The sequence below is a fragment of the Macaca nemestrina genome, chromosome 5, assembly GCF_043159975.1.
Source record: "Macaca nemestrina isolate mMacNem1 chromosome 5, mMacNem.hap1, whole genome shotgun sequence".
NCBI lineage: Eukaryota > Metazoa > Chordata > Mammalia > Primates > Cercopithecidae > Macaca > Macaca nemestrina.
Window position 1 is genome coordinate 124,513,433 of NC_092129.1, and position 576,716 is coordinate 125,090,148.

A 576,716-nucleotide genomic window follows, 5' to 3' on the forward strand; every position below is an offset into this window, starting at 1 on the left:
CTTCTTTCTACTTCTACAGCAGTAAATGTCACTGGAATAGATTCTTGGATTCATTATACTAGCGTGAAGTCCTGAGAAACTGATGAAATTACCTCCGTTGACCTAGGAGAGCACCCAAAGTAACAGAGTGAATAAATCAGGGACCTCAAGCTAACAATCCCAAAAGAGAAGTGCTAACAATTAACCCTCCATGCTTGCTTTTCTCGTTTTTTGTTCCTTGCCATAGGGCATCTTCATCAAGGATCCCTTAATCCTGAACTCCCAAGGGATTATCTACTCCCCTAAGCAGTTATTTCTCTTTTAAAGTTTAACTGCCCCAAACAAGATTTAATTCCTTTTACCAGGGTGAAACAGCTCTAGCCACAACATTGTTTTCAGAATGATTAGTCTATTTTACTTCTTACTTCTGTTATCTTTTGGCACTAGATTTTTTTCCTTTGCATACTTAATCTCCTTGTAAAATTTGTTTCTTCTCACCTAGAAGCCATCAAACTCCAAGTGGACATGTAACTGGAGCCTCAGAAAATGGCTTTCTTTTTACCAGGGATGTTTAGATAGGCCTCTGAGAAAGATCTGACTGCCATTTTTCCCCAAATGCCCCCTTCAGCATGAAGGAGTTAAGAGTGGTCATTGTCCCTATCCTAATGGCAGTTAAATGTACCTCTTTCGGGGAAGCGGGGTGATGGCAGCAGTGGCCTGTCTTGAGCAGCTGCTGCAAAAAGACCAACTGCAGCAAGGGAGGCATGACCAGGGCTGCATGTTCTGTGGAGCTGGCGGGAGCTGAGAACAGGTGGGATCCCTACCCTCTTCCAAGTTGTTGGGGCTGCAACTCCACTCTCCCAGGCACAGCTGCAGAAGCCCAGCCATGGCTGTGGACTCAGGCATCTCTGCACTTTTGGGGGCCCAGGAAACCCCACTTCCCCCACAGGCTTGGAAGTGCCAGCTTCCACTGCCTGGCTTCTGCCCAATCCCAGCACCTACTCTAATTTTGGAGCGAAGTTGTGGCTGAGCCTGGGTGCTGTCATGACCTGGCCAGGTGTGCACATGCTCAGGGCAGTGCTGACACACAAGCCCCTGATTCCTTGACCCTCTCTGAATATTGAGCACTGATGAGCATGGGAGAGCGGCTGAAGGGGGGCTAAGGATGACTTGGCATGGGCCTGCAGGCACCACTTGACACAGACAGCTTGGGCCCCATGGGCACCATTGGTGGCAGGTTAATGGTGGTAGGAGGAAGACAAGTTCCTGGATGGAAAGGGGTAGGTCTCCAGTGAAGCTCCTCCTTTAGGCCTGGGATGGCCAGAAACCTGGGGGCCAGGCTTCCAGTTCCACAGACCAGAGTGAGAACTTACTGTGCTTTTTCTGGACCTGCCAATGTTTGCCAGTGGACTAATTGGAACATCCTCTTCCCCTCTGAAGCCCATAAAAGCCCCAGACTCAGCCTTACTCAGGCAGACATCAGGATGACCTGCCTTCAAAGAGGAGCTACCCACTGTGAGTATTCTCTCTGCTGAGAGCTGAGCAGACATTTAGACAACCTGCTTGCAGAGCAGAGCTACCCACTGTGGGTGTCCTCTGAGCTGTTCTGTTGCTCAATAAAACACCTCTTTGCCTTGCTCACTCTCTACTTGTCTGTGTACCTCATTCTTCCTAGATGTGGGACAAGAACTTAGGGCTGCTGAATGGCGGGGGTGAAACTGAAAGAGCTGTAACACAAACAAGGCTGAAATACACCCCCCACTTGCCACATTACAGGTGACAAGAAGGAGAGAACAGCTGCATCCCTTTGGGGATCCCAGACCTAGGGAGCACCCTGAACCAGGACTGTGACACTTTCTTTGGGGCTCTGTGGTTCCTGGTGACTCCAAACTTCTGGGCACTACTACCCTGTGCCTACCATGGAAGCCACTTGTGGTACTCCGGCTCCAGCTGCAGCCTCACAGGGAATCAGTGCCCATGACAGCACCTGGGGCTGCCTGCCCTGCTGCAATCAGCATGCCTGGCTGTGAGCAGTGGCTGGACCCCACACTCACACACTCTTGCACCACTCACCACTCTGTGCCTGGCTTCTCCTTTGCAGGTGTGGGATCCAGGTTGGTAACATGAGCTGAGCACAGTCCGCCAACCTGAGTGGGTGAGATAAGCCCAGCAGGCCCAAGCAAAACTCAGGTAAAGTCACCACTAGCCACAGAGGTTTCCAGCTGGTGAAGCATCACCTGAAGTATCCCATAACAATGCAGGAAACTGCCTTTCCTTTATTCCTAAGCAGATAGCTACAGATAAAATGTTAAATATCTTTACAGGTAGCTACTCTATATCCACCTTATCTTATATAAAGTACTGATTTACTGAGCACAGCATGAATACATAATTGAGTATTCACCTACCTGCTTCTTTTCTTTTGCAACATGTGGATTACTATACTCTCCCTCTTTCCCCTCCAGCCCACATTTTTTTCTTTAAATACTGAAGCCCTCAAAATGGTTTTTGAAGAAAGGCACAGACCACAGACTGTTTCTGTGATTTTGTGTTTTTTTCTTCTGGGCATGTCCGTAATCTTGGCAAAATAAACTTCAAAATTGATTGACACCTGTCTCAGATACTTTTAGGTTTGCACTTGTTTAGCAAAATACTTTCATTAAACATGGAAAATGAGGCTTAGACATAGCTATGAAGGCTAAGGAGACAAACCAACATTATGTTGCTCTTAATGTATTATAAAATAAGACTTTGAATTTCCTGACAAGTTGAGAAGTGGAAAGTGGAAGTAGAAAGTCACTAGAAGGAACAGAAAGGAGACCAACAACCCAAGGATAGCCAGAATGCTACATCCTGTGATGGCAAATGAGAATGGCTGAAGGAGCGTTTATAAACAGGAGTGTTTCATTTCCCACAATAAGCTCTTGGTCATGTACAGACCTCTTGTTCCCCACCTCACTATTATGTCATAACTCCTGATACTTCAGTGACAGTTGAACAGGGGCATGTCCACTTAGGGAATGGATAGGTAATGGTTCTTTCCAAGATTAAGAAGACCGAAAGAGGCATAGAAGTAGCTTGCCTTGAATAGAGAAAGGATCCATAGACTGATTCCCCTAGGCAGAGCAGGAACTCAGAGCCAGCAGGCTTCAGAAGCCAGTAGAATAGATTCTTTCTTATGTTAAATTTGAATGTTAAAGGTTCCAGTGCCTCAACTACACCCAGGTTACATACACAATGTGTTTCATATTTCGTGTACATGATATGAATCACTACATTCCCCAATAATATTATCTAAAGATTCACTAGTATCAGATGATACCCAATAAGAAAGGAAGTCTGATTTTGAGTGGGAAAATGTCCCACATAGTAAAATCTCAAGCCATTTCTCTCATATACTATTACAATATCATATTAAAGGGGCACGTTTCTCTAAGGTCACAGAATCTACTTGACAAATCTGGGAGGAAGGGTATGTCATTGTTCATAGCCTCTCAAACTAAATGGAGGGAAGTTTTGGGCTCAATTTAGATTTTTCCACTTAAGGAAGATATTATAAGTAGCCCAAAAAGTTAGTATTTCTTAAGATATGGAATGTAGAAGTGATTTGGTGTCATAATTGAAAATTAGTCTCTGTTAAAATGATGTTTAGTTCTTGTCACATATGACTGGCAATCAACCCAAATGACTGTTAATATTGTTAAGTGATATATTTTCTTGTTCATGTATTTTGAAGAAAAAGTAACTTTTGAAAAGCACAGGTTATTACACTGATATGGTTGAGTAATTTTTCCCCTTATTAGATTAGGAAGAAAATTGCATTTTAGTCTCTCCCATCCATATTAATTTCATGATTTAGAAACTAATTTGGTTAACAAGTGACTCTTTTAAAAGGGAAATGTATGGGAGCCATTAGTCACTCATACTTTAGTATGAATTGTTTATTAGCTGGCCTTTCTCTTAATATATGTAATATATGTACAATCACTTACAACGAATAATTGAAAATGTTAATAGAGCCACAGAAGGATATTTAATTTTAAGTAAGGGCCAGTGACAATAGTGTCCCTGACTGTGACCCGGTGGATGTTTCAGAAAATGAAAAAGATGAAAATGAAATAAGAAAGCCTCAAGTAAACTTCTTCACAGTTTTCCTATAGTAACTCATATATTTATAATGCTCAGATATTAAGGTAAACATATAGATTTAAGATAACCAGAAAATACGTGGAGAAAATACATTCCTTTTTTTCTAAGTGAAAGTAATGGGACAAAAAATTTGAAATCTATTCATGTCCTACATTTTAAGAAATGCATTCTTTCTGTGTATCTCCCTTCTAGGCTCCTGCATCCACCAACAGTAAATCATTAGCAACCTTATGAAATGCCACAGAGAATGGGCTTTTGTGGTAGAAAGATGAACATAAAAGGAGAAGCTGAAAGCAATCAAACATCCACTTAGGAAGCAGTTTTACCTATGGGAATCTTCATTGGGTGCCTTTATTTCATTTTGATTACTAGCTTTAGTGTTTCCTGGAGAACAAAGCCCTGATTTCTAGAAGTATGCTTTCTCTCCTGAGCACATAATTTCTGAGCCTAGGGGTATCTTATAGACAGTAACTGTATTGATTCAGTGGACTTAGACAATTTCACATTTTATGATTTTTTTTCTTGGGTGGATTCCAAAGATTTAGGATCGCTTTTTTTTTTTTTCCCCCAGAAACACATATAGCACAGCGTAAAAATAATTTGCTTTGCTATGACTATCTCATAGGATATCTTTCTTTCAAGATGCTCAGCAAACTTTTTGGCATGAGTCAAATTTATCTGGGGCCTCAATTACAGAGTAGACACAATATATAAGTTGAATTTTATTTTAGGATCCCTAAAGAGTAACTATTGCCTATAGGACTGTGGAAAGAATCATTTGAGTTTATGAGACAAGATATGTAAAAATGCCATAAACTACAAAGTACATGTAATTGCTATTATTCTTATAGTCCATTCTTATCACTTGATAAAATAGCTACCTTATACTATTATACCAGGACATAAGGTATAGGAAACATATTAATACAAAGAAAGTATGTAAGCATTGTGGTATATAAGGTAGAAACTATTTCTGATGGTAAATTAGGCAACCCAATTATCCTCTTATTAATTTTATCAATTGTATTTGAAAACCTGGGCTTGAGTATAAGTTATCATTTCAGTTTTCTAAATTTTAGTTACCTTTTCTTCCATACAAGGGCAGGGATATCAGGAAGAGCAATTAGACTAGATGACCTCTAAGATTCCTTTCAGCCCTAATATCTCATCATTTGAGGAATAGCACATATTCCATAGTAAGCAGTAAGCTTCTAAATTAGAGTGCAGTTAGGTTTCAAGGAAACTTCCCTTATTATTGTAAATATCTAGACATATTTGTTAGATAGGATGGAAAACTATTTTTAGTTTAAGACATGTCTATATAGAAACTAGGTACACAATTTGCACACGGCTATACAGGAATGAATCATAGATGAAATTTCTTTCTTTTTCTCAGGCTGGAGTGCAGTGGTGTGATCATAACTCACTGCAGCCTCAAACTTCTGGGCTCTAATCATCCTTCTGCCTCAGTCTCCCAAGTAGCTATAACTACAGGCACACATCACCATGCCAAGCTAATTTTTTTTATGTTTCTTTGTTTTTGTGGAGATAGAGTCTTGCTATGATTCCCAGACTGGTCTTGAACTCTTGGCCTCAAATGATCCTCCTACCTTGGCCTCCCAAAGTGCTGGGATTATAGGCATGAGCCACTGTGGCCAGTTGATATTTCTTGATTTTGAACATTTTCTTAACATCTTTGTGTATTCTATTGGGTCTGGATTTTTTAGAGAAAACAGAAACCACTCTAGGTATTTAATGCAGAATGACAGGAAGAAGCAGAGATTATGCTGTGCCTCCAAGTGTGACTCCCTGAACACAAGGCACTGGCCCACCAAAGAAGCTACCACCCCTACCACAATCAGAAGATGATTCTGGAGCCCACTATGAGAATCTCATTGCTGGACCTGTGTTCCAAGAAACAGGAAGCTGAAGTCAGGCCACTTCTTTTGCCATTGTTGCTGACACTGCCACCAGAGAGGCCTGTCAGTCCCGTGAGTCTTGTATTTGACCAGACAATGACAAGTCCAGTTGCTCCTTAGCTGGAGGCTGGACAAAAGAATGCTACTATAGAAAAACCCCAGTTCTCTATACCCTTATATGCCACAGATAGTAGTCCCAAAGAGCATGAAATTAATTTTTTTCTTTAATTCATTCTCCAGATCACAGGAGAGAACATCTAATGAATGGAACAGGATTCACAGCTGGATCCCTAGCTGCAAGGGAATCTGGAAAATGTAGTTTCTGCTTTTTAGTCTCTGCAGTGAAACGAGGTAGTGATTTTCAAAATGTGATCCTAGGATCAATAACATCAACATCCCCCAGGAATTTTTGAAAAAAGCAAATTTTTGACCCACCCCACTCCTAATGAATCAGAAACTCTGGGGATGTGTCCACCAGTCTGTTTAACAAGCCCTCCAGGTGATTCTAATGCATACTGAAGTTTGAAAACACTGTAGTAAGGCAGACTACAAACAATTGAAAAAGAATACTGATTACTGTTCAACCAAATTCAAGAAATGTGCTAAAAAATGCATACCATAATACAGAGGTGCTCCAAATAAGAACAAAAACATCTATATTAATTACAAAAAATTGTACATCAAATTGCAGTCCTGTTTATGTTAATTATTATTATATTCTTTATTATTAGAAGTATAAGGATTTAAATTCTTACTCATGAAATTGAATATTTGCCCCATGATTTTCATAGGAACCTGTTACTCAAGAAAAGTGATTTTTATGCTTTGTTTGCTCTCTAGGACAGCAATACCATCCTTAATATACCACTAGGTGGCACATGCTGGTGTGAAGTTCTAAGAGGTTAGTTCTCAAAAACCCTGGCAGAAGAATCAATCAACATTTATCAGCTTTTATGTGCTTTTTTTTCTAAAATTTTAAACGAAAATATAAGAATACTTGCATTTAGTGTTTCTTTTCAAGCCAAATCAGTAAAATTTCTTGAAAAATGTGCAGTTCTGTTCATAGTGAGAAGAAATACATTTGTTTGATGTAAGATTTTTTTCCAAAGAAAATGAACTTATTATGAGTGACTTATATTTATTTGTTAGTTTCCAGAATGTAAAAATTAGCAAAAAGTGAAAATCTCTTCATAATCTTATTACTTAAAGGTAACACAGAGCCAATTCCCAACCCCATCCTTCCAATCCTCTTTTAGAAGAAATCAGATAATAAACGTTTTAAGAATTTTGATGCTTATACAAATACACACCTACACATATGACAATAATTGAGCTAAGAGGTATTTATTCATTCATTTGAAAAAAAGTACTTTTACGTAAGAACTCACATTTTTCAATTACCAATTCTATCATGGATTTCTTTATGAATCAGCAGTTCATTATTTGTGATGATGTATGACATCTGATTGAATGAATGTACCCAATGCAGTTAACTATTCTATCATTATATGTTTCTTTATTTTGTTTTTTTCATATTGCAAACAATATTGTATTGTCTACCCTTGTACACATATCCTGTGTATTGTCCTTTCTATTAGGCTGGATCTTAAAGTATATTTACTGAGCATCACATTTTAAAAATATTAATAGCTATTACTAAATATCTTCCAAAGTAGATATTCCCATTTAAACTTTCAATAATAGTGCATCTTTTGACACTTTTATTAATAGAATAGATTTTAAATGAAATTCATATGTTGTTTCAACTTCCACATCCTTAGCAAGATATAAAGGTGACAACTGTTTAAAAGTTTCCTTGTCATTACTGTCTTCCTCTGGGAATTATCTGTTCCTATCCATGACTCATTATTCTTCTATTGCATTGTTTTTTTCCTCTTTTTTTGTGAGTAGGAGATTTTTATGTATTTGTATTAGCTAATTTTTAAATATATTGCTGATATTTTCTCTCAGTGTATTGCTTTAAAAAGTTTTATTTTCTTTTACTTTTTACCATAGGTTAGTTTTAAATTTTAGAAAGTCAAGTTTGTCAAAATATGTAATGGCTTTTTGGCTTCATGCCTTGCTTAGAAAAATGTTTCCACCTCAGGATTATTTTAAAATGACTTAATGTTTAATTAATTATAATTATAGTTAATTTTATACATTATATCTTAATATTTCATTAATATATTTTCTAGTGTACATTTCCTTGTTTATGGGTAGACAACATCACTTATTGGGTAATCTATCTCTTTCCCATTACTTTCAAAAGCCGCCTTTAGGGTATATTAAATTTTCATATACTGTTGGCCCTGCATCTTACTTTTGTAGTCTCTTCTGTTCACCTTGCGGTTATTCTGTCAGTACCTTATTGTTTTAATGACAGTGTATGTTAAATTTGTCCCCTCGTGATGATTTTTAAGCTGGCATACTAGAGGAGCCATGTCATTTTCCTTATCTTACAATAATCTTTAAGAATTATATGTATATGGAAATTTCTAGTGCATCTGAATTGTCATTTTTTTCAATCACTACTCACTGCATTTGCAGGGTTCAATATAAATATTAATGAACTTTTCATCAGATACAGCATTAAAGCTCTGTATAACCCTGTATTATAAACTTGTTTATAAATTCCTGGGAGTGTTTCTATTATAATGTTTTCAATTTAACATTGTTTATATATAAAGTATTTGTAGCCATGTATCCTTTTAAGGAAAAACCTAAAAAATCTATGCAATTTCAACTATCTAAAAATATGGAGTTGTCCTTATTAAACTCTAAGTTGTTATTTAGTGCTATTCAGTCTTATTAAGAACAGTCAATAATGGTAACTTGTAACAAATGTATATTGAGCACCCAATGGTTATATGCACACTGCAGGAATTCTCTGGAGGAGAAAGTAATTCTCTAAAGAATTCTCTGCCTTCCTAACTATTCAATAAGATCAACACTTACCTCTGAAAAGCTCAGCATAAAACATTATTACCATAGATTTTTCAGAAAAGAAGTCTGGGGATGGAATAGGGGTTCTAGGACTAGAAGCCCTTTCTTGAGATAAAGATTCTCCTGCCTAATGAAATAGGCAGGTCTTCTTAGATCTAACCCACACTGAAATGATAAAGAAATGTTAACATAAATCTGCTCATGAAACAACTAATATTTCAAAAGTTCCAAATCTCTGGACATGCTCAGTCAATGTTATGGGTTAGCAATCGATTAGGTTATAGCTGCCTTTCTAATTAATTTATATTGAAACTCCTAATTTTTTTAACATTCAGATGTTTAGTGCTGCTGACTTTGGAATGATTATTTGCAGTTAATTATTTCTTTCTAATATTTTATGTATATCATCACTTAGATTGACAGTGTCATTATTACTTAAAGCAAGCCATAAACATACTTTTCTTGATTACTTTTGAAAAAGACAGAATATGAGATAAATATTTTATTCAATGGTTAAATATAACGATCTCACTTTAAAGGAAGACTTTTTATAGCTTTTGGATAACAGTATGGCCTAACATAAGATCTCGTATTAACTTTTCACCTAGAAGAAAAATCTAAGTAGTAAAATTGTAATACATCACATAAAAACTTTTTTTGAAATTCTTTAATCAGAATGCTTGATTTGTAAACTCTAATAGATGAACAAGTTAATTCTAACCATGATGTGTTCAATATATATGAACTTTCTTTAGTTTGCATGTCTGAAGATGCTGGTATGAATCACAATACTTTTCAACTTCTATCTTTAATCAAATGTTTTTTTTTCAGTAACATATAATCACACTTTCTTGCCCTTTGTTGACATGTATCTTTCTCTATACTTTCCACCTAGTATAAAACCACATTAAAATGCTGTTTTACAACATCAGATATACTGCAACTCAAATCATATCTCCTAAAACATAACTACATACAGTGAAACCTTGATATAAGACAGCTTAAACCAATGAGTGTTTTTACTGTTCTTTGACAGCACCATAAAGAATTTCTGTGCATATCCATGTATAATGCAAGGGTGGGGAGGCAAAATAGATTAATATTTTGTGAACAATAGAAATGCTTTAAGAATCGATTTTTTTTTTTTTTTTTTTTTTTTGGTGGATAGCCTGAATAATAGTTGATGAGGTCAGGACCCAGGGTAGGTGTTAATAAAGTCTGTTGCATTGATTATATTTAAAAGGCATGTACTGTCTCCCAGCTAGACACTGTGGTGTTGTGCTACGGGAAATTTTGAACAGAGATTAAGGGAGACCTTCCCTTTGTCCTGCCAAAATTAATTATTTTGCAAACTTTTCTAAAAAATGATTCAGAATTCAAAGAGACAAGTTAAAGAAGTGCTTCTCACATATGAATGTTCACAATAATCATTTGGGGATCTGATCTTGCTAAAATGAAATTTTAATGCAGTAGGTTTGGGGGCAGGTTTGAGATTCTGATATCCAATAACATTTAAGAGTAGTAAAAATTTACTGTGTGTTTCATCATTTTAAGAAAAAAAAGTTTATACTCAAAATAATACCAGGTAATAATTATGTATTGTCTTCACTGATGTCTCAGGTCTCCGCTGGTGAGGTTACTACTTTATGTAAAACCAGTGCTAGTGAATACCACCCATTCTCACGCTGCTTTTTTAGGAAGGGTGGCTAAAGAGTTTTAGAGATGATCTGGTCACTTCCAAAGGTCTCCAGGATATATGGGAAATGCAAAAACAAACTAACATAAGGAAATAATAATCTTAGTAGAGGAATTTATAATTTATTATTTTAATTTTAGCTATAAAATATATTTATATAAGCTATTGAGTGCCTTAGTGAAAGGACACAGCATATCATACTGATTTACATTTGAATGCACAGTTTTGTCTAATTATTTCCAAAATGAGGCTTTAAATTTATCTTATTTTAGTCCCTGCTTTGTGATTTGCTTAAAAATTGAAAAGAAAATTGTCATTTTGTCAAATCTAACCAAAGCTAAAATTTCCCAGTCATTTGTTGAGAAAAGAAAAATGGCATTCCTTAATAGCATATTTATTACCCACACTTTTTTCTCTCATCCATCTTAACTTTTCTCTATTAATCACATAAATAAATTTATTTCCAATATATCCCGCTCTGTGTTCTCATATTGTTTAGCACTGGATTCTCTTTTAATCTATCTTAGTCATAGTAATTCTCCTCCTCCGTACAGTATCCACCAGCAATGTTCCCCTCCATCTCACAATTACCCTAATCTTACCTCCCTCCCTTATGTATCTCCTTTTCATCCAATTTTATTATTTCATCAATCATATGAGCTCCAGCTCCTTATATTTTTCATCAAGTAATCACACTTTTTTCTAGAGGCAACACATCATTCAGCTTCCTATGTATTCTTACTTGCATTTTTATTGTGACATTTTTACCTTTTGGATTTTTTTTGTGGGAATTTCCATTTGTTTCTCTATTATCACATTCTAGCATCACGTTAATGTTGTGGCTATTATCTCCTGAAATTTAGTGAATAGACCTCTGGGAAAATATCTTACCCAGGGCATTGTCAGAGACTCATCTCAAATGCCATAAAGGAATGATCAGATTTTCAGCTAGAGGTTTTCTTTTCTAGTAGGTAATATCACAATCTATCCAAACAAGATTGGTAGAAGACTGAACACCAACTTCTCTCATCCAGGCGAAATGAATTCTTCTCCTTGGTAAAATCTTTAATCATTCTTATCACTGTGAACAGATTATAAATTGGCCTTACGATAATAAGAAACATTTCTGCATTTTCAAGCCTTTCATATATGAAACTTCTTTGAGAATCAGCATTTATGCGTAATGTGTATATATATAATTATAATTCATATCTCATATTCTTCCTAAAAGATTTTGAGTCGATTTTTAATAAAAGAGACATGTAAATAAGATTATTAAAATCTGCACTCACAGGTTAATGAAACAAACAAGAAAATATGGAGGAATTAAATCAAATCAATATTCCATTAATTTAGTCATTACATACTGTCTAATACCCGTTGTGTGGCAGGTATTAATTAGGCATCAGATTAAAAAAAACACGATATAATATAGTTTCCGATTTTAAGAAGATCACAATCTAGTAAAAACAGGCAGACTAATGAAAATAAATTAAATGTGAATATGTTGAGTATCTGTGTTAGATATGTGTGATAATAGAAATTCACAGGGCCAGAGGATTTGAGTCATGCTTCCATTTTCCTTGGTTCTCCTATGGCACCATGTTTATTTTCACTATATGTAAAGATAAGGCACAGCAAGATCTTCTAACGATAAAATGAGGGATACTTTTCTCCATCTTATGAAAAATATTCCTAGTTTTTCTTTTGGAACCTCTTTGTTCCAGTGTATCAATACATACATCCCATAAGTGAGTTTAAAAAGCAGAAAAGGAAAGCCAGTTGCAGGCTTCTTATGATCTTAGATACTCGTGAAAATTGCTGTGGGTCAGAGTCAGAAATAACCTATCACTATTATACATCCTGAAGAGGTTAGTTTTGTGTGTGTGTGTGTGTGTGTGTGTGTGTGTGTGTTTGGAATTGCATCAGATTTGAACAAAACTTCTAATAACCCTTATTCTACATGAAATTGACTTGTGGGTAGGCAGATGCATTGCAGCGTGAGGTCTGGATTAAGTTGAAAGACTATAAATAGCCATAATATTGGAAACTAAATGACCAAATTATTTCTACTGGGGAAATACTGTAGGTTAAAAGATGTGACTATGGAGTATCAGGGGATATTGAATCAGATGGATAATGTATAGTCATCTGTGGTCAGCAGCTGTTTTGAATTCTGGGAGTGGTCTATAGTAGTACTAGGGTTTTCTTTCCATCACAGATGACCAAGACATCAGGCAGATGCACAGAATTAACGAATTCAACTACTTATTATTATCACTGGCACCAGCTTTGCAAAAGTGACCTAACTTGTTTTCCATTTTTGCTTTTCTTTTTTCCATCCTGATTCATGCATTCAACTGACATTATTATTATGTTCTCTAAGTCCAGCTCTGGATACCAGCCCAGAGCTTTCCTTCTAAAAGTCCAAGCCCTATGGCCAGTCCTTGATGACTCCCTGTGAGCTGAAGTCAACCTTTCTTTCCAAATTTGACTCCTACTATCACTTGTCACCCACTGGATGTTTAAATGCACCCACTCACCATTTGCTCTTGACACCCAGCATGTTCACATTTTCACACTTATGTCTTTGCTCATGTGAGAGTGAAGGGAAAACTCCCTTTTTGCCCTCAAAATTTTCGCTGGAAAATTAACTCGCAAATGGCAGATTAATGAGAGAAAAGGCATACAAACTTATTAGTATAAATGGGAGGGAAACAAAGAGTGATTAAGCCAACTCTCAATGGGGTACAGAAGCTTAAATACAATTTTGAGGTAACAGAAAGAACAGGGAGCTCAAAGCACAGCCCAAAACAGTTTATGGTGGCCAATCAGGTTATTAAGAGGGCGAAAGACCTGGCTAGCAAAGGTGGTCTTGTTACACAGGTGAAACCTCACAGGTAGCAGCCCTCAGAGAGAATAGATGGTAAATGTTTCTTTCAGACCTTTAAAGCTGTCAGACTCTCAGTTAATCTTTCCTAGACTGGACAAGGAAATGCCTCAGAGAAAGCCTGGCTGCATCAATGCAGATGCTCTACAGATGCTGATGTTCCCCACAAAGGACAGCCTTGCAGGGCTATTTCTGTTTGCAGGGTCTCTAAAGAGCTGTCTCAAAATATGTCACAGAAGTCTATTTCAGGGTAAAATATTTTGATTTCCTTCACTCATATGATCCTCTGTGTACCTCTATATGTATATCCAAATCCTACCACTCTTTCCCACTTCAGCCCAAATTCCTCCCCCTGTGCAGGCTTCCCTGGTACCTCAAGTTGGAAACAAATGTTCTGTCTTCTAATTAACACACACAAAATGCACAACATCTGTATCTCTATAGATATACTTACTTCTTTCTGTGTAACATTATAATTGAGTATAATCCTGTTCCCTTTAAAATCCTTGGGAAAAGAGTCAGTATCTTATTCATCATTTAAATTGTAATAATAATAGTTAACATTTATTGATGACTCACTCTCCACTATTTTAATATGTTGAATACAGCTGGGCAATAAAGATTACTGAATCAAAAGAGCTCACTTAAGAAATACAACTAAAGAATGACTACATTAACTGCTCCATTAATGTGAGTCCTGAATGAGCAAACTTAGTGCTCTAACAACCTTATGAGGCAAATATTATTACCCCATTTTAAGTGAGAGAAGACCAAGACTTAGAGTTTAGAATCTTCCCCAGCATCACCTAGCTTTTGATTTAAAGTGAAAGATGTGTGCCTCTTCCTTTTACTTGAACACTTAGAGGCCATTGTAAGGTTATAAATTTCCTTTAAGCATTTTTCGTTTGCATTCCCAACTTGGCTAAACGTTTGATGTAACAGTCCCAACTTTCAGCCTCTGTCAGCTTTCAACATGCTTTCCTCACGAAGCTTAATCATTCAGGTTGGTGCACAAGTAACTGCAGTTTTTGCATCATTGGAATTTGCTGCTTGATATTGGAATACGTTCTTAATAAATGTTGTTATGTTGTGCATCATTTTAATGTGCATTTCGTGCTTTACTTTTTTGCTACTGACTTATTCCTTATTGCTTATTTTATATTTATTTTAGACTATGGAAATGATGTTAGACAAAAATCAAATTCGAGAGATTTTCTTATTCGAGTTCAAAATGTGTCATAAAGCAGTGGAGACAACTCTCAATATCAGCAATGCATCTGGTGCAGAAACTGCCAATGAACATACAGTGCAGTGGTGGTTCAAGAGATTTGCAAAGGAAATGAGAGCCTTGAAGATGAGAAGCATAGTGGCCAGCCATGGGAATTTGAAAACAACCAATTGAGAGCAATCATCAAAGCTGATCCTCTTATGACCATATGAGAAATTGCTGAAGAACTCAATATCAACCATTCTATAGCTGTTTGGCATTTGAAGCAAATTGGAAAGGTGGAAAAGCTCGATAAGTGGGTGCCCCATGAGCTGACTGAAAATTTTTTAAAAAATTGTCATTTTGAAGTGTCATCTTGTCTTACGTTACGTAACAACAGCGAATCATTTCATGACTGGATTGTGATGTGCAAAGAAAAGTGGATTGTACATGACAACCGGCAATGACCAGCTCAGTAATTGGACTGAGAAGAAGCTCCAAAGCACTTCCCAAGGCCAAACTTGCACCATAAAAGTCCATGGTCACTGTTTGGTGGTCTGCTGCTGGTCTGATCCATTGCAGCTTTCTGAATCCTGGCAAAATAATTTCATCTGAGAAGTATACTCGGCAAATCAATGAGATGCACTGAAAACTGCAATGTCTGCAGCCAGCATTGGTGGATAGAAAGGGCATGATTCTTCTCCCCAACACCCAACTGCATATCACACAACCAACTCTTCAAAGGTTGAATGAATTGCGCTACCAGCTTTTGCCTCATCCATTATATTCTCCTGACTTCTTGCCAACTGGCTACCACTTCTCCAAGCATCTTGACAACTTTTTGCAGTTTGCAGGGAAAACACTTCCACAACCAGTAGGATGCAGAAAATGCTTTCCAAGGCTTCGTTGCCAGTCTGTGTAGCAGCCAGAACACACACAACATTTATCAGTTGAGTTCACCATCTTACATAGGTGTGGTTTCTGGCACTCCAAAACCATTACAATAGTAACATAGAAGGCCACTGATCACAGATCACCATAACAGATAAAATAATAACAGAAAAGTTTGAAATATTTGACAATTACCAAAATGTGACACAGAGACACAAAGGGAGCACATGCTGTTGGAAAATTACCACCTGTAGACTTGCTCAATGCAGGGTTGCTACAAACCTTTAATTGTGAAAAGCACAATATTTGCAAATTTCAATGAAGCTAAGCACAGTAAAATGAGGTATGCCTGCAGATACTCGAAATTAAAGGAAACCAAAAACATTTCACTCCCCGATATACTTGCTTGACACAGTTTGAGATGGCTACTCAGAGGGCCTGCAGACAGGAATAACCCTACAAAGTTGCCTATTGTAGAGGAGATTTGCATCTGTAGAAAAAATCGCATTGATAACATAAACACTCAGGCTTTCTCTGAACCCATCTTCTTGTCTGGATCTAGGAAAGATTAACTCAATCATAGGCTCCCATCTATGCTTTCAGGGGACAACTCCAACATTTCCTGAGATATTTTCATCTGCAGAACAGAACAGCCTTTGCTTGAATACTTTCCTTCCTTCACTCTTCTATAACATATGATGCCACCTCCCTCAGGGTTCAGAGAAACTTGGCCCCACTTCATCGTTCTTTGGGCTCATTGATTTCCCCTGAAAATCATTTACTCCTACAACCCCTATCCCCCATATCTCCAACAAAAAGGATATTTGAGCATCAACTATCTTGCCTTTCTTTTTTTATACTTTCTATGACTCCTGTGAACACATGTGCATGGTAATAAATTTGTTTGTCTTTCTTCCTGTTTCCCAACACATTGAATGTCTGATCCAACCCTTGACCTATTTGCCCTTTAATCAATTTCTTCCTCTGGTCTAGCTCATGGAGCTGATTCCCGTAAACCATGTTTTCCACCCTTTTCCTATCACTGGTTTCCAACTCTGGACAATGAGAGAAACACCTGAAGAAAGAGGGCAGGAAGAAGGGAGAAGCTAGGGTGTTTCCTGCCCTTTCTGTCTGTCTCAAGTAGCATCATCTATACTAGCTACATCTCTTCTTTGGCTCTGCCTTCCCCAGACAGGCCCATTGTGCCCCCAGCTTCCACCAGGTGACTCTGGCCCTGGCCTCTGTTAATACTCCTGTTTCTTTTCATCACCGATTTAGAAATGTTTCCATCTTTCTTCAATTGCTAATCTGTGGATTGCTTCACTAATCCTGGGTAGCTTCTCAGCAATTCTACCATCTGTGTACCAATTCCTGGTACTAAATTTTTTCTGTTTTAAATACTAGTAGTAGTTTGTGTTTTTCTGGTTAGGTCCTGACTGATAAAGTGTCCTATGAAATTACTGGTGATATGAGTAAAGTAGGAAAATTTTTCAACTTAATTTGGGAATATTTAAAAATATTTATATATGCTCTCCTTCATATATGAAAATAAACAATACAAATATAGGACATCTTCTCTTCTTTTCTTTAGAAGAGGTGTATTAAGTTAGTTTAATTTTCACATCGTTTCCTTGTAACCAATAGTTCAGGATCCTGAGGCAGCTGGCCATAGTTAGTGATGTAGTCTATGGGCATAAATGGAATGGAGTTAACTGGATGATATGGGAATCAAAAGTATTATTTCAAGCCTACCAACAATATGTTTGATTCAAATGAACTGATTAACTACAAAGGCTCCAGTAACATATATTGCAGTAGCATACATTTGACAGTAAATGGCTGAGGATCAACTTACAGAGCAATCACATATTTTAAAATCACAGTGTAAAATCTCATTCAATTAGAAGAGCTATCTGTTTAACGTATTATGTCATGTAGCATATCAGCTAACTTTTATTTTGTTCCCTGTTGCTTGATTCAGCAAGACTTTAAACAAACACACAAACCAGAAGAAACTCAACCAGCATTTGATTTGCTATACAAAATATTCATTAGGTGTTGGAAAATATTTACATACATGTGGTTCTTAATCTTGCCACTATATGGCAAAAACACTGAAAGGTAATAACTTTAGTTGAAAAAGGGGTTATTGAAGGTCTTTTTTTTCATATTTAGACTTTAATTTTTAAGCAAAGGTGCAGAGCACTGTAAGTTGTCAGGAATCTCTATTTACATATTATGTAAATATTTTCAATATAACTGGATGATGTAGGGAATTTTAAATTTTCCCCCTAAAGTTTTGATAATTTGAATCTATACAACAAACTGATAAGAGATAGATTTAAGGGAAAAAGGTCATAAATACTTTATTACATGCATGTGTGTTCACAGGCATAGAAAATAGAAGAACTCAAAGAAATGCAATGCGGTCGATGCTTTTATACCATCTTGAGGTTACTGAAAGAACGGGGACTCAGAATATGACAGATTATGGTGATCAGACAGGTTATGGGAAGGAGAGAAGGGGAAGGATCTGGTTAGCAAAGCAGTCTTATGCAGATGAAACCTCACAGGCAGCAGCCCTCAAAAGAATAGATGGTAGCCAGTGGTAACTGTTCTTGTCAGACATTTAAAGGTGTCATACTCTCAGTGAAAAGGTGTCATACTCTCAGTTAATCTTTCCTAGGTCCAGACAACTGGGAGTTGGGAGGATGTTCAGATAGAGCCTGTTGGCGTCTGCTGTTTACTTCACTTTATTTTTTCTGCAGAGGCAAATAAATATCCTTTACAAACGTCAACTTTTCAGCTATTCTTGTATTTCCAGCTCTCCTGAAGTCATATTAAAAATACGTCCAAGATGTATATTTTGGGGTTAAATATTTTGATTTCCTTTTATCCCCCCTTTGAAACTTTACTTTTGGAAAAACTCATATGTTAAAAGCCAAGAGGATAGCTTTGAAGAGATTTGGGTTAGAGGTTTTAGGTAACAGATTAAGTGAAAGGGGAAGAAAACATGAAATTAGTAGAAAGAACAAATTTAAATATATTATCTCATGTCTTCTTGAATCAGTCTCTTAGTACTGAAAATAGGTCTGTTTTGTTAAACAGTTGAATCTTATTTCAGGAGGTGCTGTTATAGGCAGGTTCTCACCAAACTTAGGATTCTATATATGATGCAGGCAAATAGGTCTTTAATATGAGGCATTTATACAGAAACAGAGGAAAAAAAGCAAAGGTTAATATCTGGAGTAGTCTACGAACTACTCTAGAAAAACTTTTCTAGAGTGAAGCATCTTCAGTTGAAGTTGCAATCTGACAGAGTTTTCTGGAATGTAGTTTGAATTAGCGATATTCAATGGGAGCGCAAGTCATAGAGAGGCTGATTTGGAGAGATTTTAAGCTCCCTAATGAAGGTCAATTAAGTTTCACATTTCCTCAGCAAAAATCATACCAACAAAAAAGGAAATGAACAAATGAACCAAATATAAAATAAAAATGGGTTTTAGTGAATTAAAAGATATTTCCACAAACACAATCCAAAAGACAAAAAGCAGAAAGCCCCCCCTTTTTTTCCAAAATAAAGTTATAGCTTGAATATCACCTTTTTAACCGACTTTTGACCATAGAGCTCTTTAAAATATATATCCTTTCAGACTTCATATTATTAGATTTTAACCAGGACAAATAGCCAATATTCCTGGCTCTTCGACTTTTTTGCCTTTCTTTTAAACCAAAGATACCTTCAAAGTGACTCACCAAAACCAATCAAGTCTTAACCAAGGTTATGACTTAACCAAGGACGCATGAGACATCTCCAGAGGTGCAGAGAAGCAGTCCTCGCAAGACCTAGAACCATCCCAAAGACAGTTCAAAGAAAAGTTTTGCTAGCCACAAATGGCGTACAAACCACTTTTCTATCTGGCCATATTCTCTATGGTCTCAGCTTCTTAGCTGATGTTCTGCACACAGAGGCCAACAATCTCATGTGTCTCATTACTAGAACCAGTTGGTAAGACAGAAAATCAAAAGCTGGCCATGGAAGGGAGAGGAATCAATAATGAATGGGTACCCTAAAAAGTCAATAGTTGCACAAATATCGAACCAGTTTTTATAAATGTTTCTTCTCCAGAGTTAAAGGACTTTTATTTCCAAGGGACTGGTTCCCTTTCCAGGAACTGAACACCAGGGCATGGTGGTGAATGCATGGAATTTTAACTCCTTGACTAGAAGACAATATGGCCTTCATCGCAAATCCCACGGGGATCCAAAGCAGGCAGTTGGAGTGTATGAATAATTTTGCTTTCTTTTAAAACTGATTTCTGTTTTCTTTTAAAAACAATCTGTCAAGGGAGTTTCTAAGGCCATTTTTTTTTTAAGTCTTTTCATCGGTACCATTAACATGGCTGTTTAAGACAAGAGCATTCTAAAAAGCTTTCTTTTAAATATAGCCAAATTCATTCATTTACTAAGTGAACCAGTTCACATATATTTTTTTCCTGTTAATCCAAATTGGGGAAAGAAAAAAGACAAGTCTCTTACCACCCTCATTTGACCTGGGGTCATAGGCAGAGATCTTGGAGAACTGACTTGGTAAAAAAAATTCTTACTTTCTTTGTTGGCTTTGTGTCAGTTGTCCCAAGATCCCATCTGTAGGCTCCAGAACAAAGTTTCCTACAGTGGGTAATATTAACTAGTAAATAGGATTTCTTAACCTATTCACTGCACCAAAACTGTAGGGAAGTTTAAATTTTCTCCCTGAAGATTCAATAATTTGAGTCTGCAAAACAACCTGATAATAGATTAAAGGGGGAAAAGAGCATACAAATTATATTACATGTACTTGTGTGCATGGGAATTATATGAAGTATAAAAACTTAAAGAAAGGTAACATAGTTGACGCTTTTATACCATCTTGAAATTATAGAAAGAACAGGGACTTGGAATGTGACAGGTTATGATGGCAAAATGGAGTTATGAAAGGGAGAGAAAAGAAAGACTTGGCTAGCAAAGGTGGTCTTATCATGCAGCGAAAACCTTGAAGGTAGAATCCATCAGGGAGAATAGATGCTAAATGTTTTTGTCAGACTTTTAAAGGCATCAGACTCTCTGTAAATCTTTCCTAGATTCAGACAAGGGGTGGTGTGGTTCAGAGAGAGCCTGTTTGCATCTGTTATACACTTCACTTTATTTCCTCTACAGATGCAAATCTCCACAAAAGTCAGCTTTTCAATTATTCTTGTATTTCTATCTTCACTGAAATGCCATCTTGAAATACATCAAAGAAGTATATTTTCAGGTTTAATATTTTGGTCTCCTACAGTGGGTAATATTAACTAGTAAAAAGGAGAGATATTCATTAAAAATATTAAGTATATGACTATTAAATTAGAAACAGGTGCCTTTCTTAAATCCAAATGTTCACAGAAAGTAGTAGGAAGAATATCAGATCATAGTCAGAAGACCTGGGTTTGAGTCTTAATTCTGCTTTATTAGCTACATGAGTTGGGCAAAACCTTTTGGAATAGTACCAGTGTCACCAAGCCAACAGGATGGTTGTAGAAAGGCAGAAAAACAATGTAAACAAACATTTTTAAGCATAAATAATAATAGTTATTCTTCTATACACAGTGTCTCTAAGCAGATCCAAAGATTTGCCAAGTTTTAATGAGATGGAATGTGGGGTTGTTTTATCGTGATATATTTGTCTTAAAGTAGATGTATTGAAGTTTAAGAATTTATCCATCATATTCTTTTGTTTTCTGAGGATCACTCTTTATGAGAATGAATGGAATCCATGAATATGTCTACTTTCATTACCTTAGTCTATTTAGACCATTTTAAAATATGTTTCAATTATCTCATATTTCCCCATTTTTTTGTTGTTGTTAATTTCTGTGTCTGTCTCATTCAGGCATTTTCCTCAAATGTTTGCTATATTTGGGTGTCTGTGAGTGAGAACCGAGAAGCTGGATGGAGATTGTGTGTGTGGGAAAGACTGTGTACTAGAACCTTCATGAAAGTGATGTTAGCAAAATTTGACAAATTTTATCCTATTGGAAATTATCAAATGTCAGTATCTGTGTTTCCTTCTCTGGGATTTTTCAGTTTCTTCAGAAAGTGCTTCTCCATTCTGCTGTTTTGGGGTCAGTCTGGCTACTGGCTAGGGAAGGTGGTAGGGTCTCAGCATTAGTGTGTAGTTATCTATTGATAATTCATGTTTTTGGGCCTAAGCCTTGCACCTGTCTCAGCTATGCTTAGTATCCAAGGCTGTCACCTATCTTCAATTCATTCATCCAGGAAGAACCTGTCAGGTCTCCTTTGTAGAGGGAAGAAGTGACCACCTGTTTAGTGGGGTCAGGCAGAGAACTGGGAAACCTTTGAGATTACTTCTGCTCCTTCTAGCTCTGTATCTTACTCTCTCCTGTGGTATCTAACATTCCCATCAGCTTTGCCTTTTTTGGGTTCTGAATGGTCACCGGTGTGCCTCTTTCTTCAGGCACTTGATTTTCACCTCCCTTTGCTCTGCCACTGAAGTTCTCTCTTAGTTTTTCATCTTCCAAAATTTTCCTGACATCTCATGTTGATTCCTCTCCTATTCACTCACCCTTGAGGGTTTACATATGTTTTAGGACATTTGCTTTCATCTTTGTGCTGTGGGGGTAAGAAAGATGGATGTTTGCTAATTCCATAGAAAGTCTACTTCTGTATTTATAAAACTCCAATTTTAAATGTTAAAGCACAAAAAGGGAGATAATCTCCTCAAACACATGAATATCTTTTAAAAACCACATTTTAAGCTTCTCTCCTAGCTCAAAAACATTTTAAGATGAACATGTTTATTTCAAAATGTGGCCTGCTAGTGTATCCTGAGGTGTTGAAACAAGGCTATGGGTCAAAACATACTAATGGAGGTTGGTAACCAACGGCTGCAGCCATAGTTTACATTCTTAAAAATACGGATTACTAAAGCATTGATTTTAAAAAGTCAAATTGTTTTTCAGCACAGGTTGTAGCTTCTTCTTCAACGGATAAAATATTGCATGAACTTTAGTCTTCTGATGTCAAAATCAGTGTTAAACTGTGCCAACTTAGTTCAATAACAGCATTTAGTCTTGGGTGATTTTTGTCTAGCTCTCACCGTGAATTGGCCTCCTGAGCCCCTGACTTTGTTTCTTTCGGTGTTATCACTCAGTTTAGGTAGTACAAAGACTTCATTCCAGTGTTGAAGTGTGAAAGTGTGAGATAAAGATCAAATTACCTGTACAAGAAAGAGAAATGGATGACTTATCATGTTTTCACATTCTTAAGGCTTCTAGGTGAAACTTCCTACCCATAAATGTCAGTTAAATAAATGTCTGAAACTGCATGACTTTCTTTTGCTAAAAATGACATTAGAATTGCTATGACTTATTTTGCCTGTGGGGCTGAATTACAGACAAAGCCCCAGAACTTTTTTCTGCTATTACTTTTATACTTTTAGAAGTGAGATTTATTTAATTAAAATTATTGGGAAAGGTTCACAAAGACAGTAGCCATATAAATAGTGAGGATGTTATAAATAATCTCTGTTACAAAGATTTTATTTCCCAAACTAATTATTCAACTTTTTAAATGGCTTTCTCTCCTTGCCATAAAGAAATGGCTTATATAATCTTCTGTGATGAGTTTTAAGGCAATGTTTAAAACAAACAAACAAAAAAAGAGGTAACAGTCATATATTGTTGCTTCCCTGACAACTCATTTCACAGCAAGCGAAGGCCAATACATCTTAGCAGATAAGAAATACACATGTAAAACAAAAACCACATTTAAAAAATTTAAAAACCAAATCCTACATTTAGAGTTTTAAAGACGAGTTCTCTGGGTACATATTTTGTACAATCTGTATCTCTGTCTGCAAATGTTTTCAACTCTGTCAGAGAAGAGACTACTGCTAATTTAATACAAGAAAACACTTGCCGTGATTGGGGCCTGAAATATCTACTTCCACTTTTTGAATACATTGCATGTGTGCTTATTACACGAAGAATGAAAGGCAGCATATCTAGGTGAACCCCACACCTTGACTCATATCACACCAAGATTTTGCTGTGGGATAATCTTGAGACCATGTCCAAAACACACGTTTTATTTTCCTGGATCTCTCACTGATGAATCATAATCATTCCAGCGGTATCCTTAAGACCAAGGAAATGATACAGTGTTCTCGATCTTAAACTGCATTCAGCAGTCTCAGAGTTTGTAAAGTGGAGAATCTGCTTTTCCACAGTGTCTAACTGATAAATTCAGATCTTGGCAGAGTGGGCTGTGCTCTAGCAAGGTTTACCTGCTATTTAAACCTGTCATGAAAAGCTAAAAGTACTGACTCATATGCCTAAGGCCCAAAATAAATTAGGACAGGCCCACAAAAGGGTGAGAGAGCAAAACTAATGAGGACTAGGCAGGGATCCCACAAAAAAGGGTAATATACTCTACTTCCCCTTCATACTCTCTTTTGATTAGTTTTTCATCGGGCTCTCGGGAGCAAATTCTGGAGTGTATGTGCAACCAGAGGATGCTTGTGCTCTGCAGTCCAGCGTTATGGGAGCAATAGCTGGGGTTGTTAAATGTGGATGGGAATAGTACAAACTTGGCAATCTGTATAAAAATCTTTGTAAGTCTACGGAGTTTTGAAGACTCTGTACAGTATTATTTCAGCAGGAGTGCACGATTAGAGCCTAGAAATCTAAGTTAGACTAAATAAACTCTGAAGTTAAGGTCAACATTTTGAATTTGTGGTTTGTTTTTTCCTTGACATCTATCTTAAAGGAAATCCAGTTGATAATTTTGAATGAGTTTTCTATAAGACATAATTTCTTTATCTAATTGGATAATGTAAACAAAGGTGCAAACATTTTGGCTTTCTCAAAATTTCTAACGATTTTAAGTTTGTATCAAATTATATTACTTTTGAATGAAAATAATGCATCTGCAGATGGTGCTGAATTGCATAAAATTAATTACTTCATATACAAGTTTTCAGTAATTAACTCCAGTGAGGCCTGTAAAAATCCATTGTGAGTAGAATTACATGCTGCTTAGCCTCTTCTCTTCCAACCTGAAAACTGTTTTTTTTTTTGTTGTTGTTGTTGTTTTCACTTTTGAGAATAGGTTAAAGTAACGTGGGATAGTAAAGGTCATTTAGGGGAAATGCATTATGCCCTTGGGATGTAAAAGAACCAAGCTCTTAGATTATGGTGAGTTCATGCAGTTGTCACAACTTGTAGGTTTTGATTTAAAGGGTGATTATCTCTCAGAGATGGAATGGGAAAGTCCATATTGGCAGTGCCAGTGCTGTTGCCTTGCATATGTTGTCCAGTCATGCCTGGACCTAGATTGACAGTGGGATTTGTCCAAAGTCTCAGTCTTTGGCCTTGGCGCTTCTATGGGATGTCCATTTCCGTCTTATTTTCTGTGGTCTTTATAAAAGAATGTTTGCAATACAAAAATTTAATTAATGCAATTGAATATTTTGAGTGTAATACTGAATATATTTTGTAAAAAACAATGAAGTGTCTGCACTCGCTAGGAGGCTACTATTATTGGATAATGAAGAAACAGGAGAATTTCAGACTTTTAATTCAGACTAATAATATTTAATAATGAGAATGCTTTCTAGGCATGTAAGTTCTATTTTGATTCATGTGCCTTCAAATCTGTATGAAGTTTGAGAATTGTGGAAACTTCTAAGCCACTCAGCTTTCAGCCACATGGGATAAGGCTGTCTCTGTTATGCAATCTGATGCTGGATTTGGATAATGTTTAAATAAAGGCATTTGGTTTGATTATCACTTATTCATGTGAATAAAATTAAGAACTGTCTTAAGAGATAAAAGAACTTTAAATATAAGCTTGGAAGACCCTTAAAAACTAACTTCTCTTCATAAGATACAATGCACTACCTTTTAAGCATCAACATTCTATTTATTTATGCACGCATACAATGGTGACCCTCCACCTTGGCCATATACAAAATTAACTACGGGGCTTTTAAAATAAATTTGATGCTTGGGCCTCACCCTAGAAAAAGGGCAAGACACACAAAAGTATATGCACACTTAACCACTCATACAGTTGTTACTAATCTGTTAATCTGTCTCTTGGCTGGCTTGCTTACAGAAACCTATGCCAAATGTTTGGAAAAAGTTTCTTACTTCTTTTGCTTTATATATATAACCTTCATTCTAGGCTCCATGAGATATCCCATGGCTGGGGACAGATTAGGATAAATTACAGAAAGAATTCAAATATTACCATTGAGTAATATTCAGTTTCTGACATTCAAAAAATAGAACTTATCACTAAAACAAACAATACATTATATGCAAAACTCTTACACTGAGTAAGGATTCTATAAATTACTTTAACTTCATTTTAAGGGACAGTTGTAGCAGTTGACACCTTAGAGTTTTAGATGAAATAGGTACAGATGAGGAGAAGAAGGAAAAGTCTTCTCTTTATGACCCTGAGATAATTGTGAGCAGAGGAGAGTGATTAGCAGTGCAAAATGAGCTAATGTGTAACACTTTGCTTCTCCAAGCTTTGTTCCTCAATAGAAGATCATTTTTTTCCTCATGTTTCCTCTTTGGGACACTAAGAAGAGGCTACTTTGCAATCCAACGATTTGGACCACAACTACATCAAATAAAGTCAGCATCTCACAAAGGTTGGAAAGATAGAGGCCTAAAAGGGAGCTTTCCTGAGCTTCTCTTTGAGCAGACTCAGAAGTAACTGCAGGCTGACTGACAAACTGGTTAGAGGAGGCAACATGTTGGTGCAGAGTAAACTTATAGGGTGGCATAGAGGAGACCTCTTGGGCTGAGAGTGAATGGGAGTCAAAACTAGATGACAAAAACCAAGGTGAAGTCAAGTTCAACAGGAAGCACCACCAGAAATCTTGCTGGGCCATGAGATGAACCATGATTAATCAGCTGAAGACTTCAGCATAGGAGGCCAACTGGGCACCCAGTCACCTGCCCAATTATAATTGTTCTGCTCAATTATAATGTATGTGTATAAACATTATAGGGATTGTTCCCATGACCAGTGGATGCCAGTAAGCACACCCTCAGAAGTCATGCAAGGTTGCAGACTCCTTCCATTCCATGAGGACATTAATGCCACACTCCTCTCCTCATATATACCCAGATTCCATACTAAGAACAGGCACTGGGAGAAAAAATGGGTGATTATCACAGACTATGCTAAAATTATATCAGGCTAAGCAATTAAGCTTTAAGCCTGTTCAGACTAACTGGATTTGTTTATTGTTTATATATTAATTTATTTCAGCCATCAGATCAGGACTTCGGAGAAAGATCATATTAGTCCCATAGAAATATTTCGCCTGCAATTTGAGTTGTAACATCAGGTTTATATGTTGTATATTCTTAGAAAAATTAGCTGGCAAATATGGGCCATGTAGATATTTCCACTTATACCACATATTTACTTTAGAGTAATTCAAAACCTTTCATTGAAGCTGAATTTGTTTTTTAATTTGAGTTTTAACCAACTAAATATCTAACTGTTTATCTCAAATAAAAGTCTCTTTTTTTTTTTTTTTTTTTTTTTGAGAGGGAGTCTTGCTCTGTTGCCCAGGCTAGTGTGCAGTGCTGCAATCTCGGCTCACTGCAACCTCTGCCTCCTGGGTTCAAGCGATTCTCCTGTCTCAGCCTCCTGGGAATGCAGGCACATACCACGACGCCCAGCTAATTTCTGCATTTTTAGTAGAGATGGGTTTTTTGCCATGTACCAGGCTGGTCTCAAACTCCTGACCTCAAGTGATCCACCCACCTCAGCCTCCCAAAGTGCTAGGATTACAGGCGTGAGCCACTGTGCCCTGCAAAAATCTCAATTTTTATTTGAGATAGGCAGTTAGATATACAGTTTTGAAATTTTTGAAATTTTTGCTAGATGTAGTGAAAAGTAAAACTTAATTGATTCAGGATCCAGTTAGCAATTACATTAGTTTTCTCAGACTACTGTAACAAAATACAACAGGCTGAGTGACTTAAACAATAGAAATTTATTTTCTCACAGTTACAGAGACTGAATGTCCAAAATCAAGGTGCCAGTAGGGTTGATAGCTGGTGAGGGCACTTTCTTTGGGTTGCAAACAGCACTTTCTTTCTGTGTACTCATATGACTTCTTGTGTGTACGTGGGGACAAGAAAGCAATAGGGAGAGAGAATTATTTCTCTCTTCTTCCTCTTAGAAGGCCACCAATCCAATTGGATTAGGGCCCCACCCTTGTCACCTCATTTAACCTTAATTACATTCTAATCATTGTTTCTCCAAATACAGTTACATTGAGGGTTAAGGCTTCAACATACGAATTTGGAGAAGATAGAATTCAGTTCACAGCAGCCTTAAGACTCAAACAGTATTTTAAACATAGTTTTGCCCAATTGTAATTTATGTGGATAAACATGACATTAGGCAACCTAAGATACTGCAGTGCCTTCTGAATTATAAGCAATGAATTAAACTATATTCAGTATACTTCTTGTGTTAAATTGCTTTTTAAACTGGTCATCCATAGATAGAGCATATGCTAACATTTGATAACTGGCATAATAAATTGGCCACCCATTCCATTCTTTATTAATTCTGGGAAAAATAGAACTCATCTCATTATATTTTTCAGTTGTCGAACTGATCTAACTTAAAAATATTTAAATGCACTGCAGTACAAGCATTCGCTTAAGCTAAAACTTTTATAATGTGAAGAGTGTCTAGTGAGTAAGAAGTCACTTTATTTAACCATGCCCAGGGTCACAGTTAATAATTTAATTAAGCATATATAATTGGCATAATATTTTGAAAAACTATAATGATATGGTTTTCATTCCTTGTTCTTATAAATTACATTTCCCAGCCCTTGGCCACTGTTGCTGCCACAGCAACAGTAATAAGTAAAATGCTTTTTGGAGGCAATAGTCTTTACTTCAGGGCTGCCACATACAGCTACACCAGTTGTGTGCTGCGTGAGATTGTCACATCTAATAAGGATTCATTCATATTACAGACATCATAGTTTGAATATTTATTTTAACAAAAATTTTCCAGTAGATGGCAGCGAAATGTTTTACTCTAAGAAAATCAGTATAAAGCAACAATTTTCTGACAGGTGAAAACAACGTATTTTGAAGAAGAACCACCTTTTTCCTAATTTGCAAAAGGACACTGAACCAGTTAGCTTATCGGGGACATATATCATGGGAGATTATAAGGATTAAATGAGTCATAATAGTTCCTGGCTCATAGAAAGCTCTGAATAAATATCAGTTACTAATAAGACCACTACAATCACCACTACTGCCACCATTATCATTAGCTCCACAAAGACAAGCAGAGTCCTCACACAGACAGGCAATACCATCTGAGAGCAGAAAAATGGTATGGGATTTTTTTCTTCTTTTTGCCTAGAAAAGCAGAATCTTCTATAAGATATTATCTAAATATGCCCAGTGGGGACTTCAACTTTAAATAAAATGAATATTCAAAATGGAAGAGACTTGAATTTTCTTCTAATGTGGTGGAAAATGAAAGTAAAAGACTTTTAAGGAAGATTACATGAGTCCTCCGAGAAAACTCTAAGACAGAATTCCAGCACAGGAGATTTATTGAGTGCAACGCCTGTAAAGGATAAAGTTAGAGAGAGTAGGAGGCACAGAAAACCTTCAGACTGTGATGTTGGTTGGTATCTGTGAAAGGAGAGTCAGAAAGAAGGAGAATTGGGAAGTAAAGGTTTCAGATCATAGGTGCTTCTGATAAAGTCTTAGTCAAGACAAAGGGAATTTCCTAGCAAAATTTGCCCACTGAACAAGAATAGTTCAGCTCCAGAATTTGGGCCATGCTCAGTTATTGGCTGGAAACAGCCCAAAGAACTGTGTTCTCTGACTGTGTACAATGGTAGATCCACTGACAGCTGGGGCTGTCAGTCAACTATATTCCCTATAGTAGATTGCTTGGAGGAACATCTGAGTGAGATACCTACATGGTCACCATAGATGTGAATGAATTTTCTGATCCTGCTTCATGGTGTTTAAAGGCATAAATATAATTCCATCCACGCCCTTGAAAATACACGATAGTATGAAGCAAACAAATATTTACAGATTTGAAAAGAGAAATAAACAGCTCTAATAATAGCAGAAGACTTCCATATTTTCAATAATCTATAGAATGATCAGACAAAAGATTGATAAGGAAATAGAGGACTTGAACAACAGTATAGACTAATTGAATCTAACAGACATACAGAACGTTTTACACAACAGAAGAATACACATTTTTTCTCAAGTGTGCATGGAACACTATCTAGGATAGACCATATATTAGGCGATCAAACAATTCTTAATAAATTTCAAAAGATTAAAATTTTACAAAGTATCTTTTGTGATCAAAATAGAATGAGTATAAATCAGTCACAGAAGAAAAACTGGAAAATCTACAAATGTGTGAAAATTAAACACATTTCTTAAAAACCAATGGGTCAAAGAAGGAATGGGAAATTAGAAAATATTTCAAAACAAATGAAAATGAAAACACAATATACCAAAATGTATGGGATGCAGCAAAATAGTACTAAGAAATTTATATGTATAAATACATTAAAAAAGAAGAAATATCTCAAACCAACAGCCTAACTTGACACATTTAGGAACTAAAAAAGAAAACATGATACAGTTTTCTATGTTCCCATCCAAAATCTCATCTTGAATTGTAATTTAAATTGTAATCTTGACCTGTTGGGGGAGGGTCCTCATGCGAGGTGATTAGATCATGGGAGTGGTTCCTCTATGCTGTTCTTGTGATAGTGAGTTGAGTTCTCATGAGATCTGATGGTTTTATAAGTGGCTTTTCCACCGCTTCACTCTGCACTTCTCTTACCTGCCACCATGTGAAGAGGAACATATTTGCTTCCCCGTCTGCCATGATTGTAAGTTTCCTGAGGCCTCCCCTGCCATGCTGAACTGTGAGTCAATTAAACTTCTTTCCTTTATAAATTACTTAGTCTTGGGCAGTTCTTTACAGCAGCGTGAGAGTGGGCTAATACAGTAAATTGGTACTGCAGAGAGTGGGACACTGCTATAAAGATACCTGAAAATGTGGAAGCAACTTTAAATCCGGTTAACAGTCAGAGTTTTGAACAGTCTGGAGGGCTCAGAAGAAGACAGGAAAATGTAGAAAAGTTTGGAACTTCCTAGACTTGGAAGGCTCAGAAGACAGACAGATACGGGAAAGTTTGCAGCTTCCTAGGGACTTGTTGAATGGCTTTGACCAAAATGTTGACAGTGATATGGAGAAGGAAGACCAGGCTGAGGTGGTCTCGGATGGAGATGAAGAACCTGTTGGGAACTGGAGTAAAAGTCACACTTGCTGTTCTTTAGCAAAGAGACTGGCAGCATTTTTTCCCTGCCCTAGGGATCTGTGGAACTTTGAACTTGAGAGAGATGATCTGAAATTGAAACTTACATTTAAAAGGGAAACAGAGCATAAAAGTTTAGAAAATTTGGAGCCTGACAATGCAATAGAAAATAACCCATTTTGTGGGGGGGGGGGGGACCGGAATTCAAGCCAGTTACAGAAATTTGCATAAGTTAAAGCAGAATGTTAATCACCAAGACTGGAGAAAATGTTTCCAGGGCATGTCAGAGATGTTTGCGGCCACCTCTTCCATCACAGGCCCTGAGGCCTAGAAGGAAAAAAATTGTTTTGTGGGCTGGGCCCAGGGGCTCCTGCTCTATGCAGCCTCAGGACATGGTGCCCTGCATCCCAGCTGCTTCAGCTCCAGCCATGGCTAAAAGGGGCCAACACACAGTTCAGGCCGTTGCTTCAGAGGGTGCAAGCCCCAAGCCTTGGAAGCTTCCAGTAGTGTTGGTCCTGCGGGTGCACAGAATAAAAGAATTGCGGTTTGGGAACCTCCACCTAGATTTCAGAGGATGTATGGAAATGCCTGGTGTCTAGGCAGAAGTCTTCTGTAGGGGTGGAACTCTCATGGAAAACCTTTGCTAGGGCAGTGCAGAAGGGAAATGTAAGGTCAGAGGAGCCCACACACAGAGTCCCCACTGGGGCACTGCCTAGTGGAGCTGTGAGAAGAGGGCCACCATCCTCCAGACCCCAGAATGGTAGATCCACCAACAGCTTGAACCATGTGCCTGGAAAAGCCACAGACACTCAATGTCAGCCTGTGAAAACAGACGTGAGTGAGGCTGTACCCTGCAAAGTCACAGGCCTGTAGCTGTCCAAGGCCATGGGAGCCCACCTCTTGTATCAGTGTGACCTGGATGTGAGGCCTCCCCTCACATGGAGTCAAAGAAGATTATTTTGGAACTTTAAGGTTTAACGATGCCTTGGATTTCTGACCTGCATGGGGCTTGTGTAAGGTCAGCCAAGAGAAAGGACAAGTGAGAGAGACCCAAGTTCAGGCAAGCCTTTATTCAACCTGCAAGCTGCCCCCTTAACAGTCAAGGAAAGCAGCCCCAAGGTTACAGAATGAAGGGTTTATATTGGGGCAGGGAGTTTGAGGGAGTCCTTTGGTATGGCTACATCTTGGGGTTGTTTGCTGGTTAATTCTGCCACATATCACCGTGTGACATTTATGGTACCAGATAGTGTGGGTAAAGTTTGTTTATGCTTCCCATGACCTCCCACTGCATGGTCCAGATGCTTTGTAATTGCAGTCTGCTTGTCACAGCAAGGTCTGATAAGTGAAGGCTGTTGGCTCCACTGTGGCACCTAGATAAGGGCTTAGAAATGTAAAAAGGCTTGGAGGAAGGGGAGGGGTGGCACAGAGAGGTTTGGGGTAGGGTGTTGGCAGTACCAAGAAGCTTTTGGGGGCAGTTTATCCATATCAGCCTGTAGCCCCACTGTTTTGGCCAATATCTCCTGTCTGGAATGGGTATATTTACCTAATGCCTGTATCCCCATTGTATATAGGAAGTAACTAAGTTGCTTTTGATTTTAGAGGCGCACAGGCAGAAGGGACTTCTCTTGTCTCAGATGAGACTTTGGACATGGACTTTTGAGATAATGCTAGAATGAGTTAAGATTTGGGGGGAGTTTTGGAAAGGCATAATTGTGTTTTGAAACGTTGAGGACATAAAATTGGGAGGGGCCAGGGGTAGAATAATATGATTTGGCTTTGTCCCCACCCAAAATCTAATCTTGAATTGTAATCTGAATTGTAATCCCCACGTGTTGGGAGAGGGACCTTGTGGGAGGTGACTAGATCATGGGGGTGTTTCCTCCATACTGTTCTCATGATAGTGAGTGAGTTTTCGTGAGATCTGATGGTTTTATAAGGGGCTCCCCCTACTTTGCTCTGCACTTCTCCTTTCTGCTGCAATGTGAAGAAGGATGTGTTTGCTTCCCCGTCTGCCACAATTGTAAGTTTCCTGAGGCCCCCTCAGCTATGCTGAACCGTGAGTCAATTAAGCCAATTTCTTTTATAAATTACCTAGTCTCAGGCAGTTCTTCAAAGCAGCATGAGAACAGACTCATACAGTACTGTACCTAAAGCTAGCAGAAGAAAGAAAATGAAGATGAAAGCAGAGATAAACAAAGAACAGAAAACAATAATGAAACCAAGTGTTGAGTCTTTAAACAATAAACAAAAAAGATAAAACTTTAGCTCTATTGATGAAAATAAAGAAGACCCATCTAAAATTAGAAATGAAAGAGGGTACATTAGTAAAAATTTTAGAAATATAAAAATACATAAGAGATTACTATGAACAATTGTATGTTAACAAGTTGGATAACCTAGATACAATGGACAAATGCCTAGAAACATGCAGCCACCCAGACTGAAGAAATAGAAACATCTGAGTTAGACCCATATCTAGAAAGGAGATAAAATCAGCTGGTAACAAAAAAATCTCACAACAAAGAAAAACCTGGGACTGGAGGGCTTAACTGGTGAATTCTATTAAACACTTAAGGAAGAAATAACACGAATCCCCCTCAAACTCTTCCAAAAAATTAAAGACAAAGGAACACTTCCAAACTCATTTTATTAGGCCCTCATTATTCTGATACCGAAACCAGACAAAAGCACTTCAAGAAAATAAAACTACAGATCAATATCCCTGATGAATATTGGTTCAAAACTTCTCAACAAAATACTAGCAAGCAAGCAAAATTCAACATTTAGTTAAAAGCCTTATACATATAACCAAGTGGGATTTATTCCGGGAATGCAATTTTTATATGTTTCAACATATAAAAAGTGATCAATATCATATGCTATATTAATAGAATGAAGGAAAAAATAAACGTGATCATCTCAATTGATGAAGAAAAAGCACTTGACAAAATTTGACACATTTTCAATATGAAAACTGTCAACAAACCAAGAATAAAAGGAAACTACTTTAACATAATACAGACCATATATTAAAACCTGCAGCTCACATAATATTCAATGGTGAAAGGTGAAAAGCTTTTCCTCTAAGATAAGGAATGAGGCAAGGAAGCATTCCTCTTGCTTCTTCTCTTTTATGTAGTAATGAAAGTTCTAGCCTGAAAAATTTATGAAAGAAAAATAAATAAAAGGCATCTAAATTGGAAAGGAATTAGTGAAATTGTCTCTGTTTGCAGGTAACATGAATAATTGTAGAAAACCCTAAAGATTTTACAAAAAACTGTTATGACTATAAATAAATTTAGCAAAGTTGTAGAATACAAAATCAACACTCAAAAGTCAATTACACTTCTATATACTAACAATGAACTTTTTGAAAAGAAAATTAAGAAAACAATTCCATTTACAATAACATCACAAAAAAATAGAATAAACTAATAAGGGAAAATGTTTGTTCCCTGAAAACTGTAAAATGTTCCTGAAAGAAATTAAAGAATACACAAATAAATAGAAAGATATTCCATTTTCATGGATTGAAAGATTTAATATTGCTAAGATGCCAATACTATCCAAAATGGTCTACAGAATCAATGCAATCCCAAATGGCATTACCTGTAGAAATAGAAAAATTTATCCAAAAACTCTTATGGAATATCAAGGAACCCTGAATAGCAAAAACAATCTTGAAAAAGAGGAAGACAGTTGGAATTCTCACACTTGATTTCAAAACTTACTAAAATGCTACAGTATTCAAAAAAGTGTGGTACTTGCATAACAATAAACATACATACTAGAGGAATAGAATAGAAAACCTGGAAATAAACCTTCATATATATGGTCAAATGATTTTTGGCAAGAGTGTCAAGACTATTTAATGGAGAAAGGACAGTCTTTTCAACAAACGGTGTTGGGAAAACTGGACATCCACATGTTAAATAATGAAGTTGGACCTTTACCTTAACTACTCAAACTGGATCAAAGACCTATACATACGAGTTAACACTACAAAACTCTTAGAAGAAAACATGTAGAAAAATCTTTGTGACATTGAATTTGGAAATGATTTATTAGATACAATATCAAACACTCAGGCATCAAATGAAAAAGTAGACAAGTTAGACTACATCAAAATTTGAAACTTTTGTGAATTGCAATATACTATGAATGGAGTCAAAAGGCAACCCAATGGAATGGGGTTAAAAATTTACAAATCATATATGAGAAGGAGTTAATATCCAAAATACAAAAAGAACTCCTGCAACCCAACAACCAATAACCAAATTTAATTAAAACAAGGCCAAAGACTTGAATAGACATTTCTCTCCAGATATACCAATGACTAAGAAACTCATGAATAGATGCTCAGTATCATTAATTATTAGGGAAATGGAAATCAAAACTGCAATAAGCTACTATTTCACAACCACATGACTGCTATTGTCAAAAACGAAAATGACAAAAAATAATAAATGCTGGTGAAGATGTGAATAAATTGGAACCCTTGTGCACTGCTAGTGGGAATGTAAAATGGTGCTGCTGCAGTGGAAAACTGTATAGTAGTTTCTCAAAAAATTAAAAATTACTATATAATTCAGCAATTCATCACTTCTCAGCCTTTTGGCTAAGATCAAGTGTATAATCCAGCAATTCCACTTCTTTGTACATACTTAATACCCAAAAGAATTGAAAGCAGGGACTTGAACAAAGTTTATTTACCCATGTTCATATTAGCATTATTCACAATAACCAAAAGATGGAGGCAATGCTTCTGTATTTCTGTATCTTTCTGTATCCATCTCTATCTCTTTCTGCCTCTCTGTCTGTATCCATCTGTATCCATTTCTATCTCTTTCTGCCCCTCTGTCTGTATCCATCTGTATCCATCTCTATCTCTTTCTTTCTCTGTCTCCTCCCTCTTTCTCTGTCTCTATTTTTATCTCTTATTCTACCTCTCCTCCTCTCCCAATTCTTCCTTCCTTTCCCTCTTCTTTCTCCTCTCTCTCTCTCTGTTTATTCCCTTGATACTGTATTGATGTTCTTATCTCTGTCCCATCCATCAGTGAATAAACAAAATGTTTTATGTACATATAATATTCAATGTATTATATGAATGTCATATATTATAGTATATTATATGACACATGTTATATAACATATACATGTATATTATATGATATATAGTATATAATATGTCATATATGTATCATATAATATAGTGAATATTACTCAGTCTTAAAAAGGAAATTGATTTGACACCTGCTACAATATGAAGGAAACTTGAAGACGTTGTGCTAAGTGCAAAAAGCCAGTTACAAAAGGACAAAAACTGAATGATTTCACTTTTATAATGGACCTACAATAGTTACATTCATGGAGACAAAAAATAGAATGGTAGTTACTAAGGGTTGAAGGAGAAGAGGGAATGGGAAATTATTGTTCAATGAGTATGTAGTTTCAGTTTCAGATAACAAAAGTTCTTGAGATGGATAGTTGTGATGGTTGCACAACAATGGGAATGTGCTTAATGCCATTGAACTGTACACTCAAACATTATTAAAATGTTAAATGTTATGTTATCTATATATTAGCACAATTAAAGAAGAACTTACCCCAAATATATATTAAGATGCATAGAATAAACCAACTCACTTAAAAATATATATGTTATAGTTGAACAATAGGAATCATAATTAATTTAAGCACTGATTATTTGGGTCAGAAAAGATAGATCGAATTAAAACATATCAAGTTAATCATTAACTTGTCAAAGGAAGGGAAGAGCTAAGTATTCAGTTTCTTTAAAGTCTTATATATATTCCATTCCAAGAATGAGACAAAATTTCAGAAACAAACCAAAACAAAAACCTCTCCAGACTCAATGTATGGAAATGCCACATGGTTAGTTTAGTACTAATATCCTCCAATGCATTTTGATGAAAGAATTGAAACTCCAGGGTTTGAGCCCTTCCCTAGGCTAAAACTATGTGTCTATTTAGGGACACTTCCTCATATGTATCTGGTAAAAATAATATTAAAAGTTTATGACTAGAATTTATTCAAATATTTCAGTAAATTGAAAAAAAAGTGTCACTAATATGTGATTATCTGTTTCATTCTTTGATGAGAAAGTTCCTTTCATGCTAGATTTGAAATCAATATGTGGCCAAAAGGAACACAACATTATTAAGAAACCCCAACAACTGTCATTATTTAACAACCCAAAGTACATTAAATATCAATTCACATTGTATATTTTGAGAAATTCCCTTAGATATGATTATTTTCTAATAATCCATTATATATTCAGAGCATTGGATAAACAATAATTCAGGTACTTCTTTTTTTTTTCTTCAACATTTTATTAGGTAAATTTAAAAAATGCAGAATGTTAAAAAATTGAAAAAATTAATACTCATTTAATTACCCATTTCATGAATTTTTTTTATTATACTTTAAGTTCTAGGGTACATGTGTATAACGTGCAGGGTTGTTACATATGTATACATGTGCTATGTTGGTGTGCTGCACCCATTAATTCATCATTTACATTAACTATTTCTCCTAATGCTATCCCTCCCCCAACCCCCAACTCCACCACAGGCCCTGGTGTGTGATGTTCCCCTTCCTGTGTTCAAGTGTGCTCATTGTTCAATTCCCACCTATGAGTGAGAACATGCGGTGTTTGGTTCTTTTGTCCTTGCGAGAGTTTGATGAGAATGATGGTTTCCAGCTTCATCCATGTCCCTACAAAGGACATGAACTCATCCTTTTTTATGGCTGCATGGTATTCCATGGTGTATATGTGCCACATTTTCTTAATCCAGTCTGTCATTGATGGACATTTGGGGTGGTTTCAAGTCTTTGCTATTGTGAATAGTGCCGCAATAAACATACGTGTGCATGTGTCTTTATAGCAGCATGATTTATAATCCTTTGGGTATATCCCCAGTAATGGGAGGGCTAGGTAAAATGGTATTTCTAGTTCTAGATCCTTGAGGAATCGTCACACTGTCTTCCACAATGGTTGAACTAGTTTACAGTCCCACCAACAGTGTAAAAGTGTTCCTATTTCTCCACATCCTCTCCAGCACCTGTTGTTTCCTGACTTTTTAATGATCACCATTCTAACTGGTGTGAGATGGTATCTCATTGTGGTTTTGATTTGCATTTCTCTGATGGCCAGTGATGATGAGCATTTTTTCATGTGTCTGTTGGCTGCATAAATGTCTTCTTTTGAGAAGTGTCTGTTCATATCCCTTGCCCACTTTTTGATGGGGTTGTTTTTTCTTGTAAATTTGTATGAGTTCTTTGTAGATTCTGAATATTAGCCCTTTGTCAGATGACTAGATTGCAAAAATTTTCTCCCATTCTGTAGGTTGCCTGTTCACTCTGATGGTAGTTTCTTCTGCTGTGCAGAAGCTCTTTAGTTTAATTGAATCCCATTTGTCAATTTTGGCTTTTGTTGCCATGGCTTTTAGTGTTTTAGACATGAAGTCCTTGCCCATGCGTATGTCCTGAATGGATTGCCTAGGTTTTCTTCTAGAGTTTTTATGGTTTTAGGTCTAACATTTAAGTCTTTAATTCATCTTGAATTAATTTTTGTATAAGGTGTAATGAAGGGATCCAGTTTCAGCTTTCTTCATATGGCTAGTCTATTACACATGCCAAACATAGTCTATTACACATCTATGAAGAGGAAATAAGTTTTTAAAATTTTTTCCCTCCAGAAATAATTGTTTGTTTCTGATGAAAAGTTGGAAAACTATACATGTATAGACTTGTATATATATATACATACAAAAATAATATGTTAATATTTCTTGTGAAGGAAAACTATATAAACAATAATGACATTTTAAATAATTTACATAATGACACTGAGACTGCTGAAACTATCTGAATGCATTAGTATCCAAGTAAATTTAGCCTCCCTCTCTCTATACTGCATAAATCTACACGTCATCTCCCAGAAAGTTAAGAACCATGTATTGGAGAGGAATGTAGGATATTAGAATATAATTTTCTCATTCTGATTCAAAGTATGCTGAGTAGGATCATATCCTTGTGAATCAACTGTATTCACATTACTTGAATAAATATTATATGGTGAAAGAGCTTAGTTTATATTCCCATGCTCAAGATCACATAAGAAATCAAGTGAAAGCATTAGTAAGCAGACATTTCTATCAATACTGTAAATTCCATTTTCTATGTATCTGCCCAATGTAGCTGCTTCCGTGACTTGACCACACTGTATCCCTCCACTCTCCACTTCTTTTAATAAGCTCCAGCTGTACTGACCATTTTCCAGTGCTCCTTAATGCTTTAATTATTTCTCCCAATGATTAGCAAAATGAGGAAAGAGCCAAGCTACTTTCATTTGAAAGGGAAAATCATATTGAGAAGGACTGGCAGGAATGTGTATAGTTAGAAATGATGGAAGCCAGTAGGACTCATTCCTATCCCTATGTAAGGCTCCCTTCAGTATGCACACCCTCTAGAATTTACAGAATACTTCATCTGATTTTGGTAGCTATTTATTTATTGATTTGTTTTCATGAAAATATTTTCTTTGCTATGTTCTAAAACAATTCACCATGAGCCAAATTACCCATCATCTCGAAGTTCTGATGTAACCGGGCTTGGGGTGCGGGGTGAGTTTCTTAATACAATGCTATTATATGTGTAGAGGTTCTACTAAACAGTATAATAGAAAAATATGGAAAGTAAGAACCAAATATACTTTCTATATCTGGGATGCTCGGGCTGTGACTCAGTGACCTTTACTATGTTTGCAAGACTAAGTGTGTGTTTGTTTTCTAAGTGTTTTCCATAAACTTATAAACCATATTTCACTGCATAAATATCCAGTAAGTCTTTATCTGGTTTCCAATTGAAACAGTGCAGTAAACCAGAAAGCAAAGCCAATTTTACATTATCCTATAGTTGTGCTTTTATTTCAGCAAACCAATTATTGATTTGATTCTCAAGTTTTTCTTAGGTTATCAGGTAGAAAATTGTGTTCTCCAGAAACCCAGATGCATGCACTCTGAATTTTCTGGTAAGAGCAGAAAAATATGCAAAGTGAGTGGGCTTTGGAAAGGGAATAGACAGTTTGCAGAGAAGAGGTGGTAGTAGAGGAGAGATTAGGTATGAAGGAAGAATGCTAGAGGGAATGAAGGAGACAGAGAGAGAGAGAGAGAGAGAGAGAGAGAGAGAGAGAGAGAGAGAGATCAACTGATTGAGAGAAAGACAGAGACAGAAAGCATACATCCAACATCAGAAACAGAGAAATTTGGCAGCTCTAATGGGTTCAGAAATTTCAGGAAAAGAGAACTAGCAAACAAAGATAAGAGATCATGTGCAATGTTAGGTGCTATGTAAATTTCTTCTTCTGTTTCTTGAAGATGTTTCCAAGTCTTCAGATTCACTAGAATTTCTGCAAAGAAATGCTTTTGGAGTTTCATTTTTTAAGTGTGGCAGTTGAGTATGGAACTGACCCCAGAGGTCACGGAAAGAACAAAGTAATATTTGGGTTACACTTATATACCCTGAATTTAATGGTATGCAGAACACTGGAGTCATTTTTGAAGAGTAGTAAAATACTGTTTCCTTTAGCATTGCTATTTTTACTCACTTGGCTCCATCCAATATTTTAACAGTATTTAAAAGCAACCTTAGAGTTTTATATGCACATTTCCATGCTCCGTACAAGTCAATTTATGCTTGATTGTCACCATTAACCCAAATATGCCAACTTTCTCCTTTTAATAATTGTATGTACTTTCAACAAAGAGCAGGCAAATTTAAAGAACTTCACAGTCCCTTTTCCTTAAATGCCTAATAAGGAATTCTTACATGGATCTACAATTACCTAGCTCAACAAGCAAACCAGATTCGCAAAACACAGTTATTTTTAAGGTTCTTATATGGACCATCTATGAAGACATACAAAGTTTGAAATATGAGTGTGACAGCAATAGCCTAGGAGCCAAGAGACTGGGGCTCCAGACACAGAGCTGCCTCAGTTAGTCATATGACCTTGGCCACCCCATTTAAACACTTTTGGCTTCCGTTTTCTTATCTCTTATATGAGAAATTTTATCTAGACGACCTTTTAAATCTCTTCCAACTCTAAACCTTTATGTGTATGCTGAGGGTTGCTCACTCAGAAAACCAGGGTCAAAGGGTACAATGCCACGTTTTCAGGGAGAAATTGTGTTTATGATTTGCTGTGACTTCGATACTCATAAAGTAGTTAACATCCTACAGTATAGCCTGTTTAATGAATTATTTTCAAAAGCAGTATGAATTATCACTCTTCATACACTAAAAATATTTTCTGAAAAGTTTCAATTTTTGTGTTCCAGTAGGCCTAAAGTGTGATGGAAGGAGAGGAAACTCTTCCATATATTTTTTCAAGTGGTGCTTTTTATTATCATGTAATATTTTGAGGTAATTGTAGATTCACATACAGTTGGAAGAAGTAATACAAAGAAATCCTGCATATCCTTTACCCAGTGTTTCTACCTGATTACATCTTGCAAAATTGTAATGCAATATCACAAGCAGGATAGGATTTTGACATTGATACACTCGAGATATAGAACACTGCCATCACCCCAAGGACCTTATAACAAGCCACCCACAGTTCCCTTCCACCTCACCTCCACCTTAACTCCTGGGAACCACTAATCTGTTCTCCATTTCTACAATTTTTCATTTCAAGCATGTTATAGAAATGGGGATCATACAGTATTTAACCTTTTGAGGTTGAATTTTATTATTCAGCATAATTTTCTGGAGGTTCATGCAAGTTGATGCGTGTATCAATAGTTCATTTCTTTTTATTGCTGAGTGGTATTCCATGGTATAGGTATGTCACAGCTTGATTAATAATTCACCAATGGAAGACATTAGGTTGTTACCAGCTTTTGGCTATTTCGAATAAAACAGCTATAAATCTTTGTCTATAGGTTTTTGTGTTGAACACAGGTTTTCACTTCTCTGGGATAAATCCCCAAGAGTGCAATTCCTGAGTTGTAGTCTAGTTGCTTGTTTCCATTATTAAAATACTACACTAAACTGTTTTCCAGAGTGTCTGTACCATGTTACATTCATATCAGCGATGGGAGTGATCCAGTTGACCCGCAACCTTGGCAGCAATTGGTGTTATCACTAGTGTTTTTACAGGTTTTACTTTTTAGAATAGTTTTAGATTTATATAAAAATTGAGTAGGTAGTCCAGTTCCCATATATTCTTACACACAGTTCCTCTATAATTAACCTTTTACATTACATGATACATTTGTTACAATTAATGAAGCAGTGTTAGTACATTAGCTAAAGCTGGTAGTTTGTTCAGATTTCATAGTTTGAAACCTAATGACTTTTTATTCTAGAATTCCATCTAGGTAACCATATTACATTTAGTTGCCATGCCTCCTTGGGTTTTGTTTTGTTTTTGGCTATGACAGTTGCTCAGAATTTCCTTTATCTTGATGACATGATATTGTAATTTTACTAGTTCAAGTGTAGTGGAGAAACCTTCCTTTACACTCCATTACCCATTCCCATTTATAATTTCCTTAAACATTTCTTCTACATACATTTAGAATAACATCAGTCAGTGTTACAATTTTTGCTTTAACTTTCAAACAATTAAGGGGAGAACATTCTCAAGAAGAGAAGGAAGGTCTAATTAATCTACTCACATTTTACTATGTTCTTTCTTTCTTCTCTAATGTGCCAAGATTTTTTCTTCATTGTTTCCTTTCTATTTAAAGAGCTTCCTTTACCCATTATTTTACAGTAAGTCTGCTGATGACAAATTCTTTTAGTTTTTCTTTATCTGAGCATATTTTGATTTCACCTTTATTCTTTTTTTTTTTTTTTCCACCTTTACTCTTGAAGCATATTCTGGCTGGATATAGGATCTAAAGCTCAAAACCCTTTCTTTTAGCCTTAATAAATAATGCTCTAATTTTTTCTTACCACTGTGGTTTTTGATGAGAAATATCCTATAATTCAAATTGTTTTCCACTATAGGTAAGGTATTCTCCCATTGCTTACAAATATTTTTCTTTGTCTTTAGTTTTGAGAAGTTTGTGATGTATCTTTCTGTACATTTATTTAGGTTTATCCTGTTTGGGATTTGCTTAGCTTCTTGAATCTCTAGGTTTATATCTTTAGCCAAATATGAGAGGTTTTCAGCTATTGTTTATTGAACAGTTTTTTCCACTCTGCCTGCTTTCTTCTTTCCTTCTAGGAGGGAGTCTGATAACATAGGTCCCTGAGGCACTATTCTTTTTTGTTGTTGTTTATGTGTATTTCCTGTTAGTCCAGATGAACTAATTTCTCTGTCTTCAAGTCTACTATTTCTTTCCTCTGTCTCTTCCATTCTGCTTTTGAGTTCATTCCTTGAATTTTTTATTTCCGGTTTGTAGGTTATTATTCTAAATTTCCATTTAGTTCTTTGTTATGTCTTCTATTAGTTTAGACTTTCTATTTGTTTCATTTATTTCAAGCAGGTTCATACTTACTTAGTGAAACATTTTTTTTTTTTTTTTTTTTTTGAGGCGGAGTCTCGCTCTGTCGCCCAGGCTGGAGTGCAGTGGCGCGATCTCGGCTCACTGCAAGCTCCGCCTCCCGGGTTCCCGCCATTCTCCTGCCTCAGCCTCCCGAGTAGCTGGAACTACAGGCGCCGCCACCACGCCCGGCTAATTTTTTTGTATTTTTAGTGGAGACGGGGTTTCATTGTGTTAGCCAGGATGGTCTCGATCTCCTGACCTCGTGATCCGCCCGCCTCGGCCTCCCAAAGTGCTGGGATTACAGGCTTGAGCCACCGCGCCCGGCCAATGAAACATTTTTATGATGGATGCTTTTAAATCTTTGCCAAATCATTCTATCATCTCTCATCTTGTATTAGCATCTTGTGATAGTATTTTTTTTTTTTCTATACTTTGAGATCTTCCTGATTTCTAGTGTGATAAGAAATTTTGATTTTGACAGGACATTTATTTTTATGTTAGAGACTCCGGGTCTTATTTAAACCTTCTGCTTTAGCTGGCTTCCTCTAACATTGTTCTGATGTGGGAACAAGGCATATGCTGCCTTTGTTATTGCAAAGTGGAGCTAAAGGTCCATCTTTTCCACTTGTCATCTAGTGGGGGTGCTTCTTATTATTTCTGAGTGGAGGTGGGAGTCCCAGCTCCCCACTAGGCTTTACTTGGAGATACAGGAATGTCTTGTTATTGCTTCCTAAATGGCCTTCATGACAACAAGATCAAGGGGTAGGGTGAAGGGTGGCCTTGGTATGACTGGGTGATGGTAAAAGTCCCGATTTTCCATTAAGCCTCCTCTGAAACCACCACAACGGAAACAGGGAGGAGTATCTTTTCACTGCTGGGTGAAGGAGGAAGTCCAGGCAACCCACTTGGACTCCAGGTCTCATTACTGCCTGGTAGGAATGAAAGTCCTTGCTCTCCTCTTGGTCTCCCCTTTCTTGATTCTTTGGCTAAAAGAGCAGGCTATTTCACTTTATTTTATTTTATTATTTATTTATTTATATCAGCAGTCATTGGTGTTTGTGGTTTTCTAGCTTTCAGTGCCAAGTCTGAGATACAGGAGGCAAAAAGAAAACCTACAGAACTCACAACCATGTTGTTCCTCGGGTTCTAAGGTCCCTAGCTGTCCTTCTCTCCCCTTCTCAGAGTCCAGCTGGAGTGCAGTGGTGCGATCTGAGTTCACTGTAGCTTCCACCTCCCAGGTTCAAGTGATTCTCATGCCTCAGCTTCCCAAGTAGCTGGCATTACAGGTGCGGGCAACCATGCCTGGGTAATTTTTGTATTTTTAGTAGAGATGGGGTTTCGCCATTTTGGCCCAGGCTGGTCTCAAACTCCTGGCCTCGGACAATCCACCCGCCTTGGCCTCTCAAGGTGCTGGGATTACAGGCATGAGCCACCGTGCCCGGCCCTCCTCTCAGAGACTTCTAATATTGGTTTTCTTTCTAAAGTCTGCGGGTTTTCGTGGAAGGGTAGGGAAAAGTATGGTCTACTCCACTGGCTCAGAAGTGGAATTCTAATCCTTTCTGTATATACTTCATGATTTATTTTAGAATTTCTAAAAGTAAATTAAACTTGATGGCATTTGTTTGCCCATTCCAAGAAAAGCAAAAATATTCCTTCCTTTAGAATAATAAGAATCTTCACAATACCTGTTTCATCTGGGGCTACTCTACTTTTTGGCATTTACACCTCCATAGCTTATCATGAGTTCTGAACTGCCTCTAGCATTGGCATTCCCAAAATACACCATTAACTGCCCCAGAAACTTAATAGTTCCAGAACCTAAACTGAGTCAATGAGGGTTATTTTGCTTGAATAATTGATTAATTGAATAAATAAATATGCATGTAGTCACTACTACCACTTTTCTTCTAAGACTAAACATTTTAAGTTAGTTTATCTCTTTTTGAACAAAGAGTATTTTTTTTTTATTTTCATTATGGAACCCCTTGATAGTGATAACCAACAGTGAAAATTAAGAAATAAAAATATACATCTTTGCTTTTGTTGAGTCTCAAACAGAAACCTCTTTTGTAGGATTTCATATACTTCTTTTTTGATGTTTGCCAGAAAGCTGGGGACTCAAAAAATGTACCTAAATGATCTCAATTAGAACCTCTGTGTGCTTTTTTAACCCCTGTTTATAGATTGGGAGGAAAAAAGGAGACTCGGGGAAGTTAATTAATTTGTCCACATTTGTACAGTGAATAATTTCTGACTCCAAAACCTGAAATGTTTTTATGCATTCTATTTTTCTGAGGCTGGTGATGTTCTACAGAGGGAAGAGAGAGAGAGCACATCTTTCTGTGCAGCTTCTCTGAAGCTCAGTGTGGAAACCTGTCCACACACACTCAGTAGGCACCTACTATGTGAAGAATATAGTACTAGACTCTGAGTATGGATGTGTCAAGGAAGAAGTGGGCTGAAGAGATGATAGAGTTATCTGGAATCCTGGGCTGCCATGTTTGAGAATTTTAAAATTCGGCCAGATGTAGTGGCTCATGACTGTAATCCTAGCACTTTGGGAGGCTGAGGCGGGTAGATCACTTGAGCCCAGGAGTTCAAGATAAGTCTGGGCCACCTGGAGAAACCGTTCACTACAAAAAATACAAAAATTAGCTAGGAGTGGTGGTGTGCACCTGTAATCTCAGTTACTTTGCGGGGCTGAGATGGGAGGATCATCCAGGAGGTTGAGGCTGCATTGAATCCTGATCATGCCACTCCTGGCCAGCTGGGGTGACAGAGCAAGACTCTGTCAGAAGAAGAAGGAGAAGGAGAAGGAGAAGGAGAAGGAGAAGGAGAAGGAGAAGGAGAAGGAGAAGGAGAAGGAGAAGGAGAAGGGAGAAGGAAGAAGAAGAAAAGAAGAAGAAAAGAAGAAGAAGAAGAAGAAGAAGAAGAAGAAGAAGAAGAAGAAGAAGAAGAAGAAGAAGAAGAAGAAGAAGAGATAATTATTTTAAAATTATAACTTCTTAGCCTAGTGCAATATAAAAATGAGTCAACTATTCAAAAAGCAGTAAAAGGGGCCATTAAAGATACTAAAATATAAAGCTTTTTCTTTTCTTTCACCGTTGCTCTCTTGGCTTGTCACAATGTTTTTTATTTGTGACTTAATGTTGTTTTAAGTAGAAAAAAATTTAAAATTCTAAATTGTGAGCACAAAATTTACCATTCATCTTTATATTCATACATAGCTCCTATATAGACTCACAAAAATAATAACCAAGTTACAAAAAAATTTGTGCATACATGTGAATTTTATTCTTACCAGAACAGTGGAAATGCCACACAAAACTAAGTCAACTGTTTTTATTTCACTTTTTGATATGTACACATTCTATCAACACTCTATCTTTAGCCTACTGGTGAGTACAGAAGGGCTAAAAGGAAAGGAGACTATGAATTGCTCTATTTTTGCCTTTTCTTTGTTGTCATTTTTAGCTTAATTGGTTAGCTTTTACTGGGAAGTAACATGAGAGAGAAAAGATATGACTGTGTTCCTTGACCATTTGTGTTTCTTACAACTCCATTGCATTCTGTTTGCATTTGAAACAAGTTCTGGCTAAAATGGAATGCCTGGCCTCAGGTCTGGGGGTGCCCTTGCTTACGCAGCTGTAAATGCTCACCTTGTACTTGCTTTGAATCTCACTGAAGCCCCTTGAATTGTAAGTTCACCAGAATTTTGTGTTTTGTGTGCATGGGACCACAGGAGCTCTGTGTTTAAACAGTCAGCAGCAAATGGTGGGCAGGTATATTGTATGTATATATATCCTCTGCTCACAGGTATGCTCCATTGTCTCATTGGACTTCACTTACAAAACACATATTCACAGGTAAAACTCTTTTGAGAGTTCCAAAGAAATGACAGTAAAGCATTAAACCAAGCACAGTTCTGAGCATAGAGTCCGGGACAACTGCACAGATCACAGCATGAAGCCTACTCTTATGGATCAGAAATAAGTTTTCTGTATTTTTAGTGCCACACATCTAAATTCTCCTAGTCTGTCTGCTTTGGCCACCTAAGTACTGTGCTTTCCTATATGCTTTGAAATCTGGCATGTCAGTTTCCTATCACCTACAGGATTTATAGTTGAGCTCAATTTTACTTAATCAATTTTTGTTTGACTGTTAACTTGATTTCTAACCTTCCATATTGCTCTGTGCTATCTATGCGAGTACACATCTTTTTTCTCATGTTTCAAAGTTTCTACTCTAATTGTGGTGCATGGTTACTTCAGGCTCTCTGTTTACTGAAATAATCACTGTCTAGGTTAGAACTCAGGTTTTCTAGTTGTACCCAAACTCACTTTGTTTCTGTGTGTTTTTTTTTTTTTTTTTTTTTGAGACGGAGTCTCGCTGTGTCACCCAGGCTGGAGTGCAGTGGCGCGATCTCGGCTCACTGCAAGCTCCGCCTCCCGGGTTTACGCCATTCTCCTGCCTCAGCCTCCGGGTAGCTGGGACTACAGGCGCCCGCCACCACGCCCGGCTAGTTTTTTGTATTTTTAGTAGAGACGGGGTTTCACCATGTTAGCCAGGATGGTCTCGAACTCCTGACCTCGTGATCCACCGGCCTTGGTTTGTTTTTTGTTGTTATTTTTGTTTCCTTGTTTTTTGTTTTTTTTATCTGCACTCCAGTAATTCTTATAGCATGGTTCTGATGTGGTCTAGAGCAGTTTTTTTTTTTCAAACTGTGGCAACACATATACATGTAAATGTTTTTCAACGTTCACACACAAAGTTGTGTATTGGTTCACATGTTTAAATGTATTTCTTAATGTGTGCAGTGGGTCATGGTGAAAACGTATGAAATCTGATCTACTGTATGCCCAAATTATTTTCACATCAAAAATAAGTTTAAGTAATTATAGAAATTACAACGTTTTACGAACTGAGTACATGCTATGCCAAAGAAACATTGTGTAAAGGAGTGAACATTGTGCCAGGGGATGAGAGACACTTCCTGCTACAGTATACTTCAATGTGGATTACCAATATGCATTGAAGGGGAAGAGGTAGGCGCCAATAGGGTGAGAAAGACACAGAGGAAGGATAAGGGATGAAATGTGCAGATTAGCTTGAGTATAGGAGTCAAGGCTTTAAGGAAGCAGATAATAGTGGGAATTCTGTTCAGGAAATGTAAGGCCACTTTTTGTTAGAGGATGTTGAGTGCTTGGATTCTGAATTTGATAGAATAATTTGATTTGAAGGACACTGGAGATTACTGAGCAGAAGTGCGATGCTATAAAGATAGGACTTGAGGATGATTATCTTGATAATCTATAGCTTGGATTACAGAAGGGAAAGGTTAAACTTTGAAATCAACTAAAGCTGTGCTACCCATCCCTATGGTAGTGACTGGCCACATGCCACTACTGAACACTTGAAATGTGTCTAATGTGAATGAGGACCTGAATTTTAAATTTCATTTTATTTTAATTAATTTGAATGTAAATTGAAAACTAGAGCAATGTAAAATATTTTCCATTAAAAACAATTACTGTTTTGGTAGAACTGCATTTCACTTTAACCATTGAAAATGTATTATCTGAACTGAGGTATGCAATAGATATAAAATACTCCCTTAGTACAAAAAAGTAATTTATTTTAGAAATAATTTTATGCTATTACGTGTTGAAATGGTATTATTTTGGATATATGGAGTAAATCAAAATATCATTAAAAAGTTAATTTTTGTGGTTTCTTTTTATTTTGTTTTGTACTTTATGTGACTCCTAGAAAATTTAAAATTATATATGTAGATTATATTAAACTTCTACTAAACAACACTAATCTAAATGGCTATTACTCTGAGGTTTGAGAATATTTTCACATTCAGAAAGCACTTACAAAATGGAGATAGTAACCCTACTTTTTAAGTTGTTTTCTTATTTATGTCAACACATATGAATTAACTAAAACTGATTTAAGATAAATAAAAGTAAACGATCCAATTGTTTTACACCATTTAAATTAGTAGGTTTTCCTTTTCTTTTCTTTTTTTTAATAGTATCTCATTATGTTGCCCAGGCTGAACTCAAACTCCTGGGTTCGAGGGATCCTCCTGCCTCAGCCACCCAAGTAACTGGGACTATAGGAACACACTACTTTTTCCAAGTTTTGAAATAGATCTTTTTGACCAAAAGCAAGAAGTCTGGTGAAAACTGAGTTTTGAAGATAAGTGTGTACATTAGCCAAATTCTAGATAAATTAGAATATGCAGGATCTTGTTTATAACAGCATTTTTCTTAAATCTCCGTTTTCCCCTTGATTAAATAATCTGGTAAATAACATATTATAATCATCAAATAAAGAATATATTTTATACCAAACTTAAAATATAGCTAGGTCTACATGAAAGCATCCTTCATAGCATGGTTGTCAAAAACGTGGATGTTGGAACCAGACTCTTTACACTAGTTGTGTAATCCTGGCCAATTTTCTTAATTTCACTATGCTGTGATTTCCTTCCCCATCTGTAACAAAAGAATGATAATAAGAGTCCCCACCTTATAGAGTTGTATAAAGCTTAAATGACTCATCCACACAAAGTTCTTAGAAGGATACCAAGCACATAGTAACCACCTAATTAATATTGACTCTTGTTTATATTGTTCACAAAAATACCACATATTTGAACAAGTGATCAATGTGTGACAGTCCCAGAAATGTTCAGTATGAACACTACAAGCGAAAGAATTCTAAGTACCCTTTAAAAATCCTTATACATTGCCATAAACTATTTCTTAACCTATGTTGAGATAGAATACTATACATTTATGGGTCAAATCTCAGGAGTCAGATAAGGTTGGTCGAGTTTGTGACTAAAGGCACCTAAAAGGCACTAAAAGGCACTAAAAGAACCTCAGTAAGTCTCTGTTTCCTTATCTCTGGAATGAGCATTAAAATGCTACCTTAGTCTTTGTGTCCATTGTTAGGAGATGATAAATGGAAAGAGTCAAGCACAGTGCCTGACATGTGATTTTACTGTCATTACTATTTTATCTAGAAGAACTCTTTGAAGTCCTGTAAGTCTAGCACATTTTATTTTAATGTCATTACAACAATACACTTTTAATTATGGCCATAAGATTTGAAAGACAGACTATTCAATTTTCCTTTTCATTTTCTCTTTTATCATTTAAGGCTGAATTTATTACAAACTGCCTATTACTATGAGTCTTTTAACCTCTCCACTGGCTTATAAAACTGTTAATTGGTTATGGAAAACAGACATCTGCTAAGTCTATTTTTTAGCTCAATACCTTTATTTTATTCTTCTTCCTATTCTGAGCATCTTGTGATGTATGCATCTTTTGCATTTTTTTCTCTAGATATAGTGACTTCTTTCTGAGCCTCTGTTTGTGTTGCCTTGACCATGAAGACCTTCCTTTGAAGACAAATAATTTAACTGAAATCATTATGAATAAAAAACTAGTTTAAGACTTATTGCTGCCTTATATAAGAATACATAGTTTCCTTCTAATCAAACACCAACACTCTGGAAAAGGGGGCTTTTTTTAAGATCATCCCTGGAATGAACAGTTATTTTCTGTGTGTAAATGAGAGGAGATACTTTTAAAGAAACACTTTTTGTCTCATTGATTAAATAGCTAGTTCTAGCTGCCCAGTGATAGCATAGGATTCTAAAGTATATGCTCAGGGAATACGGTGTGTGTGTTCTCTCACTAGCATCCTGAGATGCTGACCAACACAAATGCAGGGAGCTTGAAATAGTACTAGGTAGGTATTCTTGATAGAAGGCATTCTAGAGCTTCTTTGAAAAAAGGTTAAATTATTTGATTTACATAATGACAGATTTTAAAATTATTTATTCATTAATCTTTCTACATATGACCTAAATGGGACCACAAATGAAGTATAAGATTTATTGATCTCTTCTGTGCTCTTCAGTGTTTGCTTGATAGATCTGTATATTGTTTATATAGATTCTGGCCTGAGGAACTGGGATAGCTTTGAAAACAGAAAATATATGTTACACTTTATGTGTTGTGATAGGCATCATAACTGGGAAAGACTTCTTAATTTATATATCTCCTCATTTTAAACTCATAAATTACCATTCTTCAAATTGGCATTAGCTTGAGAATTCTTTGTTGCAAGATTAAGCTAATGGTAGATCTTAATGGATAATATATTTACTGTCATAATAGGGCTTGGGAGGCAATAAAGGTTGCTAGGAGATAAGGGGAAAAGTAAGAACCAGACCCAGGATTCAGAAATTTTTCTAAGGTTAGAAAAAAGTTATAGATCTTACAGGAGTAAGGTCAAGGATAAAAACCTGAGTATGTATGAGTGGAGAAGGAACTGTGAAACAGAAGGTCAGCTGGATGAAAAGCAGGGAAGTTCCTTCATTTCTAAATGGAGCTAGAGACGAGTATTATCTTGCTCTTCATTTTTGAGTATCATAGTATAATTATGTTAACGCTCTTAATAGTGCCTGGTATGCAGGAAATGAACAATGACAGGCATCATCATCATTATCATCATCATCGTCATCATCATCATCATTATTTTTATTTGAATTGAGGAAGCTGTCCTCGATAATATTGGCCAATAATGAAAATGTATATATGGTTTCTTGTGTCCTTTTCTAAACTTAAAAACGTAAATGAGTATTTGTATGCTATTCAATCTTAATGCCATTGCTGCTCATGTCACATGCTCCTTCATCTTTATTTTTATCGCAGAGGGATGTAGTCTCTCCTGTCTATGCATGATGAGTTCAGTGATTTAGAAATTAAGCCCTGTAGCTACATTACCTATTCAGCTGCTGAACTGTGACACACTGTTTCATTAGTCATACCAGGTTGTTTTGGAAATATGTTCCATCAACCTATAAATTATGGAGCTGCTCTTATAAATTCATAGCACAACTATATGTTAAGTTTTAGATTAAGCTCATATTCTCTTTGCCTGAATTAAAATATGAATGAGCTACTTTGCATCCCAGACTTTGGTTCACTGAAAGTCTAAATTGGGAGGATGATCTTAGAAAAAGTATATATGAGAACACAGTATTATTTGAAGTCCATATCCAACCTGTCATTTTGACAGATGTGTGTTCTTGGCTTATTTTAATACTTAGATTGAAAAAATTTTAAGTATTCTAGTTCAGTATTCTTATGGCTTTTGAAATCTATAAAGATTTTTACTCCCATGGGAGAGAGAAGATTATGAGAAACTCAAAAGAATAGGAGGAAATTTTATGCCTGATCATGATTATTAATCCAGAATGTTGTGTATGGCTCTACTAACATATTGCCTTATTTTGCTGAGTCCTTAATCCAATCAGGCAACAAATATATAGTGAATGTTAGGTTATACAGTTACTATGCTTGACAGCAGCCTTCAAATGGGATGTGACACAGATATACAAAAAGACAACAGTGGTATAGCGTCTATTGTATTGTTAAACAAATGATACTGATAGCAAGTGCTGTTAAACTTCAGAGTAATGTCTTTCATTCTAAAAATGTTACAGGGATTTTATTCCCAGGCAGGAGGTAGTGCCTCTTTGTAAAAAACTCCAGCCTTGCCTCCAGCTTTGACCTGTGTACCACACTGGGGTTATTCATCTCTCATTGCCTATAGAGACAAACCAGAGTAAGATTTAAACATAGGAAGAGAATTATATACTGAAGCTAAATATATAGAGTCTTTACAATATCTTATATAGTTTCAGACCTTCACTTCCCCCAAAATTGTTGTTCAGTGATGTCAGGTTCCCTGTTTGTAGTGATAGTGTTAAACATTAGTGTTTGGCCCAAAGTAGAAACTTAACAAATGTTTATGTAATCAATGATTTCTAAAGTTGTTTTAACCCATATTTGAATGTCATTATCTATACATTTTAAATATACAATTACAACATTGAAATTTTGGAGAAACTCCAGAACCACATACCAGATTTATGCCACTAGTCATAACAACTCTGTACACTACTCATATACCTCATACTCTATGAGTGTCCCTTAGAAAGAATTTTTGCATGTACTTTACTTTCCACATTTATTCAATTTTTCTTTCAATACATACATTTATTGAATACCTAAAATTCTAGGCACCAGAGATACAGAAATGAACAAGAAATACAAAGCTTCAGTTCTTGCATTCTATTGGGAAGATGAACAATCAACAGAGACATAATATATCTGTAATTATGAAGGCTAAGAAGGAAAACAAATCAGGGTAAGAGGATGCAAAGGGATTTTAGGGGAGGGCTTGGTCAAATTCATCCTCTCTAAAAAGATGCTATTTGAACAGAGATTTTAATATAGTGAGGGGGTAGCTGACAGCACTCAGGCATAAACAGCAAGGTAGTTACTGAAGCTAGAGAGTGACTGGCATGTTCAAGTAAGAGCAAGGAGGCAGCAGGGCTGGCTCGGATTGAGGGAGGCAGATAGTAATAAAGTATGAAGTTGTAGAGTTAGTAGAGACTTACTGGAGAAAGATTTTTAGACTACCATAAGAAGTTTGGATTTACCCTGTATGAGATAGGAAAGAGAAACAACAAGGTCTGACTTGTGCTATAAAAGGAAAACTCTGACATGTTGAGACTACAATTTAGGAAGTCAAGCTAGAAGAAGTGTGAACATTTAAAAAGCTTTTGCAATAAACCCAGCGGGAAATGATGGTAGCTTCAGCAGGAGTGGTAGCTGTTAAGTGGGAGAAGCAATGAGCTTTCTTGATATATTTCAAGGGTAGTTCTACAAGATTTGTTAATGGATTGGATGTGGGTTTGATCAAGAACAGTCAGGATGTCTTCAAGATTTTTGGAAGCCTAGAATTCTACTTCCTGAGCTAGTGAACACTGGGAGAGTAGCAGGTATGTTTGTGTTTAGGGCCAAAAAAGTTTTCTTTTGGATATATTGATTTTGAGATAGCTATCCGATATGAAAGTGGAGACGTTGAATTGACAATTGAATATATGAGCTTAGAGTCGGAGGAGTAATGAGGCCTGAAACACAATATTGAGAGTCGTTTGCATGTAGATGGTGTTCAAAGAATGCAGCTAGATGAGATCACTTAGAGAGTAAACGCTTACAGAGAAGTGAATGAGCCAGAGGACTGTCGTTAGGGCACCCCAAATATCGAGATAAGGGAGGTGAGGAGGGATTTCTTATGGTGTCAGGAGAAGCAGTGAGTGAGGAAGGAAGAGTCCCAAGCCAGAATGTCATAAGACTCAAGAGAAAAAGATGTTTCAGGAAGAGGAAAATTATGAGATTTATTAAATGCTGCTGAGAGATTTAGTAACATGAGAACTAAGAATTGACAATAAGATCATTGGTAACTCCTTTCCTGAAATGCCGTTTTCCCACCTTTTCATCTAGCTCAGTGGTCCCCAACCTTTTTGGCACCAGGGACCAGTTTTGTAAATGACAATTTTTCCACAGACTGAGGTTGGGGCATGGTTTTGGAGTGATTCAAGCACATTACATTTATTGTGCACTTTATTTCTATTGTTATTGCATTGTAATCTATAATGAAATAATGATAAAACTCACTATAATTCAGAATCAGTGGGAGCCCTGAGCTTGTTTTCCTGCAACTAGATGGTCTCATTTGGGGGTAATGGGAGACAGTGACAGATCATCAGGCATTAGATTCTTATAAGGAGAGCGCAACCTAGTTCCCTTGCATGTGCAGTTCACGGTAGGGTCCACACTCCTATGAGAATCTCATGCCACCGCTGATCTGACAGGAGGCAGAGCTCAGGTGGTGTAGCAAGTGATGGTGAGTGGCTGTAAATATAGATGAAGCTCCACTCACTCACCTGCCACTCACCTCCTGCTGTGTGGCCCAGTTCCTAACAGGCCATGGACCAGTATCAGTTTGTTTCCCAGGGGTTGGGGACTCCTGTTTTAGCTGATTCCTCCAAACCTTTAAGTCCCTGTGGTACAAAAATGTTTATCCAAAAACAGAACAAAAACAAGTAGTGAGAGACAGAGGATGGAGGGCAGGAGAGAACAGGAGACAAAAACACATATAACTGATTGTTATATGTAAAAATGTAAAAAAATTAAAACACTAAAAGAGGGGTGAGCTCTAGACAGAGGTCTAGGCTAAATGACAGCACTGACAGATATTATGCTGTGGAGGTGAGTCATCAGCTAAACATGCCTATTAACCAGTGATATGGGAGAAGACATCAATGATGTTTTGAGAGCTTGCTATGATAGAACATGAACTAACACATAGAAGACTATTAAAACAGAGCTTTGCTCTCTTTGCATCATAGCCTAATCTGATAACCAATTAGGGTCAATGTTCAGACATTGTGTCCTTGCTATCCCAAGAAAACAATGTGTTAATATCATCGTATGAGGAGATTTTTTTTCCCACAAACATTCTGGGAAATAAAAAAAAATATATATGTATCCTGGGAAATAGTCTTCGAAAGTACAATAGATACTCCTATTTGATTAGAAAATAAAACATTTGAAATACAGCGCTGCCTTCTTAAAATAATCTTTAATAAGAAAATAGTACATATGAATAAAAAGGGAAGTGATTGGAGCCTCTCCAATAAAGAGAGATAACACAGAAGATACACCAGATAACTAAGTGTATTAAGTAAAATATAGTTATCAGTGGAATGGCTCCACAGTCTATCTAGATATTTAAAAGAATTATGTAATGGATTAAGCTAAGCCATTTGACAATTGTTTTCTTAAGTCTTGTGGTATTAGGGGAAAACATAATTGAGATTTAAAAATTCTCTTACTGCAATATAAAGCTAAGGGAAGGCAGATGCACAGATAACAATTGGAGTGTGTATACACAGTGCAAGAGAAAACAAGGCTAACAGAAACAAGATATTGAATTTTAAAAATAGTCATCCATTTTTAATCCCAGCTCCTTGGGAGGCTAAGGCAGGAGGATCCCTTGAACACAGGAGTTGTAGGTAAGTCTGAGCAACACAGCAAGATGCCATCTCGAGAAAAAAGTAGTCAACTGTTTTTAATTTTATTAAAATTTCATGAGATGCTATCATACTCATCAAGTGAAGAATGTTGACTGATGTTCCAGGAAGATATTTATTTACTCTTATGCATAACAATACAACAATCCTAGAGTTGTTATAATAGATGTAAGAGTTGATGCTACAAATTTTGGGGTCTAACCCAGGGCTTCTCGAACTTGAATATGCAAACATACCAACCAGGGAACCTTGCTAAATTCAGATTATGTTTCAGCAGGTCTGGAAAGGGATTTAGATTCTGCATTTCTAACCAACTCCCAAGTGAAGTCAATGCTGCTGACTGATGCATGACACTTCGAGTCAGATGATACAGAGGAACTGTGCCTGGACTGACTCACAGACAAGTTGTACTTGGTTCTTACTCACAGTGAAAGGCTTTGGAGCTGACTTCACTTTATCTGCTAGTATCCTTTGAATTTGCATTGTTTCTTATAGACGAAGATGGCCAATAATTTGGCCAATAACTCGGCAGGTTTCCAGTAGATGTGATGGATTCGTGGTTGCCTGTTCCTGCTCATTATGCAGGCTTTTTTATGTCCAAGAGGAAACACTTTGAGTGTTGGGGAACATCCTATGGCTATAAGATAGAATAAAATCAGTGGTCCTGTGTAAACTTTGTGATCATGGCCTCATTAGCACTGTGCTTAAATCTATTCTTTATTCAGTTTTGTCAATCAGTCCAATTTTATTGTCTAATGAGGCCAAAGGTCAACCAGTGGTCTTTATCTTGTTTCATGACTGCAGATAGCATGGCAAAACAGAGCTGTCTACTTCAGAAGCATGGACTATGGTTGTTTGAAGAGGAAGTGTGTTTAATGAATAGAAAAGCAAATACTAATACTGATAAAAGCTACCCACACACACACACACCTCAAAAGGTATTAGCAAAGTACTTTATTGGATTAAACAACGAATCTTTAATATTATGTATTTACTTTAGTGAATTTTTGCTTCTGAAGACAATTTTTTTTCTGAACTCATCATCAAATTCTGGGATGCCATACTTTTTCTTCTATGGAACAGCCACATCATTTAAATTAAAAAGCACATAAGTTGACTCTGACAAAAAGAATGTGATGGTAGTGACATTAAACACATCAATCCCCTTACAAAAACCAGTCAAATCAACTAGGTTAGTGTATTAGTTCATTCTCACACCACTATAAAAAAACTACCTGAGACTGGGTAATTTATGAAGAAAAGAAGTTTAATTGACTCACAGTTCCACAGGCTGTACAGGAAGCATGGCTGGGAAGCCTTAGGATATTTACATTCATGGCAAAAGGTGAAGGGGAAGCAGGCACATCTTCACACAGGCAGAGGAGGAAGAGAGCTATGGGGAAAGAGCTACACACTTTTAAACGACCAGGTCTCATGAAAACTCACTATAACGAGAACAGCAAGGGGGGAAGTTCACCCCCATATCCAATCACCTCCAACCAGGCCCCTCTTCTAATATTGAGGATAACAATTCGACCTGAGATTTGGGTGGGGATACAGAGCCAAACCATATCCGTTAATAAAAGACAAAGCTCATACATGATATGTTCAACAAAGCTTGATGACCAGAATTGCCACATACGTCAGAATACGGGAGGATGTAGCCAGCACTCAACACAGGAGGCTAGGAAAACAAAGAAGAACCAGTGAAACAAAATTCTTCACAGACTCTAAACTCCAGATGAGAGGGCAAAGCTGCAAGAATCACATGCAGTGGAAGCAGCCTAAGCCTTAAAAATCTCAAAGCATTCAATAAAATCTTGGTTTTAGATGGATAGAGAAGAAACTGAGGAAAAGACTATCGAGAACAGAATCTAAATTGAACAAACTGCTGGGGAAGGGACTAGCAGAGAAGGATCTCAGAATACTCCATAACCACAAAATATAATTTTTGAAGGTAAGAGCACCACTGCAGAAGGCCACAAAGCTCTGAATGTTTCAGAGGTAGAGGCAGGACAACTTTCTGAATCAAGCTTAACCTCAAAAACCAAAAAGAAACCATATTTCTGAATAAATCATGGTAACAACATAGGAAGGAGCTCTTGAGCCATGAATTTGTAAAAGCGACTTTGGCTTTTCTCTGCTCTTCATGTAGAAACATTCTCTGAATAGTTAAAAGAAACTCAACTTTATTTAAACACAGAAAAAAATTTATAATCAAACTCTACATAAATAAGTTGTAAGACAATATATAAATAAACCAAATAATATTCCAACAAATAATGAAAACACACCTAATAAACATAGCTATGAAAAAGACAAAACCAATACTTTCAGATTTCTAGATAGTCTAGAAAATTTTTTAAATGGTCAAAGCTTTGCAAGAAAAGCATAAATCAGTAATAGAACAGCTCTGAAGAGAAGTAACTAAACAATAATAGAATCTGTAAAGAGAATGGAAAGGAATTAGTAATGAACTAGATAAATGTAAAAGAAAGACACTTTAGAAATGGACTTTAAAATAGAAGAAATACAAGAAAAAATAGCTGCACACAAGAAAAAATGTAGTACAGGAATTAAGGTACAGAATAGAGGAATGCACATTTAATGAACAACAATAAGAACAATAACAACAACAAAATAAGGTAAAAATGTTTCAAGAGAATGTTATAAATATAGAAGATAGATCAATAAATCAGTAATTTCAATAAATACAAATTGATTAACTCACTTCTTAAAAACAGAATGTTAGTTTGGCTAACAAAGCAATATTCAATTTTACTGCTGTAGCAAGAAACATAAATAAATGATTATTAAATTTTAAAAGCAAAAGGGATGGCTAGAGGTACACATCAAAATGAATAACGGCTGAAAGCTATTTTAAATATGTTGAATATATTTTAAAGTCACAAATAATGACAATAAAACAAAACAATAAAAAAAAGCAAAGATAAAAGACATTATAACTCATGGAAAGTTGCCAGAGCACCCACTTATTATCCTGAAAATCGATCATTAACAGAAAGAAATAGTATTTATCCTACTCCTACAGTGTAACTTGTATTTCAGGATAATTAAATAGCCTTACTAGATACATTTTTCAATGCTTTAGGTGATACATTTTTCAATGCCTAAGCTCTCCAGCTAATTGCCACAAAAGGAGTAATAAAATTATAAAAATAACAATTTTGTGATTACTAAGATGGTTTGGCTCAATATCCCCACCCAAATCTCAACTGTAATCCCCATGTTCAAGGGAGGGACCTGGTGGGAGGTGATTGGAAACTGGGGGCGGTTTCCCCCATGCTGTTCTCATGCCAGTGAGTGAGTTCTCACGAGAGTTGATGGTTTTTAGAGTATTCGGCAGTTCCCCCTTTGCTCTCTCCCTCTCCTGATGCCCTGTGAAGAGGGTGTCTACTTTCCCTTCACCTTCTGCCATGATTGTAAGTTTCCTGAGGACTCCCCAGCCATGTAGAACTGTGAGTCAATTAAACCTGTTCTGTTTATAAATTACACAGTTTCAGGTAGTATCTTCATAGCAGTGTGAAAACAAACTAATACAATTACTAATAAAATAAATGATTCAGACAATGATCATTAATAGATAATAAGGCTACTAGTGAAAGTTGATGGGGAACTTTTCAATGAAGAGATCATGTTGTCGCCATTGATCAACTTCGTTCTCACTAAGAGTGAGGTTCTTATACATCATGTGCTTTTTATATAATGATGCAATAGGAAAAACACAGAATGACCCTTGAAGTATTCTTCTTTTTCTCTTGCACACACACACACACACCGCTGTGTACACAAAGAACTTGAATCTGACCAAATCTTTAGATCTAATTTGCAGTCTATTGAAAACATAGGGAATAGAGGAACAAGTTAAATGATATCAACAGGAAACAGTCAAATCCAGAATGACGATATTTTGTAGAAAAGACTGAACCATTTCTCCAATGCCATTAAGAAAAGGTGAGAGTAGATCACAAGTAATTTTAAAAAGACTTAAGTGTAGGTGAGCATATCTACCAGTTGGCTGAAACAGTCATGGTTTACCCTTGTTACCACAATGTACTTGTTATTTATTCTCCCTTTAAGCTCAGAGGCATTTAGGGTAGGGCTGCAGATTGTATGACCACTTTACTTAAAAGACATATAACCAAATTTATTGAGAAGACTTTATTTGGATCTGATCCTCACAAGCCAAAACAACAAACAAACTAAAATCCATGATGTTTCAGTTTATACTCACACACACATTTTTTTTAACAATTGAGATAATTTGAATATGAATTTGTATTTAGGTCATGTTATGCAATTTCTGTTAGATAATTATGTGTGACAACAGAATTGCAGTAATATAAGAATGTATTTTTGGCCGGGTGCAGTGGCTCACGCCTGTAATCCCAGCACTTTGGGAGACCGAAGTGGGCAGATCACGAGATCAGGAGATCGAGACCATCCTGGCCAACAGGGTGAAACCCCGTCTCTACTAAAGATACAAAAAGTTAGCCTGGCATGGTGGCAGGCTCCTGTAGTCCCAGCTACTTGGGAGGCTGAGGCAGGAGAATGGCGTGAACCCGAAAGGCAGAGCTTGCAGTGAGCTGAGATCAAGCTACTGCATTCCAGCCTGAGCGACAGAGTGAGACTCTGTCTCACAAAAAAAAAAAAAAAAAAAAAAAAAAGTATTTTTTACTCTAAAGCTTATCTCAGTATCTTGGTAGCTGGGATTTGCAATAAACTATTCAAGCAAAAAAAGAGAGAATGCATCCAGTTTGGAAACAAATATGACAAACATTAATAGTTATGGAAACTGAGAGATGGGTACATAATACTCATTTTCTCTCTGATTTTGTGTATGTTTGCAAATTTAAAAAATGGAAAGTTAAAATAATTGATTTTATAAAAGAAGAATTGTAGTAACTGATCAAACGAGATCAGCTTATTATGGACATAAATTGTCAATGCTTATGCATCTAATAATAGAGCTTCAAAATAGAAGAAAGAACAGACAGAATTGCAAAGCATAATTTAAAAAAACAATATTAGTCAGTGATTTCCAAACCAAACCCTCTAAAAATTGATAGAACCTGTCATAATTAGTAGTCATAAATTAGTAAGGATATAGAAGACTTGAACTACACTATTAACCAACTTGACTTAACATTTATAGAATACCCTACCCAACAAAAGCAGAATAAACATGATTTTCAAGTGCACATAGAACACTTGCAAAGATAGACCATATTTTGCACCATTTAACAAGTATCAATACATTTAAATAATTTAAGTCATACATAATAAGTTTTTGAAGCAATTAAATCAGAAATCAATAACAGAAAGTTCTCTAGGAAATTCCCCCAAATATTTAGAAATGACATAATGCATTCTATATAATCCATGTGTCAAAAACATCAAAGAAAATTTAGAAAGTATTTTGAACTATTCAGTTCAAATGAAAATATTGCCTATCAAAATTGGTACCATGTTGCCAAAAAGGTATTTGAGGAACATTTATAACACTAAATATTTGTACTGGAAAGGAAGAAAAGCTTCAAGGCAATGACCTCAGCTTCTACCTAAAAAAATTGGAAAATAAAAAAGAAATATGCAGAAATATATCTGAAATGTGAAGAAGAAGGGAAATGATAAAGATTGGAGTCTGGAAATTAATAAAATAGAAAAGAGAAACAATAAATGGAAGAAAAGAGAGACAATAAATGGAACCAAGAGCTGGTTATTTGATAATACTGAGAAAGAATAAACTTTCAGCCAGACTTATTAAGCAAAAAAAAAGAAGTTACAAATTGCCAATTGCAGGAATGAGAGAAGTTATATTACTACAGATTCTACATATATTAAAGGTATAATAAAGAGGTATTATAGAAAACGTTATGGTAATAAATGCAACAATTCAGATGAAATGGACAAATTCTTTGAAAAGAAAAAAACCCACCAAAGCTCATTTAGGAAGAAATACCTAATATGAATAACTCTATATCTATTTTAAAATGTTCATTTTTACTAAAAACCTTCATTAGAGGTATAATAAAGAGGTATTATGGAAAATTTTATGGTAATAAGTGCAAAAATTCAGATGAAATGGGCAAATTCTTTGAAGAGAAAAAAAACCCACCAAACCTCAGTAAAGAAGAAATACCTAATATGAATAACCCTATATGTAGTTTTAAAAGTTCATTTTTACTAAAAACCTTCCTACAGAGAAAATTCAGACTTCAGGTGCCTTCCCTAGTGGATTCTACCAAACATTTAGGGAAGAAATAATACCAAATCCATATACACTATTTTATATATTTTAAAAGAGGGATATTTCAGACTCATTCTATGGAGCCAGCATTACCTTGGTTCCAAAATCAAACACTTCATAAGACAATTACTGACCAATATCCCTTATAAACATGGAGCAAAAATGCTGAACAATTTTCTCAAATTAAATTCAACAGTACAGGACCAAATGGACTTTATTCCAGGAATAAAAATGTTCGTTCAATCAGTGCAATTCCCCACATTAACAAAGCTGGGAAAAAATAAATGATAAATTCAATATCTATTCCTGTTAAAAATTCTCAGCAAGGTAGGTATACAGAAGGCATATTATTTTCTTATGGCTGGTATAACAAATCACCACAAATTGGGTGGCAGAGAACAAAAGAAACTTATTATTTCACAAGTCTGAAGGTCAAAAATACAAAATCAAGGTGTCAGCATATCCACACTCTCCAGAGGTTCTTAGGAAAATTCTTCTCTGCCTCTTCCACGTTTGGATGGCCCTTGGCATTCCTTGACTTTTTTGGCTTGTGGCCAAATCACTCGAATATCTGCCTCCATCTTCACAGCACCTTCTCCTCTGTGTGTCTGCATCTTCTCCTTTTCTGTCTCACATAGACACTTGTCATTGAATTTAGGGCCCACCCGGGTAATTCATAATGCTGCCATTTCAAGATCTGTAACCTAATTACATCGTAATTACTTTTTTTTTTCAAATAAGTTAACATCCACAGGTTCCAGGGATTTGAATGTGGGCAAATCTTTTGGGGGCCACTATTCAACCCACAGCGAAAGGAAGTTCCACACCCTTACAAAGGGCATCTACAGAAACGCTACAGCTAGTATCATACTTAGGTGAAAGACTGAATGCTTTTCCCCTATGAACTAGAACAAAACAAGGATATCCACTCCCACCACTCCTATTCAACATTGTACTGAAGGTTCTGGCCAGTGTAGTAAGGCAAGAAAAAGAAATAAAAAGCATCCAATTTGGAAAACAAATAAGTAAAGCCATTTTTAGTCAAAGATTAAATGGTCATTTATATAAAAAATGATGGAATCTACCAGAAAACGAGTGTATGAGTTCTGCATGGTTATAGGATCTAAGATCAATATATAAAAAACAATCGTTTTTCTATCTACTAGCAACAAACCATTAGAAAATGAAATTGCACAAAATAATCTCACTGCAATTGCATTCGTGACCAGAATTATTATTAGTTGTTGTTGTAATAGTAGTAATATTTACTTTTAATGGCACTTTTGAAACAGTAGCAAAATAGAAAGAATGTCCGTCAATTGTGTAATAGTATTATATCAATACTGATTTTCTGATTTTCCTAACTGGACTGTAGTTATGTAAAAGACTGGTCTTTGTTTTAGGAAATGCATACTGAAATATTTACGTGTTAAGGGTCATCTCAAGTCATTATGAAAATGCATAAAATGTACATACTTGAGAGAAAGAAAGAGAAACAACATAGTAAATGGATAATAAGGAGACAATTATGGAATCTGGATGAAAGGTGTACAAGATCTCTTCATACTATTCTTACATCTTTTCTGTAAGGCTGACATTACTTCAAAGTAAAATATTATTAAACACAATGTGAGAAAAGGAATTGAAAATGATGCATCTAAGTAACTCTTGAAGAATTTTGCTTCAAATGGAGCCATAGTTGTTTGGACAGATAGGGTCAGGAGGTATGAAACTTTATCATAATGCCTGGCATAGAGGGGTGCTCAAGCTATGAGGGGCATTAGGTCAGGGAGATAAAACTCAAAGAAAGCCTTATCCTGATCACTCTGTGGCCAGAAGATGGGTCAGCAATGTTATTCTTTTTCTTTTTCCATTATCTCTTCTCTCTGATTCATACAGTTGGGTCTGTGTAAGTTAAGTGCCTCCATTATACACTTAACATTTTATTTACCAATTCTCATACTCAAGATCAGAATAATGTAGAGCTATATGACTTAAAATGCCAAACATCACAAAGTGTAATAGGATAACTTTTGTTTTTTACAAAGTCTTCATAGATCTCTAACTGGAATAAGGCAATTACCATTAAGCTTTATCAAAACAGCATCTATAGAAAGAGGGGAGGGACACAAATGCTTTTTCAGAACTGAATGAATCATTTATGAGGATGTTTCCCCACCTACTGTACTGTCCTCCAAGAACAGTAGAAGAAATTAATGTGGAATAATAGTTCCTTTGTAAAGGATCCCGATACTTCATCAGGCTGCAATATGCTACTTTAATGCTCTCAGAGCATTCTGGGGAAATGGCACATGAGGTCTTGCCTCTTGTATTCTTTCCCACTGCTGTGTAAAGAGGTTAATAAGAGAGGCTAGGGAAAGGGTGGTGGGAATCCTTGGTCTATGAAGGCTGCAGTCAATATTTCAAGTTAAGTTATATATTGGAGAGAAAAGTACTCATTATATGGCAGTTTTCTTAGACTTACATCAGAGTATTGCCCTTCAGTTACCAACACACATTTATCCTTGACACCTTATAATATTATTACTAGCTGGCATATATTTCAAGTGTCTCTTCTCTTCTTAATAAGATTCTGAAGAAACTGTGGTTCTTTCAACAACACATAAACAAACCTTTCCTTCCTTCTTTTGTTTTGTTTTGTTTTTTTTCTGCAATGGATGAGTCTCTCTCGTTAGTTATTTTTCCTATTTCAATATTAGAGGATGAATGAAGTCTAGGAATACTTTACTATATTTCAGTGTCCATAGGGCCCAGATTCAAGTTTAGACTCCTGTAAATGACATTTAAAGTATCATTAACATGGTATAATGAAAAGAAGACTCTGTTATCAGGAGCGTGTGTTTAGGTGAGCAAGAGGGTAGCAGGTGAAGAAGGGGTGGGGGAGAGAAATAATCCCAACATGGTCACTCATTGATGCTTGGGGATCAAAGCAAAGATAGAAATCAGTCATAGAGTTAAAATCAGGGTTCACTAAGGTAATAGATGTGAAAATCATTGTAGACATTTAAAATGTTATGTAAATATTTGATATCTTTATTACAAAAAAGGAAAAAACATCTAGCCATAAGCAGCTTTGAGATACTGATATTCGTTTTAAGGTATATTTCTGATTTTTGCAAGCTGTTTATTTCATAAAATTGAACTAAACTACCTATTTGGTTAATGTTTATTGATAAATTCAGATCTACTAAAAGGCAAGCAGAAGTCAGGCATGGTGACTCATGCCTCTAATCCCAGCACTTTGGAAAGTGAAGGTAGGTGCATAGCTTGAACCCAGGAGTTGAAGATCAGCCTGGGCGATATGACGAAACCCCATCTCTACAAAATATACAAAAACTAGCCAGGCGTGGTAGTGTGTGCCTGTGGTCCCATCTGCTCTGGAGGCTGAAGTGAGAAGATCCCTTGAGCCTAGGAGGCGGAAGTTGCAGTAAGCCAAGGTCTCGCCACCGCACTGAAACCTGGGAGACAGAGCGACGGGACTCTCATCTCAAATGTGTTTTGTATGTGTGTGTGTGTGTGTGTGTGTGTGTGTGTGTGTGTCTGTGTGTATACTTTAGGGGAATAATACCTAAAGAATATAAATTTTAAAAACCTATATAGGTAGAAAAGATGATCTAGATAGGGCTGTCTGATTAAAAATAAATTGGGATGGTAATACACAGCCAGTATGAGATTAATTCAATTTTTACTTTCAAAATAAGGTAATACTATTTTCTGTGCTTTTCTGGACAGATCATCTTTGTAAATGATAGTCTTTTGACTATTTTAGTAACAGTTAGCAGCAAAGGAATTTTGAGAATATCAAGTAAGTAAACTAAAAACAAGAAAGTTTGACTTCCAGTAGAAGCAAAGATCAAAAACTATTCATTTTACAAAGCTTGGCCAAATTGAAATGGCTCTAGACAAGAATCTGCAGGATAAAAAGGAGAAAGAAAAATTGTTTAGAATGTAGTAATGGGGTGCAATTAAGGAAAAGAAAATTTAGGCTGAATATCAGAAACAATTTCCTAACAGTCTATTAGACTGTACATTAGTTTCCCAGGGGAAGAAATGGAAGCCTCATTGCCTAAGTCATTTAGCACTAGTCTGATTTCCAGAGGGTGTGGCAACCCAGAAGGAAATGAAAAATGTAGAGTCATGAAAGTCAGTCTAAGTTAATTTTATAGCACCATGAACTGCTGCCATAGGTATTGAAAGGGGTGTAAAACCGCTGTAATAGACATATTCTATCACTTTAAAATGAATGGTTCACCTAGCCACGTACCATCGGCAGCATCAGATTATGCTGTCAGATAAATCCAGGACTGCCCCTGGCTGAGTGCTAGGACAACACAACAACAGATGTGATTAGAATGTGAAAAGAATCTTAACTTGGCTGCAACGTCTGTCACACAGAAAGACACAGGGCTGATTCAGACCATCTAGCTGCCTAAGTATATACTTGCTTCTCCCCTCTTTGCCTCATGTGTCTGCCCCAAAGCTACACTGAAGAGCATGGACTTTGTAAAATAGGCTGTTCCAAGACTAAATTTCTAACCCAAAAGTGCTTTGGGGATCAACTTGTACTGTTTATTTAACCATATTAATGACAGCAATCTTCTTGTTTTAGATTGCACGGAACATTTCTTTTAAATGTTTTTTAGTCTTTTCTAATTCTTCCATCTTTCTTCTCCTTACCACGAAGCTGAGATTCTACAGTATTGAAGCACACTTATTTCTCCACGCCAAAAAGAACTTTCCAGATACTTCGGGATCCAGCTAGCATTAATATAAAACAGAATCTAAGGGCTATTAATGTAAGACATTGTTATGACTCACAAAGAAAGAACAAAATGCTGCCTGTAAAACTGTGACACAATACTTTTTCTCTTAGAATTTTTATCTTACGCATGTTGGAATAGCTTTTTAAAGACTTTTTGTTGTAGATGATTTACCATCATCAAATTTGTGTATATTTTTAAACTGGTGAAATAAATTTCTTAATATATTCCTAAACAATTCCACATTTAGACTGCAACTTTTCTGCATCCCTTTCAAATCCAGGGGTTTCAATACTTATCCGTGTTTTATCACTAAAAATGGTCCTCTATGCCATAAAGAACATTAGTTATGCAGCCAGAATTTCTTTGAAAAGTACTCCAAAAGTAGTCTCTGGGATTTTCTCACAAGCTGTTGACACCTGTTCTGCAAAATTTGCTTCTAGCACTTTCTTGGTTGGCATGTAATAGTCAATAGAAGCAAAATATAACACATCTTTTTCTCCCTGTGGAGTCTTTCTTTCTTAACTCCAACAAATCACTATTTTTGATTTCCAAGAAAATTTTAAAATTTCTTTCATTGCTTTTAGGATAAATATTTTTTCTGGACTATTAAATATATGTCCCACTGCATGATTTCTGTTTCTGTACATACAATAATTTTTCATTTTAGCACAGAATCATGATATAATTTTTGAAGACATTTTTAAAGGCCATTAAGCGTAATGACTGTAGTACAAGAATAATTCATTTAAAATGGCAACATGAACAACTATGATGTGCAGTAAGTGACGTCTATGTCATAACTGCCACCTGGTTGACAATGACAGGAGGATGTGCTGATGTGCAGTAAGTGACGTCTATGTCATAACTGCCACCTGGTTGACAATGACAGGAGGATGTGAAAACTGTATTTTCCAGAAATGTCTTAAATCCCTTCTTCTTTTAACATTTTCCCCAGGCCTTATTCACCCCAGCTGGAAAATTTTATTGGTCCCTGAGTTAAAGCTAAGTTATTGAGAAATAACCACTGGTGTCTTTCTTTTAAAAAAAACAAAAAAAACAAAAACAAAAACAAAAAAAAAACTGCAGGACTCTTTTTTTAAAAACAGTCGCTCATTGCAAACATCCTGTTTGAAGAAAACACACAAGCTAGAGTGCTTGAAACTTTGTTTGCTGTTCTAAGCATTTTCATTGCTTGTTATCAGAAGGGCTGTTGTGTTCCCCTCAATATGCTATCAAATTATTTCCTTGTAAAAGGTATTTGAAGAAGTTTATGCAAAGGCATTCTTCTTTGCTGTACTCAGTCAATAAGGAGTAACTTTCTACTCCTTCAGATCTCATTGATTTCAATAAATATTATCAATTTTAAAATGAATTATTATTCTTGATAGGCTAAACTATGGGGAAAGATGTATCTTAAAATTGATATAATAAAGCATCTGTCATTATATGACCTTTCTTTCCTATTCATTTTTACTCCAGCCAAAGTCAGGTACCATGTGTGTACTGGGATTCTACTGCCAGTGGATGTTATTTGGATATCACTTCCTTCCTATGAATGATCCCTAGTTACTGCAGGATTAGTGCAACATAGTGTGTGTGTGTGTGTGTGTGTGTATACCATATCCATTATTGTTCAAAGTATCTTTAGCAGCTACTAATATTACCAGGGAGTATGTATATACTTAACCTTAGAAATTCATACACCCATTTCCCAGTGAACAAAAGTATATTGAGTGCCAACTATGCACTAAATTTAGTCCTAAGAATGAGAAGTTAACAATGAACAAAACAGGCATGATTTCTGAGCTTTCCACATCTACAGACTTGTTCTATGCAAAGTCTTTATGGAATTATGAGGAGCTGTTAGGTAATTCAGACAGCTCCAGATTCCTAAGATATGCCCCTGAAATTATTAAGAAAGTGGACCAGAAACTATTCCTGAACAAAAGCACTGGAATAACTGTGATCTGCATCATGGCCGCTTTGGAATGTGCATATGTGCATGTGTGTGTGTGTACTCATTTGAAAGGATTAGAATACACCCAGAATTCTGGTTGAAAGGCAGAAGACCCAAAGCCTTCTGAAAGAAAGCACTGCAAATGGCGTGTTTTTATGTGGGGGCTTCTCAAAATATTATGCGAAGCCTCTTCTTGAAGTGTCAAAAATTGAGGTCATTAGAATCATTTTGCTAATCTCTGTACATTTTAAATAAATTAAATGTTAACAATAATATGTTTTATAGTTTCAATAGCTAGAGGACAATATTGAACATCTTCAACACAAACAAATGATAAATAGTTGAGATGATGGATATACTAATTACCCTGCTCCAATCATTTTACATTACATATATCACAATATCATATGTTCCCCACAAATATGTACAATCATTATGTATCAATTTAAAACATTTTAAAAATAAAAATTAAAAAACTAAAGGCAAAGCAAAAGTATATGAGGGGATGTGCATAATTTCTATGCAAAAAGAGATAAAGAAAGAAATTAAATGGAGAGAAAAAAGTACCTATTTAAATTTACCAGGAAAATGCTTTTAAGAGACCAAATAATCCCCTTCAAAGCATTCTAAGTTTCAAAAGGGCAAGAAAATTGTTAATTGAATGTTTAATTAACATTTATTGCAAGCATATTAGTTTTACATGACTCACATTTAGTAATACAGTAGAGTTGTGTTCCTGCTACCATATGTGCACTTTATAGCATATTCAGTCCCCATATATAATCAACACATATGGTTCATTTATGCCCATTCTGTAACACTTGGAATATAATTTCCCTATTTCCAATGATTATAGGGGTTTATAATTCTATCACTGCTTCCACTGAATTCAGCAAGAATTTATTGAGGAAACTAAGTGTAAAGTACTTTGCAAACGACGCTGTGAGAGGGAATAAAGATGAAATAGGTATGCTTTCTATACTTAAAGAATTTGGCATCTGAAGGGGAGAGTGGATACAATTATGCACCTGTATGTGCCTTGTGCTGTGCTGGGCAAACAGATAACAAAAAAGAGTATGGGTGGTCACTACCTTTCAGCAGTTTAACTTTAGTGGGGCATTGGAAATAAATACACAAGTGTTGAAAGGTTCAGAGGCAAAAGATATCAGGCAAATTTGCAGAAATGGAAGTGTGTTCAATATGTGTTAAGAATAGAATGCAAAAGGTGATGGAAATGACTAGAAATTAAACCATAGAAGTAGACAAGAATCTGACAGCTATAGACATCACATGTTATGAAATTTGGAAAAGAATTATGGATAGTCATGGTGAGTTTTAAACTGGGGGATGACATGGGTACCCTTTTGTTGTACAATTATTATTCTGGTAGGGGTAGAGGGGATAGAGAGACAGATTAGAGGAAGGTTATGACATATCTCTTAATCTAATGCATAGAAGAGGTGGGGGGAATGGAGGGGTTAGGATTACGAATTCCTACTAATAGGTCGTCAATTCTATCCTTTTCTTGTACACCCCTCCCTAAATCCCCAACCCGGATAACATTATCATTGTTTCTATATGTAAATCTGCTCTATTATTCTCTCATTATAACAAAATTATCCTTTCCATATTTCATATTTTCCAGTCCAAATCATAGAGGAAGCTGTTCTAACTGATTTAATTGACGTCTTGGTAGCAGCTCTAGAGCCCTACATCAAACTGCTTATTATTGCCTGGATATTTCAAAGGCTTCTCAGGATTTAAAGTAGTTAAATACTAATTCATAATTTTGGGCAATTACTAAATTCTAGCCAATGTGCAAAGCAATTGATATTCACTGTATCATTAAGAGATCATGTTGAATTTGGAAAGGACCTAGGTATAATGATGCGCTTTAGTCCTGTCTTGCTTCCTGCAGCTATGCTGTCCCAATTCCAGTGCTACTATATCATTATCATAAACCATAAACTCCTTTTGCTGAAGTTGTTGTGATGTTTAATTTTATGTGTCAACATAAGGCATTAGTACCCAGTAATTTAATCACACACTAATCTAGGTGTTGCTGTGAAGCTATTTTGTAGATGTGGTTAACATACAGAGCCAGTTGACTTTGAGTAAAGCAGATTAATCTCGATAATTTGTTTGGGCCTTATCCAACCAACTGAAGTCCTTAAGAACAAAAACTGAACTTTCCTGAAAAAGAAAGAATTATGTATCAAGATTTTAAGGTGGATATCCTGCCCATGTTTCCAGCCTGCCAGCCTGCCCTACAAATTTCAAACTCAAGACAGCAAGAACAATTCATACCTGTGTTTTCAGCCTGCTGATCTGCCCTACAGGTTTTGAATTTACCAGCTCAGCCCCCACAATTACATGAGCCAGTTTCTTTAAATAAATCATGTATATTTGAGATATGTGTATATATGTATAAACATACGTGTGTGTGTGTGTATATATATATATAAAATGTGTGTGTGTATAAAAAATGATTGCTCTATATACACTTATTGCTATTTGTTCTGTTTCCCTTAGGAACCCTGACTGATAGAGTTGGCTTAGCTGCCCGACCTAAGGATTCTTTCCCTAAGGAGAAGAGTGGGGAGGAAAAATGGGGAAGATATTGCATCTATTCCAAGCAAAGTGTGGCATGGGACCCAAAGATTGAAAACGTTTGGAATTAATCTCTCCTGACAGTGGTTCCTATTCTTTTCAATTTCTGGATCTACTCATCCCTTTTATTATGTAGCCTATCTCATATCCTTCCATTGGATCTAAATTTCCATGAGAAATACAAATCAATTTTTATGTGCTAATTATACCATATATTTTCATGAGATATGTGTAACAGTTGTCTTCAGTTAAATGTATAGTAAAATTATTTAGATATATTTCGATATTAATGTAGAAAACAATTAGCTTTTTATCTCTTTCACTTTTATATACTATTTACATTCTAAATGACAGATATTAAGTGTTCCAATTTCCATAGGTAACTTTTATTTTAGATGGAGTCTCACTCTGTTGCCCAGGCTGGAGTGCAGTGGTGCCATCTCGGCTCACTGCAACCTCCACCTCCAGGGTTCAAGCAATTCTCCCGCCTCAGCCTCCCGAGTAGCTGGGACTACAGGTGTGTGCCACTAGGCCCAGCTAATTTTTGTGTTTTTAGTAGAGATGGGGTTTCACCATGTTGGCCAGGATGGTCTCTATAGGTGACTATTTTATTAGTGTTTTATTTGCAGGGGAAAATGTTCACAACCATGCCTAAACATAAAACACAGAGGCACTATTTTTTTCCCCTATGACTTCCATCTTAATGCTACTTTCAGAAGCAGAAAAAACTTTTTATATACCTTGAAACACTGTGGGTAATGATCCTGAAAAAATGTTAGCCATTTGCTCTATCTAGTGCCTATCCAGGGAAGAAGTGGTGAAAGTAGGGGAAAAATTGATTATATAGATATTCTATAGATTAGTACTGCTACAATAAAAGCAAACAACAGGAAGATAATTTTTAAATTACTAAATTAGTTCAATGGAAGCCAATCAATTGACTCATACGCTATTCAAAGGCAACATAACTGTCGCTCTTCAGAAATGTTTCAGAATGCTTTATCACTATCAGTAGACTTGCAGATTTAAACAGCATGTTTCTGTGGCAAGAGACACAAAGGAGAACATGCATTTTTGAGTCCTAATCCTGGCTGTTTTCTGTGCTTTGGACACTGATTCCATATCCATTTAAAAAATTATGATGGTAAATGACACTTTCCAGGCTTTTAAAAAGACAGTGATAAGTAGAATACTGAAAAGTAGAATTGAAGAAATAGGAACTCCTAAAATTGGAAGGTGATATAAGGCATAACACTGAACCCCATTTTGCCCCTACTCACAACTTTTTGGAAATAATAATTCTTTTGATAACTTGAATATACATCTGCATGTGTTGGACTAGAGCAGAACTTTGTAGTCACTTCAAAAAAAAAAATAGCCTGTAGTTAAGATCTCCAGCTGAGAAGAGTTGACTGTTAACATTCAAAAGTTATTAAAATTTTTAAAATAAACCGATTACAATCCAAAGAGGTTTAGCTTCTCTTTCCATTTTGTTTCTTGATTGGAATACTATTTTTAAAAGTTCCTTCAGCCAAAATGTCATCAAAGCTGGTTTTGTTGTCATAAGATCTGGTTGTTGCACTGGGTCCCATGCTCGGAAGAGCCCCACACTTGATTTATTGCTCTGCTGAGAACGTCTTCAAATTCTTAAAAATTTTATGTTTGAACTTCTGTTTTGCAAGCGAAGTCTGGCAGGATGATGGAGTATGTGTGTAGGCAGGGGAGATATATATATGGAAAATGTGTGTCTGCCATTCCTTGCTTCTCATTCCCATAGAGTATTCATGATGCCCACATAAGCACAGAAATATTGTGGACTCAGAGTGTGGGGCAGTTCAGAGAGACACAAAGCAAGTCAATGAATGCCTGTTATATCATGACTAAGTAAGCAGGAGCACAGGCAATCCTGAGAGACGACATTTCTATTTGAACCAGAACTTGATTCAAATGCAGAAAGAAGGCAATGACATTCTAAGAATATCAACCACCATGAAACTCTGCCATATTCTTTCTTACTCATTACTTTAATGTATTTGCCAACCAGCTACAATAAAAGTGATACAGAAGAAAATGATATAGAAGAAAAATGAAAGCTACTCATAGTTACTTTTTCTTTCCTTCTGTATTCAACAGTACCTCAAGCCTGAGGTAGACAGTATTGTTAGAATATGTGCATATCAAGAACTGAAATAAAAATAACTGAGTTAGTTTTACGCAGTGTTTTCAACTGCCTGTTAACAGCAAAATATATACGCACGTACAAAGCATGAAATACAAATTGTATAATTTCAGTAATTCTACTTAAATGGTTAATAGTCTTACATTTGCATTTAAAACTGGCATTACACAATATAAATGTGTGTGGCAAAGGTCATGCTAATGAATAAAATTTTTTTTTTTTTACTTAAAGCAACTTCAAAGAGCAAATTTAAATGCGCGCGCGCGCACACACACACACACACACACACACACACACACACACACACACCCCTCATGACAAGTCATGGAAGAGGCCGCAGAAGACAGGAAAAACATTTTCAGTAACCCTTATGTAAATATTTTTCTGCGTTTTGAACAAGTGGTTTCACATTTTCATTTTGCACTGGGTCCCATAAATTATGCAGTCAACCCTGAATGTCATCAGCTTTTTTCATACTTCATCACTCATTTGGCTAATACAGACCTTATAGGCAATTTTTTTTTTTTTTTTTTTTTTGGCTTTCAAAAGAATTACCTTCCTATTGGTCTCAGCTTGAGCTCCCATTCTGATCCCACATGTTCAAATTTTGTGGGTTGCTTTGTTTTATTTTTCTTTCCATCTGAATATAAGATGTCACATTCAAATTTTTTAAATTTCATCTGTTATAATTCCGTTTGGCAAAATTGATTTGGTATTAATTAACTCTACTATAGCAACAATTGGAACAATGGAAGCAGACATTTATCAAAATAAAAGTAAACTCAGAGCTAGTCATCCTCATTTTGGCAAAATATCTTTATTTCCAAAAGATCTCTTACTCCAATTCAGTGTTCTCTGCTGCCAGAGATAGTTCTTTCTTTGTCTTGCATTTATGTTTTTTTCTCTAAAATTCACAAGAATTTTCTTCATAATATTTTGGATTACTCCAACGGCACAAATGATGTCTATTACTTGTCTCACATCTGATCACTAACTAATTATATGCATAAAGTATAATACAGCAGTTTTCCAGCTGTGTACACCAACCTGTGATGCTAATCTTTAAGAACTAATATAGTTTTTCCTACTTTAATCCATTTAATTAAAAATCTCTAAAATTATTTCCAAATAATGTTAATAAGTATGTATATGCATTTACATTGTAATTGGATATTATTGGTTGTATATTTACCTTCTTTACATCTCTTTTCCTGATACATACATTTATTTTTACTTATGCAAAGAGTAAAACATATAGCCACTTATATAAATGTTACTTAACAGTTTATTACCAGTTAAACAGCAAGTGAAAAATTTATTTATGATGAAGTGCCAAAGATAGTACTTTATAAAATAACTTTTGCTCAACAGACACTTGAAGAATTTCAAACTGACCAATTATATAATCTTGGACAAGTTACTCAACTACTAAGGGCCCTACCTTCCTACTTTGTAAAATAAAGGTAATAATAGTGCCTAACTTGAACTTTTGTTAGAAGCATGGTTGTCACATCATAGGCATTTAATAAATATTTTATAATACCTTGTCATTATTATTATTGGTGGTGGTGGTGGTGTGGTTATTATTCTTATCATGTGTAGCTAATTGCTACAAATGTCATTTTCTCTTTTTTCCTGGATAATGGAAGTTGAATTTGGAAATAAAGCAGTGATGTGTTCACTTCAGGAAATGGACCATTATTAGTTTTAGGTAGGAATAATAATCTTGTTTCTCACTCTTTCTTAATTTCCCAATATCCCTTGCAGCAAGGGCAGCCAAAGGATCCAAGTTAGGGAAATAAGATTTATGCAGAAATTTTCTGATGATGTTTCTGAGAAGGCACTTAATTACCTTGTAAAAGGAGACAGATGTGACTGGCATAGTCCCTTACCTCTTCTATTTGCCTTCCTTGAATGTGAATCAGATGCAGCAGTTATCTTTTGACAAGTCATGAGGATAAAAGTCAACACACTCACCATAGCAAGCAATGAAATAGAAAAAGCCTGCGTGTACAATGGCATTATTGAGCAGTGAGGCATAGTTCAGGTACATCCTATGTCTGCTAAGGGATACATAATGGCATCATTTAAAATACTTTGGATTCTTCTAATAACTTATTCTTCATGATTTTTCAGATAAATAATTTTGTTTTCAGTGTATAATTATAATAGCATACTGTAAATGGGAAATAGTAATAGAAATGATTTTAAGGGGGAAAATGAGTTATATCTAGTATGTCTTCCACATGAATTTAGATGATTTCCTTGAAAAATTTGCTGAATAAAAACTCTTAGAAATTTTAAGATAGCCTGGATATTGTCTACTTACTATAGGACCTACGAGAGTCATTTAATTTAAATAATCACACATTATTCTAAAGAATTATTTTTAAACTTATAGGCAAAGGTTCTCAACTGATTGCAACTTTGCATTTGGCAATGCATAAAGAAATTTTTGGTTGTTACACTGGAGGGAATTCTACTTGCATCTAGTATGTCTAGCCAGGAATACTGCCAGACATCCTATAATATACAGGATTGGACAAAGCAGAAGATATTTCCTTCCAACAAAGAATTATTCTGTCCAAATGCCAAAAGTGCCAAAATACTTGCAAAGGATTTGGAATGCATCTCTTGGGAATGTTAAGGGTTGTCTTTATAAAGACTAAATTAATTAAAGTATTTCTTATAGTTAGTCATAGTTAATAGCCAGATTATACCTGTGACAAAGCTAGTGCCAAATTTCAGGTCTCTTAATATTTTTTGTAGTTGAAATGATATCATTTAAAAATAGTTTTGATTATTTGGCTATAGATGAAAGCAAAATATTAAACAATAACTACACACAGTAGAAATCTGAGATAAAACACATAGTGAGACCATCTGATATTCTAAAGGGCTTCCACTCTGCTCACTGTTGAAGAACTTTTGTCATTATTTCTGCAACCTTATCTCTTGAAAATTTTATACCTTTATGACACAATAATAAAAGTTTAGAAGTTAAAAATGTTTTCTTATACTTTGATTGTATCTATTGTCATACACATATTGTTTTAATTAGATGACTAGTAATAGTTTACATTGCAGCCAAAAAATTAGAGGTGCTACCATAATCTAATGCAGGAACAGAATTGGAACTCCAGGCATGGAGGGGATCAAGTTTGCTAGGTAATTTATAGTGCTAAGAGAGATAAACACATACGGGCACACATTTATTTGATTTCATTTTTCAATATCTTCTTTCCATTTCTCTACTTTTGGCTCTTCTGGAATAGCAAAATATTCTATTTTTGTCTTCCTAAAAAAATGTACAATACCATACACAGAATAACTGCTTTTTATTAAGGAGTTGAGCTACATTCACCATTCATTATTTTATGACACTGGAGCCACTCTCTCAGAATTTTGTGTAATAAAGGTTGCAATAAGGATTAAATGAGATTATGCGGGCAAAAAAGTGCTTCATTTTCTACCTGGCACAGAATGAGGTTCTCAATAATGCTAAGTTTCTCTTCTCTCTGCTTTGGCATTCTTGCTCCAGTACAAGTTCTTGCAATAATTCATGGTTCAGCTGGGCACGGTGGCTCATGCCTGTAATCCCAACACTTTTGGAGGCCAAGGTGGGTGGATCTCCTGAGGTCAGGAGTTCGAGACCAGCCTGACCAACATAGTGAAACCTCGTCTCTACTAAAAATACAAAAACTAGCCAGGCGTGGTGGTGTGTGCCTGTAATTCCGGCTATTCCAGAGGCTGAGGCAGGAGAATCACTTGAACCTGGGAGGTGGAGGTTGCACTGAGCCAAGATCTTGCCACTGCACTCCAGCCTGGGTGACAGAGCAAGACTCCCTCTCAAAAAAAAAAGAAAAAAAAGAAAAAGAAAAAGGAAAAAAATACAGGTGACAGAGGGATGGCTGGCAAGATGACTGAATAGGAACAGCTCCAGTCTGCAGTTCCCAGTGAGATCAATGAAGAAGGGGGTGATTTCTGCAATTCCAACTGAGGTATCCAGCTCATCTCATTGGGACTGGTTAAACAGTGGGTGCAGCCCACGGACGGCAAGCCGAAGCTCGTTGGGGCATCACCTCACCCAAGAAGTGCAACGGTGGGGGAACTCCCTCCCCTAGCCAAGGGAAGCTGTGAGGGACTGTGCCATGAGAAATGGTGCATGCCAGCCCAGATAGTTTGCTTTTCTCATGGTCTTCGCAACCCACAGACCATGAGATTCCCTTGGGTGCCTACACCACCAGGACCCTGGGTTTCAAGCACAAAACTGGACAGCTGCTTGGGAAGACACCGAGCCAGCTGCAGCTATTTTTTTTTTTTCATACCCCTGTGGTACCTGGAACACCAGCAAGACAGAACTTTTCACTCCCCTAAAAGCGGGGCTGAAGCCAAGGAGGCAAGTAGTCTAGCTCAGTGGATCCCACCCCCATGGAGCTCAGCAAGCTAAGATCCACTGGCTTGAAATTCTTGTTGCCAGCCCAGTAGTCTGAAGTTGGCCTGGGACGCTCAAGCCTGGGGGTGGGTGGGGCATCCACCATTACTGAGTCTTGAGTAGGCAATTTTCCCCTCACAGTGTAAACAAAGCTACCAGGAAGTTTGAACTGGGCAAATCCCACAGCAGCTTGGCAAAGTTGCTGTAGCCAGACTGCCTCTCTAGATTTCTCCTCTCTGGGCAGAGCATCTCTGAAAGAAAGGCAACAGACCCAGTCAGAAGCTTATAGATCAAATTCTCACCTCCCTGGGACAGAGCACCTGGGAGAAGGGGCGACTGTGGGCAGAGCTTTAGAAGACTTAAACGTTCCTGCCTGCCAGCTCTGAAGAGGGCAGCAGATCTCCCAGTACAATGCTCTAGCTCTGCTAAAGGACAGATATACCTCCCAGCAGGGGTTTAACAGACATCTCATATAGGAGAGCTCCGGCTGGCATCTGGTGGGTGCCCCTCTGGGATGAAGCTTCCAGAGGAGGGAACAGGCAATAATCTTTGATGTTCTGCAGCCTCTGCTGGTGATACTCAGGCAAACAGGGTCGGCCTGACTGTTAGAAGTAAAACTAACAAAGAAAAAGGAATAGCATCAACATCAACAAAAAGGATGTCCACACAAAAACCCCATCTGAAGATCACCAACATCAAAGACCAAAGGTAGATAAATCCACAAAGGTGAGGAAAAACTGGTGCAAAAAGTCTGAAAATTCCAAAAACCAGAAGGCCTCTTTTTCCCCAAAAGATCACAACTCCTCACCAGCAAGGGAACAAAACTGGATGGAAAATGAGTTTGATGAATTGACAGAAGTAGGCTTCAGAAAGCGGATACTAACAAACTCCTCTGAGCTAAAAGAGCATGATCTAACCAAATTCAAGGAAGCTAAGAACCTTGAAAAAAGGTTAGAAGAATTGCTAACTAGAATAATCAGTTTAGAGAAGAACATAAATGACCTGATGGAGCTGAAAAACACAGCAGGAGAACTTTGTGAAGCGTACGCAAGTATCAATAGCTGAACTGATCAAGTGGAAGAAAGGATATCAGAGATTGAAGATCAACTTAATAAAATAAAGCATGAAGACAAGATTAGAGAAAAAAGAATAAAAAGGAATGAACAAAGCCTCCAAGAAATATGAGACTATGTGAAAAGACCAAACCTATGTTTGATTAGTGTACTTGAAAGTGACGGGGAGAATGGAACCAAGTTGGAAAACAGTCTTCAGTATATTATCTAGGAGAACTTCACCTACCTAGCAAGACAGGCCAACATTCAAATTGAGGAAATACAGAGAACACCACAAAGATACTCCTCAATAAGAGCAACCCCAAGACACATAATTGTCAGATTCACCAAGACTGAAATGCAGGAAACAATGTTAAGGGCAGCCAGAGAGAAAGGTCAGGTTACCCACAGAGGGAAGCCCATCAGACTAACAGTGGATCTCTCTGCAGAAACCCTACAAGCCAGAAGAGACTGGGGGCCAATATTCAACATGCTTAAAGAAAAGGATTTTCAACTCAGAATTTCATATCCAGCCAAACTGAGCTTCATAAGCAAAGGAGAAATAAAATCCTTTACAGACAAGCAAATGTTGAGAGGTTTTGTCACCACCAGGCCTGCCTGACAAGAGCTCCTGAAGGAAGCACTAAATATGGAAGGGAAAAACTGTTACCAACCACTGCAGAAAAATACCAAATTGTAAAAACCATCGACACTATGAAGAAACTGTATCAATTAATGGGCAAAGTAACCAGCTAGCATCATAATCACAGGATCAAATTCACATATAACAATATTAAACTTAAGTGTAAATGGACTAAATGTCCCAATTAAAAAAAAACACAAAGTAGGAAATTGGATAAAGAGTCATGACCCATCAGTGTCCTGTATTCAGGAGACCCATCTCACATGCAAAGACACATACAGGCTCAAAACAAAGGGATGGAGAAATATTTACGAAGTCAATGGAAAGCAAAAAAAAAAAAAAAAAAAAAGGCACGGGTTGCAGTCTCTGATAAAACAAACCAACAAAGTTCAAAAGACACAAAGAAGGACATTACAAAATGGTAAAGGGATCAATGCAACAAGAAGAGCTAAATATCCTAAATATATATGTATCCAATACAGAACACCCAGATTCATAAAGCAAGTTATTAGACATCTACATAGAGACTTAGACTCCCACATAATAATAGTGGGAGACTTTAACACCCCGCTGTCAATAGTAGACAGATCAGTGAGACAGAAAATTAACAAGGATATTCAAGACTTGACCTCAGCTATAGACCAAGCAGAACTCTCCACCCCAAATCAGCAGAATATACATTCTTCTCAGCACCACATCACACTTACTCTAACACTGACCACATTATTGGAAGTAAAACAGTCCTCAGCAAATGCAAAAGAATAGAAATCAACAAACAGTCTCTCAGACCACACTGCAATCAAACTAGAACTCAGGATAAGAAACTGACTCAAAACTGCCCAATTACATGAAAATTGAACAACCTGCTCCTGAATGACTACTGGGAAAGTAATGAAATTAAGGCAGAAAGAAATAAGTTCTTTGAAACCAGTGAGAACAAAGACACAACATACCAGAATCTCTTGAACATAGCTAGTGTTCAGAGGGAAATTTATAGCACTAAATGCCTACAGAAGAAAGTGGGAAAGATCTAAAATCGACACCCTAACATCACAATTAAAAGAACTAGAGAAGCAACAACAAACAAATTCAAAAGTTAGCAGGAGACAAGAAATAACTAAGATCAGAGCAGAACTCAAGGAGATAGAGACATGAAAAACCCTTCAAAAAATCAATAAATCCAGGGGCTGTTTTTTTGAAAAGATTAACAAAATAGAATGCTAGCCAGACTAATAAAGGAGAAAAGAGTGAAGAATCAAATAGAAGCAACAAAAAATGATAAAGGGGATATCACCACTGATCCCACAAAAATACAAACTACCACCAGAGAATACTACAAATACCTCTATGCAAATAAACTAGAAAATCTAGAAGAAATTGACAAATTCCTGGACACATACACCCTCCCAATACTAAACCAGGAAGAAGTTGAATACCTGAACAGACCAATAACAAGTTCTTAAATTAAGGCAGGCAATTAATAGCCTACAAACCAAGAAAAGCCCAGGATCAGACATATTCACAGCTAAATTCTACCAGAGGTTCAAAGAGGAGCTAGTACCATTCTTTCTGAAACTATTCCAAACAATAGAAAAAGAGGGAATCCTCCCTAATTCACTCTATGAGGCCAGAATCATCCTGATACCAAAACCTGGCAGAGACACAACAAAGAAAGAAAATTTCAGGCCAATATCCTTGATGAACACTGATGCAAAAATCCTCAATAAAATACTAGCAAACCAAAGCCAGCAGCACATCAAACAGCTTCTCCACCATAATCAAGTTGGCTTTATCGCTGGGATGCAAGGTTGGTTCAACATAGGCAAATCAATAAACTTAATCCACCACATAAACAGAACCAATGACAAAAACCACATGATTATCTCAATAGATGTAGAAAAGGCCTTTGACAAAATTCAACACCCCTTCATGCTAAAAACTCTCTATAAACTAGGTATCAATGGAACACATTTCAAAATAATAAGAGTTATTTATGAGAAACCCACAGCCAATATCATAAGGAATGGGCAAAAGCTGAAGCATTCCCTTTGAAAACCAGCAAAAGACAAGAATGCCCTCTCTCACCACTCCTATTCAACATAGTATTGGAAGTTCTGGCCAGGGCAATCAGGCAAGAGAAAGAAATAAAAGGTATTTAACTAGGAAGAGAAGAAGCCAGTTTGTCTCTGTTTTCAAATAACATGACTGTATATTTAGAAAACCCCATCGTCTCAGCTCAAAATCTTAAGCTGATAAGCAACTTAGTCTCAGGATACAAAATCAATGTGCAAAAATCACAAGCACTCCTATATACTAATAATAGCCAAATCCTGAGTGAGCTCCCATTCACAATTACTACAAAGAGAATAAAATACCTAGGAATACAACTTACAAGGTATGTGAAGGACCTCTTCAAGGAGAACTACAAACCACTGCTCAAGGAAATAAGAGAGGACACAAACAAATGGAAAAATATTCCATGCTCATGGAGAGGGAGAATCAATACTGTGAAAATGGTCATACTTCCCAAAGTAATTTATAGATTCAATGCTATTACCATGAAGCTACCAATGATTTATTCACAGAATTAGAAAAAACTATTTTAAGTTTCATTTGACACCAAAAAAGGGCCCCTATAGCCAAGAAAATTCTAAGCAAAGAGAACAAATCCGGAAGCATCATGTTACCCGACTTCAAACTATACTATAAGCCTGCAGTAATCGAAACAGCATGGTATGTGTATCACAACAGATATATAGACCAATGGAACAGAACAGAGGCTTCCGAAATAACGCCACACATCTATAACTATCTGACCTTTGACAAACCTGACACAAACAAGCAAAGGGGAAAAGATTCCCTATTTAATAAACAATAAGAAAACTGGCTAGTGATATGCAGAAAACTGAAATTGGACCCCTTCCTTACACCTTATACAAAAATTAACTCAAGATCAATTAAAGACTTAAATGTAAGACCTAAAACCATAAAAACCCTGGAAGAAAACATAGGCAATACCATTCAGGATGCAGACGTGGGCAAAGACTTCATGTCTAAAACACCAAAAGCCATGGCAACAAAACCCAAAATTAACAAATAGGATCTAGGTAAACTAAAGAGCTTCTGCACAGCAAAAGAAACTATCATCAGAGTGAACAGGCAACCTACAGAATGGGAGAAAATTTTTGCAATCTATCCATCTGACAAAGGGCTAATATCCAGAATCTACAAGGAACTTAAACAAATTTACAATAAAAACAAACAACCCCATCAAAAAGTGGGCAAAGGATATGAACAGACACTTCTCAAAAGAAGATATTTATGTGGCCAACAAACATATGAAAGAAAGCTCATCATCACTGGTCATTAAAGGAATGCACATCAAAACCACAATGAGATACCATCTCATGCCAGTTAGAATGGCAATCATTAAAAAGTCAGGAAACAACAGCAGATGCTGGAGAATGTGGAGAAATAGAAATGTTTTTACACTGTTGGTGGGACTGTAAATTAGTTCAACTATTGTGAAAGGCAGTATGGCGATTCCTCGAGGATCTAGAACCAGAACCACCATTTGACCCAGCAATCCCATTACTGGATATGTACCGAAAGGATTATAAATCATTCTACTATAAAGACACATACACACATATATTTATTGCAGCACTAATCACAATAGCAAAGGCTTGGAACCAACCCAAATACCAATCAATGATAGAGTGGATAAACAAAATGTGGCACATAAATACCATGGAACACTGTGCAGCCATAAAAAAGGATGAGTTCATGTCCTTTGCTGGGATATGGATGAAGCTGGAAACCATCATTTTCAGCAAGCTAAGACAGGAATAGAAAACCAAATACCACATGTTCTCACTCATAAGTGGAAGCTGAACAATGATAACACATGGACAGAGTGAGGGGAACATCAAATACTGGGACCTGTTGTGGGGTTGGGGGCTAGGGGAGGGACAGCATTAGGGGAAATACCTAATGTAGATGACGGGTTGATGGATGCAGCAAACCACCATGGCACATATATACCTATATAACAAACCTGCACATTCTGTACATGTATCCCAGAACTTAATGTATAATTTAAAAAAAAAAAGAGACTGCCTACAAAGAAAATAGAGAAAGAAAGGATATGTAAAACGCTTTAAAAGGAAAGTCAGTTTTTCCTAAAAAATCAAATACTTGAAAGGTTCATCTATGCCCATAAAGTTCTTTATATCTCTTCTCTGCATTGTCCCCTTGTAATTTACTCACTTGTGCAAATTAAAGAATGGAAAGTAGAATGAGTAGCTCAGAGAGGAGGAGCTGCATGAGAAGATGAACCAGGAAAATCGTTGGAATGGGCCTGCCCTCTCTGAGGCCTTTCCCTTGCTATTTATAATGATAGCAGGCATTGTGACTTCTCAAACACTATTTCTAGTGGTAGTACCATAAAAACTTTTTATCAACAGTAAACATCTGTGGACTCTTGAGTATACCTGGCCTTGATAGCTAAACACTGTTTAGTTATCATCTTTGCTTGGCCATGGTCATCTCTTTACACTCCAGTTGTCTCTACAAGCATATGTTTGATCCTTGTGAAACTCATAATGAAAAGTTTGCTTGATCATTAAAAAAATTTTCACAAGTAGTGACTTCTCACTGTTTGGGAAGGCAGTTGTGTCTGAATGTGCGATATTATGCAATCTCCATAATATACTATTAAATGAAAAAATCAATAGATATAATAATCTATTGTGTATGCTCTCATATGCATGCAAATGGGGTATATGTGTATGTATGTGTGTATATATATTTGGATATCTATCTACCTGTCTTCTTGACCACACATAGATTATCTTTTTGAAGGATTCAGAAGAAATTGTTGGTGATTGCCTTTGAGTAGGGCTTAAAGTTCTGGGAATGAGGTTCATTTTTCAGCATGCCATTTGTTCTATCTTAATTTTTGACAGTGTAAATGAATTATTTTCCCATTAATAAAAAGTTGGTTAATAATAAAACATGTATTTCATTACTTTAGTTGAGATATTGAGTATTTTCTACTTCATCAGAAATTTACATTAATCTAATTATTTTTAGGTAGCACCATTAATACAATCGGAATTCATAAAAAATATTACCATTGGTTTTGTCACTTTGTAAACCTGTCGATATTTTACTTAAAAATATTTAGTTATATAATAGATAGAATACTATAGGCTTCATTTTTTTTAACATTTGTTATGCCTTGCTGTATTTTTACCTCTTCCATTCCCCTTTATTTCCCACGTCAACTCCTTCCAACCTTCCAAAATATTCTCCATGCTCAAAGATTCATGTAAAACACCCATATGCATAAAGGTGAAACATTTGGGGTCACTTTAAAAGAGAAGGAATCATGCCATGGACTTTTCTCTGCAACTTGCTTTTCTTGTACTATATTATGAAAATCCCTTCAAGTCAATTAATGTATTGCTGACTCATTGTTTCTAATTTGTGTATAATTTCCATAGCATGAATATAACACAATTTTATCAACCATTCTTAAGTTAGTGGCCATTAAGATCATTATTATATTTAACCACCACAAATCATGTTGTAATAAATATTCTCATCCTAATCTGATAAACTGGTGCCGATATTCCTTAGAATAGATCAATAGGTGTGAAATTTCTCAGTCAGAGGGTAGGCATGCCTTGAATTTAACAGATACCACCAAAATATATTCTAAAACATGAACAGTAATACATATTCATACATAGCAATGACTTTTTCTTGACACACTTACCAGGTATAGCTGTTTTCATTACTTTTATTTTTTAATTAACACAACATTTAAAAAGTAGGATATTATTATTTTAATTCTTAGTTCTTTGTACTATCAATGAATGAATGTTGATTCACCATTCTATTTGCCACATAACTTATCTCATCTGTGACTTGTCCATTCATTTCCTTCATCCATTTCCCAACTTGGTTGTTTTACTTTTGTTATTATTTATAGGAGGATGTTTTTGCCCAGTTTTATCGCAAATCACAACACAAAACAAAAAAGTCAAAAATTTGTCAAATAAAGATGAACTCTCAAAAAGATCTCAGCAAGTCTATAGAGTCTAAGACTCCAATCCTTTCTTTGTTAAAACAGCAGGAATGAAAATGTTAGTGAATTATTATTCTCAAACAGAGGTTAGCTTATTGACATAAAATTTCTAGATATCTGTAAAATTATTCTAAATTTCTCTTAAACTCCTTATATTTTGTTTAATGCAGTAGTGTCCTACTCCATGACACATTTACTTACAAACTTTACCCCTATAGAGGCTATTTATTGGGTACAGCGAGCCTATAAGACCAATGTTGCAAAAGGGCTCCTCTACAGGCCAAGCCACTCCTCTCCTTAATGACCTATAAATCATCAGTTCTTCTAGTGATTTGGAGGATGATACTGGCTTACATCCTTCTTTTGCTTATGAGAGAATATTCTTCTGACTCTAATCTGTTTTTTCATTTTCTTCTTTAGCACACTTCCAGTTCTGTAGTGAACATATATAGACAGATCTAAAGCCAATGGATACCAGAAATGGGCATAAGGAGGCTATGCATGAATTTTCATGAGGAATGGTGAGAGACTCCTCAGCTATAGACCAGTCTCCAGAGTCTAATTTCAATCAACCTTCAGAGTGTGGGCTCTGAAAATATTCAGCAACTTTTTTTCATATACTTTCCTACTTCTAACCTTTGCTTAGTTCATTTCTTCCACCTAGAATATCCTTTCTTCACATTTCCACATGCCTCAATTTTACAAATTTTATCAAGGCCAATGTGGTAGATTATTTACAAAGATAGCCACAATCAATTCTTCCCACAACTGTATGCACATGCTATTTTCCCTCCTTTTGAATATGATCCACTCTTGTGATTTGCTTTAGCCAACAGAATATGGCAGGGGTGACACTTTGCCAGGTCTGGGTCTAGACTTGACTGGGCCCGCGGCTTCTACTTTCACCTTCTTTGAAACCAGCAACCATGTAAAGAAGTCTGATCTTCCTCCGAGAGAGAGAGGGGCTCTGGAGGATGAGAGACCATGAAGGGCAACAGAGAAAGACCCAGCAAACCCAGGTAAGACGCCAGACATGTGGTAAAGACATCTTGGATCCTTCAGTTTTAATCAAACAATCCTAGTAAGCATGACTTGAAGCAGAGACAAGTTACCCCTATTTAGCCTTACTGAAATTGAAATTGCAGAATTGTGGCAAATTAATGGTGATTGTTGTTAGGCCCTTAAGTTTTAGGCATGATATTCTCTTATGGACGTGATCTGAACTTTACCCCTCTGTGAAATCCTATGGCATTTTATTTCTCACTTTTTTGTGGCACATGACTTCCTACACTCTGTAGAATAAAATATCTCTCAGACTAAACTCTGTAAGATTCTTGAGAGAAATTTATTATGTCATATTTATCTTGTATTTCCATGCTAGGGCAATATTTTCTTGTATGGGACTCAACATTTATACATGAGTGATTGTGTGTGTGTTCATACACGCTATTCACACATATGAACTCTACACAATAAAATTAAGTAGGGATGACTCTCTCCTCACCCAAAGCAATCAATGTTTTCTTTAGAAACTAAGGATAATACTGTATCAACTAGATCAGCCCAAAGTTGGTACTGAGGTATTCTTAACAGTATTGGTGTTTTCTGCATAACAGCTTGAAATACTCAGATAAAATTAACCATTAGAATGCATTTGTGTTGGGTTTACCTTCCTGCAGATACGTTTTAAAGTTGAGTCACCATCCTAAGGTCCATTTGCCAGTTTTTTACACATGCCTTATCATTTTCCTGTGGATTTTTCAAGTGTTTTATGGTGAAATAGATATTTTTCACCCCAAAATATGCATTGACAACACTGATTACATTGGCTCATATTGGCTCTCAGGAAAGGTTTAGTATACCCGAAAGCATGTCATTGGCCTTATGGCATAGGTAGAGACTTTACAGTAGTGAGGAAACAAGCGAAATATGGAGCGAACATCAGCAACAAGGACACATCCAGCACAAAGTCCCAACTGTAGTATCTGGGCATCTGTCAGTAATAATGAGTTAAAGAAAAAAGAGGAGGGGCATAACTTGGGTGATGAGATCAGACGAGAAATGCCCAGAGCCACATAGAATATGGCATTAATTGGGTATGTCAGTTACAAGTGAGGGGAGAGTGGTGGAAAGCAGATGCAAAGAGTTCACAGGATCCTTTAGGTGAGGGCAGGTCAACTCTGCCTACATGGGTCCCAGACCTATATTCTTCATAAATGCCAAGGTTTCTAGGTGATGGGATAATTGACAGGCTGCTGTCCTCTTTGGAAATGGAGTAGGAAGTCAAAAATTCAGCAAGCTAGATTTTCAGAAGTACCTCCAAAATAGCAAATTTTGGCATCAAATTCCAGAATCCCTCAGCCTTTCTGGCATAGAAGAGGGGAGCAGTATTCTTGGATATCACATATATAATGATAGCTACCACTTATTGCTGACTACTATATCAACCCAGTAAGATAGATAATATTTTCTAGATAAGGAAACTGAGGTTATGAAAGGGGGAGTTACTAGCCTAGGATTTGAACATAGGTCTACTGGCACAAATCCCAGGCTCACCCCACAAAAACTCTATCCCTGCTACCCCACTTTGTAGAACTACAGTTGCTCCCCAAGATCAGGTTCCAAGGTGTTGAACAGGAAAGCCTACAGATGGAGGGGCCTGTCACTAACAGATTTTTGTTAAGCCTAGGGTAGGAATTGACACCTTCATCAATATGGCATATTTATTCCAGAACAGCCTGAGAGGTATCATGCCCAAAACAATGAACTCTGGATTTAAGAGAAGAGGGGCAAAACTGTAACACAGTGGATTCTAAAATCATCTTCCAAAGAAATAGCATTATTGAAAAACACACGCACACACACACACACACACATATACAAACTGCTTTTTACTTTTAAGACTAGTTCTGTGTAGATAACTAGAAATTATTCTTCATGTTCCAGAGCAGAAAGAAATTGAAAGAACTTGTTCAATTAACACAAAGGTTCCTTGTTTGCATCACATTGTTGATTTTCAAATTCCTGTTTTGGATTTGGTTTGAAATAATGTGGATGAATATCTTTAAAATATACATGTTCTTTCTCCAATTGGCATGATATGGCACCCTGAGCCTTCAAAAAGTACTTCAAAAGTGAAGTACTCATCTTGATTTCTTTAGACATATTCCTGCTTCTTTAGGAACCAGCTTTATAGTAACTTCTTTTAGTATTAAGCACACTCCAAAGCTTGAGTTTTGGAATTGAGAGGTGACAATGTGCTAGCAGCCCTCACTCTCAGCGCCTCCTCGGCCTCAGCGTCCACTCTGGCGGTGCCTGAGGAGCCCTTCAGCCCACCATGGGCACCGGCACCATGGGAGCCCCTCTCTGGGCTGGCTGAGGCCTGAGCGGCCTCCCTCTGCGTGCCGGTAGGTGTGGAGGGAGAGGTGCGCGCGGTAACTGGGGCTGTGCGCGGCGCCCACAGGCCAGTGCGAGTTCCAGCGGGCGCAGGAGGGGACCCCGCACATGGAGCAGCCAGCCGGCGCCCCCGGCCCAAGGCCGTGAGGGGCTTAGCGCCCCGGCCAGCAGCTGCAGAAGTTGCTCAGGGTCCCCCAGCAGTGCCGGCCTGCCCGCGCAGCACTCAAATTCTTGAGGGGCCTTAGCTGCCTCCCCGCATGGCAGGGCTCCGGACCTGCAGCCTGCCATGTCTGAGCTCCCTGTCTCTGTGGTGGGCTCCCGCGGGGCCTGAGCCTCCCGGACTGGCACCACCCCCTGCTCCCTGGCGCCGGGTCCCATGGACAGCCCAAGGGCCGAGGAGTGCAGGTGCTGGCTCTGGACTGGCAGGCAGTTCCGCCTGCAGCCCCAGTTCAGGATCCACTAGGTGAAGCCAGCTGGGCTCCTGAGTCTAGTGGGGACTTGGAGGGCCTTTATGTCTAGCTAAGGGATTGTAAATACACCAATCAGCACTCTGTGTCTAGCTCAGGGTTTGTAAATACACCAATCAGCACTCTGTGTCTAGCTCAGGATTTGTGAATACACCAATTGGTACTCTGTATCTAGCTAACCTAGTGGAGACTTGGAGGACTAGCACTCTGTGACTCTGTGTCTAGCTTAAGGATTGTAAATGTACCAATCAGCATTCTGTGTCTAGCTCAGGGTTTGTAAATACACCAATCAGTACTCTGTGACTAGCTCAAAGTTTGTAAATACACCAGTTGGTACTCTGTATCTAGCTAACTAGCACTCTGTGACTCTGTCTAGCTCAAGGATTGTAAATGAACCAATCAACACTCTATCAAAATGGAGCAATCAGCTCTCTGTAAAATGGAGCAGTCAGCTCTCTGTAAAATAGACCAATCAGCAGGATGTGGGTGGGGTAAGATAAGGGAATAAAAGCAGGCTGCCGGAGCCAGCAGTGGGAAACCGGTGGGGTCGCTTTCCACACTGTGGAAGCTTTATTTTTTTGCTCTTTGCAGTAAATCTTGTTGCTGCTCACTCTGGGTCCAGGCTGCCTTTATGAGCTGTAACACTCACCCTGACGGTCTGCAGCTTCACTCCTGACAGCGAGACCACGAATCCACCAGAAGGAAGAAGCTCCAGATATATCTGAACATCTGAAGGAACAAACTCTGGACACACCATATTTAAGAACTGTAACACTCACCGCTAGGGTACAACGGCTTCATTCTTGAAGACAGTGAGACCAAGAACTCACCAATTCTGGACACAGAATGGGATAATCCTGAGTTCTGATCATGACTATGCCACCACTAGCACTGAGGAAATTCCTTAACTAAGGAGTTTCCAAACCATACCAGTATTATTAGACCCTTTTAGAATATAGGGACATCTGAGACTTGATGTCTGAGAAACTGGGATGAAAATCTGAGACTTGAGGTCGCTATATTTTAAAAGGGTCTAATAATACTGATATGGTTTGAATCTGTGTCCTCACCCAAATGTCACGTAGAAATGTAATCCCTAATGCTGGAGGTGGGGCCTGGTGGGAGGTGATTGGATCATGGGAGCAGATTTCCCCATTGGTGCTGTTTTCATGATAGTGAGTGAGTTCTCCTGAGATCTGATTGTTTAAAAGTGTGTAGCACCTCACCTCTGTCTATCCTTCTCCTCCTCTGGCCATGTGAAGTGCTGGCTCCCCCTTTACCTTCCACCATGATTGTAAGTTTCCTGAGGCCTCCCCAGAAGCCATGCAGATGGCCAGCATCATGCTTGCTGTACAGTCTGTGGAACCACGAGCCAATTAAACCTCTCTTCTTTATAAATTACACAGTCTCCAGTATTTATTTTATTTTATTTTTTGGACAGAATCTTGCTCTGTCTCCCAAGCTGGAGTGCAGCGACGCAATCTCGGCTCCACTGCAAGCTCCGCCTCCCGGGTTCATGCCATTCTCCTGCCTCAGCCTCCCAAGTAACTAGGACTACAGGTGCCCACCACCACACCCAACTAATTTTTTGTATTTTTAGTAGAGATGGGGTTTCACTGTATTAGCCAGGATGGTCTCAATCTCCTGACCTTGTGATCTGCCTGCGTCAGCCTCCCAAAGTGCTGGGATTACAGGCGTGAGGCACCGCGCCCGGCCTCCAGTATTTCTTTATAGCAGTACAAGAATTGACTAATGCAGATACCGATCTCATATATTTGTACTCCTAGCACTCCTACTGCAGTTACTCCTATTACTGCTGCTATTGCTCCAACAAGAACAACCATAGAATGCACTATATATTCAGTGTTTACTATGTTCTAGGCACTAGATTAATTACTTTATATACACTCTGACTAATCCCCATGCCAACTTTTCAGAGAGACAGGATATTTATCCCTTTTTTTGTGGCTGAAAAGACTTTAAAGCCTAAGTATCTTAAGTAATACAATTATTTGCTTCTGAGAAACTGGGATGAAAATCCAGGTTTATAGGGGTTTCAGAATGGGTACACTTGACTAGCAGGCCATGCTCCCTGTGATAACGAAATGAGCTAGTATAAGTGAAGTGTTTGGCACCACCCTAGGAGTGAGTGGGTCCTCCATAGAGGGTTGTTGAAATTATCTTTCCCCCACGAAGTGAAGCCTTTTTCATCTCCAGGAGACATTCATTCTTCTGTGCTCTCAAAGTACATATTTGTATATATGTACACATCTTTGTCTTTCTGTACATATTTTTACTGAGGCATCTTTCTTGTTAAAATTAAGTATATATCTGCATCCCCACCAGCCCATGGGCTACTACAGAACAAGAACCCTTACACAACCCTATTTTGCAACCCCCCATCCTCACTGCCTCCCTTCCATGCCCAGACAGCATTGTAATCTTTTCCTTTTAAGTCCCTACACTGCTATAAACTATGTTATAACACCAATCATATCACAATTACTCACTTTGATACCAGTCCTTGCATAAAGGCAAGAATTTATGTTCCCCTATACTTTAAGTACCATGCACATTGCAGAAACATAATAAATGCTGAACGAGTGAATGAGGTGATAAATGAATATATTTAGATTTCCTTACAGTTTCCCTTTCTCTTACATTTATTTAATAGCAATAAGTTATAAAAGCCTTAATCTTAAATGCATACCCCATGGATTAAATCCTAAGCTGGAATGAGATCAATCAGTATGAAACATTATTAATACGGTTGTAGCAAATTTTATTTTAAATCATCTTACACGAGCTAGCAAACCCCAAAGGATACAACAAAAATGATTTTTATTGGTATTGTGCTTTTAATTTTTACAGTGTTGTGGTGGAAAACAATATCTCGTTTTCCTTTGGTCCATGAGTAAACTAAGGCTTAGAGACAGATGAAGTGATTTGCTGTACATTCCGGGGCTGATAATTGACACAGTTTGTCCTCAAGTCCAATCCTCTGATACGAGGTCTGGCTTTTTATATAAACTAGAACTACCTCTCTTGATGTGTTATATCTAAGAAAAATTCTGAACATGGCCACCAAAATAAACCTGAATTAAGCTGAAAAGCTACATAACTGAAGGGAAAAAAGGAAAAAGGGAATTTTTTTTTCAATTAAGTTATCCAGGCGAAATTTTCAGATATATAATTGTGTGAATGGCAGTTTTGCAAATAAAGCAGCCTTTTTCCATCCATCTGTAAGTATGAGAGATGTATGCTTCATTGGCACCTTATTGGCTAACTCTGGAAAAGACAGACACTTCCTCAGGCACACAGGCATAACTGGGCATAACTTACTGTGTCCATGGCTAAGTCAATAGCCACATACAGCTAGTTATTTTTAAACCTGCAAGGTGGCTACTTAACAGTGAAAAAAATTACTGAAAACTAGTCCCAAGTTGAAAAAACAAAAAAAAAAAACAAAAAACCAAGAAAACCTTTGGATCTACCCAAAACACTGACCTAATTTTGCATTCATATTACTTCTAAAACGGCAATATAGTTAAACTTATACTACAGAAGAATAAGCAATTCCCCAAAGGCATTAATTTTTTATTGAGTGGTAAACCTCATCACCTAAACCATTATAGAGAGAAAGCATTCTGGAATAAGGTACCTGAAAATAAATTATTTCATAGTTCCTAAAGACTAGCTAATGCAGCTGTTCTGACAATGTCATTTGAATATTTGAAAATTCATTATGGAGAACAATAACTCATCTCCCATAAATTGTTTCCAAACAAATTAACCCAAAAGCCATTAATACAACAGCTGCTGCAATTTACCAATTCTTCCAACTTGCTGATTTGTCCATTTGGAATAAAGGAGGGATATAGGGAAGCTGAGAATACTTACTATTTTCATGTAAAGACAAAGCTCAATTTGAAAATCCCTGGTTAAATAAAGAAACCCTTACACCATTATGTAAACAAACACAGAACACACATACTTCCAGAATGCCTGGCCATGTTTACATTTAGAATTCAGAATCGCTGAAACCTTGAAGACATGCATGGAGTCCGTGCTCATCACATCACATCACGTCACGTCACGTCACATCACATCACATCACAAACATCACATCAGGTTTACCATGTTAATTCCTGAAGGTGACTGTAATGTTCTATAATGTTTTATTCCATAATATTTCAGACCATAAATTTGCTGCACAGAAACACGTTTCCACCTCTGCTACAGTTTTTATCTTGGATCTCTCTCTAATGGGCTGCTCCCAGCCTGTATCTCTTATGTAAAACAATCTGTTTAGCACTTTGGGGCTTCCAAGCCCCACTAAGCATGTTTTCGGTTTATTGGTGGTGGTGGTGGATATTGCATTTCTCCCCTTTGAACTAATGCTCTGCTAAGAATTGCAGCTAAACCTACACATGTAAAGATTAAAGGCAGATCTACTGTGGCTTTTGAACATCAAACAGCCAGAGTTGTACATGACTCAAGTAAATTGCAGAGAGCTGGCTCTATTTTGTTCCTTCATGCTACAAAACTCTTCATTATCATTTTTGTTGTGACTGCTCTTATCCACTCGCCTGGTGATGTTAGATACCCATAAGAAGTGATAAACGCCTTCTACCAAGAGAAAATATGTTCTAATCCACAGCACAGGAGTAAGCAGGAAGCAAAGAGGGGAGGGGAAAGATAGAGGGAGGACTGGCAGGAGAGGGAGAGAGGGGAAATTTGAACTGACCGACTAAAGTTTTTAGAAAAAGCCACATGTATTCCTGACAGAAAAAGTACTGTTTGCAGAACAAGTGCTGCTCTGAATCCCAATATCTGATTATAAGCATGATCTGAATTTGATACAATTTATTCATTTTAAAGAAAACCTCCTGTGGAGAATAAGCCTTTGTTGGGGAGAAGAAACTAATGCTAAAATGCACCTGCTTCAGTCGGATATAATTTATCACTTATCTTCAAGAAAAAGAAACCCAAGTAACAAAAAATGTAAAGAAGTCTCATTCTGGCACAATCTTTAGAACCGTGAAGCTGAACCACAGGATCAGTGAGGTTGCTTCCTAATGCAGTCTCTGATGTTACTAAACTTGAACCTACGTCTGTTCTCAGAAACTTTCATGTTCAGTTTTTCAGACAAAATGTAGTGAAGGATATGTTGTTTCCTTTATAATTAATGCTTAATAAATGCTGTTGACTATGTAAAACAATCTGTTTAGCACTTCTGGGCTGCTAAGCCCCTCTAACCTCCATACGACAAAAAAAAATTGCTTCCTGTGAGTCCTACAGGGAGTCTCGAAATGTAAGGAAAAACATATTTTCCTATTGTAGAAATTCCCACAATTTAAACTCTCCCAATTAGCACCTAATTAGTAGGATGCAATTTGAAATCACTGAATTAAACTGCTTTTAAAAATCCATTGTTTTATTAATATTTCAGAGACCTTCTTTTCTTTATGTGTTCTGGATTTTCTCTAATCCTGGTTTAGTCATTCTTGTTCATATCATTCAGGGAGCTCAGAGAATCCTAGCTTTATGCGCTTATCCACCCACTCCTCTTAGTCACTTACTTTGTGTCCATTTCTACCCCAGAAGGTGAGAGAGTAGGTGCTGTTCATCTGGTCTAGCCTCCTCCTGTGCACCCACACTCTGTCTCCTCTTTTACTGCTTCTGCATTTGCTGTACACATCTCATAAATGCACAGGAGCCTCAGAACTGGTTTGCTCCTTTATGCAAACACATAGTTCTGATATGAACTGGTTTGCTCCTTTATGCAAACACATAGTTCTGATATGCTTAGAACAAAATTCCATAGGCCTTCTTGGAATCTTGAGGCTGCAACTGTACACTAACATGATTTCAAAATACAGCTGTTGCCTCACTTTCCCTTAGAAGATTAGTTTCTTGGAGACAAAAAATAACTTGAAGAGACAGATGAAGTTTAAGGCAAACAAAAGTATGTAGTCTTTTATTAGTTTCTCCCTATGTGTATTCACCTAACTAAAGCTGATTCCAACCCCCACCCCAGTCAAAGAACAATGACCTACGTGAACAGGTCTTCCAGTATATCTTTGAGAAGTCTGAGAAATGGTCCTGCCTTATTCTCAGAGGTTCACGTTTTGCATATTCTTTACAGCCTCATCTCAAGTCTCCCCAAAGCAATTAAGATTATAGCAATAGACAAGAACTATGGTACTCTGTCAAATGGTGGTTTCCTAGCTTGACTAAGGAAAGCCAGTCATCCATCCAGGGACCTTTGCCCTCCTCAGCCAATCATAACAAGCATTTGTCCCAGGCCCTGTCTTTGCAGCAGTTGGTACCTATAGCTATATTCAATGTACTGAAGAAAATTACAAGAGCAGTAATGCCCAGAAACATATCAGTGTAAGAAATGCTGACAAAATTGTTTTCTTACTGAAATCCTATTTTTTATAATAATTAAACATAAATTCTAATTAATAAAGGCTTAGAATCAAGAAGTTTCCTTAATGCTGCAGTACCACTACTGCGCAAACTATTATGTGGGCCTGCTGGTGAATCACAAATTTCAGCTATTATGGGAAGAGCACTCTATTAAAGTCAGGGTATTTTCTCCATTCATCTTTCTAAAAAATTGTACAATAGATTAGTCTGTACAAGAATTCATTTTTAAGCCTAACGGAAGCTGTTAAGATATCACTTACAGTACCATTTAAGTGTTCACTGCTGCATCCGTAGCCTTTGAACATATACTGAATTATGGCTCTGTCAAACTACGCACATCCCAGCCAAAGGGTAGTCAGGGGAGGGAGCCAGGGGAAAAGCAGTGAAGTACCCCATCTATATTCATTTGTTTGTCTCTGCTTAAGTTGATTTTAATGTCAGAATTTGCTTACACTTTTTAAACTGTGTAATATATTTCACATAGACAAGTTCAATTTTCAAGTCAAACAGCAGATAATGGCATCAGGGATGCCTGCAACCACAAAGGAAACATACATAAAGAGGGCAAAATGCAAGTTAAACATTTGCATAAGGAGCCAGATGGAAATGAGATTTCAAATGGTCCCCTCACTACCTGGAGCCCTCTCAGTACCGCATGCTTTTAGGACACTTTCTAGTCACTAAAATCATACAGCATTACTATTATCTCTATTATACATGCTCATCAGCTAATAAGAAACCAAAATATTCAGCAACTTTTCAGTGGCTATACTTAGCAAGAAAGTGACAAAGATATGAATGGCCCTATTCAGATGAGAACTAAAATATTTTGCTCACTTTAGGGACACAGAATTCATTAAATACCTGAGATTTTAAGATTTATGTTCAGAAAGCCTAAAAGAAGTTTGGCTTTGAATTAAACCTGTATAAGACAAAAGTATAGTCTGCCTTATTTACTGTTATGTCATTAGCACCTAGTCCAATGTCAGGTCATTGAATGAAAAAAACCAAACGAATGAATGAATTAAACATCAATTGCAAATTAAGATTTCTGACCTATAGAAACTTGAGGAGCATAGCCAGTTAGTGCTTCAAGTAAGAATTTAAGAAACCAGAAGAGGATGTCCTCTAATTTGGATTTTCCCTACCCAGTACATTTTTATTTTTGTATCTGCCTTGAAAGAGGAGCAGAGGGGGAATGTTCCTGAAAGAACAGCATATGTGGGAGAAATTACACTTTCAAATAGATGGAAAGTCATGAGACTGTAACCAGGCTTTGCTGTGTAATCTCTGACAAGGGGTGACTTTTCTGAGTTTCAGGCTCTGGAAGACAGTGCAACCATAATATACTAAGGTGACTCAAAAGAGTAAAGAGCAACTGAGGGAAGGTGAACTTGAAACCACCAAACTCCTTCAGACCACTCTGTGGTTGAAGTTTGGACCCTTTAGTAAGCCAAAAGAATGGTGAGTTCAATTCAAAGATCACCAAATTGCCTTTACTATCAGCTCTCATGGCTGTGGGCAAAGGAGAGAATGGTAGAGAAGCCGGTCCTATGTGGTGATAGGCTAAGGGTAAAAATGGGGAAGAGGTGAAGATAAAAATAGATGAGTTGAAGGAGACAATTGTGGCACTGAGGAGAAGGAAGGAGAGAAGAATTATCTAAAGACACATAGATTGGATTTTTAATATTTGTGGGTCACATAACTCTTTGAGAAGCTTTAAAACAATAAATATTCAGTCCAGAAAAATATACCTACAAAACACATTATTTCTGGAGTTCCAAGCACCTTTTTTAAACACATGCTTGCAGGGAATCAGGACTACACTCCAGATGTCTACAAAGACACCTCTATCTCTGATAACAATGATCTGATAAAACATATATTTTAGGCTGAGGCAGGAGAATCGCTTGAACTCGGGAGGCAGAGGTTGCAGTGAGCTGAGACTGCGCCACTGCACTCCAGCCTGGGTGACAGAAAGAGACTCGGTCTCAGAAAAAATCATCCATAGATATAGATAAAGATATAGATATAGATATAGGTATTTTAACCTGATGACATTCCTGAGATGCATTGAAGTAATGCATATCACAAAGTTTTATTCCTCTTAAAATGACAACACAAAATTATTTTTCTATCTTAAGTTTGCTTGCTAAAGTTTGAGGTTTCCCAAATATACTTTAAGTTATAGAAATAACAGATCAAATATGTCAAAATTCCTAAATTATCATAAAATTGTGATTGAGAGTGAAGAAACTATTATCACATTGCATAAATTTGAATCCCAGTGGACCCGTTTTGTGACTGCAGATAACTTACTACTTTGTGCCTCATTCTCCTTATCCATAAAGTAGAAATAATGTACCTACTTCAAAGACTAAATGAGTTTGGATTGCTAAATGTGTTTATATATCAAAAACATTAAGAGCAATGTCTAATATATCTTGAATTCTCAGTGCATGTCAGACTGGGCACCATCACCATTATTCTCTTGGGAACTCGCCGTGTTTGAAATTGCCTTAGCCCCATCTTCAGAGGAAGATGCTGTCTTAGGACTCCTGGTTCACCTCTCAGACAACATATTCTGATGATTAAACAAGTTGGTACCCACGAATTTACTTTAAAGTTCTCTAGATTGAATTCTGGCCATAAATTCCTGAAATCTCTGATTGAGATTGGGGTCTGACTACCACACCCACTGCCCCAAGTCTTTATGCTATTATAAAGCCTGACTTGGAATAAGCTGTGATTGCAATAATTGTGTCCTTGTCTATGCCATCCTGTGGCATCACCCACGAGTCTAATTAGCGTCAGTATAGCCAACCTATGTATCACTTTAAAAACACAGGGTAAATGAGCTTAGTACATTTTTAAGTGTGTGTAGTAATTACTGCTCTGCTACCTACTTCTTTACATTAGAGTAGTTTTAGTTACTTACTGGGATTTGAGGACAGCCCAGAATTCATTTCACAGTTGGAAGGATAACATAATGTCGAACACTCAGAAGGTGTAAGACACTGAATATTGTCTTCACTCTAATAGCCCCAGTCCCTGGAACTGAAGCACATGACCAAAGCATTAAGTCATTTTCTGAAATCCTGCTGCTACTAGCTGACTCCACAAACATGCACTTAGCCATATTCTCCTGGGGCTTGCCACTCTGTGGTAGTAAATAGACACCAATTGAAGCTACATTAACTCTTTCAGCTGCACTTCCACTCCCGCCACTGAACAGAAGGTATAAAGGCAGTAATTTACTGCTTTTGAATTATTCTCAACACAATTCTTGGAAAATGATGGTAAGTCTTAAGGGATTTCAAAGGTTGTAAAATCAAAGAGAATTAGTAAGAAAAAAGATATACATTTAGAATTTCTCTTAACTATAGGAACAGATACTAATTATATGCAAACTGTGTAGCAAAATATACATGTTTTCTACTACAAAAATAACTCCCTAAAAAAGTTCATGGTGGAAGTGTAAAACAGCTCTATTTGGATAACTAATTTGCTCAATGACATTGTTCTCAAAACCAAAGCTGTCGTGTCCTTTTTTGTTACTTTTAAATATAAGGAATTAACCATGACAGTAGATTCCAAATGACATAGATGACTCATTGACAGTTGTGAAAATTATCAGAATATAGCCAAACACTTAACAAGCATATATAAGCTACATAGCAAATTAGGAAGGCAAGATCAGACAAATATTCTTACGGGAATGAAAAATTGCCCTCACGACTGTCATTACCTCTTCCTGAATGTTACCACTTGAATCCTTAGAAATAATTACATCCCAGGTTCCTAATTCCCAGCTACATAATTTGACCAATTTTGTGGTGTTTGAAAAACCTTCATTTAGCATCTTTGAAATTTCATTTGAATGCTTTTACAATCTCTCCCAGATTATTAATTAAGGCATTCTAAGAGGCCAGTCATCTGGTCTCACAATAACCACCTCCTTCAGACTCAATAGAGGGTTATTTATCAGCAATCTTGGCAATCATTCAACCCTTTTTAGAGAAGTTTTTAATCCCTAGAAACTTCTAAACACAATGAAACCTTTAAAGCTTCAAATAGAGCAGCATTTTATCTCCCTTCAAAGCAGACTGTTTTAAATTGCCAAATTTTGTGGTTTAATTGATCTTTTTCATCTTTCCTCAAGATATCTCTATAAAACAAGAATGAGTATTCTGTTACTATCACACTATGCATCTAATGACAACAGAAGAGAATTTTAGGCTATAGCCCCTTAGACTGAACAGGTTTAAAATGTAACTGGTATCCCAAGGTCAAGTTATTCAAATTGCTCACAAATACAGTGTTTCTTTTCAGTCTTTATTTATCCTAAGATATTATCATACTGTAATGATCTCTATGGTAAGCATATGTTTTTAAGATAACATAATACATGAGTTAAAAATAATATTACTTGCAAGAAAAGAAATTGTTAAAATATTTCCCTTTCTCAGTGCTTGACACATAGTAGTTATTCAATGAGGTTTCTTAAACAAAGTGGATCTTTTTCATATGGTCATATCTAGGTATACATGAAGAACACTTTGTACTTACATTTTGCATTAATTAACATAAGGACTTTATTCCGAGTTGGAGAAACTATGTAGGTTTGAAGGCACAGTCTCCAGAAGACCACTCTCACTTCAGACACCAGCCACAAGCTTGAGGGCTCCCAGGCCACCCTCACTTCAGACCAGCTGGCTATAAGTTTCAGGGTTTCCATGACCACTGTCAGGTTGGATAATTCACTAGAAAATCTCAAATAACTCAAGAAAGCACTCTACTCATGATTAAAGTTTTATTACGGTGAAAAGATATGAATTAGAATCAGCCAAATTGGAAGAGATGCCTGGATACCAGAATCTCAGAGAGGTCCAAATGTGGAGTTTCAGGTCATCTTCTGCGGCATCTTGAATGATGGATATAGTGTGTGACAAGAGTGAATATTGTAAACCAAAGAAGTTCACCTGTGAAGTCTAGAGTTTTTATTGGGGATTGATCACACACTGCCCAAGTGGCTGACTTTTAGTGGCCAGCCTCTCCTAACAGTTCAATTTAATACCTTTAGTCACCAGTTTTTCAGGAGGTGGGAATTCATTGCATATTACAGCAACCCCATTGCAAATCCCACTGTTAGACTTTCCAATGGCAAAAGTCCCTAGAGAAAAAAAAAAAAAGAGAAGAAGAAGAAGAAGAATAGGAGGAGGAGGAGGAGGAGGAAGAGGAAGAGGAAGAGGAGGAGGAGGAAGAAGAAGGAGGAGGAGGAGGAGGAGGAAGAAGAAGAAGAAGAAGAAGGAGGAGGAGGAGGAGGAGGAGGAGGAGGAGGAGGAGGAGGAGGGGGAGGAGGAGAAGAGAGGAAGAAGAAAGAAAGAAGAAGAAGAAGGAGAAGGAGAAGGAGAAGAAGACTTCTGTCAGGGAAGACATTCCAGGGAGGTAGAAGTCACCTCCCAGTAGTCAAGAGTGAAGCCAGATCTCTATTTGGTTAAAGTTAATTGTTTGCTTTATAGACATAATCATTTCCTAATGGAATATTGGATACTAGATAGGAAAAGGACACTAGAATAAGGACTTACAAACAAACCTTCCCCTATATTCAGGAAGAATTATATGCATAAGTATGTCATATCCAACTTTAGCCAACAAGTTCAAGTCAAAAAGCTTCAAGGATGACAAGTAGCAAAAACTATTTAAACTTTTTTTAAAAAAATCAGGTGTATGATGAAAATGAAAAGAGTTAAAGAAAATCGGTCCTGAAAAGATAAAACTATAAGTGAAGTCAAAAATCTTAAAGCAAAATTAATTTTACCCAGTAGTTGTTAATGGATCTATGCAGATCACATACTTTGTGAGGTATTTCTAATTCTCAGAAGAATTAGAAATAAAGTTTCAGGGCCCTGAGTAGGGAAAAACAAGTTGGCTCATGTGAGAATTAAGACTATGACTTGTGGCTCAAGCCTGTAATCCCAGCACTTTGGGAGGCCAAGATGGGCGGATCACGAGGTCAGGAGATCGAGACCATCCTGGCTAACCCAGTGAAACCCCATCTCTACTAAAAAATACAAAAAACTAGCCGGGCGAGGTGGCAGGCACCTGTAATCCCAGCTACTCGGGAGGCTGAGGCAGGAGAATGGAGTAAACCCAGGAGGTGGAGCTTGCAGTGAGCTGAGATCCGGCCACTGCACTCCAGCCTGGGCAACAGAGCAAGACTCCGTCTCAAAAAAATAAATAAATAAAAAAAGACTATGACTTTTGCTAGACATGTCAACCAATTGGTCTTTAGAAAATGAAAAATGTATAGACAGCAAAAGAAAATTCATTTAGAAATTAATATAGTCCTGGAGTGAAAGGATGATTCAACATTTGGACAGCATTAAAAGATACAACGCAATCTCAGCACATAGAAAGCTTTTAAAATGGGATCAATAAAGCAAATATTTTTTTTGTAAGAGCAAAATGACATTCAGGCATAAATTTGAACCATATAACATGCTGGAGATCTTGACAGTATACAATTCTACAAGTTTCTAAATAAAGCAAAAGCAAAAGCAAAATTTTTAGATTAGACATAAAGTAAGTTAATGTTAAATAATCTGTCTAAAATAAAGTAAAACCTTTGTGACAAATTTTATTAGGAAGAATATTAAGAAACATTTAATTTTTAACATTACCTTTTAAATAAAATTTTACAAAAAGAACATTGGGTTACTCCTGGATAAACCAAATAGTAATATTAAGCAAAATAAATGTTGAAGTGATGTTTTAAAATTACAACATTAGTTAAGGAGCCTAATCAACAAATATTTTTTGTTAAAAGTATAAGTAATCAAATAATTTAACCATGCATTTTTCAACATTTTCTTAAGCTTATCCAAGGAAGCTTTCAGAGTTAGATTTCACAGCCTAGGTAAAATCAACCTAAAAATGTCAACAACTAAATTTAACAAATGTTTTTCATGACTTAAAGATGTTTTTAAATGCTAAGTGCTCCCTCTGGTCTTATAGTATTGAGAAACTTCCTATCATTTTATGAGCTTATCTCTATACGGAATGAACTACAAAGAAAGATTCAAAGAAAGATTCAAAGCCTGAAAGAGAATATGTTCTGCTTGAGCTGAACCATCTACTGCTCCCCATCCCATCCTCCCAAGGAGGCTCAAATAGTTTTAAAAGCTCAATAATGATGAATCAATGGAAAGATATACCATGTTCCCAGAAAGAAAGACTCAGTATTATGAAGATGTCAATCTATATAATCTACAAATTAAGTATAATTAATTTAATCTAAAATTTCATTTGAACTTTCTATAAACTTAATGAATTGATTCTGAAGTTCTTGTAGAGGAATCAGGTAATTCTAGAAAAATAAGAATTATGAGGAAAGGAGATGAGCCATATTGATAGCAAAGCAATGGCATCATAAAGTTACAGTAATAGACTCTAGTTTCTACTTTATAGAATTCTATATTGCATGACATCTTTTTGTAATAAACATGAATTGACATTAGAATAAAAACCTCAAAAAATATCCTTTTGGGAAAAAAAATCCTATGTTCTTATAATTGAAATTTTGCCCTACAAATTAATGATTAGGAAAGAATGAATTCTACAAACCTAGTTATAGGATGGCAATCTATTTTTCCTAAAAATAAAAATTCCATATTCTATACTGTATAAAAGCAGCTACTTCTTATGTACAAAATATGTTACATCATTTTATATGTTCAGAAATATAAATATATAAAATTATCATTTCAGACTCGCCTTAAGCCTTCCTTCTCTATAAAATTCTGATATTCTCCTCACATTGTACAGAATTGGCCACTCTCTTCTAATTTATCCCAGTGAATTTCTTATATAATATTACCTATTACTGTTACTGATGGTACAGGAAAATATACGTTTTAATTGACGGTGAGAATGTACACTAGGTCTGTCCTTTTGGAAACATCTATTATAATTTAAAATTTTGATGCAATTATGCCACTTTAGTCTGGACATCTGACACGCCTAGTATATACTTTATATATTCAAGGATGTTGAATGTTGTCCGAGTGGCAAAAAAATTAAAATAAATTAAATTCTCAACTGAATAAAAGTTAAATAAACTTTTATGTAAATTTTATCTTTTTCCACATGTAATATTATATAATTACTAGAATAATAGTTGCCATAATTTTCTCGAGAGGTTTCCATGAGGCTTTGATAAGTTAAAAAAATTGTGAGAAGAGGAGAAACAAATATAATCTTATTTTTACAAAGTAAAGAAATGACAAACATATATTCATGTTTGCTCTGTGTGTGTGTGTGTGTAAAATGAATGTATAAGTTATGGAGAAAATTACTGGACACTACACATCTCGTTAACCTATGTTACTACCTGGGAAAGAAGAAAAGTTATGTGATAAGGATAAAACCAGACAAACAAACATAAAGATTACATAAACTTTAATCTATTAATGCAGTGGACAGCATTAATACATTTTTGTAATTGGACTATCTTTGAGTACCTAAAATAACAATAATTTATTATTGGACAGTGCTAAATCCAATTTACTAATATTTTATTTATTATACATCTTTTTTAAAAGGTTGGTTCATAACACTGAAGTCCAATGGAAATATAATGCAAGCCAAGCCACATACATAATTTAAAGTGTTCCAGTAAACACTTTAAGAAAAATAAAAAACAAGTGAATAATTTTTAATAATATATTCAACCTAATATAGCAAATGTAATACAAATATATATCAAAATAAAAATTATTGAGATATTTCATACTTTGTTCTAAGTCTTCTAAATTTGTATGTATTTTACACTAGAGTATATCTCAGTTTAGATGTTAATATTTGATGTTTTGATAATTTGGGGAAGAAGTTGGCTTAAAAAATGTCAACAAGAGAAGATGCCTGGACAACCTGCGGCATTCTTCTGGATTGGCTCCATTGATGCTTTGTCCCCTAAGTCAAAAAGTACATTGCCAGTAATTACCTTTTAAAGGTCTTTTGATATTAGACAATGCCTCCTGGCTACCTATAGTGCCATGAGTTCAACACCAAAGGCATCGAAGTGTTCTACTTGCCTGCAAACACAATGTCTCTAATTCAGCCTCTAGATCAGGGAGTCGTAGGACCTTTAAGGCTCGTTACCCATGATTCCCTATGAAAAGGACTGTCAACACTATAAAAGAGAACCCCAATAGAGAGAACATCATGAAAATCTGGAAGAATTATGCCATTGAAGATACACCATCATTGTTTGTGAAACAATGATGTGAAAGTGATTTCACGATTGTGAAAGTTATCAGTCCTGAAACAACAGATTTTTACTGGAGAATACCATGTCCAGATGTTGTGCATGACTTCATAGGATTTTTGAAACAACCAATTGAGGAGAACATGAAAGAGACTGTGGATATATAGAAAAAAAAAAGTAGTTAGGTGAACAATTTCTAGGTAAGGATCTTGGAGAAACTCAAGAGCTAATAGACACCATATCAGAGGAATTAACAGAAGACGACCTGATGGAGATGAGTGCTTCTGAGACAGTGTCAGATGTAAGGAAGAAGAGGTAAAAGAAGCATTGCCAGAAAACAGGTTGACATTAGGCAATCTGGCAGAAAGATTCTCATTATTTAAGACTACTTTTGATTTATTTTATAACATGGACTCTTCTAGGATAGGGGCATCAAAACTGAAGCAAATGGTGGAAGGAACATCTACATTGTATGGAAACATTTTTAGAGAAATGAGAAAGCTTAAGTCAGACATAAATTACAATGTATTTCCATCAAGTTACACCAAGTGTTTCTGACTTTCATGCTTTCTATTCCACCTCCACCTCTTCCACCTCTGCCACTCCTGAGACAGCAAGGCCAACCCCTCCTCTTTCTCCTCCTACTCAGCCTACTCCACATGAAGGTAACAAAGATGAAGACCATATCCTTTGCCCACTTTTTGATGGGGTTGTTTGTTTTTTTCTTGTAAATTTGTTTGAGTTCTTTGTAGGTTCCGGATATTAGCCCTTTGTCAGACGAGTAGATTGCAAAAATTTTCTCCCATTCTGTAGGTTGCCTGTTCACTCTGATGGTAGTTTCTTTTGCTGTGCAGAAGCTTTTTAGTTTAATGAGATCCCATTTGTCAATTTTGGCTTTTGCTGCTGTTGCTTTTGGTGTTTTAGACATGAAGTCTTTGCCCATGCCTATGTCCTGAATGGTACTACCTAGGTTTTCCTCTAGGGTTTTTATGGTATTAGGTCTAACATTTAAGTCTCTAATCCATCTTGAATTAATTTTCGTATAAGGAGTAAGGAAAGGATCCAGTTTCAGCTTTCTACTTATGGCTAGCCAATTTTCCCAGCACCATTTATTAAATAGGGAATCCTTTCCCCATTTCTTGTTTCTCTCAGGTTTGTCAAAGATCAGATGGCTGTAGATGTGTGGTATTATTTCTGAGGACTCTGTTCTGTTCCATTGGTCTATATCTCTGTTTTGGTATCACTACCATGCTGTTTTGGTTACTGTAGACTTGTAGTATAGTTTGAAGTCAGGTAGTGTGATGCCTCCAGCTTTGTTCTTTTGACTTAGGATTGTCTTGGAGATGCGGGCTCTTTTTTGGTTCCATATGAACTTTAAAGCAGTTTTTTCCAATTCTGTGAAGAAACTCATTGGTAGCTTGATGGGGATGGCATTGAATCTCTAAATTACCTTGGGCAGTATGGCCATTTTCACGATATTGATTCTTCCTATCCATGAGCATGGTATGTTCTTCCATTTGTTTGTGTCCTCTTTTATTTCACTGAGCAGTGGTTTGTAGTTCTCCTTGAAGAGGTCCTTTACATCCCTTGTAAGTTGGATTCCTAGGTATTTGATTCTCTTTGAAGCAATTGTGAATGGAAGTTCATTCATGATTTGGCTCTCTGTCTGTCTGTTACTGGTGTATAAGAATGCTTGTGATTTTTGCACATTAATTTTGTATCCTGAGACTTTGCTGAAGTTGCTTATCAGCTTAAGGAGATTTTGGGCTGAGACGATGGGGTTTTCTAAATATACAATCATGTCATCTGCAAACAGGGACAATTTGACTTCTTCTTTTCCTAATGGAATACCCTTGATTTCTTTCTCTTGCCTGATTGCCCTAGCCAGAACTTCCAACACTATGTTGAATAGGAGTGGTGAGAGAGGGCATCCCTGTCTCGTGCCAGTTTTCAAAGGGAATTTTTCCAGTTTTTGCCCATTCAGTATGATATTGGCTGTGGGTTTGTCATAAATAGCTCTTATTATTTTGTGAACAGACACAAAACCACAAGGAGATACCATCTCACACAAGTTAGAATGGCAATCATTAAAAAGTCAGGAAACAACAGGTGCTGGAGAGGATGTGGAGAAATAGGAACACTTTTACACTGTTGGTGGGATTGTAAACTAGTTCAACCATTATGGAAAACAGTATGGCGATTCCTCAAGGATCTAGAACTAGATGTACCATATGACCCAGCCATCCCATTACTGGGGATATACCCAAAGGATTATAAATCATGCTGCTATAAAGACACATGCACACGTATGTCCATTGCAGCACTATTCACAATAGCAAAGACTTGGAATCAACCCAAATGTCCATCAGTGACAGACTGGATTAAGAAAATGTGGCACATATACACCATGGAATACTATGCAGCCATCAAAAAGGATGAGTTTGTGTCCTTTGTAGGGATATGGATGCAGCTGGAAACCATCATTCTTAGCAAACTATCACAAGAACAGAAAACCACACACCGCATGTTCTCACTCATAGGTGGGAACTGAAAAATGAGATCACTTGGACTCGGGAAGGGGGACATCACACACCGGGGCCTATTATGGGGAGGGGGGAGTGGGGAGGGATTGCATTGGGAGTTATACCTGATGTAAATGACGAGTTGATGGGTGCAGCACAGCAACATGGCACAAGTATACATATGTAACAAACCTGCACGTTATGCACATGTACCCTAGAACTTAAAGTATAATAATAATAAAAAAAATAAAATAAAATAAAACAAAGATGAAGACCTTTATGATGATCCACTTCCACTTAATGACTAGTAAATACATTTTTTCTTTCTTATGATTTTCTCTGTAACATTTTCTTTTCTCTAGCTTACTTTATTACAGGAAAACAGTATTTACTACATATAACTGAAAGAATGTGTTAATTGACAGTTTATATTACGGGTAAGGCTTCCAATCTACAGTAGGCTGTTAGTAGTTACGTTTTTGGGGAGTCAAAAGTTTTATGTGAATTTTTGACTGCCCAGGAGGTCAGTCTACCTACCCTCTTATTCAAGGGTCAACTGTATTAACAAAAGTCATTTCTTTTTCCTCCTGGACAAACAGCTAGATTATATTTCCAGCTTCTCCTGCAGTTAGATTAGATTTGTGACTAAACTCTGGCTAAAGGAAAGTACTCTTAAAACCTACTGTGCAATCCTCCATGTTCTGTGTCTTCCGTTGCCTGCCTGATAGAGGTAGAAGAATCAGATGAGGACTCCTAGGCTTTGTAAAATAGACAAAATGACTTCTGGATGGAAGTAGTCTAGCTCCATGAATGAGTGAAACAGACCCCCTTCGCCCTGACTTACTTGTATTAGACTGTGAAATAAGACGACATATATTGATATGGTTTGAATATGTGTCCCTGCCCAAATCCCATGTTGAATTGCAATCCCCAGTGTTGGAGGAGGTGCCTACTAGGAGGTGATTGGATCATGGGGGCAGATTGTCCCCTTGCTGCTCTCATGATAGTGAGTGAGTTCTCACAACAGCTGGTTGTTTCGAAGTGTGTAGCACCTCCTCCTTTTCTCTCTTCCTCCTGCTCTGGCCATGTAAGATGTACCTGCTTCCTCTTTGCCTTCTGCCATGATTGTAAGTTTTATGAGCCTTCCCCAGTCACCCTTCCTGTATAGTCTGCAAAATCTTGAGTCAATTACACCTCTTTTCTTTGTAAATTAATCAGTCTTAGGTAGTTCTTTATAGCAATCAGAGAATGGATTAATACCGGAAATTGGTACCAAGAGTAGGATATTGCTACAAAAATACCTGAAAATGTGGAAGCAACTTTGGAACTGAGTAATGGGCAGAGGCTGGAAGAGTATGGAAGGCTCAGAAGAAGACAGGAAGATGAGGGAAAGTCTGAAACTTCCTAGAGGCTGTTGAATTGTTGTGAACAAAATGCTGATAGTGATTTGGACAGTGAAGTCCAGGCTGAGGAGGTCTCTGATGGAAATAAGAAACTTATTGGGAACTGGAGCAAAGAACGAATTAATACATATACCTTTTATCCATTGTTAAGTAACTGGGATTTGGAGGGGGTTTTTTTAATAGCCCTTAGCCTACCTTGACAATCCAAGCTTTGTTGTTCAACTAATCACAGAAAACTGCATCAGTAAACAATGTTCAAAGCTAAACACTGAATAAATATATCAAATATACTGCATAAATAATGTAAACTTCATACTTTTAGAAAGTGTACAGCATAGATAGCAATGTTTTGAGAAGTAATTGTAAATATGAACCATTCAGACTTATTGAAACCATTCAGACTTATTGAAGATTGTTAACAAAAACATAAGGAACATACATGATTCATTCTACTAATTACCTCCAAACAGGAAAAAAACTCATTTCTCATATTTTCTTTAAGTGAAGGTTTAAAAGCAGAAGAAAGAAAGAAGAAAGAAATGAATCAGCATTTTATAAAAATAAGTTTGCAGCCAACATAAATTACAGTAATTCTATACTTGGATCAAATGAAGAGCTATCTGGAAACCTGCCACCACTCCTTCTCACCACCTACCACTGCCAACTACTGTTAATTATGAGAACACTTTTTCTCTTTCTGCTATATTGGACTAAGATTTTTTTCCCCCAATTTCCAGTATTGAGGGTAAATCCCTGCCACTTTCTTCTCATATGTCACCAATTCTTACTTATTTTACTATTAAATATTCTCAATTAATCCATTTCTCTACATGTACACCAACTACAACCTTGTTTATGGTATCATTTCTTACCTGGGCTGCCTCAGTGGCTCCTGATGGATCTGCTGCAGCCTCTAAAGTCCCTTCCAATCCATAATCTTGTATTTTTGTCAGAATGGGCTTTTCAAACTGGATATCAGACCATGTCACCCTGATTTCCCTACGTGTCCTCCCAACTCTTGCCAAGCTTCCTATTATTCTTTAGATAAAATTCTTCACATGGTTCATGTTTGCATGAAAAAAAATTTTTTTTCTGTCTCTATCGCCCAGGCTAGAGTGCAGTGGCGCGATCTCAGCTCACTACAAGCTCTGCCTCCCGGGTTCACGCCATTCTCCTGCCTCAGCCTCCCAAGGAGCTGGGACTACAGGCGCCCGCCACCAAGCCTGGCTAATTTTTGTTGTTGTTGTTATTGTATTTTTAGTAGACACGATGTTTCACGGTGTTAGCCAGGATGGTCTCAATCTCCTGACCTCATGATCTGCCCGCCTCAGCCTCCCAAAGTGCTGGGATTACAGGCATGAGCCACCGCGCCTGGTCCAAAATTTTATTTGTTTCTTTGGTTTGAATTTTTAGCAGCTTTCCCTCCTGCTTAGAATGCACTTTTCCTCCCTTTTTATTTAAGAGCTAACTTCTTTGGCCATAAAACTAATCATCACTTTCTGCAGGAAGTCTTTCCTGACTTCCATGACTAGTTCAAATTCCCTGATAATCAGTCAATGCATTGTGTGGGCCTTTTATCTCACAGCATAGGTAACAGTTGTTATTTCACATGTGCTTGTAGATTGTTTGATCTGTATCTGTAAGCCCATTGGAGTGTAAGCTTTATGAAGAAATAGACTATTTTTTTTCCGGGGGGATGGGGGGTTACATTTTTGCAATAGATGCCTGGCAATTGGTGATTAAGTAAGAAATAGTGGTTGAATAAATCAGTGGGCTCTAATTCCTGATACTGAAATTATCTAGGGATTGACCATGATTCTAGATGTGGTCTGTGATAACAAGAGACTGCAAGTGACACAAAGAAAGAAGGGTATTGGGTCTCATAATCAGGATTCCAAATCATCCCACCATTTCACCACCCAGCATTATCAAAGAGATTCAGTTCTCTTAGCATCTGATCTGATACCCAGTTATATTTCTTATTTAAAAGCCCTTCATGGGCAACCTTTTAAATGTATTCAGTACTTCAGTTCTTCATCTACATAAAGAACAATCACCTGCACAACTCTGCCTTTTGCTACAAGTTTTGAGTAAAACATAGTGCAGAACATAGCAAAATGATCAACCTCATTATGCCTACACTATTAGCTAGACCTAGAATAGTTTAAATTCCAGGTTTGGCTTTATATCCACTACTTTCTTCTCAAAGAACCACAAGATGTACATCATGATCACTGTTTTAACGTAGAACCAAAACCAAATGCTTTACGTAAACTGCACAAAGGCATTCAGATAATAAGAGGTAAATTCTCTTTCCTCTGAAGACTTATAGAACTGCTATTAGACAATCTCTGGAGTCCACAAAAAAAACTGTTGAAGAACCCTGTGCTTGCTTAGCAGATGCAATGGTAGGGGTGAAGTCATTCAACTGTTTTTGATAGTCTGGTTAAGGTAAAGAAGATTACATTATTCACTGGAGAAATAGGTAATGGCAGAAGTAGAAAGCAAGGAGGATTTCTGAGATGAGATACTACACAGACTCTAATTGCCTCCATTTATTTCCCTGCAGTCACCTTCCTGGAGATCACAGAAGTTACCCATGGTAGCTTGGATCCCTTGCAGGTGTAGAGTGGGAAGGTGTGTGTGCTTCTGCTATCTCAGGGGAGAACTCCAAACACATTTTCCTTTTGAAATATCATTTAGCATTATTCAATGATTAATGTCTTATACTATTTAGATAGACCATTAGGAACTTGGACTTTAAAAGATTTTGTTTATTTGTCCTGAAAACACAATCATAATTTAAAATATTTTATTTATCGGAAAATACACTTAATATTTTAAACAACTTAATTAATTTTTTTTCTAGAAACACAGCCCATTAGGAATGTAATCATGTGTAGAAGTCCTGAAATATTTAAAATCAGGGGCAGAATTCTTATTAAAGGGAACAGCCCTTCCATTTGCTTAGAACAAATTTTCTTATTCTAATTAGAAAAACACCCAGAAATTGCTAGCTTATTTTGTGGATTCAAGAAATGGATCTGTATGCTGAACTTACAATTTATTTTCTTATTAATTTAATTTTTAAAAACCATTTGCAAGGTTGTAACTACATTCAGCATAATAAAAGAAATGTAATACTCATGCCAAAGACATGTTGCTATTAAGAATTGATGTTCTAAAATCAATTATATTCGTATATATACATTAGCTTGAGATACTTTAAGTGTCAATAGTTTATTATTGTGTTCAAAATAGAACTAAATTAAACCAATTTTAAAATAAGATTGAATGTATTTCTTGGTGATTATTTTCTCTCCCTGTTACCAGTGATATAGTCACACCTAAGGATTCTATTCATTTAGTCTTGTGAATGAAGTATCTAAAACTTTTCCCAAGAGCTTCAAAATATTTATGTATTACAGTCCATATGCATTTTCTTTTTTAAAAAAGAAAGATGTTGTGGACAATTTAAGTTTTCCTTGAATCTTTATGTATATGCTATACATTTTTACTTCTTTTATGTCACTTAAGTTTTTTCCTAGATTATAATTTCTTGGTGATTGTACACATTGAGAAGAGACAGACAAAAGTCATGTCTACATAATTCTTTGTCTCTTCAGAATTTGGCAAAATGTCTTTCATAGTATCAACTCACGTCTTTATATTTAAAATCCTGAGTTATTCATCACTTCTGAAAAATTCTTACTGTCAGATCCCTATAACCTATTGCCATTTTCTCTTTTTTCCTGGTGTTTTGATCAACAATTTATATTCTTAGATCCTAATAATTCCATTAGTAACAATGATATCACTTTTTGGGGAACTTTTACTTGAAAAATTTTCATAGTAATTCAAATACCCTAACTTCTCCTAATCTTCAAAACCCTCTATTTTCTAAAATTTATTCATTGATCAAAATGCTAAAAGTAGAAAGCTTTGAATGTATCTTAAGGACATAAAGATAAAATTAACCAAACATACACTTAATTTTGTGCCTCTGATTTTTCCTGCAATACACTTAAACCACAGAGGGTGTAAAACCTTTTTACATAGGCCCCCTCAATGATTTTTAAAGTCCTTTTTGTAAACTAAGAGCCAAGACAAACCAATTGCTCTATTTCTGGTCAGCTGAGCAGCGATAACCAGAGGATGGTCATTAATCATCAACAAATTACAAGGCAATCACTACACCAAGTCAAAGGTAAAATCAATTACAGTGACAATTAAAGTACTCAAACTTCAAGCTCAAAGCCCCTGTGGTTAACAGACAGCGTAATATGACTTTACAGGGAATTCAAGCATAGAATTTTCTATAATGGTGAAATACAAAACTAGATTTAATGAAAGGGTATAGAGCAATACTTTATATTGTAAGTTGAGAAAAGAGCCTCCTATGGCAATAAAATTGACAGTGATTTGACCCACTGTTTTTTCAATCAATTATTTATACTGTGAAAAATAACGGTGAGTACATATTGATTATAGTGCTTTTGGTGGAATCACATCTTTGTGAAGAAAATTCCATGTGCCCTGCCTTGATGTTGGCATCTAGCACCAAGATTCAACAAAATAAGTTTGCAAAGAATTATGAGACTAAAAGGACAATCTTATCACTTTATGCTGCCAACTGTATTTTTGAACTCTTTGGTGACCTTCAGATGAAATCACCCAAGTGAGTAAGTCCAGAGAAATGCAGAGCTTTACAGATCTGCACTTTTCCCAGATGAGTTATACTGTTATTCACATTTCTGCTACAGTCAACCCACAGGAATATGTCTTCTAAGATTCTGAAATAAGGAAAAGCTTCCCCCAGTAAGGTCAAGAGAGAAGACAGGCAGTTGCTTCTGCTGTCTCTAGGATCAGGTTAGGAACATTCAGATTCAGTTTATTATAGCTGAAAAATGCTGTCACATTTCTTCCACTTAATCTGGCCTGTGTAAGCATTTTCCAAAAAGAAATAAAGTTAGTATTCAGAGATATGATCACACTAGACACAGATCTGGTAAGAAAATCAACATAGATGTGTTTTAATTCCAGTTATTACTAATTGAATGACTGAGCCTGGATTAACTATTTAACCTATCTTCTTGTAAATTTTTTAAATCTCTGAAATGTAAAAAAAAAGATAATTTCTAAGTATTATGTAGGGAAATTGAATAAATAAATGATTATAGAAATGATCTTAAGATAGAAATTAGATATTAATGGATTAATCAAATGTAGAGTACATGTAAACTTGCTTAAATATATGTGATATAACACTAAATTTCCAAATTATCAACAGCCACTTACATGGCTCCAAAAATCTTTTTCAGTTTATTTGAGTTATTTTTGTTGTTTTAATGTATGTTTGTACCATGGAAAGATATTTTATCAATAAAATTCCCTCTAAAGACAAACCTATTCTTAGATTTGGTTAACTGATATCTTGCCAAGAACCCTGATATTTTCAGTTCATCACTGAATCACCGACTCAACAATCTATCTAGTACATACCCGCAAATCTTCACACTCCCTCAGCTCAAAAGACCTAGTACCTATATAAAACTTGTTTTATCAATCTGTAAATAGATTGGGCATGAAATTACCTCTCAAGAGAGCCCTTCAAATAGACAGTTTTAAAAAAGGGGAGTACATAAGCAAACCTTTCAATCACTTAACAAGTATTGACTGGCTACTACAGGGCAGGCACTATTTTAGGCACAGGAGCTAAATCAGCAAACAAAACACAGAAAGTTCCCTGCTCTCATGAGGCTTACATTCTAGCAGTGAAAGGCAGGCAATAAATAATAAACACAATAAATAAGAAAATTACACTGTGTTAAAAAGTGGTAGGCGCTTTGGAATAAGGAAAACAATGGAGTAAGGTAAAGAGGATTGGGAATGGAAGGGAGGGGAGTAGGAAAAAGGCATGATCCAGTGTATTTGATCAGTCATAAGGGGCAGAGGTAGGAGGACATGGTCAAATTAGAGAGACTCAGATAACACAAGACTTCATAAACTTTGGCTTTTACTCTCTATCCAGTGGGAAGTCATTTCAAAGTTTTGAGCAGAAAAGTGGCATAATCTGACTTATATTTCTAGTGATTACTCTTTCTATTGCATCGAGAATCAATAGAGGGAAAGCAAAGGCAATGCAGGGAGAAGAGATATGAAAATAGGTAAGAGATCATTGCTATAGTCCAGAAGACAGGTGCTGGTGCCTTAAACCAGGGGAGTAGCAGTAGAGGTGGCAAAAGGTATTTGGATTTTGAGGCATTTATTAATAGGAATTCCTAAAAGATTGGATATAAGATCTGAGGAAAAAAATAATAAGGATGTCTCCTGGATTTGGCCTGATCAACTGGACCACCATTAACTCAGATAGATAAGGATGTATGTAGGCCAGTTCTGGAGCATAGATCAGGAACTGAGTTCTAGGAGTTAAATTTAACATCCAAGGGGAGATGTTAAGTTGGACTATGTATACAAGTCAGGAGTTCTGAAGAGAGATGGAAATGTGTGAGTTATCAGCATATAGAGGTATTTAAAACCATAGCCTGAGTAAAATCACGAAGGAAGTGAGGATAGATAGAAAAGAAAAATAATTTTATCTTCCATTATGATTTATAAGTATCTTAACCCTTTCAACAGAGATTTATTTCTTTTCTTAGTCCATTTCATGTTGCTATTGATAGATATTTAAAGCAGGATAGTGTTTTCATTTTTTTTCATAAAATAAAATGAAAGTTCGGTGTTTGAGGCTCTCCATGTGATTATTTCTCATTTTCCTTTGAGCTAAAAATCTTCAGTTACTCTTGTTCTATAATACATCACCTCCTAATTGAAAACTCTAGCTCTCATATACACTTTAAATCAACACCAATGAGCCAATGTATTATTACCACTCTGAGAGTAAGAACACAAAATGTCCATTTCCAAAATTTGGATCCCTATTTTACAGATGCTATTATTACCCAATGGAAGTATTTCTAGCAGTTTAGCTTCTCTGCCTTTAAAGAAAATTTCTGTAACAGGCATTTGAAATATAATAAAATTGAACTTTAAGGAATATCTTTTGTTATTTTCCAGTGATGAATAAAAAATAATGGGGAGATTTAAAGAACTTAATATAAAAAACAGAACCTTTAAACATAAAAATTGAGAGTGAAATGTAGAGTAAATGTTAACACCTCACTTTTTTTCTTCGAAAAGCACGTTCTCTCATATTCATTATTAATGTCAGAGAATTCACAGAATGAAGATCTTTATTCTAAACCTCCAAAGCTTGCTTCAGAAAGTAATTATGTAGGTATTTGTCAGAAACTCAACTAATAGGCTTAGGAATTTAAAGTAATATGTACAGTGTAGTTACAAAGATATCTACCACAACTCCACTCTCCTCCCCTCTCTTATTTCCCACAGTCAGGCATCACTCCAAACTGATTCTGGACACATTTTCCTTTAAGAATCAGAGATGGGCGATCATTAAAAAGTCAGGAAACAACAGGTGCTGGAGAGGATGTGGAGAAATAGGAACACTTTTACACTGTTGGTAGGACTGTAAACTAGTTCAACCATTGTGGAAAACAGTGTGGCAATTCCTCAAGGATCTAGAACTAGAAATACCATTTGACCCAGCCATCCCATTACTGGGTATATACCCAAAGGATAATAAATCATGCTGCTATAAAGACACATGCACACGTATGTTTATTGCGGCACTATTCACAATAGCAAAGACTTGGAACCAACCCAAATGTCCATCAATGATAGACTGGATTAAGAAAATGTGGCACATATACACCATGGAATACTATGCAGCCATAAAAAAAGGAGTAGTTCATGTCCTTTGTAGGGACATGGATGAAGCTGGAAACCATCATTCTCAGCAAACTATCGCAAGGATAAAAAACCAAACACCGCATGTTCTCACTCATATTTGGGAAATGAACAATGAGAATACTTGGACACAGGAAGGGGAGCATCACACACCGAGGCCTGTTGTAGGGTAGGGGGAGTGGTGAGGGATAGCATTAGGAGATATACCTAATGTAAATGATGAGTTAATGGGTGCAGCACACCAACATGGTACATGTATACATATGTAACAAACCTGCATGTTGTGCACATGTACCCTAGAATTTAAAGTATAATAATTAAAAGAAAGCATCAGAGATGGGGATGGGGCATTATAAAATCTAGTAAAAGTAAAGATTCAATGAAACAAGTATGCAAGTACGTGAATCGTAGGCATGTAAGCTGATTCAAGCTTTGTGGAGAAGACATTAGCAGCAAGGTCCTAGAGCTAATTTCCTTTGATGCCTCCATGTGAAACTAAGTGTTCCTTATTTTCCCTCAGCCAGCTCCTACCCTACTATCCTGAGCTGATTTCTACTGTGCCAGAAAATCAAAAGATGCATGGGTAATTGTGTATGTCAGTCAGGGTCCCTGCAGAAAACAGATGGCTCATTCAAACTGGATAATTTGATTTGATAAAGAAACTATGTAGAAAGACATGGACAAGATTTAAGGAGACCCACAATGCCAGTCAAGTAATGGGTTGGTAATCATGGGGAGACACCTTGAAGAAGAGGAAGGTAGAAAGCAGTTACCAACACCCAGAAAAGGCAGCATTATGAGAAGGATTCAACTTGGGTTGTGCCTTTTGTGGAGTAATTAATCCTTCACCCTTACTGTCTTCGCACCCTTTTGTCTCTTGCCAGTGTGTCTCTTTGGCTAAATCAACCCAAAACCAGGAAGAAGGCAGCTCACTGATGCTAAGCAAATGGGTTATCTACTTTGACAAGACTGGTTAGGCAATTTTTGTGGTTCGGTGCAGAATGAAAATGCAGGGCTCCTTTATTTAAAAAAATTGTTAGGAATTTCAAGATGATAATTGCAAAGCAATAAATCAAGTGTAGGATCCTACTGAGTGTGGAACCCTGTGCAACTGTATAGGTCATATGCTCATGAAGCCAGCCTGCTCCCAGGACATATAGAAGAATGAATAGGGATACAGAAGGATATGAAGGACATAAAGGTATACAGCACCAGTGTGTTACCTTGGACAAGTTACTTAGGTATTCTGTATCACAGTTTACAGGTCTGTTAACTGGAGATGACAAGAGTATTTTCTATTGTTGCTCTGAGGATTAATTGAGATGATACATGCGATTTTCTCAAGTCAGTGGCTGGTAAAGAAAAAGTAAATGTCAACTACTACTATTAATGTTAACACTTAATATCAATATGCAGAGAAATATATTCATATGTAATTGCATTTTTATAAATTATGCAATTTTTATCATTTTGAAAAAGTCTAGATTTGCTTACTATTTTTCAGGGAAATTTTTATATTTACACAATTTTGAAGAATCATTGAATGTATGGTGAAAATGAAAATGTTTTCCTGATATTACTGCCACCTTCTTAAAACTGAGGATATTAACCTTTCATATAAGAATCAGAATATTATTTTATGGTACTTCGTGACCAAAATGTGAATAAATTGCCCCTCCCACTCCTCTTATCAAGATTTGTGTGTGTGTATGTGTGTGAGATCTATAAAAACTTCTCTTTTCTAATGACACTTTTTCTTACCCACCCGGTCCCACTGATCTCCTTTGGTTGTTCTTGAGGTCTTATTTTTGTATCATGCATTTTCCATCATGCATGTTCCTGGGTGCCATGGAGGGGAGTGGAAAGAGCAGGACTTTAAAGCCAGACAGGCCATAGTTAGGATTCCAATTTTGCTAATTACCAGTTGTTCAAATATAGACTGAGTTTCATGTTCTTCATCTGTAACACAGGAATTCTTGAGAATCAAATTCTTTAATTATATTGAACACAAAGCCTGGCATACATGAGGTACTCAATAGTTCTTTTCTTCATTCCTCCTTCCCTTATGTTACTCTTAGTTTCTAACTGTATTTTAAACTCCTAGAGGGAGCAGTAATTTGTCTTGCCTAATGTCTTTATTCCATTCAACAGCTTCTCAAACCATGTTTTTTACAAAAGTAACATTTTAAAAATGTAAATAGAATCACTTTCTTCTTTAATAAACATGCTGAATAGAATCAGAAATGATAATATAATATCAAAGTGGTAATCAGGAACTAAGGGCAGAGTTTTATTTCCACCATGAACTAATTGTGTGGCATATGACAAGTCTAGCAATATTCTTGTGAATTACATACAAGTCAATTTATGAACTGACTCTTGCCTAGAAATTAGGAGGTCCTATTTAGCTATTTTCCCCAATAAAAATATAAAGTGATCAGTAAGAAATCATAATAGTTTTTATTTTCTAATACAGTTGTCACACAAACGAATACACTGGTCATTGCAAACATCGGCTTAACAGTTAACTCAAATCACTGAAAAATCATAATTATTCTGAGTCATTAAGAAATAAGTCTTCATAGGTAAATTCTCCAAAGACAAAACAGTTTGATCTTTTCAGCAAGAGTTAAAATACTTTTTATTATATTTTCTAAAAATGCATTTATTACTGTACATTACTTAATCTTTTCTAGATGATTCAGGATGTAATGCTAAACATCAATGAAGGTACTGTGCTGTAAGCACCTGTATATACAGGGAACACTAAGATTAGTAATGTTTTGCCATATATTGAAGGGTCAAACAATTTGCTTTTGTTCTTTGTGGTGTGTGTGTTCCTTTTGGAGGTGTATCTCCTGTCTTGCTGCCATATTAGCTCCTTACTTGACTGTGTGTCTGCTTGTAACAATGACACTTCACTATTCAACTGTGATACTTTTAATCTCCTGGGATTTAAAATATGAGATGATGAATCTTATTGGACTGCTGTGCAATATAAAACTAAAATTAAAGGGAGTACTTATAAGACTTTCCTAGTAGTAAACTACCCAGGCTTTAGTATTATTTATCATCAATTTTAGCTGTTTTAAAATTGCTTCCTTCCTGTTTTCAGGCCAAATGCTGAATATTTGAGTTGTTAATATGTTATATTATAACAAGATTAAATTACATTTAATACTTCAGTCATATATACGAAAGATCCTATTTTAGTTTAAAAATTCAAATAAAGCAAAGGAATGTCTCAAACTAAAATTTCTGAAAAGTTTAAATTTTGCTTGGTCATTAATTTAGTACAGACATACTGCTTCTCACTTCAACTTAGGTCTCTGAAAAATAAATAACATGGTTTTCAAAAGACAATGCACAAAAAAGTTGATGATTACAAAGCAAAAATATATACCCATGTACTGAATTTACACATCACTTTACTTTTACTATATTCTATGCAGTAACTAAGATTACTCCAGTAATTCTAGTTGAAATGGGGACATTTTCTCATTATTGGAAGCTCCATAAAAGAAAAAACAATACGCTCTCATAAAATATCTGATTTTTTAAATGGTGGATTACAAGAATTTTACATTATAAGGATTCCTTATTTTTTCTTTTTCGTGGCAGTCTTACAGTAACCCTAATATATTATACCTGATTCTTTTCACTGTTGTGATTCAAGGTCACTGTATAAAAAAAAATTGCAATGCTGGCATACAAAAAGTTGAAGGTGGTTGCTGTCACCTCGAATAATTTTGCACATTTCTCTTTCTTTTTTTAAAAATGCGGAGTAGCAGTGACTTTATTTTGTACTAGTCTACTAAAGATTAATATTACACTTTGAAATTCTTGAGAAAACCTATTTTCTAAAATGATTTTGCCTTGTTACAGAAAAGAAAAAATAAAAATCTTCACATTACACGGTAAGTGCAGATGGATAGACCTAGGAAAGGAGTACTCGACCTTGGCAGCAGAACCTCAGTTCTTCCAAGGAGAGGTCGAAAAGAGAGATTGTTAGTTCAACTTCATGTCTAAGAAATATGTGTTGCCTTGAGTTAAGCAGGAGGCCTTCCTTGAGAGGCCACTTTTGTTGCTGGGCACTTCAAAATTCTTCTCAAACCTCTCTTAACAATTTAAACAGCCATTTTTATTTTATTTTCCATACCTCACTTATGATTGCATTTTTCCTAACAGAAAATAAACTCAACTGTTTCATGCTCCACCCAAAATCTTTGTGTGGCCTGGTCCTTCTTCAGAGCTCAGCTTACATGCATCATCATTCAGTGTCAACTCTACTGCCATGCTTTACTAGGAATACATATTTTCACCGTAGGTGAAATGCAGCACATTCTGAGCCATTTTTACTTCCAGAGTCACTATGCTGACTCAGGTCCTAATCACTTTGTTTCTGCATGAAACCTTTCCACTCACCCTTCCTGTCTCAAATCTAAATTAGCCCTGACTACCAGGCAAATGGCAACAAAAATTATCTTCCTTAAACATTAGTTTAATGTATCTGTTCAAAACTGTGTACCCAATTCAGAGAAGTTAAACAAACAATTGTATGTTCTAGGCATTATGTTAAGCATATAAACAGATTATAATACAGCTCTTAAGTGTATTAACTAAGAGCCCTTTGCAGGAAGTACTAATGGGAGCATAGTGGTAAGGACCTAACACAACCTGGAGAAAAGGGTAGGTGTCAGTGAGGGATTTCTGGACTTGGCAAACACTTGAGTTTTAACAGGAGTAGAAGTTTGAGCTAAAACCATCAAGACTGGATCATGTCTGCTTTTCTAGCTGCCTTCCCCTAACCTCTTTTAGGTGCACACTATGCTCAGATAATGAAAGCTGTTTGCAGCTCTCTGTACACATCATGCTGTTTCATACCTGCAATTCGTTATGCAGAGGCTCCTCCCTTGACTTTTAACATTCTCCCCTGCCCACTCTCATTTATTCTTTTTCAAGCCTACTTTTCCTTTATTTTAGTCTGTTTTCTGTGCTATAACTGAATACTTGAGACTGGGAAATTTATAAAGAAAAGAGGTTTACTTAACTAATGGTTCTGGAGGCTGGGAAGTTCATGATTGGATGGCCACACCTGGTCAGCTTCTAGTGAGGGCCTTGTGCTGTGCCAAAACATGGTGGAAGGCATCACAGGGCAAAGGGCCACGTAAGAAAGAGCCAAATTGGCTTTTATAACAAATTCACTCTCATGCTAACCCATCAATCCATTAATCCATGAATAGATTAATCCATTCATGAGGGCAGAGTACTCCTGACCCAATCACCTCTTAAAGGCTCTACCTCTTAATACTGTTATGTTAGGTGTCAAGTTTCAACATGAGTTTTAAAGGGACTATTCAAACTGGAGCATCTTTCAAGGTTCCACTGAGATGTAACTTCCAAAATTATATACATATCTCAAGTTAGGGTACAAATGATTGCTCTATGTTCTCCAATAACACCCTGTGATAAGCTCCTTTACAGCATGTATTACAATGCATTGTACCCTTCTTTAAAATAAATTGAAGATGTGATCCATATGATGTTCCATTTCAAACCAGAGCACTGCTTATATTCAATAAATGTTGCTTACAAGCAATAGTCAATCCTACTGAAGCATCAAAAGAATAAAATAGTTAAGAATAAACCTGAATCAACTGAATAATTTGTCCTAGCAGATCAAAGTTAATTGTGGCAAGTCAAATTTCTCAATTGTGATCAAACCCTGTGGGTCAAATTCAAATTTTGTTTTATTTACTAGTTTTATTTTTAAGAAAATTTTAATTTCACCTCTCCCAGTGGAGAAGCATTTATCTCAAGATACACTGCCACCTATTATTGTCAAGCTACTAAGTTACTAAAGCAGTGTAATTTGTTATCTGTGTCTCCTGGACGTTCCTCATGTCACCAACTCTTATGGTATGATGTCAATGCAAAGATGGCTATTCGTCAAATGCATTTACCACAACTGCCAGTCTTTATGGGTCTTGCTTCAAAGGTATCTTTCTTGCAAATTCTAACATTTCCCTAAAAATCCGGCTTTATTTTTTATTCTTAGAGTCTATGAAAGTCACAGAGAAAGCAACTACTGCTATTATGAAATTTCAGCCAATACTATGGTTGATATCTACAGTTTCTCTCACAAAGTATGCAAGTATTACTTTGAACTGCATCTGATACAGCTTGGTATCCCAGGTCATTATTTGCAAATCGATGAGTCCTGTTTTAGCCACAAAATCCAGTATAAGCATGGCCGTGCTCCAGAGAGAGAAACGTGAGTTGTTGGTTTTGTTGATACTATCCATCAGTCAGCTATTGGTTACTTGGAAATTGTTGGTGACCATTATGCCCACAATTTCCAGCCTACGTTGCAAGGTGTTGGTCACCCTGGTTCTTGCATTGACTCTTATTCATAGGCTGCATATACCATTCAGCTTCTCCTCAGTTTCTAACATGCTCAGGTTAACCACAGCTATGCCAACTTCCATTTCATGTCATCTCTTGGCATGCTTACCCGAAAACATCTTATCCATTGGGTCCTATTTGAACAAATGTAAAGCAAAGTGCAAGACTGCGAGAAAAGTTTGTGGTGATATGTTGGACACATATTTGGTTGAACTTATGTGGTATAATTTGGAAATAACGCTTTCAATTCCCTTCTACTTCATAAATCAGAACAATTTCTTGTTAACTAATATGATGTTTCCTTTTATTACATATATCAGAAACATTTCTTATTAACTAACATTTTCACTTTCGTTTTGGTATGTTTTGGTACAAATATCTATGGACAAATTAATTGAATACAGCTGAGAATCAAATTGCTCAAATTATCCATAAATTTAGCCAACGATGCAAAATACTTGTACACTGAAAACTACAAAATATTGCTGAAAGAAATTAAAGATGAAAATAAATAAAAAGACATCTCATATTTATTAGTTAGAAGACTTAATGTTGCTAAGATGTCAATACTGCCCAAAGTGATCTACAGATTCAATGCAAATTCTATCAAAACCTCAACTAACATTTTTTGGCAGAAATAGAAAAATCTGTACTAAAATGTATATGGAATCTCAAAGTATCCAGAATAATCAATACAATCTTGAAAAAGAAGAACAAAGCTAGAGAACTCATAACTTCTGATTTCAAAACTCATTGTGAAGCTACATAAATTAAAATAGAATGATACTGGCATAGAAAATGACATACAGACCAATGGAATAGAATCAAGCGCCCAGAAATAAACTCTCATATAGATGGTCAGATTATTATTATTATTTTTTGGAGAGAGAGTCTCAGTCTGTCTTCCAAGCTGGAGTGCAGTGGCCCAATCTCAGCTCACTGCAACCTCTGTCTCCTAAGTTCAGGCGATTCTCCTGCCTCAGCCTCCCAAGTAGGTGGAATTACAGGTTCCTGCCACCACACCCAGCTTATGTTTCTATTTTCAGTAGAGATGGGGTTTCACCATGTTGGCCAGGCTGGCCTTGAACTCCTGACCTCAAGTGAGTCTGCCTGCCTCGGCCTCCCTAAGTGCTGGGATTACAGGAATGAGCCACCCTACCCAGTCATCACATGATTTTTAACAAAGGTGTCAGGACCATTTAATGGAGAAAGCACCATCTTTTCTTTTCTTTTCTTTTCTTTTTTGAGACGGAGTCTCGCTCTGTCGCCCAGGCTGGAGTGAGTGGCGCGATCTCGGCTCACTGTAAGCTCCACCTCCCAGGTTCTGGCCATTCTCCTGCCTCAGCCTCCCGAGTAGCTGGGACTACAGGCGCCTGCCACCTCGCCCGGCTAATTTTTTGTATTTTTAGTAGAGACGGGGTTTCACTGTGGTCTCGATCTCCTGACCTTGTGATCCGCCCGCCTCGGCCTCCCAAAGTGCTGGGATTACAGGCGTAAGCCACCACGCCCGGCCCCATCTTTTCAATAAATGCTACTGGAAATATTGGATATCCACATATAAAAGAATGCAATCAGACCCTGACCACCTAACACATGCAAAAATGAACTCAAGTTGGATGAAAGACATAAATGTAAGAGCTAAAACTATAAAATTCTTAGAAGAAAACAGAGGAAAACTTTGTGATCCTGGATTTGGCAATGGTTTCTTGAATATGACACCAAAAGCACAGGCAACAAAAGAAAAAAAATTGATAAGCTGGACTACATCAAAATTAAAAGTGTTTGTGCATCAAAGGACACAATTTTTAAAAAGTAGTTAACCCTACTGAACAAACATTTTTGGCTCTGTTCAGACCAATAGTTTTCAAACTTTTTGGTCTTAAGACCCCTTTGCTCTCCTAAAAATTAAGGAGGACTGCAAAGAGCTTTTGTTTATATGGATTGTAACTATTGCAGCTTACTATATTAGAAATTAAAATATTTAATTTAAATATTTTATTGCATAAAATTTGTTCATGGATGTTTGTACTAAAACATACTAAAAACAAAAGTGAAAACATAACGTTAGTTAATAGAAAATTGTTCTGATTAATATTAATTGTTCTAATTAATATTAATATTAATATTTAAGTTAAATATTTTTAAAATAAATATTTAAAATAGTTAAAATTTAAAATATTTATTACTTCACTTAAAATTATAACAAATTCATTACATGTTTAAATAAGCAACATATTTTATGAAATTTAACATCATTTTACAATATATAAGTAATTTTAGTGAAAAAAGTGGCACTGTTTTACATATTTGAAATGCCTGTAATATCTAGCTAAATATAAGACAGTGGCTTTCTCATATCTCCTTCTACATTTGATTTGTTAGAATACATTATTTTGATTGCGGTATGTAAAGAAAATCCAGCCTCACACAGTTACACAGTTGGAAAGGAGACAATAATAAATTGAATGTACATTTTAAAATAACTTAAGAGTGTAATTGGAATGTTTGCAATTCAATGGATAAGTGCTTGAGGGTATGGATACCCCAGTCTTCATGATGTGCTTATTTCACATTACATACCTATATCGAAACATCTCACATACCCCATAAATATATACACTTACTGTGTACCCCAAAAAATTGAAAAAAAAAGAAAAGGAGAATTTAAAACTCTTTTGAGATAAATGTGGATTTTTTTCTTTGATACTACACTCAAATTCAACAAGTAGTACTATTTTAAATGTTATTGCAATTTGGAATCTAAAATATCAGTGAATTTTTTATGCTGTTGTATTAAGTCAATTGCTCTATTTTTATATTTGGAGTATATCTTTTATGCATGAATTGTAATATCATGAATTTTTCATTTAGAAAATATTAGTTCACCAAGTTATCACTGAGATCTTTGATATGTTGACATATTTCATTATTCAATCTTAAAAGACATTCATTAATATAACATTTCTCTCATTAAAAAGTTTAAGTATTTGGGAGGTTGATATGAATTTTAAAAACTCAAATTTTCACTTAAAATCTCATTTTATTTTTGGTAACAATACCGTCAAGCAGTATTTTCTGAATTGGCAGGTGTGCCTTGTTCAAATTTTGAAATATGTCTGCCAAATACCCATGTATGAAAAACCCTAGTTTGTCTAACATCCTTTTATGTAAAATAAAGTGTATTTTATAAAACAGTGGTTGATTCCACTTGCAACTCAATCACACAGTTATTCTCCTTTAGACAACCACCATAATTTGATACTTCAGTATGCAGCAAAAGTGTTTATATCAGCTTCCCATTTTTTCATACGGAATATTAAAAATATGTGTACTCTGAGGTCAAGATTTTAAAATTTAATATTTTTTACTGCTTTGCTAAAAACATTCTTAAGTAAAACAGATTTTGTTATATGAATACTTTTTATTCAGTGTCCTGAAGAATGCAATAATTATGTTTACTGTTTGGTGCCACTGCCTTGATTTGTGCTAAGGTTCCAGTAGTTTTCACCTTTGCATCATCAGTGTAAATGTCAACAGAGTGAAAAGGAAAAATAAACCTTAATTTCTTTTTTTTTTTTTTTTTTTTTTTTTTTTGAGATAGAGTTTTGCTCTTGTTGCCCAGGCTGGAGTGTAATGGTGCAATCTCAGCTCACTGCAACCTCTGCCTCCCAGGTTCAAGTGATTCTCCTGCCTCAGCCTCCCAAGTAGCTGAGATTACAGGAATGCACCACCACACCCAGCTAATTTTGTATTTTTAGTACAGACGGGGTTTCTCCATGTTGGTCAGACTGGTCTCGAACTCCTGACCTCAGGTGATCCTCCTGCCTTGGTCTCCCAAGGTGCTGGGATTACAGGCATGAGCCACCACTCCCGACCAAATCTTAATATTTTTAAAAAAGAACTTTTAACCTTACAAATCCTCTGAAAGGGTCTCAGGAACCTGCAGAGACATGCTGACCACACTTTTAAAAACTGCTGGTTTAAAGAATCCAGGAATTTTGGAACTTCTTAATATCAAACTGACTTCAGAACTCAAAACCACTGACCTTTCCAGTAAAAGATAAACAGAGATTAAATGGTCTATCTCCCTTGTTTTGTATGAGAAGAAATGGAAAGCTGAGGAAAAGGTGCAATGACTTTCCCATCACCAACTGGTATTAGAACCTAGACTGCATGACTTTTCACTAACATCTTTACTCTTGTAGCTCAATAAGCATGACTCTATCATTACAGATAAAATTATTTAAGAAACTATTCCTTTCTCAAGCCACTAGGTGACAGGTTTCCAAAAATCTACCAGATTCGCTTTTATATTTCCACTTACTAATAAGGCCAGATATGACTTGGAAGTATAATCTTTAAATCATTCTCTATCATCTGGACATAAGGATAAATGCCACGAAAATAATTAAATGGATGATAATTGCCAAGGAGAGTGATGAGCAGACATCTCAAAAATGGTCAGGGAAGGCACTTTTGAGAAGATGGCATTTTATTTGAACCTAAATGACAAAACAGAGTCAGACACAGTCAGATCATGACAAGAATGTCTGATGAAGAGGAAAGAAAAAGTCTAAAGGACTTGAGGCAGAGTCAAGTTTAGTTGAAAAACCAGAGTGAGCAATTTCGTTGGACAGAGATAAAAATGAGGGGAGTGGAGCAAGAGAGGGTGAGATTAAAGAGTAGTAATTAGAGCCCACCTCTTGAACCATGGGAGTTTAAATTCTAAGTACAGAAAGCTATTACTGTATTTTAATTAATTTAAGCAAGAAAATGAAACCTATAGGTTCTAACAGGCAAAGAGACATATCTAAATATGATGTATATTATTCCCGAGAGTAAAAACTTTAATCTAGAAAGCATGTGGGCTAAGGATTGGAATGCGTTAGGAAATATGATCACCCTCTTTAATGTCTAGAGTGAGACGTATAATGTCCCCCTATTGATGTTGGTGCCCCAAGCTCTGAAATCTGTGAATATGTTATGTTAAATGGCAAAAGAGACTTTCACAGATGTAATTAAGTTTAAGGACTTTTAAATAAATTATTCTGGCCTATGTGGGGGGCTCCAAAGTAATCACGTAAGTCATTGAAAGCTGAGTTCTTGGCTGGTAGCAGAAGAGACAACACAGAAGAGGAGCCAGATTTAAAGTGTGAGATGACTCCATATGTGATTGCTGATTTGGAGATGGAAGGGCCAACATAATAAAGGATGTAGAAGGCCTTAAAGAACTGTGAGGGAATCTTCCAGCTGACAGTAAAAAAAGAAAGGAAAGAAAGAAAGAGAGAGAGAGAGAGAGAGAGAGAAAGAGAAAGAAAGAAAGAAAGAAAGAAAGAAAGAAAGAAAGAAAGAAAGAAAGAAAGAAAGAAAGAAAGAAAGAAAGAAAGAAAGAAAGGGCTACAGCCCTACCACCAAGAGAAACTGACCTCTGCCAACAGCCTGAATAACCTTGAAAATTGATTCTCCCCATCAATCTTGAAAGATTCAAGCAGAAAACTCAATTAAAGTCATTAATGCTTCTGTCCTACAGAATAGTAAGATAATGAATGTTTGTGGTTTTAAGCTACTATGTTTCTGGCAATTTATATGGGGTAATAGAAAACTAATGAATATAGTTTGATAAGTACAGGGGAGTGTAAAAAAATACCTTGGTGCTTTCATTATAAAAGTAAAGAGAGCAAAATAGGCAATTTTATTTAATTCATCTTCCTGAATCCCAGATCATTAAAAAATGAAAAAGAGATAAAACCTCTATTTCCATAAGACCAAGTTCAAATCACAAACTAAAAGAATATACAATAGTAAAATTTGCACCAAATCTAGAGATAATCATGAAGGTTGCTAAAAATCTTAAAGAAGCTACAGGTTTCTCTAAAAGTTTGTTAGGTATAGTAGAAGGCCCTATTAGTAATTTTTTTTAAAAGAATCTCAGAATGTTAAGATTAAAAACCGGCTAAGAGATCATCAGAGAACAAGTCTATGTGGATTCTGTTTTATTCCACAGGGTGACAATCTAAGCCCATGCCAAGTTTAAAGGATTCATCATTGCACCTGTGCTCAAGTCCTACAATAGCAACATTAACACCATGATAATAAGAAAAATAAAGCAAACAAAATAAAGATGAAAATTTCACATCAAAAGTAGAACTCAAAAGAAAGCTTGAGAAAAATATTTAGAATGTTTGAAATAGAACAAATGGGACACAAGGATTTTAAAACAGATGAAGAAACAATCAAAAGAAATACAAAGTTACCTAGCAGAACTCATGAATGAAATAGATGGTGACAACAAATCCACAGAGAAATGAAAGGCATGCAGATTTAATATAGAATTATATTAAATAATCTATATTGGAATACAGATTCAATGCTACTAAAAATAGAGTAAGTCATAAGACTAGAGAAAATTACACAAAGTTAAATAGTAAAGAACAATGATAGAAAGTAGAGAGAATATGATAAATATGGGCAACAGAAAAAGACACATAATTGATATTTCTAAAGAAGAAATCTCAGAAGAAGGGTTGAAGCAAGATAGCAGAATAGGACTTTCCAACAATCATCCCCTTTCAGAACTATCAACTTGAACAACTATCTATGTACAAGAATACTTTCACAAGAGGAAAAGAAACCAGGTGAAAAATCACAGTACCCAGCTGTAGCACAATAAGAAGAAAATATGTATTAAAGTGTGTAGGAAGGACCCTTTTTCATATCCATATCACTGTACCTCCAACCCCAGATAGCACAGTGAGGAGGAAGATACCATCCATTTGAGGGAAAGAGTGAGCATAAGATTTGAACCCTAAAACTAGGCCTACCATAGTAAAACCCAGCACCAGGCAGGCCCCCAGAACTCCAGACTTCAGACCAGTACCCATGGACTGAAAGTTCTGACTTGCCCTGGTGCCATGTGGAACCCAGCAGCTCCAGGCTTTAGACTTCAGACTCAGTCTTCAATTTGCACACAGTAGCCTCAGACTTACAGACTGCCTCAATGCTATGTCAACCACAGACAGCCCAGTCTTCTGGTATGCCCCAGTACCATACAAGCCCCAGTGGCCCTGGGCTTTGGAACCACATCACAAGGCTTGCCTGTTGACTGTTGAGGGGCTTTCTCAGACAAAGCCAGTCTTCAAATACTGTAATAAGTATCTACTTCTTCAAATATGCAAACTTTGATGCAAAGCCACAAAAATGAAGAACAATCAGAGGAATATAGCATCACCAAAAAGACAAAATTGTCAATGACTCTAAAGAAACAGAGCTGGCTGGGCATGGTGGTTCACGCCTGTAATCCCGGCACTTTGGGAGGCCGAGGCGGGCAGATCACGAGGTCAGGAGATCGAGACCATCCTGGCTAACACGGTGAAACCCCGTCGCTACTAAAATACAAAAAAAAAAAAAAAAAAAAATTAGCCGGGCATGGTGGCGAGCACCTGTCGCCCCAGCTACTCGGGAGGCTGAGGCAGGAGAATGGCGTGAACCCAGGAGGCGGAGCTTGCAGTGAGCAGAGATAGCGCCACGGCACTCCAGCCTGGGCTACAGAGTGAGACTCCGTCTCAAAAAAAAAAAAGAAAAAGAAAAAAAAAAAAGAAACGGAGCTATATAAACTGCCTGACAATTCAAAAAAACAGTTTAAGGAAACTCAATGAACTTCAAAAATATAGAAAAACAATTCAACAAAATGAGGAAACAATAACCCAGAATGAGAAATGTAACAGTAGATTGAAATAATTAAAACAGACAATCAAATGGACATTTTGGAGATGGAACTATACAATAAAAGAAAGAACTGATAGATGAGATGGAAAGCATCAATAGCAGCCTTCATTAAGTAGAAGACTCTGTGAACTCAAAATAAGTTTATTTGAAAATATACACTCCGAGGGAAAAAAGAAAAAAGAATTAAAAGTTTGTAGGATTTACAGAACAGTATTCAAAGAGTAACTTTTTGAGCCATAGGAGTCAAAGGAGAAGAGAAAGATGAAATAATAGAAAGATTTTTAGAGAAATAATAGTAAAAACTTCCTAAAGTTTATTGAAAGATTTCAATATCCAGGTACAGAAAGGTCAAAGGTCTTTAATCAGATTCAGTCCAAACAAGACTACCTCCCCATGTTATAATCAAAGGGTCAAAAATCAAAACAAAGAGAGGATCCTGAAAATGGCAAGAGAAAAGAAGCAAATAACTTACAAGGAAGTTCCAGTGTGGCTAGCAGCAAATTTCTCAACAGAAACCTTACAGGCTAAGGGAGAGTATGATGACATATTTGAAGTGATAGAGAAAACAGCTAGCCAAGAATACCATACCACCTAAAACTGTCCTTGGGAAAATAAGGAGACATAAATACTTCTCCAGACAAAAAAAGGCTGAAGAGTTCATCCCCATCAGATCTGTCTTACAAAAAATGCTAAAGGGAGTTCTTTAAACTGAAAGAAAAATATGCTAATGAATAATGCAAAAATATCTGAAAGTATAAAACTCACTGTTAAAGGTATGTACACAGTCAAATTTAGAATAATACTATACTGGTGGTAAGTAAATCACTTATATCTTTAGTATGAAGGTTAAAAGATAAAACTATTAAAACAATAAGAGCAACAGTAATTTGGTAAGGGGTATGCAGTATAAAAAGTTGTAAATTATGACATCAGAAATTCAAAATCTAAGGGGAGTAGAGCAAAAGTGTTATTTTTAATTACCAAAGTTAAATTATTATAAGCTTAAAATAATTTATTATGATGATTTTATAAGCCTCATGATAACCACAAAGCAAAATCCTAGAGTAGATGCACAAAAAATGGACAAAAAATAAAAAGCAAGGAATCAAAACATATAACTAGAGAAAATCACTTAACCACAAAGGAAGATAAAAAGAGAGAAAGGAAAAAAGGATCTACAAAACAATTAGAAAGCAATTCACAAAATAGCAGTAATAAGTCCTTACCAATCATTCACTTGAATGTAAATAGATCAAAATCTTCAACCAAAAAACAAAATGACTATATGGATTAAAAAAAAGAAAGAAAGAAAAAAAGCAAGACCAACAATATGCTGTCTATGAGAAACTCACTTCACCTTGAAAAATACATGTAAACTGACAGTAAAGGGATATAAAAAGATATACCATGCAAACAGAAATCAAAATTTAACAGTAGTAGCCATACTTATATCAGACAAAATAGACTTTAAGTTAAAAACTGTAAGAAGACACAAGGAAGTCTTTATAAAATGATAAAGGGATCAAATCAGCAAGAGGATATAACAATTGTAAATATATATGCACCCAGCATCAAAGCACTTAATTATATAGAGAAAATATTAATAGATTTGAAAAGAAAGATAGACTGCAACAGCCGGACATGGTGGCTCACACCTGTAATCCCAGCACTTTGGGAGACTGAGGTAGGTGGATCATGAGGTCAGGAGATCGAGATCATTCTGGCTAACATGGTGACACCCCATCTCTACCAAAAATACAAAAAAAATTAGCCAGGCATGGTGGCACGTGCCTGTAGTCCCACCTACTCAGGAAGCTGAGGCAGAGAATTGCTTGAACCCGGGAGGTGGAGGCTGCACTGAGCCGAGGTTGCGCCACTGCATTCCAGCCTGGGCGACAGAATGAAACTCCATCTCAAAAAAAAAAAAAAAAAAAAAAAAAAAAAGATAGACTGAAACACAACCATAATAGGGGACTTTAAAATCCAATTTTTAGCAATGGACAGATCATCTCGATGGATAATCAGTAAGGAAACCTGAAACTTAGACTACACTCCCGACCATATGACCATATGGACCCAACAGACATAAACAGAACACCCCATCCAATAGTTGCAGAATACACATTCTTCTCAACTGCACATCTAACATTTTCAAGGAAAGTTTATATGTTAGGCCACAAAACAAGTCTTAGCAAGTTTAAGAACTATATCAAGTATCTTTTCTGACCACAATGGTATAAAACAAAAAAAATTGTATAAAACAGAAAAATAAAAACTTCATAAAATTCATAAGTGCAAGGAAATTAGGCAACATGCTATTGAAGAAATAGGGAACATTTAAGAAATTAAAAGGAAAATTTTTAATTTTTTTTTCAGAAAAACAAACATAGAAACACAACATACCAAAACTTATGGGATACAGCAAAAGCAATTCTAGTTTATGTCTGTAAAGAGAATAGTGACAGAGAAAGTGATAGAAAAAACTGATAAAGTTTATGTCTATAAACTAGAACTATTGCTATAAACTACAAACTTGCTATATATAAACTATAAACTACTAGTTTATAGCAATAAACCCCTACAGAAAAAGAAAAGCTCTCAAATAAACAACCTAACTTTGCACCTCAAGGGACTAGATAAACAAGAGCAAACTAAGCTCAAAGTTAGTAGAAGGAAGAAAAATAATGAAATAATAAAGAAAATAATAAAGGAAGAAAAGAAAATAATAAAGATTAGAAAAATACAAAAAAAATCAACAGAAGTAAGAGTTGGTTTTTTGAGAAGATAAAAAGAATTGACAAATATTTAGCTAGAATAAGAAAAACAAGAGAAGAGTCGGATAAATACAATCAGAAAGGAAATGTTACAACTGATAGAATGGAAATATAAGTGATCATAAGAAACTATTATGAACATTTAATATGCCAACACATTGGATAACCTAGGAAATGGATAAATTCTTGGGCATATACAACCTATTGAACCAAGAAGATATCAAAACCTGAACAGACCAATTACAAGTAACAAGATTGAAACAGTAATAAAGTCTCCCAAAAGGGAAAGCCCAAGACTGGATGGCTTTATGGCTGAAATCTACCAAACTTTTAAAGAAGAAGCAATTCTTCTCAAACTCTTCCAAAAAATGAAACAGGAAAAATACTTCCAATTTTATTTTACAATGGTAGTATTTCCCTCATACCAAAGACAGAAAGGACATTACAAGAAAAGAAAATTATAGGCCAAGGCTGGGTGCAGTGGTTCTCGCCTGTACTCCCAGCACTTCGGGAGGCAAGCAGATTGGCTGAGCCCAGGAGACCAGCCTGGGCAACATGGCGAAACCTCATCTCTGCAAAAAATACAAAAATTAGCCGGGTCTGGTAGTGGTATGCACCAGTCCCAGCTACTTGGGAGGCTGAGGAGGGAGAGATCGCTTCGACCCAGGAGGTCAAGGCACTACTGAGCCTTGATCATGCCACTGCACTCCAGCCTTTATGACCAAGAAAGACTCTGTCTCTAAAAGATAAAAGAAAATTATATGCCAAATCCCTGAAGAACAAAGATGCGAAAATCCTCAATAAAATTCTAGCAAACCAAATTCAACAGCATATTTAAAAGATCGTTCATCATGATCAAGTGGAATTTATCCCAGGGATACAAGACTGGTTTAATATATGCAAATCAATAAATGTGATTGTATTAGTCCATTTTCATACTGCTGATAAAGACATACCTGTGACTGGGTAACTTATAAAGAAAAAGAGGTTTAATGAACTCACAGTTCTATGTGGCAGGGGAGGCCTCACAATCATGGCAAAAGGCAAAAGTCATGTCTTACATGGTGCCAGGTGAGAGAAAATGAGAGCCAAGTGAAAGGGGAAACTCCTCATAAGATCAGATCTCATGAGACTTATTCACTACCATGAGAACAGTATGAGGAAGACCACTCCCATGATTCAATTATCTCCCACCGGGTCCCTCCCACAACATGTGGGAATTATGGGAGCTACAATTTTAGATGACATTTGGGTTGGGGCACAGCCAAACAATATCAGTGGTACATCACATGACCAGAATAAGAACAAAAACCATAGAATCATTTCAATAGATGCAAAAAAAGCGTCTGACAAAATTCAACATTTTAAATAATAAAAGTTCTTAAGAAATTAGGTATAGAAGGAATTTACCTCAAAACATTGAAGGCTATACGTAACAAACCTACGGTTAACAGCATACTCAACAAGGAAAAGTTGAAAGCTTTTGCTCAAAGATCAGGAATAACACAAAGCTGTCCACTCTCACTGCTTCTATTCAACATAGTACTAGAAGTCTGAGACAGATCAATTAGGCAAGAGAAAAAAAGAAAGAAAAGGCATCCAAATTGGAAACAAAGAAGTTTAATTGTCCCTGTTTACATGACGTGATCTTATATGAGTAAAAAAAAAAAAAAAAAAAAAAAAAAACCTGAAGACTCCACCAAAGGGGGAGGGGGAACCTGTTAGAACTAATAAATGAATTCAGTGAAGCTGCAGGATATAAAATCAACATACAAAAATCAGTAGCATTTCTACACACTAACACTGAATAATCTGAAAAAGAAATTTTGAAAAATCCCATTAAAAATAATGAAAAAAACATAAAATACTTAGGAATAAATTTAACCAAGGAAGTGCAAGATCACAACATGAAAAGTTTAAAACAGGAGTGAAACTAAAGAAAAAACCAATAAATGGAAAGATATCCCATGTTTATGTATTGGAAGAATATTCTTAAAATGTTCATACTACCCAACGCAATCTACAAATTCAGTGCAATCCCTATTAAAATATCAATTTTGTTCTTCATAGGAATATAAAATAATACTAAAGTTTGTATGAAACCACAATAGACCCCTAAATATCCAAAACAATCTTGAGCAAAAAGAGCAAAGCAGAGGCATCACACCACCTTATTTTGAAATACATTTAATCCTTGAACAACACAGGGATAAAGTGCACCAACCGCCCATACAGTCAAAAATCCATGTATAATATTTGACTCCCCCAAAACTTAACTACTGATAACCTACTGTTGACTGGAAGCCTCATCAACAATAAAAACTATCAACTAACACTTATTGTCTATGTTATATGTATAATATACTGTATTCCTACAGTAAAGCAAACTAGAAAAAATGTTAAGAAAATCATGAGAAAATATATTTGCTACTCATTAAGTCGAAGGGGTCATCATAAAGTTCTTCATCTTCATTGTCTTTATGTTGAGTAGGCTGAGGAGGAGGAGGAAGATGAAGAGGGGTTGGTCTTTCTGTCCCATGAGTGGCAAAGGTGGAAGAAAATCTGAGTATAAGTGGACCTGTGCAGTTGAAATCTGTGTTGTACCATGGTCACCTGTGTAATATAAAGCTAAAGTAACTAAAAGAGCATGGTACTGGAATATAAACAAAAACACAGACAAATGAAAAGGAACAGAGAGTCCAGAAATTAATTCACACATTCACAGCCAGCTGATTTTTGACGAAGATGCCAAGAACGTGTGATGGGGAAAGGACAGTCTTTTCATGGAAAGGTGTTGGGAAAACCAGATAGCCACATGCAGAAGAATAAAAATAGGCCTTTACTTCATACCACATCCCAAATCAACTCAAAATGGATTAGAGACTTAAATATAAGAACTGAAACTAGGAGACTACTAGAAGAAAGCAGAGGAAAAATTTCCATGACACAGGTCCAGACCAAGATTTTTAGGATATGATATCAAAAGCATAGCCACAAGAAGCAAAAATGTACAAGTAGAACAGCAAACTAAAAAGTTTCTGCACACAAAAGTAACAATCAACAGACTAAAAAGACAACCTACATAATGGGAGAAAATATTTCCAAGCTATGTGTTTCAGCCTATTTCCGTTGCTATCAAGAAATACCTGAACCTGGCTAACTTATATTTTTTTAAGTTTATTTGGCTCATGGTTCTGCAGACTGTGCAAGAAGCATGGTGTCAACATTTGCTTCTAGTGAGGTACTCAGGCTGCTTTCACTCGTGGTGGAAGGTGAAGGGGGTGCCAGTGTGTGCTGAGATCACATGTGAGAGAAAACAAGCAAGAGAGAGAGGAGGGAAGTGTCAGACTCTTTTGAACAACCAGCTCTCACAGGAACTAATCAAGTGAGAATTCACTCATTGCCATGAAGACAGCACCAAGACATTCATGAGGTACCCACTCCCATGAACAAAATACCTCCCATTAGGCCTCATCTCCAATAATGGGGATCAAATTTTAACATGAGATTTAGAGAGGACAAATATCTAAACCATTTCATTCTATACCTGCCCCTTGAAATCTCATGTCCTCACGTACAAAATACTATCATTCCATCCCAATAGTCCCTCAAAGTTTTAACCTGTTCCAGCATCAACTCGAAAGTCTAACATCAAAAGTCTCATTTGAGACTCAAGGCAAGTTGCTTCAGTTACACACCTGTAAAATCAAAGTCAAGTTATTTACTGCCAAATTACAATGATGGAACAGACATTAGGTAAACACTCCAATTTCAAAAGGGAGAAATGGGCTAAAAGATAGGGATAACAGACAGTCATGCAAGTCTGAAACCCAGCAGGGTAGATATTCAATGTTAAAGCTCCAAGATAGTCTTTGACTCCATGTTCCACACCCTGGGTACAGTGGTGCAAGGGGTTGGCTCCCAAGGCTTCAGGCAGCCCTGCACCCCCACATGGTTTTGCTAGGTGCATATATTGTAGTTGAATGCCTGTGACTTTTTCAGATTGAGCAGGTACACTGCTGGTGGCTCTATAATTCTTGGGTCTCAAAAGTAAGGGCCCTGTTGCCATGGCTCCAATATGCACTGCCCTAGTGAATACTCTCTGTAGTGGCTCCACCCCTGTGGCAGGCCCATACACCCAGGCTTTCCAATACATCCTCTGAAATCTTGGTAGAAGCTGCCAAGCCTCCATTATTCTTGCATTCTGTGCATCTGCAGACTTAACACCACATGGATGCCACAAATGTTTATGGCTTGCACCCTCCAGAGTGATGACCCATGCAGCACCTGGGTCTCTTTGAGCCACAGCTGGAGGTGGAAGTGAAGTGGCCAGAAAATAGGAAGCAGCATCCTGAGGTTGTGCTGGGCAGCAGTGCCCCAGACCTTGAAGGTTTCTGAAATGCTTTCAGGACCATTTCCCATTGTCTTGACTATTAACATCTGGTTCCCTTTTAACTATGTTAATCTCTCTAGTAAATGTTTGTTCCCTAGCACCCTTGACTTTCTCTCCTATAAACACTCTTTCCTTTTCTAGCACATGGCCAGGCTGCAAAATTTCTGAACTTTTATACTCTGTTTCTCTTTTAATTATAAATTTCAACTTTAGGTCATTCTTTTGTTCCCATATCTGATTGTAAGCTGTTAAAAGTAGCCATGTTACTTCTTCCATGCTTTGCTTCTTAGAACTTTCTTCTTTCAGGTGCCCTAAGTCATCACTCTTAATCCTTCCACAAAACCCTAGGTCATGCATATAATGTAGCTAAGTTATTTGCTAAGGCGTAACAAGGGTCCCTTTTCTCCAGTTACCAAGAAGTTTCTCATTTGCACCAGAGACATCATCAGCATGGCCTTTATTGTCTGTATTTCTATCAGCATTTTGATCACAACCACTTGGCCAATCTCTATAAAGTTTCACATTTCCTCATCTTATTGCCTTCTGAGACTTCCAAACTCTCCCAGCCTCTGTCCACTACCCAGTTACGAAGCCATTTTTCCACATTTCAAGTATCTTTATGGCAACACCTCACTCCTTGGTACCAATTTTTCTGTCTTAGTCTATTTGTGTTGCTATAAAGGAACCAATGAGTCTGCCAAATTTATAAAGAAATGAGGTTTATTTGGCTTATAGTTCTACAGGCTTTGCAAGAAGCATGGTGCCAGCATCTGCTTCTGGTCGGGGATTCAGGTTGCTTTCCACTCATGTTGGAAGTTGAAGGGAAGCCAGCATGTGCAGAGATCACATGTGAGAGAGGAGGCAAGAGAGAGAAGGGGAGGTGCTAGATTCTTTTAAGCAATCAGCTCTCACAGGAACCAAATGAGCAAGAACTCACTCATTACCAAAAGGACAGAACCAAGATGTTTGTAAGAGATCTGTCCCACGATTGAAACACCTCCCATTAGGCCCCACCTCTAACATTGGGAATCAAATTTCAACATGAGATTTGGAGAAGACAAACATCCAACCATAGCCCTATACATCTGACAAGAAGTTAATATCCAAAATATTTAAGGAACTAAAACAACTCAACAGCAAATAAACAAATGCTGCAATTAAAAAACTGGCAAAGAAGTTAAATGGATGTTTCTCAAAAAAAAGATATATGAATGGTCAAATGGAATACGGAAAAATGATCAACATTCCTCATCATCAGAGAAACGCAAATTAAAACCACTATTAGATATTGCTTTACACTTGTTAGAATGGTGATTATCAGAAAGAAAAAAGATAACAAGCAATAGTGAGGATGTGGAGTAAAGGGCACCTCTTCACATTACTGGTGGAAATGTATATTAGTATAGCTATTATAGAAAACAATTAAAAATAGAACTACCAAACCTGAAAAAATTAAAAAAAATAGAACTGCCAGATGATCCAGCAATTCTACTACCAGGTGTATTTCCAAAAGAAATAAAATCAGTATGTGAAAGAGATATCTGCAATATATTCACAATAGTTAAGATATGGAATAAACCTGTATGTCAATCAATGGATGAATGTATAAAGAAAAGTGGCACGTATACACAATGGAGTACTATTCAGCCATAATTAGGAAGGAAACCCTGCCATTTGCAATAATGTGAATAAACCTGGAGGACATTATGTTAAGTGAAATAAGCCAATCACAAAAATATAAATACCAAATGATGTCACTCATATGTGCAATCTTAAGCTGTTCCAGCATCAACTCAAAAAAAGTTGATCTCATAGAACTATAGAGTAGAATGGTAGTATTTACATAGTTCTGGATAAAGCAAGAGTGATCCCTATTTTCAACACCCAATTTGTCATTCATTTATAAAGGCAATAGAAACAATTACAAATAAACAAAATTTCTAGAATTATAGTACTCACGAAGTCATTTTTTAAATTTACTCAATGAAAAAATCAATCCAAAATGATCAAATAAAGAATTCAGAAACTGGAGCATTATATTGTAAAAGGATTGAAGATGAACTCTGAATACGTTTGAACACAAGAATACAAGGATCAATATTGGATTTACAGTGGCTGAATATAATAAGAATGCTGTAATCCTAAATTGAAAACCCAATGGATAAATAATAACAAAAATTCAGAAGTAGAAGAATATACGCAAAAGATAAAGAAGTACAAACTTATGATTCTATTATATGTCATAGGAGGGAATCAGCTGGTAATGCTAAAGTTTAACCAAATTATTAAAAAACAAGAAGAGGCTATAAACATTCCAAATACAATAAAGGAAAATGCAAATACAATCATATGTACACAAACACACACATACAAACATGCATGCACACATAATGCAAAGAAAATACTGATTTGACTATATAACTTTCAACAATTTAGTAGCATAGACATTCTAAAAGAGTTAATTAAAAGTTTATAGGTGCCAAAAGGAATTGTGATAGATTTTACTCTAAATTATAACCAAGTTTATATGAAAATAAGGTCACACCCCAGTGGCTCAAAAAAGCTGAAGCCAGAATGGTAAACTGACTCTGGAGCCATAACTGCCCTGGATGTTTATTAATCCAAGAAACCTAGACCTAGGCACTAATGTCCATGTCAAGAAGGAGCCTTGGACCCATGCCTCTTGGAAGGATGGACTCTGAGACTCCTTCACAGAGCCAGGACCCTCAAAATCTGCACTTTCAGTGGAAGACCAGCTACAATTAAAATTTCCCACCAGCAAAGGGGAAGTACAAGTCTGTTTCAGCTTCAGATATTAGGAAAAGAGTATCCAGAGAGAATTCAGAACGACAGGTCTGCCCTCAAATTAGCTCTGGGTTCCCAAGCCAGAACATTAACTTAAAGTTATGCAGGGACTTCAGCACCCTGGGAATCACAATAGATCCCAAAGAAATGCAGGAACGCACCTTCAAGTCAGGCTTTCAGTATTCTTAGAAATGAAAATTGGTCAGGAAGAAGTACAAAAATGAAGTTTCCAAAACATATGAGGAAGCAAGATGATATCAATGAAAGTCAGCAGAAATGAAATCAATAGAATCATAAACATAAATATGCCAGCTATTGAAATTATAAAATAAGCATGCAGAAAGAAATTTTTAAAAGATTTAAAGAAATAGATGAAGAAACAAAATATCATTTTTAATAAATGCTTTTATAATGCTTATTTGTATCAGGTGCTGTTCTACATGCCTCACTCATGTATTTACTCATCTAATCCTCAACAACTCTATAAAGTAGATGCTACTTGTTTTATGAACAAGAAAATGAAAACAGAGAAATTAAGAAACTTGCCTAAATTTACACAGTGCAAGTTGTAGTGCTAGAATTCAAATCCTGCAGAGTCTATCCTCCTAAGTATGTGGTAAGCAAGTATCAAAAATCTTTCAACAATTAACTGACCTATTTTAAAAATAAAAAAATAGAACTACTAGACTAGAAATATAATTAAAAGTAAAATCTTAATGGTCAGTTAAACTGTAGATTAAACAAAGTTGAGGAAAGAATTTGAACCAGAAGCCAAAGCTAAAATCATTAATCAGATTGTAATGGAGAAAGACAAGGTAATGAAACTCAAAGTTTATGACATGAAAAAATATAATAAGATTTAGTCATCTAGTAGTTATCTCAGGACAGACTAAAGAAGTGAATAATCTATTAAAAGAGATAACAGCTGGGATTTGTCCAGGACAGATAATAGAAAAAATTGTCAAATTGTATAAAAACAAATAAAGATACAATGGGAATGGGAAAAGGCTAGTAATTAAGCTAGGGCAAAGATTAGGGGTAATGATGGATTAATCATAGTCTTCCCTTTTATGGATGCTTAAATTTTCTGATAAATTTCTTTAAAATAAAAAATAAACATTTAGACACATTACATCATCTTTGACCAAGTCAAAAGTAGCTTTTAATAGCACGCAGAGGAAAAAAAATGATAACTTAAAATGAGCAATGATTAGATTGAGGAGAAATTTCTCCATAGCAAAACTGAAAGCCAAGACATGTGGTATAATACTTTCAAATTGTTAAGACAAAATAATGTTAGCAAAGAATTATGTAACTGACACATTTTTATTAAATAGTTATATTTTTAAATGACATTTTTAGATAAGACCAAATGTGAAGTCTCGTACCAATAGACTCTCATTGAAATAATTTAAACAATGTGAAACAATGCACTTCAATAAATAAATAAATAATAAATAAATAAATAAATAAATGGAGAGAAAAGAAAGCATGTGGATAAATTTAAGCATTAGCCATTTAAAACAAAAGTAATAATGTTTACATTAGGAGCTAAAAGAGAGGTACAGAATGCTTCTGAAAATAAATGACTGGTTTATAACATCTCTCCCATTGAAAAGAAGATGAAAATCTGGAAGGAAAGTGAAACAAGACAGCTGTTTGGACAGTAACAAAGAGTTGAGTGTCTCCCGTAGGTTAGATCTGACATCCCTCCATTTGACAATGCCTGAGTGACTTGGGTCTGAAAGACCAAGCAAAAGCAGTGACTCAGTTAAGGAGACAAAAACTGGAGGTCCGTGATCCCAAGGCATTCAGAATATGAGGGGCCATTGTCCCAGAGAAAAACAGAGAGAAACAAGCCTAACTTTCCAAATCACTTTTCCTCAGAGGCATTTTTTGACTCCTAACATGCATAGAACAAGCAGATGGGAGGCAAACCAGAAAGTGGTAGTCAAGGAGCTAAGAATCAAGCAGAAGATTTATTGGTCTGATGATACTAGAGAGACAAATTATAGTTCAGGGCTCACCAAGGAGAAGAATACGCAGTTTATCAAGCTTTCTATTGTAACCCCTGATGGGCTACACTTTAGAAACCAAAGTTAGAAGCCTTACAAAGGTTAAAACTGTGTCAGACCAAACCCTCTAATCTCTGTTTGCAGTAAATTGCTTTGCCCTAATGCTAACTGCCAAAATAAATCTTTCCTGGAGTAAAACAAGATCATGAAGAGCTTCTGCAGTTTTTCATTAAAAAATTTTATATATATATATATATAATATATATATATATATATGGCATTCAGTTCAAAATAACCAGGCATGCCAGGAGACATGATCAAATATCTAAAGCAAAAAAATAAAATAAAAATAAAAACAGACCATGTATAATCCATAAATTCAGGTTATCAAACATAGGCTTTGTTGCCAAACATGGTCAATTCATGAAATGTAATTGTTTAAATGTATAATGAGATGAAAATATTTACCAAGAAATTAAAATTCTGAGAAAAAAACTGGAATTTCTAGAACTAAAAAGTAAAATTATCAATATTAAGACCTCAGTAGGTATATTCATATACTTGATGTCTAGACGATGTCTAGAGAGAAGTGCAGAGGAAGGGGTAGAATTTAATTATACTTTCAACTTTAAACCCTTTATTGTTTGATTTTTTTTCTCTTCATGAACTGGTATTACTTCAATAAAAAATAATTAAAATTGAATGAATACAGAAAATTCGCTAGTGTTTATTACAGAAGAAATGTAAAACTACATAGTCATTAGGAAAAAATACACCTTGTCTCATAATACCTATTCTCAGGGATAACATTTAACACATTTAGTTATTTCTTCCAGTTTTTTGCCATGCATGTTCTTATTAACTGTGATCACGCAACTAATATAGGAGTTCCTTGAAATACTTCTCTCATTTCATCTGTAGAGGATAATGCAACTCCATTTTGAATGCTAATCAGGCATATTGACTTCTGATTAACCCCTATTCTGGGAATATCTCTAAGATTTCTATTTTATTATCCTGTGAAAAATGACATTGGTAGTTTAATAGGAATAGTGTTGAATCTATAGATTGATTTGGGCAGTGTGGCCATTTGAACAATGTTGACTCTTTCGATCCATGAGCAAGAAATGTTTTTCCATTTGTTTGTGTCTTCTATTATTTCTTTCAGCACTGTTTTATAGATCTCCTTGTAGAGATTTTTCACCTCCTTGATTAGATGTATTCCTAGTTTTTTTAATTCTTTTTGTGGCTATCATAAATATGATTGCATTCTTTATTTAGATCTTAGATTGAATGTTATTGGTGTATAAAAATGTTATTGATTTTTGTACATTGATTTTGTATCATGAAACCTTACCATGTATCAATTCCAGGAGCCTTTTGGCAGAGCTTTCAGGGTTTTCTAGGTATAGCATCATATTGTAAGCAAATAGGGACAGTTTGACATTTGCTTTTCCTTTTTGGATACCTTTTCTTTCTTTATCTTGCCTGATTGTTCTGGCTAGGACTTCAAATTAGAAAAGATTTTTCTCAAATTCCTGTGGAACCAAAAAAAGAGCCCAGATAGCTAAAGGAATCCTAAGCAAAAAGAATAAAGTCAGAGGCATCACATTATCTTAATTCAAATTATACTATAAGGCAACATAAAGCAAAATAGCATGGTACTAGTACAAAAACAGATACATAGAACAATGGAACAGAATAGAGAACACAGAAATAAAGTTGCAGACCTATAGCTATTTGATCATTTCACAAAGCCAACATAAATAAGCAATGGGGAAAGAATTCCCTATTCAATAAATGGCACTGAGATAGGTGGCTAACCATATGCAGAAGAATGAAACTGGATCTCTAACTTTCACCATATAGAAAAATTAACTCAAGATGGATTAAAGATTTAAATGTAAGACCTCAAACTATAAGAATCCTAGAAAAAAAAAAAAAGCAGAAAATACCATTCTGAACATCGGCCTTGGGAGAAATAATTTATGACTGAATTCTCAAAAGCAATTGCAAAAAAAAAAAAAAACCCACAAATTGACACATGCAACCTAATTAAACTAAAGAGTTTCTGCACAGCAAAAGAAATTATCAACAAAGTAAGCAGATAAACTACAATTTCAGAGAAAGTGTTTGCAAACTATGCATCTGACAAATGCCTAACAGCTAGAAACAATAAGACATTAAAATAAACAGGCAATAAACAACCCCATTAAAAATGGGCAAAAGACTGCCAGGAATGGTGGCTCATGCCTGTAATCCCAAAACTTTGGGAGGCCAAGGTGGGCAGATCATGAGGTCAGGAGATCGAGACCATCCTGGCTAACATGGTGAAACCCCATCTCTACTAAAAATACAAAAAATTAGCCGGTGTGGTGGCGGGTGCCTGTAGTCCCAGCTACTTGGGAAGCTGAGGCAGGAGAATGGCATGAACCCAGGAGTTGGAATTTGCAGTAAGCCGAGATTGTGCCACTGCACTCCAACCTGGGTGATAGAGTCAGACTCTGTCTTTTAAAAAAAAAAAAAAAAAAAAAAAAAGGCAAAAGACATAGACATCTCAAAAGAAGGCATACATGCGGCCAACAAACATATGAAAAAATACTGCAACATCATTAAGTATCAAAAACATGCAAATCAAAACCACAATAAGATACCATCTCATAACAGTCAGGATGGTTATTATAAAAACTTCAAAAAATAACAGATGCTGGTGAGGTTGTGAGGAAGAGAACACTTACACACTGTTGGTGGAGATGGAAATTAGTTCAGCCACTGTGGAAAGCAGTCTGGAGATTTCTCAAAGAACTTAAAACAGAACTACCATTTGATCCAGAAATCCCATTACTGGATATATATCCAAAAGAAAAATAAATCATTCTACCAAAATGCACATGGACTTGTATGTTCATTGCAGCACAATACACAATAGCAAAGATATCAAATCAACCTAGGTGCCCATCAATGTTGTGCTGAATTAAGCAACCACAGTACATATACACCATGGAATACTACATAGTCATAAAAAATGAAGTCATGTCCGTTGCACCCATATAAAAGAGCAACTGGAGGCTATTGTCCTAAGTGAATTAACACAGGAACAGAAAACCAAATACCACGTTTTCACTTATAAGTGGGAGCTAAACATTGGGTATTCATAAACATAAAAATGGGAAAAAATAGACACTGGAAACTACTAGAAGAGAGAAGGAGGGTGGCAGGCAAGTACTGAAAATGAACTATTGAGTACTATGCTCTGTACCTGGGTAATGGGATCATTCATACCCAAGCCTCAGCATCATGCAGTATAGTCATGTAACAAACCTGCACATGTACTCCCTGAATCTGAAATAAAAATTGGAAAAACAGGATTTCTATTTTATCTACTACTATCATAAATCTTGCCCTTGGGTCAAAACAATCTTGGCCATAAATCCTTCCATTATGCAGATTCACAAAGCATTCTTGTCTTTTCCTGAAAAGTTGACTTCAATTCTCCTACACATTTCTTCTCTGCAGTATATAAGCCCTGGGTCTGAGAATAATCGTGTAAGGATCCACCACCTTGTCTTGCCACAGCCCAAGGGGAGGCTTCTGTTTGTAGGTCACCATTAAATGTTTCTTTCTGAGAAACTGGGTTTGTCAGTCTCTTTATTCAGCCTCTCGGCATCCTCAGTCTTTAGGGGCATGTTTGCATAGATCTGCTCGCTGTGAAACGTCTTCAATCTACCCCTTCTTCCAATCCTCTGTATTTCTTTTTCAACATTTTTCTCCTGTTTCATAGAAAACATTCTTCTTTCACCCTATAGAGAATGGCAAACAGTTTTCATCAAGATTGCTTTGGATTCTGGAATAAATCCATTGCTACGATTCACCCTACTTCTGCCTCTTCAAGATAATGTTCCCTTTCCCTAAATTTAAAGTACTTTGTCTAAAGTCTCCTTGTTGATTACTTTCTGTTTACTCCTTATATGGGAAAAAGCTCTCACCATTTGGTATTTTTCAAACTTATAATCTTGGCATAATTTATGTCCATGCAGTACACAGTTCTTGTTCAAATACCTTCTTAAATCTAAAGCTAAATAACAGGATGCTGTTTTCACCTATTAGTCCAACCCCCAATGTCTAGTAGATTTTCTGTCAACATGACTTTGCTACACTGTGATGGGTTCTTTCCGAATCCTAGTGTTTTGCTCTCTGATGTGCTAGAAAGATGTATCTCAAGATCCGTAATACGCCACACCTGTCCCTGTCCATCCCATAGCACTCTGCTTATGAGAACTTCACAAACTAAGATGCAGCGCTCCAGGCTCAGGTCATTTTCTTCAAGAGACATTATGAGACACTGGAAAAGACTTATCAGGATCAGCTGGCCACATTAGAACCCATAATCCTATGGCTGACATTTAACTTGGGAAAGATCTTTAGACCAATGTGAGGTTGTTTCCATTTCCAATTGCTGCTTCTTCTTAGGTTCTTCTCTCTTGCCCTTGTCCACCTGGATCATATTCTATACCAGAGGTTTTAATTCCTATATGAAATGTCCCTTACCTTTTGTATTATCATCAGTGCTTCTGTCACAAATGTTGCCAGAACTGAGTTTGAAAATATTTTATGTCTCTCTTTATCATTTATCACTCATCATCCTGAATTGCAGGCTTTTGAGAAGAATAAAATAAGATATGTGTTTAAAAACATTAATCTGGTAGTGTGTAGGATGGACTAGAATCAGTGAGGTCAGCCAGTGAGATCTGTAGTAAGTTAAGTACTGATGGGAATGGAAAGAGCAAGACATTTTTAAAGCAAAATACAAAATATAATTTTAAAAAAGGCAAGAGATGAGTTCATCGTTTAACCAAGTAAATAAAACATAAAATAGAAAGACTATTAAGGGTAGAATGCCTTCATAAAATTGAGAATGCACTCTAAAAAATAAAATGGAATCAGTGGCAAAACAAATGAACAAACCCAGAACAGCTAAGATGTACTGAAGTTAAAGATAGCAGTCCACATGAGAACAAATGGCATGCTTGTCACCAAAAACTCATCAACAGCACAATTCTGCTAGAGAATATGAAGAAGAAAAGCAGGATTGAATCAGTCTAGAGCAGATGGTGTAGTCACATATAGTGAAACCTATGAAATATGACCAACAGAATTGGTTTCTATATCACATTCAAGATGACCCATTTTTTAACCTTAGCCAAGTCATTTAATCTCTCTGAGTTTCAGTTTTCCCTTTTCTGTAGTGAGGTTAAGAGTACTAAGGAGTAATCGGGGGCAGTGACTCTAGAGGCCAGGGTTGAAAAATCGAATAAGGGCAAATACAGTGCTATAATTGGAAAGAAACAACTGACTCCTGAAAGGATATCCCACTGATTCGTTTAATAAGTTAAACCCTAGTCTTCCAGAGTTGACAAAAATGACAGCATATCCTCCTGGAAAAGCATAGCTGTTTCACAAATCCCTGACTGTTGTTTCCTGGGGCCAGGATGGTGGAGGATTTGGCAAGAGATAACAGTCTCCATGGTAAGAGTCAAAGGCAACCTTTCCCACCTAGGTACACCCTTTTTATTGTTAATCTCAGAGTCTTGTAATTTGATTATATTAAGGAAATCTGCAGTTTTCCTTACAGTTTCCTTACAGTTTTCCTTACAAGAGCTGTCACCATCTTGAAGAAATCAATCATTTGAATATTACAGAATGGTGGTGTAGGTACTACACAAGTAAGAGTGAAGAGCCATTTTCCCTGCCTTCCAGAGGCTTGGACCCAAATAGAGAAGATAATGACTCCCATTCCGAGTCAGAACAACAACAACCAAAAGAACACATAAGTTCTTTGAAAAGAACATTTAAGCAGATATGAAAATGTGTCGGAGAGCTGAAGTAGAAAACTGGTGCCACATTGTATCTATCATTTGTTTCAAAATGTTTCTTTTTGCCACCCCAAGTTACTCTGAGGTTCATCTTCGCAATCATGGCCTCTTAGTTTACTATCAATGATGCTAAATACATGACTATTATGCAATGCACAACTACCACACTACACATTTTGAGAACAGTGTTTTCAGATAGACTCAATGAACCTCCTTTTCAGGGAAATTCATTATATACAAAGGTATAACATCTAAAATTCTCCAAATACAATTACTACATGTTACCTGAGCTCATTGTATTCATATTATCACTCTACTCCTTAAATAAAACTTAGATAGAAAAATAAAAAAACTGAAAGGAAAGCAGCCATATTTTCTTCAGGTTTGTGAAGATAATTTTATAAATATCATTGCTTAAAATGATGATACTATGTCACATTACTCATTTTTTTCTGGGAAAACATGACTTAGTTCTTCAGAAAGGAATGATGCACTGATAAGGCAAGTATAAACTGATAAAACAGGATTATCAGGTGATAAAGTCATGGATATTTTAACTGAAAATAAAATATGCTAGATACTCCTAGTACAACCTACGTACACTGAACCACTTTCAGAAGGCAAGTGACTTAATGCATTATTCCGCAAATATTAAATATTTCTATTAGAAATTAAATAAAAATTAGTTAAAATTTATTAATGCAGCTTGCACAACATCTTCAAATAATTTACATGTAAAGCTGAACTCATAAATTGGAAGAATATAAAAGCAAATATTTATTAACTCTAGAGAAACAAGGGCATTGCTATTTTAGAAGCAATGGAAGAAATAAAAATAACAAAAGGACTGAAAGATGTGCCAATATTAAAACCGGCCAACAAAATCAACACACTTGAATTTAAAAAGTGAACAGAAAATTAGGAAAGTTATTTGCAGAATACAGCATGTCCCAAAATAACTTCATTTAGTTCAACATCATTTTATTATAATATGAAGGAAAAAATCTCAATTCCTGACTAGGGCCACTGTCTCTGTAGCTTGCATGTTCTCACCGTATCAGCATGGGCTTTCTCCAGGTGCTCTGGTTTCCTCCCACATCCCAAAGATGTGTATGTTAGGTGAGTTGGAGAGTCTTAATGGTTTCTGGTCCTAGTGAGTTTGTGTGTTGGGGAGAAGGGTGACAGTTTGCCCTGCAATGGGATGGCATCTGTCCAGGGTTGGCTCCCACCTGTGCCCTCTGCTGCCTAGATTGGCTCTGACCACTTGCAACCCTAAACTGAAATAACTGGGTAAATCATTATCTTATTTTTATTAATCTTTCATATATATATACACATACATATGTAGAGAGAGAACTCACATTTATTTCAGTGTTTAATATTAAAAGTGTTTTGGTCTTTATTTGGAAGTTTGGTGATGTTTTTGTGAACAGAAATATGCTATAGAAGTTTAACTCTAGTTTTTATCATTAGTCTATGGTAAAATTGGTTTTATTCTATTTCATTTCATATAACAAGGAACCTATCTTGGTTCAATTTCCAAGAACCTATCAACAATGTTAATGTAATATTCTGTACACTACAGAAAACATACAAATGCCCAGATTCAAGATGGCTGACTAGGGGCATTTCATACCAACTTCCCCCGCTGAAAAGAACCAAACAGTGAGTGAATAATCGTAGTGTGAATAGATAATCCAAGAGAGAACACTGGAATTTAACAGAAAAGTGACAGGCAACCACACTGCCCCCACCTGATCACCACAATCAAAGGAAGCCCAGCATTTCTCCAAGGAAGAAATCCCAGTCAACCCACAACCCCTCCACCAATACAGTTGAAATGCTACAGCCCTAACATTCCTCAGACTGGGAAGGAACAAAGGGCCTAGTCATTATGCTAGTACCTCCAGCACACTGCAGCCACCATACAGAGGGAAGTGCAGCCCCTCTACCCTGAGAGCTCCCACCCTCACTATACACCAGGCCAAGCCCCCAGCTCATGAACACAGTCGTCACACCCGCAGCTGAGCATACCCACTGGTAGTGGCCCAGAGGTTCCTTAAGGATAGTCTCCCATAGGCATCCAACAGCCCCTCTGCCACTACCACAGTAAGAGTTCTATCCCTGCTGTCCTTGGTCTAGGGAAGAAACAAAGAGCCTGAGGGCTACAGTCAAACTTACAGTATGCCACAGCCACTGTACAGAGAGGAGACCAATCTCCTCCCTCTGAGCCTTTGACCCCCTGCTTCCCAACAACTGGAACCCAAAGTTCATTCAGCAATGTATCTGTCCCACCCTGCTGGCTGAACACCCCCAGTAAGAGCAGCTCCATATTTCTTGGAGACAGAGTGCCCAAGGGCAACTGAAAGCCTCTACGTCACTGTCTCTGCAGTGGAACTGCCTTCGCTACCCTCGAATTAATGAACAAGCAAAGACTTGTGTACACCCTCTTGTGATATTGTTCATAATATTAAGTGGGGGAGAGGATGATATTACTTCCAATATCGCAGGGGCTGTACAGTCCCCTGTGATATTGCTCATAACATTTAGCGAAGGCGAGGATATTATTCTTAATATCACAGGGAGTGTACACCTTTCTGTGGTATTGTTTGTAATATCAAAAGGGGAAAAAGACGATATTACTCCCAATATCGCAAAGGGCATACACCAACCTATGATATTGTTTGTAATATTTAGAAGGAGAAAGGACGATATTACTCCCAATGTCGCAGGAAGTGTACACCCCCCCTCCGGTGATATTGTTTGTAATATCCAGGAAGGGAGAGGATGATATTAATCCCAATACTCTAAACACCCTGTTTGTACACCCACTGTGATAATTTTTGTAATATCCAGGGGGAGAGAGGATGATATTTCTCCTAATATCACAGGGCGTGTAACCACCCGGTTACATTGTTTGTAATATCCCGGGGGTGGGGGGGAGGATGATATTACTCCCAAAAAGGCAGGATGTGTACCCTTTTAAATATTGTTCGTAATATCAAGGCGGGGGAGAGGATGATGTTATTCCTAATATCTCAAATGGTGTACACCACCCCCATGATATTGTTGGTAATATCCAAGGAAAAAAAAGAATATTACCCTCAATATCGTAAATACCCTGTGTGTACACCCTCTGTGACATTGCTTGAAATACCAAGAGGAGGAGAGGATGATATTACTCATTGCATGTGGTGTACACCCTTCCTACTATATTTCTCCAATATCCAGGAAGGAGTGGATGATATTACTCCCAATATTGAAGGGGGTTTACACCCCACATGTGATATTGTTCCTAATATCCAGAGTGAGAGAGGATGATATTACTACTAATATCACAGGGGATTTAACCTTCCCTGTGATACTGTTTGTAATATCCAAAGAGGAGAGAATAATATTACTCTCAATATCACAGGGGGTGTACACCTTCCCAATGATATTGTTGCTAATATCCAGAAAAGGAGAAGATGATATTACTCCCAATATTGCAGGAGATGTACAGCCCTCTGTGATATTGCTACTAATATCCAGGGGTGGGAGAGGATGATACCACTCTCAATATCACAGGGAGTGTACACCTCCCCTGTGATATTGTTCCTAATATCTGGAGTGGGGGGAGGAGAGGATGATATTACTTTCAATGTCGCAGGGAACGTACAACCCTCTTGTGATATTGTTCCTAATATTCAGGGGTGAAGATGATGATATTGTTAATATCGCAGTGGGTGTACACCCCCCCATGATATTGTTCCTAATATTTGGGGGAGAGAAGATTATATTACTTACAATATCGCAGGGCATGTATACTCCCCTGTGATATTGTTCCTAATATCTAGGGGAGAAAAGGATTATATGACTCCCAATATTGCAAAGGACGTACACCACCCCCCATGATATTGTTCTTAATAGGTAGAAAGAAAATGATATTATGCCCAATATCATAGGGGGTGTACACTTTTTCTGTGATATTGTTCCTAATATCCAGGGGGAAACAAAATGATATTACTCCCAATATTGAAGGATTGAAAAGGTTGTACCTCCCCCACTGTGATATAGTTTCTACTATCTGGGAAAAAGAGGATTATATTATTTCCAATATCGCAGGGGGTATACAACTTCTCTGTGATATTGTTCCTAATATCCAGGAGGTGGGGAGGATGATATTACTCCCAATATCAAAGTGAGTGTACACCCCTCCTGTGATATTGTTCGTAATACCAAGGGGAGGACAGGATGATATTCCTCCCAATATTGCAGGGAGTGTACTATTACTACTTGTAATATTGTTCCTAATATCCAGAAGTTTAGAGGATGATATTATTCCTAGTATCGCAGAAGGTGTACAGCTCTTCTGTGATATTGTTCCTAATTTCCAGGGTGAGAGAGAGAATATTACTCCCAATATTGCAGGAAGTGTACACCACTTATGTGACACTGTTCCTAATAGCCATGAAGGGAGAAAATGATATTACTCTTAATATTTCAGGGGATGTACATCCCCGTATCATATTGTTTTTAATATCCAGGGGAAGAGAGTATGATATTATGACCTATAACATAGGGGATGTACAACCCCCTTGTGATATTGTTTCTAATATCCAAAAAGGGAGAGGATGATATTACTCCCAATATTTCAGGAAGTGTACATTCTCCCTGTGGTATTGTTTCTAATATTCAAGGGGAAAGAGGATAATATTACTCCCAATATCTCACGGGTGTACAACCACCCTGAAATATGGTTTCCAATATCTAGGGAAGGAGAGGATAGTATTACTCCCAATATCACCGGGGCTGTAAATCCCTTCTGTGATATTGTTTCTAATATTCAGGGGAAAAGAGGATAATGTTACTCTCAATATTACATGGGGTGTAGATCCCCCTGTGATATTGCTTTTTCTCTTCAGAGGAGGAGAGGATGATATTACTCCCAATATCGAACATGGTGTACACCCTTCCTGTTATATTGTTTCTAATATCCAGGGGTGGAAATCATAATATTTCTCCCAATATCGCAGGGGTTTACACCCCCTCTGTGATATTGTTCCTAATATCTAGGGAGAAAGAGGATGATATTACTCCCAATATCGCAGGTGGTGTACACCCTGCCCTGATATTTTTCCTAATATCCACGGAAAAAGAAGGTGATATTACTTTTGATATCACAGGAGGTGGATACTCCCCCTTTGATATTGCTTCTAATATTCAGGAAACGGAGAGGATGATATTACTCCCAATATCACAGGCGGTGTCTTCCTCTCCCCGTGATATAGTTCCTAATATCCGGGAGGACGCGGAGAGAATCATATTACTCTCAATAACGCAGGTGGTGTACGCCCGCCCTGTGATCTTGTTCCTAATATTCAGGGGGGTAGAGGATGTAATTACTCCCACTATCGCAGGGAGTGTACAACCCCGTCATATTATTCCTAATATCCAGAGGGGGAGATGATTATATTACTTCCAATATCACTGGAGGCTGTATAACCCTTCGTGATATTGCTTCTACTATCCAGAATGAAAGAGAATTATATTACTCCCAATACGGCAGATGGTGTACATCCCTCTGTTATATTGTTCATAATATCCGGGGAGGGGAGAGGATGGCATTACCTCCAATATCGCAGGGTGTGTATACCTCCCATGTGATATTGTTCCTAATATTTAAAAAGAGTAAAGGATGATGTGACTCCAAATATCGCAGGGGGTGTACACCTTCCCTGTGATATTGTTCTTCATATCCAGGGCAAAAGAGGATGACATTACTCCCAATATTGCAGAGGATGTTCATCCCCTCTGTGATATTGTTTTTAATATCCAGGGGAAAGAGGCATTATCTTATTTTCAATAACGCAGAGGGTATAGAACCCCCTTGGGATACTGTTCCTAATATCCAGGGTGGAGATGATGACATTACTCCTAATATCAAAGGGGATGTACACCTTCTCTGTAATGTTGTTCATAATATAAAGTGAGGGAGAGGATTATGACTCCCAATATCGCAGGGGGTGTACACCTTCCCTGTGATATTTTTGCTAATATCCGGGGGCAGGGGGAGAGGATGATATTACTCCCAATATTGCAAGCGGTGTACACTTCCCTTGTTATATTTTTCCTAATATCCAGAAGGTGAGAGGAAGATATTTTTCCCAACATTGCAGGTGGGGATGATATGACTCCCAATATCACAGGGGTTGTACATCCCTTCTGTGATATTGTTCCTAATATCCAAGCGGAGAGATAATGATGTTACACCCAATATCGCAAGGGGGTGTACATTCCTTCTGTGATATTGTTCCTAATATCCAGGGGGAAAATGATATTACTCCCAATATTCAAGGGGTTGTAAACTCCCTCTTGATGTAGTTCCTAATATCCAGGCTGGAAGAGGATGATATTACTCCAAATATCGCAGGAGGCCTACACTCCCCCTATGATATTGTTCCTAATATTTAGGGGCAAGAGGATGATATTACTCCCAACATCCCAGGGGGTTGATACCCTTCCTGTGATACTTTTTCTAATATTCAGGTGGGGAGAGGATGATGTTACTACCAATGTCACAGGGATTGTACCCCTCCCCTGTGATATTGTTCCTAATATCCAGCATAAGAACGAATGATATTACTCCCAATATTGCAGAGGCTGTACACCACTCCTGTGATATTGTTCCTAATATCCAGGGAGGTCAAGGATGATATTACTCTCAATATCAAAAAAGGTGTACACTCCTCCTGCGATATTATTTTTAATATTTAGTGGGGGAGAGGATAATATTACTCCCAATATTGCAGGGGTGTACACCTCTTCTGTGATATTGTTTCTAATATCCAGAGGGGAAGGATGATATTACTCCCAGTATCGCAGGGGGTTTACACCTTCCCTGTGATATTGTTTTTAATATGCTGGGGAAGGAGGATGATATTCATTTCAATATCGAAGGGGCTGTACAGGCCTCCTGTGATATTGTTCCTAATATCCAGGAGGGGAGAGAATGATATTACTCCTAATACCGCAGAGTGTGTACATCCCCCCTGGAAATTTGTTTATAATATCCAGGGTGGGGGAGTGGATGATATTACTCCCAAAATCATAGAAGGAGCACACCCATTCTGTGATATTGTTTCTAATATCCATGGGGGGAGAGGATTACATTACTCCCAATGTCACAGGAAGTGTAAACCACTTCTGTGATATTGTTCCTAATAACCATGAAGGTATAGGAAGTTATTACTTCCAATATCAAAGGGAATGTACACCCACAGCCCCGTGATATTGTTCCTAAAGTCCAGGCAATAAGAGTATGATATTACTCCCAATATCACAGGGTGTGTATACCCCCTCTCTGATAGTGTTCTTAATATCCAAAGGGGGAGAGGAGGGTATTACTGTTAATATCACAGGGGGTGTAAACCCTCCCCGTGATATTGTTTCTAATATCGGGGGGGGGGGAAGGATATTACTCACAGTATCACAACGGGAGTAAACCCCCTCTATGGCATTGTTGCTAATATCCAGTGGTAAGAGGATGATATTACTCCCAATATCGCAAGGGGTGTACACCTTCGTGTGATATTGTTCCTAATATCCGGAGGGGGGGAAGAGATTATATTACTGCCAATATCGCGGGGGCTGTAAACCCCATTCGTGATAATGTTTCTAATATCCAGAGGAGGGAGAGAATTATATTACTTTGAATATCGCAAAAGGTGTACACCTCCCCACCACCATTGTTCTGAATAACCCAAGGAGAAGACGATGATATTTCTCCCAATATCGCAAGGGGTATACAACCCCCCATGATATTGTTCCTACTATCCAGTAATACTATGATATTACTCCCAATATCGCAGCAAGTGTACACCACCCCTGTGATATCCAGGGGGGGAAGTATGATACTACACCCAGTATCACAGAGGGTGTACACGCTTGTTGTGATATTGTTCCTAATATTCAGGGAGAAATAGGATGATATTACTCCCATTATCGAAAGGTGTGTACACCACCTCCCTGTGATTTCCCTTTTTTTTTTTTTTTTTTTTTTTTTTTTTGAGACGGAGTCTCGTCCTGTTGCCCAGGCTGGAGTGTAATGGCACGATCTTGGCTCACTGCAACCTCCGCCTCCCAAGTTTGAGCAATTCTCCTGCCTCAGCTTCAGGACTAGCTAGGATTATAGGCGCCTGCCGCCACACCTGGCTAATTTTTGCAGTGTTAGTCGAGACGGGGTTTCACCATATTGGTCAGGCTGGTCTTGAACTCCTGACCTCAAGCAATCCACCCACCTCAGCCTCCCAAAGTTCTGGGATTACAGGCGTAACCCCCCTCTGTGATACTGTTCCTAATATTCAGGAAAGAGAATATTACTCCCATTATCGCAGGGCGTGAACACCTCCCCTGTGATATTGTTTCTCATAGGTGGGGGGTGGAGGGAGAGGGTGATATTACTTTCAATATTGCAGAAGGTGTACACCTATCCCCCTGTAATGTTTTTCCTAATATCCAGTGAAGGAGAGATTGATATTACTCCCCAAATCACCGAAGGTGTAAACCCCCCATTTGATATTGTTTCTAATATTCAGGTGGGGAGATAATTATATTCCTCCCAATATCGCAAGGCACGTACATCCCCACTGTGATATCGTTCCTAATGTCCAGAAGGGGAGAAAATATTACTCTAATATATCGCAGGGGGTTTACACCCTTCTTTTAGATCGTAAATATTCTGTGTGTACACCCCCCTGCACTATGGTTTGTAATATTTAGGGGGGAATGGGTTATATTTATCCCGATATTGCAGGGGATGTACACCCCCCCCCATCATATGGTTCGTAATATCCAGAGGGGGAGTGGGTGACATTGCTTTCCATATCGCAGGAGGTATACACCCTTCTGTGATATGGTTCATAATATCCAGGGAGGAAGAGGGTAATATTGCACCCCATATCACAGGGGGTGTACACCTTCATGTAATGTGGTTCGTAATATCCAGTAGGGAAGAGAATGATATTGCTCCTTATATCAAGGGGTGTGTACACCTTCCTGTTGTATTGTTTGTAATGTCCAAGAGAGGAGAGGGTGATATTGCTCCCCATATCGTGGGAAGCTTACGCCCATAAGTGTGATACGGTTGGTAATACCAGGGGGAAAGGGTGACATTGCTCTCTCCATATGTACACCCCCCTGTGATACAGTTTGTAATATCCAGGGGGGGAACAGCGTGATATTATTCCTCATATCCCAAAGGGTGTACACCCCCCGTGATGTGGTTCATAATATTCGGGTGGAGAGGGTGATATTGCTTCACATATCGCAAGGGGTGTACACTCCTTTGTAATATGGCTTATAATATCCAGGGGTGGGGGAAGAGTGATATTGCTCCTCATTTCTCAAGCGGTGTGCACCCGCCTGTGATATGGTTTGTAATATCCAGGAGGAAAGTGGGTGATATTGCTCCCCATACCGCGGGAGGTGTACACCCCCGGTGATATGGTTTGTAATATCCAGGGAGAGGGAGGGTGATATTGCTCCCCATATAGCGACGGGTGTACACCCCCCCTTTAATATGTTCCATAATATCCAGGAGTGAGAAGGTAATATTGCTCCCCATATTGCGGGGGGCATACAGCCCTCTGTGATATGGTTCCTAATATCCCGGGGAGAAACAGTGATGTGGTTGTAGTATCCACGGAGAGAGAGGGTTATAGTGCTCCTCGTATCACGTGGGGTGTACACCCTCTTGTAATACGGTTCACAGTATCCAGGGAAGGAGGAGGTAATATTGCTTTCCATATCGCGGGGGGTGTACATCCCACTGTGATATGGTTTGTAGTATCTGGGGGGGGGGAGGGTGATATTGGTGTGATATGGTTTGTAATATCCATAGGTAGGAGGGATATCACAGGGAGTGTAAAGCCCCTTGTTATATTGTTCATAATATTCAGGGGGGAGAGGATTACATTACTCCCAATATCACAGAAATTATACCCCACTCTGTGATATTGTTCATAATATCCAGGGAAGTGAGAAAATTATATTGCTCCAAATATCTAAGGGGTGTATGCCCATCCTGTGATCTTTTTCCTAATGTCCAAAGGAGGAGAGGATGATATTAATCAAAATATCTCAGGGGGTGCACACCCATCCTGTGATATTGTTACTAATACCCAGGGGGGAAGAGGATAATGTTACTGTCAAAATCAGAGAAAGTGTACACCTTCCCTGTGATATTGTTTTTAACATCCGGGGGGTAGAGGATGGTATTACACCAAACATTGCAGGACTGTACATCACCCAGTGTGAAACTGTTCCTAATATCCAAGGGATAAGAGGATAATATTAGTCACAATATCGCAAGCAGTGTAAACTTGCCCTGTGATATTGTTCCTAATATCCAAGGGAAGAGAGGATGGTATTAGTCCCAATATCGCAGGGGATGTACACACCCCTGTGATATTATTTCTATTACCCAGGAGGGGAGAGGATGATATTATTCTTAATATCACAGGGTGTGTACACCCACCCTGTGATATTGTTCATAATATCTGGGGGGAGAAAATAATATTACTCCCAATATCACAGAGAGTGTACACCCCCCTGTGATATTGTTGCTAATATCTAGGGGAGGAAGAGGATGCTACTATTCCCAGTATCACAGGGAATGTACACCCCTCTTTGATATTGTTCCTAATATGCAGGGGAGGAGAGCTGGAGTACACCTCCCCTGTGATATTGTTCCTAATATAAAGGGCGGGACAGGATGATATTACTTTCAATATCGCAGGGGGTGTAACCCATCTGTGACATTGTTCCTAATATCCAGTCGGGGAAAGAGTGATATTACTCCCACTATTGCAGGGGGTGTACACCGCCCCCGTGATATTGTTTCTAACACCCAGGGGGGAGGATAATATTATTCTCAATAACGCAGGGGATGTAAACCCCCCTGTGATAGTGTTTCTAACATCTAGCAGGGGAAAAAATGATATACTCCCAATATCACAGAAGATGTACACTCTCCCTGTGATATTGTTTCTAATATCCAGGGGGTAGAAGATAATATTACTTTTTGTTGTGCTTGTTGTTGTTTAGACGGAGTCTTGCTTTGTGGCCCAGGCTGGAGTGCAGTGGTGCAATCTCAGCTCACTGCAACCTCTGCCTTACAGGTTCAAGCGATTCTCCTGCCTCAGCCTCCCGAGTAGCAGGGACTACAGGGGCCTGCCACCAAGCCCGGCTAATTTTTGTATTTTTAGTAGAGAGGAGGTTTCACCATATCCTGGTCTCGAACTCCTGACCTTGTGATCCACTTGCCTGGGCCTCCCAAAGTGCTGGTATTACAGGTGTGAGCCACTGTGCCTGGCCCCTTATTACTTTCAAATCTCATGGGGTGTAATCCTTCCCTGTGATATTGTTCCTAATACCCAAGGAGAGAGAGAATAATATTATGCCAAATATCACAAGCAATGTACACCCTCCCTCTGATATTGCTTTTAATATACACAGGGGAAGAGGATATTACTTGCAATATCGCACGGGCTGTACACCACCGCCCCCCCCCCCGTGATATTGTTCCAAATATAAAGCGAAGGAGAAGATGGTATTACTTGCAATATCGCACTGGGTTTACATTCGCCCTGTGATATTGTTCCTAACATCCAGGCAGGGAGATGATGATATTATACTTAATATCACAGGAAATGTACCCACCCCTGTGATATTATTCCTAATATCCAGAGGGGAAGAGGTTGATATTATTCCAAATATCGCAGGGGGTGTACACATCCCCTGTGATATGGTTCCTAATATACAGGGGAAAAGAGTTTGATATTACTCCAAATATCACAGGGGGTGTACACCCCCCTTATGTTATTGTTCCTAATATTTAAGGAGGGAAAGAATACTACTACTCCCAAAATCGCATGGTGTGTACACCCCCTTTTGATATTATTCCTAATATTAAAGAAGGGAAAGGATGATATTACTCTCAATATCACAAAGGGTATACACCCCGCCTGTGATATTGATGCTAATATCCAGAGAGAGAGAGGATGGTATTACTCAAAATATCGCAAGAGGTGTACAAGTCTTGTGTTATTGTTTTTCATATTCCCGGGGAAAGAGGGTGATATTATTCCCAATATCACAGGGGGTGTACATCTACCCTGTGATATTGTTTTTAATATCCAGAGGGAAAGAGAATGATACTACTTCAAATATCACATGGGGTAAAAACCCCCCCTACGATATTGTTCCTAATATCCAGAGGGAAAGAATACGAAATTACTCCCAATATCACAAGATGTGTACAACCCACTGTGATACTGCTCCTCATATCTAAAGCGGGAAAGGATGATATTACTCCCAATATCGCAGGGTATGTACACCATCCCTGTTATATTGTTCTTATTTTCCAAGGGGGGAGAAAATGGCATTACTCCCAATATTGCAGGGTGTGTACAACCCCCGATATTGTTCCTAATATAAAGGTAGATAGAGGATGGTATTACTTCCAATATTGCAGGGGGTGTACACCCACCCTGCGATATTGTTTGTAATATCCAGGAGGGAGAGGATGTTATTACTCTCAATATCGCAGAAAGTGTACATTCACCTAGAAATGTTCATAATATCCAGTGGGGGAGAGGATTATATTACTTTGAATATCGCCAAGAGTGCACATCCCTTTTGTGATTTTGTTCCTAATATCCAGGAAGGGAAAGGATGATATTACTCCATATATCACAGGGAGTATACACCTTTTCAGTGACATTGTTCCTAATAACCAGAAAGGGAGAGGGTATTACTCCCAATATTGCAGGAGATGTACAAACTCCCTGTGATATTGTTTCTAATATCCAGGAAAGAAATAATGGTATTATTTTAAATATCAAAGGGAATGTAAACTCCTTCCCTGTGATATTGTTCCTAATATTAAGGGGAAAAAAGATGATATTATTCCCAATATTGCAGGGGGTTTGTACCTCCCCTGTGATATTGTTCTTAATATCCAGTGGGGGGGGACACAATATTATTCCCAATATTGCAGGGTGTATACAGCCCCCCTGTGTTATTGTTCTCAACATCAAAAAGGGGAAAAGATGATATTAATTTCAATATCACAGGGGGGTATACACCTTCTCTGTGATATTGTTTATAACACCTAGGGGGTAAGAAGATAATATTACTGTTTTAAATATTCAGTAGGGGAAAGGATATTCCTCCCAATATCGCAGGCGTTGCCCACCCCGCGTGATATTGTTCTTAATATTTATGTTGGGAGAAAATTATATTAGTCCCAATAGCGCAGGGTGTGCACAACCTTTTGGTGATATTGTTTTCACTATCCAGAGGGGTAGAGGATGATATTACTCCCAATATCGCATGAGGTGTAAATCTCCCTTGTGATACTGTTTCTAACATCCAAGCGAGTGGAAAATGATATTACTCCCAATATCACAGGGGGTGTACACCTTCCCTGTGATACTGTTTATAATACTCAGGGGGTAAGAAGATAATATTACTTTCAATATTGCAGGGGTTGAACACCCCCCCCTCGGTAATATATTTCTTAATATCCAAGAAGAAAGAGGATGATACTACTCTGATTATGGCAGGTGAGAGAATAATATCACTCCCAATATTGTAGCGAGTGTACACCCTTCCTGTTTTGTTGTTCCTAATATCCATAAGGGGAAAGAATGACATTATTCTCTATATCGAAGGATGTGTACTCCCGCCCTGTAATATTGTTCCTAATATCCAGGGGGAAAGAGGATAATATCACTCCCAATACCATAGGGAATGTACACCCCCAGTGATATTGTTGTTAATATCCAGGGTTAGAGAGGATGATATTATTCTCAGTATTGCAAAGGGTGTACATCCTCCCTGTGATATTGTACCTAATAGCCAGGAGGGGAGAGGATTATCTTACTTTTAATATCGCAGAGAGTGTATATCCCCCTTGTAATATAGTTTCTAATATCCGGGGAGGGGAGGTGGGGAGAGGATGATATTACTCCTGGTATCGCAGGTGGTGTACACCTTTTCGTAATATTGATGCTAATACCCAGGGAGAAGAGGATAATATTACTCCCAATATCGCAAAGGGTGTACAACCTTTCTGTGATATTGTTGCTAATACCAACAGGGTGAGAGGATGATATTACTCTCAAATGCAGAGGGTGTACACCCCTTATCCGTGATACTGTTCCTAATATCCAAGAAGGAAAGGATAATCTTACTCCCAATATCGAAGGGGATGTACACACCCCCTGTGCTATTGTTTCTAATATCTAACAAAAAAGAGGACAATATTACTCCCAATATTGCAGGGTGTGTACGTCCTTTGATATTTTTCCTAATATCCAATGGGGAAGAGGATGTTATTATGCCCAATATCACAGAGGGGTATCCTCTCCTCTTTTTAATATTTCAAACAATATTACAACGGCCTGTACCACCCCAGCGATACTGAAAGTAATATCATTTTCTCCTCCCTGTATATTACAAACAACATCACACGGGGGTGTACACTCCCTGGGATACTGGGAGTGATATCATCCTTTTTCCTTTTCGATATTACAAACAATATTACAATGGCGTGTACAGGTCCTTCGATATTTTCCCAGGCTATTAGGAACAATATCACAGTGGGGTGTACACCCCCGAGATATTTCAAGTAGTATTATCTTCTCCCCCCCCTGGATATTACAAACAATATCACAGAGGGGTGTACAGCCCCTGCAATATTGGGAATGATATCACCCTCTCTCCACCTAAATATTACAAACAATATCATGGAGGGGTTTACACCCTCTGTGATATTTAGCAATGTCATCCTCTTGCCCCCTACATATTATAAACAATATCAAAGGGTGGTGTACACCCTCTGCGATATTAAGAGTTATATCATCCTCTCCCCTTCTGGAAATCATGAAAAATAGTACATGGGGATGTATTCTCCCTTCAATATTGAGAGTAATATCACTCTCTCCTCTTCTTGATGTTACAAATAATATCACCGGTGGGTGTACGCTCCCTGCAATTTGGGGCATCATATCATCCTCCCCACCTCTGGATATTAGGAACAACATCACAGCCAGTGTACACTCTTTGTGATATTGCAAGTAATATCATCCTCTCCCCTCCTTAATATTACAAACAATATCACAGACAGGTGTACACCTCCTGCGATATTTGAAGTAATATCTCCTTCCCCCTAAGTATTATGAACAATATCACAGGGGGATGTATAACTTCTGTGATATTGGGAGAAACATCGTCCTCTTTCTTCCTGAATATTACAAACAATATCACAGAGGGGTGTAAAATTCCTGCAATACTGTTCACAGTTTTTAACCCAGGTTTTAACCCCCCTGTGATATTAGGAGTAATATCATCCTCTCCACTTCTGAATATTACAAACAATATCACAGGAAGGTTACACACCCACTTCTGAATATTACAAACAATATCACAGGAAGGTTACACACCCTGTGATACTGGGAGTAATAACATCCTCTACCCCCCTGGGTATTATAAACAATATCACATAGGGGTGTACACCCTCTGTGATATTAGGAGTAATATCAACCTCTTTCGCCTTGGATATTACAAACAATATAACAGGGGAGTGTACAACCCTTGTGATATTTGGAGTAATAATATCCTCCAACTCCTGGATATTATGAACAATATCACAGGATGGTGTACACCCTTTGTGTTATTGGGAGTAATATCATCTTCTCCCCCAATAGAAATTATAAACAGTATCACAGGAGGGTGTAACTTTCTGGCAATATGGGGATTAATATAAACCTCTCCCCCACTGGATATTATGAATTACATCACAGGGGGATGTAACCTCCCCGGTGATATGAGGAGTAATATCACCATCTTTTTCCCGGGATATTATGAATTATATCACAGGGGGGATGTAACCTCCCCCGAGATAAGGGGAGTAATATCACCATCTTTTTCCCTTGGATATTATGAACCATATCCCAGGGGGATGTAGGCCACCCGCGATTTAAGGAGTTATACCACCCTCCTCTTCCCCCAGGTATATTATGAACCATATCAGAGAGGGGTGTACGCCCCTTGTGATATGGGAAGTAATGTCACTCTCCTTTCCTCCCCCTGGATATTATGAACCATATCACAGGGGGGTGTATGACCCTGCAATATGAGGAGTATAATCACCCTCTTCTCCTCTCGTTTATTATGAACCATATCACAAGGTGGGGTGTAAGCCCCCAGCGATATGAGGAAAAATATCACCCTCTCTCCCACTGGATATTATGAGTCATATCACAGGGCGGACTCCCCCTGCAATATGGAAGGTATTATCACCCTCCTACCCCCTTGGATATTAAAAACCGTATCATTGGGGGGTGCACATCCGCATGATATAAGGAGTAATATCACCTTCCTCTCCCCCACTGGATATTACAAACAATATCACAGGGGCTGATATGCTTCGTAATATCCAGAGGGGGAGATGATGATATTACTCTTAATACCGCAAAAGGTGAACACTCCCCTAATATATTGTTCCTAATATTCAGGGGGAAGACGATGATATTACTCCCAAAATCGCAGGGGGTGTACACCTCTTTGTGATATTGTTAGTAATATTAAGGGTGGGAGAGTAAAATATTACTCGCAATATTGCAGGAGGTGTACACCCCCGTGATATTGTCTGTAATATGCAGAAGGAAAGAGGATGGTATTACTCCCAATATTCCAGGGAGTGTACACCATCATCTGATACTGTTCTTAATATCCAGGGTGGGAGAAGATGATATTACTCTCAACATCACAGGAGATCCACACCCTCTTCTGATATTGTCAATAATATCCATGGGGAAAGAGCATAATATTACTCCCAGTATTCTATGTGTAAACCACCCTGTGATATCCTTCATAATATCCATGTGGGAGAGGTTGATATTACTTCCAATATCACAGGAAGTGTACTACCCATTGTGATATTGTTGGTAAAATCCAGGGCAAGATAGGGTGTTACTACTTCCAAAATCACAGGGCGTCCCCGTGTGATATTGTTCCTCATATCAAGGGAAGAAGCTATCACTCCCAATACCGTGGGGTGTGTACATCCCCCTGTGCTATTGTTTGTAATATACAAGGGGCGAGAGGGTGATATTATCCCAATATCGCAGAAGGGTATATAAACCTCGTGATATCGGGAGGAATATCACCCTCCTCTGCACCCCTGGATATTATATATATAATATATATATATATACCCCCTTGTGAAATTGTTTTTAATATCTGGAGTGGGCAGAATGATATTACTCCCAATGTTGCAGTTTGGGTACACACCTCCCCTGTGATATTGTTCCTAATATCCAGGTGGGGAGAAGATGACATTACTCCCAATATCGCAGGGGGTGTACACCATCTCGTAATATTGTTTTTAATATCCGGAGGAGAAGAGGATAATACTATTCTAAATATTGCAAAGCATGCACGCCTTTCTTGTGATATTGTTCCTAAAATCTAGGAAGGGAGACGATAATATTACTGTCAATATCGCAGAGGGTGTACACCTCCCTGTGATATTGTTCCAGGGGGAGAGAAAATAATGTTACTACCAATATAACAGAGGGTGATAGGCTTTCCCTGTGATATTGTTCCTAATACTTGGGAGAGGAGAGGATGATATTACTCCCAATATCACAGGGCGGGTACATCCTCCTGTGATACTGTTTCTAATACCCAGGTTGGAAGATCATGGTATTACTTGCAATGTTGCACGGGGTGTACACAACCCCTGTGATATTGTTTCTATTATACAGGATGGGAGAGGATGATATTACTCAAAATATCGCAGGGAGTTTACACCACCCTGCTCCCGTGATATTGTTTCTAATATAAAGGAAGGAAAAGGATTATATTACTTTCTTTTTTGTTGTTGTTTGTTTTGTTTTGTTTTGTTTTTTGAGATGGAGTCTCGCTCTGCCGCCCAGGCTGGAGTGCAGTGGCCGGATCTCAGCTCACTGCAAACTCTGTCTCCCAGGTTCACGCCATTCACCTGCCTCAGCCTCCCGAGTAGCTGGGACTACAGGCGCCCGCCACCTCGCCCGGCTAGTTTTTTTGTATTTTTTAGTAGAAACGGGGTTTCACCGGGTTAGCCAGGATGGTCTCGATCTCCTGACCTTGTGATCCGCCTGTCTATATTACTTTCAATATCGCAGAAGGTTTACACCTTCCCAGTGATATTTTTCTTAATATCCGGGGGGTGGGGGGAGAATATTACTCCCATTATCACAGGGTGTGTACAGTCCCTCTTGGATATTATTCCTAATATACGGGGCAGGGGGAGATTATATTACTCCCAGTACCGCAGGTGCGTACACCCTTTTTTAATATATATTGTTCATAATATATATTGAGGGAGAAGATGATATTACTTCCAATACCCCAGGGATTGTATACGTCCCCTTTGATATTTTTCCTAATATCCAGGGGAAGAGAGGATGATATTACTCTCAATATTGCAGGGAGCATACACTCACCCTCTGATACTGTTTTTATTTAAGTGGAAAGGAAATGATATTACTCTCACTATTGCAGGGGGTGTGCACTCCCCGCTGGTGATATCGTTCCTAATATCCAGGAGAAGAGAGGATAATATTACTTCCACTATCGCAGATTGTATATAGCCCCCTCCGTGATATTATTTCTAATATCCAAGCGGGGAAAAGATGTTATTACTCCTAATATCAAAGGGGGCATACAACCCTTTTGTGATATTTTTCCTAATATCCTGGGGGAAAGAAAATATTACTTTCAATATCGCGGGGGTTGTATATCACCCTGTGATATAGCTTCTAATATCCAGGGGGAAAGAAGATGATATTACTCCCAATATAGCAGGGGTTGTAGGCTACCCCTATGATATTGTTCCTAGTATCCATGGGGAGAGAGGAGGATATCACTCTCAATATCACAGAAGGGGTACAACCTTTCTGTGATATTGCTCCTATTATCCAGGGGGAGAAAAAGTAATATCACTCCCAATATCACAGGGGATGTACACCCTTTTTGTAATATTGTTCCTAATATCCAGGGGGAAAGAGGATGGTATTACTTCCAGTATCGCAGGGTGTGTATACTTTCACTGTGATATTTTTCCTAATATTTAGAAAAGAAGAGGATGGTATTACTTCCAATATCGCTGGGGATGTACACACTTACGGTGATATTTTTCATAATATTCAGAGGGGGAGAGGATGATCTTACTCCCAATATCACAGAAGGGGTACAACACCCCTGTAATATTGTACCTAATATCCAAGGAGGGGAGAGGATAATATTCCTTTCAGTATCTCAGGGGGTTTATCCACCCACTGTGATTTTTTTTTCTAATACAATTGAAAATGATATTACTTTCAATGTCACAGGGGGTGTACACCCCCCTGTGATATTGTTCCTAATATCCAGGGATGGAGAGGATAATATGACTCCCAATATCGGAGGAGTGGCACACCCCCCCCCCGTCATATTGTTTTTAATATCCAGGAAGGGAGATAATGATATTACTCTCAATATCTCAGGAAGTGTACACTCTTCCTGTGTTATTGTTCCTAATATCAAAGAAAAGAGAGGACAATATTTCTCCCAATATAGCAGGGCGTGTACACCCCCCTGTAATATTGTTTTTAATATTCAAGTTGAAAGATGATGATATGACCTGAAAAATCGCACGGGGTGTATACCCCCACCTGTGATATTGTTCCTAATATACAGTGGGGGAGAAGATGATATTACTGTCAATATCACAGGGAGTTTACAAATCACCCCCGTGATACTATTCCTAATACTAAGGGAGAAAGAGGATGATATTACTTTCAATATCACAGAGGGTGTATACCCCTTCTGTGATATTGTTCCTAATATACAGAAGGAGATGATATTACTCCCAATATCGTAGGGGGTGTACGGTCCTTCCATGATATTGTTTCAAATATTTGAAAGTTAAGAGGTTGCCATTACTCCCAACATCGCAGAAGTGAACATCCCCCACCTGTGGTATTGTTGCTAATATCCAGGAAGGAAAAAAAATCATTATACTCCAACATCGCAGAGGGTGTTAACCACCCCTGTGATATTGTTCCTAGTATCCAGAGAAGAAGCGAATATTACTTCCAATATCGCAGAAGTGTACACTTCCTCTGTGATATTGTTTCTAATACCTAGAAGAAGAGAGGATGATGTTACACCTAATATTGCAGGGGGTGTAACCCCACTTTGTGATATTGTTCCTAATAGCAAGGTGGGAAGAGGGTATTACTTGCAATACCGCAGGAGGTGTACACCCCTCCTGTGATATTGTTCTTAAAATTCAGGGAAGAAGAGGTTGATATTACTGTCTATATTAAAGAGGGTTTACACGCCCCTTGTGATATTGTTCTTAATATCAAGAAGGGGAGAGAATATTACTCCCAATATCACAGTGGGTGTACACTCCCCCTGTGAGATTGTTTCTAATATCCAGTGGAGGAGAGGATGATACTACTCCCAATATCACAGGACGTGTAAACCCTCAATATTGTTTTTAATATTAAGATGGAAAGAGGATGATATTACTCCCAATATCGCAGAGGGTGTACACACCCGTTTGTGATATCGTTTCTAATACCTGGGGGGGAGAGAAAATAATATTATTCTCAATATCGCAGAAGGTGTACACCCACCCCATGATATTATTAGCCCTAATATTCAGGGGGGAAGAGTATGATATTACTTTCAATATTGCAGGAAGTGTAGACAACCCCCCTGTGATATTGTTTCTAATACCCAGGAGGGAAGAGAATATTACTCTCAATAGCGCAGGTTGTGTACACTCCCACTGTGATATTATTCCAAATATTCAGAGGGGGAGAGGATGATATTAATCCCAATATCGCAACAGATGGACAACTTTCTTTGATATTGTTCTTAATATCCAGGGGCAGAAAGAATGATATGACTCCCAATATTGCAAGGGTGTACATCCCCCCTGTAATATTGTTCCTAATATCCAGACGGGGAGAGGATGATATTACTCCCAATATCGCAGAAGATTTACACATTTCCTGTGATATTGTTCCCAATTTCCAGTGAGAGAATAATATTACTTTCAATATCGCAGGAGGTGTACATTCCTCTCTGATATTCTTCCTAATATTCAAGAAGGGAGAGGATAATGTTACTCTCAACCACGCAGAGGCTGTACCCCCTCTCCCTGTGACATTGTTTCTAATATACAGGGGAGGAGAAAATGATATTACTCTCAATATCACAGGGAGTGTACACTGCCCCTGTAAAATTGTTCCTAATATTTAGGAGAAGAGTAGATATCACTCACAATATTGCACAGGGTGTACACTCCACTGTGATATTGTTTTTAATATCCAGGTTGAGAGAGGATGATATTACCTGCAATATCGCACAAGTTTTACAAACCCCCTGTAATATTGTTCTCCATATATGGGAGAAGAGGATGATATTATTTCTAATATCACGGGAGTTTACGCACTGCTAATATGAAGGGAGGAAAAGGATAATATTACTTTCAATATCGCAGAAGGTGTACACCCCCTATGATATTTTTGCTAATCTTCAGAAAAGGATAGGATGATATTACTTCCAGTATCTCAGGGGGTGTATTCTCTCTCTGTGACGTTGTTTTCAATACACATCAGGGGAGAAAATGATATGACTCCCATTATCGCAGGGGGTGTACACTCTTCCTGTGATATTGTTCCTAATATTTAGGAGAGTGGATGATATTACTCCCAATATTCCAGGGGTTATACATACACCCCCCTCGCTTTGAAATTGTTCCTAACATCCAGTGGAGACAAGGATGATATTACTCTCAATATCGGAGGGAACGTACACCCTCCCTGTGACATTATTGCCAATGTTTAGAAGAAGAGTGGATGATATTACTCCCAGTATCACAGGGGTTGTACACACCCCCTTTGAAATTGTTTCTAATATCCAGGGGAGGACAGGATTATATTACTGTCAATATCACAAGAGTGTACACCCTCCTTGTGATATTGTTTCTAATATTTAGGGTGGGATAAAATGATATTACACCCAATATCTCAGAGTGTGTCCACCCTTTTCAGTGATGTTCCTAATATCCGAGGGCGAAGAGGATGACATTACTTCCACTATCGCAGAGGGTGTACAACCCCCCCCCCCCCACCGTGATACTGTTTCTAATATCCAGACCGAGAAAAATAGTTTTACTCCCAATATTGAAGGGGGTGTACATCCCCTTCTGTGATATAGTTCCTAATGTCCAAATGGAAAGAGGACGATATTACTTTCAATATCACAGGGATTGTACACGCCACTGTGGTATAGCTTCTAATATCCCAATATTACACCCAATATACAAGGAGGTGTTCACCTACCCTGTGCTATTCTTCCTAATACCCTGGAAGAAAGAGGATGATATCACGCTTAATATAGCTGGAGGTATACACCCTCCCTGTGATATTGTTCCTAATATAAATAGGGGGAATAAATGATATCACTCCCAATATTGCAGGGGGTGTACACCTCTTTTTGATATTGTTTCTAATATTCAGAGGGAAAAGGGATATTACTTCCAATGTCACAGGTATGTACACTCCCACTGTGATATTGTTCCTAATATCCAGAAGACAAGAGGATGGTATTACTCCTCATATTGCAGAGGTATACACTTATTCTGTGATATTGTTTTTAATATTCAGAGGGGGAGCGGATAACCTAACTTCCAATATCGCAGGGGGTATACACCATCCCCTGTGATATTGTTCATAATAACCAGGGGGGAAGATGATGATACTGCTTTTAATATCGCAGGGAGTGTACACACACCCTGTAATATTGTGCCTAATATCCAGGGGGGGAAGAGGACGACATTACTCCCATTATTGCAGAAAATGTACACACCCCTGTGATATTGTTTCTAATATCCAAGGGGAGAGAGGATGATATTACTCCCTTTATCAAAAGAAGAAAGGATTATATTACTCCTAATTTTGCAGGTGGCGTACACCACCCCCGTGATATGGTGTTAAATATCCAGGGCGGAGAAGATGAAATTACTACCAATATGTCAGGGGGTGCACACGCTCCCTGTAATATTGTTCTTAATTTCCAGAGGAAGAGAGGATGATATTACTCCCAATATCACAAAGGGTGTACAACCTTCTTGTGATATTGTTCCTAATATCCAGAAGGGGACTGAATAATATTACTACAAATATCATAGTGGGTGTAAACCCCACCTGTGATATTGTTCCTAATATCCAGGGAAAGAGAGGATGATATTACTCTCAATATCACAGGGGAGTGTACACCCCCGCTGTGATATTTTTCTTAATGTCTAGAGAAAGAGAAGATGTTATTAATATTGCAAGTGGTGTACACCTGCCCTTTGATTTTATTCCTAATATTCAGGAATAAAGAGGATGATATTACTCCCAATATCGCAGGGGGTGTACACCCCACTTGTTATATTGTTTTTTATATCCAGTGGGGGAGAAGATGATTATTACACCCCCTTCGATATTGAGGGTAGTATCATCCTCTCCCTCGTCTGGATATTACGAGCAATATCATAAGGTGGGGTAGACCTTCTGCGATATTGGGAGTAATACAATCCTCCCCCCCCGAATATTATGAACAATATAACCAGGGGGTATACACCCCCTGCAATATTGGGAGTAATATCTTCCTCTTCCCTTACGCATATTACGAACAATATCATAGAACGGTGTACACTTCCTGTGATATTGGCAGTAATATCATCTTTTCTTCTGGATGTTACAAACAATACCACAGGGGAGTATAACGCCCCTGCTATATTTGGAGTAATATCATCCTCTCTTTCTCTAGGTATTACAAACAGTATCCCGGGGGGGAGGGGTTACACCTTCTGTGATATTGGGAGTAATATTATCCTCTTCCTCCTGGATATTATGAACAATATCACAAAGAGGTGTACACTTCCTGCGATATGGGGAGTAATATCATTCTCTTTCCCCCTGGATATTATGAACAATATCACAGGGTGGTGTAAACCTTCTGAGACACTGGAGTAATATCATTCTCTCTCCCCCTGGATATTATGAAAAATATCAAATGGAGATGTACACCTCCTGCGATATGGAGACTTATATTATCCTCTCCCTCCTCGGATATTATGAACCTCATCAAAAGGGGGGGGGGTACAACGCCTGCGATATTGGGAGTAATATCATCCTTTCACCCTTTGCATGTTACGACAGGGCGCTGTACACCTTCCGCGCTAAGGGGAGCTATATCACCCGTTTTCCCCGAATATTACGAACAATATCAGAGGAGAGGTGTACACCCCTTTCGATATTAGGATTAATATCATTCTTCCCTCTCTGCATATTAGAAACAATATCACAGGGAGTGTACACTCCCTGCAATATTGGGAATAATATCATCTTCCCCACCACCTGGATATTAGGAACAATATCATAGGGGCGGTGTCCCTGCAATATTTGTAGTAATATCTTCTCCCCCACCCCGGATATTAGGAACAATACGACAGGGGCTGTGTACACCTCCTGCGATATTATGAGTACTATTATCCTCTCCCCTTCAGATATTAAAAGAAATATCACACGGGTGGTGAACAACAGCTGCGATGTTGGAAGTAATCTCATTCTTTCCCACCCTGGATATTATTAACATTATTAACAATATCACAGGAAGGGTGTACACCCCCTGCGATATTAGGAGTAATATCATCATCTCCCCCATTGAATATTAGGAACAATACGACAGGAAAGGTGTAAACCCACTGCGATACTTAGAATATCATCCTCTCTCCCCTTGAATATTAGGAACAATATCACATGCAGCCTGTATACCTTCTGCAACATTGGGAGTGATATCATCTTTTCCCCCCTGAATATTAGAACAATATCACAGAAGAAAAGTACACCCCCTGCGATACTGGGAGTTACATCATTTTCTTTCCGCCTGGATATTAGGAACAATATCACAGCAAAGGTGTGCACACCCTGCAATATTGACAGTAATATCATCTTCTTCCCCTCAAATATTAGGAACAATATCACAGGGGGTGGTGTATATCCCTTGCGATGTTGGGAGTAATATTTTCTCCCAACCTATTAGGAACAATATAATGGGGGGGTGTGCATCCCCTGCGATATTGGGAGTAATATCATTCTTTCCCCCCCAGATATTAGAAACAATATCACAGGGGAAGTGTACACACCCTGTGATATTGGAAGTAATATCATCTTCTATCCCCTGGGTATTAGGAACAATATCACAGGTGGGGTGTACACACACTGCGATATTGACAGTAATATCATAGTCACCCCTGGATATTAGGAACAATATCACAAGAGGAGTGTACATTTCCTGCGATATTGAAAGAAATATTATACTCTCCCCACCTGGATATTAGGAACAATAGCACAAGGGAGGGGTATATCCCCTGTGATATTGGGTGTAATATTATCCTCTCCTCCCTGGATATTAGGAACAATATCACAAGGTGGGTGTGCACCCCCTGCAATATTGGGAGTAATATTATCCTTTCCTACCCTGGATAGTAAAAACAATATCACAAAGAGTGATATTGAGAGTAATATCATCCTGTCCCTCCCCCTCAATATTAGGAAAAATATCACAGAAAGGGTGTACATCCCCTGCAATATTTGGAATAATACTATTTCTCCCCCTCCGGATATTAGAAACAATATTACAGAAAAGGTGTACACCCTCTGTGATATTGAGAGTAATATCATTCCCTTTTCTAGATATTAGGACCAATATCACAGGGGTGTGTACATCTCCTTCGATATCAAGACTAATATCATTCTCTTTCTTCCTGGATATTAAGAACAATATCACAGGGTGACTGTACGTTTCCTTCAATATTGAGAGTAATATTGTCCTCTTTTCTTCTGGATGTTAGGAACAATATCACAGGGGGGGTGTACACCTCCTGCAATATTGGGAGTAATATCATCTTCTCCCCCACTGGATATTAGCAACAATATCATCGGGAAGGTGTACACTCCCTGTGATATTGGGAGTAATATTATCTTCTCACCCCCTAAACATTACGAACAAATACAGGGAAGTAAAATACAAATACAGGTGTAAAAATACACCTTCACAGGGAAGGTGTACATTTCCTGTGATATTGAAAGTAATATCATCCTCTCCCACCCTGGATATTAGGAACAATATCACGGGGTGGTGCAAAGCCCCTGCGATATTAAGAGTAATATCATTGGCTCCTTCCTGGATATTAGAAACAATATAACAGGAAGAATGTACACCTTGTGAGATATTGGCAGTAATATCCTCTTCTCCTCTGGATATTTGGAGCAATATCACAGAGGGTGTACACACAGGGTGTTTACCATATTGAGAGTAATATCATCCTCTCTCTCCCTGGATATTACGAATAATATCACAAAGTGGTCTTCACTTTCTGCTTTATTAGGAGTAATATCTTCCTCTCCCTTTCTGGATATTACAAACAATATCACAGGTTGGTGCACACCATTTATGATATTGGGAATAATATCATCCTCTTTGCACTTGATATTACAAACAATATTAAAGGGGGTATACACACCCTGCGATATTGGGAGTAATATCATCCTCTCACCTCCCCCCGAATATTAAGAAGAATACCCCAGGGTGGGGGGGGGTCCATGCCCTGCGGTATTAGAAGTAATGTCATCCTCTCTACCCCTGGATATTATAAAAAATATCAAGGTAGGTGTACAAACAGGGTGTTTAGAATATTGGGAGTAACATCATCCTCTCCCTTCCTGGATATTACGAACAATATCACAAAGGGGGTGTACATTTCCTGTGATATTGGGAGTAATATCCTCTCATCTTCTGGATATTACCAACAACATCTCAGGTTGGTGCACACTCTTTGCAATACTGGAAGTAATATCATCTTCTCCTTATTTTGTTATTACAATCAATATCACAGGAGGATGTACTCCTGTGCCTTGCCTCCGCTAAATATTATAAACAATATCACGGAGGTTGTACAACCCAGTGATATTGGGAGTAATATCATCCTCTCACCCCCTTAATATTACAAACAATATCGTAGGAGGGTGTACACCCCTTGCAATATTGGAAGGAATATCATTCTTTCCCCCTCTTAATATTATGAACAATATCACATTAGGGTGTACACCCCCTGCAATACTGGGAGTAATATCATCTTCTCTCTTTCTAGATATTACAAACAGTATCACAGGTTGGTGTACATCCTTTGCAATATTGGGAGTAATGTTATTTTCTCCTCTTATGAATATTACAAACAATATTACAGGGGTGTGTACACCCCCTGTGATATTCTAGGTAATATAATTCTCTTCCTTTTCGGATATTACAAACAGTATCACAGGGGGATGTACACCCCCAGCGATACTGGGAGTAATATTATCCTCTCACCCCCTGATAGTACAAACAATATCACTGGGGAGTGTACATCCCCTGCGATATTGTGAGTAATATCATCCTCTCCCCTCCTGGATATTACGACCAGTATTACAAGGGAGTGTACAACCTCTGCGATATTAGGTGTAATATCCTCTCCCCATCCCCCCTGGATATTACAAACAATATAAGAGTAGGGTGTAAACTTCTTGCAATGTTGGGAGTAATATTTTCTTTTTCTCTAGATATTATGAACAGTATCACAGGGAGGTATACTTCCCCTGAGATATTGAAAGTAATATCGTCCTCTTCCTCCCCTGGACATTATGAACCATATCCCAAGGGGGTGTAAGCCCTCTGTGATATGGAGAATAATGTCATCCTCTCCCTCTCTGGATATTACAAACCATATTACAGGAGGTTTTACTCCCCGGAGATATGAGCAGTAGTAACACACTCTCCCCCTCGGGGTATTACAAATCACATCACAAGGGGCTGTATGCCCCCCGCGATATGGAGAGTAATATCACCCTCTCCCCACTGGGATATTATGTACAATATCAAAAGAGGGTGTACTCCCCTTGCGACATGGGGAGTAATTTCACCCTCTCCCCCCGCCCCCGAGATGTTACAAACCATACACAAAGGAGTGTACACCCCCCGCGATATAGGGAGTAATATTATCCTCTCCTACTGGGATATTACAAATCATATCACAAAGGGGTGTACGCCTCCCGCGATATAGAGAGTAATATCACCCTCTCCACTCTGGGATATTACAAACCATATTACGGAGGGGGTGTACCTCCCCGTGATATGGGAGTAATATCATTCTCTCCCCTTTGGAATATTATGAACCATATCACAGAGTGCTGTACACCACTCGCGGTATGAAGAATAATATCACTCTCCCCCGAAATATTACAAGCCATATCACCCTCTGCCCCAGGATATTAGGAACCATATCACAGGAAGCTGTATTCCCCCAGTGATATGGGGAGTAATATCACCCTCTCTCCCCCAAAGATATTACAAACCATATCATAGGGTTGTATGCCCTCTGCGATATGAGAAGTAATACCACCCTCTCTTTCCTGAGATATTATGAACCATATCACAGGGGGTGTACCTTCCCCCCGCCCTGTCACTTAGGAAGTACTATCACCCTCTCCCCTCCTTCAGATATTACGAATCATATCGTGGGGGAGTGTACACCTCCCACAATATGAGGAGTAATATCACCCTCTATTTCCTGGGATATTACAAACCATATCACAGGGGAGTGCATACACCCCGCTATATAGGGAGTAATAAAATGCTCTCCCCTTTGGAATATTATGAACCATATTACAGCGGGGTGTAGGGGGTTGTATGGCCACTGCGATATGAAAAGTGTTACCACCCTCTCTCCCCCTGCATATTATGAACCATATCACAGATGTGTGTACGACCGCCGCGATATGGGGAGTAATATCACCCTCTGCCCCCCAGAATATTATGAACCATATCACATGGGAGTGTATGTCTTCCACGATATGGTCAGTGATATCACCCACTCTCCCCCAGGATATTCCTAACCATGTCACACGGGGGTGTGCACCCCCGCAATAAGGAAAGTAATATCACACTTTTCCCCCAAAATATTACGAACCAGGTCACACAGGGGTGTACGCTCCTCACAATATGAGGAGTAATATCACCCTCTGCTTTCCTGGAAATTATGAACCATGCCACAGTGGGGCGTAAGATTCCAGGATATCGAGAGTAATATCACCCTTTCTTTCCCGAGATATTACAAACCATATCACAGGAGGGTGTACACCTCTCATGGTATGAGTAACACAACCCTCTCCCCACCAGGATATTATGAACCATATCACAGAGATGTGTACGCCTCTATGATTAGGAGAACAATATCACCCCTACCCCCTGAGATATTATGAACCATATAACAAGGGGGTGTATGCCCCCTACGATATGGAAAGTAATACCAACTTCTTTCCCCCAAGATATTACAAACCATATCACAGGGCGCTATACGCCTCGCGATATGGGGAGTAATATCCTCTCTCCCCTGGAACGTTAAGAATATTATACAGGGGGTTGTCCACCCCTCACGCTATGGAAAGCAATATCACCCTCTCCCACCCGGAATATTACAAATCATATTACAGGGGGGTGTACGTCCCCACAATATGGAGAGTAATATCACCTTCTCCCCCCTGGGATATTACGAACCATATCACAGGAAGGTGTACACCCCTTTTGATATGGTAAGTAATATCACCTTTTCCTCCCTGGGATATTACGAATCATATCACAGAGGGGTGTATGCCCCCCGCTATATGGGGAGTAATATCAGCCTCTCAAACTTGGGAGATTACGAATCATATCACACTTTCCACGATATGTGGAGTTATAATATCCTCTCCCCCCCAGATATTACAAACCATATCATAGGGGAGTGTACACACTCCACAATATGGAGAGTAATATCACCCTCTCCACCCGCCCCCCTGCATATTATGAACCATATCACAGAGGGGTGTAGGGTTCCTGCGATATGGGAAGTAATATCTCCCTCTCCCCTTCTGGATATTGCAAACCATATCGCAGGGATGTACAGCCCCCGTGATGTGGGGTGTAATATCACCCACTTCTCCCTTCCTCGATATTATGAACCATATCACAGGGAAGTGTACACCCTCCAGGATATTGAAAGTAATATCACCCTCCTCTCCCACTCTGGGTATTATCAACTGTATCACAGAGGTATGTACACACCCAGGGTTTGGGGAATAATATCACCCTCCTCTCCCCACCTGGGTATAACAAACCATATCACAGAAGGGTGTCCACCCCCTGCGATATGGGGAGTAACATCACCCTTCTTTTTCCCCATAAGATACTACAAATTATATCACAGGTCATATATCCCTCGAGATATAATGAGTAACATCACCCTCCTCTCCCCTCCTGGATATTAAAATCATATCACAGCAGGTTGCACACTCTCCGCGATATTATGAGTTATATCACCCACCTCACCCGCTCTGGATATTATAAACCTGATCGCAGGAGGTGCACACACCCCATGATATAAGGAGTAATATCACCCTCCTCTCCTCCCACCCCCAAATATTACAAACAATATCACAGCGGGGATGCACACCTTCTGCGATATTAAGAATAATATCATCCTCTCCCCCCTTGAATATTTGGAACAATATCACAGGGGAAGTGTACACCCTCTGCGATAATGGGATTAGTATCATCCTCTTTCTCCCTGAATATTAGGAACAACATCACGGGATGGTGGGGGGCGGGGGGTTACGCCTGTAATCCCGGCACTTTGGGACGCTGAGGTGGGTGGATTTCTTGAGGTCAGGAGTTCAAGACCAACCTAAACAACATCGTGAAACCCCGTCTCTACTAAAAGTACCAAAATTAACCGGGCATGGCGGCAGGTTATACCTATAATCCTGGTTAATCCGGAGGCTGAGGCAGGAGAGTTGCTAAAACCTGGGAGGCGGAGGTTGCAGTGAGCAGAGATCGTGCCATTGCACTCCAGCCCGGGCAACAGGGCGAGACTCCATCTAAAAAACAAAAAATCGCAGGGGGTATACACACCCTTCGATATTGGGAGTAATATCATATTCTTTCCTTTTGAATATTAGGAACAATATCACAGGGGGCGTATACACAACCCTGCGATATTGGTAGTAATATCATCATCTCCCCCCTGGATATTAGGAACAATATCACAAAAGGAAAGTACATGCTTTGTGATATTGGGAGTAATATCATACTCATTTTCATTGGATATTTGGAACAATATCATGGGGGAGTGTACACCCCCTTCAATATTGGGAATAATATTATTCTCTTTCCCCTTTAAATATTAAAAACAATATCACAGGGGGATTATACCCTGCGACATTGGGAGTAATATGTTGTTCTTCTTCCCTTGATATTAGGAAGAATATAACAGGAGGGGTGTACACCCCCTGCGATATTGGGAGTCATGTCATTTTCTCCCTCCATAGATATTTGGAACAATACCACAGGAGTAGTGTACACCCTCTGTGATATTGGGATTAATATCACCCTTTCCTTTTTGGATATTAAGAACAATATTACACAGGTGGTGTACATTTCCTGTGATATTGGGATAAATATCATCCATTCCTTTTTGGATATTAAGAACAATATTCCAGAGGTGGTGTACATTTCCTGCAATATTGGGAGTAATATCATTTTCTCCTCCCTGGATATTACAAACATCACACAGGGGTGTACACTCTGGGATACTGGGAGTAATATCATCCTTTTTCTTTCTGGATATTATGAACAATATCACCGGGAGGGTGTACAGCCCCTTCGATATTTGGAGTAATATTATCCTCTTTTTCCCTGGATATTATGACCAGTATCACAGTGGGATGCACACTACCATGCGATATTGCGAGTAATATCATCTTCTCCCACCCTGGATATTACAAACAATATCACAGAAGGTTGTACAGCCCCTGCGATATTGGGAGTGATAACATCCTCTCTCTCACTAAATATTACGAACAATACCACAGAGGGGTGTACACTCTCTGCGATATTAAGAGAAACATCCTCTACTGTCCCGAATATTATAAAAAATATCACAGTGGGGGTGTACACCCCCTGTGATAATTGGGTGTAATATCACCCTCTCCCCCCCAGAATATTAGGAACAATATCACTGGGGGGTGCACACTGCCTGTGATATTGGGAGTAATATCATCCTCTCCCCCTATAAATATTAGGAACAATATCACAGCAAGGGTGTGCACACCCTGCAATATTGGGAGCAATACCATCCTGTCTCTCCCTGGATATTATTAACTATACTACAGTGGGGGTATACACCTCCTGCGATTTTGGGAGTAATATTATCCTCCAATTCCCTGAATATTGTGAAGCATATCACAGGAGGGGGTGTACACCTTCTGCAATATTGGGAGTAATATAATCTTCTTTCCCTCTGGATATTAGGAACGATATTCCATGAGGGTGTTTATCGCAGAGGGGTGTACATACAAGTTGTTTATGAAATTGGGAGTAATATCATCTCTCTCTTCCTGGATATAACGAACACTATCACAGAGGGGTGTACACCCCCTGTGATATTGGCAGTAATAGCATTTTCTTTCCCCGTGGATATTACAAACAATATCACAGGGGGATGTACACCTCCTGCGATACTCAGAGTAATATTATCCTCTCTGCTTCTAGATATTTTGAACTATATCACAAAGGTTTGTATACCCCTATGATATTGGGAGTAATATTATCCTCTCCCCTTCTAGATATTATGAACAGTATCACAGAAGAGTGTACATCGTCTATGATATTGGGAGAAATATCATCCTCTCTCCCCCCTGAATATTACAAACAATATCACAGGGGGGTGTACACCCCCTGCAATGTTGGGAATAATATCATCCTCTCCTTCTTGTATATTAGGAAAAATATACCAGGGTGTATGTACACCCTTTGAGATATTGGGAGTGATATCATCCTCTTACCCCTTGGATATTAGAAACAATATCACAGGGGGGTGTAAACCCCCTGCGATATTGGGAAAAATATCCTCTTACACCTCTCCCCCCCCCCGTAGTTTTTAGGAACAATATCACAGGGGGCTGTACATGCCCTGCGATATATCCTTCCCCCTTTGGATACTACGAACAGTGTCACAGCCAGGTGGACCCCCTCTGCGATATTGGGTGTAATGTCATCGTTTCTTTGCAGGATATTATGAACAAGATTACAGGAAGGTGTAGACACATGGTGTTTACAACATTGGGAGTAATATCGTCCTCCCTCCCCTTAATATTACCAACAATATCACAGGGGGGTGTACAACCCCTGCGATATTGGGATTAATATCCTCTTCCCCACTGGATATTATGAACAATATCACAGAGGGGTGTACACCTACTGTGATACTTGGAGTAATAACATTCTCTTCCCTTCTAGATATTACAAAAAATATCACAGAAGGTGTACACCCCCTGTGATATTGTGAGTAATATCATCCTCTACTCCTCTAGATATTGCGAACAATATCACAGGGTGGTTTTGACCCCCTGCGATAGCAGGAGTAATATTATCCTCTCCTTCCCTAAATATTATGAACGATATCACAGAAGGGTGTGCACTCCCTGCGATATTGCAAGTAATATCATCCTCTCAACCCTGCATATTATGAACAATATCACAAAAAAGTGGACACTCCCTGATATTTGGTGTAATATCAAATATTTGATGATATTTGGTGTAATATCATCCTCCCTCCCCTGAATATTATGAACAATTTCAGTGGGGGGTTGTACACCCCCTGCATATTGGGAGTAATATCATTCTCTCCTTTTCTGGGTATTAGGAAACATATAACAGGGGAGGTGTACACTTCCTGCGATATTGGGAGTTAGGATATTGCGATATTAGAAACAATATCACAGCAGGGGTGTACATCCCTTTCCATATTGGGAGTAATATTCTCAGCCCCCTTTATATTTGGAGCAATACCACGGGGCGGGCGGTGTGCACCCACAGGGATATTGGGAGTAATATCATCCTCTCCCCCGGTGGATATTAGGAACAATAACACAGGGGAGGTTTATACCCCCTGCAATATTGAAAGTAATATCCTCGTCTTTCTTCTTAGATATTAGATATTAGGAACAATATCACCCCTGTGATATTGGGAGTAATATCATCCTTTCCCCCCTGGATATTAGGAACAATATCACGAAAGACTGTACAACCCATGCAATATTAAGAGTAATATCATTCTCTCTTCCCCTGGATAATATGAACAACATCACAGAGTGGGTGTACACCTTCTGGATAATGGAAGTAATATGTTCTTTCTTCATGGATATTAGGAAAAATATAACAGAGTGGATGTACACTTTCTGCGATATTGGGAGTAATATCATCCTCTTCTCTAAATATTATGAAAAATACCACAGCGGGGGTGTACACCTGTGATATTGAATGTAATATCATCCTCTCCCTCCCTGAACATTAGGAACAGTATCAGAGGAAGCATGTACACCTTCTGCCATATGGGGAGTAATATCATCCTCTTTTTCTCTGGACGTTAGGAACAATACCACAGGAGGGGTGTGCACTACCTGAAATATTGGGAGTAATGGCATCCTCGCCCCCTCTAAATGTTAGGAACGATATCACGGGGGGGTGTACAGCCCCGCTATAATAGGAATAGCATCATGCTCTTCCCCACTGGATATTAGGAACTATGTTACAGGAAAGGTGTACAACAACCCCTGCAACATTGAAAGTAATATCAACCTCTTTCCCCCTGAATATTACAAACAATACAATACCACAGGGGTGTGTACACCCCCTGCGATATTGGGAGTAAGATTATTTTCTCTCTGCCTGGATATTAGAAACAATATCACAGAAGTGGTGTACACCCCCTGTTATATTGGGAGTAATATCATCCTCCCCCCCCTGCATATTAAAAACAGTATCACTGGGGAAGTGTACACCCACAGCGATATTGAAACCAATGTAATTTTTCTCCCAAACTGAATATTAAGAACAATATTATAGGGGATGTGCACCCCTGCCAAATTGACAGTAATATCCTCCTCTCCCCTCCTGGATATTAGGAACAATATCACAGAAAAGGTGTACATTCCCTGAGATATTAGGAGTAACATCATCCTCTCTCCCTCTGGATATTAGGAACAATATCACAGGGGGTGGTGTACACCCCCTGGAATAGTCACAGTAATATCATCGTATTTTTCCCTGCATATTAAGAAGAATATCGCAAGGGAGGTTTACACTTTCTGTGATCTTGGAAGTAATATCATCCTCTCCCTTCCTGGATATTAGGAACATTATCACAGAGGGCTTGCATACACCCTGCAATATTGGGAGTAGTATAATCCTCTCCACCCCTGGATATTAGAAACAGTATCTCATGGGGGGTGTACTCCTTCTGCAATATTGGGCATAATAAGATCCTCTACTTCCCTTGATATTAGGAACAATATCAAAGGGCGGGTGTACACACCCTGCAATATCGAGAGTAATATCATCCTCTCCACCCTGGATATTGAGAACAATGTCATGGTGGGTGGGGGGGGGGCAGTTGTATGTCCTCTGTGATATTGAGAGTAATATGATTCCCACCCCCCTTGATATTAGGAACAATATCAAAGGGTGAGTGTATACCCCCTTCTATATTGAGAGTAATATTATTCTCTTCCTTCCTGGATATTAGGAACAACATTACAAAAAGGAGTACACCCCCTACAATATTACGAGTAATATCATCCTCTCCCCCCTGGATATTAGGAACAATATCACAAAGGGGATGTACCCTCTCTGTGATATTGAAAGTAATATAATCATCTCCCCTCCTGTATATTAGGTACAATGCCACATGGGTGGTGTACACCCCCTGCTATGATAGGAGGAATATCATGCTCTTTCCCCCTGGATATTAAGAACAATATCACAGGGGAGCTGTACACCCCCTGTGATATTGCTAGTAATATTATCCTCTCCCCCCCTTGATTTTAGAAACAATATTACAGGGAGTGTGCACACACCCTGAGATATTGGGAGTAATGACATCCTCTCCCCTTCTGGATATTAGGAACAACATAACGGGGGTGTACACCCTCTGCGTTATTAGGAGTGATATCATCCTCTCTCCCTCTGGATATTAGGAACAATATCACAGAGGCATGTACATCCCCTGCTATAATGTGGTAATATCATTCTCTCCCTTCCTGGATATTAGAAACTATATCACAGATGAGGTGTACAACTCCTGCAATATTGAAAGAAACATCATCCTCTTACCCCCTGAATATTAGGAACAATATCACAGGGAAAGTGTACACCTTCTGCGATATTAGGAATAATACCATTTTTTCCCCTACTTGGATTAGAAACAATATCACAGGGGGGGTGTACATCTTCTGCGATATTGGGAGTAATATCATCCTCTACCCTCTGTATATTAAAAACAGTATCAACAAAAGGGTGTACACCTCCTGAGATACTGGGACTAATATTCTTTTCTCCAAACCTATATATTAATAATAATATCACAGAGGGTGTGCACCCCCTGCAATATTGGGAGTAATATCATCCTTCTCCCTCTTGGATATTAGGAACAATATTACAGGGGGGTGTATACCCCCTGCAATATTGGGATTAATATCATCCTCTCCCCTCCTGGATATTGGGAAAAACATCCCGGGGAGGTGTATACACCTTGCAATATTGGGAGTAATATTATTTCCCCCCTCACTGGATATTAGGAAGAATATCACAGAAGGTGTGTAAACCATCTGTGATATTAGGAGTAATATCATCCTCTTCCCCACTGTATATTAGGAACAATATCACAGGAAAGGAGTGTACACCTTCAATATTGGGCGTTATATCATTCTTTCTTTTCCTGGATATTAGAAACCGTATTACAGGAGGAAGTGTACACCCCCTGTAATATTGGGAGTAATATTATCCTCTCCCATTCTGGATATTAGGAACCATATCTCTGGAAAGTTGTGCACTCCCTGCGATATTTGGAGTAATATCATCCTCTCCCTTCCTGGATATTAGGAATAATATCACAAGGGGTATGTACACTCTCAGCAACATTGAAAGTAATATCCTCTCCCCCACTGGATATTATTTGCAATATTACAGGGTGTGTGTACACTCCCTGCGATATTGAGAGTAATATCATCTTCTCCTCCCCTGGATATTACAAACAATATTGCGGGAGGGGCGGTGTACACCCCCTGTGATATTGAGAGTAATATTATCCTGTCTCCCCCTGGATATAAGAAACACTATCACAGGGGTTTGTACACCCCTCCGATATTGGGTGTAATATCATCCTTTCTCCCTCTGAATCTTAGGGTTCACAGAGGGTGTGTTCACCTCATGCAATATTGGGAGTAATGTCATTCTCTTTTCCTCTGGATATTAAAAACAATATCACAGGGTGGGTATACTCTGTCACCCAGGCTGGAGTGCAGTGGCCGGATCTCAGCTCACTGCAAGCTCCGCCTCCAGGGTTCACGCCATTCTCCTGCCTCAGCCTCCCGAGTAGCTGGGACTACAGGCGCCTGCCACCTCGCCCGGCTAAGTTTTTGTATTTTTAGTAGAGACGGGGTTTCACTGTGTTAGCCAGGATGGTCTCGATCTCCTGACCTCGTGATCCACCCGTCTCGGCCTCCCAAAGTGCTGGGATTACAGGCTTGAGCCACCGCGCCCGGCCGAATCATTATTATTAAAATGGGAACACTGCCCAAAGAATCATTATTATTAAAATGGGAACACTGCCCAAAGCAATTTACAGTTTCAATGCTATTCCTATCAAACTACCAATGGCATTTATCACAGAATTAGAAGAAATAATTCCCAATTTCATCTGGAACCAAAAAAGCCCAAACAGCCAAAACAATCTAAGCAAAAACAACAAGAAAAGGCAGAGGCCTCACACTATCCAACTTCAAACTATAGTATCAAGCCACAGTAATCAAAACATCTTGGTACTGGTACAAAAACAGACACAGAGCAATGGAGCAGAATAAAAAACTCAGAAATAAAGTACAACTGCAACCATCTGCAACAAGGCTAACAAAAGCAATTGGGAAACGACTCTCTATTCAGTAAATAGAGCTGGGATAACTGGCTAGCCATACACGGAAGATTAAAACTAGACCCCTACTTTTCACTTTTTCTGAATGGATTAGCTGAAATTAACTGAAAATGGATCAAAGACTTGAATGTAAAATCTCAAACTATAAAAATCCTGGAAGACAACCTAGGTAATACTCTTTTCAACATCAGCCATGGTAAAAAATTTTGGCTAAGTCCGTAAAAGCAATCACAACAAAAACAAAAATAAACAAGTGAGACCTAATTAAACTAAAGAGCTTCTGTGCAGTAAAAGAAACTCAACATACCAAGAGACAACTTACAGAATGAGAGAAGATATTCACAAACTATGCATCCAACAAAGGCCTACTATATATAATCTATAGGGAACTTAAATCAACAAGCAAAATACAAATAGCATTAAAAAATGGGCAAAGGACATGAACAGACACTTGTCAAAAGAAAACACACAAGCAGCCAACAAACATGAAAAAGTGCTCAGCATCACTAATCATCAGAGTAATGCAAATCAAAACCACAATGAGATACCATCTCATACTAGTCAGAATGGCTACTATTAAAAATTCAACGACTAACAGATGCTGGTGAGGTTGCAGAGAAAACAGAATGTTTACATATTGTTTATATAATATTTATATATTGTTTATGGGAATGTAAATTAGTACAATCTCTGTGGAAAGCAGTGTGGAGATTTCTCAACGAACTTTAAACAGAGCTACCATTTCACCCAGCAACTCCATTACTGGGCATATACCCATAGGAAAACAAATTATTCTACCAAGAAGACACATGCACTCCTGTGTTGATTGCTGTACTATTTCCAATGGCAGAGACATGGAATCAACCCAAGTGCCCATCAATGATGTATTGAATAAAGAAAATGTGGTATATATACACCATGAAATGCTACGTAGCCATAAATATAATAAAATCATGTCCTTTGCAGCAACATGAATGGAGCTGGAGGCCATAATCCTAAGTGAATTAACACAGGAATAAAAAAAACAAATACCACATGTTCTCACTTAAAAGTGGGTGCTAAATATTGAACACACATGGATATAAATATGGGAATAGACACTGCAGACTACTGGTAGTGGGAGGTTGAATAAAGCTACCTATTAGGCACTACGCTCACTATCTGGGTGATGGGGTCCATACTCCAAACCTCAACATCACCCAATATTCCTGTGTAACACACCTGCACATATACCTCCTGTATCTAAAATAAAAGTTGAAATTTAAAGAAGAAAAAAAAGAATTCATATCCAGTAAGCAGTCACTTCCTATTTTCCCTCAAACCCCATATCCCTCAGCAATCACTAATCTGTATTGTATCTTTATAGATTTTCATTGTGATCATACCTTAAAAATGGAATCTCAAATATTTAGGGTTTTGTAACTGACTTCTTTGACTTAGCATAATGATCTTAAGGTTCATCCATGTAGCATGTATCGGGAATTCATTCCTTTTTATGTCCTAATATTATTTCATTGTATGTACGTACTACATTTTGCTTACCCATTTGTCAGTTGATGGACATTTGAGTTGTTTCTACTTTAAGGCTATTATAAATAAAACTTCTATAAACATTTATGCATAAGTTTTTGTATGAACATTTGTTTTGATTTATCTTGGTTATATACCTAGGAGTGAAATTATTTGGTCATATAAAACTGACAAACTGTTTTCCAAAGCAATACACCATTCTATACTCCAAGCAGCAATGTAAGAGGGTCTCAGCATATCAAATCCTCTCCACCATTTATTATCTCTCTCATCATCGCCATCTTAGAGAGTGTGAAGTGATATCTCATTGAGGTTTTAATTTGCATTTCCCTGATGGCTATTGACATTTAACATCTTTTCATATGCGTCTTGGCTATTAGTCTCTCTTCTTGGGAGAAATGTCTATTCATATCCTTTCCTCATTTTCAGGTTGGGCTTTTTGTTTTTTCATTATTGAGTTATAAGGTGATCTGCTTTTTACCTTTGTTGTTTTCTTTCTAAAAACTTTAGCATCTTCTCTTTACCATTTATATTCTGAATTTTCATAACATGTCTCGGAAAATGCATTTTCTTCACTTTGCTGAGTACACAGTGGGCCTTTTCAACATAAAGACTCATACTTCAGCTTAAGGTTACCTCTTTCATTATTTATTTGATAATTGCTTGCTCTGTTTTCTCTTTCAAGAACTTCCATTATTTATGTAACAAACTTTGAATTAATCCTTGTCTTTATTCTCATTTTCCTTTTCATGCTTTTTTTTCTCCTTTTATTCTAAGAGATTGTTTACTTTTTTCCCATTGGTTACATTTTTATGTGTTTTTTAGAGCACACTTTTATGATTTAATAAATGAAATATCTCTCTAACATCCCTCTAATAATACTAATTACAGATAATTTTTTTTTTTTTTGAAACAGAATCTCGCTCTGTTGCCCAGGCTGGAGTGCAGTGGCGCGATCTCGGCTCACAATCTCGGCTCACAGAAAGCTCTGACTCCCAGGTTCACACCATTCTCCTGCCTCAGCCTCCTGGGGAGCAGCTGGGACTACAGGCGCCCGCCACCACACCCGGCTAATTTTTTTGTATTTTTACTAGTGACGGGGTTTCACCATGTTAGCCAGGATGGTCTCGATCTCCTGACCTCATGATCCACCTGCCTTGGCCTCCCAAAGTGCTGGGATTACAGGCGTGAGTCACCACACCCAGCCTAATTAGAGAGAATTTTAAAGTACTCTTCTGTTTACTAGATTAACTATTTCCTATCAGACCACTGTTGCTAATTATTAATCTTGCTCTTTCTCTTTAACATTCCTCATTTGTCTGGCCATCCTTGATTCCTGGTTTGTATTTAGGGTTGAGAAAAACAGAAAATCTAGCTGAGCTCTTCATATTCATGGGCAAAAGTTTATCAACTGGAAGCCTTAACCTTGTGTTGAGGCTGTGGTAGCAAGTCAACCACTATGACTGGCTGAAATGCTGAAGGCTTCCCACCAGGATAGCAATTCCCACGTTAACTGTCCTTGTTTTACCATATCATCCTTTTAATCAGTATACTTAAGAAGTCTCCTTACTTTTTTTATTGTAGTAATATACCAATAACATAAAATTTACCATTTAAAACATTTCTAATTTCAGTGGCCTTAAGTACATTCATATTGTTATGCAACTATCACCATTATCTAGCTCCAGATTTTTTCATCATCCCATACTGAAACTCCGTACCTATTATAAATAGTAATTTCCCATTCCTCCTCTCAGCCTCTGGTAACCACTATTCTACTTTCTGTGCCCATTTTTAGTTAATTTACATATATATATATATAATTGTTTGGAGGCATTCTTTGGCTTTAGGTCGTGCTCAAAGGAAAGGAAGATATGTGAGAAGTGAACATTATGCAGCTACAGGCTTTCCATTACCCTCCTCTCCCTTGTTTTCAAACAGTTACACACACCTGTGTCTATTCTAACCTGGAATTTCCAAGTCCCATATGACCTCTTGGTATTTGAAAGCCAAGGTAAGGCTCTTCTGATATGTGCTCCTCTTTGCACATTTTCTAAGATGTGGCTTCCTTTATTTCTATTCCTTCATCCACTAATTACTTCCCATTAGATTTTATAAATTCTTTCATATCCCATTGACATCCTTCTTCCATTTCTTATTTCTATATTTATATTCCTATTAAAATGAGTTTTGGAACAAAGCAGTAGACATTGGCCTATGCTCAATCGATTACATTGAACCATAAGCCCGTGTTACATTTTTAACCTCTGACAAATGTTACCAGGTGTATTTAACCAGAGATCTAACAATTTTATATCTGAAATCAGTATCACAATTCAATGAAATATCTTAAGAGTAAGTTCAGAGAGGTATTGAGAATGAATATATAAAACATATTTTAAAGTAATTTTTCATAAATAAATTTGAATCCCAAACTGCTGCACATAGTTCTATATAGCATGGATACAGATTGCTTTAAAATTAACTACTTTTGTGACTAGAATATTTAAATTCTTCAGTAATTCTTTACTATTAAAATCTCAGTAGAGTAGTATCTGGTAATTAAATGGGCATTTGCTGTGAATTTATAAAGGATAATGAAAGATTAGATTACCCCTTGTTTATGATTATCATTGTATCTAGCATAGGAAAGAGATCATATAGAGTAGTGATTCAAGCACAGTCTGTGAAGTCCAGAAGATCTATGTTTAGTCAAGATTTTTGCATTTATTAATTCTATTTGAACAATTTTCTCAGCTTCTCAGTCATTCTTCATCTGTAAAATGGGGTATAAAATAATATCTATTCATCAGGCATCTGTGAAGAACAGAAGATGCAAATATAAGTCTGGACTCACAGTAGATGCTTAATAAATACTAACAAATATTATCCAAAGTTGGACTCCAGTGTCACTGCATATGTTAGGATCTCAGATCTAACACCAGATCCCTGACTTTGGCTATGTTACTCAGTTTATCTTTGTCTTGTTATTTCATCGTGAAAATACTGCAGCCTGCATAAAGGGTCATTTTGAAGATTAAATACAACAATATAGGGATAGGGTTTAAAACAGTGTTCATAATATCATCACCTACATTATCATTATATGATTGCTTGGTCTCTCTGAAGCTAACTATATCCAAACATAGTTTTGCAATTGTACTGCCTTGTTACACCGTCTCTTTCCTGGCACCAGTTCACTCCATTCCACTCCAAAATAATTACAACTATTTTTGTTTTTATATTTTGAACCAATATTGTATTCAGAATGTTCCATATTTAAATCATCACCAGTGACACATGCATGGAATACTTCCTATCTTTAAAAGCAAACAAAATCTACAGAGAACTGTTTCACTTTTAACTTCTAGTGTTCCTGCATTTCACTGGATTTTAAGCATGGCCTTCCTGAATTGCTGCCACATTTTTTCCTTCAGTATGAAGTAAAAGTGTTAAACATCACTGCAATTGCCTTTAAGAGCTTTCTAACATTTTATCTTAACATGGTCTGGAAAAAAAAACTTTATTCCCACTATAGGACTTTCCTTACAAGTAGAATCACAGTTCACTTTAGTAGAAATTGAGTTATCTAGGTTAGGTTACACTGGCTCCCAGCCAAAATGAACAAACAACTCAAATTTTACCCTGACTGAGGACTCTTCCTCAAACTGCTTGCTTAAACGTCTACTTTGACTATAATATAAATACCAGCTATCATATAAGAAGATGATATTCTCACTTACTTTCCTTTTTAAATTATGTTCCTCTTCCAGGGTTCTCCCTCCCACTATATCTCCAGATCCAGCTCACCTGTCACCTCTGGTGTTTTCTCTTCAAATAACTGAGTCCTACTTAGCTAAACTCCTCTTGGCTCTCTCAGAACTTCTATATCCACCATAGCCCTTACCACTTTAGAAAGCAATTGTCAAAAACTAATCCCATTCACTGGGTTGAGCATAATGAGAGGATATCAGTGTGGAGTTTCCCTCTATAGCTCCAATATTTCATAATCAATAAATATCTATTGAAAGGACTTTTAAGTAGTTCCACTGGGGGACATCATCTACTTTCTTCTGCTCAGCATCGCCCTCTTTGGGAGAATCAAGCCCCTGCTCACACATACTCTTCGATTCCCATTGATGACACAAACCTTGTCTTCAAAGTTGGATGTGTGACCCAGGAATGAAAAAATTAGAGAACTCCAAGTACTTCATTTCATTGACCACTGCGATTAAGTCAGGAATAGGTGTACAACTCAGGCTGGGCCAAGGAGGTCATCCTGGGAGTTTTTCTTTTTCTCTTTGGCCATTAGGTGTAAGAATGATACGAACCTAATGCTGATGATGTTACAAAATGCCAGAGGTCCTGCTGCTCCCCATACAGAAAGCCAATCATTGAGTCAATCAGTATTGCCAGGGAAGAAGACTTTTTATTTGAGTGATGTCAACTAAAGAGATGGGAGCCAAACTGCAAATCTAGAGGTTTATATAGCAGGGAAGAAATTTAACTACATGAGAGAAAACAAATTAGGAAGGGGTAAGGAAGAGGAGTTGGTAAACAGACATTAGGGAGGCAACTGGCTGGATAGGATGATCTAGTGACTTTCATTCCCTTTCCTGAAAGTTGACTTCCTGAGGAAGATCTCAGGTAAGACAAATGTAAGTTTCAAGTTTTAAGACCAGAAGGTCAATTTCTATGTTTATTCAATAAAAAAAAAAACCTGTAAATATCAGTTCTGTGGATAAATTGGGCTGGTTTCAGTGACAGGCATCTTTGCGACCACATAGGGAGCACTTACAGAACAAAGTTAATCCAGAAAAAAACAGAGTTAAGTGATGGCGCAAGACAAACTTCTGATGACATTATTTGAACCCCAGCTCCAGACATACCTGAAGTTCACTCCTATCCTTTCCAGTTATGAGGTTATTTCGTTTTCTTTAGATAGGTTGAGTATCATTTCTGTAACTGGAAATTTTAAAAATGTCTTGGTAAACACAGTTACCCCTTCAAACAAGAACATGAATTTTTAAGACCATGGAATGAAACAACATTATTACTGACTATATAGAATACAGGCATATCTTTGAATTCAGTAGCATGCTGTTGTAAATAATAAGTTAACCTACTACCAACTATTTTTACATGAATAAACAAAACAAAATTTTTTTCCTTCTTTTTAAAATTCTCTGACATGATTCCCCTGTTAGAAGTGCATGCTCATATGCAAAAATAAATATATCGTGACTTTTTTTCTTTTTCTTAAGTTGATGAATGAAAGCAAGAAAAATTTAAAAACTACACCAAGAAAAATATTTTTAGAGAGCAATGATTGACTTTTGTCAAGGGTTTTATCCCCTGAAATTAAGAAGAAGTGGGTTTTTGGATATTTGATAACATGAAAATATGTTTATATACTGAAACCTCAAATCTTGAAGATCTACAGAAAATATTCTTGAACTTTAATATGCGTAAGAATCATGATGGTATTTGTTAAATATTAGGATTCAAAAGGTACCATCCAGAAGATTCTAATTCATTATGTCTGAGTACGGCCAAAAATCTAAATTTTAAAGAAGCACCCGAGGATAGTTGAATTAAATGGTGCTCTGACTGCACACTGAGAAACTGCTCTCTGAGGTGAATGGGATCATAAAAAGTGATAAACCTTAGAGATGACTTCTTCCTCACAAGATGAGAAATGAAAGTAGCTTTCACGTATACACAGACACTACATATATATGTGTGTGTGTGTGTGTGTGTATATATATATGAGAAAGGTGTTATAATTTAGTGCATTATTTTCTTAGATTCCAAAGGACAAAAGATTTTGAAGGCCTCTTTTGATCAGAAAATTTTACAAAGCTCCAAGTCTATTCCTTTCTCATTCAGGAACTAGTTCATTTCTTTATTTTTTACTAAATGAGACATGAGAAATTGCTCAGAAATATTATGGCTTCCTGATTCTTACATCTAAAGGCATTAAATTTGGTACACTCTAAGAAACATAAAATGTAGGATTTCAGAGAAATATTATAGGTCATTTAACCCAACCATTATCAGATGTTAGAATCTTTTCTGCACTATTCCCTAAATGTGGTCATTCAGTTTCTGCTTGAACACTTTTAATGACCCAGAACTCATTAATTCATAAGAAAGCATTTTTTTCTCTTGTGGTAAAAGTTTATGTTTGTTTGTTGGTTAGTTGGTGATTGACTGATTTGTTTTTCCACTATCCTGAAATCTACCTCTTAATATAGGATATTCATTAGTCTTAGGACTGCTTCTTTAGTTGAAACAAAAGAAGTACAGTTTCCCATATAAAGGGTCTGTAATTATTTGAAAAGTTATCATGATACCTGTTAAATCCTCTTTTCTAGATTAAACAACCAGTTTATTCAGCTATTTCTTTTCTGACTCGGTTTCTAGAGACTTTCCCTACCTGGTAACTGTCCCTTCTTCTGGTTTAAGTTATCCCATAATTTAAAGAATTTTTTAAAACAGGTAAATAGCTTATTCTAATTCTCCGTAACTAATCCACATGGATTTAAGCTACTCTTAACCTTTTAACAAGGCCTTACAGCACATCATGCTCCCAGCATAGAATAAACTCCATTTAACTAAGAACAATAAACAAGGGAAGGTAATAATCCTAGTTGTTCTTCCTCTAATCTTCAGGCTTAGGCCTGAGTGGGATTGGGTGTACACTCATTTCAGGTGATGATGTGTGTGCTCTTGGTGACTCCCCTCTACCCAGAATTTGACTCCTCTTGGGCTCCAATTTCTAGGTCTTTGTTTAAGAGCAGAAGCAAAAGTGTCAAGCTGGGTGTTGACACTTTTATCACCCCAAAGTTCAGGGCCATTCCTCTGGCTCTTCCCTGCCACTGCTGCCTCAAGTCCATTTTGCCTATTCCTTCTTGCCAAAGGCTCACCAAAATGATAATGCCAGAAATGGGGGCCTACTTTCCACCAGCTTATTTATTCTTAAGACTTTCTCATTGGAAATGGATCACAAATTTTTACTAGATCAATTTGTATTTTGCCCAGCAAGATTTTTTTTAATATTAGCAAGAGAGCACAAGATTCATAGTAACTACCTGAAAGCAGGTAATTATTTTTATTTTCTTATCTCAGTACTTGTCATGTAAAAGCAAATTTGACATTTTCTTGTCCTTTACTAACCCCCTCAAAGGCATAAGAGTCATAGAGAAGCCCCTGACTCACTTTTATCAACAATTTATGCATTAGGTTTGCTTTATAGGGTGCAAGAACCTCCAAGCGCCTCAGAGTAAGAGTCAATGAGTCAAAGTTGATATCATATAGTATGTTATAAGTATGGAGTTTGGCCTTTGCCCCCTTCCCAAATATTTATATGATATAAAGTGATAAGTGCTAAAAGAGAAATGCAGACAGAAATGCTACTATTGAGAATATAGAAAACTAAAAATTTGTTTTAAGATAAAGTAATTAAGTAAATGTTTGAGGTTACAGAAATGGAAAGTCAAGGCACTCAAGAAAAAGGGGACCCTCTGAGAGGAAAATGGTTAGGGGGATCAGTGTGGAAGCTTTATTAATAATAAAGAATAGGAAGTATTAGAGCTAAAATAGTCAAAAAATGGTCCAAAGACACTGATTTTTTTTAAAATAACTCACTGGCAATGCAGTTAAAAGGTATAATCAATTATCTCTATTTTTTGTGATAAAATCAATGAAACACATTCATATCACAAATTACTTCTTCAATGGAAGGGGCACAAAAAGGAAGACTACTGCACTATTTTCAGGAACAGTATAACACTACCATTAATTTACTCTTACTGAAATAGTCTGATTTTGACTAGATAGATAAGATAAAGTATAATGCAGGAGAAACTAAAATTACCAAGTACATATTATACAACTCTAATAACGTTTACAAACACAGGTTTATGACTTAATTACTAATATTTCTCTAATCTTATGTAGAAAAACTCTTGGGAATACTGCATGAATAATCATTATCACCACTTACTGCATTGCTGAGTTAGCATCCAAAATATATCTGCCCTTATATGTACATGTGTACATGAGCACATAAAATATATATGGATAGTAATATTTGACTAACTGGTAAAGCATGCTAATGCTTAGTGGAATAATTACTAACAAATTAGATTCTGGTTGTTTATGATTTACTGGTCTAAAAATTACATAATTTGTTTTTTTCCTTACCACAAACTCCATTGAGAATTTCTTACATTATACTGAATAAAAATCACAAACCTATTTTATCCTGATGCATTTTCATCTACTACTTATGTTGGCCATAAAATTTACCAACTTGAAATCTAGGACTTGTCTAAAATAATCATGAGCCAATGTCATATAAAGACTTAACATTTATTGGGTGTTGACTATGTGCTAGGTAGTGTTTGATATGGTTTAGATCTGTGTCCCTACCCAAGTCTCACGATGAATTGTAATAACCATTGTTGGAGATGGGGCCTAGTAGGAGGTGACTGGATCATGGGGGGTGGATTTCCTTCTTGGTGTTCTAGTGATAGTGAGTAAGTTCTCATATCTGGTCATTTAAAAGTGACCTCCCCTCTCTCTCTCCATCCTGCTCCTACCAATTAAGACTCCTGCTGGGACTTTGCCTTTCACCAGAAGTAAAAGCTCCCTGAGGCCTCCCCAGAAGCAGATGCCAGCATCTGCTTTCTGTACAACCTGCAGAACCATGAGCCAATTAAACCTATTTTCCCTACAAATTTCCCAGTCTCAGGTATTTCTTTATAGCAAAGCAAGAACCGATTAATACACTGTTAAAGGTAGTTAATGTTTTTACTCGCTAGCCTCTTTACAGTACTTCAAGGTAGGCACCCTGACTGTATTAGTCAGAGTTCTCCAGAGAAACAGAACAAATGGTATAAAAATGTATAGATGGATAGATGAGAGGGGATTTATTAATTTGCTTATGTGATTATGGAGGCTGAGAATCCCGCAACTTTCTGTCTATAAGCTGGAGACTTGGAATGTGGGTAGCATGGCTCAGTCCAAGTTCGAAAGCCTGAGAACCAGGTAAGAAAAGAAGAGTGTTCCAGATCCAGGAGAGAGAGGAGAGAGAGAAAGAGAGAAAGGGGGGGGGAGAGAGAGAAAGAGAGAGAGAGAGAGAGAGAACATACTATACTTTTCCCTGCCTCTAAAACTGTATCTCATATCTTCCCTACCTAATTGCTGCAGCCAACAGGATCAATACTCACCTCCTATATCCCTCTCCCCAAATGTTCTGCCTTCTTGCATTTGATCCTCCATTCCTTCAATTCAGTCACTCTTTCCCCCATTTCTAAGCATGGCTCAGCATCTTCTCAGATTTCAAGTTCATAAATACTATGTTAGCAGAAAGACCATTCCTAACCCCTGTATCTAAAGTTGGTGGTCCTTGTTATTCTTTGTAATACACTGTTTATTTACTTCTTAATAATATAACAAAAAAATCACAAAAATAATAATGGCAAGGTTCTAGGTGTTTTCCATATGTTAGCACATGTACTCCACAGAACTCCATGAGACCAGCACTAGTCCTTCATGGCACTAACATAATGTGCACTCATTTTGTGCTTACTCCCTTATTTGGTCACTTTACATATGGTGAGCTCAATAAAAGCAGTGACTATGTCATCTTGGTTCTCTATTGGATCCCCCCAAACCTTAGTAATAATTCAATAACTTCTTGTTAAATAAATGATTGCCTACTCTGTGCAGTGCCCTGGTTTTTTTATGTTGTGTATTTGCCAAGTGATAAACAAACCTGGATATTCTTCTCTTTCCTAACTACGTTTGTGGTTTACTAGTGCTTTTACTCATACTCTTCCCTCAGACAGTCCCGTCTATTAAATTCTTGTACATCTAACAAAACTCATTTCAGATAGCATCTTCCCCAGGAAGTCTTTCATAAATCTTCTTCCATTCCCTCTCCCATCCCTCACTGATCCTTGCTTACCTCTCCTCCTGAATTTTCTTGGCATATCATATGTCTCTTATGATGCCTATACATTGCTTTCCATTATAACTATTTTTGTACTTTTCTTTAAATCAATGACACAGAGCACACCTTGCTCATCTTTGTATTTAGCACAGCATGAACTATAATGTTCTACCCATATTAGATACTTGATACATATTTATTATTACATATTTATTAATTATATTAAAATAATATAAATATTTCCACCAATATCTACATTTTTAAGAGACCTGGGAAGTCATCTCCAAATCTCAAATAATCCTAAATCATCATCATGCAACAATGTATCCAACTGTATTCTAATTATACTATAATCTACCTGAGAAGTAGAGATTTATGTGAATGTGATTAAGAAGTTTGCTTTTCTTTCTCTTTTGCATTTTGAAAAATCTGTGCTGACATATCTTTTCTTTTTTTATTTTATTTCTTCCCCAAAGGTGGAGTCTTCCTCTGTCGCCCAGACTGGGGTGTAGTGGTGCGATCTCAGCTCACCACAACCTCCGCCTTCTAGGTTCAAGCAATTCTCCTGCCTTAGCCTCCCGAGTAGCTGGGAGTACAGGTGTGCACCATCATGTCAGGCTAATTTTTGTATTTTTAGTAGAGACACGGTTTCACCATGTTGGCCAGGCTGGTCTCGAACTCCTGACCTTGTGATTTGCCATGCTTGGCCTCCCAAAGTGTTGGGATTACAGGCGTGAACCACTGCATCTGGCTGACATACCTTTCCTCAAGGGTTTCCAGAGACAAATTTAGTTACCAATATAAGAACAGCATATGAACCAGAAAGGCAGAGTGAATGAGCATGGAATTTCAAATGATACATCCAGGTTTGTAAACATCAGCCATCAGTACCTGAGAAAAGCCTGGCACATTACATTATCTATCCATTCTCGAGTTTTCACATCTAGACATATGAAGAACATAGCTCAGGGAATTGTTGTAAGGGTTAAAGGCAAAAATATAAACCAATATATTTGTCATGAGATATTAAAATGTTTAAATTGAAATATTTTAAAATACTGAAATATTGAGGCTTGTCATTATATTTATTTCCTCTCTTCTTCCCAAAAATGATAGTAAATTATTTTTTGAGTTTGAAACCCCCAAGAGCAAATACAATGGGAGGAGAGTCATCAGCAGATTTGAAATTTCAGGACAGAAAGTAAATAGAAAAGAATTGATAGACGCTGAGGAGAGGAAACCATGGGATAAAATCTTCAAAATATGCATAGAAGAGGATAAGGTCAAGGGAAGAACCAGCTTACCCTGTGGATCCTTGCAAAAGCTCTAGATTCAGAATGGAAAGGGATGATAGACTGCAACGGGGGGAACGAGCAACGTGCCAATCCCCTGCAAGTTGTGAAGAAAGATGTTGCTGACCTTTAAATATCTTTAGCTGCCAAATCATCGATTCATTTCTCGCTTTGACTAAAGATATTTTGGGACACACAAGACTCTAACACTTCTTCTTTGGAAGTTACTTGAAAAAGCACCCAGCAAAACAAGTAAGTGAAATACGAGAAGCCAACCTAGGATTCTGGAAACAAGAGGCAAACCGGAATAGCAGTGAAGGAAAGAACCAAGATGACAGCTTGCAGTGACCAGTCTGGACAAGAGGAAAGCAGCAGACTCTGGGAGGAAGATCTGCCAAAAGGGGACCAAGGAGATCATATGGTAAAACTAACAACTTGGAACAACTTGGGGATATAAAAAAGGTACAAAATAATAGAAGAGAACTCAATTATGAAAATTCAAACATTATAAAATAAAACTGTTTGAAATATAAAACCACAGTGAATCCAAATTCTGAGAGGAAATCAATGAGTTTCAAGAAAAATGGAATGAATTTTAAGCAGGACCCAGAATGAGCAAGAAGCTGAGAGCATTAAGTTTTGGTGGAAAAAAAAAAAAAAAGAAATCAGCAGGAAAACCAGCACAGGGTTCCAGGGCAGTAGAGACTGTAAAAGTAGGCATCGTCTGAATATGGGGCAAATGCTAATGTGAAATGATTGGCAGAAGGAAAGAAAAACCCATTTGAACAATTGTCTTTGAATGAAACAGAGTTATCAAACCCTAGAGAAAGAAAACAAATCCTAGCACACAGCTTGGCTCTCCAATGAGGAATACTCTATGGTCGTAATAATATAAATGTCAATTACCAGCCATCAACTTGAAGAAAAATACAGAAACATTAAATGTGATTACAGAACAAACAGTAAATGTTTTCAAACTTGCTAATTTAAAAATAAAACTGGAATGACAGAAGTGGGAGGTAGAAGGAGGGAAGAAAAAGGAAATAAACAGGTAGGGGCCCTAATTTTCTCACTTGATGAACTAAGGAGTCAAGAAATACTGGCTGTAGGTAATGAAACAAGGTCTCAAGGTTATACAGGTCGGCAACTGAGGAAATAAAATAGTAACATTAAGCAGGGGAGATAAACATGGGGGGATTAGAAAATGAGCCAAATCTGATGGATTATTACAGAAAATGGATGATGTCTGGAGTTGATAAGAACATATCTAAACTGTATGGGTACTGGAGGAAATCAGCTAGAGCTATTGCCCCTGGAAACAGGCCTGGATAGGAATAAGTGGGAATGGGTATATTCCGGAACATTTTTTTCATAACCAGCCCTTCTGTGCTATTTGAATTTTAATCCATGTGCTTGTATAACTTAGATAAAAGAATTAATAAAAATTAATATGACTAATGAAGACAATGAAATCTGCTGTGTGGAGCCAAAGTTTCTTAGTAACAAAATTGAAATGATTTATAAAATTGTTTATATTGTGGAACATAACAACACACAAGCCAATTTATAAGTATTTCCAATTTTCTTTGGAAATGTATTATTTAAATATTACTGTTTCTGCCCTGTGAGTTTATAATCTGAATAAAATATAAAATGAAATTAATAGTCATAGTTCAGACAAGGAGGTTGTGTCTCAGGAGATTCATGGTTTCTGGATTTTTTTTTTTTTTTTTCTACTGTTTCAGTCTTGGCTTCAGTCTTTTTTTTTTTTTTTTTTTTTTTTTTTTTTTTTTTTTGATGGGTTGTCACTGCAACAGACTCACAGAATAGCTATGTTTATAAAAGCACTAAAGGGAAGTTACCTGGTTACAAAAAGGAAAGGTAACTGTTCTAAACAAGCAATGTACAGAAAAGAATGCACAAAAGGGAGATTAAGAGACTCCAAAGGGAATTTTCTGTTAGGTGTCTGGCATAAGCAAAAGTAAAGATGAGTTCTGTTATCAAACTGAACAGAGAACCATACCTAAGATTGTTTGAGCATTAAAAATTGAGTCTTATTGCTTTTCTTACCTCAGGTTTTATTTTCCTTTGTGGCTAAAGCTACTGAAGCAAGGAGACTTTAGAAGCTTAAAATCTGTTTCTCCTTAGTTACTTCATACAGATATTTTTAATATGAAACATTGGACTTTTTCCCAAAAGCATCTTTTCATTTATTTCCATAGTAAAGCATTCTTTATGTAAAGCCATTATATTTTATAATACTCTGATTTCTGTATATACATACACAATTTAAGCCCTGAAACAAATATATAGTAAACAGGCACTATACACATATGTTCACATGGATTTACCTCAGTAATTTATTTATTTCTCCTCCCACCTCAGTAATTTAAACAAAAGCATTTGGAGTTCCAATTTTCATGGCATGTAAATCAGTTCTTCATTTCAGGTGGTGCATATAATCCTACAACTAAAGTCAGAATCACAGTTGAATTTTAAAATCTACGATTTTTCTCACTGAGCGAAGTTGTCCCATTTTATCAGACATAATTTAGCCATCTCTCTGGATTTGAACTTCTTTCCTAGTCTCTCTTAACAGAAACCATTCTACATAAGGATCTAGTCATTCAATTAGTATTATCAGCAGGTAAGATGGAGCAGGCTGGAGCTCCCACACAGACCATGAGTAACTCTTCAAAATGTAACTAGATGGACTTGTCCTTAACTACTGCTCATAAAATCTGCAAACTCTCATGATGTTCAAAGATCTTATGCTTTTTGTTAGATTTTATTTTAGTGTAGAGCTTTTTTGTTGATTATGTTTACAAGAAATACAAGTGCATCGAATGATAAAATAGTATCGACTTTTAGAAAAATCCCCAAAGTACATGTATGAGAAATGAATGGGAATTGACACCTGTCGTCATAAATAGAAAAGTGTACTGGCAGAGGCTGAGCAATTACTTTAGTAAAATGGTGCCAAACTCTTATTCTTATGTGGGAATCATCACTTTAACATTTTATACATAGCATTTTATTCTAAATTGTATTTTCTATGTCAGCACAATTTGAGATTCTAAATTTTCATTTTAAGCAATTTTTCTTCATAGTATAGTACAGTGATTAGCAGGAAAATAACATCCATTTCATTTTGAAGTTATCTATTCTTTTAATTAGGCATACCTACCTTAAATAGCATATCTTTGGCAAAGATATCTTTAGTTCAAGTCAGCTTAGCAAATGTTTATCCTGTGGTTACTGAAAATCAGAACTGTATTAAACATGGAAGTTACAAACATAAAAGCAAAGAAATGCAAGAAAGTTGTGAAATATTTTTTTCTCATACACTGATGGGAATTTAACAGTGAAGACTTTCAGAACAATTTGGGGGCTATGTCTTTGAGACCATAATACTGTTAGATTCAGCAATTCCACAAGTTTATCTTAAGATAAACGCACAAATTATTCATTATATAGCACATTTATATTTCCCCTTTAAATGCAAATGCCAACATACCATTTTTTTTTTCACTCCTCTCTTCTCTTTGGGGTCATATATGCAACATGGCTGTAAAACAGAAATTTACTGAGGCACAGAGTAGGTCAGAGGGTTAAGAGAGGCCCTCAGAGGACTGCTAGGGAGAAATTCTGAAACTCTCTGTAAAGAGAAGAAAAAGGTCATAGAAGAAAGTAGGAAAATAACACTATCACAAGAAAACAGAAGAGCTCCTCCTCCCCCTACAACAGATGAGTTGTAGGATTTACAGTATATAAGGATCACATGGCTCTGTGGCTTCCATGTCTGCATTGCAGTGCACAGGTTACAAATTACAGAAATACAACAGCTCCAGAGATCACAGCATAAACATTAAAAAGAAATGCTGTAGTTTCCAACAAATCCAAAAGACTCTCACACAAATTCAAGCCTAGGGCAATCAAGTTTTAAGAAGGGAGTTGGAATCTTTCTATATCTGCCAAAGAGCAGTTTCTTTTCATATTAGGTATAACACTATGAAACTTATAAGAGCACCTATCCATGTATTTCAGATATTCACAGGAGGGCTGGGTGGGGTTGAGAAGAATAATGGAAGAACAGCAGCAGGAGGGGCAATAAGAGGATCAGGGGATAGAAATAAGCCAATCTGAGAAGCTGATTATGTTTGCCAAGATGCCCAGAATTATATACTAACTAAAAAAGCTGGAGTTTACTGTGTGTAAATTACACTTCAATGAATCTGGCTTAAGAGATAAAAAATAATCAACAGAAATTTGGCTAAGAATCCATCAAGTTTTTTAAAATTCTAGTTGTTCAATGGACTAAGATTAAAGTTAAACTCATACCAAGTATGATGAAATAATTTTAAACCTTGATTATGTTGAAGTTCAAATATTCTAACCAAAATGTTCTGTTTTGGTATATAGGATATAATCCTTGTCCAGCTAAAGTTAAACTAGGTTATAAATATCATTAGCTAAACATTAAGACAAAGTTGGTCTTTAGTGTCTGTTAGTTAACTAAGTAGTCATTGTATACAATTAATTTAATAGGCTTCTAAACTTAAATGCAAGATTAGGAGAGCTTTTCTTTCCATGAATTGTATCATAATCAGGAGAAATATTAGACATGATTTTGTTATTATTGATGTTATTTGTTGATTTTTCACTCTCAGAGAAGTTGCATTTAACCCATTCACTTTTCTTTCTTTGTTGTGAGAAAGATATTAGAGCCCATCTGGTGGAATAAAACTGAAAAAAAACCTAGTCAATACTTTTATAAGCAGTAAGAAAGAGGTGACTGCTAAAATGATTCCTCAGCTGAAAAATCCCAATGCCAGTTGAGAGATAAGAAAATTCAGCCACTTCAATACTATCTGAGTCCTACAGATCTATCCAAAAGAATTTTACAAAAGAAAATTCCACTAAAATATTTTATTGAGTTAAAGTTAAGGATTTGTGAGATTGACAGCTAACTGTATCCTGAAGTTCTTTCCCTTTAAAAGCTTCCATAAAGTAACAATTCCTTGAAAGACACAAACTACCAAAACTTACTCAAGATGAAATATATAACATGAGTAGTCCTATATCTATTTAAAGTTCATATATATATATAATTAAAAACCTTGAATCAAGTAAAACTCCAGGCCCAGATGGTTTCACTGGTACATTGTACCAAACAATTACCGAAGAAACTATACCAATTCTACATGTTCTTTTCCAGAAAAATAAAAGTGGTGGGAACATTTCCCTACTCATTTTCTGAGACCAGTATTACCAGACACATTATAAGAAAAAAAAAAAATATATATATATATATATATACACACACACACATACACCAATATCCCTCAAGGGCATAAATACATATCATAAACATATTTCAGAAACACTAAATATTCTTCAAAAATACAGTTTTGGTAACTGCATATAATGGCACTAGGTGTACATTAATCACTTTTTTACCACTACTGGAGGTTGTCATAAAGGAGCCAATCACTTCCTTTTCCATTCAAAAGTCTGTACCCTTTTTCCTTGAGTAGTAAGGCAGATTCTGAGATGGTTCTCTCTCTTGGAAATTTATAATCAAAAAACTAAGTTACTTAGCCTTGGGTGGTGAGCCTATCAAATGTAGGAAGCAGCCATTTTGGAATTATATGGGCTAATTAGCATAGCTGCAGAGAGAAGCTGAAAAGTAGATCAAAAAAGCTGTTAAGTTTTTAGAATCATCTTCTAAGTATTTGTTATCTTATATGCACATACAGCTTTCAGGAACAGAGAAGGTAATTATTGTTTACTTTATAGCAAATAACTGTGTGGTATGCTGTGCCTCAATTTCTTACTCCTTGGGCAATGTGATTAAAGCTAGATATTATACTACATAGATATATGAAGTCTAAAAACCAAAAAAATTAATCTGAGGGCTGAAATTCTCTTCACATTGCCCCTCTCCTCCAGATAGAGGGGAAAAACCATTGCTCCAAGGGAAGAATTCTAGGTTCCTACTGTAATTTTTGAAATACAAAGAAATCTATCAAAAGGAAAGAGAAAACCATTGTCTTCAGCTTTATAACCTAGGGATATCACCAAGGTCCCAGATTTCACCCTTCCTCTCGAAATCTAAACACATAACCCTTGGAGTTAGGTAAATCCCTCTGGAGTTCTCACAGTTTAAATATCCCACAGAGCTTGCTCTTTTAGTCAGGTCCTTAGTTTCAATATAATTTTTTCAGAAATCCCTAACTGACAAAACACAAAACTTTTCTCTCTATAGCCCACAATACCCAAAGACAAGAGATCTTTTAGTATCACAGGCAGATATGGAGAACACAGTCACCTAAATACAGATGGCTTTTAGTTTTCTGTTTAGTTCTATAAAGGCCAATTGTACTTCCTGTTTTTGGGTTACATGAAATAACTATAAATATATATACATATCATCTTCCCCCATTCCTTCAGCTAGTTACAGTGGGTTTAGATGCAAGAAGAATTATTCCAAATAAGAACAGATACTTAGATTGCTTCTAATTTTTCACTAAGCTGAAATGTATTTAAAATATATTCAAAAAGCAAATGAACTGTGCATTAAATTGTAGAGTCTTTGAAGTTCTCAATATATATTAATGACTGATCTCCAGGAAGGTTACACAAAAATTGGCAATTCTATAACATGTACAAGTGCTCACTCACCATACAATCATCAGCACTGAATATCAACACTTTTAGAACTTTGCTCATTTATTAAGTTTTAAAAAAATATGTCTCAATCAGTAGAAGGGACTTCAAGAGAGCTGACTAGAGGCAGCTGGTAATGGTCTCCTTTATAAAGAAGAACCAAAATAGCTACTAGATAACCACTCTTTGAATAGATCATCTGAGAGAGAGCCCTGGAATTCAACAGAGAAGTGGCAGGAAATTCCTAAAGCAAAGAAAGAGAGGGAAGTGAGGTAATCTGCTTGACTAAGATTCTCTAGGGACCTTGAGAAGCTCCCCAGTGCAGGGGAAATGTGAGATACCCCTGGCAGTCCAGATTCCCACTTTGGAATATGAACTGCAATCCTAAAGAAGGAAGAGCCCCTGGACCCTCATAGGCCCCAACACTAAGATGGAGCACTGCCTGGAAACCATGTAACATGATGGCATTTTTCCAAAGAAGAGGCTCATGCTGGGTCCCACACACCTGCCTAGTAATAAGCAGCTACAGCATGACACCATATTGAGAGGCCATACCCCTCCAGACTGCATCCGGCATGGAGGCCCAACAGCTCCTGCATCTCCACATCCCTGGAGCTCCATTGATATCCCTCGCTCACAGCTACCACCTTGACTGGCTGTTTCCACTAGGAATATAGTGCAAGCCATTGTCAACAACCCCACTACCCTCAACTGCACATGCCATGCACATTTTCACACTCTGTAGACAAACTCCCCTGCCCACAGCTGCTGCAAACTATCACCACTGGGCCAAAGCCTAAATAAAGCATGAAATAAAGTATGCCCCTCTCCAGCTGCCTAAATATGGCTGCTGCCACTGAAAGCAACCCTGACCTCCCCAGGTGCAGAGCTACAGTGTGGCCAATGCTACTCTCACTCAAGCATTCATTGGTGGTCTGGAGGTCACTTTGCCTACCATAGCCAGCTCCTACCTGTACCACCACGGGGCCTGAGGACAGACATGCCCAGCCCAATACTGACCCCCAACACCCAGTGCCCAAGCAAATTGTCTGAGGACTTGGGGACTGCCCAGTTCGGTCTACCACTTTTGGTACCCAAACACTACTTTTGGAGGCCTGAGGTAAAGTCCACTCAACCTGACACCACCACAGTCACACTTGCCACCTTAGAGCCTGTGGACTGGACCACACAGGCCATTGCATTCTATAACCATAGAATGCACCACCAACACCAGCACAGATCATTTGGGAGCCAGAGCGTTGTTTCACAACTGCTACTGCTATCACCTATGCCACACTCACTGCCCAGGGGTCCATGAACAAATCCACCCAGTCTACCAGTGTTGCTACCAGCACCCTAGGAAACTGCCTAGAGGCCCAAGAATCAGCCCACTTGGACACACTAACACCAGTGCCATCATATGCCTCCCTGAAATTCAAGGACAGGCACATGCCACCCACCACAGCCACCACTTGGGCACAAGAACAGGTCCACCTGGCATCACCATCTCCAGAAAAACTTCACCACAGCCTCCACTAACAACAGGACCCTAAGCCACTCAGGAAACCACAGACACCACTGATGCTGTTTACAGCTAAAGAAATCATGTGGAGACTACATAACTGCACATATCCAGAATCAAAGCCAAAGTATCCTGCCCAAATAACACCATAGATACATCCTCAGGAAAAAGTTCTCCCCTATGAAAGCTAATTTTAAGAACTTGAAGAAAACACTGTTACACCAAATGCAAAGTTATCAATGTAAGGGCAAAAGCAATATGAACAAGCAAGGAAATATGACACCTCCAAAGAAACATAATAATTTTATAGCAACAGGTTGCAACAAAAAAGGAGTTGTTTTACTGGAATCCTGGAAAAATATTCAAAATGATGATACCAAAGAAACTTAATGAGATACATAAAAATAACTCAAAGAAAAGGCAAAACAATTCAGAACATGAATGAGAAATTTACCAAAGAGACAGAAATAATAAAAAAAAATAAACAAAATGAAATTCTGGAAATGAAGAATTTATTAAATGAAATAGCTTTTGTTGAAAGCTTCAACAAAACCCTAGATTAAGCAAAAGAATTTTACAACTTGAAAACACTTCGTTTGAAATAATCCAGTTATATAAAAATAAAATAAAAAACTTCTCAGAATAAGCAGTCTATATGACATACAGAACATCATAAATGACCAAATATTCAATGTCCCAGAAGTTAAAACAAAAAGAGTAAAAACCTATTTCACAAAATAATAGCAGATACAAGAAACTCAAAGAACTTCAAATGGATACAATTCAGAAAGGTCTTATCCACAGTATATTATAGTAAAACTCTCAAAAGACAAAGAGAGAGTCCTAAAAACAGCAAGAGAAAGTGTCTAGTCACTTATAAGAGAATCCTCATCAGACTAACAGTGGAGTTCCCAGCAGACACTTTATAAGGCAGGAGAAGGAAAAATAAATGCCCGCCAAGGATACAATATCCAGCGAAATTATCCTTCATAACTGAAAGAGACATAACGTGTTTCCTGGACAAACTGAAGCTGAAGGAATTCATCACCATTAGAACAGAACAACAAATGTTTACGAGAGTCCTACATACAAAAGCAAAAGGATGATATCTACCATCATGAAAACACATGAAAGTATAAAAATCATTGGTAGAGACAACACACAAATAAGGAAGAGAAGGATTCGAATGTTACCACTATAGAAAACCACCAAAAAACAGTGACAAACATGAGAGAGAAGAAAAGGAAGAAAGAATATACAAAATAACCAGTAATTAAATTACTAAAATGATAGAAATAAGCCCTCACATATCAATAATAATCTTGAATATAAGTGAATTAAACTTTTTATTTAAATGATATAGATTGGCTGAATGGATTTTAAAAATATAATCTAACTATACTCCTTACAAGAAGTACACCTTACTCATAAAGACACACAGACTGAAATCAAGGGATGAAAAAAGATATTCCATGCAAATGAAAACAAAACAAAACAAAAAACCAAGGTAGCTATGCATATATTAGATAAAACAGTTTTTAGGTCATAAATTGTAAAAATAAACAAAGAAGGTAATTATTCATATGTAATGATAAAGGGGTTAATTCAGCAAGAAGATATGATAAGTGTAAACATATACACAAACAACACCAGAGCACCTAGATATGTAAAATAAATATTATTAGACCTGAAGGGAAAGATAGATTTCAACACATTCTTTGAAAGTTTGGTAGAGTTCAGCAATGAAGCCATCCAGTCCTGGACTTTTCTTTGTTTGGAGACTTTTTATTACTAATTCAATCTCATTAACTATTATTGTTCTGTTCAGGTTTTCTTTCTTTTTTTCCTGATTCAGTCTTGTAGGGGATTTTAATGCTCCACTCTCAGCATTAGAAAGATCATCTAGATGAAAGATTAACAAAGAAACATTGAATCTAAACTGCACATTAGGCCAAATGGATCTAAAAAACATTTAGAGAACATTTTATCCAACAGTGACAGAATACACACTCTTCTCATCACCACATGAAGCATATGTTATGTCACAAAATAAGTCTCAACAAATTTTAAAAAACTTAAATCTTATCAAGTACTTCCTCAAACCACAATGGAATAAAACTATAAGTCAATAAAAAAGAAGAACTTCAGAAACTACAAATACATGGAAACATGCTCCTAACCACTGGATTAGGGAGGTAATTTAAAAACTTAGTAAAAATGAATAAAAATAGAAACACAACATACAAAAGTTTATAAGATACAACAAAAGCAGTGCTAACAGGCAAGTTTGGAACAATACAATAAATGCCTACATCGAAACAGCAGATTTCGAAGAAACAATCTAGCAATGTACTGCAATGAATTATAAAAGCAAAAACAAAACAAACCCAAAATTCATACAAACAAATAGATAATAAGCAGAAAAGCAGAACTAAACAAAATAGAGATGAAAAAAATATAAAGAATCAACAAAACAAAAATGTGTTTTAAATGATAAACAAAATATATAAATTGCTAGCTAGACTAAAAAAAATGAGAACATCCAAATAAACAAAATTAGAAATGAAAAAGGAGACTTACAACTGATACCATAGAAAGAAAAAAGATCATTAGAGATATTTACGAACAGCTATAAACTAACAAACTGGAAAATCTAGAGGAAATGAAAAAATTCATAGAAACATACAACCCACAAGATTAAATCAGGAAAAAAAGAAAACCTGAACAGAACAATAATAATTAATGAGATTGAATCAGTCATAAAAAGTCCCCAAACAAAGAAAAGTTCATGACTGGATGGCCTCGTTGCTGAATTCTACCAAACTTTTGAAGAAGAACTAACACCAATTCTCCTAAAACTGTTCCAAAAAAAATAGAAGAGCAGGGAATCCTGCCTAACTCATTCAATAAGGCTAGGCTTACACTGATACCAAAACTAGACAAGGTTGCAACAACAAAAACAAAAAACTAGAGGCCCATATCCCTGATTAACACAGACACAAAGATCCATAACACAATACTAGCAAACCAAATCCAATAGCATATCCAAAAGATCATACCCCATGGTCAAGTTGGATTTTATACCAGAGATGTGAGGATAGTTTAACATATGCAAATCAATAAAGATAATACATTACATCAGCAGAATAAAAGACAAAAAAAATCATCTCAATAGATACTAAAAATGTATTTGATAAAATTCAAAATCTCTTCAGGATAAAAACTCTCACCAAATTAGATATAGAAGGAACATACCTTAAAATAATAAAGGATATATATGACAAAAACCACAGCTAACATCATACTGAATGGAGAAATGATTAAAGCATTTCCTTTAAAAATTGGAACTAGATGTCCACTTTCACTACTCCTAGTCAACATACTACTGGAAGCCCTAACCAGAGCAATCAGGCAACAGAAATAAATAAAACACATCCAAATTGGAAAAGAAGAAGTCAAATTATCCCTGTTCACTGAAGATATAATCTTATATTTAGCAAAAACAAAAGACTCCACCAAAAATCTCTTATAGCTAAAATATAAATTCAGTAAAATGGCAGGACACAAGGTCAACATACAAAAATCAGTAGTGTTTCCATGCATAAGTAATGAACTAGCTAAAAAAAAAAAAAGTCAAAAAGTCAATCCCATCCCATTTACAAAAGTTATTTAAAAAATTAAAATACCTAGAAAAAAATTTAACTATGGAGGTTCAAAATCTCAACAAGAAAACTAAAAAACCCTGATGAAAGAAATTAAAGAGGATACAAGCAAATGGAAAAATATCCCATGCTGATGGATCAGAAAAATTAATATTATTAAAATGACAATACTGCCCAAAGTTGCCTATCTAGGGTTTAACGCAAGCCCTATCAAAACACCAATGTCATCTTTCATAGAAAAAGGAAAAACAATACAAAAATTAACATGAAACCAAAAAAAGAGCCTGAATAGCCAAAGCAATATGGAGGGGGGAAAAAAAAATAGCTGTAGACATCACACTATCTGACTTTAAAACACACTGCAATGCTACAATAACCAAAACAGCATGGTATTTGTATAAAAAGAGACACATGGACCAATGAAACATAATACAGAGTGCAGAAATAAATCCTTATTTACAGCCAACTGATTTTTGACAAAGGCTCCAAGAAAATACATTGTGGAAAGGACACCTTCCTCAATAAATGATTTCATATGCAGAAGAATGAAACTGGACCCATATCACTCATCATATACAAAAATCAACTCAAGTTGAATTAAAGACTTAAAAAGAAGACTCAAAACTATAAAATTAAGCTAGATGGCATGGCTCATGTCTGTAATCTCAGCATTTTGGAAAGCTGAGGTAAGAGGAACCCTTGAGTCCTGGAATCGAGACCAGCCTGGACAACATAGTGAGACCTCATCTCTACAAAAATTTTTAAAATTAGCCACACATGGTGGAATGTGCCCATAGTCCTAGCTACTCAGAAGGGTAAGGTAGGAGGATTGTGAGCCCAGGAGTTTGAGACCTCAGTGAGCTATGATCACACCTCTGCACTCCAGCCTAAGTGACAGAGTGAGACCTTGTCTCGAACAACAACAACAAAAACTAGAAAACTACTAAAAGAAAACATAGGAGATCTTGGTGTAGACAAAAATTTATGGCTAAGATTTCAAAAGCACAGGGAACTAAAACAAAAATAGACAAATAGGAATATATTAAAGTAAAAAGCCTCTGTACAGCAAAGAAAAAAAAATCAGTGAAGTGAAGAGACAACCTGCTGAATGGGAGAAAATATTTGTAAACTATTCATCTAACAAGGAACTAATATCCAGAATATACAATGAATTCAAACAACTCAACAGTAAAAAGCAAATAATCCCATTAAAAAGTGGACAAAGGACATTAATAGACAAATCTCAAAAGAAGACATACAAATGGCCAACATATATACAGAAAAATGCTCAAATCACTAATCATCAGAAAATGCAAATGAAAACCACATTGAGATATCATCTTATCCCAGTTAGAATGGCTATTACTAAAGAGACAAAAAATAACAGCTGCTGCTGAGGAGGCAGAGAAAAGGAAACTCTTATGCACTGTGGGCAGGAATGAGAATTAGTAACAGCCACTATGGAAAACACTATTGAGATTTAAAAAAATTAATAAAAATAGAACTACCATATGATCTAGTAATGCCATATTGGGTATTTATCGAAAGGAAAAGAAATCTGTATATCACTGGATATGTGCACCCCTATGTTTATTGCAGCACAATTCACAATAGCAAAGATAAGGATTCAACATATTCATTCATTAGTGGATGAATGGACAAAGATAATGTTATATATATATACACACACACACACATACACACACACACACACACACACATACATACATACACACACAATGGCCATTAAAAAGAATGAAATAATCTCACTTGCAGCAACATGATGGAGCTGGAGGCATTATGTTAAATGAAATAAGTAGGCACAGAAAAACAAATACCTCATGTACTCACTTATATGTGGGAGCCAAAAAAGCTGAGAGCATGGCGGTAGAGAATAGAATTAAGCTACCAGAGGCTGGAAAACGTGTGTGGGAGTGGGTGGGGGAAATAAGGAGAGGTTTGTTGATGGTTACAAAAAAATGGTTAAATAGAACCAGTAAGTTCTAATGTTTGATAGCAGAATAGGGTGACTATAGTTAACAGCAATGTGTATTTCAAGATACCTAGAACAGAGGATTTGATATGTTCCAATCACATAGAAATAATAAATACTCCAGATGACGGATGTGCCAAATACCCTTGCTTGGTCATTATACACTCTATGCATGTAACATGTATTCTATATTTAACATGTAAATACATACAAATATGTATCAATGAAAAAAATCATTAGTCAAAAAAGCAAGAACAAAATAGTATGTTTCAATGTATATGTTTGCATTTCTGCAACTGATATGGTTTGACTGTCCCCACCCAAATTTCATCTTGAATTGTTACTCCCACGATCTCCATGTGTTGTGGGAGGGACCTGGTGGGAGGTAATTGAATCATGGGGGTGGGTTTTTCCCATGCTGTTCTTGGTATAGTGAATATGTCTCATGAGATCTGATGGTTTTGTAAAGGACAATTCCCCTGCACGTGCTCTCTTGTCTGACCTCATGTAAGATATGCCTTTGCTCCTCCTTCACCTTCTGTCATGACTGTGAGGCCCCCACAGCATGAGGAACTGAGTGTCCATTAAACCTCTTTGTCTTTATAAATTACCCAGTCTCAGATATGTCTTTATTAGCAGCATGAGAATGGACCAATACAGCAACTAAAAGTAAAACTAAGTATTCTCACACAATGATTTTGTACATATGCTAGAATCCATTCCTTGCTTATCCGAGCCATCGATATGTTGATTTTTGTACCTACAACACACTGGTTTTTATGGTAGTCTTATAACACATCTTTATGTACAGTGGTCTGTGCCCCCCTCACTTTTGCAAAATTTTGCTGGCTGGTATCATGATTTTATTTTCCAAGATGAATGTAAGAAAGCGTGATCTTCAGAAAACATGATAATGAGGCTTATAATGTAATTACATTAAACATACAAATTAAATTAAACAGTTTTGTTCTGGAGCCATTTCCTGCCAGCTTGGGAAAGCTGATTGTTAAATATTCCAGAATTTTGCCAAGTAGTTTCAGATTCTTGCTATCTTGAAATAGGCCATGGTAGGAGTTTTTATACCATGGAAATCAGAAATTAAGACATGAAAAATAAATAAATGTGGTATCCTGGATAGGATCCTAAAATAGAGAAACAAATTAATCAAATAAAGTATCAACCTAGTGGCTTGTTTGTTGTGACAAATATACCATGGTAATAGAAGACATTAACAATAGGAGAAACTGGGTTTAGGATACAAAGAAACTCTGTACTATCTTTGCAACCTTTATGTAAATCTAGAATTATTCTAAAGTGAAAACGTTTTACATTTCAAAAACAGTAAAAGCATGGATTTCAAGAAAATTTTTAGAAAGAAAACTTATAAGGAAAATTATCTGAAAAATCCAGAAAATGATACATTTTACAAAGGCTACTAAGCCAATCCCTTCAAAGAACATAATATCATAAGAAAACCATTCTGTATTTCTATCATTCTATGGTAAGGACCATTTTTTTTTTTTTTTTAGATGAAGTCTTGCTCTGTTGTCCAGGCTGGAGTGCAGTGGCCTGTGTTCTCAGCTCACTGCAACCTCCACCTCCTGGGTTCAAGCGATTCTCCTGCCTCAGCCTCCCGAGTAGCTGGGATTACAGGTGCCTGCCACAATGCCCAGCTAATTTTTTGTATTTTTAGTAGAGACGGGGTTTCACTATGTTGATAAGGCTGGTCTTGAACTGCTGACTTCAAGCAATCCACCTGCCTCAACCTCTGAAACTGCTGGGATTACAGGCGTGAGCCACCGCACCCAGCCAGGACCATTCTATTAAAAGAAACTTAGGAGCCATCAGAATCAGGCAATGTATGACCCATCTGTAAAAGGTATTTTGAGAAATTTTGAAAAATGTTTATATATGATGGGTATTAACTGATATTTGGGAATTTTTTTAAATTCTGTTGGGTCTGATAATAGTATTGTGGTTAGGTAGAAAAAATCTACTTTTAGAGACTTGTGTTTAAATATTGAGGGTAAAAATGTCAGGAAGTGTGTAATTTACTTTAAAATCATTCAACAGAAATAAACAAATTATGCAAAATATGAGTGTTCATTATGCTGCTTTCTGTAAGCTGGAAATTCTCCATAATTTTCCACTTTTCAGGAGTTATTGAAGGAATATGCAAAGATTTTACATATTAAGCAAAGTTCATATTAAGAATGAACAGAGTAGAAAAGTAGCAGAGCTTGTGTTCAGGCAGATAGAAGACTGGCCTGAGACAGTGACCCCCAATTTTCCAATATTCATGGCCATTAAGGCTTCCAGAAGTCGCTTCCACATTTTTGGGTATCTTTTTGTTATCAATTTTCTGTATTAGTCCATTTTCACACTGCTGATAAAGACAACCGAGACTGGGGAATTTACAAAAGAATACAGTAGGGGATATGTAAGGTAGCTAAGAATTTAGACGCTTAATAATATACCTTTTTCTGTGCATTCAAATACATGCCTCATTATGTCACTGTACATAGTATTCTTCATAAATATATTTACTTTGGAAATTAATATCACATTTGCTTTACTTTTGTTGGTTTTCTAAATAAATCTTTATCCATCCTTATTTTTATGTTTTTGTTTGCTAATTTATTTTGAGTGTTTTTCTAGCCATCTTTTAACACTTAACCAACAGATATCCAGAAAGAGGAAGCTGAGAGACTAAAAGGAAGAGATAATAAAAGAGTTACAGAATTGCTGAATTCAAGTCTCGATGTTACGGGATCCTTGCAAGGTTGCTTCACCAGCTGGAAACCTCTGTGGCCAGTGGTGCCTTTGCCTAAGTTTTGCTCTGGCCTGGTGGGCTTGTTTTGCCCACCCAACCTAGCAGGCTGCACTCAGCTTCCACTACTGGCTGGACCCCATGCCTGCCAAAGGTGAGCCAGGAGTGGAGTGTGAGAAGCGAGTGAGCAATCGTGGGGTCCAGCCACAGTGCACACCGGCTGCAGCAGGGCGGGCAGCTCCAGGCACCAGCATGGGTGTCGGCTCCCTGGGAGGCTACAATTGGACTAGGTGTACTACAAGCAGCTTCCACAGCTGACATTAGAGAATGCAGTGTCACACCCAGAAGCCTGGAGACACCAGGAACTGCAGAACCCCAAAGAGGATGTCACAGCCCTGGCTCAGGGAGTTCCTAGGTCTGGGGTCCCTGAAGGGCGATAGCTCTTCTCTCTTTCTCTCCTCTTTTCCCTCTCATGCACAACATGGTGGGCAAGGGGAGTGTTTAGGCCCTGTTTGTATTACAGTTCTTTTAGCTCTGCCATTTAGCAGGTCCTGAGTTCTTGTCCTGCATCCAGAAAGAATGAAGAACACAGACAAGTGGAGGGTGAGCAAGATGAAGAGGAGTTTTATTGAGCAATAGAACAGCTCAGAGTAGACCCACAGTGGGTAGCTCCTCTCCACAGCCAGGGTGTCTCAACAAGTATTCAGCTCTCAGCAGAGATGGTAGCTCCTCTGTGCAGCTGGTCATCCCATAATCTCCTCAGCTGTCAGCAGAGAGGAGACCCAGGGGTGGGCACCTCATCTCTGCAGCTGGTCATCATGTCATCTCCTTGAGTCTGGCTGAGTCCAGGGCTTTTATGGGCCTCACATGGGAGGAAGTACGTGCTGATTGGTCCATGGGCAGCCATGGGCAGCTGAGAAAAGGCACCACAAGTTCCCACTTCAACCCATGGTACTGGCAGCCTGGCCCCCAGGCTTCAGAACCTTGCGGGCTTGGAGGCTGGGCTTCACTGGGGACCCATCTCCTTCCACTCAGGAGCCTATTTGCCTTTTGGCATCATTTATGGCACCCAGGCTATTTGTGCCAAGGGACACCTGCAGACCAGTGCTGAGCTGCCCTCAGCCCCCTTTTGGCCTCCCTCCTGTGATCGTTGGCACCCAAAATCTGGAGGGGGCCAAGGTGACAGGGGGCTAATGTGTCAGTGCTCCCTGAGTATGCACACCAGAGAGGGTTGCAATAGCACTGAAGCTCAGCCTCAACTTTGCTTCATGATTGGAGTGGGTGCTGACAGTGGGGAGAAGCCAGACAGCAGGAGCAGGTACTTCTGAGCCTGCAGGGGGAAGGGGGTCTCCCCAGGTTTCCCCAGTGCAGAGATACCTGGGTCCACAGCCACAGCTTGGGTAGCTACAGCTGAGTATGGGAGGGTAGGACTCCTTCCTGCTCCTGGTTCCCAAGAGCACAGGGGTGCCCAGGTTGCAGCTGTGGCTTGGGCTGCTGCAGTTGCGCCTGGGGAGCGCTCATCCCACAGACTCAGAAGGGTGGAGCTCCCTACTTGTCCCTGGCTCCCACTGGCTCCCTGGACCATGCAGCCCCAGTCACACCTCCTCTCTGTATTTTCCCTGCAGTGGTCAGGGGCAAGGTACAGGTGGTGCGGTGGCCTTGGCCAACCCCACACAAACAAACCCAATATTCCTGGGGCCAGCCCCACAAGTCCTACCTGCACCTTCAGTCGAGTGCTTCTGGGACCCCAGATGCAGTGGCAGCAAGGTTGAGGCCTCAGCAGAGGCTCTGGGCCTGGTAGCAGGTCCTGCCCAGCCGTGTGAGGGTGGGGGGTGGTGCGGTCGGTTGCCTTGGGATTGTGGGGCACAGAGGACCTACTGCCACCACTGCTCCAGATAGCCCACCATTGCCATCATTGAGAATGAAAAATCTCCAGAGCAATGAATGGCAAAAGACACACACCTAGTTATATTCTCATACCATCCTTTGGAACCTCATAGATAAAGAGAAAATCCTAGAAGCCACTACAAAGAAGTGTCTTACTTTAACATATCTCATCTGAATCCCAGAAACCAGTAGTTCTCAAGTTCTGAGAGAAAATAAATTGGGGTCTAAAATTGTATATGTAGGCATATTAATGACATTAAGTGAAAAATGAAGATATTTCAAGTATTCAAGAACTCAGAATATTGACTTTCCACACAGAACCCCACTCCCACCTTTTCTTAGGCAGTTACTTCAAGTCATTTAGAAGCAAAACAAAGGAGTAAACCAGGAAAAGCAAGATGTGGATACAGGAAAGAGTAGATTCAATCCTAGAGCAGTGATGGGAAATTGCTAGATGACAATCAGCAGTCAAGAAGAGTTGAGCAACAAGGGCAGCAGACAGGAGCAGGAGGTTAAAAAGCTTTGGAGAAGCTGGGCACGGTGGCTTATACCTGTAATCCCAGCATTTTGGGAAGCCAAGGCGGTTGAATCACTTGAGGTCAGGAGTTCGAGAGCAGCCTGGCCAACATGGTGAAACCCCATCTCTGCTAAAAATACCCACAAAAAAATTAGCCGGGCTTGGTGGCAGGTGCATGAAATCCCAGCTACTGGGGAGGCTGAGGCAGGAGAATCTCTTGGACCCAGGAAACAGAGGTTGTAGTGAACCAAGATGTTGCCACTGCATTCTAGCCTGGGCAACAGAGTGAGATTGCATCTCAAAAAAAAAAAAAAAAAAAAAAAAAAAAAAAAAAAAAGCTCTGGAAATACATCTGCAGGAAACAAAAGGGGAATCCTTGAAACTGTTCCATAGAATTGTAAGGATTAAATGAAATAATATGTATAAAGTGCCTTTCTAATAATTGTTTAAATAGTAATCGTTATTATGTTCTTTTTGTTGAACTCCAAGGAAAAGAAAGATGTTGAGTTAAGAAGATATAGACATGCACATAAATAACTGAAATGTGGCAAGAGTGAATGCTATAATACAGGTAGATTCAACATACATTGGACACACAAAGTTGGGAAAGGCCAGTTCTGCTCAGAAACATCTAGAAAGATCTCATAAAAGGAATTACATTTCAAAGGAGTCCCCATGGGAACATGGGAGGTGATAGAAATCTAGCAGGCTTCATGAGAGAGGTAAAGGTGGGGTAGAATAAAGAATGTAGTAGTCTTAGGCTGGGCACGGTGGCTCACGCCTATAATTCCAGCACCTTGGGAGGCCGAGGCAGGCAGATCACGAGGTCAGGAGATCGAGGCCATCCTGGATAACACAGTGAAACCCCACCTCTATTAAAAAAAAAAATACAAAAATTAGCTGGGCATGGTGGTGGGCACCTGTAGTCCCAGTTACTTGGGAGGCTGAGGCAGGAGAATGGCGTGAACCCAGGAGGCAGAGCTTGCAGTGAGCAGAGATCGTGCCACTGCTCTCCAGCCTGGGCAACAGAGCAAGACTCTGTCTCAAAAAAAAAAAATGTAGTAATCTTAGAGAAATAATGGGTAGTTTAGTGATATCTTAATGATAATTTAATATCAGAAAAAATTAAGCCACTTTACATCTATTTTATAGTAATGCTAAGCCACCATGGTAGAGTTAAAATGCATAATTCTATGTTTTCTGTGCCCCAGAAATATTTACGTACATATCTTAAAAAATAAAAGGTTTCTTTCTCGTGTTAAAAGAAATTCCATACATTTTATACAATCTATTCAAAATGTACTTTACCTTATTGTTCTGTAATTCTTACATATAAAACTTATGCTCTCACCCATTTCCTCCACAAGACATCTCATATTCTTCCTACAAATAAAAGTTTCCTCTTGTTATTCCCCAACATATCATCTTCATAGACTTCATCTTTTTCTTAAGAAATCCTACATATCCTTCCAAGTCTATCAAACTTGGTTTTCATAAAATCTCAGCCCAATTGAGTGCCGCATGATCTCAGATAAGTTCCCTTCATTTTAACCATGTATTCAGTACATAATCAGGGACTTGATCATTTCAACAGATCACTCTTTATAATGCTGTCTCTTTGCTCATTTAGTTGTTGACAGAATTGTTTCCTGTAGTGGTAGGACTGATCCTGCTTTCTTGCCGGCTGTCAGCTGAGGGCCATTCCCAGCTTCTAGAGGCCAGTCACATTATTTGACTCATGGTCCCCTTTCTCTAACCTCAAGGTCAGCCATAAGAAATTGAATCCCTCTCATGTTTTGAACTCTCTTCCTTCTATGTCATCTGACTCAGTTAGAGAGATTGTCTGCTTTTAAGGACCAATATGATTAGACTGGGCCCACCCAAATAATCCAGGGGGAGAACCTCCACATCTCAAATTCCATATACTTGATCCCATCTGCAAAGTCCCTTTTACAATGAAAAGTAAGGTATTCACAAATTCTGGGAATTAGAGTTTGGACCTCTTACAGGTATGGGGAAATTATTCTGCCTACCATATACAATATACCATATTTATACACTAGATTAAACTATAGACTCAAACCATCTAGCACTTCACACAAAGTCTTACATATTATAAATAAATCATACAATATTTATTATATGCTGTACATAGACTATACTATATGTATAGTCTATACTATTCTATACTATAGACTCTGAGATCCATCCAGTTGTCATAGAGTCATACACATTCTACACATTCAGGTTATGTTTATGGATTATTGATATGGTTTGGCTGTGTCCCCACCCAAACCTCATCTTGAGTTGTAACTTCCACAATTCCCACATGTTGTGGGAGGAACCAGGTGGGAGGTGATTGAATTATGAAGGCAGGTCTTTTCTGTGCTGTTCTCATGATAATGAATGAGTCTCATGAGATCTGATGGTTTTAAAAACAAGGAATTTCTCTGCACGAGCTCTCTTTTTGCCTGCTGCCATCCACATAAGATATGACTTGCTCCTCCTTGCCTTCCACCATGATTATGAGGTCTCCCCTGCCATATGGAACTGTAAGTCCATTAAATGTCTTTCTTTTGCAAATTGCCCAATCTTGGCTATATCTTTATCAGCAGTGTGAAAATGGACTAATACAGAAAACTGGTAACAAAAGAGTGGGGTATTGCTAAAATGATACCCGAAAATGTGGAAGCAACTTTGGAACTGGGTAACAGGCAGAGGTTGGAACAGTTTGGAGGGCTCAGAAGAAGACAGAAAAATGTGGGAAAGTTTGGAACTCCCCAAAGACTTGTTGAACGGCTTTGACCAAAATGCTGATAGTAATATGGACAATGAAATCCAGGCTGAGATGGTCTCAGATGGAGATGAGGAATTTGTTGGGAACTGGAGCAAAGGTGACTCTTGTTATGTTTTGGCAAAGAGATTGGTGACATTTTGTCTCTGCCATAGAGATTTGTGGAACTTTGAACTTGAGAGAGACAATTTAGGGTATCTAGGAGAACAAATTTCTAAACAGAAAAGCATTTGAGAGGTGACATGAGTGCTGTTAAAGTCATTCAATTTTAAAAAGGAAACAGAGTATAAAAGTTTGGAAAATTTGCAGTCTGACAATGCAATAGAAAAGAAAATCCCATTTTCTAAGAAATAATTCAAGCCAGCTGCAGGAATTTGCATAAATAATGAGGAACCAAATGTTAATCCCCAAAACAATGGGGAAAATATCTCCAGGGTATGTTAGAGACCTTTGCTGCAACCCCTCCCATCACAGGCCTGGAAGATTAGAAGTAAAAAATTGTTTTGTGGACCTGGCCCAGGGTCTCTCTGTGGTGTGCAGTCTAGGGATTTAGTGGCCTGCATCCCAGCTGCTCCAGCTGTGACTAATAGGGGCCAAGGTACAGCTCAGGCTGCTGCTTCAGAGGGTGGAAGTCCCAAGTCTTGGCTGCTTCCATGTGGTGTTGAGCCTGCAGGTACACAGAAGTCAAGAACTGAGGTTTGGAAACCTCCACCTAGATTTCAGAGGATGTATGGAAACACCTGGATGCCCAGGCAGAAGTTTGCTGCAGGGGTGGAGCCCTCATGGAGAACCTCTGCTAGGGTAGCGCAGAAGGGAAATGTGGGGCTGGAGTCCCCACACAGAGTCCCTACTGGGGCACTGCCTAGTGGAGCTGTGAGAAGAGGGTCACCATCCTACAGACCCCAGAATGCCAGATCCACTGCCAGCTTGCACCATGCACCTGGAAAAGCTGCAGAGACTCAGCATCAGCCTGTGAAAACAGCCACGAGGGAAATATACCCTGCAAAGCCACAGGGGCAGAGCTGCCCAAGGCCGTGGAAGTCCACCTCTTGCATCAGTGTGTTCTGGATGTGAATCGTGGAGCCAAAGGAGATCATTTTGAAGCTTTAAGATTCAACTGCTTCACTGGATTTTGGACTTGCATGGGGCCTGTAGCCCCTTTGATTTGGCCACTTCCTCCCATTTGGGATGGCTGTATTTACCCAATACCTGTACTCCCATTGTATCTAGGAAGTAACTAACTTGCTTTCAATTTTACTGGCTCATAGATGGAAGGGACTTGCCTTGTCTCAGATGAGATGTTGAACTGTGGACTTTTGAGTTAATGCTGAAATGACTTAAGACTTCAGGGGACTGTTGGGAAAGCATGATTGGTTTTGAAATGTGAGGACATGAGATTTGGGATGGGTCAGGGCAGAATGATATGGTTTGGCTGTGTCCCCACCCAAATCTCATCTTGAATTGCAACTCCCAGAATTTGCAAATGTCATGGGAGGAACCCAGTGGGAGGTGATTAAATTATGGGATGGGTATTTCCTGCACTGTTCTCATGATACTGAATGATGCTCATGAGATCTGATCATTTTAAAAACAGGAGTTTCCCTGCACAAGCTCTCTTTTTGTCTGCCACCATCCACATAAGATATGACTTACTCTTCCTTACCTTCCTGCATGATTGTGAGGCCTCCCCAGCCATGAGAAACTGTAAGTCTATTAAAGCTCTTTCTTTTGTAAGTTGTCCAGTGTCAAGTAATGTCTTTATTGGCAGCATGAAAATGGACTAATACAATTATTTAAAATGTTATGAGAAGAATCCTTCGTCTTTTTAGTTCAAGTTTTCTCCCTATTGTTTTCTTCATTGTCTCTGGCAAAAATACTAATGCCTTCTTTAGAGGAAATATAAATAGTCCTGTAATTTTTAGGGCATCCATCAATCTGATGCTGTTACAACTCCTCTATCCTTCTACAGTTTATCATTTAAAAAATCACTCTTATTTTCTATTTTTCCTTCTTTAAGCCATAGTTACAATTTCTTCTTCACTTTCTTTTTCTAATAAAAGTATTATTCTTTTCATTCATCCCTCCCCATTACCCTTTGCAACTTACCCTTTATAATAGAATATTTCAATTCTGGCCAGGTGTGGTGGCTCACATCTGTAATCCCAGCACTTTGGGAGGCTGAGGCGGGCCAATCACCTGAGATCGGGAGCTCGAGACCAGCCTAACCAACATGGAGAAACCCTGTCTTTACTAAAAATACAAAATTGGCCAGGTGTGGTGGCACATCTATAATCCCAGCTACTAGGGAGGCTGAGGCAGGAGAATCGCTTGAACCTAGGAGGCGGAGGTTGCAGTGAGCCGAGGCTGTGCCATTGCACTCCAGCCTGGGCAAAAAGAGTGAAACTCCATCTCAAAAAAAAAAAAGAAAAAAAAAGAATATTTCAATTATTTGAAGAAAGATTATTAAGATACCAAAGAGTTAAGAATGAAATGTCATTTGCTGTATCAATTTGATCTGAAACACAAGGATAATGTTCCCAGCTGTGGCATCTGGGTCCTTAGCAATTTCATCAGATAGTGCCAGCCGTTATTGTAGAGTTCTGGGCTTGTCATGAGGATTAAGCTGTTCCACAGCTGTTTCTGCCACCTCAATGCAGCATAGTACAAGTTAGCTTTCAATTTTTCCTCGGAATAATACCTATTTTTCTCCCTGTTTATATTTTGTTAAACTATCTAGGAGATTTGGTTTTAGATAGAGTCTGCATTCCAACACTTGCCTTCAGAGGGGCGAGAACATGCATCATATTCACTTTTGATAGAATTTCAATGTGAATATAATTTCCTTTGCAAAAAAGTAAAATGAAGTTTCTAGTGCTTTTGTTCTAAGCATTTTTGTTTATTTTGTTAAGCACATTATCAGCAGTGTGAAAATGGACTAATACAGAAAAGTAGTAACAAGAGAGTGCTGCATTGCTAAAAAGATACCAGAAAATGTGGAAGCAACTTTGGAACTGGGTAACAGGCAGAGTTGGAACAGTTTGGAGGGCTCAAAAGAAGACAGGAAAATGTCTTTCAACTCAAGTGCAAGCATGACTTTTTAATAAAAGCAGTCAAACAAAATCTAAAACAAGCACATTCCTTTGTTAAATAATTTTTTAAATGCTCAAGTTACTTGTTTAAGTAACTTTTCTAATCTGTTGTTACTGTCAGCACATAAAATAGAAAGTGTTTCTTAATAGAGTATTTGGTGAGTGTACTCTTTATCTCTCTCATGAATTCATTTGCTGACTACAGTTGTTAAATTGCTAACTAACCATCAGCGTCAAAAGGATTGATCTAGTGTATTCATTCTCAACTTAATTCTAATGTTCTCTAAGCAGCCTCATTCCTTTAAACAGCTCAAAATGAGGCATACTATAGAATCACAGATTTTAAAACTGTGATGAACTTAGAAATTATTTGGTGTTTCCATTTATTTTACAATCAAACTGAGAGCCAGTAAAATTAAATAATATGCCCAAAGTCATCACACAAATCATTAGTGGCAGCACCCAACCCAGAATGCACTCCTTCTAAGTCCTAGCCTAGTACACTTCCTATAATCCTACACTGTCTCACCCTAGTCTAAGTCCATAGTCCAAGATTCTTAGTTCTCCACTGTCTGAAACCAACCTTTTACCTGGTCCACTCTCTCCTTCTATCTATTACTTTTTCAAGATGCTTACCTCACCAGACCTTTCTCTCCCTCTATTCTGTTTCTGCCTCTTAGTTTCCAGTTCTCCTAAGTGATTCCAAGAGAACTCTACAGACACAGTGGGCTACCTTAAATCTTCTATGGAGAATGATTTCCTGTCATTAAAAAGCTGAAACAACAAACCGATGGCTATCTATTAATGATGGAAAAAAACACGCTTATGGGAGCCAGAATATTCAGAAATCATGAGAAAACTCAGTTTATGACCCTATGCATCTTGAGATGTAGGACCTCTTAAAACAAAGAAGGATGCTACCTATGTAGAATTTCTCATATCATTCTGCATCCCGCCCTAGAAATACAAATAATTTCTCACTGTATTCAGCACTCTCCCACCCTAGTATATAAAGAATTTCCCATGGTATTCTGCATTCTACTCAGTCTTTTCTTTAAATACAAACTGGAGTCTTCTCTTTTAAACAGATTATTATTATACATTGCCTATTCAACGGGTTTGACTAGTTCTATATTTCACTCACTTTCCTGCTCAGATGTAGCACCTATAATTTCCATTTCTGCAGGCCTGTGAATTGAAATTTTTGCATTTGATTTGGATGGTGATTAACTGTTTCATTAGGTAGCTGTTCTCAGAGAACAAGACAAAAATATTTCTCTGCAGATTAGGTGTTACTGAAGAAATAATTAAATCAGAATCCATCAAAGTGTGGCACAGCCCCACAAACAGAAGATATGCATGCTGATAAATTCGTTGTGTCAAGAGATTTGAGATCGATAACATCCACACTCAGCTCCTTTAGGCATTTAGTTGTGAAGTACAGACTACGTACTTCCGTACAAGAGAAGAATATTTCTTGAGATGTTTATAAACAAGGTAGTTAGCAACCAAAAGGCAACCTGAGAAATAATCCTGCTGAAAATAACAGGGTAATGTCTTTGCCAAAAAGACTGGTAAAGGAGAGGGCAAATACTGATAAAAGTAAAAATCTCCAAAAGTAAGTGCCAAAAAAAAAAAAAGTTTTCCTATTGACTCTACTTTAAAGTGTACATAACGTAAATTAAAGAAATAAGAAAGAAAATATTGCATTTGGGTAAATGAGATTATGTTAATGGGTAAAAATAGTCAATATGTATTGAGGTTTAATTACATGGCATTGGATAAAAGTTAAACTTGGCCGGGCGCAGTGGCTCATGCCTGTAATCCCAGCACTTTGGGAGGCCGAGGCGGGCAGATCACGAGGTCAGGAGATCGAGACCATCCTGGCTAACACGGTGAAACCTCGTCTCTACTAAAAATACAAAAAATTTGTGGGCGTGGTGGCGGGCACCTGTAGTCCCAGCTACTTGGGGGGCTGAGGCAGGAGAATGGCGTGAACCCGGGAGGCAGAGCTTACAGTGAGCCGAGATCGCGCCAGCCTAGGCAACAGAGTAAGATTCTGTCTCAAAAAAAAAAAAAAACAAAAAAGTTAAACTTTGCATTATCCTTGTTTGCTTAAAGTTTGTAATCTAAACAATAGTGCCAAAAGCATAAATGTAAAAAAGTCAGCCTGATTTATGCAAGGATATTTTATATTTTTTTACCTTACTATTTGGGAATATTTTCAAGTTATACTTACAGTGCTATTGAATTTTCTCAGGGAAAGAGTATATGAAGGAAAATAGAGGACAGGTAAGAACAAGTTATGCATTGATAAGGATGCCAAAATAAAAAGGGATGGAAATTTAATGCATGATATGGCATCTTTCTTGTTAAGGCATAATAAATCAAACATAATAAACATAATAAATTATTTATAAACATAATAAATCAAACACATATAATGGTGCAGGTCTCAAGACCAGTTCAAACCTCTCTGCCTCCTGAATCTCAATCATTAACCTAAAATTTAGCTTAATTTGATCCCAGTATAGAAGAGTACTCATAAGCCTCTCTAGGCATAAACCAGAAGCAGCCCTGGTTGGCCCATCAACCATCCCAGACTCCCAGATATCTTTGAAACATGGGTCCTTCTGGACCAGATCTGTTCTTCATAATTTAAAACAGAAAGAGCTTAATTTTCTGGAGGCAGAAAGGAGGGAGCGATTTTTACCTTATGAGGTTTCTCTACAGAATAAGTTTCTACAGAAAGACCTGTTCATCTATTTATTAAAATGTCAAGAAAAAAATTAATGACAATGAAATTCTGTAGCCCGAATATAAATAAACATATAGTTCAATTGTCTGTTATTGAATACTATTTTACTAGAGGTTTTAAAAATTGTGGTGAACATCTCATTCCAATCAGTACATTTGGATCTATCAGGCGACACTCCAGTGCAATGATCAGACAGCTGTGTCTTCACCTGCCAGCATGCAGGCTGTGTTTCATAAAATTCTCTAAAATTGTATGTGAAAACAAATGAGAAAATGATGTAGGGAAGGCTGACCTAGAAATTGTTAAATAAATGCAAGGAACATGCTCCTGAAACAAAAATGAGGGGAAAAAATGAAAAATATTTTATCTCAAAAGAAAGCCAAGATAAATCATTGTCATTGGTTTTTTTCTCCTATGTAAAATAATTGTTAAATAAAATACCATTTTTGTTTTGATACTTATGTTGGAGACTAACTGCTACTACACTGACCTTTTAGAAACAATGTACAATCCATAGTTACGTGTTTCTTTTTCTTTCTATCAAACTCAATCCTTTTCATACTAAACATCCATCCTATTTTATTTCATCTGACAGGCCTACTCACTGAATATGAAACACTCTCAGAATATGAAACACACATAAGACTTGAGTAATGGATCGTCCAGACAACAACTAATAACAGATCCTCTGAGTAATACAAATATCCATCAGACCAAAGTAGAAATATACCATAACTTCTAGTGAGTCACTGGGAGTTACATGCATTTCCTAGTTAGTGTTTTTCACAAGTCATAAGACTACAGAAATACTTCCCTGTGATATGAACTGCATAAAATGAATTGTTTTGATCTGAGAGTCAAAGCCATTTGCTTAGGTTGAGCAACACTATTTCATGTGCCAAGGCTGCAGTTTGTCCAATCATTTTCAGAAGCACATTTAAATGCCCTAATGTCCCTATGGATTTTTCCCCTCCACTGAATTAGATCCAAGTTAATGAGAACCATTGAATCTACTTTAGTTGAGACTCTTAACTGAGTTTCTTCAAGTTTCTTTCTCAGATGCCTTTTGAGATTTTTTTATTTGTTCCATCAGAGTCGCCCTGAATTAAAACCTTTGCCACTCTATGAAATTCATGATAAAACAAAGATACCTGACAGTATTTAGAGGTTAAGTGAATATGATCTGCCACTGACCACGTACATCATTGTATGAAAATGCAGCTTGATGCAATGTCTAAGCTGCTGTGACATTCAAGTTTTAAGTGATGTTCAAGGAGACGGAAGGATTGCCTCCACACATATCCCAATACGCACTGGTCTTCTGTCTGTTAACTTACTAATGAACCATGATTGAGTAAAGTAATGAAGAGTTTACAGAAAGCCCCAGGAAACCAATTTCCAATTTTGCAACCAGCAGGCTTTAACTGCACTGCAGCCTTTGCTAACTTTGTCTGGAGGTGGATTTGGATACTAAATGCCATCCCTGCCTTGTGATTCAGAGAGACTTTTCTAATCGCCATATATTTGCCCAGTAATGCATGTCTCTTCATAAGATACATTTCATTTCTCTCTTTGGTTGTTATAAAAAGGCTGAGTACCTAAAAATTGCTAAAATGGAAAATAAATTTTAACCACTTTGAAAATTAGAAGCATTGAAAAGCACCAATGTTATGTCTGACCTATATCGAGGCAAGAAACAAAATGTAAGAGAATGTTGTCCAATTGATTTATGATAAAATTAAGCAAAAATGTGTAAAACAATTATGTACCATTTGTTTCTAGTTTAAATGAGATTATTTTTAATGTAATTCAGTGTGCATAATTCACTCATTATAATTTTGAATTATAATAAGCTGCAGTCTAATATTTTTAAAAATGTCCTTTATATATACAACAAACTTAAACCTTTAAATTTGCACAAATTGAAGCTGCTGGCAGGCAAAAATGTGAAGCTGATAGTAACACTTTCATGTCACACAGGATCCCCTAAAGTAAATCTCAGACACACTGGCATATGCTTATGTGTCACTGACTAGTCAATTTGTTTAAGAAATATTTGTTTTTTACAAATACTGGTAAGTGTGTGAGTACTTCCCTTTCTGATTCTAAGGAAATTGTCAGTTTTTCACTTTTGGTTATTAGAGAAGCATCAAAGTATAATTTATTTCTATACAGACAACTTAAAATTGTGTTCTGCTTTAAGAATGAGTAGGGAAAACCCCTCTTAAATCTGCCTTTAATGATTCAAAGAAGGAAATGTTCATAAAGATAAAGAAAAAACAGGACACATTCATGCTGGTGTGGTAAAGGCATAGGTCAATATCCATCAGTAATCACCAGGCAGGTGAATGAAGAATATTTCCTTCAGATGAGGCTAAAAATCTTTTAACTGGAAGTCGTAGTAAGGAATAAAACTAATTTCTCCTTTTATTCTCACTTCCATTAACACCCACCTTTCAAAGTATCTGTAAATGATCTCTCAACATCAAGAGTCCCCTCTGGTTAAATATATCAAAGAAATGGGAGTCTGTCAATAGCTTTTCAAGATGCTGAGTTGTGCTACTCAATTAGGAAAAAATAAAAAGAAGGAACAAAGCTTTTTCCTTTTTTTTCCATTTAAAAGGTGAAGAAACTAAAACACATCATGCAGATGAAAATGGCTCTAGACGTTCTGGCTGTAACGTTATCACTGAAATCCTTTCCCACTTGTTCCAGCTGAGTGAAGACTGCAGGCCTCTTGTGGATAAAAATCGAAATGCTTCAATGGCACTGAAATACCCATATGCCCATCTGTATTAGCAAAGCTGGACATTTCTTTTGCATTTTCGTTGTTTGGGTAAGAGGCCTATTTTAAATTATAATATACAAGAAGGTAAGTTATGTAAACCTCAAAGCCTATGTATTTTAAATAACCTTTCACAAATTTTAAATTCTTTTTAGCTTTCACAGTTCCATGCTTGTCCAGAGTCCAGCTTAATAAATGCTGACACTCCTGGCTCAGTTTAATTAACAATGAGCAGGTTGTGTGAAAACACAGTGGGAGCACTGAAGCAGGGCTATGTAGTGCTCCAAGCATGATACTGTCATTCAAGTACTTAAGTCCAGCCGGAAGCCAGCTTTCAAAGAAGCCCTGGGTGAGATATTCTGGCAAACTCTCTGCTGGCATGGCATTTTCATTGAAAGTACTTTCCATTTGCTCCATACCAATAACTGCCTACACATTTCATAATAATTCTAATAACTTAAATTTGGGAACCTATCCAGAATTTACAAGTGCTTTTCATGAATTATCTCACACAAGCCTGCCAACACCAACATGCCTGTTTTTGACATAATGGAGTACTGAAGCTGCAGAAAGAAAATGGAATTAACCAAAACCATAAAGTTACCATGAAACACAGCCTAGATTTCAACCCAGTTTTCCAACTCCAAACACATAGCTCTTTCAATTTTACAACGGCTGTCTAGAAAGTTCAAGCACAGGTATGCATGATTGTGACCATTACATATGATGGTGGTAAGCCACAGGGCACAGGGCACACCATAACCCTGGTAGCTCTATCCATGTTTTATCTTCTTGCACAAAACTTAAGTGGCATCAAAAAAGTTATAAATGTTTATTGAAAGCAATCAAAAATAAGCTACAGTTTATGAACATAGCAAATTGCCTTCATATTACATAATAGTCTTTATCATATGATGCAATATGAAACTCCAAATAGATGTCAATAAAAGCATTCCTATTCTTAATTTTTTTTAACTTGCTCACCTACAACCAAAGATACAGGAAATACATTTTAGTTTTTTCTTAAAAGAGGCATGCTAACAATTAATATCAGTTATTAATTGCTGGATGCTAACAATTAACATCAGTTGCTAACAATTAATACCTGGATTAATATCAGTTATTAAAAAACATTATTGAAATCCAAAAAATGAGAGAATGATATCTAAATGAAAAGCCACCCTAAAAGAGTGCAATAGGCTAAAAAATGATGTTATTCAACAATATTACCTGATGAGGACAAGCTTAATTCTCAACTCGAATATCATGTTTTTTTCCCATCATTTAGCTCTGTAAGACTGGATCTCCATCTTTTAACCCATAACACATGGATAAGTAAAAAATAGATTCTGAACTAGATCAGTAATAGAAATGGCAATGGAATTTGAGGAATTCTTTCATTTTTTTCTAGAAACAACAGGCACTTCGTGTGATTGGTGCTATTTTAGATTTTTTTGAATGTAGACAAGTAAACAGAGTTCAATTAAAGATGTAGTATTCAAAAATGCATTTAACAATCATTTAATTAGTATTTCCTACGCCAGACCAGAGGGAGAATGAAGATGTATAAAACAGATTATTCTCACCTGAAGATACAAAGTCCTACATGATTTCCAAAGCTAAGCAGGGTTGTGTACACAGCAAGAGAGGGTGTAAAAGCAATAAAAGGAAACTATCAACAGAATAAACACACAACCTACAGAATGGGAGAAAAGTTTTGCAAACTATGCATCTGACAAAGGTCTAATATACAGCATCTACGAGCAACATAAACAAATTTACAAGAAAAAACAACCCCATTGAAAAAGGGGCAAAGGACATGAACAGACATTTTTCGAAAGAAGACATACAAGCAGCCAACAATCATATGAAAAAAAAAAAAAACTGAACATCACTGATCATTAGAGAAATGCAAATCAAAGCCACAATGAGACACCATCTCACACTAGTCAGACTGGTTATTATTAAAACGTCAAAAAAAAAAAAAAAACAGATGCTGATGAGGTTGTGGAGAAAAAGGAACGCTTATACACTGTTGGTGGGAGTGTAAATTAGTTCCAACATACTGAAAAGTAGTGTGGTGATTCCCCAAAGACCTAAAAACAGAACTACCATTCAACCTAGCAATACCATTACTGAGCATATATACCCACAGGAATATCAATTATCATTCTACCAAAAAGACACACACATGCATATGTTCACTGCAGCACTATTCACAATAGCAAAGACATGGAATCAACCTAAATGCCCATCAATGATAGACTAGGTAAAAAAAAATGTAGTGCATATATACCATGGAATAATATACAGCCATGAAAAAGAATGAGATCAGCCAGGTGTGGTGGCTCACACCTGTAATCCCAGCACTTTGGGAGGCTGAGGCTGGGCGATCACCTGAGGTTGGGAGTTCGAGACCAGCCTGGCCAACATGAAGAAGCCCCATCTCTACTAAAAATACAAAATTAGCTGGGCGTGGTGGTGTATGCCTGTAACCCCAGCTACTCAGGAGGGTGAGGCAGGAGAATCACTTGAATCCGGGAGGCAGCGGTTCTGTGAGCCAAGATCACACCACTGCACTCCAGCCTGGGCAACGAAAGCGAAACTCCGTCTCAAAAAAAAAAAAAAAAAAAAAAAAAAAAAAAAAAAAAGGATATCATGTCCTTTTGCAGGGACATGGATGGAGCTGGAGGTCATTATACTTAGCAAACTAACACAGAAACAGAAAACCAAATGCCACATGTTCTTACTTGTAAATGAAAACTAAATGAGAACACATGGACACATAGAAGGGAACAACAAACACTGGGGCCTTTTGGAGGGTGGAGGATGAGAGGAGGGAGAGTACAGAAAAAAAAACTAATGGATATGAGGCTTAATATCTGGATGATAATCTGTACAACAAAACCCCACGACACAAGTTTATCTATGTAACAAACCTGCACTTGTACCCCAAACTTAAAATTTTTAAAAATGAGACAAAAATAAAAACATTAAAAGAAAGAAATGGTGAATGAAGACATGGATCCCTTCCTTCCTGCTTTTCCTGCAACAGTTATCTAGAAGCTCAGTGCTCGTTTGAAGTAACGGCATCTTAAGTTACAGCGTGCCTCCATACATTTATGGGACAAACATGCCTAAGGCAAGCTATTAAAACCCATTCACTTCTACTTGAGTCAACTAAGGCACCAAAAATACAAGTTCCTGCAAGAGGTTACATGATGATTCAGTCATGTAAACAGAACAGAATCGTTGTTCTTTCTTAACTCAGAATGAAGATTTACTCCAAGATAATTATGCAAATACATGGTTATGAAAATCATTCAACAAATGCCCTCAAATATTCATACATAACATATCTTTAATCTGTTGGTGAAATTAATAGAAATCATAATTAAAATGCATGCCATGGCGAGTCAACAGTCAAGGAGCTGAGGTAGAGTGTATTTCTAGGTAAATTCCAAATATTACAAGAAAATAAAGTTTGTAAATGCAGGTTGACACTATCATTTGATCCAATGAAATTAAACAAAGAGACAAAGATACACATATTCACGACTTTAGGTTTTCATTTTTTTCATACTAAGGTCTTTTTTAATGTAATTTTATAAAGAGTATATTTTGTATACAAATCCTCTCCTGCTAATTGAAAATGTATTTTGAAGGAAACGCATCAGTGAAACACTTTACTCATTTCCAGTAACAGATCTGATGACATTTGCAGAAATAGCTCTCCATTATCTACATTGTATTACTTGGTAAATTTAGCAGAAAGAAGGAGATGAAAAAATATGAAAACACAAAATGTGAAAATAATGAAACTTTAATGTAGCACAAAAACTGTGACAGATGTAAAGCCACAAAGACTCATTAAATTCTTCCCAGTCCATCTCTTTTTATCTCTCTCATCCCTTCACTATCAATTATTTCTAATGTTGTTCCTTTTTCCTGCTAGACTTTGGAAGTAATAATAACTTATAAAGCTTGCTTGCTATCTCTCCACCTAAAATGATCTCTGGCACTACAAGTATGACCCCCAAATCATATGATATGGAATTTCTCTTAGAGAAGAAAAGTATAGTAATTCTGTCAGAGATATTTTAGTCATTATAATAGCTATGGTGTTTATTCTTATATTCCTCAAAAACAGGCTAATGGTTTTTCTTGCTACAGCTCAGGTAACTGACTCATCCTAAATTTGTCATTGTTCTTCTGCTCACAACATATTGCAGTAGGAGCTATATTGGTATTTTTAGCATGAATCAATTAATATGAAAAGAGCCGTAAGCTGTGCTCATTTGTCATCATCAACTATAGAGAACCACCTAAACACACTTTTAAAAAATTATGCTGAAATCTCCTAGTGTTATCAGCTTTATTTAAAATAATAAGACATATTAAGTCTCTAGGCCTCAATTTTTAATTGCGATAGCTGATAAAGGTGGTCACTTACTCACAACAATACTTATAGCCATTAGCTTACACAGTATACAAAGAAGGCTTATACCACAAGCCTCTATTTTTTTTAAGGTTCCCAATGCTACCATCCTACTTTCTAATATCTCAAATATGACTTCTAGTCCTGCAGAACCACAAGAAAAGTAGAGGAAGGGGCAGTAAAGATGGATGGTTGGGGTTGGAAGTTACATGCTACTAAATAACGGTAACGCCCAAGTGTTTTCCTCTGTAGCAGGCATGGGCCTGGGAAAGAGCAGAGATGGGTAGAAGATGGATACCTAAAAGGAGCAAGGGATGTAGATAAGGAATGTCAGAGCTTCCTTTATTTATATCCTCTTTTTGAACAAATCATTAATTGAAAAATGTACTTCCTATAAGAGTTAAGCCTGGCAACACTCCAAGTTTTAGGATCACCAGAGGAGGCAGAATAAAAAAGTAGCTGACAAAATGTGTCTTGGAACTGATCTCAGTTCTAGCAAACACCTGCTGTGACTTTAGGGACATTACTTAAATTCCCTCTGAGACTATGTGCAGTGGAGTCATGCCTTACACAAAGGGGTTAGATTCTAAAATCACAGGCAAAAATTTCCAATTGTAAAAATTACTCTAAGAAATCCCCATGCAATTTTCTCTTTCATGCTTCATAAATTATTTCTTTAGATCCCCCCTCAAAGATTGACATAACATTCCTGGTACATAAAATATCATTTCACTTTTTGTCAATGATCGGCAATTCCTAAAATTATTACTCACACATGCTTTTTGTGCCTTTCACCAAAATGCCCTGTTTCAGATGCTTTTCAGGGATATATAAATTCCAACTTGCACAATTTCATACAGAAAAATCCTGCCACCCTTACCACCGGTTTTCCCCCCATATAAGGCCATAGACTTGAATTTCTTCCTTAATAGAGGCACACTGGTTACAAATAGCAGAAACTCACACAAGATAGCTTCAGCCACAAAGAAATTTGTTATAAGCATACAAGAAAAGCTCATAGAACTCACGAATACTTGCGTCTCCTGAGGGACTGGAATCAGCAGCTGCAAAGTGTCAGGAAATAAAATTACTCTCTTTTCCTTTTGGGGACTCCATGAAATTCATGTCTGCTTCTCTTTGTGTAATCGATCTAGTCCTTCTCTCTTTGAAAACTAGGTATCCCTCTTTCTAAGAAGATTTTTGGAAGAGGGTTTCCCAGAAATGAAAAGTCAGCCATTGAAATTGCAACAGATTACTGGCTCAGAAACTCAGTTTCTAAGTAATAGAGAAAAGGGTCTTACTGAATGAATCTCAGTCTAGCTCTGGCCCAAGTAACAATGGTCGGGGTTCAAAGGGTGGGAATCATGTAATACAGAAAAGGATGGTAGGTGAGGCAGACACTGCCAAATATCTATAATATGGTTCCTTCAAAATACAGTCAACAGCAGACACTTTCATGTGGAGTAGGTAGGAATATCTGGAAGACCTTCTCTGGGATCAATTACCTAAGAAGAGGTAAAGCAGATGATCTCAAGAGAAACATTGTAAGGCACTGTAGAAATAAAGGGATTAGGATTTCAGCTTTGTGATTTCTAAATAATCATCCAAGGTGCTATAGTCTAAATGTCTGAGTCCCCACAAAAATTCATATGTCAAAACATAATCACTAATGTTATAGTATTAGGAGGTGGGGCTTATAGAAAGTGATGAGATCATAAGGCTAGAGCCCTCATGAATAGGATTAGTGCCATAATAAGAGGCCCCAGAGAGCTACCTTGCCTCTCCACCAGGTGACATCCATGATACCATGAAGGGATCATCCATGAACAAAAAAGTGGGCCCTCACAACACACTGTATCTGCACCTTGATCTTGTACTTCCCAGCCTTCAAAACTATGAGAAATAAATTTCTGTTGTTTATAAGCCACCTAGTTTATGGTATTCTATTATAACAGCCAGAACGGACTAAACACAAAGGCAGTTAAATTCTTGCATCTATATGTAACATATCAAAACATCGGAGACAAAAAAAATATTTTCTAAATTACATAAATCACTTCTTGAGAAACATCCTCTGAGGTGCTGTTCAAATATAGCCTGGTTTTGTTTATGCTTACATAACTTGGTACACTTTTTTGCTAATGACAATATTGGTTTTGAAACCCAAAGCAGTCAATCAGAAATAATAACCTGTTTCTGAAACAAAATATGAATCTTCACAAACCCCAAACGTATAATAATAAGTTGTCTATCATGCTCACAGAAAAATATTCCATTTTTGATAAATAGTCATGAGAATATAAGATTGCATTTTTGGGGGATTTATGACAAGTTTTTTACCATGTGAATAGGCTGCTGAATGTCTAGAAATTACATTTTCATATAAATTGCATTTTTCAAAAAAAATCATATGATTTATACCATTTAAACAAATTGGGAAAACACTAGGATATTCAATGTATGCATTAGGTTTATTCCTTCCAGTCACCAACTTTGTAGAATTTCCTTCCACAGTTAATATTTTCCCAAGGATAAACTATTTTTGAACATAACAAAAAACATATAATATGCCATAACACTTTCATAGTCCATGGCTACGAAAAGTGAAGAGAATGTTCTAAATGTTTTAGTAGGTTGGATAATATTTTATTGATATTTATAACAATGCTTTACTGGTAAATTTTAAAATAATTTTTTATTGATATTTATAATAATGCTTTACTGGTAAATTTTAAAATAATGTTTTCTCCTAAAATTGTATAATTACCTCTGAGAATCTGTTAGTTTCATAGAATATGCATTATGTTTATATAATTAGCATAATTCTCAACGGAAATTTTTTATTCTTTTATTTCTGCCTGTGATGAGAACTGGACAAAGATTACAAAGATCTGGAAGACTTCCTAATAAAAGCAGTTGCTACAATTATTTAGGGTTTATTATGTGTCATTCACTATGCTAAGTTCTTTACATTTATGAAGCCATTTCCTCCTCCCAATAATTATATGAAGTAAATAGCACTATTATCCCCATTCTAAAGATGAGAAACTTGGAGAAGTTAAGTACCTCGATCATGGCTCATGGCTAATAATTGGTATAGCCAGGATCTGATCCAAGTATCTAGGGCTAAAGCCTATGTATTTATGTACTACACGATAGGTTTGTAGACCTAGAAATGGATTTCAGTAAGATAAATAATTGTCTTTGGGTTTACTGAACCCCAGAAATAATACTCTTGGTGTTATGTGCCAGGTGGCCTCCTTTTTCAATAAAGGTAGAAGGATTTTACTGTGAAGCATGGAGTTTACATAGATAGATCTAAGGCAAAGTGGCTTTTTGATAAATGAGAATTAGTCATCAGATTATCCTTTCCCTTAAAGTTGTATTTTCAGCCTTCTTTTCTAGAACCTAGAATCTGTTTCTCCAAGTAAATAAACTTGTCAGGCTCTGGATCTGATCTCTGAAAATTAAAAAACAGGAAAAAATTAGTTATCCTGGTAGAAGCCAATCAAGGCAGATCTTTGCTGCCTCCACTCTCCCCTTCATTAAGCAGGAGGACACACTAATAATACTTCTGACTGAGACACCCAGATGCCACGGAATTCAACTCAAACAGAAAACATAGAAAAGCTTCAAAGACTCTGTTTTAGCTTGCAATATGTTATATATTTTGTGGGAAATTTAAGGGAATTTTCAGCAGAAATATTAACTGTATATATTTTTGGCTATCAATTCAGTTCCTGGATGGGTAACAAGCACTTTCAATTTAAAATACATTTTTGTAATTCCTAGATATTTTCCTAAAGTTTGACATTCTTAGAATATCTTTATTTTAATAAAATATTAGAGTCTTAATGAAGCAGTTAGAAAGACCTCTTCTTAAGGTCAGACAAAATATTCACACCATATTGTCAACTGACCTAGTTATCATCTTCTTATCCTTCAAAGACTAATTTCCTGCCAATTTGGATTAAATTTCTATTGCATAATTACCAAGAACCTCAGGAATCTCTATACCCTTTGCCATCTTAATCAGACCTTTAATTTTGCTTAATCACTTACTGGTCCACAAGGATTTGAGATATCGGATGTCTGCCCTATATTCCTATAACTTTTGTAATTTCTTTTCTTATTACACCAATAAGTGAAGTGTTGTATTTAGAACATTTATGTCTCTGTATTTTTATGCTATAGAACTTTTGAGTTTCTCAATATAATATGGGTATCAATGACAAACAACAGAGACACTGAAAACACAGAGGATAGCTAGTCTGAGTCTCCTGCACCAAGCCATAACTCAAACTATTCATTCATGAATCTCTTGTTATTCTTTAAACAAACACATATTCATCCAGGCACAATGCAGAAAACAGAAAAACATGAAATCCATGGAAATCGAAGAATATAGAATAATAGAGTGAACTATTTTTTTTTTAATATTTATTTTTGCAGTAGTCTCCTAACTAGGTGTCCTACGGCCATCCTTGCTTTCCTAGAAACTCGTCTCTACACAGAATGGCCTTTTTAAAACATAAATCTGATCATGGTGTCTCCCCTGTCAGGTAAATGGGAAGATACTAGTTAATGGGTAAAAAGTTTCAGTTAAGTAAGTTGAATAAGCTCTAGAGAGATCTGCTGTACAACACCATACCTATAGTCAACAACTATGTCTTATACACTTAAAAGTTTGTTAAGAGGGTAGATCTTATATTAAGTGTTATTATCACAATAAAATAAAATAAAAATACATTTTAAAATAAATAAAACTCTGAGAAATTAGAAAATAACAGTAACAATGAAAACAGGTTTATGGCTGTGGGCATACCGTGTACCAGCACAAGGAGCAAACATTGTAACTGGAGCTACCTGTGTATTCAAACTCTTCATTGCAGAGTATTTTACTTTACTTTAGAGTAAAATAATGAACAATCCAATTAATTAAATGATTAATCAAAATAAAACAAATCTGATCACATGATTCAATAGTTTCCTATGACTCTCTGGCAAGACTAAATTTTTAAAAGGCATATAAACTCTAATATAATCTGATTCTTACCTACCCTTCCAATCTTACTGTGCTATGTACTAATTATTCCAATCTCACTGGTCTTACGTCAGTTCCTTTGACATGCCATGCCTCTCTCACCACAGGATGTTTGCGCATATGCCCGTGGTATGGAATGCTCTCCACTTGCTCCATTTTGCTAATTTCCATTCATCTCTCAAATTCCCATGCAGATATTGCCTCTTCAGGGAAACTCTCCCTGAATGCTTCTCTCCAACTAGGCTGAGTAACCAATTACAAGCTCTAACCTGTTCTGGAATAGGTCTTTTATCATTCAAAATTGTAATGTGTAATTTTTTGTGACTACTTAATATCTGACCCTCCACACTAGCATGTAAGCTCCAAGAGGGCACAAAGCAAGTCTGTTTTGTTTGTAATTTTCCCCCTATCACCTAGCAAATGTCCTGGAAAATGAAATACTCTTGTTTGTTGAATGAATTAATAAATGTCTGTGGATTAGTGTTTTCTAAAACACAGGCTAGTAAAATCACTGTTTCTTGTATTCAACATTTAACAAGCCAATATCTAGAACACTGTGGCCTCAATAATTCATTTTCATCATTCAGCTAAGGAGAAATAAGACTTTTCAAGCTATTGACCATAGTGTTTGGGTTTCTTCACATTATTATTTTTTACTTTGCCATAATTGAGGATTAAAATTAAGAAAGAAACATAATATTTCAACATACCTTGGAGAGGCAAGGAAGTTAAAGGGTGGGAAGCAGTCACTGCCCAGGAATATCCACAAACAGACAATAAGGAGGCCAGCCACTAGTTTGTAGGAGAGCAATCCATGACTGTAGGAACCAAATCACAAGGTCTCAGAACTGGATAATATGTAATGGAGAAGAGATGTGATAAACAACAGGTAGAGTCAGGAAGAGAGCCGTAGTTTTTCATGGGAACTCAGTAATTACCTCTCTATATCAGATTCTGAGTCAGATTATCTGACAAAGGGATCCTGGGATCAATACACAAACTAAAGGATCAATTCTAGGTCATCAAAATTTTTTATAATGATGAAAGATATAAGTTCCTTAATATGAGAAAAAAAAACCCACAGTTTTGGTGCAGTGTTTTTTATAGCTTCTAGAACATGCCAATGTATATCTAATCTATGTATTGATGATGAAAAATGTCCATTTTAACCGTCTCATCTCAAATAATATCCTCAGAACAGAAAATAGTGACCTAGCAGACAAGCTCTAGATTTTGGAAAACATTGAAAGTTGTGGACAGACAACAAATGCCTCATCTAAAATTTATAAAAATTTAAATATACGATTCCAGATAACCTCAAATCTATACGTCTGCAAGTTTCATTTTTAATTGTATTTTTTAATATTCTAGTTCACATGCCAAACTGCCCCCAAATTTGTCACCTTAGATTTTCTATGTTCTTAGTAAAGAATGTTGCTAATTCCTGAAAAGCACTGTTGTTAATAATTTTGATCATGTTATTTATCCATTAAACATCCTGGTAACACTTGTGTAGTGGGCTGAATAATGGGTTCCCAAAAGATATCTGCATTCTAATTCTTAGAACCTACAAGCATTACTCTATATGACAAAAAATAAACAGGTCTTTACCAATGTCATCAATTTAAGGATCTTGAGATAAGGAGATTATCTGAGATTATCTAGGGTGGGCCCTGAATACAAACACATGTATCCTCATAAGACTGAGGCAGAGGAAGATTTTACAACAGATAAAAGAGGAGATGGCAATGTGACTATGAAAGCAGATACTGGAGTGATGGGACCATAAGCCAAGAAATCCTGGTAGCTACCAGAAGCTGGAAGAGGTAAGATATACACTCTCCTGAAGCTTCCAGAGGAAGCACAGCCTTGATTTGGCCTTGTGACTCTGGTTTCTGACTTTTGCCTCCAGAACTGTGATAGAATAAATTACCCCAAATTTGTGATCGTTTGTTATAACAGTCACAGAAAACTAATACAACTTGTTGAAATTGTGATTCTTACTCATAAGGTAAGAATCAACCTAGTTGCACTTAGACCACCATTTTGTCAACTTCAAAGGAAAAGTGCCCTCCCTTTTAGCCAGCTGAGTCAGCTTCCTCAGAAAATGAAGCCAGGATACTCAAGAAATCTTTGTACTTTTTTTTATATTTTAGTAATAAATATAATTAGACAATACAGTATTCCCTCCTTATCCATGGAAGGCAAGTCCTAAGATCCCCAGTGAATGTCTAAAACTGCTGGTAGTACTGAATTCAATATACATACTGTGTTTTTTCTATACACACACTGTAGCATGCACCTTTGTAGTTTGAGGCACAGCAGCAAAACTAGCACGAATTTCTCTTTCATTTTTCACAATTTCGTGGATGATTTATTTTTACCGTAAATCTTAGTGACTTCGGTATATAATCTTTCTCCTTATTAACTTCCACCTTTTCACTTAAAGAAAGCTCTTTATGGCTTCTCTTTTCCATAAATGAATTGCCAACATCACTACTCTTGTGTGTTGGTGCCACTATTAGGTAAAATATGGGTTACCACAATAAATAGCCACAATAAATAAAACAAGGGTCAAGTCGCCACAGGCACTGTGATACAGTGACAGTCAATCTGATAACCAAAGCAACTAGTAAGTGTCTAAGGGACCAGGAGCGTATATGGCATGGATACATTGGAAAAAAGAATAATTCATGTCTCAGGTAGGAAGGACTGATACAGCACAAGATTTAATCACACACTCAGAATAATGCATAATTTAAAATTTCTGAATTTCTACAATTTTCCATTTCATACTTTCAGAATGCAGTTGACTGTGGGTGACTAAAACAGCAGAAAGCAAAACCATGCATAAGAAGGGGCTACTGTAATCATAATTATTTGATGGCTAAACCTACAGGTGCAACCCCTTAAGAAAGTATTGATACACTCTAATTTGAAGCAAACTATTCTTCAAATTGTCTAGTAGTTCGTTGTAACAGAACATGCTCATCAGAGCACTAAAAGCCGGAACTGCCAATACTATAAACTGATTTTAAGTCTTTCCACAAACATTTTATGAACAGACATTAGGAGTAAATAAGCCAATTAAAGATAAGTCTGCTGACTTCACTTCAAAGTAGCAGAATTGAGAGGGATGGCCCTGTGAGGCACCAGCCTACTGAGAAAAATGGCAGCTGAGGAGAGGCATAATGAAAGGCCTAGCCCTCTTCACAGACTGATGCTGCTGGTGCTGCATTACATCCATCATGTACCTATGATGACTTCAGATTCAACCCTATCCCTGTCCTCAGGACAGGAAAAATGGTCCAGAGAGTCTTGAGCATCACATTCACTGAAAGGTAGACCCATCAATGGAAATAAAACCTGTACTGAAAGGCATTTTCTCTGGGCCTACTGTTGGACAAAGGGGAATCAACAAATTGGTATCACCTCTTTATTGGCTGATTTTATTATACAAGACAAATAGGGCTGTCTTCTTTAAACTGCCTGACATAAAGTTGCTCGATTTGACTGAAATAGAATGATGACCTAAGAAAGATTATTATAAATTGGTCCAGAAACCCATCTGTAATGCCAAAATATCTCACCACCTGAGGTATTTTAGTTGTCTCCAGGACTGACTCCAACATCGCATCTCCTTGTCTTCATTATTTTTACTTTGACATACTACTGCTCAAAGTGATAGTTACCATGCATCATATTTTCTAAATTTGCATGATAGCTAATACATGCCTCAACTCAACAGATAAGCAGTGACTATTAAAGTAATTCACAAGTGTTGTACCTACTTTTCACCATTAGGAGGAAGTTGAAAAAAAGGCTTGGAAAGGTAGGGACAATGTGTGTCTGAGAGTGCAGAGAATCCAACGTCCGACACAGTTCTTCCTAATACATATTATTTTAGATAAAACACAATATAACTAACAGAAAAATCACTTCTTCTCGGTCTCTTCTGCTTCCCTTTTGAACTCTTGGATCTGGTTATTCTGGTAGATGACTCCTATCAAGTTTCATTTTTTTGCTCCTTCATGTTAAAGCTATAGCCAGGCCATAGCAACAGTGAAAATTACAACTTGAATTACTTCAAGATATCAGAAGGAAAACAAAAAATTCTTCAAAGCAGCTGAAAACTCTTCTTCAAAGTTTATTAGCACTAAGGCAAGGACACTTTACTGATTACCTGTTCATCCAAATATTCCACTTGTTTAGAAAGGCAATAATAAAACCATCCTTGAACTTGAGAAATATTTCCAAGGAAAAACATCATGACTGACTGTTATTCTTTCTTATCAAGAACCTAAAACATATGAGAGTTATTACTAGTATCTGTACATGACAGTCTACATTCAGGTTTAGTAACCTAATAAGGAATTATTTTAAGTTTAATTGCTATAGGTCTAACAGCTGTGGATGTGCTAAACCTTGGTGGAAATTCTAGCAGGAGAAAGTCTTAACTCATATACCCGTCTGCCAAAGAAAAGAAGGTCTTCTTCTATTAAAAAATGGTAATCTTTTTTGATTGAGTGAACTGTTTCAGATAAGATACACACGGTATAGAGAAGAAAGAAAGAGATACCCACTCCACCAATCAGATTAGTAGAAAGAATAGAACCTGGTGACCAAGGAGGTGAGAGATGTCAGTTCATCTATCATCTCTTAGAACTTGTAAACGTGGTATGCCTTACAATTATGGTGATGAAAATTATATTTACCATTTATTCAGTGTTTAAAATGTGTGAGGGACTAGTGGATCAAAAGCATCAAAGAGAAGCACATGCCTTGACTAGAATCTGCTAATAATGGGAGTCTGGGGTGCTGGTGACCAGAGAATGAGGAAGGGTAGAGCTTCCTACTGGCTGAAGAGGTCTAGCTGTGGAAAAGAGAAAGCAAACTGAAACTCACTTCTTCATTAGACTCAATATCAGGGACAAATAACAAAAGAAAACTAGAAAACTGAACTAACATGATGATAAAGAATTAAATTGCCTGGGAGAAGTTTCAGCTAAGGGAAAGTCTATTTTCAGCCGTTCTGTCTCTATGTCAAAGATTACTTGCATAAAAAGCATCTGTACAGCACTATGGAAAGTAGGTATTAAGGAATACGTGACAATGGAACAATCAGACAACTACTTCAGCTCAGATGCTTAGGGCTTGAATAACAGTGAAAAGATCCCAGTAAACTGAAAGGCCAGGTACATAAGAGTTCTTATGATCTGCTGCGAAGATCAGCTGCAATCCAACCCACCCTCTGCCCACACAAAGATATTTTGTAGCAGAATGAAAGTCTGAACAGAGGTTTGAATGCCAACAAAAGGGCAGAAAGATGTATGTTTATCCTGGAAACAAAGTTTATTAAACTCTCCCTTATTCATTATGCCATTTACTCCTCATGACCAGACTATGGGGTCATTACAATCCTCATTTTACAAAGGAAAAGTGTAAATAACAGGCCAAGATTACCTAGGCAATACGTTGTGATCAGGATCTGAACCTAGATCTATGCTACTTCTGACCCTTCAGCAAAGATGCATGTTGAGTTTAAGTTCACCCTTCCTTGCGCCATTACTGCTGTACTTTACATACTTAATGGTAAGAGATTTCACAAAAGTTGTAAATTCTCTGTTCTACACTAGGTAAATTCTGACATAGCTGTTCCCAGTCTTAAATTGCCAGTAAGGGTTACATTTAAAATATTAGTAAAAGTTTTTTATACATTAAATTATATGTTATATTATATATATTATATAATATATAATTCTATGGATAATTATATAAAATTATATATAATATATATTTTTATATAAATATAATTATATAAAAATGAAAAATATATAAAATATAAAATGTATAATATATAAAATATATAAAAATATAAATATAATTATATATAATTATATACAATATATAATATATGTTATAAATTATATATAATATAATATAAATACTAAATTTATATATAATACTCAATCAAATTTAAACCTAAACAAAACACTTGCAGGAGTGGCTCTGCCTTCACACAGTGGATCCAGGGACTCAAACACCATTCAGATGCTCTCTCTTCCTCTATAGACTTTATCTCTGCTTCTTTCTCAGGCTAGGTGTCACTCAGGCACTGGAAGTACCATCATACTGCTATTGATAAGAAAAATTTAAAAATTAAAATAAGAGGTTTTTCTCAAGTTTGCAAAATTCCCAGGCAACATTGATTTGAAGGTTATCATCACCTTTTGAATAGTACAATCATTTGTGAGCTGAAAGGAGGCACTATGATTGGCCTACCCTGTTCAACTGTAGCCAAGAGTGAAATCGGTGACTCACACAGCATATTTATGACCACCTGGAAAGTTACTGCAAGCAAGGCAACCACACCAACTTATGTCTACTACAAACACTTTTAATAATAGCTTTTTAATGATAGCTTTACTTTAGAAATATATACCAGACATGCTTATGAGGGTTCAGAGACCAGGTCTAAGTAAACAGATTTAGACTTCATTTGGAAGGATTGCAAGTGTTGATTAACTTTAAAGAAAGTAGTAACTCAGTCTATGAAACAGTTGTTTGAAAGATGTCTTTTGTAAAGCTACTTTGGTGAAAATAAAAGATGATTACACTAGTGGGAATATTTGGGATACTGTATATTTGCAAGTGTAAAGGAAAATTTGCTGGGCAATTATACACTCAGCTTATGCGTTTGTCACAGTTTTCATCTGTTTTAAATTTAGGAATGTAGGATTAACAGGTTGATATAACAAACAGCTGAGACACAAACACATCTGTACAATGTTGTCATATAAAGGTGCCACTGGTGGCAAACTATCTGAAAGAGCAAGTAATTCTCTGGAACCAATATATTCAGAAAACAGCTATCATACCCTGCATTGCAAAAGGATAAAGAAAATAGTCAATAGCCACTGAAAAGCATTCAAATGGGCAGGGTGCGGTGGCTCACACCTGTAATCCCAGTACTTTGGGAGGCTGAGGGGGGCGGATCATGAGGTCAGGAGCTTGAGACCAGACTGACCAACATGGTGAAATCCCATCTCTACTAAAAATACAAAAATTAGCTGGGCGTGGTGGCAAGCACCTGTAATCCCAGCCACTCAGGAGGCTGAGGCAGGAGAATCGCTTGAACCTGGGAGGCAGAGGTTGCAGTGAGCTGAGATTGCACCCCTGCACTCCAGTATAGGTGACAGAGCAAGACTCCACCTCAAAAAAGAAAGAAAGAAAAGAAAGGAAAGAAAGGAAAAAGAAAGGGATAAGAAAAGCATTTAAATAACACCTAAGTGGATGCTAATCAACCATATTTTGTTGTATGAAATCATAAAGGAACAGTTAAATAAAACTTTAATATAGTTAATGCTAACAGTCCACAAACTGCTAAATTCTATCTACATATTTTCTTTCCTTTCCTTTTAAGAGACAGGGTCTCACTCTGTCATCCAAGCTGAAGTGCAATGGGTCAGTCATCATAGTTCACTGCAGCCTCGAACTCCTGCTCAACCCATCCTCTTGCCTCAACCTCCCAGGTAGCTGGGACTGGAGGAGCATACCACCATGCCCAACTACATATTTTCTTATTTAATCGCCACAATCACCCTATGAGGTAGATCCCATTATTCTTCCCCATTTTTGAGGCAACTTAAGTACAATGAGGCTAATTTGTTCAAGGTCACACTATCAGTAAGTAGCACAGCCAGGATTTGAAAATAGTCCACTTGACTCTAGAATCTACACTTTCAACACTAACCTTTAGAGAAATATATAATTAATAAAAATATAAGGATATTGTAAAGTAAGAAAAAAACGTATTACCATTCTTTTTCCACAGGGTGAGAGAGTACTCAACTTTCACTCTGGGTTATGAAAAGAAAAAAACCTTGTTGAATCTGTTTTATTTGTTTGTTTGTTTGTTTGTTTGTTTTTTTGAGATGGAGTCTCACTCTATCGCCCAGGCCAGAGTGCAGTGGCATGATCTCGGCTCACTGCACGCTCCGCCTCCCGGGTTCACGCCATTCTCCTGCCTCAGCCTCCCAAGTAGCTGGGACTACAGGCACCCACCACCACACCTGGCTAATTTTTTGTATTTTTAGTAGAGACAGGGTTTCACCGTGTTAACCAGGATGGTCTTGATCTCCTGACCTCATGATCCGCCTTCCCTGGCCTCCCAAAGTGCTGGGATTACAGGCATGAGCCACTGCATCCGGCCTGAATCTGATATTCTAAGTGAATTCCTCTAGCCTAAACCAGTACACACTGAAAGTCTAAGCATCAACCTAATTAGTCAATTAGATGACATACTTGTCTCTTCCTGAGATAAAAGAGGAGAATCATAATTCCAGTAACAGCTCTCTAAACCAATAATAAGTTATATGATGATCAGCAGAATCTATTCTACATGGCTTGGGTATTCCCACCTTCCTTCAACAGTAGCACTTCCTTCCTCAAAGTAACCAGAATCCTTCACCTTCTTAACAACACGTGCTCTTCTGAAAGTGAAGGCAAATTCACACTAATGTGCAACCAAGAAACAGGTTTCAGTTTCCACTTTAAAAACTTGAGTCATATAAACAATTCCAAATAGAACAATCACATCCATGAGCTGGTAGAAGAAGCATCTGTTAGTTGGTGGGAAAGGAAAAATGAGGGTAGAGATATAGGGAAGTCAGAGGCCTTCATGATACCTCTGAAATCTATCTTCACAGCTGCTGTGAACTATACACGATTCACTTCAATGGTGGAGCTACATAAAAGAATTCAGGCAAAGAATTAGGACTGAAATAATATTTTCACAGATTTCCAAAAAGCATGTAGAAAGTCAAGGACTGAAATATTTGAATATGAACCTACGGTCACATATACACCAATAGAGGAGTGTTGCATTTAAGCATGCATTCAAGTATATTTATTGAATGGAGTAATGAAGCAAATTCACTCTCAGAGATATATTACTGCCAACACCATTGCTAAATAGCAAGGGAATGAAGGGTAACAACTGGCATCCACAATTTTCTAAGCTTCCCTGGCATACGTAGAGGTCTAGCAAGTAAATGTCAACCCCTCTGGAGGGTACAGTACCTTTCAGCAAGGCTCATTGAGATGGAATTCACTGAGGCTCTGACAAATGTGAGATTGTCTGGCTTTGTGTACACTTATAAAATGAATTAAACGGCCCTGTAATTACTTTCTATACGTATATAGGGGTGCTCATTACTACGCTCTTGCACTAGTGATTGATATATACATAGAGAGAAAGAGGATTTCATTTTCTTGTATTTTACTTTATTGCATTTTGAAGATACTGTGTTTTTTTTAAGTTAAAGGTTGGTGACGATCCTGCATCAAGCAAGTCTATGGGCACCACTTTTCCAACAGCATGCACTCCCTTTGTGTGTCTGTCACATTTCGGTAATTCTCACAATATTTCAAACTTTTTCATCCTTTTACTATCTGTTATGGTGATCTGTGATCAGGGATCTTTGATATTACTATTGCAGTTGTTTTAGGGTGCCAAGAACTGCACCAATGTAAGACAGTGAACTTAATCAAAAAAGGCTGTGTGTCCTGACTGCTCCACCAACTGGGCAATCCCTTTCTCTCTTCCTATCCTCAGCTTCCCTATTTTTGAGACACAACAATATTAAAATAACACTACCATGGCTTCTAAGTTTTCAAGCGAAAGGAGGAGACACATGTCTCTCACTTTAAATCAAAAGCTAGAAACAATTAAGCTTAGTAAGGAAGGCATGTCAAATGCCAAGACAGGCTGAAAACTAGGCCTCTTGCACTAAATAGCTAGCCAAGTTGTGAATGCAAAGGAAAAACTCTTGAAGGAACTTAAACGTGCTACTCCAGTGACCATACGAATGATAAGAAAGTGAACAGCCTTACTGCAGATATGATAACAGTTTGAGTGGTCTGGGTAGAAGATCAAACCAGCCACAATATTCCCTTAAGCCAACACCTAATCCAGGGCAAAGCCCTAACTCTCTTTAATTCTGTGAAGGCTGAGAGAGGTCAGGAAGCTACAGAAGAAAACTCTGAAGTTAGCAGAGGTTGGTTCATGTGGTTTAAAGAAAGAGCCATCTCCATAACATAAAAGTCAAAAGTGAAGCAGCAAGTGCTGATGGAGAAACTACAAAAGATCTAGGTAAGATGACTGATGAAAGTGATCACACTAAACAACAGACTTACAATGTAGATGAAACTGCCTTCTATTGGAAGAAGATACCATCTAGTACTTTCATAGCTAGAGAGGAGAAGTCAATGACTGGCTTCAAAAAGACAGGCTGATTCCCTTTTTTTAAGGGGCTAATGCAGCTAGTGATTTTAAGTGGAAGTTAATGTTCATTTACCATTCTGAAAACCTTAGGGCCCTTAAGAATTATGCTAAATCTACTTTTCCTGTGCTCTATAAATGCAGTAACAAAGCCTGGATGATAGCACATCTGTTTATAGCATAATTTAATTAAATATTTTAAACCAGATTAAAATATTTAATAATTTAATTAAATATTTTAAGCCACTGTTGGGGCCTACTGCTTAGAAAAAAAATTTCCTTCAAAATATTTCTGCTCATTGACAATGCACCTAGTCACCCAAAAGCTCTGACGGAGATGTATAAGGAGATTAATGTTGTTTTCATTCCTGCTAACAAAATACCCCTGAAGCCCATGGATCACAGAGTAATTTTGACTTTCAAGTCTTATTATTTCAGAAATACATTTTGTAAGGCTATAGCTACCATGGATAGTGATTCTTCTGATGGATCTCAGCAAAGTAAATTGAAAGCTTCTGGAAAGAATTCACCATTCTAGATGCCATTAAGAACATTTTTGATTCATAGGACAAGGTCAAAATATTAACATTAAGGAGTTTGGAAGAAATTGATTCCAACCTTCACAGATGACTTTGAAGAATCCAAGGCTTCAGTGGAGAAAGTAACTGCAAATGTGGTAGAAATAGCAAGACAACTAGAATTTAAAGTGGAGTCTGAAGAGGTTACTGAATTGCTATAATCTCATGATAGAGTTTGAAGGGATGAGCAAGTTCTTTCTTATGGGTAAGCAAAAAAAAAAAAAAAAAAAAAAAAGTTCCTTAAAACGAAAACTTCTCCTGTAAAGATGCTACGAACATTGCCAAAATGACAACAGAGCATTTAGAATGGCACATAAACTTAGTTTATAAGTAGTGACAGGGTCTGAGAGGATTGACTCCACTTTTGAAAGAAGTTCCACATAAGGTATCAAACATCTCATGCAGCAGAGAAACTTTTCATGAAAGAAAAAGTTAATCAATGCAGCAAACTTCACTGTCTTATTTCAGAAACTGCCACAGCCACTTCAACTTTTCACAACCACCACCCTGATCAATCAGCAGCCATTGAGGCAAGACTCTCCACCAGCAAAAAGATTACAATTCACTGAAGATTCAGATGATTATTAGCATTTTTTGCAATAAAGTACTTTCAGTTAAGATATGTACATTTTAATTTTAGACATAATGCTATTACATACTTAATCTACTACAGTAGAGTGAAAACATAACTTTTATATCCATTGAGAAACCAAAAAATTTAGGTGACACTTTATTGCAGTGGTCTGGAACAAAATCTGCATTATCTCCAAGGTATGCCTGGATATATCACCAGTATGTACATATTACTGGTATATACATATATAGTACTAATATATATATTAGTATGTATATATGTTTGTATGTGTGTACATATGTGTATTACTATATAGATCACTATCAGATATTAGGAATCTACTAGGTCAGAGGAAAAAAAAAAGAAACAGAGTATAGCTTGCATACAAACCTACCCAGAACAATAAATGATCCACTAATTTTGAGTACTATCAATAAAGAACCATTAACACTCAACAGTAATATCAACATTTTTGAGACAGGAGTAATAAAAATGCAAATGTGAAGTTACAGAAAAAGATCAAATCTTTTATACAAGCTCTATTTTCCACGTGTAAGAGAAGCAGAGGGCAAATGCATGGAAAACGTATCTCAGAAGGCTGTGAGATGACAGACATCTCAACATTAAAGCTGTAGTAGAGGGTATGATTTCAGGTGATGTTGAAGAACAGTGGAGTTGTGAAAGAATTTATAAAAATGATAATACAACTGAATTTAGAAGCCTGTGGGAATTTCAAAGGAAAAATATATTTGGATACTAAGTTCCCACAGAAATCCCTCATGATTCACCTATGATTGCTTTGAACTATACTATAAGTAGGACTTTCTGATATTTTTCAAACTTGAGGTCTTTGAAGTATTCCTTTGATTCCCCTAAGCTGAAGGAGGGTGAGGTATTTTCAGACCTTTAAACTCTCAGCAAAAATCTGAACCTACTTCAGAATTTTGGAAAGGAATTTACATTACTATATTAAAGGGAGTTTAAAAATTTACTAATGGTTTTCAGTTATTAATAGTTTTCAGGTATCCTGTGTCATTCATTTACGTGGGCATATACACAAAAATCCTCAAATTGCTGATTAACCTAGAAATCAAAATAAGATTTCTCAAGAATTTTTAAAGTTCAGTGGAATAGAGGGTTGGTAGAAGTTAGTATTAAAAGTTAGGCGGTGGGGGTTCAAACATCATCTCTGCAGATATCCAGCTGTATGATCTGTGCAGATTTGTGTAGCTATCACAACTCCTTGGCTTCACCACTACCCATAAAAATGTGTTAGATTGAGCAGCTGAGCAGTAGTGTTCAACAGGGGCATTACTGTCCCTACAGGGTATCTGGAAATCTTGTGGAAGTGTTTTCAGTTTTCATGATGATTTTAAAGTGCTATGGGCATTTGAGCAAGCAGGGATACTAGATACCCTTCAATGCTCCTGACAGCTCTATACCATGAGGAATCTTTTCAAATCCCACAGATTTTCAAATGTCCCAACGAACATTCTCATATAGGTTCAAAACCTGTTTCTGTTTCTTCATATTAATGTTATATTTATGTTCATCTGAGCCTAGAACCTAACTCTGTTTTATATAATACTATAATACTAATAACATATACGTAGATATGTGTACATCTTCATCTCTTCTGACTGCTGTAACAAAATACCTTAGACTGGGTAATTTACAAACAACAGAAATTTTTCCTATAGTTCTACAGGCTGGGAAATCCAAAATCAACGTGCCTGCAGATCTGGTGTTTGGTGAGAGCCTGTTCCTCATAGATGACACCTTCCAGCTGTGTTCTCACATGGTGAAAGGAGCAAACAGTCTCTCTCAATCGTTTTTTATTAAAGGCCACTAACGCCATTCATGAGGGCACAGCCCTCATGACAATCACCTGTGAAAGGTCCAGTCTCTTAATATTACCACCTTGGGTGTTAGATTTCAACAGATTAATTTGTGGGGGTATACAAACATTCACACCAGAGCAGAGAGAGAGAGAGAAAGAGAGGGAGAGAGAGAGAGAGAGAGTGTGTGTGTGTGTGTATCGGGGGGTGGGGCATAGTTCTCTGACAAAAGTCTACATCTTATCTTCTATTTTCTTGATCAAATTATTTTATTCTACTACATTATCTGTGTCTAATATTTATATCACTTGGGAGCCTTCTTCCATTGTCTGTTTTTTCTTGCTATCATTTTTCAGTATACCTAATAATTTTGTATCGAATGCTGAACATTTAGGTATAAAAAATCTGTAGAGACTCTTAACATTGTTATTTTTCTCCAAAGAGGATTTGTTTTAGCATTTGGCTAGGATTTAAATTGGATATTGAGTTAATTCAAGGCTCAGTGTTCACAATCTGGTCTATTTCTGTTATTTCTATACAACAGGCCTTCAGGGTCCCAAAGGAGAGCCTGAGTCCCTCCCTCCTTGGCAAATCCTAACTTCTAGCTCTATCCCTCTAGCACCATGAGACTTCCAAAATTTCTGCTGAGTTTCATACCACATTGGCAACCAGTTTCTGCTCGTCTTTTCAGCCTCTCACTGTTGACTGCTTATGACTTTGCCAGTATTTTAAGGGGAAGATGATAGTGTGTTTCCTTCTCTCCAGGATCATGCCTCCTTCAGTTCTGGCTGCCCTGGTGACTTCAAGATGTTTTTGAATAGTTTCCCCTACCCCTCAGCTTTTGGAAGGGGATTTCAACTACCACAATTTAGTCAGTCATACCTGGAAGTAAAAGTCTAGCATGGTTTAAAAATGCAAAGAATTTCCTAGGAATACAACTATTGTGTAAGTTGAGAATCATTACCATTTGTTTTGTTCAGAAACTTATTAAAATGTTAGAAAATCACATTACCCATGATAGTACTGGTCCCTGAGTCATGAATTCAAGATATTTACATCATGCATTTACCATTACGCTATTCATGATGATTCTATGTGTATGTGTGTACATAAACAGATCATTTTTCTTCCCTTAAATACAAATTAATCATTCACTAAAAATGGTTCAAGTATCTAAACACACTGCTTTATATTCTAGAGTAATTGTGCCTGAACAACAAATTGTGCGATGAAAAGGAAAGAATAACATCTTAAAGCCTCTCTTTTTAACCCCTCCACCCGCGGATCCCAAGCTTACTCAGCTATAGAAATTCATAAGTTACTTTAATGTTAGTACTGAACCTGGATATAGAAAAGAATTCTCCTGGAACCTTCAACTGCATTGCCTAGAATTTGGACTGTCATCTGAAAAAGGCATGGGATGGCAAATATCCAAGGAAAAGCTGCAATGGCACCTGCTGCATGTCCAAGTTTCAGACACAAAAGCAAACGTGCTGCGTTTTCTTTTTGGCTAGAACAAGGTCTCTGGATTTGAGACATCTGTAAAGTACACAGCTCAGGAAAACTGCCTTCTATAGCAAGTATGTGCAAGGTATGCTCTTAGAAGCAGTAACTGAGGGGACAATGTCCACTCAGGTCAGCCAGAGAATATGTCATCCACTTCAGAGAAAGGTATAGGGCTAGAGGTCCCTGAGTAGGTATGGGGAGGGCAGTAGGAAGGATTCTATAGAGTCCAACAAAGCATCCTGTGAGAGAAAGAACCAGCATTTATTTGCACATCTGCCAAACTGAAGACCTCGATGCCAGATTGCAATGGCAATGATCAAGTAAAACCTTGCCCTTTTCTTCTAGTTCCTCTTCCTTGCCTGATCTTAAAGGAGCCAGAAGCAACAGCTAACAAGTGGGAGAAGAAATAGAACAAAACCAGTGAAGAAACAGGCCACGTTTTGGGCCCATTCCCCACTGCTGCAGGTTGTAGAACCTGGATTATGCCTAAGCCAAGATTGGGGAATACAGGATGAACACAAGAAGAGAATCTTTAAACTGCAGGTAGAATGAATTTTAGTTGGATTAGACAGGACTTCTTAAAGTTATTTCCCAAGTGCAATATATTGAGTAGAGTACCTTCAACACACCAGGTAGGAGAATTTGCCTATTTAGAAAAATGACAAGTATTAGCAAAGTCAAACTTCCTCATGTTATCCAATACCCTAGATGGGTGTCAATGAGTTTTGCGGTTGAAATGATCTTAACTATGTAATAATTTTGAAAATAATTCATATAGGATAAATATAAAGTTATTAGAGTGAGCTAAAGCTTAAGCAGTTGGTTAATTATTTAATCCCTCCTATATATATATTAAAATACACTGATGCATAAGAATGTTCCAAAATTTTAAGAATGGGAACAAAGCATACAATTATAACTATAAGAGAAACATTCTCACAATGTAAAGAAGCAATTATAAGCTAAATGTTGAATTATAAGCTAAATGTTGAACCTCCAAAGGAACTGAAATTGTCAACAAAATCTTTCTATACATGGAAACTCACAGATCTGTACAAATCAAATAATGTGATGAAATAACCTCAAAACATCTGTCTTGCTACAAACACATTACAGAAATTCATTCTTATTCTCTCTCAAGTAGTAAGCAAAATAAGCACTGGGATTATTTTGCTTGCATATTATGTAATAAAACTTTTAAATTCAAATATTCAGTCAAATGCCAAGTGAAATATAACTTTCATACTAAGTCAAGAATTCCAATGCATGCATCTATCTATTTAACTGAGTGATGACTCAAAGTAACATCCCTTGTCATAACGGTTTTTGAAAATACAGTAAAATGCCATTAGAAAGTGTCTTGCTATTCTACAGGTTCAGTTACTCTCCAAATCTGAGCACATCCCCTATGTACTTAAGGATACAGAACACATATCACAAACATGAAAAACTGTCAGATGTCTCATTAGTCCTAGACTATGACAGCAATGGTGAAATAGTGCATCTCTACAGGAGACTGGATGCAGCTGATAACAAAGCATTGACAAGATGAAATGTTTAAAAAGGTATAAAAAAAGAAAAGGAACCATTAGCACTAATCAACTTACCTAAAATTAAAATAAACAGAAAGATGTAAGCTCTCTGCTTCTTACCAAATAGCAACAACCCTAAATTTTGGGAAAATCTGTCAGATCATGAAAATCTTGTATAAAAAGATTCTGTTAGCCTATTACCCACTGAAAATCCCATTATGCATTCCTTTATTTGAGAAAAAGGCTTTTTTAATATTAATTTTTGAACAATAATGGTATGTGTGCTTAATATGCTAACAATAGTAGAAAGTTAAAAGTAATAGAAGTGTAAAGCTGGGGAAACAAGCAGTAATTATAGTCAAAGAGATTTTTTATACCTATTTCAAATATACCATTTTTTATATTCTTCAAAATATACTGTAGTATCTCTTTATATGAAGATATGAGATGATTTAGAATTGTAACCTTTGTAAGTTGGAGGGAAACACAGATATCAAGATTTTCCTTTAATCTTATTATTTTATAAATAAGAAAATTTGAGCTAAAAGTGAGATCTCCTGGGTCATATAGTTAATTAATAGCATTTATTCATTAACTTATTATATCATCATATATTTGAATGCCTACTGAGTTTAAGGAAGAAGTACCATAAGAACTGTGGAGAATATCAAGATGATAAAGACCCAGCCCAAGCCTTACATAAAGACTTATGACATGGAGTAAAGCGTCTGCACACGCAACTATAATACCAATTGTTACAATGAATGATTGGCTAGAATGTATACAGTATCTTAAAGGTTAGAACTATGGAAAATCAGAGATAAGAACAAAGACTTCAGAAAGGACAAAATTGGAATTGCATAGTGACATTGGGCAGTCTAGGAACATGACCAATGATACAGAGGGAAATTAATTTGGCTTAGTCTGGTAGGATCGAGAAGGTACATAGAGTAATGCTGAAAAGTTAGGGGGAGGTCATGCTGTGAAAAGTCCAGAGCACTTGCAAAAAAAAATTATCTTTATTTTGTTAAAAAAAAATGAGGACCTTTGGAAGTTTTCATGGTGCTTTGAGAAAATTAATCCAATAGCAGAATATCATATGGTTTGAATATTCAAGATCTGGAATAGAAGATTAATGCAGAGGCTCTGGTCATGTAGCACACAAGAACAGTGGTGGTGAAGGCAGGTCACAGTAAGGGTCCCCATACAGCATTTATCTCTACCTGGCAAGGGATAAATTCAGGAAGGGAAAACAGAAAGTCACAGCTGACTCCAGAGATGTTGGTGCCATTGAGTGAACAAAGGTCTATGAGAGAAAAAGTGAGTCTTGGGGAAAAGAGGACTTCAATCTGGGCTGCAGAGTCCTAATTTCAATTCAGGCATTTGGTCTCTAAAGCCAAGTTCTCTTTCCCTTATATCACACTGTCTTTCCTACAAGTTAATTAGGAAATAGTTAATTGACTAATAGCCACAATTAATTTATCCTCAGTTGTGGATTAGAAATGCAGATCTTGCATATATTTTATAGTTTTTAATAATTTTATATTTTTATTTAATAACAGTAATTTTATTTTATGAACAATAATTTATCTTCCAAAACAGTCATCTTAGATAACAACAGTAATTTTAGTATTGCTTTTTATAGTAACATTTATATAGCATTTACAGTGTCCCAGGTATTGTTCTAAGCATTTTAATTTTCATAGCAATCTATTATTATTCCAGTTTCACAAAGAAATAAACTGAGGCCCAGGAAAATTAAATAATCTGCCTAAGGACAAACAGCTAACCCCTGAGAGAGCTGGATACACGACCAGAGGCAGCCTGAATTCAGACTCCATGCTCTCAAGCCATTGCATATGCTGCCTCTCAGAGCCACCCTGAGATGCTACTCACACTCTATTCCAGCCCGCCTGCCTTCTCTACTGGCCTGAGACGGTTGTGGTGCTGCTCTCTACTCCCTCGCTAAGATGTAGAAAGTTAATTATGTTTTTCTCACTCCTTCCCTCCTTATTCTCTCCGACCCCCATTTCCAGGAAGCCTCCAGAGAGTTAACATTTTCAAATGCTGCACACAGAATCAGAGCTTTCCTCAGGCTTGGGGCCAGCACAGACATACAAAGTCATTTCTCAATGGATTCCCATCACTGGCTTATCCATTTGTTTTATTCCTTTTCAAATCATACATGGAAAGCAGGTGGGGTAATAAGGGGCTAAGAGAATGTGACAGTTGTTTCCAGAAACGCTTTCACCTTTAATAATGAGTTATCTACCATAAACAAATGTTTTTAAATATTTAGTTCACTTTTATCTTAACATACTCTATTTCCATGGATTCACTTACTCTACCCCCATATATATAAGGCAGTAATAGCATTTGGGGTTTACATGCTGAACATCACACTGTGTCCTAATTTCATACTCCCCTCTCCTATCACTATTCCAAAATATCTTAACTTAAAAGTAATGGTGTCAAGTGCATTCAATTCCAGCCCAACTCTGGAGTGAGTGCTTTATATTTAAATTTTGTTATGTTCTCCTGTGGTTTGCAAAGGAAAGGTATCACTATTAAACACAATAATTTTTTAAACAAAGAAATATTATTTAAAATCTATTGGAGGCCAGTTGCAGTGGCTCTAACCTGTAATCTCAGCACTTTGAGAGGCCGAGGTGGGAGGATTGCTTGAGCCCAGGAGTTCAAAACCAGCCTGGGAAACATAGTGAAACCTCATCTCTACAACAACAACAACAAAAAAAAAAAAAAAGCTGGGTGTGGCAGTGTGCACCCGTGGTCCTAGCTACTCAGGAGGCTGAGGCAAGAGGCAAGAGGAGAGCTTAAATCCAGGAATTCGAGGCTGCAGTGAGCCATGATTGTACCACTTCACTTCAGCCTGGGAGACAGAAGATCCTGTCTCAAAAAATCAAAAACAAACATAAAATCTATTGGAAACCATGCTGACATGATTGACAGTGGGTTATTAAATTTTATGTACTGTATATGTCAAGATAGGTTTTTAAATCATCTGTAAAACTGGCTTAAATTCCTTAATGGACAAGAGCCTGATCTTCCAGGGACAGGAGTAATTACTTCTCTACCTCTCAAATCTCCATGCTACAATAGAAGATTAAACTGAACTTTTAGAGCAAGTAGCCCATAAGAGACTATCAGTAGTTGAGCTTTATTTCTGGGCTTCTTTTTTCCCCTACACAACACAGACTCGCAGTACTTATGTTGGTATGGTGATACATGATTAATAGTGTGAGCTGTTTGCTCATCTAGTGTATCTTATCTGCCTTTTCTCCTAAAAAGGTCTCCTTAGCTATCTTGCCCTGTTTTTGTTGGGTACCAAAGTTTGAGAAGTCACATGGTAGATTACATTTGCGAATGCTGTAAAATGCCAAAACTCATCCATGATATAATTATAAACACTCATGGAGAATGGAGATAAGTGAGAGAGAACATCATCCTGCTCCTCATGCCTTGTAATAGGTTCACTGACTGTGGATCATCTGCAAAGTAGGCACACAAAGCATAATAATTAGCAGTTTAAAGCACTTTACATTCACTAATTATTTAATCCAATCACCTCCTTATGGAGCATATTTAATAACGTGCTGACCTTAACATAAGAAGATTGTCCTGCTGAGCACTCTGCTCCCCAGTGAGTGCCATAAGTTGTTGTTTTTTGTTTTTTGTTTTTTGTTTAGTAGCAGGAAGGAAGCCGATCTTCTCTCTTATCAAGCCCCCTGTGACCAACAGTAAGCAACATCATTGGTTGATGAGAGGGAGGACCATAGACGGAGGCCTCCGCTAGAGATAAGACCATGACAATGGACAGCCTTAGGAAGGGAGACAAAGCTGTGGGTTTCATTAGCTCCATGCACTAATCAGCTTAGCTGCTACCACAGGAGATGTGTGGATGTTCTTCTGTAATAAGTAAAGCTATAAAATTAGCATCATACATTTTAAAACCTGGTTAAAACTCATGTGGCTGCTAATCTCAACTTCTCAAACTTCTAGCTTGGTTGAACGTGAGAAATTGTAACTGCCATTAACAAGCATGGAGGAAACCAATCCCCTGGGAGCAGACAAGAGTTCACAGAAACTGATTATATGAGTACATACATGCAGAGCAAGAGAGTAAAAGGAAAGACAGCCCACAGATACAAACAGAAGAGGGGGCAGGAGCAAAAAACTCAGAATAGTAGAGACAAAACTGCAGGGGTTATGAGAGATATATTGGTATATTCATGTGGAGAGGAAAATAAGAAAATTACTTAAATCTAGGTAGGAAAAAAATAGCTTAAACTTGAAAAACTCCTTTATAGGTTAGACATCTGTATCATCTAAACTTCGGAAGAAAAAGAAGACACTATTAATAATTAGTCACGACAATGAGCACTACTAAATTTATTATTCTACTCAATCAGGATGAGTGTTCATTCTACATAGTTACGAAAAATGGTTGGGCACAGAGACAAAGAAGCGTTTCTCAGAAGTGAGTATCAGAGAAGCAAGTGTCTTAAGTCATTTTTATATCTATGAAGGCCTTTTTTTCTTTCTATCTGCAGTTGAAGAAACCTTCACTATAGGCCTTGGACTTAACTTACAGATATAGAGAAAAATAAAGTCAGATTCTCAAGTTACCACATTCTCATGTATCCTGCTTTCTACTTGGATAATTATTATGGACTGAATTGTATTCGCCTAAAATTTGTAGTCTGAAGCCCTCACCTTCAATGTGATTGTACTGGGAGATAGGGCCTTTAAAGAAGTGATTATGGTTAAATGAGATCATAAAAGTGAGGCCCTAATCTAATAGGACTGGCATCCTTCTAAGAAGAGGAGAAGACACCGGAGATCTGGCTCTCTCCATGCACAGAGAAAAGGCCACGTGAGGACACAGCAAGAAGATGCCACCTGTAAGCCAAGGAGAGGGGCCTGAGAAGAAACCAGCCCTGCTGGCACCTTGATCTTGGACTTTCAGCCTCCAGAACTGTGAGAAAATTTCTGTTAAGCCACCCAGTTTGTGGTATTTTGTTATGGCAGCCTGTGCAGACTAAGACAATCATGAAATGTTAATTTAATCAGTAAGAATAAACTAACTTGAAAGCATCTTTCATGCCCTCTGTTTCTGTCCTTGCTGTGTCTCAGAACTTCACAATGCTCTCAAGAGACAGGTGAGAGGGTGTAGCTGAACCATAGGGGCAGATTCTATACCTGGGTCATCCTAGGAAAGTGAAAACCTAAGAAGACAGGAAGAAACATGGAACGTGAAGGAGTTAAAATTCAAAAATGAAGGCTTGCTGCAAATCTAAAGGAAGGCCAAGGTTGAGGTAAAAGTCAGAATAAATGGCCATGAGTTAGCAACTAAGGCAACTTCTTAAGGAGGCCTGGGCCAGATGGACTGCTTTTGTGTACCAGTGGAGGAGAGGCTGATACATAATGTGGCTTTGTGGGGAGAGCAGGAACTCTTCCTCATCTTCCTACCTAAGGGATTTCCTGCAAAGTATCTGCCAGGGACTGGGAGGTGACATAGCTTAGCGTTCAAGAACCTGGGAGTTAACTGGATCTAGGTATAAATTCTTGTTCTGCAACTTCCCAACCATGTGACCCTGAATAAGAAGTTTATTCTACCCTCAATCTCAATTCTCCAGTATGCAAAATGGGTATAATAATATTGGTCATTGTTTGACTCTCTTTCAGAAAAACATCGTGGGCTCTCTTTAAACAGGTCAATATTCCTGGGAGGGATGAGGAAGAATGGATGCCACTTTCAGTCACTAATTCCATAGGTTTTCTTTAGTCTTCTATTCTATTATAGGTGTGTATAAGTGTGTGGCAGAGAGGTGGGTCAAAAGCAAGGAAAAGGATAGAGAAAACTGTTAAGAGAGGAAAAGTACTAATTTCAGCTATTACTAATTTATTTTTCTTAGAGCCAGCCCTGATTGCCAAAACATCTTCTAAGCAACAAACATTGACTGATTGACTTGGGTGAAAACCTTTTGTGAACAGAGTCTTTGCTGGAGTTAAGGGCAATGTTTCTGACTAAGAAACAAATAAACCTAATGGTGAACTGCTGACCTTTGGCCTTTGTAACTGGGTTTCATTCACACAGTCCTCCAACCCATCACGTTTATGTACTGGGCAATCCTCATCAATGGCACAGAGCCCTGTATTGCTTCAGGACCTCCTCCTTTCTGGGGAACATTTTAGTATTGATTATTATTATTTTATTTTATTATGCGCCAGCAAGAATAGCAACCTTTAAAATCAATTTGCACTCTTTAGTTCTTAATAAAGATTTTTATTTACAGTAATACCCTTCAGATTTTTGACACACTCATCCTTTTATTGAAATGCCAATCTGAACCTATTATTTTATGACCACAAATAGTTTCAGTTCCCTAAAGTGGAATTGTTTGCTTTAAATGTAGAGTTGAATATGCAAGGTACTTAGAAAATTTAATTTAAAAGTCTTAGGTAAATGGTCTCTGAAATGAGTTATTTGTATCTTGAACTGTGATTAAAGGCAGCCTGTCACAAGTTCATCCAATATTTCATTTTATATCACAAGTTCCATTAAATTTTCATAAGAAATTCATAAGCACTGTTGATGTCACATCCCTTTCAAAAATATACCTAAGCCACCAGCAAAGCTGTCTTTTTTAGCAGTCTTAAAAGTAGATTTTCTATCAGTGTCCATCATGGAAGGTAGGACTACTTATGAACCTAAGTACAAAAGTAACAGAAAAGTAACTTCACTAGGTTATTTTGACCCACCCTATTTAATATTTAGTCACTGATAATATAGCCAAATGGTAGGTAATCCAGGAAGGCCTTGCCTGGCTTCCCTAAAAATGCTCATCAAAGGCATGAGCTCAATAAACTACTCACTGGGTAAATTTTTTAATTTTCTTTTATTGGTTCTCAACTTTTCTTATTAGAGTTTATTAGAGTTTCAAGGACTTACTGCAGTACTAACATAGTATTTGTCAAATGAGTCTATAATTTCCCACCCAATTCTTTAATCATCCCTTCTACCCATCCCTGTCCATCACAGTTATATTTTAAAGTATGAGAAATGAACTATTGATTACATTAAGTAGTGCTTGTATCATAAGTCACTACGCTAATTATTTTTAAAAGAATGTAAGGAAAATAATGCAATAAAGTGTGTCATCTGTCCTCCTACACTGTGTATATAAACTTCCTTTAAAACAGAAGAGAAATGTAGTAGATTCATTGTCTCCAACAGTGGTCTGAGATTAGAAAATATCAAATTTGGTTATCCAACTGGGTTCAAAGAAAGTTGGGAGCTACATTACTGAACAAAGAAACCTCTCTATCCACAGTTGGATATTTTGCCTCAAAAAAGGGGCTCATCATTCCTGGTTAAGGGGAGACTATCTGGGGTTTATGAAGACCACAAGTTCCTGAGAAATCTATGTCCACAGCAGTCCACCTACTTGGGAGATGGCATGTGGATTCTATACACTATATAAACTTCTTAATAAAAATCTGAGCTAGATCACTTGCACCATTTATCATGGGAGAGCACTGCTTGCCTCAGAGTCATGAATGTCCCTGAGTACATGAGAAGCATAGAGGGAAACACAGCATGATGGCTAAATAGAAGTTCATATCGGTCTTCCTTCCTACAGGAACACTAAACGTAACAACCATCCACACAAAAAAAGCACCTTCCTAAGAGCCACAAATCAAGTAAGCGATCACACTACCTGGTTTTTACTTCATATCATTGAAAGAGGCACTGAGAAAGATAGGAAAATCTTTTTTTCTTATTTATTTATTTATTTATTTATTTGAGACAGGGTCTTGCTCTGTTGCCCAGGCTGGAGTGCAGTGGTGCAATTATGGCTCACTGTCATATAGAAGTTAAGAAGTAATTACTTAGGCAGATAGCAAGGGCATGGAAGTCCTTGGTAAGGCTTTTCTTTTTAATGAAAAGCAGCCCCAAATCATTTTCTAACAAAGAGCAGCCTGCAAGCTGGGAGCTTGCACAGGTGAATGCCAGCAGGAACTAAGGACTAGACATTTTCAAAATGGTGGTTCCATCGTCCCTTCTCTGCCAGCCACCTGTACTGTAAGGAGCAGACAAGATGGCACCCATCAACTAGAAGGCCTATTTGCATAAGAAGATGAGGGTGGAGCTACCAGCCTTCCCAGAGCACTATGGAAACGTCATACCTGATTGAACCAATCTGTGATCCCCATGTAAATCAGACACCACCTCCTCAAACTGGACTATAAAACTCAACACTTTTGCTGCCACCCAGTCTTTTTCCACTCAGAGACTGCTTTCTCTACAGAGGAAGCTGTTTCTCATTCTCTTCTCTTCTGCCTATTAAACGTCCACTCCTAAACTCCTCATGTGTGTCCGTGACCTAAATTTTCCTGGCACGTGACGACAAACCCCGAGTTTATACCCCAGATAACGTAGCCACTTCAACTGCAGCACTGAACTCCCAGGCTCTAGCAATCCCTGCTAATTTTTGTATTTTTATAGAGATAGGGTTTCATCATGTTTCCCAAGCTGGTCTTGAACTCCAGGGCTCAAGTGATCCTCCCACCTCAGTTTCCCAAAGTGCTGGGATTACAGGTATAAGCCTTTGCACCCAGCCAAGAAAGTATTGAATTGTCAATGCCACTCCTCCCCTATCCCTTGGCAGTGGCCACATGGCATGGAGACAAAACTGTCTCCCTTTGGGAGAGGCAGAATGCAATGATTATGGGATTTTGCATTGGAACTCAGTGCTGCTCTGTCACAGCAGAAAGCAACACTGGGCAGAACTCAGCCAGTACCCATGGAGGGAGCTTTTCGACTAGCCCTAGCCAGAGGGGAATTGCCCATTCCAGCAGTCAGAACCTGAGTTCCACCAAGCTTTCCTGTCAAAGGCTAAAGTACTCTGGAGTCCTAAATAAACTCAAAAGGCAGTCTAAGCCTTAAGGACTACCACTAAGCAAGTGCTAGTGCTGTGCTGGGCTGAGCCAGTAGACTTAGGGGACATGCAACCTAGTAAGACACCAGTTAGGGTAGCTAAAGGAGTGCTTGCACCACTCCTCACCCATTCCCAGGTAGCACAGCTCACAGCTCCAGGAAAGGAGAGGATAGGGTAACGAGGACTTTGTCTTGCAAGTTGAATATCAGCTCAGGCACAGTAGAATAGGGCTCCAGGCAAAGTCCTGAAGCCCCCATTCCAGACCCTAACTCCTGGATAACATTTCTGGACACATCCTGGGTGAGAAAGGAACCCACTGCCTTGAAGAGAAGTAGCCAGTCTTGGCAGCGTCTATCACTTGCGGACTAAAGATCCGTTGGGCCCTGAATAATCATCAGTGGGAGCCAGCTAGTACTTGCCATGGGTTTTGGGTGAGACTGAGATGTACTGGATTCAGTACATCTAAATGTACTGACCCAGCACATTCCCAGCTGTGGTGGCTACAGGGAGAAACTCCTGCTTTAGAAAATGAGAGGGAAGACTAAAACAGACTTTGTCTTGCTTGGCCACAGTGGGGTAGAACACCAAACAGGCTCTTGGGGTCCCCAGTTCGAGGCCTTGGCTCTTAGATGGCATATCTTGACATGCCCTGAGTCAGAAGGGAGCCCACTGCCATGAAGGGAGAGTCTCAGGCCTGGCAACACTCACCAAAAGTTGATTAAAGAGCCCTTGGGCATTGAGTGAACATTGGCAGTAGACAGGCAGTCCTGGGACAGTGGTGGCCATGGGGAGAGACTCCTTTGCTTGTGGGAAAGGGAGGGAAGAGTGGGAATAACTTTGTCTTGTGCTTTGGGTGCCAGCTCAGCAACAGCAGAATAGAGGACCAGGGAGATTCCTAAGGTTTCTGACTCCAGACTCTGGCTCCCAGATGGTATTGCTGGAAACACTCCAGGAGAACTTGTCCTGAAAGGAAGGACACGAGCCTGGTTGGCTTTGCCACCTGCTGGTGGTAGAGCCCTAGGGCTTTGAGAGAACACAGGCAATAGCCTGGTAGTAGTTGCTGCAAGTCTTGGGCAAGACCCAGTTCTGTGCTAGCTTCAGGTCTGACTCAGAACAGTACCAGTGGTGGTGGCCACAGGGTTAATTATGTCACCCTTCTCTCAGTTCCAGGCAGCTCAGCACACAGAGAGAGACTCCATTTGTTTGTGATAAAGTAAGGGAAGAGAACAGGAGTCTCGGTTTGGTAATCCAGAGAATGTATCTGAACCTTATCCAAGACCACCAAGGCAGTGCCTCTACAAGTCTGCAAGAGCCACAGCCTTATGAGGCTTGTGGTGCCCCATAATGCAGATGTGACTGCAGTGGCCAAAAACTTATATCACAACACCCAATCCCTTTGATATCTGGGAAAGTCTTCTCAAGATGGACAGGTACAAACAAGCCCAGACTGCAAAGTCGATAATAAACACCTAACTCTTCAATATCCAGACACCAACGAATATCCACAAGCATCAGCACCATCCAGGAAAACATGACCTTACCATACGAACTAAATAAGGGACCAGGGACCAATCCTGGAGAGACAGAGATGTGTGACATTTTAGACAGATAATCCATAGCTGTTGAGGAAACTCAGTGGAACTGAAGATAACACAAAGAAGGATTTAAGAATTCTATCAGATAAATTTAACAAAAACATTGAAATAATTAAAAGAAGCAGAAATTGTGGAGTTGAAAAATGAAATATTGAAGAATGCAGTCATCTCTTAACAGCAGAGTTGATCAAGCAAAAGAAAGAATTAGTAAGCTTGATGATAGGCTATTTGAAAATACACACTCAGAGGAGACAAAAGAAAAAAAGAATTTAAAAAACAATGAAGCACATCTACAATATTTATAAAATAGCCTGAAGGGGAAAATCTAAGAGATACTAGCCTTAAACAAGAGGTAGGGAGAGAGATAGGGGTAGAAAGTTTATTCAAAGGGATAATAACAGAGAACTTCCCAAACTCAGAGAAAGATAGCAGTATCCAACTACAAGAAGGTTACATAACACCAAGCAGATTTAAACCAAAGACGACTACCTCAAGGCATTTAATAATGAAACTCCCAAAGGTCAAAGGATAAAGAAAAAAATCCTAAAAGCAGCAAGAGAAAAGAAACAACATACAAAAAAGCGCTCCAATACATCTTGCGGAAGACTTTTCTGTGGAAACCCTACAGGCCAGGAGAGAACGGCATGACATATTTAAAGAGCTAAAAGAAAAAAATTTTAACCCTAGAATAAGGGTCAGTTCAGCAAAAGGATATAACAATTGTAAATATACATGTACTTAACACTGGAGCACCCAGATATATAAAGCAAATTTTAGAGCTCAAGAGAGAGATCCCCAATACAATAATAGCTAGAGACTTCACCACCCCACTTTTAGCATTGGACAGATCATCCAGACAGAAAATCAACAAAGAAACATCAGACTTAATGTGTACTATAGACCAAACAAACCTAATGGATATTTACAGAACATTTCATCCATTGGCCGCAGAATACACATTCTTCTCAGCACATGAATCATTCTCAAGGATAGAACATAGTTTATGGTCTTTAAAAATACGTCTTTAAAAATTCAAAAAAGTAAAAACGTCTTTAAAAATTCAAAAAAGTAAAAATAATATCAAGTATTTTCTCTGACCCCAGTAGAATAAAACTAGCCATCAATAACAAGAGGAATTTTGGAGACTATACAAACACATGAAATTTAAACAATATGCTCCTGAATGGCCAGTGGTTCCATGAAGAAATTAAGAAGAAAATTGAAAAAAATTTAAAACAAATGATAAGAAAAACACAACATACCAAAACCTATGGGATACAGTAAAAACAATACTAAGAGGGAAGCTTATAGCTATACACAACTATGTTAAAAAGTAGGAAAACTGCAAGTAAAAACCTAACGATGCATCTTAAGGAACTAGATAAGCAAGAGCAAACTAAATCCAAAATTAGTATAAGAAAAGAAAGAAAAAAGATGAGAGCAGACCAAGTACAGCAGTTCATGCCTGTAATCCTAGCCTTTAGGAGGCCAAGGCAGGAGGACTGCTTAAGGCCAGGAGTTCAAGACCAGCCTGGACAACATAACGAGATTCTGTCTAAAAAAAATAAATAAATAAATAAAAATTGAGCTGGGTGTGGTGGCACACATCTGTAGTACCAGTTACTCAGAAGGCAGGGGTGAGAGGATCACTTGAGCCCCAGAGTTCAAGGCTGCAGTGAGCCATGACTGTGCCACTGCACGTCAGCCTGGGTGACGGAGCAAGACCTTGTCTCTCACACACAGCACACAAGATCAGAGCAGAAATAAATGGAATTAAAATAAAGAAAATAATACAAAAGATCAATGAAATAAAAAGTTTTTTAAAAAGATAAACAAAATTGACAAGCATTTAGCCAGATTAAGAAAAAAAGTGAGAAGATGCAAATAAAATCAGAGATATAAAAGGGAATATTACAACCGGTACTGCAGAAATTCAAAGGATCATCAGCGGCTACTGTAAGCAACTATATGCCAATCAATTGGAAAACCCAGAAAAAAAAATGGATAAATTCCTAGACACATAGAAACTATCAATCTTGAATCATGAAGAAATTCAAAGCCTAAACAGACCAATAATAAATAACAAGATTAAATCAGTAATAAAAACTCTCATAGCAAAAAAAAGCCTGGTACCCAATGGCTTCACTGCTGAATTTTATCAAATATTCAAATACCAATCCTACTCAAACTACTCTGAAAAATAGAGGAGGAGGCAATACCTCCAACTTACTCTACAAGGCCAGTATTACCTTGATTCCAAAACCAGATAAAGACATCTCAGAAAAAGAATACTACAGGCCACTATCCCTGATGAACACTGATGCAAAAATCCTCAATAAAATACTAGCAAAGCAAATTCAACAACACATTAAAAAGATATTCATCAGGACAAGTGAAGTGCAGGTTATCCCAAGGATGTAAGGATGGTTCAACATATGCAAATCAATCAATGTGATACATCCTATCAACAAAATGAAGAGCAAAAGCCATACGATCATTTTAATTGATAAAAAAGCATTTTGAAAGGCCAGGTGCAGCGACTCAGGCCTGTAATCCCAGCACTTTAGGAGGCTCAGGCGGGCGGATCACGAGGACAGGAGATCCAGAACATTCTGGCTAACACAGTGAAACCCCGTCTCTACTAAAAATACAAAAAATTAGCCGGGCGTGGTGGCGGGCGCCTGTAGTCCCAGCTACTCGGGAGGCTGAGGCAGGAGAATGGCCTGAACCCGGGAGGCGGAGCTTGCAGTGAGCCGAGATCGCGCCCCTGCACTCCAGCCTGGGTGACAGAGCAAGACTCCGTCTCAAAAAAAAAAAAAAAAGCATTTGATAAAATTCAACATGCCTTCATAATTAAAACCCTCAAAAAACCTAGGTAAAGAAGGAACATAATTGGAGCCATATATGACAGAACCACAGCTAACATAATATCTAATGGAGAAAAACTGAAAAGATTTTATTTGAAAATCTAGAACACAACAAAAATGTCCACTATCACCACTGTTATTTAACATAGTACTAGAAGTCCTGCTAGAGCAATCAGACAAGAGAAAGAAATAAAGGGCATCCAAATTGGAAAAGAAGTCAAATTATCCTCGTCTGCAAATGGTATGATCTTATATTTGGAAAATCCTCAAGATGCCACCAAAAAATAATTACAGCTGATACACGAATTTGGTAGAGTTGCAGGATACTAAATCAACATACAAAAAGCAGTAACATTTCTATATGACAATAGCAAACAATCTGAAAAAGAAATTTAAAAAGTAATCCAATTTACAATAGCTACAAATAAAATTAAATATCTAGGAATTAACCAAAGAAGTGAAAGATCTCTAGAGTGAAAACCATAAAACACTGATGAAAGAAATTGAAAATAATATAATAAAATGAAAAGATATTTCATATTTATGAATTGAAAGAATCAATATTGTGAAAATGTCCATACCACCCAAAGCAATCTACATAATTCAATGCCATCCCTATCAAAATACCAATGACATTCTTCACATAAACAGAAAAAGCAATCCTAAAATGTATATGGAACCACAAAACACCCAGAATAGCCAAAGTTATCCTGAGCAAAAACAACAAAATTAGAGCAATCACATTGCCTGATTTCAAATTATACTACAAAGTTATAATAACCAAAAACAGCATGGTACTGGCATAAAAACAGACACATAGACCAATGGAACAGAATAAAGAACCCAGAAACAAATTCATACGTGTACAGTGATCTCATTTTTGACAAAGATACCAAGAACATACACTGGAAAAAGGACAGTTTCTTCAATAAATAGTGCCAGGAAGACTGGATATTCTTATGCAGAAGAATGAAACTAGACCCCTATCTCTTGCCATATACAAAAATCAAATCAAAATGGATTAAAGACTTAAATCGAAGACCTTAAACTATGAGGTATTTTTTACTAGAAGAAAACACTGGGAAATCTCCCCAGGACATAGGACCGGGCAAAAATTTACTGAGTAATATCCCCATAAGAACAGGCAATTAAAGCAAAAATGGACAAATGGAATTAAATCAAGTTTTAAGCTTTCTGCACAGCAAAGGAAACTATCAGCAATGTGAAGAAATAACCCACAGAAAGGGAGAAAACTATTTACAAACTATCCATCTGACAAAAGATTAATAGCCAAAACATGTAAGGAGCTCAAACATCTCTACAGGAAAAAATCTAATAATCCAATTTAAAAATGACCAAAAGATTTGAATAGAAATTTCTCAAAAGAAGACATGCAAATGGCATGGCTGGGCACAGTGGCTCACACCTGTAATCCCAGCACTTTTTGAGGCTGAGGCAGACAGATTGCTTGAGCTCAGGAGTTCAAGATCAGCCTGGGAAATGTGGCAAAATCCTGTCTCTACAAAAAATACAAAAATTAGCTGGGCGTAGTGTGCCTGTGATCTGGCTACTTGGGAGGTTGAGGTAGGAGGATCACTTGAGCCCAGGAGGTCAAGGCTACAGTGAGATGTGATGTGATCACGTCAGCCTGGGCAACAGAGCAGGACCCTGTCAGAAGAAGAAGGAGGAGAAGGAGGAGAGGAAGAAGAAAGAGGAGGAGGAGGGGGAGGAAGGGGAGGAAGGTGGGGAGGGGGAGGGATATAAACGACAAACAGGTATATGAAAAGTTGCTCAAAACCACTGATGATCAGAGAAATGCAAATCAAAATTACATTGAGATCTCATCTCACTCTAGTTAAAATGGCTTGTATCCAAAAGACAGACAATAATAAATGCTGGTGAGGATGTGGAGAAAAGGGATCCCTTGTACACTGTTGGAAGCAATGTAAATTGGTACAACCACAATGAAGAACAGTGTGGATTACAAGGTGAAGACATCGAGACCATCCTGACCAACATGGTGAAACTCTGTCTCTACTAAAAATACCAAAATTAGCTGGGAGTGGTGGTGTGCACCTGCAGTCCCAGCTACTCAGGAGGCTGACGCAGAAGAATTGCTTGAACTCCGGAGGCAGAGGTTGCAGTGAGCTGAGATCACGCCACTGCACTCCAGCCTGGTGACAGAACAAGACTCCATCTCAAAACAAACAAACAAAAAACTAAAAATAGAACTATCATATGATCTAGCAATCCCACTGCTAGGTATATACCCCAAAGAAAGGAAATTAGTATATTAAAGAGATATTTGCACTCGAATGTTTATTGTGACACTATTCACAATAGCCAAGATTAAGAAGCAACCCAAGTGTCCATCAGCAGACAAACAGATAACGGGTACATACACACAAAACGTGACACACATATACATTAAAAAGAATGAGGTCCTGTCATTGGCAAGAACATGAATGGAATTGGAAGTTATGTTAAGTTAAATAGGCTAGGCACAGGAAGACAAACTTCACACATTCTCACAAAATGAAAACAATTGTACTTATGGAGATAGAGAATAAAATGATTGTTACTAGAGACTGGGAAGGGAATTCCTGGGTGGGAGGAAAAGTGGGGATGGTTAATGGGTACGAAAAAATAAGATAGTATCTATAAGATCTAGTATTTGATAGCATAATGGGGTAACTATAGTCAGCAACAATTTATTGTACATTTAAAAAATAACTAAAACAATAGAATTGGATTGTTTTTAACACATAAAAAGGATAAATGCTATGGTGATTAATACATCATTTACCCTGATGTGATTATTATGCATTGTATGCCTGTATCAAAATATCTCAAGTATCCCATAAATATATACACCTATTATGTACCCACAAAAATTAAAAATAAAAATTGCATTTAAAAAATGTCTAAACTGGGCTTTTCATGGTAGCTATATATGGAACCAAATACAGTAAAATTAAAATGATCTTTTATCCAAAAATGTGAATAGATGGAAGTTATTTCATTTTCCTTAACCAGATTTGGTCCTATTTTAAAAATTTCTGATGTGAATTTATTATAAGAGGGAAGAAGAGAAAGATATTTAGAAAATAAAAAAGAAATTAACAAAATGGAAAGAAAGAAAAACAAAGGATAAGATCAAATAAAACAGCATGTTAGAACACTGGTAGATGTAACCACTTCCACAGAAAGTGGAAAATGCCCTGTATTCTATTGCAGGCAACTTGGTTTTACTCTTAATTTGGAAATAGTGTTAATGGCAACAATGATATATTATTATTGATCACAAAATGTGGAGTTTGAATGAGATCAACTTCCAAAAATGCCTCTAACTTGAATAAGCACTGTGATTCTGAAGCTGAGAAATAGATCTATGTGGGTGTGTATGTATATAGTCATACAGACATTTGTATATATACATATATGTTATATATAAGACATTTTAAAATATTATTACGGTTAGTTTTCCTATACATGGAAGCCTCAGAAAAGTTAATATAAAATCATAGCAGAAGGAAACTTATAGGACATATACCTTCCCACCGCAAACAGGTATTGTTTGATTTCAGTAACCACCAACTGTTCTCAACACAAGCAGCCATTTGGACATAAGAGAGACCTGAAAAAGGACCTAAATATCACATAGAACTTAATATTTTGAGTTCTATTTATAGCAATGCCACCAGTTTGAATTTATAACATACTTTTCAAAGCATTTTCATTTACTTTCCCATTTTTCTAACATTCCTGTAATAATTTTAGAGGATATGATTAAAAATTGTTCTAATAAGTGAGGAAATAAAAGAATTTTATGTAATTTATCTAAACATAACCAACTAGTGCAAAATAAGAATTAGACTTGGCTTCCAAATTTATAGTTCGGTGCTCTATTTTACAGATGGTAATAAAATCTTAATATTTCTCTATGGATTATCATGCAATTAACTATACACAATTCTCACTGCATTCGTTTAAATGTTTATTTGAAGTGTCTTGAACAAGTTCACACAACTATTATGTGGATGATGTAAGATCTAAGCTTGTAATTTTTTCATTTTAAGACTAGTGTTCAATTATTCCTGAAAATATTTTTCAGGAATTATTACGTGGATGATATAAGATCTAAGCTCGTAATTTTTTCATTTTAAGACTAGTGTTCAATTATTCCTGAAAATATTTTATCTCCATGGTTGAATTAGGTCCAATATATTAATGTTTCTCTTATTTAATTATTAAATCCATCTCTCCCAAATGAGTCAGACTATTTTACATATAGACGTGGAGCATGGCATAGCAGTTAAAAATGTGGGCTCTGAAATGAGATGGCTTCATCCTTGGTCTAATAATTTAGCTTATCTGTACATTAGTTTTTTCATCTATAAGAACAAACAATTTGAATACATATCTCATAGTAAATAAATTGCTTAGAATCATTTCTGTACATACAAAGTTCTTGATAAATTCATAATACCACATCAATTGTCTATAGGTAAGCAAGAAAAGGCAATAACTATATATGCTACATACATCCACTGCTTATTGCACACTTATCCACGTCTGGTACTGTGGTATATGTGAAATAGCTATAGATTACCCTCAGAAGCAGTTCACATTTTCCTATATTTACATTTCATAAAATTATGAATAGCTCAACCTTTAGAGAAGGGTCTCAACATTCCCTGAAGATAAATTATATCCATAGTAACTAGCAGAATGTAAACAACTGAGAAGAGTACTGCATCCACATTTCTGCTGAGTCCCAGCAGTTTTCATAACTCCCTGTAGAGATAGTGGTGATCCATTATTTAGGGTAAACAATTTTTATTCTGCCAGTTGTTATGAGTAATCAAGATTCAAAATTGGCACCAAACACTGAAAGCCTAAGCCTCTGTTTGAGTGGCTTCAAGCTTTATCATAACCACACAAGATAGAGGAAATAAGAATGTTTAAGAAGTCCTGTGTTAATGACAGCAAGGGATGGATGTAATAAATACTGACTGAGTGATGTTTAGGTTGTGTATATGCACAATTATAGCTATACCTTTGTTAATGAAATATATTGTTGCAAATCTGAAATTAGTTCATAACCGTAACCCACTATACTTGCCCCATTATTTTAATTATGTCATTTTTTATTTCATAAGTTCTCGTAAAAACATAGTTATTAAGTAATAACAGAATAGCCTATAAAGGCTTAAATGGTAAAACAAATGGCAGGTAGTTAGAAGCCTTAAAAAATTCTGGGCAAAATGGCTAGCTTATTCCTATTAGAATTTGTTATTATAGGAGAGAGACAGAGAAAGAGAGGGTGAGGGAGAGAATGAGAAAGAGACAAAGAAGAGGGAGGAAGAGAGGAAAGCAAGGAAAGAAGGAGAATATATTAGAGCCCTTAAAACTTTCTAATACTGGTATATTTAATATGTAGCTTTTCATTATCTCACTTGAAATATAGACAATAGAACAATAATTTTAAAAAATAATAGTACTAAAAATACAAAAAAAAAAATTAGCCGGGCGAGGTGGCGGGCGCCTGTAGTCCCAGCTACTCAGGAGGCTGAGGCAGGAGAATGGCGGGAACCCGGGAGGCGGAGCTTGCAGTGAGCCGAGATCGCGCTACTGCACTCCAGCCTGGGCAACAGCGTGAGACTCCGTCTCAAAAAAAAAAAAAAATAATAATAATAATAATAATAGTAAATCCATAGGATAGAGTATAAGGAAGCACTAATATGATGGTTTGGGGGTATATTTAATGCATACTCTGATGTATATTTTACATCATAGAAAAATGCTCATGATAACATTAAATGCAAAGGCAGAATATATAAACTACATATATAGAGAATATAAAGAATACAAATTATATAAAGTATAAAGTTTTATTTAAATAGTATACATACACATAAGAAAAGTAAGAAAGAAATATGCCAAAACATTAATAAATCCTAGGTGATATTACAAATGATGTGTATTTGCTACTTATAATTTTCTAAAATGGCTTTATAACCAGAAAATTTTTAAATTATTAGTATGTTTAATGCATGGAAGAAAACTAACACATCTAAATCATTACATTTTCCTCCAAAGGTAAAGAAAACATTATTTTTAAATTCTGTCCTTAAAAAATTTCTGTTCAAAATTTTAAATTTTGTCCTTAAAAAAAAGGATAAAAATTTTAAATGCCCATCCATATCCCTACAAAGGACATGATTTCATTCCTTTTTATGGCTGCGTGGTATTCCATGGTGTATATGTACATTTTCTTTATCCAGTCTGTCATTGATGGGCATTTGGGGTGATTCTATGCCTTTGCTATTGTGACTAGTGCTGCAGTGAACAAACACATGCATGTATCTTTATGATAGGATGATTTCTATTCCTCTGAGTATATAGCCAGTAATGGGATTGCTGGGTCAACTGGTATTTCTGGTTCTAGATCTTTGAGAAATTGCCACACTGTCTTCCACAATGATTGAACTAATTTATGTTTCCACAAACAGTGTAAAAGCATTCCTATTTCTTCACAGCCTCACCAGCATCTGTTGTTTCTTGACTTTTTAATAATTGCCATTCTGACTGGCATGAGATAGTACCTCATTGTGGTTTTGATTTGCATTTCTCTAATGATCAGTGATTTTCAGCTTTTTTTCATGTTTTTTTGGCCACACAGATGTCTTCTTTTGAGAAGTGTCTGTCCATGTCCTTTGCCCAATTTTTGATGGGGTTGTTATGTTTCTTGTAAATTTACTTAAGTTCCTTGTAAATTCTGCATATTAGACCTTTGTCAGGTGAACAGATTGAAAAAATCTTCTCTCATTCTGTAGGTTGTCTGTTCACTCTGATGATAGTTTCTTTTACTGAGCAGAAGCTTTTTAGTTTAATTAGATCCCATTTGTCTATTTTTGCTTTTGTTGCAATTGCTTTTGATGTTTTTGTCATGAAATCTTTGCCCATTCCTATGTCCTGAATGGTATTGCCTAGATTTTATTTTAGGGTTTTTACAGTATTGTGCTTTACATTTAAGTCTTTAATCCATCTTGAGTTAACTTTTGTATAAGGTGTAAGGAAGGGGTCCAGTTTCAATTTTCTTTATATGCCCAGCCAGTTTTCCCAGCACCATTTATTAAATAGGGAATTGTTTCCCCATTGCTTGTTTTTGTCAGGTTTGTTGAAGATCGGATAGTTTTAGGTGCATGGTCTTATTTCTGAGTTCTCTATTCTGTTCCATTGGTCTATGTGTCTGTTATTATACCAGTACCAAGCTGTTTTTGTTACTGTAGCCTTGTAGTACAGTTTGAAGTTGGGTAGCATGATGCATCCAGCTTTAGTCTTTTTGATTAAGATGGTCTTGGCTATACGGCCTCTGTTTTGGTTTCATATGAAATTTAAAGTAGTTTTTTATAACTCTGTGAAGAATATCAATGGTAGTTTAATGGGAATAGCATTGAATCTATAAATTGGGCAGTATGGCCATTTTCCCTATATTGATTCTTCCTATCCATGAGAATGGAATGTTTCTCCGTTTGTTTGTGTACTCTCTGATTTCCTTGAGCAGTGGTTTTTAGTTCTCCTTGAAGAGGTCCTTCATGTCCCTTGTTATCTGTATTCCTATATATTTTATTGTCTTTGTAGCAATTGTGAATGGGAGTTCATTCATATTTGACTCTCAGCTTGTCTACTGTTGGTGTATAGGAATGCTTGTGATTTTTGCACATTAATTTTGTATCCTGAGATTTTGCTGAAGTTGCTTATCAGCTTAAGGAGTTTCTGGGCTGAGACAATGGGGTTTTCTAGATATAGGATCATGTCGTCTGCAAAAAGAGATAGTTTTACTTCCTCTCTTCCTATCTGAATACTCTTTATTTCTTCTCTTGACTGACTGCCCTGGCCAGAACTTCCAATACTACGTTGAACAGTAGTGGTGAGACAGGATGTCCTTGTCTTCTGCCAGTTTTTAAGGGGAATGCTTCCAGCTTTTGCACATTCATATGATATTGGCTATAGGTTTGTCATAAATAATAACTGTCTTATTATTTCAAGGAAGCCATTATCCTCAGCAAACTAACACAGAAACAGAAAACCAAACACTGCATGTTCTCACTTATAAGTGGGAGCTGAACAATGAGAACACATGGACACGGGAGGGGAACAACACGTACTTGGGCCTGTAAGGGGTGGGGTTGGGGGAGGGAGAGTATCAGGATAAATAGCAAAGCATGCAGAGCTTAAAACCTAGGTGATGGGTTGATAGGTGCAGCAAACCACCATCCCACACGTTTACCTATGTAACAAATCTGCATGCCCTGCACATGTATCCTGGAACTTAAAATGAAATTAAATTTTTAAAAAATGTTAAGTGTTTAACAACTAACCTTTCACATAAGTTATTCTTATTAACTCTATACAATAACCTTTTGTTTTACATCTTTAATAAGATGATCTTATTTGCTATCCAGAGGGCAAAACTTAGGCAAACAAAATATTTACATTTCGGCCACAACATTTTTTCTAAAGTTTCCAAAATTTCCCAGGACTTCATCAAATGTCTTTACTCTATGTCTCTGAATTCAAAATTATAAACACTTAGGACATGTCTTGTGAGTGTGTGTGTTGCTATTTGTGTTACCTTTATTATCTTTTTAAATAGTTTAAATAAATCTTTTTTAAAAGTTTAAAATTAGTTTAGAAAATTTTGCCTGTCTTTACACATTCTTAACAAAAGTATTTTAAAGTTAAGAAATATATTTTGTGTAACATAGTGGCTTCCTAAAAAAATAAAAAATATAATTTGAGATGTACAGTGAAAAGAAGATATACTAAGTGCAGTAAATGTAAGATCAGGATCTTGATTTATGAATGTAAAAGGTGAACAAGAGAGAAAACATAGGAGCAAAAAATTCCAAAAGAAAATATATATTACTTTTAGAAATTTTTGCTTCTATTTTTTTGTATATATTTTTCTCACATACATTTCTCCTAAAAAAGTCAAAAATATAACCTGAGTGAAAGGGAGATATACTAAGCGCAGTAACTGTAAGATGGGGATGTTGATTTATGAATGTAAAAGGGTAAATGTAAGAGAAAACATGGAAGCAAAAAATTTCAAAAGAAAAAAATATATATGGGGGGGCGGAGCAAGATGGCCGAATAGGAACAGCTCCAGTCTCCAACTCCCAGCGCGAGCCACACAGAAGACGGGTGATTTCTGCATTTTCAACTGAGGTACTGGGTTCATCTCACTGGGGAGTGCCGGACGATCGGTGCTGGTCAGCTGCTGCAGCCCGACCAGCGAGAGCTGAAGCAGGGCGAGGCATTGCCTCACCTGGGAAGCGCAAGGGGGAAGGGAATCCCTTTTCCTAGCCAGGGAAACTGAAACACACAACACCTGGAAAAGCGGGTAACTCCCACCCCAATACTGCGCTTTAAGCAAACAGGCACACCAGGAGATCATATCCCACACCTGGCCGGGAGGGTCCCACGCCCACAGAGCCTCCCTCATTGCTAGCACAGCAGTCTGTGATCTACCAGCAAGGCAGCAGCGAGGCTGGGGGAGGGGCGCCCGCCATTGCTGAGGCTTAAGTAGGTAAACAAAGCTGCTGAGAAGCTCGAACTGGGTGGAGCTCACAGCAGCTCAAGGAAACCTGCCTGTCTCTGTAGACTCCACCTCTGGGGACAGGGCAATAACAAACACAGCCGAAACCTCTGCAGACGCAAACGACTCTGTCTGGCAGCTTTGAAGAGAGCAGTGGATCTCCCAACACGGAGGTTGAGATCTGAGAAGGGACAGACTCCCTGCTCAAGTGGGTCCCTGACCCCTGAGTAGCCTAACTGGGAGACATCCCCCACTAGGGGCAGTCTGACACCCCACACCTCACAGGGTGGAGTACACCCCTGAGAGGAAGCTTCCAAAGCAAGAATCAGACAGGTACACTCGCTGTTCAGAAATATTCTATCTTCTGCAGCCTCTGCTGCTGATACCCAGGCAAACAGGGTCTGGAGTGGACCTCAAGCAATCTCCAGCAGACCTACAGCTGAGGGTCCTGACTGTTAGAAGGAAAACTATCAAACAGGAAGGACACCTACACCAAAACCCCATCAGTACATCACCATCATCAAAGACCAGAGGCAGATAAAACCACAAAGATGGGGAAAAAGCAGGGCAGAAAAGCTGGAAATTCAAAAAATAAGAGCGCATCTCCCCCGGCAAAGGAGCGCAGCTCATCGCCAGCAACGGATCAAAGCTGGACGGAGAATGACTTTGACGAGATGAGAGAAGAAGGCTTCAGTCCATCAAATTTCTCAGAGCTAAAGGAGGAATTACGTACCCAGCACAAAGAAACTAAAAATCTTGAAAAAAAGTGGAAGAATTGCTGGCTAGAGTAATTAATGCAGAGAAGGTCCTAAACGAAATGAAAGAGATGAAAACCATGACACGAGAAATACGTGACAAATGCACAAGCTTCAGTAACTGACTCAATCAACTGGAAGAAAGAGTATCTGCGATTGAGGATCAAATGAATGAAATGAAGCGAGAAGAGAAACCAAAAGAAAAAAGAAGAAAAAGAAATGAACAAAGCCTGCAAGAAGTATGGGATTAGGTAAAAAGACCAAATCTACGTCTGATTGGGGTGCCTGAAAGTGAGGGGGAAAATGGAACCAAGTTGGAAAACACTCTTCAGGATATCATCCAGGAGAACTTCCCCAACCTAGTAGGGCAGGCCAACATTCAAATCCAGGAAATACAGAGAACGCCACAAAGATACTCCTCGAGAAGAGCAACTCCAAGACACATAATTGCCAGATTCACCAAAGTTGAAATGAAGGAAAAAATCTTAAGGGCAGCCAGAGAGAAAGGTCGGGTTACCCACAAAGGGAAGCCCATCAGACTAACAGCAGATCTCTCGGCAGAAACTCTACAAGCCAGAAGAGAGTGGGGGCCAATATTCAACATTCTTAAAGAAAAGAATTTTAAACCCAGAATTTCATATCCAGCCAAACTAAGTTTCATAAGTGAAGGAGAAATACAATCCTTTACAGATAAGCAAATGCTTAGAGATTTTGTCACCACTAGGCCTGCCTTACAAGAGACCCTGAAGGAAGCACTCAACATGGAAAGGAACAACCGGTACCAGCCATTGCAAAAACATGCCAAAATGTAAAGACCATCGAGGCTAGGAAGAAACTGCATCAACTAACGAGCAAAATAACCAGTTAATATCATAATGGCAGGATCAAGTTCACACATAACAATCTTAACCTTAAATGTAAATGGACTAAATGCTCCAATTAAAAGACACAGACTGGCAAACTGGATAAAGAGTCAAGACCCATCAGTCTGCTGTATTCAGGAGACCCATCTCACACGCAGAGACATACATAGGCTCAAAATAAAGGGATGGAGGAAGATTTACCAAGCAAATGGAGAACAAAAAAAAGCGGGGGTTGCAATCCTAGTCTCTGATAAAACAGACTTTAAACCATCAAAGATCAAAAGAGACAAAGAAGGCCATTACATAATGGTAAAGGGATCAATTCAACAGGAAGAGCTAACTATCCTAAATATATATGCACCCAATACAGGAGCACCCAGATTCATCAAGCAAGTCCTTAGAGACTTACAAAGAGACTTAGACTCCCATACAATAATAATGGGAGACTTCAACACTCCACTGTCAACATTAGACAGATCAACGAGACAGAAAGTTAACAAGGATATCCAGGAATTGAACTCATCTCTGCAGCAAGCAGACCTAATAGACATCTATAGAACTCTCCACCCCAAATCAACAGAATATACATTCTTCTCAGCACCACATCGTACTTACTCCAAAATCGACCACGTAATAGGAAGTAAAGCACTCCTCAGCAAATGTACAAGAACAGAAATTATAACAAACTGTCTCTCAGACCACAGTGTAATCAAACTAGAACTCAGGACTAAGAAACTCAATCAAAACCGCTCAACTACATGGAAACTGAACAACCTGCTCCTGAATGACTACTGGGTACATAACGAAATGAAGGAAGAAATAAAGATGTTCTTTGAAACCAATGAGAACAAAGATACAACATACCAGAATCTCTGGGACACATTTAAAGCAGTGTGTAGAGGGAAATTTATAGCACTAAATGCCCACAAGAGAAAGCAGGAAAGATCTAAAATTGACACTCTAACATTGCAATTAAAAGAACTAGAGAAGCAAGAGCAAACACATTCAAAAGCTAGCAGAAGGCTAGAAATAACTAAGATCAGAGCAGAACTGAAGGAGATAGAGACACAAAAAACTCTCCAAAATATCAATGAATCCAGGAGTTGGTTTTTTGAAAAGATCAACAAAATTGACAGACCACTAGCAAGACTAATAAAGAAGAAAAGAGAGAAGAATCAAATCGACGCAATTAAAAATGATAAAGGGGATATCACCACCGACCCCACAGAAATACAAACTACCATCAGAGAATACTATAAACACCTCTACGCAAATAAACTGGAAAATCTAGAAGAAATGGATAATATCCTGGACACTTACACTCTTCCAAGACTAAACCAGGAAGAAGTTGAATCCCTGAATAGACCAATAGCAGGCTCTGAAATTGAGGCAATAATTAATAGCCTACCAACCAAAAAAAGTCCAGGACCAGATGGATTCACAGCTGAATTCTACCAGAGGTACAAGGAGGAGTTGGTACCATTCCTTCTGAAACTATTCCAATCAATAGAAAAAGAGGGAATCCTCCCTAACTCATTTTATGAGGCCAACATCATCCTGATACCAAAGCCTGGCAGAGACAAAACAAAAAAAGAGAATTTTAGACCAATATCCCTGATGAACATCGATGCAAAAATCCTCAATAAAATACTGGCAAACCGGATTCAGCAACACATCAAAAAGCTTATCCACCATGATCACGTGGGCTTCATCCCTGGGATGCAAGGCTGGTTCAACATTCGCAAATCAATAAACATAATCCAGCATATAAACAGAACCAAAGACAAGAACCACATGATTATCTCAATAGATGCAGAAAAGGCTTTTGACAAAATTCAACAGCCCTTCATGCTAAAAACGCTCAATAAATTCGGTATTGATGGAACGTACCTCAAAATAATAAGAGCTATTTATGACAAACCCACAGCCAATATCATACTGAATGGGCAAAAACTGGAAACATTCCCTTTGAAAACTGGCACAAGACAGGGATGCCCTCTCTCACCACTCCTATTCAACATAGTGTTGGAAGTTCTGGCTAGGGCAATTAGGCAAGAGAAAGAAATCAAGGGTATTCAGTTAGGAAAAGAAGAAGTCAAACTGTCCCTGTTTGCAGATGACATGATTGTATATTTAGAAAACCCCATTGTCTCAGCCCAAAATCTCCTTAAGCTGATAAGCAACTTCAGCAAAGTCTCAGGATACAAAATTAATGTGCAAAAATCACAAGCATTCTTATACACCAGTAACAGACAAACAGAGAGCCAAATCAGGAATGAACTTCCATTCACAATTGCTTCAAAGAGAATAAAATACCTAGGAATCCAACTTACAAGGGATGTAAAGGACCTCTTCAAGGAGAACTACAAACCACTGCTCAGTGAAATAAAAGAGGACACAAACAAATGGAAGAACATACCATGCTCATGGATAGGAAGAATCAATATCGTGAAAATGGCCATACTGCCCAAGGTAATTTATAGATTCAATGCCATCCCCATCAAGCTACCAATGAGTTTCTTCACAGAATTGGAAAAAACTGCTTTAAAGTTCATATGGAACCAAAAAAGAGCCCGCATCTCCAAGACAATCCTAAGTCAAAAGAACAAAGCTGGAGGCATCACACTACCTGACTTCAAACTATACTACAAGTCTACAGTAACCAAAACAGCATGGTAGTGGTACCAAAACAGAGATATAGACCAATGGAACAGAACAGAGTCCTCAGAAATAATACCACACATCTACAGCCATCTGATCTTTGACAAACCTGAGAGAAACAAGAAATGGGGAAAGGATTCCCTATTTAATAAATGGTGCTGGGAAAATTGGCTAGCCATAAGTAGAAAGCTGAAACTGGATCCTTTCCTTACTCCTTATACGAAAATTAATTCAAGATGGATTAGAGACTTAAATGTTAGACCTAATACCATAAAAACCCTAGAGGAAAACCTAGGTAGTACCATTCAGGACATAGGCATGGGCAAAGACTTCATGTCTAAAACACCAAAAGCAACAGCAGCAAAAGCCAAAATTGACAAATGGGATCTCATTAAACTAAAAAGCTTCTGCACAGCAAAAGAAACTACCATCAGAGTGAACAGGCAACCTACAGAATGGGAGAAAATTTTTGCAATCTACTCATCTGACAAAGGGCTAATATCCGGAACCTACAAAGAACTCAAACAAATTTACAAGAAAAAAACAAACAACCCCATCAAAAAGTGGGCAAAGAATATGAACAGACATTTCTCAAAAGAAGACATCCATACAGCCAACAGACACATGAAAAAATGGTCATCATCACTGGCCATCAGAGAAATGCAAATCAAAACCACAATGAGATACCATCTCACACCAGTTAGAATGGCGATCATTAAAAAGTCAGGAAACAACAGGTGCTGGAGAGGATGTGGAGAAATAGGAACGCTTTTACACTGTTGGTGGGATTGCAAACTAGTTCAACCATTATGGAAAACAGTATGGCGATTCCTCAAGGATCTAGAACTAGATGTACCATACGACCCAGCCATCCCATTACTGGGTATATACCCAAAGGATTATAAATTATGCTGCTATAAAGACACATGCACACGTATGTTTATTACAGCACTATTCACAATAGCAAAGACTTGGAATCAACCCAAATGTCCATCAGTGACAGATTGGATTAAGAAAATGTGGCACATATACACCATGGAATACTATGCAGCCATCAAAAAGGATGAGTTTGCGTCCTTTGTAGGGACATGGATGCAGCTGGAAACCATCATTCTTAGCAAACTATCACAAGAACAGAAAACCAAACACCGCATGTTCTCACTCATAGGTGGGAACTGAACAATAAGATCACTTGGACTCAGGAAGGGGAACATCACACACAGGGGCCTATCATGGGGAGGGGGGAGGGGGGAGGGATTGCATTGGGAGTTATACCTGATGTAAATGATGAGTTGATGGGTGCAGCACACCAACATGGCACAAGTATACATATGTAACAAACCTGCACGTTATGCACATGTACCCTACAACTTAAAGTATAATAATAATAAATAAATTTAAAAAAAAGAAAAAAATATATATATATTTGTTTACATATATTCTCATATATATATACTCCTCAAATCATTATATATGAGTTTAGTGGGGGAAAACATATAAAAAGAACCTGGTTGTAAATCACTTATATGGTCTTGCCAAGAAAAGCAAAAAGGAAGACTACCATTGCACTAAAGTTAAGCATAACATCTGAGAAATATAAATGAATTTGAACACTACCACTTTTACCCTACATTGACTCTGTGGGGCTAAAGCAAACCACTGTGCAAGAATTGTTTTGGAGGGAGTCAGAGAAAAAAAGCAAAGATGGGGGAATTACAGAGATTCTATAGTTTACAGTCCACATCACAGACTAATAAGCAAATACTGTTAATCCCAGAGAACTCATTTGGTAAGTCATTTGGCCTTGTATGCTATTCTGTACATGAGAGGCTCCCTTTTCTCCCCATCAAGAGGTTTAATTTTTCAATTTGAGGCACTATTGGTATAAAGTATGCCTCATTAGCTTGTAGGAGGTAGCTGATATTCATTAATTCATTTCTCACTTCATTTGCTTTGCACATAGTTATAATTAGTTTCCAAATAACTTAGGTAACTTCAATAGATTTATGACTACAATTTTACTCTACATTTGCTTTTTCACTCTTTTTTTTTTCCTTTTCTGGTATTTTATAGAAGTTAACATTTAAAAGGACAAAGCTACTTTGGGGAGCGATTTGATGTTAAAAATGATGGCATTCAGTTGTCTTATATGATTAATGAACAGAGATTTTGGCATTTTAGTAATTCTCTCACCTTGCAAATTCTGATAAAAAGACAAATAATTGATGTTTTTCCACTTGTTGGAAAATATTTTAAACTATAAATTCAAACAGAGGATTTTCAAGTCTCATGCAATTTCAGTATTGTGTATTTATTGTTTCAATCTATATAGAATGTTAGTGTTATATTTTTGAAATACTGTTTTCATATGGTAATTTTAATACATCAATAATAATCAAGACCATGAATTGATACTGATGTTTGTGGTAGATCAAAGACAAAAAACTAATCACAGTAGGTTGCAGCTCCTTCTATGTAGAGATAAAATCTATTTCACTTTCTCCTGAATCTGGGTTTAGCCACATGACTTCTTTGGCCAAAGGACCCTAGCAGAGACAAGAAGAAAGTTGACACACTGGAGTGTGCCTTTACCTGTTGCTTTTAGAACCCTGTGAAGAAGCCTTGGTGAGCATGCTAGAAGGTGGATATGTGACCCACTCACCCTGGCCATCCAAGTCAACTGTCACACTTGTAAAAAGGAACATATGGAACAAAGAGATCATAGTCACCCTCCAGCTGACTGTAGCCACAGGTGAGATTATCAGAATAACCCAGATGAGCCTAGCCCAAACTACTGACCTACAGAGTTGTATGCAAATGAGCTAATGATCTTTGTTTTAAACACTACGTTTTGGGATTTGTAACATAGCAAAGATGAATAATACAGTCAATATTTTTAAAGAATCAAAACAAATCTAAAGGCCTCTTCTTTACAATAACCATGATTTTGTTTTACAAGGAGTTTCCAGCAAAATATAATGACTGTGTATCAGTCAGTTTTGCACTGCTATAGAGGAATACCTGAGACTGAGTAATTTATAAAGAAAACAGGTTTACTTAGCTTGTGATTCTGATGGCTGTACAGGAAGCATGGCACCTGCATCTGCTCTGCTTCTGGTAAGGGCCTCAGAGAACTTAAAAACATAGCAGAAGGCAAATGGGGAGCTGACATCTCACATGGTAAGAGAGGGAACAAGAGAGAGATGGGGAGTAAGTCCCATACTTTTAAATGATCAGATCTCACATGAGCTAACAAGAGAGAGATGGGGAGTAAGTCCCATACTTTTAAATGATCAGATCTCACATGAGCTAACTGAGCTCACTTATCACCAAGAGGATGGTGCTAAACCATTCATAAGGTATCCACCCCTATGATCCAATCACTGCCTACCAGGCCCCATATCCAACACTGGAAATCACATTTCAACATGAGATTTGGAGGTGACAAACATCCAAACCATATCACTATGATTTTAGTTGATCAATGAAAAAATATGATTAAAATAGGCATGGGAGAATGTAGAAACTGCCTTGTGATATAACTTGAATGAACCTACCACAAAGCAACTTAATATATTCATTAGATACTCACTAAATATTAATATGATAAGTATAGTAAGATATAGAGGGTAGGTAAACAACCAAATATGGCTACTACCCTTAATGAATGAATTTGAATGAATGCAAAACTTCACTTCTCCAGAACAAGACCATCAAGAAATCTCACTTAGCTCTATCAGTAAGAAACAAAAGAAAAGTAAGCAATATGTGTGACATCATGAGCTTCATACAATAAAGCTTCTACTTTTTACCATAGGTCAGTCTCTAAGGCCATGAAAAGTGCTTATTTAGTCTAACTTTATATGTAACTGTAACAAATTAGATCATGTGGTTTTCGAGGAAAAAAAGTTAGATTAAGGCATCAAGTGAGAAAGAAAATAGTTTATAAGACAGGCACACCACACCAAAAAAAAAAAAAAGAGCTGCTATAAACAAACCAAAAAAAAAAAATGGCAGAAAACTTAAAAAGAGCACACCCAATAACTCAATACTCAATATTCAATAACTCAAGAAGCAATGCATCTGAGACCACTGATGCATTGATTCCCTCCTCAATGATTCCCATTGCATTATACACACAGTGCATTAGTTCACGTTCCCTGTGATGACATAGGTCTTCCAACACCTGTTAAACTGTGTGTGTTTAAACAACAAAAAACCAAACAACTCAATTCAAAATTGACAAGGTACTTGAATAGACATTTTTCCAAAGAAAATATAAAAGTGGCCAAGAAGCATTTTAAAAGATGTTCGACATCACTATCATTAGGAAATGCAAATTGGAACCACAATGAGATACCACTTCACACCCATTAGGATGGCTACTGTCCAAAAAGCAGAAAATAACAACTACTGGCAAGGACATGGAGAAATAGATTGTTTAATGAGTACAGAGTTTCAATTTGGGATGATAAAAAAGTTCTGGAGATGGAGAGTAGTCATGGTTGCACAACAATATGAATGTACTTAATGTCACTGAATCGCTCACTGAAAAATGGTGAATAGTAAATTTTACGTTATAAATATTTTACCACAATTAAAAAAAAAGTCAGGATCAATTAGTTATTGTATGCATAAAAATCAATGGTAAAGGAGTACTAAACATAATGATTTGGTGAGGTTTCATCTAACTTGGGTTGGAAGTATCAAGGGCAAAGAAAAACCAGGATGATCCCTGAAAGATGAGTAGGAAAGGAGAAGCGTGCCAGATGAGTGGAACAGCGCACTCAAAAGCACAGAGGCCAGAACAAACACACTAAAATAGTCTTCCTGCCTGGAGTTTGAAGTATGTAGGAAGAGGGATATTGAGAAATGGGAGATAAAAATGTTTTTGTTATAAAGAGGCACCAAAGCTAGGAAAGAAATTAGGAGGGCATAATAAAATTTAAAATTTTATCAATCCACTGAATGTCTTGAAGTTGATCAGAGGAATGATATGACTTTTATAGAAAATAACTTTTGTAACATAATGCACATTGAATGGAACTGAGGAAATCTGATATCAGCAATGCCTGCTAGGTGTTGCTCAGTAATCCCTCTATGAGATGATAAGCACCCAAATTAGAATTATGGTGTTAGGAAGGAAAGAGAGATGACAAATATAAAAGACATTTCCAAAAAAAAAAAAAAATAACAAAATGGGAGACTTACTGATTTAGAGATAAATATACTTCATCCTACATCATTGACAGGCCATCTAAGTATAGAATTAATATTTGAAGACAATATAAGTATAAGCCTGGAAGATTTGGCAGAAAAAAAGATTATAGAGCAGAATTTAAAGCAAAGACTTTGTTTTTTACAAGAATTACATTACAGAAAGGAAAAGTTGGACAGTCAACAGTCAGATGCTGGGAATGACTATATCTCAGTTTCTTAACACATCAATATTATTAGGGCTTCTTTTATCCCCACTTTACAAATGACAAAACTGTGGTTGAAAAAAATAACCTTTTCAGTATCTTTCATTCAGTAAGTAGAGGAGTACATTGCTACTTTAGTAGTAAAATAGTGCAAATAAAATTAATAGCTCTATGTTTTTGTGCTAGAATAGAAATTTTTCTGAGCAATCACAGCCCCAAATCACTGCAAAACAAAAGCATGAACTTAAAATATATTAATAGTGACTCAAAACCTCCCATAGTATACCTCATACTGTTCCCCAATCTGAAGTATTTTCCAAGTTTCATAAAGTCATATAGCACAGGGCATATTGAAAATTATGTCCAGCTAAAAGATCTCCAATTTTCAGTACAGCGGACTAAAATAAAATGTGCTTTAATGTGTGTGCTAGCACTAGTTAAATAAAAATAGAATTGTAATCCTAACTTTACTACCAAATAAGTTATCTGATAATTTAATATGTAATTCTTAAATTCTGAAACTGAGAATATAATCTTTCTGAATAAACAGATATAACTTACAGATTGTCATACAGTTTGGATCTGTGTCTCCACCAAACCAGATGTCTAATTGTAATACCCAATGTTAGAGGTGAGGCCTGGCGGGAGGTGACTGGATCATGGGGGCAGTTTCTCATGAATGGGTTTTAGCACCATCCTCTTGGTGCTACTCTCATGATAGTGGATGAGTGAGTTCTCATGAAATCCGGTCATTTAAAAGTGTGTGGAACCTCCCCTATCTCTGTCTTCATCCTAATCTGGCCATGTAAAGTGCTTCATTCCCCCTTTGTTTTCCACCATGATTAGAAGCTTCCTGAGGCCTCCCCAGAAGCAGAAAACGTTATGCTTCCTGTACAGCCTGAAGAACCATCAGCCAATTAACCCTTTTTTATTTATAAATAACCCGGTCTCAGTTATTTCTTCATAGTAACGCAAGAACAGACTAATACAGGCTGTATTCTCAGAATCTTGACCAGTTGTTTCTGAACTACATTTTCTCCCTCATTCTCATCAAATTATTAAACTCATTTATATGCACAAAGATAATTCAGAAGTTTTATAATGAGTCCAGACTATGAAAACAAAACTGTATTTGTGAACATCACCCAGGTGTTGTTTGTATTTTTTATTTGTTTGTAATTCGATGCACCCTTCATTTAAAGAAGGCCATCACAGTAATTTTGAAACTCCATTATCTATGGAGTTTCAAGATTACTTGGATGTCTCTAGATGTCACCAGCCTGTGGAAAGAGAGGAAGCTGCATCAGCTGATATCCAATATTCAGTGGTTCAGTCTTTTGCTCATGGAGGAGGGACTCTGATCCCTGGAAGAGTCCCTTGCCCAGGTATTTCTGGAAGTCTCCAACGGGGGAAGAATAAATCTGCCATGTTATCTGCTTCCAACTTCTCCCTCTGAGGGTTGCCTCCCTGCAGGAAAACTGCCAGTCACAGCCATACCTTCCCATAACTTCTATGAAATGCCTGGGCCCATGTTAAGGTGCCGCCTCCATGTTCCCAAAGTAGACAGTCTTGGAATAGTAGCCTATGCCAGTTATCTGAGGTTGGAAAAATGGCCCCCTGACATACTCTGTGTACAGTCCTCTGTCATTGTCCTTAGAGCAGCCCAGCTCGTTCCACAAACATCATGGCATTTCTCATGAAAGCAGCTCCTTCAGCTGTTTCCCCTCCATCGTTCTATCCAGGCTCAAAAATCCAAATAGGCTGTAGCCACTCTGCCCTCTCCATTGCTATTTCCCACACACAATCTCCAGGTACTTCTGCAATTTAAAAAAAAAAAAAAAATCTGCTTTAACCTAAAACAACGTATCTTATGCATAACAAGGTATGCTGATAGATATTCTTATAGGTCACCAGACCAGCTCAGCAAACAGTAAGAGGCTTATTCTCAATTTGATCTCAGCTTGGATCCACTTTAAATGGCCATGGACTGAAATCATTCTTATAATGTAAATGTAACAAAAAATACTTACACTATAAATGGAAGCATAGTTATATAACAGGCTGATATAGGCCAGCATCCAGGGATTAAATGGTAGAAATACTTCCTTCTCTATTTATTCAATCCTATTACCTGAAAGAAAATGAACTACTGTCTGAAATCACCTGAAGGAGGGCCACTGGCTATTTCAAAAGCGTAGTCTAGAAATTGATGAGCTGACATATTTTAATAAACCTTTTTTTCTCTGAATTTGGGATTCAGTCCCTGCCTGGTGAGTTGATCTCATATAAATCCTCTTTTCTTTGAATTTGCTTTCTAAGTAAATGCTTGCTACTTTGTGTTTGAATCCTAAAGCTTTTGGATGTGGTACGGGTACAAAATACCCAAAAAAAGTCATTATTTCCCTTATATTCTTTTTTAAAAGGCCACAGTAATTTATTTAAAATGGAAAGAGGTATTTTTCTATAAGGTAAATTATAAAATTACTTAAGTGAGTTGCAGTGTAATTATTCATATATGCATGTAGAGAAACCACCACCATGTAAATGCCTAAAATATAAATTTGTCAAAAAATATTGACTGTTTCTTATATATAGGTGTACATACATGTGTGTGTAGATAGTAGATATACACATGCATCTGTGTACATATTCATGCAAACACAATAAGAATTTTTTTCTAACACTTAACTTGATTTTATTCAAACTTGCACACACATTTTGGAAACAGAGTTTAGGTTCTAGTTCTGTCTTACCCTATTTGTGTTACTATAAAGGAATAACCTGAGGCTGAGTAACTTATAAAGAAAAGAGGTTTATTTGACTTATGGTTCTGCAGGCTGTAAAAGAAGTATGGTACTAGCATCTGCTCCTGGTAAGGGCTTTAGGTGTCTTCCACTCAAGGTGGGAAACAAAGGGCATGTGCAGAAATCAAATGATGAGAGAAGCAGCAAGGGAGGAGGGCAGGGAGATGCTAGGTGTTTTAAACAACCAGTTCTTATAGGAACTAATAGTGCAAGAACTCACTCATTACCATAAGAATGGGAGTAAATCATTCATAAGAGATCTACACCCAAGAATCACTCAAGCACCTCCCATTAGGTCTCACCTCCAACACTGGGGATCAAGTTTCAACATGAGATTTGGGGAGACAAATGTCCAAACTATAGCAAGTTCTTAGAGCACAAGAAGTAACTTCTTTTCAAATTCACATAGGTTAAGAGAAAGTGTTATTAAATGTATTTTTCAACAGTAGAGTTCACATCCAATTCCAAAATTAAAGATAATTAGTCACTTTCTCCTCCTTGTTTGGATTAATAGGCTCAACCTCAATAAATCCAAAGGAAGTGCTCAAAAGAAACTACCAACACTTAATTGCAGTGAACCCCTCACCCTTCCCTCCTTCATCTCCTTATATGGTCAATGACGTAGGAAATCAAGGTAGGGAAGAGAGGTGTGGAGTCTTTCTTGTGATATTTCAAATTAATGTGCACGTGCTTGGTTTACTGAGGCTGATTCAAAGTCAAGCAGGCAACTAGCATCTATCACAGGAATCAGAGACTCACCTACTTTTATAGGGTAGGGTGTAGGGGAATGTATGCCACAAGAAAGCCTAAGTATGCTGTATACCTAAAAGGAAGAAGTGCCTCTACCAAAGGGGGAAGGAAATTCAGAAAATGAGTTATTGGAGAGCTGTAACAATCTTCACAGGATTCATAACTCAGTCTAGTAAGCTCCATACCTGGAATGGAATTTCTCTAGAGAAAAAGAAGCTGTGTCAAGATGTTTCTGTTATGTTCAGCTGGAAATGCATGCAACTTTATTTGAATGATTTATAAAGATTTGTGTTGTTATTTTTAAACACAGACTTTGTTATAAAGATTTTTTAAAAGAATTTGTTAGTAAGTATCATGTACTTATAGACACACAGAGCTTTTTAATCAAGTCTTAATCTCCACAGGCCTGATGCCTAGGAGTGGGAGGTAAGGATGTGATATACAGACCCAGATGAAAGGATAATGACAATTTTCCAAGAAAGGTTGTATTGCTGTCACACAATCCATCCATAAATTTCATAGTGACTAAGTAAACATAGATGTGTCTTTCTGAATTGTTCAATAAGCAGATAATATTCTTTAAAATTATTAGTATGCTTGCTTTTATTCTTGTATCCAAAGCTCATTTATTGGTGATTTTAAATATATAGTCCTTAACATGGAGAATCTTTAAATAAAACCTAAAATATAATGATTCTGTATGATTTCACCTCAGTGAGGCAAATCTAAATATTTCTTCTAGTATACTGGTTCTCAACTTGGGGTGATTTTACCCCACAGAGAACATCTGGTCATATTTGGGGACATTTTTGTTTGTTAAACTTGGAGAATGCTACTGGCATCCGGTGGGTGCTACTAGCATTTAGCCAGGGACGCTACTAAACATCCTGCAGTGTACAAAACAGCCCCCTATGACAAGGAAGTATAAATGAAACTTCTCTACTTCAGAAGGCTGAGTCCATTCCCTAAAGTTAGTGTTTCTAGGAGGGCTATCCTCAAGCCATGCACTTGAATAAATTCTCTTTAAATTAGATTATGATCCTTTTGATTATTTAACGTATTTGCTTTTGTATCTCCAATGGCTAATATAGTACGTGATGTATAATAGGCTCTTAGAAACTGTTTAATGAATGAATAACTTAGGACAATAATGAGACAGAGGTCGAGTCTTAACTTAGCACAACCTGACTATCTGACCTGGAGCAACTGAGGTATTCTGTCTTTGTTTCCTGAACTGAAAATACATACTTAGATTTTATAAATAATTTTTAAATGCATTAAGTGATTTAGAATTGGTAATTTTTTTTTGTCTCCAACTTTTTTTCTCCTTTTCTTTTAGGTTCAGGAGTACATGTGCAGGTAACCTGCGTGGCAAAAGGGTTTGGTGTACAGATTATTTTGCCACCCAGGTAACAGAGATAGTACACAATAGGTAGTTTTTCAATCCTTACCCTCTTCCCTCCCTCCATCCTTATGTAGGTCCTGGTGTCTGTTGTTACTTTTTTGTGTCCATAGGTACTCAGAGTTTAGTTCCCATTTATAAGTCAGAACATGTGGTATTTGGTTTTCTGGTCCTGTATTCATTTAGAATAATGGCCTCCAGCTCTATCCATGTTGCTGCAAAGGATATTATCTCATTCCTTTCTATGGCTGTGTAGTATTCCATCGTATATATGTACCACATTTTCTTTATCCAGTCTACTGTTGATGGGCATTTAGGTTAATTCCATGTTTTTGTTATTGTGAATACTGCTGTGATGAATATACATGTGCATGTGTCTTTATGGTAGAACAATTTATATTCCTTTAGATATATACCCAATAATGGGATTGCTGGGTCAAGTGCTAATTCTGCTTTAAATTCTTTGAGAAATTGTTTGAGAAAGCCAAATAGCTGTCCACAATGGCTGAACTAACTTACATTCCCACCAGCAACGTATAAGCATTCTCTTATCTCCACTTTTCTCCACAACCTCATAAGCATCTGTTATTTTTTGACTTTTTAATAATAACCATTCTGAAATGTTAGATGGTAACTCATTGTGGTTTTCATTTGGATTTCTCTAATGATTAGTGATGTTGAGCATTTTTTTCATGTTTGTTGGCCACATATACATCTTCTTTTGAAAAGTACCTGTTCATGTTCTTTGCCCATTTTTTAATGGAGTTGTTTGTTTTCTGCTTGTAGATTTGTTTATGTTCATCATAGATTCTGGATACTAGACCTTTGTTGGATGCATAGATTGCAAATATTTTCTCCCATTCTATGGTTGTTAGTTTACTATGTTGATAGTTTCTTTTGCTGTGCAGCAGCTCTTCAGTTTAATTAAGTCCCATGTGTCAATCTTCATTTTTGTTGCAATTGCTTTTGATGACTCTGTCATGAAACCTTTGTCAGGGCCTATTTCTAGATTGATATTTCCTAGGTTATCTTCTATGGTTTTCATAGTTTGAGGTTTTAGATTGAAGTCTTTAATCCATCTTGAGTTGATTTTTGTGTATGGTGTAAGGAAGAGGTCCAGTTTCAGTCTTGTGCATATGGTGAGTCAGTTATCACAGCACTATTTATTGAATAGGCAGTCCTTTCCCCATTGCTTGTTTTTGTTGACTTCATCAAAGATCACATGGTTGTAGGTATGCAGCATTATTTATGGGCTATCTATTCTGTTCCATTTGTCTATGTGTCTGTTTTGTGACAGTAGCATGCTGTTTGGGTTACTGTAGCCTTGTATATAGTTTGCAGTCAGGTAAGATGATGCCTCCAGCTTTGTTCTTTTTTGCTGAGAGTTGCCTTGGCTATTTGAGCTCTTTTTTTGTTCCATATGAATTTAAAAATAGTTTTTTATAATTCTGTGAGGAATGTCATTGGTAGTTTGATAGGAATAGCACTAAATCTGCTCATTGCTTTGGGCAGTATGGCCATTTTAACAGTATTGATTCTTCCTGTCTATGAGCATGGAAATGTTTTCCATTTGTTTGTGTCACCTCTGATTTCTTCCAAGCGTTTTGTAATTCTCACTGTCTCTCTTTTACCTCCCTGATTAGCTGTATTCCTAGGTATTTTATTCTTTTTGTGGCTACTGTGAAAAGGATTGCATTCTTGATTTGGCTTTCAGCTTGGCTGTTTCTGGTATATAGGAGTACTACTGATGTGTGTACATTGACTTTGTATCTTGAAACTTTGCTGAAGTTGTTTAACAGATTAAGGAGATTTTAGGCAGAGACTGTGGGGTTTTCTACATATAGAATCTTACTATATGTAAACAGGGATAGTTTGACTTCCTCTCTTGCTATTTGGATGCCTTTTATTTCTTTCTCTTGCCTGATTGCTCTGGCCAGGATTTCCACTACTGTGTTGAATAGGACTGGTGAGAAAGGGCATCCTTGTCTTGTTCCTGTGTTCAAGGGGAATGTTTCCAGTTTTTGCCCATAAAAATTGGTAATTCTTTTGCTAGAGAAATAAAAGACAAAGTTACTCATTTCCTTCCCATTCTAATTTGGAATGTTCAAGTCCCACAGAAAAATTTCACATGCAAAGTTAAATTAATTTAATACCACGCCAGGCCAAAAAAAAAAAAGAAGAAGATGGGTTAGGACACACACTGAGAAGGTTGAAAAAGAAAAAAATAATATTTATTAAGCTTTTACTTATTGCCAGGCACTGTGCTAGGAAGTGAGAAAACAAAAAATGAATAGGACATTATCTCCTTGCTGAGCAACTTACCCAGACAAACCAAGGGACAACCCAAGAATGTCACAAGCACGTTTTCTTAGTGAGGAGGTTGATTGGAAAAGCAGAACCACCCAAGGGGCTTTAACACACTCCATACCTCTCCTCTTCACTGAATCCCATTTCTCTGTCTACTTAGAGTTAGTGCCATGCTAAGCCACTCTTACTGACAGACCTAGGCCACATTCCTTAGGAACCAACAATGTCCAGTTGGTTAAAGTTTAGAATCATGACTAAATTATTGAGTTAAAGAAAAAGACAAAGTGAGCAATACTATTTTATTTAATATTTGTTATTATTTTTTAAGAGACAGGGTCTTATTCTATTCCCAAGGTTGGAATGCAATTGCACAATTATGGCTTACTGTAACCCCAAACACCTGGGCTCAAGCCAGCCTCCTACCTCTGCCTCCCAAGTTGCTGGGAATACAAGTGCACATCACCACATTCAGCTAATTTTTTTTTTTTTTTTTGGTAGAGATGGGGGTCTCCCTGTGTTGCCCAGGCTGATCTTGAACTCCTGTCCTCAAGCAATCCTCCCACCTCAGCCTGAGATTACAGGTGTGAGTCACCACACCTGGGCCTTTGTCTTTTTTGTTGTTGTTGTTGTTGTTGTTTTAAGTTTTCAAAAATGCCATTGAAGTAAGGGAGTATTTCTCGGGCATTACAAATTTGTCTTATAACCACAAATAAATATCAAGACTTATTACTGTGGTGTTTTGTAAAATACTGCAAAAGCTAAAGGGGTTCTCAAACTTGGGTCAGTATTAGAATCATCCAGGGGACCTGGTAAAGTACCAAGGCCTAGAATTTGTCCTATTTGTTGAAGTAAAAATGCACTGGACACTTGTTAAAAATAGTAAGATGAGTTTATTCAGGCTATTGTAGCAGAGGGAGACTTCTGCTGAAATAAAAGGTAGGAGAGTTTTTAAGCACTGGGGTGAGCTAGCTTCTTAGCAGAGTGATTGTCAAAGTGATTAGGTCATCTGTGTTTGCTAACTGTCTCTTATTGGAGTTAGGCTCCTACCCACTCACAGAGACTGGAAAATAGTAACACTATCTTCCGTTATTACATGTCAAAAGGATGGGCCCATGTCCTTGAGAAAGACATCAGTGGGTGGTAAAAAATGTCAAAAGGCTGGGAAAGTATTTATATCTCAAAGGAAGAAAGGAAGAATTTATACAGTTGTAATTTTAAAATAAATGTTATAAGAAAAGGGAGGTCCCAGGGATGAAGCCAACTTGATTGTAGTGGATAAGCTTTGTGATATGCTGCTGGATTTGGCTTGCCAGTATTTTATTGAGGATTTTCATATCAATGCTCATCTAGATTTTCTAGTTTATTTGCACAGAGGTGTTTATAGTATTCTCTGATGGTAGTTGGTATTATTGTGGGATCAGTGGTAATCTCTACTTTATCATTTTTTATTGTGTCTATTTGATTCTTCTCTCTTTTCTTCTTCATTCGTCTGGCTAGTGGTCAATCTATTTGTTAATCTGTTCAAATAGCCAGCTCCTGGATTCAATGATTTTTTGAAGGGTTTTTGGTATCTCTATCTCCTTCAGCTCTGATCTTAGTTACTTTTTGTCTTCTGCTAGCTTTTAAATTTGTTTGCTCTTACTTCTCTTCTTCTTTTAATTGTGATGTCAGGCTGTCCATTTTAGGTCTTTCCAGCTTTCTGATATGGGCATTTAGTGCTATAAATTTCCCTACTAACACTGCTTTAGCTATGTCCCACAGATTCTGGTACATTGTCTCTTTGTTCTCATTGGTTTCAAAAAACTTTGCTACTTCTACCTTAATTTCGTTATTTACCCAGTAGTCATTTAGGAGCAGGTTGTTCAGTTTCCATGTAGTTGTTCGGTTTTGAGTGAGTTTCTTAATCCTGAGTTCTAATTTGATTGCACTGTGGTCTGAGAGACTGCTTGTTATTATTTCCATTCTTTTGCATTTGATGAGGAGTGTTTTACTTCCAATTATGTGGCTGATTTTAGAAAAAGTGCTATGTGGTGCCGAGAAGAATGTATATTCTGTTGATTTGGGGTGGAGAGTTCTGTATATGTCTATTAGGTCCACTTGGACGAGAGCTGAGTTCAAGTCCTGAATATTCTTGTTTTCTGTCTCATCGATCTGTCTAATATTGACAGTGGGGCGTTAAAGTCTCACTGTATTACTGTGTGGAAGTCTAAGTCTCTTTGTAGGTCTCTAAGAACTTGCTTTATGAATCTGGGTACTCCTGTATTGGGTGCATATATATTTAGGATAGTTATCTCTACATACCAAAAAGGCCTTTGACAAAATTTAACACCCCTTCATGATAAAAACACTCAATAAACTAGGTATTGACGGAATATGTCTCAAAATATTAAGAGCTATTTATGACAAACCCACAGCCAATATCATACTGAATGGGCAAAAGCTGGAAGCATTCCCTTTGAAAACTGGCACAAGACAAGGATGCCCTCTCTCAACACTCATATTCAACACAGTATTGGAAGTTCTGGCAAGGGCAATCTGGCAAGGGCAATCAGGCAAGGGCAATCAGGCAAGAGAAAGAAATAAAGCATATTCAAATAGTAAGAGAGGAAGTCAAATTGATTCTGTTTGAGATGACATGATTTTATATTTAGAAAACCCCATTGCCTCAGCCCACAAACTCCTTAAGCTGATAAGCAAATTCAGCAAAACCTCAGGATATAAAATCCATGTGCAAAAATCACAAGCATTCCTATACACCAATAACAGACAAACAGAGAGCCAAACCATGAGTGAACTCCCATTCACAATTGTTACAAAGAGAATAAAATACCCAGGAATATAGCTTACAAGGGACATGAAGTACCTCTTCAAGGAGAACTATAAACCACTGCTCAAGGAAATAAGAGAGGACACAAACAAATGGAAAAACATGCTATGCTCACAGACAGGAAGAATCAATATCATGGACATGACTATACTGCCTAAAGTAATTTATAGATTCAGTGCTATTCCCATCAAGCTACCATTGACTTTCTTCAAAGAATTAGAAAAAACTACTTTAAATTTCATATGGAACCAGAAAAGAGCCTGTAGAGCCAAGACAATTGTAAGCAAAAAGTCCAAAGCTGGAGGCATCCCACTACCAGACTTCAAAGTATACTACAAGGCTACAGTAACCAAAACAGCATGGTACTGAAACAAAAACAGATATATAGACCAATGTAACAGAACAAAGGCCTCAGAAATAACACCACACATCCACAACCATCTGATCTTCAACAAATCTGACAAAAACAAGAATTGGGGAAAGGATTCCCCATTTAATAAATTGTGCTGGTAAAACTGGCTAGCCATAGGCAGAAAACCGAAACCAGATCCCTTCCTTACACCTTATACAAAAATTAACTCAAGATGGATTAAAGACTTAAATGTAAAATCTAAAACCATAAAAACCCTAGAAGAAAACCTAGGCAATACCATTCAGGACATAGGCATGGGCAAAGACTTCATGACTAAAACACCAAAAGCAATTGCAACAAAGGCCAAAATTGACAAATTGGACCTAATTATACTAAAAAGCTTCTGCAGAGCAAAAGAAACTATCATCAGAGTGAAGAGGCAACCAAGAGAATGGGAGAAAATTTTTGCAATCTATCCATCCAACAAAGGTCTAATATCCAGAATCTACAAAGAAACAAACATACAAGAAAAAAACAAACAAACAATCCCATCAAAAAAGTGGGTGAAGGATATGAACAGACTTCTCAAAAGAAGACAGGTATGTGTCCAAGAAACATATAAAAAAAGCTCATCATCACTGGTCATTAGAGAAATGCAAATCAAAACCACAATGAGATACCATCTCACAGCAGTTAGAATGGTGATCATTAAAAAGTCAGGAAACAACAGATGCTAGAGAAGTTGTGGAGAAATAGGAACGCTTTTACACTGTTGGTGGGAGTGTAAATTAGTTCAACCATAGTGGAAGACAGTGTGGCAATTCCTCAAGGATCAAGGACCAGAAATACCATTTGACCTAGCAATCCCATTACTGAGTATATACCCAAAGGATTATAAATCATTCTACTATAAAGACACATGCACGCATATGTTTATTGCAGCACTATCCACAATGGCAAAGACTTGGAACCAACCTGAATGCCCATCAATGATGGACTGGATAAAGAAAATGTGGCACATATACACCATGGAATAATATACAGCCATCAAAAAGAATGAGTTCATATCCTTTGCAGGGATATGGATGAAGCTGGAAGCCATCATTCTCAGTATACTAACACATGAACAGAAAACCAAACACCACATGTTCTCACTCATAAGTGGGAGTTGAACAATGAGAACACATGGACACAGGAAGGTGAATATCACACACTGGGGGCTGAGAGGCAAGGGGAGGAAGAGCATTAGGACAAATACCTAATGGACGCAGGGCTTAAAACCTAGATGATGGGTTGATGGGTGCAGCAAACCACAATGGCACATATATACCTACGCAACAAACCTACATGTTCTGCACATGTATCCCAGAAGTTAAAGTACAATTAAAAAAAAAAAAAAAAGGAGAGAGAGAGAGAGGAAGGAAGGAAGAAGAGAAAGAGAGAGAAAGAAAGGGAGGTCAAGGGCTTATAGTTAAGAAATGTATCTAAAGTCTAGACAAACTGAGCGGATCATTAAGGCCATCTTGAGCATACATCAATGAGTTTTCTTAGTTCACTAGATAAGAATCCATTAGGTACCCTTGGAAACCAGCACTGAGATGTTTAGAAAAACTCTCAAAACTGCCTCAAATTAAAGTGTTGACAAAATAATCTAATCATATTTCATTTATGTTGCATTCATGAATTCTCCCTTTACTCGGTATATGTGACAGTAAAATACATGTAACTTTTACGTAGGATGAAAAGAAATAGAACTCAAATGTAAGGCTTCCAGATAAAATACAGGACACGTGGTTCATACTTTCTGAAATTCACATTTTACTGGGTGCTGTGTACTTTTATTTGCTGTATCTGGTCACCCTAAGGTGGAGATTATGTTTGTGCTTTCCCTCACAGCACACAAACAACTTCTAATTAAAAATCTTAAAGGTATTGCCTTAGTGTTTTTGTGAAGAAGGATGTTTGAAATGAGTCAAGACAGATAAGAGTCTTAAGTCTTTTAGTACAGTATCCTTTTAGGAATTGCCTTTTCCTGAACATCCCATCTCCACAATGCCCAGGCCTAACAATATAGCCTCTTGATGTGCCCGAGGCCAGGTGTCTCTCTCAGCCATTGTTTGTGAGGCAAACCTTTCCTGCCTGGGGTGCCTTGATTTATGGAAGTCACTTATTCTCTTTTAAATGTTAGGAACTCAGCAGGTTGAAATATAAACATTTTTTTCAAACAGGTTCAAAGAACGTGAACAATCTACAAAGGACATAATCAAATGCCTTCCAAATTGCAAAGCCACAGGTTCCAGACCCCACCAGATTTCAGTTTTGTGCATATTTTATCAACCATTTGAACAACAGAGAGTGGCTGACCTGCTTGGCTCAGTTATCAAAGGGATCTGTTGTTATCCTGTAATGACAAAAGTGGGTCTGAATGACAATTTAACAGCAAAAGCCATTTCTTTCCATTTTATACTTGAAAAAACTGCCAAGTAATTAACTTCACGCAGTTTTGTTGGCAAAGTAATACTACAGATAAAATGAAACATTCACTAATAATTGACTGTGAAACTGTAGTTAAACACTGTTGAGCTAATATAATCACTAACAGGAAAGATAGAGCAGAATGACTGAGAAATGGGAAAGTAAAAGCAATTACAATGGGATGCTTCAGCTCTGAAGGGTTGCAAAGGAAAGAAAAAGAGAGCTCAAAAACAGAAGGTAAAAACATTATTTACAGTATCTTTATTTTCATATATTTATGAGCTAACCAATCGATTATAGTGCTCAAGTCCAACATGATTTCCCCTTTAAAAAAAAGAAAACACTCAAAGAGAGCCTTTCATTTGTGTAAAGATTCAAATAGGTAAAAGACACATAAACATGATAAATAACCAAAAGTTCATCACAGTATATGATGAAATACCCAATTAAGCCAGCAATAACTATGTACCAAAGCAAGCACTTTATTTCTACTTTAAGGCCTATGCCTTGTCCATCGTACTGTCCTTTAACTAAATGCTACTGACAATGACTCTACCATCCTGTCACAATGTGACTATTGTTTTCTCCCCCATACAAAAATCTTCTAAATGATTTGGGCCCCCCCAAAAATAGTATAAGTTCAAAAATATTTCTGGATAAATAAATCCTTTCATCTGGAAATATCTGCTATTCCTTTTATGCAGAAAACAAAACAAAAGGCAAAGAAAATAATTTCCTCTGCCTCAAATGGATGTTCTTTGTATATCTCCACTTCAGTATCTAGGTTACCCATAAATTCTGAGAAAAAAAAAATCATAGCGGGGAGATGAGCCTCACACTAGATAATTTCTTAGCTTTTGTACTTGTATATTGTTAAAATAATGCATGTTTAAATTGCTTTGATCTGAGGATCACTGAATAGCATCAAGCCTTTCCTACTGAAAATTAAGTATCTTTGAGGATAAATAGTAATTAAATTTCTATTTTTTGTAATGGGGAGACCCAGATACTAAGCTTTCTACTAAACCGCTATGAGCAAAGCTCAGAAATAGAACCTGGAATTTTCCACTTTTACCCTGTTCTCAGCAAAAGACTACATTATATCTTTGGGAATTATTTGTAATAGCATTGTTTAAAAGAAAATGCAGTAATGTTGCAGGAAGAAAGGATATAGGATAAGGATAAAATCATAAAGAAAAATCTCTATTGCAAAAGATTTTTGTTGCACCTCTGGTTCACTTTAGAACATCAGCAATCTGTTTTGAACTGGTCCATAATTTCTAGTGCAATTCAAAAATAATTGCTAATGTGCTTTTTAACTTGCAATTTTCAGAGCCATAAACCTTAAAATTCACCCTGGAAATGCTGAGGCTCCTTATTTTAAAATGTGAGAAAAGAAATGCCTTATGTCTTTTCTGTATATTCCTACTCAAAGACGAACAGCTCTCTGGATCTGTAAGAGGAAGTTATGATTTGATTCATAACACAAAGAAACAAGGGAGGAAAAAAAAGAAAAAAAAAGGCAAACAGAGATGAGTACTTGGCGGTCATGCTTATCAAATTAACACAAAAAATATGCTTTTCTGATTCAAATATCTTAATTACATAAGTCTGAGGTAACACAAACAACGTAGAATGGACCACAATTAATTAATTGTATTTATTATAGTAGTCAAACTCCTGATTTAAGCCTATTATAACTCAGCTATTTGGCCTTAAAGTAAGACAAATGATCCCATTCAATTTTTTTAAATTTATTATTTTTTTTTAGACACAGGGTCTCAGTCTGTCACCAAGGCTGCAGTGCAGTGGCACGATCATAGCTCACTACAGTCTCAAACTCCTAGGCTCAAGCGATCCTCCTGCCTCAGCCTCCCAAGTAACTGGGACCACAGGCGTGCACCACCAGGTTAAGTCTTTAAACATTTTTTGTAGAGACAGGGTCTCATTTTGTTGTCCACACTGGCCTCAAACTCCTGGCTTGTTCAAGTGGTCCTCCTGCCTTGGCCTCCTAAAGTGTTGGGATTACAGGCATAAGCCCCTGTGCTTGGCTCAAAATTATCTCATTCTTTAAAGCAAAATATAATTTATTTATTTATGAAGGAACATTTCAGATGGATAGCTTAATGCTCAAATCCTGAAAAATTATTGTATTATGGATAGTTTCAAGGTTTCTTTTAAAGAACTCTAACAATATACATTCTTGTACGTTCTTCTTTCCTAAAGTTGAAGCTCCTTTTCACATATCTAAAGCAAGTTTGACTGCACTTGAGCTTATATATATATATATTTATATAAAAGCCTGAAAAAAATACTAATTAAACTTAAAGTGTTAAATAATGAAATAGCATGTTCTGCAAGTGACTGAACAGTCCATTTCCAGTCCACTCAATTGTCTTAAACACAAACGGACAAACTGAAGCAAACTGTTTCACATATCTAAAGCAAGTTTTCACATATCTAAAGCAAGTTTGACTGCACTTGAGCTAATATATATATATAAGCCTGAAAAAAATACTAATTAAAGTTAAAGTGTTAAAGATAAACAATGAAATAGCATGTTTTGCAAGTGACTGGCCAGTCCATTTCCAGTCCACTCAGTTGTCTTAAACACAAATGGACAAACTGAAGCAAACTGTTTCATCTTTGGCCTCAATCACACTTACAAAGCAGTTGCCTCATCAGGGATTCAAGGCTCCTCCTACTCTGGGTTATGAATCTTAACCCGCAGGTTGACTGATGGCTGAAAGCACTGGGGACTGACCGTCCCACTTCCTGTTCTCATACCACAGTTGCACACCCTGGAACGTAAGAAGCATGCTATAAAAGGTACTTCAAAATATAACAACACACACACACACACATATCCATGTGTTTCTGACCCTCTAGAATTCTCAGAAATACTTCCTACCTCTCCAGCTATCAGCTTTTCACACTGGAATGAAGAATCTTAGGTCTTTAGTTAGAGATAATCCTCCAAAAGGCCAGAGTCTCTGATGAATTTGGCCTTGCCTCATTGTCCCTTATCAGCATAGATCTACCCCAGAATAGACTCCCCAGAAGGCGTCTTTCTAACTAGATATTTACATGTAGAAAGGTTCATGGATATGCCAGTCCTGTTGTGTAGATTTGAAGAGCAAAGTCTCCAGCTTGCTTTATTTTATCATTTTGACAACATAAGACACTTTGAAAATATTTACTTCAGCTTATAAGCTGTTTTCTTCAAAATTTTTATTTCTAAATATTGCTTCACTTTGGGTCCTTTATCTACTTTGTCCAAACAAGGCTGAAAATAATGTCAGTATTTAATAACAACTACACAAATTATTCAATTCCTGAAATTATCTAACCTCAATTACATATTAGTTTTTCAGATTACAGGTAAATCCTTCATATCAGTTTATACCTAGAAAATATATTATACATTCATTATTCAAAAACTTTGCTTTTACTATAAATATGTGAACATATATGCCAAATTCAAATATCATCCCTTTGTACCTTTTTAGGTAATTACAACTGGACTGCAATTACAATTTTGAGGTAGATCTGTGCTGAATGGTTCCTACAAAACTAGCTTACAAAAGATGATAAATTTCTTTAAAGTTTTCATTTGATTAAAATAATTTATAAAAACATCTTTTCAATTCCATTGAATTAAAGTTTCAGATGTGAGCTAGATCAAATCATCAAAATAAATTTTGAGCTTTTATTGGGTTCAATAGGCCAAGATCTCAAATTAGTGTATGTTTCCCACCATAATATTATTTCCATTAGCCTACAAATGCTTTTTAAAGTTAGACATCATTTTATAAAACAGGAAAAGGGGTAATAAATATTCTTAGGGCCTTGCAATAATTTTTAACTTGTCAAGGAAATAGACAACTGACTTTTGTGACTGGGTCAGGATAAAAGGATAAAGATAAAAGGAATAATTTCTATTTCCCCACCTCTCCAGAGTACTGTATAATTTACTTTCACATGGCCCAATTGTAAACTCACCACCTGTCTAAAGGCTTAATAAAAATTAGGGCTTTACTTGTTTTCTATCATCTAAAAATATTCTGACTTGACGAGCATACTAAATATCTAGCTAGAATATGGGCTATGTGTTGTTGGGGCTCAGAAGATAATACCCCACAATGTGGCATGTTGGCATGCTGAGTGCTTGGAACAAAGAAGATTGAAAAGCCTCAGAAATGAGCCTCAGAACCAAGGTCGCTCTCTCTGACCTTCTCCTGCCCTTTCTTCTCTTTCCTTTTGCTAGTGCAGAGAGAAGCTTTCTCAAAGTTCCCTTATCTGACTGAGGGAAGTTCTTCCAAAAGGAATGCAATTGTCTTGAACCCCTTCCCTAGGAATCTCATCAAACAACCAGAAAAGATTATTTACCAGAAAGGACATTAAAAGTCATCACCACATACAGGCTGGGCACAGTGGGGCTCCCACCTGTAATCCCAGCCCTTTGGGAGGCCAAGGTGGGCAGATCACTCAAGGCCAGGAGTTTGAGATCAGCTTGGCCAACATGGCAAAAACTTATCTCTACTAAAAAGATGAAAAAAAAAAAATAGCTGGGCATGGTGACATGCACCTGTAGTCCCAGCTAATCAGGAGACTGAGGAACGAAAATCACTTGAACCCGGGAGGTGGAGGTTGCAGTGAGCCAAGATCACACCACTGCACTCCAGCCTAGGCAACAGGGCAAGACTTCGTCTCAAAAAAAAAAAGAAGTAATCATCACATCCAGACAGCATCTCCTCCTGAAGGTTGATCCCCAAATAACTTTTCTTACCTAAGAGACTTTTATCTGTGTAGTAAGATAAACTTTGTTCACCATGAGATTCCTCCCCTGTCCCTCCCATAACTTACAGCCACCTCCCCAAAGAGTCTGAAGCCCCTATTCCTTCATGCTATTTTAACCTTCAATCATCTCTGTTCCCTTCTTTTGAGTCTCATATCTTATATGGCTCCCATGCACACTTGCACATTAACATATTTGTATGCCTTTTGCCTATTAATGTATTGTCAGTTTATTTCAGCAGATTCAGACCTTCAGAGGGGAAAAGAAAACTTCATTTCACTCCTACAGTGTTTACAAACAAATTATATATGCATACAGGAACCATGCTATATTTATTTCTATATCACCAATACCTACAATATTTATGATGTATCAAGTTATTCAGTGGATGTATGTATACCAAATTGAAATTAATGTATCAAGATGGATAAGAATGAGAGGATAAAGGAGAACTATGCTCACAGATCATATGTACTCATACATCACTCAAAATATGCAGACAGAAATAGATTTCTATGTACAAGAAGTAAAACATGCTCCTAAAGCTTTCATAAAGCCAAAAGCCAAAAATACATACATTTTTTCAAATATTCACATAGATGGACTGCTTTAGAGAATAAATATAGCCTCATCGTGCTCAGGAAGGGAGAATAATGAAAGGATAGAGCCCAGGGTGCTGATTTACTGCTCTCTTAGGTGCCTTTCCTTGCTGATTTATGGAGGTGCCATAGAAACGCCTTTGGAAGAAGCCTGTTCCCTTTTTCAGGGAATAGTTACTGCTCTGACACTCAGCCATGGAACAGAGAGAAAAAACAATATAGAAATTAACATGATAAATTTTTTTAGTAAAATACAAACAGGCATACCTCTGAGATATTATGGGTTTAATTTCAGACTACCACAATAAAGCAAAATCATAATAAAGTGAGTCACTTGAATTTTTTGTTTCCCAGTGCATATAAAACTTATATTTACAATATACTGTAGTCTGTTAAGTGTCCTATAACATTATGTCTAAAATAATAATGTACATACCTTAATTTTAAAATACTTTTATTGCTAACAACAACAACAAAAAATGCTAACAATCGGGCCAGGCGTGGTGGCTCACGCCTTTAATCCCAGCACTTTGGGAAGCCGAGATGGGCGGATCAAGAGGTCAGCCAGTGAGACTAGATAGCCAACATGGTGAAACCCCGTTTCTACTAAAACACACACAAAAAAATTAGCTGGGCGTGGTGGCGCACCCGTAGTCCCAGCTACTCCGGAGGCTGAAGCAGGGGAATCGCTTGAACCCGGGAAGTGGAGGTTGCAGTGAGCTGAAATCACGGCACTGCACTCCAGCCTGGCCACAGAGCAAGACTCCGTCTCAAAAATAAAATAAAATTAAATTAAAAACATGCTAACAATCATCTGAACTTTTAGCAAGTCATAATGTTTTCGCTGGTGAAGGCTCTTACTTCATTGTTGATGGCTACGGACTGATCAGGGTGGGGTTGCTGAAGGCTGGGGTAGCTGTGGCCATTTCGAAAAAACAACAGTGAAGTTTGCTGCATCGATTGATTCTTCCTTTCACAAAAGATTTCTCTGTAGCATGCAATGCTGTTTGATAGCATTTTACCTTGTGTAGAACTGCTTTCAAAATTGGAGTCAATCCTCTCAAACCCCGCCGCTGCTTTGTCAACTAAGGTTATGTAATATTCTAAATCCTTTGTTGACATTTCTACAAAGTTCACAGCATCTTCACCACGAGATTTCATCTCAAGAAACTACTTTCCTTTGCTCATTGATGAGAAGCAGCTCCTCATTCATTCAAGTTTTATCGTGAGATTGCAGCAATTCAGTCACATCTTTAGATATTGCTCTACTTCTAGTTTTCTTGCTATTTCTACCACAACTTCAATTATAATAGTAACATCAAAGATAGGTATCTGTTGTGATGATCTGATAAGAATGAGAGGAAAAAAGGGAACTATGAAATATTTCAAACTTTATTATTATTATTGTGTCAGTATTAACAAAATGTGACACAGAGAAATGAAGTGAGCCCAAGCTGTTGGAAAAACGGCAATGATAGACTTACTGCAGAGCTGCCACAAATCTTCAATGTATTAAAAAAATAAATCTGTGAAACACAATAAAGTGAAGCACAATAAAATGAGGCATCCCTGATTTTTCTTCATATTTCATTAGTTTTTATATATTGTTAATATTTGAACAATTTATATGTTTATATGGGATTTTATATGTTTATATGGGAGTTTATATGGGATTACACCATAAAATTTCATTGCCAAAAATATTACCTATCTGTGGTTGTAGTGTCACTAGGTTCTGACATTATTGCAGATAAAATTTCAGTTGACAAAATCCAGCAAAACAACCTAGTAATGATGAGAAGAAAGATTTAAAGGGGTAAAATCAATTTTTTTTGCCATTTTTAAGGAAAAAAAATAGATTATTTTCCTGATTTGAGGGGTCCATGATTCCTAACATAAAATCTATGAGACTTCTGTTTCTCGTAACAAACAAAAATATCCTATGGTAAGATTATATGAAATTCTGGAATGATAGGAACCCCTTTTTCCCTCTCCTCTTGACAATATCCCCCGAATGGAGCAGCTGTTACCTTCCTCTCCTCCACCTACCCTCTCCTCGTAATACGTCCCAGCAGTGAGACAGAGAATGAACAAATACACCACCTTGTGAAACAGAGCTACCAGAGGAAAAAAAAAATGACTACTGAACAAAAAATGAATGTGGATTAAGATTCAGCATAATAAAAGATTTTCTAAAAATAGACATGATTTTCAAATTAAAAATGCAGTAAATGTCAGGATTGGAAGAATTTGCTAAAAAAAAAAAAAAAAAAAAAAAAAAACACTAATTCAGTAAATGAATTTAACAAAAAGATTTTTAAAATCTCTCAGGTCACTAACTCAGGTCCCAAAAGGGCAAATAAGAGAGGAGATAAGGGGCTTCAAGGGCAGATCACACAGGGTAGGTGGCTGGGGGTGGTGGGAGTCAGGGGGGGTAGAATAAAATGTGATAATGATGCAGATAATAGATAAAGTTTCCCTGAGCTAAAGAAAATCTTGAGTTCTCTTATTAAAAGGGCTCACTAAATCCAGGAATGTTTGACACACACTTAAGCACATCGTGGTAAAATTACTGATTTTTAAGAATGAAGAAAAAATATTTTACAATCTCCTCAAGTTAGTAAATGTTACCTTGCAATACTCACATCAGAACAGTTACTTCAAATAACTGTACTTGAAGTACAGTAAACAATACCCACATCAGTAAACAATACCCACATCAGAACAGTTACTTCAAGACAGTAGAGGAAAAAGAAAGGATCCAATGGTAAACCAAAAACATCCCAAACAAAACAAAAAATCTTTATATAACTAAATTAAAAGATAATAGTGCCCCCACCCTCACCCACAACATTGCCTCGACCCCAGGATTCCCCCAGCTCGCCTGCCTGCCATGGCTGACAAGGAAGCAGCCTTTGATGATGCAGTGGAAGGAAGAGTTATCAACGAGGAGTACAAAAAACGGAAAAAGAACACCCCTTTTTTTATGATTTGGTGATGACCCATGCTCTGGAGTGGCCCAGCCTAACTGCCCAGTGGCTTCCAGATGTAACCAGACCAGAAGGGAAAGATTTCAGCATTCATCAACTTGTCCTGGGGACATACACATTGGATGAAGAAAACCATCCTGTTATAGCCAGTGTACAACTTCCTAATGATGATGCTCAGTTTGATGTGTCACACTACGGCAGCGAGAAAGGAGAATTTGGAGGTTTTGGTTCAGTTAGTGGAAAAACTGAAATAGAAATCAAGATCAACCATGAAGGAGAAGTAAACAGGGCCCGTTATATGCCCCAGAACCCTTGTATCATCACAACAAAGACTCCTTCAGTGGTGTTCTTGTGTTTGACTATACAAAACACCCTTCTAAACCAGATCCTTCTGGAGAGTGCAACCCAGACTTGCATCTCCATGGACATCAGAAGGAAGGCTGTGGGCTTTCTTGGAACCCAAATCTCAGTGGGCACTTACTTAGTGCTTCAGATGACCACACCATCTGCCTGTGGGGCATCAGTGCCATTCCAAAGGAGGAAAAAGTGGTGGATGTGAACACCATCTTTACAGGACATACAGCAGTAGTCGAAGATGTTTCCTGGCATCTGCTCCATGAGTCTCTGTTTGGGTCAGTTGCTGATGATCAGAAACTTATGATTTGGGATACTCGTTCAAACACTACTTCCAAACCAAGCCACTCAGTTGAGGCTGACACTGCTGAAGTGACGCTCACACTGCTGCCTCTCTTTCAATCCTTATAGTGAGTTCCTTCTTGCCACAGGATCCACTAAGAATGTTGACTTGTGGGATCTGAGAAATCTGAAACTTAAGTTGCATTCCTTTGAATCACATAAGGATAAAATATTCCAGGTTCAGTGGTCAACTCACAATGAGAGTATTTTGGCTTCCAGTGGTACCAATTGCAGACTGAATGTCTGGGATTTAAGTAAAACTGGAGAGAAACAATCCCCAGAAGATGAAGAAGATGAGCCACTAGAGTTGTTGTTTATTCATGGCAGTCACACTGCCAAGATACCTGATTTCTCCTGGAATCCCAATGAACCTTGGGTGATTTGTTCTGTAACAGAAGACAATACCATGCAAGTGTGGCAAATGGCAGAGAACATTTACGATGAAGACCCTGAAGGAAGCATGGATCCAGAAGGATAAGAGTCCTAGATATGTCTTTACTTCTTGCGATTTTAGACTCCCCTTTTTTCTTCTCAACCCTGAGAGTGATTCAATGCTGGTTTCAAGACACAGACTCTGTTCAGCTATCCCTCTATATAATAGGTACCACCAATAATGCTATTAGCCCAAACAGTGGGTGTTTTCTAAATAATAATGGGGGGCAGGGGGAGCTTGATTCAGCAAAGCCACAGACTTACATTGAAATTTTCTTCTAGAATTTTCTAGTAACAAACCCAGGTCTAAAGTAGCTACAGAAAGGGGAATAATACGTGTGATTATTTTTCTTCTTATGCTATATCCTCAAGTTTTTCAGACTCATTTAAGTAAAGGCTACAGTGAGTAAGGAATAGAACCAAATGAGGTAGGTGTCTGAGCCATGAAGTATAAATACTGAAAGATGTCACTTTTATTCAGGAAATAGAGGAGATTCTAGTCATATAGATTCCTACTCGAAAATCTTGGCACCTGACTTTCAGGATGCACATTTTCATACGTAGACCAGTTTCCTCTTGGTTTCTTCAGTTAAGTCAAAACTACACGTTCCTCTTTCCCCATATATTTTTGCTCATTACTGTATTTCTTGAGCTATTTTCATGTTGTTTCTTTTCTTTCTGTGAAATGGTGTTTTTTTGTTTGTTTGTTTTTACTTGAGGCCACCAAGTTGTAAAGATGTATGTTTTTACCTGACAGTTATACCATAGGTAGACTGTCGAGAAGAGTAAATCAATAACTTATATTTGTTTTAAAAATTAAATGAATCCTTGATTTAATAAAAAAGATAATAGTAAGTCACTGAAAGTGCTAAGTGATCTTATTAAAACTTAGGAGTTAGGTGTCATATGTGCAAGTATATCGCTTTACAAAATACATGGTATGACATCAGGTTTACACCAGAGTCATGAACTTATCATAATACTGATACAATACATGATCCTTCCTCTAGCATTGGGATCTGTACACTTTGAACCATTGACCTCTGGAGAATCTGAAGGTATTGATTCAATGCCAGGATATGCGAAGATGGATGGTCATTTCCAGCTTCTCTACATTCTCTGAGACTTGGAGTAAGTACATCTCTTTCTTAATCTGAACTTGATATATCACTGTTACACACATTTCATTATTATTGACCATTTGTGGTATATGTTGGCTCTCTCTGCTTTTTAAAGACAAGGCGGCAGGGGAAGTGGGGGTGGGAAGGAAGCAAATAAAAATATTTGGTAGCTTTTATACCAAATATTTGGTGTAAAAGATAAGCATTCCACAGAAAACAGAAATATGTATCTTCTTTATGTCCTCAATTATTAAAAATTTAAATGACTCTGCAAAAAAAGAGATGACCAAAGATGAACTCATAACAGTCTCAGCTGAAAGGCTGTCTTGCTGAGTGGGAGGAAGAGAAGAGCTGGATAAGACAAGGATTTTAAAAACAAAACCACAGTCACTGAATTTTAACTGAAGATCTTTAGAAGCACTGAAGATCAGAATCAACGCTGCATAAAATCTAATTGGAAAAAAAAAATTTAGAATTTTATGTACAATGCAGAGAGAATAATTAAAAGATAAAAATGAAAGAATCAGGATGGTCTGGTGAAGGGGGTGCAGGCAAACACCCTTCCTCTCACTGGCTATGAAATGGCTGCACCCGACACACCACGGGAGCAACAGCTCTGTGACCCTCAGGCACTCCCAGGCCCTGGCTCCTGCAGCCACTGCCTCTATGACCACGGGTCCACTGCATTCTCAGATGAAAGCACCTGGAGGCCTTTGTTAGAGCCCACGTGGGCAAGAGGTAGGAGAATAGGTTCTAGAGGCAGGGAAGCTAAGGCCATTTCACACTGACTTCCTAGAACTAAATTGAAAGGAAAATCCTAACTTTTCACCTAAGTAACAAAAAGACCAGAGGCTACTCCCTTTGCAAACCCCCACCTTTTCTGCAGGGTAGATGGGAAATTGAAAGTTGCTTTTTGCAACCAATCAGATGTTTGCATAGGAGTGTAACTTTGTAACTTCAGCCTCTGCTTCCCACAACCAATCAGACTGGTTCCCACCACAATCAGTCAGACTGATTACCACCACTTCATTTACACGGGGTGAACACCAAATAGCCAGTGGGAAACCTCTAGAGGGTATTTGGACCTGAGAAGATCCTTGAGCCACTGCTGGGGTCTGCTCCTACCCTGTGGAGTGTACTTTCATTTTCAATAAATCCCTGCTTTGGTTCTTTTGTTGCTTCATTCTTTCCTTGGTTTATTTGTGTGTTTTGTTCAATTCTTTGTTCAAAAAGCCAAGAACCTGGACACCCTCCACCGGTAACAGGCAGTGCAGGTGAGTTCCCCCTGCCACACTCCTCCCGCGTGGGCTCTAGAGATGCCACCCAGCTCCCATCCTCACTCTGTTCCCTGATGTTGGCTGCTCTGTCACAAACTAGCAATATGCTTAATATAAAACTGAATCTGCCATGTAATTGTTAACAAAAAGAAGGACTGCGAGTCTGTTATTCTAAACTAAGGCTGTCATTTGTGATAGCTGTTCCTCAACATTTAACTGGCTTATATTTAATAATCTTGTTTTAATAGCAGCTTAATCCATCCAGTTAGCATGCACTTAGCAATCAGTTTATCTTGGATGGAACTATTCCAACAACAAATCCTTGTGTTATTCAGCAAGTTCACTCCTTACACCCAGGTCTGAGGGGTCACTGGCAGGAGCCCTGTGCATGAGAGGACTGGTATTGCAAACTCATGAAAAATATTTTTATAAGAACACAGTGTGATCTGTAAATTAAGGCATATGCTTTTGTGACAGGCTCCAGGGGAGTGCTTCTCTGTGACTCTTTTTTTTTTTTTTTTTTCTGGAGACGGAGTCTCACTCTGTCGCCCAGGCTGGAGTGCTATGGCCGGATCTCAGCTCACTGCAAGCTCCGCCTCCCGGGTCTACGCCATTCTCCTGCCTCAGCCCCCCGAGTAGCTGGGACTACAGGCGCCCGCCACCTCGCCCGGCTAGTTTTTTGTATTTTTTAGTAGAGATGGGGTTTCACTGTGTTAGCCAGGATGGTCTCGATCTCCTGACCTCGTGATCCGCCCGTCTCGGCCTCCCAAAGTGCTGGGATTACAGGCTTGAGCCACCGCGCCCGGCCCTTCTCTGTGACTCTTATTCATTCCCTTGGATTGAAAGACAGTTGAATCCCAATGCCATAAAGGTTTATGGATTATGCTATTGCCAGGATAGGAGCTACACAGGACTTTGGACAGCAGGGAGGATTTGTGTGGCAGAAGCATTTAGTATGAATTAATTAATTTGTCTAAGTCACAATCATTTCTTGCCTATTCTTCAATAATCTCATATATCCCTTCCTCTTTAGCCTCTGTCCAAATCTTTTAAAGTGTAAATCCAATCCCATCACTCCCTTAATTAAAACTCTTCAACGGCTTCAGGTTCTTAACACTCTTGGCCCATTTCACCTTGTCTTTGCTATGTCCACATCCTTGTGTACATAATGTTTTGGCAGATTGGCTTTCTCTTGGTTCCTGGAGAGAACCAAGCTCCTTCCTGCCTTAGAGCCTTACTCATGTTAACATACTGTTTCTTTTTCCCTGAAATGCTTTCCAACCAACTCCTTCTCCTCCCACAACTAACTACTTCCTATCTTTAGCTCCATAGGGAGGGCAACTCTAACATCCTGGTCCAGATTAGGTTACTCTTTAACATACTTTCAGGTTCTCTTAAACACTCTAAGACCTTTTCCTTCATAGGACATATTACCACTTGAATTGTGTAACTTTTTTTTTTTTGCTTTGGAGATAGAGTCTTGCTCAACACCCAGGCTGTAGTGCAGTGACATGATCTCGGCTCACTGCAACCTCCACCTCCCAGGTTCAAGCAATTCTTCCACCTCAGCCTCCCAAGTAGCTGGGACTACAGGCGCCCACAACCACACCCGGTTACTTTTTGTATTTTTTGGTAGACAGGGGATTTCACCATGTTGGCCAGGCTGGCCTTGATCTCCTGACCTCAAGTGATCCGCCCACCTTGGCCTCCCAAAGTTGCTGGGATTATAGGTGTGAGCCACCGCAACTGGCCTGAATTGTGTAACATTTTCTTCCAATAGTTATCACATATATTTTTCTACAAACTAAAAGCTCCATGACAGCAGGTGCGTTACCTTCAGGTGTGTCACCAGTCCTTAGATTAATGCCTGGCACAAATAATGCATTTGCTTTTTCTTGGATGAAACAAATAATTGTGTTGCTCAATAATGCCACCCTAGATCCAGGCTGGAGGGCCTAGAGGAATGAATGAATGAACGAATGAATGGCACTAACAAATTATGTGATCTCTGGCATGTCTAGGGCTCAGTTTCTTTGTATTTTAATTCAAGCTGATAATTCCTGTAAAATCGTTGCTTTATAAAATTGTTATAAAGAACATCTGAAATTACACACACAAACACACACACGCACACAGAGAGACATGTTACTAAACTGTGTCTATTTGCCTGTGTGCAATGGAAAGCCAAACACCAAAGCACTGGGTTTTGTAGCGAGAAATGTTTATTGCCAGGCAGCTGAGCAAGGAGACATGAGTCAGGCTCAAATCTGTCTTTCCAAGATGGGGGTTGGGCGAATTTTATAGTCAGAGAGTAATGAAGTGTGATCTGATTGGATCTTGTGAGGGGGTGGTGCCGGGAGGTGTGCACTGACCAGACTATGCCATGAGGTGATGACAGGGCTTGGTCCGATTGGACCTGGATCATGCCATGTGGTGTTTGCTTCTTCATTCAGTCACCATTCCTTGGTCTGAGCACTTAGGTTGTGCCCATGGTTGCACACTTAGTTTATCTGGGTACACTCAGGTTACATAACTGAGAAATAACTTACCACTTTATTACACAAAGTTGAACCAGATTGGGTTATTGCAGTTAATGATAAATGTTTATGTCTGTGCTATCAAATATATAGGTATTACTATAGTTTGGAATTACCACATGTATCACTAAGGTATCAGTATCAGTAAACTGGAATTAAGTAGGTTTAAAAAGTACCAGAATTATTACCAGGATTATTACCTCTCTTAAGAAGCCCAGTGACAGGGCAAGTTGGCATACTCGAGGTACAGGTTGTCATGACTCTGGCTCTGCCCCTTTGTCATTTTCTCTGTTTCACCCTCCTCTGTGGACAGACCTTGCTCTTAGACTCATAGCATGAAGGGTAGGCCTAGTAGCCACACACAACAATGTCCAGAGAAAGAAGAGAACATATATTTCTGTGAGTCTTGAAAAGAGGGAGAGGGAGACTTTCCCAGATGCCCCCAATCCAGCAGCAATCGCCTTTCCCATCAGAGCTGCATCACATTACTGGCTTAAACCAACCCCGGGCAGAGGAACAGAATTGTCAAGTTTGTCTTCAAGGCTTTGCCTTGTAGTAGCCCCAACCTCCCCTGAATCACCTGGACCCATGGGAAAGGGTGGATAAGGAAGAAACATTGTAATTGTTTTCGGAAGGAGGGTTGAGGGGATGGATGCTGGTTAGCCAGCCAACAGTGTGTGCTGTGCAATATGTCATGTATATATTTTTTAAAATATTGTTCTTATTCATGGAGGTTAAAAGATCTAAGTCACATAGGTAGTGTTACAAAATAATAGATAAAATATTGTAGTGTCACATAGTGTTATAGAGTACAGAGTGTTAGAATTATTAGCAAACGATCTAACAAGGCAGCCCATGCTGGTGTGCAAAAACGAAGAAAGTTTTTCTACTGTGTAGGTAAAACTCATGTCTGATTATAAGGCAGAGGGAAGTATCAAATAACAAAGGGCTATCTAAGGAGTTACAACAATGAGGAGTGGCAGCATATTCCCTACTCCCTCCCATGTTAATTGCAGGCATAGCTAGTCAATCACAGTATGCCTCCTTGCTGAGGGTAGAATGGTTTGTCCTTTTCAGATAGCTCCTGACCAGTTGGAATTGATCCTCTAAACAAAACCTATCCACAATCTATGACATAGTCATGTTGTTACTGAACTAATATTTTACTTAACGAGCAAAACTCATATATGTGAAGCAGCTTGAAAAAGTTTCAATGTAATTTCAAATTAAAATAAATCAAGATATGGACCAAAAGCATAGGAAATGGAAACATAAGTAGTAAATTTATACAATCATGGCTTTGGTATAAGTGACCTTTGAATCAGGTCCTGCAGGATACAGAGATGGTATGAATCAGTATATGAGAAACAGAGAAACAGAGGAGACATATCAGGGTATTAGCAAAGACAGGTAGGCAGTAGGATCATTGCTGTTAAAACATTAAGGGATGAAAACGCATGTGTCCCCAACCTTTTCTCTGTACCCTCTTTTCATTAGAATGCCCTCTTCCTTCATCCCTTGGCAGTTTATCCTTATTCTGTTTGCCTTCAACCAAATCCCAATGTCAGCAAAAGATCTGGCAAACTCATTCATACTAAATAGCACATGGTTGATAAAGCTCAATGAGAAATCTTTCCTTGAGCTATTTTGAATATTTGTTAGAAGCAAAGCCTTCAGCAGGAGTGAAATTAATAAGGTATAATTTTATAAACTAGTGAAACAGGAGCAGGGTAAGGGCAGGAGACATTTTTGGCACACAAAGGCCTTTCCCAAGCCTATGAAATCATATTGGAAAAGTAAATACTGAACAGTGACAAAAAGAAAAATACTTTGGGTGAAGGCAATTTATTCTGCCTACAATGCACAACATTTTATTAAAATGGCTTTATGGAGATGTAATTAACACATCATACAATTCAACCATTTAAAATGTACAAAGGAATAATTATCAGTAGATTCACAGAGTTCTGCAACCATCACGACTATCTAAGTTTAGAACATTTTATTCACCTCCCCCAAAACCCTATACCCACTTGCAGCCACTTCCTGTTTCTCCTCACCCGAGTTTCTAGAAACCAGTAACTTGCTTTTCTCTATAGCTTTGCCTATTCTGACCATTTCATAAAAATGCAATTATATAATATGTGGTCTTCTGTGACTGTGTCCTTTGACATAGTGTAATGTTTTCAAGGTTCATCTATGTTGTAACATGTATCAGTACTGCATTCCTTTTTATTTCAGAATAATATTCCATTGTAAGGATATTCTACATTGTGTTTATCCATTCATCAGTTGATAGACATGTGGTGGGTTGTTTCCACTTTTTGGGTAGTATGAATAATGCTGCGATGAACATTTGTGTACAAGTGTTTGTGTGGGCATTTTTTCATTTCTCTTGGGTATACACCTAGAAGTGAGACTGCTGGGCCCTATGGTAACACTATGTTTAACCTTTTGAAGAACTGTGTGACTGTTTTCTAAAGTGGTTGTACCATTTTAAATTCCCACCGTCACTATGGGAGGGTTCCAGTCTCTCCACATTCACACCAAGACCTGCTTTTATCTATCTTTTTTTAATATAACCATCTTAATGGGCGTGAAGTGATATTTCATGGTAGTTTTGATTTGCATTTCTCTGATGTCTAATACTTTTTTTACATTCTCTTCCTATCTCATACAAAATGTATTAGATATTATAAGTAATTTAGAATGATTTAAAAATGTGTACAGGAGAATATGTATAGGTTATATACAAATACAACACCATTTCACATAAGGGACATCGTAAATTTTGGTATGGGGAGGTAGGGAAGTAGGTCCTGGAACCAATCTCTCTTGGATACCAAGGGACCACTGTGTATTCATTTTACAAATGAGGACAGGAGTAATTTGGAAGTTAAATAATTTGTTCAAGGTCACACACAAGACTAAGTGGCAGAGCAGTGGTTAGAACCTAGCCATGCTTATCTCCTTAGTTTTTGCCCTTGTTCATGGTGCTTCTCTGCCTTTGCTATTGAAGAATAAACAATCAAAGCCATGTGCCCTTTTATCATTGCCTGGCAGCCCCAGAACTGCTGAATGGTATGATTTAAACGGAAGAGGAGTGCCGTTGTATATGAGCCACCTCTCCTTGCTCTGCAGCAGACAGTCCTTTGAAGTGGAGAGAACAGATATTCAGGGAATAGAAAAAGGAAACTTCAGACTGTTTGAATTTCATATGAAAAGTTGTCAGTTAGTGTTATTGATTCACCCCCACATGTAGCAGCTGGTAAAGGGTTTGTTTTAACTTTTTTTTCTCCTGATGCCTGAAAGTTTTGCTACACTATAGTCACAGAATTGAGAGACTGCTTAAACACAACCAAATCCTTTTGATGTGTTACTTTAAGAATTATTCTAATGTTCCCTTCTAATGATAATAGTTATCCTCAAGGAGTGAAAAGAGGAAATCTAATGTGTGCCTTATTCCAGGAGGAAAAAACAAAACACTTTTCCTGAGTGTCAAGAAATACATAAAAGCAAAACTCCATGCTGACTTGTAGTTTAGAGTTTCTTGGAGCTACTATTATGCTAATAAGTCTTAGTGACTAATTATAGTCAAGAAAAATATGTGATATGTACAGATTTGAAAGAAATTAGGCCAGACATCTAAAAAATATATGAACTTACTGGCAAATGAGATTTTTAATAAAAATTGAGAAAAGTTCCTACCACAAATGCTGATCTGTCTGGAAGCATGATTGGAAATTTGACAGTTAGTACAAGGTGTTTTTTTAAAGCTGATTTTTTTAAAGGACATTCTGCAAGGCCAGATCTAATTGGTATTCTTTGGATAACAGTAGATTTATTGGTACTTGTGTTCCTCAGTGTCACAGACACCAGGGTAAAGTTACGGTGAGAGCTACATGGCCAGGTAAAGCAGGGTATTTAGCAATTACCAAGATAAAAGAAGTAAACCTGGGGTGATGCCTCTCTAAGTTCATTTCCTTATTTTAGTTCATTTCTTGTATGATTTTACAAAAGGGATATCCAACACCTGTGGACATTCTTGTGGATCTGTCAGGCCTCCATTCTCCTTTTTATATGTCATCTGGTTGGTGTTGAGCTTGGCTTGCAGCCTGAGCCCATGTATAAAGCTTACCTCTTCCTGGGTGTAGGCATTGATTTATGGATAGGCATTTGACCTAATTTGGACCAATGGAATCAAGGTCTAGGACTTCTGTTCAATCTGTTATAGGCAAGAAGCTCTTCATTTCTGCTTTGGTTGAGAAGAAAATAATGTAAGTCTGAGGCTACTGGTGGCCATTTTCTCTTCTAGGATTGAAACCAACACAGAAGGAAGCAGAACCTGGATGAGGAGACACAGTCCTGCTGACATGGTTTGAGCTCTTAGATCAAGCTGTGCTCAGAATTATCCTTGTCCTTTTACTAAATTCCATGAGCCAATAAATGCCCCTACTCCACTTAAAAAAAAATCAATTTGGTTTGGATATTCTTTTCCTTGTAACCAAAAAGGTATATTTCATTGACATTATTTTCATAAGTTTATGTTTTATTTAAAAGGTTATACTTGTTGCATTAGTCAAGGTTCAATCATAGAAACAGAAGCACTAATGAGTTATGAGATAAGGGATTTATTATAGGAATTAGAATTTATACAGTTGTGGTAGGAGCAGGAAAAGAGAAGGTCCAATAACGAATTGAAGGGTGAGAGGCAAGATCATCAACCAGTTAATATGAAAAGTTTGCAAAGGTTTCCAATTGCCAAAATGAGGCCGAAGGGAAAGTTCATGGAAAAGTCCATGGGGAGCTGTGACTCTGGGTAACTAAGGCCTCTGTGCATTCACTACCAAGAGTCTTGGGGTGGACCTCGGACTGTTGTTAAGAGGTTGATGCAGAGCAGAGAACCAGGACCAACTGAAACCTGCTGCCAACTCCATGCCACTCTATCTTTGCATCTAACTCACATTGACCTTCTGAGAGTCATGGTTGACCATTCATTTCCACTTTCTAATTCTCGTGAAAATTCTAACTTACCAATTCCAAACTGGAAACATTTTGGGAGCGTAGTTCTAACTTAGTCACCATATTTGCTCTTAGCGATTTAATTTATGATTAATTTAGATTTAAAGTAATTGAAGTATTGTGCAAAAGGCAGTCACAATGAGGAAAAGTTGATACAAATAATTAACTTGACATTCCAATATAAATATCTACTGGCATTAATTATATAGCACATCACAATTGTTAAGGGCAGGGGTTTGGAGTCAGATGAAATTGTATCTAAGTCCCGGTTTTACCATTTTCTAGTTGGACAATTGAAACATTATTTTTATTTTAAGCCTTAGTTACCTCATCTGTGAAAGGGAGATATTAATAATGTCTACTACATGGAGTTGATGAAAGAATTAAGCAAATGTGTTGGACTTAACATAATGAGTGGCAAATTATAATCATGCGTGACTTATTATTGTACATTCATTCATGTATCTTTTATTGCCTACATAAATAATTGTCAAATCTTATTGAGGAGATGAAGAAGGAGAGAGCTTTAGATGATAGTAAGTTTGTATGTGGATTCTTAAGCATAATCCCACTTTCCTACACCCCTAATTTTCTAGTGATTGCTCCTGTTGATTTTGGACTTCATAAAAACGTAGTATATGTGTTCCATCTCACCATAAAACTCATGGGTTTCATATTCTCCAAGTAAGCCTTTATTCATTTTTGTCTTGTGAACTAACTAATTTTTCTTCAAAGTATGATAGCTTAATTTTTTAACCAATACCAATTATTTTTAGTAACTTTTTCCCCCTACATATGTACATGCATCTTGTAGACTTTCATCTCTACAATGTTTTTTTGTGCCTATTCTATACAGTACAATTGCCTTGGTCACAATCAATAAAGTGTTTTTATACAAGAACATGTCTGCCACATACCAAGGTGGTATTTTGGTTTTATCAGATTCTCTGCTAAGCCGCTATTTTTAAATTTTTCCTGACTAAAGCTAGCTAAAAGGTTTGCTCAAGTCAGCTCCTAGTTAGATATACTAAACTATGCCTTCAACATTGCTACAGTGAGGGGAATGTCTATTTAGTTCAGTTGGTTGATATTTCAAATTATTAAAGAGAAATTTAAAATAAGGGGCCTTGTTTCATATTGTAATGAGTTGACATTTTATTCATCAGAAACTTTCCCTATGTATTTTAAAACTCTTTTTTTGATAATTAAATAGCGAATTATAGAAAGAAAGTTTGGAAACAACAGAAAAATATAAAAAACAACAACAACAAAATCACTTGTAATCTCACTACCCAGAGAAAACTGCCATTACTATAGGGATGCTTTTGTTTCATTTCAGACTTTGTCTATGTTTTTCAAAGGTTGGTCATACTATTTGTATGTATACACATAGGCACACAAATACATGTACTCTTATTTAGTTTGGTGTCCCACTTCATATTATAGCATGTGACTGTTCCAAGTTAGTAAACATTCTTCATTCCTTATTTTTAACTTATTATGTCATTGTTGCATATAAATATATGTAAACCTCTTATCAGAATGTCTGGGACATAGGAAGCACTAAAATGGTAACTATTATTAATATCTATATACGTGAATTTTTGTTCCTGGAATTAAAATCATTTTAACTGGTTTAAATTGCATTTTCTTTCAAAGAAAGGTGTTTGTTTTTCTCTTTACCAGGAGCAGATGAATATTCCTAGAGAGTTTATTTCTTTTTTTATAAAGAACAAATTTTTTTCTCCCTCCACATATGATTTAAAATATCTATGTTCTTCTGTATTAACACTAATATGGTCTGCCAGAGCTTGAATTTATGAGCTTCCCAAGTAGTTGTGTGCCTATATATTCCTCCTTGTACTTCTTAGTTTTTATTTCATGTTTTGTCAAATGAAAGTGTCTATCTCTGTTTTATGGATCGATTTTTTAAGTAATAATTTTTGCCCACTTAATAATTTGTATCTTAAATGTGGCTTGGTCTAAAATTAATATTGTTACCCCTGGGGTTTACTGTTTTTATTTTGGCTTGAGTTTGATATCTTTTCTATAAGGGTTTTATTTTTAACCCATTGTAATCATTCTGTTATTGTTTCTTTTGTAAGCAGTGTATAACCTTATAATTTAATTGGGAAATTTATACTATTCACATTTATGATCTGAAGGATTTGATATGTTATCTTATTTTATAATTTACTTTTCCTTGCCATAATTACTGTTTCCTTATTTCTGAGTTTTTCTACAGATGTCTCATATTTTGCTTTGTTTTCCAATATTTAAGGTGTATATACTAGAGGTTCACATTTTTTGAAAAAATAACTTTCCAGCTACATTTAAAGTATTTATTTTAGTAAGAACTAAATAGTATATTTTTAGTATTCTTTATGCCACTTTTATTTTTGACCCATAATAGCTCTAAATTCTTAAACTTCATTAGTTTTATCTTGAGTTTTAGGCTATATGAGTAGTTAAATAGGTACTTTCTAGGCTATATATATTTTATATATTATTTGTGAAATTTTATGTTTACAGTAATGTTATATAGTCAACCATTATTTGATTTTAATGCTCACCACCAATCCTTTTACATAACAACCTTGTATAAAATATTGAGTTTTTAATTTTAATCCTCTTATTAGCTGACTGATTTTGGAGGTTTAGGAAAGCCCAATCTTCATCCCTTTCCCCTGCCAAGTTCTAAAGAATTGATAATAGACATAGGGGTCAAGTGGGATCAATAACACCTGAACAAGGACTTGGCTCTCTGGTTGTATTCGTCAGAATTCAGTAACAGAGAAATGAATCCATTTCTGCTAGTTAAAGCAGGAAAAATCATTGTGTGTGTGTGGGCGTGGGTGTGTGTGTGTGTGTGTGTACATGACATTAAATAGTTTATAAAATGGAATATACAAGAGTCACTCCCAAGCTACAGCCCAGGACCAGGTCACCTGTGGAGCTTACTCCACTACTATAATCAGGAAACGTCCAGCTCCAGGGTCATTCTGTCACAGCCATGATCAGGAAGCTGCTTCTGCACCTGGTTACACAACCATATCCCACTTGTTAGAAAGTGTGCTGGCAAAATGAATGACCCATGGTCTGCCTTTTGACAGTTAGGAAGCTAGGGACTGGACTATTAATGCTGCCTCAGAAAAACTAAGGTCCTTCATGACTGTGCTGCTAGCAGAAATAAGGAGCAGCAGCTGGAGAAAGTGCCTTGTGCAATACGGCAGCTTTTTCCAAATCTCCTGCAAATGTATTTGATTGGTCTAACCTGAATCACACCTGGAACTTTAGTGCAAAGTAGCCTATGAATTGAATTGTTGGGTCTTCCATTCTCTGCTTTACAGTAATATTCTATAGAAAGAAGATGGAATAGATATCCAGAGTCAAATCTCCTATCTACCACAGTATTAAAGCTGAGAAAACCAAGGATGTACCCAGAAATGAATTTCTCCACTCAGTCATAAGCAGAAAAGATGTACTGCAGGCCTTTTTTCTCCAAGCTTGGATGCTCTGAGCTGATGGTCTACCACTTGGGAACAGGGAAAAGAGGAGAGCATGCTCTGCCTGAAAAGAGTCAGAGAACGAGCAGCAGAGAGAATCGGTGGAATCCATTTCTTCCTTTGAGGCACAACGACTATTCCCCAGTAGTAAGAACCAATGAAGGATAGGTTCTTTCCACAGTTCTTCCCTTCTTAGAGAGGAAAGAAGGTTGGAAAACCCTCTCCCCAGCCTCCCTAGGAAGGTAGACTTTGGGCTGAAGCAGGAATATGGTTTTTATAGTTTGAGATGGGAATGTGAAAAGTGAAGGATAAGAGTTCCACTACATAACTGCACTTGACCTTTTAAGTAAAAATGGTATAACAGTGGTATGTTTTCTGAACCCTCTGTCACTGAGACTGTCTTTTTGCTATCTTCACATGTGAATGACAACTTAGCAGGGCTACATCCTTGTATTATAGCCTTTTCTCCCTAAAAATTCATTGTGTGCTTACTACATATTGCAAAGAAAAAAATTTCAGGCCAGCCTAATATTGTTCCTTGATGGAGAGGCCAGTTTCTTTGCTTTTTCTGCCTAGAGCCTTATGGGCTTTATTTGAGCCTGTTAATGGGGCACTTTCATAGAATATGTAGATTTTGCTCTGTTGATGGAGATTTACTTGGAACATAGTTGAGTTGGCCTTTTAAACTAAGTTATAATGTCTTTAACTAGATTCAACAAGTTTTATTCAATTCTGTCACTCACCATGGCCTCTGTTACATGTTTCTAGTTACATCTTTGGGAATAACTGTAATTCTTAACATAATTTCTTCATTCCCCGGGCTCCACATCTGCCAAATTTCATTATTTTTTAAATCTCTTATCATTTTTTGTTGAGTTTCAGATCATCTTCCTTTAAAAAAGTTTGTGGTCAAATCTACAGTTTTCTGTATTTCCAGTTCATTTTCCATTTGATGCCAGGTGAACCCTCTTCTGAAACAAGAGCATGGATATTCCTGTCCTGGTTTAGTTCCCAGTGACACCGAATATGTGTATCTCATGAAGATGGTTTCTTCCCATACCACCTCAGACTTAATTTGACAAGACCATACACCATGTGTCACTAGAGATATTTTGGCTTCCACTTCCGCTGACAGACCTGCCTGGGGATGGTGCCAGCAAGTGTACAACATCCATCTCTGGGGCCTTCATTTGCAGCCCAATTTTTTGTTGCAAATTTTGTTTCCCCAACATGCAAAGAAAGACAAGTACTCACTGGGGCTACCTCAATAAGTGCTACTTTGAAGCAGAGGAACAGTTCCCCGGTTTTTGGGTAAATAAAGATTTTGTTTTATGAAGTAGAAAGTAATATTTGGAGGACTAATGGCTTTTTGGCCTCATTTTAGGCAGATAAATTTTCCGTTTCTTATGGCTAAACCAATTAGAAGAAAAAAACCTGTGTTTCTCAACCCAGATCCATTGGCCTAATAACTAATGAAATTCCTCCATAAAGTTGATTCTAGTTTTCAGTGCTATTGTGTATTGTGTTTGTTTTTGCTTTCAAAGATATTTTAGTAGGAATTTGGATTACTCCATTTTAGGGACTTCTAACCAGGCTCTGTTTTAACTGAAAGCTGGTGGTACTGTGACAGAAGCTTTAAAGATGTGTGATAATAGCTTGAAATCCATTCTGCAGTTGCACAGTTTAGTTCATATACAATTTTTATTGACATGAAACGGGTTAGTTTCTAACAAAATAAAAGTCCATAATTTGGACTAGAGGTTTCTAAAATTGGAATTAATCTTATTTCTCTCCTGATATTATATTTCAGAACTACACTTTCACCTTCATAGTTAATCTGGTAAAGTCCGAAAAAAATATTTTTATAAATTCATAATATCATTAAATTCCAACTATGAAAATTTTAGCACCTAATATAATAAGTTAACGCTATAACTGGGTAGGAGAGTGAGTTGCTTGCTTAAATTAAGACTTGTATTCAACTTGCACAAGACACATGCATTAATATGGTGCAATGTGGTTATTTAAATTTTAAAAAATAACCAATAGAAAATAAAATTAAAAATTTATTTTCTTTGCTACATTAGCCACATTTGAAATGTTCAGTAGCCACATGTGGTTTGTGGCTACCATACTGAACTGCACACATAAAGACCATTTCTGTCATGGCAGAAAGTTTTATCAGACAGTGCTGTTCTAGACAACAATGTCTTTAAATTTGCATTTGCGGATAAACCAAATCCTCTTGGAATTAATGCATTGCATTTTGAGAGGACTACTTAAAACTAAGGTTATGGACTCTATAGCTTTAGCTGAATATCCGTTTTAAATAACCTTTTAATTTTAGAATAAATAAAATAATATTTATTACTTTTAAATTTACAGCAAAATGGAAAAGGTAGTAAAGACTTCTCATGTAACCTGCATCTTAAATTCCTAGTCAAGTCAATAAGCCAGAGAATCAGTCTTTACCCAATCATACCATTCATATTTAAACTGATTATTGATATAGGTGGATTAATATCTATCATACTTATGTTTGTTTTCTGATTGTTGCATTTGCTCTTTGTTTTCTCTCCCTGTCCTCTGTCTTTTTCTGGTTTTAATAGAACATTTTGTATGATTCCATTTTACTCCTTTCTCAGCATATAAATGACTTCTTTTAAAAACATCTTAAGTGGTTGATGTATAGTTTATAATACACATTGTTAACTAATCTAAGTCCACCTTTGAATAACTCTCACTATACCCTGTCATATGTGGGTAGAGTTACCTTGTAACAGAATATCCTGAATTCCTTCTGTCTCTTGCGACATTGCTGTGATTCATTTTGCTTATCTATATGTTATAACCATCCAATGTACTGTTATGATTATTGCTTTAAAGAAAGAGATGTTTTAGATCAACTAAAAATAAGAAAAACAAAAGATTTTATCTTACTTTCATTCATTCCTTCCTCAGAGCATTTTCTTTCTTGATGTAGACCCTGACTTATATCATTTTCCGCCATCTGAATAACTTCTTTTAACATTTCTTGAAGGGCATGTCTGCTGGTGATGAATTCCCTCAGTTTCTGTTTGTCTGAAGGAGTCTTTCTTTTTTTTTCTTTTTTTTTTTTTTTCTTTTGACACAGAGTCTTGCTCTGTCCACCAGGCTAGAGTGTAATGGCACAATCTTGGCTCACTGCAACTTCCACCTCCTGCCAATTATCTCAGCACCATTTATTGAATAGGGAGTGTTTTCCCTATTGCTTGTTTTTGTTGGCCTTGTTGAAGTCAGATGATTGTAGACATGCAGCTTTATTTCTGAGTCTTCTATTCTGTTCCACTGATCTATGTGTCTAATTTTGTACCACTACCATGCTGTTTTGGCTACTGTAGCTTTATAGTATAGTTTGAAGTTGAGTAGTGTGCCTCTGGTTTTGTTCTTTTTGCTTAGGATTGCTTTGGCTATTTGGGCTCATTTTTGGTTTTATATGAATTTTAAAATGGTTTTACCTAATTTTGTGAAGAATGATATTGGTAGTTTGATAGGAATAGCATTGATCTGTAAATTGCTTTGAGCAGTATGGACATTTGTACAATATTGATTCTTCTCATCCATGAGCATTGTTTTTCCATTTGTTTCATCTCTGATTTCTTTCAGTAGTGTTTTGTAGCTCTCATTGCAGACATTTTGTATTCCTAGATATTTCATTTTCTTTGTGGCTTTTTCTTTCTTTTTTTTTTTTAGATGTGTCACCCAGGCTGGCACATCTCAGCTCACTGCAAGCTCTGCCTCCTGGGTTCACGCCATTCTCCTGCCTCAGCCTCCTGAATAGCTGGGACTACAGGAACCCACCACGCCAATTTTTTTTCTGTTTGTTTGTTTTAGTAGAGATGGGGTTTCACCGTGTTAGCCAGGACGGTCTTGATCTCCTGATCTCATGATCTGCCCGCCTCTGCCTCCCAAAGTGCTGGGATTACAGGTGTGAGCCACCATGCCCGGCCCCTTCTTGTGGCTTAAGTGAGATTGTTTTCTTAAGTTCACTCTTAGCCTGGACATTGTTAATGTATGGAAATGCTACTGATCTTTATACATTGATTTTGTATCCTGAAACTTTACTAAAGTCATTTATCAGCTCTTGGCAGAGTCTTTTGGGTTTTACTAGGTATAGAATCATATTGTCAGTGAAGAGAGATAGTTTGACTTCTTTTCCTGTTTGGATGCCTTTTCTTTCTTCCTCTTGCAATTGCTTTGGCTAGGACTTCCAGTACTATATTGAATAGGAGCAGTGAGAGAGGACATCTTTGTCTTGTTTCAGTTCTTTAGGGGAATGGTTCGCGTTTTTGTGCATTCAGCGGGATACTAGCTAAGGTTTGTCATAGATGGCTCTTTTTATTTTGAAGTATGTTTCCTCAACGCCTAGGAATATACCTCTTGAGGGTTTTTGACATAAAGCAATGTTGAATTTTAATAAAAGCTTTTTCGACATCTATTTAGATGATCCTAAGGCTTGTGCTTTTAATTCTGTTTATGTGATCAGTCACATTTATTGATTTCTGTATGTTGAACCAGCCTTACATCCCAGGGAAGAAGCCTGCTTGATTGTGATGTATTAACTTTTTGATGTGCTGCTGGATTTGGTTTGCTAATATCTTGTTAAGGATTATTGCATCTATGTTCATTAAGGATAATGGCCTGAGGTTTTCTTTTTTATTGTGTCTCTGCCACATTTTTGTATCAGGCTGATGCTGGCTTCATAGAATGAGTTAGGGAGGAGCCCCTTCTCTTCAATTTGTTTGGAATAGTTTCAGTAGGATTGGTGTCAGTTCTTTGTATGTCTGGTAGATTCCAGCAGTGAGTCCACCTGGTCCAAGGCTTTTTTCGGTCAGTAGGTTCTTTTTTACTAATTTAATTTCAGAAATTGATATTGGTCTGTTCAAGGGTCTGATTTATTCATGATTCAATCTTAGGAGATTATGTGTTTCCATGAAGTTATCTATTTCCTCTCAATTTTCTAATTTTTGTGCATAGAGTTGTTTGTAGTAGTCTCTGAGGGTTATTTCTTAAAATTTCTGTGAGATCAGTTGTAGTATCACCTTTGTCATTTCTGATTGTGCTTACTTGAATTTTCTCTTTTTTTTTCCTTTGTTAATTTGATTAGTAGTCTACCTTATTTATTCACTTGTAGAGCAAAGTCTTGGTTTTATTGATCTTTCATATGGATTTTTGCATTTCAGTTTTCATTAAGTTTTTCTCTAATTTCAGTTATTTATTTTCTCCTACTGGCTTTGGGTTGTTCTTTTTTAGTTCTTTTAGGTGCAAAGTTTGATTGTTAATAAGAGATCTTTCTAACTTCTTGATGAAGGCATTTAGCACTACAAACTTTCCTCTTAATACTGCTTTGACTGTATCCCAGAGATTTTGTAAGTTGTATCCCCATTTTCATAGATTTCAAAGGATTTTTTTATTCCTGCCTTAATTTTGATGTTCATCCAGGAGTTATACAGGAGTAAGTTGTTTACTTTCCATGTGCTTATGTAGTCTTGAGAGATCTTCTTAATATTGATTTTATTTGTATTGCACTGTGGTCTGAGAATGTTCTTGGTATTATTTCAATTTTTTTCAATTTATTGAGACTTTATGACTGAGCATGTGGTTGATCCTAGAATAAGTTGCATGTGCAGATGAGAAGAATGTATATTATATGGTTGTTTGATGGAATGTTCTGTAGATGTCCATTAGGTCCAATTAGTCAAGTGTCAAGTTTAAGTCCAGAGCCTGTGAGTTTTCTGCCTCAGTGATCCATCTAATGTTGCCAGTGGGGTATAGAAATCTCTCACTATTATTGTTTGGTTGTCTAAGTCCTTTTGTAGATCAAGAAGATTTGTTTTATGAGCCTGTTGCTCTAACGTTGGGAACCTATATATTAGAATAGTTGAGGCTTCTTGTTGGATTGTACCCATTATCATATGTCATGACCTTCATTGTCTTCCTTAATTTTTATTGGTTTAAATTCTGTCTTATCTGATAATAAGGATAGTACTTCCTACTCTTTTTTGTTTTTTGTTTGCATGGTAGATTTTTTCTATCCTTTTACTTTGAGCATGTGTGTTTTGCTATGTAAGATGAGTCTCTTAAAGACAACAGATGGTTGGCTCTTTTCTTTTTATCCAGCTTGCTACTCTGTGTCTTTTAAGTGGGGCATTTAGCCCATTTATATTCAAGGTTAGTAATGATATGTTTGATTTTGATCCTGTAATTGTGTTGTTAGCTGGTTGTCATGTAGACTTGATTGTGCAGTTGATTTATAGTGCCTGTGTGCTATGTGCTTAAGTGTTTTTGTGGTAGCAGTTGTCATTTTTTCAATTGCCTGTTTAGCACTCCTTTAAGGACCTCTTGTAAGGGTGGTCTAGTTGAAATGTATTCTCTCAACGTTTGTTTGTCTGAGAAGGATTTTATTTCCCCTTCACTTATAAGGCTTCATTTGGGATGATATCAAATTCTTGGTTGGAATTTCTTTTCTTTCAGGATGCTGAAAATAGGCACCCCAATCTCTTCTGGCTTATATGGTTTCAGCTGAGAAGTTTGCTGCTAGCCTGATGGGGTTCCCTCTATACATAACTTGCCCCTTCTCTGTAGCTGCCTTTAAGATTTTGACTTTTGCATTGACCTTGGTGAATCTGATGACGATGTGCCTTGGGGATGGTCGTCTTTTATTGTATTTTCCAGGGGTTTCTGTATTTCTTAGATTTACATGCCAGCCTTTCTAGCAAGATTAGGAAAATTTTTATGAACTACATCTTCAAAAATATTTTTCAAGTTGCTTTTTCCCTTTCCTTCTCTCTCAGGAATGCCAGTGTGATATAGATTTGGTCTCTTTACATAATCCCATATTTTTGGATCTTTTATTTTTAAAAATTCTTTTTTCTTTATTTTTGTGTGACTGAGTTGATTTGAAGAACTGGTATTTGAGCTCTGAGATTCTTTCCTCATATAGGTTTATTCTGCTATTAATACTTCTTTTTTTTCTGGAGACAGGGTAGACAGGGTCTTGCTCTGTCACCCAGGCTGGAGTGTAGCAGTGTGATCTTGGCTTACTGCGGCCTCCGACCCCTGGGCTCAAGCAATCCTCCCACCTCAGTCTCCTGAGTAGCTGGGACCACAGACATGCAGCACCATACCCAGCTATTTTTTTGTATTTATAGTAGAGACAGGATCTTGCCATGTTGCCCAGATTGGTCTTGAACTCCTGACTTCAAGTGATCCACCTGCCTCAGCCTCCCAAAGTGCTGAGATTACAGGCATGAGCCACCCACTGCACTGGCCTGCTGTTAATATTAATACTTCTGATCATATTATGCAATTCTTGTGAATTTTTCAGCTTAAAAAGTTTAATTTGGGTCTTTCTTAAAATGGCTATTTCATCTTTCAGCTCTTGAATTGCTTGGCTTCCTTGGAATGACTTTCAACATTCTCTCAGTTCTTGATAAGCTTCCTTGCCATTTGTATTCTGAATTTCATGTCTGTCGTTTCAGACATTTCAGACTGGTTAAGAACCATTGCTGGGGACCCAGTGGGCTCATTTGGAGGTTATGGGACACTGTAGCTTTTTGAAATGCCAGAGTTCTTCCACTGATTCCTTCTCATCTGGGAGGGTTGGTGTCCTTTAACTGTGTTTTAAATTGAGTTTAGTCCATTGGCTTCATTTGTAGAAGTTTTCAGAGGGCTAAGCGTCTGTACTGGATCTTTGTTGTTGAATTCTTGCCCTTGATTTTGCAGGAAGCAGAGTTAGGCAAGAATTTCCTGATGTTGTAGTTTTGGCTGTGATCCAATAGAAGACAGTTGAGAACAACGGGCTGTACATAAGCACTTACTCAACTTCATGGCGTCTATGTGTATCCTCGCATTTGCAGCTATGCTCCCTTCCCCAGAAGAAATTCGGGGCTGGGAACAAGCTTTATCATTCAGCACCCTATGCAGGGTTCCCAGCTTCCTCCATCTTCAACCTCAACATCTGCATCTTTTCCCCATCCACATTCAGCATTTTGTCTCCAAAGACCTGTTAAATTATGTTGGTTTAAATCCTAGTCTCTCTCCATGGGGGCAGCACTTCCTGGTTGCATCTAGTCAGCTCTTTTGCCTGTTTTTGCCTGATTACAGTCTTTGAAAAGGAAAAACAGAATTAGTAAAAGATGGGATGATGGGTCAGGTATCACTGTATAGGTGCCTTTACAGAGGGTATTGAGTGGTTACCACTGATCTATGCTAGTCCAGTTCTTACGATATGTTATATTATGTATGGAGTTTTCAGCTTTCTTCAAAGAATAGTCTTTTGGGCCAGCAGGACCATCAGGGACAGGGGGCTTAAAGATACTAACAGAGATTCTGTGGCACTAATTCATGGTAGGGTTGGATGGTCAGTCTTTCTTCTTTTTTTTTTTTTTTTTTTAATTGGTGTACATGATTTACTTTCAGTTTATTTTAGAAATAAGATATTAAGTATATTTAGGAGGCAATATTAGTGAGTGTAGGTTTAAAAAAGATTTCCTAAACCTGACAGAAAAAGCACAAGTCATAGAAGAAAAATCAATCAATTGAACTTTATCAAAGTTAAAATACTTGCTTTTTAAAAGATTGTTAAAAAATGAAAGGGCAAACTACAGAGTTGGAGAAAATAATTCGCAAAACACACATTTGACAATTTTATATATATATCTCCTTTGTGTGACATGTGTGATATATTTGTATAATGGCATACTACTCTTACAACTTAATAAGAAGACAAACAACTCAATTAAAACTTGGACAAAAAATGTGAAGTGATACTTCTCTAAAGAAAATACACTGATGACAAATGAGCACATGTAAAGATGCTCTTTATCATTATCATGAGGAAAATACAGATTAAACCACAATGAGATATTACAGCATTCCCATTAGAATGATTAAAATGAAAAAGACTGACCATACTAAGTATTGCCATGAATGTAGGGGACCTGGCATTTTCATACATTGCCACTGTAGTGTAAAATGGCAGTAATTTTAATGGCTAATTTTATGTGTTACCTTAACTGGGCTGAGGATGCCCAGATTACTGGTAAAACATTATTTCTGGGTGTGTCTGTATGAGGTTCTCCAGAAGATATTAACATTTGAATAAGTAGACTGAGTAAAAAAGATCTTCCCTCACTAAAGTGGGCTCAAATAGGAATAAAAGGCAGAAGAAGCACGAGCAAGGACATCCATCTTCTCCTTCTCTTGGACATCAAAGCTTCCTGGTTTTCAGTCCTTTGGACTGTGGGTCTTATACCAGCAGGACTCCTCTGCCCTTCTGCCAGTGGTTCTCAGGCCTTTGACTTCAGACTGGGACTTATTCCATTGGCTCCCATGGTTCTCAGGCCTTTGGACTTGGACTGAATTATACCACTGGCTTTCCTGGTTCTCCAGCCTAAAGAAGGCAGATGGTGGGACTTTTTGACTCCCATAATCATGAGTGTATTTCCATAATCTTTCTTTCTCCCTCTTTCTTTGGAGAACTCTAATACAAATGAAACAGTTCCCTAAATAGTTAATAATGAAATTATTAATAATGACCCAGCCATTTCACTTCTCAATATTTACCCGAGACACGAAAATATTATCTCAATTCAAACACTATACAGGACTATTCATAGCAGCTTTATTTGTAATAGTCAAAACTAGAAACAATCCAAATATTCATCAATAGGTGAATGTGTATATAACATGTGATATATCCATATAATAGAATACTGCTCAGCAGTAAAAAGGAATGAACTATTGATATATGCAACGACATGGATGGGTCTCGTAGTACATATTCTATAACTATTTGCATAAATTCTAGAAAATGCCAGTGAATCTAAAATTACAGAAAGTAGACAATCAGTGCTTGCTAGCGGATGAGGTAAGGAGAGGAGGTGTGGCAGGGAGGAATTATAAAAAGAGAAGAAGAAATTCTAGGGAGTGATGGATATGTTCATTAACGTGTGGTGACAGTTTCAAAGGTGTATACTTTTGTCGAAATTTATCAAATTGCATACCTTAAATATATGCATTTTATTGTATATAAATTATAATGCCAATAAAGTTATAAAGAGAGAAAAATAAATAAATGTACTTACAAGTAAAGAAATAAAATAGCTGTAAATCTGACATATCAGTTATTCATCATCACTAATCATTAGGTAAATGCAAATTGAAACCACAGTGAGATGCCACTTCATACCCACAGATGAAGGATGGCTATTACTAAAAAATGAAATGTAAGAAATATCAGTGAGGATGTGGAGAAACTGGAATCCTTATGCATTGCTGGTGGGAATGTAAAATGGTACACCTGCTATGGAAAACAGTATGGTGGTTCCTCAACAATTAAGCATAGATTACCATATGATCTACTAATTCCACTTCTGGGTATATACACAAAAGAACTGAAAGCAGGGACTTGAACAAATATTTGTGCACCACTATTTATAGTAACATTATGCACAATAACCAAAATGTATAAACAAACCAAATGTCCACTGAAGGATGAATGGATAAACCAAATGTTTTCTATACATAAAATGGAATGTTATTCAGCTTTAAAAAGGAATGGAATTCTGATGCCTGCTGCGGCATGGATGAAACTTGAGAAGATTATACTAAGTAAATGAGACAGGCACAGAAGACAAACACTGTATGATTCTACTTCTCTGAGGTGCCTAAAATAGTCAAATTTATAGAGAAATAAAGTAGTTTAGGAGAAGAAAAACTTTCCCTCTATCCTTTTAGGTCCTCTATCTGGGCACACTCATCTAATTGAAAACAGACAGATGAATAATAGAAAAGGCATGCAAATTTTAATATTTTTACATGTGCAGGAACTTCACAGAAAAGAAGTGAAAACCCAAAGAAGTGGTTAGACACAAAGGTTTATGTACCATTTTACCAAAGGGCGATAGGCTGTGGAGAAGTAACTAGAAAAGGAAAAGAACATTGGGTTTCTAAGGATGGTAAATTGTCGGAAGGTACTAGGAAATGTATGGTAGATACAGAATGTTTAGTAAGGTTTGTTATGCAGTCTCATCTCAGTGCTGTTTCTGGTCTTCCTGGTACAGGACACGGGAACACCTTTACAAATAGGAACTTATGTCACCTTTACAAAGGGAAATGTATGCCTTGCTTTTAGGCAGAAAGGGAAGGGCAGAAAGTGAATTATTATATAGTAAGGGCAGAGTTACTTTGGGGGAAGATGAAAAATTTGTGGAGATGCATAATGGTGATAGTTGCACAACTATGTGAATGTACTTAATACCACTCAACTGTATATCTAAAAATGGTTAATATGATTTAAAAATAATTTTTTTGAGACAGAGTCTCCTTCTGTCATCCAGGCTGGTGGGACCTCTGCTCATGGAAACCTCCTCCCCAGAGGTTCAAGTGATTCTCCTGCCTCAGCCTTCTGAGTAGCTGGGATTATGGGCACCCACCACCACACCTAACTAATTTTTGTATTTTCAGTAGAGACAGGGTTTTGCCATATTGGCCAGGCTGGTCTTGAACTCCTGACCTCAAGTGATCTGCCCACCTTGGCCTCCCAAAGTGCTGGGATTACAGGCGTGAGCCACCGCACCCGGCCTAAAATGATTTTATATTATGTATATTTTACCACAATAAAAATATTGAAAACATATTCGGATATGTCCAACAGAATCCCTAAGGAGCAAACAAATTTTTTGTGTATCTAAACTAAAGAAGTGTTGTAATAAGAAGTAAAAATGTACCCTGGGAAAACAAGCTGTGTTCCTCTGGGGAAGGAATTTTCTGAAAGGCTGTGATACAGGCTGACCATAGTTGAAGAGGTAGGCACAGAACACTTTAGATATCATCTCAATCTAGAGGCATGTGAATTATATGTTAAAGAATGGAGAGGGAGATTCCTATTTAAAAGGAGGCTTTGGGCCAGGCATGGTGGCTCACGCCTGTAATCCCAGCACTTTGGTAGGCCGAGGTGGGCGGATCACCTGAGGTCAGGAGTTCGAGACCAGTCTGGCGAACATGGTGAAACCCCATCTCTACTGAAAAATACAAAAATTAGCTGGGTGTGGTGGCGTGCACTGTAATCCCAGCTATTCAGGAGGCTGAGGCAGGAGAATTGCTGGAACTCAGGAGGTGGAGGTTGCAGTGCGCCGAGATAGCAGCATTGTACTCCAGCCCGGGCTGACAACAGTGAGAGAAACGAAGGAAGGGAGGGAGGAATGGAGGGAGGAGGGGAGGGGAGGGGAGGGAGGAGGGGAAGGGAGGGGAGGGGAGGGGAGGGGAGGGGAGGGAAGGGGAGGGAAGGGGAGGGGAGGGAAGGGGAGGGGAGGAAGGTGGGGAGGGGAGGAAGGTAGGCAGGCAGGCAGGCAGGCAGGCTTTCCTAGCTGTTTGCCCTTCCAGCTTAGGGCACATCTTAAAGTAGCACTCCTACTGTTCTGGCTGGTCCATAGCTGAGTTCCTAATCCCTTGACCTGCAAATGGCTCCATTCACCTGTTCTTCTGGAGCCTTAGTTTCTATATTTTTCATGCAACCATGACAATATCTGTTGTCCTACAACTTTATAGTGCCATTTGAAGATGGGCTAAAATTAAATAAGCCTACAAATTGCCTTTAGTTTCTGGGACTAAATGGTGTTATTTCTGCTCAGCCCATGTGAGTGTAGCATCCGTCTTCAGAGTCCTGCTGCTTTTTGCTACACAGTGTGTCGAAGGAACAGTGACAAATGACCCAGACTATATTTATCAGGAATTAGGGCTAAAGGCTTTCTCATTTAGAGTTGTCCCATCTCTATAATCTTTTTTTTTTTTAAAGCACCCTAAAAGCAATTTACATAAGGAAGGAAATATAGTAAAGTTGCCATAGCTAAGACCTTCTTGATTTCCTTCCTTGTTCATACTTTCCTTCTACTCCTTGCATCATTTCATTAATATGAAACAAACAGACGAGTTTTCTGGAATATTCTGCCAGTTTTTGTTGAAGGTTAAAACATACTATTGTATTTGTGATTAATATAAGAAAGGTAATGTGTTTTCTTCTTTCTAGGTTACTTTTTCTTATGTTTTTAACGGAGACTAACTTTAGATTACCCATAATTCAAGAAATATCTATTCTCAACATCCCACATCACTCTATGTTCTTTGCTAGGTTATTGGGCTCCTGCTGTGCAATTTAGATCATTCTTTGTCATTATTTTCTCAAGGGTTTTCAAATTTCTCTCTTTGAGTATTATAGCAACGCACACTTATCCCCTGCAGCCCGTTGGGTGGCAGGCAGCTTTGCTACCTCATGTGGCTAGGTGATTTCACAGAGGTGGCAGTGATAATTCACAGAGAAGTAAACAGGAAGCACCTTAAATTCAGGGTTCTGGAATGTTGCTCCTGTTGCTGGTCTTCTGGAAATGTTGTGCATTTTTTCTTTTTAAAACTTAGGGTTTCTGGAGAAATAATTTGTTCCATCCTACATTAAATGAGAATTAGAAAGATACACTCAGTCAAATCAGCGACTTGCTGGAGTAGAGTCCATGGCCTGAAACTCCCTTGCTGGAAAGATGGCTCTGGAGTATGTGAGCTGGATTCAGGAGGCAGATAACAGCCAGAGACAGCAGAGTATCATGGCAGCTGAGTTGAACACCATGGGAATAGCTTGAAAGAATAAGCAATGGCAGCACAGAAAAGCAGCTGCCAGGCAGCGAAGTTCAGAGAGCATACAAGTCACAGGAGAGAGGTGTCACAGATTAGAATAGAGAGCTTACAGAAGAAAAAGAAAGCATGTCACAGGGAATTATGGTTGGGAAAGCAAAGATCTTGTATTGTAAAAATAAAAAGAAAATTATATATCTCTGAAGGTGCTTGTAAACAATTTATAATAATAGAAAAAATGAACAGAAAAAGAAAAAACAGCATTATTGAATAAAGAGAAGGGGATTGAACCAATGACTCTGTCAAATCTAATTTTGAATGTATCCTTCCCTTTAAGAAGGGCTTGGAAGATGAAAGGTAAATTCAAATTATATAATATATTTATTTGCTACTAACGTGAAGTTTCTTGAGCCATTTAATAATCTCATTCAGTCACCCATGAAACCCTTATTCTCCTGCAAATGATTATCCATGTTATGAGTTGGTTTTCAAGGCTCCTAACAAAGACTGCCTACAAAAACATATCTTTAACCCTGTAGCCCTTGTCCCAGATTCTGATGGTCTGTCTCTATTTGGGTTACTGGATTGATGGTCCAGGAAAGAGTGCAGGAATGTGCATGTATCTTGTTTTCATAACAAAAATAACCATGATAATTTTTAAAAAATATTTTGATACTTCCTTTCTACCGAATTAGTGATTTTGAAAGTTGTCTTTCCTGGACTTTTGTTAGTGAAGGAGACAAAGGCATTGGGATAGAAACTCATGCTGAGTATAAGTTTGCCTGTCCTTGAAGATCTTGTGGATCTACTTTATACCATCTGGTCTCTGAAAATATGATGATACCTAGTACATGTGAAGGATATTTTCAAAATGGTTTGGTTCATAAAACTGTCAGTTGATTTCATACATCTAATTGAAACATTTTCCATCGAAAATAGGGCAATTTACAGAAGTGTCTCTCTGGTTTATTTACATTGCATATTCCCATAAAGCAGCAGGTTTGCAATAAAGCATTTGACACCCCATGGTATTTTGAAAGAAACAATATACAATCTGGCACAAGTTAGCACCAGTGTGAAATGGCAGACTGGGGGATATCTTAAACAGCAGCAACTTTCAAAACTAAATGAAGTGTCATCTTAAGGAGTCTGCTGTTAATGCAATTTAAATTACTCACCTGAAATTAATATTCTGCTGAGGGAAATAAAGCAATTTAAAAGACCACATAATTTCCGATCACATTAATGACATTATGTGGTCACGGACTGTTCCCTTATCTAATATAGAAACACTCCAGTTTCTTTTAACACTAAACATATTTTTCCATTTTAATTACTTGGCTTCTAAAAAAAAAAAGATCCACTCATTCCCTGCAGATGGTTAACAATTTGAGATTTATGATTTGCTTCATTGGAATTAGGTAAACATGACCTTGACATACTTACTATTGTTCCTAATATTCATTCCTATAGAGGAGGGTGGAAATCAAAGAACTACGACCTACCATGTGAATTCTCCAAGCCCTTCAACCCCTAAAGAGGCTAATTTCATTTTTTTCCCCTCTGGAGCTAGAGGCAGTTTGATACTTGTACCATTTTACTTCTTCCCATTTTGGTACATGAAAATACTAAAGGAAGAAAGCAGTTTTTATAACTGCCTAGCTCTCTTGATGAAAGAAGAAGATAGATTCTGATTTCCTTCTCCCTCTTTTTTTTTTTTTTTTTTTTTTTTTTTTTTTTTAAGGACTCTTGCTCCGTCACCCAGGCTATAGTGCAGTGGCACAGTCTTGGCTCACTGCAACCTCTGCCTCCTGGGTTCAAGTGATTCTCCTGCCTCAGTCTCCCGAGTAGCTGGGAATATAGGCATGTGCCACCCTGCTAATTTTTGTATTTTAGTAGAGACAGGATTTCACTATGTTGGTCAGGCTGGTCTCGAACTCCTGACCTCGAAATTCACCCACCTTGGCCTCTCAAAGTGCTGGGATTACAGGCATGAGCCACCATGCCCGGCCCATTGTGATTTCTTTCTAGGTGAGACAGAGATTTGAGTTTCCAGGCTGTCGGCTTGATTTCCTGTATATACGGATAGATCAAGCCAATAAAGATATTTTTCTCCAAAAATTTCAGAAGGATTAAAATTATATAAGCTTTAAGTTAAAATTAAAACTTTAAAAATGTTTAAATAAAATGTAGAGAAAATATCACACTTATGTATACATCACTGAAACTAAATATATATTAACAATTTCCTCCCTCCCTCCCTCCTTCCTTCCCTGTTTCTCTCTCTCTCTCTCCTTCTCTGCCTTAAAAAAGATTTGCAACAATAGCTAAATCTTTTTCCCTAGGTGTTAACCACACTTTTGAAGTTCATGTATATTATTCCTATGCATGTTTTCTACTGTCTACATATGCATGTATCCATGAATGAAATAGATACCATTTGAGTATTTTTTAAAAAATATATAAATAAACTGGTTTTGCTTTACTTTGAACATTTTGAAATTTATTCATGATATATGTTGAGCAAGTTATTAATGAATGTATAATATTCCATCCTTTCTATATAATTGACTATTTTATTCATTCCCCTAATAGGAGGCACTTCAGATAAGAAATAGACATGGAAAATTTATATGGAGGTGATACTTGTGTTAAATCCTGAAGGAGGTCGGTGGAGATTTTCTAAAGAGATGTAAACATTCCAAAAAGAAGGATTTAAAAAAAGGCTTAGAGCTGAGTCCTGGAAAACTTTCAATAGCATGTAAACAGATGTGGATGAAACTTAGTATCACAGGTTCTTATTAATAAAATGACTAGTAACATTGATACGCAACTTCAAAGGGATATTATTGAGTTGGTGCAAAAGTAATTGTGGTTTTTCTCATTGAAAGTAATAAAAATTGTTGAATAATATCTTAATTGAAATAATTCTTGGAATAGCTTTTAATAACCCCAAACAATAAAGCTATGATACAGACCTACTTATGGATACCAACATACCAGTCATGTTTGGTGGAAGATGTTTACTAGGAGCTTCTCTTATGTGACTAAAAGTAGAAATTTCCAGGAAATGAGACTGACATAAATTCCTTCAGGTCTACTTCCAGGAGAGAGACCAAGAGTAAGCCTACCATAAATTTCCTGGGGTAGCAGGGAGTTTCAGGGTCTTAAAGAAGTTGGAAAGATGACTCTCACCTGCATAATACTTATCCCAAACTTTCTCATCTCCCATTTGTTCTCCTAAAAACCCATCTGCCATCCTAAAGAAACCTATTTGCTATTCAGATAGAAGACTTTTCTCCCACCTCCCTTTTCCTCTAAATTGGGAATGTAAGTCTCTAACTTTACCCATTTAAAGAGCTGGCTACTTCTTTTGTTAATTTCATTTTACATATGAATAAACTTTTTCTCTTATGTTAATTGGCCTTTTTTTCAATTTAACAGGACACTCAACCTAAGAGGGCAGAGGAAAAATTTTTCCTCCTGGATATATTTATTCATAAATGGTGATTCAGGAAGACAGGATCATTCATGTAATATTGTGTTGAGAGAAATGTACATACCCTTCATTGTGAGTCAGAAGCAAAGGGCTTATTATTATGTCAAACTGGTAACAAGCAAAGTAACATATTTATTAGATTATTCCAAAATGTCCCCTGATGGTATATATTGGAGACCCTATCAGGACAATAACCACTTTTAAACAAATACCCATACAATAATAATGGGCAAAGAATAGTATGACAAATTTAAATGTACTAAGACATTCTTATACTGTGAAAGTGAATGTATACTCTGCTGTCCTGTATGACCCTGTTTAGAGTGCTTAATGCCAGAATTAATTCAATATTAGTGTTGACTACTAGAATTATTGTGGTCAGATTCAAAGGTAGCACAAATACAAATCATTTAGAACCACTGTTTGTTTTCATTGGCTAGGCTACTTAAAATTAGATAAAAATCTTAGTAGGACCTTTTGATAGTTGTATTCTAGTATAACTAAGATTTCTATTGAATGATATATTTCCTTTCAGTTTAAAGAAAATACTAGCATTTGAAATATTACTGAATTTAATCAATGCCCAGTTTTATTATATGTCAATTATGTGTATAGATTGATTGCTTATTTTATTATACACATACATAGCACAGATAGATTTGAATTTGTTTTTGCTGTAGCAAAATTTTAATTTATATATGCTACAAAATGATTCCTCTTTTGGATTTGGGAGTTTTAATAGTTTATTCTTATTCATGACTCATTTATATGTATGGAAGCATAATTAGCCTTATATGTTTAGGTCTCCGACATCTTAAAATAATGGCAATAATTTTTATGTGTTGTTACAACAATAACCATTTAAAATAAAAACTCAAACTTAAAAAATATTTATACAGATGTGGTTTTTTCTGAGAAAATATTAATTTTTCTTAAACGTATCTATTACTTGACTTTAGGAAAAAACAGGGTCAACTATGTGCCCCATAGCAGAGCTCTTTTTTTTTTCTTTTTTTTGAAGGATTCAGGATTTTTGTGCTATTAGAAGAGGAAAATAACATATTTCTTTTAATTTTTAATTGAGAAATATAAGTCTCTCAACTGATATATATGTGACATGGACTAATACAGATACATTTTCCTAGCATATCAGAGTCTCACTATTTCAATGTTAATCTGATTTCTGAAGAAAAAAGGACAGATATTTAGAAGAGTTATTTAAATTGACGTGTTATTTTATTTTTTTAACATGATTTCTTTTTTTTTTAGTTTTTATTTTAGATTCAGGGGTACATGGGCAGTTTTGTACATGGGTAAATTGCGGGTTGCCAAGGATTGGTGTACAAATGATCCCATCACCCAGGTAGTGAGTAGATCTCTTTTAGAATGTAAAATTCAATAACACAACTGATTTCATAAAGCACACTTCAGGCCATTTTTGTCTTTGGTTTTGTATTGTGGTAAACGATATAGTTTGGATGTGTGTCCCTGCCCAAATCTAATACTGAATTGTAATCCCCAATGTTGGAGGTGGGACCTGGTGGGAAGTCACTGGATCATGGGACTGGATTTCTCATGAATGGTTTAGCACCGTCCTCCTGGTGCTGTCCTGGTGATAGTGAGTGAATTTCTCATAAGATCTAGTTGTTTAAAAAGTGTGGCATCTCCCCTACTCATCTCCCCTGCTCTCTCTCTTGCTCCTGCTCTGGCCATGTGAACTGCCTCCTCCTACTTCATCTTCTGCCATGATTGTAAGCTTCCTGAGGCCTCCCCAGAAGCTGAGCAGATGCCAGCATCATGCTTCCTATACAGCCTGCAGAACCATGAGCCAATTAAACTTCTTTTCTTTATAAATTACCCAGTCTCAGGCATTTCTTTAGAGCAATATGAGAAGAGCCTAATTTTGCGAATTAATGTACTCTAAAGAATGAAATGTGCCATTTAAAGGCTTTTTATTTGAAAATGAGGATTGTTTCCTTTAGCAGGCAAGAAAGCAAATGTAAGAATAATAACATTTGAACTCTGTCCTTATATATAATTAGCATATGTAATTATGCATTTTTAAAAAGCCATTGAGTTGATAATGGCTAGTCTGTAATCTTAAAAGATAAGTCGGGCTGGGTACAGTGGCTCACGCCTGAAATCCCAGCACTTTGGGAGGCGGAGGCAGGTAGATCACGAGATCAGGAGATCCAGACAATGCTGGCCAACATGATGAAATATCGTCTCTACTAAAAATACAGAAATTAGCCAGGCGTTGTGGCATGCATCTGTAGTCCCAGCTACTCAGGAGGCTGAGACAGGAGAATCACTTGAACCCAGGAGGCAGAGGTAGCAGTGAGCCGAGATCGTGCCACTGCACTCTAGCCTGGGTGACAGAGCAAGACTCTGTCTCAAAAAAAAAAAAAAAAAAAAGCCCAGGTAATCCAAAGAAACAAGTGATGTCAATTTATTCACATACTATCAAAACAAGGGTTAATGAGTGCATGTTTTATGCACTATTAAAAAGGGATGTAATTGCTCAGTTGGTTATAGCAGTCATTTGCTATTTCCAAAATGTATTTTCTTTTGGAAAAAAAATTACTGAAATCTTCTACACAAGTTATTATTCCTTGCTTAGTCTCATTATTGAGTGGAATAAAATAAACCATAGACTTGATATCCAAAGGAAAGACTTTGCTAACCTTCACCAAGGTTTATTTGGTTAGATACGTATGTATATGTTTACTAGGTAATTTAAGATTTAATAAGGGCACCACAAATACTTAATGCATTATTAGAAATTCCTAAAAGCAAAGAAGACAGGCATATATTAGACAAAGATCAATTGTTCACTAAATTTTTATTCTACTATACTTAATTTAGGATATTTTTGTCTTTCAATTTGTACTTTAGGTTCAAGAGGTACATGTGCAGAGTTTTTTTACATAGGTAAATTATGTGTCACTAGGGTTTGGCATACAAATGATTTCACTATCCAGGTAGCGAGCATAGTACTTGATAGGCAGTTTTTTGACCTTCACTCTCTTCCCACTCTTCCCACTCAAATAGGCCTTGGTGTGTATTGTTCCCACCTTTCAGTCCATGTGTACTCAATGTTTAGCTCCCATTTATAAGTGAAAATACATGGTATTAGGTTTTCTGTTCCCTATAGATTCTGGATATTAGACCTTTGTTGGATGCAGTTTATGAATATTTCCTTCCATCTGTAGGTTGTCTGTTTACCCCGTTGGTAGTTTCTTTTGCTGTGCAGAAACTCTAGTTTAATTAGGTCCCATGTGTCTATTTTTATTTTTGTTGCAATTTCTGTGGAGACTTTGTCATGAAATTTTTGCCAAGGCCTATCTCCAGAATGGTATTTCCTAGGTTTTCTACTAGGGTTTTAACACTTCTAGTCTCATATTTAAGTTTTTATTCCATTTTGAGTTGATTTTTGTAAGTAGTGAAAGGCAGGGGTCCAGTTTCAATCTTATACACATGGCTTGCTTTGGCTATTTGGGCTTCTTTATGGTTCCATATAAATTTGAGAATTTTTTTTTAATTTTTTGAAAAATGACATAGGCATTTTGATAAGAATAGCATCGAATCAGTTAATTGTTTTGGGCAGTATGGCCATTTTAACAATATTGATTCCTCCAATCCGAGAGCATGGAATGTTTTTCCATTTGTTTGTGTCATCTCTGATTTCTTTCAGCAGTGTATTGTAGTTCTTGTTATATTGATCTTTCACCTCCCTGGTTAGCCGTATTCCTAGGTATCTGATTCTTTTTGTGGTTATTGTGAATGGGACTGCATTCTTGATTTGGCTGTCAGCTTGGATGTTGTTGGTGTATAGATATGCTACTGATTTTTTATGTCGATTTTCTATCTTGAAACCTTACTAAAGTTGTTTATCAGTTCTAGGAGCCTTTGGACAAAGACTATGGGGTTTGTTAGGTGTAGAATTGTATCATCTGTGACAAAAGATAGTGTGACTTCCTTTATTCCTATTTGGATGCCTTTTATTTCTTTTTCTTGCCTGATGGTTCTGGCTAGTACTGTGTTGAATAGGAGTGGTGAGAAAGGGCATCCTTTTGTTCCAGTTTTCAGGGGGAATGCTTTCAGTTTTTGTCTGTTTGGTATGATGTTGGCTGTGAGTTTGTCACAGATGACTCATTATTTTGAGGTAACATCCCTCAATGCCTAGTCTGTTGAGTGTTTTTAACATGAAGGGATGTTGAGTTTTATTGAAAGCCTTCTCTGTTTCTATTGAGATGATCATGTGGTTTTATTTTTAATTCTGTTTATGTGATGAATTGTATTTATCGATTTGCATATGTTGAACCAACCTTGCATCCAGGAACAAAGCCTACTTGATTGTGATGGATTTGTTTTTATGTGCTGCTGGATTTGGTGTGCTAGTATATTGTTGAGGATTTTTGTGTCTATACTCATCGTAGGGATTGGTCTGAAGATTTTTTCTTCAGTGTGTCTCTGCCAGGTTTTGATATCAAGGTGATGCTGGCCTCATAGAATGAGTTAGGGAGGAGTCCGTCGTCCTGAATTTTTTGGAATAATTTCAGTAGGATTGGTACCAGCTCTTCTTTGTATGTCTAGTAGAATTCAGCTGTGAATCTATCTGGTCCAGTGCTTTTTTTTTTTTTTTGTAGGTTTTTTAATTACTGATTCAATTTTGGAACTTGTTATTGGTCTATTTGGGATTTCAATGTCTTCCTGGTTCAATCTTGGGAGGTTGTATATTTCCAATAATTTATTTATTCTAGATTTTCTAGGTTGTGTGCATGGAATTGTTTGTAAAAGTCTGTGATGGTTTTAGGTATTTTGGTGGGGTTGGTTGTAGTTTCCACTTTGTCATTTCTGATTATGTTTATTTGGATTGTCTTTCTTTTTTTTTTTTATTAATCTAGCTAGCAGTCTGTCAGTCTTGGTTATTCTTTTGAAGAACCAATTTTTTATTTCATTGACTTTTTTGTAGATTTTTGCATCTCAATTTCATTCAGTTCAGCTCTAATTTTGGTTATTACTTTTCTTCTGAGAGCTTTGAGGCTGATTTGCTCTTATTTATCTAGTCCCTCGTGTGTGATGTTAAGTTGGTAATTTGAGAACTTTCTAACTTCTTGATGTGAGCATTTAGTGCTATAAACTTTCCTGTGAACACTGCTTTAGCTGTGTCCCAGAGATTCTGGCAGGTTGTATCTTTATTTTCACTAGTTCTGAAGAGTTTTAAAATTTCCATCTTAATTTTATCATTTACCCCAAAGTCATTCAGGTGCAAGAAGTTTAATTTTGGAGAACTTCTTGATATTGATTTTCATTTTTATTGTGCTATGGTCTGAGAATGTGATTGGTATGGGGTTTTTTGGTTTTTTGCTGTTGTTGTTGAAAATTGTTTTATGGATGAGGATGTGGTTGATTTTAGAGTATGTGCCATATGCAGATGAGAAAAATGTATATTCTGTTGTTTTGGGGTGGGAGAATTCGGTAGATGTCTGTTAGGTCCATCTGGTCCAGTGTCAAGCCCCAAATATCTTTGTTAGTTTTCCACCTTCATGATCTGTCTGATGCTTTCAGTGGTATGTTGAAGTCTCTCAGTATTATTGTGTGGTTATTTAAGTATTTTCATAGGTCTCTAAGAATTTATTTTATGAATCTTGGTGTGGTTGGGTGCATATATATTTAGGATAGTTAAGTCTTCTTGTTGAATTGACCCTTTATCATTATATAATGCCTTTCTTTGTCCTTTTTGATCATCACTGGTTTAAAGTCTGTTTCATCTGACATAAGAATAGTAACCCTACTCTTTTTTGTCTACTGTTTGCATGATAGGTATTTCTCCATTCCTTTATTTTGAGCCTATGTTGTCATTGCATGTGAGATAGGTCTCTTAAAAACAATGTACAATTGGGTCTTGCCTCTTTATCCAACTTGCCACTCTGCCTTTTAAGTGGGGTGTTTAGCCCATTTATGTTCAAGGTAAGTATTGATATGTGAGGATTTGACCTTATCATCATGTTTTTGGTTGGTTGTTATGTAGACTTGATTGTGCAGTTGCTTTATACTGTCAGTGGGCTATGTTCTTAAGTGTGTCTTTGTGGTGACAGGCATCAGTCTTTCATTTCCATGTTTAGCACTCCCCGAAGGACCTTTTGTAAGGCAGGTCTAGAGGTAATGAATTCTCTTAGCATTTGCTTGTCTGAAAAGGATTTTAATTCTCCTTCACTCATGAATCTAGTTTGGGTGAAAGTGAGATTCTTGGATGGAAATTCTTTTCTTTAAGTATGCTGGTTATAGATCCCCAGCCTCTTCTGCCTTGTAAGGTTTCTGCTGATAGCCTGATAGGGTTCCCTTTGTATGTGACCTACCCCTCTCTGTAGCTGCCCTTTTTTTCCTTTTGTGTTGACCTCAGAGAATCTGATGATTGTGTTTTGGCAACAGTCATCTTGTATAGGATCTTACAGGGGTTCTCTGAATTTTCGGGTCAATTTTCCTATCGAGGTTGGGGAAATTTTTGTAGACTACATCCTCAAATACATTTACCATGTTGTTTGTGCTCTCTCTATTTCTTTCAGTAATGCCAGTGAGTCATAGGTTTGTCCTCTTTCCATAATCCAATATTTCTTGGAGGTTTTATTCATTTAAATTTTTTTTTTTTTAATTTTTGTCTGCCTGTGTTGATTGGAAGAAGTGGTCTTTGAGCTCTGACAGTCTTTCCTCAGCTTGGTCTATTCTGCTATTAATGTTTCCATTTGTATTATGAGATTCCTTTGGGGAATTTTTTATTTTCAGATGTTAAGTGTGATTCTTTCTTAAAATGGCTATGTTATCTTTCAGCTCTTGATCATTTTACTGGTTTCCTCGGATTGGGTTTCAACCTCATCTTGGATCTTATTGAGTTTCCTTGCCATCCAGATTCTGAAGTCTATATCTGTCATTTCACCCATTGCAATCTGGTTAAGAACTACTGCTGGGAAGTTAGTGTGGTTATTTGGAGGCAAGAAGACACTCTGGCTTTTAGAGTTGCCAGAATGGTTGCATTGGTTCTTTCTCATCTGTGTGTGTTAGTGTTCCTTTAATTTCTGAAGTTACTGACCTTGTGAATGGGGCTTTTTGCTTTTCAATTGTTTGTCGTCCTTGAGGGTTTGACTGTGGTATAAGTTGGGCTTAGTCAATTGGCTTCATTTCTGAAGACATTCATTTTATGTCTTCAGGGGGCCAGTGTTTAATTCAGCATTCCTGGGCTGCATGTTCTAACACTGGAGCCTGGGACCAGGACCCTGGCTTTGCTTTCAGGTTCCTCAAGGCCAAGCACCAACTGTACTGGAGGGGAAGAGGTGTTCCCAGTCCACTGACAATAACATTCTGATGGGAGTTGTCAGTAAAAGTGTTCTGGCAGGACAGCAGGTGTGCCACGGGAGAGTGCATTTCAGCAGACGTCCTGGATGAGTGTGTACCATAGAAGCAGCTGCAGGCAACTGTGCACTAGTGCAGCGGTGGGATGGGAAGAGTGTGGGTGAATGCACACCAACAGGGTGGTCGATGAGACCCAGACATGTGCACATGGGTGGAGTAGCAGGGGGCCCTGTGCGTGTGTGAGCCAGTGGGGCAGCGGTGTTTCTGTATGCATGTGTGCACACACTGACAAGGTGATGAGGGGAGGTTGCCAGTGAGTGTGCGCCGGCAGGGTTCCATCTGCAAAAGTACTCTGATGGGATAATGGGGGCTGCTGGCAAAAGAGCTATGGCGGTGACCACAGGCAAGCATTTTGGCAGGGCACCTGAGGCTGTACTGTAAGCAAGTGCATCCAGACAGGGACCCTGGGAGAAGCCAGCAGATAGAGGGGGCATTCAGATCAGACTGGCTATGTCCACTGGGCAAGACAGCCCTGCTCTCTCCAGGTCTGACAGCTAACGAAAGCTAAAGCCAACTAGAGGAGTATGGTGAAATTTGGGGGATGAGGAACGGCTATGCTCCACCATAGCCATTCCCGCACCAAACCCTCTGGGCTCTGTACATTTTGAAGTTCTCTCTCTGCCAACTCACCAGGCAATTCTCCCTCCAAAACTCAAAATGTCCATGGGGATTGTTGGGTCTCCACAGCTAGAATCCTGGAGGTCTGTGGTAAGAGTGGGCTGTTCCACATCTATTTCACTTACCCCTTCCCCAGGATCCGCTCACCGCAAGGAATGAATTCTGTTACTCTGCAGCCCTGTGTGGCCTTTCTAGCTTTTTCCTCTTTCAGCCCAGGATCTGTATCCTCCCTGTATCCAATCTCAATGGCTTTCCTTCTGAAGATCTGTTTAGAGTGTGCTGGTCTACTTGATGGGCTAATCTCTCTCAGTGGGAGAAACTCTTCCTGGCTGCATCTAGTCAGGCATCTTGGCTCTTCCCTCAGTAATTTTAAAATGCTAAAATATCCATCTGTATTATTTTTTACTTTTCAAGACTGAGCATTGGCAATGAGTTCAAATGAATTTCAGTTTTTCATGACATTCATTCATTCCAGAATTTTATTCTGATATTCATTCAGGATTTCCAGCTAGATCTTTATCCCACTTTTAATTTTAAAATATTACTTTGAATTTTTCTACATTCAAAGTAATGAAAACATTATGAAATGAAATGAAAACATTACATTACTTTGAATGTAGAAACTCTTCAGATTCACTTTAGAACTCTTTAGATTCACTAAGAAATATCTGCAAACATCTTGGTGTTAATTTCCTATAGCTAACATAGTAAAGTATCACAAACTGGGTGGCTTAGAACAATGAAATTTGTTGTCTCATTTTTGGAAGCTAGAAGTCTGAAATTAAGGTGTTGACAGGGTCATGCTTCCTCTGAAATCTGAAACAAAATTTGTCTAGTCCCACAGTCTTAACTTTCCTGTTTACTCTTGATAATGTGGAATTTTATAATTTTTCTGCTTTATGTTATATCTGGACTGGCTGTAGGTCAATAATATTGATCTAAAGATAAATCATAAAAATCATACACACAAGAGAAAACATATTCTTTTCAAGCACACGTTGATCATGTACTAGTTCACAAGTAATCTCCACAAATTTCAAAAAATAGACATCATATGGAACATTTTTCCTCTCTTAAAATAATTTTATTAGAAAACAAAATTATTAGAAGCAATTTTATTATCTTACAACAAACTTATCTTAAAATATTACTAGAGAACTAACAGTGAAATGAAAATAGAATAAAATATGTTTGAAACTAAAAACACATTCTCAAATAACTCATGGGTTGCAAACTTTTTAGAGCTGAACAATAATCAAAAATATATATCAAAACTTGTGATACATAGATGAAGTGGTATTTAGAAAAATATCTATATTGTTATGTTTATAAAGAAATATTTTTCTGATCTTTGTCAGTGACAAGGAAAAAAAAGAAATATTTTATGTGTTTCATGTTGGCTCTTTTCTCTGTACTAATTTTTGAAAGAGAGTCTATCTGTCTAAACTGTATTTTTCCATAGCCAAGATGTTACATTGTATTTTTTCAGTCTCTTTTTCCATTTGAGTCATGACTGAATCCACTTCTCAGATTTATACTTGGAAGTCAGGTTGAGAAGAAAAAAAAATGTACTCAGGGTTCCATTTGAAGGTAAACTGAATTAATCTGTCTTGCGCTTTGTGGAGATTCTTTCCAGATGTTTGCTTTAAGTTGTCCCTAGATCTTAATATTAGGTGGTGGTGTATTTTCATGTTTTCCTATGTTTGTATAAGTACTTTAGTTAAAAGATAGGAAAGGCAACATTAAGAAATGTTAACAAGTGCCATTTTAAAAAAGAAATCTTGTTGGTTCTTCATTAGCTTTTGAAGTGATGAAGATATGAGTAAGGTATACTATGAATGTACCTATGCTGTATTTTGACAAAATTTAGACGGAATTCAGGCAAAGGGAAGGTTAGTTGAAGTCCATAATCACTGCTTTACTTGCCTTTGTGCTGTTTTCATAATTTGCTTACAGAAAGAACCTTCCTTATTCTTTGTGTGCCTAAGTGACTGATACTCCAACAATACAATTTCCTGCTCCCATTTTACCTTAAACAAATATCCTTTAATCTACTTCCACTCCTAAGTTTGCAGATTTTTAAATATTCTTATTCAGTAAAAGCTTGAGCAGACCAGACAACCTCAAATAACATGCTAAAGAAAAATTGAAAGTTTAACCCAGGAGTTTCCCACATTAAAAACTAATATAAGGATTAACAAACCTTGTCTCAGACTTTTGAATCAGAATTCCAAGACTGGAATTTTGAGATCTATAGTTTCAAAAAGTGATTCTGATCTATATCCCTAGTTGAAAAAAAAAAAAATCACTGCTTTAATCTGTTACATGCAAATTAACTAATTAGTTAGGTGAGTAGTTTCTAAATGACATTCTATCTGGCTTGATTTCTGAAACACAGATTACTGCAGTGCAACTGAAACACTTTAGAGGTTCAACAGAACATGGTGAAAATCTTTCACTGTCATTTGTTAGACTTGTGCCTGGAGCAAGTCACTGACTCTCCCTGAACCTCAGTTTTCTCATGGAGATAGTATCTTCTATGACCAAGGGTTTACTTAATGGGTTACCATCTTGTTGTCTAGGAGTTCTGGATGGAAACTCAATGCTGAACAAAATAGATTACAAGATCCCAAACATTCTAAATGGAATGACTTGCTAACTAGCCAAAGCTACTTGAGACATAAAAGGCCACACACAAGACAGCATCCATGAGTTACTCTAACAAGAAAGAGGATTTATTTGAAGAGATTTTTTAGACTAGTAGGTATGACCCCAACTTCCCATACAGCTTCTCCCTGATGCTATGGCCTCACCCCCACAGTCCTTGAAGGAGAGGATCCTATTAAGATGTTTTTGTCCATGCTCCTTAAAAGTCAGTTCTGGTTATTAGGAAACACCCTTGTTCTACTGTTTGTGAAACAGGAGCATGCCCCCATTGCAACCCACCAAAGAGATGTGAGATACAATAGAACAGACTGGAAAGATAGCAGTAAGAACAAAAAAGTATTTTTAGATTATATCCCACTGAGTAAGCTACTTTATATACTAATTATATATTTAACCCATATGACCCATTCTGTCAGCTTTGGGTACGCTTACGATCATATTTCACTTGAGCACCCTTCTGCCCTAGTAAACAAAATCTAGCATCTTCTCGAGGCTTCCACATCCCAGAATTGGCAAAGAGCCCTGGGATCTTATTTAGTTCAAAGTGGAAGATGGAAGCAATCAATATTCTACATGCTGAATGGAGAGATACTGAGTGTGACACACCTGCTGACCTTGTTTCTTTCTGTTAGAGTGTTACTGACACTGTTGCCTGGTACCAAAGTTGTAGATCTTTCGAAAAAGCTTTGGACCCTGTGCTTAGCCATTGTTCTCCAAAGCCCAGTATCTTCTAATACATACAAAGTACAGAGATTAATACAGATATAATAATCAGTCAGTAACTGGTAGCTCCTCCTTGAACTGCATTTTTTGGACTATGATGCACATGAGATATAAATGTATCTGTTGACATGATGGAACACAACACTAGACAGTTTACAGTTTGTCAAACTGTACAATGGCAAATCTCAATCATCTCATCTGTTAATTGACTGCTTAGCATGGCTCACTTATGTTAAGTTTCTTGGGATTAGTTACATAGAAGTGGCTTTTTTCCCCCATAAACTTCTGATCTTAGCTTTCCTTTTTTTTTAGGTGCACACCGCCTTTTGATAATCTCATATAATCCCACGGCTTTTAGTAGCACTTTTAGGCAAATAACTCAAATTCATATCTCCAGATCAGTCCACAGTTCTTTGCTCTTGATACCTATCTTATGCTGCCTATATTTTCCATGTTTGTTAAAAGAATCTCAAATATAATGTGTCCAGGTTTAAATTTCTGAGTTTCATCCTACAAACCTGCTCTACCTCTATTGTTTTCATTTAGTAATTGGTGCCCTGTTTCTACTAAGCTTCTCACACAAGCAAACACTTTTATATAAACTACATCATCCTTTGCCTAGAATACTCACTTTATTTCCTTTCTTGACTACCTTCATCCATTTTCCACATTAGTACCCAGAGTGATTTTTTTAAAAAGAGATTAACTGTCCTGGCTTAAAACCTTTTATTGACTTTCCATGACACTTAAAATAAATCTCAAAATCTTGACAATGTTTTTAAGGCTCTGTGTTATTTGACTTCTGAATATTCAACATAATATCTTTTCATCTTTCTCTTTGTTCATTTTTTGCAACTACTGTATCTCTCAGACAGTAAGGCACTAATCTTGTTTCCACCTCATGGCCTTTGCACTTGCTTTCTGTTGTGCCTACAGCTATTTTCCCCAGCACCCTGAGCTCCTCTCTCCTTACTCTTCACCTAGTTCGCGCTAATCTAGCAAGTCTGTTTAAGTGTTGCTTTTCCATTGAGACCTTCCCTTTCACCTTCCCATTATTCTCTCTCATCACTCATGCATACCTTTTAGAACTTATTGCACTTTTAAATTTTTCAGTGTTTGCTTCTTTAGTGCTTATCTCCCTTACCAGATAGTGAGTTCCATAATGATAGTGATCATGTCTGTTTTTGTTCATTGTTGAATACGCAGAACCTGACACAGTGCCTGGCATAACCTTCTAAATTAATGAATTAATAAAGAGACCATGCATGGAAGTAGGAGCAAGATATGCAAAGGTTTTTTCTACGTAAGTGCTTGCACGGGTGAAGGGACTGATCGACAAGATAGTAGTTTGCCTCTACTCTGCAATTTATGAATCTACACCTTTCCTTCTCCTTGTTGCTAACTTTCCTGTTTTGCAAAAAAAGTCTGTAATTCGCTGTTGCTGTTTCTGATAGCTGTCCCACCACCAAGCCATGATTTCTGCTGCTTGTCTATTCTTCCTCTTCTTTCAAATTGCATAAAAAATTCTTGCTGAAGCCACAGAAATAGAAAGCATAATTGCAATAATGTAATATTGTTTTATGTTGATGAAATGGGAAAAGAGACAATGGTAAAGTGATTAAAGCCTCGGGCAGTGATTCTCAAACTTTAATATCTAAGTGTTTCATGGAGAGCTTGTTAAAAGAAATAGCTATTCCTGAACTCCTTCTGGAAAGTTTGATTCAGTAGATCTGATTTGGGAGAATTATAAAAAGGTCCCCTGAAATGGGTGAGATTTGGTGGAAAATGAGGGTGAAAATCCTCCAGAGATCAACTTTACATTAGTTTTATTTTCTTCAGTGAGGAAAGCTTCCTGTATGTCACAGTAAAGTTGGGAACCTGAAATTCTGTTAGGATTATGGAGCACTGTCTCTTTTAAGGTGATGGCTGGAGGACACCTTGCAAACATATAAATGGAGAAACCCTGACTATCTTGGGAGAAAGCAGTTTCCAGACCTGGAGTGAAGTGTGGTTTACTTGGCAAGTTAGGGGAAGTGAGGTTTTGTAGCCCCTAGATGCAGAATACTAGAGGTCATCTGGACCCGAGGCTTTGGGTACTGGCTTGTATCCCCAAATATATCTGGGGGATAAACTGAAAGGCTACACACCCTCTGGGGATGTGTAGGTTGCAACATGTGCTACGTTGGGGTGCTCTAGTTACAGGCTGGCAGGCTTAGCAGGTGTCTACCTATTATGATTGGAGGCAAAATGTGAAGGTCTCACTGTAAAACAATATGTTTTTCAGAGGATATCTGACATACCACCTTTGTTAACACATACAGGCAGAAGTTTAGAGTTTCAGGAACCTTAGAAATTATGTGGGACAGCTTATGGCCCAGTAAAAAGATTTCATTATACCCTTTCTATTACATCTTTCAGTTGAATACCCCCAGTGATAGGAAATTGAGAATCTACTAGGTTATTTAATTAATTTACTCTTAATCTTATATTTTAATATCTGGTATTTAACATTTTTTTCTCATGATTTTTGTATTCAAATTGTTCTTGGCCATTTTTTTCTGGGTCATATAATCTTTCTGATAAACTTCAACATTATTTTGTTAAGTTCTAAATTTATACATTAATTTAGGGAGCTTTGAAATATTTGCAATATCTCCATTTTCATTAAAGGACATGCTTATATCTGTTCATTTGCTTATCTTCTCTCTCTATATATATATGGTTTTATAGTTTTTTATTTGCCCTAGAGATTTATTGCTAACTTTTTATTCCATTCTGTTAGTAGGATCTTCTATTTTGTTTTCTAGTTGGTTACTGCAAGAATATATATGAAAGCTGTTGGATTTTGTTTTTTGGGGATTAGTAATTTATTCTGAATTCCAATGATATTTCATTTAATCTTCATATACTTATTATCCAGGTGAAATAAAAAAATACTTTAAAACAGATTTTATCATTTTCAAACATGCATTTCTAGCTCTGTCACATTGGCTAGAACTTCTGAAACATTTAAAAGAAGGATTTACCTTTTTGGTAATTATACCATTCATTTCTGATTCCTGCATTTTTGCATTGATTAAAACATTTTCAAACTGTACATCAAGTTTTTGTTTTGAGGTAGATGAATTTGGGAATATTTTAAACTGTGCTATTGACTCTACCTATTTTATCTCTCCTACATTGTCCAAAATTACATGATTTATTAATATTATTGTTGTTATTCCTATTCACAAAATAATAAGATGACAGCAAATCAAATTTCAAAAAGCGAATAAACAAACTACAATTCCATTGCTCATACATATTAACTATTAGAGTTGGGGGGATATTTCTTTTCTGGTTTTGATTGAATTAATACCTATTTTAGTTTTACATATGGTATTGTTGAAATCTTAATGGCCTTAACATTATAATTGCAAAAATGTCTTCCAAATATAAAAGTTCTTGTGTTAGACAAGGGTATCTAATTTTGAAAACTGCAGTTAATTAAGGGTACACAAAAAAGGATAATATATGATAGATATATTACATTTGTATCTAAAAATTAAGTGACATAGGCAATAATACCTAATTTATATTTAATAAAACCACACTGCTACTTTAAAGTAGCTTTATTTGTATTTTAAAATATGCTTTTCATACATATTATATTCTCTATGATAGAATAGGCTAACCTTACATTCTCTGTTCTCATAAAAGATTCACAATTCATAGTGAAGACTCTCGCGGCTAGGGGAATCTTCCCCACAGTAAGGAGTGGATGCAGTGTCAGGGGCACAGTGGAACCAGGCCAGTGAGAAGCAGTCGTTGTCACTGTTGTTCATGCCCTACAAGGCCCTGAAGAGCTCCCCAGGCCACCATTCTCTGCTCCCCTGAACCACGGACAGGCCTGGAGGCTTCGGTCCTGCCTTGGTGTAGGACGTTTGGATGTGGGAACACCTGCCTGAGGCCCACAACGCTGTGGCAGCCTCCCTCCTGCGGAGTGGCCCCGCATCCTGGAGAGCCACTGGCCTTTTGGGCCACAGATTAAGAACTCAAGGCTGCGGGGGAGTATGGAAGATGGCTGCCTGCAGTGCGAGGAAGGCACTGGGGAAATGACTTCTCTGAACATTAAATTGTAGATCCAAAATTGTTAGTGATTCTGGTGATTTTGTCTTGAAGTGTAAAACGAAGCAAAGCTGGATATTTTAAACTTTGGAAAGCCACAAAATTGGGCTTAACATGTTGAGCAACAATTAGAAACGAAGTGAAAATACATAAAATGCATAATTACTTTCTGGAACCTCCAGAGTAGGTGTTTTTATCATGCTAAGCACAGATAAGAAGAGTAAAAACAGCAGACCAAAGAAAAGAATACCCATCTCATGTCTAAACAATTGAAATTAACCCTTTAAGATTAAATTGGCCTCAAGGTGTTCAATGCATAATAACAAAAACAAAAGTCTGTATCACAAACTGGAGCCTGAAATTAAGGGGAAAGTGGAACAGAAATGTCACTATAGTACATATTAGTCTGCTTCTCCTGTGTCTCTTTTGTCTTCTGCTTCAAAAGTCTGTTGGACTGAAATAATGCAACCAGTGTGTTCAGTGGTGATGATGCTGATGATAACAATGACCACGATGAGGACAACAATAGTAACAGGACTAACAGCGAAAGGATATCTCCTAACCCAGACAATTTAGCATGTTCTTCCCTAGCACCATTCTCTGGAAAAGAGAAGCAGTACTAAATAAAAATAACCTGAAAAGCAGAGCATAAAGCATTCCCACAGGTTCAGAGTTAAAGACGGTTACATTTCACAAGAAAGCAAGAATCAAATGACCAGTCTGCCAATTCTATTGCCAACACACCTCTAAAAGGTCATAAATTTATTTCTCCAGAAATTTTAGTTGATCCAGAAGTTCCTTTGAAGATGTCATTTTAAACTGCAGAAGTACACTAGTAGGAACATTCTTCTATTATAGAGTCTATAATTTTTTTTATTTAGACTTTATCAGGATTCAGCTAGAAGAACCAAAAAATGATCCTGCAGATATTACTTTAAATGTCTCTGGCCAAACTAAATGTGAATGATGTAATGTCTGAAAATTACCAGTAGTGTTTCTGCAGATGGTACCAGCAGTTTTCAAAGGCTGGGACTAAGTCTGCAAATGAATAGGGATAGAGTTTAGAATAATTGCAAAGGAATAAATAGGCTAACAATTCAGGAAGAACAAAATATTATTTTAACTTTTCAAACTAGCTTTAATCCTCTAGCAAATATAGTATTTGAAAGTATTACTAACATTAGTATAATGAAGAATATTTCCAATTTTTCTGGGAAAATTCTCTTTCAATAAGCCAATAGCAGATGTGTTGCCTGTGAATGAAGCATCAAAGGAAGGCGTATGCAAAACAAAAATTTGAAATGTGTACTTTGAATCTAAAATACCACTTTGAAACAAATGAGAATCCAATGTTTTGATAATGACAAATCAACGAGAGAGCCAGGCCATTTCCATTAATCCTATAAAAATATTTGATAGTATACTTACTACCTCCAGCTAAGGGAGACATCTGTTACTAAAGAGGACCTACACTGCCTAAATGAAGGAAAATTTCTTAATGATATTATCACAGATTTTTATTTGAAGTAAGTTAATTTGCCACTAAGCTCTTAGCAAATATAGATAGATAAATAGAGAGAGAGAAAGAGAGAGAGAGAGAGAGAGAGAGAGAGAGAGAGAGAGAGAGAGAGAGAGAGAGAGAGAGATGGGGTTTCCCTATGTTACTCAGGCCAGTCTTGAACCCCTGGCCTCAAGCAATCTGCCTGCCTTGGCCTCCCAAAGTGCTAGGATTATAGGTGTGAGCCACCGCACCAGGCAGTTAGCAAATCTTTAACTTTCTATCATATTATGTATATTTGCTTTCTGGTGTCAAACTGGATTTTGAATTCTAATACTGCCACTTACTGTGTGACATTAGGGAAATTGATCTGTCTCTACCTGTGTTTCCTCATTTTAAAAATGCAGATAAGAATAATAGTATTTACCTAAGAGGGTTATTGTGTGAATTAAATGTGATCATACATGTAAAGTCCTAGGGAAAGTACCTGGCACACATCAAGCATTCAAAAAATGCTAGTTTATTATGTTATTGTAATATTGTAAGACTTTAGAAAATTGTTACCACCCTAGCTTAGGTAATAATTTGTTAAGCATGTACAAAAGTATGATTTCATTAATTTCCTTCAATAAAAAATATTCTAAAGTGCCAAAAAAAAAATCATATCATCACCACCATCATCACATCTAAAAATATACTTACTATCTTACGTGGGAAGTATGCTTGCAGCTAATCAAAAACAGCTATTAACAGTTATTAAGCCACGGTACAAGTTATAAAAAAGAAGAATCAGAACTCTGTCCTTGCACAAAAGCAACTGTTATCTGATTAATCAAAAGATCATTACTAATAACCTCAGCACTCCCCATAATATTTAAGGCACAATTTAATACAAACATGAATAACTGGGGAATGCAAATTTAGTTTTGTTATAATTAAGTTCTGCTTACAAATTTAAGGTCAATTAATTCTTGTCTACATTGTCAAAATTGCCAACAATTTCACAGGTTTCTATGAGGTGAAGACAGGTTTCTATGAGGTGACAGAGTATGGTAAGTCAATAATGGAATAGCTATGCTGAAATCTTGCCTGTTTGGTAGGGGAGACATTAACATAAAAAAATCAAATTTGCAATTCACCAAGAAGAACATGGTTTTTATTGTAAAAGGAATTTATTATATTATACTCTAATAGATCTGTAATTTTTCCTTTAAAAAAGAAAAGATGAACTACATTTTAGGGAAAATGTGGCATTAATTAACAAAGAAATTGAAAGAAATTGTAACACACCATGTGAAGTCTGAAAAATTCAAAAGATAAATCTGTCCACAAATAACTTAAACTCTTAAGTCAATGACAGAAGACAAGGAAGCATAGGGAAGCAATTCATTATAAAGTTCACAGCAAATTTTTTTTTGTAAAGCTAGGAAATATAAATAACCAGTTCTCTCCCTCAATTTCTAAAATCGTACTCAAGCAGTTATATCTCAAAATCTATTCTTACTAGCTTGTTGGAGCTTTCCACATAGTTTTATTTTACCAGTTTTTTAAAAACACTGATAATGTTTTTGGGGGTCTAGGGAATATTTCCCCTTTGCCCTCTGAAGGTTCACTGAAAAATCAACTCACAAAAAGGCTATCAAGTTACGGTACATGTTATAAAGAAGGAGATTAATTGGAGTCTCCGCCTTTTTGTGAGTTGAGTTTTCAGTGAACCTTCAGAGGGTGAAGGGGAAATAGTCCCTTTGCCCCAACTATTGGGCACTGTGAACACGATGACCAAAGCTCTGCTCTTCTGGACGCCTCAGTGAAGACAACCCAGGACCCAACGAGTTAGCATAAGAGTAGGAATTTCTTACCAGACAGGCTCCCACTCTCTCTATGTAATCCAGCTGAGAGGATGGCGAAAATCACCTTTCCTCTGCAAACTTTTGATTAATAAGAGAAAAACAATTGTGTAACTAGTCTTGGTGTAGCGATTCTGATGTACTTTTTGGTACTTGCAACGTTAATATTTGTATTGTTTGATCCTTTTCCTCCCAGAAATACTCATTGTATTTGTTTTTTTGTGTTGTTATGCCATAAAGAGGGGTACCAAATGAGGGTCCCTCTCATTGTATTTTACATTTTTGAGAATTTGACTTGTAACCTTGTGGGAGCACTCTCTCTTGGTCTTGCCATCCAAGGAGTGTCATTTTCAGGTCATGTCAGGTGGCCAGTCTGAGAATGGCCCAGAACCCGGGACTTTTTGTTCCAAGTGTGTCAAGCTCTTAGGAGAGTCTGTCTATTTTAGCCTATTTGGGGAAAATTTTGAAATTGCTTCTTCACTGAAGAGGCTATTGGATTGAGTCATTATTGGAATAAGTGCACTGTTGGAAATTCTAATTAATCAGTGGAGAAAAGATGGATCCTTTAAATTAGAAAGCTTCCTGAATTAAAAAAAAAAGAAGAAGAAGAAGAATTTTAGAGATCGCTTATTCTAAACAATTGACGGGAAGATTTAATTAGAAGAAAGGCACATAATAGTAGAATGGCTAGCCTTTGAAATTCTCTTGACTAAATTAAAGAGCAAAAATCTGACCTAAAACAAAGTTAAAATCCTTTGTATTCTCAAACCACCTCCTTTAGTTTCCCCATGGGAGTAACAATAAAGGCCACTCCACTTTGTGACATAATAGTTAAAATTCTGTGCTCTAACTGCCATGGCCTGGGTTCAATTCCTGTTCAGGAAACCATTCTCTCTTGATTTTTGATATCTGTGTGGCTTTTAACTTTTCAGGGTACCGATTTGTTATTGATCCTTTTCCCATCCATGGACAGCTTTTGATTTTATGTCCTTTTCTATCTGTGGAAGGCACACAAGGTTTTTTGGCCTTTTTTGTGTAGATAGGCATCTGAGAAGCTGAGACCCTAAAAAGGATTCTAGAGAAAGTTTCCTATCTTTGAGCTGTCTTTAGGATGATTCTGGATAGTTAAGGCTTGACTTTAAAAGGTACCTTTGGTTTTAAAAAAAAAAAAAAAAAGTTCATAAGCCAGATATATCAGTAGTTTTTCCTGTATAAAACCTGACAATAAGAGACTTAAAAGGAATTTTTAAGAGCTCTGTGATTAAAAGTTAATTGAGTGAAAACCTAACATTCAACATATATATACACATACACATAATATATATGCACACATAAATATACATACATAAATATATATATATATACACATACATATATACATACAAGGCCTTTCTGTTCTTTCTCTTTGAATTCTGTTTTTGGAAATTTTATTTTCAGTGGTCTAAAACCTTTTTTTTTCCCCCTTAATTATGTGCTTGGTCCCTCTGTTTGCTTCCTTTCTTAAAAATTGTTCTTCCTCTTTTACTCCTCCTTTCTCTTTGCCACCTTTGGTACAAATGAAAAGATCCAGAGAATTCTAATGACTTATACTCCTTAAGGAACTCAGAAAAAAGCACCACCCAGCCCCTTTGGAGGGCTCTTCTACTTTCTTTATAGAGTTTTAGAAGTCATAGACAGTCTCCTGTCAGGTCTAAAACTCTGCTCTTTTGCACTGCATTAGCTGATCTCTTTGACTATGGAGAGTACCAGAAAATTACTTTGTACTGTGAAAAAAATAAACCTTGACCCTTGTGTGTGTGGTGGCTGGCAGGTTACTGGTAAGGGCTGCAGTTGTTTACAGTAGTTTCTACTACTGGGGTTACTCTTATCTTTGCACATTTAGATAAGAAAGGATGCAGTTTAAACACTTAGAGAAATGTCTTTGTAGCCAAGTACACTGTGAAAGCTTTGTACGGCTGGGTCACGTGGCACTTCCCTCTTTGAGGGGTTCTGGGATTCAGTGTAAAAGTGAAATTCTTGATTTTTAAAGTTTACATGTTCTGCCTTCCAATTATGCCTGCTTTTCACATATTTAAATTACTAGGTCCTAAAAACTGCAAATGTTTTGTTTGCCCTGTTTCTTAATGGGCTCAGCCCTGAGTTCAGTGGTTTAGTTGGAAAATATTAAAATATTAAATTAAAAGCTACCTATCTAAATGAAATTGATCTCTTTATGCAATCCTCTGGTAAATTCCTATGACTTTGTGTTACTTTGGCATTCATTTTTAATCTTCCTCAAACTAACACAACTAAACACTTTCTTGAAAAAGTTCAAATTCTCTCTCTTTGCCTTGAGATGTAAATGTACTGCCCCTTTACTCTAAACTTGCTAAGGTCTTCAGCCACAACTTGTTCATTTACAGAGGCACAATTTAATCCCACCATCCTTTTAAAGTGGTGAGTTTTACCTGTCTCTTGGCTAAAATTTTAAAAGCAAAACTATAATATCTTTCTTTATGTTTGTCTCTATCTGTGTGTACAGGGGTATATGTCTGTCTATATACTGTCTATGTGATATTAAATTGACTTATAAATAAACAAGTTATCACAAACTAAGTAAAAATATTAGTTACTTTTTCAAGTTCATGTGACTTTACTAATCTTTGGTAAATAAAGATAGTTTTTAAGTTGTTGGTAAAATAAAAGCATCTTAAGAATCTAGGCCAGGCGCGGTGGCGCACGCCTGTAATCCTAGCACTTTCGGAAGCCAAGGCGGGTGAATCATGAGGGCAGGAGATCAAGACCATCCTGGCTAACACAGTGAAATCCCATCTCTACTAAAAAAGAAAATACAAAAAATTAGCCAGGTGTGGTAGTGGGCGCCTGCAGTTCCAGCTACTTGGCAGGCTGAGAATGGCGTGAACCCGGGAGGCCCAGCTTGCAGTGAGCCAAGATTGCGCCACTGTACTCTAGCCTGGGCAACAGAGCAAGACGTGGTCTCAAAAAAAAAAAAAAGAATCTAATATAGACATTTTTGCTTGAATCTACTGGTTAGACAGGTTTATATTGTCTCTACTAGATATTTTAAGGTAATAAAACTGTTGCTTTTATTATATATATAACAAATTACACATATATATATTTTTAAATCTGTGAACTTGTATTTTGGAGTTCAACCATGGGTCATGGTGAGGCCTAGGGATGACACCCAGCCTGTCCTCTGGTCTGACTGTGCTTCCTGCCATGCTGGGATAATTAGATCCCCTGAGCATTGTCCTTTGTCCTGGGTTCTGCATCTGATACACATAATTAAAACTGCTTACTTCCTAGATTTTTCAATGAAAATAAGGGTTACCAAGAATTAACACTGTATTTCATATATGTAATTAAACCTACTTGATATGAGAGAAATAATTCTACGTGTAAGTGCATTTTAAAAGTTGGATGTGTTTTTTAAAATAAAAAGTTATAAGAAGACATATGAATGTGGTTTTTGTTAAAAGAAAAATAATTTTCTCTAATTAAAAAATTATAATTAAAAAATGTTTTGTTTTAAATTTAAAAATGAAAAATAAAACTAAATATATATTAAAAGTTCAGGAAATTAAAAGTGAGAAAAATTATAAGAGGTTATTAAAGGCTTATAAAAATCTTACGTAGTCAAAGTTGATTGGGATTAGATGGATTTGTTTATAAGATTTTAAAATTAGCTTAACATTAACAATATGCTGATACAAAGGTAAAATTTGTTTTTCTTTTTTGAACAAGTTTTTTTGTAGTATTAATAATAGTTATTAAAAGATATTTGCTTACCTTTTGAGTAAACTACAAAAAAAGAGGGCAAAGAAAGAGAGATAGATTCAGTTTTTGCCTCATGGTATCTTTATTAGGTCTTATGATTGTTTGGGAAACTGAGTCTTCTATCAAAGACTAAAGATTGCTGTTTTTTGAAATCTTTGAGTTATTGCTTTGACTAAATGAATGCCTTATTTTACAGAGTGACCTGTGACTCTATACTGAGCAACTGTCTTAAACCTTTGATATTTGACTTGATAAAGTCAAAATCTCAATTTCTAAATACAGTCTTTTTGATCTCAAGCTAATTTTTTGGATATTAGGGCCCCTGGAAGTCCAAGAGAGTAATACAAGATTTGGTATATTAAAAATCATATAGGAATGTCAAATAAGAAATAGTATCTAACTTTTGGGGAGGTTATATTTGTATAAATATGTTCTCAATATGTGTTCTAAAATTGTATGTGATTCCTAAAATTCTGATAATATGCATTAATATGTTATCAATAATTATTATATTAAATTGTTGTATGCCACAAAAATAGCCAAATTTTCCTGTCAATTGTGTTTTTAACCATAGCTATTCTAAGACTTTTGTCATCCCCAGACAATTATTGTTTTATTTGGATTCTCCAAATAAAAAAGTAGTGTATAATCAGATACAGACAAAAACTTGCTTCTTTTTTAAGGAAATTCATGAAAGGACTTTTAGGAGTACTCTTAAATACAGTTTTCTGATAATCTTGGAGATCATACCATTGGACTAGCAAAAAACTTCCAGGAGTCTAGTTGAAAAACTGGTGCACTCATGAGGATTGCTAACCCACCATCAAGCTGACAAGAGTTAATTACCTGGGACTGAAGTGATAACGACCTGAAATAATTTTTTGTGAGCTTTTTGTTTGAAACATTGCTGATTCTTTTCTTGCTTTGTTTAACCAAGTCCAGAAAACTTTCCTTTTTCCTTTTGAACTGTTTATAGCTTACAACCAATTGGGTAAAGTATACTTTCGTAAGCAAAATTTGAAGAATTTATCTTTCTCTCTACTTTATTTCTCCAGAATTTGGAAACTATTTGTAAATATTCTTAATTTATTGGCTGGGCACAGTGGCTCACACCTGTAATTCCAGCACTTTGGGAGGCCAAGGTGAGTGGCACATCTAAGGTCAGGAGTTCCAGACCAGCCTGGTCAACATAGTGAAACCCCATCTCTACTAAAAAAAGTACAAAAATTAGCTGGGCATGGTGGCAGGTGCCTATAATCCCAGCTACTCAGGAGGCTGAGGCAGGAGAATCGCCTCAGGAGGTCAAGGTTGCAGTGAGCCGAGATTGCACCATTGTACTCCAGCCTGGGCAACAAGAGTGAAACTCCATCTCAAAAAAATAAAAATTACGGCAATAATTATCTGCTTTATAACAAGATACAAATGGAGACACTGGTTATTTTACCAGTGCATAACTAAAATGACATATTTTCAAATATGCTCAGACTGCTCTGAGAAATTGATATTGACTTTATAGGGCCAGTAAGAAGTTCCTTGGAAAGACTGTTCTGGTACCTTGTCTACATGGTTTCTTTACAAGGTAAATACGGAACATCACTTTCTGACAGGCTCAAGTTACTTTGGCACCTTGAGAGGGAGGAATTAAACCAATTTATATCGGTATTTATAGGTACAGTCTGGCAAATCCTTGGCTTGGCTTTTTAGCCTTGAGGCCTGTAAAAGACTAATCTGAGATTTCTTTTGAAAAAGTTCCAGTAAAGCCAACTTAAAAAGAGCCTATATTGTCTAATCACTATTCTCAGTGAACTTCACATATACTATCAAGCCAAATAAATAACTAAAACTTATTTTCCAAATAAATTGGTCCTACTATTTGTCTTAGGTAGAAACGGGGGACTAGAGAGAGAAAAATTGTGTTTTCAGCAGAAAACTATAGTACACCCATTATTAGAGTCTAGCCTTGTCCATGGCTTTTTAATGTTTATTATTTGCCTACAAATTTGGACTGGACCTTGAATTCATTCATGTCTACAAGTATTTAAACTAATATTACTAATATTTCAAAATTTCTTTCCATTTTTCTGACTTGGAATCACTAAAATTAAAAACACTTATTCCTGAAGCCCTGGAAACTGAAGCCAGAAAATTTGATATAAACTTTGAAAAAAAATCATCACAGGAACTTAATATATGAACAGACTCTGTGCTAGTTGATATACAGACTGCTGAGAAAGCTCACTGGAACACCTGATGCAAACTACAAACCAGGAAAAATGTGTCAGGTTGCCACTATCTGCTCTCACTTCCTGAAGATGCTTCAAGCCCAACATCTAAAAACCTTCATGGTTGGCTGCCATCTGGACTCAAAAAAAGAAAATGAGTTTATAGTTTGTTCTAACCACTAATATTTGCTTTTCTTTTATTTCCATAAAAATATCTCTTAATAAATACCTGGTTGCTCAGATCATATAGAGACCTTACTTTGGTGGACGCCCATCTACAACATTACTGCCTGAAGTGAAACACAGATGTTAACTGTTTAATTGGACTGGCCTATTCATGGGATTGAAAGATTGATTCAGCTGCTTATAAGACGGTCCACCAACTCAATTTCTGGACTGTAAATTTCTTGGAGAAGTTTCAGACTGGGTAGTCTTGGGACTCAGAAAGCAATACCCTGAAATGAAGGCCTCAGAATCAGCCTCAAAAGAAAAAATTTTTCCCTGTCCTTCCCCTGCCGTCCTGTCTCTAAGTCCCATTCTCCCCCAAAGCTAGACATGGAAATTAGAATCCTTCTTCCCCAAGGTGGGTTACAGAAACCAGAATCCCTTTTCCTCAAAGCCAGCCAGAGAACCTAAATACATTACTCTAACTTTCCCTCTACCTTTCTGTGTAAAAACTGGTCATAAAAATTTATCTGACCTACCTTATTTGACTGTAGGTCATAAGACGCTCCCACTCAAGAGAGGTACAGATCTACACTCAGAGGAAAAAGTGCATGTTCAGAGAGGCCAAGAACAAACTGGACAGACAGGCCTTCCTGAGTTTCCCCACTCAGTATATTAGCATTAGATCACACACATTTTGTTCAATTACATTTCTACATGGATGTGCATACTTTGTTGAACCTAAGCATAAAAATGAACAATTTTCCCTGTATGTTTGGGTCTTCATTCTGAAGACTTCTATGTGTATACATTAAATGAATTCGGATGCCTTTTCTCCAATTAATATGCCTTTTTTGAGTTGATTTTTCAATGAATCATCAGAGGGCCAAGGGGAACTTTCCTTTTGGCCCCTATAGTTTAAATTTGGTAAAAATCACAGGTAGAGATTTTTTTTATTTTTGTTTCATATGTCAAGCACTAACTAGTCTCTTTTTGTTGTTTAATTTTGTTTTGTTTTGTAGTGTTTTGTTTTATTTGCTACCTAAAAGGCTTTGTCAAACCAAGCACTAGAAGGTGATTTCTACATTTTCTAGGATACCACATGTATCAAACCATTTTTAAGTTATCAAAACTGTTAAGAGGAAATAAGAGGTGAAATCTCCTTTTAAGCTACCATCATAAGTTGTGACCACAACCAAAAACCAATGTATCTTAAAGTCCCTTTGGTCATCATAGTCTTCTCTGTCCCCTATATCTTTATTCTCACCATAGGTAGTATTGGCTATGGTTTACCTTTTTTCCAATGATAAAAATACTTACTTCAAGGCATCTATCTTGAGACGGTATAAGCAAAAAAGGCTTAATATTCAGTGGTCTAGATTGCTGGTCTCCAGAGAAGAAACATGCCTAAAGTCTTCACTAATGTTAATGCATCTGCCTCTAAGGGAGAAGGCTCACAGAGATAGGACCTACTGCAATCACTCCAGAAAATGCCTCCTTGAATTTGAAATCAGTTCTGTTCATCAGTGACCAACAATAATAAGCTCAATCACAGCGGGTGTAGAATAAATAGAAACTAAAGTATCACCAAAAAGAGAACAGACCTGTGTCCAGAATACAGAGTCTACCTTGACTATAATGGTTCATTGTTAAGAAAAATCATTGTCATATGAACAAGGAACTTAACAGCAAGCCTAAACCTAATCTCAACCAACCTTTTTAACCTATAATCAGGAACAATGAAAAAAAAAAAAAAAAAAAGCCTAAAACATGAATATGGCAAAGTGAATATTCTGACTTCTCTTGCAGGTGTATGTATAAAAAACCAAGTAAAGCTACTACATCAGTGTCCTTTGTTTAATGACCCCAACTGGCCACATTCCATAATATAGGGAAGATAATGGATCTCAAAGGTACAACCAAAGGTAGCTTAAACCATCAAATTCACTACTCAAAGCATAGAAACCTGTCCCAGATCTTTTATTTATTTATTTTTTTTTTTTTTTTTTTTTTTTTTTTTTTTTTTTTTTTTTTTTTTTTTTTTTGAGACGGAGTCTCGCTCTGTCACCCAGGCCGGAGTGCAGCGGCGTGATCTCAGCTCACTGCAAGCTCCGCCTCCCGGGTTCACGCCATTCTCCTGCCTCAGCCTCCCGAGTATCTCGGACTACAGGCGCCCGACACCTCGCCCGGCTAGTTCTTTGTATTTTTTAGTAGAGATGGGGTTTTACCGTGTTAGCCAGGATGGTCTTGATCCCCTGACCTCGTGATCCACCCGTCTCGGCCTCCCAAAGTGCTGGGATTACAGGCTTGAGCCACCGCGCCCGGCCCCAGATCTTTTAAAAGCCAAGCACATCCAGTTCAAGGTAGAAGATTACAGGCTTGTAAAGTCTTACATACTAGATGATGTTACTTATGAGAGAGACAAATTAGGAAGATTATCAGGAACTCTCACCATGAAAGACTAGAAGTAACTGAAAAGATTCAAAATATACTAAGAATAAAATACAAAAAAAAAAGGAAAAATGAATTTTTTAAAACTAAGAAAAAAACTTAATTTCTGAGTAAGAATAAAATAATGGGTTAAAAATAATGAAATACAAGATGAGATTTAAGTTGGGAAATCTCCATACCAATAGAACTTTTAAAACTGAAAACAGGAATGCAAAAGATGTCATGAATTTTTTAAAATTTGAGTTTAAAAGTGGAAAATTATGTGGAATTAAGGTTTAGAAACAATTAAAGGCTTGAAAAGAAAAGTGAGTAATAGTAAAACAATAAAAAAGGAGTGGAAGATTCTTTTGAAACAATGAAAATAATATGTTAGAAAATCAGAAAAAAGTGAAATAAAAAGAAATTATACAAAATTAACATAGAAATAACATATTTGAAATGCTGTTAATAATAACCAACATTTCTTGAGTGCTTTCTGTGGATAAAGTTTCTATTTCTTCTTGTATATACTATAATTTCTACTCTCTGAATGTTGTTCTTAAGTAACCTTTGGCTTATTACCTTTATTGTCTCCTCATTTTTAGAATGGGGATAATAATGGTATCTCCTCATATGGCTCTTGTAAGGCTCAAATGAGTTAATTGCTATAAAGAGCTTAGAACACTGAGCAGCCCAGATTCAAGAGAAGGGAAAATAGATTCTATCTCTTAATGGGGGAAGTGGCAAAGTCACATTGCAAAAGAGCAGGTGGGATGGGAGATGTTGTGGCCATCTTTGGAAACACAATCTGCCACAGCAAGAACATATAAGAAATGTATAGCAGTGGTTACCAGCAGGAGTGGGTGAACAAAGTGTGAGATGGGTAAGAGGAAGATAGAGGAAGAAATACGTAACTTTTTGTGTACTTAAAAAACTTTTTTTGAGCTAACTTTAAAAACCTGTTTAAAATAAGCCATTTTTTTAAGTACAACAAATGCTTATTAAATGGACATGTTTTTCCTTGAGTTTATTGGCTTCATTTTTTATGCTCCCTAATCTCCATGTCCAGAGAAAACCTCCCTTCACCTTCAAGTTTACATGTCCAATACGATAACTAAAATCCCACCAAGATATTCTTGCATGGTTGGCCCATTCTTTTGGAATTACATCATAGTTCAATTATCAATACCACAGTGTGTCTTCATCCTGATATACTTGGCACATTTCCTATATAAGTTGAGACGGAAATTTAGGAGCTTATAATCATCTTCTTTATAAAATAATGTCATATATTTTTATAAATAATATGTATAATTTTAAGATAAAATATCTTCATGCTTAAATGAAACATATTCTACAACAAACATATTGCCACTATATGTTATTAGTGTCTGGGAAGATTGATGCCTATCTACCTTTTGCTCAGGTAAAACTTTGAAAAGAGCCCCCTTTTACATTTACAGAGCTTCCTAACACATTGTTCGTACTTTTAACCTGTAGAATTCAGGGTAATCCTAGCCTTCCTCTGCTCCCAAAACTTATGAAACAAAACATCAAATAGAAAAACACAACAGTTTTCACATTCCTTTCAGGGTAACAGAGTGGCTGAGCTTTGTTATTACTCCCCAGATAGTACTAGCTTCTGTCCTCCCAAAGCCACTTAATCCTGCTCAATTCAAAAATCAAGTCCTCCGGGACAGCGAGCAGAGCCTGTGAGCTCATTCCAAGGCCTGTCATTGTCTTTTCCAGCCCTGCCTCCCAACAACCTCTGCTGATTCCAATGCAGGGTTGGATGATACACGTTTTGATAGCTGAATCTCTGAGTCATACTTTTTTTTTTTTTTTTTGTCAGAAATCCCCTTAACAGGCTTCCTAAGGATGCCATGGAGAAAAGTAAGCAAGTAGAAAATCAGGCTGAATAAGCAACTATTGCATAACAGAGTATGTTCCATAGGATCCATATCCAGAAAAATCAGGGTTTGCAATGAAAGCCCACTTTCACTTTTTAAATAATATCTGAAGTCACACATATGCATTCTGACTTTAGCGACATCATGTTATCCTATTTCGGAACATAATGAATTGGTATATTAAATGTTAACATAAACCTTCCAGTTCAAGTAGATGTACAATGTCATTAGTATGTACAATGTCAATAAGTATGCTGAGGAAAAGTTTGGGGGGCTTGAGGGGTTTTTTTTGAGACGGAGTCTTGCTCTGTCCCCCAGGCTGAAGTACAGTGGTATGGTCTTGGCTCACTGCAACCTTTGCTTCCAGGGTTCAAGCAATTTTCCTGACTCAGCCTGCTGAGTAGCTGGGATTACAGCCATGTGCCACCATGCCTGGCTAATTTTTGTATTTTTAGTAGAGATGGGGTTTCACCATGTTGGCCAGGCTGGTCTCAAACTCTTGATCTCAGGTGATTTGCCTGCTTCAGCTTCCCAAAGTGCTGGGATTACAGGCATGAGCCACTATGCCTGGCTGGGGTTTTTTGTAAAAGAAAAATAACTCATTAAGAGTGATCGCTCAACCTAAAGATGTAAGGAAAAGTCATTAATATATGCAAAGTGTGATCATTCAATAAGGAAAATGATCTCTATGTGTGGCCTAAGAAATTCTATGCTTCACTTTGTGGTCATATCTACCACAGCTGAACTACTGTCCCTTCTACAGTATCTATCCCTTTGAATACTTTTCTTTAAGTGAATCTCATTATGTTCAATACCTAGGCCAAATCAACCACTGAAATGTAAAATAATTTTCCCACATTTTCTGATTGGTGCATTTTACTGTGACAAATATTGCATCCAGTGTTCAGTTGCAGCAACCAGTAATGTAAAAATATTTATCCATGTTCCACACTAATCAGGATGCTTAATGGCTTTTAAATACAGGCTGATGCAAGATCATGAAGTCCCAAAAAGTTCATAAAGTAATTTTTTCCCTTTTCTTTTTCTTCTTTTTTTAAAAAATAATACTAACCCTCCAAGTTCAAACAAACAAAATTCCATCAAAACATTCTCGAAAAAAAGCCATGTTATCAACCATTTGTTAGGTCTAAATCATATGCCTATATTATCCTCGCCACCTTGAAAATAGACTCTTTAATAAACACAAGATGAAAAATAAATAGGTTAACCAGGAGAAAGGTCATGCCTTGTCTGTTGTAATACGGTCTGATCACCCAAGATGATTGATTTCTTAAAAGAATCCATATCCATGACTCTTATAGACATTCTGCCATCCTGCAGCCATCTACAAGGTAGCTTGTACTTCTAAAGTTATTGAATCCTTGTGGTCCTCTTAAGAAATCAAGAAGTTCAGTAGTCTCACTTTTTTTTTTGTAAAATAAATTTTCTCAGTCTCTCTTTTTTAAATAAAAGCTGTAAAATGGAAGTGTTAAATCAGTATAATTGAACAATACCACCTAATTTTGCGTATCTTCAATACCATTAGCTCCATTCTGGAAATAAAATCAAGGGAAAAAAAATCAAGGCAAAGCCCGGACGTGGTGGCTCATGCCTGTAATCCCAGCACTTTAGGAGGCCAAGGTGGGCAGCTCACGAGGTCAGGAGATCGAGACCATCCTGGCTAACACAGTGAAACCCTGTCTCTACTAAAAATACAAAAATTAGCTGGGAGTGATGGCGGGCACCTGTAGTCCCAGCTACTTGGGAGGCTGAGGCAGGAGAATGGTGTGAACCTGGGAGGCGGAACTTGCAGTGAGCTGAGATCACACCACTGCACTCCAGCCTGGGCAACAGAGCGAGAGTCTGTCTCAAAAAAAAAATGCTGATTTCTGCATGCCCCTTTCCTCCACCCTCACTATCTGCCCCCAGATCATTGAATCAATTACGGGGCTGGAGGTCTTGTTTCCTAACTACCATGATTTTAATGGTTAACTATGTTTGGCAGCCATTATTCTTTACCATTAAAACTGAAAAGTCTCTGCAGAGACAACAAGCTACAAATACAGAGAAATATGAAGTATAGGCAATAAGAATCTGCTATAAGACTTTTAATTTTAATTTCCTCTACATTTCTAGCAACTTCCAGAATATGAGGATTCATGGACATCTCTAAAGTTTTGCTACTAATCAATAGTCAATATAAACCTATTATTTAAGCCTTAATTTTAGGAAAGTCAAATATATGCCCTTATTGCACAGCAGTTCACTCAGAAATTTTATAATAATAATTTAAATTGATTTCTGGGAAAAAAAATTTTGCTTTGTCTTCATCTATAAAAGGTCATAGAAAGCATTAATAGATTTTGATACTATTTTTGTAATGCTAAAGGAACAAAAGCTGAATAGCACTTTGACAAAAAAAAAAAAAAAAAGATGTGATGCTCGCACTACAAGAGAATTCAAAATCTGCTTGATGGCCAAAGGATACATAATATGTGAATGGAATACATCCAACATTTTAAATGTCTAAGCCTCACAACATAAGTTGGAAAGAAGAAAATGTTATTATCAAGAAACTTTTGAGGATAAGAAAGAGTCTTTATTTTACCTATTCCCAAATACACTTGCTGATTTTACACAATGACACAAAAAGAGACTTAGGATAAAAATGTTAACACAATTCTAGCTTAAGAAGTCACACCTACTGATACTAGCCTTTGTAAAAATAAACTTGAATAGCTCAGATACATTTCAAAAAATTGATAAATCCTATCCTAAAGATGGTGTTACCATCAATTGCTCCTGCAAATAACATCAGGGGGCCCTTTGGTGTCTCTAAAACATACAGCCACTGCTTCTACCCATGGCATATGGCTTCAAAAGTTAGAAGGCAAATACAAAATATTTAGAGAAAAAAATAGAGAAAACAAACTGTTCCATATTTATTCCTGGATTGGGGGAAACCATTGCTATCTTTCCCAGAGTTAAATATATTACACCCTAAGGTTTTAAAAAAGTACTTACAAAGAAATTAATTCTAATCCTGTAACTGTAGAATAGTGATTTCCAAATTTATGTAATAAAGAAATCTTTTTAATTATCTAAAATAAGGGAGAAGTAATCATAATTTTTGTTTTAGATGTTCTCCCTCTCCAAAACAACATCCCTAATCTCTTTTATGCCCATTTTTCTTGAATCAGTTTTTTTCTAGGATCAATTACATTAGTAAACATTTCCACTTTCCAACAGCATCAGAGCATTTGTAGCTGCATCTTCATTAGAACCATCTTGCAGTTCACACGCTAAGTTCTAAGGTATTTTATCAGAATTCATTAGATCCACAAGAGACTGATAGAATTTCTCATAAATGTTACCTAATGGGTTCAACCCTATACCTCAGTAAATGCATATTTGAGTTAGCCTATACTTTAAGCAGCTTAACTAGAACTTAATTGCTGGACTTCTCTTCCCCAAAAAGTAATCCTTAACAGAATTCATACAGAGTAGCAGAGTTAAATGAAGTGATTCTGAAAAGTCATTGGGAATCATAGATACCTTATTTAATTGAAGACCTATTAGGATTTCTTGACTATGACACTTTGTCTTTGTATCTGTTACCATAAAATAAAATAGTACTCACCTTAAATAGATACATAGATTTTTCAGATTATTAATTCATACTATTTAAAAAAAGAGTTGTCTCCAAGATGGCATTCTCTCTCTCAGGGAGTATACAAGACAATCCATATGAGTTGAAAAGAAAATATTTAAATTTTTATTCATTTTATCTTCAAAAAAAGACAATTAAGCTTTACCAATTTTCTAGCATTTAATATTCAGATGAACACTCACATCCTTGCCCATCCATGTATCACACAGTCACCATCACATATGGGAGATGAGGTGTACTGAGGGAAAAAGTTGCTCCACAATACGGAGGAGTTAAAAGTCGTGTCTCACTCGTGCATTTCCTTTTGGTGTAGTAGACATATTGTGCTTGAAATGTGACTGGCTATTCAGATTTATAGATAATCTTCTAGTTCTAGCTAAAAGACTCTCCTAAACTAGACAAGTAGTTTAAAAACATTCCTCCAAAGACCACAGATTGAATATGATACTAATAATGTAAACATGAATTAACAGTAAATGATAAAGCTGACACTTGTCTTTACATAAAATTTTCCTTGTAAGAGAAAAACAATAATAATTTGGTAGCCAAAAATAATTTTAATGTATCAAGAGGACTATTTAAAATAGGAATTTAACTGTTAAAATGACCCTACCACCCAAAGCAATCTACAGATTCAATGCAATAACTACCAAAATACCAATGACCTTCTTCACTGAAATAGAAAAAAAATACTGACATTTGTATGACACCACAAAAAACCCAAAGAGCTAAAACAAGCCTGAGCAAAAAGAAAAAAGCTGGAAGCATCACACTACCAGACTTTAAAATACACGACAAAGCTACAGTGACAAAAACAGCATGCTACTAGCATAAAAACAGGCTCATAGACCAATGGAACAGAACGGAGAACCTAGAAATTAATCCACACACCTACAGTCAACTATTTTTTTACAAAAGCAACAAGAACATTCATTGAGGAAATGACAGTCACTTCAATAAATGATGCTAGGAAAACTGGATATTCCTATACAGAAGAATAACATTAGGCCCCTACCTCTTACCCTATACAAAAATCAACTCAAAATAGATTAAAAACCTAAATGTAAGATGGAAACTATAAAACTACTAGAAGAAAACACAGGAGAAACTCTTCAGGACATAGATGTGGGGAAAGATTCTATGAGTAAGACCCAAACACATAAGCAAAAAAAAAAAAAAAAAAAAGTCAACAAATGGGATTATATCAAACTAAAAAATTTCTGCACTGCAAAGAAATCAACAGAATGGAAAGATAACCTACAGAATGAGAGAAAATATTTGGAAACTATTCATTTTACAGGAGATTAATATCCAGAATATAAAGGAACTCAAACATCTCAACAGCCAAAAAAAAAAAAAAAGCCAGTTTAAAAACATAGGCAAATGATCTGAACAAACATTTTTCAAAAGAAGACATACAAGTAGCCAACAAGTATACGAGAAAACATTCAACATCACTAATCATCAGGGAAATGCAAATCAAAACCACAATGAGATATCATCTCACCTCAGTTAGAATGACTATTATCAAAAAGACCAAAAATAACAAATGCTGGGAAGGATGTGGAGAAAAGGAAATGCTTGTACACTGTTGGTGGGAATGTAAACAAGTACAGAGAACAGTATGGAGGTTCCTCAAAAAACTACAGGTAGAACTACCATTTAATCCAGCAATCCCATTACTGGGCACTTATCCAAAGGAAAGGAAATTAGTATTTCAAAGAGACATCTACATCCTCATGTTTATTGCAGCACTATTCACAATAGCTAAGATAGGAATCAACCCAAGTGTCCAACAACAGATGAACAGGTAAAGAATATGTGAGGACAGGCACATTGCTCATACTTGTAATCTCAGCACTTTGGGAAGCCAAGGTGGGCAGATCACTTGAGGTCAGGAGTTCGAGACCAGCCTGACCAACATGGTAAAACCCTGTCTCTATCAAAAAGTAAAAAAATTAGCCAGGTATAGTGGCATATGCCTGTAGTCCCTGCTACTCAGGAGAGGCTGAGGTGGGAGAATTGCAAACTGGGAGGCAGAGGCTGCAGTGAGCCAAGATCGCACCACTGCACTCCAGGCTGGGTGATAGAGTGAGACCTTGTCTCAAAAAAAAAAAAAAGAAAAGAAAAAATGTGGTATATATACCCAATGGAATACGCAGCCATCAAAAAGAATGAAACTCTGTCATTGACAGTAACATAGATGGAACTAGAAAATGTTATATTAAGTAAAATAAGTCAAGCAAAGAAAGACAAATATTGTATTGTTCTAACTCACATGTGGGAATTTAAAAAGTGAATCTCATGAAGATAGTGAAAGATTGGCGGTTATCAGAGGCCAGGAAGGGTAGCGAGAGGAAATTATTTAAAAAGGCTGATTAAGGAGTACAAATATATAGTTAGATAGAAGAAATGATGCCTAGTGTTTGGTAGAACAGTACAGTGACTAGAGTTAACAATAATCTATGGAATATTTCAAAATAGAAGAGAATAATTTGAATGTTCCTAGCATAAAGCAAAGATAAATATTTCATTTAAATATCAAAAAAATTGGATATCCCAGTCTCCATGATTTGATCTTTACACATTATATGAATGTATAAAATTATTACATGTACTCAGAAAATATGTGCATCTATTATGTATCAATAAAAAATATATAAAACACTAAAGTTGACGTCATAAAAGTAGAATAGAGTATACTAGAGACTAAGAAGGGTGTGGGGAATAGGGAGAGACTTTTTAAAGATATGAAAGTACAGCTAGAAAGGAGGAATAAGTTCTAGTGTTCTATAGCACTGTAGGATGACTACAGTTAATAATATATACTTTCAAACAGCTAGAAGAAAGATACTGAATATTTCCAACACAAAGAAGTGGCAAATGTTTGAGAGGATGGATATGCTAATTATCCTGATGTGATTACTATACATTGTATGTGCTGAAACATCACTATGTACCCCATAAATATGTATAATTATTATGTGTCAATTACAAACCATTTGTAAAGGAAAAAATAAAATATGAATTTATATTTACTATGGTTAACAATTGCCCTTGTCTTAACTCTTTGTCATGCCATAAGCTATTAATAAATGATACTGTCAAGATATTTAAAACAAGGCCAGGTACACTGGTTCATGCCTGTAATCCCAGTGCTTTGAGAGGCCAAAGCAGGAGGATCACTTGAGGCCTGGAGTTCAAGACTGCAGTGAGCTATGATTGTGCCACTGCACTCTAGCTTGGGTAACAGAGGTAGACTCCCATCCCTTAAAAAAAAAATACACACATACACATATACATAGGCAAGATATTTAAAATACATTTTTAAGCTTATTTTTAAATTATTGTACATATTTAATGTACATATATTAGCATAATGGTAAGTATATTTAATGTATAAATACATATATATAAAAAGATATTTGGGGAGTGCATGCTAAAAGTATTTTACCAACACATGAGTTAATAAAATAGTTTATAGATGATTAACCTAACAAGTGGCAGAAAAAGAGATATGATAGAAAACATCAAGTAACTCACAAATAAAGTATATATACCATTGGGATGTGTTTTCTTGTTTTCACAATTATTCTGAATACAAGTGTGGTTTATGTTTTGGGAGTATACACAAAGCAAAAATTAATAACAAAATCCCATATTGAAGATTTGATTTAGAGAAAACTTTAAAGTTCTAAATACCCTTTTTATCTTTCCTTCTTCAACACATTTCTTCATTGTTCAGTTCAGACTGAATTAGAATTTGCTTCTGAGATCTAGAAAAAACAGCAATTTGAGTTGTAATCCAATGAAGTTCTTCTATCTGTTTCTGGTTTAAGGGAAGCTAGGGCTATTTATTCCAAAGTAAAATATGCCCTGAGAAACCAGGGACATAACAGAAGGAAAATATCTCTGCACTAATTTTACTAGCCATGCTTGAAATCTGCCCACAGTGCCTAGGGTGGGGTAAAAGAGTTTTCACTAACATTAGCACCTCAAAGGAAGATTCAACTGATAGTTGCCATCACCTGTGAGCAGAAAAGAGCGAACTTTCCTCATAAGTTAAAGATGTAACTAAAAGACCAAATGCTGTAACTCTACTGTTAACAAAAACTCCTTGAGATTATCACGAAATCCAAAACCAAGACACCTGTGAGCCACCTACCACCTGATTGAATATCTCATTCTTTCACAGAAGTTTAAATATTCTGTGAGCTGACCTTTTCACTTTCCTGTGAGTTTTCCCTAAGGGTAAATCTTCAGTGGAAATAATATGATGGAAGGTTCCTACTTCAAGAGTGGCAAAAGCCTCAGAGAACTTCCCTAGCATATGAAAGCTTTCTTTTCTTGTCTTCTATGATTTTAGAAGGTATTTTAAAGATGTTCCTGGGATCAGACTTTATGTGCAACATGTCATGAAAGAGTGAATACTGATGATCAAACTGCTCTTCTAAAATGTATCATAAAATCAGGTTTATAGTAAATGTTCTTCAGACCATTAGCTACCATAATTCTCCAGTCCTTTTCTTAGCTGTTTTATTAACAGTGTACAATCCTCATTACTACTAACTGTTACTTGTTAAAAACAGACCCATCTACCATAAGCCACATCTCCTCCCACTCCTTGTTTTATAAGATACCCATAAATACCCTTGAAACCCATCTGTCTGGGATGCTCAAGGAAGAAAAAGGAGTTCAAGGGCCTCTTCTGGACTTTTCCATTACTAGAGTTTAGTATGCCTTAAGACACAGCCTGGAATTATAATTAATTTGGTTAAATTTTTGAAGTTAATCCCCTGGTAATGTGCTGTGCAGAAGGAGGAAATTCACATTCACAACGAACAGAGAAAGTGGAAGAAGAAAACTCCAGAAAAAAGGAAGTCTTTTCCCTCCTTCATGATTACTTTTGAAGTCAATGTCATCTCATAAAGTCCACTGAGTAAAACTGACAGCAAAGAGTATGTTTTGCCTTGAGGCTCTGTCTTGTGCTATCAGGAGTAAATGGAGGTACCTTCTAAAGGTCTCTGACAATCCCAGAGGAAATTTTTCTGCTTCCTCTCTGAAGCCCAGTGGGAAAGGCTCAGGCAGTTCAGCTGCACCATATTGCTTATGTGATGAGGATGGACAGCAGGAGGAGCGTGAAGCCGTTCTGCAGAGTTGATGGCAAATAATCAAAGAGAAGACAGATATAGCAGGAACGCTAAGGACGCAGGGGACACCATCTAAGGCAAAGTGACACTGATATCAACACCTAGGAAATGATAGAGGCAGATAAATTGCTCAGGCAAGAAAAAAGAGATGGGATGACCCAGTTTAAGCAAAAAGTAATTTGCTAATCACAAAGCCAAGAAATAATACAATAGGCTCCTCTCTCCACTCACACACAGCAGGTGTAGCCATTATCCAGATAGAGCAGCAGACAGAAAAGGAGATCAACTGCAATGTGACTGGTACTCAAACCACAGAGGGCTGCTTCCGAACAAGAGCTCACCCCAAAGAAAAATTGGCAGCCAGTGCCACCTGCAGAGGAAAGATATATCTTCTGCAGGCACTAGCTCTCCAAAGCTGACAGGCTGATATATTCTGCTGAATAAATCGAAAAACTTTCAAGTGGTCTAAAAAAGGTAGTCTAAAGTAGACTGCACTGCAGGGATCCAATCAAGTTAAGAATGTCAGGAGCCTGTGGCAACATCCACACCAGGAAAAAAGACTCGTAACCTCTGAGTTAAGTGCAAATGAGAAAATAGCATGGTGGGTTTTGTTTCTTTACATATGTTGTGTGTGTGTGTGTGTGTGTGTGTGTGTGTGTGTGTGTGTGTGTGTGTGTGTCCGTTCACGTGTGTGTGGCTGTATGTTGATTTTTTAAAGGACACAAAACTGCAAAACTGTTCTTTCCATATAAGGAGGAAATCAGGCATGAGAAGTATTTTTTCCTGGAACAGAAAACAAGTGTGTTATTTTCTCCCAGAATTTTTAGGCTTTTTGACTCCACGTGGAACTGACTTTCCCTTCCTCCAGGTTCTGCTCAAGCCCTGCCTCCCCCACAAATCTCTCCCAATGGATACAGCCCTAATTGTTCATGGCTCTCTCTCTACTGGTAACTTACTTATTGCTTGAACCATTGAATGTGGAACTTAATTGAATACTACTTACTTTCTTCTAATTGCTTACTATGTGTAAATTTAACCTCCCAAAAAAGACTACAAGATCCTTGAGAGCAAGGATTATGTCCAACATGTATATCCTGTTCCCCTCAGCTAGGCTGAATGTGTATATATATATATACACACAGAGAGAGAGAGAGAGAGAGAGAGAGAGAGAGAGAATTTATCTCTTGTCATCTTATCTGAGGAGGGTGGGAAAGGCCTCCTGGTGCACAAAGGTCCCTCTACCCTGTGTTCATTTTCTTTAAACCAAAGAATTCACTCATTTAGATTAAGAAATTAGCCCAATTATAGTACTAACAATCCCTGGGATGTTTCCTCCACTTAGCTATTCTGTAGTGATATGCAAAATAATAGTTTGGGACGTCAAGGCCTGGATTTGATTCTCAACTCCATCACTTCCTAATGACATGATCTTGACAAGTTATTAACATCTCCATAAAATTTGCTTATCTATAAAATGAGGAAATAACATTCTACTCATAGTTATGTGACAACTAAAAGAAAAAAAAATACATGTAAAATTAGCCCATAGTAAGCACTTAGTAAATGCTAGCTTTTTAAAACAATAATAATAATGATAGTAACAATATGTACTGAGATATACACTGAAAAGTGTGAGATTCAACCCTACTTGCAAGCTGACAAGGGAGCCTGCCACAGTTTCATGGATGCTGGGAAAAGACACTAGACTATTAAGTCAGACAATGGGCTTTGTTAGAGAAGAGCCAGTAGCATGAGCACAGTTCCATTCATCTCCCAAAGTCCCACAAGGGTTGGATCAGAGTTAAGGTACTCTGAGCCCAGGACACTCAAATCTTATATAATGGGCTGCAAGCAAACTTGCCTAACGTTTGTACTGAAGGTAAACATTATCCTTATTATACTAGTTAGTAAGCATGCATGCTCTCTGCTTCAGAGGAAGATACTATAACTTCTAGGGCTATTTGCTATGCAAACATCCTTAAAAAAATAGTCCAGAACAAAGACTATCAGTCTCTGTTCTCAACATGTGCAGGAAACAATCAATCCAGAGAATTACCTTCCAACAAAACTCAGCTCCTACTAGCAAGGACCTTACAATCTGCAGGAAAAGATAGATAAGTAAATTTTAAAACTGAGAGATGGGGAAATAGTGCTGTTTTAAAAATCACTAATATAATAAATGCATAAAATTTTAAAATACCATATAACTATAAAAGACAGTGAAGCCATATATTTACTAACATGAAAATTGTTTATGATATATTGCTTGTTGCAGAGAAAGTGGTCTAAAAAGTAAGTATAGTATACTCCCATTCATATGTACAGGTAAATCGGACAAATCGTTGACATGGGATATTGCAAATAATCAACAGATAATTTCATTTATATAAAATATTAAACTTACAATATGTAATATTTATAAAAACTGTCCTGGAATGATATAAAGTCCAACATGCTGTGCACTTAAGAACTATGCACAAAAAGTTATCTTAAAAAGACAGGGAATCCAGGCAGGCTTCCTAGAGAAAGTAGTTATTAAGTGGAATTTCAATGAGATATAAAAAGTGGAAAGAGAATTTAAAGCAGAAGACAGTTGTGAACACACGGAACTTGGAATAGCATGATGGATTCATAAAATAGTATAAAACTATCCGTAAAACTACATATTGTCTGGAGTAACCAGGATAAAAGAGAAATACCAAAAAAAAAAAAAACAGTAGAAAGGGCTAAAAGGGTAGATATGGGTCAGATAAAAGTAGCAGCCAATAATGTATTCTAAAAGGTGAGGAGGTGGTAGAAGGCATCTACCTCAGAGTTCTGCCTACAGCAGGTTCCACTCTAAGAGCCAAATTCATTGCTGTGTACATGCAGCTACTTGATGAAAAGGGATTGGACATAGAGCCTTTCCAGCACCCTCCATCCCTGAACTACATTCATCCAACAGATACAGGATGCCTCCACTAGGATTACCCCTGGCACAACAGACTTGTCATGTCCAAAATGATATACATTACCTCCTCCGTCATTCAAATCAAAACCCAAAAGGGTCTTTCTAGAGTTCTTCCTAGAACTCCACTACTAGTTCTTCCTATTAGTGGAAGAGTTCTTCTTACCACTTCTCCCCTCCCCACCCCCCCACCCCACACACAGGTCAGTCAGACACATTTTCTCTCCTCCATATCCACCGCCACTGCCTTAGCTCAGTCTCTCACCATTCCTCCCTGGATGCTAGTAGTAGCCTCCCCCAAGGTCTCTTAGCCTCCCTTCCCAAGCCCTTTAGTCTATATTCCACACTGCCACCAGAGTGGAAGTGCTAATTTGTTTGTTTCTCTCTTAAAAATCCTGTAATGGTTCACCAACATCCACAAGGTAAAGTCTATATTCTTTATCATGCCATACAAGCTCATTCATAATCTGGCCCTTCCTACCTTTCTAGCCTTGCCCTGACTGCCACCCTTAAGCACTCCACAGTCATGACATTTGAAACTATGGAGGTTCCTCAGAATACACCATGTTCTTCTGATCTTTTTATTTTCTCACAGGCACAGCGTCTGCCAAGAATGTCCTCTTTCCTTATGACACCCCCAGTTCTTTCCGTGGCCATCTAAGAAACTATTCACTTTTCAAGGCCTAGATGAAGGATCAACCCTTTAGGAATCCTCTACTGATCAGTTAAGTGCTTCTTCCTGTGCAAGCATCTAGTGTCATAAGCAGCTAATAACTGATACATTACAAATATAGCAACTGAAACACTGCTTTAATTATATTTATATGTCTCTTTGATATAAATCTTTATTAGATTGTGAAACCCTTAAAGGTAGGGTAAGATCTTATTCTTTGCATTTTTATTGCTCACCACATAATGAAGACTTTATAAATGTTGGATAAATAATTGGCTAGATATATGGATGGATGGTTTCTAGTTATTTGTCTATATTAACACAACTCAAGTTGCTAAAAGAAATTTTACAATAGAAGAGGCTTTCAAAATGGAAATATACTTTCTTAGTTCTAGTGCCTCAGTGGCTTAATCTCTTCTTTTTAAACACACACACACACACACACACACACACACACACAGAGTAAGCTGTCTTAAAGGGAAAGTCTTGTTAGACAATATGCTTAGCACTCACCAAAGACACTAATCCTAATAAAGATTTAAAGAATATTTAGCTAACAACAATTCCATTTATCAAGTGCTTACAACGAGCCTTATGTATCTTATCTTATACATAACAGCACCCTGTGAATTTGATACTACTCCCATTTTACAGATGAGGGAACTGCCTCTTAGAGCATATGAAGGACACACAGCTAAGGAAAGGACAAACTGGAATCTAAAACCATGAATCCCTGACACAAAGTCAATGCTTTGATCCACTGATAGAATTAAATTATCAAAATTTCCATTGCGCCAAACAGATAAGATGTGACTTTCTCTTTAATAATTATGTAAACAGTTTCAGTATTTTCTTGGATGTGTTACAGATAGGATTTGACCAAGAGCTCTGCTATGAAAACAGCAGGAAGCAACAGCCAAAGTGGTCAATATGAAAATTCATTTTCATACAACACACAGTTTACACTGCCCCATTTATAGTTTTTTTTTTTAAAGATGAGTTTGCCAACAATAATCTGTAATATTTCTGCAGTGAATATGAATAAGACAGCAATGTTTCTGTTTTGGGCCATGTTTTCAAACAATCCAAAAACATTTCTACTAGGTTAGAGAACAGAATTGTCAGTTAATATTGTCATAACAGTTTTTCACTTTTAAGAAACGATTTTTTTCTGTTTCCCTATCATAAGAAGGAAGCATACAAAAAATTGGAGCTTAGCTACACTGTGGAGAACCTTTTATATAGAATTTGGTTTGCTCAGCTTTGTCTCACATAACTGCTTAGAATATTGAAAAATATTCAAAACTCAAACTAAGAAGAAACATCTACACCTTACCTTTAAGACGCTGTGATAGGCAGTCCCAGGATGGCCCCCAGTGCTCCTTGCCTCCTGGTATGTATAGTTCCTTCCCAATCCTCAGAGTTGATCTGTGTGACCAAAGGAATACAGAAGTTATAATATGCAACTTCAAAGTCTAGGTCATAAAACACATTTTGGTTCCTTTCTCTTTTTCTTTCTCTTAACTCACTCACTCTGGGAGAAGCTAGCTGCCATGACATGAGGCTAGCTGCCTCTCAAGCAACCCTACAGAGAGATCAACATGGTAAGGGACTGAGGCTTCCTCCCAATTGCCAGTGAGGCACTGAGACTTCCAGCCAACAGTCATGCAAGTGAGCCACTATGCAACTGATCCTGTAGACCCAGTCAACATCTCAATAACTACGGCACTTCTGGATATCTTGCCCGCAATCACACAAGATGCTAAACCAAAGTCAACCAGCTTAGATACTCCCAAAACCTGACTCTTGAAAACTCTGTGAGAAAATAAAGATTTTTTTCTTTTAAGCTGCCAGATTTGGTGAAAGTTTGACAGCAATACATGCATAATAAAGACACTATTCAGAAGTCCCATATGACACTTCTGCTTGAATCCTACTGGTCAAAGATATAGCTTCCCAGCCACAATTTGATAAATGTTATTAATAGAATGGGAAAGTAGTCTTTATTCTAGATGGCCATGCATTATGTTAAAAATAAGGACTTTTACTACCAAGGAAAAGGGGTAGAGGACAAGAGATATTAAAAGAGAAGTAGCAGCCTGTAGGAGATACACTGATAGCCCCCAATTAACCACACCTCCCAATATTCACACCCAATTAAAGTTCCCTCCCATGTGGGCTTGGCCATGTATTTGCCTTGATCAATGGAATCTTTGCAAACATGATACAAGCAGAGGCTTATACATCAGCTCACTCCCTCTTAAGAGTCTTACTGCCATCTGTAAAGAGGTACTAGCTATCCTGCTAAAGAAAGAGGCCATGTGACAAACCAAGGTGTCCCAACCAAGCTCTCAGCTGAATATGGCTGCATGAGTGATCCTAGTCAACCCCATGTGTGATAAAAAGAATCACTGTAGAACCACAAGAAAGAATCAACGTTGTTTGAAGACCCCAAATTTGGAGGTAGTTTGACACAAAATAAATAACTGAAATGCAACCCTATCACATACAAAATACTTTACCTGGAAACTTGAAAAACTGTAAAGTGTTTCTACAATAAAGGGCATTTTGATTCTGTCAGACAATAGGGTATCTGGTATCCTTGATTTCAATCAGATAAAGCCATTGACATCTAATTGAATCATACAATTAATGATTCTTGCAATAGACTGAATTTTACAGATTGTGGAAATTATCATTCTTATACCATGGCTAACTAATGTTTGGACTTCCTCTAAAACGTCATTTCTTAAACTATAGCTTGAGGTCCACTGATTGATTTCAGGGGCCACATGAAACAGATGCCTAACTATTTTGTCTTTAATTTTTTCTGAATAGTTTAAAACATAACTTTGTAATAAGTTTTTAATTTACAAGACATTAAGTTAAAGTATTGTTAACTCTAGATAACTTAGAATATCAGTACACTATTTGTACTATACATGGTCAGTTCATACACAATTCATCATTGTTTCCATGCTAAGATATCTAGACTAATTTTTATTTTAAAATAACTCAAGAGGGCCGGGCGTGGTGGCTCACGCCTTTAATCCCAGCACTTTGGAAGGCAGAGGTGGGCAGATCACAAGGTCAGAAGATCGAGACCATCCTGGCTAACATGGTGAAACCCCCATATCTACTAAAAGAATACAAAAAATTAGCCAGGCGTGGTGGTGGGCACCTGTAGTCCCAGCTACTCAGGAGGCTGAAGCAGAAGAATGGCATGAACCCGGGAGGCGGAGCTTGCAGTGAGCCAAGATCACGCCACTGCACTCCAGCTTGGGCGACAGAGCAAAACACTATTTCAAAAAAAAATAATAAATAAACAAATAAATAAAGAGAACCTAAACTATCATTATATTTATGGACAGATGATTTTTACAAATTTATGTTACAGACGCTAGCTGTAAATTGCCAAGAAAAATAATGTATAAAACCTCCATATTCTTAGATTTTACTTACATAGTTCAACATAAATTGAAAAAAGTCTCAGTTGTTTTGGTGTTAAGAGGCTTGTTTTCTAATAAAAATATGGGGCCAACAAAATTCAAAGGAGTACCTAATGTATGTCCATAATATATTAGAAAATGTGAATCTTTGTGAAAAGAAGGCTGGATTTTACTAAATCTTGGATTTCCCCAACGCAAAAATCTTGTCTTGAAGTATTTGAAATGAGGCCCACATGACTGAAAAGCTCTCTTTGAAATCATGTATTCTGTTTTGTTATGTGGAGCAGAAAAATGTTAATGAAACAGTGTCCTTGTCAAATAATGTCCCTGACTCCATGAAGCAGGTCATGAATTATAGGCAGCTATGCTGTTTGCCTACACCTGAATGAAACCATCCAGGGCTTTTAGTGCAGAAAAATCCTTGGTTCCTTACATAATACACACTGATTCAGTAAGATTCTTTTGGATGTTGTAAAGCCTATATTCAAAACAGCAAAATAGTTTTTTGCCAAGAAAATATCTGACTGGAAAAAAATCATGAAAATCTGTCAGAGCCTGAACCATTATTCCAATTTTCCTCCTTTGTTAAAGAAAGCAGCTTCACACATTACTGGGGTTTGTTTCTTCCAATAGCATCATACCCTGGTATCAAAGACTGCTAATATCCCTTAAAAAAATCCTCATCTCGATGTCACTGAAAATCTTTAATATGAACAAATACAAGGCTTCTACTACACAGAAGTTCATTGATACTTAAGAGGATATAGTGTAAAGAGGCAACAGATCTGGATTTCAATCCCAAATTGCTCATTTACTAGTTGGGTGATCTTGAACAACTTCTGTAACTCCTCTTGAGTCTAGAGTTTTCCTATCCGTACAGTGATAATTACATCTACCTAAAAATGCATGGTAACAACCAAATATGATAATATAAAAATTGATCTAGCAATGTCTAGTATTCAGTAAATGTTGGATTGCTTTAAACTGAATAAGCATCTCAAAACCTTTCTTGTTCCTTCTAAGCCTCCAACTCTAAATTTTCCCAGTGGGCAAAGAGCTTTTTTCCTTAGGCCTCATTTCTAGTATCTACGGTGCTTCCAAGACTAGCAAAACAAAGTTTCTCGTAGAACCACCTGACAAGAGGACCTCTTCTCTCAAGGTCAGCCTATGGCTTCCGCCAAAAAACTACCAGTTACCTCTCTCCCCATCCAGAACAGAGCACTATTTCCACTCACAGCCCAGTCTACGCTCTTAACTCCTCCCTCACAGTATATTAGAAAGCCTATTCACTTAACAAGGCAAAGGTTTTCTCTGAGTTATGAACAGTTGTCTCCTCTAATGGGCAGAAATATTCCAACTCTACATCTGTCATTCTAATTTTTATTCAGTTAGCATCTGACATCTACTAATCTAATCATCCTCTATGCATATGGATATTGGGTTATTATTACATTTAAGAAATGCAATGCTCATTTGAACGCTTACTTTACTTTAATAAGTGTTTTAAGGTAATTCATTACTCCATGTGCAGATTTTGCAACCCATCATTTGACTATTGAGTAATTCTGTTGTTTTTCATTAGCATTCATTGAGTGTTTTATACTTTACCAAACACTTTCTAATATTGATTTGATCTTCACAAAAATCCTATGTGGCAGGTAAGCCAGATATTATTAGTCTCACTTTTTTTAGATGAGGGACAGAAAGTTTAAGTCAACTGGCTAAAGCCATGTGGCAATTCCATTGACAAATAAACTAAATTCTATGTCTTTTGGCTTAAAACCTGTAACTTTTCCACTGTAATATGCTGTCTTCCAGTGTCACTGAGTACTATCTTTTATCTAATTGGCAATAAAAATAGTCAAAACAAAAGGAAGCCTCTGAAGTTAGCATCAGGGTAAGCGTATCAAACCAAATGATTCAGCCAGGTGTAGCAGCTCACATCTGTAATTCTAGCACTTTGCGAAGCCAAGGTGGGAGGATTGCTTGAGACCAGGAGTTTGAGATCAACCTGGGCAACACAGTGAGACCCTGTCTCTACAAAACATAAATGAAGAAAATAGCTGGGTGTGGTGGTGCACACCTGCGATCCCAGCTACTCTGAAGACAGAAGTGGTAGGATAGCTTGAGCCTGGAAGGTCAAGACTGCAGTGAGCTATGACTGTACCGCTGCACTTTAGCCTGGGAATCAGTGTGAGACTGTTTCAAAAAAAAAAAAAGTTATTAAAGAAAGCAAGCCTGTACCAAGAAATACTTTGTTTAATTTGTATTTAAAATGTTACATCCTTTATAAAAGTAAAAATGTAAAAAAAATTTTTAGGTTATAAAAATTATACATGGTAATTATAGGAAATATAAGAAAAACACAAATCACCTGGATATTATTTTGAGTGTATTGGATACTTATTGAGCATTTTGAATATGCAAAAGATGTGAGGTGATTTATGTTTTTAAACCACCCGGGTGGCTGCTCTGTGGAGAATGGTGAAGAGCCTCAGTGGCAGAGAGAACCAGTTAGGAGACTACTGCAGATCCAGGAGAGAACTGAGGGAGGCTTGGACCAGGTAGGGGCACTATGGGTGCTAAAATATGACATCTAGAACTGGGGCATCCTTTGAAGGTACAGCTGATGAAGCAGCTATGGGATGTGAGCAAAAGAAAGAAGCCAAGAATAATTTAGGATTTTGACCTGAGAAAAGGTTGGACAATGGGTATCATTTGGTCCAACAGAAGACAGAAAGAGAGTAGCAGATTTTTCAGAAAGAAGTTGAGAATTGTTTTGAATGTGTTAAAGTGGTGTATTAGTCCATTTTCACGCTGCTGATAAAGACATACCTGAGATGGGGCAATTTACAAAAGAGAAACGTTTACTTGGACTTACAGTTCTACGTGGCTGGGGAAGCCTCACAATCATGCACGAGGGTAAGGAGGAGCAAATCCCACCTTACGTGGACGGCAGCAAGCAAAGAGAGAATGAGGAAGACGGAAAGAGCGGAAACCCGTGATAAAACCATCAGTTCTCGCGAGATTTATTTACTGCCACGAGAACAGTATAGGGGAACCCGCTCCTTTGATTCAGTTATCTCCCACCGGGTTTCTCCCTTAACACGTGGGAATTATGGAAGTACAATTCAAGATGCGATTTGCACGGGGACACACAGTCAAACCATATCAGGTGGCTATTCATGTGGACTATCCAGTGGCCAGTTGGATGTATAAGCCAAGAAGGGAGAGGAGGGGTGGGGCGCAAGATAGAAATGTGGACGTTTATATCACACTGTCTCACTGCACTAATGCAGCTTGAAATTTGTCTCAGACAGTGTGTGTGTGATCCAAATAGCTGAACAATCAACACAGTTATTTCAGTCACTCAGAAGGTCAGTTTAAATCAACTCATTTAAATTAGTAGCCTGTGTGACTGAAAGTATCAAATTGATAATGCTACACTTGACGAAGCTTGGCAAAACTCATATGAATCCATTTGCCTCCCTAATAACAATTTTTCCATTGATTATTGTAGGAAACCTTTGTTGACATTACTTGCTCCCACATGCTTTTTTGGTTTTTGTTTTGTTCTCTTTTGTTTTTGATAATTGAGTACATCCCCATATCTTTGTATTTATGAGGCAGAGATAGTTGTTTAGATACATAAAACAATTATGTTCTATTTTTATCTCTAAATTGTTCATTTGAAATAGCAATTGCATAATCATTAGCTGTCTGGTTTGATAATTGAAAATAATTTTTGAAGAACTAAGTACTTTTATCCTCTCAAGTCTGCAGCAATGATGGCTAAATCGAACAACCTGGAGAAAGGGTGTCCTCTTACATACATTGACTGATAGATCGCCAAGACATTTTTTTTTTTTTTTTTTTTTTTTTTTTTTTTTTTTTTTTTTGAGATGGAGTCTCGCTCTGGCTGGAGTGCAGGGGTGCAATATCCGCTCACTGCAACCTCCGCCTCCCGCATTGCAGCGATTCTGCTGCCTCAGCCTCCGGAGTAGCTGGGACTACGGGGATGTGCGCCACCACGCCCAGCTAATATTTTGTTTTGTTGTTGTTGTTGTTTCTTTTTTGAGATGGAGTCTCGTTCTCTTGCCCAGGCTGGAATGGAGTGGCGTGACCTCGGCTCACTGCAAGCTCCGCCTCCCGGGTTCCGCCATTCTCCTGGCTCAGCCTTCCAAGTAGCTGGGACTACAGGCACCCGCCACCACGCCCGGCTTTCTTTGTATTTTTAGTAGGGACGGGGTTTCACCCTGATAGCCAGGATGGTCTCAATCTCCTGACCTCGTGATCCACCAGCCTCAGCCTCCCAAAGTGCTGGGATTACAGGTATGAGCCACTGTGCCCGGCCCAAGACACCTTCGGATTGTAATTTAGCTTCCTATCTCATGCCTCAAAAGAATACACTGGCCTGCAGGAGAGTTATAATTGTTACTGAAAATTATTACACTGATCTTCTGAAATATAATAAATAAATAAATAACAAGACTTTTCACATGAGAAGCCAACATGCAAAAGAGATATAATACGATTTGAAAGAAACAAAATGAAAAGAAAAAACTGAGAGAAGATAGACTCAAATGTGTAGCTTCCACATCACCAATTAGAAAGAAGGACGCCAATTCAACAACAGATAGTGGAGAAGAACAGCAAGGGTGCCTAACAGAAGATGAAGAGAAAATCAAATCACTTTAAAGTCTAAATGGACACCTTCCCCCACAGACACCTGCACTAAGGTAGTGTCTTTGAAGAAGTGATGCACTGCCATTGTGGGTTAATAGCTACCTCCCTATGCCTTGTTGGGTTTTGACAGTATCGGGGTATCAGAAAAAGGGAAAAACAAATGGCATAGTAAAGTAGTAACAGAGGCTCAGAGAGAAGTTGCTATACACAACACAGATTAGTGACAAGCTAGGCTATTAATGATCCAATATTGCGTCCATGACAATTTTTTGTGATATGTACTATATGGTACGTACTTTACAGTAGGTAGCTAAGTGCTTTACACACATTTCCTCATTCCTCCTCAATCTTATGAGACAAGTACCACCACCCTTTTAGGTTAATTTTCTAAATGGTGTAGAAAAAGGGCACACAACAGAGCTGCTTTTAGGCACCAATCATCGGCAAAACCAACTTGAACATGAGGGGAAAAGAAAGTATGTTTGATTCATACAAGCAACCTGTATTCACACAGGGTGATGGTGTAGCTGTCTCAGGGCAACTGAAAATAGGACTGGGAAGCTGGAGAACTCTGCCACTTCTCTCTGCTTTTCTCACTATGTGGGCTCCGTTCCCTCTTTCTTCGAAGTGACTTTCTCCTCATGGTGGGAAACAGAGCTGCCAGCACCTGCTAGCTCACGTGTCCCAACTTTGCTACCTGAGGGAGATACTCTCTTCCTAAACCCGGACCACTTCACTAGCCAGGGTATGCCACCCTGATTGGCTCAACCCTTTAGACGTCTCTAACCTCTCTATCCATCATGGCCTGAAGGGCAAGAGAGAAGCACACACAGGCCCCCTGGGTGACCTTGGTGCTCTAGACCACCACAGATGGTGTGCAATACATCATCCTAAGAAATGAAATCTCCTTCCAGGCAAAGCGAAAGGGAAGAAGCAGAACATTCAAGGGAAAAAAATAGAACCTCACTGCCTAATTGCATAAGTTTAGTTCCAGAACATCCATAAGAGATTAATCTGTTCTCTGTGATACCAGAACCCATAAAATAAAACAGTTCAGATTTTATCTTCACCTGTGAAGCAGTGCCTCTATGCATAAAACAATCCTTTTCCCCAAATATTAGGAAATGTAAAGTAGAGGTTTTAACCTTTGGGGTCCCAGTTCTCCTTAAGAATTTGAAAGGGCCACTGGGCCAGTGATTGAACTATTATCTCTGAACTTTAAAACCCCTAGCTTTGTGATGCTGCACATCACACTTCTGCTTCACTAGCTGTCACCTGTTAGGGTTCATCAAGAGGTGGCACTTTGGGGTAACGGCAAGACTGGAGGAAGAAGAAGGGTCCTGTTTCTTCCTGTAGGTGAACTGTCTGCTGTGGCTCCTGTACTTCCATCCTCAAAATGCCAGTCTGTTTTGGAGGCTTCAGTTGAGTCCAGTGTGAAGAGACTCCAGCACTCATAACAAGCACCGGCACGTCCCCTCAGAGCCGCTTGCATCAGCTGCCTGGCGTTCTTTCTAAGAAGTCCCAACACCATATGAGCAGGGGCTCCTTAGAGAGCTGAGTTTCAGGTCTATGGGGCCCCCTCCCCATGTTTTTAAATTGTAATGATTCCAGACCCCCTTTTGTGTTTTTTTCAACTCTGGGAGTAGCAGTAGTTCCTGCAAATACTACCTTTGTGACCACTTAGAAGTCACACCAGCTATTTTTCCAGAAATAATTTAATAGAAAGAAGTGTTAACTAAGGTCAAAATTGTAACAAGGTAACTGAACAAGCAAAAAGAGAATTCTGTCTCCTAAATAGATGTTATGGACATATCCCCAGAAATATGCACCTATTACATACATACACTCCACATAAAAATTGTAATGTGTTCATTAGTACGCTAAAATTTACCTAGAGCCAACTATAAACTCCATGAATCCAAAACTAAGAACCTTAGTTTGATCTCTTGACCTTCAGAACATGATTGATGCAGAGGTTAGAGACACCTACAGACCCTGGCCAGTGAAGTGGTCCAGGTTTAGGAAGAGAGTATCTCTCTCAGGTGATGAAGTTGGGACGCGTGAACTAGCAGCTGCTGGCAGCCCTGTTTCCCACCATGAGGAGGAGGCCACTTTGCAGGAAGAGGGAGTGGAGCCCACATAGTGAGAAAAGCAGAGAGAAGTGGCAGAGTTCTCCAACTTCCCAGTCCTATTTTCAGTTGCCCTGAAACAGCTGCACCATCGCCCTATGTGAACACAGGTTGCTTGTATGAATCAAACATCCTCCCACTTGTTAAAGTTGGTTTTGCTGACAATTAGTACCTAAAAGCAGCTCTGTTATGCACTCTTTTTCTGTACCATTTGGAAAAATAGCCTATAAAGTTGGTGGTACTTATCTCTTAAGATTGAGGAGGAATGAGGAAATGTGTGTGAAGCACTTAGCATGGTATCTACCATGCTGGGTCTGATGCAGGGCACTTCAATAATGGTTCTTAGAAAACAATTTGAGAGTGCCCTGAGTTCTAGGTACTGGTCACTTAACAGTCCGGTTTCATAAGTAAATGCATTTACCTGGATTCCATGCTGTTTCCCAAAAGGTAGCCTTGGCATTTCAAGTGAGATATCACATTAAAAGACTGTACATTTACCAGTGAAAAAAGTGAAATGGTTAATAAATTATGATCCTGAAGGAGACTTTTATGATCTTGAAGAGCTTATTTTCTATCACAGTCTATTTTCTGAATAGCTTTGAGAACTACTTTTTTTAAGTCTATTCTTGTAATGTTTTTCAACCTTTATTTTGGCAGGTCCAAATGAATTAAGTTCCCTTGGGTTTAAGTAGACTCAAGACAAAGGCTGATATTAAGATCTTCTAGAAAATTGTGGGCCAGTGTCATGTGACAAGCATCATCTTTTTCTTCCAACAGGGAGAACTCCAAGATGAAATGCAGATTGCCCAAAAAGAAGGCAAGATGATCTCCTGGGGCACAGAAAGAACTTTTAGAACTTCTATTTACATTCACATTTCATCTCATGCTTTTTAAATTTATATTTTTGAGCATGTTTTATAATGTACATAATTTATTAGTTTGATAAAAACATGTAATATTTTATAAATAAAAATAAACATTTTGATATCTAGGCTGTGAGTACATTCTCGAAGCTTTTTTAAGAGGGATACACTTTAAAAAATTTTTGGAGACCACTGCTGTAGTGATAAAGAACCATATGCTTTGGAACGAGAGTCAATGAACTTCGCCTACAGGCCAAATCTGACCTATCTACGTATGGCCCTTCAAGCTGCAAATGAAAAAATTAAAAAGTATATATAGCAGAGACTGTATGTGGTCCACAAAGACTAAAATATTTACTGTCTTCCCTTTACAGAAAATGTTTGCTGAGTTGTGCTTTGAAATAAGCCCACACAAAACACATTCAAAATTCTTTGAAAGGATGAGGGAGATTCCCCTTCTACTTTGTTAATGAAATTTGTACAAATGAGAAGGGAAAGTGGGTGTAAGTTCATAGGTTGGTACTTGTGATCTAACTATGGATGTTACAGATACCAAAAATAATTATTTAAACAGGGATGAAAAGTCAAGGGCAAGAGCAACAGTGAATGCATTGAAAACTTCTTTAAGAATGATGATGACTCTTGAGGGTGGCCTATTACACTGACCCAAAGGGTCTCACAAATCAGCTTCATTTTATGAAAAAGAAACAAATAAACAAGGAATAAGTTGACTCTAGGAGTTTTATGTCAATAGCTATGGCTATAAAATTTCATAATAACTGATGCTTAACAGGTGATTCTGAATCACCAAAATTAGGAAAAATTGTTTTCAGTTTTCTCCTATTAAGGAGTGAGAAATACATTTTAGTAGCATTTATGCCACAGAAAGGGGCTGAAATATATATTCCTAAACTTACAGGTTAATTCACATCCAAGAAACTAGGCTCCATAGAATGACTTGATACCCAACTGACCAACTCTTGGTAATATAAAGATGGAAACAGAAGCTTTATTAAAGCCAAAATGCTGATAGCCAATTCATTGAAAATGCCCCCCATAGTACCTGTTAATGAAGAAGAAGAAATTAAAATATATGGTAATTAGGCTACCTGTGTTAGGGCTGATCAGGCTTTCCAGTAGGCCTATTAACTATGACATGTTAATTCAGTTCTATTTTAGAGTTCACTAAATATGTTATTCACATTGTCTGAAATCTGGAAGCTGAGAATGTATCTGTCCTTTGACCACTGGATCAAGTAGAATTAACCTTTTTAAGTTTAAATATAAATGTCTAATAAAAAGCAAACACCAACTAGAGTCTGTTACTTCCAGGACAGAAAGTTTTTATTGCTCACAGAAGTACCATATTAGAACATGAACAGCCTGAACACGTATAATGTCTGTGGCAGACACTGCCAGTCAACTAGCCAGTGTCTATTCCACCTTCTTCCTTTTTAGCAGAATTTTGATTTTGTTTGGGAAAACTGTGTACCTAACTAAAAATGTACAATCTCCCAGCTAAGAGTAGCTATGTAACCCAGAATTTGCCAGTTAGTATATGAATGAAGTCCCTGAGAGGGGCTTTCACTCCAAAATAATAGCAAAGACTTGGAATCAACCCAAATGTCCATCAGTGACAGACTGGATTAAGAAAATGTGGCATGGAGGGCGGAGCAAGATGGCCGAATAGGAACAGCTCCAGTCTCCAACTCCCAGCGCGAGCCACACAGAAGACCGGTGATTTCTGCATTTTCAACTGAGGTACTGGGTTCATCTCACTGGGGAGTGCCGGACGATCGGTGCTGGTCAGCTGCTGCAGCCCGACCAGCGAGAGCTGAAGCAGGGCGAGGCATCGCCTCACCTGGGAAGCGCAAGGGGGAAGGGAATCCCTTTTCCTAGCCAGGGAAACTGAGACACACAACACCTGGAAAATCGGGTAACTCCCACCCCAATACAGCCCTTTAAGCAAACAGGCACACCAGGAGATCGTATCCCACACCTGGCTGGGAGGGTCCCACGCCCACGGAGCCTCCCTCATTGCTAGCACAGCAGTCTGTGATCTACCAGCAAGGCAGCAGTGAGGCTGGGGGAGGGGCGCCCGCCTGCCATTGCTGAGGCTTAAGTAGGTAAACAAAGCCGCTGGGAAGCTCGAACTGGGTGGAGCTCACAGCAGCTCAAGGAAACCTGCCTGTCTCTGTAGACTCCACCTCTGGGGACAGGGCACAGTAAACAATAACAAACACAGCAGAAGCCTCTGCAGATGCAAACGACTCTGTCTGACAGCTTTGAAGAGAGCAGTGGATCTCCCAACATGGAGGTTGAGATCTGAGAAGGGACAGACTCCCTGCTCAAGTGGGTCCCTGACCCCTGAGTAGCCTAACTGGGAGACATCCCCCACTAGGGGCAGTCTGACACCCCACACCTCACAGGGTGGAGTACACCCCTGAGAGGAAGCTTCCAAAGCAAGAATCAGACAGGTACACTCGCTGTTCAGAAATATTCTATCTTCTGCAGCCTCTGCTGCTGATACCCAGGCAAACAGGGTCTGGAGTGGACCTCAAGCAATCTCCAGCAGACCTACAGCTGAGGGTCCTGACTGTTAGAAGGAAAACTATCAAACAGGAAGGACACCTATACCAAAACCCCATCAGTACATCACCATCATCAAAGACCAGAGGCAGATAAAACCACAAAGATGGGGAAAAAGCAGGGCAGAGGAGCTGGAAATTCAAAAAATAAGAGTGCATCTCCCCCGGCAAAGGAGCGCAGCTCATCGCCAGCAACGGATCAAAGCTGGACGGAGAATGACTTTGATGAGATGAGAGAAGAAGGCTTCAGTCCATCAAATTTCTCAGAGCTAAAGGAAGAATTATGTACCCAGCGTAAAGAAACAAAAAATCTTGAAAAAAAAGTGGAAGAATTGATGGCTAGAGTAATTAATGCAGAGAAGGTCCTAAACGAAATGAAAGAGATGAAAACCATGACACGAGAAATACGTGACAAATGCACAAGCTTCAGTAACCGACTCGATCAACTGGAAGAAAGAGTATCAGCGATTGAGGATCAAATGAATGAAATGAAGCGAGAAGAGAAACCAAAAGAAAAAAGAAGAAAAAGAAATGAACAAAGCCTGCAAGAAGTATGGGATTATGTAAAAAGACCAAATCTACGTCTGATTGGGGTGCCTGAAAGTGAGGGGGAAAATGGAACCAAGTTGGAAAACACTCTTCAGGATATCATCCAGGAGAACTTCCCCAACCTAGTAGGGCAGGCCAACATTCAAATCCAGGAAATACAGAGAACGCCACAAAGACACTCCTTGAGAAGAGCAACTCCAAGACACATAATTGCCAGATTCACCAAAGTTGAAATGAAGGAAAAAATCTTAAGGGCAGCCAGAGAAAGGTCGGGTTACCCACAAAGGGAAGCCCATCAGACTAACAGCAGATCTCTCAGCAGAAACTCTACAAGCCAGAAGAGAGTGGGGGCCAATATTCAACATTCTTAAAGAAAAGAATTTTAAACCCAGAATTTCACATCCAGCCAAACTAAGTTTCATAAGTGAAGGAGAAATACAATCCTTTACAGATAAGCAAATGCTTAGAGATTTTGTCACCACTAGGCCTGCCTTACAAGAGACCCTGAAGGAAGCACTAAACATGGAAAGGAACAACTGGTACCAGCCATTGCAAAAACATGCCAAAATGTAAAGACCATCGAGGCTAGGAAGAAACTGCATCAACTAACGAGCAAAATAACCAGTTAATATAATGGCAGGATCAAGTTCACACATAACAATCTTAACGTTAAATGTAAATGGACTAAATGCTCTAATTAAAAGACACAGACTGGCAAACTGGATAAAGAGTCAAGACCCATCAGTCTGCTGTATTCAGGAGACCCATCTCACACGCAGAGACATACATAGGCTCAAAATAAAGGGATGGAGGAAGATTTACCAAGCAAATGGAGAACAAAAAAAAGCGGGGGTTGCAATACTAGTCTCTGATAAAACAGACTTTAAACCATCAAAGATCAAAAGAGACAAAGAAGGCCATTACATAATGGTAAAGGGATCAATTCAACAGGAAGAGCTAACTATCCTAAATATATATGCACCCAATACAGGAGCACCCAGATTCATCAAGCAAGTCCTTAGAGACTTACAAAGAGACTTAGACTCCCATACAATAATAATGGGAGACTTCAACACTCCACTGTCAACATTAGACAGATCAACAAGACAGAAAGTTAACAAGGATATCCAGGAATTGAACTCATCTATGCAGCAAGCAGACCTAATAGACATCTATAGAACTCTCCACACCAAATCAACAGAATATACATTCTTCTCAGCACCACATCGTACTTACTCCAAAATTGACCACATAATTGGAAGTAAAGCACTCCTCAGCAAATGTACAAGAACAGAAATTATAACAAACTGTCTCTCAGACCACAGTGCAATCAAACTAGAACTCAGGACTAAGAAACTCAATCAAAACCGCTCAACTACATGGAAACTGAACAACCTGCTCCTGAATGACTACTGGGTACATAACGAAATGAAGGCAGAAATAAAGATGTTCTTTGAAACCAATGAGAACAAAGATACAACATACCAGAATCTCTGGGACACATTTAAAGCAGTGTGTAGAGGGAAATTTATAGCACTAAACGCCCACAAGAGAAAGCAGGAAAGATCTAAAATTGACACTCTAACATCGCAATTAAAAGAACTAGAGAAGCAAGAGCAAACACATTCGAAAGCTAGCAGAAGGCAAGAAATAACCAAGATCAGAGCAGAACTGAAGGAGATAGAGACACAAAAAACCCTCCAAAAAATCAATGAATCCAGGAGTTGGTTTTTTGAAAAGATCAACAAAATTGACAGACCACTAGCAAGACTAATAAAGAAGAAAAGAGAGAAGAATCAAATCGACGCAATTAAAAATGATAAAGGGGATATCACCACCAACCCCACAGAAATACAAACTACCATCAGAGAATACTATAAACACCTCTATGCAAATAAACTGGAAAATCTAGAAGAAATGGATAATTTCCTGGACACTTACACTCTTCCAAGACTAAACCAGGAAGAAGTTGAATCCCTGAATAGACCAATAGCAGGCTCTGAAATTGAGGCAATAATTAATAGCCTACCAACCAAAAAAAGTCCAGGACCAGATGGATTCACAGCTGAATTCTACCAGAGGTACAAGGAGGAGTTGGTACCATTCCTTCTGAAACTATTCCAATCAGTAGAAAAAGAGGGAATCCTCCCTAACCCATTTTATGAGGCCAACATCATCCTGATACCAAAGCCTGGCAGAGATACAACAAAAAAAGAGAATTTTAGACCAATATCCCTGACGAACATCGATGCAAAAATCCTCAATAAAATACTGGCAAACCGGATTCAGCAACACATCAAAAAGCTTATCCACCATGATCAAGTGGGCTTCATCCCTGGGATGCAAGGCTGGTTCAACATTCGCAAATCAATAAACATAATCCAGCATATAAACAGAACCAAAGACAAGAACCACATGATTATCTCAATAGATGCAGAAAAGGCTTTTGACAAAATTCAACAACCCTTCATGCTAAAAACGCTCAATAAATTCGGTATTGATGGAACGTACCTCAAAATAATAAGAGCTATTTATGACAAACCCACAGCCAATATCATACTGAATGGCCAAAAACGGAAACATTCCCTTTGAAAACTGGCACAAGACAGGGATGCCCTCTCTCACCACTCCTATTCAACATAGTGTTGGAAGTTCTGGCTAGGGCAATTAGGCAAGAGAAAGAAATCAAGGGTATTCAGTTAGGAAAAGAAGAAGTCAAATTGTCCCTGTTTGCAGATGACATGATTGTATATTTAGAAAACCCCATTGTCTCAGCCCAAAATCTCCTTAAGCTGATAAGCAACTTCAGCAAAGTCTCAGGATACAAAATTAATGTGCAAAAATCACAAGCATTCTTATACACCAGTAACAGACAAACAGAGAGCCAAATCAGGAATGAACTTCCATTCACAATTGCTTCAAAGAGAATAAAATACCTAGGAATCCAACTTACAAGGGATGTAAAGGACCTCTTCAAGGAGAACTACAAACCACTGCTCAGTGAAATAAAAGAGGACACAAACAAACAAATGGAAGAACATACCATGCTCATGGATAGGAAGAATCAATATCGTGAAAATGGCCATACTGCCCAAGGTAATTTAGAGATTCAATGCCATCCCCATCAAGCTACCAATGAGTTTCTTCACAGAATTGGAAAAAACTGCTTTAAAGTTCATATGGAACCAAAAAAGAGCCCGCATCTCCAAGACAATCCTAAGTCAAAAGAACAAAGCTGGAGGCATCACGCTACCTGACTTCAAACTATACTACAAGGCTACAGTAACCAAAACAGCATGGTACTGGTACCAAAACAGAGATATAGACCAATGGAACAGAACAGAGTCCTCAGAAATAATACCACACATCTACAGCCATCTGATCTTTGACAAACCTGAGAGAAACAAGAAATGGGGAAAGGATTCCCTATTTAATAAATGGTGCTGGGAAAATTGGCTAGCCATAAGTAGAAAGCTGAAACTGGATCCTTTCCTTACTCCTTATACGAAAATTAATTCAAGATGGATTAGAGACTTAAATGTTAGACCTAAAACCATAAAAATCCTAGAGGAAAACCTAGGTAGTACCATTCAGGACATAGGCATGGGAAAAGACTTCATGTCTAAAACACCAAAAGCAACAGCAGCAAAAGCCAAAATTGACAAATGGGATCTCATTAAACTAAAGAGCTTCTGCACAGCAAAAGAAACTACCATCAGAGTGAACAGGCAACCTACAGAATGGGAGAAAATTTTTGCAATCTACACATCTGACAAAGGGCTAATATCCAGAACCTACAAAGAACTCAAACAAATTTACAAGAAAAAAACAAACAACCCCATCAAAATGTGGGCAAAGGATATGAACAGACATTTCTCAAAAGAAGACATTCATACAGCCAACAGACACATGAAAAAATGCTCATCATCACTGGCCATCAGAGAAATGCAAATCAAAACCACAATGAGATACCATCTCACACCAGTTAGAATGGCGATCATTAAAAAGTCAGGAAACAACAGGTGCTGGAGAGGATGTGGAGAAATAGGAACACTTTTACACTGTTGGTGGGATTGTAAACTAGTTCAACCATTATGGAAAACAGTATGGCGATTCCTCAAGGATCTAGAACTAGATGTACCATATGACCCAGCCATCCCATTACTGGGGATATACCCAAAGGATTATAAATTATGCTGCTATAAAGACACATGCACACGTATGTTTATTGCAGCACTATTCACAATAGCAAAGACTTGGAATCAACCCAAATGTCCATCAGTGACAGATTGGATTAAGAAAATGTGGCACATATACACCATGGAATACTATGCAGCCATCAAAAAGGATGAGTTTGTGTCCTTTGTAGGGACATGGATGCAGCTGGAAACCATCATTCTTAGCAAACTATCACAAGAACAGAAAACCAAACACCACATGTTCTCACTCATAGGTGGGAGCTGAACAATGAGATCACTTGGACTCAGGAAGGGGAACATCACACACCGGGGCCTATCATGGGGAGGGGGGAGGGGGGAGGGATTGCATTGGGAGTTATACCTGATGTAAATGACGAGTTGATGGGTGCAGCACACCAACATGGCACAAGTATACATATGTAACAAACCTGCACGTTATGCACATGTACCCTACAACTTAAAGTATAATAATAATAAATAAATTAAAAAAAAAAAAGAAAATGTGGCACATATATACCATGGAATACTATGCAGCCATAAAAAAGGATGAATTCGTGTCCTTTGTAAGAACATGGATGCAGCTGGAAACCATCATTCTCAGCAAACTATCGCAAGAACAGAAAACCAAATACCACATGTTCTCACTCATAGGTGGGAATTGAACAATGAGATTGCTTGGACACAGGAAGGGTAGCATCATACACCGGGGCCTGTTTTGGGGTGGGGGGAGTGGGGAGGGATAGCATTAGGAGATATACCTAATGTAAATGACGAGTTAATGGGTGCAGCACACCAACATGGCACATGTATACATATGTAACAAACCTGCACAAATTGTACCCTAGAACTTAAAGTATAAAAAAATAAAAATAAAAAATTACAAAGCTTGCAAGTAGAAGGTTTTTGGGTGCTTCCACTCTCTTCCTCCCTGGAAAGTAGATTTAGGCCTAGAGGAACAGCAACGATTTGCAACTGTAATGACAAGAGCCACATATTAAGGAAGGCAGAGCAAGCCTATCTCTGGCAGCATTAGTAAGCAACCAAACCGGCTCTTGGGTATCTATTTCTGGCCTTGTACTTATGCAAGGGGGAAAAAGTCTTCTTTTTCTGGCACTCTCAGCCTAATGCCACCCTAACTTTTACAATGTGATTATTTCTGTTTAGTGCTAAGTGCTTGAAGTACACTATGTAACTTAATTATTTCAACAGCTCTACAAAGAGGAAAATACTATTCTCCACTTTACAGGGAATAATAGTTAAATAACTCACCCAAGATGACCCAATTAGTATGCAGCAAAATTCAAATTCAAATTCAGATCTGATGGTCTCTATCATTTCTTCCTCAGTGTTAAACCCAGTGCATTATACATCAATGATTGCTCAGTAACAATTTTGTTCAAGGATATTTGCATAACAGACAGCTAAGAAGCTAGAGAGAATGTCACTCTCCTGATCCGAGAGCAGATTTATTTAGTCTCTTCAGGATAATGAAGTCTCCCTGCCTTCTTCAGGGGGGATTTGCTTACATTCCAAGGTAAGACAGATAATGTTTTCCTAGAGAGCAAAGATTGGACAGGTTTACCAGCAGCCCCTTACCAGCTTGAGGGTTTTCTAAACTTGGGATTTCTCAGCAGTGACGCATATCCTATGTGTACAATATTTTCCTGGGCCCATGTGTGCACCAACCCTATGTGACTTACAGAGCAAAGGAAACTGATGCAAACATTAAGCTCCTGCATAAACTATCTAAATCCATTTGGGCTAATTGTCTCTTTTCCAAAGAAATGCATGGAAGCGTTAGAAGTCATACCAGATCTCATTGTCCTTGCTGCTTAAAATCTCCTTGACCACTGGACAATAGGCAGGAGGCAATCCAGCTGAAATAACTCTTTTTGGCCCAAAAAGATGCTGTTGAAAGAATCAACTACCTAATATTTAAGTGCCCCAAACTATTTTTTAAAAGATATAATTATTCCAAAATGGTAATTCTTAACCTTTTAGTATTTGTCACAGTTTTTTGAATTCTAGAATTTTGGCAGTGTACTTGAAAGAGACTAAATACCAAAATCATCATCAAAGTCATCAACAATAACATGAAAATCATGTGACATCTCACAATTTCCATAAAAGCTTCCCTAGTTATGGCTTCATGGATTCCCTTGCCGCCTTTCTGCACTGTGTGGCTGTTTGAATACAGCTGTCTTCTGCTCTGTCCTTAGTCGCTTGTATTCTGGTACAAATGTTCTCACATGCTCTTTCTTTAATGATAGTTATATATTAACTAAAGTGCATCACACAATCCATTTAATCTATGTCATATGTTACAGAGTTCTGAGTGACAATATTCAATTGATACAAAGAAAAAACTGTCATATATTGATGAAAGTTTTGTATTATGTGACTTGGTGAAGGGATATGGTTATACCTCTGCACCCCAGTACGCCGGTTATGAACTGTATCCTGGGACCCTGTATAGAACATCAATATTGACTAAACACTCGCTGTGTGCAGAGTGATATTCGTGATATTCTGACACAGTGGAGGATTATGACAGATATTTTTAAATGGTCCCTACTATCAAAGATATATTTTGAAAAATGGGACATACGTATGTGAAACATCCAAGAACACATCTATAAACAATAATTACAAAAGCCAATTAACACAACGGGTATAAATCTTAGTCTATGATCCAGGTACACAAAAAACATGGAATTTCTTTATTGCCTTTGAACAAACCTAAATTCAAGTCCACATACCCAGCCTACTAAGTTTTCTTTCCCTTAAAAAATGCACAGAGATTGTGTGTGTTACAGAATCAAAGGTAGAGAAGAACAGACTCATCCCACCCTACCCCCAATCCATACTCGTGGGTCTTCACTAATCACTGTTGAGATTCTCATAGTCATGACTAAGATTAGTCCTCATGTCTGGGGCTCTGCAGATCCCAGGGACACGGGAATCTTTGGCAAGGCTGAAAAGACCCTGTGCCCAAAGGGAAACCTCCCTCCATGAACCTCCACCCACTTAGAAAGTTAGTTTCCAAAAGAGAATGCCAAGGAACATGCCAGCTGTCACCACCAACTCCTTTCCCCTTCCTTGTCAGGAAGAAGATCCTCTCTCTCTCTCTCTCTCTCTCTTTCCTCTCTCTCTCTCTCTCTCTCTCTCTCTCCCCCCCCTCACATTTTCTCCTTCTCTCTTACATTCTCTTTATTCATCTTTTTACTTGTACAATTAGCATCATCTCAGTTATAACTACAACACCTAATGTAGTGTTTATTATGTATCTGGCACTGTTCTAGTGCTTTATTGTATTTATTATTTTCATCCTTAAGCAATGCTCTAAGATATCACTATTATTATTCCCATATCACAGTTGAGAAAACTAAGGCATGGAAAGGTGATTTTGTTCAAGGTCACATAACTGGCAAAACTAGCTGATTGCTAGTAAAAACATGAGGAGACACTGACCTCAAGAAGCTTCTTTTTTCAGTATCCCTTGTTAGCACAATGCTGTGGAGACCATTTCACAGGATGTGAACCACATACAAAGGTAGGGCATGAATATGTTCTGGCTTTCCTCTTTTTTAAAGCCATGAATTAGGTTCAGCCAAATTTTAAACGTCATTCTAAAAACCTTACAGAGTTGAAGTTTTCTTGCTCTGGTTTTTAAACTTAGAACTGGTATAGGTTTTGAATAACAGCGTCAGGCATAAAAGGTTTAACTTGATACTTCAAAAACAAAGAACTTTCAACTTTGTGAATTTATTACTCAGTTCCATCTGGATTTGAGACAGCTGGATAGTAATCCTGTGGCGATGAGTTCTACCAATATTAATTTGTGTTTTTTTGGGAGGTAGGGTCAAGAATCCTTAGATCACAAATCCTTCATCCTGACCCTAAGATTTAAGATCCACAGTCCACAGAAAATTTCAAATAACATTCAAGTGAGAAGCAATCTCCTGGATTCTCACAAAGTACTTCTTAGAGGGTTCCTGCCCTCCTGGGACAGTGAAAAGCTGGAAATAATAAAGTCTCACTCTTTCTTTTTCTTTGTCTTTCTCTTTCTCTTTCTCTTTCTTTCCTTCTCTCTCTCTCTCTCTCTCCTCCCCCCCCACCCTTTTTCTTCTTTGTCTCCCTCTCTCTCTCTCTAAGGAGTTTTAAAAGCCAAGGCCAAATCAGTATACTCCTAATGCTATATTTCTAGAAACTGAGATTTCTGAGAAATCTAGAATTTGTTCCCACCTAAATGAACATTGTGAAAAATCAAGGCTTAGTTTTCTTCTGACCAGTTACCCAATATAATCAAATGTGAAAGTGATGTAAATTTTCTGTGACTTATTTTTCTTTTTCCTGTTAGTAACATGAAGCAGCCTTCATTTTTAAAGGGGAAATCACAAAGTCTGATGGGTATTTCAAAAAGAAAAACAATAACAATTGATTCACTCTCTCAAAGCCTGTCATGAAACAGCTGAGTCCTGGCACCACCACCAACAAACAACAAATGTGCCAAAGACAGCAAGATGCATTTGGGAGATAAAGCACAGCTTCTTTCATGCCAAAGCACCCACTTGAACAGATGAAAAGAGGGCATGAATACTGCTGGAAGAAGACAGATGCTGAGAAGGAGTAGTGATGCCCCAGCACTGGGCAGTAATTGAGAATGTGGTTTCGTTCCACGCCCTCTGAGACAGGGCAGCTGCGATGTATCTTTTGACATTGCCACTTGGAGCCAAGTCATCTTTCTCATTAGGCTCTTTAAATGCCACCTGGCCATGCTGGGCAATCTTCTGCAACACGAAGAAGTATTTTAGTGTTCCCTGAAGAAACGTGTAGAAAAAGCTAAACAAAGACAACATTCATTAACACATTGCAAAACCTTAAACTGCCACTGGTACATTATCCTTCAGTGTTATCACAAATTATGGTGACTATATCTTAAAATCTAATTGCAAATCACAGAATACATTGGCAGTTTTTCTCTTACATCGTTGTTTGGAAAATTATTCATGGGCTGAGCCTAACTATGCCTGAAACTGTGTCCTGAATGGCATCTTTTAACTCAAATCGAGAATTGAAGGTGGCAGGCCTCTCGGTACTCAGATGTGGAGCAGCCAGAATATTTCAATCCATCTCCAATCTATTACCCTAAGTCATTCAGAAAGCTTCTAAGAAAAGCTATCCAGAGCAATGGTGTGAGCTTCTTAGGCCATGAAAGGTTACTTACTACAGAGTCCCTGACCCCATCTCTACCTCCTTGGCCACCTTATTTCACTATTCTAGATAAGAGAGAAGAGAACAGAAGAGGAAAAAAAAAAAACATTAAGACCAGAGATAACAAAGGTTGAAGTGATTGCTGTTAATGTATCCACTGACAGTGAAAAGCAGAGAAATGCTAATTATTTAACAATTAGCAATGCTGTCTCCTTAATTAGACATATACCACATTAAGGAGAAACTTGGCAAAGTGGCTCATGTCTACAATCCCAGAACTCTGGGAGGCCAAGGCAGGTGGATTTCTTAAGCCCAGGAGTTTGGGACCAGCCCGGGCAACATAGTGAGACCCTATTTCTACAAAAAAAAACTTTAAAATATGCTGGGCGTGGTGACACACTTCTGTAACCCCAGCTACTTGGGAAGCTAAGATGAGAGGATTGCCTGAGCCCAGAGGTTGAGGCTGCAGTGAGCTGTGACTATTCCACTATACTCCAGCTTGGATAACAGAGTGAGACCCTGTCTTAAAAAAAAAAAAAAAAGAAAAGAAAAGAAAAAAAAAAGAAATTTGACCAAATAATTTCCACCTTGATTGCAATGATTATCAATCCTAAAAGCAAGGACCACTTGGGCACAACCTAATATCGAATACCAGGGAGATCTGTAAACACATTCTGAACCTTTGTTATAAGGCTTCTGTGATTTTATATCACTTAGGACAGCAGTGCTCACATTGTGGTCTACAGATCTGCATGGATTCCTTGAGATCCTTTCAGGGTAATCATTTGGTTAAAACTAATTTCATGCTAAGAAGAAGCTATTTGCCTACTATTTCATGCTAAGAAGAAGCTATTTGCCTTCTTCACTAAGGTATTATTACACTATTGCAAAAGCAATAACGAGGACACCTGCTGGCACCTAAACCTGAATCAGTCATTTCATTCATTACCCTGTACCACACACTAGCAGTGGCTGGGGCAAAGCAGGAGGGACAGCCAGTGTTAGTTAAGGGTATTCTTGATGAATGACTTAAAAGTATTAATTTTATTAAATCTCAACCCTTGAATTCATTCCTTTTTAAAATATTTCACGTAATATACATAAAGCCCTTCTGCTTCTTACCAAAGTACAACAGTCAACCCAAGGAAAAGCATGTATGTGAGTGCTTGAGTTTGAAGTGAACTAGCTGACTGGACATTTCAGTCAACACAGAATGCAGTAGTCTTGAGAAGATAATAGGCTATTTACTCATTCAATTAGTATTTCTTGAGTTTAATGTTCTCCTTAATCTATATTAGACATCAGCTCTCTTTCAAAGTTGAATGATACATTGGTTGGTTTTCAATCATTCTTTTTTAATAACAGCTTTATTGACATACAACACATATACTGTACAATTTATAAATTGTGCACCATTTAATAGTTTTTAATATATTCACAGAATTGTGCAACTAGTACAATAATCAGCTTTATAACATTGTCATCACCTCAGAATGAAACCCCCGTACTCAGCAGTCACTCCCCATTTCTTTCCAACTTCCTCCGCTCTGGAAAATCACTAATGTATGTTTTCATTTCTCATGAATACATACATGGAGGTGAAATTGCTAGGTCCTACAGTAACTCTATGTTTGACCTTTTGAGGAACTACTAGGCTGTTTTCCAAAGCTGCCATACAATCACTCTTAAAAGTTTTAGGTAGTAATCCATTCACTAATTTAGGAAATATTTATTGAAAACCTAGTATGCCTGAATTCATATGCTAGTTATTAGTGAAATAAAAGAAAACAAAGCAGAGACTCTACTATAGTGGAGAGTATAACCTAGTAGAGAGAGACAAAATCATAACTTTGTGGATGAGTGCAATGATAGGGAAAGTTCAGGTGCCAAGGAGTAGGTGGTAAAAGGACCTAACCTATTTAGAAGGCTAGTGAGATCTCCCTGAGAAAACAATGTTTATTCTGAGACCCAAGTAAAGGGATAACCAGAATTAACTTGGCAAAGAAAGGGGAAAGTGTTTAGTACCAAGGAACAAACTCATGTAAGACCTGAGGGAGCGTGTCTGTTTGAGAAACCAAGAGAAATTCAGTGTGACTGGAAACTGTATAGTGTGCAAGGCAAGAGGGTAAAAATTGAGTCTGGAGAAGTACAGATACCACTGAAGGGGTTTTAATAGGACAATAACACTGTTTCATTTGTGTTCTAAAAGAAGACACTTGTTTCTGGCTGGAGAAAGGACTGGAAAGAAGCAAAACTAGAGCTTGAAACCAGCCCAGAGTTTATAGACAAAGCTAGTCAAGAAGTTATGGTGGCCTGAACTACAGTGTCAGTACAGTTGTGAATCCAAAGGAAATCAAAAAATGCTTAGAGTAGAATTAATGGGACTTCGTGATTGATTGGATATGAAGGGCAGTAAAAGGGAAAGGACCAAAATAGATTTTCTATTCAGGTACTGGGTGGATGTTAATGCCATTTGCTAAGCCCAGGCCACAGGGGAATATGCCAAATCATGGTCCACAGGAAAATTTCCCGCATACTCACTAAATGCAAGACACTGGGCTAGAGGTCTGAGTATACAAAGAAATAAGGACACTGTAGGCAGAATAATGTCTCCCTTTTAAACGTCCCTGAAACCTGCAAATAAATGACCTTATATGATGTGAAGAAACGAGTTAACACAGCAGTCTTAAATTGCTATCCTTGAAAAGGCCTACTTCTAGGAATGGCCCTTGGATAGTATCTGGGAATTTAGACTTTAGAGGGTTCCCACTATTAACGGATAAGGGTTGCTCACTGTGCCTAAAATGTTTTGGCAAATAACACAGTTTATGCTGAATGCCTCCTTTGCTTTTGGGACTCTGGAATTTTAGCACATGATAAGTAGAAGTTGCCTATATGACCAGCCCTGGTAAAAAACATAAACACTAAGTCTCTAATGACTTGCTTCAGTTAACATTTTACATGTGTTGTCACAACCCATTGCTGGGAGAATTGAGCACATCCTTGGTGACTCCATTGAGAGAGGACCTTAGAAACCTTGTGCACAATTTCTTCCAGACTTTGCCCAAGGGCCTTTCTCTTGATTGGCTTCTATTTGTTTTGGATGTTTTTTGCCATAATAAATCATAGCTGTGAGTATGACTATGTGCTGAGTCCTGTGAGTCCTCCCAGCAAAGAATTAAACTTGGGAGTGTTCTTGGGGATCCCCAACACAGAGAACAAAAGGGATTTTGCAGACATGATTAAATGCTTTGAGATGGGGAGATTATCTTGGATTATGTGGGCAGCCCAATGTAATCAAAGTAAAGGTCAGAGTGATGTGGTTGCTGATTTTGAAGATGGAGGACTATGTCATGAGCCAAGGGCTGCAGGTGGCCTCCAGAAGCTGGAAAAGCTAAGGAGATAGATTCTTTGCTCAAGCCTCCAGAATGAATCCTGCTGACACTATGATTATAGCTTAGTGAAACCCATTTTTGGACTAAGGTAAGCTAGTAAATTTGTGGTATTTTAACACACTAAGTTTGTGGTAATTTCTTTCTTTTTTTATTTTTCTTAGCAACAGGATTTTGTTCTATCACTCAGGCTGAAGTGTGGCAGTGCAACAATAGTTCACTGCAACCTCTAACTCCTGGGCTCAAGCGATCCTCCCACCTGAACCTCCCGAGTAGTTAGGATTACAGGTGTGTGCCACCACACTCCACTAATTTTTTTATTTTTTGTAGAGATGAGATCTCATCATGTAGCCCAAGCTGGTCTCAAACTCCTGGGCTCAAGTGAGCCTCCTGCCTTGGCCTCCTAAAGTGCTGGGACTATGGGAATGAGACACCACTCCTGGCCTGTGGTAATTTCTTATAGCAGCAATAGGAAAGTAATACAGGTGACCTCATGAACCATTAATTTTGGGGATGAGACAAATACATAAACATGCAATACTTTCCAAAGATTTCAGTGACAAACTGACTATTGTGTACCTTTCTTTCTTTCTTTCTTTCTTTCTTTTTTTTTTTTTTTTTTTAGAGGGAGTTTTGTTCTGTTACCCAGGCTAGAGTGCAGTGGTGTGATCTTGACTCACTGCAACCTCCGCCTCCCAGGTTCAAGCAATTCTCCTGCCTCAGCCTCTCAAGTGGCTGGGACTACAGGCACCCACCACCATGCCTGGCTAATTTTTTGTATTTTTAGTAGAGATGGGGTTTCACCATGTCGGTCAGGCTGGTCTCAAACTCCTGACCTCAGATGATCCACTCTCCTTGGCCTCCCAAAGTGCTGGGATTACAGGTGTGAGCCACCGTGCCTGGCCTATTGAGCACTTTTCATTTTCCCTTTTCCAAGAACAGTGACAATACTTATGAATAATCAGAAAGCAAATTTCAAGGGGCAGCTTGTTATAGACTGACAGAATCAGAGTAAAACTGGCTTACTGGATATTTTCCACCTCTTCTCATCCAAGACAACTCTGTGCAATATGTAATGACACATTGGATTGCCAAATCATGAGCCAGAAAACATAATATACCTCTTTCATGGCACCTTTAAACATTTTGGGGGAGTGGGAAAACTCTAGTTGGCAGTTTATCAGATTAGATAACTCTGGTAGGTTTTCCTGATATAAACTAAAAGGTAACATGATGTTAATTATTGTGAGACAGTTAATTAATGGACTGGTCAATAATACATATAAAACAAGGTTTCCACTACCAAGAAAACAGGTGTCTGCTTGATGGAAAGGCAAAATTAGACAATTCAACTGCCTTTAATTTCACAGTCTGTGATTCTTCATAAAACTTTTAAAGATCAATTATGTCCTATCAATGTTAAATCCAAGCCAGACTAAGTGATTTATGTACAAATACCCTCACACATGGAATAATTGTTGATTGAGTAACTTATCTTTATTAAATATGGACTCAAGAGATTATATTGGGAAGCAATTTACACTTACGACTTTTCCCTTTCTGTTTAAAAAACTAGAAGACAAAAGATACTGCTTTTATTTTAGAACTAAATTAAACACAGTAATTTAATGTAGTGATTCGGATGTGTCCATTTGTAGGTGATAATATGTTTAATTCAGCTTTCAAAATAAGAGTTGTCAATAGTGCTTCACAGCAATGAACATTCTAGTATTTGAGAGTTGGCTTCATGTATTCGTTCTACAGACACTTGTACGGTATTTACTACTAGACTGAAAACATAGCGTGAAGCATTGGTGAATAAAGAACAACCTCTAATTTCAAGGACCTCATAGTCTAATAGTAGAAACTGACAAGTGAAAAGGCAATTGTAAAAATGGGATGGAAAAATACACTGATAGACATACGTAAAAAAGAGGCACCTATCCCAGCCTGAGAGTAACAAGAAGACATCTTGTAATCAGTGTCACCTGCTACGAGCCTTAACGACTGAGCAGAAATTATGTACACTCTAGCAGATGGGACTAAATCAGTAAAGACAAAACAGGAATGAAAACACCTAGTATGTGCAAGGAACCACAGACAGTTGCAAGCTGCTGGAGTGGAGATCATTTATCCAATGGCTATAGATCTGTTTAATTTGCCTCACAAATTATGCAGTAATTAATGAATAATAGCTGAAGTGTGATAACAGCACACACTTAGTTGGGGAAATGAGTATTTAAAATTCATTTTTGTTTTAATTGTACCATTTTGGATAGGTCCCTCTACAACTTGAAACCACTCAATCCACTATAAAAAGTTAATGTTTGGAGTCAGTTTAACACTTTTCCCAATTTTTATTTCCATTCTATACTATAGCCTGAGTGCTTTTATATTTAAATGTTTAGTCAAGGAGAATCTTGTCTATTCTTTCTATGTATCTTAACAATCTTAGATGAAACTCATTGAAAAGAAAAATCCCTCAGAAATAACACTAAATCCAAGAAGAATCTGGAAAAATACAAATACCCTCATGCAGCCAAATACACCAATAACGTTACTAAATCTTTATTATCCCCCTGCTCTCATGCTGTCCTGAACTGTAAATGAGTTGAAGTGTATCTGCAAAATCTACCCTGTGGAGACAATCAGATTAGTAGGAATGTATTCCTGGAGCACACTGCAACAATTACAAACTTACTCACATACCATGTTACAATACCTGGAATTGAAAGGAAAACACATAACAACTGGACTCAATAATCCTACCATGGAAAATGGTGATAATAGGTACATAACCCATTTGTGAATGAATAAATAGAATAAATGGAATTAACTATATGCTTTCCTATCATTTATATCCCTACTAACCCATGAAGGAAGAAAAAGAAATCAGATTATTATTTAGTACTTTTCATTTCATTAAAGTATAAAGTACAATATTAAGAACAATATAGGCATAGAATTGAAAGCAGTTATGCTTTGCAAAATCTCAGAATGCTTTCAGTTCCTTCAAACTACCTGCCAAAAATATGTTAGGCAAAGTGGACTATCTTAATTTTTCAGGTGCAACTCCTCTATCGCAATATATTTTAAGAAAGGAAAGTTAGAGATATAAAAAAAAGAATTCTATTTTTGTACTAAGATGTAATTCTCAGCTAAATGTGAACCCAGCAAGTCAAAGCTCAAATCTCACAATGGCACTTAATTAATTAAATATTAAAAATTAAATATATCTGCTGTTCAACAATTCAGTCTTTTACTAAGGCTAAAATAAGTTGTTAAGGATTATATAGATACAGAATCTTAGATATAAAAGTGTGACAAATTTTATTTTGCTTATCCAATAGCCATCAAAAAGAGAAAGAAAAAGAAAAAGAATTGTTCATCTATTCTGTTCCAGATATGAAACAAGATCCAGAGAATACAGACTACTGTGTGAAAAGTGTTATAAGAGAAATATAACCAAAGAACTGGAAGATGTGGAAACAGCTGCCTGGGAAATATGGAGACAGCTTCACAGAAGGACCTGAACTAGCCCTTGGTCACTGAAGTTTATCAAGCAAAGATGTGGAGAAAGGGCACCCAGGCCCAGGGGTCATCAGAGGCACTGAGGCACGGAAAGACATGGGATTATGCAGGGAATTCTGTGTAGTTCAGTGTTGCCTGGACACAAGGGCACAAGTGAAAGTGATAGAGGATGAAAGAATAGTTAGGACCACGTCGGGAAGGGTTATGTGCTACACTGAAAGTAAGCAAAAAACAACATGCAGAAAAGTATGTGAGTAGAAAAACCATTCTGGGGCCATGTGATAACTGGAAGCATAAACACAATTAGGAGGCTGCTGTACCTGTGCCAGCAAGAGTTGACAGGGGCCTGTACTAAGACGGCAGAATTGGAGAAAAGGATATGTACTTGAGAGGCATATCACAGACAAAATAAGCCGGAATTCGTGACTGAGTGGCTACACAGAGGATGACAAGCTTACTAATATGGGAGCTTGGGACAATGTTATTTAATAGAGAAAGGGAACACACACACACAAAAAGGAGTAGGTTTACGGGGAAAAAGAGTGACTTTGGTATTTTTCTGCATTGGGGATGCACTGCCAACAGGACTTCCAAAAAGAGGGGTTTCATTTGCAATTTCAGGTTGGAACTGCAGAGGAGAGGAACTGAATACAAATTGTTAATCTCATCAAATTTGTGAGAGGTTAAAGTCTGAGCCTGTGAGGCCAGAGTCTTTCTTTGACCTTCAAGTCCCTGCCTGCCGCTAGTGCCTTGTACACTGATCGGCACAGAGTAGGCACTCAATACACATTTGTTATTAATTACCTTTCTGTAGGAATTAGCAAAAAAAAAAAAAAAAAAAAACTATAGAGCACTAAGAATGGGACCTTATAATTGGGCACAACTATATTTAAGGGACAGGAATGAGGTTCTAAACAAAAAGAATGAGAGAACATCAAAGGAGAGGGAGAGACCAAGGAATGAAAATCATCTTAGAAGTGTAGAGAGCACAGTAATATGTAGGGAAGAAAATAAGAGAGACTTAGTGTTTGTGCTCAAAGCAAATTACAAAGAAGAAAGCTTATACCAAAATGCAAATTAATTAATTTTTAGAACATACAACCTAAGTGGGCATATCATGTGCTATAAACTACTTTAGAGACTACAAAATTTTCGTCTGGTAATTAATTTAACATTTACATTTGCAAATTTCTCAGAAATACCCTTTATATTTAGCACTATAATCATGCAGATGTAGTTTCATTTAATTCTAACTAGCTAATCAGATAATGGGACCTAGAGAGACATGTGACATGCCAGAGTTCCCGCAAAATAGAAATTCCACTAAATTGAAGACACCATCGTTCAATCATTTGTTACACATCTTTTCATTACATCATTTTTCAATGACAAGAGTCTTCTGTCCTAAGGTCTTTATAAAGCCTATTAGAGGACCTACCCCACCAGACTCCCTGTTAGTATAGGTGCCCTCTAACCTGAGGGTTTCCCAATGCCTCCTCATCTGGGAATGTACTTGGAATGTTTTCTCTTCATCTTAACAAGGGCCGTAGCGTTTGTTTGAAATGCTTCTCCAAAATGTGCTATCTTTGGCCAGGAACTAAACTTAAGCAAATAAGTATGCAGATAAAGTGAAAGACATCTGCAAGGAACTGTAACTTCAATGCTCATAGAAACAACAGTTTCAAAATTGTTAAAAATCATCTAGCCACAAAGGTCGCGACCTTCACTGTTCATTAGAATCACCTGGAGAGGTATTTAACTATCTATCAGTGCTTCCCAACATTTTCCTACCGCACCTGCATCAGACGCTAAAGAAGCCTGGAAGAGGCTGCTCATGGCTAAGATGCCAGGCCTAGGGGCACTGGCCTCCTGAGAACTGATGGGATCAGTATCTCCAGCCACAACTGTATCTATGTGTACAGTGAAGGGTTAATTCAGCAGGTTAGCATTACTCAAACACTGCACTTTCCAAAAAAAAAAAAAAAAAAAAAGGGACTGGCCCTTGACAGACTCCTGGGTGGTAACCTTTTAGCCCTCAAAATATCCTGTCTGATAAGAGTGGTTTTGTATGCCCAAAGCTGTGGGCCATGCTATGAATGGCCATGCTATGCATATGAATGGCCAGCTAAGATCGACCTTAGCTATTCAATCTCCAGCACTCCGTTTGAGATCTGGAGTGCTGGAGATTGAATAGCTAAGGTCAGTCACTCAGGTGCTGATTGCCTAAGTGACTGACCCCCAGTGAAAACCCTAGACACCAAGGCTTGAGTGAGTTTATCTGGTTGGCAATACTTTGCACATGTTGTCACACATTGTTGCTGGAAGAATTAAATTCATTCCCATGCAACTTCAACTGAGAGGGGACACCTGGAAGGTTGCACCTGATGTCGTTTTTCCTTTGCTGATACTAATTTGTATCCTTTCACAATAAACTACAACCATAAGTCTAAGAGCTTTCCTGAGTCATGTGGGTCCTTCTAGTGAATCATAGAGCCCAAGGGTGCTCTTGAGGACACCTGTAGGAGAGAAAAAGTAATATCTTTCCCTCACTCATTATTAGGTTCATGGTGGAAGCACATATAATAAAAGTCAGAGTAGCAAGAGAAAAGCATATACATTTATTTAGTATAAATTTTCCATGACACAAGAGCCTTCAGAAATGAAGACCCAAAGGTAGTTCCACGAAAAAGAGAAAACTATGTATTTTTATGCTCAGGTTTGATGGCAAGTAGACAGTTATGTAGAAGTATGATTGGACAAAAGGAGGTATGATCTAATGATAATAAACTGGGAGGAATTTAGCAAAGCCCATCTGTTCGGATTCTTCTTGGCATCTCTGTGTCTTTGTTCGTTTCCTCCAGGTATAGGGCAGGATACATTTTCATGAGGGTCTTCAGGAGAGAAGGGAAGAAGGCCAGTGAATGACCTTTTGGGCTTTTATGGCCTGCTTCAGAGAGGAATGGCAGGAGGTCATAGAGACTTTCCTGCTTTCACTGTTTTTTCAAATGCCAAGGCATCACATTTTGGGGTAGAGTATCCTGAACTCCATCATCCTCAACACAGGCCCCTCCACGGCATACTATACCCATGTATAGTATGAGAAACTCTGATCCACATATGGGGCTCTCGCAAATATCACTGGATCAGAATCTCTATCCAATAATCTTTATATTTTATATATTCCCTGGATTAATCTAACAGCCAATGAGGCCACTAGTTTTAGAAGAGGTTTTTAGGAGCTTCTGATCTAGCCACCAGCAATCTGATGCTTAAAATAACCTTTAAAAAAGTGATTTGGTTGATAAATTTCTAGACATAGAAAATTCACAATCTCCCAAGACAACTCTCTTCAATATTTAAGTGGTTCACACTGTTGGAAAACTTTTCCTTGTATATAAGTAAAATATCTCCACATGACTTTGCCCTTAGTTACATGAAATGAGGCCACAGAGTAAATCTTATCTGCCTTCCACATAACAGTCCAAACATTGTAGTTTTCTTGTTTCTCCCAAGCCTTCTCTTGACTTATTGTAAGTGTTTCTTTAACAGTTCTCAATGAGGCTGATGAGAAAGGAACTTTCTAGCAGTCACCTATATTAAGACATTCAAGACAATCACCACAATGAAATGTAAGGATGTAATATATTTCTTAGAGACGGAGGTCACAATTTTTACATCATACAATCTTTATTCTAAAGCTTTATTTTTATAGTTACAATGCTATATCAAACACAGAAAAACTAGTTTAATGAGAAGAAAACACTAGATAGACATTCAATATATATAAACATTGTCAGCACAAAAACACAGATTTAAAGAAAAATAATGGTGGCAATGTTTATTTGTTCATTTGGTTTCTTGCACAGATTTCAATTTACAGAGTCAATTAAAAATAGCATAAACTCCAGGCAATGATAGCAGGTAGGCAGATGGGAAGAGGTTGTATTTCCAGGGAGGAGAAATGGCTTTTCTGATTGGTGAGCTTTGAAGAAAGTGCTAAGCCAGCATGAAGTAATCTAATATCCACTGGACTTTCTGGGTTCACTTTCCTAGATGCCTGCCTACAGACAGGGTGCATTTGTTCTGCTCTTTGCCATGCAGTAAGGCCGCCTTTGTGGAATGGCCTGTGGTTGTCCAGTTCTTCCAGTGATTAGATAGATAATTCTAAGTTAGCAGTAAAGTATTAAAAAAATGCATGCAGCCATCCATCACTCATGCTGTCTTGGCCCCTCTAGACTAAAGAGAAGAATCTTCCCCTTATTGGTTTAGAGCCTTCAACTTACCTCTGCTAAATTTTATTTTCTTTCATGTAGATGTGTGTATATTGTAAGTTCTGTGGAGGAAAGGACCTAGGTTTTATACTTCTTTTTGTCCCTCAGCTGCTTTCACAGTGCTGTACACAGAGGAGGCAATCAATAATTGTGGATGGCTGAGCAGTTCTTCCAAGCAGTTTGGACATCCATGATTGAAATCGTTTGTGAGTCACATTAATCTCACAGTCTACAAATAACTAGCCTTTCCCCTTTTCCAATTTGATCCATGGCAGGATGTAAGGCTTATTGCTGCTGTGAATCCCTGCCTCTCAACAGGGCTGCTCTGCTACTTTAAGTTAGGTGCCAGTGTGCCCTTGTAGCATTTCTTCTGTCCATTTCACATACAATTACATTCCTTCAATTCGCCACACACCAAGGGCCCTGGCATCCTGTTGTCATCCATTCTCATTGCATTATTGGCCAAGCATCATGGAACTGTGACAAGCTTGGCATGAATGCCTACGGAAAATTTCTGTTTCCAAACCTCTTAACTAAAGACCATTTAATGTGAAATAAAGCAAGCAGGTGTGGTGATGAGCTCTTTCCTAAAGCCAATAGAATGTTGGATGCTAAGAGGTCCAAATGTCACACCCATACCATAACTAGAGAAATTTTGCTTTGTTGACCTTTGCATTGTTTAAAAGCCAAGCTCTCTTCTCTGCTATAAAATCTCTGTTAGAAAATTGCCTCTTGGAGACAACTGTAAAAATCCAGTGTTTCTGTGCAGTGTGGAGCCTAGGAGGGAAGTGTTAAATAATCCCAACTCTTTTATTTCTCCTAATATATTCCTAATGTTCTCCTTACTTTGATCAGGAAGGGCAATTGGTCCTAGAACCTTCCAACTAAGCAGCGACGATATCAGGATGCAGTGTATAATTCAGGACATCAAATAAAGCTGACAGGCAAAGACAATAATGGAGACTTGGGGTTAAATTAGCTGACTGGAGTCAGAAAAACTGGGATCTGCATACAAAGTAAACGTTCAACATTGGGATGCAGTCCAGGCATGGTGGTTCACCCCTGTAATCCCAGCACTTTGGAAGTCTGAGGTGGGTGGATCAGGAGTTCAAGACCAGCCTGGCCAACATGGTGAAACCCCATCTCTACTAAAAATATAAAAATTAGCCAGGTGTGGTGGCAGGTGCCTGTAGTCCCAGTTACTTGGGAAGCTGAGGCAGGAGAATTGTTTGAACCCAGGAGGTGGAGGTTGCAGTGAGCCAAGGTTGCACCAGTGCACTCCAGCCTGGGTGACAGAGTGAGACTCCGTCTCGGGGGAAAAAAAAAAAAAAAAAAGATTGGGATGCAGGTTGAGGATGATACAGAAGGCAGGTTCACAAGTGTGCGGTCCACTCTTTGGCATGATGTCAGGATAATCAGAGACCAGTGTCAGAGAGGAAAATGTCTCTCCTTTGAGCCCAGAGCCTGGAAGGAAAATGCAAATCAGCAGGAGTGCCTCTCTCACCCTGACAACATAAGCTAGTTAAAGCCAATCTGAAATAGCAACACCAACATTTACATAACGATGCTTCTCAGATGTTTAATGTCAATAGAAATTTTTCTGAAATTCAGACTCTGATGTAGTCAGTCTGGGACAGGGTCCGGAGAACTGCATTTTTGATTAAGTTCCTAGAAGATGCAGACGCTGCTGATCTACAGATCACACTTCGAATAGCACCTACTATGTGCAGATACTACTTTATATTCTTTGCATAAATTTACTCACTTAATCCTCACTATAGTTATCATCATCACCTTTCTCATCTCAGAGGATACGGAGAGGTTACAAATATGGTCAAATTTTCATCACTGGTAAATGGTAGAGCAGGCTTTGAGCCCAGGCAGCCTGATCCCAGAGGCTGTGCTGGTCTAACTACCAGGCTGTACTGCTTTTCCTAGGTTATGTGGTTGGTATTGCTTCCCAGATTTGTGTAATAACTAGTGCTAAGACAAATTTGCATGACCCGGCAGAGTTAAATCACTATTAATTATCAATGATTTAGTGTCCAACCTAATCCAACAAGGAGATCAAGTGACTCTAATAATATTTACTCGGAGGAAAAAAACAGTCATATGATCTGCAGTGTGCCGGCCACAGGCTCCTTGTACAAAAATGGTCTGTGTGTGCATTTACTTTCACTCACCATTTATTAATTATATCATTTCCTACCTGAATATGTCCTTGAAACGTCAAAATATACAACAGATTAACACAATGAAGTCTGGGCATGGTGGCTCACCATGTATGTGAATGTACATACACATACATTTGCTCTCAATTTTTTCCCATGAGAGAATCTGGCTCAATTTCCTCCTCAAAATTTTGTATGTTACCAGCCTCTGTTTGTACAGTTTTGCTTGTCTTTGGGATGCAGAGAAATGCTGGCATCTCCCATGGATTAAAATAACTGTAAAAACCCTGATTTGAAAGGGCCTCTGGGCTTGCTGCCTGGCTGCTCTAGGCAGCTGAAGATTTGAGTTCTATTGAATTACAATCTACTGTGGCCAGGGAGGGAGTGCCAGGCTGGCCGCCTGATAGCACAGCTGCTGTGAGCCTTTGTACAAGGTCCCAGCAGCTCTCCAGACTTCAGCTGCAACTACAGCAAGCAGCCAGGCAAGAGCTTCATCTCAGAAATGGCAACTCTCATCAGGGAGGCTTAGCTCGCTTCACGCATTCCCAAATGCCCAGAGAGGCTCGTCTAAGTCAAACATATGCATGGAGACAGAGGGACAGAGTGGGGCTGCAAGAAACAGTTGAATGACTCTGTTTGCATGCTACCCTGGAGAAAGAGTAAGAAATGAATAAAATATTCCTTTTTAAACAAGTGGAAACAAAAAGTGCTCCCCACCTCTGCCATGAGAATGCTTCCTGTCTTTAATATGCATTGAATTTATTTATGATAAATTTCCATCTTTGGCGCAAAGTAATAACATGTAGAATAGGCAGGAAGCTTAAGGGTAGAAAATGGCTTGTGATTTCAGTCAATATTAATGACAGGCAAATGTGTAGTGATTTGCCTTTTTCTGTGATGCTATCAATTGCATAAGAAGAAAAGTAACTTTCCTGTAACAATATATATTTTTAAAAGACAGTTGTATATTTAAAGGAAACTACTGTAGTTACATAAAGTCAGCCTATGAAGTATATTATTCTTTTAAAAATTTTTTGAGGTATACTATTATAAAGCTTAGAGTACATTCAATTTTCCTCTCTGCCAAATGTTAAGAGAAAGTGCTTTTACTTATCGTACTTGATTCTTTCAGGTTAAATGGATGTAAGTATATATGTTTAGATAATACAAATATTTTCCGATTAGCTGAGAGCTTGAAATAAAATAAAAATTTTACCTGATTTTCTTTTTAAATTTTCTTTTAATTTTAATTCATTAACCAGTGTAACAGGATAGCAAATATTTAACTCACAAATCAATTCAGATGTGGTGAGAAAATGTAACTTCTTGATTTATCCAATCAGCCCTTCTCCTGAGATGGTTAGCAAGAAAAAAAAATTACCTAAATGTCCAATATGTTTACTTGAGGTCTGACTCTATGGTTTAATAGTACCTTTAACTTTTACTCAATTTCTCTTAGATAAAAGTGCTTCTCAGAGGCATTCCTTCCCTCTGTTTCTATCCTTTAATTTGTTTCTAGGTGTCTGAGGGTAACGGGAAGACAGGTGAAAGGGAACATGAATTTGAAGCTAAATGCGGTCCTTGGATCCACACTGAGTGTAGGTATCACATCATTATCTTGGTATCACATCACATCACACCTGAAGTCAACGACAGGTGTAGGTTGTAGTTTGCTTTCTCTTGGCTACATTAGAGCCTGTTAGTATTCCCTGGGTGACTCTGCCTCGTGTCAGTTGGCACTGGTGGTGTAGACACCTTTAAGTTCCAAAAATGGACCTCCCATGTGGACTCTGTTCAGATTATCCCCTCTATAACTTTTTAAATAATCTCATATTGGATCTCAAGACCCACTGAAAAATCCCATTTTGCATGTTAAAAGTTGATCATTATCTTATTCCTTCTCTTTTCATTCTGTCTGTAACAAACACTGCACTTCTCATACAGACTGTATTAGTCTGTTCTTACACTGCTATAAAGAAATACCGGAGACTGAGTAATTTATAAAGGAAAGAGGTTTAATTGACTCACAGTTCCATATGGCTGGGGAGGCCTCAGGAAACTTACAATCACAGCGGAAGGGGAAGCAAACATGTCCTTCCTCACGTGATGACAGGAGAGAGCAGTGCTGAGCAAAACCGGGGAAAGCCCCTTATAAAACCATCAAATCTTATGAGAACTCACTCACTATCATGGGAACAGTATGAGGTTAACTGCCCTAATTGAATTACCTCCCACTGGGTTCCTCCCACAACACATGGGGATTATAGGAACTACAATTCAAGATGAGATTTGGGTAGGGACACAGCCAAACCATATCGGACAACTTAGTTTTGGGTTAACTTGGGGAAAGGTCTAGTCCTCAGAAAGGTAAAAGAGCACATTATCAAAACATCCCATTAATGGCTCAAGACAAACTTAGATTGCATTTGAAAAACATTGGGCTTATATTCTCTGTCTTACTTGATTATTAGCTTATTAAGTTCAAAATGCATCTATTACTAGTCACTTGATGGAGAATGATGTGGCTGAAAGAAAAATCAGAAGAAGAGAAAATTCTTTTCAGAGAAATAAAATGTATTCTTTAGCAGCTTATTTACTATATGGAATTAAAATAATATAAACAGTGATCTTCCAACACTGTCCAAAAAGTCACAGGAAAGCAGACTGCTGAGGTCTAACCACCTTCCTGTAGGCTTTCTTAGGTTGAGTCTCTGCTAAAACCTACAACTATGGAAGGTCTCCTGCTGCACCTTCAGCCAGGGAGGATTCAGGCAGCACCCATTTACTTCCATTTAAATACAGGCAACTTTCCTCCAGTTCTCTGAAGCATCAGTACCAAAATCAGAAAAGCAGTGAAATTTTCAATGTACCTTGTAAAATAACTTTTTTGGAGCTTTGTCATAGTGGTGCTTTTTTAGACAAAAACCACAGTAGGAAGTAGTATCACTTGAAGTGATCTAACATCCTAACCACAAAACTGCAGTATTAGAAACTTCTGGTTTGCCAGGGAGAGTCAATTCACATTAAGCTGTTGAAAAGTATAGAAAATATCCCTGGGGCCCATGATATCCTTTACTCTTCTTCTAGACACCCCACTAAACTACATATCTGGCTGTCTTGCAGTTAGGCTAAAACTGAATCATTGATTTCTGGCCAACAGAACGAGTGAAAGTAATATATGCTATTTCTATATCTGAATTATAAATACATCCCACACAAAATTAGTCCAGGCATCAGCAAACTATAGCTGACAGCTAACACTAGCCTACTGTATGTTTTTGTAAATAAAGTTTTAACAGAACAAAACTACAACTACAACTGCTCTTCCATTACAATGGCAGATTTGAATAATTGCAACAAAACCACAAGGCTCACAAAATTAAGGAAATATTTGCCACCTAGAAATTCACGGAAAAATTTTGTCAACCTCTGCTTATTACAGCAATAAGCACTATCCATTTGCAACAACCTTTGAAGCCGTATTTAAAGATGATGTCCTATATGAAAGAAGCTTGAATTCTTAAATGACAGTATGGAACAAAGCTTCTCCCACCCTCACTTTATGTGAGTAAAAAAATGATATTTTGTCATGCAATGCCATAGAGATTTTAGAATTGTCTGCTATAGCAGCAAGTATCACTTTCCCCAGAAGATCCCAAGGCTATATGAATATGCCCACGTGCTCTTGACTAACATTCTGATTGTTAATTGGCCTGCAAACTGGAAATATGTCTCCTTATAATGGAATCATTCCAAAAACATCTTCCTTACCAATGCCTATGAAAGTATACATACTCCCATAATCTTTAACTACACAGGACCTAAACTAGCAAGTGATTCAAAAAATACAGTCACATCTGTATTCTCTGTCCCTGCAAAGGCCAAAAATTCTACTGGCCTAAGGCAGGACAAAGAGAACTAGTGACTATCAAACTCTCTAATTGTTAGTGTGGACTCATAGTTTCTGTACATTGAACAAGACTGTGGAAGTGAATAGCTTCAAACAGGAACATTTGACACCACATTTCCCAGAACAACTGTTGACCTAGAAAGACCACACAGGAAAAGATGTTGACGGCTGTAAGCAGGCCATAACCCATTACTGCCTGCATAAAGCTCAGATGTGATAGGTAAGGACAGGACCTTTGCCACTGTGCATATGGATTTCCCTATTCAGAAGAACACCTGTTCCCCTTCAACAAGGCAAGAATTCCAAGATAGTTAAACACATGGGTTGTTGTACACTTTAAAACTGTATTGCGGATCCTAAGGGTAGAGAAGAGAACATTTTAATCAAGAGCCAGAGATTTCTTGACTTGGGGAATATGGAAGGGTAAAACACATAAAATGACTTTTAAGACTTCCACTACCGCACTTCTGTGCAGCAACTATAGCAAGAAAAAGCACAAGATCACTTGCAATGGAGCCAAGAAACTCTTCTGACATTGGGGCCCCAACAAGAGGTTATCCCTGAGAATGAGTTCTCAATAGGACCAGTGTGTCTTGATGATGAGAATAAACTTCCTTCTGTAATTTGGTGCCAGGAAGTTGGAAGGGTGAACCAAAGCAGTCAGGAGGATAAACACATATCAGATTTTAAGTTGTCCCTTACTGGGTAGTTTTGGCAAACAAAACAGTACAGAAAAATGGGAAATATGGCAAAACAAACCTGAAATTGTGCAATCCAAAAAAGAAGGAAGCAATTCCAGATGCTCCACAGCCTGTACTATTGAATACTATTAAATTATTTACAAACTCTCCAAGCCTGGTTTTCAGCAGGCATGGTATATATTATGTACACATCATTATCTCTGAATTGCAGTATAAATGCTAATCCAAGCATATTGGTTTTTAACTAGAATTGTACTTGTTAAAGGACATAAGAAATTTTATTCTGTGTACAAGTGTCCTTATAGGAAATCTCTTCAAAATGCATGTTTTGTATAGAGCATACATAGAGAAAAGTAGTATTTTATCTTGACATGGTTTTACAGTGATTCATGTAAGAAATCATTTACAATCTTTTAATCTTACTAAGAGACTGGTCATAAAATCATGGCAACACAGAAAACACACAAATAAACTAGCACTTTACATCAAAGTATGCCCCCATCATCGCCCTCCCCCTTGCAAAGATCACTTCCCACTGCTGTAGAGGGAAAGAAGAGGTGGGGTTTCTGTGAGTTCTTCCTATACTGCCTGCTCCATGGTCTCTACTTACCAGTAGGGCTCCCCCTGACAGTTAGAGCACCACAGAGGACTGACCCCCTCAGGCTCTTGAGATTGAAGCAGCTCCTTTGTTGTCTCTGGAGAGCGGATGGGGGCCAAGTCACATTCCTCTTTACTCTCACTTTTTTCTTAACAACACTATCACACATGACTGTACAGGAGAACTCAACATTGCCCAAGGGTTGGAGAAATGAAAAGGAATTATGCATATGGGAAAACTGAAAGTACATAGTAAACAGCTTTTCCCATAATCCAAAGGAAAGACATCTGAAGAAGCAAACCTTCCCAGGACTCCTCACACAGTCACATCCCACTTGTGACCTTTCTCTGCTGCCCTAACATCTCCACCTTACCACCTCCTTCTTTCCATTCTACTCCCAAACCCACACATGGCTGGAGACCTACCTGGTGGGAAGATCCTTCACTGTATGCCCACAGCCATTGTTTTCAAACCAGATGCACCTATTTCTCCCAAATAGTGTATTAACTCAAATCAGATTAATTTGGTCTAGAACAAAGTCTTCGAGGGCCTCAGCTGTATAGTAGGTGGTGGTAACTGGCATTCCACATCTGAAGAAAAGGTTTGAGGAATGAAGGACTTGGTACAAAGAGGACACTGCAAGCCTGGTGCCCTTCAAAATTTCCCCAGCAAATGAGTTTCAACTACACCTTTTTTATTTTTCCACCTATTTAAGCACTTGCTCACCTACACACACAAACACATACACAATCACAAACCTACACAGACCTCTTTATAAAACAATCATTCACTCTCTGAGAAAGTACATGTCAAACAGTAGAGTCATTTTTTTCTTTCCTTTTTTAAAAATATTTCCCCTTGATGTCAAATTGTGTCTGCTCAGACCTGCTGAGAATATCAAGTAGCCATTGCTCTACTGTCCTTCTCTTAATAGCTGCTTCCTTAATAGTACAAAGACTGGCCCTGGATCAATTTTGAAGTTTGACAGGAAAAAGCAGACTGGGCCTGATCCACCTTCATCTGCCTTCCAATCAAAAGACCTATGAAAACAGAAAAAGATGCAAAGCCGTGACAGAATTTAAATAAAGGATATCAATGAAGGAATTTCCCAGTTTTGGAAAGAGTTTATATCTAAATATAAAGCAGATGAACAGACCTGAGAAATGATTAGCACCTAAGTCACGTCTACAGCACTTTCACATCTAAAGATAAGAGGTGGGAAAAGGCTTCTAGACATCTCTAATTTGTATAGTTGAAATGCAATTATATTGACACAGCCTGAGAGTCACTCCCACTCCCCACCTCCACTGTATTCTACAAAGAAGCTCTTTGCCCAAAGGAGCTTTTATATCCGATCAGGAAACCACAGCCCCCAGTAACAAAATACAGGGCAGTGTGCAGCATACCTCAGCTATGATGCCAAGAGTACAGCTCTGGTGGTCAAGAACTCTCATTCCATCAGTTGACAATTATAATAAAAGCAGTATGACTTAGCAGTTAAGATTATGAATACTAAAGTCAGAAAGATGAGAGTCCTAGTCCTAACTCTTCTACTTAGTAGTTGCGTGATGTTGGGGAGATTATCTAAACTTCCAGAGGCCCTAAATTTTTATTTGCAATATGTAGATAATACTTCATATGACTGTTTTGCAGATAAAACTATTTAAGAATTTATCACAGTGTCAGCAAATGGTAAACAATAAATAGTAGTCAAGAGCAAGTAGAATGATGAAATAGAGCACAGAATAAAGTAGAATAATGAAATAATGACCACAGAGTCAGAAGCCTGAGTTACCCTTCCAGTGAGGTGTGACTAGGTTTTGGCCAATAAAATGTGAGTAGAAATAATGTGAACATTTGGATCATGTACTCAAAGGAAGGCCCACCTCTTTCCTTTTTCCCTTTCTGCTGGACATGGTAGTGAACGATTATGGATCATTCAGATTAGTGAATCAACAAGATCTCTATCATTCTACTCCAACTTTGATTGCTTTTTAGACCTAATGCTCAGTTGTCATTCTGAGACCACCAGCATTTCTCTCCTTAGTTGATTCCTTTAATTCCTAGATCTCAAGTTCCTTTCTTTAATTCATGCCCTCATTTGACTTCATTAAAAAAGGGTACATGGAAGGTAGGTTTTCTGTAACCTTGTATGTCTAAAAATGTATTTTTTTCTTTGTGTCAAGTGATAGTTTGGCTAGGTATAAAGACTCTAGCTTGAAATTCATTTTTTGTCAAATTTTTGAACATTATACTTCACTGCTTTCCAGCATTTGATATTTTCATTGAAAAGTGTGATATATTCATTTAATTTAGCATTTAATAGTCCTCTTCCATTAGAAGAGCAATGCTATTCTTTCGCTGTGAGAAACTACATGCTTTTTTTTTTTTTTTTTTTTGGAGCCTTGCTCTGTCACTCAGGCTGGAATGCAGTAGCATGATCTCAGCTCACTGAAACCTCCACCTCCCAGTTCAATCAATTCTCCTGCCTCAGCCTCCCAAGCAGTTGGGATTAGAGGTGCCCACCACCACGCCAGGCTAATTTTGTGCTTTTAGGAGAGACGAGTTTTCACTATGTTGGCCAGGCTGGCCTTCAAATCCTGACCTCAGGTGATCCGCCTACCTCAGCCTCCCAAAGTGCTGGGATTACAGGCATGAGCCACCACACCTGACTGCTTTTACTCCTTTTCTAATGTCCTCTGTTGAGTTTCTCTGCTCTCTCTTTCTGAAAGCCTATTATCATAGGAGCTTCTGAAATTATTCTCTATAACTCTGGCCTTTATTATAGCTCATATTTTCCTTTTATTGTCTTTTTATTTTGTTTTACACTGTGATATTTTTTGAACTTTACCTTTCAATTCTTCTTGAAATTTTATATTGATAACATAACTTTATTTCTCAACCATCATTTATTGTCTATAAGTATTATTTTTCATTTTTATGGATTCAATATCTTCTTAAATTATCAAGTTGTGCCAAACTCTTTTTAAGGATATTGTATTTTTTCCTGCAATCACTCTCTGAGGAATGAAGGATAATTTGCATTATTTTACAAATAAAAAATAAGTTTAGCAAGATTATGTTAATTTCTTAAGATCAAAAAAGCAGAAGTGATAGAATTGGAATTCCCCCTTAGGTAGTCTGACTTCAGAGCTAACAACTTTATCTTTAACCATAACATTATAATACCTCCATTTTCTTCATATAGCCTGTAGCAGGTTGAATAACGGGCTCCAAAAGGTTTTTATTTCCTGATCCCTGGAAACTGTGAATATATTACCTTACACGGCAAAAGGGACTTTACAGGTGTGATTAAGTTAAGGACTTTGAGATGGGGGAATTCTCCTGGATTATCTGGGTAAGATCAATGTTATCATAATCCTCAAAAAATGAAAGACGGAGGTAGAAGTATCTGAGAAGAAGTATAGTTTGAAGTAATGTGATTGCTGGCTTTGAAGGTAGAGGAAAGGACCATGAGTCAAAGAATGCAGGCACCCTCTACAGGCTGGAAGAGGCAATGAGACATATTTTTCCCTAGAGCCTCCAAAAAGAATGCAGACTTATGAACCTATTTTGGACTTCTGACCTCCAGAGCTGTAAGCCAATAAATTTATGTTGCTTTAAGACATAAGTCTGTGCTAATTTCTTTCAGTGGCAATAGGAAACTAATACATAATCTTGCACATATTTTTGTTAGATTTATTGCTAGATGTCCTAAGCTTTTTGGCTATTTTTTTTTTAAATCCTTTCATCAATTACATTTCTAAATTCCACCTCTAAAAGTTAATGTTTGAAATAATTTGAGTTTTTATGTTGATTGAATGGCAAGTATCATAGTCCATTTGGGCTGCTATAACAGAATACCATAGACAAGGTAGTTTATAAACAACAGAAATTTATTTCTCACAGCTCTGGACACTGGGAAGTACAAGATCAAGGTGCCAGTATATTCTGTGTCTGGGGAGTGACTACTTCCTGATGCATACATAGATGGCTGTCTTCTCACTATGTCCTCACAAGGCAGAAGGGGCAAGGGAGCTCTCTGGGGTCTCTTTTATAAGGGCACTAATCCTATTAATAAGGGCACTAATCCTATTAATAAGTGCACTAATCCCATTTCACCAATATAACCTAATCACTTCCCAAAGGCCACACTTCCAAATACTATCACATTGGGGTTAGAATCTTAATATATAAATTTTAGAAGGACATAAACATTCAGTGTATACCAACAGCCCACCTTCCTTCATTCTTTTAGAAGCCCAAATGATTTTTCATTGAAATTTTGTTATTAAAATTAGATCTAATATTACTCATAAATTTTTATTTTTCTAATACCCATACTTTTTTGTTCCTTTGTGTCTTTGATCTATTTATTGATTACTTCTTGTTCTAGTCATTGGTTAGGATTATCTGTACAATGTTAATAGTGATAACTTCTGATTTTAATAAGAGTGCTCATGATATTTCAACTTTAAGCATATTTGATGGACTGTATTTGCTTATATATGATTTAAGCTATTTGCGCTTATGTTCAGAAATAAAATGGGTCTTTCTCTTTTCAAGTTATTCTCAATCAGTTCTGTTATTATTGATATTCAACTCTTACTGAATTTAAAAGCTTTCTATCTCTTTCTATGCTCTAAAAGAGTTTATTAATATAAATTACTTGTTTTCCTATTTTTAGGAAAAACTTATCTTAAATACTTCTGGACCAGGTTCTTTTTATATGAATAAATTTCTGACTAGCTTATCAATATTTCTATTGACATTTTTTATTATTACTATGCTTTAAGATCTAGGGTACACGTGTACAACTTGCAGGTTTGATACTTAGGTATTCATGTGTCATGTTGGTTTGATGCACCCATCAACTCATCATTTACATTAGTATTTCTCCTAATTCTATCCTTCCCCCAGGCCCCACCCCATGACAGGCCCCGGTGTGCGATGTTCCCCACCCTGTGTCCAAGTGATCTCATTGCTCAATTCCCACCTATGAGTGAGAACACGCGGTGTTTGGTTTTCTGTCCTTGTGATAGTTTTCTGGGAATGATGGTTTTCAGCTTCATCCATGTCTCTGCAAAGGACATGAACTCATCCTTTTTTATGGCTGCATAGTATTCCGTGGTGTATATGTGCCACATTTTCTTAATCCAGTCTATCATTGATGGACATTTGGATTGGTTCCAAGTCTTTGCTATTGTGAATAGTGCTGCAATAAACATACGTGTGTATGTGTCTTTATAGCAGCATGATTTATAATCCTTTGGGTATATACCCAGTGGGATCGCTGGGTCAAATGGTATTTCTAGTTCTAGATCCTTGAGGAATTGCCACACTGTCTTCCACAATGGTTGAACTAGTTTACACTCCCACCAACAGTGTAAAAGCATTTCTATTTCTCCACATCCTCTCCGGCATCTGCTGTTTCCTGACTTTTTAATGATTGCCAATCTAACTGGTGTGAGATGGTATCTCATTGTGGTTTTGATTTGCATTTCTCTAATGAGCAGTGATGATGAGCATTTTTTCATGTGTCTTTTGGCTGCATAGATGTCTTCTTTTGAGAAGTGTCTGTTCATATCCTTTTTCCACTTTTTGATGGGGTTGTTTTTTTCTTGTAAATTGTTTGAGTTCTTTGTAGATTCTGGATATTAGCCCTTTGTCAGATGAGTAGATTGCAAAAATTTTCTCCCATTCTGTAGGTTGCCTGTTCACTCTGATGGTAGTTTCTTTTGCCATGCAGAAGCCCTTTAGTTTAATTAGATCCCATTTGTCTATTTTGGCTTTTGTTGCCATTGCTTTTGGTGTTTTAGACATGAAGTCCTTGCCCATGCCTATGTCCTGAATGGTATTGCCTAGGTTTTCTTCTAGGGTTTTTATGGTTTTAAGTCTAACATTTAAGTCTTTAATCCATCTTGAATTAATTTTTGTAAAAGGTGTAAGGAAAGGATCCAGTTTCAGCTTTCTACATATGGCTAGCCAGTTTTCCCAGCATCATTTATTAAACAGGGAATCTATTCCCCATTTCTTGCTTTTGTCAGGTTTGTCAAAGATCAGATGGTTGTAGATGTGTGGTGTTATTTCTGAAGCCTCTGCTCTGTTCCATTGTTCTATATATCTGTTTTGGTAACAGTCACCATGCTGTTTTCGTTACTGTGGCCTTCTAGTATAGTTTGAAGTCAGATAGCATGATGCCTCCAGCTTTGTTCTTTTGGGTTAGGATTGTCTTGGCAATGTGGGCTCATTTTTGATTCCATATGAACTTTAAAGTAGTTTTGTCTAGTTCTGTGAAGAAAGTCATTGGCACATTGATGGGGATGGCATTGAATCTATAAATTAATTTGGGCAGTATGGCCATTTTCACGATATTGATTCTTCCTATCTATGAGCATGGAATATGATTGCCCTGGCCAGAACTTCCAACACTGTGTTGAATAGGAGTAGTGAGAGAGGGCATCCCTGTCTTGTGCCAGTTTTCAAAGTGAATGCTTCCAGTTTTTGCCCATTCAGTATGATATCGGCTGTGGGTTTTTCATAAATAGCTCTTATTATTTTGAGATATGTTCCAACAATACCTTGATGAGAATATTATACTCTTATTGAGAGTTTTTAGCATGAAGGGCTGTTGAATTTTGTCAAAGGCCTTTTCTGCATCTATTGAGATAATCATGTTGTTGTTGTCATTGGTTCTGTTTATGTGATGGATATGTTTATTGATTTGCATATGTTGAACCAGCCTTGCATCCCAGGGATGATGCCAACTTGATCGTGGTGGATAAGCTTTTTCATGTGCTGCTGGATTTTGTTTGCCAGTATTTTACTGAGGATTTTCACATTGATGTTCATTGGGAATATTGGTCTAAAATTGTCTTTTTTGTTGTGTCTCTGCCAGGCTTTTGGATCAGGATGAAGTTGGCCTCAAAAAAATGAGTTAGGGAGGATTCCCTCTTTTTCTATTGATTGGAAAAGTTTCAGAAGAAATAGTACCAGCTCCTCTTTGTACCTCTGTTAGAATTTGGCTGTGAATCCATCTGGTCCTGGACCTTTTTGTTGGTAGGTTATTGATTATTGCATCAATTTCAGAGTCTGTTATCAGTCTACTCAGGGATTCAACTTCTTCCTGGTTTTGTCTTGGGAGGGTGTAGGTGTCCAGGAATTTATCCATTTCTTCTAGATTTTCTAGTTTATTTCCACAGAGGTGTTTATAGTATTCGCTGATGGTAGTTTGTATTTCTGTCGGATTGGTGGTGATATCCCCTTTATCATTTTTATTGCGTCTATTTGATTCTTCTATCTTTTCTTCATTAGTCTTGCTAGTGGTCTATTAATTTTGTTGATCTTTTCAAAAAACCACCTCCTAGATTCATTGATTTTTTTGAAGGGTTTTTTGTGTCTCTTTCTCTTTCAGTTCTGTTCTCATCTTAGTTATTTCTTTCCTTCTGCTAGCTTTTGAATTTGTTTGCTCTTGTTCTCTAGTTCTATTAACTGTGATGTTAGGGTGTCGATTTTAGATCTTTCCTGCTTTCTCTTGTGGGTATTTAGTGCTATAAATTTCCCTCTACACACTGTTTTAAATGTGTCCCAGAGATTCTGGTACATTATATCTTTGTTCTCAATGGTTTCAAAAAACATCTTTATTTCTGCCTTCATTTGATTATTTACCCAGTAGTCATTCAGGAGCAAGTTGTTCAGTTTCCATGTAGTTGTGTGGTTTGTAGTGAGTTTCTTAATCCTGAATTCTAATTTGATTGCACTGTGGTCTGAGAGACAGTTTGCTGTGATTTCTGTTCTTTTGCATTTGCTGAGGAGTGCTTTACTTCCAATTATGTGGTCAATTTTAGAATATGTGTGACGTGATGCTGAGAAGAATTTATATTCTGTTGATTCATGGTGCAGAGTTCTGTAGATGTCTATTAGGTCTGCTTGTTGCAGAGCTGAGTTCAGTTCCTGGATATCCTTGTTAACCTTCTGTCTCATTGATCTGTCTAATATTGACAATGGGGTGTAAAAGTCTCCCACTATTATTGTGTGGGAGTCTAAGTCTCTTTGTACGTCTCTAAGGACTTGCTTTATGAATCTGGGTGCTCCTGTATTGAGTGCATATATATTTAGGATAGTTCTTCTTGTTGAATTGATCCATTTACCATTATGTAACAGCTTTCTTCGTCTCTTTTGATCTTTGTTGGTTTAAAGTCTGTTTTATCAGAGACTAGGATTGCAACCTCTGCTTTTTTTTCGCTTTCCATTTGCTTGGTAGATCTTCCTCCATCCCTTTATTTTGAACCTATGTGTGTCTCTGCACATGAGATGAATCTTCTGAATACAGCACACTGATAGGTCTTGACTCTTTATACAATTTGCCAGTCTGTGTCTTTTAATTGGGTCATTTAGACCATTTACATGTAAGGTTAATATTGTTATGTGTGAATTTGATCCTGGCATTATGATGTTCGCTGCTTGTTTTGCCTGTTAATTGGTGCAGTTTCTTCATAGCATCCATGGTCTTTACAAATTGGTCTGTTTTTGCAGTGGCTGGTACTGGTTGTTTCTTTCCATGTTTAGTGCTTCCTTCAGGAGCTCTTGTAAGGCAGGCCTAGTTGTGACAAAATCTCTCAGCATTTGCTTGTCAATACAGGATTTTATTTCTCCTTAACTTATGAAGCTTAGTCTGACTGGATATGAAATTCTGAGTAGAAAATTCTTTTCTTTAAGAATGTTGAATATTAGCCCCCATTCTCTTCTGGCTGGTAGGGTTTCTGCTGAGAGATCTGCTGTTAGTCTGATGGGCATCCCTTTGTGGGTAACTCAACCTTTCTCTCTGGCTACCCTTAACACTTTTTTCTTCATTTTAACCTTGGTGAATTGGACGATTATGTGTCTTGGGGTTGCTTTTCTCGAGGAGTATCTTTGTGGTGTTCTCTGTATTTCCTGAATTTGAATGTTGACCTGCCTTGGCAGGTTGGGGAAGTTCTCCTGGATAATATCCTGAAGAGTCTTTTCCAACTTGGTTCCATTCTCCCCATCACTTTCAGGTACACCAATCAAACGTAGATTTGGTCTTTTCACATAGTTGCATATTTCTTGGAGGCTTTGTTCATTTCTTTTTACTCTTTTTTCTCTAGACTTGTCTTCTCACTTTATTTCATTAATTTGATCTTCAATCACTGATACCCTTTCTTCCACTTGATTGAATCGACTATTGAAGTTTGTGCATGCGTCACAAAGTTCTCATGCCATGGTTTTCAGCTCCAACAGGTCATTTAAGTCTTCTCTACACTGTTTATTCTAGTTAGCTGTTCATCTAATCTTTTTTTCAAGGTTTTTAGCTTCCTTGCAATGGGTTTGAACATTTTCCTTTAGCTTGGAGAAGTTTGTTACTACCAACCTTCTGAAACCTACTTCTGTCAACTCGTCAAAGTCATTCTCCATCCAGCTTTGTTTTGTTGCTGGCGAGGAGCTGCAATCCTTTGGAGAAAAAGAGGCACTTGATTTTTAGAATTTTCAGCTTTTCTGCTCTGGTTTCTCCCCACCTTTGTGGTTTTATCTACCTTTGGTCTTTGATGTTGGTGACCTACAGATGGGTTTTTTGTGTGGGGGTCCTTTTTGTTGATGTTGATGCTATTCCTTTCTGTTTGTTAGTTTTCCTTCTAACAGTCAGGTCCCTCAGCTGCAGGTCTGTTGGAGTTTGCTGGAGGTCCACTCCAGACCTGTTTGCCTGGGTATCACCAGCGGAGGCTGTAGAACAGCAAATATTGCAGAACAGCAAATATTGCTGCCTGATCCTTCCTCTGGAAGCTTCCTCCCAGAGGGCCACCCCACATATGAGGTGTCTTTCGGCCCCTACTGGGAGGTGTCTCCCAGTTAGGCTACACGGTGGTCAGGGACCCACTTGAGGAGTCAGCCTGTCCATTTTCAGAGCTCAAATGCCATGGTGGGAGAACCACTACTCTCTTCAGAGCTGTCACACGGGGATGTTTAAGTCTACAGAAGTTGTCTGCTGCCTTTTGTTCAGCTGTGCCCTGCCCACAGAGGTGGAGTCTAGAGGCAATAGGCCTTGTTGAGCTGTGGTGGGCTCTGCCCAGTTCAAGCTTCCTGGCAGCTTTGTTTACCTACTCAAGCCTCAGCAATGGTGGACGCCCTTCCCCCATCCCAGCTGCCATCTCACAGATCAATCTCAGACTGCTGCGCTAGCAGTGAGCAAGACTCCATGGGCATGGGAGCCACCGAGCCAGGCACGAGAGAGAATCACCCTGTCTGCCAGTTGCTAAGACCTTGGGAAAAGCACAGTACTTGGGCAGGCATGTCCCATTTTTCCTGGTAGTCTGTCATGGCTTCCCTTGGCTGGGAAAGGGAAATCCCCTGACCCCTTGCATTCCCAGGTGAGGTGATGCCCCACCCTGCTTCTGCTCACCCTCTGTGGGCTGTACCCATTGTCCAAACAGTTTTAATGAGATGAACCAGGTACCTCAGTTGGAAATGCAGAAATCACCCGTCTTCTGCATCTATCACACTGGGAGCTACAGACCAGAGCTGTTCTTATTTGGCCATCTTGGAATACCCATTACTTTGAATTCCTGTCAAGACATATTTCTAATAAGAGTTATCCAATTTATAGATCATAGTTTTATAAGAGTTATAAACTTTTAAGTTTTGGTGACATGTTTTCTTAGAAAAATTTTATTTCATATAGAGATTTATATTTCTTAATATAGCATTATATATTACTGTGACCAATTGGCTTCAGGAAAAACCCAATATTTTGTCTATTTCAAATGAGTTAAAATTGATCAGTTTAATTTGACACAAAGCAGTCTTCAGGTACTGTGATCACTAAAGACAGAAGAATTAATATTTCTATCATGCCATATCAGTGTGATCCCAAGTTATAAAAGTTACTTTAACCAGTCCACAGTAAAGATATTTGGAGTAAAAATTTAATAATTGAAAATAAAAATAACATTTAAAATACTTTTCTCAGAATTACTTTGTTTGTCATGTAAATTAGAATATTTTAAAATATTTTACAGAAGGATAAACACACTGATTTTTACTTTAAAGTAAAAAGTATCTTTGCCTATCGGTATCAATATATTTAAACAATGGCAATATAAATTCCACATTGGACCAACTCCTACATGTCTCTATGTAACACCTACTTTTTGAGGTCCTGCTTGCTAAACTACAAGCATCTCAGTGTCAAGGAGTATGATCCAGTGCCTAGAAATGTGTCTATAGCATAAGAACATAGGATCTCAAGAGATGAAAAGTTAAAGGAAGGAAAGAGCATTTGGTGATCACAAATGCAAGTAGCTTTAAGACAAGGTCTTCCTCTGTTGCCCAGACTGGAGTGCAGTGATGTGATTGCAACTCACTGCAGTGTCGACCTCCAGGCTCAAACGATCCTCCCACTTCAGCCTCCTAAGTAGCTAGGACTACAAGTACATGCCATCAGCCTGGCTAATTTTTTTTTTTTATTCTTGTAGAGACAGGGTCTCACTGTGTTGCCCAGGATGGTCTTGAGCTCCTGAGCTCAGACAGTCCCCACACTTCAGCCTCCCAAGGTGATGGGATTGTAAGCCTGAACCTCCACACCCAGCCAATGCAAAGATTTTTGATAAAATTATCCCTTTCTCACTTAAGTATTTTAAGTGATTAAATTTAAGACTTTACATTTCTAGCATTACTTTGAATAAAATAATACATATTCCAATAAAACTTTTTAAAAATACATATTCCAATAAAACTTTATTAAAGTTTTAATAAAACTTCTAATTTTGAAATTCATTATAAATTAGAGGATTTTCTTTCATTAAAAACTAAGAATCAAAAAAATGTGATTTTGCCAATTAAAATAAGATTTCACATATTTTATGTCCAATACTTCTTTTTGCAATTGCATCAAATGATTAGTCTAATTTTAAAAATTAATATACTTTTCATTAACACAAAGATATTACAAGTGTAACTGCATATACATGTATGTAAATATAGTCCATGAACTTCTTCAGAACAAAAATCATGCTTTATTCTTCTTTGTTTCTTTAGCCCTGCTGTCCTGACAAAATGGGAAGGAGACTGGAAGGGAGAAAAATGCAGGAAGGGAGGAAGAACAGCAGAAAGACAGCAAGACAACACCTAGCATTGGCCTGGCACATGGTAAATGCTCAATAAATATTTAACAACTGAATTATAAGTGAATGAACAAAAACCAGAAAAAAATACGGAATGAGCTGGAAATCTATGTACCTGGCTGTTTAACTATTGTAGAAATTTTATTAACCAATAAAAAGTAGAACATTTTAGAATATTGACAGACCACCGTTAAACTATTTTGTTTTTCATGCTTTGCTTTTATAAGGACCTATGAAAGAAACCACTTGGCAAGGAATAAAATGCTATTCCAAAAGGGAATATCTGAGCCTTAAAACACAAGCAAAATAAAACTTTATATTGTTTTAATTAAGACTAAGGAAAAATATGTCATAAAGCTTTTACTTTGTGTCTCAAAGACAGTCTGCAGGCCTCAGAAATTCATGAAATCCCAAGTAATGAGCTCTCAGAATTCAAAGAGAATTTTCTAAAATTGGAATTTGGAAAATATGTTTCACTCCCGTGATTCCTTGGAAGGCATTTTAGCAACTTACATTTCTTCCTTTAAATGTGTGTAGTTCAAATTATCATTGATTTGTGATAGGTAAGAGGTGGAGAGGGGAATTGGAGGTGGCAAGAGGACTTCATAAAGTATGGTCTTCAGTTCTATCTATTGAAATTACGCTTGTGGTTAATTAATGCGTAAAATGTCTGTGTCTATTTGGGCTGCTACAGTAACATGCCTTAGCCTAGGTGGCCTATAAACAACAGAAATTTATTTCTCACAGTTCTGGAGTCTGGGAAGCTCAAGATCGAGATGCTAGCAGATTTGATATCTGGTGAGGACTGGTTCTCTGGTTCTTAGATAGTATCTTCTGTGTCCTCACATGGTAGAAGGGGCAAACAAACTCCCTTGGGCCTCTTTTATAAGAACACTAATCTCATTTATGAAAGCTCCACCTTCACGACTCAAACACTTCCTGAAAGGCCCACCTTCTACTACCATTGCCCTAGATTTCAACACGTGAATCTGGGGGGGACACATACATTCTCCATAGCACATGTTTAAGTGAACAATTCTATGTAAAGCTAAGTTTAAATGAGATTTAACTTTGACATTAATTTGTTTTATGTGGTTTCAGTATGACACTGGTTATTCCCTTATATTGTTCTTGGAGGTGGGTAAACCAACTAAAAATCTATGGTCATAGACAAAAACTAGGCATCCTTCATCACCACTGCACTGAGAATTCAGTATTCATGTGATATGAATCTAAGTGTCTTTAGGTACAAGTGATCATACCAGATTCTATTCCCAACATGTCCCACTGAAGATATCTACTTTCTAATTTTTTTCACCAGTTCCAAAGTTTTATAGATAGGCAAACCCAACAGCTGTTGTTCTTTTTTAGATCAACTGTCAATTCTATCTCTGGCATCTCTCTGGCTCCTTCCTTCCATCTCCACTTTTTAAATTGCAACACTCCCATCACCTGCAAAGATTTCTGCAAGCTCCAACTCCATCTCCCTAATTGCAATCAATCCACTCTTTACATACAGCCTAAGTGAGTTTTCTAAAAAATTATCTCTCATAATACTTGCCTGCTTAAAACTCTTGGTAGCCCTCCCTTGCCAAGACTGGGGTAAGAGAAACCCCTAGCCTTGTCATTTAAAGCCTAAATTTCCAAGCTCATCTCCTGCCTCCTCCCTGCCATAAACCCACATAAAGCAGATTCTCAGCTTTCTAAATGCTTCAAACCTTTTCCTACCTGTTTGCCTTGGTTCAGGCAGTTTCCTCTGCTTAGAAGGCTCCTCTTGACAAATCCCATTTGGGAGACCTCCATTTATTATTCAAGGTCCAAGTTAAACTCTTATCTTCCCTGTGAAGCCCTATTAAATCCTCCCTCTGACCCCTCCTGAATGAATCTGTCCTTTCGCCACTACAAAACATCATATATTATTATTTATTAAGTGCCTCACTTTACCCCTCTCCTACAACACCTTAGAATGGAAGCTCTTCAAGTACAGAGCAGACCTTACTCCTATTTGTGCTTTGAGGCCTAGCACAATGCTTAGTATATAAATGCAGGTCAATAAATATCTGTACTGAATATTGTTAACACTTATTTGTCATGTGTAACAGGGTGGGAAAAGGAGAATAACTCAAAGTTATCATTAGAACAAAACAACCATCTTCTCTGAAATATCTGGGGGTAGATTACCTCTGATTTCTTTAGGCACCCTCTTCCCCAAGGTGGTTTAATATTAAGACAGTAGCTCACTGGCACAGCCAGGCAGGGGGAAGTGGGGAGTCAGGAGGAGAGGAGTGAGTCTTGGAGCCAGACAAACACAGAGGAAGGAAGCAGAAGGCCTGGGGAGGACTCAGACCTCCCCGCAGACAACAATAAAAGCTCCTGGAAAAAATTACTCCTGTCTTCCCTACCCCCAACCTTCCCAGCAATAATTAAGTGCTGTTTAATCTCTGAGTATCACTGGGGAAATAAGACTCCCAAATTATTACTAAACTTCACCTCAGTTCCAAATGTTTACTTCTAAACATTTGTCAGAGTTGCTGATGTATGAAATGACAAGTTGTTCATCTTCTGAACCTCTGTTTATTAAAAAACAAAAATAAAAACTTGTCTCAGTAAAAAGGAGACCTAAGATAAGATAAATAGCAGGCATTGGTTGGGAGAGACGAGGGTTTACAATTTACTCCTTTTTGAGTTGTAGCTCATTATATGATGGGAGATCGAGATGGGTCAACCTCAATACACAAACAGCTATAACATAAGAGAGACTGTAAAGGTTTTAATATAAAAACCATTGTACTAGATTCTCCCCTTGCTGCGCCAAATGGAACACACACATCCTCTCAGAGCTCTCGTGTTAGTCTTCTTGGGCTGCTATAAAATAATACCCAGACTAGGTTGCTTAAACAACAGAAATTTATTTCTGGCAGTTTTGGAGAGTGGGAAGTCCAAGATCAAGGTGTCACGAAGATAGTTTCATTCCGAGGCCCCTTCTCATGGACTGTAGGTGGCTGCCATCTCACTGTGTGCTCAACATGACCGCTTCCTTGTGCATGTGGCAGGGAGAGAAAGAGAGCAACTCCCTGGTGTTTCTTCTTGCAAGGGCACTAATCCTATCACAAGGGCTCCACTCTCATGACCTTGTCCAACCCTAATTACCTCCCAAAGTTTCCATGTCCTAATGTCACCACATTGGGGTTTAGAATTTCAACACATTGATGTGAGGGGGACAAAAACAGTCCAGAAGAGCCCTTAATCTGCAAATAGCATCTACCACCTTACCTGACTTGAGCACTGTGGATCACACATTCTTCACTAAAGTATTTCCACTAGTTGCATTACTTCCCTGATTTTTGAGTATATAAGAAGAGATTAAAGAATTATCTGTAGTTCTTTTTCTACAATATATTGTCTTCCCTCCATTTGAACTGTTTTTTGGGCCTGTCACACTGCTGCTAGAACAGAAGTTTCCTTCAAATTAAACAATACCACTTCTGACTCCTAGAGACCGGTACACTCTACGTACTCTGTTTATTCACAATTATCAGTATGCTGGTTGAACTGGTTCAAGTAATACAACAGTGGCTATTTCTACCCTGAAAAAGAGAAGCCAAATATTTGCAAACACTCTACATGTAGATATATAAAAAGTCCACCTGTAGTAAAATGCACCATCTTCCTGAGTATCACAGAAATACATAGTATTCTTGGCCATTAAAAAGCAAGGTGTCAAAATATTCTTATGGGAAGCAAAAATGGATTGTTGCAGAGATTCTACAGGAATCATGTTTTTATTAGTATTTATATGAAAGTTTTAAATTTCCCAAAGCTGAAAGGTAAATTATGTTTGGCTTATTTTTGGAAAGGAAAAAATATTCTTAGCTCTTGTAACTAGCTGAGAAGAGACAAGATGGAAGGGAAATTGGTGAAAACAGGGATAAATAGAAGTGCAGCCCTCTGAACTAAGCAGAGAAACAAATCCTACAGTACTGCAACATAAAAAGAAAAAAATCCATCATTGACAAAAGAGACTGTCTGAGGACACTGGTCTCCTTTGAAAGTCTAGAGGAGCAGTTTAGAATAACAATTATGGCCATTGCAATGACTACAATTTGTGCGTTACAAATGGTATGTTTTTAATAAGTTCTTATATTGATATATCTCTTTGTTAGAAAGATCCCATTTCTTCCCAGGTCATTTTTCATGTTCTTCTCCCTGAACATAGTTCCTTTTTCTAACAAAACAGCCATACCCATATTAATGGTACAAAATGGATCAGAGTAAAAAAACAAATTGTATAACATAGCTATAATAGTTCTATCCCTGTCAACTGAACTACAATTGACCTTGGAGGGAAAAGGGGAGGTGTTACATCCCTAAGGATGATCATTCAAGCTGGAAAATGTCGATGGTAGAGGCGACAATACACTGAGGGAGACAGAAGGAATAACAGCTGCTTATTCTACCAATATAGATGCTGGGTAATTCATGGTTCAAACAGTAATGTCAGCCATGAGACATGGAAAGCCATCCTTTTGCAGAATGAGAGTAAACCATCTTTATTTCCAAAAGCTTTGTAACTAGAAGTCACTGTGACTGGTTCTTTAACAAACCCACAACTTATCTACCCAAACATGTGTTGCTTTTCAGAGGAGTCCATTGGGAGCTTTATATGTCTACTGTATTAGAGACATCATTATTCAAATAACTTTGGGATAAAATGGGCAAGACATTTCAAGTGGAAGGAAGAGCAAGTGCAACACAAGTAGTGTTTGAAGAACGCCAAGGCCAATACAAGCAGAGTGAGTGGGGGGAGATTGGTGAAAGAAAAAGGCACGGCAGCAGCAGCAGCACACCTGTGTGGCCTGTTAGATTATGAAATAGAGTTTAGAACTTATTTTCAGTTCAATGGGAACCCATGAAAATTTTTAACTAGGGAAGTGATAAAACAGATTTAAAAATTACTCTGGCTGCTGAGTAGAGAACAGATGGTAGGGGGCAAGAGTGGCAGCAGGGAGATCATGTGGTGCAGGTGAAGTCATGGTAGCTTCAAGAAGGGGAGCAGTGGTGGAGAGTGGTTAGATTGAGTTACACTGGAAGAAAAGGAACAGCAGATATGAAAGAAAGTAAAGTGTGTGAAATAATAAATTCATCATTATTCTTTCAAACATTGAAGATATGAGGTTAGAAGACTCTGAATCTTGCCTTTTTAAAAGCAAATATTTGCCTCTACCCCACTTAAAGTAATGAAGTCACAATTTTAAAAAAAATACTGTTTTACTTTCAAAGTTAGTATGCTTAGCTCCAATTCTTCTAAAATTCAGGGTATCCCTTAATTCATTTATTCTACAATTACTGGCCACTTACTATATGTATGATGCTATGCTGAATAATAGAAATTCAAAGATGGATAAGATATAGTACAGTTCTGCTGCAGTGTCAAAACCACACAATTGTTATACTGCTCAAAAGTTTAAACATACATAAACTCACAAAGATCTCTTCATGTCAAGTTGTATCCCTCCAAACATACATATTTTCCATGTAACAAATCTACATACATTGTAGTAAGGAAGATAATCATGTGAACTATTGGTTCAGGTTCAGTGTGATCCCATAGCCTTACGAGAAAGGAACAATCAGGGGCACCAGAGCAGGTATGATCAGCTGCACTTGAGTGGCTGGCAGAGGTATGTCTTTGAAGCATCCATTATGTTTCTCCCAAGACTTCAGTGTTCTCATCTTTAAAACTGAGATAATACCTGCCTGTCTACCTCAGGAGGTTGTTATATGGTGCATGCCATCTTTTCTGTATGATCATCCAATAGTATTCCAATTGTGGAAATTCACCTAATTTATCTCCTCTCATAACTCTCAATAATTATTCCTTTCATTATTACTTTGTAGCTTGACTCCTCATTTAAAGAAAGGTTGAAAAGGGAAGATTAAAGTTTCAACCTAGTGCATTTCCACATTAGCTATCCTTGTTCACCTACATTTTAATTCTATTTAATTCTATATTTGAGTTCCAATATTAAATATTATTTATATATGTATATGTAATGCCATTAGATTTCAAGTTCCTCAAAGTAGGAATTTGATTAATTACAATACAGCAATGGAGTCCATATCTAGAAGGCTTAGTATATATTAAATAATAAAAATTTCAATATCAGAACAAATTAAAAAGGGAAGCCCATACTATTAACACCACACCTCAGGATAAATTTTCTATATAAACAGAAATGTTGCATTCACTTTTCTCCTCACTTATATCTTTAAAATATTACTTATTCCTCTCTTAAAAAAATATATAAATGTTTGGAGAATTAGTCTTTGGAGACCTCCACTTCCGGACAAGATGAAGTAATGCTTGTCTGAAACAACCCCCCGAAAAAATTCTAGATTAAATAAATGAAACAAGATTTTGAAAACACTGGACAGGAAGGAACAAAGGGCAGGGATCCCCAAGAGACAAGAAATAAATTAAGCCCTGCAATTGCCTCCAGTTTACTGACTGAAAGAGTTTTCAGGCCTCAGTAGAGGGAGGGGGAACCTAGCTTGAGCCTGAGGTACTCTGAGTTGAAGAGACATAGTTGACAGTCCAGGGAGACCAAAGAGGCAAGAGTTCACAGGACAGAATACCAGAAAGGAGAGAGCTATATGGAAAGAGAAATACAGACATCCACAGAGGGTCTCCTGGAGTATTTAGCTAAGTATTGATCAGCACTTGTGTTTGAGAAGACTACGCAAGACTGGGGAATGAACCATTTGAAATGATTTGAAAGAATATGCCAGGTGCTAACATAGGACTGGGAATAGTGCCTGATCACAACAGCCAGATCCCAAAATCCTCATAATTCATGGAGCATTAGGTAGAATATTCAGAAAGGCCTTGATTCAGTAGTGGGAAATAGCCCTAGGTTGAACATTAATCCAGATCCATTTAACAAATCATAAAAATAAGACTTGAAAAGATCAAACTGTTTCTAAGTAAATTAACTGCATCTCAGAACAAAGTTCAAAAAGAGTTATAAAAACAAAAAATATATATCTCACATCTAAAAAGATAAAATTTACAATGTCTGGCATCTAATTCAAGATTACCATGCAAAGAAGCAAGGAACTACATAACAATGAGAATCAATTGGCCAGAATTGACACAGATGTTAGAATTATTAGACAAGGACACTAAAATAATTATTATAACTATATTCCCTGTGCTCCAAAAGTCAGAGACATTGAAAATGTTATAAAATCAAATCCAAATCAACCTTTTTCCACATATGAAAACTACCATGCTAAAGTTGAAAAATACAGTAGAAGGGATTAAAAGAAAATTCAATATTGCAAAACAAAGGCTCAGTGAACATGAAGATATGGCAATAGAAACTTTAGAAAATAAAATATATAGAAAAGTATTTTTAAAAAGTAAATGAGTGAACTTGGGACAACTTCAAGTAGCTTAATATATATGTAATTGGAATCATGAAAGAACATCATAGTGAAGGGAAAACAGGACATTTCTTTGAAGAAATAATGTTTGAAATTTTTCCCAATTTTATGAAAATCATAAACCCACAGATTAAGGATCTTAACAAGCTTCAAGAACAAGAAACATAAAGAAGACTACAGGCACATCATAATAAAATTGCTCAAACCCAAGAATAAATAGGAAATCCTAAAAGCCGCTAAAAGAAAAATACACATTACTTATAGGGGAACAAAAATAAGGATAACAGCAGATTCCTCTTCTCATAATGAACGAAATGCAGAGAATGAAAATGCGAACTACCAACCAGGAGAAGTTATTTGCAAAGCAGCTCTCTGACAAAGAACTTGTATCCACTATATATATGTATATTCAAATCCAAAAAGTATATTTTTTTAACTCTTGAAACTCAATAATAAGGTAGTAAACTCAACCCAAATGTGAAAGAGGATTTTTGCATACACTTCACCAAAAAAGATGTATGGATGGCAAATAAGCAAATGCAAAGATGCCCAACATCATTATTCATAGGAAAATGCAAATTAAAACCACAATTGGAGACTACAACCCACTTATTAGAATGTCTAAGAATTAAAAAGACTTCTTGTACCAAGTGTTGGCAAACATTTAGAGGAACTGGAACTCTCTATTATCACACTATTGGTAGTAACATATAATGATACCACCATTTTGGAAAGAGCTTGGCACTTTGTTAAAAATACGTGTACCATATAGTCCAGCCATTTTACTCCTAGGTATTTTTTCAAGAGAAAAGAGAGCATATGTCCATACAAAGATTTATACACAAATGTTCATAGCAGCTTCATTTGTAATAGCCAGAACAATCCAGACAACCCGAATGTCTGTCAACAGGTAAATGGGTAAACAAACTGTGGTATATCTATACAATGAAATACTATTCAGCAATAGAAGAGAAATAAACTATTGTAAATGCAACATGGATGATTTTCAAAATAACTTTGCTAAGTGAAAGAAGGCAAAAAGGTTACATACTGTATGATTCCATTTATATAGGCTCTAGAAAATGCCAACTTAACTACAGTAACAGCAGGATAGCAGTTGTCTGGAGAATGAAATAGGATGGGGCAGGAGAAGGGATTTCAAAGGGGTACAAAAAGTTTTGGAAAATAATGAAAATGTTCACTATTTTGATTGTGCTGATACTTCCAAGAGTGTACATGTATGGGAAAATGTACCAAAATGTTTACTATAAATATGTGCAGCTTATTGTTCAGTTGTACCTCAAAAAAGCTATTGCTTAATATAAACATAAATAAAATAGTTTTTTATTGAACTTATTTTAATACTTTAATTTTATGTGTATCTGATGTGATGATGATTCTAAAATAACATTTTAATCTTTTTGATTAACTCAACTCTTTTGGAAAATAAGTAAATGATTATATATATATAGGTATACTTGAGATATCTATATTTAAATAATATATGCTTAAACATGTTATATATAAAACTTTATATGCAAGAACTCAGGAGTTTGTGTTTCTTTTTAAGAATTTTGTCATTGCTTAGTTGATCTGCATGCTTTAGGGTTTTTGACTTGTGTTAAAATTATTCTTGATGTGAAAAGGTTTCATACTGAGACTCCCTGGTGGACATAATAATGAAGTTTGTTTAGTTGATATGTTTATTTTTTTCCAACTTTACCACTGCACTGACCCCCAAGTATTAAATCTCAGCATGAAGATATTTCTAAGTTACATTTATACAACATAGTCATCCATAACACTTCAGGGATTTTATATTAGAGTGTCAAGGTTATTTTCTGTTAGCCACTGTAGTTTTTCATAATCACTGAGCCCTAACATTATGGTTGCTGCTTATAAAAATTTTCTCATCAAGGTTATATGCAACATGAATATTATTAGTGCAAAATATTTCTTCTAACAATCCTTTGTTACCTTGTCTTTCCTTGACCAGTGAAAATCTATACATGATCTGTTTCTAGCTCATAAAATTTCCAAATATTTATAGATTTTAAAACTTTAGCAAGAAATTTTAGAAAAAAATATTTCTCTGAATTTTCAGTTATGTATTAATCAATATATTACTAACCTCATTTAAAAATTAGATCTTATTAGTATGACTTATATTTGTTAAACAATGGCTCTTCATAATGCCTCACCTAATTTAAAAAAGGAATGAAGGTATTATTTAACAAACATCATATAACAAATTATAAGTATAAGCCACATTAAAATTCAGAGGATCCTAGACAAACACTCAAAAATAGAAAATCGCATGCTATAATGCTTTTTATTTCTTGTTAGAAATCAGACAACACAAGTTTTCAGGAGTCCTGAAAATTGATGTCTTTGCCTCAGTGTTCTTATCATAGTTCCATGTATTAAAGTTTTGGTACAGTACCTAAAAGGTAAATGATCCACGTCTTTTTGTCAGTGGCGGGGGAGGGTATATAAAAGTACTGGTATGATTAGAGTTGCAGTGGCAAGAGGTTCTAGTGTTGAAGATCATCTTTATGACATTATTTTATTCTTGCTACGAGGATTCTGAATTTTGTGCATTTAGATTTCATCTAACAATTCAAATAATTAATTCTAACAGGAAATGTCTATTTTACTTTCCAGCAAAACCATGACAGTTCAAACACATGAGTTTAGTATATGTAAACATTTTTAAAGGGAGTTAAAAGAATTCCTGAAATATGGTTAACTAGGAAACATCACAATGGATTGATATTACTTTTTTTTTTTTTTTTTCTTATGGCAGAGACTCACTCTGTCACCCAGGCTGGAGCGCCGTGGTGCAATCTCAGCTCACTGTAACCTCCACCTCCTGGGTTCAAAAGCTTCTCCTGCCTCAGTCTCCTGAGCAGCTGGGACTACAGGCATGTGCCACCACGTCCAGCTAATTTTTATAATTTTAGAGAGGGTTTCACCATGTTGGCCAGGCTGGTCTCGAACTTCTGACCTTAAGTGATGCGTCCACCTCAGTCTCCCAAAATGCTGAGATTATATGCATGAGCCACCATGCCTAGCCAATATCACTTTTTAAATTAGACCCCATTATATCAAAGCCCTGGTAATTTTAACTTCATTATGGTAAGATATACTACTTGGTGTTAATATTCCAGGTGGCATAGACTGAGGTCCCAAATATAACCTAGGAGTAGGAGAATATTAAATTCATAAGATAAAAGGAAGATTAGATAGATTTCATTGCATAAGAAATCTAGAAGTCAAAAGCAACTACAAAAATCCCTGATTTTATCAGTCAGTGTTCAACACAGATAAATTATGACTCCTACAGAGTCAAGGAGGGCAGATATTAGGCAACTTCTGGTATAAGAGCATGAGTGTCAGGAAGATCTTTTGGTCTTTGAAAAAGATCGAATGAAAATACTTCATACATGTTTAGTCATCATAAACAGTTAAAGAGTTTTGGTAGTGTATGTACATCACTCATAATAGAGAAATACAAATTATACCTAAAATGAGATACCATTGGTTATATCAACTGATAACAAGTTTGATGCTGGTGAAGGTGTAGGTATACTGCTGATAAAAATATAAATTTCTACAACTTCTAGGGAAAGCTATTTGGCAACATGTGTCTAAATTAAAAATGCCCACACCCTTTAACAGAGCAATTCCACTTCTAGTAATTTTTCCTACAAATCTACTCACAAATGTGTGAAATGAGCTATTCATTTAATAAATACTTAGTGAACACCAACGGCACACCAGCTCTTGTTTTAGACGCTGGAGATAGAGCAGCAAACACAGTAGATAGACTCATGAAGCTTACGTTTGTTGGGGAAAGAGCCTTTAAACAAATAAATACATAATATGTCAACTAATGGCAAGTGCTATGAAGAAAAATAGAATAAGAGGAGTAGGGAGTAATGAGGAAGGGATTCTGCTTTACGTAAGTTAGCAAGGAGGTGACATTTAAACTGAAACCTGAAGGAAATATGGAAAGAAGCTCCATAGATACCTATTAGAAGAGGTAGTCTAAACACACCATCATCACAGCATTGTTGGTAAAAGATTGAAAACAATCCAAAATTATCAATAGATACTTGATTAAATAAATTATATATTATATACATCACATGTACATATAGGGATATCATATATAATATGATATATGCATTATGTATATTTATGTATAAACATAGAGAATAAAATGACAAAATGGTGATGGAGATGCACTGACTGGGTAGCTGGGGGCCCTGAATAAAGGCTTACTTTTCACTGAATCCTCTTTGTACCTTTCAAATTTTGTACACCATGCACATTCTCAGTTTCATATACAAAACACCATCTGGCATGGTTCATGTTAAATAAATGCCTAATATGATTGAGGTAAAAACATCTATCCTGCTTAAAATATTTCCAGGAGTTGTGGAAATACCAAATGATAATATTCTATGACCAAAAAATGCCTGGGGAAATTTACATACAAATACATGTCACATGTATTACACTAAAAATGTATCTGGACTTTCTGATAAAGACAGACCTTCTCATAAAGACAGACCCTTAATAAGAAAATAAAATGTACATTTGGAAAGAGCAATTCAAATAACACATCATCATCCATGTCACTAAAGGGGACTGAATCTCACAGATCCATTGTATTTTGTCAAATTTTTATGAATTCATATTACCACTCTCTCACAAGAAAAATTTTATGTATTCCCTTTTTCTACGTTTTAATGTAAAAATGCTTATAAAACAAAGGCCTAAAACTGAAAACAAATTCAGTTTGTTTTGTTTCACCATGTGTACCTATATCCGCACAGAAAACAGAAAGACCCAGCTCTGCATCAGCTTCCAAATCCTGAAACATTTTGTGAGACGCCATAGAAACAATGTTCTTGCAATCCAGCTAGATCTGTTTTTGGTGCTGTCATTTCCAGGAGCAACAAGCAAGACCAGGGATCTCCTTGACCTTGCTCTCTCATGTTCAGATCTGTTAACTGTGGTGCAAGCTGGGAAGGAATTTTGAGGATGAAAATTTTGAATATAACGTTGATTTCATCGTTGAAACTGTCAGGATAACAGAGGGATGCTTTCAGAAAGTCAAAAAATAGCACAACAAATCAAAACAAAGACACCGACACTGAAATCAGAGTCCTCAAGAAAACCAATGCTAAAATAAACTCGCAACATTCAGCCTGTTAAGTTTAGCCTAAAGCTACTCCTTACATATTTTATGTTTGGCCTAAAGTTTTTCCATATTTAGTGAACTGTAACCTAATTGGATGTGTAAACAGACTGTAACCTACTCTTGTGCCAATCACCAAGTTTCCTACAACCAAAGGCAACCAACTGTTCAAACCATGTTCAAATATGACAAATGCCAAGCTGTAACCAATCCAGCAGTTTCTATACTTCACTTTTGTCATTTTCCTTTTTCTGTTCATAAATTCTCTTAGACCACGAGACAATGCCAGAGTTATTCTGAGCCTCTTCTGGTTCGTGGGGGTTGCCTGATTCACTGATCATTCTTTGTTCAATTAAACTCTGTTGAATTTAATATATGTAAAGTTTTCCTTTTAACAAGTTTCTCTGCCTTTTTCTTGATTTTCTGTAGAAATGTGAATTTATAGGGAAATCATGAATTTGCTATAGACAGATAAACAACACAACAGAATATAGATTTAGTTATAGGACACATTTTCAATATTTAACTGATAGAGTTTGCTCCGGCTGACTTTCTAATGAATGGACACACCACATCCTGATGGCTGTGATCAAGATGGCAACACGACCAGAGGCCCATGATGGGGAAAAATGACAGCATTCTCAATAAATGCACCCTAGTGGTGGCTACAAACTAACGGACTTGGATGCCACTACACTCCCCAGTTCCCTTTACCAGTGTCTGGCTCATAGGTCCCCCTCCACTGCCAATAAATCCATATAACTCTATATTTATCTACTCTGAACATCTGTAGTAAACAGAATTTCTGAGATTCTATTCATCTTAGTTATTTTCGTGTCTCAATGTAAAGAACTGTAAAATGTTTGAAGGATATCATGGCTGAGGTGGTGGTAAGGGGATGATTTTGCCAAGGTATGCTACTGCAGTTTGGAGCAGCATTATCCCCTAAGTTATTCCTTGTAATGCTTAAGGGTGATATTAAGTTTAGACTCATGAGACAAGCATTTGAAGGCAACCTCAGAATGTTCTGCCTTTACCGCTTTTATGCTGTCGTTATGTATATGTTCATCTTTCCTAGTGTTTTAGCAAACAAAACATGCCTACAGAGTCTTCAAATCCATCTAATGAGACATATGCAGTAGCTACCCTCCCTGTAATCAACAGGACTATCATTTGTACAGGTCTGCTCATCTTAAAACATGTTCATCTTCCTTCAGTTACTGCAAGTCACATGAAAATAAACCACCAAAATCAATCTAATATTTAAAAAACAGTGTACCTTCCATCTGTTTTTCAGAGAACAAAGCATAGTCATGTGATACAATTTTCTATAGCCTGGTAACTGGAGAATCTAGTCACATGACTAATATGTTTTAGTCCAGATCCAATCCCGAGTCCTTTGCAGATATCAGAAAAGTCAGTGAATTTTGAATGGCATATATCACTGTCAACTTGTACAGATAATGAACATTACTTCATAATAATATTAGCCAAAACTGCTATAATATTTTTATTTCATTGAATCACTACATAAATATACAGTTATATGGGATTTGTATGTGAAGGGAGTGAGGGGACAGAGAAACTGACAGGAATGAGGGGATACTTTGCCTAGAAACAAATAGCTGAAGATTTAAAAGGCTTTATGAAAGTATTCCTCTGTTATCCTGACAGTTTCAATGATGAAATCAATATTATATTCAAAATTTTCATCCTCAAAATTCCTTACCACCTTGCACTGCAGTTAGCAGATCTGAACATGAGAGAGCAACGACAAATAGACCCCTGGTCTTGCTTGTTGCTCCTGAAAATGGCAGCACGAAAAGCAGATATAGCTGGAGAGAAAGAATATCATTGCTTTTATGGAGTCTCAAAAATGTTTCTCAGGATTTGGAAGCTGATGCTGTGTTGAGTATTTTTGCTTTCTGTGCAGATGTCGGTACACATGGTGAATAGTAATAATCCCCATGCTGTAAAACTGAACTTGTAGTTTTTCCAGACTGTACTCTGTACAATTTGTTTCCAAAACAAGTGGAGTTTCATACCTTAAAAGTCAAGAAGACGTAGTGGAATCTTATAGATGATGATTCGTCTTAGGTGCAAACTCTGAGATCCTAGGAAGCAATTGTAGGATACTTAATAATGAAAGATCAGGATAAGCTTGCTGGATAAAATTGGGATATATTTGTATTAAGATCTAAGCATGCTTACATCCTTATTTTCAATTACAAACTACCTGGAGGTGGGCGGAATGATCAAGCCTGGTTTAAAGCTGCTAAATACAATGTCAGTTTTTACTTAATGTCTAAACGCTCAGATTTTAGGGTAAATCTGTTGAGACGATATGGAGAAGAGAAAGGTGGTCCCATCTCTTTATTTGAGAATATGAATAGTTTTTTTTAAAAGCATTAAGATGTAATGACTAAATGTAACAATAATAATGGCTATCATTTAAAATTACTATGTGCCAGGCATTAAAAGAAACTTTATATACTTGATCTCATTGAATTATGCAAGATGTATATTATTAACCTTGTATTACATGTAAAAAAAATGCCTTTTAAATGTTAACTAGCTGAAATCCATGTAACTTCTAAATGACAGAGGTAGATTTAAACAAGGTCTTCCCTTTAAGCGCTCTGTAGGTGTCAGTGAGTACAATTATTAGGATGCATGGCATTTGGTAAATGAGTCCAGGCACTATTTTGGATATTTAAGAATTAGTATTACATCTTGGAGGAAATAAGCCACTTATTCGGTATTATCTGTATCAGTCCTATTTCTTCATCTCCAAAATAAACACGAACAACTTCCTGGATACATATTAATGTTAATTTAAGGAGATTCTCTAGTTCTATAATGACACCATCTGGAAGTCATACTGACCTCACCCCGTGTTTAATTAGGCCATCGAGTTCAGTTATTTTCCCATGCAAATAGTTCTCATAATCATCTTTTTATTTCTATCTCACTGACACTCATTAGCTCAAATTCTTATCATTCCTCATCTAAATTATTCTTACCATTCTTTCATCCATTATTTTCACTGCTGTGAGAAAGTCTTTCTGAAAGCCTAATTTGATTACTTTAAAAAAATTCTACAATCAAGCATATACATAATCTAACAACTCCACTCATAGAGGTATGCATACATATGTTCATCAAGTGGCATTTACTAGAATGTAACAACTCTCTTCATACTAGCTAAACATTACAGACTGTGTAAATGCCCAATCCTAGAATGGATGAAAATAAAATGTGGCAATTTACATAAAGGGATATTATACAGCAATGAAAATAAACACACTAAACTACATGCAAGAAAAATGTTTGTACATACAAACATTTAAATAAAGTTCAGAAACATGCAAAGCTAAGCTAAGCTCTTAGAAACCAAACCTGTGGTTATCTATGGTAGTTGGGGATAGAATCTGAAGGTGGTGCTGGCAATACTGCATTTTTCTATCTGGGTCCTGGTTACCTGGGTGTGTTCATTTTAATTTTTACATAGAGTATTCACACTTATAATACATTCATTTTTCTTTATGCATGTCATAGGTAAATAAATAGTAAACAATAAAATTTTAAAAATTATTTTTAAAAAAGATCTAAACTTGCTCTCTTTATATCCAGAAGTTTACAATGGTGATATAGGAAAGGACAATTGACAATAAAAAGGATGTGAAACTATGACAAAGAACAGTGGCTACCGGTGAGAAATCATCAGCTGGGTAACTACGGACACTGCCGTGAATGTGGCTACTGTGGATTAAAAAGCCAGACACAATAGAGACAGTGGCTGTCATCAACAATTAACTGTTGAGTGTCTGCAAGAAATGCAATGAAAAATCACTGTGTTGTGTTCAAACAGAACACAGTAAATTCTGACCTTATACAAAAAAGCCTGCTTTTACAAAGCAGAAATAACATGTGGCCATGTGCAGAGAAGAAAAGTACAAGGATCTGTCAGAACCCAGATTACACAATGCCCATTATAAATTCAAAACCCGTTTATTGTTCTGGAAAAAAATCCTTCAGAATTGTTTAAATACTCAGGATCCAACTCAAACAATGGTGCTTAGGGATGTGGGTTACAGAAGCAGGCAATTCTCACTTTATTAGTAAATCATTACAGAAAAAGTATCAGTCTGTTCTTCTAGGTTATGATACCTGTTTTGTGTCAGACAAACACAAAAATATTTTAAAAGCAATCAAAACAGTTAATGCCAAATATTTCACCTTGCACCTTCTCAGAGAACAATTTTGAAATAAGATTTACCTGCTGTTACTATATCGCAAAAGGCCATTACTACTTCAAGATTTTCCTGAACAGAGCAGCAAAAGAAAGGCATCCACAGAGCAAGATGTGCCTTATTGTCCTCCCAACACATTCTCTGGGCTTCTCACTTTTCTGTCCATGAGAAGTTTTCATTGATTTGTCATTGAGTGCTCCCTGGAGTCCCATGAAAGCATGGAAAATGTGACCATATGTTTCAGCCGTGCCCTTGGTCGGGGAGCTGCTGACACCTTCATTGTCCAGCCTTCAAGATTCTTTAGTACATTTTATATCTTAGAGACAGAAGTTATTTTAAAGTGATTGACTGAAGCAGAGCTTCTGGAACTAGAACAGGTGTGATTTGCGTACACATCTGCTTGGTCATAAAATATTGGCAAGTGAGTGGGATATCCAGGTTCGCAGCTGCTTCCCAAAAGCTCTACATTGCATTTAGTACCCTTCCAAGACAGCAAGATCAGGGAATGAAATATTCTCCCATTGAAGACAACAAAAATTAAATCATCCATGTTCTGCTTACAATTTATCCTATATCCTGAATTTTTAATAGGATTAAGTCATCTAAATTCATTGATTCTAATTTATTCATTTCTTTAAACATGCTCGTTCTGTTTTCTTCTGGAACCCATAGGCAGGGATGTAAATATTTAACAAAATTAACAACTCAAACCACACATAAATATTCCCATTTGCTTTCATCATTCCCTTAGAATAAGCCTCTGAGGAATAAGTATAACATTTCTTCTTAAGGAGGAAGGGTATATCCAGAGAAGGTGCACACATGCACACGCTTGGAAACAATGAGAAGTCCATCCTGTTGATACTTGTTTCTCTTTGCTCTTCAGTATAAAGATATGTTTTAATAAATATTGACCAGTTTTGAGGTGGGGTTCCAGGAATACTTTAGTATTGTATTCAGACAACCAGATCTTTGCATTTCAATAGTATTATATTAACACGTACTCAGAGAAAATACATTTTAGCTCCATTTCTATAATTTTCCTTATGTATTTATATGCAAATATTTTATCAGGCCAGGAAACAAATTACCAAAAGAAAAATCACCATGACTTTTATACTGAGACGTAAATTCTCCTCAGTTTCTCTCTCAACAAGGACAATATTTCCATTGAGATAGGTTGTTTATGGAAAGACTTCATACTCATTAGAAAATCACTCCTTGGATGTTATCTTCATATTTGGCACCTCCAAGAAAAGCCTACATATAAATCATTTGATTTTAAGTAGTTTAAGGCAAAGAAAATGGCCTAGCTATCACCAAATTCCTCAAATGTTATTCTTTCCCTAGACTCACTGTAAATGTTTGTTCCCCAACTGTCAGCCAAATCCCCAGTGGCCTTCAAGATTCTAAGTGAAATTACCAGGTATTTCACATTGTAATTCCCTAGCAGTTTTGAAACGTATATAAAGCACTGAGCACAGTAACGGATGTAAGTTAAGCCAAGAAAACGTTGTGGACCAATGCCCAAACAGAACTATTGAAAGATAAGGCCCTCCCCTGCCCTCTCCTAAGGGCAACATAGTATTGTCGCCCAAGAGAAGAGGATGCCTTAAAGGATCACAGGTAAGAAGGTAGGAATAAGGCGGCTAGGGAGAAGCTGTTATGCTCAGATCTCCATCTCAGACTTCAAATGGTTTTAGGATCAAGAAGCTGCTGAAGACTAAGAGTCTTAACATATATGTAAATATTATTTACATATAAATGGTAATTTAATTATTTAATAATATTATTTATTTTTATTGTCTGCTTTTTATTTTGAAGAATTGCAAAGCTATAGGAAATTGAAAGAATCCTTCACTTAGATCCACCAGTTACAAATTAAGGCAAATGTAAGAAATAAATGTGCGAGTATATAAAGGAATAAATGATGTAAGTAGAAACTATCTGTCTCTTTACTTGGTAGATGAAGACACAGATCCTTGAATAAATTATCTCCCCTAAGGTCACATTCTAATATATATAAGATTCCATTTCTGTGAGCTTTATATGGCAACTGAACATCAAATATGGTTCTTTGAATACTTGAAATTTTCTTTCCAATCTGTTGGTTTGAGGAAGCTCATTGTATTACACCTTATCAAAGAGAACAGACCTTTTGAGGATTTTGTTTTTGTAGCTGCTATTTTTAACTCACATTTCAGTAGGGATTGAAATATCAGTAGGGATGCTTTCTGTTTCTTAACCCAGTTCTTTATAGACTGGTTCTTAACCCATTTCTTCATAGGTAGTTGGAAGTCCAACTACCTATGAAGAAATTTAACATACCATTAATAATAATACCATTAATAATAATACCATTAATAATAATACCATTAATAATAATGGTATTGTGTTTATGTAAAATAATGTTCTTGAGATTTTCATGAGATGTAAGTAGTGGTAAGGTGTTATAATATCTTTAATTTACTTTCAAGTGGTTTTGTCATGAAGTGTACATGTTTGTGAGAGAGAGGGATACAAAGAGATAAAGCAATGTGAGAAGATGTTGACAACTGATCTATGAATATTATTTAACATTGATACAATACTTTCTAATACACAGTCCATACTCAGATTTTCCTGATTATCTACAAAGATATCCTTTATAGCCGTGTTTTGTAATTCAAGATCCAATCAAGGTTCACACATGCCATTTAGTTTCTATGTCTCTTTATTCCTCTTTAACTTAAACAGTGTCTTGCCTTTTTGTTCATTTCAGTGTTTAACGACATTGACATTTTTTGAAGAGTTCAGATCAATTGTCTTAGGAAATGTCCTACAATCTGGATCAGTCTGAGGGCCCTTGTCATTATTTTCTGGATATTCAATGTTCTATAATGTGTTATTGCTGTTTTTTTTTTAATTTTCACATTGTCTCAAATTTAGCCAGTCAGGTGGTCATTCCCATGTTCTTTTGACATCTTCCCGTTACTCTTTCAGCAATTCCTTGCTTTCTGGCACAAGATGTTTCACGCTAATCTAATACAAGACCTGGAATCATGTAATACTTCAGGGAGTCCTGCCCTTTTGGTGGGAATAGTATTTGGAAACTAATATAACCTTGTTTGCAATGTGTCACAGCATCTTGGCCCTTTCAGTGGACAGAGCTAGGAAAGAGAATCTATTAAAGTCATGAGTTCATTAAAATTGACGATCCATTTGGAGTTTATTTAATTGCATACTATGAATATGGACTCTATTTTTTCCAAAATTATCCAGTTTTTCCAAAACCATTTTATCTATCCTGTTCACAGTAATTTAATATACAAATTTAATATAAATTTACTTTCTATATTTAATTTCTGTATATACTGTTTTCTATATATACTGTCTCTGTTTCTGAACTTTCTACCCTTTTTTTTTTTGAGACAGAGTCTCGCTCTGTTGCCAGGCTGGAGTGCAGTGGCGCAATCTCAGCTCACTGCAACCTCTGGTTCCCTGGTTCAAGCAATTCTCCTGCTTCAGCCTCCCGGGTAGCTGGAATTACAGGCACGCACCACCACGCCCAGCTAATTTTTGTATTTTTAGTAGAGACGAGGTTTCACCATGTTGGCCAGGATGGTCTCAATCTCTTGATCTCATGATCCGCCTGCCTCTGCCTCCCAAAGTTCTGGGATTACAGGTGTGAGCCACCGTGCCTAGCCCTGAACTTTCTGTTATTTACAAAGGTCTGTCTATTCATGTGCCAGTATGCTCTGTTTTTCAATTTACATAAACTTGCTCAAAAAATATAAAATTACTACTAATTTATACTGTACTTTTGCTACCAACTTTCAATCTGACGTTAAGACTGAACTTGTGAAAACTTGAATTTGTGAATTTGTGAAAACCAGCTATTACAGAAGGAAATATGTATGGTCTGAGTAGTTCAATGATTCTCAGGATGTGAGTGTAGGATTGTCATTATCAAGAGTACCTGGGACTCTATGAGAACTGTAGAATCATCTGCCCCACCCCAGGACTCCTGCATCAGAAACTACAAGGAGCTGGGGCCAAACAATCTTGGCTTCAACAAACCCTCTAGGTGATTCCAATGCACATTCAAGTTTGAGCCCCCTTAGTCTAGTTTCTCTTGACTTTTCTCTTCATTCAATTCTATGCCGTCTTTCAGTCCAAGCCTTGGTGTCCCTTTGTGGACACCCTTTATAAGAATAGTCATTTCCTGAGTCAGGAGTTAAATGGCCATCTATATTCTTGATTGACCAGCAAATTTAAACATCTCTTCAATATCTTGGTAGTTTCACATATTGTATGTCCCACTCCCCCAAAGTAGATTTATAAATACTAAATTTCTCACACTTTCTTCTCCTTAGTAAGTGGGCAAAGTGGCCCAGGTCATGCCAACTAGATGCATTCAAATGAGAACTACATGTGGAAAGGGCAGCCTGAAGCAGTGACCACTTGGGATAGGACAGTGGTGGGATGTCCAGGACTTAGGGAGCTGTGGCAGAGCTTCTGTAGCTTGTCAATGCCAAGTGATTTTTAGTCATTTTTTAAATTCACCTAAGAATCAAATAAAAATAACTCCAAAGACTATAAGTATTAATCTGATAACTCAGTCAAAATAGGAATAAACTGTCATTCAGAACTTTTACAGCTCACAGCCACTAAACTATGTGAAAGGTCTGAAGCAGCTAACTTGAACCACCTTGAGACCCATAGTCTCACCAAATGGTTGAGTATAGCTCCTGATTCCATTGTTCCCAACTGAGTAGCAAGCATCAAGTCTAGTTATTTGCCTCCAGTATCATATTCTTCTGATGATAGAAGCTTTAAATTGTTTTAATATACATATTGATAATTCTTACTGTTCCTATTTTTTAGAATCTTTACTCTGTATTTACTCTTTCCACATTAATATTTTAGCATTTTTTAAATTTCAAATTGATACAAAGGTTGCTTAAATAATACAATCTGCCATATATACTTTATGCACAACAAAAATTACAGGTGCTTCAGTTAGCTCCTTCAGACCTTTTGCATATTTTAGTGGCTCTGAGCTGTCAAAGTTCTGAATGACAGATTATTTCTATTTTTATTGAGTTATCAGATTAATAGTTATAGTGTTTGGAAGTTTTTATCTGATTCTTAACTGAATCTAAAAAAATATTAAGAATTGAAAATATATCAAAATTAAAGATAATTTATATTAATCAGACTACTCTAATTATTTCCATTTTTGCTAGATACCTTTCAACCTTCATCTACATGCACTTGCATTTTTTTAATGTAGCATAATATCCATACCTCTAGTTTGTATTGTTTTCATTAAATGCATCAAAATTTTTCTCCACGTTGATATGTAATCTACATAATTGTCATTTGGAAAGATTGAAAAGATTCTGAAATGTGTCAACACATTACATTCTTACCTATCACTAGTCACTAAATTTTGTTCCACGTTGTGTATCCCACAACAACCTGACCTTCCCATGGCCCCACCCAAGATAATAATTTTTCTAAATGTGTCTATCAAGCCCATCCATTTCTATTTTTTTCCTACAAATAGAAATGTATATACTTCTGAGCTGAATTCAGTATTATTCTGCATACTTTGAAACTTTATCCCTATCCAGTATCAAAGTGTATGTATTTCACTACAACTTAAATTTTTCACTCAAAATTGTGTTTTAAGGATCATCTGGGCACTCTAGTTTCCTAATTTTCACTGCAATATGTCATCTACTATTTGATTATATAATAATTTATACATTATTTTACTTTGGTTGTTTATAATTTTTTGCTATTACAAATGCTATTGTTATTCTTGTAAATGCATCGTTGTGTGCTTGTATAGGAGTTTCTCTAAGGTATGAATGTAGAAATAGATTGATGATTCATAGGATATTGTATCTTTAATTTTCTAGTTATTGCCATATTATTTTGCAAGGTAGTTGTTCCTTTGTATTCTCCCACCATAAGTTCTGATACTCTACTAAGAGGTATCCCCTGACCTGTAATGGTTTGCCAATCTGATGGATATTTCATTTTGATTTTACATTGCAATTTCCTAATCGCTAGGGGATTGAAGCCTCTTTTGTATACTTATTGGCTATTCAGGTTTCCTCTTCTGAAAATTGCATGTATTTTTTTCCCATTTTTCTGTAGGACGGTATCAGGGTTTTCTGATTAATGTGAAGAAGTTTACATATATTTAATTTTTCCCCCTCAGGGCCAGTCTGAGACAAACAAGTATCTTTTTCATCTTCCTTAGCTATCGGTTGCAGATGTTTAGCACACTCTTTCACAGAAGATCTACCACAAGGAATCACTTATCCTGAAGCCTCAGTTGCAGCTCCCCATCCCACACAGGCCCAAGAATTTGTCACCTATTCACCATCTCCAATTTCCACTCTAAACAAATGTCTTCAGAACATTCTGGGCTCGCTTAACATTCTGGTTTTCTAATTCATCTTTTTGGCCCCTGTGAAAATGTCCTACTTTCTTCCAAGTTCAACTATGCCTCTCAATGGATAGTGGTATTTTATCTAGCAAAGGGTCTCTCATGATATCTGATTTTCATTTTGCTGGAATTTCAAGTCCTGCCTTTTACATGTGTATCCCATAGTGTGGATATACCATAACATAATTAACTATTTTCCTGTTAATGCACACTTAGATTGTTTGTTATTTTTTAGTATTAATAGAAATGCCTCAAGAATTCCTGTGAATATATTATTGTGCCTACATAAAAATCTTTCTATTGCATATATTTCTAGAAGTGGACTGGCTGTTTCAAAGGATATGTGCACATTTAGTTTTCTCATCAAAAAGCTGGATAAATTTACATTTCCAGGAACACTGAATGATAGTGACAGGGTTTTCATAACCTTAACAGCACTAAATCTTACCAATCTTTATCTGGCATTTCTATTAATATTATTATTATTTCTTCTTCTTCCTCTTCTTCTTCCTTTTCTTTTGAATTGACTATTGATATGCTTTACTTGTATTTTTATTGTATTGTATGTATTTTATTGCTTTGATAAGGTAGTTTTATTATCCAGGTATTAATCCTTTTCCATAACCTGATGGAAATATTTTCTTCCAATCTATTTTGTCTTTCAAATTTATCCATAATAAACACCTTTTTCATACAGAAATTTCAAATTTCTGTCACTTCAAATCTAACATTTTTACCTTTATTTCCTTTTACTCCCCAATATAATAGAAATATTACACTATATTTTCTTTTGATTTTTTTAAGCTTTAAAAACCAATCCAGAAGTTGATTTTGTATGATATAAGGCAAATATCAAAGTTGTTTTCAAATCAATAATTGCCCCAATATCATTTAACACTCTGTATTTCCCTCACTAGCTTGAAATTATATTCATATATATATACACATACACACACACACACACATTTATTTATACTCATATACATATATATCTATATATCTATATATATATGAGTATGTGTGCATGTGTGTGTGCTTGCATGTTGTTACCGGCGGGTCTTTGTCCTTAGAGCTCCCGGGATGGTGGCAGGCCGCTCCCAAGATGGTGGCAAGCTTTTGTTCTCTGACCTGGAGTTCTTGGCCTCACGGAGTCCAAGGAATGGAACCTTGCGCCATGCAGTGAGTGTTATAACTCTATTAGAAGCCGTGGGTCATGGAAGAGAACCATGAAATCCAGCGACTAGTGTGTTCAGCTCGATTAGGACAAACCAGGGCACTTGGCCACGCAGGAGCAATGGCAAGCCTTTAGCCGGATCGGGAGCGGCAATGGGTGCCTCACTGAATCAGGATCTCAATGGACATCCTGTTGGATCCCTAGGGGTGGAAATCAGCCGACTGGGGCAAACAGCAGTGGTGGACGGTGAGCGAAAGCTCAGCTCGAGCGGGTAACACAGACCAGAAGAGTGTGCAGTTGTAAGATTTAATAGAGTGAAAACAGAACTCCAATACAATGAGAGGGGACCCAAAGGGGGTTGCCCCTCCCTGCTCAAATGCCTGGGTTTATATCCCGATCATTGTCCCTCCCACTGTGCTCTCAGGCGATATATGATTTGACTATTTCTTTACCTCCTGCTTTTAGCCTAATTAGTATTTTAGTGAGCCCTCTTTCCTACCTGATTGGTTGGGTGTGAACTAAGTTACAAGACCCCTGTTTAAAGGTAGATGTGGTCACCTTCCCCAGCTAGGCTTAGGAATTCTTAGTTGACCTAGGAAATCCAGCTAGTCCTGTCTCTCAATGTGATATAAAATTTTTTACTCTGCTCATTTAATTGATTTACATTTTCCTAAGCCAATACCATGCTATTTTGATTTTTGTGACTTTATAATATATTTTGATTTCTTGGGACTGTGTTTTGATTGTGGTATAACCCCAATCAAAAGAGGTGCCTCCTTTCAAAATTCTGTTGACTATTATTGAGCATGAGATTTTAGAATCATTATCTGGTCAAGATCCTCCCAAAAGGATTTAATTTTCTTATTTTCTAAACAGACACACAATTCCTTAACCAAATTGGATGCTCGAAGGATCCTTTATGATTCAATTAGAAGTCCTAAAAGTTGAGTCCTCAGGAAGAAATAAAAAGTAATAACAACAAAACACCCACCATGATCACTTTTCTTTCAAAGGCTTAATAAACATTATCTAATTTTTTCCTTTAAACAATCCTGCTAAGGATGTTTTAACAAACTCATTTTAAGAGTGAAGAAACTGAACTTGGGGGAGCTTTATCAGCTGAGAAACTACCCAGCTAGAAGGGTAGTGAAGCAGGGATTACAACTGACCCTGAAGCTAAAACACTTAACCTCTAGTTTCTCTTCTCTCTAGAGCAGCGGTTCCCAAAGTGCTGTCCCTGGACCAGCAGCCGCAGAATCACCTGAGAATATGTTAGAAATGCAAATTCCCTGGCCCACCTGGACCTACCACATCAGCAACTCTGGGAATGAGATCCAGCAATCAGTGTTGTACAAGCCCTTTAGGTATTCTGATGCAGGCAAAGCTTGAGAACCACTGATCTAGAATCCAAAGACTGAGGAGTAATAAGAGGGTGCAAGAAATATTGCATGGAAAAAAAATAAAAAATAAACACAGAAAAGAACAGCACTCACTGAAACGAATGAGAAGAAATGCTACATTCGGGGTTTATTAAATGACTACTGTGTTGGCAATAACAGCCACTACATGGCTTTATAAGAAATAAAACAGAAAGTGCTTAGCTGAAAGGGGTCCTTTATTCTTTTCAGATCAGAAGAACTGAGAAAGCATTGAACCAGAATGTATAAAAATCTAAGATCTTTCATCCCATTTCTCTGAGACTTATAATCAAGTAATGCATTAGCAACTCTTGGCTAATACACAAATGCCTGTCCATATGAATTTTGATCTCCTTCACAACCCAGACCATAAACAGGTCTGAGCACCTGAGTGTGGAAGAAGCTTGGAAAACCCCTGAGAAGAAGAAAACATCCTGAGACATCACAGAAAACACAAGGAGATTGTCGAGAAAGAGCAGCATACAATAGCAGTGCAGCTGGAAGGCTGAGGAGACGGGGTGAGGGCCAAGGAAATGAGGACAGACTGCCAGGGTGGACGCTGGGGAGGCTGGGCCAGCAGCACCATCTGGGGTGGTGAGGTGAGCCATATGCCCTGTGCATTTGGGGCCTACCACAGCCGCCTCTGTGATTAAAAGGGGAACAAAAAAATACTTTTTTATTACTGTTTTTGAATTGGATACATTTACCATTATTTGCGGTAACATACAGTTTGTCCAAATTTCATTTAGTGAAATTAGCGCATCAAACCAGCTGGATTTGCCCATGCAAAGAGGACTTAGTGGGTTCAGGTGTTGGGCTCTTTGTAAGAATTACCTATTAATTAAGTGATTAAAAATAATTAGCCTTTCGGTTGGGTATCCTGTCAAGATTAGGGATAAATTCTTGGAGAAAACTGATTGTGAAAGGCACAGGCTTGGATTGAATGCATTTAAAATAGTCCTTGGGTCTTTCATTGGGTAGTGAGATGCCTGCTTGGCTTGGAAAAATTCAGCCCACAAGATTTTCAAAATCACTCTATGAATAGGAAGACTGTTACTGTCGCAGATCTTCGCCATCCTCTTGGAATTTAAAGCAGCATTTTCAAGGTTTATTATTTGTATTGGTTTTAATAGGATTCTTTTATGAACCTTTTTAATGAGGAGTGTTCAATTATTGCTTCCTGAAAACATTGCTGTGATATCAGATTCCATGCTGTGAGGCCTCGTTTGGTTAATGTGTATGTGATCTGAATGGAAAATAAAAGAACTATTAAATAGCCGTTTCTTTCCCTTACTGTATCAAGCTTTCTTTCTGTTAATGTTGGTGAATGGTGGATGTATGCAAACACTCCATCTTTCTAGTTTGGGAAAGCCACCAGATTTAAAAAGAAAATGTACTTAAATGTAAAAATCCATATAATGTGATGTTTATCAGATAAGGCCTTTTTCAGACTAAAACCTTCTCTCTTTCTTTTAACAAATCAGAAAGGACTGGGCAGAAGTTTCCTAAACCCGCGGGATGATTAATTAGAGAGGGAGCCCCTGGCAAAGCTCAAAAATGTGAGAACAAATGTGCACGTTTAATATGTAAAGCTCAATCTGGAGTTTAAAACTGGATGCAGCAACTTGAAGTATGTGCCTCAAGGCATGGCTCAAATACTCTGCTGAAGAATCTGATAACCCTGAAGAAAGAAACTCAAATTGTTAATCCACTTTTAATCACCAATCAGGAGAACTTTTGCGAATAGTTGATAAAACAGACCAGCATGTGACTTGAGTTGAAAGTGTTACATGCCTTTTATGCATCTTTAATTACAGCTATGAAAGCTCTCATGAGCTCATGTACTAGTAGAAAATATTTCAATTTTAAGAATGATGACTAGGAATGTTCAAAACGGAATTTGGAGGTTCTAGAATAAGGCCATCCTTGGCATAATGGTTGGAGCAGGGAGAACACATTTATCCTGACAAAATCAAAACTACTGTCATCCACCCTGGTATGCAATGCATAATAATCAAACTTTGAACTTTTATGTAGGTGGAAGCATATTAACCCCTTGTCACCCAAATATGTGCTAGTTGCTACCAAACAACTTCCTATATAACGTAAAGTGTACTCACAGAAGTTCATTAACTTCCACGGAAGACTTTGGTGATTCAGTCTTATATATGCTAGCACCATCCTGTGAGAGAATGACATAACAGAAATTAAAGAACAAATAATATTTTCTTTGAACAAAGACTATACAGGAATTATATCTGCAATAGGCATATTGATGTGAATAAACTATTTCAAGTTCTGAAATGGCAAAGCACCATGCATCAGCCATAAAGAAGTAGTTTGTGGGGAGTGAGAAGAGGGTTCAGGTGTTAAACTTCTTGTAAGAATTAATTAATTAAGTGACCAAAGATAATTAGTTGGGTATCCTGTCAACATTACGGATAAGTTCTTAGAGAAAACTGACTGTCAAAGGCACAGGCTTGGATTGAATGCATTTAAAATCATCACTGGGTCTTTCATTTGGTAGTGAGGTGCCTACTTGGCTTAGAACAGTTCAGCCCACAAGACTGAGGCAGCCTGATATGTGTCACCCCCATCCTGATTCCTCACCTCCACTCACCTGCCCCATCCCCATTCTTTTTTTTTTTTTTTTTTTTTGAGACAGTTTCACTCTTGTGGCCAGGCTGAAGTGTGCAATGGCATAGTCTCGGCTCACTGCAACCTCCACCTCTCGTGTTCAAGTGATTCTCTCGCCTCAGGCTCCCAAGTAGCTGTACAGGTGCCCGCAAACATGTCCAGCTAATTTTTGTATTTTTAGTAGAGACGACGTTTCACCATGTTGGCCAGGCTGGTCTCAAACTCCTGACCTCAGGTGATCCGCCCATCTTGGTCTCCCAAAGTGCTGGGATTACATGCGTAAGCCACCGCGCCCGGCGCATACCCATTCTTTGATCCTAACAGTTGTCATCTTCTCAGTCGAAGGTAAAGTGCTATACCAATTCAACCTCAAGGTGTCTCCTAGCCTTACTACCTCCTTCCTACTAGGGTGCCACCCTCCCTCTGTATAGAATTTCTGGCTCTAGCGTAATATAAATGGCAAGTACTATTGGGTTTTTTGCTATTGTTATTGTTATTATGATTATTATTGTAATTGTTCCCTGATGGGGTTGAAGAATCTCAATACTTCCCATTGTAGTTCCCTCCCTCCTACTGAGCTGGAGATTACAACCTCATTATACCAACTTTTTATTAATCACCAAAGGGATTCTTTGGTATGGGGATATTTTTATTAAAATATATTTTATAAGAGCCTGATTATTTGGTTAATATGATTATCCTACTTAAATTGAAGGAGAGGGATCTCATGCCATATACTCTCCTACCGTTAAAACCAAGTTAGAATTTATATGCCCTAAGTTTATTGCTAGTAATCGAGACAACTATAAAATAAAAAAACACTGCCAGCCAAAAAATACTTATTCTGGAGTAAGGCAAGTTTATATCAATAAACGTTCCCTATTAGTTTGCCAGAATTTGCACCTGAGCACTCATTCTTCAGCTACTAGACAATTCTATTGCCATTGAAAAGCCTAAACAGGAAGGGAAATGCTCCATCATCAAGAATGTGGCCCAGTTTGACCAGCCTTTATTGAACACAGTAAAATGGTACCAAGTACCTTTTACCCAGTAAAAAGGTACCAAGCCCATGGATGTGCATTTTTTTCAAAGATTAACAAAGCTTATCTCTGCTCTTAAAAACTTTCCAAGAGGGCCTCATGTTTTCATTTTTCCCAATATTGGAGCAAGTCCCTCAAATTACTCACCCAGTCTGTTAACACCTGGTACAAGCACCCTTTCAGGTAAACAGGCTAATTGATTCCTATGATCCACCCATCAGCCTCTAGGACACTGATCTTTATCATATTCAAATCCCTGAGCTCATCCTTTATTTTTCCCACTCTGTCTAGTGACAATAGGAGCAACCAGCCAATCTCATTATACTCATTAGTTTGCCAAAAATGTTAGAAAGTATCATATAAACAGTCATTCAGATCTTTACTTCCTGGAAGTGGTTAAGAGCATCAAATGGTGCTATTTTGTGTATCACTATCACCAGAGCACAACATGTACTATCAATGCTCTTTTTACTACTGGAAATAGAGTTATGAGCATCTCTAAATCCAATTACGTTTGAGAGCCAATTCCAAAACCCCAGAACCAATTCAGAAAGCTCATTCTTAAGATTCTTTTCCTCTAGACTCCATATCAAAATGTGTATTAGATGCCATACAAAATATGTATTAGACTCCATACAAAATGTGTCCAGAGAACAGAACCACTAGTGTGTGTGTTGGGGGTGGGGGAGAGAGAGAGATTTATTATAAAGAATTGGCTCATGCAGTATGAGGGATGACAAGTCCTAAGATCTGCAAGCTAGGAGAGTCAGCAGGCTCAGAGAGAGCTGATGGTATAGCTCCAGTCCAAGTGTGAGGCCCAAGAAGCAAGAGAGCTGATGGTGTAAGTTTCAGTCTCAGTCCAAGTCCAAAGGCAGGAGGAGACTGATGTCCCAACTCAAAGGAAGTCAAGCAGAGAGAGCGAATTCTTCCTTACTCAGCCTTCTGTTTTTATTCAATGTTCAACTGATTGGATGAGGCCTGGGGACATTGTGCAGGGCAATCGGCTATACTCAGTTTACTAATTCAAATGTTAATCTTATCCAGAAATACTCTCACACACACACACAGAAAAAATGTTTAACCAAATTATCTGGGCACCCTGTGACACAAAATCAACCATTACAAAAGATTCAGCCACATTAGTTTACAGTTTATCAATTCTACCATCTCTGTGTTCTATTCTGTGAAGAGCAGTTGAGCAGAAATCCCCCCAAATGTTAATATTACAAAAAAACACAAAGTTTTAGATTGAAATGCAATTAAATCAAGCAATAGTTTTAGATGCCAAATATGCAAGATGCATACTAGGCACCAACAGTTCTTCCATGCTGATGCAATTATATAAAAATCATAAATATAGGCTTTCTGCTCCTCCCATTCTACAGACAGTCACATCTTGTCCAGTGCCAGCCATGTCCCTGAGACACGAAGGTTGAAGTGAAGGCCAGAGTAAATGGATTTGGCCTTACTGGGTGCCTGGTCACTAGGACTAGTTTTAACTCTAGCAAAGTGGTTATTGTCACCATCAATGACCTCTTCATTGACCTCAACTACATGGTCCACATGTTCCATGGCAAGTTCCACGCACCATCAAGGCTGAGAATGGGAAGCTTGTCATCAATGACAATCCCATTACTATCTTCCAGGAGCAAGATCCCATCCAAATCAAATAGGGGGATACCAGTACTGATTATGTTGTGGAATCCACAAGCATCATCACTACCTTGGAAAAGCCTAGGGCTCACTTAGAGAGGTCATGATTTCCGTCCCTTTTGCTGATGGCCCATGTTTGTGTTGGGTGTGAATCACGAGGAAAACAAAAACAACTTCACAATCATCAGTAATGCTTCCTGTTCCACCTACTGCTTAGCACACCCAGCCAAGGTCATCCATGACAACTTTGGCATCATGGAGGGATTCATGACCACAGTCCATGCCATCACTGCCACCCAGAAGATGAAGACAGCCCCTCTGGAAACTGGGATGACAGCTATGGAGCTCTACAGAACATCATCCCTGCAATTAATTAGTGCTGCCAAGGCAAGGTCATCCCCACACTGAATGAGAAGCTCACTGGCATGGCCTTCTGTGTCCCCACTGCCAATATGTTGGTTGTGGACCTGACCTGCCATCTAAAGAAACCTGCCAGATATGGTAACACCAAGAAGGTAATGAAGGAGGCATGGAAGGGTCCCCTCAAAAGCATGGTGGGGCTACACTGAGCACCAAGTTATCTCCTTCAACTTTAACAGTGACATTGACCCTTCGATCTTTGACCCTGGGGCTGGCATTATCCTGCACGATCACTCTGTCAAGCTCATATTCTGGTATGACAATGAATTTGGCTACAGCAACAGGGTGGTAGACTTTATGGTACACATGGCCTCCAAGGAGTAAGAGCCCCCTAGACCATCAGTCCCTGTGAGAACACAACAAGAAAACAGAGGCTCTCAGCTGCAGGCAAGTCCGTGCCACACTGTCCTAGACTATCATCCCCAGTGAGAAAACAACAGGAAAAGAGGCCCTTGGCTGCTAGCAAGTCCCTGCCACATTCTGTCCCTGACATGCTGAGACTCTCCCTTCAACACCGTTTCAATGCCAGACCCCTGAAGAATGGGAGAAGCCTAGGGAGCCCCACCTTGTCATGTACCATCAATAAAGTCCCCTGTACTCAACAAAAGAAAAAAATCATAAACATAGTGACACTTTACCTTCAGTCTGAGGTTTTACATCCTTTCTGTTTAACTGTGTATCTACTCAAATAACACACTGAGGTAGCATCAATATCTGCCCTTTCCAGGAAGTCTATACTATCCAGTTTTACTCCAGATGCATTTTCTTATGACTGATTCTTTCTCACCGTTCTATAAACTCTTTGAGTTCCTCACTCAATTTTAATCACTTTTAGATAGGTATTCAATATCCTAGACAGAGATGGGCAAACACTAAATGCAAAAGTAAATAAATAAGTAGTTTTATGACTTTGGTATATATTAAGTGTGTATAGATATTAGTTTTTTACTTCTAGCATGAAACATCTATCTCGTTGCTTTACAGACATGGTTTATGTGTATCCTGCCCTAAAATTGGCTCTCCAGTTATTTTTATAGATTTCTTCTCTCCAACCAGATAGTAAATTCCTTAATGTCTCTTCTTTTAAATAGTGTTTATAAGCAAAAATGTAACTGCTCAATAAAAGTTAGGTGAATCATACACCTTTGTATTCTTGGTTGAATAAATGAAAGAATAAATGACTGCCAAACCCTCTGATGTCTCTGTTGTATCTGATCTTCTAAGGGAGAGATGGGATAGGGCATCTCATATCTAGCAATAAATAAGTTGCTCCACATACAGAAGCTGAAACAAAAATCGATTTTGAAAAATTTACATTTTGAAACAGTGTAAATAACAGTGTTCTTGGAAATGGTGTTCTTTAAAATGCTATGTTATTCAAATCAACTTTCGGTTTTCAGGAGCTAATTATTCAAGGGTTGTAACCCAAGAATTCAATACTTATCCAAGTGGCCTCTTACCGAAGGTGATCAAATACAAGGTCTCTAGAAAGATGCCACCTTTGTAACCCTCTTGAAAAAAATTATTTGAAGACAAACAGAAGAAGAGATATAATTAACAACTCAGGAACACAAAAGTCAGCATAAAAGAACAGGCAGTGAACATGGAGACCAATTAAAATCAGATATCCAAATAATTGCAAATCTAGTTATATAACTAGAGGTAAATGTCAAAAAGAAAGGTTTTTTTTTTTTTTTTTTTTTTTTTGAGACGGAGTCTCGCTCTGTCGCCCAGGCTGGAGTGCAGTGGCCGGATCTCAGCTCACTGCAAGCTCCGCCTCCCGGGTTCGGGCCATTCTCCTGTCTCAGCCTCCTGAGTAGCTGGGACTACAGGTGCCCGCCACCTCGCCCGGCTAGTTTTTTGTATTTTTTTTTTTTTAGTAGAGACGGGGTTTCACCGTGTTAGCCAGGATGGTCTCGATCTCCTGACCTAGTGATCCACCCGTCTCGGCCTCCCAAAGTGCTGGGATTACAGGCTTGAGCCACCGCGCCCGGCCAAAAGAAAGGTTTTTTAATGAAACAAAGTCTCAGTTATAAAATAGATCTAAATCCCAAGACCTGATTAACAAAGACAAGTAATAAGGGAAGAATAGAAGCCCTCTTGAATAAAGAGGTTTCAAAATAAACTATTTCACTCTTAATTTTGATAATTACAGAAAATATCAATAATGGTTTAAGAATGTTTACAAATTTAATTTTGATAATTACAGAAAATATCAATAATGGTTTAAGAACGTTTACAAATAACCACATATAAAATAAAATCAGTATGCATAACTTCTAAAAGATTTAAGAAAATTAAAGAAAGTAGTTGATTTGTATTTGCTTATCGAATACATTTTGAGCAGCCTCTGTTTATTGGCACTGCTCCAGTTTGTGTTTATACACAGTGGTTTGCAACCTAGAGACCCAAGGGGTTGATAATGTCTCTTAAAGTGAGTCTAAAAACAACTCAGAAAAAAATATGTTGTTTATAAGAAATAGTCATAAAACAAAGCCGAAAGACTAAAGTTAAAAGTTTATGCAACGACCCACGAGACCTTGAAGGAGGGGCCCGCAACTCTGACCAGCCTGCTGGGTTGTAGACTTTCTGGATGACCCAGCCCTGCCCATTCTCCAGCCTTGCCTTGAGTATCTCTTCCAATTAGTCATAAGGCTTAACTCTGGGACTCTTAAGGATGTAGCACATTCCCTGGGAAGTACATTCTTGTTTATCAGAGTGAGTGGAGGTCACTATTAACATTTAATGGGTTGAGCTAGCATGGTGAAGAAACTACCTTCATTCCACACAACTTTAGAATATCCCACTAAATATTCATGTAAGTTAAAACATTTCTTCCAAACTTAATACCTGAATGTGATTATATTTTTATATTTAAGAAATAACTTTTACAAGGATTTAATATAAATGACTTCTGTGTTAATCAAGGGAAGTGGATTTCATTTTATTCAGAAAATTACCAAATATTTGTTCCTCATGTAGGAATATCATGTCATCAATAGCAACCTAACTCATGAAATGTGAGTTACCAAGCAACCTAACCATGCTGTATTTCATTCATAGTGATTTGATGTTTGGATTACAAACGTCTAACAACTTCATTATACCTTCTAGAATATTTGTGGTCAAGAATTCACACATTAAAACTCTTATTAACTTGCAATATATTTACTGACTTTTGTTTCTTTATTGTATTCCAGTTAAGGCATTATATTGATTTTATTTTTTTTTTGAAATGATGAATGTAAGTACATGCAAATTTCACTTCAGGATAGTAAAAGGGGTACTGTAAAATACTTGTTATAAATGGATTTCACATTGGCTTCCCTTAAAATATTCCAAAATGCCAAATTTTTCCCAGCTCAGGGTTTGACAGGAAAAATTCACTGCCCTCCACCCTTACTTCAAATCCTAAAGATCTCAAAACCCTTACTTCCCTGTCTGGGGACTGACTTCTTTGGCTTTTTACCTCAGCTGTCCCATCATGGACAAAATGTCACCTCTGCTGAGAAGCCTTCCCTACCTCCTCTAGCAATTGTGTTTCCTCTGTAGTCTTCCATATTTTCACTTGCTTTCAGAACTCTTATCACCAATGCGAATTATTATTATGCTCATTTATATACTTAATATCAATTTCCCCCAGTAAAGGAAAACCAAGTATTTTTCATTATTCACCACTGTATAGCCAGAGTCTAGCACATGGCCTAAAACATGATGAGAGATCAGTAATAATTGGTCGATTGAATGAAAGCTGATAGAAATTCAAGGAAAAGATGGAAAAAGGAAAAAATTTCTCAATTATATAGGATGAATCTAAACACAGCTCCTAGTCTTGGAGGAAACCAGTAGGCAATAAATAAGTGCAAAATCTGAGTATGATTAATAAGATTGCTTTCAGAGACAAACACTACATTTTTTAAAAAATACATGTGTTTATTTAATAACTTCAACTTATTTTACGTTCATGGGGTACATGTGCAGGTTTATTACCTGGGTATTTTGCATGATGCTGAAGCTTGGTATACAATTGATACCATCACCCAGGTACTGAGCGTAGTACCCAATAGTTAGTTTTTCAACACATATACCCCTTCTTCCCTCCTCCTTCTAGTAGTCCCAGTGTGTATTGTTGCTGTCTTTATGTCCACAAGTGTTTAGTTTCCACTTACACGTGAGAACATGCGGTATTTGGTTTTCCCTTCCTGCATTGATTCACTTAGGATAATGGCCTCCAGCTTCATCCATGTTGCAGCAAAGGGCATGATTTCATTCTTTTTATGGCTGTATAGTATTCCATGGTATATATGTACCACATTTGCTTCATCCAGTCTGTTTATGGGCACTTAAGTTGTTTGCATGTCTTTGCTACCGCAAATAGTGCTGTGATTAACATACAAGTGCATGTGACATTTGGTAGAACAATTTATTTTTCTTTGGATATATACCCAGTAATGGGATTACTGGGTTGATTGGTAACTCTGTTTTAAGTTATTTGAGAAATCTCCTAAGTACTTTCCACAGTCATTGAACTAATGTACATCCCACCAATAGTGTATAAGCATTGCCTTGCTCCACAGCTTTGCCAGCATCTATTGTTTTTTGACTTTTTAATAATTGCAAACCACCATGGCACATGTTTACCTATGTAAAAAACCTCCATGTCCTGCACATGTATCCTGGAACTTAAAATTATATTTCAAAAAATTAAATTAAATTAAATTAAATTAAAAGGCTACATTGTAAATTGCAACAGAAGGAACTAAGAAGTCTAGAGAGGAAGGTGTGGTGTCTACACTGATTTTTAACATCAGCAGAACTTCATCATCTGAGGAAAGCCTGGAGGATTTGAGGAAAGGCTGAAGGATTTGAATCTTGGTCTTTATGACTCCTGTGGTAATAACAGGAGAAGACATAGTATAGAGGACCCCTAGCTCCAGTGACAGACATAAATATTGGTTGATGATCTATTCTTAAAGTCTGTTTTCCTGCAATGATACATAATAAGTGAGTGTGCTCTACAGAGGATTCAAGACAAAGGACCATGGAAAACAACCATGGAAATGTGGGGATATAAACAGTATGTTCTTTGAGATTACTGAGTTGGCATTACAAGTACCCTTCTAAGTGATCAGTCACTAGCAATTGAAGTCAAAGAGTGTGTTGAGCTGTCAAAATTTACTTTTGTAATTGGGTGAATATTCCACTAACTTTTGTTTTTTGGTTGCAAATAATAAAACCCACTTAATTCAAAAAGGACAAAGGACAAGTAAAAGGGACAAAATGTTATGATGACCCTGAGGTTTGCCATGGAATCAAGGGCCTATCAATGGCATTAGCAAAGTCTAGGAACATCAGAGGAAATCCATCCAAAACCAAGACAATGGCTCTTCTGGTCTCCCTTTCACACTCTTGCGTTCATTCTGTCCATCTATGTGGTCGCCTCACTTTGTCTATCAGCATGTGTTTTTCTAGTAGAATGATTTCTATTCCTTTGGGTATATACCCAGCATGTTGGATTCCTATTTCTCTTTCTTTGAAACCAATGCGGCTCAAAATGACCACCACAATAGAAAATTCCTTCCTCTCTTCAGAAATTTGTGTTACTCAACTAAGACAACTGAATAAATCAACTAGAATTTCTGAATCTCAACTCCAAATTCCTGGAAACAAGACTAAATTGACTCATCATATTTAGAAGTTTACCTCTAGTCTGATTGGCTATGGCCCCAGAGGAAGGGTTGTATGTACTCTTGTTAGGCCTGCCCATGTGGGTAGGTAGTGACAGTTCAGCTCTAAGGGAAAGAGGGTTGTGACTGGGCATACGCCCTAAAAATGCATCTACTAGGCTGGAGTTTTTAAAGTAAAAGACTATAAAGTTAGAGAATAGATCAATCTTGTGTTCATTTTTATGAAGAAAGCCTGGGTGTAATTAAAGGAAAAGCTCCCAAACCATTCCTAGAAAACTCCAAATGGTCCAAAAAAAGAAAAAGGAAAGGAAAAGAAAAAAGATTTCTACATCTCCTTTTCTACTATTGACTTTTTTACAAGTAGTCAGCTGAGTTCACCTAAAAAACCTTTTTGCATTACTCAATGTCTGAAAATAGCAGCAGAGAAGAACTTTTCAAAATAAGAGACTTCTCCAGTCTCTGAAAGGTATTTCTCAAAGACTTTGTTATCAGTTTCTGCTTCTGATGAGCAGTTAGACTGTTACCTTGACACTGATTCTGGGAAGTTGTGCCAATTAGAATTCTTTCATATCTTTATATCTACTGTCTACATATTTTAGTTGAGAATTAATCAGATAAGCTCTTGGAATTAAAATGTGGTCCACAGCATGAGAAAAGATTATTTCCTCATTATCGGTGGATGATCTCTCTCTCGCTCAATAAGTTAGTAGGTTTTCTGAAATGAGATACAGCTTCCAACTTTTGTCCACATTTCTGAAAGCTAGAAAAATACGTTAGTAGCTAAATCCATATGTTATCTGTAGAGGTGAGACCAGGAAATTGTGTGGAATAATGTGGCAATTTATATCAGCTTCAGCCAAAAGTAACTTGTAAAATAAGGTGAGGGAGGAAGAAAAGAACTGATAAGCATGGACAATAAAAAAAATTATATAGCATATTTTTGAGTCCTAATTTTGTAGCTATCACAACTTTTATAATTAAGTCAAACAAAATTCTTCTATTGAAAAACTTTTTTTTGAACAACTCTTGTGGTTACAAATGTTTTCTTAGAAATAAGCCTGCAACTTCCACCCCTAGGTTCTAACACAAGCATCTGTACAATCATTGCATTGAACAAGTTAAGACTCCAAAAGTGCAACAGAAAATAAATTTATTTTTACTGCCACTGCCATTAAAGCTTGCTCTGAGGAGCTGGTTCTTTTGTTTTCATGCCCCTATAAACACTTGGAAAGTCCCTATGACTTTTTTCTTTATACTTGTATGAGATATATATCTTTTTCCCCACCTGGCACTTTTGCTCCCAGTCACTCACTAGGCTACCTCTGCCGCCTCCAGGTTGAGGATAGAGAGAGAGTGGAAACAAAGATTAAGAAAGATTTCATTTTCATTGGTACTGTCATGGCAATATAAGTTTGATGCTGTCTGGTCTTAGCAGAAATTTAAAGTTGGGCTTTCTTTCAAGCCCCTTGACATCCCACCATTGTTGGATTTCTTGCAAGTACTTCCCTTGACATCCCAGACTCCTTCTTATGTGACACTCTGGGGCAAGATCCAAGACAACTCCTCCTGTGTGACCTTACCCAGCCCAGAGGAGATAACCATGCACCCTTAGCTAGACTAACTCTAAAGGAACAAGTACCAATGGTCTGATCAAATGGCATTAAGATCCCAGTGTCTGAGCAGGTTAGTGCCACTGTATCTACCTCTTTCCTCACCACAGTCACAGCCAGATAACCACAGTCTTCAGCCACGTAGATATATTTTTTGAATAAGCCAGATGGCAACTTTAAGAAAAGCAGGTCTAGCTCTCAACAGTGGTTCAGTCCACTAAAACCTCTTTCCCTGAACTTACAAAGAGAAAAAAAGTACCTTCTTTATTCCTGCCACACATGACTGGGGACAGTCAAAACACCCTAACGGTCCTCTCCAAAAAAAATCATCTTCGGGACGCCAGGTGAACCCATCTATTCCTTTGAAGAGGAAGAGCTGCTAATGGTTTCCTGACTGGATTTTGAATACCCCCTTGGAAGTCTTTCATGATGTTTTAATGCGTCACTCTCAAATGCAGAGTAGCTGGCTGCCCACACTTGGGGTGTGCAGTGGAAAGTGAAGCTGATTTAGTGTCATTTTAAATTGTGCTACCTGTGGGAGCACAGACAACATGGATAATGCTTCTTCCACAGGAAAGCCTTTTCCACGGGAAAGCCTTTTCCACAGGAAAGCCTTTCAAAGGCCCTTTGAAATGATGCTCAAGGCTCTTTAGAGTTTTCAGGTACTTCCAATCCATTATAGTATTTGAAACTCCTCTGCAAGGTAGGAAGGATGGGCACTAAATGAGGCCCACAAAGAAGCAGAACTTACTTGTTCGGCGCTCTCTGCTATAAAATTCTGACCATGAATCAAGTGCCCAACCATGAGATGAAAAAATTGTAAAGCAAGCAGAATTGTTTGATAAAATAGAATTAAAAGCCCAATTATTGAAGAAGATACCATCAGACTATGAAGAGCCCTTAGAAAACAACCCCCACCTCTCTTATGATTCCTACTGGGAAGTCCAGGTATGTATATTTTAAAAAAGCTTTCCAGGTGATTTTTTTCTGATATGTATGCTTCCTTTCTCTCTCCTTCCATTTCCTTCATCTCTAACATTCCCATTCGCTACCTCCCCAAGAATAACTGCCCTGATAGGTCTGAGAAAATAGTGGTAGTGAATTAAGACAGTTAACCAAAAACCAGTTGACACAAAACAGTATTTGCAACCCAGAAACAACTAGTTGTTTGTATACACAGCCCACACTCACCTGCCAACCTCTCAGCTTTGTCAGTCTATTAGGTTGAAAATGTGTAGCGAATTCAAGAATGGAGAAGCAAAAACAGGAAAAAAGGGCCAGAGTCCATGCTACGGCCATTTATCATGATACACTTAACTAACAAGCACTTCTTAAGTTATTTCCTCAACTCTTAAACTCCACCAAAGATAAAGAGGTAGCTGCCTATGACCTTTCTCCTGTCCTTATATTTAATTTCCTTCGGTTTTTCTCTTTCAAATTTTTTTTCCTGCCAAGTTGCAGCATTAAAAGAGATTGAGGAAAGCAATCCTAGGAAATAATTTAGGTGTAAACAATTATGTTTGACTTAGGGATTCCTTGACACACAAATCTTAACTCTTTCAGAATATTCAGAACACACAGTCATTGTAGCAAAAGACCTAGAGAAAGAATAAGAAAGAGTAGTTTAATTTGGTGTGTGTGCAATAGACAGAATATATCAAGTTATAGGAGAGGGTAGGTAAAAGATAATGATGTCAGTAATTATGCAATAAATACATAAGAATTTGGTACCTGGAAATGCAATGATGCCCAAACAAAAAATCTAAACTATGAGCCATTGGTTCTGGGACTGGGCAACAAGAAGAAACTCAAAGCCTAGGGAGTTTGTTGGTGGGAGTTTGAAGAGGGTAAAAAAAAAAAGTGTCGTGGGAAGTTTGGCAACACTGACACCTGTGGTCATGTGGAAAACAGAAAGGATGCCTAATGAATTCGGGAATCTCTTCTGGGGAGATTGCCCCGCAGAAGGTAGAAGGAGCCAACTTGCTTCTAGATGCCTATGACAACAGACTAGAGAAGACTGACAGGTTTAAAAAGGAACTATTCAGTATTCCAGAAGAATTTAGAGAAAACATGAGGAAGCTAGGACTTGCTTAGTTTGAAAGTAAAAATTATTCTTCATTCCCAGTCTCTCCCAGCAAAATATTCTCAATGAAATAGCTTCAAGGAAAAGCTCAAATCCTGAGTGCCATCAGTAAAGCACGACTCCAAGTTAAGGATCTCAAGGCATGGCTGTAAGACCATTCTGAAATATTTAAGTCCAGTAGGATTTCTAAGAATCTCTGGGGTATGCTTCATAGACCTTCTCAGTTAAGCAGCTGGGCTTTTCAGAATCATCAGGGTATTATCCCATAGCAGGTTCACAGCTGGCAAAGGTAGAGAAGGGCATATCTAATAAAGAAATATTGGTTGGCTTTTGTCTAAAGAAGTTTATTATAAAATGATGCCTAACAAACTAATAAAGTTTATAAAACACTTTCATTCACTTTAACTGAAAGAAACAGAAACAGTTCAGAATGAAAAGACATCACTGGATCCCAACCTTCTATGGGCAGGAAGCAGGCTGAGAAAACTACTCAGCTCTAAACACAGGTCACATAGAAAAGGAAGGTTAATTTTGGCAGAATCAAAAGCCCAGAGGATTGAGCCACAAGCCATGGAAAAGTCTTCCCAAGGAGCAGGACAGGGCCATAATCAAGGAACTGGCAAACATGCTTGATTAGACTTTAGAATTGCTAGGGACTAGTGACTGCTATGTGCCTGCCATTTCTTTCTGAAATGGAGTGTCCACTGGGGTTCCCCTATCTCTGAGCTACCATTGTGTATTGTGGGGGTTAGTCTTTTGAGTTCACAGTTCTTCAGATAGGAAGAAACTGTACTTGATGAACTGTGCTTAAGGATCCTTATCTGTACCTTGCCTTAATTTAAAAGATGAGATCCTGGACTTTGAGCTGATAGCAGGAGGTGGCCAGATAGTAAATATTTTAGACTTGCAGGCCATAAGGCCTCTAGTCACAATTATTCAACTCTACTGTTATAGCATGAAAGCAGCAATAGACAACATATAAATTAAAAGGCATGTCTGTGTTCCTGTAAAACTTTATGAAAATAAGTGGAAGACCATAATTTGCCAATCCCCGATGTAATGGGATGAGGTTTTGGTGATCTAGAACAAGCGTATTTTGCATATGAGTGAAATATAAATCATTTGTGACCAAAGGGTAAATTATAGAAAATTAAAGATGAACATAAATCCTTTGACACTCCTGTCTGAGAAACTAGACAGACTCTGCAACTGCTTTGACCAATTAAATACAGCAGAAGTGACATCATGCTCGCTTCCTCACCCCTAAAACACTGGCAGCTTCCACTTCCTATCTCTTGAAACTCACTCTTGGAGCCCCAAGGCCTAAGTGTAAAGCTTCTAACTACCAGCTGAAGAGACCATATGGAGAGACCTTCAGCTCATCTGGCGAGGGAAAAGGGCCCAGCAGAGTCATTGTGGTCAAGATACCAGGCAGGTGAGTAAAGCTGCCTTGAAATCTCTAGACCCTGGTAGCTACCAGTTAAAAACTACCAAGTGACCTCAGTCAACACAACATGGAGTAGAAGAATCACCCAGCCAAGATCTGTTCAAATTATCAAGCCACAAAGTCATAAGAGATGTGAAAGTAGTTGTATTTTAAGCCACTAAGTTTTGGAGTTTTTTATTGCAAGAAATAGGTCAAACATATGTATACACATACATATACATCCACCCTAATAATAGGAACAGTTTAGGGATTATGGTGAAGTTAAGTTTGGAGTTTTCTCTTGTTTTGTTTTTCACGATTTACTGTGTTCAACTTCAAAAAAACAAGCTTGAAAGTTTTCTTCCGGACCAAAGAAAAAGGGGAAAAAAAGCAATTGAGAGGAAACAGTTAAATAAAGAGATACAGCATGGCCAAAATGACCCTTAAGAGAGGGCAATTATTTTTTCAGCTCTAATAGAAGGGCCAGGCAAGGAGGCTGACACAGTAACTTTATCAGAGCCCAGAGGAAAGTTGATTAGGATCTGGCTGTGAAAATGGAGGAAAAGAGGTAGTTTTTTTAATGTTATCCAAGAATAGATGAAACTTACTCCTCTCACCTTCTGCATTTCATCATAGAGATGTGAAAAGGTCACAAGAATTGTACCCAATAGCAGCAAGATTGTATCTCCATTTTTCTGTTTCCATCCTAAATCTTAGGAAGGAATAAGTGAATATAAGAGCAAGCACATTTTCGAATTTCATCAGACTCATAGAAACAACACTTGTGTTTTGTTTTTTTCAAAATCAATTCCTTTATTTTAATAGTCTTTAAACATTGGAGTATCCCCAAAAGTAGGCCACCTGCTCTTGATCTACAAAAGGTCCCACCTCCTACCCCCAGTTTGCCATTGTTTCAAAACACAAATGCCAAACTGGAATTTCTTAGCAGACATTAAGTATTTCTCCTGTACATTATCAAGGGACACAGGCTGCCTCCTAATACATATTCTAGGGATATACTGACCATATCCAAAGTGATTTTTTTGGCAAGAGAGGCAAGCTGTTCTCTTCAGCAAAATGTCCAGGCAATCTGTACCCCACTTACTGTATTCTAATAAACCATCTAGGGCACTTGTCAAATAAGTAATTTGTATTCTAAGAGATTAAAATTTAAAAGCAAGTATTTGACCCAATTTGCAGCACCCCAATTTTTTCAAATGTTGCATTTCTTTTTTTTTTTTTTCTGTCTGCACTCGCACAGCAACAACATGAAGATTCTGTACAACAGGTGGCTTATTGATATGCCCTGGAAGTTCAAATTTCTGGTTTAATTCTCCAGAAAGAGAGAGAGGAGACATCTTAATGAAGGACAGCAGAACACATGAGAAACTAATGCAGAGAACACAATGATGCCCCAGAGGTGTCTAATACATTGTGAATTTCATTATAAATAAAATCTGATCATTTTTAGTTTCTTGTCAGATGTATCCTCTAAGCTTGTCCTTCATTCCTGCTGCAGGAAATTCTTTACTGACACTGAATTGGAGAAATGATTATTTTTCCCCAACTCATGGCTTTGTGTTTCTGGAAAGACGATTTTCAGCATGCAAATTGGATGCATCCAAAATCATTCTGATGCAAGACCAGAGCTTCACAACTCTTTACAATTTCAAAATGAGTTTGCTGCCCAAAGGAAAACACAAAACACACCAAAGCTAGAGAAAGACAGTAACATCTCTAAATAGCTTGGAAATTTCTCCCTGCCTGATGAACTGCTTTTATTATTAAAGAGTTTACTGTTTCTCCTCAAATTTGAACGGATGTTTCTTAAAATGGAGTAAATGGTGAAAAGACAAAAGTAAAGAAGCTGACAAACTGTAACCACAATAGCATTCAGCCTCAACCAACAGGAATAGAACAATAAACCTGGAAAGATGTTATTTATATAATAATAATAGTTACAATATATAATTTATATAATGATATAATGATAATAATTATTATATAATAATGATAGCTTACTACATGCCAGGCACTACTGTAAACCCATAGCATACAGTGACTCATTTAATCTTCACAACAGAAGTAACTTTTATTTCCATTCTGTAGATAAGGAAATTGAGCCACAAAAAAGTTAAGCAAATTGCCCAAAGTGTGGAGCCAGGATTTAAACACAGGCAGCTCTGGCTCTAGATTCTAGGCCCTAACCACAATACAAGAGTACCTAAAACATCCAGTTTAGGACAACTGAGAATATCCTATGGATCTGGAAGAGATTGCTAGGAATCTAGCAATCTAGATTCTGTTTCTTGGAACAGTGAGGCCAGAGAGAGACAGAATAGATACTCTGTCTTTTCTTATCTCTTCAAAACTCTTCACAGTTTCTTAAGGGTAGTGGAAAAAAAAATGTTTCTCAGGTAGGTTGGTGTCAGGGGAATGATAAAAACAGCAGCACTACCCAAAGTTCCATAAATTACTGCTGGGAATTCCACAAGAAATCCTAATAGCCTGGTTTCAACCATCTCTCCTGCTACTTTAATAGACCAAGATGTTTAAATGTATTTCTTTCAAGTTTTTATAGAAAAACTAGGGTTACAAACTATGTGTTTGCAAGAAAAAAAAAAATGAAGAACATTCCTGTGTTTTGATGGTAAATGTATTTTTGGTTGATACAGGAATTTTTGTCATTGAGAGTCAATAGGGAACTCATGAAAGTTATTCAATGTCCAACAGATCCATTGAGTTATCATATAAAAGCTGTAACTCATCAAGACAGACTAAATGTGCCAAATTGTATACTCTACTTGGGATTTTTGTCAACATGATGAACTTAGGAAGATGTCTGCCTGAATAGATACTGTTTTCATAGTTAAATAGAAATCACAAGTTACTTCAAAACAGACGCTCACGTCTGTCTTTTCACATGGCAAATGTTTTTTTCCTGGGATTTCATTTGCTTCAATTTATTATTTTTCTGGGAAGGAGAAATATGAAATCTGATTATGCATTATTAGCAATAACATTTAATTCATTTTATTTAAAAACTTTCAGTTCCTTATTTCTCTGCCTGAACTAAACTTTATTAAAGAATTTTAGAGCCTGATGAAATTTTATATAGATATTATTCATTCACCGTTGATTAAGCGTTTATTATGTGTCAGGAACAGTTCTAGGGAATGGAGTCCAAGCTCATCTCAGAGATGAGTAAAAGAGAGCCAGAGAAGGAAATTGCCAGCTACAGGTGAGACCCAAAACTAGGAGAGATGCTTAATTTTGAAGGCAAGTGTTCTCCCTCTCCTGATACTGCCTCACAAGGGTGAGACTGTACTAAGAGCTGTGTGAGACATAGAGCGTACAATAAGAACCTCCCTTCCAAAAATCTTTTAATGTAATTGTAGAAACAGAGGCCTATAAAAAGTAAGACAATACCACCAGAGGTAAGTGCCATCCAAGGCAATAATATAGAGATAAATGGTTGTGTCACAGAGGTTGATCTCACTCATTCTACTTACTCTTCCTAGATTCTTAGGGAAGAAGAGTGCACCTACTTGGGGCTAGGCGCCATGCTAGACATATCACTTATGAGATAATTTTGTTTGCACACGGATACGGAGAGGAAAATATTATTCTCAGTTTATGTTCAGGAAAATGAGATTCACAAGTAATGATATTATCTAAGGTCACACAGGTGGTGTCAGAACTGGAATTCGTCCCATGATTCTCTTACAGTCTAGCCCAAGCTCTTTCCATTTCAGGACCCCACATCCCTTTACAACACACCCATGCCAACTGGCAGTTTGCTTTCCTGGTCATAGCAGACAGAAATGGAGGTTGCAAAGCATGCTGGGAAGTGGTAGCTGCAGTGCACAGCATCTTTGGCTTCCTCTAGAAGCCACAGCAGTCTGAGAAATGGCATTAGATGCAATGGAATACTGTAGCTGGCACTGTTCTTCTGCATGCTACAATGCACAAGGCAAAAGTAAGTTTTTTTGTATTTGTGGTAATTTAAATTATTGTTCAGAAATTTTCAGTCTCCTCCCCCAACTTCCATAGGAAGAGTATCTTCATTTCATTTAGCTTGGGCTTGGCCATGTGACTCACTTTGGCCAATTCTCATTGCAGAGTTGATGTTAGCAGATTTGACACAGATTTGAAATGTGTTCCTGTGATTGGGCTTGTTCTTTTTGGCTTCCACCATCACCATGAGAAGAACATAATTCAGTTCGGGGAAGAGAGATACATAGACACCTGTCACCGGCCCCCCTTCCCACATCAACACGTAGCCAAGATCAAAAGTAAACAATGTTATTTCGAACCACTGAGATTTGGGATGGTTTTGAAGCTGCAAAAACTGATTGAGTCCCTAATTTAGGCCAATAGTCTAACTCATTGAGATTTGCCTCTCAATAACTTCTTTCACTTCAGCCATTTTATGAAACTTTGATGTTGTATCATAATTTGAGAGTCTAGGGCAGGGGTCCCCAGGACCGGTACCAGTCAGTGGTCTGTTAGGAACTGGGCTGCACAGCAGGAGGTCAGCAGTGGGTGGGTGAGCATTACTGCCGAGCTCCCCTGTCAGATCAGCGGCCGCATTCGATTCTCATAGGAGCGTGAACCCTATTGTGAACTGTGCATGCAAGGGTGCACTCCTTAGGAGAATCTAACGCCTCATGATCTGAGGTGGAACAGTTTCATAGTGAAGCCATCCCCTGACCCCCAGCACTTTGGGAGGCCAAGGCAGGAGTATTGCTTGAGTCAAAGAGTTCCGTGGAAAAATTGTCTTCCACGAAATCCATCTCGCCACCTTTGGTGCCGAAAAGGTTGGGGAGTGCTGGTTTAAGGTACCTTAGGTTCTAGGCCACTCTTCCCAGATACTAACCTCACCACAAAGGTTGTTTCAAAGTAAATGAAAGAGAGAAAGACAGAGACAGAGACAGGGAGAGAGAGAATAATCAAACTGAAGGTGAGGTCAGTGGTGGGTTTTGTATATATGCTTACACATAGTTTTAACAAAAAACTACAGCATCTACACAAATAATGTCGGTCTCGTTTTTGTGATTATGCCCTTTGACCATTTTAGGAACCACATTTGCTGATTTCTAACCTATTTATTATGCTCCTGTGTTGGAAACATTCAATTGATGTAGAGCTTTCTTTGTCTTAAGGAACTCTTGCATTCCTTGCATTTATAAAACCCAGTTCTACTAGAGAACTCTCTATTTTTCCCGTGGTCCTTGGATGGATTTTAAAAGAGAAAGAAAGTCACTTACTAGTCAATGCATGATGTAGGGATATCCAGGAAACATCTGGGACAATTATTTTCCTGTTTTGCTTCATTTTATTGTCCTTTTCCAATCTGATGTTATTTCTCCAAAATAGCTACAGAAAATTCTATTTTCCTCACATAATGGTAAATAAAATGAACCACAAAATGTACTTATTTTAATTTTTGTTAGAATTCTATTAGATTTGTCTATGTTTTCAATCCATATTATAATTTTATAATTTTTTAAATCGATGTACATAGAATAAATCATTACTTGACACCTCCCCCTTCCTCTTTTGGATGGAGAACTGCTTAAGCACAGTCTTTATGTGACTTTCATGGTTAGAGCTCATGCTTGTAACTATGAAGAATTAAAAAATCATTTGGGAACCATCTTTTCCAATTATAGCTTTGGTAATTCTCTGAGAGCAAATATTACAAGACAGCAGAAGAACAAGCAAAACACGAAAACAAAAATGTGATGAAGATATTAATAATGTAGGCCCTCTTCACAGCCACTCACCAATTTCTCCTCATCTAACAGTGCACTATTTCCTTTTGTTAGCTATTTCTTGCCATTAATCCTTCTATAATTGCCAATATTTCACTCCAATCTTTCAACCTTGCCAGGCAACAACTGTAAGTGCTTTAATGCTTGTATTGTGCACAGCCAGCTCAACAGACCAATATCAGCCTGCTTTTCGCACATACAGAACTCCATAGGAGTTATGCTATAGCAATTCTATATTTTCTTAAAAACTATAGGTGTTAAACTATAGGGAAGAAAAAGTTAAAAATTTCCAGAATGCTCCCTCCTCATTCTTTACTTTTTCTTCATACTGAGCAATATTTATCCTTTCTAAACTATAATACCTGGCTCATCATCAAAATGTTTTCTAAATCCTAAAAAATTATTAAATTTGTATAAGATCCTTCAAAAAATTAAAACCTATTAAACAAACAAACAAACAAACAAACAAACAAAAAAACCCAGGCCAGGTACAGTAACTCATGCCTATAATCCCAGCACTTTGAGAGGCCAAGGCAGTAGGATCACTTGAGCCAAGGAGTTCAAGACCAGCCTAGGCAACAAAGCAAGAACCCATGTCTACAAAAAATTGAAAAAAATCAGCCAGGTATGGTGGCACGTACCTATAGTCCCAGCTACTTGGGAGGCTGGGGTGGGAAGATCAGTTGAGCCCAGGGGTTTGAGGTTGCAGTGACCTATGATTGCACCACTGCACTCCAGTATGGGTGACAGAGTGAGATATATATATATATATGTTTATGTGTTTCGAAGTCAAAAGACCTTGGCTGGCATCATTGATCTACTCAAAGTTTTAATCTTGGGCAAGGCACTTATCTTTTCTAAACACTAGTTTTCTCATTTATAATAAAAAGATAACATCACTCATGACAAAATCAGAGAATCGCTGGGAATACGAAATTATAGAATATCAGGATTAATGTAATTGATGTTTAAATGGTATCAGAAATTGTTAAAAATCAGTTTAAAATAACAGTAAAAAATAAAAAGGAATAATGATTAACTCAAATTTAGTGATACTCGATACTGAGATACCCCATTATTTTGACTATTTAATAGCAACAGTGAGGATGGTTTAATAAGTATACTGAGTCTTATTACAGAGTCTTAGAGTGCCTTCTCTGAAATATCTTTATAGGATACTGTGGTAGGCTGAGAAATGACCCTCAAAAAGATACCCATGTCCTAATCCCTGGAAGCTGTGAATGTTACCTTTATGACCAAAATTGGTCTTTGCAGAAATGATTAAGTTAAATATATTGAGATAAGGAGATTATTCTGAATTATCTGGGTGGGTCCTACATATAATCACAAGTATCCTTATAAGAAGGAGGCAAAGGGAGACTTTACACACATGGGAGAGGAACAGGCAATGTGACCATGGAGACAGAGCTGGGACTGATGCCTCTACAAGCCAAGGAATGTTGACAGTCACCAGAAGCTAGAAGAGGCAAGAAATGAACTCTCCTCTAGAGTACCCAAATGGAGTGTGGCCCTGTTGACACCTTGATTTCAGCCCTGGGAAACTGATTGCAGACTTCTGACATCCATTTGTATAAGAGAATAAATATGTATTATTTTAAGACACTAAATTTGTGGTAATTTGTTATAGGTGGCTTAGGAAACTAACATAAGCACTTTAGCCTACAGTTACTAGATACCCTTGGATAGGAGGCAAGACAGACATGCTTTATATAACACTTTGTTTCATAATAAATAAGTTATGTAAAGCAACAGGCATAGAGTAGCTGCTTATAAAATAAGCATCTTTGTTCTTACATTCTGTTGCAAAGTACAAGTACATAGTACTGTCAAATGGCAACCTTTTATTGAGAATTTACTATATGCCAAATAACATTTAGATGTCTATTTTTGTACATTAACTTTATTTCATCTTCACAATAACCCTCTAATCACATTTTTCAGATGAAGATACCAAGAAACTGTAGGTTATATAACCTGCCCAGGTTGCACAGTAATTGCCAAACTCAGGACTTCTCCTGCAGGCAGTCTGACCCAGAGTCTATTTTTTATCCATTAAACAACACTGTGTCTCAATGTAACAGAACAAGATACAAATGTGATTTTCAAGGAAGTTATATTCAAGAAGCACCAAGACAACAATGCAGATATACCATCAACTTATATAATATGCTCAGTTGTCTGCAAATATATATATATATGCAAGCTTCTTTTAGAGACTCATTCTGTCCAGAGCAATGTAACAGTGCAGTGGTGACAGCTTCTAGTCACAAGATATACTTTATGTGTCTGCCCTGCCTCTCCCAGGAAGTGCAAAGACAGAGATAGTGGATCTGTCCAGAACTCCACATGACCTATTTTACAGCCCTAATTAATGTGGACTAAAGCCTGTCCCTTGTCAGTGTAGTCAAGTATGTCTTTCACTCATCCCATCAACAAATAGTTATTGAGTGTCAACCACACCAAGAGGACAGTCTTAGCATTGCTGCCAGTGGTGCAAAGGTAAAGGATACATACCTCTGGCCCTGAAGGAATTCACAATGTAGCAAGAGATCCAGGCTGCCATTTTTTGTTTCCAAAGCACTCCATGACCCAGTACTGTTCCACTAGGGTCTCACTGCTTACCATAAACCATAGTAAGATACGTATTTAGTGCTGTTTGAATTATTATTTGTATGCATTGCTGAAGGTTTTATTTCCATCATAAACAGAGTTTTTCCTTGGAATATTTAGAATGATATTTTAAGGATAGCTGTTCTAGGGCATTCTGTATTCTATAGTCCTATTTTGTATTCTGCCCTATAGGCACTGAGCTATAAAAGTGACCCTGTGAAAATCAAAAATGCATGTCATCCTATTCACACACAAGTCAAGAACTGAGTTCAGAATTCTGTTCCTCCTGAAAGACTTGGGGACATCAGAAGCATCCAAAACAGAATTTTCTCCTGCACTGTCCTAAGTCTTCAGATCCTGAGATAATAACAGAAACTTGCTGTATTTTTCCCATGTAAAAGAGAGAAGACGAACATCTGAATTTTTTCCCCAGACATTCTGATTCCTTTTTCTCTCAGAGCAATGTCAGAAAACCTTGACCTGTTTTTGAAACAGACTGCATCAGTCAAGATCTTGTTTCACTTAATATGTAGAAACAGCCCATCCTAAGCCTGGAGAGAAGAAAAATGCATTTCACCTCTGTAGGTCACCTTTTATTCCAACTTTAGAAACATCACCTAAAAAGCTCTAAAATATTAAGAGAAATTAAGAAAATTACTGCATATAATTTTCATGAAATTTAAGAATCTGTTCTTTGAACTATGGTTCTAATTTTCAAAATATTAAAACATACGAATTTGTGAACGCCAACACAAATGTTTTCACCTCACAAATACTGCACACGCAAACATAAAATTTTTAATTGGGAGATTCTGTCATCTAGACTGCACTGTAGACAAATTCTAGAAGCAGCAGCCTTTCTTGGTGGACTGCTGTGAATTTCTCATATTTAAGGACCAGTATTCACAGTTTCCTATTGTGTGCCATAAGTGGATATACACAACAAATGAATAAAATGCAATTTGTGTATCTGTCCACAAAAACAATTACAGAACACTATATGAAAGACACAGTGCTCAGTGACTTCCATATACAATAGTTCATTTATAAGATGAACACATAAACAAATTTAGGCCTTTATTCAAACTCCTACAATGTGTCAGGCATCATTGTAGGTACTTTAAACATATTATTTTCAACTCCCCCATATTATAGAGATAGATACTATGATCCCCAATTTACAGACAGAATTCTGGAAGGTTACATTGTAAGTATATTGTAGGATTAGAACTTCATTCTACGATTCCAAAGCTCTTGCTTTCTCTCAGTATAAAACCATAGGTAAGATGTGACTAGCAGTGAATGGGTCCTACAATATCTATCTAGAAGTCTCTTCAAAATTTGCCAAAGTCCTACAAACCCAAATGAAACTCGTAGAGTGGAAGGGAAGGCAGTGGAAGTATACCAATTTCAATGTTTATAGATGATAAACAAGATAGACCAGATGTTATGTGTACTGAGGCAACACTAACTTTTTCTAAAACTACTTGGGACTGGTTGAGAGATATTGTGGTCAATGGGCCAGGATAGTACGAAACCCAAGTCAATTCAAAACCTCATATACATAGCCACACATGCCCATACACATTCTGTACATTGGCACATATAAACATATGTATTTATGGCCCATCCTTTTCAAAACTAGACTAGGAATAACTAGCAACAGAGATGACAGGAAATACATGAAAGAAAACATAATAATTTCTTTCTCCACCCTATGGCCCATAGCTACTTATCCTGGAAGAATCCCTTGAAACCTTGAACACAGAGGTACAGAAATCCTTATCTCCTAGTTTACCACAAACTACCACAGAAATGACTGGTGTTTTTCAGGGCCAGTAAGAGAAATACATGGTAACTCTTCTCACGTGAATGGTATGAAAATGAGTTTGTTCACAACTTCTGTGATGTATTCATACAACCTTTTTCACTTCATCTGTAAATACAATTATCTATATCAGAATATAGATATAAAGATTCATTGAGGTACTAATATATGCAAGAGTAACAGGCCCAGTATCTTGTGTATGATAGTTGTTTAATAAATTAAGATATAGTACCTGCAAGTACTTTACAATTCTTCAGTGATTCTCAGTATTTGCCTAAATTTCAAAGGCCTAATCAGCCTTATAAGAAAGAAGCACTATATCGAAATATGATTTTGGAGGCGATGGAAATGTTACAGGATCTCTGAGGTGTCGATTTTTCTGACCGGAAAACTCTGTGGCCACACGGCCTTTGCCCAAGTTCTTGTCCTGTGTCCAGGAAGAATGAGGTACACAGACAAGTGAAGGGTGAAGAAGAGTTTCATTTAGTGTTAGAACAGCTCAGAGAAGTGAATAGCTTCTCTCTGTAGGCAGGTTGTCCAGTCGAGTGTTCAGTTCTTAGCAAAGAGGACGCCCTGGAGAGAGTGGATTCTCTCCACAAGCAAGTCATTCCCACATCTCAGCAGGTCTCTGAAGCTCTCAACAGAGAGGGTAGCTCTTCTCTTCCTGGCAGGTCCTCTCTGCAGCTCTCAGCAGAGAGTGTACTTTTCTCTGCAGCTGGTCATGGCATTGTCTCCAGCTCTCAGCAGAGAGGGTACTCCTCTCTGCAGCTGGTCATCAGGTCCCATGTCTCCCTTTGTCCTCTGGCCATCCTTTGCCCTGCTCTGGCTGAGCCCAGGGCTTTTATGGACCTCAGAGGGGAGGAAGTGCATGCTAATTAGTCCATGGGCGGCCATGGATATGCCCAGAACAGGCACCATGAGTCCTCATTCTGGTCCACAGGACTGGCAGCCTGTTCCCCAGCCTTCAGGGGCTCCCTGGCCCAACCGTGGGGCCTTACTGAGGACCCACATGCCTACGGTCCCAACTACTTGAGAGGCTAAGGAGAGAGGATCGCTTGAGTTCTGGAGGTCAAGGGTGCATTGAGCCATGATTGCCAGCACTGCACTCCAGCCTGGGTGGCAACGCAAGACCCCGTCTCAAAAAATAAAAATAAAAAATAAAAATATTACCTATTCTCACCAGGCATTTTACTCACATGCTCTCAAATTCTAACAGAAACCCTGTAAGCTAATATTATTATGTCCATATTATAGCTGCTTAAATTAAGGCTAGAAAAATATAAGTCCAGGTCACATGAACTGCTAAGAAACAGAGCCTGAATCTGATGACAGATCCAAGCGTATTTCAACACACTACATTGCCTCTCTACAAAAGGAGAGCTCACATTCTCATAATTTGGTAATACTGATCAACTTCACTATTACCATCTGACAAGACTTGAGGGCCTACTGGTCATCAACAAAACAGAGCACAGAGAAGCAGCTCCTTAAAGAACATAGACTAGCTGAACAGCATAAAGAGATGATTAATACTTCAAGACAACATATATTACTGCTTAAGGAGTAATACCAACAAAGGTTACTGGAGTTTTTGAGGACTATCATGATCAGAATAAAGCACATTAGAAAGACAATCTTATTAGCACCCATTCAAATGATGTTGTAGAACAGTTTCTTAACCTTGATAATATTGATATTTGGGACTGATTAATTCTTTGTTGTAGGGGCTGTACTGTGTATCGTAGGCTTAGCAGTATCCCTAGCCTCTACCTACTAAATTCCAGTGTCACTGCTCATTAATGACTATCAAAAAACTGTCCCCAGATATTGCCAAAGGTCCCGTGGGAGAGCAAAATCATCCTAGTTGAAAACGTGTTATAGAAAAATATTTAAAGATATGCAAGGTTTTTTACAATATTTTAAGTAAAATAAATTTTAAATATTTTAATAAATATTATAAAATAGATAAAATATTATTTTAAATAAAACATAGTTATAAAATATATTATCTGGTCTAATTTCATTTTTGAAAAATATATACATTTATAAAAAATAGAACTTTAAGAATATCAAAATGTGAAAGTGATCATCAGCCTAGTGGTGGGATCATCAGTAATTTTTCTTTCTTCATTGTGTATTTTCTAGTTTTTTCCCATTTACTACAATAAATATAAATTTCTTTTGCAGCATATTGTGACAGTCTAGGAGTTTTAGAAATTTATTTATTTTAAAAATCTGCTTAGGAAAACATCTAATTCTAGAAAAGCAAAAATAAAGAAAAAAATGAAATAAAAATATTCCCTCACAAATTTAAACTCCAGGTTTGTGAATCACACAGATTTTCAATCTTAATTTCTTCTACCTTTGTGGTCTGGGGAACTCTAATCTGAGAAATTATTAATACCACAAAAATTCATCCTGAATCAGTGGTGTCCCTGGATCATATAGCAAAAAAAAAAAAAAAAAAAAAAAGGCCAAACTGCTCTGGAGGAATTCTTCCACATTCTAGGCTTTAGGGAAGGGGTACTTTCTACCAAAGGAAAAAAAAAAAAGGCAACATATCTTCAAAAATGAGTCACAGTAACTTGGGGATAAATCGACCCTGAGAAAGAGTCAATAGACACAAACAGGAATGTGAAATAACTGAAAGAGAACATAAATGCACATGTTTAAAGTGATAAGAGAAGGAATTAATTGCACTATCCCAAAAGGTAAGACATTATGAAAATAGGTAATCAGTAACTATCTGAAAATCAATGGAGCTTTGAGAAATGAAACCTATGGTTGAAAAGAAAATTAGAGAACTGAAAAATAAATCTGAGAAAATTACTCTAGTCCAGAGACAGAAATCGTGAAAAAAAAAAAAAAGTTAAAAATCATGGAAAACCAACGAAGAGTTCAATATTTTTTAAATAAGTTTCCAAAAGATAATTGAAAGAACAGGGAGAGACAATTTAAAAAGACAATAGTGAAAAATTTTCAGAATTGATTACATCCAAGAATTCTCAGCTTTAAGAAACCTAAGGTAAATAGGTTAAAACTCGACAGCCTCACATATAGCAGTGAATTGAAATACTATGAAATAGACAACTAGACTGATAACTGATTTCACAAAATCACAGTAAAGATTGGAAGTCAATGGGGAAATAATTTCAAAATGTTATGGAAAATAATTGTCAACCAAGTATTTTACTCTCAGATAAATATTATTCAACAGGGAGTACACATTTTTAAAAATTGATACAGAGAGGATTCACAAGGAGTCACAATTAATTACTTTTGCTGAAAGAACTACTAAAAATGTACTTTCAAAGGAAGGGAGCTAAGCTAAAATGAATGAATGAGATGCAAAATGCAAAGATGAGCAATAAAATGGGTAAATGTGCAGCTAAATCTAAACAGATACCACAGTGTAGAACAATAATAAAAATAAATAATCTGAAGGAATATAAACAAGAGGGAACTAAAACAGTGGCTCATTTCTCTCTTGGAAAACATATACAATTATTTATATCTAAAATGTTTGGAATTTGTTTTAAAATAAAGAAGAAATTATTTTACTTAAAGAATACATGAAAGGGATGAGGGGGGATGAAGAGGTATAGATGAAACAGGATGGGACTTTACAAGTAGTTATTGAAGCCGAGTGAAGGGTACATAGTGTTTATTATATGTTTCTCTATGCTTTTGTGAGTAGATGTGAAATTCCATTAGGAAAAGTTTAAAATAAAATACTGAAAGCAATAATATATAAAACAGAAAGGAGGATTCAAGTTCAAGAATTTTCTGCCTGGATATGTTTTGGGAGGAGTAGAGAAGTAGTGATTTCCTTTAGCCTGTCAAATCAAGAATGGTATGTTATATATTTAAGGGTAATTACTAAGTAAATAAATATAAAATAGATAATTTTCAAAATAATAAAGGGGAAAAAAGAGAATAAAGAAGAGTAATCACTACAGTAGAAGGTAGAGGTGCAGGGAATAGAAAAAAAACAAAAGAATGATACATAGAAAGTACAAAACAAGACGATAGAAATAAATAACACTAATAATTATAAATGCAAATAGATTAACCCAGTAGAATTTATAAGATTTGAGTATGGATTTTAAAAATAAAATTCAGCTATGAGCCAGGGAGGCCATAGAAAGGTTGAAAACAAAAGGCAAATACTTAGCAGCATTAATATAATTTAGAATAGATTTTAAGGCAAAACAAATTAATAAAGATACAATAGGACATAACACAGTGAGCAAAAAAGTTGTTTGAACCAAAAACTTAAAATTATTCTTGACATTTTGCTCTTTGACATTATAAATCCAAACCATCAGCAAATTATTTTGGCTCTGTCTTCAAAAGAAATTCCCAGAGCCAGAGCATTTTTCACTACCTCCACCTCTATCTATCATTTTGGTCCAAGCCATTGTCTTTCCCCTCTATTATGACAATAGCCCCTAATGGTCTCCTACTACCACCCTTGTTCTCCTTCAGGCTGTTCCTAACACAGCAGCCAGAGTGATCCTGTCCAAACAGAAGCTATATCATATCACTCCTCTGCTCAAAACCTCCCAATGGATTCTCATTTCACTCAAAATAAGAATCCAAAGGCATTCAGATAGCTCTCAAGGCCCTACTCAGTTTATTTGTCCCATTACCTCTATGACTTGTCTCTTACTGCTTTCTCTCACACTTAACCAAATCTAACCACACTGGCTCCTTTTCTTAGAACATGTCATCCAGGGCATTTGCACTTGTGGTGCCGTCTGCCTAGAATCTTCTTCCTTCAGGTATCTGCAGGTACCTGCTTCAAGCCTTTGCTGAAATGTCTCCTTTTAAGTGTGAGGTCTTCACCAGTCTCCCTATTTAAAATTGCAAGTATCTCGCTCTAACATACTCTGTGACCATTCCCAGCAATTTTTCTGCATTGTACACTGAACCCCATCTAAAAAATACATACACATATAAGTAAACATATGTACATGCGTTTGTATGCATACAAGCATATAGGTACTTACATATGCATATGTATGTGTACATGCATATGTATATGTGTATATGCATATGTATACACACACACATATATCTTATGTTGTTTATCTTTCTTCAATCAATAGAATGCAGGGCCCATGTAAACAGATTTTTCTTTCTTTTGCTCATTGCTATGTCCCTAGTCCCTTAAAAATAAATGTGTGATACTCAATAGAATGTGTTAAGTGAATGAGGGAATTTGTTCATTCCTAGAAAATACAATGCTTTTGAGCTTATATGTACCTAACAGCAAACAGAGTCATTACATATTCATGGTAAAATTTAAAAGAATTACAAAGAGGAAATATTTGGAAATTTTAAAACATAGCTCAAAGAAAGACATCATAATGAGTGGTAGAAAAAATTAGGGCAGGTAAGACTGAAATATATTAAAATTGGTAACAAACACATAGTCATCTGATTTATAACAAAGGTACCAATTCAACTCAGTTAGAAAGGGTGGTATTTCCAATAAATGATGCTGAAGCAATTAGTTATAATTATAAATATTATAATCATGGACAAAAATTAAATTGGAAATAGTTGTACTCCTAAGTGTGAAAGCCAAAACGATCACATTTCTAAGAGAAACATAAGAGAATATATTCTTAATTTGGAGATAGATAAAAATTTCTTAAGACATAAAATGTACTAGTAATAACAGAAAAAATTGATACATTTGACTTCATTAAATAAAGAACATCTGTTCACCAAAAGATATCATTAAGAAGGTAAAAAAAAGACTATAAAAAGACTAACTGCATACTGGGAAGAATACTTCCATCAAACAAATGATTTGTATCCTACAAATCAATTATATTTGTACCCATCATGATATTTTCAATTATCTAAAAAGCAGAAAATACAATTTTAAAAGAGGGAGAAAATTTCAGTAGGCACTCTACAGGAAAGAATGTCAATACACTATTTAGCCAATAAACATATGAAATGGTACTCAAACGTCATTAGTAATCAAAGAAATGCAAATTAAAATGACAAGGGGATTTCACACACCCACCAAAATGTCTAAAATTTAAAAGACTGACAGCACCCAATGTTGGCAAGGATGAAAAACAGCTGTAACACTCTTTGATTGTGGAATGAAATGTAAATTGGTATGAGTACTTTGAAAAACAGTTTGGCAGTATCTCTTAACTAAACATTTATGTATTCTCTTCCCCGAGCAATTCTGCTCTTGAGTATATACCCAAGGGAAACAAATAAACAGTGAGATTGCCTATATAAGAATATCTATGAAAATCTATTGACAAATTAGCAGAATTAATAATAGAGTATGGCATATTTTATGGATTCAAGATCATAATCAAAAAGCAAATATATTTCTATCATTAATAAATGCTTTAAAAAGTATTTAAAAGCTACCATTTACAATAAAACATATCTAAAATATTGGTTTTTATGTATCCAACATAAATACTATTAGGTAACTATAAATAAATCTGAACATGTGAGGAAAGTATAAGAACTTTATTACTGAAGAATGTAAATAAGACCTAAATTAATTTAAAAAATGCCATATCAAAAACAACACTTAAAGATGGCCAGTCTCTGCCAACAAATCTATAGATTCAATGCTATAAATTCAAAAGACTCTTTCCCAAAGTTTGGTTACCTATGGCTAAAATTCATCAGAGGAAAAGGTCAAGACTAGGCAAGACAATTTTGAAGAGAAGTAATTAAAAGGCCATCACCCACAACATATTAAAGTGTTCCATAACGCTACATACAGTAAGTTAAATAGTGTGGCATCAGCACAGTAATAACTTCCAATATACTCATAGATCTGGTTTCAAGCTTTTATAAACATGTTAAATAAGATTCATTCATAGCTAAGTAATGTCTCAATAAACACACAACTTCATCAGTAATCAGTAAAATACAAACCAAGGAGAAACTATTTTAAACCCATTTGGTTGGAGAAAAATTGTTAATTCAATAACCCAAATCAGTACCAGAGATGTTAGGAAATGTTTTCATGTATACACAAACGCTGAGGTGCTAAAATTAATACAATTTGATTTATAAAGCAATTTGACAATACCTATAAAAGTTGAATGTGGGCATATCCTGTGAATCAACAATTCCACTCTTGTACATACCCACAAGATGAGGAAAACACAGATGTTCATTGGAAGACTACTGGCAAAATGTGGAAACAATCTAACCGTCCCTCAGTAGAAAAACATTTGAATAAACCGGCATGTCTGTTTAATGAATATTGTGCAGTAATTTAAATGAATGCAGTATCTACATGGATAAATCTTTAAAAATAATATTAAGGGTGAATAAAAGCAAACTGCAAAAAAGATATACAACACTGTTTATGTCCATTTTTTAAACCTGTAAAATAAAGCAAATATTGCTTTGAGATGCATAAATATATACAATAAATACTAAGTAACAATCATAGGAATGCTACATATCAAATTCAGGAGAGAGGCTAACCTGAGAAGAGAAGGTCAGGAAGGCATGGAATGGCTGGGCTTTAGTCATATAATGTATTATTTTATTTTTATAAAAAGAGAAATGTTGGCCAGGTGCAGTGGTTCAAGCCTGTAATCCCAGCACTTTGGGAGGCCGAGACGGGCAGATCACGAGGTCAGGAGATCGAGACCATCCTGGCTAACATGGTGAAACCCCGTCTCTACTAAAAAATACAAAAAACTAGCCGGGCGAGTTGGCCGGCGCCTGTAGTCCCAACTACTCGGGAGGCTGAGGCAGGAGAATGGCGTAAACCCGGGAGGTGGAGCTTGCAGTGAGCTGAGATCCAGCCACTGCACTCCAGCCTGGGCAACAGAGCGAGACTCCGTCTCAAAAAAAAAAAAAAGAGAGAGAGAAATATTAAGCAAATTTGGCAAAAAAAAAAAAAAAAGGTATATAATCTTCGTAATGAATACATGGATTGTTATATAATTTTCCATAGGTCTCCATTGTGTTTGAAATACCTTATAATTTAAATACTTTGAGTAGTACATAGAATCATCTTTGGCTTAAAAAAAAGTGTTTGTCATCAGTAGCTATCCCACTGCACAATTACATAGTGCTTTACCAAAATTTCAAAGGGAAACAGTTTATTCTCTTGTCTGTCAAACTAAGGCTTGTGTGTTTGAATCCTGTTTTGGATCCCAGGAATCTGCACCCTCTCTCTGCCTGACCACTCAGTCTTCCCCTCTTGTATCAGGTTTCTGTGTTTCATTCATTGATGTGAGAACATGACAAGAGCAGCCAGATCTTAAATTCGCTTCTTAACAACAAAGCACATTGTTGTTTTGTTTTGTTAAATAAAGCACTGAATCCATTTAGGAAATTACAGCATGATGAGTCATATCTACACAATCACACTAAGTATCTCTATACAAGGCTTCTAGTCCAAGTATCCTCCAAAACTCCAATCTTTTCACCAGCTGCTATTAAAGATAACCTTCGCTTCCTTTTTAACTGGAAATAAAAGGTTAAAAAAAAAAATAGCACCCAGATGCTCACTGCTGTCTTCATATAGCATCACCTAGATGCTAATTCTGTTTTATCTTAGAAAGCAATCTTTCTAAACCGAGAGTTTTCTAAGATTGTGACAGTCATTGAGTTAAATATTTGAGCTGTTTGGCACTAAGGAATCACTACTAACTACAAAAAAAGGAAAATTTACCATTTGTCAAATGACGCAATAAAGGGTCCAAACTCCTAACAAGAGATTTGGATTAGGAAAATACTGAATAATAGATCTGAACCTGATCAGTCATAAGTGACCTACTCAAGAGAAACAAATGCGTATTTAAGATTTCATCATATTTCTATATTTAACAGAAAATCAGTTTAGCAGTTAATATTATCAATGGAGGATATTTAAGTAAAGAAAAGAAATAAAACAGATACATTTAACTGGGTTTCTTATTACATCAACTTGAAGCATTTATTTAAATTTTGTCTACCCAGTATACCCAAATTGATTATTTTAATTAAACAGCTTATTTAAAAATTTAAAGTTGGCCAAATACTTGAATTAACTTATTGTTTGTGTGGAATTGCTTGAGTTTTCTTTTCCTTTTTTCTGTTAAACACTAAACACTGAATAGAACAAATTGACAGCACAGTAGGTGAACAAAACATTTGCCTTTCTTTGTAGCAGGCTTATAGAGTATGATACAGTATGACCTATGTTTGCTTATGTTCTCTGCTAGCTTTCTAAATCAGTTCAGGATGTGCATTTTTGGATGAATGTCCCATATTAAAATCTCTCTTTTTGTACTACATAACTTCCAAAGGGCTTGCACAACCCATCAAATACCAACACCTTTCTTAAAAATTCAATTTCATAAAAACAAACAAATAAAACAACAAAGCCTTCAGCACTTGCCTCTTAGACCTTTGCTGAATAAAAATTTGGCCTTAAAAATCATTATGCATGTTTACTACCTAAATCTGACTAATCCACAAATTATACAATTCAGTTTTTAGGTTTTTAAAAGAAATTATCCAACTGGTGAATTGGGTAAAAAGCAAGAATTATTATAGCAAGGCCAGAAGCTGCTTTAAAAATAAAACTTTCTAAGCTAAGTGAAATGCTGTTTGTATAATACGTATAGAAAAGAATTGTCACAGAATAATTATATTTTCTATTAGTTTTGGTTTGGATTTACATTTATAAATCAATAATAGCTACTGGATTTGTTCCAACATTGTGCTGGTATGATTTTTTTTATCCCTTCATAATTGCTAGAGGAACTTATACCTGGCAATCCACCTTCATTGCTCTGTGTTATTCTGCAAAATTCAATAAGCTTTCTCCAAAATTTTTTTCTTTTTCTTAAATTCCCCAGGTAATACAAACATAGCTTTTTACCCAATAAAAGAGATAGTAATGAATTTGTTTTTTCTGGCTTTGCAATCCACTGAAATCCCTGCACTTCATTTCATTGTCTAAAACTGTTCACTGCTATGATTTCTGTAAATAGAAAGCAAAGAACACATTTTAAAAATGTGCTTAACCTTGAATGAAATACCTAAAGCATATCCTTCATTTTTGGTATTAAGAGAAATTAGGAGGAGAGAGAGAAAGGGAAGAAGCACAGTTACAGTTACTTGAATACCTACATTCTAAACAAATTAAAATAAGTCATTTACCTGAAGTTCACTTATAGGAACTTAATATACTCACTACCTCTATTCCTTTATCTCTCTTTTATTTCCTCTGATTTAGAATTGACTTAATTTATAAGAAAATCAGCAAGCATTTGGCCAAGAAATTAGGCTGCAGGGAAATTTTCTTAGGTCTATAAAAGATTCTGTACAGGTTGAGACAGTGGACAGACACACGTAACAAGACAACGAGAAAAATAAGACAGTTTAGGAAAGGAATCAAATAATGAGAGGCACAATGTATAATTAGGATTAAAATAAATCTTGCATGTAAAACATTCAACCTTTGTTATACAGTTAAGTGTTCAATAAACAGCTTAATGGAGTGCAAATCAGAGATCAGGTCTAAAAAGGTCAATTTGGGACTTAAATTTAAAAATTTGAACATCTCCTAAATTCTCAACAGAGAGTCTACAGAGATTAACATCAGAAGGCTGGAACTAATCAAGTTTAAACTGTATCAAAGAAAAAAAGCAAGAAGTCAAGCCAGAAAAATAGAAAAAAATAATTCTTGCCTTTCATGCCCTTGAATAAAATGGATGTGATGGGACTAATGGTAGACTTTTTTTTTTTTTAATTCTGAGAATTAAAATGCAATGTGGTGAGAGACTGATGAGTCAGCAATGGAGTTTTAATTGGAAAATACCAAAAGCCACTCAGAATGGATGCAGAAATTTGAAGTCCTCGAATGTCTACTCATGGGTGAAACTATATTAAAAATCGAATGGGATAGCCAAGTATACCAAGAACCACGTAAACTTTGGTGGGAAAATTTGGAATAAAGATTAAGAGGAGGAACCAATTAGAGTGAAGATATATTATCTTGAGCTGAAATACAGGAAGATATCTGACTTTCCTAGCTAGCCACATAAAACTGAAAAAAAAAAAAAAAAAACAGAGACTGGCTTAGGTCCACTTAGCCTGTGGAAGCAGGAAGTCGCAATTGCATAGGTTTGTGACTCCCCAATTAAAACATGGCACACTGATTATCTAGTCAATTAAATTAGCAATTACTCCTTCCTATAAATAGTTGGAAAATTTACTGTGAAAAGAGGCAAGCCTGGTGTGGGGAAAAGGACAGATGACATCAGGATTACTGTCTCACTCTTGTCCCCTCATCCAACTATTATCTAGGATGATTTTAGTGTTCAAGAAGAACCATAGCCTCACAACTACTTAATCTTCTCAACTTTCAAATCCAACCATCTTAACTTACCTCCATATCAGTGACCCTTTTGCCAGTGTCACATGTTTAAGAAGTCATCAATAGGAGCATTCCACCTTTGAAATTCCTAACACCAATCGTTTTCTCTGTGAACCTCCTGCCCTGGCTCTCAGCTTGTGCACTCCCTCATGCTTGCACTAGCTCTCAATCTCTCCGTCCCTCCCTTCTCTCTTCTCTTCTCTCTCTCTGTCTCTTTCTTCCCATCCCAAGATAGCTATTCAACTGTATTCAGCTCTTCCAGATCCTTGACCATTTCATTTCATCTATAAACTGGCATTAGACAAAGTGATAGAGAACAGGGGTAGTGATAAAGAATAAGGATCTAAATAGCCAACACTGTCCCACAGGTACCACCAAGTCAACATGTACAAAATCAAAGTCATCATTTGCTCCCTTAACTTGCTTCTCTTCCTGGTTTTTCTATCAGTGCTATGTTCTACCATCAATTTCATAGTGTATGACAGAAACCTTAATGCAGAGCTTCTCAACCTCGGCACCATTGACAGTTTGGGCTGGATAATTTTTACTGTAGGGATTGAACTTGTCTCCTGCCCACTCGCTGCCAGTAACAAGTAACACTACCCCATCCTCTAGTTGTGACAACCAGGATGTCTCCATTCATTGCCAAATATCCACTGAGGTTGTGGGATAGGAATCATCATCAGCTAAGAACAATTGGCTTAAAACCATCCTTTTTTCTTCTGCCTTGTATATGCACCATTGCATCAATGAACCCTAATTCATATTTTCTCTAATAATAATAAAAACCATTTATTGAATAAATCCTATACGTTGGGCATTGTGTCGGGTCTTTTAAATACAGTATCTCATAAATTTCTACATTCTAGGAAGGTTGGAGTGATTATCGTGCCCATTTTAAATATGAGGAAACAGCTTGGAGGGGTTCAGTCACTTGTCCAAGGCCACACAGTTAATTTTTAATCAAGAAAGAATTTGAACTCAGGTCTATTCCACTTGGGAGTCTGTGTAATTTCCCTCCATGCTGCACTGACTCCTTTTTATCTCTCACTCTATTCCTCTCTCTTCTCACAGCCTTGGTTCATGATTTTATTCTTTCTTGCCCAAGCAGTATCCACAGAATATTAACCTGGCTCCCTATTTCTAGGCACAAAATTGCACAGCAATCTTTCTAACCTGCAGGTCAGACCATGCCCTTCACTCTCTAGCCCATCTCTCTCACCTCATCTCTTCCACTTTCACCTGTGCCCTTTACTGCAGACATGTAGGTCTTTCTTCCTTCTTCTTGCTTCCACGTCTTACCCATACTGTTCAAAAAAGCCTTCCCCCATGAAGCCTCCTCCCATTGTCCTAGCCTCTCTCTCTCCCAAATCTCAATTACCTTGTAAATTAGCAACCAAGTATTTATTATACTAGTGGTTCACAGTCTTATCAGAATCCTCCCTGAGAGGTAATCAAGAACACAGGCTCACTGAAGCAGGGGAAGGCCTGGGTTTTTGTATTTTTACCAATTCTCCAGGTGTTTCTGATACTGACCAAAAGAATCACTGTACTATATTAGTTTAAATTGTCCACAAGTGGTTTCATATAAGCAAATATTTTCTTCCACATTATTTGAAATTCCTAAGGAGGAAAAGGATTTATCCTTTGTTATCTCTCTTCCTGTACCACTATACATTTCTGTCATCAATATTATTCATTAATGATGAAAACTGGAATTCTCTTGTATCGGTTCTCTGCAATACTCTGATTCTGGATAAATTAGGTTGAGAGAGGCTAAAAACTGGGGAGGGGTAAGAGAAGTAACTTACAGTGAGTGATCATTTATATATCACCTTATCATTAATTCTATGGTATACTTGCCTATATTATGCCATTTTCTGTTTCATACTTTTAAGAGTTTGCTCTTTGGACATTTTGCCTCTGTGTCAATGCTAACGTATAGATATGCATCAATATTTTTACATGTCACAGGTACTTTATTATACATCTAAAAACACATTTTACTCAATACTGTAAAGTCAATTTTAATGTAAAATAAATGTTACTGTCAAATAAAATCACAAAATTTCATAGAGGTTTTACCTCTCACTCAGCCAGTTAATATCACAGTGAACTCTTAACAATAAATGTTACAATATTGGAAATTATTGATTTGAAATTAGTCAACAACCTGGTAGAATGCTGTGTAGTGTGTGGGCACATAAATGTTTACGGAGCATACCCCACAGTAGTTTGTAATCTAAACACAGAACTACAGGGAGAGTTAAAATGTCGGAGGTCATTTAGTTAACCCAACCTCCAGAGAAAGGTGCATCTGAAAAATTTCTGTCAGACTGTCATATAGCTAATGCATAAATTCTCCAGGGAAGAAGAATCAACAAGTCCCTTGATAACCTGTCCCAGTTCCTTACAACACAGCTGTTGGTATATTTCTCCTCTCAGAATCTGGGGCCCTGGCTACTCAAAGTGTAGTCCTTGACCTGGGAGCCTGCCACAAATGAAGACTCTCAAGCCCTACCCCAGAGCTACTACATCAGAAACTACATTTTAATAAAACCTCCAGGCAGTTTACATGCACTTTAAAGTTCGAGATTCTCTGCTCTAATGCATTGGGCTAAGAATCTAAATAGGAAACAAGTGTTTAAAAGCCATGAACTAGACTTAGTAAGCATTGAACCAAAGTGCAGAACATAGTTTAGCTGTTCTCCTGACGATATTAGAGATTTTAGGAATAATCAATCCATCCACAAGGATTTGTTGCTGTTTATACTGTACTCCTCAAGCACAGGTATTACATTCTGCTAACACTCCCCAAGACCAGAGGAAAGGGTGTCCATGGAAGATGAGGTCATGGAGAGGGTATTTCCTGACTTGTTTGCAAAAGGATAAGAAATCAGCTTTTTCAATGTTTGGATATAAACTAAAGCAGCTGTTACAACACATGAAATTATTTACGACAGGTACACCTTACAGTAGCAAATAAAATATTCCCGAGAAAATGTCAAGTTCCTGTGAACTCAATACCAATTCCTAAATTTAAAAAAAATCACTTCAAAAATTGTTACTGAAGGTAACAATAACTTTTCAGTGATCAAAAGCTATAGTATTTTCCCAACACTATAGATTTAAATTTCTTTTCCAAAATATTTTATCTCTCAGAGTTATTGAAAAATCTATAAACGAGAAAATATCCAAGAGCAAGATGATTGACTAGAGGTGCCTGGTACCCATGCCAACACAGAAAAATAAAGAAACAATGAATAAGCAACTAAAATTCAAATAGACTGTCTGACGGAGGGCACTAGAGCTCAGCAAGGCAGTGGAGAAATCCCCCACGGAGCACAGAAACACAGGATGGCAGCACAGAGAGGAGAATAAAAGATCCTGCCTCTGCCACGCCGTCTCCTCCACTGGGATCAGCTCAGAGCCAAGAAGGACATTCCCATTCCCTTGTAGAGAAAAGGTAAGCAGGAAGTCCCCAGCAGCCCGTACTACCACTGAAGACACCTGCAGTTCTTGCTGCAAGAGAATCTCACTAGTCCTTACAGGCCCTGAGCCCGGTTTGGGAAGATGTCTGAAATTCACATGGCTACATTGCTGCAGAACAAGAGCACATGTTGTGTACCCTCTGTCTCCGTGACCCAAGCTGCTATAGCACAGTGCCATCTTGAAAGCAAATCCACTGCTAGACTATGCCCTACTCTGGGCGCCAGCAGCCACTACATCTCCCTATCCTCAAGGTTCCTCCATCATACTACCTCGCTCACACAAGTGGGTGCAGCACCATGATCCCAGCTACTCAGACTTAGTCTGTCCGTTTGTTCAAACAATCATGTATTTTAAAAATATCATTTTAAGTACTTTTTTTCCCATGAAGTTTACTGGCCTCTGGGGATAAAAATGGTGAGAAAAAAAAACCCACAGAGCTTAAAGACTGGTGGGGAACCCATGGAGCATAAGTCATTAATCAACTAATTCCAATAATAATTCTGATGACTACCACCAAAACATTTTTATTGTACCATGGACACATAGAATTTAATAATGTAACCTCAGACTGTTGATCTGTCATTTTGGGCCACGAAGTGACCATGACAATGAAGGCTATGCAACGCAGAGCTACAAGGTCAAGCCTGGATTCCCAAGGCCTTCTTAGGTTAGAAACTTGCTCTGTGGGGCAGAGTCAGCACACAACTCTGAATTCTTTCCCTCCCAATTTTGACATCACAGAGAAACAAACTTTTGTCTCGTTCCAGCCACTGTCATAAGAAGTTTTAGTCACAGCCCAAACTAATCTTAGCCAATACAGCTTCTTACTAAGACATGAAAGGGAACATGAGTCTCCTTGTCTTCCTCCCAATTCCTGTGAGGTAATGATTCTGACATCTGTTTGGTTTTTGTTGTTTTTTTTTTTTTTTTTTTCTGAGACTCATGAGCACAATGCATTGATCATCAAAAGTCATTAATCAACTAATTCCAATAATTCTGATGACTACCACACAAAAAATTTTATTGTACCATGAATGCACAGAATTTAATAGTGTGACTTCAGTCTGTTGAATCTGGATGGCTTCTCTGAGGAAGAGACATTTAACTCATATCTGCGAGTTGATGAGAAGTGGCAAAGGCTAAAGGCATTCTAGTCCAAAAGTACGGCACATGCAAAGGCCCTGAGGTGGCAGAGCAAGTGGCATAAAGAACAGAAACAAGGTCAGGGTGGTTAAAGTGATATGAATACTGACAAAAGGTGAGTCTATAGGGATAGAGAGAGACCTGATTATGAAGGACATTGGAAAGATGTTAACCTAAGAACAACTAGAAGTCTATCCAATGGTTTTAACATAAAATGGCAGGAAGGTTGGGCAGGGGAGGAGCCCAATACCATTTTTTTACATTTTCATGAGAGAAGAAGTTTGTCTCATTCTCCACGGTATCCCTTACATATAACTAAAATATTTGTGAGATTAATACATGAACAGATTACTTTTGCAAATATTATTTTGGCTATAGTGGGGAGGATACTGATAAGAGAGGAGAACAACAGGGTACAAGGGAGGCCATTTAAGAGAACTAAATAGAAGGACTTGGTGATGGATTAAACGTAGCCAGGGAGAGCAGATGATATCTGGATAGCTCCTAGGTTTCTGGCATAAGCCACTGGGCAGATGACAGCCCCATTCATTGAGAATGGGAAAAGAGCCAGGTTTGAGAAGTAAGGTCACATTATGTCACCAAAAGTAGTTTCCATTTATATAGCCACAATCTGTGAATTCTGTCCACAAAGGTAGTAGGAAATAATGAAAATACATCCAAACAATCCCAAACTGTAAATCTGGAATGAGAAGTAGCCATAGGTCTCCTGATGACCCTGTTCAGTTCCTTCAGTTTTGAGAGTCATGACTAGAAGTTAAAATAAAATCTCCCTGTGGACACTCACTCTCAGCATTTGTGCAAAGGTGATACAGGGCTCAAATAAATCTGAAAAGTCAGTCTGTGTTGATTGGATATATATAAGAAGTAAAGTTATTCAAAGTAATTTGGCTTGGTAACAGTAGAGGTGGGCTGAAGGTATATGAAAGAGTCTCAGGCTTTTTAAAAAAATAAATCACCAACTAGTAGACTTATCACCTCAGTGAGCTGGTGGTCTTTCTGAGAAACTGCTGAATTACTGGCAGGGTTATGGTTCATTATACCCCTTTCCACCACCCCTCATTCCTCCCACAACCACAACTACCAAAATCAGAGAACTGACAGAGTGCCCAAACAATGGGATTGAACAATTCATGTATTTTGTATTTTTTTAAAGACAACATGAATCATTTTATTTTGAACTAACGTAGATTCACAGGAAATTTCAAAAAAAAAATAAAAGTGTACATGGAGATCTTGTATACCTTTTATTCAGTTTCCCCAAAACACATCAATTTTCATTACTATAGAACACTATTAAAGCCAGGAAATGGATATCAGTATAATCCTTACGTTTCATTTTCCAGCATGGGCTTACTTGTGTAACTCCCACAGTAAATTGTATTCATCTCTAGGGAATAGATCATTTTTCTTTGCCCTTGTGTTTTTTTTTTTAACTTTTAATTCAGATTTAGGGTGTACATGTGCAGATTTGTTACCTGGGTATATTGCATGATGCTGAGGTTTGGGGTATAAATGATCCTGTCACTCAGGTTCTGAGCACAGTATTCAACAGTTTTTCAGCCCTTGCCCACTCTTCTTCTTTCCTCTAGTAGTCCCCAGTTTCTATTGTTCCCATCTTTATGTCCACATGTACCCAAAGTTTAGCTCCCACACATAAGCGAGAATATGTAGTATTTTGTTTTCTTGAACAATTTATTATATCTCTTCAGTTTCATTTGGTCTGAGACACCAAGACTTTAGACTTGATAATATAGTTTATACCAAGGAGAAAAACTTATGACCTAATAATGCAGTAGACATAAAATGAACTACTTCTATAGGCTTGGAGATTATTTATGTGCTTTAAAATTAGAAGTCTACAATCCATATATCCAGGAATTCATCTAAAGAGATGATGTTCAAATATCTTTACCACTGGCATCCTGTTTTATCCTTCTATAGGACAGTAATTTTCCAAAACTAAAATCTCATGGTTTCCCTGAGGTAAGAATGATTGACAACATTTTACACTACAGATGGCTGAGCAGATGTGCACATAGGTATGGTACCTCACTGCAGACAACCCAGCCAATCGGAGAAGAGCTGAGAATTGCACTCTGAAGCAATTATGAATTCTATCCAGGGAGAGCAGAGATCCAACTCGTGTGGAATGGTCCCATTTTCAACTACTTTAGAATTCAGAATTAGACCAGTTTTGAGCCTGATCAGGTATTGTCCATATCCACAACTAATATTCCCACCATGAATTATACAGGCAACTTCAGAAAATTCTTTGCTTAAACAACGGGGTTAAGAGCACAGTCCTTGGAGATAAACAGACTTGTTGTTGAATCTCTGCTCTGCCTGTGAAAATGTAGGCAAATTGCTTATCCTCTCTAAGGCTCAGGTGCCCGACCTAGAATAGAATGTAATATTGCCTACTTCATTGGAATGCTGTAAGTATATATGAGGCAAAGTGCTAAGCAAAATGTTTGGCATATACCAACTAACAAAGGAGAATTAATAATTCTTAGAATTGCATACATCAATGGCCTGCAAATTACGGCACAAAAAGACTTCATTGTTTCCCTGGATCAGAAGTAATAAGGCACAACGTAATGAATCTTGAAAATTCCTACCAAAGCAGAGGATGTAATTTGATAATTTTAGAGTTATAGTCTAAAACACATAGCTGTAAGAATGATATTTCTCTGAATTCTGTTTTATCCTTTTAAAAAATGACAGATTGTCATATTCCACAACATATCATGCATATTTTGAGATTTAAATTAACTACCCTGTCCTCCAGAAATATATGATATAGCAATTCCTATACTTCTTGGTGACATGCTGTGCCTGCTTCTAAGACGCATAGTGAAGAAGGAGGAACATGTTATGCCTTGGAGGCTTGAGGTTTGGTTCTGCCTCTTACATGGGTAAGTAACTTACCTCTCTAGGCCTTAGTTTTCCCATATGTAGAGTTGGAAGGGAAATATTTCCCTCACAGGATTTGCTTCCACTTCCCCTCTCCCACCCATCCCCACTCCCCAATCTACTACTTTCAACTTTATCATATCCCTAAAAGTGTAATAAGATACTGTTGGCCAGGCACTGTGGCTCACTCCTGTAATCCCAGTACTTTGAGAGGCTGAGGCGGGTGGATCACCTGAGGTCAGGAGTTCGAGACCAGCCTGGCCAACATGGTGAAACTCAGTCACTACTAAAACCACAAAAATTAGCCAGGTGTGATGGTCGGTGCCTGTAATCCCAGCTACTCGGGAGGCCAAGGCAGGAGAATTGCTTAAACCTGGGCGGGCGGACATTGCAGTGAGCCGAGATCATGCCACTTCACTCTAGCCTGGGCGAAAAAGCCAAACTTGTCTCAAAAAAAAAAAAAAAAAAAAAAAAAAAAAAAAAAAAAAAGCTACTGTTTAAAAGTATTTATAGAGTCTAGTGCTAGGCATCACGGTAGAGGCTGAGTTAATAAAAGATAATTTCATATCAAAATTTTAAAAGAAAATGTTCATGATGAGATCTGACCTTTTCTGACCTAGCCTGCAAAATCACACAGCATCACTTCTGCTGCATTCTATTGGTTAAAACCAAGTTACTAAGGTCAACCCAGATTCAAAGGAAGGAGACATAAACCCTACCACTTAGTGGAAGGAGTATCAAAAATATGTATACATGGTTTAAAACATGTATGTAGGCAAACTACTCTTAAAGGGTTCTAAATAAATAAGGAAAAGAAAGACGGGCAAGACCTCTACACAGAAAATATAAAACATCATCAAGATTCATGGATTGAAGAACTTATTTCTGTAAAGATATTAATCCTTATTTTTTTAAATATTTAATAAGATCCTCATCAAAATTCCAACAAATGAAAACCAATGTAATTCACCATATTAACAAACTGAAAACAAAAAACTACATGATTATCTTAACAGATAGAGCAAAAGAATGTAACAAAACCTAGTATCTATTGCTGATTTTTACAAAAACGCTCAGAAAATTAGGAATAGGAGAGACTCTTCTCTAGGCTTTCAGGGCATCTACAAAATACTTACAGGTAACATTACACTTAATAGTGAAAAGTTAATGCTTTCCTCCTAACACCATGAACAAAGAAATGACGTTCATTTTCATCACTTCTATTCAAAACTGCACTAGAGAATCTAGACAGTTCAATGAGAAAAGAAAAAAAATACAAGACATCTAGATTGTAAAGGAAGAAGTAGAACTCTTTATATTCATGGACAATACGATTATCTATGCAGAAAATCCCAGGGCATCCTCAGAAAACCTATTACAACTAATAAGTGCTTACACAATGCTGCAGGATAAAAGATCAATATAAAAATAACCTTTTCATATAGTAGCAATAAGCACATTGAAATTATAAATAAAGCAATACCATTTACAATAATATCAAATATATAAAATATTTAGGGATAAATCTGTCAAAAGTGTATAAGACTTGCATAATAAAAATTATGAAATACTGCTGAAATACTTCAGAGGGTACACAAATAAATGGAGAGATATACCATGTTTATGGATCAGAAGATTCAATTTTGTTCAAATGTCAATGCTCCCTAAATTGATCTATAAAATCAAGGTAATCACAGTCAAAATTACAGCACATTTTTGTGCTAGAAATTAACAAGCTTACTCTAAAATCAATACAGGAATGCAAATGGCTTAAAATAGCCAAAATGACTTTGAAAATAAGAGAACAAAGTTGAGGACTAACATTACCTGATCTCAGGACTTACTTAAGAGCTACAGTAATCAAAAGAGTCTGGCATTGGTGTCAAGATAGACAAGTTGGATAACCATTTGTAGAAAAAAGTTAACTTCTTCCATACCTCATATCATCTATAAATATTATTTCAAATGGATCACAGGCCTAACTGTAAACCTGAAAACTATAAAACTTCTAGAAGAAAATATAGAAAAAAAACTTGGTGACTTTGGATTGGGCAAATATTTTTTTAGATACAAAACCAAAAGCATAATCGATACTAGAAAAAAAATGATAAATTGGATTCCACCAAAATTAAAAACTTGCGTTCTTCAAAAGACATTCTTATCCCAGCTACTAGGGAAGCTGAGGTAGGAGGATCACTTGAGCCCAGGAGGTCGAGGCTGCAGTGAACTGTGACCCTGCCATTGCATTCCAGCCTGAGTGACAGAGTAAATCACTTTCTCAAACAAACAAACAAAGATTTTCTTAAGAAAACAAAGTCACGAACAAGGAGGAAATAATTGCAAAGCATATATCTGATAAGGCCTTGTATCCACAATATATAATGAACTCTCAAAAGTCAACAATAAGAAAATCAACAACCCAGTAAACTGGAAAAAACACTGGATAAACACTTTACCAAAAAATATATACAGTTGGCAGGTAAGCACATGAAAAGATGCTTGACATCATTAGTCACTAGGAAAATGCAAATTAAAATGACTTCACATCTATTAGAATGTCTAAAATTAAAAATACTGATCATACCAAGTTCCAGTTGAAGATATTGAGCAGTTGGAATTCTCACACACCGTTGGCGAGATGTAATGTTGGGAATGGTAGTCTCATGCACATAGCCTTTTGACTCGCACTTGGCCACACAGGATACCAAGACATAAAGAGTTCAAAGGCCTGTGCTAGTCTTATTCCCTTCTGTAGGAATGCCTTTCCCTTTTGCAAGCTCAGTGTGTGATCCTTTGTTATGCTTAAGCACGTGTGTCACATGGCATCTGGCCAATCCCATTGCTCTATCTGTCTTCCCTGTGGGAGGAGACAGGGTCCTTCTACTGTGGCACAAGAGGGGTGCATATAAGAAAATCGCCCTGCATCTGCTACTGGGAGATACCCACTGGCCATGGGAAACTAACACATACTATTAAAGCTGATCTTGCTCTCTTTCTTCTCAATGTAAGTCAAGTGTTGTTCTATTTAGTGCTTCACTGTGTTCTGTTTTCCTTGCCAACTCTGATACCAAGATACAATGAGTAGATGTTTTTACAGTCCTCCACTGGGATTAATAACTAATGCCAGCATTCTGCTTAACATGTAAAATGGCCAACCAGTTTGGAAAACAGTTGGGCAACTTCCTAAATAGTTAAACATGTATCTGCTAATGACCTAACCTTTCCACTCTGAGTAATTTGCTCAAGAGAAATAAAAGCATAAGTCCATAAAAGACTTGCACATGAACATACTTAACAGTTTTATTTATAGTAGCCAAAAACAAGTCAACCAACATGTTCATCAACAGGTAAATATACAAATTTATACAATGAGATGCTATTCCACAATAAAAAAGAATGAACTATTGAGAAATAACAGAATGAATGAATCTTAAATAAGTATGCTGAGTGAAAGAAGTCAGACCAAGAAAATTGTAATTACTGTACGATTCCATTTATATAAGATTCTACAAAATGCAAACAAATTATATAAACCATAATATCAGCAGTTTTCTGCCAATAGGGCACTGGGAAGGATGGAGGAATTATCAAGGGGCACAAGGAAAGTGTTAGGTGATGGAATATATTCATTATCTTGATTCTGGTGATTGTTTCATGGATTATTACATATGTCAGCACTTATAAAATCACCCTTTAAATAAATACACTTCATTATATGTGGATTATATCTCAATAGGGCTGCTACAAAATTCCAAAAAGATTTTTGGTGAAACTTAAAGGCTTTTTCCAAAATTTATACGAAAAAGGCAAAGTGACAAGTATAGATCAGACAATTTTGAAGAACAAAATTAGAGGAAATAAACCAACAGCATGGATAAGAGAGTTGAGAAACATTCAGTCACTTGATTTATTTTTAAAAATTACACTACAGAATAGTGAGTGAAAAATGATCTTTTCAACAAATGGTGCTGGCTCAATCAGATATTCATGAAGAATAAAATAAATTTTGATTCCTAGCTTATACTATACTCTGAAATTAACTCCAGCTGGATTGTGGATCTCAATGTAAAAAATAAGACAATAAAATCTCTATTAATAAAAGATAACAGAAAAGATCTTTGTTCACCTTGAGGGTAGGCAAAGATTTCTTAAGTGGGGCAAAAACAGCACTAACCACAAAGGAAAAGAGATAAATTGAGTTACATTAAAATTTAAAACTTCTATTCATTAATAAACACCATTAAAATGGTGAAAAAACAATAAATAGAATAGAGAATTTATACAACACCTATATAATCCCAGCAGGATTTGTATCCTACAAATCAAAGAGAATAAGACAGCCTGATTTATTTCTAAAATGAGCAAAAAATTTAAACAGAAACTTTACAAGGAAAGGTGTCCAATTGGCCAATGAACACCTGGAAAGGTGGTTAACCACTTAAGTCAACAGGAAACTGTAGGATAAAATAAAAGTGAGATACCACAACATACCCACAACAGTGGCAAAAATTTTAGCAAGTGACAATACCAAATATTAGCAAGACTGTAGAACAACTGAAACCCTCACATACTGATGGTAGCAGTGGAAACTGGTGCAATGACTTGGGAATATGGTTTAGCTCATCCCTAAATTCAAAAAAATATACATATAACCTAGAACCCTACAATCCTCCTCTTGGTAATAAATTCAACAGAAATTATTGTTAAAGGGAATATAATTGGTACAGACTCAAAGAGAACAATTTGTCAGTATCAAGTGAATTCTTGCAATTCTACTCTTAAGAATTTAACTCACAGAAATATTTACCTAAGTAACAAAACAAATTTTTGTATGTAGATGTTTGTTATAGTATTATTTGTAGTGGGAAAAATTAGAAATAACCTGAATGTTTATGAATTGGTGAATGGTTAATTAAATTATAGATGCATGAAAATTACCTAAGAATTAAAAAGAATGAGGCAGATCTATATGTTTTGGTTGGAAAGATATCCTACATATATTGTTAAATAAAAAATTTACAGAGCAATATACATGGTATGATTATTTATGAACAGAAAATACAACCATTTAAAATATTTCAAGTATACATACACGCAAATGCAGAGAAAGATCTGGAAAGACAGAAACAAATGGTTAACAGTGGCTCTCTTTGGGAAGCAGGATTGGATGAGGGCAAGGCATGTAAAGGATATTTAGGTTTTATACTATGTAATTTTAACTACAAAAACATTTTCATGAATTGCTTGCATATTTTTTAAAAGACTAGTTTTTGTCCTCACAGGGAGACACTCAGTTGAAGAAGCAATAAATTATAAGCATCATTAGCATTAAAATGAAAGCTGCCTGCTGCAAGTGGAGGGGCATAAGATTGTTGACATAAGCCTTACATTTCACTTTAAAGAAAGCATCAAAATAACAGTGGCTCCACCTCCTCCCAACAAGATGAGAAAAGATCTTTGTATAGAACCAGGAGTAGTTACAGGTTTCAGATTCTAAAACATATGTAGTTCTTAAAAAAAAAAAACAAAAAAACCGAGGGAGGGATTGCTGACTTGTGTGGTAGGGATATGTTTAACTTCATAAGAAAATTTTAAACTGTTTTTCAAGGTGAGCATACCATTTGGCAATCCCACCAGTAGTGTATGAGAATTCTGCTTGGTCCACATCCTTGCAAGTTAACTTGGTATTATATTTTTTTAAATATATGTAACTCTCTCAGTAGGCTACTAATGGTATCATATTGTGGCTATAATTTGCATTCCTGCTTGCATAGTTTATGTGATTATTTGCTATATACCGAGTTTCTTTGGTGAAGTATCTGTTCAGATCTTTTGCAAAAATTTTATTTGGTTGTTTTGTCTCTTATTATCAAATTTTTTAAGTTATTTATATAGTCTGAATACAAGTCCTTTGTTAAAAATGTGATATGAAAATATTTATCCCAATCTTTGACTTGTCTTTTTATTCTTTCAACAGTTTCTTTGAATAAGAAAAGTTTTTTAATTTTGATGAAGTGCAACTCAACAATTTGTTCTCTATTTTGTGACATTGTGTCATACCTAAGAAAGTCTTTGCTTAATCCAAGGTCACAAATATTTTCCCCTGTGTTTTCTTCTGGAAGTCAAGTCTTAGGTTCTATATTTAAGTCTGGTACCTATTTTCAGTTCATTTTTGCATAAAGTGTGAAGTATGCGTTAGAGTTCATGCCTTGGTATATGGCAGTCCAGTTGTTTCAGCACAATTTGTTGACAAGATTATTCTTTCTACACTGTGGTTGAAAATCAATTGACCATATATGTGTGGCATATTTCTGAACTCTATTCTGTTCCATTTAACTATATGTCTGTCATGGCTTCTGAGCCCAAGCTAAGCCATCATATTCCCTGTGACCTGGAGGTATACATCCAGAAGGCCTGAAGCAACTGAAGATCCACAAGAGAAGTGAACACAATAGCCTTAACTGATGACATTCCACCATTGCGATTTGTTCCTGCCCCGCCTTAACTGGGCAATTAACCTCGTGAAATTCCTTCTTCTGGCTCAGAACGTCCCCACTGAGCAACTTGTGACCCCCACCCCTGCCTGCAAGAGAACAACCCCCTTTGACTGTAATTTTCCACTACCCACCCAAGTCCTATAAAACAGCCCCATCCCTATCTCCCTTTGCTCTCTTCAGACTCAACCCGCCTGCACCCAGGTGAAATAAACAGGCTTGCTGCTCACGCAAAGTCTGTTTGGTGGTCTCTTCACACAGACGCACATGACATTTGGTGCCAAAGACCAGGGACAGGAGGACTCCTTCAGGAGACAGATTCCCTGTCCTCGCCCTCCCTCCGTGAGGAGAGCCACCTATGACCTCTGGTCCTCAGACCAACCAGTCCAAGGAACATCTTACCAATTTCAAAGCGGGTAAGAGGTCTTTTCACTCTCTTCTCCAGCCTCTCTCACTACCCTTCAATCTCCCTGTCCTTCCAATTCCAGTTATTTTTCCTCTCTAGTAGAGACAAAGGAGACACATTTTATCCCTGGACCCGAAACTCCGGTGCTGGTCATGGACTCTGGAAGACAGTCTTCCCTTGGTGTTTAATCACTGCAGAGATGCCTGTCTGATTATTCACCCACACTCGACTGGTGTCTGATCACCGCGGGGATGCCTGCCTTGGTCGTTCACCCACATTCCCTTGGTGGCAAGTCAATTGTGAGGATGCCTGCTTTGGCTGCTCATCCACCCCCTTCTGTGTCTCTACCTTTCTCTTTAAACTTACTTCCTTCACTATGGTCAACCTTCCACCCTCCATTCCCCCTTCTTCTCCCTTAGCCCGTGTTCTCAAAAACTTAAAACCTCTTCAACTTTTGCCTGACCTAAAACCTAAGCGTCTTATTTTCTTCTGCAACACCACTTGGCCCCAATACAAACTCGATAATGGTAAATAGGTTCTAAACAGCACTTTTGATTTCTCCATTTTACAAGACCTGGATGATTTTTGTCGAAAACTGGACAAATGGTCTCAGATGCCTGACGTCCAGGCATTCTTTTACACATCGGTCCCTCCCTAGTCTCTGTTCCCAATGTGTCCCAAATCCTCCTCCTTTCTCTCCTGCCTGTCCCTTCAGTCCCAACCCCAAGTGTCACTGAGTCTTTTGAATCTTCCTTTTCTACAGACCCATCTGATTTCTCCTCCCCAGGCTGCTCCTTGCCAGGCCAAGCCAGGTCCCAATTCTTCCTCAGCCTCCGCTTCCCCACCCTATAATCCTTTTATCACCACCCCTCCTCACACCTGGTCTGGATTACAGTTTCATTCCGTGACTAGCCCTCCCCTACTGGCCCAACAATTTCCTCTTAAAAAGGTAACTGGAGCTAAAGGCATAGTCAAGGTTGATGCTCCTTTTTCTTTATCAGACCTCTCCCAAATCAGTTAGTGCTTAGGCTCTTTTTCATGAAATATAAAAACCCAGCCCAGTCCATGGCCTGTTTGGCAACAACCCTTAGATGCTTTACCGCCCTAGACCCATAGGGACCAGAAGACTGTCTTATTCTCAATATACATTTTATTACCCAACCCACTCCCAACATTATAAAAGCTCCAGAAATTAGATTATGGCTCTCAAACCCTACAACAGGACTTAATTAACCTCACCTTCAAGGCATACAATAATATAGTAGAGGCAGCCAAGTAGCAATGTATTTCTGAGTTGCAATTCCTTGCCTCCACTGTGAGACAAACCCCAGCCACATCTCCAGCACACAAGAACTCCAAACGCCTGAACCGCAGTGGCCAGGCATTCCTCCAGGACTGCCTGCCCCAGGAGCTTGCTTCAAGTGCCAGAAATCTGGCCACTGGGCCAAGGAATGCCTGCAGCCCGGGATTCCTCCTAAGCCATGTCCCATCTGTGCAGGACCCCAGTGGAAATTGGGCTGTCGAACTCACCCAGCAGTCACTCCCAGAGCCCCTGGAGCTCTGGCTCAAGGCTCTCTGACTGACTCCTTCCCAGATCTTTTCAGCTTAGCGGCTGAAGACTGATGCGGCCCGATTGCCTCGGAAGCCCCCTAGACCATCACGAATGCTGAGCTTCAGGTAACGCTCACAGTGGAGGGTAAGCCTGTCCCGTTAATCAATACAGAGGCTACCCACTCCACATTACCTTCTTTTCAAGAGCCTGTTTCCTTTGTCTCCGTAACTGTTGTGGGTATTGATGGTCAGGCTTCTAGACCCCTTAAAATTCCCCAACTCTGATGCCAACTTGGACAACATTCTTTTATGTACTCCTTTTTAGTTATCCCCACCTGCCCAACTCCCTTATTAGATTGAGACATTTTAACCAAATTATCTGCTTCCCTGATTATTCCTGGATTACAGCCACATCTCATTGCCACCTTTTATCCCAACCCAAAGCCTCCTTTGTGTCTTCCTCTCATATCCTCCCACCTTAACCCGCAAGTATGGGACACCTCCACTCCCTCCCTGGCAACCGATCACATGCCCATTATTATCCCATTAAAACCTAATCACCCTTACCTGGCTCAATGCCAGTATCCCATCCCACAACAGGCTTATAAAGGGATTAAAGCCTGTTATCACTCGCCTGCTACAGCAAGGGCATCCTTCAAGACACACATTAAAACTCTGAGAGAAAGTCGATCCACATCTCCCAGAACTAAGTTCAGGTCCTATGATATATTCTCTTGATAATTACAATATTTAATTGCCGTTAATTACTGTTATGAGTAATTTTAGAACCTGTTTCTAGGGTCAGACTGCTTGGATTTAAATTCTATCTCTGGAACCTAATTGTTAGATGTTGTATTAGTGAGGCTAGGTCACACTATGCAGCAGCACCAAATTTACTGGAAAACCCCAGCGATTTAACCTAAAAAAGTTTATTCCTTGCCCATAAAGTCCACTCTCCAAGGCCCATGTTCAGTATGGTAGCTTGGCAATCCAGAATGCTTTCATCTGTGGCTCCTCCATATCAACATCGGCAACCATGATTGCCAAAGAAGCCAGAGCACACAGGCACAGTGTCTGTACCTGGCCTCTGCCAAAGGGCATCCTCCTCACTTCCATTCACATTGCATTACCTAGAAATAGCCACGACTTCCCCTAATCATGAGAGGCCTAAGAAGTGCAGTCCTCCATATGCCTAGTAGAAGGGAAGAATGCAATATGGGCAAGCACTAGTGCAGTGGGTAGAAAATGTTCTTCCAAGATATCTGCAATGAAAAAAATTTTTGTGAATGGCAAAAAAAGTTGCCTGGGGCAGGTGGTGGGGTCTCTGCAGATGTGATTAAAGTAAGGATCTTGAGATGGGGAAGGATTAGCTGAGTAGATCGTAAATGTAACCACATATATCCTTATAAGAGGGAGACAAAGGGAAATTTTACACAGAAGAGGAAAAGGCAGCATGACATAGAGACAGAAATAGAGGTGATGTGGCCATAGATCAAGGAATGCCAACAGCCCAACAGCCACCAGGAGCTAGAAGCAGCAAGAAACAGATTCTTCCTGAGAGCCTCTAGAAGGAGAGTGGACCCACTAACACCTTAATTTCAGTGATACTGATCTTGAACCACTGGACTCCAGAGCTGTGGGAGTATAAACTCCTCCTTCTTTAACCCACCAAGTTTATGGTCATTTGTTACAATAGCCACAGGAATCTAATACAACTACAAATTTTACAATAGTAACCAGGGGTGAGTTACTTAACCTGTCTGTGCTCCAGTTTCACATATTTGTTAGAAAGGGATATTAATCACATTTGTCACATAAGGTTATTATCAGAATTAAATGACCAAAGTGCTCGAAACAGTGTTTGGCACATAGTAAGCCATTCATTAATTACCAGCCATTGTCTGTTTCCTTGGCTAGACCGTAAGTTTGATGAGAACAAATTATCATCTTGTTTACAAGAATACCTGGCTAAGAATTGAGGCAGAGTTCAGGTATTAGAAGGTGTGACAATCTGAACAAGAGCAACTAGCTGACCTGAGTCATCTAAGCTTCCAAGTACATAATCCTTCATTTCTCCTTAAGGATCTAACTGGCCTAGGGCCCAGGACCAAGCTGAGCACATGGGAGAGTCAAGAGTCTCTAGCTGCAGATAATGGGGATCTGCAGTATGGAGCCCTGGATGGGTTCTTGCATGGCTGAGACTTTACAAGATGCCAAGGAGAAAATGGATGCTGCTTTCTTCCTCACAAAAGGAACTCTTACAGACAACAACTTTAAAAATTACCTATGTATCAGGTAATCATACACTTTTAAGTGATTCAAAGAGCTGAAGAAATTTTAAAAAGCTAGATACACATCCTGAGACAAATGCAGATTCTATTTAGAAGAGAAGCCATAGAGAATTACGCACAAGACATGACTCTTTGTGAGTCACATAGTTGTAGAGCACAAAAAACACTAAAGGTAATTTGATTAGTTTGATGTTAACAGCTTTCATCATTTTCTTTTGAGGTTCCTCACAGTGCTGAGGAATCAACCCCAAGACAGGATGGCGCTGTGTATTTGGCCACTGACATGGTTTGGCTCTGTGTCCCCACCCAAATTTCATCTTGTAGCTCCCATAATTCCCATGTGTTGTGGGAGGGATGTGGTGGGAGATAATTGAATCATGGGGGAGGGTTTTTTCCATGCTCTTCTCATGACAGCAAACACATCTCACGAGATCTGATGGTTTTAAAAATGAGAGTTTCCTGCACAAGCTCTCTTCTCTTGTCTGCTGCCATGTGAGATGTGCCTTTCACCTTCTGTCATGACTTGAGGCCTCCCCAGCCACGTAGAATTGTAAGTCCATAAACATCTTTCTTTTGTAAATTGCCCAGTCTCAGGTATGTCTTTATGAGCACCATGAAAATAACTAATACAGCCACTGGCATAAGAGATAGTGCAAATAAGAGACTGTCAAAGGGAGGAAAAATTCTGCTCCTTAGCAGGGAGAAGCAGCTTCCTACAAAGCCCTGATGTGGTTCGAGAGCCAAGTCAAGGGAGCCCTGACATAAGAGCCTTGTAATGCAGTGGTGGAAATTTAAAAGTTAGTAAATGTGGGATAATGTTTTTTATCTTCATTGCCATTATAGGTGAAAACTTCAAGAAAGGTAAGATTCATTTCAGGGATCAAAACTCTGGTTTTACTTAGTCATAACACATTTCACATGAGGAGGATTTACATTAATTACATTTCAAGTGATATGTCATCAACAAAAAAGTAAAATGTGAAATATAAACTCTGTATGGTCCAAATGTAAGTGTTGTGGTGACACCGCAAGGGTAGGAACAACGTCTCATTTGTTGTTTTGAACCTAGCAAAGCCCCTTATGAGTAGTAAACCATGACTAAAAGAAAAAAAGGTGGAGGCAGAGGCACAGCGAGTTATAATTAATCAGGAAGGCTTCATAGGGCTAATTTAATTCAGTATTTTGTTAATGTATGACAAATCCTCACTGATGTTAAGTGTACTTATTCATTCAACAAATATATATTTGCAGAAAAGGGCAAATATTTATGTGCAGAAAAGAGTTAGCATAGCAGTCTGGAGACTGACTGCCCATCCTTAGAAAATTCTGCTTATAAGGTTGGTCTTTGCCTGGCACTCAAGAAGCTGACTGATAAACATTTCCCTACACTGATATAAAACTTTCTCTAAATGAAAAAGTGGCTTACTGTACCTAATGTTACACATGATGTGGTTTATGCTGAACACCCTCTTCCGGGAGTCTAATTTAGGTACCTGCCTGATATGGTTTGGCTCTGTGTCCTCACCCAAATATCATCTTGAATTATAATCCCCATGTATTGAGGGCAGGACCTGGTGGGAGGTTATTGGATCATGGGGGTGGTTTCCTCCATGCTGTTCTTATGATGGTGAGTTCTCGCTAGATCTAATAGTTTTAAACTGTGGCACTTCTCCTTTGCTCACTCTCTCTCTCCTGATGCCATGTAAAATGTGCTTTGCTTCCCCCTCACCTTCTACCATGTTTGTAAGTTTCCTGAGGTCTCTCCAGTCATATGAAATTGTGAGTCAATTAAACCTCTTTTCTTCATAAATTACCCAGTATCAGGTAGTATCTTTATAGCAGTGTGAAAATGGATTAATACAATGCCTAAGTGACCAGCTCAGTAGAGACTTTGAGCACTAAGTCTCTAATGAGCTTCCCTGGTAGAAGCTCACGTATCTCACCACCAAAAGAAGTAAGTACATCCTGTGGGGTTCCACTGGGGGAGTATTCCTGCAAGCTTGCTCTTGTTTTTTTCCCAAACTTGGCTCCATGTGCCTTTTGCCTTAGTTGATTCTGATTTTTATCTTTTCACCATGATAAATCACAGATATGAATATGTTTCCATTCTGAGTCTGTCTTTCTAATGAATCACTGAACCTGGTAGTGATCTTGGAAACCCCAAACACAGAGCCAGGTACATGACATGAGCTAAGTTCTAGTTTTGCAATATCCATGTCTTTCTGGAGTTTACAAGACTATTGATAAAGAGACATGAATCAGATGATCATACAAAAAAATAAAATATAACTGCAGTAGGTGCTATGAAGAAGGTCATGATGCCATGAGGCATATAATAATATAGTAAAGAATTTGGCATAACCAAAGAAGTGGGAAGACTTTCCTGAGAAAGGGAAAATGGGAAGATAATCAACAGGGACTGGAACAAGCATCCCAAAGTAGCAGGAATCCTTGGGAATAAGCATCCCAAGGTAGAACAAGGTAGAAGGAATAAGCCATGGAATGGTCCTGGGACTGGCAGTGGCTACAGCTGAAAAACATGGGTGATCAGGATGAGAGAGGAAGATTGGAAAGTAGGCGGGAGGCAGTCCATACACAACCTATGGCTCAAGTTAAAGAATCTGGCCTTTATTCTAATAATATTGAGAATCCATTCAAGAGTTTGCATAATCAGATGTGTGTGTTTAAGATATGTATATATTATATATATATATATATATATATATATAGCACAGAAAGTACAGAATTCCCACATACCTCCTTCCCCAATTATGTACAGCCTCTCCCATTGTCAACACCCCCCCATACCCCCCAGGGTGATCCATTTGTTTCTATTGGTGAATCTACATTGGCGCATCATTATTACCAAAAGCCCATCCTTTACATTAGCATTCATTCTTGGTGTTATACATTCTATAGGTTTTGACAAACAAATAATAACAAAGGAATTATAATTTTATATAAAAAATTAAGGGAAATACAATTTGATACAAAAATAACTGTTGGTAAGGCTTGAACTTATGGAAAATTTGACTAGGGTGGCATCAGTAGAGATGAAAAGAAGTCAATGGATTCAGGAGGTAGAATACACAAGTTCAGGCAATGTATTTGCTATGAGGCATGAGGGTGATAAAAGTGGTAAGAAGGACTCTGGCTTGCCTATGTAATGGGTATAAGCCTTATTTGACCAGTAGATGCATGAGAAACATCACATTTATAACTCTCTTAAATTGAATTTCAATTCTAAAACCCAGCCTTTCAGGCTACTCAGACTTCCTTCCTCTGCCTCTTCCCCAGGTCCTGTCAAGTCCAGCCAACCCCATTCCTGGTTCAGTGGTTATCTGCCCACATCACCATTGAGTTGGCCATGTTCCATTCCACTTCATCCACTTGGCTCCTACAGTATTACTACTTGCAGGTTATAGGAACTTTTGATGGGGCTGCATCCAGCCTCCCTAGGGACATCATGCAGTGTTGATACAGTCATTTCCCTGAGGACTAGCCACCTCCCAGGACACAGCCATGGAAGTACCACACAGGTGTCCCGCAGAGACCCTCTTAGACTTCTGTCTTCCTTTGCTAATTGGGGTTCTCTTTTTCCTCTCTCCTGGTCTCAAATGGCTTTCTCCCTCAACTCCTCCCTCTGTCAGTGGCTTAAGATATTTGCAAATACCAGCCCTAGATTCTAGGCTCAGCCAAGGTCGCTAAGGTTTGGAGTCACATAGACAGACACCCACTGTGTCACAGAGTGACACTGTTTTTAAAATTAATAAGGAAAAGCAAGCAAAGAAAAAGTACAACTTCACATTTCAATAGAATATTCTGCCACATTTCACTGGAGAAAAGGTGGTACCATTCAATAAGATAAGAAACACCATCAGATTAATAGGTTTGAGGCAAGAGACCACAAGTATGGTGTCTGGTATGATGAGTTGTGATGCCTTTGAGATATACAAGGGGAAACGTTAAAAAGCCAATTGTATATACAAGTCTGGAGCTCTGTGGCGAACATTTTGTAGAGTTCAGTGCAAATGTCACTCATTATTTTCCCACAGTCATTTCCACTGTGGACAAATAATGAGTTTTCTTACAGTGCAATAGCTCATAGGACCAGGCCTATTTATTTCCAGCACTCTATTTGGTTCTCTAGTTTCGCCAGTATTCTGAAAACCTCTTACAATTTCATGTTGGAAAAAAAAGGACACAGAACAGAAATTCAACAAAATACATTTTCCCCTCTGAATACTTAAAGCTCATGAACTTACTTAAAGCTCCTTCAACTTTAAAACAAAATATTGCAGATAAAGAAAATCATGTCCTTAGAGATGAATGTCTTCTTTTCAACTGACCACAATCTCTTTTCTGTTTCATCTGAACCCTGCATTGTTTTCAGCATGTTGGACCAAAAAAAATTAAAAAAAAATAAAAAAATAAAAAAATAAAAAACCTTGGTTCTTAAAATATTTAAGAAATTCTAAGAAACTGTCATTCAAAAAGCTGCTGAGTTGAGCTCTAGAAAGTGCTGGCTAGAGCCCTAGTCAGGGGCTTATAAATAAAACTCCCATCTCCCTGGGACAGAGCACCTGGGGGAAGGAGCGGCTGTGGGCACAACTTCAGCAGACTTAAATGTTCCTGCCTGCTGGCTCTGAAGAGAGCTGCGGATCTCTCTACACAGTGCTTGAGCTCTGATAAGGGGCAGACTGCCTCCTCAAGAGGGTCCCTGACCCCCAGACCTCCTGACAAGGAAACACCTCCCAGCAGGGGTTGACAGACATCTCATACAGGAGAGTACCAGCTGGCATCTGAAAAGGGCTCTTCTGGGATGAAGCTTCCAGAGGAAGCAGCAGGCAGCAATTTTTGCTGTTCTGCTGCCTCCACTGGTGATACCCAGGCAAACAGTGTCTGGAGTGGACCCCCAGCAAACTGCAGCAGACCTGCAGAAGAAGGGCCTGACTGTTAGAAGGAAACCTAACAAACAGAAAGCAATAGCATCAACATGAACAAAAAGGATGAACATGCAAAAACTCCATCCAAAGGTCACCAACAGCAAAGATCAAAGTAGATAAATCCACGAAGATGAGGAAAAACCAGCACAAAAATGTTGAAAATTCCAAAAACCCGATGCCTCTCCTCCTCGAAAGGATCACAACTCCTTGCCAGCAAGGGAGCAAAACTGAATGGAGAATGAGTTTGACAAATTGACAGAAGCAGGCTTCAGAAGGTGGATAATAACAAACTCCTCCAAGCTAAAGGAGCATATTCTAACCCAATGCAAGAAAGCTAAGAACCTTGAAAAAAGATTAGACAAATTGCTAACTAGAATAACCACTTAGAGAAGAACATAAATGACCTGATGGCGCTGAAAAACACAGCATGAGAACTTCATAAAGCATACAAAAGTATCAATAGTCGAATCCATCAAGCAGAAGAAAGAATATCAGAGATTGAAGATCAACTTAATGAAATAAAGTGTGGAGACGAGATTAGAGAAAAAATAATGAAAAGGAATGAACAAAGCCTCCAATAAATATGGGACTATGTGAAAAGACCAAATCTATGATTGATTGGTGTACCTAAAAGTGACCAGGAAAATGGAACCAAGTTGGAAAACATTCTTCAAGATATTACCCAGAACTTCCCCAACATAGCAAGACAGGCCAACATTCAAATTCAGGACATGCAGAGACCACCACAAAGATACTCCTCGAGAAGAGCAACCCCAACACATATAATTGTCAGATTCACCAAGGTTGAAATGAAGGAAAAAATGTTAAGGGTAGCCAGAGAGAAAGGTCAGGTTACCCATAAAGGGAAACCCATCAGACTAACAACAGATCTATCTGCAGAAACTTGACAAGTCAGAAGAGAATGGGGGCCAATATTCAACATTCTTAAAGAAAAAGAATTTTCAATCCAGATTTTCATATCCAGCCAAACAAAACTTCATAAGTTAAGGAGAAATAAAATCCTTTACAGACAAGCAAATGCTGAGAGATTTTGTCACCACCAGGCCTGCATTACAAGAGCTCCTTTCCTAAACATGGAAAGGAAAAACTGGTACCAGCCACTGCAAAAACATGCAAATCGTAAAGACCATCAACACTATGAAGAAACTGCATCAACTAATGGGCAAAATAACCAGCCAGCATCATATTGACAGGATCAAATTCACACATAACAATATTAACCTTAAATGTAAATGGGCTAAATGCCCCAATTAAAAGGCACAGACTGGTAAAGTACATAAAGAGTCAAGATACATAAGTGTGCTGTATTCAGGAGACCCATCTCACATATAAAGACACACGTAGGTTCAAAATAAAGGAATGGAGGAGGATTTACCAAGCAAATGGAAAGTCAAAAAAAAAAAAAAAGAAAGAAAGGAAAAAAAAAGCAGGTTGCAATCCTAGTCTCTGATAAAACAGACTTAAAACCAACAAAGATCAAAAAAGACAAAGCAGGGCATTACATAATGGTAAAGGGATCAACGCAATAAGAAGAGCTAAATATTCTAAATATATATGCACCCAATACAGGAGTACCCAGATTCATAAAGCAAGTTCCTAGTGAACTACAAAGAGACTTGGACTCCCACACAATAATAGTGAGAGATTTTAACACCCCACTGTCAGTATTAGACAGAGCATCAAGACACAAAATTAATAAACATATTCAGGACTTGAACACAGTTCTGGACCAAGTGGACCAAGCAGACATCTACGAACTCTCCACCCCAAGTCAACAGAATATACATTCTTCTCAGCACCACATCACATTTATTCTAAAACCAATCATATAATTGGAAGTAAAACACCCCTCAGCAAATGCAAAAGAACAGAAGTCATAACAAACAGTATCAGATTAGAACTCAGGATTAAGAAACTCACTCAAAACCACACGACTATATGGAAGCTGAACAACCTGCTCCTGAATGACTACTGGGTAAATAATGAAATTAAGGCAGAAATAAGTAAGTTCTTTGAACCCAATGAGAACAAAGACACAATGTATCAGAAGCTCTGGGACACAGCTAAAGCAGTGTTTAGACGGAAATTTATAGCACTGAATGCCCACAAGAAAAAGCAGGAAAGATCTAATACCAATACTCTAACATTGCAATTAAAAGAACTAGAGAAGCAAGAGCAAACAAATTCAAAAGGTAGCAGAAGAAAAGAGCAGAACTGAAGGAGATAGAAACACAAAAAACCTTTCAAAACATCAATGAATCCAGGAGCTGGCTTTTTGAAAAGATTAACAAAATAGACCACTAGCCAGACAAATAAAGAAGAAAAGAGAGAATCAAATAGACACAATAAAAAATGATAAAGGGGAGACCACCACTGATCCCACAGTAATACAAACTGCCATCAGAGAATGCTATAAACACCTCTACACAAATAAACTAGAAAATGTAGAAAAAGTAAGTAAATTCCTGGACGTATACACCCTCCCAAGACTATACCAGGAAGAAGTCAAATCCCTGAATAGACCAATAACAAGTTCTGAAATTTAGGCAGTAATTAATAGCCTACCAACCAAAAAAAAGGCCAGGACCAGATGGACTCACAGCCAGATTCTACCAGAGGTACAAAGAGGAGCTGGTACCATTCCTTCTGAAACTATTCCGAACAACAGAAAAATAGGGACTCCTCCCTAACTCATTTATGAGGCCAGCATCATCCTGATACCAAAACCTGGCAAAGACACAACAAAAAAAGAAAATTTCAGGCCAATATCCTTGATGAACATCGATGTGAAAATCCTCAATAAAATACTGGCAAACTGAAACCAGCAGTACATTAAAAAGCTTATCCACCACGATCAAATTGGTTTCATCTCTGGGATGCAAGGCTGGTTCAACATATGCAAATCAATAAACGTAATCCATCACATAATCAGAACCAATGACAAAAAGTACATGGTAATCTCAACAGATGCAGAAAAGGCCTTCAATAAAATTCAACACCCCTTCATGCTAAAAACACTCAATGAACTAGGTATCAATTGAATATATGTCAAAATAATAAGGGCTATTTAAGACAAACCCACAGCCAATGTGGGCAATGAATGGGCAAAAGCTGGAAGCATTTCCTTTGAAAACCAGCACAAGACAAGGATGCCCTCTCTCACCATCCTATTCAACATAGTATTGGAAGTTTTGGCCAGGGCAATCAGGCAAGAGAAAGAAATAAAGCATATTCAAATAGGAAGAGAGGAAGTCAAATTATCTCTGTTTTCACATGACATGATTGTGTATTTAGAAAACCGCACTGTCTCTGCCCAAAAACCCCATAAGCTAATAAGCAACTTCAGCAAAGTCTCAGGATACAAAATCAATGTGCAAAAATCACAAGCATTCCTACACATCAATAATAGACAAACAGCCAAATCACGAGCAAACTACCATTCACAATTGCTACAAAGAGAATAAAATACCTAGGAATACAACTTACAAGGGATGTGAAGAACCTCTTCAAGGAGAACTACAAACCACTCCTCAAGGAAATAAGAGAGGACACAAATAATATTGTGAAAATGGTCATACTGCCCAAAGTAATTTATACATTCAATGCTATTCCCATCAAGCTACCATTGACTTTCTTCAGAGAATTAGAAAAAATTACTTTAAATTTCATATGGAACCAAAAGGAGTCTGTATAGCCAAGACAATCTTAAGCAAAAAGAACAAAGCTGGAGGCATCACACTACCTGACTTCAAATTATACTACAAGGCTACAGTAATCAAAACAGCACAGTACTGGTATCAAAACAGATATATAGACCAGTGGAACAGAACAGAGGCCTCAGAAATAATATCCCACACATCTACAACCATCTGATCTTTGACAAACATGACAAAAACGAGCAATGGGGAAAGGATTCCCTATTTAATAAATGGTGCTGAAAAAATTGGCTAGCCATACACAGAAAAGTGAAACTGGACCCCTTCCTTACACTTTATACAAAAATCAGGTCAAGGTTGATTAAACATTTAAACGTAAGACCTAAAACCATAAAAACCCTAGAAGAAAACTTAGGCAATACCATTCGGGACATAGGCATGGGCAAAGACTTCACGATTAAACACCAAAAGCAATGGCAACAAAATCCAAAATTGACAAATGTGATCTAATTAAACTAAAGAGCTTCTGCACAGCAAAAGAAACTACCATCAGAGTAAACAGGCAACCTACAGAATCGTAGAAAATTTTTGCAATCTATCCCTCTGACAAAGGGCTAATAATCTGGAATCTACAAGGAACTTGAACAAATTTACAAGATAAAAACAAATAACCCCATCAAAAGGTGGGTGAAGGATATGAACACATGCTTTTCAAAAGAAGACATTTATGTGGCCAACAAGCTATGAAAAAAAGCTCATCATCACTGGTCATTAGAGAAATGCAAATCAAAACCACAAAGAGATAATGAGATACCATCTTACGCCAGTTAGAATGGCGATCATTAAAAAGTCAGGAAACAACAGATGCTGGAGAGGATGTGGAGAAATAGGAACACTTTTACACTGTTGGTGGGACTGTAAATTAGTTCAACCATTGTGGAAGACAGTGTGGCAATTCCTCAAGGATCTAGAACTAGAAATACCATTTGACCCCACAATCTCATTACTGGCTATATACCCAAAGGATCATAAATTGTTCTACTATAAAGACACATACACACGTGTGTTTATTGTGGCACTGTTCATGATAGCAAAAATGTGGACCCTACCCAAATGCCCATCAATGATAGACTGGATAAAGAAAACGTGGCATATACACACCATGGAATACTAGGCAGCCATAAAAAAGAATGAGTTCAAGTCCTTTGCAGGGACATGGATGAAGCTGGAAACCATCATTCTCAGCAAACTAACACAGGAACAGAAAACCAAACACTGCATGTTCTCACTCATAAGTAGGAGCTGAACAATGAGAACACATGAACATAGGGAGGGGAACATCACACACTAGGGCCTGTTGGGGGGTGGGGGCTAGGGGAGGGATAGCATTAGGAGAAATAACTAATGTAGATGATGGGTTTATGGGTGCAGCAAACCACCATGGCACATGTATACCTATATAACAAACCTGCACATTCTGCACATGTATCCCAAAACTTAAAGTACAATAATTTTTCAAAAAAGAATAAAATAGAGCAATAACAACAACAACAACAACAAAAATAGGAAGTGCTAGTTGGTTAATGTAGTCCCCAAGTTCCATAACTATTACCTCCTGTTGAAAGAACAATGTTACAAAGAGGCAGAGATCCTAAAACATGGTTTAGACTGCAGGGGTGTCCAAGGGAGAGAATACAGTCACAGGTTCCTAGTTTCTGTTTCTGGTTGAGCCAGTAAAGCCCCTTCCTCATCCCTCTTTTCTACTTATCAGTGGAGACAGAAACTAAAAACCATGGCTTCAGGCTGCTAAAAGTCTAAAACAATACAAAACATGATGACAACAACAACAAATTAAGACAGGCAGAGTGTAAAAAGTTTAAGCTGTAAACACTGGAAATATTACAGAACCATGCCATAGGCACTCTATACTTGCATTTTTCTGTGACATTAATAGATTTTTATCCACATTGTTTATATCACAATTGGATATGTTGCAGAACCAGATAACAGCTCCAACAAAAGGAAATGTAAGCTGAGAAATAACAGAGTTTATTGCATACAAGGGAAGTGCAGATCAAGACCAGAGATAGCTGGAAAGGCCACGCTGATACCATGGCCGCCAGCTGCAGAGCTAGCAGAGCTGGGTGCAAAACTTGCAGCTCCACTCAGGGTTTCTTCTCATCACTTCAAGTAGAGCAAACCCACCCCGCTGAGCCCAATCTGCTCTCTTGCAGAACACAGCAAGAAATGGTACCACAAGAACTTTATGTCATTTGGATCTCCTTTCACTGCACAAATCTCAAAATCTGGCACAAACCTGCCATAAGGGTCTGGAGCCAGGAAACAGTACTTCCTACCATCAATACTATGAAATTGGATAATGTATCATAATGGTCTAAAATTCTAAATAAGTGCGGAAAACACCACTGCCTATGTAATAAAAAGAATGAAGTCAGCTTTCCATTGTAGCTCTCCTCTGTGATGTTTACAAGATAGGTACAGTTTTGGCAAAATTCTGATGGCATATATCACTTAGAGACTCAGAAACAATCAGTTCCTCCCTGAGAAAATCAGAACTGAGGAAATAATATGTGAAATGTAATAGAAGACTAGGAATTAAAGGAAATGCCTTCCTCAGGAAGCCCAATAAATGGCTTGACCAATCTGATTAACAACCAAAAAAAAGTCCTTCTTTGGCTAAATGGAGCCAGGCAAGGGCTGGGCTGGGGCCTGATGCAGAAAGATGAGTAGAAACACTGCTCTCTTAACAGCTCTTATTATGGTGAATAGTAAGTAGCCTTTTCAAAACAACTTTACATTAATTTAAATGAAGTGTTACTAATCATTGCTTACATTCAAAATATGGCCACAAGTGTTTTTTTTCTTAAGTGCTTACCCTGTGGCATCTTAAATAATTAGCTAATTAGAATATGATAAAATAGGATATTATGTGCAAGGTATTGGGCTAGGTGCTGGGAGAATATTGCCATTAATAAATACATGAGCACTATTTTCAAAGGACTTAATCTGGAAGGAAAGACAAGATGAGGAATTTGTTCAATAAGCAATTCATTCGATAATGTAGACAGAATGTGAGAAGCACAGGGGAGGTAATGAGAATTCATGTTGGGAGTCCCTCCAAAACTGAGAATATCAGGGAAGGCCCCAAGGAGGTAGCTGGATTTGAATGGAACCAAAAATGTTGGCAAAATGTTTCAAAATAAATACTGCACATTTTTCGATAAGAGTAGTGCATACAACACAAATCTTAGCTATCCCACAGGGGTTAAGGGGGGATTTTAATGAAGGAAAATAAATAAAACAAATCATCCATGATCTCACCAGATTCAAAGTCTTTTGACAGAGTGATAAAAAGTGGAGCACCTCAGGAGAAAGGACAGCACACACCAAGCACAGACGTGGGAAGGCATAAGGAGAAGTAAGAAAACATCAAGACAGTCAGTTTATATGGGATACAAAGTTTATGTATGGAAGAATGGAACAATCTTTACTCCACAAAACTGAGGTAAGCACCAAAATGCCTAAAAGTCCTAAGAGGGAGCTGGGTTGAAATGCCGTGGAAGAGAGTAGATGGCAACCCTCCTCCCTACTGCCTGAAGCCCCATTTGTCCTTGAGCATCGGATTCTTCTAGAAAGTGTAATCCAGCAGCATCTCTTTTCTTCCAATTTCCTAAGGGGCCAAAAATTGTTACTGAACCAGAGGAAATTCTGAGTCCCTTCAAGAGACAAAGATATCACAGAACGGATTATAGCAACCTTGACCAAGACTGGATCACAGGAAGAACTATGAGGACCCTACTCAGAGCTCATCATATTAGCTAGGGGTCTACAAACTCCAAATTCAGGGATTCTATGAACTTGCATAGGAAAAAAAAAATGCATGTTTGTTTTTACTAATCTTTAACTACTCTATAATATTTCTTCTATTACAAACCAGAGCAGTATTAGCAATATTTGTAACTTTATCACCAATGGAAAACACAGATATTTTCATCTAATGTTACAGTTATTGCAATTAATTCAAAATATCATTTTATCACTACTTCAAAATTGGTTACTAGACCTATCACTGGAGCTTGTTATCAAATGTGTAAATAAAGAAGCAAATTTTAAAAAAAGTTTTGTTAACTGTCCTTTGATATAATTCTATGTATAATTCTATGCATTTGACACTATTTAAACATATTATCCTGAGAAAGATCCACAGGCTTCAGACTTCAGACTTCCAAAGGGGTTCATAGCTATAAAACAAAAAAGTAAGAACTTACAACAATACAGGACTTAGGAATTTGTTCTAAAAGTCAGACTCAGCACCAAACTTGAGAAATAGAGGGGAGTTTGTTCTAAATTCAGCCAAGTCATCCAAATATAACTGTGGTGGGTGATGAGAAAGGGAAACAGTTGACCTCTAAGCATGTTCTCCAAAAGTGTTACCATTTGTTTAGGTAACATATTGATGCAACTCTTTCTAAACTTGTGATGAAAAGGCATGAAAGGAATCAACAGGAATACAGGATCTTGAGATATGGAGAGAAGGAAAGCAGAGACAAAATCTCTTTAAGCGTTTGCTTCTCTCAAGGTCAAAGGTCCTAGCCCTGTCTTTCTGCTCAGCCTATCCTGACTTTGCTGAATATGTCTCTAAAGCATTAATACTTGTACTAATGTATTTCTGTCTAGCCATTCTGGATATGTGAGAATAATTGGACAGATAAATTGTCTCCCCTGGATGGGAAGATCAGAGTGAGGAAATGGGAATTTATGAATTGGAAAAGCTGCACTATTAAGTCATTAACTTTGACACTTACGGGTTCTGACCAAACATCACTCAGAAAAAAATATTCTCTCACCTTATAATATCATGATCATCATGATCATATGGACAAATTGCCTGAGATCCTCCTTGAAGACAATAAGGTCTTACTTAGAGCTTCCTGCCCAGAAACAAACTGTTAGATCAAGGCAGGTAGGAGAGCTACAACATTGAATGTGCCAAGTACAACTGGTGTAGGTACACAGCATGAAAGGAACATTGTCCTTTTCCACTTGCGTATATCCATTTACAGACCTCTGGTTCTGCAGCTGAGTGGCCAAGTGGTACTGAGCTCTTTACATGCTGGACTTCAGCACTTATTTGAGGTACCAGCAGATTTTTTTCTAGGAGAAAAAAATCCCTGAATGAAGTAGAGCTATAGGGCTAAGAATACATGTGTGTTCTGCAAAAGAGATATCATGACATCCTACCTCCGCAAGGAGCAGCAGTGGGCAGTAACCAGAACTAAATTGTGGAGACATATGAGCCCCCGAGGAGTCTCAGAAATCAACAGGGAGAAACTATGGATGAAAAAAGCAACAAAACTGTCTTTTTTCAAAGAAGTAGAACCTTAAGGGACTGAGATTTGGTTATTACTGTGACTGTGGGCTCACTTAGGAATAGGTGGGAATAACCTGAGCTTTTCCCATTACACAGTCAATAGGGAATCAAATGTTCCGATTGTTGGCTCTAGGGGACTCATGTCAAAAAAAGGAAAAGATGAGACACTAGATTTCATGCTCCACTTAGTATTACCTGTTCCTCCCCTCTCTACTTTTAATGCAAGTATCTAGCCTGATTTTGAAAATATGGCATAATGAAAGTCTTACACAATGTAGAGCTGCTAGTTCCCCAGCACAGGAAACAACAACAAGGCAAGCAACCCAGATTGTCTCTTTTCACATTGTCTCTTCCTCAAAAAGAAGGAAATGGTTCAGAGAATGGCAGAGTCATGTATTGGGGGTGCTGTGAAATGATGTAGGGATCCCCTCTGCAACTATCTCCATACTACTAAGATATTTGTCCATGGGTTATCTAGGGGAAAAGATAGAGAGATGCTGGGTCAGAACCAAAAGAAAGTACTCATGGAGAGAAAACTCAACCATTCTCTTAAATCTTTAAATAAATAAAAACAAAAAAAATTAAATCTGATATTTTGGTTCTAAAGTTATCCTGCTGAAGTCATAGCTTTGCACAGACGTCAAAGCAGAGAGGACTTGAAGTGAACTTTTTAGAAAGAAAATTACCCTACAGTGTAGTAAAAGAAGAATGACAAATTTGGGTTAATAAAAACCAAATTAATTTCCTTATTGTTCTTACTAAAAGGTCCTCATTTATAGAAATAACTAGTTAAGTAAAAGCTTTTTTATGGTAATTGGCACTTCACACCCAGAAGCAATGCAGTGGTAAACAAGAGGACAATGACAAGCTAAAACTCACAATCAGTCTTTCCCTCCGAAGACTCCTGAGTTGTGTTAGAAATCGTGAGAAAGTAGGAGATAAAGAGTATAAGAAAGAAAAAATGTAAAATATAATGTAGCATGTTCTTTAATAATTGCTTATGCCTTTTCAAAGAGAAGAAAGCCTAGGCCTCAATATTGAAAAACATAGATTTGAGGTCATCTCTTTCAACAGAAATTCTGCCTGCATCCATCCAAATAGCATGGCTTGAAAATTTAATTGAATGTTTGTATGCCTAAGAAGCTGTGAATAATGGCAACAAGGACAGTAAATAATAATTCAAGGTCCTTTGGGATTTTTAACTTTCAAGTAAACAGTAACAGAATATTTCCAAGTTGAAATTAACAATTTTAAATTTGTCTAGTACTTTTACTAAACATTATCTAACATCATATTGTTACTGCATGTGGGGGAGAGAGCTATAGACAAAAAAAGAAAAGGAGCTTATTCTTGATGTTTTTTCCTTCCTTTATTGCTCAAGGGCTGAAGTACGCTATTATTGTCAGGGTCTTATCTATGATAGGAAGAAAGGCTATGACAGCTCACACCCACTGAGTCTGAGCTGGTTTCCCATCTGGCTGCGGGGCCCCTGACCATCTCGACTTTAGGAGCTCCATCCTACCAGGATAAGCCTCATCCTAGGATGCAGACTTTCATGTTGGATCAGGGAGAGGATTTTAATCATATAGTGCAGTGATAAAAACACTAGTTTATAAATCTGGAAGTCTGTGATTCAATCTACATTCTGCCTGTAACAGCTGTGTGACCACGGGTGGTGATCAATCTCTTCATCTGTCAAATGAAGAGGATAAACTAGATCAGGAGTCAGCAAACTTATTCTGTCAAGAGCCAGATAATAAATATTTTGGGCTTTGAGGGCCACATACTCTTTATCCAACTAAACAACTCTGCCATTATAGCTCAAAAGCAAGCAAGCACAGATATTATGTAAACAAAAAAAATGTGTTATGTTCCAAGAAAATTTTATTTACGAAAACAGGTAGCAGCCAGATTTGGCCCAAGATCCATAGTTTATCAACCCTTGGATAGGTGACCTCTTAGATCCCTCCCAGCTTAAAAATCCCATGAGGTTGTAATTCTAATAATAAGCTAGACACAGCAAGACCTGTCAAGTGGGCTTGAAGTATCCAAGAAGATCCTTAGATGGATCCAGGAAGACTTCAGGGCAACTCAGAATACTCTGGTAGCCTCTGGAGCCTATAAATCTGCTCATATCTAGCCAGTACAAAAGTGAACAAGTTATAAGGATGGAAAGGGAAATAATAAAAGTGTCATTATTTATAGAAAATATGGTTGCATGTATTCAAATACAAATAAAAAGATAGATAGGTAGGAGCAATAAATTATCAGAATAAGTAATAGGTCAATCAGCTATCTATTCATATCAGATCTACACTCCATTTTCCCATGTTTTCCCCCATATTCAGCCTCTTTTGCCTCTGGCTTCTAAATATATTCAGCCAATGGAAGGTACTTATGAATATTAGCAGGCAGGGAAGAAGAAAAGGCATTTTCCTTTCTCCCTCTGTCTTCTGTAGCATCTCAGGTAACTACTGATTCTAGTTCCTGCTACACAGGATCCTCGTGGTTCCACTTCTGCTGAGAGATGCTGGGCTCCGGGCTTCAGTAGTACTGCCTTGTTTCTTTGTCCTTCTGTTCTAGAAGTACAAGCAGCTTATCCCCCTTTTATAACTTCTTGGTTGTCCCACTATTTGCCCTCTTTCGATTCTCAGTTCCTCTATCACCTATGTTATCAATCCCCTATATTAAATTCCCTCTGTATAAAATGCTTAGAATAGTCTTTAGATTCCTACTTGGAAAATAAATTGCTATAAAAAATTTTATTTCTCCATGAGAGCATAAAGAATTAGAAAATTAAATTTTGAAAGATACTATTTGTAATACTGTAAAAAATATAAAATAGGAATAAAAGTAATAAAAGATATGTAAAGCTTTTATACATAAAACTATAAAACATTATTAAGAGAAATTGGAGAGAACCTAAATTAATGGAGAGGGAGTTAGTTTTCATATAGAACACAAAAGCACTAACTGTAAGAGAAATGATTGGTAAATTAGGCAATAATAAATTAAAAAGCTTGTATCCGTCAAAATACATGATTAAGACAGGAAACAAAGACCATAAAGTAGGAAGTTGTGTGTGTGTGTGTGTGTGTGTGTGCCTCTATATCCAACAGAGAACTAGTAATTAGGAATATATTTTTAAATCTTCCTACATATAAATAAGGAAAAGGCAGAACACGCAATAGAAAAATGAACAAGAGTGTCGAATATACAGATTATCCAGATAGCTAATGAAAATGGACAATGTGTGAACCTATTACTGACAAAGGAAATGCAAATTGAATATTATACCATACACCAATATGGGTAAAAGTAAAACGATTGACAACATGTAAGATTTGCAAGGCTGTGGAAAAACAGAAATCTCAATGATTGCAGGTAGCAGTATAAATCAAGGACTCTGGAAAATACTTTGACATTATTTACTGAAGCTGCATATACACATACCGCATTTTCCAGTAATTCGGCTCCTTGATACACACCCAAGAGAAAACATCCCCATGTGTCTCAATAGACATGCATTAATTAATAGCCAAAAACAAGATACAACCCAAATGTTCATCAACAATAAAATCTATAAATAATGATGTTTCCACAATAAAGCACTATACGGCAGTGAAAATAACAAAATACAGCCATTTACAACAATGTGAAATAAGGGCAAGCAAAAGAAGCCTGCTCAGGACATGGTTTTTTGACCCTCCAGGTCCACTCTCTACCCTTCTCTGTGCCTGAGGGCCTCACCAGTATGAACTTCAAAGAAGCCACTTGCACTCTGGCTTTTAATCAGATACAACCAACAAGAGACAAGATCAGAGGGCAAGAGGCCAGGATATTTGTTCCTTAGTACTCTCCCAGACAGTGTATAGATGGTTGGGCTGCATTCCTCTAACTGAAGCCCATGCTGGCTGTTGAGCAGCTCTCCCCTACAGCAGTGGCAAGCACAGGGTTCCTGTAACTGCTTGCCCTTTGCCTGAGCCCTTCAGGTCCAGGGGTAGTAAACAATGCCAGCCCTGGAGTATTACATCATCCTTTGTTGATTTCCTTTAACCTTGCACACAACTTGTATATAGTCTCTTTGTGAAACTTTTAAATTCTCCTTTTGAATATGCTACTTGTTTCCTGACCCATACAAAACCAGACCCAAACACTTATAAGCTACACTTATATGAAGTTTAAAAATATACACAAAACTAAACTACTGTTTGAGAGAATGCATACATAGGTGGTGAAATTATAGAGAAAAGGAAATAATTACCATAAAAGTCTGGATAGTGGTTAATTGGTGGGGAGAAAGGGAGGGAAATGCAAGGAAGTTCTTAGGTGCTGGCAACCTATTTACCTGGGTGATGGTTAAATACTCTTTTGCCTTAAAATATTTATTAAGTGGTACATTTATGTTTTATTCAATTTTGCTATGTGTTTGCTATTTTTCACTATAAAAAGAGCTTGGAAAAAATAAAACAAGGAGGAAATTTTACTTGATTGCTGCATCCCATTAAATGTGCTTCTGTTTTAAGAACATCAACGTCAAGTGCATAATTTAATCAGACTCACAATTTAGAGAGAAAAGCAGAAATCAAGAATGTGAAGAACCCTTTTCCTCTGATTACACTGAGTTATAACCAGGGTTATCAGTTTACAAGCCTCCGGTGGATTTGGTTGGCCCAGAAGGGAATAGAAGGAAAGGCAAGAAGGCAGAGAAAGAGATGGAGAACTTGAGCAAGAAGGCCCAATGATAATGCGAAGGAAGAGATTGAAAAAAGAGATCAGAAATGCACAAAACCAAGTTATTTTTAGTATTACAAAGGCAGCTAGATACAATAAGGGCACACAATAAATGTATGCTTACATCTGTGCTTGGGTTATTAACATGGAGACAATTTCACTTGATATGTTTTTAGTTATTAACTTGTTAATAATCTTAACAGCACAATAAAATGAATAAGTAGAAAATTCAAAATGTCTACTTGCCCAAAACTCTAAAAGAAATTTCTAAATGAAGGTTAACAGAATACAGTCTATGTTAAGTATGTTTTCTAGCAGTCAAGCTCATTCCTTGCCCAAATTAAATGTAAAATACAAAATATTAGGAAAATAAATACAAGGTCATAGGAGGAATGCAGACTATTTAATGTGCAGTCACATTAATGGCTTATCAGTAACTGCATAATCTACCATGTGGAAGAATAACAAATTCCAATCTAGTACCACTATTTGCATGTATTCAAATCATATGAACAGATTACATAAATTGCCTATTTGTACAGTAAATGACATTTCAATGCTATTGTGCACAGCCTAATAAACCAAAAGACAAAAACTGTCTCTCAGAGAGTCTAAAAAGTTCTCTATAACCCAAAACCTCATTACAAAGTTAAAAATACAAAACACAGTTAGGATTTGAAAAGCTCTACTGTTCTGGAGAAGACAAGGTTTACTCAGTGGGCGAAGATAGCAGTATGGTATACTTACTTCACAAGTGAGTTAGGGGATATCCTTTTATAGTCCCTGGTGGGTTTAGTTAGAGCAATTTGAATCCTGTAGTCATAGCACTCATATTGGAATATAGTCTGCTATAAGTGCAACATCACTTATACATTTTTAAAATTAATCCAGGATGGTAAAGGAAGTAGTATTTTCCGCATGTAAATATTTTGTTATATTCCCTTAATGCTTCCAAGAGAATCAGACCATATATAGAGTTTTAAAATTCCACAAAGCAATTTAACCTCCACTGAAAGTACCTGATTTTTTTGTCATTTCTATTTTTAAATATTTTAAATGTTAATTTATATTTCTTTTTAGAATAAATAGTATTTGTACATGGTATAAAACTCAAACATACATGAAGTTATGTACTATGTAAAATTTCCCTTTCATGCCTCTTCCACAGGCAGCTAGTTTCCTGTTCATGAGCAATCAATGTTTTGGAGAGGTCCATCTCAGAAGATCTAGACCTCAGTCTCTTTCTCCCCATGCTGAGACAATAATACTGGAAGGAACTCCACTTACCTTGCCACAAAAACCCTTACAAACAGAGCAGTCCAGAGAGGCCCTTTGGGTGAGGAGCCCTAGAGCCAGCCTGAATCCCTCAGCATGTTAGGAAAACATACCATTCCATGAAAACAGCAAAGGTTTAAAGAAACTAACCAGCCCCTGTGTGGTCTCTGGGTCACCGTGGTCATCACAGGCTGGCTTACATAGCATTACACAGAGGTCAGGGGCTTTCCTATTTCTTGAACTGTGGCTCCCACCTTCGTAGGGTTTTTCCATCAGCAAAGGGGCTTGCCCCACCCCACCCTGTGTCATCGAATTGGCAACTATTATTCTCCCATACACTGTTGATTGAGAAACATTTATAAGATACTCTACAAAATTCCGCAAGAGCAGATTGCCACTATGGCTGCCCTAGGCATATATATCCATGCTTAAAATTGTATCTACTTCAAGGGGTACGAAATTACAGTTTTGTGATATAACATAAAGTCTATTTCTTATGCCAATTTTATTAATCTTTTGTTATGATTGCACTTATTTTACCTCAAATAGAGAAAGGTAATAGAGTGAAATGTGGTAAAAATTTGACTAAATTTTCATTGTTCATCAGTCTTTTAACTAATGATGATTCTTGAAACTGAGGATGCAAAGATCATCGGGAAATCTTGAAGGATATGCACCAAAGTAATTATTTTCTCTGGGTTAGAGGGAGATTGAAGATGTATTCGACATTCTTTTTGTCTAAATGCATTTTTTCATGAATACGTGTATAATGCTTCTGTAATACGAAGAAAGTATAAACTATTAAACTACATAAGAAGCTATGGTTCCCATTTGCAGATAGCAAAATTGAAGCCATGTTGAACTAAATGACTTTGCCACTGTGCCTCAGAAATTCAGTACTGAAATGGAATTTCAAATAGAGTCCCTCTAGGTCCTAGCCTATTTTTTAGCCCACTGACTGCTGTCTTCTTTTATAAGAGTGCTGTATCTTGAAAGCATCTCTTGAAGACACCTCTGAGGTTAATGCCCTAGAAAAACCTATCAAACATAATGACTTTGATAGAGACCATTTCACATTACTTTTAGCTATCTATTTTTCTTGGTTCATGCTCTCAAAAATATCTAACTTTCCCCAATGACACTGTTCACACTGATTCTAGTTTTTAACAACGTAGGCAAAGATTTAAGCTGATTAAGAGGCAAAAATAAAATGACAGTAGATTTCAATTCTCCAAGATAGAGAACATGCAATATACATCTTTATGCTAGGAACCATCAGTATTGCATTACCCAGCAACCACTATGACAGCTAAAGGAGACAATCTTGACATCTTCACAAGATCTCTAAAGAAATCTCCTTCTCCATCCACCCCACAACTTATGCCAAGATCATTACTTGTAGCCACTGAGGTTGCCAATATAAGTAGCTCCAAACCCTGAAGTGTGAATTTAGCGATGAGAAGAAGTCAGAAATATAGAATATGTAATTTCCAGAGAAGAGAGGATTCGGGTAACATATTTAGTTTAATCCCCTTAAAGATAGAACATAAAAAACACCAAATATTTGAATTCATTAACAAATGGTAGGCCCTGTTTCTTAAGAATTTGAATCTCCATGAAGAAGCAAAGCCATTTGTCTAGTTTACCAAAAAGTTTTTACAGGAGAAAGGAGAGGGAGTAGAACTGGGGGTCTCTGTCAAGGGGAATCTAGGAGGTGGGGAGGTCAGAAAGTGCCAGGTGGCTTACTGCTCTCTCACCCTTTCAATTGACTCATGATAGCTGTTATCTTCCCTCAAGTGTCAGTGTTTTATTTCCTCCATGGGACATTTTTTATGAGATACAACTTTTCTCTACCTCATGTAGCAATTGGCATGCCCTTGAATCCAGAGAACTAGAGCAAAATGGATTGAGTTTGGCTAGGCAGTTCCAATCTTTAAACTGCTAAGCTACCTGGAGCCAAGGATTGGGTCTTAAGGGATTGATGAACAGGCTGATAATTTAGATGTGAAGGACCAGAGAGGTCTGTCACATCTCCCATTCTTCAAGAGATGTAAGTCAAATGAGTCAAACCAGGGTGCCTGCTTGTACAACCAGGTCTGAGAATGTCATACGGGCCTAACTATGGGATAGAGCTAAGATTCCAAAACAGGAAAAGAACTGAATCAAAGCTGGTCAGAGATGAAAACATAAAGCATCTATGCAAGTTTAATTGCAGAGTCCACTGCTTGTCTTTAATTTGGCAGCAGACAATTGCATCTGACTGGCTTGAAAGAGATACTATTTTCTAAGTCCCCCAAACCCCCATCACAAAGGCCAGTAGGAATTGTCAAATCCATGTTCTATGCAAAGTTAAAGTGCACTTTATTACCTTAAATTCTATTTTCTTTTTCCATTAAGTGCATATCAGTCAGGCTTTTGGTTGTGAACAACAGAAGCTGACACTGGCTGATTAATCAAAAAGAAAAAACATATGATAATCCATAGAAGTGTTGGAGAACAAGGCCCAAGCATGAGCTTGGATATAATGCAATAAAACAAGATACAGCTGACTTGTTAAAGAAACAAACACTACTTCCATGGCCCCCATCAAAGACTAGAGACCCTTGTAACCATTGCCACCACTTCATCAGCAGGTAGGTGGTTCCACCTAGAGCCTGTTTGCTCATATTGCTCTCCTCTGTATCAGAGTCTCTCATGGGTTTATCTGATAGCAGAATCCTCAGATACATGCTCACATTTAGCTGCAATAAAAACTATAAACTTGAGTTTCGACTCTACAGCAGAAATGTGGGACTCAAAAATGGAAACTTCTCCAAGTATAGAAAAACTATTCAAAAGGTAATGGGCAACTTTTGGCAGAGGTGCCAAGATAATTCAGTGGGGGAAAATACTCTTCAACAAATGATATTGAATAACCGGATATCCACATGTAAAAGAATAAGTTTGAAGCCATTCCTTATACAACACACTAAAATTAACTCCAAATGGATCATAAACCAAATGTAAGAGCTAAAACTATAAACTCTTAGAAGAAAACACAGGAGTGCATCTATGTGATTTGGGATTAAGTAAAGCCTTCTTAGATATGGGACCAAAAGCATGAGCAACCACCAACAAAACAAAACAAAAAGATAAATAGGACTTCATCAAAATTTAAAACTTTTATGCTTCAAATGAGACTATCAAAGAAGTGAAAGACCACACACAAAATGGGAAAAAATATTTGCAAATTTGTTTTTATTGCCTCTTGTTCAGCTCATTGGTGAAAGGAGGTATTCCCACCCTAGAGTTATGGTGATGGCCCAACTTCCGACACAGGAAAGATGAGATTGACAGCGATTTGTTAGTCACATGCACTCACCTCAGGGGAGGAGGACAGCACACCACATAGGGCCACACAGAGGTTTACTCAGGAACAGAGTAAATGACAAGGACTGTGAGAAGCTGACTTTGTAGTATCAAGAGGCTACAATGTCCCCTGGTTCCCATGAGAGGATGTGATTGGCTTATTGGAAAAATCCCATGGGCTGGCAGGAAATTGAAACCTGCCACTCATGAATAAGCAGAACCACATCCGGTCCATTTCATAAGGAGGGTTACTTCTAGGGGACCTTATCTATGGCAGCAGAATGGGGAGGAGAACTTGCAGTTAGGCCATTCGAGGCCCTTGCAATTTTTCCAAGGCAGCACATAATATTGAACCTTAATTTGACATCTTATGCCACCAAATCTTATTAAGCATTTGTAACCTGAATCTATAAAAAAGACTTACAATTCAACAATAAAAATACAAATAATTCAATTTTAAAATGGGTAAAGGTTTGATGTAGTCCCACTTATTTATTTTTGCCTTTGTGGGCTGAGCATTTGGTATAAAATCCAAAACATCATTGCCAAGGCCAATGTGTAGGAGCTTTTCCCCTATAGTCTGTCTCTTCTAGGAGTTTCATAGTTTCAAGGGTAATAAATAGCCTAAATATGACTGATGTTCAGTGGTTCGACTAGTCTCAAATATCAATTTTTATATTTAGGTCTTTTATCCATTTGGAGTTTATTTTTGCATATGGTGTAAGATGAGGATTCAATTTTTTTTTTTTTTTTTTTGAGACAGGGTCTGACTCTGTCACCCAAGCTAGAGTGCAACGCAGCAGCACTATCACAGCTCACTACAGCCTCGAATTCCTGGGCTCAAGTGATTCTTTGGTCTCAGCCTCACAAGTAGCTGGAACTAAGGAGTGTGCTACAATGTCCAGCTAATTTTATTTTATTTTATTATTTTGCATGTGGAAATTCAATGTTCACAGCACCATTTATTGGGAGAGATTGTTTTTTACCCCATTGTTCTTTTTTGATGTCTTTGTCAAAAATTAGTTGACCATATGTATTTGGGGTTATTTCTGGGCTCTCTATTCTGTTCCACTGATCTGTGGGTCTGTTTTTATGTCAGCACCGTACTGTTGTGATGAGCTATAGCTTTGTAATATATTTTAAATCAGGAAGTGTGGTGCCTCCAGTGTTTTCTTTCTCAAAATTGTTTTGGCTATTCAGGTTCTTTTATGTTTCCATATAAAATTTAGGATTGCTTTTTCTATTTCTGTGAAGAATGCCATTAGGATTTGGATAGGACTTGCATTAAATCTGTAGATTACTTTGGATAATATGGGCATTTTAATCATATTAATTCTTCTGCTCCATGAGCACAGGACATCTTTCTATTTATTTGTGTCTTCATCAATTTCTTTCAATGCTTTATAGTTTCCAATGTATAGATATCCTAATTCCTTGCTTAGATTTATTCCTAGGAATTTTTTATGCTATCATAAATGGAATTGTTTTCTTGATGTCTTTTTCAGTTAGATAATTATTCATATACGAAAATGCTACTGATTTTTGTATACTCATTTTGTATCTCGCATTTTGTATCTTTACTGAATTTATTAACTTTAACACTGTTGAGAGTTTTTATCAAGAAAGAATGTTGGACTTTGTCAAAAGCTTTTTCAATGTCAGTTGAGGTGATCACGTGGTTTTTACCTTTCATTCTGTTAATTTGATGTATCACATTGACTGATATGTGTATGTTCAGCCAGACTTCTACATAATAAAAGAATCGATCAACACAATGAAATGGCAGCTTATGGTTTGGAAAAAAATATTTGCAAACCATAAATCTGATAAGGAGTTAATAGTCAAAATTTACAGAGAACTCATATATTCAATAGTGGAAAAAATAATAATCTGACTTAAAAATGGGCAAAGGATCTGAACAGACATTTCCCCAGAGAAGACATAAAAATGGCCAAGAGGTAATATGAAAAGGTGCTAACGTCACTAATCATTGGGGAATGCAAATCAAAATCACGATGAGATACCACATTACATCTGTTATGATGGTTATTATCAAAAAGTCAAAAGATAACAAATGTTAGTGAGGTAAAGAGAAAAAGGAATTCTTATACACTATCATTAGATATGTAGCTTGGTACAGTCATTATGAGAAACAATATGGAGGCAACTAAAGGAATTAAAACTAAAACTAGCATCAATCCCCCTTATGGGAATATATCCAAAGGAAATGAAATCACCTCCTCATAAAGATATCTGCACTCCCATATTTACTGCAGCATTATTCACAACAGCCAAGATATGGAAACAATCTAAGTATCCATCAATGGACAAATGTGTAAAGAAACTGTAGTACATATATACAATGGAATATTATTCAACCCTAAAAAGGAATGATATATTGTCATTCATCACAACATGGACGAGTTTAGAAGAAATTACACTAAGTAAAATAAACCAGACACAGAAAGAAAGATATTGCATGATTTCATGTAGATGTGAAATCTTTTTCAAAAATTCAAATATACAGAAATAGAAAATGAAACAGTGGTTGCCAAGGGCATGTTGTGGGTAAGGAAATGGAGAGATGTAGGTCAGAAAATACAGAGTAGAATATATGTTGGATGAACAAGTCTAGATATTTAATGTATCATGTGAAGACTATAGGTAATAAAATTGTACTGTATATGGGATTCATGCTAAATGAATAGATTTTACCGGCTCTCACCCCAAAAAACAAAAAAAAATGGGTAACTATGTGAAATAATAGATATGTTAATTTGCTTCATTATAGTAACCTTTTTACTATGTATATCCCATCACATCATGTTGTATACCTTAAATATATACAACAAAATTTATTTTAAAAAATCAAAAAAGAAAGCACAGATATATACTAAACCAAATAAAAAGAAAAGGGGTAAAGGATTTCAAAAGACATATATCCAAAGAAGATAACAAATGGCCCACAAGCACATAAAAAGACTATTATTAGCCATTAGGGAAATGCAAGGAAATACCACTTCACATCCACTAGCATGACTGTAATAAAAAAGACAGACAAAAACAATTAGCATAGAAGTGCAGAAATTGGAGTCTCACACATTGCTGGAAGGAATGTAAAACGGTGCAACTGCTTTGGAAAACAGTTTGACAGCTCTTCAAAATATTCAACACAGAATTACCATATGAACCAGCAATCCCACTCCTACATATATATGCTGGAGAAATGAAAATGCACATTCACACAAAAACTTGTATATTAATGTGCATAGCAACATTATTCATAATAGCCAAAAAGTGGAATCAAATCACATATTCATCAATGCATTTATCCATTGTTGAATGAACAAGTAAAATGTGGTGTATCCTACAAAGGAGTATTATTCAGCAATAAAAAGAATGTAGTACCAATATGTACCACAACATGGGTGAATCTTGAAAACATACTACCCAAAAGAAGCTAGACACAAAAGAGTGCCTATTATATTATTCAAGTTATAAGAAAAGTCCAGAATAGGCAATTCTACAGAGATGAAAGTAGATTAATGGTGGGGGACAATAGTTGTGATGAGAAACGACTGCTAATGGGTATGGAGTTTCTTTTTGAAGGATGAAAACATTTTAAAATCAACTGTGAGGAAGATTGCACACTCCTGTGAATGTGTTAAAAAACATTAAATTCTACACTGTAAGTGGATATAGTATGTAAATATTTATCAATAAATTTGTTATTTAAAAAAGGTAATGGTAGCCTACATATGAATGATATTCAGTGATTTAACTATTTTCAAATATCATTTTGAATCTTCTGCTTTAAAATATCTTCACAGAATTTGGAAACTCTTCTCTATGGTTGATTGACTAGTATACATTCCCTTATAAATTTTCTATAATCTTGCCAAAGTTATCCATCAACACTGAAAAGTACATAGTTAAGAAGGTAGATGAAAACTGCAATTTCACTTTTTAGCCACCTGTATAAACAATGTTTAGGGAATATGTTAATTTTTTTAGAGCAAGAAAAATTGCTAGAGGTCTACCAGATGAGAAAATTGCATCTCAAAAATGTTAGCTGACTTCTCCAAAATTACACAGCCAAACAATGAGGATATTGTGTATTTGAAAACCACTGTGATAGCCAGCCTCCACAATCATCTCCAATGATTCTCACCTCTTGGTATTCACATCATTATGTAATCCCCTCCTCCCTTCCCTCCCTCTCCCATCACTTACTCCAGGGAAACTAGCTGAAAGCCATATGACATTCATGAAGACTATGAAGAGGCCTATGTGCCCAGGGACCGAGGTCTGCTATCAACTCCATGAGTAAGCTTGGAAGCATATCCTTCCCTGCTTGAGCTTTCAGATGAGACTGCAGCCCCAGCTAACAACCCCAGCCTGATTAAACCTCATGAGAGACCAAGACCCAGAATCATCCAACTAAGCCACTCCTTAATTCCTGACCCACATAAATAGTGAAATAATAAATTATTTTAAGCTATGGGTTTGGGGAAATCTGTTATGCCATTATGGATAACTAGTACATATTTTTGCTCTTTACACTCTAAAACCTGCCTCTATCTCACTACTGTTATATTTACAATTGTTTTCCAGGACTCATGGGTTAAAATTCAAACATTAATCACGCTGTGTGGGTATGACTTTGGTTTACATTTCTCCATTTAAGAAGAAAAAAATTAAATATAATATATTTTTGCCAGTTTTTTTTCTCTTAACTCTAGGAGTTTCTGTTGGTTTGGAAACATCATAAGGGCAGGATATAGCATTTTAACTTAAGATAACTTCTCAGGTAAATTTTTACTGCTTTCGTCACCAAGGCAATTAAATTCAGTCATATCATTTTCCTTCTGGTAGAGGCTCCAAATGTTCATTGAAGCAGAGGGATACTGTAGACACTACTTTCAGCTCTCTGGTTAAACTAACTGTAAATGAACCTACTCATGTTTCTCCATATGCTCTGGTCAGACTTCCCAAGAGTCTTATAATGTTACTAAAAAACAAAGAGGCACATAGGAGGGAAATCATAGAGAACAAAAAATTAGCACATTTTATCCTTTACATTGTAAAAGCAAAACATCCAAGAAGAGAGATATATTCATAGAAAAGTTTATTATTACTGACATTCACTGTTCTCCTGGCCTTTTCTCTCATTTACTAAAGACTCCAGCAACTGGCTTTAAGTATCCTTCTTCCCTTTATTTATGTCATTATTATCAGTGACCTCACTATGAAAATTGAAGCAATCAAAGACATTCTCACTCTCTTCCCACCAAACCCACCAATCAATCTGCATCTGTATCCACAATCAAAGTCCCATCCATACTCCTCTCTACGTATGGCCAATACCTTAATACCCCATGCCTGCTCAACTACTAAAGAATTTTACTTCCAATAGTTTCTACTCTCTCTTTCTTGCGTCATCAATTCGTCACTCTGTTTATATTAATTTCAGAAACATATCAATATGCCTTGATGCCACTATTCTAAAAATACCCTTCCTTAACCCCATTTCTCTGATCTTCCTGGGCAAAACCTCCAAAGCAGATGTTTATTTTTGATTTCTCTATTTTGCCATCTTTCATTTTTGCCTTTATTCATTCTAGTTGCGTTTTGGCCCCATTATTATACTGATATTATATTTTATCTGTATTAATTATCATCTTTCGCCATTTACAGTGGAAGCTTCCTTATCTTTATCTTAATCCCACATCCAATCATGTAGTCATTCCATCCTATGAACATACTCTCCTCCCTTGGTTCCTAGGGCACCACACCATCTCAGTCTTCCTCCTACCTCTCTGGAGACTTCTGCTCAGTCTCCTTTTCTGACTCTTCCTCTTCTGCCTGCTTTCTAAATGTTACTATTTCTCAGGACTCAGTCCAATGCCATCTCTTTCCTCTACTCCAAGTTGCTCATCTACTTCAAACACGTGAAAATCCATATAAATGCCAAAGAATCCCACATTTATGCCTCTTGATTCATATATCCAACAGTTAAGTTGAGGTCTCCAGTTGTGACACCCACATGTTAAACTTAACATATCTACAACAGAACTCTCCATTCCCAAAACATTACTGTCCCTGGCATCCCCATCCACATAGATACTCAAGCCTGAAACTAACTGGGGTGTTATCCTTGATTTCTTGTTCTCCCAAGCCTTCTATCCATATTCAACCCAATAACAAGTCCTCTACCTCCAAAATGTGTCTTGAATTCACACACTTACCTCTATGTTCAATGCCACCAACCTAGTATAAGCCACCATCATCTTTCATCTGTAATACTTAATAGCTCCCTTTTTCAGTTTTGCCTCCTACTAATCCATTCTTCACACAGTAGCTAGAAAAATCATCTAAAAAGATGACACTTCAGCTTAGTAACAAGCTCACAACTCCCTGACTACATCTCCAACCTCGCCCAGTGTCATTCCCCCCACTTATAAACTATAATCACAGGGACTTTTCCTTTACAAGAGCAAATTAAGGTATTTCCTACCTTGGACCTTCATAATTACCACTGTAAATTGTAAATATTTAACAGCTCTCAGATAATAGGCAGCTTGTAGAGTGGAAAGAACGTAATAGTATATTAGTTATCTGTTGCTGCATTAAAAATTTCCCCAATTTCAATCCGCCTAAAGTAAGCCCCCACCCCTGTCCCATCTACCAGGTTCTTTGCCAGATTAGTTTCTTATTATCCCTCCTATTTGAGATTAAGTATTACATAATTTCTTAACCAGATTTCGTCTTCTCTCCTTTTTTAAATATATTTTTTATATTTTTTAATTGTAAATTTGTCTAGTGCATCTCTACCATTACTAGAGATACAAACTCTGCAAGCAAATGACCATGTCTTCTTCATTTTTTATTCTAAATCCAGTGTTTAGAACAATATTCTGAATATATTAAGCTCTTATTACTATTTGTTGAATTAATAATAATGATAATGCCATATGACACACATAAAATCAAAGAATATTCAGTTTAAGAGCTACAAAATCAAAAGACCTTTATAAGCAAACTGGCCAGTCTTTTGTAAAAGGTACATATATTATCAGTATGCCTTGCATTTAAGAAGCTTATTAAACACTGTGATGCAAAATCTCTCCATCTCCTTCTCCATCAACTGCATAGTTGTATATGTGTATGTGTGAGATTGTATTTCTTTCTTAAAAGTCCTTGTATTAGGCCATTTTTGTGTTGCTCTAGAGGAACACCTGAAATTGGGTAACTTACAAAGAAAAGAGGTTTAATTGGCTCTGGGTTCTGCAGGCTGTGCGGGAAGCATGGCACTAACATCTGTTTGGCTTCTGGTGCGGTTTCAGGAAGCTTTCGATAATGGTGGAAGGTGACAGGGAGCCAGTATGTCACATGATGAGAGCAGGAGCAAAAGAGAGAGAGAAAGGAAGGGGCCACACTCTTTGAAACAACCAGATATCACGTGAAGTCAGAGTGAGAATTCACTTATCACCAAGGGGATGGTGCTAAGCCATTCATAAGAGATCACTGTCCATGATCCAAACATCTCCAACGTTGGGAATTACATTTAAACATGAGATTTGGAGGAGACAAACATCCAAACAATATCCTTCTCTACTCTTCTCATTCCTGTTTCTAGTATCTTCAGATACAGATTGAACAGGATCTGTCCAAAAAAAAAGAAAAATGCTCTTGATTCCTCTTAGAGTAGTTGACCTTAAAAGGCCACCTATCAGAAGCCTAAAAATGTCAGTATTTCCCCAGCTACAGAGGCTTGTCTCATTTCTTTAGCCACTAAACTAAATGATAAATCAAAGACACTCTAAGGGGGAAAAAAACTATCAGAAGTCTTACTTGTAAAGCAGAATTGAAGTTGAAAAAGAAAGTAGGAATGAGACACACTATATGGGCATCAGCAGCCACAGGGGAATCCTGCCAAAAAGTCAGAAATAGCTTCTCAAGGGTAACCATTTTCAATCTATTTTATTTCTTTTTATTACTCTTCCCAGGTAACACAAAACTTCAACTGATATGAAACCTTTTAACAAATGCAGCTTGTAACACGGTCTATTTATATTCTTATTTTATTTTATTCAATTATTCTCCTATAATTCTCCTGGTATTAAAAGTTCTTTTGATGGCTGTTCTGTTTTCCATTTCCAAAGTCATTAACCTCCATTCCCTACGCAAGGTAAGGGAAAGCTCTGTGAATGACAGGCTTGTTTACAGGGAGCAGGAAAGGACTTGGCAGCTGTTCCAAAGTGTCAAATGAGATAGCCTGAAGAATGCTATAGAAAAGTGTCACCAAATGGGGAAGCGACGTCACACCAACTAGATTGCCTCTTTGTTGTCCACTAATAGATTTCTCTGACACATAACTGTTGAGAGAGAAAGATTTGCTAGGAAGGAGGAGTACCGGGTAATCTTTTTTATACCTTTCATATGACTTTCATAGTCTTGAAAATCTCAAAACGTAGAGATGGGCTTAAAATGCAAATAATGAGAAGAAACAACAACAACAAAGACTATATTAACTTGAATTATAACAGTGCCCTTTTGAGAATGAAGAATTTTTTTTTAAATATCTCAGAGTCACCAAACTTTTGGCCAAAATTGATGCTTTTCATCCATATCAAATATCTGAAAGTATACCTAAAGTGTTTATTTGAACTGTCATTACTTTAGAAGCATATGATCAGGTAGTAATCAGCCAAAGCCCTCTAAAACATTTATTTTTAGTATTCAATTTTCTATTCCCTTGTTATATTTAATCCCTTGGTGGTTCCAATTTGTTCATTTAATAGGCATTTCTTAAATGACTATTCTGCAGGCACAACTGCAGGCACTTAAAATAGAAGCAGGTTTGTTTTGTTTTGTTTTGTTTTGTTTTGTTTTGTTTTGTTTGTGGAGAGTCTCGCCCAGGCTGGAGTGCATCGGCGACATCTCAGCTCACTGCAACCTCCACTTTCTGAGTTCAAGCAATTCTCCTGCCTCAGCCTCCCAAGAAGCTAGGATTACAGGCGTGCACCATCACGCCCCATTAATTTTTCTATTTTCAGTAGGATGGGGTTTCGCCATGTTGGCCAGACTGGTCTCCAACTGCTGACCTCAGGTGATCTCCCCGCCTCGGCCTCTCAAAGTGCTGGGATTACAGACCTGAGCCACTGTGCCCGGCCAAAATCTAATCAGTTTCTAAGTTGCACTAACCACATCTAGGAACCATCAAATGCTTTACAGTCTGGTTGGAAAGAAAGAAAAGTGGATGATCCCTGCTATAGCCAGTTGTAAGAACATCCATGAGGCTCTGTTCTCCTGCACTGTCTCTGGGCCTAACCCCTTCACCTAAATTCTAATCCTCTTCTTCAGTTAGATTCACCATCTTCACCTCAAAGTCAGGATGCTCAAGACAGATCTTTTCATTCTTCCTAAGCCCAGTCTTGTTCTCATCCCTAGGTTTCTAATTTTCAAAATAATAACCCAAAATTAGCACTTGGTATGTGTAAGGCATTGCGTTATGTGCATTATGTGGGTTATCTGATTTAACCTTCAAAACATTCCTAAGAACCAGGTAATATTATTAGTTCACTTGACAAGTAAGGAAACTGAGACTTAGAAAGGTTAAGTAACATGTTCAAATAACTAGGAAGTGGTTAACTTGCAGGCAGGTTTTGAAAAATCAGGCACTAGAGCTTCACTGTCCAATAGCCATATACAGCCAATGAGCATTTAAAATATAGCTAATGCAACTGGGAAACAACATTTTTAAATTTCATTAAATTAATTTAAATTTAATTTTAAAAACCAATAGTTAATTTGGTTGAGTATGTGAATATACTTTTCAACCATAAATTTATGAAATTTATGAAATCTAAATACAGATCAAGTATTTCTGATGAAAATTTAGCTTCCAAACTAACATATGCTATAAGTGTGAAATTAGACTTTGAAGACTTGGTATTAAAAACAAGACTGTAAAATATCTCATTGGTAATTTTTTATATTGACTACATATGGAAATATTTTAGATATATTGGATTCAATAAAAACATATTAGTACGATATCATCTTATTTCTTTTGCATAATAAAATTTAAAAGTACAGATATGGCTCACATTATATTTCTTTTTTACTGCATAGAAACTACCTTTTTTTAATAATTTCAACTTTTGTTTTAGATTCAAGGCGTACATGTGCAGGCTGGTTACGTGGGTATATTGCATGATGCTGAGGTTTGGGGTATGACTGAACCCATCACCCAGGTACTGAGCATAGTACCCCACAGTTTTTCAGCCCTTTCCCTACTTCCTCCTTCCTCCCTCTAGTAGTCCCCAGTGACTACTGTTCTCATCTTTATGTCATATGTACCCAAAGTTTAACTTCCACTTAAAAGCGAGAACATGCAGTATTTGGTTTTCTGTTCCTGCATTAATTTGCTTAAGACGATGACCTCCAACTGCATCCATGTTGCTGCAAAGAACATGATTTCATTATTTTTGTGACTGCATAGTATTCCATGGTATATATGTACCACATTTTCTTTACCCAATCCACTGCTGATGGGCACCTAGATTGATTCCATGGCTTTGCTATTGTTAATGGTGCTGTGGTGAACACAAGTGCATGTGTCTTTTTCTGTAAAATGATTTCTTTTCCTTAGGGTATATACCCAGTAACGGGATTGCTAAGTCAAATGGTAGTTCTGTTTTAAGTTCATTGAGACATCTCCAAATCGCTTTCCACAGTGGCTGAACTAATTTACATTTCCACTGTTTATAAGCATACTCTTTTCTCCCCAGCCTTGCCAGCATCTGCTATTTTTTGTCTTTTTAATAACTGGCACAAGTAATAGTTCTGTTGGGCTCCACTGGACTAGAGCCTATCCTCTTTCACTATTCCAACTCTCAGGAAGCTTTCAATTCAGTGCTCATGTAGTAACAAGGACTTATTATTCAAACTGGCTAAATTCAGGCTCCCTTCTGAATTTAGGGAGCCCACTGTCTGGGCTCAGGTATCTTGAAATGTCTTACCCTCTTCACTCTTTAGCCTTCTCTCAATGATTTATTAGCTCAAGTCCCACCAATACAGTATGACTTTTCTTGATATCTGTTCCAAAATATATTTTCATTCTCATACTGCAACATCAAAATGTGGAAATTGTCAAACTGGACAATACAATGTAGTATTCTGCTGTACCAAATTGTTCCAAGTGGCATGATGTGGTTGTGTGTGTGTGCACATCTGTGTATGTGTGCGTATACACACATGCATGTGCACATTCATATATTCATGTTTATATTCCAGCTTTCTTCTATCTCCTTGTAGCTTTTTCATTCCTAAATTCTCAAATCATTACGAATTCATTTACAACTGCCCCCATTTATTAAGCTCCACACATCTTTCAAAACTACATCCTTCATTTGCTTAAATGCAGGAACGAGTTTTAATGACACACTGTTCCTTCACAGTTTGATGAAGATCACGTATTACCTTATACAGTGCTTAATTTATAAATTTTAGTCATGTCTGTCTTTAGCCTTAACCTCCTAGATTGAAGTTTCCCAACTGTGCTTTATATAACAGCTATTATTACCAAAAGTCAGACACACATCTTTGGTCATTGATCTACTATATCTCTCTTGATATGCATTAGAATTGACTATACTCTTCCAGATTTCAGGTGAAAATACTATGATAAGGTTATAGAATATATTGTTTAGATTTTCATATCCTTGATAAAAATACCAAGTATTTTCTGTTTTAGCCTTAGGTTGATCTGATGTCATCAGAAAACGTTTTATAACAATTTTTTGCCTTTAGGTTGTAACCACAAATTTTTGTTTTCATACAGAGAAGGTATGTAACTATTTTATAATTCTATTTTGGTATTCAAATTCATTTGCCACTCTTCTACATATTAACTGTCAGTACTTATTTCTGTCTTTCCATGTCTTCTTGGTAAACATGATAATAAATCTAAAATATATCCATATAAAATAATAATATCTAATTTGTGGTGTTTAAAATATGATAGACTTAAAAATATTGGGCAAAAATTAGATAGACAATGCAAACATATGATTAGAATTCAAGTGTTCTAAGGTCTTTCCAAAATTCAGAAGGAGGTTAAGATATTTATTAACTTTAGGCTTTAGGTATATTCCATAATAATTTCAAATGTAATCACAAAAAGAATGGAAGTAGCGTGTTTGACTTCCAAACCAGATGTTGGCGGGGCAGGGGGTGAAATTTTTTTTTGACTGTAATAAATTCAGAAGATAGAAAATCAGAATGGAAGAAAAAGGTGATATAGGAAAAGCAGTACACAGAGAAAATACTAAGTAGTAGAAGTAAATCCAAAATATTAGAAATAACAATAAAGGTAAATGGACTAAACATGCCAGCAAAGAGATAAACATTTCAAATTAGAGAATTGTTTTAAAATCCAGGTCTATGCTACTTATAAAAGACAAGTAAACAAAAAGACAAGTTTAAAATATAAGGAACAGAAAAAGTTAGACAGTTAAAGCATAGAAAAACTACTTAGGCAAAACTAACCAAATGAAAGCCTGTATAATTAATATTGGAAAGAAGGAATCATGGCTGGTCGAAGGTGCTGGATTAATATCAGAAAGAAAAAAGAAGACTTTAATAGTTCTCAGACCTGTTTACACATTATAATAATTTTGGAAAATGTTTTTAAGTTACCAATGTCTTACCCCCACCAATTAACTTCCAAAAGTGAGGCCTGTGCCTGGATGTTTCTAAAAGTTCCCTAGGTACTTATGATACAGAATGAGGATTAATAACTTCCACATTAAGGCAAAAAGAATTTTTAGGGACAAAAATATTCATCATATACTAATTTGTTAAATATATTAAATATGTTAAAAAGAAAACTACAGAACTATTAGACTAAGACATGGGTAAATTCCTCTATTACCAGGGAGAGAGAGGAATGTTTCAAACTATCATTCAACATCCAGAAGCAATAAAATAAAATGAGATTGTATTAAAAAGACAGGGTTTCTGCCCATGAAGGATTAGCTGCCATAGGAATTGCCACTTCACCATAACCAAGAAAACCAGATAAAGTATATAAAACAAAGGTTTCAGACTCTGGGCAACAGAATGTGATCCCTGAGAAAAGGGAAACAAAAGCACTTAAATAATCAGTGAACGCTTAGTTAACACCTTCAAACAGTTTTCAGATCACAGTCAAGGAGCGAGTTCCAAATTAAGGAACAGTGATCAAAGTTTGGGAAGGTGGAGACTCCTATAACTTGCAGATTCAAAACCAAAGAGAAGACAACTTGACTCAGCTCAGGCTGTCAAAACAAAATACCATGGTTGGATGGCTTAGGCAGCAGGGATTTATTTTCTCAAAGTTCTAGAAGCTAGAAGTCTGAGATCAGGATGCCAGGTTCTGATAAGGGCTCTCTTCCTGTTTGGCAGATCACTGCCTTCTTGCTGCACCTTAATGTGGCAGAGAGAGGAGTGGGGGAGGGAGAAGGAAAGGGTGAAGGGGTCACACTTGAGAGCACCATCTCATGACCTCATCTAGACTAACTGTCTCCCAAAGGCCCCATCTCCAAATACCATTACATTAGGGATTAGGGCTTCAATACATAAATTTTATGATATACAATTCATTGCATAGCAGAACTTCACAGAGAGCTCAAGAGTTCTGTATATGGATCTTCTCCAGTCTTTAGCTGAATACTGACCTACACATGAATGATAAGAAACTACCAAAGACTGAGGAAAACTATAAAACAACTTCTCAGAGCTCTCACAGAAGTGAAAATAGCTTAGGTTTCCACAAGCCAGAATGAAGAGACCTCCTTACATGGGTCATTGGATACACTCCACAGAAGGGTCACACCTTAATATTGGAGCTAAATTAATCCCAGGATAAAGGCTTCTCTGGGCACACCTAACAAAGCTTAAAATTAAGTCTTAAAAGTTTCAAATTTACCTGCAAGTTACTAAACTACACACCAGAATAAAACCCAACACTCTTTAAAGGAATACAAATAATTTCAGCAAAACATAAAACTCACAATGTCGGACATAATTTTAGAATTATTAGGCATGAAAATCATGAATGAACTCCCATTCACAATTGCCCCAAAAAGCATAAAATACCTAGGAATATCACTAACAAGAGAAGTGGAGGATCTCTACAGGAGAATTACAAAACACTGCTCAAATAAATCAGAGATGACACAAACAAATAGAAAAACATTCCATGCTCATGGATAGGAAGAATCAGTATTGTTAAAATGGCCATACTGCCACAAGCAATTTATAGATTTAATGCTATTGCCACTAAACTATCACTAACATTCTTCACAGAACCAGAAAAAAACTATTTTAAAATTCATATGAAACCAAAAAAAGAGCCCAAAACCCAAGGCAATCCTAAAAAAAAAGAACAAATCTGGAGGCATCATGTTACCTGACTTCAAACTGTACTACAGGGCTACAGTAACCTAACCAAAACAGCATGGTACTGGTACAAGAACAGACACATAAACCCATGGAACAGAATACAGAACCCAGAAATAAGACCACATCTACAACCATCTGATCTTTAATAAAGCCAACAAAAACAAGCAACGGGGAAAGGTTTCCCTATTTAATGAATGCTGGGTGAACTGTCTAGCCATATACAGAGTATTGAAACTGGACCCCTTCCCTACACCATATACAAAAATCAACTCAAGATAGAGTAAAGACTTAAATGTAAAGAGTAACACTATAAAAACGCTGGAAGACAACCTAGGCAGTACCATCCTGAACATGAGAATGGGCAAAGAGTTCATGACAAAGATGCCAAAAGCAACTGCAACAAAAGCAAAAATTGACAAATGGAATCAATGGTATCTAATTAAAGAGCTTCTGCACAGCAAAAGAAACTATCAACAGAGTAAACAGACAATCTACAGAATGGGAGAAAATTTTTGCAAACTATGCATCTGACAAAGGTCTAATATCCAGCATCTATAAGGAATTTAAACAAATTTACAAGAAAGAACCCCATTAAAACGTGGGCAAAGGACATGAATAGACAGTTTTCTAAAGAAGATACACACAGCCAGCAATCATATTTTAAAAAGCTCAACATCATTGATCTTTAGAGGAATGCAAATCAAAACCACAATGAGATACCATCCCATACCAGTCAGAAAGGCTATTATTAAAAAGTCAAAAAATAATAGATGTTGGTGAGGTTGTGGAGAAAAAAAACACTTTTACACTGTTGGTGGGAGTGTAAATTAGTTCAACCCTTGTGGAAGACAGTGTGGTGATTCCTCAAAGACCTAGAGACAGAAGTAGCATTCAACCTATCAATCTCTTACTGGGTATATACCCAAAGGACTATAAATCCTTCTATTATAAAGATAAATGCATACATATGCTCACTGTAGCACTATTCACAGTAGCAAAGACATGGAATCAACCTAAATGTCCCATCAGTGATAGACTGGATAAAGCAGATGTGGTACATATACACCATGGAATACTATGCAGCCATAAAAAGGAAAATTGATCATGTCATTTACAGGGACATGGATGGAGCTGGAGGCCATCATCCTTAGCAAACTAACCTAAGAACAGAAAAATAAATGCCACGTGTTCTGACTTATAAGTGGAAGCTAAATGATGAGAACACATGGACACGTAAAGAGGAACAATGCACACTGGGGCCTACCAGAGGGCAGAAGGTTGGAGGACGAAGAGTATCAGGAAAAATAACTAATGGATACTAGGCTTAATACCTGGCTGATGAAATAATCTATAAAACAACCCCCTTGATACACATTTACCTATGTAACAAACCTGCACATCTTGCACATGTATCCCTGAATTGAAATAAAACTCTTAAAAAATAACAGATATAAATTTTTAAAAATACAAATATAAATATCAGGCATGAAAAGAAACAGAAAAACATGATCCATAACCAGCAGAAAATGCAGTCAATAAAACTAGACCCAGAAATAGCAGAAATGATTTAAAAAGAAGACTAGGAATTTTAAACTGCTAAGATAAATTCTATGTATATGCTTAAGGATGTAAAGAAATACATGAACAGACTGAGAAGAGAAAATGGAAGATATTTTTAAATGCTCAAATGGAATTTACAAGGGTTAAAGACACAATCTTAAATGAAAAATACACTGGGTAGGATTAATAGCATATATGACACAGCAGAAGGCCAGGCATAGTGGTTCACACTTGTAATCCCAGCACTTTGAGAGACCAAGGTGGGTGGATTGCCTGAGCTCAGGAGTTCGAGGCCAACCTGGGCAACATGGTGAAATCCCATCACTACCAAAATACAAAAAAATTAGCTGGGTATGGCAGTGTGTGCCTGTAGTCCCAGCTCTTCGGGAGGGTGAGGCAGGAGAATTGCTTGAACCCGGGAGGCGGAGGTTGCAGTGAGCCAAGATCACGCCACTACACTCTAGCCTGAGTGACAGGGCAAGAATCGATCTCAAAAATAAATAAATAAATAAACATATCCTCAGTGAGCTTTGGGGCCATATCAAATAGTTTAATAAACCTGTGCTATGGTTTGAATGTGTCCTTCAACATTCATGTGCTGAAAACCTAATCCCCAATGCAACAGTATTGAGAGGAGGAAATTTTAAGACATGATTAGGTCATGAGGGCTCTGCCATCATGAATGTATTAATGCCATTATCTCTCAGGAGTAAGTTAGTTATTATGAGATTGAATTCTTGATAAAATGACAAGTTTGGCCCCCCTTCCTTTCTCACATGCATACACGCTATTGTCATGTGATGCTTTCCACCACATTATGATACAGCAAGAAGGTCCTTGCCAGATGCGGCCCTTCAATTTTGGATTTCCCAACCTCTGGATCCATGAGAGAAAAAAACCTGTTCTTTGTAAATTACCCAGTCTGTAGTATTCTTTTATAACAACACAAAATGGACTAAGACAACATATAATTAGAGTCCTATAGAAGAAGCAGGCAGGAAATAAAAATATTTGAAGAAATAGTGACCAAAAATGTGATAAAAACTATAAAACAACAGATTTGAGGTGCTCAACAAATTCCAGGAACACACAAACAAAACAAAACCAAGGTACATCATAATCTAATTGCTGAAAATAAGTAATAAAGGGAAAATCTTAAATGAGGCTAGAAGGAAAATAAAACCCACATTAATTACAAAAGAACAAAGGTAATAACAGCTGATTCCTATACCAAAACCATGAAACCAGAAGACAATGAGATGATATTTTTAAGGGGATGAAATAAAAAACTTGTCAACATAGATTATACCCAAAGAAACTGTCCTCTAAGAGTGAAAGCAAACTAAAGTCTTGTTCATATCAACAAAAGTTGAGAGACTATCAGCAACACAGCTGCACCTAAATAACCAAAGTAATGAACTACAGAGCTTTAAGGAAAGCTATGTAGGCTTAACACTAGATTCCTGCTGGGAATTGCTTTCATGGATTATCGCTGTGTTGTCATATATTGTAACTCAAGCGTTCCCAGCCTGGCTACACATTATAACTGAGAAACTTTAAAAAAATAGATTATTCAGGTTCCACTCCAAGGCAATTAATTAAGACATCACGAGTGGAGTCTGGTCTCCTCTGGCAATTCTAATATTCAGGTAGGGTTGAAACTGGCTGTCTAATCTTGCCCTTCAAATCCCTACCCCATTTCCAATCTCCAACTGGCCCTCCTGAAAATATCTGACGCACAGGTCAGGCATGTTTTCTACCAGTTAATTTAAAAGAAATATAATGAACAGTGAAAGCCATAAAAAGAATATAAAGGGAATAAATTCCCACTCCCTGCCATCAAAATCCAATTGATAGATTTTTACTTTACCCACTGGGCTGAGGAAATCCTCTGGCCTCTCGTTAGGACAGCATTTCAGACCTTCCACAGCCCAGAGACAAGTCAATCTTAGGCATGGCTCCATATCTTGAAAGGAGAGAAATTGTGGCTTCTTTTATCTCTGTGTTGCCATCCTAACTGCTCCTTTCTGTGTTCAACTTTTGCTTTTTTTCCTATAGGCTTTTTCTCTGCAGGATTGACAAACTCCTGAAGTCTCTATGGTCAGTCTTTTACAGGTTTCTCTTTCTTGCTCCACTCTATGACACATTCTGAATCACTGTAACGTTAGAAGAGAGTAGAAGAGAGAAATACATCCATTACTTAGAATCTGGTTTAAACAGAACAGAAATGGCTCCTTAAGCTCAGGCTTAGGTTTATTAAGATAAAAACAATGCAAATGTTTCTTTCCATAGCTCAACACTTACTGGTACTAGATTTAAAGTTTTCCAGTTTTTTTTTTTTTTCTACAGTAAAAGTATGTTTTTTGGCCAAGCCTATGTTTTTTACAGGAAGTATTTTTAAGGGCATTTTATTTCTCATGAAATCTGACAATGTGAGGTTGCCTATTCCTAATTTAATTACTAGCAACCGTATTTACTCTCAAAATTCTTCTACTTTGGTTGATAAGTTATAAGTTTACCTTGTTTGTAGGCCAGATGAAGACTGGCTGTCATCAGTGTGTCACAAAAGGAATTTTATCCACATTGGCTTGCATTGGTGAACTAGCAGATGCTTGTGGCCTAACCATCTTCCCTGTACCATTGTACCACAAACCATTAAAAGGCTAATAAATCAGTAATTGTAACTGAGGCTTAATGCAATTAATTCTATAAGTTTGAGCTATTAAGCTTAATTCTCCTAAAATTATATCATGTAACTGGAACATTAGGAAGAATTGCTGACAAAATGAAAATAAGAGTAGGTATTAATAAAGCCTGTATGCTTGGTTTGTATCTGTTATTCTTATGCCACACCTTGGACCTTTTTGACCCACCATTTTTCTCAATAAAACATTCATACACTTCTTACACATATGAATTTCTGATAAGATGATCTCCAACCGGTATAATTCAGATGCTTCTTAATGAACGCATGATTTCTCATAGCCTCTAGCTTCATTTATATATACCTCCTTCTAGCCTCAGAAGTTACTGATATATTTTTATTTTTCCTGGTAAGAAAATGTCATATTTTATAGTTTGTATTTTTTACCTAAACATTGATGGTATCAATACCATAAAATAATATGCACTATTACAAAAAGTAGAAAGAAATACAATAGATTTACTATGGTTTAAACCAAATTGCTAGAATCAAAGTACATAAAAAAAATGAAAAAAACAAATTGACCAATTCCCTAAGTGGATTGCAAACGGTGACTTTCCCACTCGAAAAGGGCATCCTGAAGACAAGTGGAGGGAGAAAGGCATAGCTTCCACAGACCCCACAGAGCCAACACTGCAGCAATGGTTTGATATTTCTTTTAATGGATTCCCTCATAAAATCTAAATGAAAGTAGTTTCTTTCAAGTAACAAATGAATTTATAGTGATCATTTCTATGTGGCTATTCACTATAAATAAGCTAGCCTTGAAGCTGAGGCATCACTGAAATATAGCAGACACGTGTCTCTGCAGAAACATAACAGAGTGCTGTGCCACATGCATTGACCTTTCCAAATACTCTTGCTTTGTGAACCAAAGGAAATGTTAATTTTCTCAAGAGTAAGAGCTGATGCACTTGTCAAAGATAAATGAAAAAGGACACAATAGCAACACACTTCAAATGTGTCCTGGATACTGAAAGATAGCAAACATCAGTGACCTCAAGAACTAAAGTGGGATTTGGAGGTCCCCAAGTATAATGTATTCACTGGCACTTTTTAGTTCAAATGGACAGGCAGTGGAGCAGAATTAATGCCTGTGGAACTCATGGCTGTGCATCAAAATCCACCAAGTTACCAAGACTTATGAGCATTCCAGACAACGCAGGCAAAGGTGGCACTCTTTACAGTGTGCCTGACTAGCAGAATACAGATTTGATTTTCCAACCCTTGAGAAAAATACAAAGCAGTCACTTTGAGCTAAGACTCCAAATTACAGCTGTGGTTCAACTTAGATTCCTTTTGTAGAATAAAACTTGCTGACTAAGGCCATAAGATTTGATTTATCTTTTCCTTTTAATGGTGTTTATCGGAATAGAATTGGTCTCTTGTTACCACTCTGAATACATTAGGCTTTTCTTGATACCTCACTGGGTACATTTATTCTAACCTCATTGTGGCTATCAGGAAATGAATTTGCTAATTAATAGTTGAAATCTAGGAATAAACAGAGTAAATGCAAAAGGATTATATTCTTTAGGAATGATGTTCAACTATATTTCAAACAACTGGCCTCTTGGCCAGATAACACACAAAATAAAACATGGAGACTTTTAGCCATGAAGAGCCAGAGAAAGAAAAGAACAGCTGATTGAATATAGAAATAAATAATTTGTTATCTCAAAACATTTCCAAAGTGCAATAAAAGACTGTTTCTAATGTAACTGAAATGATTCTGGAGATGAAACGATGTCAGCATTTAGTAAAGGCATATTAGGAAAACACAGCTGCCTGAGTAGAAAACTCACAAAGCCCTTAGCTTGGCCTAATGATGTATGGAAAAAATGAACATTGTGGGGTCATCCACTTCAGTGCCACCACAAATCAACATGATGGAACACATCAAAGACACCAAGCAGACTCCTTGGCTGTATGCATCAGCAAAGGCCCCTCTGACTTCAACTGGAAGAACTTGTGATAAGAAAAGTAAAAACGAAAACAAGGGCTTTGCCAAACTTCCCACAAGAATCCTGTTTGAGGCTCCCGGTGGGTGGACGGGAGAGCAGGGGGTTGGGGGGAAGGCATGGTTCTGGGCACACTATTATGCCTTTGGAAGTGGAAAGGAAAACATGGACCCCATGTTTCTTTAAGATAATTCAGTTTAGTTCAACAAACATTAACTGAACATTATTAAATGATAGGCAGACACTATACTTAGCACTGAGAATTCTAGAAAATCACAACCCTTGCTGTCATGAAGTTACTGCCTGGTGGAGAATAAATTATATACCACAATCTGTTTATGCTAAAAACACATATAAAGCCAAAAATGATTTGTTTTATCTGAAAGACCAAAAGAATCCACACATGCAGATATGGTAAGCATGGGTTTGAAGTGTGAGTAAGAATTCACTATGCAGAAGGGTCAGGAAAGGACATACCCAGCTGGCCCTAAGAATGAAGTATTATAATTGGAGTGAATATCTACAACCACTATTGCCAAGGAACACTGAAGGGCATTATACAGCAAGGGCCAAGCTGCTGTTCAATTGTGGGTGCCCTTGTAAGTTTAGCCCTGAGCATAACAGAGATGTTCCAACAAAATCTTCCCTTGAAAGAGTCGTCTGTTTTATTTTTCTCCAATTCCTCTCTTCACATTTTCTTTTGAACCTACTCCAAACAGTCATTTGATGCTACCACTTCACTAAAATACATTATGCCAAGGTCACCAATAATCATTCTGTTGCTAAATTCAAAATCGATTTTTGATCCTTACAATTTCATCGACTGGCAACATTTAATAGAATATACTACGTACTCTTTTTGGAAACACTTTCTTCCTTTGGCTTCTAGGACAGCATAGTCTCTTACTTCTCTTCTAATCTCTAAGACCACGCCTTAGGTCTCTTTTGTAGTTTCTCCCTCATTACTTTGCACTCAATGTTGGAGGACCTCAGGACTCAGCCCTCTGACATTTTTCTTCTTTGATCTATTCGAATTAACTTCCTAAGAGATCTCACCCAGTCTCATACTTTTAAAAAGTGTCTGCATGTTGATGACTCCAAAATTCAAACCTCTGGTCTGGATCTCAACCGCGAATTTCAAGTTCATACATCTCACTGTCTACTGAAGAATTCTATTTGTAAATCTCATAGAAATCTCAGCCTTAACACATCTCAAAAGAAACTCCTTACTCCCTCCTCAACCTGTTCCTAAAGGTTGCTATTTCTTAGATCTTCCCCACCTAAGTAATAGCATCTCCATTTTTTATTATTCATGTCAGAAATCTTGGTCACCCATGAGTCTTCTTTTTCACTCACATCCCATTTTCAACCTCAGCACCAAATCTTATTGGCTCTTCTTCCAAAATACATCTGGAATCTGACCCTCTCTCAGAATTTCTCTTGCAAAAATCCTGGTCCATGGGGCAATCATCTCTCACTGGGAATATTGTAATAGCCTCCACAATGGGCCTCCCTGCTGCTATCTATTACTGTTATCAGAATGATTGTTCAAAAACTTAAATCAGATCATGGCATTCCTCTGGACAGATCTGTCCAATGACTTCCTACTTGAATCAGAGTAAAATCAACAGTTCCCTCCCAGCACTACCCTGACCTCACTTGCTATCACATTTGCCTACTCCCTGCTGGCTCTGCCTCAGCCATGCTGACCTCATCGCTAGTCCTCAAAAGTGCCAAGTGCTCCCCCAATTCAGGGCCTTTGCACTTACTATTTCCTTCACTTCAAAAAGTCTTACCTCATGGAATCACATAGTTCCCTTCCTGACTTTCTTTATATTTAAAGTACACTTTTGCAATAATGTCTTCAAGGAACACTTTTTATAAAACAGCTTACTCTAACATTTTCTATTTCCCCTTCCCTGCTTTTTCTAAATTGCACAATTGCCATGTGATATATGTGTATATTTATCTGTCTGTCTACCACCATCAGTGTATAAGTTCTTGAGGGCCAGAACATTATCTGCTGTGTTCACTGGTGTACCCCCAGCACCTATAATAGTGCCAGTTATATTATAGGCACCCAATAAATATTGAGTGACTGACTGCATGAATGAAAAGAATTGGAGGCCAGCCGCAGTGGCTCACACCTGTAATCCCAGCACTTTGGGAGGTGAGGGGGGCAGATCACCTGAGGTCAGGACTTCAAGACCAGCATGACCAGTATGACCAACATGGTGAAACACCATCGCTACTAAAAATACAAAATTAGCCTGGCATGGTGGCACATGCCTGTAATCCTAGCTACTCAGGAGGCTGAGGCAGGAGGATCATTGAACCCAGGAGGCAGAGGTTGCAGTGAGCAGCGGTCATGCCACTGCACTCCAGCCTGAGCAACAGCATGAGACTCTGTCAAAAAAAAAGAAAGAAAAGAAATGGCTCCCAGCACCTGAACACTCAGAAGCCAGTTCAGAAAGAAGAAGCTAGAGACTGATACCACAAACACATCATTCCTTTCTTGCTTATATAACCAAAACACATGCACATGCACACTCATCATGCAGAGATGCATACTACACACTGAAATTCTCATAACCAAATATAGACTCAATCACTATAAGGCCCTCTTATAAACTTCACAAAGTTGTTAATTTAAGAACCTCTTCTGAGTTGGCAAACATTTTCTCTAGTGAACACAAGATAGTAAATAGTTTAAACTTTTTGATCTGTTCCATATGATCTCTGTTCAACTACTCAGCTCTGCCATTATAGCACAAAAAAGCTATAGAAAAAAAAAAGGAACCTATTCTTAAGTATGGTTACATATTCATATTTGGACTAGATTCATACTTGAACTTTACCTGACTAGTAGGGTCAAGATTCTACTGCCTTTGGAGAAACATTTATACTAAAATTTTTCTTTAAGAACTTTTGGAGAAATATAAGTACTAAAGTTTAAGTTGTGCATATCCTTCTACTAGCAATTTCATCCTAGGTATGTAACCTAAGAAAATCCTCTCACAGGTGCACAGAAGAGATACACACAATATGTTCACTGCAGCATTCTTCATAATAGAGGAAAATTGGAAACAATCTAAATATCCATCAATGGGAAAATGGATAAATGCACTATGGTAGATTCATACCGTGGAATATTAACTGGTACTTCAGAATTAGAGCCTGGATAAATCTCAAAAGCATTGATTGAGCATCTGAACAAGTTGCAGGATATATACCATATCACATACATAAGCTTAAAATGTGTTACACAAATACTACATATAACTTGTGGATACATAAGAAACATAGTAAGAGTATAAAATGATAAACACCAATTTCAGTGGGGTGACTGCCTCACCCCACTGTATTCAGTGGGAGAGACAATAGGAAGGGAAAGAGGTAATGAGGGGCTTTGATTGTATCTGCAGTGACTTATTTCTTGAAAAGAACATATATCTGAAGGAATATGTGAAGGTTTTAAGATTTGACAAAACTTGGTATTTTTCAGTATTTCTCTCTGCTTTCCTATGTGCTTGAAATATTTCATAATTAAAAAGACTTCATTCCCCCAAAACTGAGGATAACCAGATAAACAGTCCCCTCAACACAGTATGGTATTAATGAGATTCAATTATGTTTACAAGGGCATTCCAAGTGGAAAAACTGCATTTGCATAACTGCTTATTTTGGGTAACACTAACAGTCAGAGTTAAATCATGAAGGATCTTGTAAGTCATAATAAGCAGTTGGAATTTTATCCTGTTGGCACCTGAAAGTCAGTGAATTTTAAGCAAGGGAGTAACATGATTTGATTTAAATTTTATTGAGATCACTCTTGGGAAGCAATCTGGGGAATATAATGCAGGGTTAAAGTGAATGGAAGTAGTAAGACCTATTTGGAGGCTTTTACAATGATCCATGCAAGATATAATTGAGTCCTGGAGTAAGTGGCACTGATGATGGAGGAGAAGTAGATGAACTTTTTCTCCATCATCAGAAAAAAAACTTTTACAAGTGTTTAAGAAGTAAAATCAGGCCAGGCACGGTGGTTCATGCCTGTAATCCCAGCACTTTGGGAGACCGAGGCAGGTGGATCACTTGAGGTTGGGAGTTCAAGACCAGCCTGGCCAACATGGCCCTGTCTCTAGTAAAAATACAAAAATTAGACAGGCATGGTGGTGGACACCTGTAATGCCAGCTACTTGGGAGGCTGAGGTGGGAGAATCACTTGAACCTGGGAGGCAAAGGTTTCAGTGAGCTGAGATTGATCCACTGCTCTCCAGCCTAGGTGACAGAGTGAGACTCCATCTCAAAAAAAAAAAAAAAGAAATAATAAACTCAACAGGAGTCTGATGTGCAGAGTGCAGAAGGAAGTCCAGGGTGCCTTTCAGTTTTCTAGCCTGTTGGAATGAGTGGATAATGATTGCACTCACTGGGATGGGGAGTAAGGGGAAGGAAGTGCAGATTTGGGAGAGGCAGAGAAGATAAAGAATTAATGCATGTTGAATTCCAGTCTCAACTGAGACATTCCTGAGGAGGATATCCATGAGGCAGGGGGATGAGTAGATCTGCAGCTTTAGGAGAAAAGTCATAGTTAAAGATAAATATTTGGTGTTCATCCATGTATAGCTGGCAGTTAAAACCATGAAAATGAAGGAGATCTCCTGGAATTGTATAGAGACAGGAGATTAAGGAGAGAAGAGAACCAAGAACAGAATATGGAATCACCAACACATTGAATGGGAGACAGCAAAGAGAATTCCACACAGAAGGCAGAGCATAAATTCGTGGAAATGTGGCAGAAGAGTGCAGAGATCATGGAAGACAGCCTCATGACATTAACCCTGAGTGCTAGAATCACAGCACAAACCCTCTGCCCTCTCTTGTACTAAAAATGACTGAGAAATGCCTCCTCGTTAATTTCTCCACCTGGGCTTTAAATAACTTCAAAAGTGAATGTGTAAATCCATGTAGAATATTGATCTGCTGTCAAGAAAAGTCTTAAGGGGATCAATCTCCATATCCTAAAATTCCATATGAACCCTCCTAAAACTGACCTACACACTTTGGGTTCAGGCACTGAAAAAATTCTCCTTTCTCACTTCTCCATTAGTAGTCACCATCTTTCCTCTTCACAAAAGAAAGGCATTCTCCTCATCTATCCCTAATAGTAATCAGATAAATTTTCCTAGAATATAAAAACCTCCACAGGTCAAAGAAACAAATCAAGATTTCAGCCTGAGCAAAGTCTTTCTGAATTGATTAAGGCACTAAAAACATATGATGAGCCTATGTTTTTCCCTTACACATTTCTGTTAAGGGCACAGCCTGGCTCTAGAAGCCTATGTTCTGTATCCATCTCCTTTTGTGACCTCTTTCACTTCTTTTCATCTCACCTCTTATTCCCATGTCCAGCTCTTCAAAGGCTTTGACCAGCTTCATGCAGGTACAACCTAGAAGCTTCTGGCTTCAGTTTCTCTGATGTTATAGGATACCAGTGGGAACTCACACAAATGCAATCCAGCTGTGTGGGAAGTTACTCTGTAGAGTCATCCTTGAGCCGTGGCAGTAGGTAGATAAAGGCTTCCCCCTTTGTTCACCAAGAGACAATCCTGAGACACATTTCATTAGGATTCTCTGATGATCCACTGTTATCCAGCAGCCAGTCTCCTATAATAGTAGCCAGCTGGATAAAGCTTCCTTTATTGGCTCTCCTGCTTCCTCCTTCACTCACCTGTCTCACTCTTCCCTGTATGCAAGCATCTGTTTTAGGCTCTGCTATGGGAGAATCCAGGAAAAGAGAGTTGAGGTGTTCTGAATTCAGATATTTTGTAGGATGGGACAGAAGAAATGAGGGCAACTTCATTTACCAACTTCCCCTCTTCCATCTCTGGACTACTACCAAGGAACACATCACGTTGAGGAAAATGCTATGAGAGCAAAGCAATGAGAGAAAATATAGGAAAAACGTGGAAGCTTCAATGCCTTATTTTACCCAAGCAACAAACTCAAGGCAAGGCTCTGTGGAGGACCCTTCTATCTGCCCGAGAATAGACTATTTGAGATATGCAGTAGGCATTTCGGGAAATCCAGTTGAGTATGAGGTTCAACCCTCTGCAATTTTTTTTTTTTTAAGTGAAAAGAGTGTGAGAACTCAATTCAGCTGCTGCTTCATCTAGGGCACAGGTGTATGTGTTCATGATTTCAAGGATGAGGTGAAAAGCTCCTCAATCAGCCAGTGTTACAGCTTCAAGTAAAAGAAACACATGTTGAAGGTAAGTTAGCATTTTATATTATCTTAAACATTTATTCAGACATGTAAAAGAAACAATTTTATTAACTCATTACTAAAATATTACAGCAATTTGCAAGCCTCCTGTCTGCTGCCTTTTGTCACTCACTTCTCTGCTCATTCATTTCTATTATGTGTTTATTAGATTTAGGTTAACTTAATAGAAATATGTTATTGATTATATTATACATAGTTTAAAATTGTCAATTCACTTCTTGTAAATTCTACATTTACTGGTGGCCCAATACCTTCTTTTTTTTTGCCTTTCATTTGTTTCTTCTTATAAATTTCTACAAAGCAGTTAAAACGTACCTTTAAAGCAAAACATTTCCTGTGTATGGACATAGGATAAAATGTTTCCAAAGCAATCTAGGATATAATGCCTTGAAGTTTAGAAAATTTGCTCTATTAGTGTTTTTGCGCCCTCTCCAAAGCAGATATGCTGTTCAATTCTTTCAAATGTGTGAGCAATTGTCTTAAACTATAAAATGAAACTACCAATCTATGTATAAAAATACTCAAGAATGTGACTCTAACTTCATATCTTTCCAAGGTACTTTGAGATTACCTAGAAAAATGTAATTTAGATGAATATGTAGGTCTGGATTCACAGTCAATGGGATAAGTCCTAAAATGCACAATTTCCGGGGTTTCTTTTGTGTGGGGGGTTGGGGGTGGTTTCACTCCATGGCCATCTAGTGTTAGCTCCATAAACAAGTTGCCTCTAAATGAAAGTATAGTTGGTATAAGAGGCCTTTCATCTCAGAAGAGAGGATTACTTGAGCCTGGGAGGTCAATGTTGCCATGAGCCATGATCCCGCCACTGCATTCCAGCCTGAGCACCCCTGTCTCAAAAAAAAAAAAAAGAGGCATTCGATAAGCCTTGATAAAGCCTTCTTGATGTATTTCCCAGGAAATGAGAAAGTTATTCTAAGGGCCAGGTAAAATAATCCTCTGGTAAGTCAGCACTTTTCTGTTTTTTGTCTTTGACAAAATTAAAGGGAGGTATAAGAGTGGTCAGTAGCTATATTTTTAAATATAGTTTTTGATAACATATCACTATGGATTTGAGTGTATGACTTGGAAGAATTTCTAAGAATTGAGTGATGTTATAAAAAATTATATTCTCTATTTACTATGTAAATAAATATTTCTCATTTACTATACAAAAATATATAGTTAATGCTGAATCCTGTCTCATTCTATCAGTAAGTCCTATTTATCCATGGATACATTATTTAATTAGACAAAAAGAAAACTATCTGACAAGGCAATGTCTTGTCATAAAATTTTAATTTCTAGGTTTGATAATTATCAATATCTATAACATTTACATCAATAACCTACTATAACTTACCCTAAGACATGCAGTCTTTAAGAAAATATTTTCATTCATATACATATTTTTATTGCAGAGAAGTTTGTAGAATGATATATAATACATTTAAGCATAAAATAATACAGTGGAATAAAATTCTGAGGGAAAATGAAATAAAAATATGATTTCAAGAAGAAAAGGTAACAATGGAGATTTTTCAGCTCTTAAAGAACTCCAATATACACTGATATTTTTAACAGATGATGGTAAATATCAAATTTTTTATAACATGTAATTTCCTTATTTACATTTAAAGAACAATGTAACAGTTTTGGGATTGTTTTGCCCCCCACCACCCCAGTTTATTTTTTTTAATTGACAGAAATAATGCACATATTTGTGTTCAGTCTGAGATTCTGAAACGTGTATATGTTGTAGGGTAAATAAATATAACATATGCATTACCTCAAATACTTATCCTTTTTCGTGGTAGGAACACTAAAAATCTCAGTGACTTTTGAGAATATAATATGTTCGTATTAACTATAGTCACCAGGTCGTGCACCAGGTACATCTCCTGAATTTACTGCTCTTCACTGAAATTTTGTCTCCTCTGACCCACATCTCCCTAACTTCCTCCACCCCAGCCCCTGGTAACCACCATTCTACTCTCTGTTTCCACGAGTTCAACTTTTTTAGATTCCACATATAAGTGAGGTCGTGCAGTATTTCTTTTTATGCCTGGTTTATTTCATTTAATATAATGACCTCCAGTTCCATTAATGTTTCCTCAAATGACAGAATTTCCTTCTTTTTTATGACTGAATAGTATTCCATTGTGTACATATATGACATTTTTTTAATCCATTCATCCATTAATGAACACTTGATTCTATATCTTAGCTATTGTGAATAATGGTGCAACGAATATGAGAGTGCTGATCTCTTCAGCATACTGATTTCATGTCCTCTGAATACCCAGTAGTGGGAGAGCTGGATCATATGGTAGTTATATATGTATCTTTTTTTTGAGGAACCACCATGCTGTTTTTCATAATGGCTCTAACTAATTTACATTCCCACCAAATGTACAAGAATTCTCTTTTCTCTGCATTCTTGCCAACATATATCTTTTTTCTTTTTAGTAATACCCACTCTAACATGTGTAAGGTGATAAAGCATTGTGGTTTTAATTTGCATTTTATTGTTGATTAGTAATGTTCAGCATTTTTTCATATACCTATTGACTATTTGTATGTCATCTTTTGAGAAGTGTCTGTTCAAGTCCTTTGCCCATTTTAAAATCAGATTTGTTTTCTTGCTATTGAGTTGTTAGAGTTACTTATATATTTTGGATATTAACCCCTTGTCAGATGTCAAATATTTTCTCTCATTTGCTAGGTGGTCTCTTCATGTGTTGAATATTTCCTTGGTTGTGCAGACGCTTTTTAGTTTGATGTAATCCCATTTGTGTAACTGTGCTTTTGTTACCTGTGCCTTTGGAGTCATATAAAAAAAATCATCACCAAGACCAATGTCATGAAGTTTTCACCTATGATTTCTTCTTGTAATTTTATAATTTCTGGGTTTACATTCAAGTCCTTAATCTATTTTGAGTTGATTTTTTCCTGAGCTATATATTTTTAAAATAATTTTATATTTTATTTTAGATTCAGGGGGTATATGTGCAGGTTTGTTACCTGGGTATATTGTGTGATGCTGAGGTTTGGGGTATGAATGATCTTGTCACCCAGGTACTGAGCATAGTACCCAATAGATAATTTTCCAGCCCTTGACCGCTCCTTCCATCTCTCCACTAGAAGTCTCCCATGTCTATTGTTGCCATCTTTATATCCATAATTACCAAGTGTTTAGCTCCCATTTATAAGTGAGAACTTGTGGTATTTGGTTTTCTGTTCCTGTGTTAATTCACTTAGGATAATGGCCTCCAGCTGCATCCACATTACTGCAAAGAATATGATTTCGTTTTTTATGGCTGCATAGTATTCCATGGTATATATGTATTACTTTTTTTTTTTTTATCCATTCCACTGTGGATGGGAATCTAGGTTGATTCCATGAACATAAGCATACATGTCTTTTTGGTAGAATGATTTATTTTCTTTTGGATATAAACCTGGGTTGAATGGCAGTTGTTTTTAGTTCTTTGAGAAATGTCCAAACTGCTTTCCACAGTGGTTGAACTAATTTATATTTCCACCAAAAATATATAAACATTTTCTCCATAGCCTCGCCCAGAATCTGTTGTTTTTTGGCTTTTTAATAATAGCCATTCTAACTGGTGTGAGATAATATCTCATTGTGGTTTCAATTTGAATTTCTCTCTGATGTTTAGTGATGATGAGCTTTTCTTCATATGTCTATTGGCCACCTGTATGTCTTCTTTTGAGAAGTGTCTGTCATGTCTTTTGCCTACGTGTTTTTGTTTTTTTTAATTTTATTTTTGAGACGGAGTTTTGCTCTTGTCACCCAGGCTGGGGTGCAATGGTGCAATCTTGGCTCACTGCAACCTCCGCCTCCAGGGTTCAAGTGAGTCTCCTGCCTCAGCTTTCTGAGTAGTTGGGATTACAGGCATGTGCCACCACACCCAGCTAAATTTTGTGTTATTAGTAAAGACAGGGCTTCACCATGTTGGCCAGGCTGGTCTCAAACTCCTGACCTCAGGTGATCCACCTGCCTCAGCCCCTCAAAGTGCTGGTATTACAGGTGTAAGCCACCGTGCATGGCCACTTTTTGCCTACTTTTTAATGGGTCTTCATTTTTGTTTGCTTTTTCAATCGTTTAAGTTCTCTGTCGATTCTGGATATTAGAACTTTGTCATATGCATAGTTTGCAAATATTTTCTTTCATTCTGTAGGTTGTCTATTTACTATTGACAGTTTCTTTTGCTATGCAGAAGCCTTTTAGTTTAATTAGGTTCAACTTATCAATTTTTGGTTTTGTTACAATTGCTTTTGAGGACTTAGTCATAAATTCTTTCCCAAGGCTCATACCTAAAATGGTATGTCCTAGGTTTTCTGCTAGGGTCCTTATAATTTGAGGCCTTACATTTAAATATTTAATCCTTCTTGGGTTAATTTCTGTATATAGTGAGAGGTAGGAGTGCAGTTTTATTCATCTCTGCACAGAATGGGTGGGGTGACTCGGGTTGCCATCCAATTGAGCAGGTGCTCCGAATGCTTGAAGATCTGCCTTAGTATGAAGCACAAAGGCCTCCCCTGCACCAGGATCTTTGCACAGGAAAGGTAGCATGGCTGAAGCTGCTAGTTCATTTGAGCAAGTGCTTCAAATGCCTGGAGATTTGGATAATGTCCAAAATGTCTAGGTGTAGAGTGGAGAGAGCCCTACTGCATCATGATCTACACACAAGAAGATCCACCTGCTGATCCAGGTGAAGGAGTGCTTCAAATGCCTGAAGATTTACCTGGGGGTGGAGTACACTGGGTTCTGATATGGTTT

The 576,716-nt window shown here is 37.3% G+C and overlaps 2 long non-coding RNA genes and 1 pseudogene across 2 annotated transcripts; 1 reads left to right on the top strand and 2 right to left on the bottom strand.

Moving 5' to 3' along the window:
• Positions 1-21,156: 21,156 nt before the first annotated feature.
• LOC112426282 (uncharacterized) lies at positions 21,157-391,190 on the bottom strand. The gene is made up of 3 exons (XR_003017557.2): positions 391,090-391,190; positions 386,096-386,187; positions 21,157-22,935 (listed from the first exon to the last, which is right to left on the bottom strand). It is a non-coding gene; the product is annotated as an uncharacterized lncRNA (long non-coding RNA).
• LOC105479564 (histone-binding protein RBBP4 pseudogene) lies at positions 311,091-312,361 on the top strand (annotated as a pseudogene).
• Positions 391,191-465,190: 74,000 nt separating the features above from the next.
• Positions 465,191-499,766, bottom strand: LOC139363173 (uncharacterized). Its single transcript, XR_011623117.1, has 3 exons — positions 499,619-499,766; positions 467,213-467,274; positions 465,191-466,773 (listed from the first exon to the last, which is right to left on the bottom strand). It is a non-coding gene; the product is annotated as an uncharacterized lncRNA (long non-coding RNA).
• Between the last annotated feature and the right edge of the window lie 76,950 nt (positions 499,767-576,716).